Here is a 565,245-nt window from a genome sequence, read left to right on the forward strand (position 1 = left end):
CAAAATGCCAGTCCATAAGGTGTCACTAGTCAAAGAAAAGTTCAATGGGTGTGTCTGAACCCCAAAGAACAATGTAGTGAGTTTCACATAAAGCTGGATTTGTTGAGTCTCAAAGGACTTTTACTCTAAGAATTTGTCCTTTTACTTTTCTACCAAGTAATAGTAGCAATGGTATCTTGTAGGTTTTCTATTTGTAATATATTTACCTGGTAAATTAAAAATATAGCTTCACTATGTGTAACCTTAAGAAAGGTATGTTGTTTTAATTTTATTGAACTGTGAAATTCAGAAGTCTGGGAACTATTAATGAAATGATCAAGAGGATAGAGAGCATTTAGACAGACTCCGAACCATCATTTATCCATTTGTGAACTTTAGATAGGATTTCCAAACTTGAAAAACAAAAACAAAAGCAATTTATCTAGTTAAATTTGAATTTTAGGTAAGCAATTTTATGTGTCTCAAATATTGGACAAAACAGAGCAAAACCAAACAAAACACCAATACTAGTTTTTATCTGAAATTCAAATTTAACTAGATGTCCTGTATTTTATATAACAGTCCTAACTTAAGAAGACTGCTTAACTTTTCCATTCCAAACATGCTAAGCCTTAACTAAATTTTACTTATTACTATTGTTTTTTGAAGCTCTCACGACATGACTACTTGATTTTATCTCGTCACTAATTCCTAGGAGTCCAATACGGGAATTAAAACAGTTCTTTCCCAGACTTGATGTAAAAATTAAATGAAATAAGTTGAACGAAATAGCTCCCTTAGGTGCATTCCCCACCCAAGCTCCAGAGAGCCAGGACTACATATCCCACAATTCTAGGCGACGATCTTCGCCATTACCTCATTGCTTGGCCTCGCTCTCGCCAATCCCACCGTCTCTAGGGGTGTGGTAGCGGGGTGTTCTCGCGACTTTTGCTTTACCCTTCTGGTGTGCTACTCCTGTCGCGAGACTTCCCGCTCCTCTGCCGCTCCCTTTGCCGCCGCCTTAGCTGGGGACCCGGACCCAATCTCTCCCCTACCCGATCACCCGCCCCGGCTCCACCGAGGCTCCGGTCCCCCAGCCCCGCCTCGCCGCCGCCATGGCGGACCCTAAATACGCCGACCTTCCCGGCATTGTGAGTACAGGGCCGGCCCTGGCTCCCCAGGACCGCGCCCCCGACCTCCCAAGGACCCCCAACAGAAACCAACCCATGACCCCTCCCGCCTGCAGTCCCTCCTCCGCCCCAAGGGCTCCTGCCGCTCTCCCCGACCGGCTGCAGCACCTTCCGGACTCCTCTGACCTGACTGGGCCTGGCCGTCGGACGGCGCATCAGGCCCCCTTTCTCGGCCCAGAAATCGTCAGGGTGTTTACCACTTGTGCCCAAGTGTTTCTGCCATCCGTGTCGACACCACCCGTGCCTCCCCCAAATCTCCCAATAAGCCCCCCATCCCTACCCTGGACATACTCACCAGACAACTTGGTGACGGTCTTCATCCTGCCAAAGGAAGAGGTTTACTGTGGCAGAACCCTTCTTGTGCCCGATGGAAATTCTGTCTTTTGGGGGACCTATGTCTGCCCCTCACTCCTCATGAACAAGTTGGAGTGTACCCTCCTTTTGTGCTCCCTTGCCTATATTCTCGGGGTGGGGGTTGGGGCACAGAACCTTAGGAATTAAGGTCCTGAGTCACTCTTAACCCATATCACAGGGACCTAATTCGAGGAAGGTCCTCACCTATCTTGGACAGAATGATTACCAAGGACCCTTCCTGTCCAAGTTCAGGATAACAACTTTGTTATCACATTCACTGTTTTCCTTAGGTCCCATTTGTACTCGCTGTCACCCCCACTTCACTGAGACAAGGGAACTGACATGCCATTAGTAAGGCAGATGGAGAAGAAAGAACAGAATCCTGGTATCGCAGAACTCTGCCTTCTCCATTAGTTTGTTCAAATGGAGTCGGGTAAGAGGTTGGTGGATGCTAGGTAGTGAGGTTGGGTGGTCACTGCTTCTACCTGCAGGCCAGGAACGAACCAGATGTTTATGAAACCAGCGACCTACCTGAGGATGATCAAGCAGAGTTTGATGCGGTAAGACTATGTGCTGCCTCAGGATTCCTTGGATTCTGACCTCTCTTCCCCCATAGATCCTTTCCCTACTTTGGCAAGCGACCACAATAAGTGGGTATGCCAACTCCAGCCTGAGTGGTATGTAGGTTGCAGAGCTTGCAGCCACCAACAAGCAATGCCAAAGGAGAGTCAAGTCAGTGAAATTACAGCTAACAAGATCTATTTGCAAAGCCCTAATTCTTGGTCCTTTTAAATAAAATTGAAATATCTCAAAACTATTACATTTGGGACTAGTAACTTAATGAGGCTTTTGGGTTCTAACCCATTTCAATGGGTCCTAAAGCCCGAACATATATAATCTGTTTGATGGTAGAAAGTAGGCCTTTTATTTTATTATTTCACTCAATATGTGTTCATTAGTTACCTACCAAGAACTAGTCTTTAAACTAGAGACATACTCTTCCATGTGAATATCAGTGTTCATTGGTCAAGGAATAAGAAGATGATTTGAAGATTCCAAAAAGATAAGGGTAGAGCCAAATAAATTTGAGGGAAAACATAAGTCTTTCATATCAGCAGAGAAGAGGTCATGGCAACACTTTGGCATCCAAGAACTCTGAGGAGGAGGGAATTAGCTGTAGATACATTTTAACCATGAGAAAAGCACTTAGCATTGTTTATTGAATATGTTCAATTTGTGTTGATTTGTTTGGGTTTTGGTACTGGGGATTGAACCCAGGGGCACTTAATCACTGAACCACATCCCCAGCATTTTTTATTTTGAGACAGGGTCTCACTGAGTTACTTAGGACCCCAGTATGTTGCTTAAGCTGACCTCAAACTTTTGATCTTCCTGCCTCAACTTCCTAAGTCTCTAGGATTACAGGTGTGCACTACCACGCCTGGCACCTGTGTTGATTTTTGTGCAATGCAGAGGAGGAAATGTCCCTTCCCTCAAGGAGCCCCAGACTAATGAGGGGATTAGGATACATATGAGAAATAATGGAAGAATTAAGATGGATACATATAGAAAACATAAGGAAGAAAAAAATGAATGGAAATCAATATAGTAAAACTCTGTAAGTGCCAACAAAGACAAAGATCTGTGAGCATTTCTTATAGTATATATGTTTTAGGTTTTATTTCCACAGAGACCTGGGCTGGGGTCACATTGATGCTGTGAAATATCATTGAAGGCCTGACCATAAGTCATCGAACAGTCTCAGTATATGGCCCAGTTGGTGTGTCTTTAAGTCCTGTGGCCATGTCTGTGGGGCTGATTAGTTCTGGGAATTGCTGGTTGCTGATTTATAATGTATGGCTTGGCGTACTCACTTATTCCTTTTTTGGTTCCCCATGTGAAAGTGCTTCCTACATTGTAGGGAACACCTTCCCTGTTCCTTCTCACAGTAGTATGTTCCTTGTGGCTTCTGTTCTTGCTGGCATGTTAGTCTGTCCCCCAAGCGTAAATATCTGGAGATAATGCATATGATGTTGCCCAAGGACCTGACTGCACCTGTCACTCCAAGAGGGTAGCAGTGTTGGAGGAACCTGTCTCCATCCCCACAAGGTAGCAGTGTGTATGCTGAGGAATTCCCTGTACTACCACAGTTTAAAGATTGCTCTCTTTATATTTTGGGCTCTGCCTATAAAATATCAAGCCTTCATGGTGAAATAATGAACAGAATTCTGTCCTTTTGTCACTTAACTGTGATACAAATGGATAATTGTCACATCAGTCTCCTTTTCAAAGAAAAAATTACATTTTCATTTTCCTTTTGAAGATACTTGAATAACTCTTAATGAAAGGAAGATGATGCCCATTGTAGGTGTGGAAAACCTGAATGTGTAGCTCTGAATATGTGGTTCTTTTCTCCCCTCTAAGTCAGAGCAGCCTATTTTAGTAGCAACTAGTACAGTGACTTTTGGGGAGGGCACACCACAAGAGTTTATCTCCTGTGGCATGTTGCCCAGGATGCCAGTGTAGAGGTGCCTAGGAGCTGGATGGTTAAATACAGAAGGAGTTGAGTTGCCTTCATCACCTGAAGCTCAACTAAGTGACTCTCTGTCATTAGAGATTAGTAGGTGGAATGGGGAGACCTTCAGCTGCTTTTGGAGCCTGATGTTTCCTGATGACAGCTAATATCTGGCCCCTGCATATCCCAGTGGTCTTAGAACAACTTTCAGGAAATCAACTGAATAAATGGCTCTTAATACTGAAGTAAATGTGCAACTCAAAAGAGCAGTGAATTGTATTCTTAGCCAGCCAGAAACATTGTATCCACCAGGCCTGCATTCTGACTAGCAACCTATCCCCTTATCACCTACCTGCCTGAGACCTAGCACAAGTAGCAGTGCATATGATATATGAGTTTTTCAATTACCTTTTAATGCCTGGCAACAGCATTCTCTGCTTTGGTCTCCAGATTATTTTTAACTTTGATTATTTATTTATTTACATATGTTCATTTATTTATTTAGTTCCAGGGATTGAATCCAGAGGCACTTTACCACTGAGCAGCAACCCCCTTCTGTTTTTGTTTTTTTTATTTTGAGACGGGGTCTGGCTAACTTTCTAAGGCTGGCTTTGAACTTGCAGTCCTCCTGCCTCAGCCTCCTGAGATGCTGGGATTACAGGCATACACCACCATTCAACTTCAATTTTATTAGCATTTTTTTTCTTCTGTCTTTTTGATGCTGGGAATCAAATCCAGGGTTGCTCTACCACTGAGCTACATCCCCAGTCCTTTTGATGTTTTGAGAGCTTCTTGCTAAATTGCTGAGAATCTCACTAAGTTGCCAAGGTTGATCTCAAACTTGTGATTCTCCTGCCTCAACCTCCCAAATTGCTGGGATTACAACTATGTACCACTATACCTAGCTAATTTTATTATTTTTAAAAATAGATAATAAATGCACAGAAAACAAAACAAAAAAAATTCAAAGTAGGGTAGTGAAAAGTCTGTCCCCTATCCCTGGCTAACACCACTCAGTTCCCTTCCCTGGAGACACCAATATGGCCACCTTCTTGTGGAACATTTTGAAGAGTCTCCAGATTTTTTTTAAATTTACTTTATTTTTTAAAAGATATTTTTTAGTTGTAAATGGATCATTTATTTTATTTATTTACATGTGGTGCTGAGGATTGAACCCAAGGCCTCACACATGCCAGGCAAATGCTCTACCACTGAGCCACAACTCCAGCCCTCAGATTTTTATTGTAAAGGATTATCAAGTAGTGTTGATGCTCACTGCCCTTTAACCTCCTTTCTCTGATTTCTTCACTGCAGAAGAAATTGGACTACTGAAGGAAACAATGTCTTTTAATGTCCCTTAAAGATCTTAATTGCTAGATAAACATAAAAGTTTTATGATTCCCATAGTGGGGGAAATGGGGGGGGGGAAGTAGCAGAAGATTTTAGTTTTTCTACAGTAGATCCTGATTTTTCTCCTAAAATTCCTTTAAAACAATTTTAGCCAGAAGTAGAATATTCTAAAATAAGAGTAGGTAAGAAAACTGTACAGACTCACCGTTTCCTTCATGATCTGGGAAGGTCTCTGCATTTCAGATACTCCTGGGTTGAAGAGCAGCAGGCTTATTTGGAAACTTTTCTTAAAATGTTTTATTAGGAAAACTGGTTCCCAAATGAAATGCCTTCCCTCGGACCCACAGCCTGCCTTGGGTCAGTGAGGCATTCTGCTCATGGCTTTTGAACTGCTGGAACAAGAGGAATAAGTTTAAGAAAGTCTCACTAAAATTATGATTTTATTTCTCCCTTTATTGTGTAATTACCCCCAATGCTATGTAAAAAGAATGGAGAGTTAATTAGCCGTAGTTTGGTAGGGTACCAGCAGAGGCTGCTGGATACTCCCCAATCTGAGATGAAAAACAGTAGGTTTTCTTCCTTACAATTTAAAATATCTAGAGAATGCTTGATTGTGTTCGCTGACTATTGGTGCACTTGAACTTAACCTGAGTTTTTCCTAATGCTTCCCCCATCCTCCCTCCTCACCACCCTGCCTGGACACTAGTTTGCACAAGTAAGACCATTCAGTGCTTCTTCTCTGCATGTTTTTTTTTCATCTGCCACCTCGCATGCAATGCTCTGCCACTGTGCAATTGTTGTAGCTAATCATTTTTAATTTCAATGAGTCCCTAGCTGGGTCACTGAGGAGCCTGCTGGCCTTATTATTAAAGTCATTAATCAAGGTTTAGAAAAGCAACTATGATCCACAAATCATTGTCTCTCCCCCTTATGAGGTCTGAAGAATAAAACTGTCCAGTGGAGGATGGGATAGAAACATGGAGGCTATGATGCTTTTAAGCGAGGCATTTAGGGATCAGAGTTAGCAAGGGTAGCCTTTTTCTTCTTGAGACTATATGGAATTAGATTTTTATGGAATAACTTTGAGACATTCTAGACAAGGGCAGAGAACAAGGGACAGCCAAAGTCTTGCCTTCTTAGGTATATGGGATTATTCCTGGGGAAAGAATTCTCATGTTAATATTCTCCCATGCTAAGCCTTTAGAGTAACGTACATAGGATGGGAAGGAAGTATTATATTGCAGTTCTAAGATAATTTGTGTTGTATTTTTGCAAGTCTTTCTGTTTCTGCACCCCTCCTTTAGAAATGGATGAATGGTCAGCATTGCATTTGTCCATCCTGGACAGTTTTATTCAGTGGCTCTCTCCACCTTCCCTGTCATCATGGTTCTGAAGTCTCCCTGCCTGCAATGTTGGTGTAGAGCCTGAAGAGGTTCAGGGGTAGCAGTGGTCACTTCCCTGCCTGATTTAGAACCTCAGATCTTGTCCTCTGTGACCCAGACACTTAGTCAAAGAGCCCTGAGGAGTCTGGGAGTCCATTAGTGAGAGGGACTGAGAGTCTTGTACCAGGTAAACTGGTATTTAGAGTCAGGACACTTGGAATTTTTCTATCGAGGTGATTGTGGTATACTAGGTTTCCATGGTAACTATTACTACACCAAGTAATAGAAATTCTTCACAAAATCTCATTATCCTTCAACCCACCATAAGATTGACTTGGAAGTGGTGTATATATTTAAAAACAATGTACCACTTTTCCTTTTCCTTTAAGTTTTCTGTCCTCCCCATTCTGCCCATTCCTTACTGTTTGAACTTGAGTTTATGGCCCATTGTCCCCCTAACCCCTTGAGTTTCTCCCCTGCTGGTTTTAGCTTGGTGAGACAAATCAGAGAAATAGTGCATAGCGTGTGTTCCTCCCTTGTGTGTCTGCATGTGTGCACTTGTGAGTGCTTAAGCCCACTGTGGAGACAACCAAGCCTAGACCACAGGACCTGGAGCCACTTCTTCCCTGGGCTAAAAGAGGAGCCTTGCCTGGGCTGGATCCTGGCATTGGCCAGGTACTGGAAAGGTTGAGGGTCAATGTATCTGGCTTAGATTCTTTCTCCCACCATGGGTTTTTTATGTATATGTAACCATACTCAGCCTTCCCTCCTTCCATCTGCCTATCAGCAGAGCTCCACAAAAGCAGAACATGCAATTGGATTTCCCCTCCCAGCAGTTTTAAGCCAGTGTTTTCTAGAATGGAGACCTTATCTCTGTGGCCTGGACTAAAATAAGGCCTTTTTAAAATACTCTCACCCTTCCCCCTTGTCCATCCTCTATCCCCTGTGAGACTTGTGAACAAGGGGTTGGAAAAACATGTTATACTCATAGGCTGGTAGCTGTGAAGCTTGGTGTCCTCTGGGCTGTTTGTGCTAGTATATCATGGCAGAATTGCTCAGCATCACTCAGAGCTGCAGGATGAGTTACCAACCATTCAGGATGAATACATACTAGGCTGTGAAAGGGACCAGGTTTTGCCCTGCCTCTCTCTGGCAGCAGAAAATAAGAACCAGACTGCAGTTGGGTACTTCATGTTTCCTTATAATCACCATCAGTACCTGACATATCTTGTTCTGCCTGGCCTAAAGTTCTATTAGACCACCCATAGGAATACCTTTTGACTTAATTCTGCCATCCAAATGTCCAGTTTTTCACAAGTAAAGAAACCAAGAGACAGGAAGACTTAGACCATGAACTAAGAAGGGAAACTTCCCCCTTGAGAATTACGGACCTTCAATCAGCTACAGGTCCTCAGAGTCTCCATATCCTCTGCTCCATATTCTGCCATTTCTACAACTTCCCCTTTACCTCAGCCTTCTTGCACTTTTCTTTTCCATGCTACTAGCTTCTAACATCTAACTCCCAGTTCTCAGATGATACTAGATTGCTGCTGTTAATAGCAAAGCTTCATGACATCCTCACCACTAGAGAAGAAAGGGTGTCATGGTCTTCTTTTCCTTGGGGTATATGATGACCCCAGCTAAAATTTTTTGGCCCCCAAATTTTGCTAGGCTCCCCTGGGGCCCTGTGGTATGGTATATTTAAAGACTGTCATATAGTGCATGTGACAATTTGCTAATAATAATTTTGTCTTTTTTTCCCCTCTCTCCTCCCCATTCCCCAACTCCCTCTCCTTTTAACTCTTTTGATTTTCTCACCTCTGGGGAATCCACAAGGAGCTGGTAAGAAGCCTGACCTTTCATCTGCTTTTTAACGGGGTGTGCTGTATGGGCAGTTATTTTTCTGTCCTTTTGTTTCTACTAAATCTTTCATCCCTCTATTCAGTCCTATACTCAGCTGACAGACTTTTCCTGTCTCACAGGTCACTGTAATGACACTACCCCTAACCCATGCCCCAGATCTTTTAGACATTGGTGGAGCAGATGCCACTGGAGAACTGTTGTGTGCTGCCCACCTGAGTCCCCTAGGCCATAGCCTCTAAGAGGCTCACAGAGGATGCCAATGTCCTGTCCAGGTCATATTTATATAGCAGGGAAAAGTACTATTTGTTTCTCTGACTGTCCAGAATCTCTGAGCTTCACCTTTCTAGTGAAGCTTCACCTTTCAAGTGTTGGAACATTTTTTACCCCCCTTTCCCCCACTTTCCTTACTTAGGAACATAAATAAGAATGTAGGTTCTCATCTACATAGCACCTGTCTATAATAATGACTTAACAGATGGTGGTTATGATTTCTTTCCTTGGTCTGTAGGTTATACCTCTCATTCCTTATTTATTTATTTGTTTATTTTGTGTGGTGCTGGGAATAGACCCCAGGCCATTGAACATGCTAGGCAGGAGCTCTACCAAGGAGATACAACCTCAGCCCCTATTTTTCATTCCTTTCCTTCTCCCCCCCCCCTCTTTCTTTCATACCAGGGATTGAACATAGGGCACTTAACTACTGAACCACATCCCCAGCCCTTTTTATTTTTTGTTTTGAGACAGAGTCCCGCTAAGTTGTTTAGGGCCTAAGTTGCTGAGACTGGCTTTGAACTTGCAATCTTCCTGCCTCAGCCTCCTGAGCTGCTGGGATTACAAGCACATGAACCACCACGCCCAGCCCATTCCTCTTTTTAAAAGGACTTAAAAATTTAAAGTGGCCTTGATTGGGGCTTTCATGGGGAGAAGCCTCATATTCTTTGTGTGTGTGTGTGTGTGTGTGTGTGTGTGTGTGTGTGTGTGTGTGTGTGTAATTGGGAATTGAACCCAGGGCCTTGTACATAATAAGCAGGCACTTTATCATTGAGCCACATCCTCAACCCTTTAAAATAATTTTTTTTAATTTATTTTTTAGTAGTAGTTAGACACAATACCTTTATTTCATTTATTTATTTTTATATGGTGCTGAGGATCGAACCCAGATGCAAGGCAAGCGCTCTACTGCTGAGCCACAACCCCAGCCCCAAAAAATAAATTTTAATTTTTTAATTTTTTATTTGTTTGTTTGTTTGAGATAGGATCTCATTATGCTGCCAAGGCTGGCCTCAAACTTGAGTTCCTCCTATTTCAGTCTCCTGAGTAGCTGGGATTACAGGCCTGTGCTACCAGGCCCAGGAAGAAGTTGCATATTCTTTTTATTTTCATTTTGAGGTAGGGTCATGCTAAATTGCTCAGGTTAACCTTAAATTTGTGAACATCCTGCCTCAGCCTCCCAAATTGTTGGGATTACAGGTATGCACCACCATGCCTGGCTAGAGAGGGAATCTTCTTTTTTTAAAAAAAAAAAATATTGTTTTTAGTTGTTGATAGACCTTTATTTATTTATATGCAGTTCTGAGAGTTGAACCCAGTGCCTCATACATGCCAGCAGTCAAGTGCTTTACCCCTGAGCCACAGCCTCAGCCCCTAGAGGCGGCATATTCTTGTCAATTTAAGATAAGTGGTTGTCTACTCTAAATCCGATTTCTTCTCAGCTTATAGAAACCAGAGACCACACAGCTATTTGGCAAATGGGTGCTTTAGCTATAATTTCAGAGAATGTTATTTTTTGCTGGGGAGGGTGGTTCTTTTCAGTTTTTGGACCCAGAACCTCAAACATGCTGGGCAAGCTTTCCACTACTGAGTTACATCCTCAGTCCTCAATTTGTGATCCTATCTCAGCCTCCCTGAAAACTAGAATTACAGGCCTATGCAATCATACCCAGCCCCTTTCAGAGAAGGTTCAAGAGAGAATCATTTGCACTTTCATGTGCGGCATTCAGCCCTTTTGTTTTCCCTACCTCTATAACTCCTCTATAACTCCTGCCCTTCCATCTAGCAGCCTCTGAAGAAAAAAGAGAGATCAAAGTTGATAATTCTTATTTATTATCTTTTTTTTTGTTGTTGTTCCAGGGATTGAACCAAGGGGTACTTAACTATTGAGCCACATCCCTAGCTCTTTTTTATTTATTTATTTTTTTATTTTGAGACAGAGTTTCAATAAGTTGCTTAGGGCTTCACTAAGTTGCTGAGGTTGGCATTGAACTTGCATCCTTCTGTCTCGGCCACCCAATCAGCTGGGATTATAGGCATGTACCACCATGCCTGATTCCCCCTTTATTTTTAAAGCTGATATCCATGCTGATTCCTTCTCTAATAGCAGAGCAAAGGTGAAGGACAGACCCTTCCTCTATCTGCTGCTAGCTCTGTGATATACCTCCATTCCCCCTTTCCCCTTCCCACAGAGCCACACAGGCAGAGGTTCTGTCCTGACTGCAGTTTAAAATTGTCTGGATAAAGTTGGCCTTACTCCATAACAAGTAAATCAGAATTTAAAAAGTGGGCCCAGACCACTTAAAAAAATAATTTTTTTTAAGTGATTCTAATGTGCAACCAGTGTCAAGAACCATTTTCCTAGGTGAAGGAAAGAAGAGTCAGTTTGCCTTCCTCCTGTGGAAAGTGGTGATACCTCCCCCAACAGAAAGGGACTCATGAGTCTCCTTTCCCCTTCCTTCAGTGCTCTAGTGAAAGCCGTCAGTCTTCTGACTGAAGGAGGGATGTGAATCAGGAGTGCCTAGTCTTGGTTTAGTTATTGGAACTGAACAGAAAATTGATCTATTAAGGGGGAACCTTCTGCTTCAGTTTCTAGGGTATAGTCTCTTTTACTCTCTCAGCCGTGTCCTCTGCTATGGCAGAGCTTCAGCTCTTTGGTTGTAGAAAAGGGATTGGGGAGAAAGCAGGTGCTGTAGCTTCCCTGTGAAGAAACAGTGCAGCATCTTCATTGCAGGGCTTACATATGGCCCTTGCCCATGATGCTCATGACAAGCAGCTATTGCTTGTTGTTTTTACTAAGATGTCCCATAGAAAATTATCCAGTAAGCCTTTGCCTCTTTTTTCCATCCTCTGAATTGGCTGACCTCACAGCAGTCTGGAAACCAACCTTCTTAAGCCTTCTGCTGGCCTTCCTTTTCTATCTAAGAGCTGGTGTCGTACCTTTAGCAGGTTGAAAGTCCTAATATTTGCACTTAGTTATTGGCCTGTCTGCCTGCCTTCCTTCTGCTTTCCTCCAGCAAGAATGGGAGATTATTCAGTTGGCAAGCAGATTTACTTTTGGGAGGGGGAGGTTAAGAGAGGTCAGGTTGGTTTCTTACCTTTAGTGCATGGTATGTGTCAGATAACTGGGAGGGGTGGGGGCAGGGAGGCTTATGTACAATGTGGGTGGGGAGGTTATGCTGCCTCTGTTCCCAGCTGAATCAGGGTGTTAATATTTATACAACGGAGGTTCCAAATTTACCAGGAAGCTTCTGTTTCCTAGGTTGAGCCTGGGTTGGCAGTTTAGAACAAAATCGCCCTTCTTCCTACTTTCCCTTTGGAACATTAGAGCCTAGACTTCTAGTATGTATGGATTTTTGTGGGATAGAGGAAGTTCTAGACTGGGAATGAGTCAACCCCTGGCCTGAACTACCTATTTCTTCAGGAGGAACTGACGAGCACAAGTGTGGAGCATATCATTGTCAATCCCAACGCTGCCTATGACAAGTTCAAGGACAAGAGAGTGGGGACAAAGGGACTTGGTAAGACTGGGCTGAAAGTTGGGTGAGGGGGATGCCTAGAGGACAAGCATGAGAAGTGGTCTCCTGTCCTCATATCTTAGTGACTTTTGCTCTGGGGAAAGGGTTCCTCAGGGAGATCTCTGTTGGAATCCTTCACAGTCACCTGAGATCATGACTGCCCTGGACCTAGGTTAGGCCCTCAGTCCTATCTTCTTTTCTTGGCAGATTTCTCAGATCGCATTGGAAAAACCAAGAGGACAGGATATGAATCCGGAGATTATGAGATGGTTTGTTGTGTGTGTGTTGATGGGAATGGTGTGGTGATCCTGTCTAGTAGGCATTTTAATAGGGGATTGAGGAGTATAGTTCAGATTCTGAGTTTCTCTGGTTGTATTCCTCAGAAACATAGCAGGATGCAGTTGACCATGTTCTTCCCCCCTGCTGTTTGTTCTGGAGCATCTCCAGACCTCTGGGCTATCTCCACATCTTCTTTACTAGGGTGTTGAGGATTCAGTGTGGGATATGATACCTTATGACTTAGGTCCAGGGCTTGGATAAATTCTGGAGGCTTTCTGAATGGAAGGTGTAACATCAACGTCCATCCTTGCTTTTAGCTTGGAGAGGGTCTGGGAGTGAAGGAGACACCTCAGCAAAAGTACCAGCGACTACTGCATGAGGTCCAAGAGCTGACAACTGAAGTTGAGAAAATCAAGGTAACTGTATACTCTCTCCTCTTCAGCTCTGCAGTGATTTACGTAACAGAAGAGAACCTCCCAGCAGGAAGAGAAATATTCCCTAAGCTCCTGGATAAGGGCACTAGGGTTTTCAGAGTTTGGGAATACACACCTACATTCATTGTTGTTATGTAGGAAGTTTACTATGCTAAAAACCATCCTAGTGGCTTTTAGCCACAACTGTCCTTAAGGCTTCTTTTCCCTTGGGGTACTGGTAGTACCCAGGGATATTCTGGACTATATTCGCAGCCCTTTTTGTTTTTAAGATAGGGTCTCGATAAATTGTCCAGGCTGGCCTTGAACTTATGATCCTCCTACTTTAGCCTCATGATTGGGATTATAGGTGTGCACCACCCTGCCTGGCATCCTTATCTTAAGGCTATTGATCTTTCTTTCTACTTTTTTTTTTCCCCTTGATTCATTCCTGCCACCCCTCATTGTGTACCTTTTTTTTTCATACCAGACAACAGTAAAGGAGTCAGCCACTGAGGAGAAGCTAACCCCTGTGGTACTGGCTAAACAGCTGGCATCTCTGAAGCAGCAGCTGGTTGCTTCTCACTTGGAGAAGCTGCTGGGACCAGATGCCGCGATCAACCTTACTGACCCTGACGGAGCTCTGGCTAAGTGGGTGCTCCACTTTGTTGGAAATTATTGCTGATTGGAATTATGGAGGGACTCAGCCAGCTTCTGACAGGGAAACTAAGGGGAGAAGTGACCTAGCTGTTCATTATGCTAAGGCAAGAAAAGAATCATCCTTCAAGTCATGATATTATTACTTGGTCTCCTGACCCAGGCGCCTACTGCTGCAGCTGGAAGCAACAAAGAACAGCAAAGGGAGTTCAGGGGGAAAGACCACCAGTGGGACCCCCGCAGACAGCAGCCTCGTCACTTACGAACTACATTCTCGGCCTGAGCAGGACAAATTCTCTCAAGCTGCCAAAGTAAATATATATATATAGTATTGATTGGGGGGCCAGGAGAGACATGGCCCTTTAGTTTTTCTTGCATCCCTCTGAAGGAACAGACCTGGGGAGAGGGTACTGGGAAGGCTTCTGAACCATCTTGATGTCTCATTCTCAGTATTTCCCTTGCCTATCTACTTTCAGTTAGGATTTTAAGATTGTGGCTAGGGATGTGGTCCAGGAAAAGGTGTCCCTTGGGGCAGGAATGGGGAATGGCATACAGACAGAGCTGGTTCTTGTTCCTCCCACCTTAGCAACAGAAAGGTGGATAGCAAATCTTACCTCCTTCCTTCCCCTAGGTTGCAGAACTTGAGAAGCGTCTGACAGAGCTGGAGGCAACTGTACGCTGTGATCAGGATGCTCAGGTCAGGTGCTCTCCTATTCTTAGTCTGAAACTTAGATCTTTCACCCTGAGCCCTAAGGTCTACAACATTCCACACAAACCTGGGAAGATAGAAAAGGGATTCGGTTACTGGGATCAAGTGTTAGAACCAGGAGAATGGGAGAAGGCAGTAATCATGTGGAGATAGAAGGACAATTGATTTCTTCCCTCCCTTTCCCACCAGAATCCCCTTTCTGCAGGTCTGCAGGGAGCCTGTCTTATGGTAAGTATGACAGGAATGGGAATATTGGATTACAGAGGGGATTTGAAGATTGGGTCTAAGAATTACTTTGGGGTCTGTAGGTATATTTGAACTAACTCTGGTGGAATAGGAGAGGCCTCTTCTTAGTCTTTTTCTTTGGTGACACTTGTCCCATCCTTCCTAGGAAACTGTAGAGCTCTTGCAGGCAAAGGTGAGCGCCTTGGACCTTGCAGTTTTAGACCAAGTAGAGGCTCGGCTACAGGTATTAAGTGGGGGGCAAATTTGATCCTGGGTGGCTTGGGACTTGGAAAGCCCAGATGCCCTCACTATCAACCTCAAAATATGCTTTCAGAGTGTCCTGGGGAAAGTGAATGAGATTGCCAAGCATAAAGCCTCTGTGGAGGATGCAGATACACAAAGCAAGGTCAGGAAGGTATCTTCTCTAGCTTCAAACCATTCAACCCTCTTAGCTCTCCAAGTGCTGACACTGAAGCATGAGAACACAGTTCTCAGCTCCCATAAGCTGTGTGTGTGCGGTACTGGGATAGAACCCAGAACCTCTTACATGCTGGATAAGCACTCTATCAATGAACCACATCCCCAGCCCTCCCATGTACTCTAATTACCTGAGGGGAACAGGGCAGTGTTTCCCTCTGCCTGTTGGTCCTTCCTCAGTCTAGTGAAGTAGCAGTCAGAGGGTTCTTCACTGGCTACTTCAGCCATAGTCTGTCATGTCCCTCCAGGTGCACCAGCTATATGAAACCATACAGCGCTGGAGCCCCATCGCTTCCACCCTTCCTGAGCTGGTACAAAGACTTGTTAGCATCAAACAGCTGCATGAGCAAGGTGAGAAGCTAGATTCCAGTCATTCCAGGAGTTGAAAAGTGAATCACTTTGGTTGCCCTCTCTCAACTTGGATTCTAGTTTCAACCATACCTTTCTTCTTTTGTAGCCATGCAGTTTGGTCAACTCTTGACACATTTGGATACTACCCAACAGATGATTGCCAGTTCTCTCAAGGACAATTCCACCCTCTTGACCCAGGTGTGTGCCCCTTTATTGATTTGATATCACTTTCTTCCAGCATGTAGAGACAAGGTTCTCCAGCTTTATCTCATAGGGTTTTGCCTTAACCTATTTTGTAGCACAGTGTTGTGGTAGAGGCTTGGTTTGATCTTCCATACTATTTTTCATTGTGGGACCTTTGACAACTTACTTAACCTATGAAGCCCTGTTGTTCAGGAAATTGTACCTTCCTCAGCAATAAGGATGAATTGTGAGGAGGTAGTTGATCTTTCTCCTTATAAAACCTACTGTTTACTCTGTGTCTCAGTGTGGCTTTACCTTTCCTGGGGTCCTTTTCCAGATGCTCCTGAGCACAGTGCATTGGAAAGAATGTAGGCTTGGGTCCAACCTGGCTCTGCCACTTCCTTTCTGACCCTGGACTGTGAGCATCACCTTCATTTGTTAATTCTTTTAGTAAGCCTAGCACATACTAAGTCCTCAATTTCCATTGGAGACACTATTTTCAGTGTTGGAGGGAGCATTAAAGTTGGGAGATCATCATAGGACCATTAAGATAAATGAAAAGTCATATAAAGTACTTGGCATAGTAGTGTTTCTTTAATTTTCTAAAATTTTGAACTAGAGAAACCCTCGTTTCAACAAAATCTCATTTGGTTCTCATTACCTATAAAAGATAACTGTTTTGAAGTCAGGGTGGGAATTTTTAGGAGTCCTACAGATCTTTGAGCTAGGCCCATGGTACTCTAAGAGTAGTGTTGGAAACTGTTGCAGTAAACATTCTCCTTCCAGTATGGTGGTGCAGACCTGTAATCCCAGCAGCTTGGGAGACTGAGGCACGAGGATCACAAGTTCAAAGCCAGCCTCAGCAACTTAGCGACACCTTGTCTAAATATTTAAAGTGCAAAAAAAGGGCTGAGGATGTCCTTCATGGTTGAGTGGGTTCAATACCTGGTTGAGTGAGATCAATACCCTGGGTTCAATACCTGGTTCCCCATCACACACCAAAAAAATCCACCTTGGGGGGCCATAAGCTATTTTTCCATTTCTTTCTTTTCTTTTTGAGAGAATTTCTTCTGGAGATTCCTCATCCAGGTGAGCACCTGGACCCAACAAGTGTAAAACCTCTCTACCCCACTTTGTAGGTGCAGACAACCATGCGTGAAAACCTGGCCACAGTTGAGGGGAATTTTGCCAGCATTGACGAGCGGATGAAGAAGCTGGGAAAGTGAGCACCTTTGGGAGGTGGAGATCAGGAGTAACCCCTGAACTCTGTTAACAGCTTACATAGGGTTTCCCTTCATAACTCAAAATCCCATCCCATTTTACACTGGGGGCAAGGGTTCTTCTTGCATGTGGGGTTTATACCCCTCCCCTGATGAATACAGAGTGGTAGCTGGAGGATATTAGAAGTGGGCTCCCCTTAGGTCCAGGGGAAGAAGAGATGAGCCCAGCTACATGCCAGCTCCTGGCCAAAACTGCTTTGCCTGGTGTGGGGGAGGTTTGGGCCCTGGCTTCCAACACAGCTTTTGTGGCTGACTATAATATTGTACAACTGTTTCTGACCATTAAATGCTGTTGTACTCTGTGTAGCTTCTACTATGTTTCCTGGGGAAGAGGCAGCACTGAGACACAGACATTCAGGGCACAATAGACAATCTAAGCCACTCTCTACTGAAGACGGATTTCAGTTGTAACCTGTTCTTACCAAAGAACTAAATAAAAAAAAAAAAAATGAGTACAGAGCCAGAGCCAGAGTTTCAAAATATTCTCATCTGTTAAATTAAGAGTGTCTCCCATAGAAAAGCAGTGGAGGCCCCATAGGGCAAGTACAAAACAGAATTAAAACTCCCAAGGGTCTTGTCTTTACAAAAGAAAAGGCAGGAGGCAGCCCCTGGACAGCTGGTCATGCTGGCCGCTCCGGTTGGACCACGTTGCATAATCCTCAGTCGCATCATCACAACGTCTCTGAGCATTTTGATTGGGGGGGGGGGGAGAAGGGGCAGTGTAGTGTGTATGGGAGGAGAGACCCAGAGGGCTCTCTTTGCCCCTTTACCCCCTTTTTATATCCCAGAGGAAAGTAGAGGGAACCTGGCTACACCTTAAAATGAGGCTATGTGTTTCAAACCTGGGGACAAGGGTAAGAGGGGATCTGTGCTTTGAGCAACCTGAGCCAGAGGCAGAGGGGTGTTGGAGAGATGAGGGGAAGATGCATGATGCTTATTGCTTTGTACCTTTCACTGGGAAGGAGGGCAGCAGCCAACAGTAGCTCACAGGTTTGTAAACTGAGCCTGCTGGCTTTAAGAAGGGAGGCAATGAAGTCGAATTAAATATAAAAGAGTCATTTGTGCAAAAATAACTTAAATAAAAGACCTGGGGAAGGGGGTGTTCCCCTTAGCGCCTGGTGAGGAGAGGGCCATATGCTACCCCCCCAGGCCTTTTCAGTGACATGGCTTTGGGGGGGAGGGGATGAGCTTCCCTACCCCCTGCAATGGCTCAGGATGGGATTATAGGGGAAGGGGTTGCATTTGTGCTCTGAGTGGGGAGTAGTGCCCCCACCCACTGTCCACAGGTGCAAGTGGCTGGCAGGGACTCCCAAGGCTCAGCACTCAGCTCTCCCCAATCAGGGTCAGATCCAGCTCCAGGTATGGCTGCTATGGGGCCAGTTTCCTCCTCTTGTTTTTGGCAGGACGGCCAGGGCGGGCCCGGGGAGGCAGAGGGACAGCCGCCTATACCAGAGGGGAAGTTGAAAGAAGAAGTGATCAATCACCTAGGTATAAGGAAGTCTTTTATTTTCTCCCCATTCCCTCAAGCCTCCTTTCCTCCTGTCTCATCCCTTACATATTCCTACCCATATCCACACCTACCCAAATGCACACTTACTCGGGTTGTAGGGCTGGGTTCCAAGGTAATATCCTGGCGGGAGCTATTGCTGTTCCGGGTAGGGCTGCAATAAGGGGCACAGATGATCAGGAACAGCTCCCCAAGCACCAGGTGAATTTCAGAAGGTTGGGTGGGAAACTTTCTACATTTGGATAGTAAAGGCATAATATCCTTATTCATATTCAAATAAATGTCTGCCCTTTTTGAAAACCAAGACACTATTTGGACATTTTTGTATTCCCAACAAGGCCAGGCCAATATAGGGGTGGGCCTAACACTCACTTGTATTTTCTCCTCCGGCCACGACGAGACTTTCTGACTATCCCCAGGGGCACCTGAGAAAAGATGGACTGTATGTATGGGAAAAGTGAGAAAAGGGCATGGGGGTCCCAGGCTTTCCTCAGAGACCCTGAGCTGGGACCTCCCTCACTGCACTCACCTTAAGGTCCTCAGAATGGGGCCCAGGAAGGGGTGGATCCTTAGGCTCAGCACCCCCTTCAGCCAGCTCCCCATTATGCTGCCAGTGGTGAGTCCTTCTTGGGGACCGTTCCATTTGTCCATTGAAGCTACCACGTGTCCCCCATTTGAGGGCCAGTCGGCTAGGCTCCCGCCGGCTGCCAGGCTTTCGGCCCCGGCTCGGCCTGGCCTCACCATTAATGCCCCTAAGTCCCCCTCCTCCCCTCCGGCCCCGTTTCCCTGACCCCCTCCCAGTGAGCAGCTCAGGGACTGGGGGGTCAGAAGAACCATGGGGTGGGGCTAAGGCACTGAGGGGAGGCCGGGCAGGCTCTGGTTCAAGGGCTGAGGTGGGACTCTCGGGGGGCAGACAGGGGGCTTCTGGCTGCTCTGGAGGAATCTGCTGGCAAAAATAAGATCTCAGTCTCAAATACAGTCCTTCTTATTTGTAACTCAGCCCTTAATTTCCAGTTTTAGAAAATTTTTCTGACAAATACCATCCCTGCCCTCACCTGGAGACTCTGTAGCAGGCAGGCTAGGGGACTAGAAGCCTCTGAGAGGGGTGGAGGAGCTCCCCCCCCAGGGAGGAGCTGCAGCCCCAACTGGCCAGAGAGAAGAGAACCAGGAGGCTGCAACAGGCTGGGGAGGGTTCCAGGGCTGCTGGTTAGTGAAGACAGGTCACCTGTTGAGAGATCATAGTCAGGGGTCCCTCCCTAGGCAAACCAATTAGGCTAAGCAGATCCTACTATTTTCTTCAGGCTTTACCCAGTGGTCAGAGAAGTTCTTCCCCAATCCATCCAACCTCTGCTCCTAATTTTTATTGCTCTCTTTCACACCAAGAGTCCTCCCCTTCAGACTCACCCAGCAGGCTGGCACTCAGCAGAGGGCTAAGGAGCTGGGGGGGTCTCCCTGAGTTGGAGGGGGCCTTGCCCAGAGAGGAGGCCCCCGGGTCAGTAGTTGCCATGGTGACACTGGAGGTAGGTGGTCCAGGTTGGGGGGCACTCAGGACACAGGGCTAAGAAAGAATGGTTATTGCACTTAACATTTGTAAAGTGTTCACAGACATACTACTTTCTCATACATACAACCTGACTGAAGCTCAAGTGAGGCAAGCTATGCTTAATACATTTAGATTACATTCTTCCAGCCATCCTCTCCCCAACCAGACTAAGCTCCCCCAAAAACATCTGAGGAAGAACTCAGGTATGAAACTGAAAGCCTTTGGTTCCCAGAGCCCATTTGATTCTATTTCTTGTTCTACCCACCCACTCACCCCCTATTCTCACCTGGGGGGGTGTCCCCGAGGGGGGATCCAGGCTGGCAGCCAGCAGCGCGGAATTTAAAGCTATGAGGGTAGGGGGGGCTGAAAGGGGAGGGAAAAGCAGGGGGGGGAGGTCTCCCAAACCTGAAAATGGTTCCCCACTTGGACCCCCAGCTCCCTCTGAAGATCCCTCCCCATCCCCAGCTGTGGGGCCCAGGGCCAGCAGGGGCAGGAAAGAGGCAAGGAGGTTGCTAGGGGGTGCAGAAGGGGGTGGCAAAAGGTCTGAGGGGGGTGGTGGAAGCAAGGAAGCTACCAGAAGGGAAGGCCCTTCAGGCTCGCCTGGGGCTAAAGGGGGGCCAGGTCCACCTGGGGGGGGTAGCAGGGGTTCAGGGGGAGGTTGTCCTCCTCCCCCAGCCAGCATGCCAAATAAACTGTGGCTGAGCAATGGAGAAGGTGGAGGTTGCCCCAGATTCAGAGGGAGAGGCAGGGCCCCCAGCATCCCAGGGAAGCCAGCTCCACTCAGCGCCAGGCCCTGCTCAGGACTGGGGAAAGGGAAAGCCTCCCCACCAGACAAGGGAGGCAGAGGGCAAGCTGGGCCTGCCCCCATCCCCAGCCCTTCAGATGGGCTTTGAAGCACAGAGCTAGGGACTATGGGGGCTTTGGAGGCAGCTGGTGGGGCAGGGGCACCTGTAAAAGAATAGAAATTCAGCTTAAGGGAGGCCCTTTTCTCCCAGCAAAGAACCCAACCTCCCTGCCCCAGCCCAGAAAACCATGAAGAGCTTTCTAAAACTTTACTCTAAATGCCCTGGCTGCCTCTATCCTCCAAGGCTGAGGAAAGGTTCCATAACACTCACCTGGCACACTGCTGAGGCTGCCACTGGTGGTCCCAGGCAGGGAGGGTTGGATGGGGTGCCTGGGCTGGGGAGGGCTCCCTGAGGAGAGGGTTGGGGGAGGAGGAAGGTGTGCATCTGACCCCAAAAGGTTAAAGCTTCCATCAGAGTGGGAAGGGCCAGGGGTGGGGAGTCCCAGCAGGGACAGCACAGAAGGGAGAATTGGTTGGGATGGCTCTGGAATAGGAAAGGGCGGGGGAACAGGAGCAGGGGCCCGAGGACGGCTCCTTCTAGGGTTTTGAGGACTACCCCCTTCAAGCAATCGCAATACAGTTGGGGGTCGGCGGGGACGACGCTGAGAGGGACGGGGTGATGAGTGGGAAGCTGAGGGTGCCTGGGCACGGGGCCTTCGGCCCTGTAAAGTGCTGGGAGTGGGTAGTGGGGGATGCTGTGCCTTGGCCGCTGCAGAGAGTAGGCTGCTAGCAAGGAAGGGGGGTGCCCCAGGCCCCTCCACAGTGGGGGCCCCTCCCAGGGGTCCCAGGACCAGGGGCAGGTGCATAGTGGCTGAAGACACTGGTGGCTGAGTAGCAGGGCCAGGGGGGCCAGAGGGGCCAAGGAGATTATTGCTTGGGGGCAGGGGAGGGGGTGTTAAGGCATCACTACAGTGGAAGAGAGGAGGGTCTGAGGGTGGTGAGGAAGAGGCATGAGGGGCTGGAGGAGAGCCCAGGTCAGAGGGCACCAGGCTGGATCGGACAGTGGTTCCCCAGTTGTAAGAGGGGGCATTCAGGCTGATAGCAGGTGGAGGAGGTGGGGCTGGAGAGGGGGCATTGCCCCTTGGGAGAAAACAGGGGCTGCTGCTGCCCCCAGAAGGAACTGGATCAGGAAGCCTTGGTGGTGGGAAGAGTCCCCCAGGGCCTGCTAGAGATGGGAAGGCCTGGGGAACTGAGGGTTGCTCTTGGGGAAGGGAGCCAGGACCCCCATTAAGTGGAGTTATAGAAGGAACTCGACAGGAAGGACGGGTAGAGGGAGGCCCTGGGGACACAGTGTGGAACATCTGGGGGCTTGCTCCCTCTCCTGCAACAAAAGAGAAATGAAAGGTCAGCCTGCAGCTTCCCTTCTAAAAACTTTATTTTCTATTTTTCAGTCCCATCTCCCCCAGGTTCCCAACCTCCCCTGCTCTTTTTCCACTAAGCAGCTCCTTACCTAACTCCATCCTTCTCCGTGTAACCTCTCATTGAGCCCCTCCCACCATGCACCTTCCCCACCCTTAGGTTTTCCTCAGTCTTTGGTAAAGGATCAAAAGACTCACCAGGAGAAGAGTGTGAGCAGGTGGTCTCCATGCTGCGGTACAGAGTTGCCATAGCAACAGCTTTCCGACGGTGGTTGCACAGCTTGGTCATGTCCTCCTCTGATGCTGGCCCCACCCCAGCCCCACCCAGGGTCACCGGGGCCAAAGGGTCAAAGTTGAAAACCTGTAAAGTAGAAGTCAAAGACAGCAACCCTGAGGGGATGGAATATGTGAGGAGAGCTACCAAGGTCAGTTATTTGCATTAAGTCTTTTGGCTTATCCCTATACTCTATTCAACCCCTCACAACTCTCACCTTAGGGACATTGAGTGGACACTCCAGACCGCACTTACAGGTCCCATCACTGAGGAGGTAGCTCCGGGTTTGCTCCAAGGAAGACAGCTCTGTGCCACTTGGGCTGGGAGAGGACAGTATCAGAGAATATCAAGTTAGCTGACAATGTCTCAGAAGATAACTCCCTAAAGGACAGTTCTCAAGTTAAAAAAAAAGACTTTCCCAGGAAAGGCAGAAAATAAGTGATACGAGAAGAAAAAAAGGGAGAATGATTCAAAAGCTAAGAAATAACAGAATAAAACAGAAAATAACAAAATAACAGAAATAACAGAATAAAAATGCTGAAGAGCTTTGAGAAGAGGGGTGGGAGAAAGAAAACCCAGGCAACTAGGCAGATAGGTCTTGGAGAACTTTGAAGATCCACACCTGATATAGAGCACAGCACCCTCTCGTACACAGCGCTGCCAGCCGATGGGGACAGATGTGGCCACAGGGCCCCCAGCTCTGTCTGCTCCACTGCTCTCATTGCCCCCATTCATTGTGTGTAATCAGCTCCCGCGTGCCTGATAACACAGACATCCATGTGGGCATTAGGAGGATTAAACTGGGCTAGGCACCTGAGGGAGGACTCCCATAAGGCAAAGGTTGTGAGCAGACCCAAGGAAATTCAAGGGAAGTCTCAATGGCAAGGGGAGTCCCTCAGAAAGCTGGAAGGGAGAATGAGCAAGAGTTCTCTTCCATAACACTCTACCTGAACATCTCTGCAAACATTGTGGGGTCCAGTCTAAAGCCGGGGCTGCCAGCTTAGCCCACACCTGCAAACATAAGGAATGAGAAAGGACTGTCAGAAATCTGCCCAACTTGAGAGCACCACAGCCCAAGACACTCTCAAGGAAAGATCCTTAATAATGTGAGTAAATGCCTATAAAGATCTCAGGGATCTGCTGGCCAAATCCACAACCATCCTTTTCAAGCCTAGTCCCTACAAGGCAGAGGATCAGTGCCTCAACTCCAACGGACCAAAAAATCATAGCCTCATTTCTAGAAATATGAAGGGCCAGGCCCCTTTATCCCATTAGGGACACTTTTGTGTGTAGAGTGTGGGCAAATTCCTATAATGACAGGCCACTAGGAAGTTTCCCAGTTTCTGGCCCCTGCTGTTCCCTCCCCAGGAAGATCATATAAAATGCAGACTGTAACGCCACAGGTTAACTAGACAATTGCCCAATTGCCAGCTGGGGTGGTACCAGCAAAGATCCCCCATACTAGATCCATCAGACAATCACTGATCTAGTTCATTTGGGGTTTGAGAGAGGTTAGAATCACAACTCTGTCTTCTCCCAGATCTTAAGAGGCTCCTGAATCTCCCTGAAGCTTAAGGCATGAGGGTCCAGAACCTCCTGTCCCGCTGGCCTCCAATTAGCTCCAAGTGACGTTCTCCTCTGATCTGTGGGGATGCCCCTCAAACCTACAAGTATTCTCCCCAACCTCTCCATCGCTACCACCCCACACTGACGGCTTCCAAACTTTCCCTCTCGTAACAAGGCGCCCTGTCACCCAGACTGCTTCCTTCAGCTTAGGGAGGAGGGGAAGGCGCTCTCGAAGTAGGAAGGAACTTGGGGAGAGGGCGGGCGGAGGGTGGGCGAAGCGCTGAGGGAGGTAGGTGAGGAAGGCAGAAGTCAGGCTGTGAGAAAGAGAAACAGTGAGGGCAGGTGAGGGCGGGGGAGTAGGGATGGGGCCGGGGAAAGGGGCCGAGAGGACGCGGAGGGGGCAGAGGGTAGAAGACAGGAGAGGAAAGGGGAGGGGAGGGGGAGGGGCGGGGTGGGGGGGGCCGGGCCCCGCACTCACCGCGGCCCATGGTTCGGCCGGCCCCGCCCTGCGCAGTCGCGGCCCAGAGGGTGAGTGGGAGGGGGTGGGAGGAGGGTCGGTGGAGCCCGAGCCTCCGGTACAGCCCCGGCCGGTCCTAGCAGGAAGCGCCGCCGCCGCCGCCGATCACCGAGCGGCCTCCCGCGCATGCGCCATAGGGGCCAGGGGCAGCCCTGGGGATTCCGTTCCCAGAAGGCACCGCGCAGGCTGCTGCCGCCGCCGCCGTCGCTGCCGCCGCCACCGCCGCAGCCGCCGCCGCCGCCGCTGCCCGGACGGGAGAGGGGCGGGGCCGGGCCCCCGCCCAGCGGACAGCAGCGAGCCAACAGGAGGGGCTGCAGTGCGCATGCGGGAGCGCGCCTACCCCTCCCCCACAACCTCCCATTAATCCCCAAGAGAACAAACACCCCACGCGGCCCCCGCCCCCCCCCCCCCGCCGTCCGCGGAAGGATCTGTGCCTCTTCCCAGGCCACCGGTGGCCAATCCCAGCCTTCCTCGGGGAGGGGCCCCTTCCAACGCCACAGTTTGTTGGGGGAGCCAGGAATGCCAGATTCGGGCGGGGCCGGCCCCAAAAGATGAAAGTCGCGACTTGCCCCGCCCCGCCCCAGAGGCTTCCAGAGTAGTGTGCTGGGACTTGACCCGCCTTCCCCAGGTCAACATGTCACAACACGACCTCGGCCTGTCAAGTCACATGACCTCTGCCTGTCACTGACAACCTGGTCTGTCTTTAGGCCAGAAGAGACCATCTGGTCCAACCAACCCCCACCTCCATTTACAGAAGGGGAAATGGAAGTCTAGAGCAACGGAACAGCCTGGCCAAAGACCTGTCACTACTATACCAAATAGTCGCAACCGGCCTTGGGACAGTGTCCTTAAACAAACTCTGGTTGCCCCCATGAGGGTATGACAGGATGTGTAAAAGGCCACCACATGGCCTGTTTTCAAAGCATAAGAAAAATATTTTGCATGGTGCTTTTTACTTTTAAGTTGTCTCTAAGTGCATAGTTCTCTCGTTTTACTTTCGCCACTCGTTATATTTAATTTACAAATGAGAACGTCAGGATCCCTGGGCAAGCGAGAGGAAACTGAGACTAGACTCTGGCAACCCAGTCGTGAGCTAAAGTGCGTGCACGTCCCAGGTAGAGAGGTTCTACAGTAGAGGTCACGACCCTAGACACCTGGGAGGCAGGGCCCAGCTCAGCTCCTCAGCAGGGAGTCACAGGACTTGTTATCTGGGACAATGGAAAGGAGGGGTCGTGATCCTTGATGAAGGGCACCAGAGCACCAGTGGCGGGGTGGGTGAAAGCGGGGAAAACAGAATTGAATTGTTCAGATTAGGAACATGAATTCTAGAAATATCCAGGGCTAGTTAGAAACTCCAAGAATCAAGGCAAGGGTGCTTTTCTGAGAGAAGTTAAAAAGGACGACCTAGGGGGTTTCAGTACCTCGGCATATTTTGGAAATATTGGGAAACTAAAAGAGGAGATCCCTTTAAGAAGACTCCAGATGTCAATCTAGGTGGACGGATGCAAACTTTCAAAGGAGGAAGGTTCAAGGGCCGAAGTGCTCATTATCTAGGGAGGGGTCAAGGCAAATAGAAGTCCCTTATGGGAAGGTAAAAAGGGGGTAACGCTAGGTGACAGAATGGCAGTTCTTGGGGGAGACAAGATGCGATAAGCCTCCACAAGGCAGCCTAGGGGCGGCCACAGTTGAGAGCCGTTGCAGCCGTTGGGTGCCGTGAGCTGGCGCCCCGCCCTCTCTCCTCTCCCCCACCCCCCGTACCTCCCACCACCCTCGTTGTCCCCTGCGCGTGCGCGCGCAGACACCGGTTGCCAAACATTGCATCATCCCCGCCCCCCCATCCTCCCCTCCCCCCTTCACACTCCCCTCCGCGCGCGCGCATGACTCACCCACCGCCTCCGCGAAGCCTCGTGACCCAAAGCCACTTCCGGGTCCAACAAGACGTCGACCCCCAAGTGGGAGGTAGCGATGAGGGTGGTGCTGCAGAGCTGCTGAGTGGCGGATATGAGGGATGAGGCGGAGCCAATGCCGGCGTGCCGCTTTTTGATTGGTAAAATTCTGGATCCCGCCCATAGGAGGAGGGCAAGGCCACCATAAAAGATCCCGGTTCCAGGGTACGAGGTCAGAAGCTTGGGTGTAAGACGCAGAGCATATCATGTTGAAGATGAGCGGGTGGCAGCGACAAAGCCAAAGTCAGTTCCGGAACCTAAGGAGAAAGGCGAGTATTGACTCCCTATCCACCCTTTACCTTTCCTTCCTCGCGAACATCGGTTGTTCCCTCAAAAGTTGGGCGTCTGCTCTTTACGATATGGGTCCATGCCCTGCCACAGCGATCTTAGGAACCATTCGAGGGTTGGGGAGAATTCTTTATTCAGGAGTTGTGTTTACAGGCAGGCCCCTCTTAACTTTGAGCGATAACGTCACCCCAATCCTTTTCCGGAGTGTGGTTCCGTTTCTGTGCTGAAGGATCCCTGCTGCCCTCGGAAAATTCATTCTCTCTTGTAGCCGATTCCAGGCAACCTCTGTAGGCCTGTCCGGTGAGAGGCGGGGCAGCAGGACACACCCCTGCTCTGAGATTGGGTGACCTGTAGCTCAGTTCTGTATCCGCCCTTTCGCCATTGCGGGCATTCTCCCTGTCGCCACCCCCCCACCCTGAGCTCTGTCCCAACTACAGCACCTCCAGGGGTCAGCATGTCCACTGAGGTAGCTGAGGATCCTGGACTCTGCACACAACTTTTGGAGAGGAAGGGTGCTGATGGACAGGGAGAGATGGGTTTTCCATTTTCCCCAGAGGTCTCTTGGCCTCCTGCACAAGAGAGCAGCTTGGATCTTTGTAAAAGTGGGAAGCCCTTTGGGTTTTCCCTAGGGTATTCCCCTTCTCCTGGGATTGATCCCTTCCTCTTTTCCCCCCTACTCTCAACTAATCTCTGCGTAACCATTGCATCAGGCCAGCCCTACTGTTTGGCTTTGTAGTCCTCTGGCCTGGAGCTCCACTGCTGATGAAAGCCAAGTCCCCACACTAGAAGGCAAGGAATTGTTCCCCTGAGAGGACAGCAATGTAGAGAAATAATCGGAGCAATATTGCATCTCCAGTCTCGAGGGACAGGCAGCTCTGGGTTTAGTCTTCCCTATAAGTGAGATTGGGGCGGGAGATTTACATTCATTCATATACTTAATGAGCACCTGCTATGTGTCAAGCAGTTTGTGGCTCAAAGTGTATTTCTAAATAAGAAAAAAATATTCTGCAGTGGAAGCCATAATTGACATGGAGAAAACTAAGCAGGAAAAAACAATGTTTAGGGTGGAGGTTAGTTTTTTATCAGTTGGCCAGGGATTGCCTCACTGAGATAACATTTAAATGAAAGGCCCTAAACCAGGCAAGTGGTGCCTGTAATCCCAATGACTCTGGAGGCTGGCCAGGAAAATAGCAAGTTGGAGGCTAGCCTCAGCCATTAAATAGACCCCATCTCAAAGTAATAAAATGGCTGAGGATATAGCCCAGTAGTAATGCACCCCTGGGTTTTAATCCTCAATACCAAAAAATAAAAACCTGAAAGAGGCAAGCCAGTGAGCCATGCAGATACTATGGAAGGAAGAGCATTCCAGGTGGAACAGCTAGAGCTTAGACCCTAAAATGGCAGTATGCCTGGTATCTTTAGGAACAGGCCAGGTGGGCTGGAGTGAGCAAGGACGAGAGTGGCCTATGAAAACTCAACAATTTGTAGATGAGAAGCAAATTCTGTAGGGCCTTGCAAGCCATTATGAGGATGTTTTTAATATGCATGAAATTGGAAGTCATTGGAAGATTCAAAGCAAAGACTTTACTTAAGTTTTTAAAGGGCTGGGGATATAGCTTAGTAGTAAAATGCACCATCATCATCATCACAAAAGGCTCTCTTGAGGACTGGGGTTGTGGCTCAGCGGTAGAGCGCTCTCCTAGCACAGGCAAGGCCCTGGGTTTAATCCTTAGCACCATATTAAAAAAATAAATAAAGGTTAAAAAAAAAGTTCACTTGAGGTGCTATGTTGTGAATAGACTTAGGGAGTGGTGGCAAGAGCAGAATGGGGAGACATTCTGCAAGGAAGTTTCCAAGGTAATGAGGAGAGATGATAGTAAATTGATCTTCATTTGAAAACAAGGGTCTGTGTATTTTTAAAGAATGAGGATTGCTGATTGGGAGGCCAACCTTGCCAACTTAGTGAGACCCTGTCTCAAAATTTAAAAAGGCTGGGGATATAGTTAGGTGGTAGACCCTCTCTGGGCTCAATCCCCAATACAAAAGAAAAAAACAGAGAATTTGCTAGTGCTGTGGATTGGATTGTCAAGTGTGAGGGGAGAGGGGATGACCCCAAGATTTTTGCCTTAACCATCTTGAAATGGAGATGACCCTGGAAGGAAAAGGTCAGCAGGAGATTGTCTTTGGACTTAATATAAATGCCTGTTACACATCCAAAAGGAGATGGTAAGTAGGCAGTACATAGCAGAGTTGAAGGTCCTAGACCAGAAATAGAAATGTACATTTGGACCATATGAGTGCAGAAATAGAATTAGGAAAATGCCACTAGACTTGTTTCTCTTAGCCCTTACTGGGCATGTTTGAGGGCTGCCTTATATTTAGAGAAACCGAGTTGGCCAGGACTTTGCTATTATGTAATCAGGACTACAAATGTCACATGTCACAACTAAAAATAAAGGAAGCAGAGCTCTCTTCTGTCCTTGGAAATAGCTATAGGACCTTTTAACTATCCATATTCCACAAGACCAGTAAGAGGTTAGAAGAATCTGCCTCTCCTTTCAAAAATGGCTGACATTTCTCTTTGTTCCACAGTGTTCCAGAAGGAAGTGTATCTTCATACATCACCACACCTGAAAGTAGGTAAACTTCATAACTCTTTTTCCAAAACCAACTCCTAAGGAAAAGCTGCTTAGGCTCCCTTTGCTGGGATCCTAAGTTACTAGAAGACCCAGCCTAAAGAAGGAGAGCAGGGTTTGAATCTCAACAAGCTTTTGTTGTCAGGCCATGTCTATCCCTCTAGCCTGCCCCTTAACAACATGGTGACCAAATCACTATTTTTAGAGCATTTCCTAATTGAAAGCTGCTCTCTCAAAGTCAGCCCTAGCAAAGACAGTTGGTTTGCCTTGCTCATCTTCAGTCTTCCTTGAAGTTAGATGGACTCAAAGGACCTTTTATCCAAAATCCCCACACAGAAAGGAGCACAAATGGCCTGGTAATTGTTCCTTAAAGTACCTATAGAGTTCCCATGTGGGCTGAGAACTTTCATTAGGATCTCATAAGAATGTGTTTGGGTAGCATCTGTTATCACTATTAATCTCTGCTATTGTAACATTAAAGCAGTCATAAACAGTATGTAAATAAATAGATATGTTCCAATAAAACTTTCACTTCCAGATCATTTTGCCAACCTGTGGTATAGACTTTGTTTGCCAAGTGGAACTTTTATACCGAGTATGTACTTTTCCAGAACCTGATCCAACTGCAGAGATGGCAGCTGAGTCATTGCCTTTCTCCTTCGGGACGGTGTCCAGCTGGGAGCTGGAAGCCTGGTATGAGGATCTGCAGGAGGTTCTGTCTTCAGATGAAAATGGGGGTACTTATATCTCACCCCCTAGAAACGAAGAGGTGAGAATGCTAATTCTAAAGTGAGGGGATATTATCTTGTCTTTCTCTACTACTATCTGCCTTTCCTTTCTTCATTTCTTTGAAGGAAGAATCAAAAACCTTCACCACTCTTAACCCTGCGTCTCTGGCTTGGCTGGCTGGGGAGCCAGGTCCAGCAGAAGTCACAAGCATCTCCCAGAGTCCTCGCTCTCCAGACTCCAGTCAGAGCTCCCTGGCTCAGGAAGAAGAGGAGGAAGACCAAGGAAAAACTAGGAAACGGAAACACAGTGGCCAGTGGCCAGCCCGGGCTGGAAAGCAACGCATGAAGGAAAAAGAACAAGAGAATGAAAGGAAAGTGGCACAGCTAACTGAAGAAAATGAACGGCTCAAGCAGGAAATAGAGCGCCTGACTCAGGAAGTAGAAGCCACACGCCGTGCTCTAATTGACCGAATGGTTAATCTACACCAAGCCTGAACAATTGGAACCATCACTCCCCAACTGGGGCCACTACCTACCTTACCCTGAAGTGGCTACTGACCACTTTCACAACAGTGTCAATGATGTGATCTTCAACACATGTCCAGTAGGGGGAAGGATTGGGGGAGACAAAAGCAAAGGGTCTCAGCTTATATATAGAGATAATACATTTATTTATTAACTGTCCATATCCATTAAAGACTTTCTATGAGCCACGTTCTCTCACTTTTTCTTTTTGCCTTTAGGAGTTTCAAGAGGTTTCCCCTCAGCTAGAGCCAACTGTTTCTTTAGATCCAAGAGTTTAGCCACCTCCGCAGCAACCTGGTTCTTGTCTGCCTTTTGTGCTTTCAGTTCTCGGACAATGTTGCCCTAAGAGAAGGGTTGAGTGGAGAGAGTAACAGTGAGTGAGACCAGGTAAAAGTCTCTTTAGGATTCAGCTTTTCCAGTCTCCCAATGGGCTTCAGCTTCATACCTGTTTTGTCACTTCATCCATAAGCATTTGTATCTGCTGTGGCCCCACTGTTGTAACAGTCTCTACAACTGCTGGCTTGGGGAATACTTTTGCCTAGAGAAGAAAAACTGGGTTATCACTGGCTGCCATAAACATCTCCTGATCTCTAAAAAAGTGATCACTTTTAACTCGAGGACTCTTCTAGCTAAGATAGGAAAGAAAAAAGGAAGTAGCAGGGCCAAAAGATGGAAAGTGTGATGAGGAATTAAGGTGCTGCTGTGGCTGTTGGGTGAGGGGACAGTCTAGCTTTCTCACCTGGCCCCCTCCAAATCGCTGCCTCAAACTTTCAATCTGGTCATTTTCCAGTTTTTGGAACAAAGGAGTGACCTGTGAAAGAGAATTCCAGAATCATTCACTGCTTACATATAAACTCTACCAAAAAATGGGCTTCTCCAAACCTACTCTTGACATTTAAAAATCCTTAATGCTCCCAGGTACCATGGCACACACCTGTAATCCCAGGAAATATATGTAAAGGAAAGAAGCAAATGAAGGAAATGGAGAGTTAATAGTAATAGACTGATTCTGGACAAACCTGTGGAGAGGGCCCAGTGGACACTGAAACCCTCTTCCACTTATAGCCCAAGTAGATAATGGGAGGAGAGGGATTTTTGCAGTTAGGGTTTTAATCCCAGAATAGCAATTTGTTTTCTTAAGATGGAGTATTTGGGGCTGGGGCTGTAGCTTAGCAGCAGAGTGCTTGCCTACTATGTATGAGGCACTGGGTTTGATCCTCAACACCCACATAAAAATAAAGGCATTGTATACATCTATAACTACCCAAAAAAATTAGATTTTGGTTTTGGGGCTTGAACCCAGGGGTGCTTAACCACTGAGCCACATACCCAGCCCTTTGTTTATGTGTGTATTTTATTTAGAGACAAGATCTCACTTAGTTGCTGAGGCTGGCTTTGAACTCAAGATCCTTCTGCCTCAGCCTCCCAAGCCACTGGGATCACAGGCATGTGCCACGGAGCCAGCCTGTTTGTGGTTTCTTTGCATGATGGAAGACTACTGTCTGAGGTTTAGATCAGACTGCAAAGTGACTCTTTTAAGATGAAAGATATATTTTATAATGGCATTTGAGTATTCTACCTGATAATGCAGAGGCAGGAGAACTGAAAGTTCAAGGCCAACTCAAACAATAAAGAGCTAAGGATGCAGTTCAGCAGGAGATCATCTGCCCAGCATGGAAGAGTGAATGAGGTCTGGTCATCCCTAGTACTGGCCCTTCCCAAAAAAGTCTTAGAAGGAACATAACACTAAGCAAATACCTACTGGTTAAGAAAAGAATTCAGAAAAAGCATTCCTCAGAAAGCCCAAAGTATTGATAGGATCAGAAAGTATTTCAACTATTTAATGATACTAGGTCAATCCATAAGTTTTAGATGTACTCTGTAGTAATCCTGTGTCAAAGAGTAATAGATACTATTGTATTCTCTCTGCCTCACTGCTTACTAGTATTATGGAAACAATAATATTGTGGTATTTCTTCAAAAAAAGAATGGCTGTATACCAGTTAGTTTTTATGTGCCAGGTATGGTTTTAGCATGAAAACCCCAAAAAAAAAAAAAAAAAAAAAAAAAACACTGAACTTGTGAACCAGTACCAAGGACCTTGCATCACAAGCACACCCAACTGCAGAATGAGGAGGGGTTCAGAAGACCTATAAGAGCTCTTGTCCCAAAAGCAAAGAACAAGATAATGTTAGGTCTGTTCTAACATCATCCCAATAGTCACATGGCAGGGAGACCTACCGTGCCAATCTGGTGCCCTGCTGGTAAAGTACACAGGAAGTTCATGGGAAGGACACTGCAGGCTGGAAGCGGGAGTTGCAGCTGTGCCTGGATGGTGGTGCTAACCGTGGGCATGAAAGGCTGGAGCATGGTGGACAGCAAGGCAGCTATATTCACTGCCAAGCCTGTCACTGTGCCTGCCCGCTGCCTTAAGGAGAAGAGAGATTTATCAAGACCTCCAGGAGGACATAGCCTATCAGCCATCTAATTTCTAGAGACACCCCTACCCCTTTAACATACCTGTCAGCCTCACTGCCTTTAATCCACTTCCAGGGCTCATTCACTTGAATGTACTGGTTACCATGTCGAGATATGGTAAGGATACTGCGTAAGGCATCCCGGATCCTGGGAAGAAAGGAAGCAGGCCAAGATATATGAGTCTCTTGACATGCCAGCAAACCCTAAGAGGCAGAGCTGTGTAAGTTACTTACCGAACCTTCTCCAGCAGTTGGTGATAATGTCGGAGCTCCAGGGTAATATGGGCCAGCAGGCGCTGATCATCAGGGGTAAGCACCATCTCAGGCACACAGCCCCCAAAAAACTTAGACACAAACATCCCAGCTCTTAATAGAGATAGAGAAGGAGAAGAGGAGAAAAAAATTTTTGGCCAGTCTCCTTATAAATATTTGACACTTTCCACAACTTTTCATTCTCTCAGGATTCCTGTCCACATTAACATGCTTCCTGGCCCTTCAAAGTAAAAGGCAAAGCTTAACAAATTAAGCCTTTATTCTCTCGCCCCTAAAAATGTGACTCTTCAAATGAAGAAACCTAATCAAGTTAAGCAACTATACATTTTGCTTTTAAGTAAATTTTTAAGAATGATCAAGTTAAGGGGGCTGGGGATGTGGCTCAAGCGGTAGTGGGCTCGCCTGACATGCGTGTGGCCCAGGTTCGATCCTCAGCACCACATACAAACAAAGATGTTGTGTCCGCCGAGAACTAAACAATAAAACATTAAAAATTCTCTCTCTCTCTCTCCTCTCTCACTCTCTCTTTAAAAAAAAAAAAAAAAGAATGATCAAGTTAAGCCAAGCACAGTAGTGCACGCCTATAATCCCAGTGGTTCAGGAGGCTAAGGCAGGAGGATCACTTGTTCAAAGCCAGCCTCATCAACTTAGTGAGGCCCTAAGCAACTCAGTGAGACCCTGTCTCTAAATAAAATCCAAAAAAAGGGCAGGGAATGTGGCTTAGTGGTTGAGTGTCCCTGAATTCAACTCCCGGTACAAAAAACAAACAACAAAAAAAGATCAAATTAAAAAATTTTTTAAAATATTTTTAATTGTAGATGAACAAAATACCTTTGTTTTATTTATTTTTATGTAGTGCTGAAGATCAAACCCAGGGCCTCATACATGTGAGGCAAGCATACTACCACTCAGCCACAACCCCAGCCCTCAAGTTTAAATTTATTATGTGTTAATTGCTATCAAACACTCTAAAGAAGACTATCTGTTCAAGATGGTTAATGAAAAAAACCTGAAAGGGTAAATAGTAATTGAGCTAACGGCCTAGGGCTCAAAGAGAGGAACAGAGAAACTCTTAAGTCATGGAGATTTCTTCAGACTGCAGAATCACTGTGATAGTGACAAAGAATAGAAATGTGACCCTAAAGTAAAAACTCTGTAGAACAGAAGCCTCCTATCACTACACTGAAATAACCCCTTTCTTCAGCCAAACTTTTCAGTGGCCTGCAAGTGAACCTTTTTTTTGTGAGGATAAAATATATCATTTCTTCAATGAACATCAGAAAACAATTATGTTAAAATCCCTCTGTGACAACTTTGCTAAATCTTATCTCTCTTTCCAAAGTATACTTTACCTACTATGTGCTGGGAGCAGAGTCCAACTTAAAGAAATCAATTTTCCACAATGTCTCTACATATTCTCTCTATATTCTTATCTCTGGAGGGAGAATTGGGACATTTCAGCTCTACTGCTGACTCTAACCCCTTACCAACTCCCACCTGTTGATGAAGTTGCCCAGATTGTTAAGCAGCTCAGAATTATTCTTGAGCAGCATGTCTGTCCAGGAGAAGGCACTGTCCTGGCCCTCAGGACGAATGTATAGCAGATAGAAGCGCCAGATGTCAGCAGGGATCCCTGTGTCCTGGGCCATATCTCCAAACACTCCCACACCACGGCTCTTAGAGAATTTCCCATCCTCATAGTTCAGGTACTCTAGACAGAGAAGAATGAGAACCATCTGTTCAAATATCACTCCCCTCTCTGACCCAGTAATTCTTCCCTTTCCTTCAACATTAATGGTGGATGTCCAAAAATACCTCACCCTGAGTAGCTTGGGATCCTTTCCTATCCATTCTAACCTTTTTTCTCTTTACTCATATGTAATACAAAATTTTTGCTTTGGTCTTTTGTTTTCTTCAGAATCTTGATTCCTTTTTCTGGATGATGTTCTCAAGTTTTAATTATTTCCTAATCCATATCAACTACAAACTCAAGACCCAGCACTTCACAGGATCTTCTTCCAAATACTGCCTTAGTTCTCATTCCAACAGTCCGCTTTCTTCTAGGGTACCTACCTGTAGCAATGAGGTGCTTGACCAAGGTGTAGTTATCCTCAGCTCCTAGGGCTGAACAAGGAAAGACTAAGCCATGAAAGGGAACGTTGTCTTTGGCCATGAACTGGTAAAGGTCCACCTAGGGAATATAGTTGTGAGAGATCTGAGACTTTCTTCAAAAGTCCAAAAAAGACCCGATACCCTGTCATACATGCCCTCCTTCATATGCCCTCTCCATAAACAGGCTAACCAAGAACTGCTCACTTGCTCTGGGTTCTTCCACCATTGTTCCCACTGGTCTGTGTAGTTGGCTGTGATGGACAAGTAGCCAATAGTAGCATCAAACCAGACATAGAATACCTAGAGGTTCAAGAGAAAGGAAATGATAGGAAACAACCCAAAATTTCAGATATATTCAATACTCTATTCTGCTAACCCATGGTCTTAATCCTGAGACTATAATTTGAGACGTTAAAAAGAGTTTTTACCTTGTCCTCAAAACCTTTTAAGGGTACAGGAGTTCCCCATTTGAGGTCTCGGGTTATGCAGCGTGGCTTGAGGCCATCCCGAAGCCAAGAACGAATGATAAACCGTGCATTGGGTGTCCAATCACTGCCAGGCAATGTCTTCCCCAACCATTCCTCTAATCTCTTTTCCAACTGAGATGGAAGACAGAGGGCAGAATTAGGAGTCTCATATGTGGTTAGCTATGATTATCCTCATATCTCATAAGGATAAATATGAACAACATTTTGAATACATTTGGCCTTATGATAAAAATTTAAAAGATTCATGATTCTGAAATAGTAATTACATCTCTATGAATTTATTAGCAGAGATATTCCCTTAAAAGTGAAGACATGTATGTCAGGCACAGTAGGTAGCACACACCTATAATCCCAGAAACTCAGGAGGCTGAGGCAGGTGGATAAGGCAGGAGGATCACAAGTTCAAAGCCTGCTTCAGCAACTTAGCAAGGCCCTAAACAATTTAGAGACTCTGTCTCAAAATAAAAAATAAAAATGGCTGGAGATGTGGCTCAGTGGTTAAGTGCCCTTAGATTCAATCTCTGGTAGCATACACACACACACACACACACACACACACACACACACATACTCTAGAGATGTAGCTCAGGGATAGAGAACTTGCTTAGCATGTGTGAGGAGTGCAGAAATGTGTAAAGAAATGCACCATTGGGCTGGGGTTGTAGCTTAGTGGCAGAGTGCTTGTCTTGCACATGAGAGGCACTGGATTCAATCATCAGCACCACATTAAAAAAAACACAAATAAAATAAAGGCATGCTGTCCATCTACAACTACCAAATAAATAAATAAATAGAATTTTTAAAAAGAAAAACGGGGCTGGGGATGTGGCTCAAGCGGTAGCACGCTTGCCTGGCATGCGTGCGGCCCAGGGTTCAAGCCTCAGCACCACATACAAACAAAGATGTTGTGTCTGCCGAAAACTGAAAAATAAATATTGAAATTCTCTCTCTCTCTCAAAAAAAAAAAAAGAAAAAAGAAAAGAAACACACCATTGCTGGTACAGTGACACATATATACCTGTAATCCCAGCAACTAAGGAGGCTGAGGCAGGAGAATCTCAACTTTGAGGCCAGCCTCAGCAATCTGGTGAGACCTTCAGCATCTTAGTGAGACCCTGTCTCAATTTATATTTTTATAAAAAGACTTCTTCTTTTTTAATAAAAAGGACTTGAGATGTAGCTCAGTTGTAAAGTGCCCCTGGGTTTGATCCCCAATACCAAAACTACAAAAGAGACAAGTGCACTAATAGCCAGGAACAGTGGTGCACACCTGTAATCCCAGTCACTCTGGAGGCTAAGGCAGGAGTATCTCAAGTTCAGGGCTAGCCTGAGCACCTTAACAAGACACTGTTTCAAAATAAAAAGGGCCGAGGACGTAGCTCAGTGGTAGAGTACTTAGAGTACTTGCACAGCATACACACAAAGTCCAAAGCTCAACTGCCAGTATCAAAAAAAAGAAGAGGGGCTGAGGATGTGGCTCAAGCAGTAGCGCGCTTGCCTGGCATGCGTGCGGCCCGGGTTCGATCCTCACCACCACATACAAACAAAGATGTTGTGTCCACCGAGAACTAAAAAATAAACATTAAAAATTCTCTTTCTCTCTTCTCTCTCTCCTCTATCACTCTCTCTTTAAAAAAAGAAGAAAAGAAATACACGGTTTATGATAGCAAAAATCTGAAACTAGGGGCTGGGGTTATAGCTCAGTGTTAAAGCACTTGCCTAGTACATGTGAGGGACTGGGTTCGATCCTCAGCACCACATAATTAATCAATAATAAATAAATAAATAATATTATGTCTACCTAAAACTAAAGAAGATATTAAAAAAAAAAAATCCAAAACTAAGCCAGATACCTATAATCCTAATTATGGAGGAGCCTGAGGTGGCATTATGAGTTTGAAGACAGCCTGTGCAACAGAGCAAGATCTCATCTTTAAAAAAAAAATTTAAAAACTGAAACTCCTGATTCAAGTTTTAAATTTAAATATACTGTATAAATACACGAACTATTACAAAATCATTTTAAAATAAATAAATAAAATAAAAATCATTAAAAAAAAAACCGAGGTTAAAAAAAAATGGGGTATACCCATAGGAAATGACATGAAAAGATCTCCAAGATATTATTAACCACAGAAGGCAAACTGCAAAATAACATATAGTCCTATTAATTATAATAATAAAAATAAATAGGTTAACTTTTTTTTTTTTTTTTTGGTATCAGGGATTGAACCTAGGGACATTTAACCACTTAGCCGCATCCACAGCCCTTTTTTAAAAAATAATATTTTATTTAGAGACAGGTTCTCCCTAAGTTGTTCAGGAGCCTTGCTAAGTTGTTGAGGCTGGCTTTGAACTTGTGATCCTCCTGCCTCAGCCTCCAAGCTGCTGGGATTACAGGCATGTGCCACTGCAACCAGAAATAAATTAATATTAACTAGAAAAAAAAAAAAAAAGGAAAATATACATTTGTGCTTACTCTTAAGTATGCAACTTCCACATTTTATGTCATAAATTTCTTTCTTTTTTTTTTTTTTAAAGAGACAGTGAGAGAAGAGAGGGATAAAAAGAGAGAATTTTAATATTTATTTTTTAGTTTTCGGCGGACACAATATCTTTGTTTGTATGTGGTGCTGAGGATCGAACCCGGGCCGCACATATGCCAGGCGAGTGTGCTACCACTTGAGCCACATCCCCAGCCCTATGTCATAAATTTCTATCTAAAATATTTAAAAGCTAATACCACTTTTAAAAGCAAAAAAAAAAAAAAAAAAAAAAAAACCTTTTGAAGAGATGCTACATGGAATTCATCCACATAAATACCATACTACTGTTAAGAGAATGAGGCAAACTTCTGATGCCTGACAATACATTCTATTGGTGGGGCTATGGAGAAATAGGCATGTTCACACATTGCCAACAGAAGTGCAAAATGGTACAATAGTCACTGCGGCAAATTTGACAACTACATATGCATTTACCCTTAACACAAAAGCGATTACTTTTTTTTTTTAATATTTTTTTTTTTTAGTTTTCACTAGACACAACATCTTTATTTTATTTTTATGTGGTGCTGAGGATCAAACCCAGTGCCCTGCGCATGCCAGGCGAGCGGGTTACCACTTGAGCCACATCCCCAGTCCAAAAGCGATTACTTTTAAAGAATTTATCCTGGGGCTGGGGATGTGGCTCAAGCGGTAGCACGCTCGCCTGGCATGCATGTGGCACGGGTTCGATCCTCAGCACCACATACCAACAAAGATGTTGTGTCCGCCGAGAACTAAAAAATAAATATTAAAAATTCTCTCTCTCTCTCCCCCCCTCCTCTCTCACTCTCTTTAAAAAAAAAAAAACAAAAAAAAAAACCAATTTATCCTAAACTTCCAACAATGCAAAAATGCATATGCAAAAGGTTATTCCCTGCAACATTATATGTAATTACAAAATACTAGAAATCTACTAAATAATATATACAGAAAATGGCTGGGAAAGACCCCTATGATACCACAGAATGAAATACTGTATAGTTATTAAAAATAAACTCGGCTGGGGATATGGCTCAGTTGGTAGAGTACATGCCCTTGTTTCAATTCCCAGCACCACAAAAAATAAATAAATAAATAAAGGAAAAATAAACTGGCTGGGCACAGAGGCACACACCTGTAACCCATCTAATTGGGAGGCTGAGGCAGCAGGATCACAAACTTAATTTTTTTTATTTTTTTGGTACTGGGGATTCAACCTAGGGAGCACTTCACCACTGAGCTACATCCTTTTTATTTCTGTCCTGGGCACAATGACACACATCTGTTATCCCACCTGTCTTGCAAGGCTGAGGCAGGAGGATCTCAAGTTTAAGGCAACTGTGGGCAACTTAAAATTTCTTTAATTAAAAAAAATTGTTGAAATATTTCTCAAAATAAAAAATAAAAAGGACTGGGGGTATAGCTCAGTGTTAAGAGTGCTTGCCCACTATATGTGAGCCTCTGAGCTCAATCTCCAGTACTAAAAAAAAAAAAAGATTATCATTAGGATAATGGAAAAAAAATAGAATTTGAATGGTGCATCAACAAATACATTAAAGTTAAATTTCCTGATGTAACTTCAGTGTGGTTATTCAAAAAAGTCTGGTTTCTTAGAAACACACTGAAGTACTTAAAAATAAGAGAATATATACATGTACAAATAGAAGGGAAAGGAGGAAAAGGGAGGAACAGAGCAAATATGCTAAAAACAAATGGATCAGGCTGGGAGCAGTGGCACACTCCTGTGATCCCAGCAGCTTGGGAGGCTAAGGTAGGAAGATTAAAAGTTCAAAGCCAGCCTCAGCAAAGCCAGGGTGCTAAGCAACTTGGTGAGACCCTATCTCCAAATAAAATAAAAAATAGGGCTGGGATGAGGCTCGGTTGTCAAGTGCCCCTGAGATAATGGTTAGAAAACTTCTTTTTTTTTTTTTTTTTTTAAAGATACTGAGGATTGAACTTAGGGGCATTCAACCACTGAGCCACATACCAAACCCCATTTCTTATTTTGTACTTTATTTAGAGACAGGGTCTCACTGAGTTGCTTAGTGCCTCACCATTGCTGAGGGTGGCTTTGAACTCATAATCCTCCTACCCCAGCCTCCCAAGTTTCTGGGATTACAGGCGTGCACCACCGCACCCAGCTGCAAGGTCACACAGGTGGCAAAGTTCTTCTGGTTAAACAACATGAGCTTTCTTTTTTTTTTTCCCTAATTCTTTTCAGTTGTAGTTGGACATAAACCTTTATTTATTTATTTTTATGTGGTGCTGAGGATTGAAACCAGTGCCTCATACATGCTAGATGAGTGCTCTACTACTGAGTCACAACCCCAACCCTCACATGAACTTCTTTGTTCTATCAAGTTTATTTTTGCAAGCTTGAAATTATTTCCAAATAAAAAGTTAAATAAGGAACTGGGCTTAGCAGCACAACATAAAAAATAAAAAGGGCTGGGTCTGTGGCTCAGTGGTTAGGCGCCCCTGGATTCAATCTCTGGTACCAAAAAAAAAAAAAAAAAAGAGAGAGGAATAAACATACTTTTATATGCACAGGATATTTCTGATTAGACACAAAAGATGCACAGCAGTAAATATTTCTGGCAAGTGGGCTTAGGACTGATGGACCTAGGACTTCTGCTTTGTGGCCCTTTAATCTGTTTAATCTCCTCACAACAGCACATGTAATTTTTAATGGAAATAAATAACCTTGGAGTGGTTAAATATCCATATTTGTGGTTAAGGTAGAGGGACAGAAGAGGCCTCCTGAACACTAGGTTGAGTAAAGGCTCACTTACCTTAGGCAGGTCCAAGAACAGGTGCTGGGAGGACTTTACCACAGGGCATGACCGGCAAACCTTACATTTAGGTTTCTGTGAAGGGAAATTCCAGAGAAGGGGTGACCCAGAGTGACACAGATAGGATCAGGACTATAAATAAGAGAAGGAACACAGAAGGAAGAGTGCCTCAGGTGCCCTCTAGATGAACTTCATCCTCACACCAGCCCACTCAATTACTTGGGCTTCTTGAACTTGGGAAACTCAAATTTGCACAGCATAACATCTGTTCTTCAGAGTATCACATTTCTACTAAATCAATGCAGAGTAGGAAAAAAGCATTCTCTAAGCACAGTCTAAGTACAGAGCACTGCACTGTGTGAGAGAATGAGGAAGCAACAAAAGAAGACGTAGCTCCTCTCCTCGAGGTTATAGTCAAGTCAGGGAAAGATGGCTTGCATAACAAACAAGCACAGATCTTTACAAAGCAAATGTCAAAAAATACTTAATTGTGTGGTAGAAATAGAATATATAACAACACTGAAGAGTGACAGCTAAAGTATTAAACTGTTAGATGGAATTAATCAATAAAACTTTCCAGGAGAGTTTTCACCTATTTTGTATTTTATTTAGAGACATGTTCTCACCGAGTTGCTTAGCACCTCACTTTTGTTGAGGCTGGCTTTAATCTTGTGATCCTCCTGCCTCAGCCTCCCAAGCTACTGGGATTATAGTCATGTGCTACTATGCTGGCTATCACTTTTTTTTTTTTTTTTTTTTTGAGACAGGGTCTCACTAGGTTGCTTAGGGCCTCACAATGTTGCTGAGACTGGCTTTGAACTTGCAATCCTCCTGCCTCCACCTCCTGAGTCACTGGGATTACAGGTGTGCATCACTGGAACCAGCTCACCTGTTTTTTTTTTTTTAGTTGTCAATAGACCTTTATTTCATTTGCTTATTTATATGTGGTGCTAGGAATCAAAGTCAGTGCCTCACACATATGAGGCAAGCACTCTACCACTGAGCTACAACTCCAGCCCTTCACCTGGGTTTTTGAAGGTGAGAAATTGTAACCCTCTCAGACCTCTCTCCTGAATTCCACAGGCTCAGATCCAACTGTCTACATGGATGACTACAGATATCTCAAGCTTAGCAAACCCCAACAGTATCACTGCATTTGGCATGAAGGCCTTTTCTCCTACTCTTGCCCATTGTCAGAAATGGTACTACCATCTATCCAAACTGCTCAAGCCAATTTTTCTTTCTTTTTTTTTTTTTTAAATGGTGGTGCTGGGGATTAAACTCAGGACCTCACCCATGGTAGGCCAGCATTCTAACACCAACTTATTTTCCTAGCTCCTGCCAAAAATTTATAAATCATCTTTTTCTTTACTCCAAATTCCAGTCTAACCAACACTACAGTCTACCTCCAAAATATATCCCAAATCTATTTTAAATTTTCCCCAATTCTGGACTCTAGACTCCAAACCCTTCTCCAATTCTCTTTTCTTTTCCATTCATTTTCCACAAAGCAGCTTGCCATTCCACTAGAATAAAATCTAAAACTCCTGTAATGGCTTAGGAGGCCCTGGTAAACTGGTCCCTTTTTTGCTGACCTTATCTTAATCCTCCCACAGTACACTGGCCTTTTAAGCTCTTTGTTACCTCTGGGCCTTTTATGGTTTGGATCTGAAAGGTCCCTCAAAAGCTCATGTGTTAAAGGCTCTGGTCCCAAATGCGACAATGTTCAGAGGTAGGACCTTTAGGAAGTGATTAAATCATGAAAGATTTAGTCTCGTCAATAGACTAATCTTCACTGATGAATGCTAGACTACTGGGAAGGCATATAGACTTGAAAAAGTAAGGCCTACATAGGTCATGGGGAGTTATATTTTGTCCCGGGGCCTATTCACTCTCTACTTTCTGGCTGCCTTGCAGCTTTGCTCCACACTGTGATGTTCTGCTCACCACAGGCCCAGAAACAATGGAGCCAAGTGACCATACAATGAATCTGAAATTGTGAGCCAAAATAAACCTTTCTTCTTTTCACATTATTTATCTCAGGTATTTAATCGCAGCAACAAAAAGCCTTTACATTTCCTGGTAATTGCAACACTTCACGTTTTCTTCAACTTGCAACTCTCTTAATACCACTTATCACCTGACTTGCTCCTTTTCATCCTTCAGTTAAACTCTCATTTCAAATGTTACTCACTCTCAGAGGCATTCCCTCATCATCTAAAGCCCACCTCCTAGCACATCTTCCTGGCACTTTATCCTATCCTATATTATTTCCTTGTTTAGTGTTGGTATCCTTCCCACACTGGATAAAAGTCTGTCTTATTCACTTCCTTGTCCCTAGTCCCTGAACTATAACTAGCCTGTACAGATTAAAAAATGTCCAATAGCCAGATGCATGCCTATAATCTCTTCTCATGAGGCTGAAGCAGGAGGATTACAATTCAAGGCCAGCCTGCGAAACTTCATGAGACCCTGTCTTAAAAAACAAGGGCTGGGGTTGTGGCTCAGCGGTAGAGTACTCATCTAGCACATGCAAGGACCTGGGTTCAATTCTCAGCACCACATAAATTAATAAATAAAATAAAGACATATTAAAAAAAAAAGATAGCTCAATGCTTAAGTGCTTACCTAGCATGTGCAAGGTCCCAAATTCAATCCCCAGTATTATAATTTTTAAAAAAGAAAAGCTTGCCAAATAAATGAATAAACAACTAAATAAATTAACTAACAAACAACTAAACATGGACTAGAAATCAGAGGCATTTATAGAAGACAGAATAATCTAAATCAATGTAGATCAGGTGGCCCAATCGGAGCAAAGACTGGAAGTATAAATGCCACATGTATTTCCTAGAACAATGTTAAAAACTAAATAAATATTTTCAAGTGAACTAAATGATGAGTTGAGGAAATGGGTAAACCATCAAAAGGTTTTGTATGCTAAAATAAAAATCCTGGGGCTGGGGACATAGCTCAGTGGTACAGCACTTGACTAGCATGCATGAGCCCCTGCGTTCAATTCCCAGTAACACACCCACAAAAAGATCCTGAATGGGACAAGACTGGGAATCCCTTTAAGAATACTATTGGTGCACACCTGTAATCCCAGTAACTCAGGAGAATAAGGCAGGATGATCACAAGTCTAAGGCCAGCCTCAGTAACTTAGCAGGGCAATTTAGGGAGACCCTTTCTCAATAATTTAAAAGTTCTAGAAATATAGCTCAGTGGTAGAGCACTCCTGGGTTTAATCCCCAGTACCAAAGGGGGGAAAATTTATTCCCTGTTTCCCATGAGACCTTCCTCTTACCTTGAGTTCAATAGCATTGATGAGCTTGCCACACTTGTCACACTGATCACCTCTAGCCTCTTCATAGCCACAAAAGGGACATACTCCCTCCACAAAGCGGTCAGCCAGGAAACGGGCACAACGCTCACATCGGAGTTGTTCCACACTATCTTGCAGCACAAAACCTCGTGCCATCAACCGATGGAAGATGTCCTGGGTGATTCTAGCAAAGTAAACAAGACATAGGAAGTTAGAGAAAATATGCATACCACCCTCCTGCCACTCAAACCAGGGATCCAAATTCATTCAATCCAAGCACCAAAGAAATTAGAAAGCCACTCAAGGCAAAGGCCATCCATTCCTCATTAAATTCTTAATGAAATAATGAAATGATCCACACCCCTCATACCTATTCCTCATCTGCCCACAATCTCTTCCCTCAGCATTTAAGAATTCATTTTTGTTGAATCCAAACATTTGCTTTCTCTTCAAGACTGTGTCTGCTCTTCAGTCAGTCCCAGTGCTGAATTGCAAAGTACCATCAGCTGGCAAATATCATTGCAAGTGTATTGTCTATTAATGCACACAGGTATGGGAGTTAATATCTTAAAGACTCTAAGGCAGTAAGAGAGGAAGGAGGCAAAGAAGAGAAGGCAGGTTAAGTTCCAACTCTTCCCTCCCTCAGGTACTCCTTCAGCTCCTGGTCAAATAATATATGCCCTCAGGAAGGTCTGATAACTGCCCAGGACACATTTTGGGGAACATTCAGATTTTTCAAGAGGAAATCCTAGACAATCACTCTGGTTCATTCGGTCTCCACGATATTCTCATTGCCTCAGACCCCAGCCTTCAATCTCCATTTCAATCTCATGAGAGAAAACCTACTTGGTCTGCTGTGGAGTGGTGGTACGACCAAAAATATCAAATGAGATATTAAACCAGCGGTAGATGTCAGCATGGATGGTATGGTACTTGTCACAGATTTCCTGGGGAGTTAGGCCCTCTTCCATAGCTTTTGTCTCCGTTGCGGTCCCATATTCATCTGTCCCACACAGATAGAGAGTGTTCCACTGACGGAGGCGAGAGTACCTGGAAGGGAATATGTAGTCATGGGGGCCCAGGTTAGCCTTTGCTCCCAGGATCCTTCCAGTTCCCAACCTTGAGGTGTCCTATTCCCTTGGGGTCCAGCCCTCCATCAGGAGGAGCTTCTCCAGAAGCTGACTTCACCTGGCAAAGACATCAGCACTGAGCACACAACCAATGATGTTTCCAAGATGAGGGACATTGTTGACATAAGGGAGTGCACTGGTGATAAGCACATTCCTCTCCTCAGCCACAGGCAACCTGGTAAAGAAAGAGGAAGAGAAGACAACCAGGGAGATGCCAAGGTCAAAAAAGACTGAAAAATGCACAGTACAACCAGACACAACTTTGTTCAACTGTCATGAGTTTCTGTACATCTAAAGTCTTTCCTCTGGGCTGGGGAGTGGCTCAAGCAGTAGCGCGCTCGCCTGGCATGCGTGTGGCCCGGGTTCGATCCTCAGCACCACATACAAACAATGATGCTGTGTCCACCGATAACTACTAAAATAAATATTAAAATTCTCTCTCTCTCTATTTAAAAAAATAAATAAATAAAGTCTTTCCTCACATGAACCCACAGGACCATAAGATCCTCTACAGTTGCAGGTGAAAGCCCTGTCCACAGTGAGCAAACCTCATATACTGCTCTGTGCATTTCACATGCCTCATTCCAGCACTAATTTCTGTCCCTTTAACTGCTGACATTAGCTCATCTCAGACTTGAAGTTCCCAAGTATCCACAAAACTCTCCCTAGGCTCTATCCAACCATCTTCACTCTTGCTATTCCCAAGAAGTTTCCTAGTACGAACTCCTTCTCCCACATGCTAACAGTATCATTAATTATCTAAAATCCTACAGTTCATCACTCCATGCACATTCTTACCAAGTCCTTTTGTACCTCTTGACTCTTCCTTAATCCATGTCTATCATTTCCTCAAGACCTAACTCAAACTAGCAGGCACCATCTATTGCTCATAGCCACTGTGATCTTCTCCATACTTTCCCAGGATCGTTCCTAGTTAATGCCATTCAATCTGCTGACTAAAGTCACTCAACTCAGTATTCCTTATTCATGGTTCTTCACCGTTAAAAGCTCAACTGCATACATACTGTACCTCTCCCTTCTCCTTAGCATTGACACTGCATCAGGGCTTATGTCATCTTTCCAACCATTCTCAATCTACAATCACTGGCTCCCCAATACCCCACATTAACCCCATCCCTTCTTTCCAGCTGCTGCTGTATGTCCTAGTCAGATGGTTTCATTTGCTCCACAGAACATTTTTCAGCTAATTTCCTCAACACAGGCATCACTAATTTCTCCTGCATTGGCGTTTCTCCCCATACCTTAATATCATAATTGTTTCTGAAATCCAACTTAGAAATCAGCTTTTAGAAAATCTTCTTTCATTGACAACTGGCCTCCCATAGTCCTTGTATCCTGAGACCCTAATCACTTCGTACCATATCATGTAGCACTCCTTTGACGTTATCTCTTCACTTCTTTCTCACTATGAGAGTACTGAGTATGGTGATAGATACATAGGTGAGTATACCCTGGGTTCTGCCCTCAAGGAGGTTACATTCTATAACACAGTAGTCCTCTTATCTGCTGGGGACACTTTCCAAGACCCCAAGTGGATGCCTGAAAATGCATACCAAAACCTTTATAACCTGTTTTTTCCAACACATACATATCTATATAAGTTTAAATTATAAACTAGGTACAACAGATTAATAGGAATAACTAGTAAAATAGAACAATTATAAAAATATGCTCTAATAAACGTTATTTGAAACATCTGAGGATCTGGGGTTGTAGCTCAGTGGTAGAGGGCTTGCCTAACACATGTGAGGCACCGGGTTCAATCCTCAGCACCACATAAAAATAAATAAAACAAAGATATTATATCCATCTACAAAAAATAAAAATAAAAACTTTTGAATTGTTTCTTTTTTTTTTTTTAAAGAGAGAGTGAGAGAGGGGAGAGAGAGAGAGAGAGAGAGAGAGAGAGAGAGAGAGAGAGAGAGAATTTTTTAATATTTATTTTTTAGTTCTCGGCGGACACAACATCTTTGTTGGTATGTGGTGCTGAGGATCGAACCCGGGCCGCACACATGCTAAGCGAGCGCGCTATCGCTTGAGCCACATCCCCAGCCCTTGAATTGTTTATTTCTGATATTTTCCATTTAGTATTTTTAGATTGCAGGCAAGTAAAACTATGGAAAGCAGATTCTCAAACAAGGAGGCTACTGTATAACTGCTACCTAGGTCCTTGCAATAGTGAAATACAATGTGTCAAAAGGTCTCTAAATTAGTCTCTTTTGATATTTTTCCTCATAGGATCCTGTTCTTCTACTTCACAGAACTTAGTAGTTTGATGACCAGACAAGGCCTGTCTACTTTGTTCTCTTTTATCAACAACATGTACTTATAAAACCAAGCCCCACTCCTTGGTGCCTACTCACACTGGATTCTGCTGGGGCCGAAAGGGGGGCAAGCTTTCCAGGCCCTTTTCCCAAGCAGTCACAGCCATAGCAATCTCTTCCTCAGTTAAGGTGGCCAGCTCCTCCTCCTACAAAGAGAGTATAGAATTCCTTACCAAGTGAAGGGGCACCACAGGTAAAGAAATTCTCTCCAACAATTAAAGAAATTAGACAAATACTCAACATTTCTCTCCCAGCCACCTCCCACCTCAGGGCCCAGGGCTCCATGAAGATGCCCTGTCCTGTTCCAAACCTCAGGCTCATTGCTGACAGCCCTCTCCTCAGGTAGACTGGGCTGAGGCTGCTTTTGGAGGTAAGACCGGAGAGCCAGGACACCCTGCTGTTTCAGCACAGTCTCTACAGCTCGCTGACATGGCTCCTGAGTAGTCAGAGTCTGGAACCAGCTACGCAGGGCACCCAGTTCCTCTATGGTCATGGGAGAAAAAAAGAGAATCAGCAAGCACAGGACCTGGAATGAGCAGGCAAGGCAGGACCTCCTCACTTTCTTAAAAAGTTTCAAAGGTTTCTCCACTTGCTTTCCCTAGTTCCTGCAGCCATATTCCCTATAGTTGTCCTGTCAAGTATCAAATTGCATCCTCAACTGGATCCTCAACTGTCTGTTCTGTAACCCTTATACTAAACTCCTGGGGTTTGGGGTGGGGTAAAGTGATATACATAATTCTCACCAGGGAGGTAAGCTGGGTCTTGGAGTAATGGGTATAGTGCTCCCCACAAAACAATGTCTGCTAGAGATTCTGTTTCCTTGGTTGGGAAAAGAAAAGAAAAGAAAAAGGTACACTGATAAGGCACTGTTTTTTTTTTTTTGTTTTTTTTTCCTAACAGTAATAATATCTAATACTCACTGAAAAACTGCTATGGTCAAGCACTGTGTTAAGCATATTATATTATCTCAATACTCAACATAACTCATTGAGATACAGAGGTGTTCACAGATATTAATGTTATTTCCATTTTCACAAGGAAAAAATGGAGGATTAGACAGTTTAAGAGATTTGTCTTTTTTTTATAATTCTTAGTTGTAGATGGACACAATATCTTTATTTATTTTTATGTGGTGCTGAGGATCACACATGCATAGCAAGCGCTCTACCACTGAGCTACAGCCCCAGCCCAAGACATTTGTCTTAATAGTAAATTACACTGCTAGTGACAGTGTTGGGGTCTGAACACTCTGAATACAATCTTCCCTATTAATTCTTACACTATAAATCTTCCCCACACCCCATCTCAAGACCAACTCACCCCAGCCAGGAAAGGACAATTCTGTCGACTCAAGCTGTGGTCAATGTGAGTCAGGGCTCTCCGAAGTAGTCCAAGAACATCTTCCCCCTTCTTTCCTTGGACAATTAAGTAGTACAAGGCAGCAGATAAGGCTGGCTAAAATGAAAGGGACACAGGTCAAGGTGGCCATGCACAGCAAGGACCTACCTGCCATTCCCTGTGCCTTAGCCCACCTGCAGCTCTGTTGCTTCCCATTCTAGCCACTGGTTGGTGAGGTCATCTTGCTCCCAGCCAGATAACAGAAAGAAGTATCTGCCCAGGGAGAGAACAAGAGAAGGTGAAATTAGAAGGACCCATTTATCTAGTCTTATTTCTCATCCCTCAGTGAAACAATGGTTGTAAATAATTAGTCACACAACACAGAGGTGTGCTTTGATCAAACCACCTCCTGTAATCAAGGACCAATACTGACCGGCAGATTGCAGTAGTGGAAAAGAGGTAGTTGCCACTATCCAGTTGCAAGACAGGGACTTTAGGCCGGGTCAGGAACGGGACCACACACTCTGATGCATAAGAAGAAAATGGGTGAAAAACAAGGGAAAGAAAAAAATGAGAGAGAGAAAGAGGAAAAAAAATACTTTATTAATTTAAGACAACTATAAATTGTTCCCAGAAAAACAGAAGTAAGAAGGACAATATCATCACAGAAGTTCTAGGATAGGACCACTGAAACAGGGTTCCAGAATATGCTGGAGAGGTCAGCAGGTGTTCAGTTGAGACTGTCAGCTGGAAACAACAGATGGGATTTCAGAGGACGTGGTGGGTATTGGGATAGTGCTGCAGCCCAAAACTATAACAACTCAAAGCAACTAGCATATCCTGAGAATAATGTGAGGTCCCAATGGGAAGTCAGAATTAAGAGAAATGGGAGGACTAACACCACTACGGCTTAAGAGTTAAACTGGGGACTGGGCCGGGCAGCAGGCACCTTTAGCACCTTTAATCCCAGGGACTCACGAGGCTAAGGCAGGAGGATCACCGAGTTCAAACCCAGCCTCAGCAACTTAGCGAGATCCTGTCTCTAATAAAATATTTTAAAAAGGGCTGTGGGCACTGGGGCTGGGGCTCAGCAGTAGAGTGCTCGACTGACATGTGAGAGGTGCTGAGTTGGATCCTCAGCACCACATAAAAATAACTAAAATAAAGATGTTTTGTCCAACTACAACTAAAAAAAAAGGGGGGTGGGGAGTGAGGGCCGCTGGGGATGTGGCTCGGTGGTTAAGCGCCCCTGAGGTCAATCAAAAGGATTCTTAAGCTGGGCATGAGAAAAGAAAGAACTGAAAGATGTGTGTGCATACAAATACCTTGTGTCTTAAGGGGCAGGGTCCTAAAAATAACAAAAAAGTTCCTGGAGACGATGATAGAGTGGAGGGGGGCTGCCTAATAGGTGTGAAAGGTTAGGAAGAGGAGGCCAAGCTCAGGATGCTGAAACATGAAAGAGGGGAAGATGAAAATGAGAAAAGAATATATTGAGGGTAAATAACTGATGAAGGATATGACAGGAAGGGAAAAGTTAATGGAGTGACCAAGGAAAGGAAAGGTAAGATAATGTGTGGTACATTCCAAGGGATTCGCGAAAACAAGCGCCGGGTGAGCGTCGGTTGTGTTTCTGTCCCCCGACCCACCGCCATCCACAGCCCACCAGCACCATCCCAAGTACCTTCGGGGCCTACAGTGCTGATGAGCAGCTCTGTAGCTCTGCCCCGGGCCCTCCCGGCCGCAGCCAGCACCGGCAGGCTCCCCGGGGCGCCCTCGCTCACGAACAGTCTCATTTGGAGATGAATCCGACGCTGATGCAACCGGAACCGGCCTCCCGCCGCCGGGCTGAGCGGCGGCCGCGAGGCACCCCGGGAAATGGAGTTCGGCCTTAAGTGTGGCCTGCGGTCGACTCCCGGAAAGAGAACTATTTCTCCCCGTCATGCAACACTGGGAAACAGGAAAAGGGTACCATCGAGACCAAGGAAGCCATAAATGCAGTGCTAGAGCAGCACTTTTTAGGTGGGAGAGTTAGAGATGTTTGCTTCTTGGGCCCGGCGGCTTTGAGGCTGTGACTGAAACCGTGGCTTTTTGTTGTCCTGTAGTTGTCAAAGATAAAATAACGATTATGACTACAGGTACTCGCAATCATCGACTCTTGATTCAAGTTATTAAAGATTAGAGTTTTAGAATGAGCAATTAACGATGAGCTTACTTTAGTGGTAAACTGAAAATTAGTGTAGATATCCTATCAACCAAAAAGGATATGGCTCACTAAAATATTGATTCACATCAGTCTGCAGCTCATATAAGCTAGACAATCCCATCAAAAGAAGAGAAGGAGCCCATGTCATGGCGCATGCCTGTAATTCCAGCACCTCGGGAAGCTGAGGCTGGAGGATTGCAAGTTCAAAACCAGCCTCAGCAATTTAGCAAGGTCCTGAGCAACTTAGCGAGACCCTATCTCTAGATAAAATATTACAAAAAAAGGCTGGGGATGTGGCTCAGTGAAGAGCATCTTTAAGAGAAAGGTCAAATTGAAGGAAAGTAAAATTATTTCACAATAAGCATATGCTAGGAAACACGTAAAAGTAATTGAGAAAACGACTCTAATTGTCATATATTATATATAATAATTAGTATAATGTATATTATATATAATAATTAGTATAATATAGTCATGATTTATTATAAACTATATAATAATGTTTTATTTATTTATTTTTTAAGGATATGTGGTAGGGCTGGGGATGTAGCTCAGTGATAAGAGTGTTTGCATACCATGCACAAGGCCCTGGGTTGGGACCACAGCATCGAAAAAAAATGGAATAATTAATACCTAATAGTACTTATAAGCCAGGCATTGTTCTAACCATTTTACATACATTAATTCATATAATTCTTAAACAAAAAAAAACAAACTATGATATCCTAGACCTTTTGAAGTTAAGCCATAAGCAGCTTTGCAAAGGAGGCTAGGGGTATATCTCTTTTTTTTTTAATATTTATTTTTCAGTTTTCGGTGGACACAACATCTTTGTTTGTACGTGGTGCTGAGGATCGAACCCTGGCCGCATGTATGCCAGGCGAGCACACTACCACTTGAGCCACATTCCCAGCCCTAGGGGTATATCTCAATGATAGAGTGCACACTTAGTAAACCTGAAGCCCTGGGTTCAATGTCCAACAGCACCAAGAAGATGCTTTGCATTTTTGCTAAGGCTATTTGGAACACCCTGGTAACCTTGAGCTTCCATGTAAAACAATTCTATTACCCTGAGACCTCAGATAGACATTTCGATTGGCAACTCCACATCATCTCAGCATTCCAGCAACCCCATGGAGGATGCTGGACATGAGAGTGAAGCCTTCCAGACAAACCCATCTACCCCATGAAACCACCAAATGAGCTTTAGTGAGTCCATGCTACATGGGATAGAAGAAATACCCAGCTGGGGTCTCTTCACATTTCTGCCCCATAAAATTGTAGCTTTGTGAGCTATAATAAAATAGCAGTTGTTGAAACACACCAAAAAAATAGATATGAGATAGTTTCTTTTATTTTACCAATGAGAGAACTGAATCACAGAGAGGTTGCGTTGTGTCAGGAACCATATAAGGTATTAAAGATACAATTATCAACAAAGTAGATATGGGCTACCTTGGCAGGTAAACTTCTATAAACTTCCTGGAAAACAGAAAATCAAATAATCATACTAGGGGAATGTTGAAGATTTATCCATTTTATTTTGAGGCAGGATCTCAATAAATTACCTAGGCTGACCTCTAATTTGTGATCCTCCTGCCACAGTCTCCTGAGTTCCAGGGATTAAAAGCATACACCACCATGCCTGGATTCTAATAATCTTTAAAATATGTTGATAGTTATAACAAGGTAGATAATGTTTGTGAAACCTGAGACACCTTATTGTGCAAATGAAATTTCAGCTGAGATCTGAATGATGAATCAGAGTTAAGAAGGCAAAGACTGAAAGACTGGAGAAGGGAAATGTTCCAGGCAGAGGAAATAACATATGCAAAGGATCAAGATCTCAGAGCTCTTTAGGAATCTGAGGAATTAGCATAAGGCTACAGTGTGGAGTTTCTAGTGGGGAGTATGAAAAGGCTAGATGAGTGGGAAAATCTCAGCCAAGTGTGGTGGCACATGCCAGGAGCTTGTGAGGCTGAGGCAGGAGGATCGCAAATTCAAAGCCAGCCTCTCCAACTTAGTGAGGCCCTAAGCAACTTAGTGAGACTCTGTATCTAAATAAAATATAAAAAAGGATTGGGGGGGCTGGGGATGTGGCTCAAGCGGTAGCGCGCTCACCTGGCATGCGTGCGGCCCGGGTTCGATCCTCAGCACCACATACCAACAAAGATGTTGTGTCCGCCGAGAACTAAAAAATAAATATTAAAAATTCTCTCTCTCTCTCTCTCTCTCTCTCTCTCTCTCTCTCTCTCTCTCTCTCTCCTCTCTCACTCTCTCTTTAAAAAAAAAAAAAAAAAAAGGATTGGGGATATGGCTCAGTGGTTGAGTGCCCAGGGTTCAATACCTGGTACTTAAAAAAAATGGGAAAATCTCTGTAAATTACACCGTAAAATTTCAACTTTACTCAAGACAATGAGAAGCCATTGAAAAGTTTAAGTCAGAGGAGTAGCAGGGCACATTCGTGGGTATGTATGTATATATGTATGTATGTATTATGTATTTTTGGTGGAACTGGGGATTGAACTCAGGGCCTTGTGCATGCTAGGAAAGCTGTACTATATCCCCAGCCCACCATATTTGTTTTTAGAAGATCACTGTGGCCGTTGTGCCAGGGGAAGATGGGAGGGGAGCACAACTATATACAAGGAGACTAATTAGGAGCTTATTAAAGAGGTAAAGAGGTAGTAGTTGCAACAAAGCAATTTCATCCTAGAGCAAAATTCTTTTATTTGGGAGTCAAGAAGGTCTTGGAACATATCCTTCAGTAATATCAAGGACCTACAATATATTGAAGAAGCAATACAATTAATCTGTTATTTAGTCTTAATTTTCAAGCAATTCATAATCAACATGCTTGAGCTTCTGATACTGCTACACTCTACATAATCAGAACTCAGTAAGGTCTAAAGTCAATGAATGTTTCTAAAAATATATATGTACTGTAAACTTAAACTACCCTAAAAAAAAGTCCATGAAAAGAAGAAGGAAGAGAAGGAGGAGGAGTGGTGGCACATGCCTATAATCCCAGCAACTCAAAAGGCTGAGACAGGAGGATTGCAAGTTTGAGGCCAGTCTCAGCAATTTAGTGAGACCATATCTCAAAATTTAAAAAAAGGCTGGGAATGTAGCTTAGTGATAAAGCACCTCTAGGTTAGATCCCCATTATCAAATATATATATATATACATACACACACGTATTTGTATATATGTGTATGTTTGTGTATATATATAATATATTATATATATTAATATATGTATATGCATACATATATACATATATATATATATTTGATATAGGCACATACCTGTAATCCCAGCAGTTTAGGAGGTTGAGGCAGGAATATCCCAAGTTCAAAGCCAGCCTAGGTAATTTAGCAGGGCTCTAAGCAACTTAGCAAGATACTGTCTCAAAATAAAAAATAAAAAGGGCTGGGGGCTGGGGCTGTAGCTCAGTGGCAGAGCATTTGCCTAGCATGTGTGAAGCACTGGGTTTGATCCTCAGCACCACATTAAAAAAATAAAGTCAGACTGTCCATCTACAACTATAAAAGGGGGGCCTGAGGATGTGATTGAGTGGGTAAATGCTCCTGAGTTCAATATCGGGTACAGAAAGAGAGAGAGGAATTGTAGATAAGTCTGGGCTATAATCAGTTGTAGAGTATTTTCATAGTATGCACATGGCCCTAGGTTCAAACCCCAGCGACATCAAAAAAGAAAAAAAATTAGATATGGAGAGATAAAAATGGCAGTATTTAGTAATCAGTTGAATCAATGTAGGTGGTGAGGAAACTAGAGAATTGAGGCCAACTGCTGGTTTCTGACATGCGCAATGGTGCACACTGTGTACTCTAGCAGATACTAGAACTTCCTCTATTATAGTGATTATTATCACACTGTATTCTAATTGTTTTAAGAGATCAGAGACCCTTTCGAATCATAACTGACAATGCCTAATGCACATATGGTAGTAGCATTCAATAAATATTTTTTGAATTTAAGTATGATTGAATAGTGGTACTGAAAGAAAAACAGATTTGTGAAGAAAATTGACATGTTCAGTTTAGTGTGTACTGAGTTTGTGGTACCTGTGAAATATCCAAGTAGAGTTTTTAGTTTGTTTGTTTGTTTGTTTTTGGTGGAGAGTGGATTAAACTGGAGCTCCAAAGAAAGATCTAGAGATGTGGTACTTACCAGGATATGGAAATTATTTGAGAAAATAAGACCATCCAGGGAGGATGTATACAGCACAAAGGACATAGGATCTAAGAAAGGCTTCTGTGGTTTAAGGAACAGACAGAGGAAGTTCCTTCCTTGTACCACAGAGAATCAGAAAGGTAAGGGACACCATCAGACTGTTGGTAGGAAAGGTCAGATGAGTTGCCTGCTGCTGAGATATCAAGCAACATAAGGACTGCAAAATATCCATGCAAGTGTGGGGTGATCTTAGAGAGGAGTGACCTTGGAAAGATACAGAAGTTAGAGGAGAGGAAATGGGAGACCCTTATAGTTGCCCCTATAGGCAACTCCTTCAAGAAGTTAAGACCATAAGATGCAAGAGTGAGAAAAAGAGACAGGCCGGGTACGATGGCATATGCCTGTAATTCCAGCAGCTCGGGAGGCTGAGGCAAGAGGATTGTGAGTTCAAAGCCAGCCTCAGCAATTTAGCAAGGTGCTTAGCAACTCAGTGAGACCTTATCTCTAAATAAAATACAAAACAGGGCTGGGGATGTGGCTCAGTGGTTAAGTGCCTCTGAGTTCAATCCTCGGTGCCAAAAAAAAAAAAAAAAAAAGAAAGAAAGAAAAAAGAAAAAAAGAGACAGATAGACATAGGGTAGTAACTTGAGAGCCTAGTAAGGGGAGGTTTAAAGAAGGGAGAGACTTAGATATGTTTAAAAGTGAAAGGGAACCCAGTGTGGTGGCACACACCCGGAGTCCCAGTGATTTCGGAGGCTAAGGCAGGATTGCAAGTCAAGGCCAACCTCAGCAACTTAACAAGATTCTGCCTAAAATTAAAAAAAAAAAATTAAAAAGGGCTGGGGATGTAACTCAATGGAAAAGTGACCCTGGTTTCTAATTCCAGTACCAAAAATAATAATGGGAGCTGGGCTTGGTGGCATCTGCCTGTAATCTCAGCTACTTGGAGGCTGAGACAGGAAGATCAGGAAGTTGAGAAAGGAGGATCACAAATTCCAGGCCAGCATGGGCAATTTAATCCTGTCTCAAAATAAAAAGTAAAAAGGGCTGGGATGTCTCTCAGCAGTAGAGTGCCCTGGGTTCAATCTCTAGTACTTAAAAAAAGAAAGAAGAATGGGAATTAATCCATAAGGAGAAGAACTAAAGTCCAGGAGAGCTAGCTTCAGAGAAGGAAGGAAAGATTAGAATTTCAGACTTACCAAGCATCAGATGGGACTGATGTGATAGAGCACTTAATTAGTAAGGGTTCAATCCCCAATACTGAAAAATAGAAAAGGAAAAAAGAAAATCAAATGAATGAATAAATGGATGAAGTTAGTCATATTTTGGAAGAGGGAAGAGTTCTCCATGTGTTGAAAGTGGAACTAATCAAGATCACTGAGACAGAAGCCCAGTACTGACCATCCAGTCCTCAGACAGGTCAGGAGAGGACAGCTGGCTGTCTGATGTCACCAGAGGGAATGGACATTCATTTTCTACTCCACCTTTCCAAACCCAAACAGAAAGCTTCACACTGTGCAGTAGAAAAACAGAAGGGGAAAAGAGGAGTGGTCAGGAATTATGGGTTTAAAACTGCTGGCCATCCAAGGAGACCAGTTCCCACCTTCCACCAGGGAGAAGCTGACATTAGTAGTTCATAGTTCCTGCTTCAAGTATAATAAGTTTTTTTGTGCCATCAGTTAAGGTCTCCTCAAGTTCCATGAGGGCTCACTTCTCTCTCTCATCTCCATCTAATGCTTCACTGCTCTTTTCAGCCAATCAGTCCTTGGTAAGAGTGTTGAATGAGTGAAACTACACACTAAAATTGGATGCCTCCTCCAAGAAGCCGATGCACAGAGGATCACGTCAAGATTATCCCTCTCAACATCATGCCCTAGGGAGTAGGGTGATATTTCAACTCTGAATCCCTCTGCATTTCTCCTAGCCACTTTCTCTTGCTCTCTTATTTGGTCTTACTGTTTCTCTGGCTCTCTGTTTCTCTGTCTCTCTGTCCCTCTGTCTGCACAGGAAGCATGCAGCTTTAGGTCTGAGGTGATTGGTAACGGAAATATTGATGCTTATGCAAATTTAATAAAGGGTCACAAACGTTTGTCGTTACCTCTTGTGTATTTCCCTGCGTTTCTGTCTTGGATTTGATTTTTCCTCCTCATTTTCTTTCTGTGTCTAGCTCAAGACTTCCACCAGCACCCAGGACCAACTCCTCCTGTCCCTGGATTTTCAGATGGACCCCACAAGGTATAATTGCAGTAAAATTCACAAGCAAGTTCAACTCCTCTGATTTCCTGCCTTGCTGGCCACACAGCCCAGCTGACCACATCCTCTCTCACCTTACTTATATACTTCCTCACCAGACACATCACCCAGGAGTTCTCAGCCCCCCAGGCCCATACTGATCCCCAACCCAAGCCCTCTGCTTTACCCTTTTACTTTCCCGGGTGCTCCTGTCTTCACCTTCTTCCTCCCCCTCCCCTTCTCCCCCACCACTTCTCTTAGAAGGATGTCCTTTTGCCTGGAAGCAGCCAGTCCTGCTTCCTTCTGCATCTCCAGCTTACCCTTTTCCCATAGGTGACAGTGCTGACCACAATGCTTTCTGGCCGGTGGTGGCCAAGTACCTGGGGGAATCTAGGGTTGGGGACCAGAAACCCCTCTCAGGGATCCCAGCTGTGTGCCCTCTATGCCTTTACTTATACTGGGGCAGATGGCCGGCAGGTGTCTCTGGCTGAAGGAGACAGGTTCCTACTGCTTCGAAAGACCAACTCAGACTGGTGGTTGGCAAGGCGCCTGGGAGCACCCTCTACCTCTCGACCCATCTTTGTCCCAGCTGCCTACGTGACAGAGGAATCTGTCCCTTCACAGAGCACAACCATCATTACACCCAGCCAATCTCTCTGGACTCCTGGTAAGTAAGTCCTAAGCCCTCTCCCATCACCTTCCTGTCTCCCTAGTTTTGGCAGATGATGATGATGATGATGATGATGATGATGATGACGACGACGATTATTATTATTATTATTATTATTATTGTACTGGGAATTGAATAGGAGTACTCTACCACTAATATACATCTCCAGTCTATTTGTTTGTAAGTTCATTTATTTATTAGTACCAGTGATTGAACCCAGGAAGAGTAACCACTGAGCCACATTCCCAGCTCTTTTTATTTTTTATTTTGAAACAGAGTCTTACTAAGTTGCTAAGGCTGGCCTTGAATTTGTGATCCTCCTGCCTCCATCTTCCTTATTGATGGGATTAAAGGCGTGTGCCCTTACACCTTGATACTTCCCACTTGCTTCTGCTGGTCCCCTTCTCTTACCTCCCTCCCAACAGCTTACACCTCATCCCCATTGTGGTAGCATAATGATCCCATCTTCTCCACCATTAGTCCCAAGACTTCTTGGTCTCATTCTTTTCTTTCTTTTTTTTTTTTTTTTTGGAGGGGTGCCAAGAATTGAACTCAGGGCGTTCAATCACTGAGATACATCCCCAGCCCTATTTTGCATTTTTTATTTGGAAACACGGTCTCATCAAGTTGCTTAGCACCTTGCTTTTGCTAAGGCTGTCTTTAAACTTGTGATCCTCCTGCCTCAGCCTCCTGAGCCACATGGATTACAGGCATGCATCACCACACCCAGCTCATTATTTTCCACATCCTCCCTCTGACCACCTTAAAGACCCAATCATGATCATAACTCTCCCCCATTTCTGTTTTCAGGGCCAAAGTTGTTTCGTGGCTCCCTGGAGAAGGTGCACCTATCTCAGGCACACCAGCCTACATCAGAGCAGCCTCCTCCACTTCCCCCGAAAATGTGTAGAAGTGTCAGTGTGGCCAATTTGAGGCCCAGCCTCCTAAAGCCCCTCCAGGAAAGGCCAAATGGAAGATCCTTCTCCCAGGAAGACTTGCTGTCAAAGACCAGTGCCAATATGGTGAGTTACAGCTTTACTCCTGAGCATGGCCAGTTCACAAATATTACAGCTGGGTCCCATTATGGGAATAAGAGCAAACAGGACAGAAGCATTCATGTCTTTAAGGGACAAACATAAATAAATAACCCATACTTATTCTGTTGTTAATAAAGCTACAAAGAAGAGCAAATGTGGTAGAGAGTAGCTGAGGTAGTCTGAGAAGGCAGCAAATAGGAGGAGGAGGAAGAGGCAGACAGCCATAAGACAAAGGAAGACTTGAGAAGGGAGAACAAGTAGCCAAGGCCCTGAGGGGACAAGGAACCTGGCACAATAGAAGGACTGAAAGAAGAGCAAGGAGCCATCCTCTTTCTCCCTTCCTCTTGACTCCTACTGGGGTAGGGTTTTTCCTATTTTATGTCTTGTCAGTAGGGCCACCAGCAAATCCCCTCTGGAGCTAACTCCCAGACTTGATTTCTCCCCTCCCTCTTTCTTGTTACTGGTTGGAAAAAGCCCCTCCTCCTTCAGATCTCCTTAGCAAGGGTCGTCTCTCACTCCTTTTGGTCTTCTTTTACCCTGCAGGATGTAAGGGTGGAGTGTTCCCCTCACCTCCCCCCCCCCACCAACAAAAAGCCTGTTCCCCTTTCCTGCGGCCCAGGGCGGGGGTTGGGTGGGGGAGGAGGGAAGTTGGCAACAGGAAGTGAGGAGAAAAGCAAAGAAGATTGTGAGAGAGAATTTTTTAAAAGCAGCTGGGTGACTGGGGATTCTCCCCCTGTACCTGGGTCACCCAGGCAGGGAGCTGGTGGTGAGAAAATGGTGGGGGATGAAGAAGGAGGTGATAAGAGGGAGAGAAAATTGGGGGGGAGCACAGGCAGAGAAAGCACCGACTTCTCCCTGACCCTTTCTGGCAGGCAGAACCCCAACCCCTCATGTCAGAGGCCCCTGTGTACTGTAACCTGGTGGACCTTCGCAGCTGTCCTCGGTCCCCACCCCCAGTCCCTGCATGCCCGCCACTGCAGAGGCTGGACGCCTGGGAGCAGCACCTGGACCCCAACTCTGGACGCTGCTTCTACATAAATTCTCTGACTGGCTGCAAGTCCTGGAAGCCCCCACGCCGCAGTCGCACTCAAGACACGGTGAGACTTTTCCTTATGCTTATTCCTTTGTCCCCTCAATTTCCTCCTTTCTCCCACTGAACCCCAAGGTATCGTGTTTTCTTTCTGTGGCTCTCAGGAGACAGAAGAATCAGCAAATTGTGAGAAGGATGTTGAGTGTGGGTTGAGGTGACAACTGGCTGAAACTTTATCTTCCTCTCCCTTAAACCCAGAACTCTGGCTCAATGGAGGGGATCCAGACCCTGAATAGGGACAATGGTGTCCTGCAACCTCAGGCAAAGGGCTCAGGATCTGACACAGGGAACCTGGAACTGCTTGACTCACAGGTAAGGCCCTTTCCAACCTCGCCAAAATCATGCAGAAAAAGTACTTTTTTTTTTTTTTGCAGCTTTCTCTTATGCAAGACATTCTTCTTCATTATCCACTTTGCCTCTCACCCACATTATCGCTCCTCTTCCTCCTACAGCCAGGGACCCCAAAACTTAAGTTTCCTCCACCTGTTTCTTCAATTCCTTCCCCCAGGGTTCACCCTCCCTCAGCCAAGGCACCTCCCAGTTTGTCCCCTCAGACCAGCCTCCAGCTTTGCATTCTCCTAGAGCTCTGCCACAGCTCCTGGACGACCCCCATGTGAGTCTCCCATGTCCTTCAAATGCCATGATCCTCCATGCTTTACCCCTCAATTCCTGCTCCTCAAAAAATATTTCTATTTTGCGGGTATCCTCTCATATCCAGCCCCCTACTCGTACAAAACTTCAAGGGACCGCACTCCTGGGAAACCCCTTAGGGAAAGCCTGTGGCGGTACAGGGTAGTTTACCGATACCACTCCCTCCCCTTCCCAGGAGGTGGAAAAGTCAGGCCTTCTCAACATGACCAAGATTGCCCAAGGGGGGCGCAAGCTCAGGTAAGGAGAAACTGGAATACACCATGGATCAGGGTTATTCCGTAGGGTAGACCAGGGTGTTGGGGGAGCTCACACCCAGTGAAATTCTAGAATGACCTATTCACAAACACTACTGCCTCTCCCCTGCCCCCGCCCCCGCAGGAAGAACTGGGGCCCGTCTTGGGTGGTGTTAGCTGGTAACAGCCTGGTGTTCTACCGAGATCCTCCACCGCCAACTGCACCCTCTTCAGGCTGGATGAGTGTAAGGAAAGGGGTGCCGGAAAGTTTGGGGTGCTATTTCTTCCCGCCTCCGGCCGACTGAGGGGAGAGGTGGAGAGGGCGTTGCAGAGGAAGGTGAAGGAATGAGGAACCCGTCGTGGAAGAGGGGAGCAGTGAGAGAAACAACCCCATGGCTTCAGTTTCTCTCCTAATTGCCAGGGGCCAGCGGGTAGCCGGCCCGAAAGCAGTGTGGACCTGCGTGGGGCGGCCCTGGCACACGGCCGCCACCTGTCCAGCCGGCGCAACGTCCTGCACGTGAGTACGGTCCCCTGGAGTCCTCAAATCCCCACCCAAACCCAGGACGCGCCCTTAAAACCTCCCTATAACTCTTGATCTTGGCGTCCCAGCTTTTGAGGCTTCCCACTGACCCAAACCTTTCCCCACCCGCTCCCTAGATCCGCACAGTCCCTGGCCACGAGTTCCTGTTGCAGTCAGATCAAGAGACAGAGCTTCGAGCCTGGCACCACGCGCTGCGGGCTGTCATCGAGCGGCTGGTTAGAAGGGTGGGAGACCCGGGTGACGCTCTGGCCAGGCGGGGACCGGAGACCAAGGGAGTAGGGTAGGAACAGCAGGAGTTGGGGATGTGGGGGCACCGTGATCTCGGTGTAAAAGACCTGGCCTAGGGTGAGGCTGGAACTTGGGACCCAAGCAGAGGATTAGAGTCTCTTTAGGGAGCCAGGGATGCAAATTTCTCTCTTCTTTCTTGCAACCCTCTGCATGGGTTCAGGAGCGAGAGAACCCGCTGGAGCTGCGACTGTCGGGCTCCGGACCTGCAGAGCTGGCGGAGCTGAGCGCCGGAGAGGATGAAGAAGAGGACTCTGAGCCAGTGCCCAAGCCGTTTTTGCGGCTCAGCGGCCGCCGGAGCTCCAGTATGGGGCGGGTCAGGGGAGAGGATCCTTGGATCCTAGATCCTGCGTTTGCTATCAGGCTCTTACTCTATCTGCCTCCAACAGGTCGGTGTCCGGAAGGCACTGAGCAGAACCGCGTGCGGAACAAGCTGAAGCGGCTAATCGCCAAGAGACCGCCCTTGCAAAGCCTTCAGGAGCGGGGTCTGCTCAGGGGTGAGGTGGGCTAGGAAGACTGAGGGACCTGCCTGCTTTAGTGTTTTTGAAAGCACTTTTGTATTCCCGATCTGGGGATCTGGGTATCAGCCCGTTTTGTGGATGAAAGAACTCCTGCAAGGCTCAGAGTTGAGCTTTCTAGAGCTATATTGTAGTCTTCTAAGAGCCCTGCTCTTTTTTTCCTTTTCTTTTCTTTGAACCCGGGACCTTGTGCATAGGAGGCAAGCACTCTACCAACTGAGCTATATCCCCAGCCCTCGAGACCCCTGTTTTTTTTTTTTTTTTTTTTTTTTTTTTTAGAAAGAGTGAGAGAGGAGAGAGGAGAGAGAGAGAGAGAGAGAGAGAGAGAGAGAGAGAGAGAGAATTTTTAATATTTTTATTTTTTAGTTCTCGGCGGACACAACATCTTTGTTGGTATGTGGTGCTGAGGCTCGAACCCGGGCTGCACGCATGCCAGGCGAGCGCGCTATCGCTTGAGCCACATCCCCAGCCCCGAGACCCCTGTTTTTAAATAATCAACTATTCCTGATTATTGGGCAGTTGGGAGGGGGGATACCTCCATACCCAGGTGGGGCACAGACAGCAGAAGGGCCAGTCCCATTTCAGGGAGAAGACCTGACCTGGCTGAGAAGAGCTTCCTTGAGTGAGTTGGCCCTGGCTTCCCACCTCACTTTACCTCCCCAGACCAGGTATTTGGCTGCCAGTTGGAATCACTGTGCCAGCGGGAAGGAGACACGGTGCCCAGCTTTGTACGTCTCTGCATTGCTGCTGTGGATAAACGAGGTCATTTTCCTAGAGACTCCAGATTCTCCCCCTTTAAAACAGACCAAGTCCTGGAATTCCCACTTCTTCCATCCTTGTCTTTCTACTGCCCTCTTTCTTCCTCATATTTCTCAGTGTGGCCTTCACCACACACACTTTAGAGCATGAGTCCCATGTGCTCCCTAATTCATCTCCTAGGTCTAGATGTGGATGGCATTTACCGAGTGAGCGGGAACTTGGCAGTGGTTCAGAAACTTCGCTTTCTGGTGGACCGAGGTGAGAAGGTTTGTAGGCAAGTGGTGGTACTGAGAACTTCAAGCCTCAGAACTGGGGGTGTGGGGCTGGCATTGTGGCTCAGTGGTAGAGCGCTCCTTTAGCACATGCCAGGCCCTGGGTTTGATCCTCAGCACCACATAAAAGTAAATAAATAAATAAATAAAGGTATTGTGTCCAACTATTTCTAAAAAATAAATGTTAAAAAAAAAAAGAACTGAGGGTGGTACTAAATAAGAGAGCTGGAACTGCAAGTCTTAACTCCTGATCTCTTCTCATCTATGTTGTAGAACGGGCAGTCACCTCTGATGGGAGGTATATGTTCCCAGAAAATCCAGGACAAGGTACTTACATGGAGTACCCCTGAGATCCCTTTAAACTTCCCCATGTCCTCCTTGTTCCCAATGGATTCCCCCATGTCCTGCTCCTAGAAAGGTTATCTCCATTCTTACCTTTGCTGTCTTGCCCTGTGATGGACCTCCATAGCATTCTTGTGATCAGCTTTGGCTGAATTTCTCCAGAACTTCTGATCGCTCAGTCTCTAGGTCTCTCTGGCCCTTGATGAACCCTGAACCCATTGAACCTCCTTTTCCCTATAGAAGGCCGGTTAGATTTGGACAGTGCTGAGTGGGATGATATTCATGTGGTCACCGGAGCCCTGAAACTTTTTCTCCGGGAGCTACCCCAGCCTCTGGTCCCCCCAATGCTGCTGCCCCATTTTCGTGCTGCCCTTGGTAAGTGTTGAGAGTTTGGGGCAACACTCTTGGGGGGCATGTGTGGTAAATAATAGAATAGAGAATTATTTTTCATTCTAACCATAGAGATGGAAAGTAACTCATGTGCCAACTCCAATAGTTTGGGGGTTTTTTGGAGGGAGGGGGGTGGATTATGTGTGGAATTTAGAGTTTTTGTTTGTTTTTATTTTTGGTCAGGCTGGGATTGAATCCAGAGTATGCTAAGCAAGTGCTCTATCACTGAGTTACATCCCCAGCCCATGAAACTTCCCTAACCTGACTCCCATGCCCTTTCCATTTCTCTCTCTCTCTCTCTCTCTCTCTCTCTGTCTCTCTAGCACTTTCTGAATCAGAGCAGCGCCTCTCTCAAATACAAGAATTAGTAGACTCAATGCCAAAGCCAAACCATGATACTCTGCGGTACCTCCTGGAGCATTTATGCAGGTTGGGAATATCGAATATCTTTGCTCATGCTGGGGAGGGTGGAGTACTGCATGCATCAGGAACTCTGTGTTTGTGGGGTGGAGGTAGGTAAGCATCCAAGTTTACCTGGCTAGAGACACACATCAAATCTTTGAATAGCTCAGCATCAAATGGGGGAATGGGATGAAGACAAGCCCAAGAATTCTGTGAGAAAAAGAAGGGAAATCTTATTTTTTCCTTCCCTATTATTTTTTCATCCACCTGGGCAGTGGTGATGGCTTGTTAGGCTGAGGTAGGCCTGGGCAGTGACCTCTGAAAGGGGATGACTATTTGAATTAAACCTCCCAAATCATGAGCAGAAAGGATTCTAAGGGCCATGCCTGGAAACAGGCAGTTACATCCTAGGTTCTATTTTCAGCTTATATCCTGAAAGTTTCTCCACTAGTCCCTCTCCCCACTTGCCCTGAGATTCTGCTCTTGGTTTCTTTAGCTACCACATAGAAGGATCCCAGGATGAGCCCTTTAGTGCTCAAACCTTCAGGGTTAGATGGATTTGAAGTAGTGAGCTGCAGCCTTATTTCTTCTTCCATTGGCCTTTGCCCACAGGGTAATAACACACTCAGATAAGAACCGCATGACCCCTCACAACCTGGGAATTGTGTTTGGACCAACCCTCTTTCGACCAGAGCAGGAGACATCTGATCCTGCAGCCCATGCACTCTACCCTGGGCAGCTGGTCCAGCTGATGCTCACCAACTTCGCCAGCCTCTTCCCCTGACTCAGGCAAGAAAGAGGACATGATTTCTTCCAATGATCTGTAGGCTAGCCTTTTGTGTGTGGGGGTGTTCTGTTTTGAGGACATGCATATAAACCCTGTCTCCCAGATAACCCTCTTTATCTTCTTGAGTCTCACCTGAGGGGTTGGGATTGGGTGAGGGAACCCTCTAAAAAGGAAAGTGGGAAGATGAACCCCCACTTCTCTTCTTGCTCCCCTCCCCAAGATAACACATAAAACACCATTTTTTTTCTGATGCAGTTCCTTTATTTTCAGGAATCAGTGTCATTATAAAATTCCTCTCCAAAACATACGCAGATTAAATACAGCCCCCAACCTAAATCTTCCATCCCTGGGGCATCTTCTGCAGGGATCTGTGGCTCCTCTCCCCAACTCCCCTGGAGGAATGGAAGCCTTAGGAAATGAGGGTTTTATGGATGGTATTCTTCACCATTTAGGCACTAGAGTTGAGGAATTGTGTCTCTCCAGGTAGGGATCCCAGTAATACACTCATGTTGCCCACAGCCATGTTGGGGGGCCCAGAGGAAGGTGGGGTATGTTCAGAGCTGTCTCCCTGATCATGGGAAGGAGGAGGACTCAGCCCTTGGGCCTCATCCAGAATAGCCACAAAGTCCAGCTGAGTGTTGTCAAGATCAAGAGAGTCCAGAGGGTTACATACCTGCCCTTCAGGAGGAGGGTACAAGGCAGGACCTGTTCCCAGCCTGCCAACTTCAGGATGACCACAGCTGGGGTTGGTTCCCCCTGCCTTGAGGGGCCCATAGCAAGGGGGCAATGGAGGCAGAAGCCGGGGTGGTGCTGTTCCCCTATGGGAGGTTCTGTTCGCTCCCACAGCAAAATTTTCATGGCATGATGAATGTGTGGGGTAGGAGCTTGACTTGTGATTGGGCAAGCTGGGTGCAAAGCCAGGTTCATATGTGGCCATTGGGGCTTTGGCAGGGCTTGGACTAATTTGAGAATCCTCCAGAAACTTGGAATTTTGATAGGAAGGTTCCTGGACTGGGGCCTCTCCCCTGCCCCCACCCTCCCAGAGGAGCTCTTGCTGAGACTGAACATAATCACAAACAAGTTGAGCCTTGAGCTGTCCAGTAGAATGAGTGGGAGAATCAAAATCAAGATCAGACCTGGGTTCTGAAGGAAGATAATCAGGGGGTGGCTGAGGATAGGGACCTGTCTGAGGATACTGGGGAGGAGGAGGCTGGGGGTAATGGGAGAATGGGGGCTGTGGGCATGCGAGTCCCTCCCTGGGATGGGCATTGAGGCAGGGTGCCAGTCCTGTGGAGTCAGACCCCACTGGGCATCCTTGTTCTGGTTTCACTTGTATTTGTCCATAATGTTCAAGTCGAGGACACTGACTATAGGCTCCACCTGGAGTCTTGGGACTTGGATATAGCCCAGAGTGTACTGAAGGGAACTCACCCCATGTTTCTGGAGTGCTGTCAGGATAGGAGACCTGCTGGGGACAGGGGCTGGGGCCATAGGTGGTAGGTGGACCAGGCCCAAGAGGCAAGGCACCTGGACCCCTAGCTCCATAAGGCTCTGCCGCTGCCCCTTCAGGCCCCCCATATCCTAGAGTATCATCAGATGAGAAGTCTATATAGGGGTTCAGACCACTGCCCATCATGGAAGTCCCAACCTCTGGCTCCTCCCGTAGCCCTCTAGTATCCATGGCAATGTTCTCTGTAATGCTGGGAGGCTGTGGTGAATAGATAGAGGTTGGGAGGTGAGGATCAAAGTTCCGTCCTCCCCCTGCCACAGTAGGGGGTATGTGGACACAACCCAGGCTCTTGAACCGCTGGACTCTGGCTGGAACAGGGCGGTCGGCAGCTCGGGCTGGGTCACTGGCCCTACGGGTGACCCCTGCATTGGGGTTATATCCTGGATACTCAGCTTTACTTCTCCAAGAAGGTGCAGGGAGACTCCCCACCCGATCCAGGCTGGGTGCTGCTATGGGTGGGGTAGCACCGCCCCTGGCTGAAGCATATCTTGTCCGGAGCAGGTAGTGCTGGGCAGGTGTGAGGCCAGGCAGGGAGGACGCCCCATTCTCTGGTGGGGATCCAGGGGGAAAAGGGGAGGCAAGGGAGGAACGGCGGCTGACAGTGTAGGCAGAGCTGATGCTGCTGGAGCTGCTGCTGCGGCGATCAAGAGAGGCTGGAGGGCCCAGACGGCGGGACACAGGGGTGCCTGCAAAGTGACAGGGAGAAAAGACAGGATAGTCAGGGGCCCCCTGAATTTCACCCATGAGATAGCCTTGTCCCGGAGTTCCAGGATAAGGTGTCCTAGGCTCCTTAATTCAATTCTGTTTCCTCTCATGCCCATTCTCCTGGTTCACCAGGGATTCAGGCCTGCTGTGAATGGTCATACAGGTTGTGTGTCACACAATCCTAGGGGATAGCATTCACTGGCAGTGTTCTGAAGAAAGGGGATCTTTTTCTAATTGTACAAAGGTGTCATATGGAAGCCCTGAAGGGTGACTTCCTCCCAACCTCAGGGCACGTCCAGATCTCAGCCCAGCAATACCTCCTACACCCAGATCTCACCAGTGTGGGTCAAGCTGGGCAGTTTGAGACTCCGTGGCCCTACTGGCCGGAGTTGATGCAGCTGGTCCAGCCTGAGATTCTCAAGGCGGCGAAGAGTGGACAGTCCAGTGCCAGCAACACAAGTCCCCTCATCCAAGCTAGACAGGTCCTCAGTGCTGCCCCCTGCATTGCCAGCCATTTCCACGCCACTGTCTGTGTTGGCTGCGCTGCCTGCTGGAGAGTGGTCACTGCTGCAGGAAGACTGTGCCCCAGGGCTGGGCTGTGGCTTCTGTGGAGAACATGAGGGCTGAGGGAGGCACCCTTCCCCCTTCCCCACAGCTTCTTCAACTTTATAAGCAGCTGAAGCTTGTGTCCCAGTGACCACCTGAGCCGAGGGAAGGTGTTAAAGTGTACAGAGGGCTGAGCAAGTGAGAAACTGTGGCAAACTGGAAGACATGTTTTAGAAGAGCCCAGGCTGGAATATAGACTGCTGGGGTGCAAGTTCCTTTCTCTTTATTTTTGTGGTGGTAAAGTTTTAGCCCAGGGGTGCTCTACCACTGACCTGCATCCCTAACCCTGTTTATTTTGTATTTTGAGACAAGATCTTGCCCAGGCCAGCCTCAGACTTGTGATCTTCTGCCTCAGACTCTTGAGTAGCTGGGATTATAGGTATGTGGCACAAGTTCCTTTCTCATTAAGTTGTTGTGAGGAACACATGAAATTATGCACATAAAAGGCTTGAAAAAATACAAAGTGCTGCTTAAAAGTGAGTTGTTGAATCAATTAAATAATTCACAACTCTAAATTTCACAGATTTTGGGTAGGCCAAAGAGAAACAAGAGGATGAGAGAAAGGCTCAAAGGTCTCAGAAGAGTGATTTAGATGGGAGGAGGTGATTCAGAAGGGGTTAGAAAGAGATCAGCAGGGCAGGCTGGAGTATGGAGGTGAATTTGCCTGAGCTGGCTCACCATGGCACCCTCTGGCACAGTCAGTCTGCTCTCTTCCCTGATGGAGCCTCCTTCTCGCTGCTCCCTCTTGGGCTCCACTGTGGAAAGGGATGGTGCCCGGGGCAAGGGGCCATCCCCTCGATGTCGCTTGGTCACATGGGCATCAGGACCATGCACTGTCTTGACATGTTTTCGGAGTGAGCTGGGGTCTGTGTAGCGTTTGGTGCAGCCAGGGAGCTTGCACACATACGGCTTCTGTCAAGTGGAGAGTGAAGACAGAAGGCCAAGGAATTAGAGTGGAAGACTGCAGGAGGAATAAGGAAAGGTGACAAAAGGGGTAAAAGAGGAGCACACAGCATCCAAGGAGCTAAGGAAGGTGGGCACCCTTGGGTGGGAGTAAAATATGAGAGGTTTAAGAGACGACTTAAGAAAACTTTAGGTGGGCCCAGGCCTTGGAAAGATGAGGAGGTGAACCCAGGGTTATGAGTTTCAGGGGTTGAAGATATTTGGTATCGTTTCTAGACCAGGTCTGTTTTAGGTTGGTCTCTTTGCTGGTTAAAAAGGTAGGAGGAATGGCGAGTGAAAATTCTTGGTTTTGTGTGTCTCTCTCCTTTCTTTTTTTCTTTTTTTTTTTTTTTTTGTACTGAGGATTAGACCCAAAGGTACTTTACCACTGAGCTATATATACCCCAGCTCATTTTACTTTTTGAGACAGGCCTCACTAAGTTGCTGAGGCAGGCTTCAAACTTGCAATCCTCCTGCCTCAGCCTCTTGAGTCCTTGGGATTACAGATGTACATCACCATGCGTGGCTTGAAATTCTTTGTTTCAGAAAGGGTCTCTCTGCGTGAATTACAGGGGCAAGGGGAACTCACCTCTTTGAAGTGGGTGCTGAGCTAAGGGATTTCTTATGGGGGAATCTCCCCTGCAGATGGCTTCTCAAGTGGGGAGGGTCTCTTAGTTGGGACATTCACCTCATTAGAGTGGGTCCGATTCTGGTGCTTGGCGCGGTCACTGGCATTGCTAAACGCTTTACTGCAGCCCTCGTGCTCACACATGTATGGCTTCTCACCCGTGTGTGACCGCAGATGTGTCTTCAAGTTTTCAAGGCGTGAGTATGACTTCCGACACCCTTCAAACTAGGAGACATAACAGAGGGTAAAATGAGAATTCTTAAACAGAAGAACATGGAGATTAAAGGACCCTAAATCTCATAAGAGGCATACATAGAGAATATAGTTCAAAATGGGAGAACACTAAGGCTCAAGAGAATTCCCAAAATTAGGGGATAAGGGCAAATGAGTGCTTCTCTTGAACAGAAGCAGCTGGAGGCACTTTCCCTTAGGGGTGTGGTGTGAGGAATTACTCTTCCTGGTCAGGCCTGAGCAGGGCTCCCTGTGTGGAATCTCAGACTTTTCTAAATTGGGGTTATCTGAGGAATAGGTTCAAGTGAGTGTCTTATGTCCTTGATGCAAGGCTTAGCTATTACGCACAATCTAGGTACAGTCCTGAGGGCCCACAATATTTTAAGGGACTCACAAATATATTTTAATATTTTTAAATCAAAGGGAAAATGAGTTTTAGTTCCAAGAAAATGTTTTAATATATATCAATACAGTCATAATTAGGACTTAATATTTATGGTAAAAAGGACCTATGAACAAGTCTTTCTCCCTATCTTGACTGGAAGCCAGTTTAGGAAGGGACTTGGCTTGGGAATGAATGCCTCACCGTGCACTTATGTGGCTTCTCGCCTGTGTGTCTGCGCATGTGTACCACCAGCATGTACTGGGCTTTGAAGGGCCTCAGCTCCCTGGAGCAGCCCCCCCAATGGCACACGAACTCCTTCCGTTCTCCATGAATGTGTTCACTGTTGATATGCTGGGGGAAAAGATACAGAGGTTTTCCAAGTTTCCCCCATGTTCCCGGAACCCAGAACAGCTGCCCTGGCTCCCTATTCCTCCTCCTCAACTTTACCTTGTGGGGGAAGAAGGGGCAGGAAGACAACATATCCCAAATCTCATGCCTTCCAGCTCTCTAAAGTAAAGCTAGTTTTTGAGCTTTGCCTACTCAAGTAAGCACTCAACCTATGACTTTAGTATCTTGATCCCTACCCTCAACCAAACTCCACAATGTCTCACTCGGAGTCTTTTACAGACTCCAGTCAGTCATTCCTGTTACCCCCTAGGGCTCACGTGCACCAGCTGCTCCTGGGAGTCAAATTCCTGGCTGCAACCATCCCAGCGGCAGTCAGTCTCATATACAGACTCAGGCTCAGGCTTTTCCTCTCTCTCGAGGTCTTCTCGCCCATCTAGCATCCCCAACAGGGGATCCTAGGATAGGAGAAGCAGTGTTATGGTTACTTGGGTGACAGCTTTTGTTTGCTCAGGTCCCAAAGGTAAAGCCCATGCCCCTCCTTTTACCTGTGTGCCTGTGGAGTTGGGGCTGGACATATCACCTTCCAAAGGCTCCTCTGGGCACTTGCCAACCAGCATGTCCAGCTCTGACTTCAGCTTCCCCAGGGGAAGAGATGAGGGTGATAAGGGTAGAAATAGGAAGAAGGAAGGAGCCCAGCCAGGTCTTTCTGTTCTAAGTGTTCCCACCCAAGGAGCAGGAACCCCTGGGTGTGGAAGGGACTTCCTTCTAAGATTGCATTGGTGAATGGGATGGGCAAAAGGTAGAATCTCATCTGGAAGAGCCTGAGTCAGCCCCAAAGAGTAAAACCTCTCTACTTCTCTGGAACTGAAAACTTTTTAAACATTATTTTAGATGTTGATGGACCTTTATTTTTTTATATGCAGTGCTGAGAATCAAACCCAGTGCCTCACACATTCTAGGCAAGTGCTCTACCACTGAGCCACAACTTCAGCCCCAGTGAAAACTTTTATATACTCTGTCCTTCCTTTACTGTAAAGTTGCCACCCACCCACCCTGACCTAGGAAAAATCGGGTAACAGTATGGGGAATCTCACCTGACAAGTTGGGAGGGGTCCCCGGGACTGAGGATGTGGCATCATCCCACCCCGGTTGGAGTCATGGCCACAGGGCTGCACTCCAAAGGAAGGTGAGCTCCCTTTTTGGTGATTCATCTGAGGTGGGAATCCCAGAGAAGGGCTGAAGAGAAGAGGTGGCAGTTACTGAAGACTATCAGCAAGTCTTTGAAGTTATTGGATAATTTAGAGGATTTTTTTAAATAAGATTTGATGTAAGGCTTGGTCAAAGCAGCCCTAAGGGAAGTTCTGAGGAGGGTTTCAATGACTTTGAAGTGATTCAAATTGGGCTGGAAATTTAGATGACTTGAGGCTTTTGGTGGTTTTCAGTTGGAGTCTTAGCCAGAGAATGTCTGTACCTCATGGTGCCAATGGAGAGATGGCCATAGGAGCCTCCAGGAGATGTGCAGCGGGAATTGATGAAGGCCACAAGGGAGCTGGGTGAGGTGCGGATAACTGTCTGCAGGTCCAGGCTGGTATCTGACAGAGGTGAGATGGACAGTGCTCGCTTCTTGGTCAACTTGACAGCATTCCGGGGAGGAGGAAAGAGTGATCCTGGAGTAAGAGACAGAGGAGATAAAGGGAATCTCCATGTAACCAACCTGTGGGTCCTCTCAGCAAAAAATAATACTCAACTCTGCTTTGTGCTACTGATTCCAGCTGTGACCACTTGGTTGTTCTCTGACCCCTCACATTTCTGAGCATTTCCTCCTCCCAATTAGATCCCTGCCCTCCCACTTTGTTCTACAAAACAAGTCCCAAAGTAGAAAAGGAAGAGGTTTTCCCTGAGGACTCACCCTCAGTGCAGCTGCTGTTCTCTCTGGCTGGCATATAACTGTGGGGACCCGACGTGAGGTTGGCTTGATGGCAAAAGGGCAGACCAGACAGTCCTAGAAAAGAGAGACAGCTGGAGTGCAGAATGGGAATGGAAGACATAGGCCTCACCTTAAAGTCCCAGGCAAGACCTGACCCTAGATTCCAAGCCTATATAGCATAGAGCCTCAAATCCTCCTGTAAGAAAGGAAACTGATAGGGGATAGGGAAAGGACTGAGGGGGATCCTGGGGTTACACGAGATATCTGCCAAGTCCTTAAGGCCCAGGGATTGGTAAATACACTGACCTTCTGTCCCCATGCTGGGGGTCCCTTGACTGAGGAGGGGTCGAAGACAGCATGACTCAACATAGCTACTGACTGGTGGTGGGGTCATCGAGTTGAACATGATGTCTCAGAGGAGGGTGTGGGGACACTGTAGAAAGGGAAGGTAGAACTGAAGGTTATAAAGATGGAGGGAAGTAGAGAAGATCAGATGATAATCTCAGGCACAGAACTCTGGCAGCATGTCTCCTGTGCCCCCAGCCCATCTAAGACATAGGCCATGGAAATCAAATTGAAAAGAACATCATTCAACCAAAGAAGGGATAAAGAGAAACATCCCAAAGAGGCAGAGGCTGTCAGACAGTCTTGGGGATCTTTTTGGGAAATGGGTAGGAGCTTTCCCTGGGTGATCTATCTATCTAGAAAAAGTGTGTGTGTGTGTGCACGCGCGCGCGCCACGGGGCGGGGGGGGGGGGGAGAGGGGTGTGTGTGTGTTAAGAACCTATTGAGCCAGGATGAGTTTCAAGTGATTTTAATGTCATGGACCAGTTTTGAGGATTGTGATGGGAGAACTCATGTGGAGAGTCTGACTTCATGCATTGGGCTGCTCTGCCTGTTCCTTTCCTTGGCTTGCCCCTGCCCCAGGACAGTTCATCCGCAATCTCTGCAGTGTCCGGTAGAGGGAGACCTCGCCACAGTCCACACAGACTGGTAGGGCCAAGAGAGAGCTCAAAAGATCAGTCTGCCCTTAGGGGAAAATTGTAGAGGGGGAATAATGTTTCAGAGGGGGTGCTCTCAGGTCTGTTAGGTACAAGGGATGGAAGTTAATGTCATTCTGGGGTGGTTTGGATCTGGTCTCCTTTTGGGGGGAACAGGAAAGAGTGTGGGGGAAGGCTTCTTGGAGAGTGAAAAAAACAAAGTCACCATCGATTAGAAGGGAGTAGTGAGGAAGGAGAGGATGCTATGATCGCATTTCTCCTCAAACTCCAGTTTTTATTCCATTCCTGGTTTTCCGGTCTCCCGGGAGTGAGGGTGGGGTGGGGCGGGGTGGGGTGGAGAACGGCCGGGAGCGGGCCGGCCAGCGCGGTGGGTGATCCTTGGATGCTGGGATTTAGGGTGAGGGCGGGGTAAAATGGGGAGTGGAACCCGGACCCTACGACCTGCCCGAGCCCTGCAGCCTGGGCTGTACCCTTCTAAACTCCTCCTTTTACAGCCGAGATCCCGATTCCGCACCCAAGACCTCCCAACTCGGCCTTGGCACTAATGTTAGGAGCGGGGGGCACAGCTGGCTGGCAGCTGGAAGAGGGGGGCACTTCTCCCGCCTCCTTCCACTATGACTCACCCAGGGAAAGGAAGATGGCTTGCAAACGACCCCCCAACACTAGAAAGATCCCCCCAAACGTGCCTTGTGTTATCTTCCTGTACTAATACCAAGCTGCCGAGAAGATGCGATGGAACTGGGGTGACATCCCTCTTCGCCCACGCGTGCAACAGCCAACCCACGCCTCCCCTTCACACTATAAAAGGAAAATGTCGCTAACTTTTCCAGTTTCAGTAGTTTTTTCTGGGGAATGGGTGATAGTGTGGGATGGGCAGGGAGTCCTAAGGTTCCTCTGCCGGAGCCCTAAATCATCTTCGGTGTCTCCCTATTTTCTAGTGTCCTCTTAGTACCCCAACTCCCAGGAGTCGGCCCCGCCCCCTTCTCCTGGTCCCGCCCTCCCCGCCCCCGTGCCTCCCCGGCCCACCCAAGTCGCCGCCGCAGGCTCCGGCTGCAGACGGCTCCGCTTCCCCCGCCCGCCCGGGGAGCCCAGTCGAGCAAGGAGTTAGTGGCGGGCGGCGGCGGGGGAGGGGGGGCGGGACACATTCTTCCCTTCTCCCCTCAGCGCATCCAGAAAGCTGACAGAGTGCTCTGGGATGGGGGGCATTATTGGAGAGCAGGGATCTCTGTGTGGTAGGTTGAGAAAGAAAGACGAATCCAGTTAACCAAAGCGCGAGAAAATGACTGGGTAAATAAAATACATCTATGCGGAGGAGGTTCCCGGGTACGTCTTAGGTTCCCGGGTATCTCTGCTGGCTTCTTAAGGGTTAACCCTTCCAGACCCCCGGGAACCCCCTAGTGACGTCAAGGGCGGGGTCTGAGTCCTCGGGCGGGGATGCCCAGGAGATAATGAGGGGGGGTCCTCTGGACCCCGCCCCCTAGGGAAAACCACCCTATTCTGGCTCTTATTTCTCCCCCAAGAAATCTCCCAGCCTTCTTCCTCTATTGGAAGGAAAGATCCATCCCATTAAGACCCCAGTTCTTCAGTCCCCTAAAACCCTCAGTCTCTACGGGGTCCCTTTTCCCTAATCTTGTCCCTAAAGCTAGCTGCCCAGGGCTAATTGTTTCGGGGTCATGGGGCCTGAAAGAGGCTTCAGAGCGGGGAGTAAGGGCAGGCAGGGTGGTCTGAGCCAGAGGAGGGGCCTTGGTCCCCAGCTCCTGTTTGGAGGGCGACCAGCAGCGATACACAGGCTGGCAGTGGCCAGTAGTTCCGCCCAGCCCCAGTAGGGTCTCCCAGCGGGTGGCTCTAGCTGTCCTGGTGGTCCCGAGGTCAGAGGGTCAAGACAAGGTCTCCCCATCTCCCCTCCCAGAGCAGTGCCCACAGCCCGTGGGGCTCAGGAGTCCAAAATTGCTTGGGATTTGTCTAAGGCCTAGACTACACCTTGGACATTCCCTCCCTAGTCCCGAATGCATTCCTTTCCCCCAAAACTCAAGCATCCGCGGGCACAGCTGTCACTAGACAGGTCAAGGGTCCAAGGCCAGTGGTTTTGTTGCCTCTCACACACACACCCTATCCCCACTCCACCTAGAGCTCCCTCCTTTGCTGTCAGTCCCCTCCTCTTAGAAACACTGACGTCTTCCAGCCCGGCGCTCAGAGACACACCTGGAGTTCCCTCTCTACCACGCAGACCTCCAACTTGCCGTCCCAACAGTCTCTTCATCCCAACCTCAAGAAAGGAAGATGTTTCTAATATTGTGTGAGAGACAGAGATAGACAAAGAGACCCACGGTTGCCTGAGACAGACACACAGACAGTCAGGGGAAAAAGAGCAGATAGAAAAGGAGACACAAATGAAAAATTTCTCCAAACTTTCTAATATCCTTTCCCAGTCTCTCCCACCCCATTTTGTCTCTCTGCCCCAGGTCTCCCTCACGGCTGGGAAGAGTCCTTCGGCAGCAGAGCATCCCCTTTGGATCCCCTCCCCCACCGCTCCCAGGTGGTCCCCCGCCTGCCCCCCTTCTCACCTCCGTCTGGGCGCTGGGCTCGGGATGCACGGTCCAGGGCTAGTCTGGGCTGGGGGGTGTGCGGTGGGGAGGGGGGGTGGACAGGGCCACGGCAGCGCAGCCTCAGTGCCACCCCACCCCCCCAACCTGGCCCCCAGCCCTCCCGCCGGCCCAGCCCGCCGGGCCGCAAGCCGGGACCACCCGCGAGAAGCGCAAACTTTTTTTTTTCCTTTTGCAAAAACTTTTTCTTGCTTTAGCCGCTGGCGCGCCGCCGCTCTTCCCGCTCACCCCTCACCTCCCTCCTATTTCTCTCCCTTTTGCTGTTCTGGTAGATGAGGTGGGGTGGCTGGAAGCGAGCGAGGGGGTGCCGGGCTTATTGCACCCCCAGGACCCCCAGGATCCTCCCCCTCCCTAGAGGGACCCTATACTGCCTAACACCCCCCCCCGCCCGGTTTAACACGCTGCTGGTGGTTGGCAGGAAATTCCGGAATGGATTCTAGGATCAGTCGTCAATGAAGAGTCCCTGAACCAGAGCCAGGAATACACTGAGAAAAATACTGCGGAGCGAGGAAAGAAGGGAGAGAAGTTCATACGAGAAAGATAATATTGGAAGGTAGGGTCGTGGACTTTTGTTGGTGTTAACTGAATATTCTATCACCCTCTAGTTTATCTGCCAATCTCATTCTTTGAATGGAACTTTGAGGGGTTGGGATAGAGCTAGGATTTGAGCAAACTGAATTGAGAGGTTGGCGGCTGTGGCGGAAGGTTAGGGATCTAGGAAGCCTAAAAGAGAGAAACACTGACTGGAGCTCGGGATTCGGGGTGTGTATTCACAAGGTCACTAAGGAATCCTGGGTCTAAAGCCCTTTCCCTAGGTTCCCTTCACTCCAACTTCTAAAGTCTGCCGCCACCTCCGCACCTCTCCCCACTGCGGACTTTCTGCTCTTTCAGGCTTTCTGCTCCCTCTGCTGGCGGTTCTGGCACTTGACACCATCTTGGAGTCCGGGAAAATGCAGGCACGCTGGAGCTAAAGAAGCTTTGACAGATCTCCCACCACCACCACCACAACCACGAAAACCCAGTTAGGATCCCGGAGAGGGGGACGTATGAGCCCAATGAAATGGAGGGTACACATGCGAGGCTGTTAATGCCTAGCGGTTGTGCCTGACGAGGGGTGCCCTGTCCCTTTGGATTTGTGTTGCCATAGTGACTGTATTCAGGGATAGGGGCAGCTATTTCAGTCTCTGGTCTTTCTGATAAAGAAGAGAAAGCATGATGGCGGAAAGGAGACCCTTCCCCTTAATGTCATCTCTCAGACAGACCTCCCACATCCTAGCTATGTCTCCAAGGACCACTTTCTTAAGTCTGGAAGGTCAGTGGGTTAACAGTTCTATCAGAATCAAGGGGGAAAAGAAAAGGTGAAGCTAGGGGCAGGCCAGAGGTCCTACAATAGGGTAGTGATTCTGCGGGTGGGGACGTATAGGGAACACTGTTTGAGTCTGCCTCCCCACATGACTGACTCAAACCACTTACACATAGAAGGTCATGGACCTTCACCCTGCACCCAATTTAGTCAGGCTGACCAATGGTCATTGAAAAAGAAGGGACACAACATATGCTCCCTTCCCAGATGCCTGCCCCTTCTTCCAGAGGAGCTCTTTTAGAACACACTATAGATCAGCAATTCTTAAACTTTTTTATGTTTTAAGAAATTCTTCAAAATTATTGAGCTTTTTTTTTGCATGAGATCTAGATCTATCAATTTATCATATTAGAAATTAAAACAAAAAATTATAACACAAGAATACACAACTTCACATTCCATTAAGAATAATGTTAGAAAGATGATGTAATTGCTTGTCACACTCTGGAAAACTCCATTGTACAATTTTGAGATAATGAGACTAAAAAAGACAAATAACATCTTAATATTATGCAAACAGTTTTGGCTTTTGGAAACCCTGAAAGGGTCTCAGGGTCCTCCTTGAGGTCCCCACATCACACTTTGAAAACTATTACTCTGGACTATCACCTCGGCCCTTCTTCATGACTCACATTTGTTGATTTGCTTTCTCTCTTTTATTAAGAAAGTATAAGCTGGACATGGTGGCACACACCTGTAATCCAGTGGCTTGGGAGGCTGAGGCAAGAGGATCATAAGTTCAAAGCCAGCCTAAGCAATTTAGAAAGACCCTGTCTCAAAATTAAAAAATAAGAAGGGCTGGGGATGTGGCTCATAGTTAAGAGCCCTGGGTTTAATCCCTGGTAACGAAAAAAAAAAAAAAAAGAATAAATGTTTGTGTTTCCCCAGGGAAAATCAGAGAATTTCTTAGGCTTAGCACCCTTTTTTCCTGATTCCTGCTTCTGGAGTTTTCCTAAACACCTTCCCTTGGCACCTTGTTCATCTCCCTCTTGACCCTCCCTTAAAGCACTCAACAATCCCTACCCTTGGCCAGCCCATTTGCCCTGTCCCAAGCTTGCTGAAACTTCTGCTTCCTCCCTTTCTTGAGGACTTACTCTTCTTGGGAGAGACTAAGTAATTTTCTCCGCCTTCTCCTTCCCTCTCTTCCCTGCTAGCCCCTGCCATCTTCTCACTTGGGGTAGAAAATCATACTGCCTGGGTAGTCCCCTTAGAGGAAATACTTTACCCATTTGCCCACATATCAACCAGCCTGAAAAAGGCCAAAAGTCTGGGACAAGAAAGTGTGCATTTGGGTCACATAGGGGTCAACCCTGACATAGTGCCAGGTAGTCTTGTTGGGTGGAGGTGCGGATCAGGAAATCTGATGCCTCCAGACACAGATGCCCTTTACCTGGGAACCCCCAACTTGATATCTTCTATCTGAACCCCCAGGTCCTCTTGCTAGCTACAACCACAAGCCTCCACCACCATATCTGGCACATCCGTCTTGACCACATTGCCATTATGGTCAAGGTAGAGGAGAGAGAGAGGCCTTCGGGCAGTAGGGACACAACAGGAAGTACCCTCAGGCCAAGGATTGTTGGCTTTAAGGAGGCTGAAGACAGCAGAATGGAAGGAAGCAGCAATGCCAGGGCTGCCAGCCAGGTGGGGTGGGCACTGCCCACTGCAGTAATTCAGCTGGTAACCTTCAGGCTGCAGGATCCAGTCTCGCCATCCCAGTTCCTGAAAGTCTACATAATGATCTCGCCTACAACATAAGGGGGTCTCAGGCTCACAGGTGGGAGTCCTCCTCTTGGCCCGGCCTGCTTCAGGCTCGTTGACACGAATCTTAAGCTCCAGGAAGGGCTGCTGGTGTCCTGTAGTGTCCAGTAGCCACCTCAGTGGTCCAGTAATTGTCTTGTTGCCTTCCAGGGATCTGCAGTTCACTTGGAGTTTCAAGACAGCAGATTCCTCACCTCTCAAGCCACTAGAGGGCAGAGTAAGGGCATGCCAGCCTGGGGTAGTGATTTGGCGCTCTGCCAGGAGGGTCCGGGATCCTCTGTGCTTCCTCCTTGGGCCCCATCGGAAGATCCTCAGGTGAAGAGTGCCAGGAAAGGTTCGGAGCACATGCAGCCAGAGACGGGCATGGTATAGGTGGTGGGACTGAACAGTGGACAGGTGGAAGGTGAGCATGGAGCTGCAGATTGAAGTGGAGGAGTCTGCCCAGAAGACAGTTAACATGTGAGCAGAGATAAAACTCTCTCTGAAGCTCCCTAGAGACTACCCACTGTTCTCCCTCATGCTCAATTTTTTTTTGGGGGGGAAGAAGAGACTGCCTTGTGTCTTAACAACCATTCCCTGCCCTAGCTCCTCCATCTGCTGCCACACCCCACTCCCTCTGCCTTGCTTTCAGTCTTCCCTTCTCTCTCCCTTTCTTTGTCTGCTCTCCGCCTATGTCTTTTCTCACCCACCTGTGATGGTAGCAAAGCTGATGACCTCCTCCCCATTCCCTGGAGCCACAATCCCAGGCTGTAGTCTCCGAAGGGCTCTGGTCAGCGCTGCCTGGGGTGGAGGATGAATTATTCTAGGACGACTGGTCAGGTGCAGCCCCTCCAGGATTTGTTGCTTGGCTAGCTCCAGGACCAGAGCTCGTTCTGCTTGGGGTGCCAATGTTGGGCTCTCACAGGAGGTGCATGCAGATCTTGTGCCCTGTGCCCATATTAGTACCCACAGCAGCACCAGCCAGAGCTGGACATCTGGGAGCCCCACGCTCCTGGTGGATGACCCTGGGTCGGGAGCCTTGGATGGCAGTTGCTCGTCTATTGAGTCTGATTGCATGGAGGCCAGTAAGGGCTCAGCAGCTACTCTTGACCAAAGGTAGGGCTACTTGTCTTCTGTGGCCTGGGACTCAGGAAGGCTGTAAATGGATCGTCCGATGGGTAGCTGTTTGACCCAAACAGTTCATGGTCTGGCTACTGACCTGGGGCCTCTTTAGAGCCAGCTGCCTGGGGCTTCCTCGCTTAGTGGTCAGCCAGCAGACCTACCCTCTGAACCTTAGGATTGGCCAGCTGTGCTGCCCATCAGGTTCCTGCAAGGGGTGAAGGTCCCCCCCTGGGGCTCGGGTTTCACCATCTGGCTGTGGTGGCTTGAGGCAGGGGCATGGTAGGGCGGGGGGACAACGTGGACACACATGATGCAAGAAAGAGGATGATTTCACACACTCAGTTCCCAAGGTCTGGGACTCAGAGGAGGGACTCCATATAAGCCAGGTGGCCAGGTGGGGAAGGGCAATTTTCCCCCAGTTCAGTCTTTACTTTTCCCAGTCACCACTCCTGCAGCAATTTCTGTGAGACAGCTGTTAGTTCCATTGTTTATTTCTCTGGGGTCTCTGGACAGAAGGATTACGGTCTATTTCTAGAACTTGGGACTGGGACAGGGGTGAGGGGTTAGGGGATAGTAGGAGAACAGAGTCCTTCTGTTCAAGCTAAGGTGGCAGAGCCACGGGACATAGAAATCACCCCCTGACCCTGCCTGTGCTGTCCGCCCAGAGTCCAATTGGACTGGTGTACAATGTGGAGGAGGGCCAGAACAAGGTGTGGGGGACGTGCTACTGTGATGTCTGGGGAAACCCAGAGAGGTGGGGGTGGTAGTGATGCAACCTTACAGCAGGGCAGAGTCCATCAAGGCTGGCAGAAGGGCATGCGACTTGGAAAGGCCTGTACCCAACTGCTGCTTCTCTTTCAGGGTGCTATAAGAGTTTCCTAGGTTTGAGGCATCCTAGAAGTGGTGTGAGGCCTCTGTAAATGGAGTTAGGAAATGGGAGGTTTAAGAGGTTTTGAGAATAAAGCAAGAGAGTATACCAACCTTAGTTCCCAGTCTCAGCCCTCCTTACTATACACTTCACTGATTTTTTAAAAATTTCTTTCAAGATAAAGTTTTGCTATGTCACCTAGGCTGGCTTTGTACTCCTGGGCTCAAGTGATCTTCCTGCTTCAGCCTACTGAGTAGCTTGGATTATAGGTATATGTCACCTGCCTAGTCTTCAAGGACTTTAAATAGGAGTAGAAAGAACCTTTAATAGGATGGGCCTCGGGCTAGCTTTTCTCAGTCTGCCCCACTTTCTTCAAGAAGCTGGGGGAGGTAGCAAGGAGAAAACTGTTGGGAAGGTAGTGTGATTTGGAAATGTGTCCCTATACCACTTATTCTTCTTCCTGCTGTTCAGTTGGTGGAGCTGTCAAGAGCCATCAAAAGAGGGTCCCATCTTGGGGGCTGGGCCTCAATACCACCAGTGTCCACTATGTGGCAGTGCTGTGCCACTGGACAGTAGCTGGCTTCTAGATGACCAGAGCTTCCCAGGGACTGGAAAGGGACTGCTGTTGGGAATCAAGAGATTGGGAGTGTGCCTTACCCTCTCCCTCTCGGACCCTGCCTCCCCCACAGGGGTCAGGGAAGAGCTGGTTCCTCTACTATTCCCCCTCACCACTGCCAGAGAGCAGAGGCTATCCTCAGGAATGCATCACTGCCACCTTTGATTTTAGACCTCATCATACTGACAACATGGCAACGGAGCACGATGTCTGGTGCAAGGCTCTTCTTTGGAACTTAGGGCACCATATGGAAAGGAGACAAAAGAAGGGACAATGAGATTCCTACATGCTCCTGTGCACACTGCATTTCTCTCCAGGCCCTGAAACATTCAAGTCCTTTGGCTAGTATTTTCCCAAGCTCCTAATTCCCTTTCTGTTGGTTGCTGTAGGTGAGTTACAGCCCTCTAGTCCCTGAGACTTGAAATACGAGATTGCAAAGTGGAGTTGTCTGTCCATGGTGGTGCCTGGGGGGACTTACCTGTTTGTGCCAGGGAACAGAGTCATGGGAAGTAGCAAGAAATGGCTGCAGGAGTTACTGATCCTGACTCTCCACACCCTGTCAGGTGCCCCCAATTTCCAGCTCTTCCCACCCTCTTGCTGTTACGCCTGGCCTGGCCCTACCTCCCCACTGACACTTACGTCAGAACTCAGCTATAAATACGCTCTTAGCATCTTAGTCACTTTTCCCAAGAAGTGCTCCGGGGTTATAAATACCCCAGCCATCTGCCTCACTGCCCGCCCTACCACCAACCTGGTTGGGGGCTGGGGCTGGGGGTAGCGACAGGCTTGGGGCTGGGTAAGGAAGTAGCAGAAGCAGGAGTACTTGTCTTGCCCAAATGAGAACAGCCTAAAAGAGTTAGGAGGTAAGGGCTACGAGGCTCAGGAAGAAAATGTTGGAAGAAGACAGACCTATTCTTTCCCCTTTTTACATAAAGCAGAACCAAAAAAAAAAAAAAAGGAATTATATGGATCCTGTGTTTATTTAAAAATATGCTATTTTGTTCATCATGGATTTTTTTTGCATTAATTTTGACATTTAAAAAACATTGCAGCCAAGCGCAAGTGGAACATGCCTATAATCCCAGTGGCTCGGGAGGTTGAGACAAAAGGATCGTGGGTTCAAAGTAATTCTCAGCAAAAGTGAAGTGCTAAGCAACTCAGCGAGACCTTGTCTCCAAAAAAAATATAAAATAGGGCTGGGAATGTGGCTTGGTGGTAGAGTACCCCTGAGTTTAATCCCTGGTATCCCTCCCAAAATATTGCATTAAAATATTGCTTATACTGATTGATGAATTTTTTGCCCACTCCTTAAAATTTTGGCTCCAGGGTGAGTGCACCCTTACTTTACCTTACTCCAGTCTCAGTTTTGGGGATTGAAGGAAAGGAGATTAGATCTGGGACAGGGATGAACTAGAGAGACACTGGTAGAAAGAAGGAGATATACCAGAAGACCTCCTCAGATGAAGGTCTCAACTCAAAGGTGGGATGACTTTCATGGGTTACTCAGGAAGCCCTACAGCTCAGATGTGCAGTTCCCCCAGGAGGTCTCTCTCAGACTTTCTCCTCTAGTATTTCTATTCCGGGGACCTCTTACCCTGATAGGAGGGGGTTATAAGCTGAGCAAACACAGACATCACGTTCCCCAAAGGACACATGTGATTTGCGCAAACCTGGCCTTGGGCTGCAGACGATATCGACCCCATGGTTCAGGGCTGTCCAGCCAAAGAGAGGAGATGGTGGGGGAAGAAGGGCAAAGGTCTAAAGAGGACCTAGTCTCTGAGCAAATGCCACCCTCTCCTTATCCTAGGTCTTCCTCTTCTCCCACTCAAAAGACCCTTGCCAGTTGCAGCTTCTAGGCAGGACTCCTGGATGGAGCCCTGGGAGTGGATGAAAGGAAGACAAGCCAAAGGTCCGCCTCCCACCATGTGTGTACCCACAGAGTGTCAGCTTGCTTGACTGATCATTGATCTGTCTCATCTCCTGGAGTGAGTATATAGAGAGGAGAGGAGCGGGCAAAATCTAGTTTTTTTTTTTTTTAACATTTATTTAGAAGTGGTTGGACACAATACCTTTATTTTATTTCTTTATTTTTATGTGGTGCTGAGGATCGAACCCAGGGCTTCACATGTGCTAGACGAGCGCTCTACTGCTGAGCCACAATCCCAGCCCCCAAATCTAGTTCTTTATTAGCCATGAGACCATCAAAGTATGATTCTGGGAGGATGGAGGAGGCATCCTAGGAGAAGAAGAGGCAGGAAGTGTGAGATGGATACAATAGCTTAGCCCTGAGTAGTCCATGTAAAGAGAGAAAAGCAGGCAGGCAGGCTCTGTGTCATTTGGGGGGTGTTAGGGTCCTAACAGGACATAGAGGACCCGCCCCCCCTCAACTGACTATGTCTGCTTCATCAAGAGGACTTAGTAGAGGAATTATATACAAAGCTAAAGGCAGGGTTAAAGGAACCAGTGAGGGATGTTGACACACCAGGGACTAATAAGGGGGAAAGTCATCAGTGTCAACACAATGATATCAAAATCTAGGCAGAGCTGAAATCATGGAAGGTGTAGTCAGTTGGGAGCCTCAGGGACACAACCCAGCCACAGTTACACAGAATCATAACATATAGATAAATAGGTAGCAGGAATGAGAAATAGTCTGACCTCCGTCTCCTCCTATCCCTTGGTCATCTGCCTGGGTCTCCCCTTGGTCAAACTCAGCAGGAAGCCAGAAGGTGTGGGAGCTCAGGTGAGTCAGTCTTCAAGGGCACAGTGCAGGGCAGAAAAAAAACAAAGAATGGATGTGAGTGTGCAGAGAGCATTAGCAACACACTTAGGCAAGGGCCTCAATACACAGAGGGCGTACGTGTCACTCTGGAGAACAATAATCTTTGGTGAATCCAAGGAAGGGGCTTTTTGGAGAACCAGAAAAATCAGAGGGAGTGACTGGGTCAACTGCCCTGGAATGGGGACCATCCAGTGGAAAGGGCAGTTGATCCAGTCAACTGTGAAGGCATAGTAGATAACGGGGTTGATTAAGGGTGAATTTTGCCTGGAAACCTGAAGGTACTGCTCATGGTTGGAGGTGGATCAGAGTCCCTGGTATGGGGTTTGAGCATGAGAGACATGTTGAAAAGATGATGCCTTAGGAGAGAGGTTATGAGGATAGTGATTCTTCTTAGATGCAGATCTCAAGTCCAAGGTGGGACAATTTCCAAAAGTTGCTCAGGAAGATGCAGTCCACATTCTAGACAGAGGCAGGAATGGAATCATTCCCTCTTTGAGGAGGCGCACCTCTGTGAGGGATATTTGTTCATTTCACAAAGACTAACTGCACCCACAGGCTTCTACCACCATGTCAGGTATGTCGGTCTTGACAATGTTGCTGTCCCTGTCATAGTAGAGCAAAGACAGGGGACGCCGGGCTGTGGGCACACAGCATGAACCCCCTCCAGCAGTTCCAGTAGCCGTGTTGGCTTTGAGCAGACTGAGCACTGCAGTGTGAAAGGAGGCAGCAATGCCAGGCATCCCAGCCACATGTAGTGGGCACTGCCCTGTGCAGAAGTTCATTGCATAGCCCTCAGGCTGGATGATCCAGTCTTGCCAGCCAATCTCACGGAAGTCTACAAAGAACTCTTGTCGACAGCACATCCTGGACCCTCCCTGGCAGTCGATGCCTCGTCTGCGAACCCGGTGCTTGCCCCCAACTCTTACCCGGGCTGACACAAAAGGCCTATGGGCAGCTCCATCCAGGATGATTGAGTTGGGGGCTACCTGGCCTTCAGGTACTAGTTCTAGGGTAAGGTGCCCTTGGCTACAGGCAGCTTGAGCTTCAGGCCCCAGGAGGAGCTGGTGCCAGCCAGTGGTATCCATCTCTAGCAGCTGCTGAGTAGCCAAGGTGAGGTTGGGGTCACGTGGATTCAACACAAGGACCCTCATGTTCATAGTCCAAGTGGTATTGGGAGGGAGCTGTATAAAGAACATGAGGCTGGCCTGCTGGATCTCCATGCCACCAGAAGTTCTATCAGAGAAGTGGAAACTAAGACGAGTCTGGTTGATGTTGGAGAGGCCTGTGGACACAAGAAGTCTCAGTCATTACAGCTTTCTAATTGTCAATCCTACCTCTCAATTACCTCTCTATTTCCAGCATACTTGAACTCTCTGTAGCACTTGGCATTTGCTATGATTTGAATGTGTCCCCTAAAGTTAGTATGTTAGAACTTTGATCCCTAATGTGGTAATGTTGGGAGGTGGGGCCTATTGAGAGGGATTTGAGTCATGGAGATCAAATCCCTCATGAATTGATTAATGCCCTTATCAGAGGAATGAGTTTCTTATAAAAGATCAAGGTCATGAATCCCTCCCCCAAATTGCCTTCTCTTTGCCAGTTGCTGGCCCTTTGATTTTTGAACTTCCCAGCCTCCAGAACAATGAGCTAATAAATGTGTGTTCATTATAAATTCCCCCATTTGTGGTATTCTTTATAGCAGCACAAAAGGGGCTAAGAGAATTGGCAATGAGAGTGGGACGGTACTATAACAAATACCTGAAAATGTGGGAGTGGCATTGGAGCCTGGTACAAAGAATTTGGAGAGGCACACTAAAAAAGACCTAGATTTCCCAGAACAGAGTTTTAAGGTCAATTCTGGAGAGGGCTCTAAATAAAAGGAGGGGGGAGTGTGATATTTCTTAAGAGATTACCTAAGTGCTCATGATCAAAATGTTGGTAGAAATATGGAAAGGAAAGGCAATTCTGATGAGGTGTCAGATGGAAATAAGGACTATTTTACTGGAAACTGGAGTAAAGATCATCCTTATTGCAAAGTGGCAAAAAATTGGACTGTATTGTGTCCACATTCTATGGCAGAAATTAAGAGTGATGAACTCTTAAGAGTGATTTGGCAGAATAAATTTCTAAGCAAAATACTGAAGATCAAGATGTGCAGCTTGGGGCTGGGGATGTGGCTCAAGCGGTAGCACGCTCGCCTGGCATGCGTGTGGCCCGGCTTCAATCCTCAGCACCACATCAAAAGATGTTGTGTGGGCTGGGGATGTGGCTCAAGCGGTAGCGCGCCATGCCTGGCATGCGTGCGGCCCGGGTTCGATCCTCAGCACCACATACCAACAAAGATGTTGTGTCCGCCGAGAACTAAAAAATAAATATTAAAAATTCTCTCTCTCTCTCTCTCTCTCTCTCTCTCTCCCCTCTCTCACTCTCTCTTAAAAAAAAAAAAAAAGATGTTGTGTCCGCTGAAAACTAAAAAATAAATTAAAAAAAAAAGATGTGCAGCTTTTAAAAGTTGTATACAGTAAAATGAGAAAGAAATTATTTAAAGATAGAATCTATAATCAAAAGGAAACAGGACATAGAGATTTGGAAAATCCCTAGCCTGACCACGTAAAGAATAAAAAGGCAGCCCGACATAGTGGCTTATGCTTGTAACCACAGATTCTTGGAAGGCGGAGGCGGGAAGATCGCAAGTTCAAGGCAGCCTGTACAATTTAGCAAGATCCTGTTGCAAAATAAAATTTAAAAACTAAGCCTGGCTTGGTGGCACACATCTATAATCCCAGCAGCTCGGGAGCTGAGGCAGGAGGACTGCAAGTTTGGAGCCAACTTTAGCAACTTAGCAAGGCCCTAAGCAACTCTGTGAGACCCTGTCTCTAATAAAATACAAAAAGGGGCTGGAATGTGGCTCAGTGGTTAAGTGCCCCAGGTACCAAAAAAAAAAAAAAAATTAAAAAATAGAACTGGGAGTGTTGCTCAGTGGTAGTTGGGGTTTGCCTAGCAAGTACAAGGTCCTGGGTTCAATCCCTGGTACTGGGAGGAAGAAATAAAGACTCCATAAGGCTGGTGGTACAGCTCAATGGTAGAGGATTTACTTACCTAGTGAGGGCAAAGCCCTGGATATGATTGCCACCACCATAAAAAAGGTTCAGTTTGGGGCTAGCATATTAAATTAATAACTAACTGAAGAAGAAATTCCTATTAGAAGTGGGATGCTACTATAACAAAAATCTAAAAATGTAGTACTGGCCTTGGGACTGAGTGTTAGGCAGAGGTTAAAGGACAAGAAAGAGATTATTAGTGAAGGTAGCAAGAACCATGAAGAAATTGCTGTTGAAAGCTCGAGAGAGAGGAACCTGAGTTCTGTATTGGCTATCACCTATGGTAACTTGGAAGCCAGAAACAATATCTAACAAACTTGTGAATTTAGCTAGAGATATTTCCAGGCAGAATCCTGAAAATGCCAATTAGCTTATTTTAGCTGCCTATGATAAGGCATTTCAGGAGAGAGATGAACTAAAAAAGGAACTGTTCAATTTTCTAGCAGAATTTAGAAAAATATTTCTCAAAGTACTTGCTAGGTTGAAAATTAAAACTCTTTTTTTCTCCAACCCTTCTCTGACAAAAGGTTCTCAAAGAAAGAAGTGACCTCAGTATAAAATCCAAATCTGGGGCACTAACAGTTAAACATGGTCTCAGAGTAAAGATATGAATCAATAAAATGTCAGCTGTAAAACCTTGGGTTAAGATCTAACATCTTATTGAGATCTAGACTTTAAGGTGATGTTCTGTAGACTCTCCCAACTAGACAAAAGGTCTTCTAAGAATCTTCAGGGTGTTGTTCCACAACACTAACTTTGGTCTGTTTGTCTTAATAGAGCAGGGTGCCTTTTGTCTAGATGGGTAGACTACAGTTTATTATTTTATTTATTTATTTTTTTGAGAAAAAAGAAATAAATGATTTATTGCTTTGTTAGTAAAGAAGAAACACAGGGGACTTCTGTCCCAATAATTTATTATTTTAGAGAACCCACAGAGTTTTTTTTTTTTAAGTTGTCAATGGACCTTTATTTATTTATTTATTTACATTCAGGAGATTCAACCCAGTGCCTCACACATGCTAGGTAAGTGCTCTACCACAAAGCTACAACCCTAGCCCAACCCACAGAGTTTTAAAGAGAATTTTTTTTTAAAGAGAGAGAGAGATGAGATGAGATGAGAGAGAGAGAGAGAGAGAGAGAATTTTTTAATATTTATTTTTTAGTTATCAGCGGACACAACATCTTTGTTTGTTTATGTGGTGCTGAGGATCGAACCTGGGCCGCACGCATGCCAGGCCAGCACAATACCGCTTGAGCCACATCCCCAGCCTGAGAATTTTTTTTTTTATAGTACTAGGGATTGAACCCTAGTATGCCAGGCCTGCTCTACCATTGAGCCACATCCCCAGCCCATTTTATTTTTTTATTTTGAGACAGGCTCTCACTAAGTTGCTTAGTGCCTTGCTAATTTGCTGAGGATGGTCTTGAACTTGCTATTCTCCAGCTTCAGCCTCCTTCCTGAGTTGCTGGGATTATGGGCATGCATCACCACACCTGGCCTATTATGGTTATCCTGTCCCTGCTTCAGCACTGTATGCTAGGTGTGTGGTAGGCAATACTCAGTATTTTTACTACACAAGCAGTGATGAGTTAGTTTAAATGTTTAAAAACTGGTCTCCAGGGGGGAAAAAATAATTTAAAGACCTAATTTGCAGTGTTTCCCAACTTCTGTAGTATAAATTCTTCCACAATGTCCAATTTCAAGTTACTAATATGATGTCATTGAACATGGAGTTGTGAGATGTTCACAATCAGCTCTAATGAGGCAGTATGATACCATAGAGGTTCTGCCACCTGAAGAAACTTCCAGAAGAACTTCATATATTTTCACCTGATTCAGCCTATGAAATCCTGAACTTCAAGCCTGGTCCTAATGCCATAGTGGGATGAAAATTCTGGGGAGAGGAATTGAGAGGCTGTGATTATATTTTCTGTGTGGCAGGGACAGGAATTATTAGGGGCCAGAAGGCTGACTATACATTGGCAGCCTCCTGTGAACAATATCTTATGATTTTCATGCCTTTGATTAGTTCTATCCTACGCTGACTCTGGGCTTGGTCACAATGACTTTTTTTTTAAAGGTACATGCAGGAGTTTGACAATCATTTACACACTGAGATTGTCCTCTTGGAATCCAGCCACTATGGATCTTTTTATTTTTTATTTTTGGTACCAGAGATTGAACTCAGGGGTGCTTTACCACTAAGCCACATCCCCAGTATGTATGTATGTGTGTGTGTGTGTATATATATATATATATTTTTAAAAAAAATATTTTATTTAGAGGCAGTGTTTCACTAAGTTACTTAGGGCCTCACTAAGTTGCTGAGGCTGGCTTTGAACTCACAATCCTCCTGCCTCATCCTCCAGAGCCACTGGGATTATAGGTGTGTGCCACGGTGCTTGGTCAGTCACCATGTTTTAAAGAAATGGGCTGGGGCTGGGGCTCAGTGGTAGTGCACGTGCCTGGTATGTGTGAGGCACTGGTTCGATTCTCAGCACCATGTATTAAAAAAATAAAGATCTATCAGCAACTTAAAAAAAAAAAAGAAAGAAAGAAAGAAAAAAGAAATGGGCTAGACTCCTTAATGTTTAGAGGTTTTTTTGGGAAAGGCTATTATGGACTTAACGTGTCCCCTCAAAATTCATATGTTGAAATCCTAACCACAATATTAGGAGGTGGGGCTTTTAGGAGGTAATTAGGTCATGAGGGTGGAGCTTCATGAAGGGGATTAGTGTCCTTATAAAAGAGACTTCAGAGAGCTATCTTTTCCTTTTCTGCCATGTGAAGGTAAAGAAAGAAAAGGTTCCTACCATAGTCCCTCATGGGCAGGAGATGAGTCTTTTATTTCTTGCTCCCTTCTATTTCAACATTCTAAAGACTTAGCTGTATTAGTCCATTCAGTTATCCTCATTGTCCACATTTACAAACAAGAAAACTATTGACAACCCAGGTCAAGCAGCTAATAAGTCGTTGAATAAAAATGTGAATCCAAATTGTCTGGTGCCAGAGTTTGTGACAGGTCTTGAAGTAGTACCTGGGAGAAAGGGACAAGGAAGGGAAGAGTGTTCCAGACCTATGAAAAAGCTTGCAAAAGCTCAGTTTACATTCTGTTTCTCAGATCCTGTCTCAGAATTCCTGATTTTCTTTCCAGATGCCCACTAATTATTTTAATTACTCCCTCCTCTATGTAAGCAACTCTTTCTTCCTTTTATCCCCTATCCCTTTTTCTGAGCCCTATTTTGACCTTGTTCTGATATGGGGTACATGTGGACATGAGATACGGAGAAGTCTTGTAGTCCTGGTGATCTACTTTTTCTCTTTCTACCAAATAAGACATCTGGAGGAAATGGGAAAGAATGAAGTGACTGGATCCTGGGGCCAGAGAAAGTACAGACTCCATAGCAAAAAGCCCCTGGATCCAGGCCTAGGAAATGTATGGGCTCATACCATAGCCTGTTGAGGTTTATGTGGTATATATAGAGAGGAGCCTGAGGAGATGAGGGCAAGAAATCTCTAAGAAGTGAAATTTACTAATACCAAGCTATCCATTGGTCAGGTGTGAGCTATCAGAGAAAGCCTGGGGGTGGAAGCATGGGATTAGGATTGCAGGCTGTAGGAAGCAGGAGTTGGATGGCTTGATAGAGGAAGTCAGGGTGAAGTTGGTGAGGTGACTTTTCCTTTCCTTGAGAGGTCAGCTTTTGGGGAAGAACTGCCAGGAACCCACCTGTCTCAGCAAAGCTGATGATCTCATATTCTTGTCCCCTGTCGTCCTCCAGAAGTGTTCCCTGGGGGGGACCATGGAGGTGCTGCAGTGCGGTCCTCAGAGCAGCTCTGGCCACAGGACGGTTTAGGGTTGGGCGCTGGGTGAGGTGCAGATTGTCCAGGATGTTTCTCTTGGCCAGGTCAAGAAGCAGCTCCCGCTGGCTCCCCAGGTCCATGGTAGGCCCCTCACAAGCTGGGCACTGACTGCCACCTCTGAGACTGGCCACTGTAGCTGAAGCCAGAAGTAGAAAGGTCAGGAGACATGAGGAGGTCATTGCTGCAGGAGACCCTCTTTGAACAACACAAATCCAGTGCTCAATTGTCTCAACAGTTGTGGTGTCAACTCTGTCCTATCTGCCAGGGGCCCTGGAAGGACTGTGTCTGGCTGGCATGACTCCTTTTTGCAGGAGATAAAACAGCCAAACATCTAACTTGAAAAATGAATCCAGTTACAGGTAGATCTTGGCAAGATGTGCCAACACATAATCAGTGAAAGTGCAGAGTGGGGGATGTGAGGAGAGGTTGGTTTGTTTAGGGAAAGAGATGTCACTGGGCCAATGTTGAGAGATACTTATTACCCATGTTAGCTGCCAGGCCTGGGGACAAAGGTTAGATGAAATTCCTCTTTAGATCACTGGCCTTACTGGGAAGCCTGGGTGGAAAGGGAGTGATTAGAGGTTTGAGGGTAAAGTTTTACTTTAGAGGCTGATGCAGGGGGATTTCTTGAGCCCAGGAGTTCCAGGCCAACCTGGGCAACATAGCAGGACCCTGACTTAAAAAAAAAAAAAAGAAAAAAGAAAAAAGAAAAACCACAAACAAACAACAAAACCCAAACAGTTAAAAGATGACTCTCAAACAAGAAGGGTATAACTTTAGGTGCCTGTTCAACAAGGGTATAACTTTAGGTTACTGTTATGTGGATAACTGAGAGCTGCCTTCTTCACCATTTCTTTCTCAAAGTTCACTCCACCCATCTGTCCATTCTCCTTCCTTAGGGCTCAAAGCTCTCAGTCTGAGAGTTAAGATAAGGAGAGGGAAGGGAAGTATCCAAGCCTGATTTTCTGTGTCCTCAGAGGAAAGTCTTAAATGTGGGGAAGGGGCTTAAGATCTATATTTACTCATCCTTTGGAAGTTGTTCTGCCTAGGAAGAGAAGTTTTGAGATTTCTCAGAATTCTTAGCTCTCTTCCAAAAGTCCAAAGTAGTGGGTCCCTAGGAAAAGGGTTCTGTTTCCATAGCAGGGTGTTACATGGCAAGGGTGGAAGAGGGTGGAGGTAGGAAGCACAAGCCTTTCAGCCAGATGACCATGGCTAAAATTCTTCTCTCTCTCTCTCTCTCTCTCTCTCTCTCTCTCTGCTGGGGATCAAACCCAGGACTTTGCACATGCTAGGCAAGTGCTCTACCACTGAGCTACTTCCAAACCCTGTCTCTTCCTTTTTTTTAAATATTTATTTTCAGTTATAAGTGGACACATAGCTTTATTTTATTTTTATGTGGTGTTGAGGATCGAACCCAGTATTTCACACATGGTAGGTGAGCGCTCTACCTCTGAGCCACAATCCCAGCCCCCTGTCTCTTCCTTTGATTAGCTGTATAACTCTGAGCAAATTACCTGACCTGTCTTGCTTTAGTTTCTTTATTGGAGAAATGGAAAAAATTATTGGGAACTAAAAAACAAAACAAAACAAAACAAAAACACAAAATAACAACAATAAAACAAAACAAACACAACAACCCTGTGGTCCATAATTTTTTTTTTTTTTGGATAACTCATCTGGTGGCTAAACATGATGTGAATGGAAGTGAGGTTATTCATGTTCTTTTAAAAACATTCCACTGAGGGCTGGGGTTGTAGCTCAGTGGTAGAGCACTTGCCTAGGATGTGTAAGGCACTGAGTTTGATACTCAGCACCACATTAGAAAAATAGATAAGATAAAGTTATAAAAACTATTTAAAAAACCCCAACACATTCCACCAGGACTTTTTGTGCCACTTAGACTTCAGAAATATTTGGTTATGGGATGCTACCCTGGGGATATATAACATACTATTAATGTACCATTTTGTCTTTCTAAAACTTGAAAACTTCAGGTCAGGGGAGTAGTTCAGTGTTCTTAGCATGCAGGAGGCCCTGGGTTCAATCCTTAGTATCAAGATAAATAAATAAGGGGCTGGGGTTGTGGCTCAATAGTAGAGCGCTCACCTAGCACATGTGAGGCATCAGGTTCAATCCTCAGAACCATATAAAAATGAAATAAAGATCATGACCACCTACAACTAAAAAAAATAATAATAAAAAAATTAAATAAAACTCGAAAATTTCTGGATTCTGAATTATGTCTAGCCCTAAAGATTTGGAATATGTTATAATAGATTTGTAATGATGATCTTAGTAGTTTTGAGAATTCACTAATTTTATAAAGCTGTTGTAAACAGTAGTTGACATAATAAATGCTTAGTAAAAATTATTATTTCTGTCACATAGGCTTGTTTGGGGGCCAGAGTACCCTCATCTACATATATGCTGAAGAAACTTTACAAGTATTTGCTATTTAGGATGCTCCTTTCCTTTATGACATACCCCAAACTTCCATGTGTATAATGCAATCACTTAGCAACTCATCTCTGCCGCTCACCATTACACTCCTGGATCAGTTTTTGATTTGCAATACACCTGCTTAAAATAGATATATTACACGAATAAATGTTACAATCTAGGCTGCTTCTCAGTTACACTCAAGTCCCCTAGACTGAACGGGTGTGTGTCAGAGATTCTTGGCTCCCCGCCACCTCTTTTTTGGTTTTGAAACTTTAAAAATTTTATTTTTATTTGTTCTACTTAGTTGTACATGGCAGCAAAATGCGTTTCTATTCATTGTACACAAATGGAGCACAACATTTCAATTCTCTGATTGTACGCGGTGTAGAGACCCATCATTTGTGCAACCATACATGTACCTAGGGTAATGATGTCTATCTCATTCCACCATCTTTCCTACCCCCATAACCACTATGGCTCTCTTATACAGGGCTGATTTTCTTTTCTTTTTTTTTTATATTTATTTTTTTAGTTGTAGCTGGACACAATAACTTTACTTCACTTATTTATTTTTATATGGTTCTGAGGATTGAACTCAGGGTCTTGCGTGTGTGAGGCAAGCGCTCTACCACTGAGCCACAACTCCAGCCCCTGATTTTTCTCTTTTTTATTGGGATACAATAGATTTAGCGGTTTGTAGTATAAATGTATTTATTTATTTATTTTGTGGTGCTGGGGATTGATAAATGTATTTATTTTTAAAAATAGTAGCTTTATGAAAATATCCTTAACATACAATAAAATTAACCCTTTTAGGGTGTACAGTTTGGTCACACAATTGTGCAACTGTCTCTATTATCTAAGATCTTTTTCTTTTACAATGCTGGAAATAGAAGCTAGGGATTTTATGCATGTTAGGCAAGTACTCTAACACAGACCAACATCTCCAGCTCAAGAATATTTTTTTTTAAGAGAGCGAGAGAGAGAGAGGGAGAATTTTTTTAATATTTATTTTTTAGTTTTCAGTGGACACAACATCTTTATTTTATTTTTATGTGGTGCTGTGGATTGAACCCAGCGCCTCGCACATGCCAGGCGAGCTTGTTACCGCTTAAGCCACATCCCCAGCCCAAGCTCAAGAATATTTTTATTACCCTAAAAACATACCCTGTACCCATTAGCAATCTCTCCTCATTCCAACCACCCAATCTAAAGGGACTGATTTTATCTTTTAACATTTTAATTTTTTATTCTATTTTTTTTTTAAGAGATGAGTTCTTATTTTACTGTCCAGGTTGGCCTGGAGCTCCTGGGTTCAAGTGATCCTCTTACTTCAGTTTCTGGAGTGTGTGGGACTACGGTTGTATGCCACCTTGCTGGCTCTAACATTTTAATATTCACAATGCCTTCTGGGATGATAGCCTTATCTTGAGTTTGCGGGAGAAGATCACAAGTTCCTGGCCTTATTGCATGTTTTTCTACAAGAGAGAGAGAGAAAGAATTTTTCAATATTTATTTTTTAGTTTTCGGCAGACACAACATCTCTGTTTGTATGTGGTGCTGAGGATCGAACCCAGGCCCCACGCATGCCAGGCCAGCACGCTACCGCTTGAGCCACATCCCCAGCCCCCCCTCAACTCTTAAGATGACTTTAGCTGCTTCTCTTTTCCCAGTGAAGCTGGGAAATAAGGCTTCCTGAATAATTAGGGAAAAGAGGTAGACAAAAAAGGAGAAGTAGAGGAAGGCTCCTCTCAGGGATGAATGCCTCAATGATTCTGCCTTAGTTGTTCTTCAGTTGCTGCACTTACTCTAGAAAGACTTCAAACCATTTCACTGTATATCAAGGTCCTTGGTAATCTGCTCTTTTCAGTTACATTTCTTTTCTTTCTTTTTTGTACTGCAGATTGAACCCAGGGATACTTTACCACTGAGCCACATCCCCAGTCTTTTTCATTTCCACACAGGGTCTTGCTAAATTGCTTAGGGCTTCTAAATTGCTGAGGCTGGCCAGGAACTTGTGATCTTCCTGCCATAGTCTTCCATAATGCTGAGATTATGGTTATGCGCCACTGCCTGGCTACATTTCCTTCCTTCCTCCCTCCCTCCCTCTCTTCCTTCCTTCCCTTTTCTTTTCTTTCTTTCTTTTTTTTTTTTTTTTTGAAACAGGTCTCCCCGTGTTGTCCAAGCTGATTTTGAACCCATGGACTCAAGTAATCCTCCAGCCTCAGCTTCTGTGTAGCTGGGACTACAGGAACATGCCACCATATCTGGCCTTTGCACTTCTTCCCCCGAGTTACACTTATGGGGTAGTTAAGATCAGGCTCTGAGGATCAATTGCTTTAGTTCAAAGTCTGGGACTTTGGCTAAATTAATATGCATCAGGTTTCCTCATGTATAAATCAGGAACAATAACAGCACCTATGGTCTTGAGGATTAAATAGATGTAGAATGCTACACATTCTATAGAATGCTACACACTGCACGTTACACAAAGATTATACAAACCTTAGCTATTATTTCCTGGCCATCACTATGCCTTCAACTCGAAATCGTGGAACTTTCCTCTCACATAATCAATACGTAATGGTGGATTACATCAATGTAAAGTGCACGGCTTCTTTTAGGAAGTTGGTCATTAAATTATCCAAATACTCATAATCAATAACGGGACTGATTCCATCTGGATAGAATGGCGAAATTTAAGATGACTATTAAGAAAAAGAACGGTATCTTGAGGAATGGGTGATGGTAAGAAGAGATTTTAATAACGATGGCCAGAGTTTCTCCCAAGTCAGTTTTTTTCTTTATTTATACAAATATTTATTGAGTATGTGTTCTCTTTTAGGCGCAGAAGTTACTCTCCTAAGTGAAAGACTGTTTTGAAAGAGCTCTGTAACTGAAACTCCTCAGTTATTATTGGCATTATGTTTAAACCTAGGGTGCACCGAGGACCCTACGGAATCTGGGTTGGAAGCATGACCACACACGCGGGAGCGAGAGACAGCATGACTCTGGCGGCGCGCACGTTGACTGTGAGTGGGTGCCCGCGGGCGTGAAGAGGCGCACACAGGAAGCAGAGACACGCGTAGCGCAAGACGCGGTGACGACTACGCCGTGGTGACGCATCGCGCAGGCCGCAGCGGGGGGCGGACTCTGGGCCTTTCTTCCCCTTCTGATTTTCCCCCTCCCCCCTTTTCTCCCTTTCCGGGTTTGGTTTCCCCCCTTTTCTTCCCCTCTCCCCCCCTCCTTCCCAAGTCCCTTTCCCCTCCCCCGCCCCGGTCCCCCCTGCTCCCCCGCCCTGGGCCCTGGGGAAACCCCCTCCAAGAAGAGCCCGCCCCCAGAAGCGCGCCGCCGCCGGCCGTCGGGGCCGAGCCGCAGCCGAGCGGCCGTGGGCCCGGGCGGCGGGCGGAGACGCTGGCGCCCTCCCCGCTACGGCCCGCGTGAGGTGAGGTCACCTCGCGGCCGAGGGGGCGGGCGGCCCGTGGGGCGGGGGCGTGGCGGCCGCGCGGACGGGTTGGTGGGAGGGCGAAGGCCTCTTGGCCTGGGTGCCCCACGCTGGAGCTGCCAGGCCGGGGGCGGTGGGTCAGGGCCGGAGTCCCCGGGAAGGACCGCCCCGAGGTCGGAGACACCCCGAGTGTGCGCCGGGAGCGCAGGCGAGAAGCGGGGACCGTGGGGCAGAGGGCGGGGGTGCTGGCGCCACCTGTGGCCTGTGCGGTCGGACCTAAAAACTGTTGCGCCCTTGGCAGTGCTTGAGGGTGACTAGTTTCCATGTGTTTCTCGGGTGTCCGTGTATCTTTCGAGCCTTGAAAAAATGAGACGGAGAGATGTTGAAGTGCTTCAAATCCTGTTGGTGTCCCTTATAATAGGGACAGGGATTTGAGGCGGCACGTGCTGGGGGACGTTTCTGGAGCTTAAAAAAAGTTGGGCCTACACTAAGCTGATAACTCACTCTTCAGCCCCTGAAAACCCTTTTCGATTCGATTTCTCAAAAGGCTAACATTTTTTTCAGCATTTGTGAGCATTGACTTACAACTCCAAAGAATATTTAGTCAGAAGTGAATTTTTCTTGGATAATGATTAGAAATGACCCAGTAACGGCCCTGGAGCTGCATTAAAACCCAAGGAAGAAAAGCGAAAAAATTTAAACTCAGATTTCAGTTGGATGAATGTCCTAATATATATTTTTTTCGAAGAGGCTTCAGAATCCTTAGTCCTAATGGCTGTAGGCAGCATGGAAACATAGGATGGAGGAAGGTGACAGGTTCCACTTCAGAAATTTCACAGATTCCTAGGATTTTATTATATTTTCAGATAGTCAGATTGGTACTTGAATTAGTTGTTTGTGGTTCCTCTTCCTAATGCATTTCCCCCCCTTTTGTTCAATATGATCCCTTTCCCCCCTTTTAGAGCCTGCGACATCAAGACAAAAAATACAGGTGCAAAGCTGTAGGTTAGATTAATTCAGTTCATTTTTTGTATTTGACTCCCTGCTGTTTTCCATAGGGATTGAGATTCGAGAGAATTTTTCTTGAAGGTCTGATGAACTCTGGCAACAAAAGTTAAATTTCAGAGTTTCAGTGCCAGTTGTCTTTGTGTCCACCAAATGATCTGTAGAGCTTCACAATTTAAAACAAAAAATTTAAAATTTACTTAATAAAAATGTCATGCCTGATATTTTTTAATGAAGAGGAGTCATAAGAGATGATTTCCTTTCTTATTCAGAATAAAAGCAGTTGTTAGATTTGCCCTTAAGGTTCTATATTTGTAGCATGTCTTTCCTCCAACATACATGCTGGCCTCCTGGCTGTTTCTTGAGCATCCTAGGTGCACTTCTGCCTCAAGAAATTCTTTGCTTGTACCTTTTGGATCACCTTTCTCTTATAAAGCAGCACAGTCTGTCTGTCCCCTTACCTTCTTCAAATTTTTACTCAGCTGTCAGTAACAGTGACATTTCCTTGGCTACCTGAATTGCAAAGAATGGCCTCACATACATTTATATAATTCCCTTTTCCATTTCTACTTTTCTGCTCTATTTTTTCCTTACTCCTTGTTGACCTATAATGTTTTGTATATTTTCATTTCCCCCCATAAGAAAGTAAGTTTCAGGAATGCAGATTTTTTGTAGTTGCTGTATCATCTTGTAGTTACTATAACTTTAGCACAGCACTTGACATGCAGTAGTACTCAATAGATATGTTGACCAACTAGGTGAGCGTTTTCTCTTTTATATTGTTGAGATAGGGTCTTATTTTAGTGTCTGTTCTTGAGCTTCTGGGCTTAGGCTGTCCTTCTGCCTCATCATCTGAAATAACTGGGACTATAGTTGTTGGCCTTGCTCTGTTCTCTTTTTAAAAATGTTTTCAGTTGTAGATAGACACAATACCTTTATTTTATTTATTTTTATGTAGTGCTAAGGATCGAACCCAGTGCTATACATGTGTGAGAGAAGGCTCTGCTACTGAGCTACAACCCCAGCCCCCTGCTCTGTTCTTGAACTCTCTCCTTGAATAAGTTTCTGATTTCGATTGGTTGTCCTTGAGGTGTGGGATGGGTTTTCACTAGGATTTTGTAAGGTACTTATTGAAAAAGTTGAGATTTTTTTCTGTTAGTTCTTGGGATGTCTCTTTTTTTGACAAAGTCTGTGTGTTTTCAGGTCACTGACTGAAAAGTACTCCAAAGGCAGAGAGGAGGATGGAGTGTAGAGATCTTTATTGTTGGTGGTCTTAGGTTTTGTGGGGCTAAAATTTTTACATAGGCTGGGCTCTTCTTCTGAGATTGATTCACAACCTGCGGAGACACATTTCACTATCCTTACTTCTTTTGCACCAAGAAAGTTGAGCAAACTGGTTTCACTGTAGTTTTCAATAGACTGAAGATATTAATATAGGTAGTCCTGACCTTATGGGTTACCTTCCTCATTCATGTAAATAACAGTCGAGCTAAAAAATTATAAGAATAGATTTCTCTAACAATAGTGGAGTATTTGGGCTGGGATTGTGGCTCAGTGGTAGAGCATGTGCCTAGCAGATGCAAGGCCCTGAGTTCGATCCTCAGCACCACATAAAAATAAATTTAAAAAAAAATAGTGGAGTATTTGGTTTTAGAGCACATTTAATTCTTTTTTTTTTTTTTTAACAAATTCATTATTTTGGGGAGCATTTTCAGTAACTAATCTACGTTACATTTGAGAATAAAAGGAACAGGCTCTCTGAGTTACGTGGATTATCCCTCATTTATCTTTTTGCTTCTTGACTGGTGCATTTGTTACCTTCATTGACTTTCTGGCTAAGAGTGCACTGGATGAGATTTTTCTTTGGAGCAGTCTTGGATACTCTTCTCCAGTTTAGAAGGCCAAGAATGAGGTGTGATTTTTTTTTTAATTTTTTTTTTTTTTAAAACTCTTTGCAGGAAGATTGTGGCAAAGTTATGTCTTTTAATTAAACATCTTCCAGGACACTGAAAGCTGCTAGGCCTGTGAGAGAATAGCTCGTGTGGAATTAAAGATTGGGGATCCAATGGGCTGGGGATATAGCTCAGTTGGTAGAGTGCTTGCCTTGCATGCACAAGGCCCTGGTTCAATCCTCAGCATCAAACACACACACACACACACACACACACACACACACACACAAAAGTGTGTGTGGGAGAGATCTGATATGCATTTGACTGGATGTGGTTCTAATACTAGTGTAAAGAAGTAACAGCATCAGAAGTATATTAGTAGTTTTTGTTTTGTGAATAATTTCTGACACAATTTAGGCATATCTGGAAAAAGCTTCTACCAAACTTTTTGTTGCCCATTTTTAAGTTCTTTCATAAAATTTCTAAGAAATTTTTCTCAGGTCCTCAGGACACTTAAACCTCTGTGTCATATTCTCATTTTTAGATAAGTACTATTTACTGACAATGCTTCAGTGTACATAGCAATTTCTTAATGACTGTGATTAAACTTTCAGGAAAAAGTAGATTTTGAGGAAGAGGGGAAAAGTGTTGAATTTTCATTATATGGTTTCAGTAATTGCAAAGGAGAGAATTTTGTGGGACAATTTTTTAAAAATGATATATTTTTAGTTGTTGATGGACCTTTATTTTCTTAATTTATTTATATGTGGTGCTGAGATTCGAGCCCTGTGCCTCACACATGCTAGGCAAGCGCTCTACAACTGAGCCACAACCCCAGTCCCAATTTTATTTTTAAGGGTTTTTCTGAGCATCTTTGTAAGATTGGGTAAAGAACTGTCTCTGTGTGGAATATATTGCCAACTTACAAGTAAGAAAAATAACTAGACTCATTGCTTGAAGATGTGTGCATGAACATAGTTGGTGTATCTAATTTTAGACAACTTCATACCCAGCGGCCTGAGTATTTTCCCTCTGCTGTATCCTTTTTACCCTTTGTGTAAAAAATATTCCACTTGCTGGACAAGGTGGCACACACCTGTAATCCCAGTGGCTCTGGAGGCTGAGACAGGAGGATTGAGAGTTCAAAGCCAGCCTTAGCAATTTAGTAAGGTCCTAAGTAATTCAGACCCTCTTTTGACATAACATATAAAAAAGGGCTGAGGATGTAGCTCAGTGGTTGAGTCCCCCTGGGTTCAATCCCTGTACCACAAAACCCAAACCCAAACCAAAAACCATTTCATTTAACAGTCTTTTAGTGACTTTTTTTTTTTTTTTTTTTGCATTGGGGATTGAACTCAGAGGCACTTAACTACTGAGCCACGTTCCCAGTCCTATTGTAAATTTTGAGACAGGGTCTCACTAAGCAGCTTAGGTCCTAAATTTCTGAGGTTGGCTTTGAACTTGTAATTCTCCTGCCTCAGCCTCTGAGCTGCTGGGATTACAGGTGTGCACCACTGTGCATGGCTCACTGTGCATGGCTCATGGGGTACAGTTTTTAGGCATGTCTGGGTGTTTTTTTTTTAAAGAGAGGGGGGGGAGAGAGAGAGAGAGAGAGAGAGAGAGAGAGAGAGAGAGAGAGAATTTTTAATATTTATTTTTCAGTTCTCGGCGGACACAACATCTTTGTTGGTATGTGGTGCTGAGGATCGAACCTGGGTTGCACGCATACCAGGCTTGAGCCACATCCCCAGCCCTTCTGGGTGTTTTTCTTAGAGAAAAAAAAAAAAAAAAAGGAGCTAGTTGGTAAATGCTCCTGGAAGTTCTTTTTCCTAACCTGGACAGATGTTATAATTCTTCATTTCTCTCTTTGCGTGAAAAGTATGTCTTATAGCTTTTTTGGAGACCTCAGTCTTTTGCCAGCAAGCAAACACTATAGTTTTGTACCTTGCTCTGAGGTCTCAAAAGTTATCAGCTTAAGGTCCTTATCATTCACACACACACACATATATATATATGTGTGTGTGTGTATGTGTGTGTGTATGTGTATATACATATATACAGATATCCATACGTACATTTATGTATATATTTGTGTATGTGTGTGTGGTGCTGGGGAATCAAACTGAGGATTTGTATATGCTAGGCAAGTGTTCTACCACTGAGCTACAACCCAGCTTTGTGTTTATTCTGTAGAACTTGAGGTGTAATGGTTAGTGAGGTAATCAACAGGATTTAAAGGAACTCACTTTGGGGCTGGGGATGTGGCTTAAGCGGTAGCGTGCTCGCCTGGTATGTGTGCGGCCCAGGTTCGATCCTCAGTACCACATATAAACAAAGATGTTGTGTCTGCCGAAAACTGAAAAATAAATATTTAAAAAAAAATAAAGGAACTCACTTTGAGTCTTTATTTTCGGTGCTGGGGATCAAATCCAGGATTTTGCACATGTTAGGCAAGTGCTCTAACACTGAGCTAAATCCCCAGCCCCACTCAGTTTATTTCTAATTGATACTGATTATGAGTTTGTAGTGGGAAGAGAAAAAGAAAAACAGCCTGCAAACCAAATTCTGTCTTGAACTTTTGGAGGTAATTTTGCTCCTTGTCTCCTTTAAAAAAATTTTTTTTTTTTTTTTTTTTTTTTTTGTGGTACTGGGGTTTGAACCCAGGACCTTGTACATGTGGGGCAAGCACTCTACCAACTGAGCTATATCCCCAGGGCCGCTTCTTCTCTTAGTCTTCTGAACTGTTCTTATCTAATGTAGAGAATAGAGATAAGCTGGGTGGGGTGGCGCATGCTATGGACTCTGGAGACTGACACAGGAGGATCAAGAGTTCAAAGCCAGCTTCAGCAATTTAGCAAGGCCCTAAGCAACTCAGTGAGACCTTGTCTATAAATACAATATAAAATGGGGCTGAGGATGTGGCTGCCTGGTACCTGCCCCAGCCAAAAAAAAAAAGATAATAGAGGTAAACCGTTTGAACTTCATTAACAAATTTCCTCTGCTTATTGGTCCATTATTTTCCTTGGGTGGATGTTTTTGGTATGTTTCATGTTGATAGCAACATTTATGCTGCAATTTATTATCACTAATGATCAGAACCATATTTCATACCTGCACAGCACTTTCTCCTTGCTAAAAGCTCAGTGAGCTTTAAAACAATGCCAATGTGTATATTAATATACTTAGTGTTTCAAATATACAGTTTATATATTTGTTGGGGCATTATTTTTGTTTAAGTCATTTATAAGAATTTATGCAAAATTTTGGCATATGAACAGCATTATAGGTGTCAAGTAATCCTTGATGCCTTGGAGAAGGGTGGTTCAGATTTGTGGAAATTTTTTTTTTTTGTATCTGGGATTAAATCCAGGGTCACTTAACCACTGAGCCATATCTCCTACCCCCCCTTTTTCTTTTTTATTGTACCAGGGATTGAACTTGGTACCTCCCCACCCCACTGCCCCCACCCCCCCCCAAAAAAAAAAAAAAGAGGAAAGAGAGAATAGAGCTAGTTTCCTCTGCTGCTTGGTCCATTATCTTTCTTGGGTGGATGTTTTTGGTATGTTTCATGTTGATGGCAACATTTAACCACTGAGCCACATCCCCAGCCCTTTTTTGTATTTTATTTAGAGACCGGTTCTGAGTTGCTTAGCATCTTGGCCTCACCATTGCTGAGGCTGCCTTTGAACTTGGGATTGTCCTGCCTCAGCCCCTGAGCTGCTGGGATTACAGGTGTGGGCCACTGAGCCTGGCTCCCCAGCCCTTTTTAAAAATTATTATTATTTTTATTTTTTAGTTATAGGTGGACAAAATATCTTTATTTTTATGTGTTGCTGAGGATTGAACCCAGTGCCTCACAAATGCTAGGTGAGTGCTCTACCTGTGAGCTACAACCCCAACCCCTCCCCAGCCCTTTTTTAATATTTTATTTAGACAGGGCCTCACTAAGTTGCTGAGGTGGGTTTTAAATTCTTGATCCTTCTGCCTCAGTCTCCCCGGCAGCTGGGATTACAGATAGGCTTGTGCCACTGTGCCCAGCTGATATCTGTGAAAGCTTTTGTAGGCTTAATAAGAACTGTGAGGAAAATAATCAAGGCATTGACAATCCAAACTTAATATTGAATATACTTAAAATCTCCCTATCCTGGGACACTGTACTTCTTATCCTATCTTTGTGATTCTGTGTTTAAAAAAAAAAGAAGAAGAAGAAAATTTAGGACAGTGATCAATTTTCAGAAAGCAGTGTGTTGTGAGTGGGTAGCAGGTGAATGTACACCATAAAAGCAGTGGTTATTTACTTTTTCTAATGCAGTTGAAGAAGCAGGCCCAGCATCCATCAAAATCAAGAGGAAGAATGTGGTGGACCTTATAAATTCTTTTTTTTTTTTTTTTTTAAAGAAAGAGTGAGAGAGGAGGGAGAGAGAGAGAGAGAGAGAGAGAGAGAGAATCTTTAATATTTATTTATTTATTTTCTAGTTCTCGGCGGACACAACATCTTTGTTGGTATGTGGTGCTGAGGATCGAACCCGGGCCGCACGCATGCCAGGCGAGCGCGCTACCGCTTGAGCCACATCCCCAGCCCGACCTTATAAATTCTAATGGATCTCTTTTCATCCTTGACTTATTCGGTTTTTCTGCAGCTTTACCATTGAGCTACACTCCAGCCCTTTTTATTTTTTTATTTTGAGACAGGGTTTTGCTGAGTTGCTGAAGACTTCCCTATGTTGCTGAGGCTGGCTTCAAATCTACAGTCCTCCTGCTTTAGCCTCTGGAGTTGTTGGAATTACAGGTGTACGTCACCACACCAGGCTTCTCTGGTTCTTTTTTTTTTTTTTTTTAAATATTTATTTTTTAGTTTTAGGTGGACACATTATCTTTATTTTTTATTTTTATGTGTGCTGAGAATTGAACCTAGTGCCTCATGCATGCTAGGTGAGCGCGCTACCACTTGAGCCACATCACCAGCCCCTTCTCTGGTTCTTAAATCTGGTGACATAGCATCTTGGAGAATTTGTTAAGAATATGGTTTACAGCTGTGCTTAGTGGTGCTTGCCTGTAATTGTAGCTACTTGAGAGACTAAGGTAGGAGGATCACAAGTTTGAGGTCAGCCTGGGCAATTTAGCAAGCCTTGGCTCAAAACAAAAATTAAAAAAAAAAAAAAAAGAAGAAGAAATGTTTGAAGATAAAGTTTAGTAGTAGATCACTTGCCTAGCATGTGTCACTAGTATTACTTGGGTTCAATCCCCTGTACTTGGGTAAAAAAATAATATATGTTTATATGGCCTATAAAACCCTTTGCTAGCCTTCTGAAACTTACTTTGTGTCACGTTTTCCTTCTTATGCTTCAGCCACCATGGCTTTTCTCTTCCCTAGGACCTTTGTATTTATTATAAATCCTTATGCTTTATGTAATAGTCTTCCAGGTCTTCACCTTCCTTTACCTTTTCAGTCTAAACTCATTCCTTCATAGACCTTCCCTGAGCACCTTATTCAAAATTGTTAAACTTTAAAGTTATTTTGTTTGATTTTTTTTTTTTTTTGTCCATAGTCTGGTCCATACATACAACTTAAAACTTATGAGAATAAGGACCTTGTTTATTAACTATTGTATTCCTAATGTCTATGATAGTCTCTCTTTGAACATGTATTAAATGAATGAAATTTGGGTGTCTGACTCTATTCCAGAGATTATGATTTTGTACATTTTGGAAGGAGCCTAGGAATTCATGTATTAGCAAACATTCCAGGTGTTTCTGATGTCTTTGGTCAGTTCTCTTGGATGACATTTCATGATCTGATACTCTAATCCACTCTGATAACTTCACTTAGCATTTAAATTACTATAAACTGAGACATTTTGTGTGTCTTTCTTCAGTTCTAATCTCTTCTCTGAGCTCCAGACTTATTTATTCGCTGGTCTCTTGAACATTTCCATTTGGCTGTTACGCAATACCTCAACCTCTCCTTTCAACATAATCAAAGCAAAAATAATTTTTCAGGACTGAGGGTTTAGCTCAGTGGTAGTGTGTTTGCCTAGCATGAATGAGACCCTGGGTTTAATCCCCAGAACTATGAAACAAAAACACAACAAAAAATATTTTCCCCAATTTTCTTTGTCCTTATACCACTTAGTTGTATAAGCCAGAAACTTGTATGTTAAACTTGAATTTCTCTTACTCTTTATTATCTGGTTGTTATAAAGTTATGTAGACTTATATCTCTCTTTCTTTTTTTTTTTTTTTTTTGTACTGGGGACTGATCCCAGGAGTACTTTACCACTGAACTATATCCTTAGTCCTTTTTATTTTTTTATGTTGAGATGGGTGTCACTGATTTGCTGAGAGTCTTGCTAAGTTGCTGAGGCTGGCCTCAAATTTATAATCTTCCTACCTCAACCTCCCAGCTTGCTGGGATTATAGGTGTTTGCCACCATGTTGCTTAGGACCTCGCTAATTTGCTGAGGTTGGCTTTGAACTTGGGATTCACCTGCCTCAGCCTCCCTAGTGGCTGAGATCACAGGCATATGCCACTGTGCCTGGCTGAAACTCATATTCTCTTTAATTGCTCTTGAATCTTTCCATATCTCCATCATCATTGCCACTTCTTTAGTTCAGGAGACCATCATCTCTCATCTCTACAACTGTTATGGCCTTCAACTGACCTCCCTGCTCTAATCTTGCTCCTTCCAGTATTTCACTTAGTTGTTTACCCTTACCCAAAGAAAATAGTCTGTTATTTTCTCCTGCTTAAAATCGCTTAATGTCTTTTGTACAAAAGCTAAGGTTTTGCTGGCCACTGTATCTTACCTGCCTTATATTTTGCTGTTACTCTTTTTGTTCTCAGTGGTAGGTTTCAGTTACCGATCCCGTTATGTGTTCTTTCACCATCCTCGTTATCTAACTTTGCTGCCTTCAAATACACCAGGGTTTCTCCTTGAACACCGCAAAACCACCACCACACAAAGACCATCACTGGGTTAGGATCATGTTCTAAAATCCTTCAAAGGCATCTAAAACCTTTCACTTTGCCTTTTTGGAACCGATTTCCACAAAGCTTTTCGTTCTATACTTTCCATTCTGAGTTTCTTCTCACACCGAAGTTAAAATTGCTAGGATTGTGATCTCTGTAGTGCCAAAAGAGCTCTCCAGAGTATGTGATTTTGTTCTATTCCTCTACAGGCTATAAGGAAAAGAGAAAGAAATGGTTTGAGACAAGTGTTCCAGCGGTGTATGGTCTAAGTTGTGATTTTGCCAGTTTTGCCTCTCCTAGCTAATACCGTAACTTAGAGAGATTGTTCTTGAATCTGAATATGGGATAGAAAGCTGTACCAAAGCTTGAGGTAACTGAGACCCTGAACTTAGTTTTTGCCTTTGCTTCCTTTACCATTAAAGTTCTGTCTGGTGCTTGCCTGGTGCAAGACCCTGAGTTTGCAAGAAAAAACTCCAAAGGTTATTCTTTGTGTTTTGTATTCTATACCAGCTGTATTTTTGACCATGAAGAAATAGGAATAAGAGGTTTGTACTTGTAGTATTTTCCCTGAATAATAATGAGGAAATGTTTTTATTTTTAAACTTTAAAAAATATTATTATATCTTTATTATTTTTTAAAATCTTTAAAAAATGCTTTTATTTATTTATTTCTATGTGGTGCTGAGGATTGAACCCAGTGCCTCACATGTGCCAGGCAAGTGCTGTACTTCTGAGCCATAACCCCAGCCCTATACCTTTATTTAATTATTTATTTTTATGTGGTTCTGAGAATCGAACCCAGGGCCTCACACTTGCTAGGCAAGCGCTCTGTCACTGAGCCACAACCCTAGTCCAAGTATTTTTATTTTTAATTAAGTATGATGACTGAAAAATTAAGTAGATTTGACAAGTATGATAGGATAACTTTTTTTTTTTAAACTTTATTTTATTTATATTTGTGTGGTGCTGAGGATCAAACCCAATGCCTCATACATGTGAGTCAAGTACTCTATCACTGAGCCACAAACAACACCCTCCCCCCATAGGAGAAATCTTGAAAGATACAGGTATGTTTGGTTTTTGCATGAGGGAGTAAAATTAGCTACATGATTAAAGCTTTGCTTGTTTTTTTTTAATTACTTTTTAGTTGTAGATGGACACAATACCTTTTTTTTTTATTGGTTGTTCAAAACATTACAAAGCTCTTGACATATCATATTTCATACATTAGATTCAAGTGGGTTCTGAACTCCCATTTTTACCCCAAATACAGATTGCAGAATCACTTCGGTTACACATTCACATTTTTACATAATGCCATATTAGTAACTGTTGTATTCTGCTACCTTTCCTATCCTCTACTATCCCCCCACCCCTCCCCTCCCATCTTCTCTCTCTACCCCATCTACTATAATTCATTTCCCTCCTTGTTTATTATCCCATTCCCCTCACAACCTCTTATATGTAATTTTGTATAACAATGAGGGTCTCCCTCCATTTCCATGCAATTTCCCTTTTCTCTCCCTTTCCCTCCCACCTCGTGTCTCTGTTTAATGTTAATCTTTTCTTCCTGCTCTTCCTCCCTGCTCTGTTCTTAGTTACTCTCATTATATCAAAGAAGACATTTGGTATTTGTTTTTTAGGGATTGGCTAGCTTCACTAAGCATGATCTGCTCTAGTGCCATTCATTTCCCTGCAAATTCCATGATTTTGTCATTTTTTAGTGCTGCGTAATACTCCTTTATTTTTTATGCGTTGCTGAGAATTGAACCCATTGTCTCACACGTGCTAGGCAAGCGCTCTGCCACTGAGCCACAACGCCAGCCCCAAGCTTTGCATTTTTAATCCTGTTGATTATCAGAGGCAGCTGGGCACTGTGGCCCACATCTATAAATTCAGTGACTCAGGAGTCTGGGGCAGGAGGATTGCATGTTTGAGGCCAACCTTGGCAACTTAGTGAGACCTTGTCTCTCTAAAGAATAAAGAAGTTAGGGATGGATGTAGCTCAGTGGTAGAGAGCCTCTGGGTTCAACCCAGTATGATCACCACCACCAAAAAATAAAATGAAATAAAAAATAAAAGTTCTGAGGCTTTGTTGATTCACCCCCATTTTAAGTCTGTTTCTTTCCCCATTTTCTTTACTTTTCTCTCCCCAACCCCCTTTGATGGGATTAAACACAGGGTAGACAAGTACTCTACCTCTGAGCTACATCCTCAGCCCTAACTCTGCTGAATCAGCGTCTTCATGTGCAAAATGGGGTTGATGGTCTGCTTCCATTTAGTGTAAAAGAAAACTAACTTTTAGAGTTATCCTTTAGGTTAGATAAGGTAATACTTCTTGATACATATATTGTTTTGAAATGTACTAATGATTGAAGATGTGCTTAATGGATTCTGAGACTAGGTTCAATATTTTTTTCTATTTACATGTAGGTAGATTATACAAAAGAGGGATAAAAAGTATCTATTAGTATACATACTTTCCAAGTAGCTGGGATATATTTACCTCTGTTTTGTGGCCATAGTCAGCAAGCATAGCCTACCTCACAGAAAGTTTGTTAAACGTTATAGAATTATTAGTCTCTAAATAATATTCTCTAGTGCTATTAAAACTGGGAACAATTTTATTGTCAGACTCTTGTCCTTTATTTCTATGTGTTCTCTATTCCTCTCTCTGCCATTTCTCTTAGGAATTAATACTGCTTTCTTGTTTTTCTGTTTCTTAGTTTCTCATTGGTTGGGGGAAAATGGCAATTTTTTTCCCCAATTTATTGGACTGACTGGACCTAGCTATAGTATCCATTCAGATCTGTAATTTGTTCCAGGCCATAGAGTCTCTTTTCTTTATTCTCTTTTTGTTGACTTGTATTTTATTCATTGTCTACAGTAGGGGACTGAAATTCAACTTTATCCCATATACTTATGGTTAGCCCTGTGAGGCCCTCTGGAAAGATGATATCTTTTCAATTAAGAATTGTTGGTGGGGCTGTGGTGGTAGCTCAGGGGTAGAACACTTGCCTAGCATGTGTGAAGCACTGTGTTCTATCCTGAGCACCCCATTAAAAATAAATAAATAGATAAAGGTACTAAAAAAAAAAAAAAGAATGGTTGAGGCGGGGCAGGGGAGAATTGGGAGAATTGTGGGTGTTTACTTGCCACTGTTTCACTTTACCAACCCTTCCTTTTTCACATAACACAAATGTAACCCTATTACTTAACTGCTTTGGAGCACTGTGTACCTGTCATATAGTATTAGCTTAGAAATCAAAGAAACTGTCAGTTTTTTAGTCTATTTTAGAGTAATATATGTTTTCTTTCAGGACAGTACACTCTTTTTTTTAATATTTATTTTTTAGTTGTAGTTGGACACAATACCTTTATTTATTTTTATGTGGTACTGAGGATCGAACCCAGGGCCTTGCACGTGCCAGGCGGGCACTCCACCGCTGAGCCACAACCCCAGCCAAGGATAGTATACTCTTCTCCACCGCTGAGCCACAACCCCAGCGCTGAGCCACAACCCCAGCCAAGGATAGTACACTCTTAAATAAGAGTTTCTAGATCTTCTCGTTTCTCTCTTTTTTTGGAGTGGGGTGGGGTTCGAGGGGTTGAACCCAGGAGAAGTTTATCATTGAGCTACCCACTTCTCAGCCCTTTTAAAACATTTTTTAGAATTTTTAGATAGGGTCTTGCTAAGTGACTGAAGGTCTTGTTAAGTTGCTGATGCTGACTTCAAATTTGCAGTCTTACCTCAGCCTCCTTAGTCACTGGGATTACAGGTATATGCCACCATGCCCAGTAGAAAGAGGGATCTTTAATTAATATTACAGAATTGCTTCCCAAGTAAGGATCTAAGGTCAAGAAAATTCATGAAAAAGCAGTCAATTTCATTCACTCAAACATTTAATAGGTGCTTTATTTGTTATTAAGTTACATGCTGAGAATACCAGGATAAATGGGACATTGCCCTTACTCTAAAAAAAAAAGCTTGTGATTTATTGAAGATTACAAAAATGTAAATGAACTACAAGGTAATAAGTGTGACAAAGAGGTGATAAAAATATGAGAATGAAGAGGGATAGTTAGCTCAAAATGGCAAATTATATTCAGCTCTTCAGAAGAGGGTAAAGTTTGAATTTATCTCAATGGATTCATTAATTCAACCAGCATTTAAATGGCTACAATTCTAGGTGCTAGGGTTAAAAAAAAAACAGAAACAAACAACTGACCACTACTTACTTTCAAAAGAGTTCAAACAAGTCAGTCAGCAACTCTAGTCTAATGAACACTGAGAGGAATGTACAAGGGTGCTTTGGAGCACAAAGGAAGTCTGGAAAAACTTTCTGTCAGCTGGATAATGCTCCAGCTGAATCTTGAAGGACCACTAGAGATTAGCTAGGTGGAGAAGTATGAGGAAGAAAGTTGTAGAGTGGAACTGCGTATGTAAGGGTGGAGGTGTAGAGCAGAGCAGCATGGGGCCTTTACCAGACTGCAAGGTATACCAGACTGCAATGGATGTTTCTGGAGATTAGAGAAAAGGCTGTATAAGTAGGGGCCCAGTCTTTTTTTTTTTTAAAGAGAATTTTTTAATGTTTATTTTTTAGACTTCGGTGGACACAACATCTTTGTTTGTATGTGGTGCTGAGGATCAAACCCGGGCCGAATGCGTGCCAGGCGAGCGCGCTACCGCCTGAGCCACATCCCCAGCCCCTAGGGGCCCAGTCTTGAAGCCCCTGATAGGCAAAAAAATTTTGAATATGTCTTAAACTATGAGAGGATTTACTTTTTAAAAAATATCACTTATAGCAATTTAAGGACTACATTACAAAATAGATTGGGATCAGGGAATTCATTTAGAGACAGTCACAGTAATCCACATAAAAAGTCCAAAGTGGTCATGTAAATGTACAGTGATGGATGGATTCAAGTGATATTTAAGAGATACAGTCTGGGGCTGGGGATGTGGCTCCAGCAGTAACGCGCTTGCCTGGCATGCTAGGTTCGATCCTCAGCACCACATAAAAATGAAATAAAGATTTTGTGTCCACCGAAAACTAAAAAATAAATATTAAAAAATTCTCTCTCTCTCTCTCTCTCTTTCTTTCTCTTTAAAAACAAAAGATACAATCTGTTAGACATGGAGATTGTGTGTGTGTGTGTGTGTGTGAGAGAGAGAGAGAGAGAGAGTGAGAGAGACAAACACAGGCAGAGAGAGAATGAATAGTGGTAAGGGTGATCCCGTGGATGACTTCTATTTTTCTGGGTGCCAAGACAACTTAGTGATATCAGTGAATTAGGGAATATAGGAAAATGCTTGTTTGGGAATAAAAAGTTTTAGACTGGTTGAATTTGAGGTACCTGTGGAATCATGGAAATAAATTCATAGTAGGCATTTGGATATACTAGTATGGAGGTCGAGAGAAAAATTGGGGGCTGAAGAGAGATTTGGGAATCAGCAGTATACATTGAAGTTGAGGTGATGGGTTTGGGTTAGCTAAAGGGCATGAAGAGTGGGTGGAGGAGACAGCTTTGGAGAACACTAGCAGTTAAAAGTGTAACTGGTCAAAGTGGAGCTCTGGAAGGAATCAGAGGAGGCCAGAAAGATGGAAAGCCAGTAATGTATGTGTGATGAGAACTAGGAGACTTTCAAGAAGGAGGAAGGTAGTAATAGTTATCAGATGTGGTGGAAAGTTTAAGTCTGATAAAGAAAGAAAAAGCTCACTGAATTTGTTACTTAAGTAATTAATAATTTCAGGGAGAGCAGAATCACTGGATTGATGAGTACAGAGGCCAAACTGCATTGGATTAAGGAATAAGTGGGAGGGAAGAAAAAATGGTAAGCAAGCTCTGCCTTTCCAGGTGATGCAGTGAAATGGAGAAAGGACAGTAGTGAGAGGGAACATGGGGTTCAAGGAAGTGTTTTTTTCCTTTTTTTTTTTTTTTGGTGGTGATGGGGATCAAACCCAGGGCTTTTGCATGCTGGGCAAGAGCAGTACTACTGAGTTATATCACCAGCCCTCAAGGAAATGTTTTAAGGTGAGAGACTGAAGCATATTTGTATGTTGAGGGCAGCGAACAAGAAGAGAGGTGATTATCTTGTGAAATTCTTGAGCATGTAGAGAAAAAGTAGAAGAATTATAATCATTATTTTCTCCTTTATTAAGATAAGAATGACAAGGTCAAGAAAGGGTGAGGAAAGTTTTTTTTTTCAAGAAAGGGTGTTTTAGGGCTAGGGATGTGGCTCAAGCAGTAGCACGCTGGCCTGGCATGCGTGCGGCCCGGGGTTCGATCCTCAGCACCACATACAAACAAAGATGTTGGTTCGCCGAAAACTAAAAAATAAATATTAAAAATAAATAAATAAAAAGAAAGGGTGTTTGGTATCTGAGCAAAGGAATTTGAGGGAATTCCTGCCATAATTGTTAACATTTATATTCCCTGTGATATAGGAGACTTACTCTCTTAGGGTAGAGGGCTTGTGTGTTAAGGGTTGGTAGAATATCTTTGAGAAGAGAGGCAAATTTGAATAGCTGTTGAGAGAATGGGTGGAACAGCTGCTGATGAGACTCCTGTGGCTAGGCAAACAAAGACATGGTGCCTGGGAGGGCATTCTAAGAATATAGAATAGCCTGGGCAAAAACCTCAAGGACATTAAAGAATGTTATTATGTATGGATGTTGTTATGTCTGAATGCTGTTAGTTTGAATGACTGGAGAAAAGGCTGTATATACAGCCAGGTTTTATTTTATTAAAATATTTTTAAAAACTAGAATATTTATTGCATGACTGTTGAAATTCTCAAGATGAACTAGATGCTGCAACAGCTATAGGGCCTGATTTTTAAAATTTTATTAGAGCTTTATAGTTATACTATATAGTTATAATTGGGTTAAGGCCTGCTTTTTATGGTGGGCTTTATAAATTATGTTAAGGAATTTGGAATATTTTGAGGCAAAGATAGCTTTTGAAGTTTTTTTTTTTTTCTCCTTCCTTTTGTGGTACTGGTGGTTGAACCTAGGGGCATTCTACCACTGAGCCACATCCCTAGAGCTTTTATTTATTTACTTTTTAAAAATTTATCGGGGCTGGGGATGTGGCTCAAGCCATAGCGCGCTCACCTGGCATTCGTGTGTCCCCGGGTTCGATCCTCAGTACCACATACAAACAAAGATGTTGTGTCAGCCGAGAACTAAAAAATAAATATTAAAATTCTCACTCTTTTTTTTTTTTTAAAGAGAGAGTGAGAGAGGAGAGAGAGAGAGAGAGACAGAGACAGAGAGAGAATTTTTAATATTTATTTTTTAATTCTCGGCGGACACAACATCTTTGTTTGTATGTGGTGCTGAGGATCTGAGGATCGAACCCGGGCCGCACGCATGCCAGGCGAGCGCGCTACCGCTTGAGCCACATCCCCAGCCCTCTCCCTCTCTCTTAAAAAATTTTTTTATTTATGGACTTTTATTTATTTACTTTTATTTCTCACGTAGTTACCCAGGCTGGTTTTTTTTTTTTTTTTGAGAGCCACCCATGTAGTTTTATTTATTTTTACCCACTTAATTTTCAAGTTTTTAGAGCCACATTATGAAAAGCAAAAAGGAACAGGTACAAACATTCTCATATTGCATTTTGAACATAATATATTTAAAATATTATTATTTCAGTACATAATTAGATCAGAATTATAAGAAAATTTACTACTTTTTAACAAATTGTGACATATTTCGCACCAATAGCACATCTCCATTTAATGCTCAATTTTAAAGTGAAATACAGGTTGTATTGAAGGGCAAAATATTCTGTATGCTTCATCTTTAAAAAATATAAATTAGTTAGAATTAAATAAGTTGTTCAATCCCTTGGTACCTCCCTCTAGCCACTACCGTTTCATTGGCAGGCAGCCACTGTATCATACAGGAAAGAGCATTTCCACCTGCCCAGAAAATTCCCTCTCCCTTATTTCCAAGTTCCTTCTTTCAGACCCAGACACCACTTTCTGATTTCTATTATTGCAGGCTCCATATGATGGGAATGTATGGAATATACTCTTTTTATGCATTGATATTTTTTTTTTTTTTCCTTTACGTCTAATTGTTTTGAAGAATCATTCAAGCTGGGCCTGGTGGCACATGCCTGTAATTTGAGTGACTCAGGAAGCTGAGGCAGGAGGATCACAAGCATAATCAGACCTGGGGGTCAGGGCTCTCTTCCATCCTCAGGCATTGGGGTGTTGTCTGGAAGTGGGTGTTAAACCAGAGCCCACACTGCCTTGCTGCTCAAATACAAATCAGTGTTTCATAGCTTGTAGCAGGGATTCCAGGGGTCTCCCATCTATTGATTCACTGCCAGCCTCCAGCCTCAGGTTCTTGATTTGCTGCAAGATCTGACCTAGTCTGAAAGTGAGAACTGATGATTTCCAGGGATCATTTTCTTTCTTTCTTTTTTTTTTTTAAAGAGAGAGTGAGTGAGAGAGAGAGAGAGAATTTTTTTTTTAATATTTATTTTTTAGTTCTCGGCGGACACAACATCTTTGTTGGTATGTGGTGCTGAGGATCGAACTCGGGCCGCACGCATGCCAGACGAGCGCGCGCTACCGCCTGAGCCACATTCCCAGCCCCAGGGATCATTTTCTTGGCACTGGCCCTCCATCCTTCTCTAACTACTTTGAATTCTATCCCATGAACACAACCTTCTCTCATTGCTCCAAAGGCCACTTCTAACCTCCTTGTCTAGGTGATCCAGTGCTCCCTTTGGTTTTTAAAATTGTTGATTCTTCTGATTTTCTTTGTATGCTTCTTTGTTTTCTTTTTTCTGTTTGTTTCTGAATAATGTTATCAATTCATTCTTAGTGCATCCATTTCCTGGTGCTCAGGAGATAGTCCCACTTTCTAGGGATCTTTAATACCTGTATATAGCAGAGCAACCCAGGACTCCAAAAGCAGAATGAAGCCTAGAGCCGAATTGCCCAATTTGATCTTGAACTTGGGATCCCACTGCTTTAGCTTCCTAAAGAGCCGGGATTATAGGCATGTGCCATGTTGCCTGGCAGAGTCTCTGAAGTTTTGGTACTGAGGATTGAACTCAGGGGCACTCAACCACTCATCCACATCCCCAGCCCTATTTGAATTTCATTTAGAGACAGGGTCTCACTGAATTGCTTAGTGCCTCGCTAAGTTGCCAAGGCTGGCTTAGTACTTGTTAGTTTGAATGACTGGAGAAAAGGCTGTATATACGGCAAGGTTTTATTTTATTAAAATATTCTTAAAAATTAGAATATTTATTGCATGACTGTTGAATTCTCATGACTATTGAGACCCTCCTGAGCTGCTGGGATTCCAGGCATGTGCCACTGCGCTCAGTGCCTCAGAAGATTTTTATCAGGGAAATAGGTTGATTAGTTTGTATTTTAGAAAGGAAGCTATGCTGGAAATTTAATGAAAAGAGAGGATTTAGAGTAGAGGGAGAGACACTGTTGGGAGGCTCTTATAGCTCTGTAGTATATTAAAGTCAGGATAGACTGAGGTATATCAGTTGAGAAGCAACCAGCAAATCTCAGGAACTTGAAATAATGTTATTTCTCACCCATGCTACATGTGTCCATCAGGGATAGGCTAGAGACATTTAATTCTGAGACAAAGGATGACATAACAGCCACCATTGGTACATTGCCTTTTACTCTGCTCCATGTGGAAGAGAGCTCTGGAGGCTTTGCCCCGTTTATTAAATGCTCTGCACTGAAGTGGTGGGAGTGGGGAAGGGGGGACAGAAAATGAGAAGATTAGATGGATCCAGGAGATGGTACTAGAATTTGGCAATTGTTTAAATGTGGGAGGAAAGGGAAAGAAATGTGAATGAATGGCTGTCGGATTTGTTTTGGGTTACTGGGTTGGGTTGCTAATTGAGATAAGTAAAGGGCAAGTTTGGGGGTGGAGGAATGTTGGTAAAGCATTCATGTTTAGAAATGTCTAGCAGCTCATTGTCTAAATAGGTCTGGAGCTCTGGAGAGAGGCAAGATTTAGGAGTACTCTGCTCATGAGGGGGTACAGTCCATAATAGGGGGTGAGATCACCCAGGGCAAACTTGTAGGATGACGAGATCTGACATGGAGTCCCAGGAAATATCCTTTGAAGGACCACTCCTGAGCTGATGATACTGTACTTTGTATCCTTCCCCCATCTTTCTCTCTTTACTGGAGATTGAACCCAGGGGCATTCTGCTACTAAGCTGCACACCCATCCTTTTTTATTTTTTATTTTGAAGCAGGGTCTTGCTAAATTGTTAGCTGACTTTGAGCTTTGCATCCTCCAGCCTCAGGTTCTTGATTTGCTGGGATTATAGGCATGAACCACTGTACTGGGCTCTGACTTTGGATCTCAATGCCTTTGTGTATGTGTGTGTGTGTGTGTGTGTGTATGTGTGTTGGGGATTGAATTTGGATGCTTTATCACTGAATTACATCCTCAGTTCCTTTTATTTTTTATTTGAGACATAGTTTCGTTAAATTAAGATATTAATTTGCTGAGGCTGGCTTCAAACTTGTGATTTCCCCTGTCTCCCCTTACTAGTTGCTGAGATTACAGGCATGTGCCTTTGTGCTAGGTACCTTTTGTTTTCTTTTGTTTTAGGGCTGGGGATGTACCTCATTTGGTAGAACTTATGCTTTACTTTCATGAGGCCCAGCATTTGATCTCCAGAACTGTAAAAATAAAAAAAAAAAGATTTGACATTTTGTGATCAAGGCAGTTTATATGTATTCCTAATAAGTAACCCACTAGTGATTTTTTGAGGAAGAAATAAAAAGTAAGCTGGGAAACTTTTTCCATGATTTGACATGTTCTATAGAGTATGTTAGTCCTTAGATCTATTAGTCTGACTGGAGGATTTATTGTTATTGGGCCTTAGATAGAATACGTTTTAATCTCCAAAATAGTAATTCCCATAAAGATACTGTTGATCTTTTTTATTTCTAGCCCCAATAATTTTGTGGAAGAATTTTGAACTATAGGAAAGCTGAAGAAATGATACAGTGTACTCCAGTATGACCTTTACCTGTATTTATCGATTGATAATATTTTGCCACATTTAGGAGCTTGCTTTCTTCCCTCTATTTTGCTTTTAAACCCTTTCTACAGGAGTATATGCAATATTAAAAATTTTTTGTAATATTTACTTTTCAATTGTAGTTGGGCACAATACCTTTATTTTACTTACTTATTTTTATGTGGTGCTGAGGAGGATCGAACCCAGAAGAGCCTCACACGTGCTAGGCGAGCACTCTACCGCTAAGCCACAACCCCAGCCCACAAAAATTTTTTTTGTAGTTTAGTATGTATTAGGAATTTTTATTTCTAATTTTTATTAGAAATAAATTACTAACACTAGGACACTTCACCCTAAAATTTCTTAAGCATCTAATCACTGAAGAACAAGTGTTTTTTTATATTTAAATGCCATTTTTATATTAAAATGTTTATATTTTTTATATTAAAATGTTTTTGTATTAAAAATGTCATTTTCAAACTCATTATCACAAAATATTTTACAGTGATACATGTATATAGTTTATAAATTTTCTCAGTTATTGCAATATGCTTTATAGCTCCACATTTATTCAAGTGTCATTTGTTACATTTAATTATCATGTTTGTAGTGTTCTTTGTGTCCTAATTCAGAGCAGTGTTTTTTTTTTTTTTTCATGTCATTGTTTTGTTTTTCAATATTGTGGACTACTGACTCCAAGGCCTCATACTAGGCAAATGCTCTAGTGCTGATCTATATACCCAGCTTTTTACAATTTTTGAGATAGGGTCTTGATAACTTGTCCAGGCTGTCCTCTAACTTGTGATCCTCTTGCCTCAGCTTTCTAGTAATTAGGATTACAAGTGTATGCCACTGTTCCTGGCTTATCATTGATACTTTTTAATTAATTAATTTTACAGAATAATGCATTTTGACATATAGTTGTCATTGATATTTTTGAAGAGTCTAGGCCAGACTATTTTGAATAATATTCTAGTTTAGGGGCTGGGATTGTGGCTAGCATGCGCAGGGCCCTGGGTTCGATCCTCAGCACCACATAAAAATAAATAAATGGAATAAAGGTATTGTGTCCAACTACAACTAAAAAAAAAAATAAAAAAAAATATTCTACAGTTTGGATTTGTAATTAGATTCGGGGTAAACATGTGACAAGAATACAACCTAGGTGATGTTGTGTGTATATAATGTTACTTTGTCCAGTTATTGGTGTTGTTAAGTTTGATCACTTGGTTAAGTTTATGTCTCCTACATTTCTTCATTGTAAATGTGCCTTTTTCCTTATTGTAATTAAGAAATTATATTTGAAAGCCAGACATGTGGTACATACCTGTAATCCTATCCATTCAGGAGGCTAAGATGGAAGGATCACTTGAGCCCAGGAGTTCATGATTAGCCTAGTCAATCTAGTGAGGACACTGTCTCCAGAAAAAAAAAAAAAAAAGGAGGAGGAGGATGAAAGAAGGAAAGAAACAGTCTGTGGGATGATTTTTTTTTTTTTCCAGTCCTGGTGATTGAAGCCAGGGCCTGCCGCATGCTAGGGCTCTTCCACTGAACTGCATCCCCAGCTCTGTGGGATGATACTTTCAAGATTTTGTGATTCTTGTATTACCTTTTCCTCAGTGGCATTGGCATGTATTGATGAGCATTGTCCGAATCTGTTATTAAATTGATAATTTCAAAATGTTCATTCTCAGATTATCTCATTCCGTTTACATTTGCTAGTTAGTATTGGTTTTTTTGGGGGGGAATCTTAATTTTCTCCTTTTTGAGGTCAATGGAATTGTTATTTTTAAAAAAGTTATGACCCTTGCTGTCAGTATTAAAAGTCCCAACAAGATTGACTGGTTAAAAAAACCTACAATTGTCCTAAATTGAACCCAGGGCCTTGTAAATGCTAGGCAAGTGCTCTACCCCTGAGATATGTTCCATCCCCTTTAAAAATATTTTTTTGGGGTACTGGGGATTGAACTCTGGGGTGCTCGACCACTGAGCCATGTCCCCAGCCTTATTTTATTTAGAGACAGGGTCACACTGAGTTGCTTAGCCCCTCATTTTTGCTGAGGCTGGTTTTGAACTCACAGTCTTCCTGCCTCAGCCTCCCAAGCCACTGGTATTACAGGCACGCCCTACCAAGGCTAGCCCCTTTAAAAGTTTTTTATTTTGAGACACGATCTTGCTAAATTGCCCAGGCTGGCCTTGAATTTACCTTCTGCCTCAGTTTCCTGAATGGCTGGGATTATAGGTGTATGCTACCACACTTGACTTCCTGAAGTCAATAGTTTCTGACAGAACCTTGATTTCTTTTGTGGGATCCTTTATGGGAAAGTTACCTCTCATTTCTTTTTTTTTTTTTTTTTTAAATACTAGAGATTGAACTCAGGAACACTTAACCACTGAGCCATATCCCCAGTCCTGTTTTTTTGTTTTATTTAGAGACTGAGTTGCTGAGATTTGCTTTGAACTCACTATCCTCCTGCCTCAGCATCCTGAGCTGCTGGGATGGGATTATAGGTGTACACCACTGCTCTTGGCTACCTCTCATTCTTAAATATTTTCCTTTTATTATTTATGGTATCAGTTATTTCTAGTAAAAAATAGATTCCAGACTTTAGACCCTTTGAATCTTCCCAGATATAATAAAATTATTTAAGCTGAATTATTTCACAGAGTGAAGTGAACTATAGGTACCTGTAGAGAAAAGAGATATTGCACAACAGATTGGCATTTTATTATCCCCCCCCCAATTGGTGGTGACATGAAAGTGAAAATAAGTATGAATATCCTGTTACTCTTATGTAGTCCAGGTTGTAGTTACTTATAAATTGTTTCAGTCTTCTTCATATTTTTTGTGGTTCCTGAGATTGATCTAGGATTGCCTAGCCTTGTGAATGCTAGGTAAAAGCATCCTGAGCTACATCCCCAACCCTTTAAATTTTTTTTTTTGTTTTGAAACAGGGTCTTGCTAAGTTGCCCAGGGCTGGCTTTAAACTTGCCTTAGTCTCCAAAGTAGTTGGGATTACAGGTGTGCATCACCTTGACTGGCTGATTTGTTTCACTCTTTGTGTCTTGGGCTGTCTGAATTAAAATAAAAATTGTCTTAGCTAGGGAAACTTCTAACCCCCCTTTGTACTTTGGGCTTTGAACCTGCATCTTGAATTCCTTCTTATGTATATTTTACATATTGGACTGTGAATACAATGTAGGAAACTGACCTGAAGTTAGGGTGTTTATTGTATTGAACATTTCTGATAGAGTTTAGTTTCATAGTTCCTTAAGAGGTCTGATATTTTAGAAAATCCAAAATGGAGTTAGTCTTAGAAACAGGTGTGTGGTACATGCTTGTCATACCAGCAGCTTGTGAGGCTGAGGCAAAGGATCTCAAGTTTGAGGCCAATCTCAGCAACTTATTGAAACCCTGTCTCAAGACAAAAATTAAAAAACTAGGGGGCTGGGGTTGTGGCTCAGTGGGAGAGTGCTTGCCTTGCTTGTGTGAGGCATTGGGTTCAATTCTCAACACTGCATATAAATAAATAAAATAAAGCCCATTAACTACTAAGTTTTTTTTTTTAATTGAAAACTAAGGATGTGGCTCAGTGGTGAAGGGCTCCATCTGAGGTTAAATCCCCAATACCCAAACAAACAACAGCAACAAAAACCTTAGAATTGGTATGTGATACAGCAAAATCACTTAATGGATCTAGTAGTTTGAGAATAAATGTACTTCTTTCTTTTTTTTTTTTTTAATATTTATTTATTTTTTTTAGGTGTAGATGGATACAACACAATACCTTTATTTTTATGTGGTGCTGAGGATCCAACCCAGGTCCAGCCCGTGCTAGGCGAGCGCTCCATCACTGAGCCACAATCCCAGCCTCCCCCCCTTTTAATATATACATAAAAATAAGACATGTCTTTCTTTTTTTAAAAAAAAGTTTTTGGGCTGGGGATATGGCTCAAGTGGTAGCGTGCTCGCCTGGCATGTGTGAGGCACTGGGTTTGATCCTCAGCGCCACATAAAAATAAAATAAAAAGATATTGTGCCCACCTAAGTCTATTTTTTTTAAAAAAAATTTTTAGATGTTGATGGGCTTTATTTTATTGGTTTATTTTTATGAGGTGCTGAGAATCGAACCCAATGCTTCACACATGCTAGGCAAGTGCTCTACCACTGAGCCACAACCCCAGCTGCAAAAAATGTCTTTCCCATCCTTAAAAAACATTTTATTCTGAAGGTGAACCCCATTAATCTATTTGTGCTTTCATTTGATGTGGAAACATAAACATGGTTTGTAAAGAAGGTGAAGAGGTGTTAATATGTTCTGTTCATATATTTAAAGTCCTGCATGTTATCCCTGTGGGAGAATACAGAATATTTTTTGGGTGTGTGTGATCATTTCCAGAAGTCATAGATAGTCTTTTAATTAACTATTGCTAACCTTTTAGTTGACTTATAGATGTATCATTTTATGTAGATGACTGCTTTAAGATTGCTTAAGAGAATAGCTGCCTGGCAACATAAAAGTATGGATATTAAAATGAATTGCATGCTTTCCAACTATTTCTATTACTTGGCTAAATTTAGAACTATGTAGAGCTCTTGTAGAATTGAAGTCTCTGGGGATTTAAGTTAAGGCAGATGGTATTCAGCTTTTCAGAGTAAGAAAGAAGAAAGGTAGCTTCAAATTAATTTTTGCACTAGAACCAAGTCATTTAATTAAAACATAGCATTCAAGCTAGTCATGGTTGGTGCACACCTGTAATCCCAACAACTCGGGAGGTTGAGGTAGGAGGATCACAAATTGAGGCTGGCTTCAGCAATTTATCGAGGCCTAAGAAACTTAACAAAAACCTGTCTCAAAATTAAAAAAAATTAAAAAGCGGGGGGCGGGGCTGGGCTACCCCGAAAACTAAAGGCCAATTGTTTTCTCTAATATGTGGATGCTAACTCATAATAAGGGGACAGGTAGAGAAGAATAGAAGTACTTTGGATTAGACAAAGAGAAATGAAGGCAAGGGAGAGGAAATGGGAATAGGAAAGATAGTAGAATGAATCAGGCATTACTATATCCTGTGTGCATATATGATTACACAACCAATATAATTCTATATCATGTATAACCAAAAGAATGAGAAATTATATTCCATATACATATAATATGTCAAGATACATGCTATCATGTATAACTAAAAAGAATAGAGGGGGTCTGGGAATGTGGCTCAGTTGTTAAGTGCCCCAGGTTCGATTTCTGATACTTAAACAGACAAATAAACAAATAGAGTCCAGTGAAATAGCAGAACTATTGTGAGACTTTTGATTGATTACTGTATTGCGGAAAGATTGTTAGAGCTGGATTCAGAGTGGTTAAAGAGATAATTTTTTTTTTCCCTCCCAGGTGAATTGCTAGAGGCTATCCACTACCTTTTCCCAGTGTCTCTCCAAGTTACATTTGATAAATACTATTCTTAATACTTTACCTTGGATGGATGAGGCAATACATCTCAGCTAGTAATCAGGTGAGCATCTTGATTGCTATGGGAATTTTATGGTTTGTAAAGAAGGTGAAGAGGTGTTAATATGTTCTGTCCATATATTTAAAGTCCTGCATGTTATCCACTACCTTTTCCCAGTGTCTCTCCAAGTTACATTTGATAAATACTATTCTTAATACTTTACCCTGGATGGATGAGGCAATACATCTGGGCTAATAATCAGGTGAGCATCATACTTGATTGCTATGGGAATTTTATGATGATGTTGGAATTGTTGTTGTGAATTCAGACTAGAGTTTATATAGGATATTTTGGCAAGAAACTTAATTATTCCATGTATATTTTTTTGTACATGGAGTGTGAAGAACTGTTGATATAGTTGGGTAGGACCTCAGCACAAGAAATGGCAGATAAAAGAGTAGTTACTTTGAGTAGCTAATTCAAACTAAATGTAAGTTAAAAATAGAATAATATTTTATATACGATGAATATGATGTGTTTAGTACCTGATTTGGCAATTGGAAAAGTAGTATTTTTCATTACTATAGCATGAAGTTTGGACAAAAACACAAATTTATTAAAAACTGACAAGAATAATTCATAAAAATGAAACAGTTATTGTGAATCTTGATTTATACAAATGGAATTATAAATTTGCTGTACTTGGCAGCTCAGGGGATTTACTAATAAAATATTATGAAGGAGGTTATGGGATGTTTTCTTTTTCTTTCTTTTTTTTTTAATTTCCATATGAGAATATGAGAACATATGTTTCTTTTGTAATTGGAGAGGGGAAACATTGTTTTTGTGTTTGTGTGGCAGGGGTGGTTCTGGGAACTGAACTCAGGGTCACTTAACCACTGAGCCACATCCCCAGCACTCTTTTATATTTTATTTAGAGACAGGGTCTCACTAAATTGCTGAGGCTGGCTTAAGCCTCCTGGGCAGCTGGGATTACAAATGTGTACCACCATGCCTAGCATAGTACTTAGTGAAAAAAAGAAAAGAAAAGGGATAAAGGGGCTGTATGCCATTGCACACACCTGAAATTTCAGTGACTTGGGAGGCTGAGGCAGTAGAATTGCAAGTTCAAGGCTACCATAAGCAATTAAGTGAGACCTCTCAAAATAAAAATTGAAGAAGAAAGAACTGGGGATATAGCTCAGTGGTAGAGCACCCCTGGGTTCAATCCCCTGTACTACAACATCTGAATAAATAGGAATAAAGAGGTTATGAATCAACTCTAAATCGTGCAATACTCCAGCTTCTTTTTTGTTTTTTAAATTATTTTTTAGTTGTAGTTGTACACAATACCTTTATTTTGCTTATTTATTTATATGTGATGCTGAGGATCGAACCCAGAGCCTTAGACATGCTAGGCAAGCGCTCTACCGCTGAGCCACAACCCCAGCCCCTCCAGTTTCTTTTTCTCCTCCAGTTGACTTGTTTTTTACCACTGGAGTGGTGGTCTATCTCTAATTAGAAATAGATACTACCTATCTCTAAGTATCGGGTTCTTTGTTTCCTGGGTTTTCCAAATTTTCCTTTGAGTAAGTGCTTTCCCTTTGTATTGCAGCTGAAGTTTTTATAAAATAACTTCATTGTACTTAATCGTTACTTAATCAGTTAACTAACAAATTTCTTCCTCTCTCCTTTCTCTTTTCCCTGTCATGCCCTCCCCCTCTTGTAGTGGGGATTGAACCCAGGGCCTCTAGCTTCTACAAGCAAGTGCTCTGCCACTGAGCTACATCCTCATCCTACCTTAGCATTTTGGTGTCAAAAATTGACCCTGGCAAAATTTCAAGAGGACAGTATTATATGGTTTTCTAGAGTAACACTTAATTTTAGGGCTGGGGTATATCTCAGTGCATGTGCAAAGCCCTGTATTCAGTCCCCAGCACCCCTCACCACAAATAAACCAAACTTCTAATTTTAACATTAGAGTGACCCTTGGGGTGACAAGAAAGAATATTGGATTTTTCCACAGGTTCCAGGTTCATAAAAATTCTTAAAAATGAATCTTTGGAGGATAGGCATTATTCTGGGGTGGTTGGATTTTGTGTGTATTAAAGACTAGTCATGTGGAGATAAAACATGATCAATTAATAAGATATAATGGATTAGCTTGTGGGGAAAAAGGAAAAAAGGTGGGGGTAGATCTAAAAATCAAAGGGAGATCAGTAGAAGAAAGAGACCAAGGGGTGGGAGATGAGGAGGGAGAGGAGAAGTACTGGGGAGTGATACTGGTTAAATTATATTGTTGTATGGTGTGCATGTACGAATATGTAACAACAAATCCCATCAATATGTACAACTATAATGTACCAAAATGTGGATAAGAGGGGGCTGGAGCTGTAACTCAGTGGCACACTGCTTGCCTAACATGTGTGAGGCACTGGGTTTGATCAACACCATATATAAATAATTAAAATAAAAGTCCATTGACAACTAAAAAAATATTTTAAAAATGTGGATAAGAAAGATATAATGGATTAGATCCTGTGATGTGGACAATTGAAGACAATTGTGTAGTACAAATAAATGCATAAGAATAGAAGAGATAAATCAATATAGAAAGGTTTCATGGAAGAGGTAGGAAAAGAACTGGGCCTTTTTTTTGGGGGGGGGTGGTACTAGGGATTAATCCTAGGGGTGCTTAAATACTGAGCCACTTTCCCAGCCCTTTTTATTGTTTTTTATTTTGAGACAGGTTCTCACTATATTGCTTAGGGCCTCGCTGAATTGCTGAGGCTGGCTTTGAACTTTAGATCCTCTTGCCTCACCCGTCTAGGTTGCTAGGATTACAGGTGTACTCTACTGCACTGGCTTGATTTGGGCTTTGAAAATAGAGTAATAAACAACATTTCAGCTATCATATTTCATACATGCATTTTTCTTTCCTTTCCTTTTTTTTTCTTTCTCTCTTTTTTTTCTTTTTTGTGGTACTGGGGGTTCTCACATGCTAGGCAAGTTCTCTACCACTGAGCTACATCCCCAGTCTTTCTTTTAAATTTTATAAGGCAGGGTCTGACTAAATTGCTGAGGCTGGCCTTGAACTTGGGATCTTCCTGTTTCAGCCTCTGAGTAGTTGGGATTAAAAGGATGTGTCACCAGGTTGTACTTTTCTTTCTTTTTTTGGTTAGACAAAATACCTTTTATTTGTTTATTTATTTATTTATTTATTTATTAAAAAGAGAGAGAAAGAATTTTTTAATATTTATTTTTTAGTTTTCGGCAGACACAACATCTTTGTTTGTATGTGGTGCTGAGGATTGAACCCAGGCTGCACGCATGCCAGGCGAGTGCACTACTGCTTGAGCCACATCCCCAGCCCCATATTTATTTTATGTGGTGCTAAAGATTGAACCTAGTGCCTTACACATGCTAGGCAAGGGCTCTATCACTGAACTACAACCCCAGCCCATGTACTTTTCTTTTTTACAAATTTTTCTTTTTTTTCCCAATAGAAACAGGGTCTTGCTATTTTGCCCAGGCTGGTCCTGAACCCCTGGGCAAAAGTGATCCTCTCCTGCTTTAGGTTTTGAATACTACAGGTGTGGTGACATGTGCCTATAGGCTCAACTAAGTTGGCTACCCAACTTTTTATTATGGAAAATTTCAGACATTCAAAAGTAGTGAAAGCAGGGCATGGTGGCACAAGCCTGTAATTCCAGTGGCTGGGGAGGCTAGGTTTAAGCATCATGGACAAATACAGAATAACTAGTGTGAAATATCAACTTAATGTATATGTATTTACAGTGAAACACTCAGTATTGGATTGCATTTTAGCCTTGTTCATTCAACACACCATTAATTTAGTGGCAATGAAACAATGTAGTCTTTGTTCTTCTCTATAAGTAAATAATTACACTAATTGACTGTAAGCTATCAAGGAAGTCTTTCTGGAGTAGAGCCTTAAAAGACAAGTAGGGCAGGGGAAATTCTATATTAGCAGCTCTAAAACTTTTTGGTCTATGTCCGACCTCTTTACTATTTTAAGAACCATTATGGACCCCAAGGAACTATTTACTTATGTGGGTTATATTTATTAATTTTGAACTCTAGCCAGGCACATGCCTCAAATCCCAGCTACTTGGGAGGCTGAGGGAGGAGGATCGCAATTTCAAAGCCATATTCAGCAATTTAGTGAGGCCCTAAGCAACTTAGTGTGACCTTGTCTCAAAATGAAAAATTAAAAGAACTGAGGGTGTGGCTCAATAATCAAGCATCCCTGGGGTTTAATCCCTGGTACCAAAAATTTAACTCTATTAGAAGTTAAAACTAAAAAACAAATAATTTAAATACTTATTGATTAAAAATTAAATATAATAATAGGGCTGGGGATGTGGCTCAAGCGGTAGCGCGCTCGCCCGGCGTGCGTACGGCCCGGGTTCGATCCTCAGCACCACACACAAACAAAGATGTTGTGTCCACCGATAACTGAAAAATAAATATTAAAATTCTCTCTCTCTCTCCCTCTCTCACTCTCTCTTTAAATAAATAAATAAATATAATAATAATAAACATTTATGCCTATAACAATTTAAATTTTGTTTTGTTTTGTTTTTGTGGTTTTGGGGATTGAACTCAGGGTCTCACACATACTAGACAAGTACTTTATCACTGAGCTACACCCCTCCCATAAAAAGCTTTTGATTTTGTGGTCCTGGGGATTGAACCCAGGGCCTTGTGCATGCCAGGCAAGCATTCTGCCAACTGAGCTATATCCCCAGCCCCATTAAAAGCTTTTCTGAAACAAAAAATTTAATGAGGTGGGAGGAACATTGTTTTACTTCTGCAAATCTCTATAATCTCTGAATTAATAGAAGACAGCCGGATTCTTATATCAGCATCTGTGTTCAGTCTATTGCAGAGTGTCATTTTAGTTGAAGTATATGAAGAAAATCCAGCCTCAGGGATATGTAATTGGAAATGGGAGAAATATTTAAATATTCTCTTCAGGTGATGATGATTATTTTCTTTGATATTACAGCCAAAGTAAAAAAAATGGTAGTTTTTTAAAGGCTACTTGTAATGTTGAATGTGAAACTATATAATGAACTTCAGTACTTGACAATATTAAAATCATTTTTGAGTCTGGGGATACAGCTCAGTGGTAGCAAACTGCATGCCTAACATGCGTGAAGTTCTGAGTTTGATCCTCAGTACCACAAGGGGAAAAAAAGCCATTTGTCTATGTTATACATTGAATAGTTGTTTTTTTTTTTTTGGTACTAAGTATTGAACTCAAGAGGTACTCCACTGAGCCACATCTCCAACCCTATTTTGTATTATATTTGGAGACAGGATCTCACTGAGTTGCTTAGTGCCTCGTCATTGCTGAGGCTGGCTTTGAACTTGAGATCCTCCTGACTCAGCCTCCCAAGTTGCTGAGATTACAGGCATGTGCCACTGCACCCAGCTTGAATAGTTCTTTTACCCTCTTTTACTTATGTGTGATTTGGAAACATGAATTGATCAGTTGGAAAATATTGGTTCACTGAGTTATGTAGACCTTTCAAATGTTTGATTTATTTCATTATTTAAAAAATATATAATCACATTAATCAAGAGTACCACCTTTAGGAATGTCTATGTTTTTTCTTTTTTTTTAGTTGTTGATATAATTTTATTTATTTATATGTGGTGCTAGGTAACTAACCCAGTGAAGTCTGAGTATTGAGAAGCTAACAAGCTCACAAAACAAAATGCATGTTTTTCAAAATTCTGATTTTTCACTTAAGAGCATGAATTTTATCAAATTCCATTTGAATGGTATCAAATAAATAACATTGTTTGCTTTGAAGTAATAGGCTTACTTCTTTCATTTTTGTGAAAAATACTGCAGATATACAAGGCTGAATAACCATAGTTTGCCAAAATTCTTTATTCAAATAAAATGCTAAATGAGAAAAGCCAGGGCAGCTTGAAGTTCAGTTACAGAAGTGCTTTTCCTTGAGATAGTTGTACTTTTGTTTGTAGCAGAAGTGCTTTGTACTTACCATTTTGTTATGTAGATTATTAAAAAGACATGAACTCAGATGTGGAAATTTAATATAGTGAGCCCTTCATATGTGTAGGTTCTGCATTTCTTTCTTTCTTTTTTTTTTTTTTAAAAAAAAAAAACCTTTATTTTATTTATTTATTTTTATGTGGTGTTGAGGATCGAACCCAGTGCCTCACGCATGCTAAACAAGCACTCTCTCATTGAGCCCCAGCCCCAGCTCTAGCCCCTTGGTTCTGTACTTCTGAATACAAAAATTGTGGCTCTACTGAATATGTACATACTTTTTGTCTTATCATTATTCCCTAAAAAGTACTTTATAATAATTATTGATATAGCATTTACATTAGATATTATAAACTAGAAATGACTTAAAGTATGTGGAAAGATATTTGAAGATTATATGCAAATACTATGCCATTTTTTATAATGGACTTGAGCATCTGTAGAGTTTGGTTGGTGGGGGAATAAAGCAAGGGGTGGAGAGATGATTCTGGTATCAGTTCCTTGAAGATATTGAGAGTTGACTAAAATTAGTTTTACTGCTTCATCCAGGATATTCTGTTTTTTTAAAATTTTATTTATTTTTTAGTTTTGGGTGGACAAAATATCTTTTATTTTTATGTGGTACCGAGAATCGAACCCAGTGCCTCATGCATTCCAGGCGAGCGCACTATCACTTGAGCCATCCCCAGCCCTCATCCAGGATATTCTTAAGTGAAATTTATACTTTTTAAAAAACTTCAAATGTAGAGTTTGATGTTCCTGCCTTGATCATGTGAAGGCACTAGTAGCTTCACCTGTCATTCCTTTTGTCTGTGTGAAAAAGGCAAAATAACATCTTAGTATTAATTTGAAAAATAATATCTTCACTTGTTATGAAACTAATTTGACTTCTTAGACCTCCTGAGACCTCGCTTTGAGAACTGCTGCTCTTTATAAAGGATGTATAATGTATCCAGAGAGGTGAGACCACTTAGAGATTTCTAGGTCAACTACAAGTGATGTGTTGTATCTGGAATTCAGAGTCATATGATGAGAGAAAAAAGGTAGTCTGGGTTCAAATCACAAAAGGACTTTAGCATCCTGTGAATGGAGTACATTGTTTTTTTCTATAGGCAGTGGGGAATCATTGGAGGGTTTTATGTAGATAAGTATGAATTTCAAGGAAATTTATGTATGATAGTGATACCATTGTATGTATGTATTTATTTTAAGGAATATTTTTGTTACAGTATCTCTGATGATAAGGAGGCCAGTGGAACAGGATGAGGTCCTAAACTAAGACACTGACTTGGTCATGTAGCCATAGAAGGTCAGATTGTACAGACAAGTGCAGGGGTCAGAGCATGTCCTTTCTAAAGCAAAACTTTAGTGTAGCATCTTGCATGATGCATCTTTGCAGCATCTTGCATGCAGGCTGAATAGGCAAGAACATGACCAACTGCTTCCAACTGCTTATAATTTCCAAGTTAGTTATAAGCTGTCTCTTTAAATAATCTTGTTTGGGCAGTTTGCTCTGGAAGGAAATCTGATCAAACACACCAGTAATGCCCTAGAATCCCTTTCACATAAATGACTTCCAAAAGATAACCACTATTCTGACATCTGTTACCTTAATTAGTATTACCTGTATTAGTATTTCATATTAATAGAACTATATGTACTCCTTTTAAAAAAATTATATATACATATTTATTTATTTATTCTTAACAGTTATATATGACAACAGAATGCTCTTCGATTCACTGTACACAAATGGAGCACAGTTTTTCACTTCTGGTGGTATATGAAGTAGGATCACACCATTTGTGCAATCACACATGTACCTAGGGTAATGATGTCCATCTCATTTCACCATCTTTTCTTTCCCCATCGATGTACTCTTCTGTGTTGTGTTCAACACTGCCTTTGAGATTAATGTATGTATTTACATATACATTGTAGCAGTGGTATAACAATGGTTCATTCTTTTATCATTGCTGTTATACTCAATTGTCTGACTACCATCATATTTTTTCTGTTGAGTTGTTTCCAGGTTGTTTTTTTTTTTTTTTTTTTGGTACCAAGAATTGAACCCAGGGGCACTTAACCACTGAGCCTCATCCCAGCCCTTTTTGTATTTATTTAGAAATAGGGTTTCACTGAATTGCTTAGGGCCTTGCTGAATTGCTGAGGCTAGCTTTGAACTTGAGATCCTCTTGCCTTAGTCTCCTGAGCCGCTGGGATTACAGGTGTGTACCACTGTGCTTGGGGAATTGTTTCTGGTTTTGAACTGTTATGAGTAATACTACTATGAACATTGTATTTTTTTTTGTGTACCAAAGATTAATGAACCATGGGGCACTTAACCACTGAGCCAGTCCTTTAACTCAACAGGATGTCTTTGAGTTGCTTAGGGCCTCACTAAGTTGTTGAGGTTGGCTTTGAACTTGTGATCCTCCTGCCTCAGCCTCCTGAGCCACTGGCCTATGAACATTCTTTCTTCCTTTCTTTTAAAAAATATTCCCCCCCCTTTTTTTTAAGTTATAGATGGACACAATACCTTTATTTTTATTTGTTTATTTTATTTTTTATGTGGTGCTGGGGATCTAACCCAGTGCCTTCCATATTCTAGGCAAGTGCTGTACCTTTGAACCACAACCCTAGCCCCCTATGAACATTCTTGTGCAAAGTTTTTATACATGTAAGACATATATACTCACTTCTGTTGATTATATGCCTAGGAGTGGAGTTGCTAGGTCATAGGCTATTTGTATGTGTAGCTTAAGTATTCTCAGTTTTCTAAAGTAGTTATATTATTTTGCCAGCAAGATATGAGAGTTCTGGATATACTATGTCTTTTGACTACATTCAGTATTATCAGTTCTTTCAAGTTTAGCTAATCTGTTGGAGATTAGTGGTGGCTATTCGTATTTTTAATTTGCATTTCCCTGATGACTTGATGTTGAATCATTTTTTCATATACATATAGGTCTCTTTAAGTATCCTCTTGTGTGAAATGCCCATTTAAGTTATTTTGCCCGTTGTTTAAATTTGGGTGTCTTATTCTTTGGTAGACATTCTCCATCAGTTTTCATTATGAGTTCTTTGATGAGTGCGTATCTTTGCACATATCTTCTATGGGTATTTGCTCATGGGATACACATGGGAGCAGATTGATAAATCTGATCAATTTGGTGAAATTTCCTGGCATATATCTTAACATTGGAGCGTACTCCTATATATTGCTCTTTACAGATTCTAATTTCCTTACATTTTGGGACTACACAGGCTGATTTTCAGTTGCTCAGTGTGATGTTTTGAATTAATCTCAGCTGATTGTGGGTATTTCTGTTATTTACTGCCATGGAACAAACCACCTCAAAACTTAGTGGCTTAAAACTATTTATTTGCTTATGATATAAATGGTTTGGCAGTTTGGGCAGGGCTAATGTGGCACACTCTGCCTTGATTCTATATGGTATTGGCTGGGTTTATTTATAAGTGGTTTTGGTCATTTGACAGATTGACAACTGGTTGGACCCAAGGAGCCTTACTCACATGTCTAACACTGGCCTAGAGCTGACAGCTCGGTTGCTGTGATGTTTTTTGCAGTGTGACTTGGCCTCTTTGCATGATGGCTATGTTCCAAAAGGGTGAGAGTGGAAGTTGCAAGGCCTCTTGAGGTCTAGCTTCAGAAGTTGTGGTGTCATTTATGCCTCTCTCTGTTGATCAGAGCAAGTTACAAGGGCAGGGCAGACCTGATTCAAGGGATAGGGAAATGAACTCTGCTTCTTCCTCTTCTTTTTTTTTTTTTTAAACCAGGTATTGAACTCAAGGGTGCTTAACCACACTGAGCCACATCCCAGCCCTTTTTTATGTTTTGAGACAGGGTCTCACTGAGTTGCTTAGGGCCTCTCTCTACTGAGGCTGGCTTTGAACTTGAATCCTCCTGCCTCAGCCTTCTAAGTGGGATTACAGGCATGTGCCACCATGTCCGGCCCACTCTGGTCCTTTTATAGGCTATATAGCTTATTAGTTATTCAGAGTTACTAAGATGAACCTGAAATAACTCCCTCCCTGGCCAGATGCTCAATGAAGGCAGGGAGGGAAAGGCTTGATAGCAGGAGGTATCTAGATTGTAGTTGTCTAGAGTAGACAGTGATTTTTTTTTTTTTAATAATGTGAAATAAACAAGAATCTTGGGAAAGGCCAAGATGTCAGTGACCTGTCAACCTATCAGAGTGAATCAGCATAAGTTCTAGGTGAGGTGACAATGTCAACAAAATGAGCCCCTTGCCCTAAGTTTATTGGGCTTCTCATTAAGGTAGCTGCCATAGTTTCTTATTTTAGAGAAAACTAAAAATCATTTTTTGAGATTCAGCTGACTTTAAAAATAATTTATTATAGAGGGTGAGTATAGGTACACCATTGAAAGTGATATGTGGCTGTTTTTCAGATTACAGCTTTTTTGGTGTACCCAAATGTCACATTTGTTCAAATCTTTGAAACTTATCTTCAGGTGACTAGAGGCAGTTGTCCTTTTCTGAGTAAGTTTAATTAATTGCTTTGAGTCCCAGATAAGTGGATTTGTTACCTATAGTTTCTGATTTATCTGTTGCCCAAACCGGTGGTAATTTGATAGGAATAGGAACTCCGTGGCATTTTATTATAAAGGATAGATATTGTCCGCTAAATACATCTGATTAGAAGTCTATGAAAAAGTATCTGCTTTTCTGGTGACAGGATCATTATTAAAGCTTTATAGAATGTTCTACTAGTTAGATGACTGAACTGAATCTTTCCATCCTTTGATGTTTTCTTCAAGGCATTATTTGGAGTGCTTTACAGAGCTCTTAGCAGTAGTGATTCTCTCATAGGCATTTCCATCTTGGATAAGTTTAACCTAAGTTGTTCTGAACTATGAGGAACTCCTCATTGCAGTGGTCATAGTCAGATCTTTGGCAATTGCTTTTGTTTGAGATGTTTGTATTTGGGCCCCTCAGAACCGTAGAACTGTTGTGAGACTGGATTGCCATGTTATTTTCTGAGGGTAAATTTTACCTTCAGTAAAAGGAAGATTTCTGAGACTGTAAGTCATATCGTTACAATGAAGAAGAGAACACAGGGTTATTAACTTGGTTATCTTATTGGCTGTACAAATAAGATTTAAATACCTTAAAAAGCCCAGGTTTACCTCAGAGGAAGTAGTTAACTTTGTAAGTGAATCAGACAATTAGAAAATCATTTCAGGCTTATTTTGTGTTACACAGTATTTGGCATTGCAGATATGTATGTGAACAAAATGCATAAGATTTCTGCCCTCTAAGAGCTTACATTTTTGTCTGGGAAGATAGACAGTTTTCCAGTAAATAAATAAGATAGATAATGATTATGATAAATCCTATGAAGAAAATAGATGTGGTGTTGTGATATAGAGGAAAAAAGGAGGAACAGATTCTTCAAATTGAGGTAGTCAAGAAAGACCTCTTTGTGTGACATAACTATTCATTGAAAGGTAGGCAGAAATCCCATTTCTTTGAATAAGCAGAGTATTTTGAGCATAGGCCACAACAAATACAAAGACCTATGGGGAGAATTTGGTTTGGTGTGTTCAAGAATAGGCCAGATTTTGTAGGGCTCTATAGTCTATTGCATGGATGAGAGCCAGTTGAATGAGGATGCTTAATTATTTGATTTACATTTTTAAAAAATATTTATTTTTTTAGTTGTAGTTGTACACAATATCTTTTATTTTTATGTGGTGCTGAGGATCAAACCCAGGGCCTCGCACGTGCTAGGCGAGTACTCTACCTCTGAGCCACAATCCCAGCCCAATTATCTGATTTACATTTAAAAAAGATAACTCATGTATTTCTGGGAGAATGCTTTGCAGGATGCTAAAGACAGAAGGAACCACTTATGTTCCTTATGAGGCTGTTGAATTTTATTAAAAAAACTGAAAGCTATTAGGGAGTTATGGAGGATAGAGGTCAGAAAGCAATTAAACTTCTTCCCCAAAGTGTTCCACTTTTAATTATGATAAAATTACAATGGGGTAAAATAGCCATTATAGTACTAAATACTAGTGTGTGTTTTGAATTATGTTGCTTCTGGTTCTCTGAGTTGGAGAGTCACCTCTTGGTATGGCATGATTCTCAGTGTGAGCCCATTGTGTCTGCTTAAAAATCACATGTGTTTTGGCATGACTTGAGGGCTGGTGAGGAAAGGGAACTAGTAATTTCTTGGCTTGGGGGAGAACAAGGCATTTCATGGGTAAAAATTCACCATATGGGTAGTGTTTTATGACCAAGTTTAGTGGTGAAAAGTGGAAGGGCAGTGTCCTGGCTGTCCCTTTTTAACCTTAACCAACCACATGTCCTGATGACCTTAACCAATCTTAACCAACCACATGTCCTGAGGTGCAGGATGTATAAAGAATTGGAGAAGTGTTTTTCATGGGAATCTTTTTTTAAAAAAAATTAGTTTTAGGTGGACCAATATCTTTATTTTTTTAATGTGGTGCTGAGGATTGAACCCAGTGCCTCATGTTGGCAAGTGCTCTGCCACTGAGCCACAACCCCAACCTTCATGGAAATCTTCGTAAGACATCAAGAGGGTAGAATTTAGTTGATGTTATATTTGTGAAATAGAGTTGTAAAACCAAATAATGTGTTGAGGATTCTCCTCACTTTGGCATAAGAACACAGTAGGGCTCAGGTGTTTCAAGAGCTTGTGGGAATTCAGACTGGCTTGGGTACATTAAGGTTTCTAGTGGTGACACACAGCATTCAAGGCTTCTCAGCATTCTAGGCTCCTGAAGTAGATTCAGCACCAACCACCCTTTAGGGTCTTGTAATAGCAGTAATAATGAATCCTGCAAATGAGGTGAGGATATATTAAATTATGTGTTTGTTCTATCTCTAGCCTCACTTGTATTTCTCACCTACTAAGAGAGATTCTAGATCATCTTGCTGAGTTCTAGACTTGTATAAAAAATAATGGGTAAAAAGCAGCTGAGGAATTCCAAGAAGACTGGGTTACTAATTTATGTTAGAAAGCAGGCCAAGAACTGCTTACAAGAAGAGGGAGATCAATAGAGGAGAAAGAGCCTATTGAACAGTTGTTTTTCTTTTTCTTTTTTTTTTTTAATTTTAATTGTGAATTGAGGATTCAGGGCAGGTGTATATTTATGAGAAACACAAGTGAAAGGAATTGTGAAAGAAATATTAAGCAGTGCTGCTGTAGATTTCGATTTGAATGTATTTTCTTTGAGGGTACTCAGTATATTAAAATTTAAAATTGCTTTTAACTTTTTTTTTTTTTTTTTTGAGGTTAGACTTGTTTCTTATATGTGATGCCATTCCAGCACTGGACTCATGGAGGCTGAACATTTATTCAGGTAATAATAGGTAACATTTAAGAGGACTTTCTATGTGCCAGGCAACAAATTAAGTACAGTACCTGCATTCTCATTTAATCCATACTTAACCCTGTGGGGTTGTAAGTATTATTATATCCATTTAATAGATGAAGAAATTGAAATTTAGGGAAGACATCAAAATTGAATTTGGCTGAGTTAAAAAATAAAGTCTTTGCAGTTGAAATGAGAGATGCTGGTGATTTGGGTTAGATTATGTCATTTGTTCATTGGCCATAAGTATCATGAATAAAAAGTGGTTTTAATAGACTGTACCACAATTTCCCACTAGTGAGTATACCATAGTTTTTGTTAGTCTTTAAAATAGTAGACAGAGCAGGTGCTTTTGTGAATACCTATTAATGCCAGTGACTCAGGAGGCTGAAACAGGATCGTAGGGTCGAGACCAGCCATAGCAACTCAGCAAGGCCCTAAACAACTTAGTGAGAAGCTATCTCAAAATAAAAAATAAAGAGGGCCTGGGTTGGGGATGTGGTAAAGTACACCTGGGTTCAATCCCCAGTACCAAAAACGAACAAATAAATACATAAATAAAATAGTAGTCATATCTTTGTGGTCATATCTTTTAGGATTTGTTTGCTGCTGCTTGTTGTTTGTGGTTCTGGGAATTGAATCCAGATATGCACCACTGTGCCTGACCCAATTTTAAGATTTTTAACCTTGAAACTGTTCTAGAGCTGGGGGTGTAGCTCAGTGGTAGAGCACATACTTAGCATGCGAGAGACCCTGGATTCAATCCCTAGCAACAAAAAACAAAACAGAAAAACATAAATAAAGTAGATTATTTATTATTTATAAAGTAGATAAAAATTTTTGAAAAAATTAAAGTATAAGTGAATGTCTTTATGAGATAAATATAATTAGGGAATTCTTAAGAGATGATTAATGCAGATAGTAAAAGTCTCATGTTAATTTCTTGAGATGCTGTTAATAGGTTCTCTCATTTTTAAGGAACCTAATTGAACCCAGGGTGCTTTGCCACTGAACCACATCCCTAACCCTTTTAAAAATTTTTTAATTTGAGGCAGGTTCTCACTAAGTTGCTTAGAGTCTTGCTAAATTGCTGAGGCTTGGTTTGACCTTGTGATCCTGCTGCCCCAGTCTCCTGAGTCACTAGTATCACAGGCATGTGCTATCATGCCTGGTTAGAGTTTCTTATAGGAGCTTTTTTTGTATATCTAAATGCTTATTTGTGGGGCTGGGGCTGGGGCTCAGTGGTAGAGCGCTTGCGTAGCAAGTGCAAGGTGCAGTGTTCAATCCTCAGCACCACATAAAAATAAATAAATAAAGATATTGTGTCCAACTACAACTAAAAAATATTAAAAAATAAATGCTTATTTACAGATCATATTGTAGTACTTGTCAAGTGTAGAAGGGAGGGTTTCTAATAGTATCATCTGAAGATTAGTCAAAAATGAAGATTGAGTACCTCTGAAATGATAATGTAGGTTAAGTGGGAGTATTTTTAAGTTTATAAAAATTCAAATTTATGTGCTACCTTGTGCATCCCTCCTAAGGTTATTTGCTTGGTAGAAGAGGGCAACTTTGCATGATAGAGGAGGACCATTCTTAGGTCAAAGGTATACGAGTAGCTGGGCTTCCCTGCTAGAATCTTCAAACTCTGAAGGTATAAGTCTTCCTACCTTGCTTTTTTTAATGTGGTGATGAAAATCGAACCCAGAGCCTCAAACGTACGAGGCAAGTGTTTTGCCCCCTACCTTGCTTAAAACAAACAAACAATTTTTAGTTGTAGATGGACACAATACCTTTATTTTATTTACTTATTTTTATGTGGTCCTGAGGCTCAAACCCAGTGCCTCACATGTGCTAGGCAAGCACTCTACCAATGAGCTACAACCCTAGCCCCCTACCTTGCTTTCCTATTTCAATATTGTTGTGGCTCTTCAAGACCCTCTTGCAGTTTCCTATGAGTAGCTGTAACTATCTATATTATAAGAGAAAAAAGATTATGTCCAAATAGGGATGATAATTACACAATAGTTTATAACAGCATAATTTGATTAATATCAACTTAATTATAATAATACATAAAATCTTTTCTTTTTTTCTTTTTTGTAATTATCATCAAATAAATTACTTTTTTATATATTGTGTCCTCAGACGAAAAAAGTATAGCAATATTCTATGAACCTTTTACCTAGTATTTTTACTGGTAACACTGCATAACTATAGTATAATGTTAAAAGTAGGAGATTGACTTTGGTGAAATCTAGAGTTTATTTGATCAGTTTTACATGCACTTTGTGTGTGTTTATGTAGTTCTATACAATTTCATTTTGCCCATTGTTGTTGACTACTATCCAATAATTTCGAACACTATGGTGTTTTTTTTTTTTTTTTTTTTTTTTTTTTTTTTTTTGGCGGTGGGGTGGAGTACTGGGGTTTTAACCCAGAAGTGCTTTACCACTGAACAATAGCTCCAGCCCTTTTCATTTAATTTAGTTTAATTTATTTTTCGTACTGGCAGTTAAACACTGGGGCACTTAACCACTGAGCCATAACCCCAGCCCTCTTTACTTTACAACAGAGTCTCACTCAGTTGCTTAGGGCCTTGCTAAGTTGCTGAGGCTGGCTTTGAACTTGTAGTGTTCCTGCCTTAGCCCCCCAAAGCCACTGGGATTACAGGTGTGTGCCACTGCACCTTGCTCTCATATTCTTAAAAGGGGGAGTGGAGGATAAATAGAGCTTAGGTCAAAAGATACTTAATGTCAAAAGATACTTCAGTGTCCATTGAAGCCCAGCTCCTCCTACAAGTTTACAGATAATCAGATTGGGTTTAGAGATAGAAACAGGTCAGCTACTGTAGCACAAGATTATGGTGTGAAAGATTTTAGTGACAGCTTATGCATGATAATGTATACTTTCTTGTTCAGGGTTCTTTTTGGATGTATTGGTAAATTCTGAGTATCATAAGCTTTTTCTCCCTATATTCTTTTTCTCAAAAAAATTGACCATATATATAAAAACCATAATTTCTACATTTAAAGGGAAGAATTGACCAGTTAAAGAAGGCTTTCTATTCTAAGTGCATCTAGCAAAGTAATTCTCCTTTGATCTTTATTTGTTTACAAATAAAGGGCTTACATCAAAGTTTGATGATGAAGTATATACACTATGATTTCTTAAAGATTTATCTCTGTATTTCAAAGCTGTTATAATTTATGTAAAAATCTCAATTTGGATATGGTAGTGCTATATGACCATTAAAACATCTGAAGAAATATTTCTTTGGAATTGTTTTCTGCAATTAAGCCACGTTTCAGTAACAAGGAGACTTAGAGCTCTGGTAATCTTCTGCTAGAGCTGCTTCTAATTGTGCCTGTCCCATCAATAAAGTTTTATTGATGTTTCTATTCTGTGCTCAGTGGACCAGTGATGTAGCTTGGAATATCACTCAGCAATTTTTGAAAGTGTCTATCATGTTAACTTGTTAACTTGTGAGTGGGTTCTTTTCTTTTCTGTCAATGTCTTGTCTTTTCTTTCTTTTTTTTTTGAGTACCAGAATTGAACTCAGGGGCACTGAACCACTGAGCCAATCACTAGCCCTATTTCATATTTTATTTAGAGACAGGGTCTCACTGAGTTGCTCAATACCTCACTGTTGCTGAAGCTGGCTTTGAAACCCTCCTGATCCTTCTATCTCAGCCTCCTGAGCCACTGGGATTATAGGCGTTGCACTGGGCTTTTTCTGTCAATTTCTATCCTTTTGGTCATTTTCTTAATTGTTTGCATTTCTTCTGGAGGGCAAAGGAAATGAATCTGAAACCATTCTGTTATTTATGAGTGATTTAAAAAAATTATGAAAAAAATTCGCAAAACTTGGTTAAAGTGAGATTTTGAGTTAATGTTGATTTTATATTTCCATTCTTTTTCTCCCTGCCATCTCTAGTGGTAGATTGGATTTTTACTGTGTTTTACTTTTCTTTAAAGCCCTGACCTACATTTTCTGTCTTTAATTTGTAGCTAGTGTTGTTTTACGTTTCATTTTAATTTTTCATTTCTATGACTTTTTCCCCCCTCCATATGGAAGTTTTTCTTCCTCTCTATCCCTTAAATAGTATTATGTCCTAAGGCCTCTGCTTTTCTTCCAACCTTTTGTCGTTGTTGTTGTCCTGCCACTTTTCTCACTGTGAGTTCCCCTTTTATGGTTGAAATTTAAGATTTCAGCTACTCCCAGAGTTTAGTGGTTTAGATTTCTAGTCCCACCTATGTAACTGCCTTTTGGATACTTAGATTTTGTCAGCCCATGGTTATATCACATTTATTATGTATTAAAAAGAACTTTATTTTTTCTTTCCTTCCTTCCAGTCCTCTATTCTCTCTTACCTCCTCCTCCACTCCTCTTTATTTCTTCGTTTTTGTTACTGAGTATTGAACCCAGAAGGATTCAGCCTCTGAGCTACATCCTAGCCTTTTTATATTTTTAAATTTTGACCCAGGGGCTTACTAAGTTGTGTTGGTTGCTCTTAAACTTGGAATTTTCTTGCCTCAGCCTCCTAAATAGCTGGGATTACTGGCATGCACCACCATGCCTAGTTTATCCTCCTTTTTCAAACTGGTTTCTTCTTTAGTATATTCTGTCTCACTGAGTGGAAATATCATCCACCATCCATCTAAGACTTTTTAGATATCAAAACTTTTACATTCTTTTTTTTTTTTTTTTTGGTACTGGGTATTGAACTCAGGGGCACTTAACCACTGAGCAACATCGCCACTGAGCAACATCCCCAGCCTGTTTTGTATTTTATTTACAGACAGGGTCTCACTAAGTTGCTTAAGGCCTTGCTAAGTTGCTGAAGCTGGCTTTGAATTTGCAATCCTCTCGTCTTAGCCTCCTGAGCTGCTGGGATTACAGGCATGTGCCACTGCACCTGGCTAAAAGCTTTTATACTCAAAAATGATTGAGGTCTCCAAGGAGCTTTTTTTTTTTTTTTTTAATAAGTTCCACATTGCAGTGTGGTTCTTATTTGTTTTTTTTTTTTAAAGAGAGAGAGAGAATTTTAAAAAAATTTTTAAATATTTATTTATTTATTTTTTAGTTTTCGGTGGACACAACATCTTTGTTTGTATGTGGTGCTGAGGATCGAACCTGGGCCACACGCATGCCAGGCGAGTGCACTACCGCTTGAGCCACATCCCCAGCCCGAGAGAGAGAATTTTTAATATTTATTTTTTAGTTTTCGGTGGACACAACATCTTTGTTTGTATGTGGTGCTGAGGATCGAACCTGGGCCACACGCATGCCTGGCGAGTGCACTACTGCTTGAGCCACATCCCCAGCCCGAGAGAGAGAATTTTTAATACTTATTTTTTAGTTTTCGGCTGACACAACATCTTTGTTTGTATGTGGTGCTGAGGATCGAACCCGGGCCGCACGCATGCCAGGCGAGCGCGCTACCTCTTGAGCCACATCCCCAGCCCCTCCAAGGAGCTTTTTATGTAGGTTATACTTATAAGCATTAATTAATGTATTAGAAATTGAAACTGAGAAATTTAAAAACATTTATTAATTAATTAGAAAAAATGATAGTAAGCATGTGCAAGGTCCTGGGTTTGATCTCTAGCACTGCAACAACAACAGCAAATAAAGAAAATAAAACCATTACATGTTAACATAAAAGCAAATTTTTATGAAAAGTAATTTTTCCCAAAAATAGCAACAATTTTTTTGTAGCTTTTACTTGGTTTATGATTAGTTCCCTGCCCCCCACCCACCAAATGTTGGGGATGGAACTCAGAGTCTCTGGTAAGCTAGGCAAGTGTTCTGCCAACAATATTTTTAATGATGGGGTTAATAGAATACTGTTGGATTCCTCAGATCTTCCTTTCATTAGAGTTAGTTGAAATGTTATATATCTTCTGGAAAACTCTACCATATACCTAGTATGACAGAGAAAAGGACAAAGAAGGTCTTAATGTGAAAATGTTGCCCCCCATTCCATGTTGCCAGTTTGGTCTCTTAGCTTCTGGCCTCAAATGATCCTCTACTTCAGCCTTTGGAGTAGTAGTAGACTTGTTCCACTGCTCTTGGCTATAAAAATGTTTTTGATGGCACCAAAACAGGCTAGTAGACCAATGGTACAGAATAGAAGACACAGAGACTAACCCACAAAATTACAACTACCTTATATTAGACAAAGGTGCCAAAACCATGCACTGGATAAAGGATAGCATCTTCAACAAATGGTGCTGGGAAAACTGGAAATCCATATACAACAAATGAAATTGAATCCCTATCTCTCACCATGCACAAAAGTTAACTCAAAATGGATCAAGGATCTAGGGATTAAACCAGAGACTCTGCATCTAATAGAAGAAAAAGTAGGCTCTAATCTCCATCACGTGGGGCTAGGCCACAACTTCCTTAATAAGATGCTTATAGCACAAGAATTAAAACCAAGAATCAACACATGGGACAGATTCAAACTAAAAAGTTTTTTCTCAGCAAAAGAAATAATATGTGAGGTGAATAGGAAGCCTACGTCCTAGGAACAAATTTTTACCCCTCACACATCAGATAGAGCTCTAATCTCTAGGGTATATAAAGAGCTGAACAAGATAAGCACCAAAAAAACCCAAATAATCCAATCAATAAATGGGCCGAGGACCTGAACAGACACTTCTCAGAAGAGGGTATACAATCAATCAACAAATATACGAAAAAATGCTTATCGTCTCTAGCAATCAGAGAAATGCAAATTAAAACTACTCTAAGATACCACCTCACACCAGTAACAGTGGCAGTCATTATGAAGACAAACAACAAGTGTTGTACTGATCACTCCTATATTGAACAAAATATTCTCTCAACAACAACCATTGAGCCAGGCTGTGGTTGTGGCTCAGTGGTAGATAACTTGCCTAGCAAGTGTGAGGCCCTGGGTTCGATCCTCAGCATCACATAAAAATAAATAAATAAGATAAAGATATTGTGTCCATCTACAACTAAAAAAATAAATTGAGCCTGGAATACTCAGAATTTAACTTACTAACAATAGCAGGTTTTTAGATTTGTAGAAATTCATTTACAGGGGCTGAGGCTATAGCTCAGTGGTGGAGTGCTTGCCTAGCATGCACTGATAAACTACCAGGATCATCTTATAAACTACCAGGATCTAAAATGCCCATCATTTTAAAATGGATGGGATGCAATTGGATGTACACAGTGGATGTAATCAGAAGTTTAATGCTTCTTTCTTAGAGAAATGCTTTTAAAGCACAGAGGTCATTTGAATTTTTGATATTTGGTATCATTTTCCTTCCACCTGGAAGATTGTTTTAGGACCTCTCAAAGTATAGGTCTGTGGTTATTAGTTGTGTTATCTTTATATCCATCAACTTCATTTTTGAGTTTTTAATGTTTTCCTTTTTTTTTTTTTTCTTTATTTGCACCTCTTTTACAACATGTCCTTAGGGCTCAGTGGAAGGACGCTTGCCTCCCATGCACAAGGCCTTGGGTTTAAACCCAGAGTCAAAAAACAAGCAAGCAAACAAAATGTTGATCTGTTGTCTTGGACCTACCTTATTTCTGACAAGAAGATGCTAGTTGTACCGTGTCTGTTACGTGTCATTTTTTTTCCTTAGGTTCTTTCTAAGATATTTTCTTTTTCACTGTTTTTCAGCAATTTGATTAATTTTTTTCTTGATTCTGCTGTTAAACTCTTGTACATTGATCTTGCATGTACAACATGGTGACCATGTTTAACTCTGATGAATTCTAATGATTTGTTCATTCTATTGGGTTTTCTTGGATGATATTTATATTGTCTGCAAATAATGATAGTTTTATCTCTTCCCTTTCAAAAAAAAAAATGTTTTTGACCTTGCAGGTGCCATAGAAAAGTTGTTGGGGATTCCCAGGTGTTCCATGCCACACTTTATGACTATTTTTCTGTCTAGTTCCCCAGGTCCCTCCTTCTTAGATATCTTCCCCCAGATAGATATCAAAGACATCTCATATGTCACTAAATCTTAAAGATTCTACTTCCTTAGTGTCTCCCTGCCCCAGTACTAGGGATTGAACCTGGGGTGCTTTGTCACTGAGCTACACTCTCAGCCCCCCACACCCCTTTTTAAATTTTTAGTTGTACTTGGACAAAAAAAATCTATCTATTTATTTATATGAGGTTTACTGAGACTCGAACCCAGTGCCTCACATATGCTAGGCACTGAGCCTCAATCCCAGCTAATCAGCCCTTTTTAAAAAAATTTGTGACAGGTTCTCACTGAGTTGCGGAGGCTGGCCTTGAATTTGCAGTCTCCTGCCTTCTGCCTCTCTCGTTGCCGTGATTATTGATGTGACTACCACCTCCTTATTATCTCTTGAGGCACAGTTTCCTCATTCCAAAAGATGTCCTATTGTTTTCGCATTGCTGGAGAGTGAACCCAGCACCCATCGCATATGCTAGGCAAGCTCTCTCTACCACTGAATTACATTCTCATATTCCAGTTGTCAGTTATGCTAGGCATGTGCTCTACCTTTGAGCTATATCCCCAGCCTCCAAAGAAGTACTCTTGTTATTTCATTTTATAGATGAGGAAATTGAGGTTGAGAGAGATTAACTTTCCTCAGGTCATCTAACTGGTAAATATGAAAGCTAGGTCTCCACTTCTCCATTTGCCTAAAAATTATTTATCCTTGAGGATCAGGTTTGTTATCCATTCTGGAAGCCTTTCCTGGGGTCTGACTTAGATGCCCTCTTTCTTCATTGCCATTTACCCTTGAGCAGCTCTAGTTAGCACTTACATTATAATTTATTTGCTTATCAGAAAACTTCATTTCTTTGGCACAGGAATATTACATCCCAGAATATGGGTCTCTAAAAAAAAGTGCATATTGAAGTCCTCAAAATGTAATGTCCCCCTGGGCCTCCTGATTTTGTTCATTCTAAGCAAACAAAATCCTTAGTTTAGGAGGTTCTATAAAACATCATTATATTATTAAATCTTCTAAGTTATTAAAATAGTGATCCTGATCCTCTTAATTAGTTTAGTGAAGAGTAAACCAAAAATAATAGTTAATTATTTATTTAAATACTTCTCAGGTGTCTAAGGACTATGCCTTTATATTAACTCATTTAATCTGTACATCTCCATGAGATAGTTACTGTTACCTTTGTTTTATAAGTAAGGGAAACTGAGGCACTAACAGGTTAATAATTGGTCTCAAAATTACACAGCATATAGGTGGCATACCTACAAATCAAATCTCCTGATAATTACATAGAATCTTCTTTACCCAAGATCCCATAGTTAAATTCTTGTTGGGATTAAATAAGAATGGCACAGCTCTGGTGTGTTGATTTTTTTAGACAAAAGATGATTTAAGATAGGTGTTTTTTTTTTTTTTAAAATGTGGTCTTTTTTTTTTTTTTTTTTTTTTTTGATACTGGAGGTTAAACCCAGGGGTTCTCAACACTGAGCTGCATCTCCAACTGAGTTGCTAGGATTTACAGATGTGCTCTACCATACCTGGCCATGTGTTTTCTATTTAAAACATTTTTTGGTTATGAATGAAAGCATATTTCACATTATTTTCTATTATAAAATCATTATCACAGTTCTGAGCTTTCTTCCCAATTAATTCCTACTTTTACAGTGAATAACACCAAGAAAAAGCTTCACAATTTAGTTGTGACTTATGAGGTTGATATAGTTTTTATTTTCCCAGTAAGTTACATTGTTTAATTCTAGAACTTTGTTTCTTTTAGTAGAGAAATACATCTGAATTCTGTCTTTTGGTGGAATTTATCTGTTTGTTCCTTCTTTGTGTCAAATTCCCCTGTTCCTTAAGCATTGTAGTGGATGTTTGATTTTGAGAATGCTAATTAGCTTCTGTAATTGCACACCTTGAGGCATTTATAGACATTTGCAGCTTTGTATTTTTGGTCTAGAATAGGATGTGTTAGAGCTTGTTGGCTTTTGTGCCCCCCCCCTCCACCTTTTTTTCCCTTAAAGAAAGCTTTGGATTCTGTTCAGGAATGAATCCATGTAAGTCTGATGATGGAATTTAGGGCTCTTGGGATTTTATTTTGCTGGTGTCCAGGAATATCATACTTGTCTTGCTAATAGCATTTTGAGATCACCAAGAGTTTTTCTTTAAGATGAAGCCTTTTGTTGTAGACAAGTTTCAGGATCACACCAGTATGGAGGATGCATTCTTACAGTAAATAATTAGTCTTTGAGTAAATACCCTGGTTAGTTTTGAGATTTGCATAACAGAGAAGCACATCTGCAACATATTCCCCTTGTTGACATACTTTAATCTCAGTTATGTCTTGCAGAATATATTGCTGGGGTATCTTTAACCAGCTGCCTTTCTATATGTGTCTTATATATAGATATATAATGTATCATTTAAATCTGTTTCAGAATATATTTGATTCTGAGTCATGTATTTCTGCTTTAATATTATAACCTTTGGTTTGGAAATGAGTTTTTATCAGAGATATGAATGAATTAAGGACATCTGAAAACCATAATATGTTTTTATGAGTGTGATGGATGTAGGAATAGTTTGTAGACTTGTTTTGTGTTCTTAGGAATTAATAGAATGAACCAGTGAGGGGTTGGGGATAAAAGCATGAGAAAAAGAAGGAAAGGTGCCTTTTTTCTCCTCTGTTATTTTGAACTCTTTATATTATGTCCCATCATATTTGGAGCTTACTAAAACCAGAGCTTCAATATAATTTGATTAATTATATTATCCTAGTAACCTTCTCTGTTGGGATTATATATGGGAAATTACCAAGTAGTATTAGTATTCCTTTGTAGTCAGTTGAAGAAAAGAAGTTGAAAAGAACAGAAATGTTGGGGCTGGGGATGTGGCTCAAGTGGTAGCAAGCTCACCTGGCATGTGTGCGGCCTGGGTTCGATCCTCAGCACCACATACAAAGATGTTATGTCCACTGAAAACTAAAAAATAAATAAATATTAAAAAAATTCTCTCTCTCTCTCTCTCTCTCTCTCTCTCTCTCTCTCTCTTAAAAAAAACCAGAAATGTCTTTATATTGAAGGCATACTCTAATGCTTTAATTTCATTTTTAAGGAAACTGTCCTGAAACTTGAAAAAGCAGCTAGGTAAAGTAGACATGTGTAAGTAATTTACTTTCTGGTTATGCCATGTATTTACTTATATATTGATGTTGGGATATCAGATAACCAATCCATATTTGTTTTTTCATGGCTAATTATTTTAAATATATGTGCAGAAGTAGAATTACTGGGTTAGAGTGTGCATTTTAGTGGAAGGAATGATTTTAAGCACAATAATACCACCAAACTTCCATGGAATCAAGGAAGGAAAACCTTAAAACAAGCCCCTTAAATATTTGTATCTTCATTTGTATCTTTCTCTGAAATTGGTTCTATTTTTTTGCATTTTTGTGTCCCCTTTATGCCCATATTAGAGATCAGAGTGTTGGTAGGATATATAATAATAGATTTAGTGTGTTATAGATTTGCTGTGGATTAGGCAACCCTGAAAAATAATTTTGAAAATTATTTAATCACATTAAAATCCTGTGAAAGAGGGGCTGGGATTGTGGCTCAGTGGTAGAATGTTCACCTTGTATGTGTGAGGCACTAGGTTTGATCCTTAGCACCACACAAAAATAAAATAATTGTGTTCACCTACACAACTAAGAAAAATATTTTAAAAATCTTGTGAAAGAGATTTTAGCTTGCTTATTTTATATCTCAATAATATGGGGAAGAGTACTGAGCTAGCATGTGTAAGGTCTTGGGTTTGGTTCTCTAGCACTAAAAAGGAAAAAGAAAAAAAATAGTGTGACTTGGAGTTCTGAATTCAGTGGTAGAGCGCTTGCCTAGCATGTTTGAAGCACTGGGTTTGATCCTCAGCACCACATAAAAATAAATAAATAAAGGTATTGTGTCCATCTACAAATAAAAATGTTAAAAAAAAAGAAATGGTTACTTATCTGTGATTATAGAGCTGGTATGTGATAGGACTTGGTAGACATGGTTCTAATAATTTATGTTTAAGTCCCATGACAGAGTATGAATGGAAGAACCACATTTCAGTCAATATTGTGGGGGAGGTTTAACTGAGAATTTAAGCCAGGGATAATTTACCACTGAGTCACACTCTCATTCTTTTTATTTATTTTGAGACAGGTCTCACTAAGTTGTTTAGGACCATGCTAAGTTGCTGAGGCTAACTTTGATCTTATAATTTTCCTGTCTCAGCCTCCTGAGATTTTAAAAATCTCAGGATTTTAAAAATCCTCAAGATTTTAAAAATCGTTAGAAAAAAAAAGTTTTCCCTCCTACCTTGATAAATATAAAGGTCAGGTTGGAATTAGAGTTCTTAGAATCCTCAGAGTTCTGAGAAAGAATGCAATAGTTCAGAGATATCCTACAAGTCTCATTTTTATCTACAACCTTCTCATCATTTGTTCCTTACCTGCTATTCAGACCATGAAATGAGTACAAGAGTGGTATGGTTAATAGGAGGACAGAATTTTCAAAGATACCTACTGAAAACCTTGAAGAGGGTTTCTGAGGCTGCTTGGTGGGTGATTATTGAGTCTAGTTAGGAGTGATAGACTCAGGGGTTTCAGATAGGTATAACCCCTTGGTCCAATGGATAGCTTGCCCAGAGGGAATGGGCAGATCAGAAGAGGATCATAGTATTTCTGTCTACATGGTCAGGAAAGGGCCTCTTTACTAAGATCAAGAGTACTGGTGCCAGGACTCAAATGAGTTATATTAACTAAATACTGTGTCTTGTCAATAGTAAGAAAGCCTAGATTTACAGAATTTACCTGTGTGGTGAGTATAGCAGAGATAAAAAACGGTTGATCTGACCATGTTTAGTTATACTCACAGTACTCTAAATGAACCATGTTTTAAATGAACTAGACTGTTTCTCCTTTGAAAATACCATTTAAGGGTGGGGTTATAGCTCAGTGATAGAGCACTTGCCTAGCATGTGTGAGGCATTGGGTTTGATTCTCAGCACCACATTTAAATAAATAAAATATATCCATCGACAACTTAAAAAAAAAAAACAACTTCATTCCAAGTGCATCTAGTCTTTGCATAGTTTAAGTTTAATGGCACAGTTAGGAGACAAAGCCAATTTGTTAAGATAGGTGAGGCAGGAGCATATGGTCTGTTTATATATTATATTGGCCTGTATTTTGTACTGAACGAGAATTTCTTTGGTAATGTTTGTTTTGCTTAGTTTGGATAAACTAATATATAAAAACCAAATTATATTTTCTTTTGTATTCTAAGTCATACTTTTATAGGTAGATTAGTCATCATTAACAGTTTCCTGAAATGATCTTTAAAGTTTTAGTTGTCTGAAATTGATCTCAAGCTTTTGGAAAGTACTTTTGTTTGTTTTAAATTTTTGTGAAACCAGGGGTGCTTTACCACAGAGCTACCCAAGCCCCATAACCCCTTTTTTAAAACAGGGTTTGCTAAGTTGCCCACGCTGTCTTTGAATTTGTAATCTTCTTGCCTTAGCCTCCCAAGTTGGTGGGTTTATAGGCATGTGCTCCCCTTTCCAGAGTGGGAGAGTGGTGTGTATTTTGATGGCTGTGAGGATATCAAAGTGTAGAATGTTATTTGTTTATCATTTATATATTTCTAGATTGTGGTCATTCTGGTGGTTCTCAAGACATCAGTCTTAAGATTGATTATCCAGTCACCCTGTTCATAAAGCATTGGGTTGGTTGAAACCTGTATAATTCATTGAGCCCAGAATTTGGACTATCCTCATCTAATTACAAATTCATCAGTCTCTTAGAGTTGGAGTTTAATTTAAATCTGGAAGACAGTAATCATAGCTTCTGTTCAGTTTTCAAACTACCTTTTTATTGATGAAAAAGAATCTTGTGTTTATATGTGTTATATGTTAGGGTCTATTAAAGATAGAAGGATGAATAGAAAAATGGCAAGTGTTGTGTACCTTCAGTACAATAAGCATAATTAGTGAGTAAAAGCTTAGATTTGTGTTAAACCTAAAACTTGGTGGTATGGAAAGTAGAATTATAACCCCCTTCTGATTTTTTTAAACATTTTTTCCTACCAAGTGTGATAGTACATTTCTGTAATCTCAGTTACTTGGGAGGTTGAGGTAGAAGAATCTTAGGTTTGAAGTTAGCCTGGGCAACTTAGTAAGACCCTGTTTCAAACCAAAAAATTAAAAAGGGGTAGGGATGTAGCTCAGTTGTAGAGTGCCCCTATATTGTATCCCCAGTACCACAAAAACAAAAAAAGTATGGTTTTCCCTATGTTTGAGTTTTATTTGTTTTAACAACTACTGTTGCCAAGTAGTACTATTATTTATTAGCTCTCATCAGATTTGTCATGTTCCTGAAAACTATTTGATGTTTGATAAAGTATATTAGATTTTGGCATTTGAGTTCACTTTCAGCAGCTTTCATTATTGCAAAGGGCTTAGGAATTTGTTCACAGAAAATCATTTTCTCTGTGACTCTTGATTTCCCCCACCTAGACTCTCTAGCTTGTGGTCTATTTTTAAATCCTGCTGCTGTGTTCTGTACTGCGGCAGTTCTTTTCTTGAATTATTTATCATTGTTTGGAGCTGAATGGAGCAGTATGTTTTTTTCAGTGCTGCTCATTAGAACCCACATGTCTGTCTTCAGCTTGGTTGACAGATTTGGTTCATGTTAAATCCCACTGGCCCATCCTGGGAAGGCTGTGGGGCAGTGTGGGAACAGGCCACTATCTGTGATATACTGTAAAATAATTCAAACTTTTTATTGTTGTTTTGTTTCAGGAGCAGTGGGATAGAGAAAACTATGCTACCTTTTTCCTTTACAGTCTGCTCAAAGTTAGAGACTGGATTATGCTGACTTTCCTGATGACTTGTATTTTTTGTCACATTGATGTTATTTATTTGGAAGAGAAGGGAGCAGTTTCTATGAAAGGCATGGCATTAAGTGAAGATTCCTTTTAGTTATAGGCCAGGCACAGTGGTACATATCTGTAATCCCAGTGACACTGGAGGCTGTGGCAGGAGAATTGCAAGTTTTAAGCCATTCTGGGCAATTTAATGAAACTGCAGCTCAAAAAATGAAGCAGCAGCAGCAGCAGCTAGGGATGTAGCTTAGTAGTAGAATGCCTCTGGGTTTAATCCACAGTACCACACACACATATACAAAGATTTCTTTTAGTTATAAATTTAACCTATATGTTTGTGGACATTTGGAATTTCCTGGTTTTGGGGTATGGGTTGTTTTGTTTAGAAGTTTTTTTTTTCCATTGATTATTCTCTCATGGGCTTAGAAGGAAGGTAGTAAAATCTAAGAGCAAGACAATTATTTTAAATGTTATTCCTTCCCACTTCTGTTTTGCAGTGCTTCAGAACTGATGTTTCTCTTTTGTCTTCATTCTCTATTTTTTTCTGCATCCTGTGATTCATGTAAACATTTTTTTCTTTATCAGTTTTTTTTTCTCTTTGATGTATGAGAACTATCACTTATGTATTCTTTCTTTTAAAATTTAACCCTTAGCTGTTAGTATAGGCAGAAAGAGGATAAATTGTCAATTACTAGTGCACTGAAGAGGATAAAACCTTGTTTATCTGCCCTGCTTTGTTGGCCATTTCTGAGTTTGCCTGTACCTTTTTAAAAAAAGTAATGGTATTCTTGGAATGGTGGAGAGTTATTTTTGTATTTTGAACTAGAACAAGCCTTTTGTTCTTCTGTTGCTACTTCTAGTTAAGTTCTGCTGGACCAGAAACTGGTATCTCACTGCCCGGTGATTTTTGTTATTATCATTATTATTTCATCTTCTTGAGATAATGGCTGTCAGATGCACAAGTTCCATATTCTCGGCAGGACCTTAGGACAGCTCTATTCACTGAATGTTCTCATTAACTTTTCTTTGAACTATGTCAGACAAGTTGAATTAGATTAAACTTACTATATTTTTAAAAAGAAATATATATATATATATGTATGTATATATATACTTAGTTTTAAATTGACAAAGTACATTTATGTATGTATTTATTTTTAATTTTTTTAGTTGTTAATGGACCATTTATTATATTTATTTATATGCTTTGCTGAGAATCAAACCCAGTGCCTCACACATAATAGGCTAGCACTCTACCTCTGAGCCACAACCTTTATTTATTTATTTATTATTTTAATATTATTTTTAGTTGTTGATAGACCTTTATTTTATTTATTTATATGTGGTGCCGAGAAACAAACCCAGTGCCTCACACATGCCAGGTACGTGTGCTACCACCGAGCCCCAGCCCCTATTTATTTATTTATTTATTTATTTAAATATATATATTTTTAGTTGTAGTTGGACACAATACATTTATTTTATGTGGTGCTGAGGATCGAACCCAGGTCTCGCACATGCTATGTGAGTGCTGTGATGCTGAGGATCAAACTTAGTGCCTCACATAAGCGAGGCAAGTGCTCTACCACTGAGCTACAACCCCAACTATCTTTGCCTGTTTTTGCTCTCTTGCAAGTTAACTTGACTCTCCTTTTGCCAACACATTTCCATTATTTCTTGAAAAATCCATTTCAAATTATATTTTCAGAAAACTTGCCATGATTCAAGCTGTCTAACTCTTATTAATTAGCCTATACTCTTACTTTTTGTATTAATGAACCTTTATTTTTAAATGGAGCACTTGGGATTTAATAGCCCCTACACTTAAAAGTTAAATCTTTTGTTTTTAAACAGCCTGCTATTTTATTTTTGAAAAATTTTTTTAGATGGACACAATACCTTTTTTTTATCTGTTTATGTAGTGCCAGGCATCAAACCCAGTGCCTCACGAATGCTAGGCAAGCACCCTACTACTGAACTACAACCATGGCCCCAAGCATTATAATCTTTTTTTTTTTTTTTAGTATATTTATTTTTTAGTTGTAGTTGGACACAATATCTTTATTTATTTATTTTTATGTGGTGTTGGGGATTGAACCTCGGGCCTCCTCCATGCTAGGCGAGCACTCTACCACTGAGCCACAATCCCAGCTCCTCCTTTTTTCTTTATTATCAAAGTTTATTGGGCTGGGGATGTGGCTCAAGCGGTAGTGCGCTTGCCTGGCATGCGTGTGGCCCAGGTTCGATCCTCAGCACCACATACAAACAAAGATGTGTCCGCTGAAAACTAAAAAATAAATATTAAAAAAATTCTCTCTATCGCTCTATCTCTCGCTCTCTCTTAAAAAAAAAAGTTTATTGTTGGGGTCACTTCCTATCTATCAGGGAGTACACTATATCTGAATGTGCTACAGTCATTCTAGGGTAGCAGCCATTCTGCAGAACAGCTGTACTAGGGCTCTGTTAGGCATAGTTCATGTTAAGTCATGGAAGGAAGCCCAGGAGACCAAAGCAGCAGTGCCGTCACTCCAGGAATGCTCCAGTGCTGTACAGCCTGTTATGCATCATCTCCGTTGGTGAGGAGACTTGAGGTGCAGGGCAAAACAGGGGTTGAACCATTTCTATTCTCTTGGCAAGATAACTGGCTCCCACATAGGAACTTAAAACTAGGTCCTGTAGCATCTTTTAAGCTTCCAAAGCAAGAGAAATAGGACATGGAGAAAAGCTAGGAATTGGGCCACTGGAGGAAAAATTAAGGAAGGAATGGAAGCTTCTGGAATGAAAAGTAACGGGTTCTGGGTGCCGTTTTTGGATGTGCAAGAATATAATAGTTAAGCAGATGGGTGAACAATTCAGATACTGAAAGTTATTTGGATACTAGAAGTTAAGTGGCATTTTCCTCCTAGGGGGAGACTGGTTTAAAAAGATCAGAAAGGAGCCCTGTCAACGTGTCCTCAAGAATGACAGTATCATTGGAACTGGTCTGCTCCCTGGGTTATTGTCAAAAGGGTAACAATCATTTGCATGAATAAAGTCTGATGAAAGTTTAAAAAGATCAGAAAGGTGAATCACTAACAAGAAGATGAGCACCTGAGTAGAAATAGGCATTTCAAGATACCAAGAACAACTTGTAATACACCTGTGACCTTCGTCTACAGAAAGAGTGACTGCAGCAGCTAGTTAGCAGGCCCAACCCAGGAATGATGGATCTAGCAATGACTTCTTCTGAGGTTCTGGCACAAAGAGTTATAATCTTAAGGAGAAATAAGAAGTGAATGGATTTGTTTTTCTGTCATTGTTTCAAATTTCTGTTGCATTTGAATTTTACATATTTTTTAAACTCCAGATTTTGATGATATGAGCAAGAGCAAGGATCTTTCTTTTGGGGGACCTTGTGAACTGTTGTCACTGCTTTCAGCACCTGCCTCAATATGGGGCAGATTCATCAGATAATAGGATATCAATGTAGGAAAAAAGAGATCATAGGTATTAGGGAGTCTCTGTTTAGTGTTTTTTAGAATAGTAAATATAATGACTTTATCATCTTACGTGAGATTATTTTTTGGAGACTAAAGATTGAATGTACAAAAAAAGACATAGTAGGTTTCTAAAATAACCATCCAGGTTTTCTCTGCATACTAAATTTTGTCCATATTTGTTATTGGAATGTTAGAAGGATGGCTTACTTGAGCTAAAGTCTATTCCTGATAACCTGATGATTTAATTTTACATTCTTTTCTTTTTTAGTGGGGTACAGGAAGGGTACTGAAGGTCCAACTCAGGGGCACTTCATCACTGAGTTACATCCTTTGCGTCCGTAGTCCTTTTTATTTTTTGAGACAGGATCTCACTAAATTGCTGAGAATGGCCTTGAACTTGGGATCCTCCTGCCTTAGCCTCCTGAATCCATGGGATTACAAGCCTATACAGCTGCACCTGGCTATTCATTCTTTTTTTTAAAAAAATCTTAATTTTTATTTTATTTCTCTTTTTTATATACCTTTATTTTATTATGTTTTTATGTGGTGCTAAGGATCAAACCCAGTGCCTCACATGTGCTAGGCAAGCACTATACCACTGAGCTACACTCTCAGCCCACATTCTTTTCTTAATAAAATTGAGTTCACATCAGTTTAAAAGTATTTTTTTAGGGGGAACCAGGGATTGAACTCAGGGGCACTCAACTACAGAACTACATCCCCAGCCCCCCCCTTTTTTTTTTAATTTAGAGACAGATCTCACTGAGTTGCTTACTGCCTCATGATTATTAAGGCTGTCTTTGAACTCGTGATCTTCCTTCCTTTCACGCATGCATTACTGCACGCCCAGTTTACAAAATCCTTTTAGGTAACTTTGAGAACCAGAATCACATATTATCTGAGGGCTTTTAACCTGATTTGCTAAACCCCCGTGACACTTTGCAAGGGAGTTGAATTTGCTATGGAGATTTTAATTAAGAATAGGACCCTGACCATTTAGGAAGTGGAATGATAGCCGGTGTGGCATACCCCTGTAATCCCAGCTGTGTAATCAGGAGGCTGCCTGGGCAACTTAGGGGGATCCTGTCTCAAAATAAAAAAGTAAAATGGGATTGTGGATGTAGTTCACTGGTTGAGCACTTGCCAAGCATGTGTGAGTCCCTGGGTTCAATCCTTGTACTGTTACAAAAACCAAAAACAACCCCCCACCAAAAAAAAAAACAAAAAACCTGTTGAGCTATGTTTCATCTTCCTGACACAGTTTGAATTCATTTGATGGACAAGAAGAAAAATTTCCAAGGTTAATTATTTGTCTGAACCTTTGTGTTAGAATTGAATAATTATAAATCAATATCCTCACCACTTGTGCTGCCACCCAAGTCATGTCAGGCAAATCCTCAGATTTGATACCATTATTCTATGTTCAAAGAGCAAACAGTCCCCAAGTCCACCCATTATATCTGGCTACAAGTGCAGAGTTTCAGAATCCCCAGGACCACCCTCAAGTTCAGTAATTCTCTAGAAGGACTCACAGAACTCACTAAAGCTAGTTTACTGACAGTTATAATTTATTACAGCAAAAAATACAGATTAAAATCAGCAAAAGAAAGAGACATATGGGCAGAGTTCAGGAGGGTTCTAAATGCTAAGCTTCCATTTTTCTCTGGAAGTCTGTGACTTCCTAGTGGAATCATAGACAGTGTTAATTTCTCCCATCAGTGATGTGTGATAAAACATACAGAATATTGCCAACCAAAGAAACTTACCTGAATCTTGTCCAGAGTTTATATTTGGGCTCTAACACATAGATTTGATTGACTACCTGGGGAGCTGACCTTAGTCTCCGGCCTTTCTTGATGTCAGAATGTCATTCCAACATCAGGAAAAGCCCCAACCATAAATCATGTTGATAGATTAGCTAACATGGCTGGGTCCCCAATAAACAGACCCTTGTGAAGAAGATATTCTAAGGTTACTTCCAGGTATTGAGGGCAAGCTGAGGGTCTAACTCAGGGTTAAACCTCTCTTTGGTTAAATACTTGATTGCTACAAGGTGTTTAATTTTCAGACCCAATTAAGAGAAAGGGAACGAAAACTAATTTAATATTTTTGAACCACACAAATTTATTTCAAAAATTTAAATATATGTTTTTTAAAAATTTTTTTAAAAGTAGATCCAAGTTGATAGGCCTCCCAGGCAATTGAGAGAAGCAAACTCAGATCATCCTTTGTGGAACATACTTCAACCCTAGCTTCAGAAGATTCTTTTTCTTCATTTTAAGCATTCATTTTTTTAAAAAAGATTTATTTTTAATATATGTGGTTGGACACAATACCTTTATTTAATTTATTTAGTTTTATGTGGTGCTGAGGATCAAACCCAGGGCTTTGCATGTGGTAGGCAAGCGCTGCGCCACAACCCCACCCCCTATTTTAAGCATTCTTAAAAATAGATTGCTAATATGTGTAATCTGGTAATAATTAACAATAAAAATAAAATCACAAAATAAACTAGTCGTTGTAAATAAGCATTCATAGAAACAATTGATTCAGATTCATAGAAATTTTAGTTATTTTTGGGGCTGGGGATTTGGCTCAAGTCGTAGCACACTCGCCTAGCATGCATGAGGCACTGGATTCGATTCTCAGCACCTCATAAATGTAAAATAAAGATATTTAAAAAAAAGTTATGTTATTTTCTTTAAAGAAAAAGAAGTTTTAGGTATTGTAATAAATAATAATAATATTTATTATATAATCTTATTCTTATTTTTCTTAGTATAATTTTGGTTTTTTGAGACAGGATCTTGCAAAATTGCCCAGCCTGTCCTCAAACTTGATATCCTCTGCTTCAGTCTTCCAAGCTAAGATTACAGGCATGTGTAAGTATTTTTTGAAGCTAGGGAATAAACCCAGATCCTCACACATGCTAATAAGCTCTACTGCTAAGCTACACACCCCAGTAGATACTGGAATTATTGGATACACAAATAGGTGGTAATCTCCCTAAATTGAAGATACAGAAATTCTTAGAAAGCTAAAGCAACTAGAATTTATAGAGCAGAGTATAGGTGATTTTCAGTTTATAAACCCATCATAAGTTGGAAATGTCATAAGTACTAAATTCATTTAATACTACTAATTTATGGAACTCTATGGCTTGACAGCACAATTCATTGTAAAGTATTGGTTGTTTACCTTTGTGATCATGTAGTTTATTGGGAGCTATGGCTTATTGCTGGTATTGAGGAATGAATCCAGCATTTTTTGCATGTTTGGTCTATCACTGAGATACATCCACAGAATTTTTTTTTTTTTAATTTTAGATGGACACAATGCCTTTATTTTGTTTATTTTTATGAGGTGCTGAGAATCAAACTCAGTGCCTCACATATGCCAGTCAAGTACTCTACAACTGAGCCACAACCCCAGCCCCATCCACAGCACTTTTTTTTTTTAAAGAGAGAGTGAGAGAGGAGAGAGAGAGAATTTTTTTTTTTGAATTTTTTACTATTTATTTTTTAGTTCTCGGCAGACACAACATCTTTGTTGGTATGTGGTGCTGAGGATCGAACCCGGGCCGCACGCATGCCAGGCGAGCACGCTACCGCTTGAGCCACATCCCCAGCCCCACAGTACTTTTTAAAGTTTTGTTTTGAGACGGTTTCACTAAGTTGCCTAGTGTTGGCCTCAAACTTGTGATCCTCCTCCCTCAGCCTCTTGAGTAGCTAGAATTAGAGTAGTAGCACCACTGTACCCACCCTAAATGTGTATTTCTTTTTCATCATTGTAAAGTTGGAAAATTATAAGTGAAATAATTGTAAGTTGAGGATTCTTTATTTGAGAAGACAGAGTTTCTCATGAGAGCTACAGATTTCTGCAGAGGTTTCCCCTATACCTGTATTTTTAATTTTATTTTAATTATTTTTTTAATGTATATATGACAACAGAATGCATTACAATTCTTATTACACATATAGAGCACAATTTTTCATATCTTTGGTTGAATACAAAGTATATTCATACCAATTCATGTCTTCACACATGTACTTGGGATAATAATATCCATCACATCCCACCATCATTTCTAACCCCATGCCCCCTCTCTTCCCCTCCCACCCTTCTGCCCCATCTAAAGTTCGTCTATTCCTCCCATGTTCCCCCTCCTTACCCCACTATGAATCAGCCTCCTTATATCAGAGAAAACATTCGGCATTTGTTTTTTTGGGATTTTTTAATATAGTAGTCATTAGTTGCATATGTATCATTAGTAGGACTAACAACAGTTCAAGTGTTTAATAGCCACAATTTCATTATCACAGAAAGTTCTTTTGGACTTTACTTCTTTGACTCTTTAGTAGAGTACTCATCAGTTCATGGGAGTGAGGAAGCTACCCAAGCAGAGACAGACTATTGGAACGGATGGAATACAGGGACATTAGTGTTTTGTATTTCCATTAGACAAAATAGAAACACCTTGTAATACCTTCGAGATTGAGTAGAGTCCTTAGAATGGTGTTACCTCTAGTGATATCAAATTAGCTTTAGTTTAAATGCTGGATCAGTCTAACAAAACATGAAAACATGTTTCAGAAGAATCAAATTGTTTCTAAGTCACTGAGTCACAAAACAAAGTCCAAAATTAGTTAAAGGAATATTTAAAATCCCAGCAGTTAGCCAAGCTGAGATGGGAGAATTGAATTGCTTGAGCCCAGGAGTTTGGGACCAGCCTAGGACCTCATCTCAAAAATGAAAAAAGAATATGATAAATTGTGGTATAAAGGTGTATTAAGAATTGTAATGCAAAATAATAATAAGAGAGCTCATGTATAATGGCCAAAAAAAAAAAAAATGAAAAAAGAAAGAAACAAACAAACTTCTAGCAGCCAACAATGTAAAATTTAATTTGGCATCCACTCACAAGTTATCAAATATATAAATAAGCATAAAATAATGAGAAAAAAGTTAGTAAAAATAAATTCAGAAATGACAGATGGTAGAATTAAACAAGGGCATTGCTAATTATTATGTATGTTTAGGAAGACATTTTGAGACATGAGAGATAAAAATGATCAAAACTTAAACTTCTAGAGATGAAAACTACAATGTCTGAGATGAAAAATACAGTGGCCAGATTGACAACAGATCGTACTAGAGAATAAAAGATTAGTAAACTTGAAGAGACTGCAAAAGAAACCAAAATGAAAAATAGGAAGAAGACTGAAAAAAAAATGAACAGAATATCAGTGAGCAGTAAAACATCAAATACTATAAGAATATGTGTAATTGGTATCTCAGGAGTGTTCAGAAGCAATACTATCTGAAATTTTTCTAAATTTAATGAAGACTGTGCAAACAGATCCAGAAAAGCTTATTTATGATTTTTTCTTCATCACAGATCTTAAGCAGTTTAATTACAGTATGCCTTGATATCTCTCTTCGTGATTTTGTTTGGGTTCTTTAGCTGTTTGGATATATGGGAACCCAAAACAGCAAAACAACAAGAAAAGATATAACAGGGCACATTTTAAAACTAGTGATGATGTCTTTTTTTTTTTTTTTTTTTTTGGCTTCATACATGCTAGGCATACTTTACCCCACTGATCTACATTCCCAGCCCCTGGTGATAAAGTCTTAAAAGTAGACGGCGGGGGTGGGGGGGGAATAAATAAATAAAAATAAATAAATATGTGTGTGTATATATAAGAGAGAGAGAGAGAGAGAAACACCAAGGTGTTATAGGCTGAATTGTGTCTCCTCCAACCCCTGCAAATTCATATTAAAGCACTAATCTCCAGTACCTCAGAAAATGGCTATATTTGGAGATAGGATTTTTAAAGAGAAGATAAGTTAAAAGAGGTAAGTAAGCCCTAATCTTTTTGGGGGTGGGGTGGGGTGGGGAGGTACTGGGGATTGAACCCAGGGGTGCTTAACTACTGAGTCAACATCCCCAGTCCTTTTTTATATTTATTTATCTTGCTGAATTGTTTAGGGCCTTGCTAAATTGCTGAGGCTGAACTTAAATTCATGATTCTCTGCCTCAGCCTCCTGAGCCACTGTGATTATAGGCGTGCACCACCATGCTTGGCAAGGTATGCCCTAGTCTAATTTAACTTGCAAGGAAAGGAGATTTAGACACACAAAGGTACACCAGCAGCATGGGCCTGCATGAGGAAAGACCATGGGAATCCATGAGGAAAGGCAGCCATATGAAAGTCAAGTGGAGTGACTTTAAGAGTCACTCCATTTGACTTCCATATGGCCCTTTTTTGTATTTTATTTAGAGAAGGGATCTCACTGCGTTATTTAGTATCTCACGATTGCTGAAACTGGCTTTGAACTCATGATCCTCCTGCTTCAACCTGTCCCAGGCTGCTGGGATTACAGGCATGTACTACTGCACCCAGCTATAAAATTTCTATATGCAGCGAAAATACCTTTCAAAATTGAAGAAGAAACTGTTCAGGATAGACAAATCTCTTAGAAAGTGACTTAGTTTCTAAGTGCTGAGAATTAAGAGAAAACGAGTTATTGCTAATGAGTATAGGTTTCTTTTTATATGCTGAAAATGTTCCAAAATTAATTTTGGTATTGGAAGTACAACTTAAATATACTAAAAGTCACTGAATTGTATACTTTTAATGGGTGACTTATATGGCATATGAATTTTATTGGTTAAAAATGTAGATGAAGGGCTGGAGCTGTAGCTTATATGTGGTAGCTTAGTGGCAGAGCAGTAGAGCATCCCTGGATCCAATCCCCAGTAATATAAAAGAAAGAAAAGACAAAAAAGAAAAAAAATTAAATTGACTGCCTAAAACAAAACCAAGAAAACTGGGTGTGGTGGTATATTCTAGTAATCCCAGCCACCTGGGATGCAGAAGCAGGATGATCCCAAGTTTGAGACAAATAAAAACAATCTATCTATAACTACAAAAAAATTTTTTTAAAAATGTAGGTGAAGGGGCTGGGGTCGTGGCTCAGTGGTATAGTACTTGCCTAGCATGTGTGAGGCACAGGGTTCAATTCTCAGTACCACATATAAATAAATAAAGATCCAGGGGCTGGGATTGAGGCTCAGCGGTAGAGCACTCACCTAGCACAGGTAGGACCCGGGTTCGATACTCAGCACCACATAAAAATAAAGGCATTGTTTTATGTCCATCTACACCTAAAAAATAAATGTAAAAATAAATAAATATCCATTGACAACTTAAAAAAATGTAGATGAAGGCAGGTATGATGGTACATTCCTGTTACCTCAGCTACTCAGAGGATTAAGGTAGAAGGATACAAGTTTGAGGCCAGCCTGGGCACCTTGGCAAGACTCTGTTTCAAAAATTAAAAAAAAATTTTTTTCTTTTGTAGTTGTAGAGGACAGCATGTCTTTATTTTATTTGCTTATTTTTTGTATGTGGTGCTCAGGATCAAACCCAGTGCCTCACACATGCTAGGCATGTGCTCTGCCACTGAGCCACAACCCTGGCCCCTCAAATAAAATTTTTAAAAAAGCTAGGGATAGGGCTGGGGATGTGGCTCAAGCGGTAGCGCGCTCGCCTGGCATGTGTGTGGCCCGGGTTGGATCCTCAGCACCATATACAAAGATGTTGTGTCCGCCGAAAACTAAAGAATAAATTTAAAAAATAAATAAATAAATAAATAAACAAATAAGGTAGGGATATAGCTTAGTGGTAATGACTTTAAGACAACTTTTTTGACTTTAACACAACAGTGTTTGCCTGCCACATATAAGGCCCTGGATTCAATCTGGGGGAAAAAAAGGGTGTAGATGAAATAAAGCTTTTCCAAACATACAAGAGGTGGTAGAATTCATCAACATCAAACTACTACTCCTACAAGAAATGTTGAAGATAGGAGAAACTAAACCAGATGGAATTTTTAATCTGCAGAAAACAAGAGACGCAGAAATGTGGAGAAAATATTTCAGATTTTTTTTTTAAAGTCACTTTAAAATATAATTGGGATCAGGCTCAGTGGAGCATGCCTGTAATCCCAATGGCTCAGGAGGCTGAGCTAGGAGTATCACAAGTTCAAAGCCAGCCTCAGCAATGGTGAGGCACTAAGCAATTCAGTGAGACCCTGTAATCACAGCAACTCATAGGCTCAGGGAAGAGGATCACAAGTTCAAAGCCAGCCTCAGCAACTAAGCAAGGTTTTAAGCAACTTAACAGGACCCTATCTCAAAATAGAAAAAAAAAAAAAAAAAAAAAAGACCAGAGCAAAGATTAGTGAACTAAATGGCAGAAAAGTAATAGGAAAAAGCAGTGAAACCAATTTTTTTTTAAATTAATGAAATTGATAAATTTAGCAGACTTCCTAGGAAAGGAAAAGACTCATATTACTAGTATCAGTAATGAGGGAACATTACTGATGATTCTATAGGCATTAAACAATAATGGAAGCCGGGTGCTTTGGCACATGCCTGTAATCCCAGTGGCTCAGGAGACTGATACAGGAGGATTAAGAGTTCAAAGCCAGCCTCAAACAACTCAATGAGACCCTGTCTCTTATAAATAAAATATAAAATAGGGCTGGGGGTGTGGTCCAGTAGTTGAATGCCCCTTAGTTCAATCCCTGGTACTCCCTCCCCCCCCACACACACAAAAAGGAATACAATGCACAATCCTGTGCTATTAAATTGACAGTTTATGTAAAAGGGATAATACAAAAAAGGGCTGGGGAAGTGGCTCAGTGTTTGAGTGCCCCTGAGTTCAATCCCCAGTACCCCGCCCCCCCCAAAAAAAATATATATATATATAAAATGAGGTTAGGAGTGGTGATGCAACCTGCAGTCCTAGTGATTTGGGAGGCTGAGGCAGGAGGATCTCAAGTTCAAAGCCAACCTCAGCAACTTAGCAAGACCCTAAGCAACTTAGTGAGACCCAGTCTCAAAGTAAAACATGAAAAGGGCTGGGGATGTGACTCAGTAGTTAAGCGCCCCTGGATTTAATTCCTGCTGGATTCAATTCCCCCCATATGTATACACACACACACACACACACACACACACACACACACACACACACACGCATGCGCGTGCATGCACACAAAAGAATAAAATTAGGGCTGAGGGATAGCTCAGTGGTGGAGTGCCTGCCCAGCATGTGGGAGACCTTGAGTTTATTTCCCAGCACCACAAAAAATAAGTAAATAAAAAATATTTTAGCTGGGTGTAGTTTGCATGCTTGTAATCTCAGGCATTGGGAGGCAGAACCAGGAGGATCTCAAGTTTTAGGACACCTTCAGCAATTTACCAAGGCCCTAGGCTATTTATTGAGACCTTGTCTCAAAATAAAAAAATAAATAGGACTGGGGATATAGGTCACCCATAGAGCATCCCTGGGTTCAATCTCCAGAAATGTGAAAGAAAGAAAAGACAATAAGAAAAAATTTTAAATTGCCTAAAACAAAACCAAGGAAACTGGACTGGGTGTGGTGGTATGTTCTAGTAATCCCAGCCACCTGGGATGCAGAAGCAGGATGATCCCAATTTTGAGGCCTTCCTGGGCAATTTATTGAGACCTTGCCTCAAAATTTAAGTAGAGGACTCGGGATGTAGCTCAAGAAGTAGAGTCCTTTTGGGTTCAATCTCCAGGTTAAAACAAAACAAAAAACCTGTGTTGTGGGATTTATAACGTAGAAATAAAAGGAATGGTAGAAGTTGCCCCCAAGGTTGGGAGACAGGAAATAGCAGTATACTGTTCTAAGATTCTTACATATGTGAAGTTGTGTGTTACATGAAAAGTAGATTGTGATGTTATGTGTATACCATAAACCCTAAAGAAGCCACTTAAAAGAAAATGATATAGCTAATAAGGCAATAAAAGAGATAAAATTGAATCATAAAAATGCTTAATAAGTCTAAAAGATGTCTGAAGAATACAAAATGAATATACTGGATAAATCAAAAACAAATAGTAAAATAGTTTATTTAAATCTGACCAGACCAATAATCACATTAAATAAATGATTGAAACACCTCAATAGGAAAATTAACAGATTGCATTTAAAAGTAAGATGCAGCTAAGTGTTGTCTACAAGAAACCCACTTTAAATATATATAAACTCATTGAAAGAAGGGTAAAATAAAATATACCTTGTAAACACTGTTCAGAAGAAAGGAGTTGCTATATTAATAACAGACAAAGTAGATACCAGAGCAAGGAATATTACCATGGCTATAGAGACTTACTTTATGATGACAAAAAGAGTCAGTTCTTCAGGGTACCTAACAATCATAAACGTTTATGCATTTAGCAAGATCTTCAAAGTACATAAAGGGTAATAGAACTGAAAGGAGAAATAGAGAATCCACCAATATAGTTGAAGATTTCAACACCACTCTCTAAATGATAGAACAAATATATAACATGCAACCTTTTCAGATGGCTTTTTTATTTAGTAATATGCATTTGGGCCTTTTCTTGTTAGTTCATTTTCTTTTAGGGCTAGATAATACTCCAGTGTTCCTACATACCACTGTTTGTTTATCCATCTATTTACTGAAGGACATCTTGGTTACTTCTAAATTTTAGCAGGTATTAATGGTGCCTGGCCTTTTTTTCTCCTTTAAACCTGCTTTAGTTAGACTTTATCACCACTACTCTAAACTCCTAAAAAAAAAAAAAAAAATCCAGGACAGTTGTTTCTTAGTTTCCATGTGGAATTAGTTCTAGGACCCCTTATGGATGCCCAAATCCTCAGACACTCAAGTCCTTTGTATAAAAAGCTAGTTTTTGCATGTAACCTACATACCTTCTCCTGTATACTTTAAATCATCCCTAAATAACATGGGCTGAGGTGTGGCCCAGTGATAGAGTATTTACCTAACGTTTCTGAGACCCTGTAACAGAGAAAAAAAAAAAAATCTATGATACCTTAGGCTACTCAAGTGCTACATAAATGGTTGCTGTACTGTATTGTTTAGGGAATCCTGTCAAGAAAAAAAAATCTGTACACGTTTCAGGGTAGCCACGATTTTTTATTTTCAAATATCTTTTTTATACTTGGTCATATTTATATATGTAGTATCCCTCCCACCATGGATGAATATAATCAGTTGTAAGTTCCCATCTCATAGACCTATTTGTACTTAAAATATTTGTATTCTCCTTGAAATGCTTTTCTACTTGGCTTCCAAATACCATACTTCCTTTTCTCATTGGCCATTTCCTTTTAGTCTCCTAAAAAGGGTCCTGTACCCTCTTTTTTTCTTTTTTGCTCCAGTATCAGAAATTGAACCCAGGAGTACTTAACCACTGAGCCACATCCCCAGCTTCTTTTTATTTTTATTTTGAGACAGGTTCTCGCTAAGTTGGTTAGGGTATTGCTGAGTTGCTGAGGCTGGTCTCAAACTTGAGATCCTCCTGCTTCAGCTTCCTGAATCATGAGGAATAAGGTGTACATCATCATGCCTGGCTCTAAACCCTTTAAAAAAACGGGGTGGGAAGTCTGGGGTTGTAGCTCAATGGTAGAGTACTTGCCTAGCTACCTGTGAGGCACTGGATTTGATCCTTAGTACCACATAAAAATAAATAAATAAAACAAAGGCATTATTTTTTTAAAAAATGAAAAATGTCAAAATACAAAATAAAGAGGATATTCTAATTAACCCCCAAGTACCTTTCAAGAACCATCAATACTCTTATTTTTTAATTTATAACTCCATCCATTCTTATCCCCTGCTTAATGATTTCTTCTTCTTTTTAGTCTTATTTCATAGAATAATGCTCATCTATTTTATGTAAAACCATTCTCTAAATTTGTTTTCCACTGCTGTGTATCTAACCTTGGTCCTCTTACATGCTAATCAGGCACTCTATCACTGAGCAGCTTCTCTGGCTCCAAATTCTCTAATACCTGAAAAACATTAAAATCTGGTTACCACTACCATAGTCCAAATATAAAATATTTCTATCACCTTAAATGATTCCCTTTTGCCCCTTGTAGTCATTCTCTACCCTACTGCCAGACCCTAGCAGTCTCTAATGTATTTGTTTCTATAGTTTTGGCTTTTCCAGAATGTCATGTAAATAGAATATATATATAAAAGTTTTTCAGATTTGTTTCTTTCACTCAGCATAATGTCTTTGAGATTCATCTGAGTCATTACAAATATTACTAAGTCCCTTCTCTGTATTACTAAGTAGAATTCCATTGTATGAATGTACCAATTTATTTGTTGTTTCACTGAAGAATAGAGTTTTATTTTTTCCAAGTATGAGTAAAATGGCTGTGAACTTTCTTGTATAATTTTTGTATGAAAGTAATTTTCATTTAATTAGGGTACATAAATAGGTGGGAGTGGGATTGTTGGGTTTTATGGTAAATACATATATTTAACTTTATAAGAAGCAAATTGTTGTCTAGAATGGCTGTACCAATACATTGGAGCACCAGTTACTCCATATCTTCACAAGAATGTCAGTATTTTACATTTAAGTCTTCTGCCCATTTTTAAAATTGGGTTGTTTTCTTACTGTTGAATTTTGAGAGTTCTTTATATATTCTAGATAGAAGTCATTTGTTGGATAGATGATTTGCATATATTTTCTTCCATCTGGTAGCTTGTCTTTTTTTCTTAAATATATATTTTAGTTGTAGTTGGACACAATACCTTCATTTTATTTATTTATTTTTTACGTGGTGCTGAGGATAGAACCCAGCGCCTCACGTGTGCTAAGAATCTTTTTATTTTTATTTTTAAAACATTTTTTAGTTGCCAATGAACCTTTATTTATTTATCTATCTATCTATCTATTTATATGAGGTGCTGAGAATCTAATTCAGTGCCTTACACGTGCTAGGCAAGTAAAGTACTCTACCACTGAGCTACAACCACAGCCCAGTTTTTTTTTTTTTAATGAGTCATGCTTTTGGTATCTTATTTAAAAATCTTTTACTTTATATCAGGTCACGAATATTTACACCTATGTTTCCTTCTAAACATTTTACAAGGCCTGGGGATGTAACTCAGTGGCAGACCTCTTGCCAACCATATGTTGGGTTCTATCCCCTGTAGTGCAAAATAAAACAATAAAACCCTCTATCGTTTTGTAGTTTTATATTTTACATTTATATCAATGACCTGTTTGAGTTAAATTTTACCTAGGACATAGATAAAGAGTAGGTAAAATTTATATATCCAATTGTTTTTATACTATTTGTTGAAAGCTTTCTTTTTCCATTAAGTTGCCTTTGCACCTTTGTAAAAATTCGGTTGGTGTATTTGTGTTGAGTCTCTTCTTAGATTCTTTTTCTATTCCAGTTTTCTATGTGTCTTTTTCTTCACCAATTCCATGTTCTCTTGATTTTTGTAGCTTTTTAAAGTCTTTTTTAAATTTTTTACCGAAAATTGAACCTAGGGTACTTTACCACTGAGCCACATCCCCAGCCCTTTTTACTTTTTATTTTGAGACAGGGTCTTTCTGAGTTGCTTCTGGCCTCAGTAAGTTTCTGAGGCTGGCCTTGAATTAGTAATCCTCCTATCTCAACCTCCCAAATTGCTAGAACTATAGGGGTATGCCACCGTGTCTAACTTAAAAGTTGTCTTAAAAGTTGAATACTGATTCTTACACCTTATTCTTCTTTGGAATTATTTTGGCTCTTTTTATAACTTTGCCTATCCATAAACGTATTAGAATAAGTTTCCATATATCTATAAAAACTCTTGCTAGGACTTAGAATGAAATTGTACTAAATCTATAAATCAACTTAGGGAGAATTGATATCTTCACTATGTCAAGTTTCCAGTCTATAAAATGGGCTGATGGTGTGCTCAGTGGTAGAGTGTATATTTAGAATATGGAAGGCCCTGAGTTCAGTCCCCAGCAACAACAACAAAAAAGATACATTTTCTCATTTATTTGGGTCTTTAATATATTTTATTAGAGTTTGTAGATTTCACTATACAAATACTTTACGTGTTTAATTAAGTATGCAACTAAGCACTTAATTTGTGGGAAATAATCATAAGCGGTATTTTAAATTTTAGTTTTCAGTTATTTATTGCTACTTTATATAAATTTGATTTGGCAATGTTGACTACTTCCTGTGATCTAGCTAAATATTTTTTCACCCCCATCTCCCTTGGCCCCCAATACTAGGAATTGAACTGAGGGGTGTTTTACCACTGAATTTCATCCCCAGATTTTTTTTTTTTTTTTGCTTCTGGGGACTGAACCCAGGGCCTTTTGCATGCATGGCAAGCACTCTACCAGCTGAGCTATATCCTCAGCCCCCCAGCCCCAGATATTTTTTAAAACATTTTTAGTTGTAGATGGACACAATACATTTATTTATTTGTTTGTTTGTTTGTTTACATTTATTTATTTATTTATTTATGGTGCTGAGGATCCACTCGAGTACCTCTCACATGCTAGGCAAGTGCTCTACCATTGAACTACAGCCCCAGCCCCCCACCTTTTTAATTTATTTTTATTTTGAGACAAGGTCTTCATAAGTCACCCAGGCTGACCTTAAATTTGTGATCCTCCTGCCTCAGCCCCTCAGTGGCTGGAATTACAAGTGTGAGTCACCGCACATATCTCATATTTTCTATTTTGAGGAGTTTGTATGTTTTGTTTTGATTTCTTGATATTTTATTTCTTTTTTAATATTTATTTTTTAGTTGTAGTTGGACACAATACCTTTATTTTATTTATTTATTTTTTTATGTGGAGCTGAGGATTGAACCCAGGGCTTTGCACATGCTAAGCAAGTGCTCTACTGGTGAGCCACAACCCCACCCCCTCCTTGGTATTTTCTATGTACACAATTATGTTGTCTATGAATAGGAATATGTTTTTCCTTTCTTGCCAATATGTATGCCTTCTATTTCTTTTTCTCATCTTATTGCATTGGCTTCATCTTCAGTTGAATAGGACTAGTGACAGTGAACAACCTTGCCCCCCCCCTTTTTTAAATCTTAGTGTAATGTAAAAGCATTCAGTTTTCAGGTTTGTTATATTTCATCTATATTAAACTAAGAAATTTTTCTTCTATTCCAACTTTGCATCTTTATGGATGTTGGATTTTGTGAAATTTTTTTTTTCTCTGTCAGTTGAAGTGATCATGTATTTTTTCTTTTTTTCCCTTTTTTGTGGTGTTGGGGATTGAACTCAAGGGTGCTTAACACTGAGCTACATACATCCCCAGTCTTTTTTATATTTTGAGACAAAGTCTTGATAGGTGTCCTAGACTATACTTGAACTTCGGATCTTCCTGATTCAGCTTCCTGATTCAGCCTCCCAAGTAGCTGGGATTCAGGGGGCACACCACCATGCCTAGCCAATTTTTTCTTCTTCAGACTGATAATGGTGGGCTGCATTGATTACTTATCAAAAAACAAACCAATCTTACATTCTCAGAATAACCTCTTATGGTTGTAATGCATTATCTTTTTTTATCACTGGATTTAATTTTCCAATTTTTTATTTAGATATTTAGCTTGGTTTGTAGTTTTCTTATGTTTGCTTAGTTTTAGTAAAAAGATAATTTGGCCTTATAAAGTGACTTGGAAAGTGTTTCCTTCTCTTTTGTTTTCTGAAGAGATTACATAGAATTGATGCTAAAATTCACCAGAGTAAGCATCTGGGCCTATAGATTCCTTTAGTTGTGATAGGGTTATTCAGGTTATCTATTGTACCTTGGGTAACATTTTTTTAAAAAAGATTTTGCTGATAAGATTTTAATAGTGAACCAATTTTGATTTATTTTTTATTTTTCTTTTTAGATATATATGATAGTAGAGTGTATTTTGACATACATGCATGGAATATGATTTATTCTTATTAGAATCCCATTCTTATAGTTATACATGATATGGAGTTTTACTGGTGGTGTATTTATGTATGAACATAGGAAAGTTATGTCCAGTTAATTCCATTGTCTTTCCTATTCCTGTTCCTGTTCCTCTCCTTTCCCTTTATTCCTGTGTCTAATCCATTGAACTTTTGTTCTTCCCCTCCCTTCAAATGGGTAACTTTTGATAGTTTATGATTTTCAAGGAATTGGTCTGTTTTAGTTAAGGGGTTAAAATGTCTACAAGGTCCGTAGTGATATTTTTTTTCAGATCTGCTATTAATAATATGTCTTCTCAGTCTCCTTTTTAGTCTTACTAGAGATTTATTAACTTTCTGGATTTTTTTCAAAGAAACAACTTCTGGTTTCATTGCCTTTCTTTATCTTTAGTTTCATTGATTTCTGCTTTTTATTAGTATTCATTCTGATTGCTTTGAACTTGTTTTATTTTGTTTATTTATTTTAAGTTTTTAAAATTTTTTTTTAAATAAGATTTTTTGTTTTGGTACTAGGAATTGGAACCAAGGGTGCTTTATCACTAAACTAACTATATACTTCAGTCCCCATCCCTCTTTTTTTTTTTTTTGCAACAAGGTCACAGCAAGTTGCTGAGGGCCTTGCTAAGTTGAGGCTAGCCTTCAACTTGTGATCCTCCTGCCTCAGTGACTCAAGACATTGGTATTACATGTGTATGCTACCACACTTGTCTTCTTTTTTTAATAAGGTAAAAAATTAATCAGATTAATATGGATACTTCTGTGGAGATTGTCTTAGCTTTGGCTACCATGATAAAATACCACAGACTAGGTAGCTTAAACAGCAGTAACATTTCTCAACATTTAGGAGGCTGGAAAGTTCATGATCAAGGTCCTGGCAAGATAGGTTTCATTCTAAAGCATCTCTATAGAACTTATAGGCAGCTGTGTGCTCACATGACCTCTTCTTTGTGCAGGAGGTAACAGAGAAAAAGAAAACTTACTTTCTGGTGTCTTTTGTAAGGTCACTAATTGAATCAGAGCCCTACCCCTATGACCTAATTTAGCCTAAATTACTTCCTTAGAGGCCCAGTCTCCAAATATAGCAACCCTGGTGGTTAGGCCACTAGCCCATAAGCTAAGCATCCTCTCTCAGCCTTGAGTTAGGGAGTGTTGGTCTGACATTGCACGCCTTCTGCTGTGCAGTGCAAGGGTCTCCACCTTTGCTTGGCAAAGAAGTTTGCTTTAGCTCTGGACTTGGGCGTTACCCAATGGGATTGGACAACCCCCCCCCTTGAAACCTTATCCCCTGCCTTATTTAGTGAAGAATATTCTATCAAAACTCCTTTGTATGTCCCCCTATAAAAGCTATAAAAATAAAGAGATTCCCAGTGCATGCTCTTTCCAGCGTGGAAGCTGACCTTTAGGTCACAGAACAGTCCCACTCTCAATATGAAAATTACTTCTGTGTCCTGTGCTTTTTTGCCATTTTCTTAGCTTAATGTTACAGCCAGCTCTTTTAAACCCAGTTCATCTCATCTGCGTGAGTAGCTGGTGAGAGTTAAGGCTTCAACATGAATTTTGGGAGGGGTAATACAAACAGTACCAACATAGCAAACATAGAAACCAAGTATTTACCATATGTTTTTGTTCCTTTATTCCTGGTGCTTCAAGTTTTGTTGTATTACCACTTATGCACGCACACATTGCTGCCACAGTATTGGAATTAAACCCAGATCCTCATGTTAGACAAGTGCTCTATACCAAACTACACTCCCAGTCCTATTTCCTTTCTTTTGGCCATTCTTCTAGAGGAAGTTTCTTATAAAGAATCCTCTTAGCTGGGCATGGTGGTGCACGCCTATAATCCCAGTAGCTCGGGAGGCTGAGACAGGAGGATCGCAAGTTCAAAGCCGGCCTCAGCAATGGCAAGTTGAGATGCTCAGCAACTCAGTGAGACACTGTCTCTAAATAAAATACAAAATAGAGCTGGGGTTGTGGCTCAGTGGTTGAGTGTGCCCCCGAGTTCAATCCTGGTACCAAAAAAAAAAAAAAAAGAATTCTCTTAGTTTTCTTCTAATAATATCCTTATTTCATCTTTACAGAAGGATTTTCTCTGATATAGAATTCTGTATTTGAACAACTTTTAAAATGTGCTAATTTCTTCTGGTCCTTATGGTTTCTAATAAAAAAATATGAAGCTATTTAAGTCATTGTTCCCTTAATAACTAGTATTGTTTTTGTAGTTGCTGCCAATAATTTTGTTTGTTTGTTTCATAGTTTTTATTTGAATTTGGGAATAGATTTTGTTGTATTTAGCCTGTTTGGGGTTTGCCTCTTGAATCTATTAGTTTACACACATTTGTGAAGTTCATTTCAGCCATTATTTCTTCAAATATTTTACCACACTTTGGCTTTTTAAAAATATTTATTTATTTTTTTAGTTTTAGGTGGACACAGTATCTTTATTTTACATTTATGTGGTGCTGAGGATTGAACCCAGTGCCTCATGCATGCTGGGTGAGCACTCTACCACTGAGCCCCAGCCCCATTCCCCACACTTTGGCTGTCTATCTTTTATTTTTCCCCCCTATTTCTGTCTCTCACTCCCCTGCCCCTCCCTTCCTCCCTCCCTCCCTCCCTCCCTCCCTCCCTCCCTCCCTCCCTCCCTCTCTCTCTCTCTCTCTCTCTCTCTCTCTCTCTCTCTCTCTCTCTCTCTCTTCAGCTAGGATCAAACCCAGGGCCTATATCAATCACTATACCACTGAGCCATACCTTCAGCCCTATATTTATGTTTTTGAGACAGGATCTCTCTGTTGATCAGGCTGGCCTTGAACTCCTGAGCTCTAGCAATCCTTCTGCCTCAGCCTCCAGACTAGCTGGGACTACAGGTATGTTCCAGTGTGCTGAACTCTTCACCAATGTCTTATTTCTCTTTCTGGGACTCTGATGTATCAAAGTAAATATTACACTTTTGGATGTTATCCCACATATCCTAATGACCTGTACCTAGTCACCCCACCCTGTTGTTTTTCTTTGTTGTCCAGAATCAGTATTATATTTAGTATTTCCCTTGACTTGTCTTCAGATTCACTGAGTCTTTCCACTGTGATTTCTGTTCTGCTGTTGAATGCATATGTTTATCCTTCAGTTGTATTTTTCAGTTAAGGTTGTCAAGGCAATTAAATCCAATATCTGTGTCTCTTGATATTTTGACTGTTCATCTTTTATACAAATTGAGATCATCTTGGCTCTAAATACAACAATTAATTTTATATTATATCCTGGAAATTTTGATAATTATGACGGTATGGGTTTTGTTTAAATTCTATAGTGAATGTTGACTCTTACTGTTTTAGCAGACAGTTTACCCATTTGAGTTCAACTTGAAAGTTCTGTTCAACTTTCTTTGGTTCGTGATTCCAAAATCATCTCAGTTTTTAAGCCTTTTACCATGCTGATTAGATTTGCCTTGCATGTGCATCACCAAGTAACTCATCTAGATGTGCAAGTAGTTATTCTTATAGTTTAGAATTCCCTTATTATATATTTTAGGAAATACATATTGAAGTATTCTAGACATGAAGAGTCATTATGAAAACTTTTTAAATTGTTTTGGAAAATATTATACATGCACCTATGTGTAAATTTGTATATGAATCTTCTAAATGAACGTTATACTCTTTTTTGCAAATTCTCTGTATGGTTATAAACTTCTCAAACAAAAATTTGGATGCAACAAAGAAATATAAGTCAAAAACCTGTCATTCCCTGCTTAAAAACCACCAGTGACTTCTCATCTCACTAAATGTAAAAGCCAGTTTGTTTCAGTGGTCTATTTGACCTCTCATATTAGTCTTCCAACTCCCAGTGGCTTCTCATCTCACTCAGAATGAAAACGAGTCCTTTTTTGTCTTTAGTATGTCCTTTAATGAACTTATCTAATATTCTTAGAGCTTTTCATAGTACCTGGCCCATAATCAACATACAAGCTCAAAACAAAAGTACTTGTTTGGATCAAAATGAATAGTTGTGGGGCTGGGGATGTGGCTCAAGCGGTAGCGTGCTCTCCTGGCATGTGAGGGGCGCTGGGTTTGATCCTTAGTATCATATAAAAGTAAAATAAAGATATTGTGTCCACTTAAAACTAAAAAATATATATTTAAAAAATGACTAATTGTGTCTTTGTGACAGACTTTATTCCTCTCCTCAGGTTGCCTGTGTACTAGCCATATGTTATTTTGTGCCATTGCAGACTTTTTGCCACTGGAAAATCCATTATTTGCTGTAGTAATAGAGATTGTTACTTATTTTCTTTGGGTCTTGAAATTAGGATCTGAGGCAGGTTCTCAGTGGTAGAGCACTTGCTTAGCATACACAAGGCCCTGGGTTTTACCCCAGTACCACAAAAAGAATTAGGACCTGAAGTTGGAGTTATAGATCAGTAGTAGAGTACATGCTTAGCATGCACTAAGCCCTGGGTTCAATCCTCAGCTCAAAAACAAACAAACTTGAATGTTTTAAGTTTGTTACACAGCTCTAGCTAGCATACTTTCTAGAATTATTCTTATTCTAGAATTATTATTCTTCCATCCTTTGAATCACTTCCTTTATTTTAATCTGTCCTCATTCCCAAACTTATATTTTCTGTTTTCATTTTTTTAAATCAATTTTGTCAGTAGGTGTTTTCACTATTTTTTTTATTCCTTCATTTTTATAACCAAAGTTTTCTCTCCATCCTTTAGGGGCAAATATGGCAGAGGGAACAGATAGCTTCTAGTATTCTATGCTGCCTGCCTTCTGCTCCAAAATGAAAAATGATTTTACCAAATATAGTTCACTGGAAAGAGAATTCTCTGTAACTAGGATTAGTCTTTGTTTTACATTTCTAAAATTGAGCCCAGTAGTTTTTAAGCTATTGTTCTTAAAAAGCTACAAGGCCCCTGACCTTGATTATTTTGCAGGTGAATAAATGTAAAAGTAAATTTAAAGGTGAACTTTTAATCTGGTACACATTGCAAATCATTATTCTTCACCAAAAAGACTCTATTTTGGCATGAACATGTGCAGCAGCAAAGAGTTGCTGCTGTGTCTTTAAAAGCTATCATCAGAGCAGTGTGGAGGCAGGCATGCCACTGAAGTACTTGAATGAGAGCAAGAAGAGGAGGTGGGAGAGGGTGCTCTTGCGGTGTGTGTGTGTGTGTGTGTGTGTGTGTGTGTGTGGTGTGAGAGGGAGAGACAGAGAGAGAGAGACTGTTGGCAGAGCTCTGGGTGACATCTCTTAGAACAGCTGGGCCATGGTCTGCTTCAGAGCTGCTTGTCAGAGCAATTAGCTTGTTGGAGACACCGGAGACACCGCAGCAAGGATCACTAGCATTTTCATTCAAGGGTGAAGGGGGTGGGTGTGGGGACTGTGGGCGGGGGGAAGAGGCACAGGTTTCCCAGAAGGAATTTCTTCCGGCAAAATTCCGGCAGAACAGATTCTTAACAATGAGGTCTCCATTAATAATGTGAGCTTGCTGTTGGTGTAAATGCTGATCCTCCATTTGGGGTGAGTTTTGGATGATTTTCTTGCTTTATATAAAGTCCTTGAACTTCACAGGCTGGGAGGGAAGAAGCTACAAAGAATGGTGTCTTTTCTATCTTGGTCTATTTAACTCTATTATAAACAGTGGAGAAATTAGAGAATTTTCAAATGTTAAATTTTGTGAGGGTTTTATGGGCATTTTCGTTTGTTCTTTTTTAATCTTTAAAATATTTTAAAAACTAGGTTTGTTAGAACTTTTACTGTATTCAGATTCTACCTCTTCCCTGGCTATTTCAAGCAATACTTCATTCAGATTTAGCTTATGAGAACAGTGGTGATTTCTGTTCTCTTTGGTGATGCTGTTGACGCACATTGCAGGAAGCAGGGAATCCCCTATAAATATCCTTCACTGTGTCATTACCCAGCTATCCACACCCGGCTGGTGAATATGCTTCTCTGTCCTATGTCTTTATGTAACTGTCCCCTAGTCTTTAAATGTAATAAGAAGAAATATGTCACCTTTGCTATGTCTAGGAAGCTTTTGTGATTATAAACATCCTTGGAGGAATTTGTTAAACCTTTTTACTAAAAGTGCCTTTTTATGTATTAAGGCCATTGTATGCATTTCTTCTGGTTTTATCACTTTGTATTTTTTGTACTTGTTTGTTCCCTTGTTTCTTAAAATTGACTTGTTTTTGTTTGCCGGCTTTGGTTTATAAAGAGTGCAGAGATGGGATTCCCTCTACCTCCAGTGACGTAGTGATTTTGTTTGCAGTCTTTTTCTTCTGAGAGGGAGGGAACGGAGAGAAGGAAGAAGAAAAATCCATCTGAAGCGGTGCGTTCTTCTTCTATGACTTGATGATGACAAAACTGGGTACAATTAAATAGAGCTAAAGCCAGAATGGGGTGTTTTAATGATAGGGGTATTGTTTTGTTTCCTTTTAGAATAGGCTCAGACTGAAAGTCAGGATCACCGAAGCAGGGTGCCTTAATTAACCCTGTAAGTCCTGATGCTAATGAATTTTGCCTAACTGCTTTTTCTAAATATGGAAGGAAAGGGAGCTCATAAGCTTTCTGGAACCTAGGATCCATTAATAATTCTAGGTTGAGTTTTCAAATTTGGAATTTTTCTGCTTTATTTGCACTGATTCTGATCAGACAGCTAGTATGTTGTTTTTCAGACCTCAAAAATGGGTAGTTATATAAAATTCTTTGCCACTCTGGTTTAGGAGAAAAATATTAGATATACTCCTATGTGTGAGCATAACAATCCAGCCCATCTTTTTTGGATTGAATGTTTGGGCTTCTACTTCCTTTTATGCAACTCCATCTTAATACTGCTGATCTTTGGAGGTATGCCTGCAGAGGTCAATTTGAAAAACTCAATAGGCTAGAGCCTAGGTAAATTTAGAGTTGCCTGTCTGTGTATGTGTGTTTGGATAGTATATGTGGAAATGTGCCTTTAAAAACTTGCTGGCATATTTTCTATCTTGATTTTTTTTTCTGTTGTACTTTCATTTATTCTAAATTCTTTGTGTGAAGTAAAAAAGAGTAATAATGTCTGGTTTTCAGATTAGATTATGCAGCCCTGTTTGCTATTGTAGCTCCATTATATTAATATTTATTTCAACTATAAATGTTTCAAACTAACAAAATCTAATTTTATTTGGAGAGAAGCAGTGTGGGGGAAGGCTAGAGGAAAGGAAAATAACCTCTGGGTAAATGGAGAGCATTCTGGAAGAATAACCTATTTAGAAGCTTGCCAGAGACTGGAGTTACAAGGTTAAGAGAAATTCCTTCACATCTTTGCATCTTGATATTGCAGCAAATATGTGGATAATTTCTTGCTAGCTTTTCAGGAAACCCCTGTGGTGGACAATCCTTATTAATCGTTGCTGGGAGACTGCCTTGACGTCACTGGGAGCGTTCCCGTCTGCAACTAGAACAGGAATAGCCTTTGAGGGGGAAACAAAACCAATGTGAAATTAAAAGAAGACAGTTCTGTTAAGTTGGTTTTCCTTCTGTTTGGGGGTGGCTGGGATAGACCAAAAGTCTTTCTTAAATGTTTCTGTCATTACCAAGGGAAGGTTTACCAGAAGATCATTTTATTTTGACCAAAAAATATATCTTTTAAAATCTTTGTTTTCTCACCATCAAGGTTTTAGAAAAGGTTGAGGAAAGAAAGCTGTTGAAAGTTGCTAGAGAAGTAAAATTTCAGTTTCCTTTTAATCTTTATTTATTTTTCTTTCTTTTAGGAGGAGGAGGGAAAGATCAAGGGTAGTTTTTGCAAAAGGTGTGTTAGCATCATTCTAGGATAATTTAATTCTTACTGTTGTTTGCCTATCCGCAGCCCACCACCACCACCTGCCTGTTATTGTATAGCCTGTTAAGCTTCTCTTTAGAAAAAGCATACTTACTGATTGAATGCTTGGACTCTGGAGTTCATTTCTCAGCTTTATCAATTGCTGATTCAGTTACCCTGGACAAATTACTTAACCTCTCCATTTCTTTATATATAAAATGAGGATAATGATAACACCCACCTAGGAGGGTTGTTTTGAAATTAAGAGTTATTATATATAAAGCCTTTAAGACAGTTCCTGGTCATTTTGAAGGCTTAGTTAGTATTAGCCATGATTGTTTGTATTAAGAAATTAAATAGGAATATACCATTTGTGACTTCAGATCACATGTAATTTTTGAGGAAACCAGAAGAGACTTTTGAGCTATTTAAGAGACTTCTTAAAATGAATTTAAGTATGATGTAAGCATTTCAGCTTTACTTTGACACAGTTGATCCTTTTAGGAGTTATCTTTTCTAATTTAATATTCAGAAGCCAAATTGAGAATATGTTCATTTAAAAAGATTAGCAGCTTTATAATCTTTTTTTTTCTTTCTTGACCATCATTCATCTTTTGACTTCTACAGAGTGTTGGCTTGTTTTGTTTTATTTCTGTTTTACTTTTTACTATTGTTTCTGATCTACTTTCAAATCTTAAGATACTATCTTTAATGTCTACCTTTGAATCTTTGTTATCTTTGCTTTTCTCTATGTGAGGTGATGTTGTTGATTTTCTTCTTTTTTCATATATTTGTGAGACTATGATTTATATGAAGTACTATGTCTAAAGATTCCTTAATACCATTAGTGTGAATGTGATGGTTGGCATTAAACTCTAGGCCTCATGCATGCTAAGCATATATTCTATCAGCTAGCTACACCCCCAGCCAAAAAATCTACAATTTTAAATGGGCCAGATATCAGATCACAAATACTAGAAGATCCAATATCCTATTTCCTCTTGTCTTTTAATTTCACATTAAAAACTTAGAGTGGCATTCTTTTTGTTTGTTTGTTATGAAGCTTTGTGTTCATGCTATTGGGGGGACAGGATGGTGAACTGAAGAAAAATTAAAAGTGAGAAGCACTATGCTGGGACATGGTGAAACAATACCCCTGTCATTAAATAACACCCCACTTTGGCTTCATGGTAATTCACTAAGAATTAATATGAGAAACACTAATTCTGTTAAGGGAAAATTTTTTTATTTCTAGAACTCTTTCATATATTTTTCTTGGAGAGTTAATGAGAATTGTAAGCAAGATTTAGGTATAAAGATGTTTATCATAGCATTATTTTATTATAAAAATTAACTGCCAGGCCTTGTGGTACATACTTGTAATCCCAGTGACTTGGGAGGCTAAGGCAGGAGGATTGCAAGTTCAAAGCCAGCCTCAGCAATTTAGTGAGACCCTATCTTAAAATAAAATATTTAAAAAAAGGGCTAGTTACTTGGCTGCTGATTAATTGAGGTGGGGGGCACTAGGGAAAAATAGAGTTATCTTAGAATTAGGTAGAAGGGAGTGAAGGGAGGAGATGGGAGGTGATATGGGGATAGGAAAGATAGTAGAATGAAATAGATTTTATTACACACACACACACACACACACACACACACACACACGTGACTACATGACTGATGTGATTCTACAACATGTACAATCAGAAAAATGAGAAATTATACCCCATCTATGTATGATATATCAAAGTACATAAATGCATTCTACTGCTAATTAAAACAAATTTAAAAATTAAAAAAAAAAAAGATCTGGGAATGTGGCTCAGTGGTTAAGCAGCCCTCCTGAGTTCAGTTCCCAGTACCAAATAAGTAAATAAAATTTTAAAAATAAAAATAAATAAAAATTAAGACTGCCTAAATTTTCAGTGATAGAGAAATGGTTAACTAATTTATAATACATGTGTATCATAGAATATGACTTTATGTTAAAAGTAATTAAAAATGGAAAATGGTTGTTTATGGATATCAATTCCTTACAAATATGGAAACAAAAAATAAAGAAAAACTGTTTTTATTAATGGCAGTAATTGCTGGGTTACAAATTTATGAGTGATTTTTTTTACTTTTCTATACTTGTATGTGTTTTCTTTAAGTATAAAGAAACCTTTACTTTTCTTTCTTTTTTTTTTTTACACAATATCTTTATTTTATTTTTATGTGGTGCTGAGAATTGAACCCAGTGCCTCACGCATGCTAGGCAAGCGCACTACCACTTGAGCCACATCCCCAGCCCACCTTTACTTTTCTAATCATAAAAGCATTTAAAAACTTTAAATCCCCACTCTTAATACCTGAAAGTAAATTTTTAGAATGTGTTAAATGTAATCATATAAATTCCTGAACATAGTGTTTGGAACATAGTAAATGCTCATATAAATGATAGCTACTGCTATTAATATAGGAGGAAGATAGCCTCCTTGTGGTCAGAGCCTAGGGTTTTCATATTGGGGGATAACATCACTGATAAATGTCTGAATAGTCATGTAGTTTCTTGTCCTTTGAAAGTCAATAAATATGCTCTTCTATACCTACTGGCCCAGAATCTTAAAACTACATGGCTAGAATTAAATTTTTTTTGTTTTTGTTTTTTGTTTTTGATAGTATGATGGTATAGAGAGGAACTTCAATATAGAGGAATAGTAGTGACTTTCTTGGCAGTACCTCTCCACCTACATTGAATTAGGAGCATTTTCCCCCTTTTTATTTTTAATTTTGAAACATGGTGTTGCTAAATTGCCCAGAGTGACCTCAAACTTGTGAAGCTTCTGACTCAGCCTCCCAAATCTCTGGAATTAAGGATGTGTGCCACTGTGCCAGCACTTACTGTTATTTAAAATTTAAAAAAAAAAAGATTTAATACATTTTATGACTCCCACTAAAAGTTGTATCTATCTCCTTTTCTGGATTGCCTCCTTAAGCATTTCTGGGATATTTGAAACAGAAAAGATTTTCTCAGTTTCAGGAATTTCTGGAATTTTCTGCCTGTTGTTGCTTATGTTACTCTGTCCTTGTGAGTTCCTTGGAACTCAGTGCTAACAAAAAGATCTATCTACTTTGCACTTGTTTGGGAGCTGGGGTGGGCATGTACAAAACTAAATTCTGCATGAAAAAGACATCATAGTAGTAGTAATGTCAAAGATTTTTAACATTTGACTACTTTTATATCCTCTATAGTTCGGAGGTTTTCTTGTTTGTTTGTTTTTAGCTTTGCTGGGCGCCAGGCAAACCACTGTGCCACTGAGCTACATCTCAATCCAGCCCTCAAATCCATTATAATAGTTCTTTTTATTTAGATAGACACAATGTTTTTATTTTATTTATTTATATGTGGTGCTGAGGATCCAAACCCAGGGCTTCACACTTGCTAGGCAAGCACTCTACCACTGAGCCTACAACCTCAGCCCCTATAGTAGTTCTTAATGCAAACTATGGTCCCCAATTTAGGATGATTTGACAATGCTATTTTGATTTTATGATGGTGTAAAAATGATATGCACTCAGTAGAAATGGTATTTAAATTTTTATTTTTATTATTATTTTTTTTAGGTGTAACTGGACACAATACCTTTTATTTATTTATTTATTTATTTATTTTATGTGGTGCTGAGGATTGAACCCAGGGCCTCGCATGTGCTAGGTGAGCAAGCACTCTACCGCTGAGCCACAACCCCAGCCCTGATATTTAAAATTTTGAACTTTTCTCAGGCTAGCAATATGCAGTATGATATTCTTTCAAGATGTGGGTAGGACAATTACAAGTTCAAAGCCAGCCTTGGCAACTTAGCAAGGCCCTAGATAACTTAGCAAGACCTTGTCTCAAAATAAGAAAAAGATTAACCTGGCCATGTTGGCTCATTCCTGTAATCCTAGTGGCTTCGGAGGCTGAGGCAGGAGGATTGTGGGTTCAAAGCCAGCCTTAGCAAAAAGCAAGACGCTAAGCAACTAAGTGAGACCCTGTCTCTAAATAAAATACATAAAAGGACTGGAGATGTGGCTCGGAGGTTAAGCGCCCCTGGTTTCAATCCCTGGTACCAAAAAACAAAAGATGTTGGACAGTAGCAGTGAACCCCAGCTCCCAGTCAGCCGCACATTCATGAAGGGTAAACAACCAATACTCTACAGTGTACTGTGATGCTAAGTTATGATGAGTGTAAGTCAGATGTATTATATATATATATTTTCTACTTAGGATATTTTCAACTTACAGTGGGTTTATTGGGATGTAACCCCATTGTAACTTGAGAAGTATCTGTATAAGAGACTTGTACAATAAATGAATGTTCCTTAAATTCAAAAGAATGACTGTAGTCTGTTAATGGGTCTTTTGTAATACGTGACTGTGAAAGTGTACTTAATACCTGAGCACTTACAAATTGTTAAAATTGCAAATTTTATATTGTATATATTTGTCACAAACACATGCAACACATGAACCAGATGAAAATGCGCAATTTCCAACTAATTTGACCCTGACTTTTCAGATACTGTCTAGTTCTCAGCATTTGCTTACCACCATACACCAGAAGGTTGGGAACAAAGTTGATTGTTACAGTATGAGATATTACATCAATTATTGGGGAACAGCATGCCAGGAAAGGGGAATACCTTGTAATATGCCAGATAGATTTTAGAATGTCAAAGAACACTGCTGAGGTAAATGATGCCTTTTTTATTTTTTGGTAGGGGTAGTTTGTTTTTTGTTTCGTTTCCTCATCCAGTTTATAATTATCTCAGTCAAGGAAGTTTATAGTCCAGGGAGAAGGAATAGGGTCATATGAAATGTGAAGAGCAAGTACCTTGTATTCCAGCATTAGGACATAGCAGTTCCCCCCACCCCCTTTAAATGTTGGGGAGTGTAGAAAAAAGGACAAACATAATAGAATCCAAGGAATGTAGGAGCTGACTGTGAATGAGAATATGGGGAATATGGCATAAGCTATGTGAGTTTCCATGCTCAATTTTTAAAAATATTTTTTTAGTTCTCAATGGACCTTTGTTTATTTATGTATACGTGGTACTGAGAATCAAATCTGAACCCAGTGCCTCACACATGTAGGCAAGTGCTCTACCACTGAGCCACAACCCTAGCCCCTCCATGCTCATTTTAACATTTCAAAAAAAGTTATGTGAAACTTATCAGCAATCCAAAGTTAAAACCTTTGCCTCTACCTCTTTCTCTGTATCTTATGTCATGGGAGGCTTTAGTATTGTGATCTGAGCTGGGTAAATCCTGGTTAAATCCTTCAATTTATGCTGGTGTTGGTTTTCTGGCCAAAGATTCCTGAATTTTTCTACTGAAGTTAAATAAGGAAAAATCTCCAGGGTTGGGGCTGGGATTGTGGCTCAGTGGTGGAGCGTGCACCTTGCATATGTGGGGCCTTGGGTTCTATCCTCCCCACCACATAAAAATGGATGGAGGTATTGTGTTCATCTATAGCTAAGAAATATTTTTTTAAAAATCCCCAGGGTTTTGGGGCTGGGGATGTGGCTCAAGTGGTAGCGTGCTCACCTGGCATGCATGAGGCACTGGGTTCGGTTCTCAGCACCACATAAAAACAAAATAAAGATATTGTGTCCATCTAAAACTAAAAAATAAATATATATTTTTTAAAATCTCCAGGGTTTTTAGAATCCCTTGTTATTTGTCTAGATTCATTGTCATTGCTATTCACTGTCCTCTAAAAGGAAGTTATTCATTTTTAGTGTGCTAGAATGGCAACATTGCTTATTTGTCTGCGGAGACTGTTCTCTGATGGCATTTGCAGCACTGTTTATGGGAAATGCTTTTTTAAGAAAGAAAAGAAGAAAAAAGCAAGGAGACTCTCATCTTGTAGTTCTTAGTAATAGAGCCTGTTGCTATGGAGCCCTGGATCAGATTGGCTGACCTAAGAGCCAATGAGCAGATAGAACATAAAACACATCATCATTTAACCTTGCAAAATTCATTTTTTTCAGTGACATGGCATTAATACTATAATTGTATGTAGAGCAATGAAGTAAAATGTTTCCAAAAGAGCACTTTTTTCCCCTTTCTCAAAATTTGCTGTTAAATATGAACACTGTAATTATATGCTTTTTTTTTTTTTTGGTAACTGCATTCTTTATTTATATTTTATTTTTTTAGTTGTGGATGAACACAATACCTTTATTTTGCTTATTTAGTTTCTTTTATGTAGTGCTAGGAATTGAACCCAGTGCCTCACAGATAAACTAGGCAAGTGCTCTATCACTGAGCCACAACCCCAGTCCTTTAATAAATAATTTTTAGTTGCAGATGGACACGATATTTTTATTTACTTATTTTTATGTGGTGCTGAGGATCGAACCCAGAGCCTCACCAAGCGTTCTTCTACTGAGCTACAACCCCAGCCCATATTCTTTTTTTTTTTTTTAAGAGACAGAGAGAGAGAATTTTTTAATATATTTTTTTTTTTAGTTTTCGGCGGACACAACATCTTTGTTTGTATGTGGTGCTGAGGATCCAACCCAGGCTGCACACATGCCAGGTGAGCACGCTACCGCTTTAGCTGCATCCCCAGCCCATATTTTTTTTAATATTTTTTTTTAGCCATAGATGGATACAATATCTTCATTTATTTATTTTTATGTGGTGCTGAGGGTTGAACCCAGGGCCTCACGCATGCTAGGCAAGTGCTCTGCCACTGAGCTACAGCCCCAGTCCTCCCAAGCCCTTTCTTGTATTTTATTTAGAGACAGGTTCTTTTCTTTTCTTTCTTTCTTTCTTTCTTTTTTTTTACAGTAGCATGCATTTTGACATATAGTACACAAATGGAGCTCAACTTCTCATTCCTTTGTCTGCTCATGGTTCATAATCATTTCAGTAGTGTAATCATATATGTATATAGGGTAATAATGTAGAGACAGGTTGCTTAGGGCCTTGCTAAGTTGTTGAGGCTGGCTTTGAACTCATGATCCTCATGCCTCAGCCTTCCAAGCCACAGGTAAGCACAACCATGTCCTACTTGTCGTAGTCAGTTTTGAGTTCCAGCTTTGCCACATAAAATTCTATAACTGTTTTAGCAAATGATTTTCATTTCTTTATTTAAAAAAACTGTATTATGTGCCAGCCACATTTGTATGTCCTAATTATATGTAGTGAACAAAACAAAATCAAAAGCCCCTATCCTCTTTGGTGTGTATAATGGTTAGATAACTAACAAGATAAATTTGTAAAATAAAGCATTAAATCGTGACAAATGCTGAGGAGGAAAATAAGGGTAAGGAAGTGGGATAGAACTTATTTGGGTTTGTTTTGTTTTGTGACTGGGTCTTACTCTGTCGCCCACGCTAAGACTTGAACTCCTGGGCTCAAGCAATCTTGTCAGCCTCCTGAGTAGCTAATGGCATAGCTACAGGCATATGCCATTGCACCTGGCTATATATTTAGAGTTTTGTAACTCTAGTTATTATGACCAAAGAAGAGCTTGTTGAATGACATTGGAGTAAAGATCTGAAGGACTTGCATATGCAAGACATGATGTTATCTGGGTAAAGACCAATCAGGTAGAAAGAACAATAAAGGCAATCATCCTAAGGTGATTTTAGGATATAAGGGGAGCCAGTGTGAATGGAACTGCATAGGTAGGGAGAACAGTCTGAAGAGATGGGGTCAGAGAGCAAACTGTGGTCAGTGCATTTAAGGTCCTGTAGATTATTTTAAGAATTTCTGCTTTTGCTCTGAATGAAATGGTTAGCCTTTGGAGGATTTTGAATAAAAGTGTAAAATGATTAGGCACTGTTTTTAAACAGTCACTCTGAGGGGTGCTGTTTAGGAAAAAACACAGGGAAATGAAGGTTGCTTCCTAGCCACCATGAGGTAAACAGCTTTTCCTCTGCTAGACCCTTTCACAATGGTGTTCTGCCTCACATGGGCTGAGAGCAATGGAATCAGCCAGCCAGTCATGGACCAAAACTTCTAAAACTGAGCCCAAAATAAATTTTTCCTTCTCTAAATAGTTCTTTGTAGGTATTTTGGTCACAGCAATGAAAATAATGACTAGCACACCTTTCATGCACAAGGTCCTAATCCAACCTCAGCATCACCACCACCACCCCCCCCAAAAAAAGCCAAAGGATTTAAATAGACAGTTCTCCAAAGAAAATATATAAGTGACTGATAAGCACATGAAAAGATACTCATATCACCAATCATTAGGGAAATGCAGATCAAAACTATAATGATATCATCTCATACCCATAAGGATGGCTATTATTAAAAAATAGTGAGGATGTGGAGAAGCTGGAATCCTTGCACACTGTTGGCAAGTTCCTCAAAAAATTAAAAATAATTGCAACATGATCTAGAAATCTCACTTCTGGATATTTATCAAAAAAAACTGAGAATAGGGTATTGATGAGATTTTTTAAACCTGTGTTCATGGCAGCATTATTCACAATAGCTAAAATGTTAAAAGTAACCCATGTAACCAACATCAGATGAATGGAGAGCAAAGTGTGGTGTATATATGTATATATAGTAGAATCTATTTGACTTTAAAAGGAAGGAGTTCTTGCATACTACAACATGGATGAATTTCAAGGACATTATGTTAAGTGAAGCAAGCTGGTCACAAAAAGATAAATACTATGGTTCTTCTTTTATATGAGGCAAAGTGGTCAAAATCATAAAAGTAGATGGTGGTTGCCAGGGGCTGGGGAATGGAAAAATGAGGAGTTATTGTTTAATAAGTACAGTTTCAGTGTTAAAAGATGAAAAGATGATTGTACATTATGAATATATTTAATACTACTGAATTGTACACTTAAAAATGATTAAGATGAGAACTTTTATATGTATTTTACTGTAAGAAAAAATTTGAAAGCTGAGCATAGTGGCACATACCTGTAATCCCAGCAGTTTGGGAGGCTGAGGCAGGAGGATCACAAATTCAAGGCCAACCTCACTATTTGCAAAGCTCAAAGCAATTTAGTGAGACCCTGTCTCAAAAAACAAAAAGGGGTAGGAGTGTAGTTCAGCAGTAAAGCACCCCTGGATTGAATCACTGGTACATTGAAAAATTAAAAATAATTTGTGTGTGTGCTAGCGCACGCATGCTAGGGTTAGAAATCAGGGCCTTGTGCAGGCCAGGCAAGTGTTTTATCACTGAGCTACATCCCCAGCTCTTTAAAAACAATTACTTTTGCCTGAGCAACTAGTGAGACTGAGTCTCTAAAAAATAAAAAAGGGCTGTGAGTGTAGCTCAATGGTAAAGGGTCCTTGGGTTGAATCCCTGGTACCAAAAATGAAACAAATAAAAGGATACCAGTCAGATTTGATTAGGACTCAGGGATTGAATCAGGTGTGCTTTTCCACTGAGCTATGTCCTTAGTCCTTTTTATTTTGAGATAGGGTCTTACTACATTGCTGAGGGTGTTGCTATATCAGTTGTCAAGGCTGGCTTCAAATTTATAATCCTCCTCACTCGGTCTCCTGAGTTGCTGAGATTATAGGCATGTACCACCACACCAGGCACAACAGTTTTTTTTTTTGTTTGTTTTTTTTTAAAGAGAGAGTGAGAGAGACAGAGAATTTTAACATTTATTTATTTTTTCTTAGTTCTTGGTGGACACAACATCTTTGTTGGTATGTGGTGCTGAGGATCGAACCCGGGCCGCACGCACACCAGACGAGCGCGCTACCGCTTGAGCCACATCCCCAGCCCACAACAGTTCTTAAAGTACTAACATACTAAGAAAAGTGGGAAGTGAAGTCTAGGAAAGGGTATACTTGATAGATGCCATTCATTTTTTTTTCTTTCAGTCTTTTATAGTCTCATTCCCATTAATATTGGCAAAGGTCTCACCTATGCAGGGTAATATGGATTCAGTATTGGCTAGGAGAAGGCTATATATAAGACGCTAATTCTGAGTAAAAATGTTAACTCATAAGAGAAAAGCAATACCATTGAAAACAAGGGGAAAAAATCTCAATTCTCTTTCTCTGCCTTTTCACTGTAGATTATAATTAGGAGAAATTCACATTTACTGACCTATCTACTGTGTCTTAGGCACATAACACTTGTCTAATGTCATTTTACAAGGCCCCTATAAGATATGTATATCACACCTATCTTATGGATAAGGAACTAAGGCTCAGTTACATGATTAGTAAGTTTTGGAAAAGTAGTCACATGATCAAATTCATGTCAAACTATAAAGTTCATAATCTTATTCACTATAACATGTTAGCTGCCTCCTACACTGTGGAGGTGGGATGTCCTTTATTTTGATGAGTGCTGCCCCTAATTCACACTATAATAGTGTTCATCTTTTTCCTTACAGCTGAGGTATTTTTAGGTACAAAGGTGGTACCCTTATATTCTCCAAAAAATGGCAATTCTCCTTATTTTATATGTCCTCCCCAGTATATTTCAGCTTCAGGGTATATGTATAGGATTTCTTGCCTATAGAAAATGTTTATTTTTATTTTCATCATCATTATTACCTAGTGTGTGTATATATTTTGCTTACATGGGATACCAAGTAGGGAGAATACTGCTGTAATTAACAACAAAATACAAAAAATGTCATAAACAAGAGAGAAGTTTATTTTTCTCTTATATTCAAGAAATCTGGGGGTAATTAGACCACAGCTAGTCTACTCAGGGACCTAGGTATCTGTGTCTGTGGTTTTATATCCTGATATCCTGTATGACTGCCAGAGTGCCAGCCTTTACTTTAACAAGTTAACAGAAATTAGTGGGTTGTCCACTTGCTTGATTATTTGTGTTTACTAGATATGCCATAACAAAAGAACAGAGGCTGATTTATTTAAACAACAGAAATGTTTTATTATCTCACAGTTCCAGAGGTTAGAAATCCAAGACACCTTAGTATTGGCAGATTTGGTTTCTCCTGAGCTTTCTGTGATGTCCAGATGGCTACCTTCTCTCTATGTCCTCTTTTCTCTGCATGCCATGCCTCTGCTATCCCTCTGTGTATCTAAATTTCGTCTTAAAAAGCTGCCAGGTTGCCTCACACCTGTAATCCCATCTACTTGGGAGGCTGAGGCAGGAGGATCACCAGTTTGAGGCTCAGGCAATTTAGTGAGGCCATGTATCTAAAAAATAAAAAAGGGCTGGGAACGTAACTCAATAGTAGCAGGTCCCTGGATTGAATCCCTGATACCAAAACCAAACAAAAGGATACCAGTCAGATTTGATTAGGGTCCATCCTGCCAGCCACCTTTAACTCAATTGCATCAATAAAGGCCAAGTATAGTCACATTTTGAGGTACTAGAGGGTTAGGGCTTCAACACATGAATTTGGGGAGGGAGCACACATTTTAGTGCATAACACTACATCTGCTTGCATCTCATGGACTAGAACTTAGTACATTTTGGCTACCATAGTGGTTGGTATATATGTAACTTTTTCAGGAAGCCATTTTGCCTCAACAAAAATTGGATGATTGTCTTATGAAAGAGGTGATTAGATAATGGGGAATAAATATCAGTTTCTTCTTTGCAATAGAGGCTTAATGGCTAATAATTTTCAAAGATTTCTGATTCTTTCTTATAAAAATGGATTGTTACCTAATTTCTCTGGCCAGTCTCATATTTGATAAATGATTTTGAAGGATTCTTTTAATACTAAATTATTGCCTGAGGTGTCCTTCCCACCTAAAAGGTAGTGGTAGTAGCATTGATCTGAAGTCATCATGGGCAGAGCAGGATAGACTTAGCTGTGTGGCATTTAAGGTAGCAATAGAAGGCATCCTGAAAATGCCTTGAACAGAAGATAAATTGTGATTTTTTTTTCCTTTTTTTCTCAGATATCTCATATATTTGAGTTGAGCAGTTTTTTCAAAGGGATGGGAGAAAACAGTATGAACTTTCAAGGTCTTTTTCTTTCTATGATTCTGTGATATTGTCTGTACAATGGTATTGCTTTTGATAAAGCTAAAGAAAATGGAGATAGTAAAGGCAAAATTCCTCCAATACTCTTTTTGTTTGTTTGAAAGAGGAGTATATATGATTTTGTTGGTGAACATAAAATGGACATTTTGGGCCAAGAATATAGAAAAACTGACAAAATCTGTAACAAGATCCTGTTAACACTTTAGTGCATTGATCAAAGCACCTGCAGTTCTCATTGTAGGGTAAGTATTCCCATAATACATAACTCAGCAAAGAGAGGAGGGTATATCTCCAGAATGTTTTAATCTTGGGGTTTTTTTTTTTGTTGTTGTTGTTTTTTCCTACTTTGCCTAAGGAATTGCTCTGGACACCAGATAACTCCTTTGAGCTTTCTTTACCACTAGTGAAGCTTTTCTGCAATTATAGAACAGAATTGTTTTCATCCTTCCCTGTTGGGAAAATTGGCACAATTACTATTGTTGTTGTAGACATAGTAGTAGTGAAGGCTATTGACAGTTGACTTCTGCAGTCCTTAAAGACCTTGATGGTTGTCACATAACTATAGCTTTATGTTTCATAAGTTCTTTACATTCTTCCCCAAAATTCTGTTTTCTTTCTTAAGGGAGAAGCTGGGTGCAGTGAGTGGCACATTCCTGTAATCCCAGCAGCTTAGGAGACTGAGGCAGGAGTATTCTATGTTCAGAGTCAGCATGGGCCCTAAGCAACTTAGTGAGACCCTATCTCAAAATAAAAAATAAAAAAGGACCAGGGATGTGGCTCAGTAGTTATGTGTCCCTGGGTTCAATTGCTGGTGTCAAAAAAAAAAAAAAGAAGAAGGGACAGACTTATATCTCATTTATATCTCACTAGGTCCTTCCTTTCCATCCTTCCAAGTACTGTTAGATGTTTACCTCTTCCGGCTTGCAGTTATTATGCTCCTTTTTTTTTTTTTTGTCCTTTATTTTGACACTGTAGTGGGAAAAAAATAGAATTTTAAACCAGGAAGACCTGAATCTTGGCCCCTTAAACATATTATATGGTCTTACCCATAGTAATATGTAACTTAATATTTATTTGTAACAAATAAATATTGCTTAACTACACTTTTTTTTTTTTTTTTTTTGGTACAAGGGATTGAACTTAGGGGTACTTAACCACTGAGCTACATCCCCAGCCCTTTTTAAAATATTGTACTTAGAGACAGGGTCTTGCTAAGTACTTAGGGCCTTGCTAAATTGCTGAGGCTGACTTTAAACTTGTAATCCTCTTGCCTCCACCTCCCAAACTCCTGAGATTACAGGCATACACCAATGTGCCTGGCTTGTTAGATTTTTTTTTTTAATAAAATGGAGATAAAACTTTATACCTTGAGAAGATCAAGTAATTCCTTCTCTATAAATGAAAAAAATTCAAAGTTAAAAGGGGTGGAATCAGGTTGAAGGGAAAAATGGGAGAGTTTATAAACCTAATCTTTGAATCCCCAAATCTGGTCTTTATTTATAGTCTCAGAAAAAAGGCCTTAGATCTAGGTACCTTTCCCATGCCATACTCCATACCCTAGAACTCTCCTGAGTGGTCAGCCATCTTGGAACACCTACAACTTGGCTTTGAGATCAGAATAACAAATTGGTATCTTGCCTTTGCCCTTCTTCTGTTTATTTGGGAAAGTTATTTAATTCCTCTGAGCTTTGATTTCTTCAAATGAAAAATATCCTAATAAAGAGTTATTTTTTTAAAGTTATTTTAGCACCTTTTCCTTTTTTCCTAGCTCCAGTGTCAGAAAATATAAGAAAAGTCTTGTGATTCAATGAGCACCTAAACATTTTGGTTTGGTTGTTTATAATCTACCCTCTGCCTTTTTTGTTGTTGTTGTTGGTGGTGGTAGTGGGATTGGTATTGGTTCTGGAGATCAGACCCAGGACCTTGCTCTTGCTAGGCGAGCATTCTACCCTGACCTGTATCCTCAACCCCAGAATTTTGTTTTCATATATATATATATATATATATATATATATATATATATATATATATTTTAGAGAGAGAGAGAGGAGAGAGAGAGAGAGAATTTTTTTAATATTTGGTTTTTTTTTAGTTTTTGGCAGACACAACATCTTTGTTTGTATGTGGTGCTGAGGATTGAACCCGAGCCGCACGCATGCCAGGCAAGCGCTACCGCTTGAGCCTCATCCCCAGCCCCTTCATATACATTTTTTGAGACAGGGTTTCACTGTGTTCCCCAGGTTGACCTCAAACTTGTGATCCTCATTTCTCAGCCATAGCAGATAGCAGTATAGCAGTAGCTGGGATTATAGGTGTACAACAACATACCTGGCTTTTTTTTTTTTTTTTTTTTTGGTACCAGGGATTGAACCCAGGGGCACTTTAGCACTGAGCCACATCCCCAGCCTTTTTTATTTTGAGACAGGGTCTTACCAAGTTTCTTAGGGCCTTACTAAGTTGCCAAGGCTTTGAACTTCGGATCCTCCTGTCTCAAGCCTCCTGAGCCACTGGGATTATAGCTGGCTATCCATTTTAACTCTATGGATGTTTAGTCCCTGCTGCTTAATTCTCAGGAGTTTTTTTGTTTGTTTGTTTGTTTGTTTTTTTAGTGGAGTTAAATAACATAATAAAATGTATAGATCTTAAATCTTCAGTGAATGAGTCTTGACAGTTGTATTCTATATATCCATGAAATCACTGCCACAAATAAGAATATTTCCGTCACTCTTGACAGGTCCTTTTTTTTTTTTTTTTCTTTTCAAACCCTAAGCAACCACTTTCTGATTTCAGTCACTGTAGTTAGTTTTTCTTGTTCTTGAACTAATTGTATATGGGAGTGGGGCTACTTACTTTAATTTATCATAATAGTTTTGAGGTCTGTTCATGTTTTTGTGTGTATCAGTATACAAGTAGTTCATTCTTTTTTAAATTATTGAATAGTATTCCATTATATAAATATATCACAATTTTTTATCCATTCTTTTTGGCCCCTAAATTTTAAATAGTTTTTTAAAATGTGAGTATCAATTTGGAGTAATATTTTCTTGATATATGAATTAGTAAAGGACTAGAGAACTTTATAGGGAATTTGTCACAGGGTAAGTCAGAATTTTTAGTACCTACATATTGTCTTTTTGCTTACATTTCCTCTTCTTGGCCATAGATTAAAAGGGAGAAACATTCCTTCTCTAAGCATCCCCTATATAATGTATTCCTTTGGCCTGTTGCCTAGAAAGTTGTTTGTAGAGTTGATGGAAGGATATACAATATCACTGTGTCATGAAAGGTACTTACCTTGGCAGTCAGAAAAGTTATGGAGAATATGCAGTATTTTCCCTGAAAGAAATTGCTGAATCTTGGTTCCCAATCATCTTCCCCTGTATCATCCTATTACCTCACTCCCCGTGCTGGCCCCCCATATATAATAGTCCCCTGTGTGCTCCTTTGAGCTACTGAATGTCCTCAGGAGATATTCTGTCTTAGATATTGTGTTTTTGCCTGGATGCTGTGTACAGTGTACACAAATAGGTTGTAGGAAAGGGCTCATCTAAGGCCTTTTTGGGAGCGTACTGTCTTTGCTTTGTTCTAGGCAAAGTTAGACATAAAATAGTTTCTATCTACTTCTTTCTCACCAAAAACAAAACAACTTCCCAAGCCCTGAATTTCCTCTCTATACTAAATAAACCATCAAAAGTGGAAATTATTTCTCTTTTAACTTTCTGGCTTTGTTCTTGCTTTTTTTAAAAAAACATTTTTAAAAATTTATTTTTTAGAAGTAGTTAAACACAATACTTTTATTTATTTTTATGTGGTGCTTGAGGATCGAACCCAGGGCCTCACAATGCTAGACGAGCGCTCTACCGCTGAGCCGTAGCCCCAGCCCTGTTCTTGCTTTTTAAGGCTTTTTTAGTTAATAAATTGTCTTGTCCCTCAGCTGCAACTTTCACTTTTTTGGCCTAGAAAACATTTTTGTTTCTAGGAATGTTTACGCCTCAAGAACAAGGAAATTCTTCTGCATAGGATTGCAGGACTGGGACTCAGATTGGGACTGTTGCTCATTGGTAGAGAGTACTTGCCTTGTATGTGTACGATCCTGGGTTCAATTCCCAGCACCGTTAAAAGTGTGTGTGTGCGTGTGTGTGTGTGTGTGTGTGTGTGTGTGTGTGTGTATTAAATGTTATTTTTGAGAGCAAAAGAGAGCCTGAGTCTAGAAATAATGGTTTTATAGTTAGTGTATCTTTGAATACATCACAGCTTTGGAATAGTAGTATGGTTACCTGCTGTGTACGTTATGACAATTTCTTTTATCCTAGAGGCAAAATGGTGAAGAAACTTAAAATGATTTGAAGACCTGACTGACTTAAGTGGGGAATATTTAAAGAAAGAATAAGATAAGTTTGTCTTTTGTGAGAACTGACCTGGGGGCAATATTAAGCATGTTCTATAAAGCTGGCACAGAAAGCTAAACTGGGGCCAGTGGGAACAAATAATATGGAGATGAATTTTTGCCTTTTTACAGAGTATTCCTAAAAGGAATTATTGGTTTCTGGAGGTGAAGACTCCATTTACTGGAGGTATACAAACAGGTCCAAGACAACCATTTTTCAGAGTTAGTAATGATTCAAGAACCTAGTTATCAAAGACTGTGGCTGAGGAATGCTGGAGTTAAATGAGAAAACTTCTAAATATCTTTCTAATTATGAGATCCCATGGTTCCTTTTGTATCTTCAGTGGACTTTTCATCTTCCTCTCTGGTCTTTGACCATCTAGTCCATTAGTGAGAGAAAGCAAATACCAAAGCAAGTCATATTTCCTGGGTTTGAGTTCTGTCTCTGGGATATACCAGTTGTATGACCTTAAGCAAATTATTTACCTTCTGTGCCTTGGTTTATTTATAAAATTGTGATGCTGATAATAATGAGATGCTTAAAGTAGTTTAGGATAGTGGTTGGTACAATGTGAGCAATCAAGTTTTAGCTGATGATGATGATGATGATGATGATGATGATTAATATTCTCTCTCCCAGTCAGATACTTCTATTTATAAAACTATTCTTCCCTGTCTTTTCAGATAGTCCACTCTGTTAATACATCTTTTGTGACTATCACTCAGGATGCTGAGATAATAAACTCAGCTTTAAAAAAAAATAGCTTAAATGATAAGATTTATCACCTCATATATCAAGAGGTCCAGAGATAGGAAGGATCTAGGTCGACTAATTTAGTGTCTGCATCATAGAATTAAGAATGTAGGCTTGGGGCTGGAGCTGGAGCTCAGTGGCAGAGTGCTTGCCTAGCACATTTGAGGCACTGGGTTCAATCCTTGATACCACGTAAAAATAAATAAAATATAGGCATGCTCCATCTACCAAAACAAAACAAAAATATGTAGGCTTATTTCTTCTGCTTTCTCATCCCCCATTTGTTGGCAGCTGTCATAGTCCTAGCATCATTTGCACCCAAGATCACCATCAGCAGAGGATGCCTTTTTTTTTTTTAAGGTTTTTTTAAAAAAACTTTAAATATAGTGGGAAGCCTTTCTAGGAAGCTTTTCCTTGAAGCCGCCCACCCAGCAAAGTCCCCTCATGTCTCGCTAGTGATGATTGAGTCACTTGTTCCTTCTAAAACTAGCCACAAAAAAGAAACAGAATTATCATAATTGGTTCATATAATTTAGCTTTGTCCCCCAAGGCTCTAGGGTAAGGTCACCTTCCCTGATCATGTGTCCACAGAAGAAGGCAAACACCAAAAGAAATATGGAGCTAGGTTGGGTGCAGTGGTACACACTTGTAATCCCAGAAACTTGGGAGGCTGAGAAAGGAGGATTATAAATTCAAGGCCAGGGGCTGGCACTATAGCTCAGTGACAGAGTGCTTGCCTAGCATGTGTGAGGCTCCGGGTTCGATCCTCAGCACCACATAAAAATAAATAAAATAAAGATCCATCAACAACTTAAAATTTGTTTTAAATAAATAAATAAAGGTTTCAGTCCATCTATAAATACCCCAAAAAAATTAAATAAATAAATAAATTCAAGTGCAGCCTCAGCAACATAGTGAGAACTTGTCTCAGTAAAAAATAAAAAAGGATGAGGATGTAGCTATGTAGGCAGGTGTGGTGATACACAACTGTAATCTTAACAACTTGCTAGGCTGAGGCAAGAGGATCACAAGTTCCAGGCCAGCCTCAGCAATTTAGACCTATCACAAAGTAAAATAAAATGGGCTGGGAATAGAGCTCAGGGGTAGAGGGCCTTTGGGTTCAATCCTCAGTACAAAAAAAAAAAAAAAAAAGAAAGAAAAAAGAATCTAAAACTCAAATTTTCCTATATCTTCGACGAATGAAGGAAACTATATGGATCCTTAAAGCTTGAGTTTGAATATGTAACCATATTCCACAGGCGGCTGTTGTGAAAGATCATTTATCATTTATCTATTTGCTTTCCTAGTTTTTTTGGCCAAGAAACAGTGCTTGGACACCAAAATTATTTCTGGTGTTCATGTAATGAACGTTTCCTGGCCAACAGGTAAAGAAGAGCTACAAAGTTGTTATTCTGATTTTGTATTTAGTTCCATCCTAGAAAAAGAAGTAGTCAGCTGCTTTACGTTTTTTCATATCACCTTCTTTTTCTGACAGATAAATTTGTTTGAGGCTAATTTAAACCTGGAAAGGAAAAATGTTGAGGGTCTATCATGTGGTATTAAAAAAGTAAACTTAATTTGTGAGATTTAAAAAAACTGATTTAGGATCAAGATTGAAGCAGCTGATAACTTACTGAAGGAAGCAACTATATAACAGATGGGACTATTTCAGAAATAGGAACATGATTCTGACCCAAGAGTTTTCTAGGAGAGGTTATTAGGCCTCTCAGGAAGTTGCAGAAAAGAGCTCTTCTTTGTAGAATAGGAGGAGATTGCATAAGGTCATATCTAAGAGTTCTTCTAATTGTTATCTTTACCAATGTTTCCTAGCTCTAGAGATGGCAAGGCGTATGCTGAGTTTTACTAGTATTCCAAACTAAAGAGAATTGAGGCATGATTTATCTTTTAGGATAGGAGGATGGTAGTAAATAAACCCATTCATCATCCATACTTATTGGTTGTCCACTGTTCAACCAATAATCAAAAAAAGCTGTAGGTTATAACTTTTTAGATGCCTATAGCTGTTGAATTAATTAATATTGACCTCTTTCTCTCTTTTCTTGCTTTTTTTTTTTTTTTTTTTTTTTGAGACAGGCTCTTGCTATGTTGTATGTTGCCTAGACTAGTCTTAAACTCCTAGGCTCAGGTGATTCTCCCCCTCAGCCTCTTAGTGCTGGGACTATAAGAGCATACTCTTCTACGAAACGTTTTCTTTTTCTTTTCTTTTTTCATTTTGGTACTGGGGATTGAATCCAGAGGTGTTCTACCACTAAGCTATATTCCAGCTCTTTTTAAATTTTGAGATAGGGTCTTGCTAAGCTGCCTAGGTTGGCCTTGAACTTTTCAATCTCCTGCCTCCTTCTCCCAAGTTGCTGCAATTACAGGTGTGCACCACTGTACCTGGCATGAGCCATTTTTTTTAATCAGTTTCTTCCAATATTTCTTATCTTTAAATTCAGCTTTATTACTTTATGTTGCATGAATGACTCTCTGCTCCATTTAAAGAGAAGTTTTCTAAACCTATACAAACTTAAGACTCCAAATAGCTTCTCAGGAGCTACCACAAGGTGGACAAAATAGTAATCTTGCAGACTGTCTTACTTGTGTTGGATGAGGCTATCTGTACTTCTTAAGGGAAGTCTTAACCTTTAAACTTATTTGAAGGTCAGAAATATGTCTGACAATTTTTTTGAAGTATTGCTAACTGTTTCTAGAACCATACTAGGAATATATATGACATCTCGGAGGGTTTACAGTTTTATCTTAAAGGAGGGAAAGAACTATTTAAGATTAAAGTATAGTCAGTAACCTATGTAAGGAGAAACTTCTACCAAACCTCTTGTTGTAACTAAGCATATTTGATTTTACCAGTTGAAGACGTGAATCTATGAAAGCATGTATAGAACATCAACTTCTGTTTCTTAATGTATGTTTAGAGAACCACTGGCTTCTTTACAGCATTTCCCAAGTAGTGAAAATGATAAAGAGTGGCTACTCCTGCACGGTAGATACAGGAGTATCTGTAATATTGGGAGATGGTAGAGTGACTGAACCCAAATAACAGATAGAAATGAAGATACTTCTCTCCTTCAGGAAGAGACCCAATCTTTCTGAAGGACAAATAGCTACAAAGTTCTCTTCTTTGCTTTTTTAGCTTGCTTAAGATAAAGAATTTAAGATCTTGTAACCATTGTCTGTTTTTGTTGCTTTTTTTTAATGGGGAGTAGCTTGAAGTTGGTGACAATGTTGTGGTTTATGGTAGCTATGAAAGATCTCCCTTGGGAAAGTGTTTCTCTCTAGTGGTGAATGGAGCTTTATGATATATTTTTATTCTTTCTGGAGAATCTAGTGACTTCAGTGATTGAGCTGAAAATGTAAGCAAACTTCTATAGGGAACAAGGGAGGACAAATGAAATGCTAAGAGGATTTCTACTAATTTGCTTTTGAACTTAATGCTGGTAAACTTCAAAATAATTATACTGAGTCAAAAAGTTTAGACTTTGTATGATTCCATTTATATAAAATTCTAGAAAATGCATGGGGCTGGACTGTTCATCAGTGATAAGAGAGTGTGGCGAGACCCTATGTTCAAGTTCTCTCCCTGCCTTCTCCCCCCAAAAAATCTTGAAAATTCAGATTAGTCTATAGTGACAGAAAACAGATCAGTGGTTCGCCAGAGGTGGTGAGAAGAAGGGAGAGAATTTATGAATGAGCATGAGGAAAGTTGGCTGTGATGGATATACTATTTCAAATATAGCGGTAGTTTCACAGGTGTTTATATATAACTCATCAAATTGTACATTTTAAATCATTTTAAGTCAATCAGCTTATTATTAAGTCAGTTTTACCTTAATAAATTTAGAAAAAAAATTAATCCAGAGCAGCATTTATCAAAGGACTCCTTTCTGGGTTATAGGGAGACTACTGGGGGGATATGTGTGTGTGTGTGTGTGTGTGTGTGTTATATATACGTATGTATATATATATGTGTATATGTATGTATTAATAATATATTCTAATTATAAATATGTATATATTTATAAAAATATATATGTGTATACACACATAAGAAATACAAGTCTTAGGTGTATGTTAAATATAGAGACACACCTCCTGTTTAATACCTTTGATGTTTCTTTAGGAGTCCATAGAGGCTACTGTGTTCTGTTGAAGAACATGTCTGACAGTAACACTAGTCAAGAGACCCTGGAAATAATGAAAGAATCAGAAAAAAAACTGGTGGAGGAATCTGTAAGCAAAAACAAGTTTATATCTAAGACTCCAAGTAAGGAAGAAGTTGAGAAAGAAGGTGAAGATACCAGTTTTCGACAGGAGACACAGGTAAGGATTAGAAGCATTGTATACACTCTTTTTAATATTTGAATAGAAGTGAGAATCTGTAAGAATCTAGCCACCAATATCAACACTTGATGCTTCTTAAGAATCCCAACCTGAAGCCAGGCACAGTGGTATATGCCAGTAATTTCAGCTACTGGGGAGGCCAAGGCAGGAAAATCTCAAAATTGAGGCTAACGTCAGCAATTTATCAAGACTCTGCTGTCTCAGAAATAGAAGGGCTGGAGATGTAGCTCAGTGGTGAATTACCCTTCAATTAATCCCTATATGGAGAGGGGGGTACTTTATGTTGGGGCAGGGGCTTGTTCTCTCAAGAAATCTCTCCCTGCTAGGCATGGTGGTGCACAGCTGTAATCCCAATGACTGGGGCCACTGAGACAGGAGGATTGCAAGTTCAAAGCCAGCCTTAGCAACTTGGCAAGGCCCTAAGCAACTTAGTGAGACCCTGTGTCTCAAAATAAAAAAATAAAAAGGGCTGGGGATGAAGTTCAGTGGTAAAGTGCCCACAGGTTCAATCCCCAATACTTAAAAAGAAAACAGAAAAGAAACATCTCCCTGATGGCATGTTCCTGTAATCAGGAGACTTGCAAGTTTGAGGCCCGCCACATCATCTTACCAAGGTGCTAAGCAACTTAATGAGACCCTGTCTCAAAATAAAAAATGGACTGGGGATGTAGTTCAGTGGTAAAGTGCCCAAGGGTTCAATCCCCAAAAGAAAGGGAGAGAGGGAGAAAAAGAGAAAGAGAGAAAAAAAGAAAGGACAAAATGAAATCCCTAATACATTCAGTAGTTCTTGCTATATTTGCTGCATTTTTATATTTTTTAACTATCAAAAAATAAACTGTGGCCTGGGGTTGTAGCTCAGTGGTAGAGCGCTTGCCTAGTATGTATGAGACACTGGGTTCGATTCTCAGCACGCATATAAATAAATGAATAAAAAAAATCTATCAACAACTAAAAATATATATAAAAATTTTTTAAAAATAAACTGTATACAAACATATTTAACAAGTTATAACATGGCTAATAGAATAAATTCTTAAAACTAGAGCTGCTTGTCTTCACACACAGTATTAAATTCATATCCTGGCTGTGTTAAAACAGTCAGCATTTTCTGGGTCAGAAATAGTCTCTGAACTTGCCACTTGGTGAATGAGTGAGAGGAATTTCATCCTTTGGTTCTTAACGTTTTTCATCCAAATCCATATTCAATGCAGAATTACACGTAGTAGATAGTTGGCCAAGCTTCTTCCAGTGTTCTTTTTTGGTATCCAGCTAACTGGATTCTGAGCCTCCTCTACCCTATCTATTACAGCTCTCCTTTCCATCTATGGTCACTGCTGGTTTCTTCCATAATTCAAGACTAATCTCTAAATCCTTTCATTGATGCCCAAGCCTGAGATTGGCCTTTGTTATAAGCCTAGGAGATAGAACATTAACTCTAGCAGGAGCAATAGCATTTTGGAGTGTCTGGAAATTTGAAACATAATTTTTCAAGACAACTTAATTGACCTAGCCTTGTCCTCTTTAAAGATGAAAACAACTACAACATAAAGGGATGAATTAAAATCAGACAGCTCTCTGAGATATTTTATTCTCTAGTCTACCTATTTTCTTACTGTCTTTCTGCTTAAAACTTACCAGATCTCCATCCTGGCAGCTTTTCTCTCCATTACCTTTTACATGTGACTTGTTATTCCCCACCCATCCTCCCAAAGTTTGTGTAGACAATTTGCCACTGTTCAACTTTACTTCCAGCCTCCACCAATTTCAATAATGAATTTTAAATACTCAGGACATATAAATGAATATTTAATTATGTACTGTCATATTACATGGAAGATAACAATTAAATGAACTTTTAGTACAACTTATTCTATTCTGAGGAGACTATTACGAATGATGTTCTGAACTCCAGTTGTATACATTTTTTGAAAATAGGCAGTAAAGAAAGGACATCTGTTAGTTTTATATTCTTTATGAGCACCTGTTTACTATAAAAATGTCTTCACCTGCATATAAAAACAGTCATAAATGGGGATCAAAAGGACCTGCCACCTTTCTAATTTGATTTCTTTTGCTGCCTCTAACTAAAGCAGGTGGAGAGGTTGCTGCCATCTACTGGAGTTTGTTTCTTTTGCAAAATTTTGAATCTTGTGTGCCACAGTGTATCATATGGAGGAGTCCCTTAGGAAGCCCCCTCCTCTCTACCATTTCCCAACAGAACCCAAACCCCTTCAGCAGCACTAAAAATTCTGCTCCTCCTGTATTCCTTCTGCTTGTACCCTGACAGTCTCCCCAAGAATCTAACTGGTGCTGTCAAGGTAGTCTATGTTTTGAGGTGGAGCTGAAAATTTTTGAGGAAAGGGGACTACATTACTAATATTGTGAGATATATTTTGGGAATCAGCAGTTGGAACTCACAGTATCTTTTGCATGGATACAGTGCTGCAAAATTCAGGTTCTGAAATTCTGTTTATAATGGGCAAGACTTCAGGTAACACATATTGAATTTAGGTATATCCTATAAATAACCAGCTTGGTGTGGCCTCCTTGTTGGGCTTTCTGACTTTAAACTTGTAATCCCTCTGATTCATCTACCATGCTGCTTTAGAAAGATGGTCATGAAATGAGAAACTGAATTTTTAAATTCTCTTCAAGTTTTCTGTGTGTCTTATTGCCATAGGCTAGGTCCCAGATTTCCCAGCATGGTAAATTGTGACCTAGTCCCTTATCTGCCAACCATCACCTCTGGCATGCTATGTTTTAGTATGATTTGATTCCTTGGTCCCTTATAAAAGGAAGCTGAAGTTTGGGGAAAGCTTGCTTTTGTATATGCCTTCTCTTCCCGGTATCCCCTCCTTAATGTTCTTTCCCTGAGCTCCTTCAACTCCTGAACTCTCTTCCAACATCTAATACCTATTTACCTCTCAAAACTTAATCCAGATACGTCTTTTTTTCAAGAGGGCCTCCTTGACAACCTTACTCACCCACTGAAGGTCTATATTATATAATTCTTATTATTAATGTCTTGTCTTCCTCACTGAATTATAGGCTCCGTTAAGCCCAGGTTTTGGTCATTTAGGCTTATGATTATATTCCTAAGTTCTAACACAGTGCCTTACAGGCACTCAATACTTGTTAATATATGAACTTATATGTTGCTAGGTCTGAGTTAGATGACTTCATTATGTGCTTCTGTCATACTTTGTGAGTATCTCTGTAACACACTTAATGTACTATACTGTAATTGTCTATTTATCTGTCTTCTCCAACAGGATTATGAGTTCCTTTGAAAAGGTTTGTCTTTTATCTCCATATCCTCTGGTAGCAATCATAGTACCTGCTACATGTTAGGCTTTTAGTATGTCTTTGGCTGTTTAATGAAAATTACCCATTCTGGGAAATAAGCAGATCCATATATCGTTAGTAGCGGTATAAATTTATACAACACTTTGAAGGTTAATTTAGCAATACTTTATAAAAATGTTAGTGGATTACAGATATACTGTTTATAGATAAACTTAATGATGTGGTTGTTTATATTAGCAAAAGATCATAAATGTCCTAAATGGTACAATTTAAGGACTGGTAAAATTAGTTATGTTATAGCCATACAGTGAAATACTGTATAGCAATTAAGAAAGACAGAGTAGATCTTCTGCACTATGCTATCCATTTAAAAAAAATGAAAAAAAGAAAAAAGTTTAACAGCAAAGTTTAGAGAATAATGTGTACAATAATAGTGTGTACATGGTTTTAAAAAAATACCTGTGTACACGAGTACAATAAACTTACATATGCATAAAAAATGTCTCTGGGTGGATCTAAAAGAATTTCAATACTGGTTAATCCTTTAGGAGGGAACCAGCTGTCAGGGGGACAGATGTAAAAGATTTACTGTTCATTATATAACTCCATTATGCCTTTTAAATGTTTGTGATGTGTATATGTATTATTTATTTGAAAAAGTAGTGATAAATGCTGCTTCATATTTCTGGACTGTGAATCTTCCCTTGCTGTAACAGGTCTTGGCATTGACCAGCTCCATCATTTCTTACTCTTTCCATCTACCTTCCCAGTTCTCCATTTTGCATTGTGGCAGTGTTGTTTGCTAACTAGTGAAGAGGACCAAGGAAAGAAAAATCCTCACCTACCCAAGACCATGCTGGTATTCTGCCTCTGACTTATTTCCCCTTCCCCACCCTGCAGCCTCAGTTGGACATTCCAACCCCTTCCCTAAAAGGGTGGGGTAATATTTAGAACAAATATCTATGCAAATTATATATAGGCAGAGTTTTCTTGCTTGCACTTTATACCCTAATCATACACATTTTGATATCTCAGATGTTTAGAAATCCTATGAGTTTATTTGCTGTTCCCTCCTCCTACCTTAAGCCTCATCCTTCATCTTACGTGGCTTCTACCCTGTTCCTTACCCACTCTTTCTTCCCTTTGCTTGGGAGATCTTATCCCTTTCTTCCATGCCTCTTCCTTTTTATCCTCTCCCCTCTCATATCTCTGACCCAGACAAGCTAGCTATGAGATTCACCACCAGGAGCTTAAAACTGGGAGAATTTTCATATTCAAGTATGGAGGCATATGGGAAGAAGACTTTTCATTCCATTTTTGCAGTGATTTATAGAGACAGGTATTTTGGGTATCTCAAGTTGGAACTCTGATGTTCCAACATCTGTCTCATAAGGATGTTATTATAAATCATAGTTAAGGGACCACATTTTATATCCATTATAAATTAAATAGGCTTCTGTATGCAAACTTGGAGTAAAAAAATATTTCATGCTGTGATAGTAACATTTTCAGAAGCATTTTAATCAGGAGAGAATTCCATGGTTTGTCCCAAAGTATTTTCAGTCTGTGAAAAAGGCCAGCAAATCAATTGTTCCTTTTCTTTATCTTCATGGTAAATGGTGATTTGACTGGTATGAAGTCAGTTATGGTAAATGACGATTTGACTGGTTTGAATGATCTGAAGGCCCTTCATGTCACAGTTGCTGCAGTTGGAGTAGAGTGACACCAAGGATATTGATTTTCATCAAAATTTGGCAATTGTTATAATAGTTTTTATAGTTAGTGCTTTTATGCTGTAAGCATATATTGCTTCTAACTTCAGTATTGATTTTCCCCATCTTTAATATTTTCCAATTCCCTTTTAACAGAGGCGGACATCCAACCATGGTCATGCCAGGAAAAGAGCCAAGGTAAGACTTCTTCCTTCATTGCTTATTTTCTAATGTTATTAGTAATACATTTCACAGATAGATATATCATCAACCTCTAGTTTATTCAGATTATATGTTGGCCAAGTTTTCTTGTTTGCACTTTCTACCCTAATTATGAATTTGCATCATACACACAGTTGCATGCACACACATATATTTCCTAGTGGAAGGTCTTCTTCATTTTTCTCCATTACCTCTAATTCAATCATAATCTATTTCTGATGCCTGAAAGGACACCCAGCTGGAGCCTTCTGCAGAGCCTGGGAGAATTTGGTACTGGTTGTGCTAAAAATGCCAGTTTGTCTGCTCACTCCGGCTTCTTTAGGAGATTGGCTGTTTGTGTGAGTTTTGAAATTCACTTTCACATTTTTCCCCTCCATTTGAATTTTTCTTAACATAAATCCTGCCCCAATTAGTAGAAATGACTCAACATTTTCAGATATCCTAGAAATACAGACTTATTTTTTTTTAATGTTTTACTTTTTACATTGGGACAGAGAAGAGGATTTTGTTTTTAATCATTGTATGATAAAATCAACACACCATAAATTATTATAAGCTGAGTTATCAGGAAAGACTATATTATTATCTGATAGCTTTTTTAATTTAGCTGGGGAATAATAGAATATTAGACCTTCCTTATAGTGGGAAGATTGTCATCAGAGGTGCCCACCCCCTTCCTCTAGAAAACTAAAGGTAGAAAATTTGGGAGTAGCCCAGCCAATTTGTGGTTTGGGTTTGAAGAAGGTCAAGAAATTTGATAAGTAGCACTGCCTCATGCATCACATGGCCTAATTACAGGGAAGGCCATGATGTTAATGTTTAGAACAGAGGATATTCACTTCTGTTTTAAGTCTGCCAAGATTTTTTGACATAAATAAGAAAGTTATTATTTCCATTTTGCAATGAGGAAACTTGAGCTACAGAATTTAAGTAAACTTAACAAGGACATTAAGTAGTTAACAGCAGAATTAGCTTGAGGTTATTCCTCAGACTCACAAATTCTTTTCTGGTACTCCCCTACCTGGAGTACACACACTGTTTTTGCTTTGGTATTCACTGCAAACCTTAGTTTTATCGTAAGAACTCTCAGTAAATGTTTATAGCTAGATGTCTAATGAGTCACTCTATAATTTTTGGCTTCAGTGATTCCTAGGAAAGCAATGATTTGCATAATGGATTTTAGATCTTTTTGAGATTCAAGAGCCAGCAGAAGAAAACCAGGTGGATTAGCTTTTTATTACACTAAATCCTAAGTATTATAAAATTTCTTTGTCTTTCTCTTCATTCTTTCCTAGAAACTTCTTTTCATACCCTTCCCATCTCAAGTTTAGAGTTGTTTAGCATTTATTGTCTACTGTATGCTAAGCACTATTTGATGATATGTATATTTATATACTTTATATTATCTGATTTTCACAACCTTTTAGGTATTTTTTTAGTCTGACTTTATTGAAGAAAAACAGAGAACAATTAAATTAAGTAATTTGCTCAGACTCTTATATCTTATAAATGCAAAAACCAAGAGTCATAACTAGGACTTTTGGCTCAAGTCCATTGTCTTTCTATAGTGCTATACTGCTACGTATTTGCAATAAACTTTCAAGTCAAGAAATTACAGCACTGGACTAGAGACAGAAGAGGGCTAAGGAAAGTAGGTTTCCAACCATCTGTGATTTGTTTTTACATATCTATTGTTGTAAGCAGAATTACCTTTCATTTGAACCTGGAATTGGCAAATAGGACCTATTTGGAAACTCAGAAATCAAAAACAAACAACAACAATGAAGAACCAGTAAAGAATCAACAGCTAATAGAACCAAAGAAGGAAATATACATAGCTGTTTGTTTGTTTGTTTTTTAGTCTAATTCCAAGCTGAAATTGGTACGTAGTCTGGCAGTATGTGAAGAGTCCTCCACCCCATTTGCTGATGGGCCATTAGAAACCCAGGTAGGTTGTTGAAAGAATAAGTGTAGCTTTTGAGTGCATGGCATTTGTTTGGTTTGGTGTAGCAATCACAGCATCAACATCAAGCTTGGAAATCAGGGAAAATGGCACTCTAAAACAAAAGCTATTGGGCTGGGGTTGTAGCTCCATGGTAAAATGCTTGCCTAGCATGTGTGAGGCACAGGGTTTGACTCTCAGCACTGCATATGAATAAATAAAATAAGGTCTGTCAACAAAAACAAAATTCTGAGTACCAGGGATTAAACTCAAAGACACTTGGCTACTGAGCTACATCCCCAGTCCAATTTTATATTTTAGGATCTCACCTCGTTGTTTTAGTGCCTCACTTTTGCTGAACCTGACTTTGAACTTGGAGTCCTTCTGCCTCAGCTTCCCGAGCCACTGGGATTACAAGCGTGCGCACTATGCTCAGCCTAAAAAAGTACTTTTTAAAAAATAAAACAGAGGGATTGGGATTGTGGCTCAGTAGTAGAATGCTTGCCTAGCATACGTGAGGCACTGGGTTCAATCCCCAGCAGCACTACATAAAAATTAATAAAGGTATTGTGTCCATCTACAACTAAAAAAAAAAAACCTTAAAAATAAATATAAAAAAAACAGAAATTATTGAATAAGATAGGGCAGGGTGAGTGTATGATTTATAGATCATCATGTCTTGACCATACATTTTAATACAAACAAGGAGATCCCAGAGCTGATTCTGTTTTCCCACCCATATTCTTCCTCCAGTGGTTAGAAGCATTACCATCCAGTTTTTATGTCAAGAACAGCTGGTGTAGCTTGAGCTCTTGCTCTATAAGTAGGGTGTGACTGCTGACAGGAAAAGCTTGGGGCCTCCACTTTCTTGGTGGAACAAAAACTAAAGCAATTTAACAAAACATACTCTTCTATAAGATAAAGCTACCTCCCCAAAATTTGCCTCTATTGAGATTCTAAGCAAGTTGCAAGACAGTTAAAATCCTTATTCCTCTTTGAATATATTATTTTTTCCTTTTGTTTAAGGATATAATTCAATTGCATATCAGTTGCCCCTCTGACAAGGAGGAGGAAAAGTCCACAAAGGATGTCTCTGAAAAGGAAGACAAGGACAAAAACAAAGAAAAGGTCCCAAGGAAGATGCTCTCTAGAGGTGAGGACTTTCCCTGTCTCTCATCTGTCTTAATGCCTGGCTCTGTAGTATACGTTTCTCTCATCCTGAGACCTGGTACCCACTGGCCTTACAAGCCAAACACTTGTAGTCTGTAGTGTCCTGCTGACTTGATTGCTTGGGAAGGTACCTAACTAGTTTACTTTCTTTGGTTTAAGGCTCACATGCCCCCAGAGAGCTACTTTGTCTGCATTGGTACTACCCAGGGGAGGACAGTGTAGTCAATTCTGATTTATTTGTGCTATGAAATAAATGGTGACATGGATAATCAGACCCTCCAGATAACATATATATTTTGGTTTGGGATGGCTGGAATAATAATTTTTTAAAATTTTAATGCAGACCTGCTCCCTTTTGGGGAGGGGGGGCACTTTACCACTGAGTTACATCCCCAGCCTGTTTAATTTGGGAGTTTTTTTGTTTGTTTGTTTTTTAGTACCAGGGATTAAACTCAGGAATACTCAACCACTAAGCCACATCCCCAGCCCTATTTTGTATTGTATTTTATTGCTTAGTACCTCCCAGTTGCTGAGACTGGCTTTGAACTCACAATTCTCCCCTCAGTCTCCCAAGCCACTGCGATTATAGGCATGTGTCACTGTGCCCAGATAATTTTTTTATTTTGAGACAGGGTCTCAATAAGTTGCTTAGGGGACTGGGGTTGTGGTTCAGTGGTACAGTACTTGCCTAGCACACGTGAGGCACTGGATTCAATCTTTAGCACCACATAAAAAAAAAAAAAACTAAATAAAGTAAAAGTATTTTGTTCATCTATAACTAAATAATAATAATAATAAGTTGGTTAGAGCCCCTCTAAGTTGATGAGGCTGGCCTTGAACTTGTGATCCTCTAGCCTCAGCCTCTAAATTGCAGGGATTACATGTGTGCACCACTACACCCAGGTGGCTTTAAACTTTTGAACTGGTAGCAAAAAGGCATATTCCGGAAAAGTGATAGTTGACAAGAAAAGGCAACCTTAGGATTAAAAATAGTCAATATTTGGGCATATTTGTATTTAGGTTCTGTAAAATTCAGTCTTGACTGCTCCCTTATCTGGAATTTATTTGCTATAGCTAAAATAAAACATACTGTATTTTAATCAGGATATTCAGTAAATACACTTACTTTTCAGTAATGATAAGTGGCATTTTAGTATAATTTTGATGCAACACTATGGCCCAGATTTTTCCTTTTGTGAAGGGGACTTTTGGAGGGCTACCACTCAAGGTCATTCTGGATTTAATGCTGAAACCCTAAAGTTTGATTCTGCTTTCCTATTCTTATCTTCTCAGTCAGGTTGTGGGTTTTACTTGAGATTAGGTACCATACAAGGCAATTTCATGTACTTTAATTTCTTTTGTTGTTGTGCTTCTAGACTCCAGCCAAGAATATACAGACTCCACTGGAATAGACCTACATGAATTTCTTGTAAATACACTGAAAAAGAACCCAAGGTAATAACATGATTGGTTTAAGAGAGAAAGGGAATAGGAGGCAAGAGGCCGAGCAACTTCCCAGAATTTTTCCATTATGAATCTTGGATGTCCATCCCCTCCCTGAGTGTTTCTCAAGTATAGTTTGATATTCTGTGAGGGATTCAGAATACCCTCACATTGAAGTTTCTGCTTTTGGAAGAGTTAAAAAATTCTGTGGAAAAGAATGTAGAGTCAAAGAAATATGAAGATTTGGGAGCACAGTGATTAAAAAGCACGAAGAAAAAGATAATTGATTTGTACATAAGCTAAATCATCGATCATTGCTTTAAAAGACTGAAAAACCAGAAGGGATGTAGAATAAATAGATTTATAAGTATAAAGCATCTGTTTATATGAATATATTGCTAACAGTTAGCTTTCTGATATGGATAGCAAAGCATATGATTAGGAGGAGGTCTAAAAAAATGTATACTTGGGTTTTCTCTTTCAAAATATTGAAGTACGGGGGCTGGGGCTATAGCTCACATGTAAGGCAATGGGTTTGATCCTCAGTACCACATAAAAATAAATAAATAAAGATATTGTGTCCATCTATAACTAAAAACAATATCAAAGTGCAGACTAGTGAGACACAGCAGCCTCTGCATTACAGTCCATTGGAGTTTGGATATATCCTTCCCTTTAGCTTCTGTAGTGAACAAGTTATTTTCAATTCCTGCTTTCAATGTCTATGGGAGGGCTGTGTTTTGTTTTGTTTTGTTTTAATCTTTTTTAAACAGGGACAGAATGATGCTGCTAAAATTAGAACAGGAGATTCTGGAATTTATTAATGACAACAAGTAAGTTACTTGTATGAAATATACACTTAGAGGTGGGAGGGGGCACTGGAAAGAAATTTAGACACAATTTTCTCTTTTGTCTTCTCAAAGTGAGAATTTTGAAGTAATTAGTCACTGGGAAACAAAAGAAATTAAGAGAGCAATCAGAATGGATTAAAAGTATATGTATAGGGGAAAAAGGAATCCACTGTATGGGTAGATCACATTTTTTAAATCCATTCATCACTTAATCAAAATACATAATTTTTTTTTACTTTTTGGTTATTATGAGTAATGTTACAATTAACATTTGTGTGGATTCATGTTTACAATTTCTTTAAATATATATCCGGAGTGGAATTGCTGGGTTATATGGTAATTTTAGTTTAACTTTTGTGGAATTCCCAAAGAGTTTTATGAAGCACTGTGCCATTTTAAATCCCTACCAGTAAAGTATGAAGGTTTCAACTTCTCTACATCCTTGCCAACACTAATTATTGTTGTGATTATTATAGTCAACCAATTATTTATTCTTAAATAAAAATATCTAATTAACCTTATAAAAAAGTATATGTATGAAAACAGAGGTTTTTAAGTTGTTGCATAGACATACATTGAGAAAGAATTAATATCTTTTTCAGCAACTGGCCCTGTCCTGGAATTTGTATTCTTAAGTTTCCCTTTTTCCTTTGTCAAACTTCGTCCAAGTGGGTGGGACCAAGGCCTTAAGAAGTAGTCTTAGGATAGTAGGTAGATCAGAATAATTACAAAACTCTTGAGAGAAATCTTTTTGGTATCATCTTTATAATATGTCTGTTTTTCTAAGAAATGCTCTTCTTTAGAAAGTGGTAAGAAAAATTACAGTTAGCTACTGTTACTATTATATATCTTATGTCACTTTTCCCCCTGGATTTCCCCTCAGTAACCAATTCAAGAAGTTCCCTCAGATGACCTCATATCACCGGATGCTATTACACCGGGTAGCTGCCTATTTTGGAATGGACCACAATGTTGATCAAACTGGGAAAGCTGTCATCATCAACAAAACCAGCAACACAAGAATGTAAGGGAGAAAACTATGGAGTGGGTAGACTTTCCTGGGATAACCTGCTAGGGTAGAAGAAGAAGGTATAGGATCAAGATGACTCTTCTGTGAGGGGTTGTGGGGATGGGCAATTATATTACCGGTTTCTTTTTACAAAGCATTAGAGACATACTTTAGAGGCACTGATATTTCTTGAAGATTGGCCCTAGCTCTTCTTCACCTTCATTGATAGGACCATACAACTTTGAAGGAAGAGAAGTTATAGGTATATAAAGAACAGAGGAGTTCAATAAAACATCTATTTGACTTTTTGGATGTCTGACTTCAGAAATTACCTATAGGGATTGTGGAATGTAGTAGAGCTATACCTAGGAGGTCTTCTTTCTAACAAAGGGGTCTTTTTTCCTCCCATCTTTCACAATTCTTTCCAAATCCCAGCCCTGAACAGAGGTTCTCAGAACATATAAAAGATGAGAAGAATGCCGAATTTCAGCAGAGATTCATTCTCAAGAGAGATGATGCCAGTATGGACCGAGATGATAACCAGGTGAAGAATGGAAAAGGGTGGGCCTTTAGAGAGAGCCTGCAGTAAGAGAAACTGGGAAGGAAGAAGAAGTTTGTGGGATGGAAAAAACTCAAAATACCTTAGAATGGAAAAATGCATTGAACTATGCTAAGTTGACTTTGGCTTAATGTTGAAGATTGACTACACTTATTGAGCTGGATGCCACTCTCTTAGTCCTGGAGAGACATGGTGCTGAGGTTTGCTGGATGATCTCATTTGGTCTAGAACTGCTTGGGTCTGCCACTGACTTCTAATTCCATGTCACTTTGGACAAAGCAAGGTCTCTCCCTGCCTTGGCTGTGATCCAGCTGTTGGTTTCATTCTTTTTTTTTTTTTTTCCCCCTTTTATAGTTAGGGATTTCTTCAGGAATCACTAAAAGCTACTTTATCCCACTTCCACTCTTATCCTAGCTGAGGACTAGCCTTGAACTGACAAAGTTGTGGTCTGATTTAACCAATTATAAAGGTGTGTCTGATCCCTTTCTGCAAACTCCTTAATCTTTTCCCAACTCCTTCCACCAAGGTGAGTGAGTTAATTTGACTTTTGCTGATGGGAACCTCAGACAAGATCCCCTTTGTGATCTACTTCTAGGAGAATAACAAATGAACAGCCTGTCCCAACCCTTCATTTACAGGTCTAGCTGCTGCCCTGACCTGTGATAAACCCTTCAGATAGTGATTGTTTGCTGGTTTCCTCCCTAAGTAGAGGTTAGATCCAGCCTGCTTCTGCTTAACCTCCAAAGGGGGTTAGATTTGGAAAGTGTGGTTGGTTAGAGACATTATTGTCTGCTAATTAATGATAACTATAATAATATCTAGAGTCAAAATTAGTTTTCTTGGGATATTGTGTGGTCTTGATACCAGGACCCATCCTGCTGCTTGAATATTAGAGGAGTCTTTTTGAAGTGTCATTATCTAATGTGGACAAACACGCTGGGTCTGATTGAAAACAAAACAAAACAATAACAACAAAAAAACATACAAAAAGACGGAACTAAATTTTAAAAAAACAAGAAAGAGTCTTTCCATCCTGATGCCCTTCTATCCATTTTTCCAAAACCCCTTTTCTGTGGATCAGGAGTTATTCAGTCCTAGAGGCAATTTGGGGCAAAGTAGAATCTGCCTCTACTGTAAACTTTTTATCTCTCAGCTTCAGACTTGATCCATAATAGGGTAGACTCTGTGTACTTCTCTCTGGGATATTAATAATAAACATAGCATTGCTATTTTATTGAGTGTTTTCCCTGAACTAGGCTCTATTCTAAATGTTACATGCATTATTTCTTTTAATTCTCTTCACAACCCAATGTATTTGGGGTATCAGCCCCTCTTTACAAATAAGAAAACTGAGGCTAAGAGATAAATTAATTGCTTGAAGTCACGTTACTAGAAGGTGACAGCTGAGATTCTGCCTGACCCCTCCCAGCCCATTATGCTCTTCCTACTGTACCATTGATTTACCAGTGCTAGGGACTGGGGATAATATAGCTCCTTGAGGTCCTGTGTCTTCTTGGAATAGAATTTGTAGAATGACAATTAGTAGTATATAGGGTATTAAGATTAGTGAGAAGTGAGGTCTGAATCTAATCAAAGTAGAAATACCTGAAGTTGTGGCTACCTATAGAGACCAGTGAAAATCAGGAGCATCAGCCTAGAATAGCAGGCTCCTTGGTTGCTTCGTCTGAAGCTTTCAAAGCCTCTAATTGAAAGTCAGAATGATCTATAGCCTGGTGATGTTCATTTGATGAATTCTCCCTTAGAGCTCCTTGCCTTTCTGAGCAATATGGAAAAGGTCCTCTGCTATATCCTCCCCAGGACAGTATTCACAAGAGGCAGGTCAGGAGAGGAAAAGACAGTGACACCGGGAGTTAGGTGATGGCTAGTACCAGAGGTGATCTGCCTAGACATTCCTGCTAGTCACTTCACTGCATTTGTCAGAGAACATAAAGTTCTCTGTCCTCCATTTCCTTCTTTTCCCTTTCTGCCTGTCCTCTCCCTTCACAGTACTTCATTTACCTTTTCCTTTCTCTGCCCATCCTTCTTTGTATTCTGTTCTTCTTTTCTCTATGTGTCACTTTGTTCTTATTCTCTATTTATCTCTCTCCTTACTGCCCTTCGGTTGCTATAATTAAGATGAGAAAAATGACTTAGGCTTTGAGTTTCGCTTCAGTTCTGGGATTTCATTTCCAAGGCCTTCTTTGCAAAACTGTGTGTGACTTGGGTCTTCAGGTCACAGCACTAGTGACTAAAGGGATAATGTCATGTGCTAGTTCTATAAACCTCTTCTTCTACATTCAGCTCTGCTAAACAACTGTTCTTTTCCCTCTCTAGCTTCTTTCTATCCCTTACTTTCCCTCTAAAGCAATGTTGTTTATTTTCTCAGGGATGTTTTCTGATCCTTACTGACTAGATAGTACCTGATTACTACAGGGAAGCAACCCTAATTCTTATAAATAGTTTTCTTGATATCCTGGGGGGAGTGGGGAGAAGAAAAATCATTAACCATCCAGAAAACCTGATCTCCCAAACTGCATGGTCAGATGTACCCAGTGAAACCTGTCCAGGACTGGAAATTTTATTTCTTTTTTTTTTCCATTTTTTTGATGGCAACTATAAACTTTCCCGGTTTCTCTTCCTTGCTGGTGTGCAGTGAGCTTGCAGTACGAGGAGAACTTAACTAGCTTAATTCTGCTCATCGATCTAGATCAGAGTTCCATTGCAGGATGGAAGGAGGAGCAAGTCAATAGAAGAGAGAGAGGAGGAATATCAAAGGGTCCGAGAGAGAATATTTGCCCGAGAGGTAAGTGTAGCTTCTGAGAGTTGTCAGACCATAGCTTTTAGCTCTTAATCTTTGGAACTGTGAATGGAATAACCCTCCATAAATGTTGTTGGGTTTTTTGGTTTGTTTCTTTTTTTTTTTTTTTTTTTTAAACCAACATCAGCCAGTCCCAGGTTTGACCTCTGAAATTAAATATGGCTTATTGGGAAGCTGTAGGTTTTATTTGTATTATTTTTAATATGTTCTACTCTGTGGTATACAAAGAGAACTGAAACTTGGAGTGGCTGAATTTGGTAAATATGAATAGACTGAAAATAGAAATGGTTTTGGCAGGGCTGATGGAAGAGCCCTGAATCTTGCCTGTCAAACCCTCCTCCCACTTACCCTCTTAGATTCCCACTATTCATTTTAGGCATCTTTGCTTCTAAGTAGAAGACTTGATGTCCATACAGGCTCTACATTCATCTTGTTTGACTAGCCTTGTTTCTAGGATATGTTGGTGATTGTTAGAGCTCTGTTCTGGCATCCATCATCTCTAAGCTCCACATTCTACATACACAGAGGGTACCCCTGTTCCCTCCAGTTGCTACCTGAATGGGAAGTTTCCTTCTTCCTATATTTTCTTACCTTGCTTCATAGAACAGGACTGGCTTTATGATTCAAAAGGCAGCATTAATCAGTTTAGGCAACTTTTTATTCTTAAGAATTATGGGCCATATCTAATAGACTTGGTATCCCTGTATCTTTTGCCATTGCCTACCAGTTGAAAAAAATATATTGCAGAACCTTAGGAAAGGGCATGGGTAGTCAAGAGATGACCAAATCTCCAGAAATGTAAAGTTTCAATAGCAGCAGCATCTCACAGTCAGATTAGCAACAAAAGCTAATCTATATACTTATATGAACACTCTTCTCCCATTCCCCCACTCTCTCCTCTCTCAGCCAGGCCAAAATTTTTTTCTATGTATATGTATCTTTTCATCATCACCTCATTCATAAAAATATTGTCTATAACTAAAATCTGAATTCCTCTATATACTGGTTCCATTATCTCAGGAGAGCCAAGTGCTTCTAAGGATCCTCAGTGGGGACTGATACATCATAAGTATTCTGGCCTAAAGTCCAAGGAGAAGGAATCTTCTTACCTACTGTTTTATAACCTATTCTGAGTCAGTAAAGTCCATCCTCCAAATTATCCCACCGTGTCCCAAAGAAGGTTCTCTGCTTTTACCTGCAAATAAATTGGGTGGAATGAGAGGAGAGATGTCATTTGTACACAGTTGTGACCAGTGATGACTCTAAATTGTGGATAGAGCAGGTTGGTGGATAATAATAGCAAACACTCATAGCACTTATTATCTTTCTGTCATTGTTCTTAGTATTCTCTGTAGATTAACTCATGTATTCCTCACACTAGGCCTATGAGATAGGTTACATTATTTTTCCCATTTTATAAATGAGAAAGTAAGGCATTTAGATGTTAAATAATCACCTAAAGTCATTAGCTTAAGAGCAGGTGTTTGAATTCAGCAGTCTGACTTCAGAGTCCATGTTCTTAACTCCTAATGTAAACCACCTCTCCATAGCTTATTTTGCCCTAGGCTTTTCAGATTAAGAAGCCCCAGTGACAACATACCTTAGCTGGCTGACTATAACATACTCCTGTGCTTTACTGACACGTGGAGAATGACAGTCTTTAACAAAGCCACAGAGGTTCTGAAAGCACAGGCAGCTTATGGTAGGTTATCAGCAACAATGGAATGTATCTACCTAGAGCCATAACAAAAGTAAAGTTAGCTCTTCTATCCTTTTTTTCTCTCCTGATTTCTAGCCTTTCAAGCCTCTACTAATATATGTATTCTTTGTTAAATCCTTGGTATATATCACTTTGGTTTCAGCCCTTCCTCGCTCTTATGGTAGAGGCCTTGGGAATCTCAGAGGTCTAGATGATGAAAAGTGGCCAAAGCCCACCATCCTCAAAATATTCCATATGGAGAGAAGCTTGGCCAGAGAGAGTGATTAAGGGTAGAGTTGTAAGTTTGGTGGGGGGCAGATGGGTGGTGTAGAGATAGGAGGCAAGCCAAAAAGAAAGGAAAGTGGCAGGAAGGGTGTTTGGATGGAAATGCTATTGCTGCAGCTTTCTCTGGAGCCTTAGCTGTGTATTGGGACAGCTGCTCAATGTAGGCTCTGTTCTGCATAGAGCCCACTCTGCTAAGCAACTGGATACTCTTAGCACCTTTTTCTAAGGCTTGGGAATCCAGTGTGATGCTCACTTCACTCAGCTCAGTGACTTTGTCAGAAAATAATCCCCCATGGGAATATTTCAGACTTTTAATTTTCACATTTTTTTTCCTAGGCTCTAAAAGTACCTGCTTCCCTAATATCCTACCCTTTCTTGGATTCAGGTCACATTGTCTTTCATTTTGGCAAGTCTAGTAAAGGACACAAAGGGACTAGCCATTGAGGTTAATTCCAAAAAATGAAGTTTATTTCTCATACCTCCCTTTCCCTTTTTGAACACACCCTTTAGGAATAAGCCCATCAATTATTATACTCAGCTTATTCCTATAGCAATAAATTTAGAGCTAAAAAGAAATAATAATAGGTTAATAACTTTACATTTCCTCCTTTTCATATCCTCCCTTTATCAGTCTTCTTTTTAAACATTCTGTGGGAAGGCTAAAAGCACCAAATGTTCTTTCCCATTAAAGGTGAGAAAGCAGATTGGGTATGTGGGAATGGGTCATTCTGTCCTTGCTCCCTCTCTCCCTGTTGGTGGGGTGAGCTTTGGTTTGAGGACCTTGGGTATTTATAGCATCATGGACATCCTTTTTGGTTATGCCATGCTGTTTTCTTATAAGTTATTTTCCGTTTTCTCCCCCTCACCTAGACTGGCCAGAACGGATATCTAAATGACATCAGGTTAGTACCACTTAGCATGTTCCCTGCTTTTCATTGAGCTTTGTCAGTGAGGTTAATATAATCCTGTAATGATGCTTTTATTTTGTTGTTTTTTGTTTGTTTGTTTGTTTATGTTAACCAACAGACTCTCCAAAGAAGCCTTTTCTTCTAGCTCTCACAAGAGAAGGCAGATTTTTAGGTACCTTTGTGTGATCTATATCTCTTCTTACTTTTAGTTTTGTTTTGCTACAATCTTTTCAGCAGAATGGGTTTGCTCCATGCATGGCCGCTTGTGGAATAAACTTGTGGTTTTTGCAACACTGGATATTTTTCCCCATTTAAAAAAAAAAAAATGGTCTTGCTCAATGACTTAATTTTTATTGTTGCTGATTCACTTTGAGTCCTGAATAGGGAACAAAACCAAATAAGTGTGTCTGGTATGGGTACTGCTCCCTCCCAGACATTTGCTGGATTGGGCATTTTCAAACATATATTTATAGTAAGGTTAAAGAACAGGTGTCTTCTGGCTACCTTTTCTGAGTCTGGGGAAAGATGTGGAGAGTTTATCCCTGATACAGCATAAGGAATGTTTTGTATCTGTAGGAAAAAAATATATATACACATACATAAATATACAAGGAATGCCTCTGTCTACATAGTTTTCTCTTTGAGACAAAGCAGTGTGTAAGATGACCTTAGAAAGGACCTGTGTGCCTTAGAATGAACTAAATAATATCCTTTTATATGATTGTTCATTACTTACCTATAATTCTGGCAAAGCTGCTGCTTGCTATGTTAACCTCCCAGTGCCTAATATTCTCCATTTTCCTGCAAAGCAATCATAAGAATCTTCATTTCAATTTCTCAGTCCCATCCCAAAGGATAATTCAGGGTGGAGGTGAGAGAAGCCCTACTTTGGGGCCCTATGCTGGTACCAACTCATTTTAAGTATATTCTTCCCCAGTATAATAACAGGACGAAAAAATAAACAACAACAACAAAAAAAAAAACATGGAGCAGAAAAACCCTGAGTCCTTAACACTGATTTGGGACTGACCCTTTCCAAGGGGATTCTCAGTTTTCAAATCCTAAGCTTAATAAGAAATGTCTAACTAACTCAGATGACTGAGATTTCATTCCTGGTACTTTAGTTGTTCTTTCCCTATAGTCTTTTCTAAAAGTAGTCAAACTGTGTAGAAATACTGAGATTTCCAATTCTTTGGAGGCGGGGATTTCTGTCTTTCTGAGCTCTCTTTTCCCTATATTATCCTAACCTGAGATCCCCAGGTGGAGATGGCTTTGCATTGCTGGTGATACCAAAGATAGAATCTTCACATTATTTAAAAAAAAAAAAAAAACAGAAATAAAAACAAAATGACGTGATGGCACATGCCTATAATCCAAACAACTCTGGAGGCTGAGACAGGAGGATCACAAGTTCAAGGCCAACTTCAGCAACTTAGCAAGGCCTTAAGCAACTTAGTGAGACCCTATGTCAAAACAAAAATATAAAAAGAGCTGGGGATGTAGCCCAGTTGTAAAGCATTCCTGGGTTTAATCTCCAATCCAATCAAAAAAATAAATAAATGAATAATAAATGAATAAAAAATCCTAATCCAGTCTACTCTTGAGGGTGATATATTGATCATCACAGAATACTTACAATAAATAGAAGTTTTAAGCTAATTTCTGTGTGTGAATTAATACACAGCACTTATGGTTGCCAGAGTATACTTTATACATTTCTCTCAATAGTCAGCTGGTTTATAGGTAAGAAAAAAACAAAGATTAAGGAGCTAACCCAAGTTTACATGGCTATTAGTGTTAAAACTGAAGCTGATTCTTTGTCTATTATTCTTTTTACTACACCGTACCAGCTCTTCACAAATATCACTCCTCCAAGTAGTATCCTGTTTGGAGCCCTAATTCAGATTTACTGCCAATAATGATGCCCTTCTTCTTTGGAGCATCAGGCTACATCAAATTGTGCAGATATTTTAAAGAATCTGGTGAACAAGTGCAGTCCTTGCTTCTCCAGATCTCCTTTTAAGCATTTGCTTTTCAAACTGAGCTTTGATCAATGAACTAGGTCATCTAAAATGCAGCATTATGGACTTTTAAGGAGGCAACTTATATTTGAAGATTAATCCAGAACTTAATGAGCAGAATTTGATCTTCTTTGTTTGATACTTTTCTGTCCCAATGTATGTTCATGAAACAAATACTGGTACACCAAATTCCATTATCTACATTTGCAATAGCTAGTAGCAACTTCTCAATTCTCTGGAAGATCCTACTCCCATTAATAATAAGCCACAGTGAGGCTTATTGGTATTTATTGCCACCTCTTCCACAGGCCTCCTTGCCCATTCCCCAGACCTAACAAACTGGATTTTTATCAGCATTAAATCTACTTGTAAAAATTAAATCATTGCCAGGTACAGTGGCCCACGCCTATAATCCCAGCGACTCAGTTGGCTGAGACAGGAGGATGGCGATTTCAAAGCCAGCCTCTAAATGGCGAGGTGCTAAGCAACTCAGTGAGACCCTGTCTCTAAATAAAATACAAACATAGGGCCTGGAATGTGGCTCAGTGGCTGAGTGCCCTTGAGTTCAATCCCTGGTACCCAAATAAATAAATAAATAAATAATCTCTGAATTTATAGGTTATGAAGTGTGAATGATCCTTCTCTTTACCCTCATCTCGCTAACATAAATACAACCGAATTCAGTGCTCAGAATTGAATCTGGGTGGCTCTCCCTAATTATTATATGTAACTAGAAATCAGGTTTATTTATATAGAGAGAAAGTGATCTGTTTCCTGCCAACACTTTCTTGAGTACTAACTCAGATTAGCCAGAAAATCATCAAATGCTGGACACAGTAGTACATACCTGTAATCCCAGCTACTTGGGAGGGTGAGACAAGAGGATTTACAAAAGTTCAAGATAGCCTCAGCAACTTAGTGAAACCCTGTCTCAAAATTTAAAATAATAATAATAATATAAGATGTAGTTCTGGGTTCATTCCCCAGTATCAAAAAGTAAAAGAAAATCATTATGCAATCTACATTGAGCATTTGGCCTTTATTGCCTAGAGAACTGGATGAGTATAGAAAAGTGCTGCCATTTTGGCCATAGTTTCCCAAGGTACTTCATTTAAAGTTGTTTCATCACCTGTGATAGCAAGAGAAAATAAATGTCAGGTTGCTGTAACAGTAAAGTGTTTGATTTAGGTAGAAAAAGCCATTAGTTTGTCTTGGAAAAATTCAGACTTTAATGTCTAATGAGCCTCAATAACCACTGCCACTGCTATATCTCCTTACTCCATGTTTTCTTGAGTCTTCTCAGTATACTGGCCTTTGTTTATTAAGACAGAGCTATTGGCTCTCACTATAGGTCTGGGGTCTGTTCCTGGAGAATCCCTGATTTATGCCTCTCTCTCTCTCTCTCTCTCTCTCTCTCTCTCTCTCTCTCTCTCTCTCTCTCTCTCTCTCGTTTCCCCTTCTGCTTTTTGCATCCCAAGAGAAAGAATTAAAGTTTTAGGGAAACAGTAACATTTCACAATCACCTTTTGAGCTAAATGGAGAGAAGAACTGAGGTAATATATACATACATACATATACTTGGGGTAACAGAGAAGGAGCACATTCCAAAACAGCTGTGTCAACTTGTTTTTAGCTCCCCATCGTTGGTTTAGCTAATAAAAACTAAAAAGTGACCATAGCATATATTATTTTCCCTACACTGCCTTTGGATTAGGTGTCCTAATTAACAACAGTTTCTCCTTTAATATTTACCCGAAATAACTTTATTATTAAAATAACTCTGAGCCCAGGACCTTTGTAGCTAAGGTGATTGGGATGGAGTTTTCTGTTTTTGATAGGATGGTGGTAAAATGAGGGAACCCAAACTACTATCATTTTTGCCTAATTGTTCCCCAGCATACATATCAAAATCTGTAATTGTTGCCTTGTAGTTTCCTTAGGTCAGTATTTGTTAGGATTGGGATGAGAGTGAAAAGAAAATTCCTGGTTCTTGGTTGCTTATTAATTAAGAAATAGTAAGAACAAAAATGTTTGTGCCTTGCCCACAGCAGTTGGATTGTGAATGTGGAAACAACTAGACAAAGTTGACTCCCTGACTTTTGCCACCCTGAATCCCAAGGGTATATTGTTTGATTTTGCTGGAGGACTTCAGTCTCTAGAAACTCTAGAACCAAGCCCAGTGTGGTGGCACATACCTATAATCCCAACTACTTGGGTGGCTGAGACAGGAGAATCATAAGTTTGAGGTCACCTTCAGCAATTTAGTAAGATCTTAAGCAACTTAGACTCTGTCTCAAAATAAAAAGGGCTGGAGACACACCTCAGTGGTAAAGCACCCTGGGTTCATTCCCCAGTATCCAAAAAAAAAAAACAAAACTTGAGCACCAAATGCCCCCAGATATGAACATGGAACTTCCACAAAACAAATTGGGTCAATTTCAGATTATTCATTATACTCTTCTTCCAACCCCTGGAAAGGTGGCCATAAGCAGCACCTCTGCTGGCTTAGACACATGTTATGTGGAAGATCTGTTATGGAACTTATCCATGTCATTGGCTACTCTGTCTTCTAGCAATACTTCTGGGAGTCCTATTGTTTTAAGAACTTCCAGAAGGAACTGCTGCCTGTTTTCCCCACTATTTCCTGCATGTATGGGATCCTTGTGGGGATGGGGAGGAGACCACAGCCAATCTCAGCATCATGTATATGGTTTCCCATCCACCTCTGGTCCAATGTTTTGAATTAGCTACCAGTGCAATGTCTTTCAGATTTGCCTCTGTGCTCTTTGTTACTGTACTGGATGGATCTCATTCTGTCTGTTCCCATCAAGTCTTAGTTGGCCAGCCAACTAACAAGAAACTAGTCCCCCTAATCCTTACCCCTTCTTTGTTATTGAGAGAATAGAAGTGAACTCTCTCCTAGCCCTTCTGCTGAAGTGGTGGGTGGGGGGTCCTCTGACCACTGTGGTCTCTGCAGGGGGAACCGAGAAGGGCTGAGTCGTACTTCAAGCAGCCGCCAGAGCAGCACAGACAGCGAACTCAAATCCCTGGAGCCAAGGCCTTGGAGCAGCACGGACTCAGATGGCTCTGTCCGGAGTATGCGACCTCCTGTCACCAAAGCCAGCAGTTTCAGTGGAATCTCTATCCTCACCCGAGGTGACAGCATCGGCAGTAGTAAAGGTGGCAGTGCAGGAAGGATCTCCAGGCCAGGTACTACAGCTTCTTTTCCTTCCACATCATGCTCTCCCTTCTTGTTTAACTTATGTAAAATATCACTAATATTTACTTTTAACAAAACATTTATCCCAGTATGGCTTCATGAAAATCTAAAACAACCGGTAGAGGGGAATTTGATTTCTTGGATCCATTATCCTTTGTTGTATCTGGTCCCATCTGATTTTCTTTCAAATATTCCCATCCTGATTTTAAAAAAAAAAAATTGATCTTATTTTTGGATTATTTCTGACTTAAGTGAGACATTACTTGCAGCCCAGGTGCAGGTTATTTACTATGATGAATATGATAGCTGCTTTCATCCTGTGTCCCTTGAGATTATAAGAGGATTTATAGAGCACAGGAAGCCCTAGAGTATAGCTGCTTGTAATTAATTGGTGATATCCAGTAGACTAAAACTACTTCTGTGGCTTCTTTAGCTCTCAGTTACTGGGAAGGAGCAGACACTCACATGTTTCACATGAAAGCCTATTATCACCCTTCAGCTCTTCTAATCTCCCTCCATTCCTGTTGCACACTTAGCAGAAGGGTATTTATTTAGCTCTCCATATGCAGTGGAACTCTTATTTCACTATTCTTCTCCCTCTGAAGAATTGCTTAAATCTCATTCTAGAAGTGCTGTAGATCTTGTCCTTATTAGACGTTGGCAGTGGTGAGGTTTTTGCTTCTGATAGGTCTCTACTGCCCTTCTCTTACCTATTTTCTAGTCCCACTGCCTCTTCCTTTAACCAGGCCTCTACTTTCTTTTATTTAATTATGATTCTAGCCCCCAAACTGATCTCCCTGCTGTATTCTTGGCCCTTTTTAGAACCAATATATCAATCTACAATAAATTTAATCATGTCAGTCCTCTCTTCAAAGTTTCCTATATCACCTACACAATAAAATCCAAACTACTTAATATAGCATAACTTCCTAATTCTGACTAGCTATAGCAATCTAATCTCCAGATATCTATCCTTTTCCAGCCCTTAAACCATTTTTCGAATATGGTATTAGCTGTGTCTCCTCTCATTTTGACAAGCTTGTATTCATCTTTCAAATCCATCTATCCTGCCACCTCCTCTTTAAATCCTTTTCTGACCCTCTAAGGACTTCTTGCTTCCTCATCTTTGCTGTCATAATACTTTGTTATTTTGTTTCTGTGTCCCTTATCCTTATCAGATTGTGATAGTTGTATGGATGTTCATTCCATCAGAAGGTCCTGTGCCTCTGGAGGACAAGAACTGTATTCCCTTTACTTTTTTGTGTCCTTAATTCATTACACAATACCTGGCACATAGCAGATATTCAATAAAAAGTGAGCCAAAATAAACCTTTCTCTTTATTTTTTCTTAAAGTATGTTATAGGAATATGTATATGTGTTGGAGAGCCTAAAAATGAGAAAAATAGTTGGATAAAAAATAGGTTGCACGGGGCTGGGGATGTGGCTCAAGCGGTAGTGCGCTCGCCTGGCATGCGTGCGGCCCGAGTTCGATCCTCAGCACCACATACCAACAATCAAAGATGTTGTGTCCGCCGAGAACTAAAAAATAAATATTAAAAATTCAAAAAAAAAAAATAGGTTGCACATATATGTGTTCAGCTGTGTGCTTGTAGAGGTGAGGTCACCATGTTAGCAACCTTAGAAAGACATAATGGAAGTTGGGAAGAAAGCAAAGAAAAACAGGTCTCTTATGGGACCATGAATCTGTACCTTCCCAGAAAGTAAGAATTTGTGTTTTCAGCTACCTAATCAGAATTTTAGGAACTTCAGGGGAGATGCCTCAGTAGTTTCACATTTTGTTCAATTCTAAAACTAAACATTTACAGGGTGGTTCCTGTCCCTTGGGAGTAGAAACCTGCTGAGTGGAAGGCTGTGCTCTTAGCTTAAATGCATCTTTGTTCATGCATGGATCTTCAAAAGACAGTGGAGAATGGGCAGATGAGAGTAAAGAGAAAGGGCAAGGAAAAAGTAAGAGCCCTGCAGCTGGGCCTTTCAAGGGTAGTATATTCATGGCTCAATTTTACAACTCTGGATTGGTCTCCTTTTTGCCTTAGGCATGGCATTAGGTGCCCCAGAAGTGTGCAACCAGGTCACCTCACCCCAGTCTGTCCGGGGCCTTCTTCCTTGTACTGCCCAGCCGCAGCAGCAGCAGCAGCAGCAGCAGCAACAACTTCCTGCTCTTCCACCCACACCTCAGCAACAGCCTCCTTTGAATAATCACATAATCTCACAGGTGAGTCACTAGTCATTGTCAAAGAGCCACCTCTGCTCTGATTCAAGTAAACACTGGAAGTATAGTCATATCTCTTGTGCTGTGGGTAGCAGAAAGGATCAATTTTTGGAAATATGCCACTCCCTTACCCATTTCCTATTTGTCAAGTTATGGGGAGAGAAGAACAAATGTCTGGCCAAAGTACTCTGTAGAGTCAGCCTAGGAGTTTTTTGCTTTATACTTCTTCTGCTTCTTCCTGATAATTGTCAGTGCATCTTTTATCACACACATTTTTATTGTACCCCCTCTACCTCTACATTCTGTGTAATTAGCAAGGTGATGATTTTGCTCACCATATTCATATATGGAACTCAAAAAGATTATAGCTCCCACATAATCTGACTAAATATATTGACCCAAAATATGTATTTATTTGTTGGAGTTAGGGAGAAAGATACCCTACAACACATGCCATAAGACTCAAATACTCCCAAAAGTTGTCTTTGTTTTTCAGTTATAAAAGGGCTACCTTGCCGGGCGCGGTGGTGCATGCCTGTAATCCCAGCAGCTCAGGAGGCTGAGGCAGGAGGATCGTGAGTTCAAAGCCAGCCTCAGTAATGGCAAGATGCTAACCAACTCAGTGAGACCCTGTCTCTAAGTAAAACACAAAATAGGGCTAGGGTTGTGGCTCAGTGATTGAATGCCCCTGAAATCAGGGTCCGGTACCTATCCCCTCCCTCACACAAAAAGGGCTTTCTTTCTTTTTCAATTGCTGGAACTGCTAACTGTTAGTACCAACTAGGATTAAGGGAAGTTTTGCTTCTATGCAGACCATGAAAGTCATTAGCCTAAGAATCAGGAACCCTAGCCTTCTAGGTTACAAAGCCTCCTGAATACTCTGAGTAGAGCTGTACTGAGACTTTCATTTATTCTCTTCTTCCTTGAACAGAGCTTTTAATGAGTAGAATCCCAGGGGTCTATACTCTTTTTCTATAGTTTAAGGTTTCTTTTAAAAGAAAAATTTAAACTGAAAGGTCCTGTGTTCAGTTAGTCCATCATGGTCCTAGATATATCTCTTTCCTAGGTACTAGAAACAAGTTCTAAATACTAATACCCTAGGAACTGGGAACTCAAGTGGAAAGACCTCAGAATGACCCAGTCAGTTCTACCCCATCCTAAATACTGTGAAATGATGCTAAAAGAAAGAACACTGAAGCTGGGCATAGTGGTTCCCATCTATTATCTCAACAACTCAGGAGATTGAGGCAGGAAAATTAAAATTCAAGGCCAGTCTCGGTAGCTTAGTGAGACCCTGTCTTACAATGAATAATGGGAAAGGCTGGAATGTAGCTTAGTGGTAAAGTGCCCCTGGAGTCTGAATATAGATCAGACACATGTAGATCATTCCAGTCCATAGTCCCTAAAGCAGTTTCTCTATAGTGCTGACTTTCTTATTTGTTATTCTACTACCATTTACCCTATTGGGTCTTGTTTTTATCAACTTCCCTTACTTCTTACTAAAGCATTGCATGTATGTATATGCTTTTCTTTGCCTTTGTCTTAATTCAAACCAGCTCATGGTGAACTCTGTCTTTCTTCTGGCTTTCTCCTACTGTGCTTATGTATGTGTAGCTTTTCCAAGACTCCAATGTTTTTTAGTTCTTTTTTCTTTTTCTAAAAGATGATTATTTTAATAGAGTCTTGCTCCCTTTTCTAATGCTTAGTCTTCCATCTGCTTCCACCTTCTGTCTGTCATCCATATCTAGAAGTAGATAGCAAGAGTGGGAGAAGAATAAAGAGATAGGAGAATAACCATTTCAGACTAAAAATTTAAACTGAATGTCTAAGTGGTGAGCCCTACACCCAAAACTTCTACTTGGGTTCTTCGCTGCTACTGGACCCCAAGCATCAATGGTTGAGTCATTGGTATTGACTCCCATTCTATAGGAAATGTACCAGGTTAGATGCTGTGGATTGGGGGTGGGAAATCATTGTTTGGATACAGAGATCTCTTTTCTCTCAGAAATTCTATCTTGAGGTTAATCATGATCACAAACTCTAAACTAAATAATCTTACCCTGAGTAAGTATTGATATTGCAGAAACATTATGGTAGCTGCTGAAGTTATACCACTAACACCACCATACCACTGTATATATCTTCTTCCATTTTTTTCTACTTCTCTGTTTATGCCCTTCTTTCTCTTTCTTGTATTCTTTCTTTTCTTTTTCCCCCTCAGCACTGGAGGCTCTGCAAACTAAAGTTGCTAAGCCCAAGAAAAATTATTGTTCAGTTTCTCTAATGCTATATAACAGTATAAGGATGAAGGAAGTGACTACATATAGACATACCGCTGTGCTTATGTTAAAGCTTATCCTGTACAAGAAAAACTCGAAGAAAGAGTATTTACCTCTAGCTCTGTAGCAGGAGGCATTTGCCCCAGGCATGGAGACAGTGCTAGCAAGTGTGCTCTTTCCCTTCTTGGCAGGCCTTCTCGCTCCATGAAGGCATTCATCTTGTGTAAGCATGTGAAACTAGGGAGTCAGGCTGAGGATAAAGAGCCAATGGCTAGGGGTTGGGGATGTTGCTCAAGTGGTAGCACGCTAGCCTAGCATGCGTGCGGCCCGGGTTCGATCCTCAGCATCACATACAAACAAAGATGTTGTGTCCGCGGAAAACTAAAAAATAATCATGAAAAAATTCTCTCTCTCTCTCTCTCTCTCTCTCTCTCTCTCTCTTTCTCTCTCTTTAAAAAAAAAAAAAAAAGAGCCAATGGCTATCTTTTACCCAATTGACTTAAACTAGATTGGACCACTGTAATAGAGCCCTCTTAACCTCTCTCCTGGTGTCCTCGGGCATCCAAGAGCCATTGATCTGTCCTAGAATGTGCCAGTAGGTGGCAGCCACATCCTCACAGTTCCTCAGAGGTTCCCTGACTCTGCAATTTGAGGCAGACCAAGAAGAGCACTATAGGTGAAGGTAGCATAGAATACACATCCCATGCCCCCTGCCCCCCGCCCAAAAAAAAAAAAAAAAAAAAAAAAAAAGACAGCAAGACCCTTACCTTTACTATTGCCCTTACCCTTTTAGGGGAGGCCTAAGAGAGGAGCATCATTTCTCTGTTCACTCTTTATTAAAAACCCACAAGCCAGACTTGTTTTATCATTTTATTGTTCCTTCTCCAAGTTATACCCTCCTCCAAGAGCAAGAACAGGATTTTAGTATAATATAAAACATGTATAAAAGCCACCCTAGCTTATGCTGCTAATGCTGAGCAACTTGGCCAACAGTTACATTTGGAATATGATTGGTGTATGAAAAATAAGTGTGACAGTAGGACTAACAGTTGATTTTCCAGGGCTAAGAGTTGATTTTCCAGGCCTCAACCACTTCCCTCCAGGTCCTAAAAAGGTCTTCTCAGTAACTTTTTCCTAGTCAACATGACTTAATTTTTTTTTAATTTTTTTTTTTTTAGTTATCAATGGACCTTTATTTTATTTATTTATGTGAGGTGCCGAGAATCAAACTCAGTGCCTCACATATGTCAGGCAAGTGCCCTGCCACTGAGGCATAACCCAGCCACTAAATTTTTAAAATCTAGATATCTCCTCTTCTGAAGCTCCAGTTTCTCCCTTTGGGTGGTGATGGAGGAGAGTGGGGGCATGTTCTTCTACTTGAACTATTAGTTCCTTTGTGAAAATTTCCTGGAGATATGTGGCAGGCAATACTATCAATATTACAGCCCATATCTATTAATACTCTAAATATGGAGGGAGGAGCCCATGGAAGATTCTAGAAGAGTTCTCTTTGGCCTCTTCCTTCTCTTCCTCCCTATTGCTAGAGCAGACTGAAAAAGCACTTGTCCTGCAAAAGTAGGTTTCAATCTCAGCTCTGCTGTATTAGCTGTGTGATCCTAAGTGAGGAATTTAATTTCTCTGAGGCTTACTTTCTTAATTGCAAGTACAAGTTATCCTATCTCCCTACGGGAATCTTGTGAAGCAATCAGGAGACAGAGTATATAAATAAATATATCCCTCCTCTTCATCACCTTTCTCCTTCTCCCATCCCTCCTGCCACCAGGGGGTTGTAACTAGAGAACTGATGAGGCAGTTGAAAGGACTGGAGGGGAAAAGAAGAGAAAAAAATAACTACCCATTAGTTGGTTTAGAAAACTGCATGTTCCAATAAACAAATCCTACTGCTTGAGGCTAGTGAAGAGACTGAAGGTACAGAAACTGAAGCTAAGCTGTTTATATTTTATCCCTAAAATCCCCCTGTTTGCTTATGGGGGCATTTTTTCATATTGCCCTCACAGCCTGGAGGAGCACAGAAAGATCATGGAGCAAGAGGAAGTAGTTGGAAGCAGGCATCAGCTGGGTGTTTTTTTTTTTTTCTTTTCCTTTTTCTGCCCTCGGGAGGGAGTCGATCCCTGTGAAAGAGCACTTCCTCCAGGAGAGCTGACCTTGGATGACTCTTCCTACTAAAGCAGTGCAAACAGGAATCCCAGTAGGCACTCAGGAGGGTTATGATCAAGCTCACCAGGAATCCTGTGCTCAGAAAAAAGGTTTTAGGAAAATCATCATTTGAAATCAGGCAACAGGCCCTGGCCCTGACAGTTCTCAAATTGCTCACAGCAGCTGCAGAGTTCTAAGTGCCAAGAGGGTGGGACATTTAGTAGATGGCTCCTCATAGGAGAAATTTGTTTGTTTGTCAGAGAGAGGTGAAAGCTATAAGCTGTCCCAGGCTTGGTGGTCAACCTACTCAGCAACCTTGTGATTCATGTGAAATTTTTCTCATGATTAACCTTGTTGTTCCTTCCCTTTCCCTCCCCATCTCTGCCCTGCTGCCTCCCTCCATGCCTCCCTTTTCTCTTCCCTTTTCTACATGCCTCTCTGCTGGTCCACAGCCAGTCCCAGCTCTGCAGCCCTCTCCGCAGCCTGTTCAGTTCTCTCCAAGCTCCTGTCCCCAAGTCCTTCTGCCAGTCTCTCCGCCCCAGCAGTACAACATGGTATAAATTCCATTCTCCCTTTTTGTCTTGTCCATGTATGGCCTGTTTCTGTCGTATGTCTGGGTCAATCTGTGATGGCCTTGCAAGCATGTTGTGCTTTTGGAGGGCATGTTGAAAGCTATTCTTGAGGGGCCCGCACAGGCTGAACTGTACTCCATTCTGATGGCCTCATCACAGCACACCGAAAGACACCTAAATATGAGATAGGAATGCTGAGTTCCCCAGAGTTTTAGTAAGGGGAATGAAATTGGATGTTGATCTAACCTAGGCCCCTTATTATATCATGTATGTCTTCTTAATTTGCTCCCTGGACATGTCTTGAAGAACCCAGATTATTTTGTACAGAATGGTTCTCTACAATTTCTTTTAAAAATAAAAACACAACTGCAGACTTCTTTGGTACCAGTGGTTAAAAACTTAAAATTTTAACACCCCCCCTCCCTGCTTTTTGATACTGGGGATTGAACTCAGGGGCACTCAACTACTTAGCCATATCCCTAGCCCTAATTTGTATTTCATTTAGAGACAAGGTCTCGCTGAGTTGCTTAGCGTCTTGCCATTGCCAAGGCTGGCTTTGAACTTATGATCCTCCTGCTCCAGCCCCCCAGCCACTGGGATTACAGGCATGCGCCACTGCACCCAGCAGATCCATTTTTTACCTAATTTACGTGTTGTTTTATATGAAAAGTATTCTGCACAGTATACGTTATTTAAATTATTCCCTGACTTAAATACTTTAAAGGTCTGATCTGCCTCACAGTTGATAACTTCCATCATGGTTATAGGAGTCCTCTTTTTTTTTTTTTTTTTTTACTTTATGTTTATTACACCTTTCTGCTTTTTCACTAGAATTCCTCTCTTTTCTCCTATCTCTTATCTTTATTCTGAAAAGTCCTAGAACATGGACCTTAAAATAATCTGCAATCTAAGACTAATCTCTTATCTTTTATCATCTATTCCTAACCAATAAGATAGCAAAACAGATCCCTGAAAGTAAAGTGAAACTGCAGTACAACATTGTCTTTTGGTTTCTGCTAGTTTCTTTTCAAAAAAACTCTTGCTCTGGTAGACATACATGTGTGTGTGTGTGTGTGTGTGTGTGTGTCAGAGAGAGAGAGAGAGAGAGAGAGAATATATTACTATCCAGAGGGTAGAAGAAAAAAGGAAACTTAAAAAATAACCTATCACTGTACAAGTGAAAGATGGGATACCATCACTCTTGCTGCTCAGGGAAGAAGGCTGAGGGAGAAGGTAATTACAGTCTGGCCAGTCAGTCTCCTCCTTTAGCTCAGCCACTCACCCTGGCCTCCTTTCGGAGGTGAGAATTAGAAGTGGCTTCTGAAGGAGTGGAGAACTCTAGGCTAGTGTCAAAGAACAAAGGTGGAAATGACCTCCATCAGGAATAAAAAGATAAGCAGCAGGAGTGGAGCCCAGCAGTCCTTTACTGCTAGACAGAGCTGCAAGGCACATGATCCTAGCCACCCAGGATCCATTCGAGGTGTTATCTAGGTTCTTTATTATAAAAACAGAATCTACAGCAACATAGGAGCCATTTTTATGGTTAGGGACATGAGGAAGGTGGGAAACAGGAAAAACCTTAAAATCTTTTTCTTTAACCCACCAGTTTATCCAGTTTTTTCTATAAGTAGAAGTTATCTATCATTGTTATGTATCATTGTATTGTATTATCATTGTACTCATCCCCCCAAGACTAATTCTAATAACAATCATCAATGTAGCCATTGTTACCTCACATGTGATAAGGAGAATGGCTCTGGAGTTAGGTTTCTGCTATTTAGTTCATAGCAATTTAAAATATCACATGTCGGGCTGGGGATGTGGCTCAAGCGGTAGCATGCTTGCCTGGCATGCGTGCGGCCTGGGTTCGATCCTCAGCACCACATACCAACAAAGATGTTGTGTCCGCCGAGAACAAAAAATAAATATTAAAAAAAATTCTCTCTCTCTCTTTCTCTCCTCTCTCACTCTCTCTTTAAAAAAAAAATAAAAATAAAATAAAATATCACATGTCAAAGGCTTAAGGCTAAAAAAGCCTTCTCAGGGCAAAAAGGCAGGCCTGACCCTAAAAAGAAGACTGTAGAGAACCTTGTTGTTTCTGTCTTTCTGTATTGAAGTAAGGACATGAGACTTAGAGTCTCCAACTCTCTCAACAGGCAGATGACCTCAGCAACCCCTTTGGACAAATGAGCCTTAGCCGCCAAGGTTCTACTGAAGCAGCTGACCCCTCTTCAGCTCTATTCCAGCCCCCACTTATCTCCCAGCACCCTCAGCAGACTAGCTTCATCATGGCTTCCACCGGACAGCCCCTCTCCACTTCCAACTATTCCACTTCTAGCCACGCACCACCTACTCAGCAAGTCCTGCCACCCCAGGGCTACATACAGCCTCCTCAACAGGTAAGCAGCCCCTGTCCTCAACTTCAGTCTCTAATTCAGTTTATCCAGTATTGAATCTTTCCTTCTTCTAGTTTAGGCAGACCAGAAGGGGTACTCTCCCCACTGTGTGCTTAAGCGTTATCACTCTAGACAGAAAGTCTTCTTTCTAACACAAGTGCTATTATATTTCAGACTTGTATAGTAATCTTGTAATTGCTGGCCTAATAGAATATCTCTATTTACAAATTTCCATCTATCAGCCCTGAGGTATTTAGTAATTTGTTTCCTCTCTATTATAGATCCAGGTTTCTTATTATCCCCCTGGACAATATCCTAATTCCAACCAGCAATATAGACCTCTTTCTCACCCGGTGGCCTACAGCCCCCAACGTGGTCAACAGCTGCCTCAGCCATCCCAGCAGCCTGGTAAGAGGAGCCACTGGTGTAAGAAGATGGCTCATAGGAGAAGGACAGAGAAATTACCTTCCCCACTTTAAAAAAAAAAAAAAAGGAATTATTAGGGTCCAAAGGAGGGTCCCAGGTTCTTGGGCTAGGGATGGGGGTCGGGGGGTGGAGGCTTAAAATAGAATGGAGAAGGGAATTACTGCTAGAAAGTTGCCTTTTAAACATTTATACTAATGTTTTTTCTGCTTTGCCTATCCTAGGTTTACAGCCCATGATGCCTAACCAGCAACAGGCGGCTTACCAAGGCATGATTGGGGTCCAGCAGCCCCAGAACCAGGGCCTGCTCAGCAACCAGAGGAGCAACATGGGGAGCCAAATGCAAGGCCTGGTGGTTCAGTACACTCCACTGCCTTCTTACCAAGTGAGTGCATTCTGCACTGGGAAAGATCACCCAGGCCTTGAGATGAGGAAAAGGACAGCCTCCCAGGATCATCCATACAACTTCAATTCTAAAATATTGTCTATTTCCCCCTAGAAGTTTTAGGGACTTTTCTCTAAAAGAAAGTCTGAGAGGAGTTTTTAAGTTGTTTGGTGTTTATAAAGCCATGCAAATGCCTAGGAAAGTAGGGTCTAAAGGAATTAACTCTTTCTTATGTCAGATGCCCAAGAGTGATATTTAGAGAAGGGAAAAATGGAGATGGCTCTGTGACCATTTCCTCTGGACAAATGAAGAGAATAGGAGGAGGCTGTAAGAAGTAAAGAAGGAAGTTGCAATGCCCTGATGTAGTGATGACTAAGCTGTTCTGTAGATGAACTCAGAGTACAATTAGATATTCTGTTTTCTACCCAGGTCCCAGTGGGCAGTGACTCGCAAAACGTGGTTCAGCCACCTTTTCAACAACCCATGCTGGTCCCTGCGAGCCAGTCTGTACAAGGAGGTCTCCCTGCAGGGGGTGTACCAGTGTACTACAGCATGATCCCACCAGCTCAGCAGAACGGTACAAGGTGAGGACTGCTGGAGAGCAACAGTATACTTTTCATAGACTTTCAGCAACTGTTGTATCGTCTTCTGTTTCTATTGGCCTAGGAAACACAGGAGTAAGAATCCCAGTAGTGCTCTAAAGCAGGTAGAATATGAGGGAGTTCATTTTCCTTTGTTCCTTGATGATTTAACTTTGCATAGAGCCCATCAGCAGAGAAAAAATTTCTGCTACAAAGATGGATGCTTATAATATTCCCCATTTTTTTGTTTTTCAAATCAGTGGGACTGAGAACCAGGTTTCAGAGACTGTACTTGTCATTAAAAGAAGCAATTTTGGAGCCAGGCAAAGTGCCTCACACCTGAAATCCCAGCTACTTGGGAGGCTTAGGCAGGGGGATCACAAGTTCAAGGCCTGCCTGGGCAACTTAATGAGATATATCTTAAAGTCTAAATTTTTAAAAGGGCTGAGGATGTAGCCATTCTGAGGTAGAATACTCTTGGGTTCAATCCCCAGTATCACACAAAAAAAGGAACAAAGCAATTTTGGGTTCTATGTACATAAGTTTCTGTGTATACTTGTATGTCTATAGATGAAACTTTTTTGACACATATATTTCTGTATATCTATTTTCTGTATAAATATATATCATAGCTAATGGAATCATAACCATAGAACGTACCTTAAAAATAATCTAGTCCACAGCCCTTATTTTATTTTTCTGTCTTGAGTTTTAAATGAAGAAATTTCAGGTAGGGTTGCATCCCCAAAGTCACACAGTTGGCTAGAAGTAGAGCTGGAACTAGAACTCAAGTATGTGTCTAACTGTCTGCATTTCTCTGTGTCTGTCTCCCAGTGTATATTTGTTTATCTCTTTCTATACATATGTCTCCATGTTGTTTTGAATCTTGTGGGTCCCCCATACCCATTTGTCTTTAGGGACTCTCAGTGTACGCCATTATACATAGATCCTAAATCATACATCTTCTTACTTTTGTTTAACACATTTCTTTCTAATATTCTGTGTCTTTCTCTGACACACTCTGCCTGATTCTTATTGTGTTTCTAGAATCTATGCACGCATACGCGCATGCACGTGTTTGTGCGCATGTGTATATGCCTGCTGTTTCCACACTGTTGAAAAGAGCATGTGTCGCTAACATTCCATCTGTAGCACTGATTAGCAGCTTCCTAATTGAAAGATGATCAAGTACAAATATATATAATTAACTTTGAACTGATGAGTGATTCTAGAAATTGCACGGCAAATTGGTCTGGGAATGGCTTGGAGCTGCCTCTGCTTCCCACAGGGAGGTCCAAAGAAGCAACAGCTGTTTGCCAGGAGCTGTTACCCTCTCTACTGCTTCACCACTCCTCTCTTCTCATCTCTCTAGCCCTTCTGTGGGGTTTCTACAGCCCCCTGGCTCTGAACAGTACCAGATGCCTCAGTCTCCTTCTCCCTGCAGTCCACCACAGATGCCACAGCAGTACTCAGGTAAGAGGATAAAGAATTTGGGGAGGGGCTGGGGATGTGGCTCAAGCAGTAGCGCGTTCGCCTGGCATGCGTGCGGCCCGGGTTCGATCCTCAGCACCACATACAAACAAAGATGTTGTGTCCTCCGAAAACTAAAAAAAATAAATATAAAAAATTCTCTCTCAAAAAAAAATAATAATTAATTAAAAGTGCTGGGAAAGGATGTAAATTCATTTGTTTAAAAAAAAAAAAAAAAAGAATTTGGGGAGGGCTTGGATACTGGTAAGGGCAAACATTGCTGCCAGGCTTGTGCTTTAGAGTTGAAAGTAGAAAGATTCAAGAATTCACTGACCGCATCATGAAGAAAGACCAAAGTCTTGACAGGGGTTATCCAAGGGTGCTGGAGCTGATCTCTGATGAGGTAAGGAAGCCATATCTCTGGGTTTCTTTTACTCTGCTGTGCTCTGAGCACATGTGCACATGTGTGTGCGTCCATATTGCACTCTATCTCTCTCTCTCTTTTTTTTTTTTTTTTTTGACAGTACTGGGCATTGGGGACTGAACCCAGGGCTTTATGCATGCTAGGCAAGCAGTCTACCACTAAGCTACATCCCCAGCCTCTCCCCTTAATACCCCCTCTTCTACCCTACCTCCCCAGTGTTCCCCCTCCCCCTCCCTCTCTTCTTTCCTGAATCCAATATTACACTCAGATACTTTTGGGTCATAAAATACTCACCTCTGTCACCTGCACTCATTCTTCCTTTAGATGGCTTTTCTCTGGTGGGGGATGAAAAAATGCCTTTTTTTTTTTTTTTAAGTCATATCAGTTTAGCAGCTTTTAGTGTGTGCCTCACATACATTGATATTTGAACTCTTACCATACTTTGTAAGGAGGAAATTAAGACTTCAGAGAGGTTACATTACTTACTTAGATCACTATCATAGAACTTGAACTTGGGACTTTTGACTTTCCATATCCTATGTTGCATCCCACAGCAGTTAAAGAAAGAAACTTGAGAGTTTCTGGAGGGAAGTCTCAATTTAGCCTTTAATCATCTTGGTTCCACTCTATTGTGGGAATGTCAGAGTGCCCTCTTCTGGTGAGAGGGAGATATTTTGCCAGTTTCTCCCATTTAGAAATGGAATTTTTCACTTAAAGTTTTTTACACCCTCTCTATGGGGTAGTTCTAGAATTATCTTGCTCATAAGACATGGTCAGTTCTTTAAGGAGCAGTGACTTCTGACTTCATCTAGGCTAAACATGGATTCTTACAGTCTGAGATTTTAAATTCAATAGACTTTTGTTTTTTATTATGTAAGTGGTGTCTTCGACTATTTTTCCTATCCGCCAGGGGAACTTGGCCTTGAAATTCCCAGCAGAGTATGGAAATTGTAGAAACTAGCTGCAAGAACCACTGTAGCCTGTGGTGGTGCTTAGTACCGCAGGGCATTTTCTCTCCTACTTATTAAGATAAGTGTGTACATGTGCATGCAGGTATACTTGTATACACATTTTTGTGTGTATCCTTTGTGGTCTGTCATTATCTATTGGGTCTCTGGTTATATTTGTTCATATTCAAATACAAGATTTTTGAATCCAGAAAAAAAACTACAGATTAAGTTCTGGATTAAGTCAACTAAAACAGTTGCTATTCTGGAAGCTAACAACACTAGACATCTGGGCTGGGGGTATGGAAGAAGGAGATAATCTTGGCTTTTCAAATCTAAAGAAATGAGGAAGCTGGGCACAGTGGCACACGCCTGTAATCCCAGCAGCTCTGGAGGCTAAGGACAGGAGGATCATGAGTTCAGAGCCAGCCTCAGCAAAAGTAAGGTGCTGGGGCTGGAGATGTGGCTCAAGGGGTAGCGCGCTCCCCTGGCATGCCTGCGATCCGGGTTCGATCCCCAGCACCACATACAAACAAAGATGTTGTGTCCGCCGAGAACTAAAAAATAAAAAATATTAAAAAAAAAAAAGTAAGGTGCTAAGCAATTCAATGAGATCCTGTCATTAAATAAAATATGAAACAGGGCTGGGATGTGACTCAGTGGTCGAGTGCCCCTGAGTTCAATCCCCGGTACCCACACCTTGCCCCCCTCAAAAAGAAAAAAGAAATGAGGAAACCTTCTTCATCATTTATTTCCTTTGCTTCTTTGGAATTTTCCCAGGAATATCTCTTTTCTTCCCAGCCATCTTGATTGATCTTGGGCTTTCAACCAAGAAGCCCTCTGTTCTACCCAGGTCATCTAAGAGACCATATTTACCACACTAGTAATTTTAACTTTTTAAATCACTATTCATGGAGGGAGTGGAAAAAGCTTCTGAGGCTGGGGTTGTAGCTCAGTGGAAGAGTGCTTGCCTACCATGTATGAGGCACTGGGTTCTATTCTTAGCACTGCACATAAATAAATAAAATAAAGGTCCATATATAAAAAATAAAAGGGGAGAAGCTTTTTCTGCCTTCATTTCCAGTTTACCTTTTATTGGGAATATAGACAACAGGCATAGCCCACAAGGACCGCTGTGTCACCTTCAAAGAACAGTCACCCGCCTTACTGTTATGTAGCAACATGGTCACTTTTCCAAAAATAAAGACAGGGATTAGATTGGTCATTCCTGGAACAACTGTTCTGATTTATTAATACGTTTTTGTAGCTGCCCAGTTTACCCCCAAGCCTGTACCTTATTTCCTCCCCTATAATATTAGATATAACTATAACTCCAGGAAACACTTTTCCTCCTACCAAAATAATGGCTGTGGGTCCCTTAAGGTTGTTACAGGGATGCTTGTCAGGGGAAGATGCACTCAGACATGAAATGGCAGCAATACCTGTACTCCCAACTCACAGTGGCACAGCAGCATGGACAGAGTAAGATGCCTGTCATATACTTACTGGCTTATTTTTTTACCTGGGGGCTTTCAAAAGCTCAGACTATTCTCTTCCACTTCCTGAAGATACCCCTTTCCCCCACCAAAGGGAAAAAGGAGAAAAGGCCAAGATACTGATTTTTGTCCTATAATCTGGGAAATACACCTTTGGATTTTATTTCTCTAGACATTGTTTTCCATAGGTTCGATTCCTGGGGGTAAGGAAGAAAACTTATCAGTCTTCTACCTCAGTGATTAAAAAAAAAAAAAAAAAACTAAACAAAAAACGAAAAACAATTCTGCCAGACATAAATGTCATCTGTTTATATTTATACGATTTGCTCTGCCCAATCGACCTTTCTGCCCAGGTTTAATGATGCCACTTAAAAAGCCATTCACATGTCCCCTCTCCTTTTAGAGCTTTCAAGCTGAAATTGATTTCCTTATTCAGCCCCTTTCTCCCCCTTCCTACCAGCTCTCAACCCAAGCTCCTTCCCCCAACCTGATTATATGGGAGTGCTATCACTGGGCAGTGGGTTTTTGTCTTTCTTTTTTATTGCCATGTCCATTAAGAAGTAGAGACAGTTCAGCTGCTTAACGGATGCCACCTGCTTTTGGCTTGAGGAAGAGAAGCATAAAAATCAGCTCATCAGCAGAGTAGTGCTCTGTGTCCTCGGCTGAGTGAAGGAACAATGCTCCAGGCCATCGGGGGAGGACTGAGTATGGGGAGGAGATCAGGACAGAGGCTGTAGACTAAGAATCCTTGCTTTGTTTTTGTTGGAATCAGAGAAAATAATATGTGGGCTTTTTTTTTTTTTTCTTCTTCTTCTCTCCCTTTGAGCCCCCAGTAGCTCCTTATGGCTATACTTTGATATTAGAGATTCTTTTGCCTTGCTTATGCTCACCCCTATACCCTCACACATCCCCCATTTTTCCTGGCCCAGGGCATTGGGCTCAGATTATGAGCTGCCTTCTAGAAAAGCTGTGGATTTGATTATTTTTACATTGGCTCCCTCAGGTATCAACGAGGAGTTTGAATAAGGTCAATTGCAATTTTGTTGAAAGAGGATGTTGGAGTGGATGGGGCTCTTAGGATGGGGAAATAAAAATGCCCAAAGCAACTATAGTAAGGAGAGAGTTGTTAAATGCATGATACTCCACAACTGCAATTTTCCAGTGGCCTTTCTACAAACCATACTGATGAATACCCTCTCCCCCCACTCAGTAGGGGATGGGGAGATACAGGCCTATTGCTCTATTTGTGCTCCCTGATTGGATGTACCCTAAAGGGTAGGAGGCACACATTGGCTGGGGAATAGGATCTGATAGATGCCATGTCTTCTGAGGGGCTCTGTCAGGCCTCCTGCTACTGCTTTTCCTTTCCTTTGACCAATACTATCTTGAGAAAAGCAATCATACTCACTTCCCAGCATGACTAGTGCCCAGGGCAAGAGGCAACATTTCCCATCATAGGAAGCAATATGGTGGCAGCAGTAGTAGCAATCCTGGAGCACAGAACCAGGAAAACAGCAGCATTGCAGCAGATTTTTCAAGCTAGTATACCTCAGCTCCTGTTTCTCTACTACCACACACAGGAACTCAGTCTCAACAGAATTTAGCCTGGGAGGTCAAGAGCAAACCCCCTGACTGGACAATCCCCTGTGGGGAAGCAGAAACTGTACCTATTCCTCCCTGGGGAAACTGTCCATCAAACTACTTCTCCCTGACTTCTTACCTTTTTACCACAAAGAGGATTTAAGACAATATTCATCCTCATTGTGCCCTTTTCTTCCTCCATCCTGTGAGTTGGTGAAGCTATCCATGGTTACCAGTGCCTATATTTAAGGGTTGCATCCCATCACCTGAAACTGTCATTGTAGCAGCCAGAATGTCAGACCTCCCATGGTCCTCCTCTGGTATTGGCCTCATTCAGAACCTTCTCATCCATTTCAGGAACTTCCTAATGGGTCTTCTTGCCACAGTTTTCCTCCCTTCACTATCCTACATTTTACTATTTGGGTTGGCAGTCAAAGCATCAGTTCTGTCCCAGTACCTCTAGGATAAAGTCCAAGCATCTTACCAAAATGCACTTCAAACTTTGACATTAACTCTTTTTTTAATGTCTGACTTGCTCAGCCAAACGACTAGCACATTGTAAATGTTCAATAAATGTTTGTTTCATAAATATACCTCAGCTTTTGCTGCTTCCCCTACATAGTGCCTGTGTCTTCACACCTCATGTCTTTTGTCATTTCCTAAACATGATGTATATTTCCATGCCATTCCCTCCTGCTTGAAAGGTTCCCACCCCACCCCACCCAACCTTTGGCCAAGAAATATTTCTGAAGCCTGGCTCCATGAAGCTGTGTGCATCTTCTCCAGGACAATCAGAGCTTTCTGACTTACTGTAGCCCTTACCAGAAAAACTTATACATGTCTACAGCCCTTTATCATGCCCAGACCTTTGAGCAATCTGACCTGGGTATTTGGTAATACCCAACTCTGACGGAATGGAGTAGTTTTTCTGCCAAGCATACCAAAGTGCCCCTCACCAGGTGAAGGCCAAGAGAGCACTGGCATCATCTCTCTTCCACTCAAACTTCCACTGGTTTGGGGAGAGGGAGTCAGAAGCCAAATCAGCAGTGATTTCAGATTCCTGGCAGGACACTGTTTGAGTGACCCTGAAGTGAGTTGGGTGTATTGCTTACTGGCTTTCCCACTCAGGGCTAACTGGAAGAATAAAATATACTTTGAATTCTCAACCAACTGCTTTTTTCCTGCCACTCAGGAGTGTCACCTTCAGGACCAGGAGTGGTAGTCATGCAACTGAATGTCCCTAATGGACCCCAGCCCCCCCCAAACCCATCCATGGTTCCATGGAATCACTGTAAATACTACAGCATGGACCAGCGGGGTCAGAAGCCTGGAGACCTGTACAATCCTGACACTAGCCCCCAGGTGAGTCCTCCAACCCTGCTTTGTGTTGGCAAGGAGGGGACCAGAATATTCCCAGGGAGCAATCTTTATTATTGACAGAGCAGCCTCTTTTACACATCTTTCCCTGGGTATTTTCAGGGGGAAACACAAGAAATTGAAGAGAGCATTCTCCATTAAGGAACCTAAAATCTAAGGTGGGAGAAGGAATACACTCTAGTAAATGCTCATCAGAGAATATTTTAAATGAAGAGTTGCAGCTCAGTGTTAAAGTGCTCACCTAGCTTAAATGAGGCCCTGGGTTCTATTCCCAGCACCACCAAAAAAAAAAAAAAAAATGCACATGGTATGTCAAAAGTGGATGTTAATTAATTAATTAAGGGTTAAGAAATCAGTTTCAAGGAGCAGTCTGACTTTGGCAGAGTTCACAAGAGCAAATTATTTCCTGAGAGGTAAATTTAAAGCCACGCCATAGGAATATGCAGAGAATAATGTTTGGTGTTTATGTGATATGTGCTCCTCTCTTCCACAGGCCAACACACAAATGAGCAGCAGCCCTGTCACATCTCCTACTCAGTCTCCAGCACCCTCTCCTGTCACCAGCCTCAGCAATGTCTGCACAGGACTCAGTCCCCTGCCTGTCCTCACACAGTTCCCCCGGCCTGGGGGTCCAGCACAGGGTAGGGGGTTAGATTAGGGCTGGCTGCTGTGGAATTCACCATTCACAAACCACTTCTAGCTGGGGAAATTAGAGGGCAACAACAGTCAGGGAACCCATGTAACTGATTCAATTCTGGGAGCTAGCTTTTCTTTTAACATCCCTGTTGAGACCAACAAAAACCTACCCATCTCTCTTGCTGCCCTTAATTAACTTATTCCAGCCCTCTTTATGTATTTGTATTTACTACCAAGTAGGGTAAAAGAGCTGGAGAAAAAGTTTATTAACTTTCTGATGAACTAAAGAGTTTAGCCTATCATCAGTACTGAGTCTGAGGGCTGGGACTGTGGGACTATGAGAATAGTATGGTTTTAAAAGAGGGAACACTGGGTTTGGGCTAAAACATGGGTTTCATTTCTACCACAAACTAGTTTTATGATGTTGAGCAAGTTATTTAAGCTCAGAACTAGACCTTAGTTTTCTGATCTATAAAAATGAGGTAAACATTAGATGAAGTTGAAGTTAGTCTTGTTTGCTTTCTGACTTGACTGTCTCAAGCAATATAAAAATAAGATTAGGACTTAGGTTGTAGCTCAGTGGTAAAGTGCTTGCCTTATTTGCGTGAGGCCCTGGGTTTGATTCTCAGCACCACATAAAAATGTAAATAAAAATAAAGATATTTTATCCATCTACATCTAATATATATATATATATATATATATATTAGGTATGTGTATATATATATATATATATATATATATATATATATATATATATATATATGAATGAGATAAGATTAGAAGCCAGGTACAGTGGTGCCTGCCTATAATCCCAGCAACTTAGCAAGACCCTAAGCAACTTAGTGACACACTGTCTCAAAATAAAAAGCACTGAGGGATGTGGCTCAGTGGTTAAGTATATCAGGGTTCAGTCCCTGTACCAAAAAAAAAAAGATTATAAAATATGGTTTTAAAACTTTAAAGTGCTCTGAAATGTAACATTTTATTGGTGATAGGTAGCACTTGTGGTGCTTAATATGTACCAGACACTGCTATAAGTGCTTTATGTTCATTTATTCATTTATCCTTCCAGCAATACTAAAGAGGGGAAAACATCCCAACATCATATTTCCAGTTGCAGAGCCAGTATTTTAATCTAAGCAATCTAGCACCAAGACTGTGTTCTCATCCACCACACTGTATTACCTCTCACATGCATAAGCAACTTGGACCCTTGGGTTTGAGGGTGGAGGAAATCTGTATAAGAGATAAAAGACATTCACAAGGGTCTGTAGGTTTCTTCCTTTATCATTTCTATAGGTTTCTGTCTATGAAAGCAACCCTTTTTGAGCCTCTATCTCTGAGTCATCTACTTCACCCACCTGGGTGGACAAAGGACACAGTGTACAAAATGGAGAAATGTTCTCTCTCCCCATCCAGTCCTGGGGCAGGTGCTGGAGATGATGGATCTCCTTGAGGGCATCACTTGTACTGAGGCAGACAGACTTCACTCAGGCACACAGATTCAGTGGCTCAAAGATACTCAGGGCTGCCTGGCAGGGGTAATGGGGAGACAACAATGGGAGATGCAGCTGAAAGCCAAGGAAGAAAGACAGCCCTTAAGTCAGACATATGGGTCATTATAGAAAAGGTAGGAATAGTATACACTATGGCTCTTCAATTCCAGAGCCCCCTGAAGTTTCATAATAACCAAACTATAAAGTTCAAACTTCAGAAAACCATCTGCTCTTACTCTCTAGGTGATGGGCGCTACTCCCTGTTGGGCCAGCCATTACAGTACAATCTGTCCATCTGCCCTCCCTTGCTTCACAGCCAGTCAACTTACACGGTACACCAGGTAAGGGTGTCCACCGCCTTAGGGCCATCAGAACTGCCCCCTTTTCTCATCTGGGTGCCTATCTGTAAGCTATCTGCTCCAACCAGCTGTGTGGACAAACAAAAAATGGACTCTGTTTCTCATTGGCCAATCCACCTTGTAGAGTGGACTCTCATGGTTAGGTGCTACTCAGTCTCTCAAGCAGACACTGAAAAACAAGGTGGTCATTGTTATTTACTTGGAGTGAGAGTTATCTTTCAAATGTTGAAGGGACAGAGTGGATTGAAGCATGGAAACCGCAGCAAGAGACAAGCACTCAAATCTGCCTCCACTGACCTGGGCACAGCAGATGTTGGTGAGTGGCAAAAGGCCAAATCCCTAAGAAAGTGCCCAGCTCTCTAGCCCTTTGTTCCCAGTCCAGGATGAATAGGAAATCCATCTGAGGGTGGGAATAGAAATCGAGCCTTTTGTGCTCAAGAGCAAACAGAAGCTACACTAGTGAGTATCTCAGTCCCCTTACCAAGCCATTCAGGGTCCTGAGGCAGATCACAGTAAAAATTGGGAATAGCACAGTCATGGGAATTGCTGAGCCTCTTATTAGCCAACTGTCTCCTGGGAGCAGTCCTGATCTTAATGCTGGACATCTACCTTTGGGAAGTGCTAGACTTGATTTTGGAGGAAACTGATAGAGAATTATGGAAGAAGTAACTTTCCCCCTGCAGGCCCTTCCATGCTATGAATACAAGGTCTCTCAGAATCCTGTTTGCAGCAGTTAGCCGGACTGAAAGAAAAGGAAGGGAAACTTACTTTCCAAAATGTTAAGGAGGAAGAATCTATTTGGGGCAGCCTCTGGGTGGAAAAGGAACATGTTTCAGATTGATCTACTAAAGACCACTAGCAAAAATATTTCCTTCATAAGAATAACACCTTGCTGGGGGTGGAGCATCATTTCTCTGTTTACTTTTTATTTAAAACCCACTCTTTATTTAAACCCACTCTTATTAAAACCCACTCTTTATTTAAAACTGTAATCCCAGCAGCTCAGGATGCTGAGGCAGGAGAATTGCAAGTTCAAAGCCAGCCTCCGCACCTAGTGAGGCCCTAAGCATCTTAGTGAGACCCTGTCCCTAAATAAAATATAAAAAAGGGCTGGGAATGTGTCTCATTGGATAAGCACCCCTGGGTTCAGTCCCTAATACCCCCCCCCAAAAAAAAGTGACACCTGATGATAGAACACAGGTATTTGTCCTGAGATCATAAGCCTGGGGTTCTGATTCCCAGACCCTTTTACAAGCTATGTCTTTGGGTTAGGTAAAGAGAGTTTCGCTTTTTTTCCCCTGTTAAGTTTCCCTGATCAAAGTCTTAGGGAAGGGGTATTGGATTGATTTGGGAAGGGGAGGAAAGGGCTAAGTGGCAAAGCTTTTAAGGACATTGTATACAGATGTAGCTGGATATTTCTTTGCCCAGCTGCTGTCCAATCCTTCTTACTCTATCTCTCACAAAATATCTTCTCTCCTCCCCTTCCAGTCCTTGGGCGCGTGCTGGAGGTGACAGATCTCCCTGAAGGCATCACTCGTACTGAGGCAGACAAACTCTTCACTCAACTCGCCATGTCCGGCGCCAAGATCCAATGGCTCAAGGATGCTCAGGGGCTGCCTGGTGGGGGTGGAGGGGACAATAGTGGGACTGCCGAGAATGGCCGCCACTCAGACCTCGCTGCCTTTTACACCATTGTGGCTGTGTTTCCCAGCCCCCTGGCTGCCCAGAATGCCTCCCTTCGCCTGAACAACTCTGTGAGTCGCTTCAAACTTCGAGTGGCCAAAAAGAACTATGACCTGAGGATCCTGGAGCGAGCCAGCTCCCAATAAATGGAGAAGGGGAAGGAACTGTCACTATAGGGCCTGGGGACAGAGTGGAGAGGACCCAGATGGAACAGAGGCAGAAAGTAAGGAGACAGATGCCAAACTGGGGCCTAAGACATTAGGGATCAAGAGGGAAACAGACTCACACTGGCACTGGACTCCTTGCCAATTCCCTGCCATGGGTCCCCTCTTTTTCCTTGATTGGACCCCCTTTGCTTCCCTCTCCTTCCCATCCTCTTCTATCATTTTTTTAAATCTCTTCTTCCACCACAGAATTAATTTCTTATTTTTTTTGTCAGGTAGAATTGGGAGCATCCCACACTCCCCTCTTTATTCCCTTTCCATCCTATTTTCCCTTTCCTTTTTTGGTCTTTATGAGTATATTTATATGGACAGAATTAAGAAAAACAAAATTGATTTCCCCATTCTCTTACTTCCCCCATCTTGTCTCCCCAAACCCCCCAGAGTTAAAACTTGGGGACTCCCCTTACCCCCAGAACACTTGTATATTGTTTGTTTGAGGTTTGTGCCACAGTAACAGACACAGTATTTAATTGCACATACAGATGTTTGCTGGGTATATTCACTGTAAATTTTATTTAATCTGGTTTTTGTTTGTTTGGGGGGTTACTTGGGGGGGAGGTTGATTTTGTTTTTAAATATATAAAAAAAAAAAAAACTGTCACTGGACATCAGTCACTGTTTCTCTGTTGCCACCCTGGTGTGTATGGGAGGGTGAGGTGTGGGTTGAAGACCCTGGGTAGGTACAACCCCTATAGCTTGTGGGCAGCTGGGGAGGGTAGGTTGTTGGGTTGGGATGGCTTTACCCAGCAAGTGCACATACCTCTCCCTAACACTATTCCTCCCTCTCCCCTGGACTCAATTCTGATAGAAGGCTAAGTTTTGTCAGTACTTTGGTTTTGGGCTCTTGCACCTCTGCTACAAACTGGTTCATCAAACATGTCACTTCTCTACTCTGAACCTCTGTGTCCCAAGAGTTTGCTTCCATCCTGTTAATTCTCAGTTAGAGCCTTTGCAACTGATCTGGGGAGGGATGAGTGAAGTCCAGAACTGTGTTGAGATGCTATCCTCATTCCTATCTATCTAATCTTCTGAAAACCTTCAGGGATGGAGAACCTGGGCCTTTAGACCGAAAGCCCAGAAGATTGGGTTCTACTTGGCAGAAACAGAACTAGAGGTTTCTTATAATAAAAACTGTATCAACTGAACTTGTAGTGCCCATATGTGTTTAGCAGTCTCTGTCCTGTGTAGCTGAAGAAAAATGAAGAGCAGAAGTAACCTGCCTGCAAGATAGAACTTTCTACCTACGGACCCTCTGGGCTATACTGTTCTGCAACCCGTCAGAGGAGAACCATTAAAGAGGCTGTAGACTGCTGGGTATGGTGGTGCATGCTGTAATCCTAGCAGTTTGGGAGGCTGAGGCAGTAGGATTGCAAGTTAAAGGCCAGCCTCTATAATTTAGTGAGGACCTAAGCAACTTAGAGAGACCCTGTCTCAAAGAATAAAAAAGGGCTGGGGATGTGGTTCAGTGCTTAAGTGCCCCTGAGTTCACTCCCCTGAATCCCATTCCCCACCCAAAAAAAAATGTAGACTCATCCATTCAGAATTCCCTTTTCAATTTCATCTACCTCTTAAAGAGAGCAAAGATCAGTGAGTAAAAATGACATTGCCTTGGAAATCTAGGCCTGGGTAGCTCTATCTCTAGTCAAGCTCCTCCTAGAGATTGTCTAACCCAACCTCCAGTGTTGTCTTTTGTCTCACAAATACAGGGGATAGTGCATGCGAGGCAAGCACTCTACCAACTGAGCTATATCCCCAACCCTCCATTACCTTGAAGATAGTGTCTTTCAGCCATGTCACAGTCCAATTAGCTGTGTCTTTGTGAGATAAAAATGCCATATATTAGGACATCAGAGGTAAGAGGTAGAATCAGGGAATAAAAAAAGAGCTATAATTCTGCCGGTGCAGTGGTGCTTCCCAGCAACTCAGAAGTCTGAGACGGGAGGATCAAAAGTTTGAGCCCAGGGCTGGGGCTGTAGCTGAGTGGCAGAGTACTTGCCTAGCATGTGTGAGGCACTGGGTTTGAACCTCAGACCACATAAAAAAAGTAAACAACAGTCTGGGGTTGTGGCTCAGTGGTAGACCACTCACCTAGCATGTGCCAGGCCCTGGGTTTAATCCTCAGCACATAAATAAGTAGAATAAAGCTATCATATCCAATTACAACTAAAAAATAAATATTTAAAAATAAATAAAATATGGGGCTGAGGCTGTAGCTCAGTGATAAAGCACCCACCTTGCACATGTGAGGCACTGAGTTCAATCTTCAGCACCACATAAAAATAAATAAAGATACTGTGTCCATCTACAACTAAAAAACTATTTAAAAAATAATACGGGGAGGAGCTGGGGTTGTGGCTCAGCGTAGAGCACTTGCCTCGTACGTGTGAGGCACTGGGTTTGATCCTCAGCACCACATAAAAATAAACAAACAAAGGTACTGTGTCCATCTACAACTAAAAAAAAATAAAAGCTTAAGCCATCGTAGGCAATCTACTGAGACCCTATCTCAAAAAATAATAAGGGCTAAGGGGTATAATTCAGGTACAGTGAGTGTCCCTGGATTCAGTCCCTGGCACTACACACAAAAAAAAGGGGGGGGGAATATTACTTACAAATGATTAAACACTCCCTATAGAAGGTAGTCATAAATTTGTCAAGGGTTGCCTCTACCTGGGGTTTATACTCTTACTCCCCAGATACCCTCAGATAAAAGTCCCAGGCCCCCCCCCCTTTTTTTAGGTGTTTTATTGTTTGGTTTTTGGGGTTTTTTTGTTTGTTTGTTTTTGTTTTTGTTTTGCTTTGGTACTGTGGATGATTTAACCCCGTATTTAACCACCGGGCTATAACCACAGCCCTTTTTCAAATTTTGAGGCAGTCTCATTAAGTAAGTTGCTTAGGGCCTTGTTAAGTTGCTGAGAGGCTGGCGTTGAACTTGGAATCCTACTGCCTCAGCCTTCTGAGTTGTGTGTATGTTCCTGTGAGCCACTATACTGGCTCCAGCTCTTTTTCAGTAACTCTTATAGTTCCTTCACCCTGAGGACAAGATTTTAGAGGAATAGGGAGAAAGAAGTCTCTGGGAGCAGTGGAAAAGAACAAAGAGTACTACATATTCCTCATTCCCTTACAGGACAGTACATGCCCCTGACCACCACAGATGAGAAATCAGTCTAATGTGGCTGATAAGAGAGCTCTGAGAATCCAAATTATCCTTTCCTCACCAGTTCCCAGGCCTTTCCTAGACTAAGGGCTTGAAGTGAGATCAATGTTTGAGGGTATATAAACACGTGGCCATGGGAAGACAATGGCTGAGAGTATATGTCTACTTAGGTAGCCTAGGGAAGGTAGAATTGGGAACCTGTTGGGACCTTTGGAAAATTGTTTTTTAATTCATCTTGACTTCACCTTCAGACATCTAAAATCCCCTCAAACAAGGCTGGACATGGTGATTCATGCCTATAATTTGGGAGGCTGAGACAGAAGGACTGCAAATTTGAGGTTAGATTGGACAACTTAGTGAGACCCTATCTCAAAAGAAAAAAAAAAGATTGGGGATGTAGCTTGGATGATAAAGTGCCACTGGTTTCAATCTTCAGTACCCACCCACGCCACCAAATACAATCTCTTCAAGTATGTGGCATGAAGAGAAACTGCCCCTTCCTGACTAGCGGGTACTGACCTACTCACCATAAGAATCAGGGAAGGACAACCCTGGGGGATGGGAGGAGTTAGGGTCCAGCCCTGCCCCAGACCTCCTCTCGTGTCCAATTTCTCTGTGTCAGCTGTGCTGTTCAGCTGTCCATTTTCCTTCAGCCCTGTCATCTCACACTGACACCAAGACAAGAGGCTAGCGGCCTACAAAATACCGTCTGGGTGGCTGGTGTGAGTACGGAGGGTATTGGGGGGGCTTAGCCCCCAAGGAAGAGGACCAGTCCTTCCCCAGCACCACCTCAGGCCTCAGGGTCTCCCTCTTCCCTCCAGAGACCTTGGACTGGTTTAGGGAATCCCAAACGTAAGTTTCCCCTTCATCCTCTTTCTATTTCCAGGACTGCTCTCCCCAATCCATAGTCTATTCAGCTTCTTCATTTCTCTCCTTATCTGTGAGTAGTTGGGTTTTAGAAGTGAAATTATTACTCCAGGATTAGCTAGGATTGAAGGTGGGGGTGGAGTGGGGTCCAGGGAATAAAGTAAGGGAAGGAAAGGCTCATATTACTCTGAAAACCTAAAATAGCTGAGGCCTAAGGCAAGCTGGGACAGAACTAGGCATGGGCCCCAGGGTTCAGGAAAGAGGGGAAGGAAATGTCTCAGTCCATCCTTCCATGTGTGCACTCTAGAATGCAATGTTAAACTTCTTGAAGAGGGGATGTGGAACAGTGTGTCACATTTCTATTCCCCATGAATAAAAAATGTGTGAAACCAGACAGCCTTAAGTATTATGTTGGGGCTGTAAACTCTGGGGCTACCCCTTGGGGCAGAAGGATGGGTATTAGTGTGAGAAACTTTAGCCTGTTGGTCTTTTTTCTAGATCTTCATGAAATATATCTGTTCATAAGCTCTACTGAAAGATCTCTGTCTACCCAAATTTCTCCCAAAGCTTCCCCTTCAAGGACCACCCTACTTTAAGGGATAGAAATAAGGGAGGGAAGAATGGCAGTCAAGATTTAGATTTAATAGTGGGGTCCAACCTCTTGCAGGATGACAGAAAAGGAGGTGCTGGAGTCCCCTAAGCCCTCCTTCCCAACAGAGACTCCGCAAAGTGGGGTGAGTCTGGGCCTCTTACCACTGGGTGTGGACAGCTGGGAAGCCATTACAGCTTCTACAAGAAAGTGCTTAAAATGACCCCACTTGTGTATGACTCATTTATTGTTAGAATGCTATTCAGCACCTGTACCCCAAACCCCTAACCCTGGGGCAGATTGTTTGACCCAAGTTAGGAAAATGTCCAGTTGGCTTTGACTCCAGCTACCCTAGGAAGAGTAAAAGTCCTTTTAACACTGGATTTCCTTCACTTCTTCCCTCAGCTACAGCGGCTGAAGCAGTTATTCAGGAAGGGGTCTCCAGGGACAAAGGAGATGGAGCTTCCCCCAGAGCCCCAGGTCAATGGGGAGGCAGTAGGAGCCGGGGGTGGGCCCATCTACTACATCTATGAGGAAGAGGAGGAGGAAGAAGAAGAGGAGGAGCCACCCCCAGAACCTCCTAAGCTTATCAATGACAAGCCCCACAAATTCAAAGATCACTTCTTCAAGAAGCCAAAGTTCTGTGATGTCTGTGCCCGGATGATTGTGCGTGAGTTATAAAGGGCAGTAGAGAGAATGTGATATTGAAGGCAGGGGGTGGTGCAGGTTGTAGGAGAGAAATATTTGCAATGGATAGATGGGCTGTGTCAAGATTCAGCTTATGAAAATATGATTAGAGATTGAGGGTCCCAGAAGAGGGAAACACAGAGTAACTGTGGGGTACAAAGGGAAAGGACAAGCTGGATCCTTACCCAATGTTCTCCCCCTCCCAAGTCAATAACAAATTTGGGCTCCGCTGTAAGAACTGCAAAACCAACATCCATGAACATTGTCAATCCTATGTGGAGATGCAGAGATGCTTCGGCAAGATCGTGAGTAGGGTCTGGGGAATGAGAGAGTAAGAGGGAGGGCACGTGTTTCCAGTTACCCCCTTGTTGGTCCCTCAAGTCATCCCATACATCTTCCTGCTTTCTTGGCTCATCTCTCTTACTCTGATAAGGGGTAAGCATTCATGGGAGAAGTGGGGTGCTGGGCCCTACCTTGCTATCTCTAATGCTCCCCCCCATCCCATCCTACAGCCACCTGGTTTCCGTCGGGCCTATAGCTCCCCACTCTACAGCAACCAGCAGTATGCTTGTGTCAAAGATCTCTGTAAGTGCCTCATAATCAACCTGAGGGAGTGGGCAAGACCCAGAGATGGTTTCACACCACTTTTAGCTTTAGAAGCCAGATTCTGAAACAGAAATATTCTATTTCCCATAGTTTTCACTTAATATTTTTGGAGTCATTTTGGATGCAGTCAACATTCCCTTTTTAGCTGGGCATGGTGGTGGTACATACCTATAATTCCAGCTATTTGGGAAGTTGAAGCAAAGGCCAGCATGAGCAATTCAATGAGACCCTATTTAAAAAAAAAAAAAAAAAGTAGGATGATGCTCAGTTGTTGCTGGATTCAATCCTCTGCTTTCCAAAAGAAAAAAAAACAAAACTGTAAACTAAGAGGAGTGAGATTTAGCTAGAACTACATGGAGCTAGCAGAGGAGGAGTCAAGACTGAGAACTTAATCTTCGCTTCAAAATCTGTGTTCTTCACATGCAAAACCATTTCTTTTTTATAATATTTATTTTATGGTTGTAGTTAGACATAATACCTTTATTTTTATTTATTTTTATATGGTGCTGAGGATGGAACCCAGGGCCTCACACATGCTAAAGTTTCATCTCACTCCAATCACACTGTATCGCTGAGCCACAACCCCAGGCCTGCAAAACCATTTCTAAGCAAGAACAAGGTTTCTAGATTGTCCTTATCCTTGTTATAGTATCATGCCAGACTTAGGACCAGACTCAAAAGTTGTGGACAACCTGGAAAGTTCCTAACTTGATAATCCTTAAAAAATTATTCATTGTGGGGCTGGGGATACAGCTCAGTTGGTAAAGTGCTTGCCTCCTGTGCACAAGGCCCTGGGTTCAATCCCCAGCACCACCACCAAAAAAAAGAAAATTCATTGATAATTTGTTCAATGTCACCAAACAGTGTGAGAAGCATGGATGAAAAAGAAGAGCCCATTGGTTGTAACACCCAGTTTGTACATGCTTCTCAGCAAAGCAGAAGGCAGCAGTTAAGAGAGCATTCACTTTAGGAGAATAATGATTCCAAGTATGCCCTAACTCCCAAAAAGTGTACAAGGTTGGCCGGGCACAGTGGTGCATGCCTGTAATCCCAGTGGCTTGGGAGACAAAGGCAGGAGGATCTTGAGTTCAAAGCCAGGCTCAGCAAAAAGCAAGGTACTAAGCAACTCAGTGAGACCCTGTCCCTAAATAAAATACAAAATAGGGCTGGTGATGTAGCTTAGTGGCTGAGTGCCCCTGAGTTCAATCCCTGATACCCCACCTCCCAAAAAATGTAGAAGGTTGTCTTTCCAATATCATATAAAGTTTTATCTGGAAGTAATTCTGATCAATATTTTTTCCCTATTATATTACTTTTCCAGTTTTTTTTTTTTTTTGGTATAGAGATTGAGCCCCCAGGGTACTTTACTACTGAGCCACATTCCTAGCCTTTTCCATTTTTTATTTTGAGTCTGGGTCTGGATAAATTGCTTAGGGTCTTGCTAGGTTGCTGAGGCTTGCCTCAAACCTGCAATCTTCCTGCTTCAGCCTCCTGAGTCATTGGGTGTGTGCCACCATGCCTGGCTCCAGTGATGTGTTTTAGGACCATTTACCCTTTATAGATTAGTGTTATGCAGCTAATCCTTCTCTAACTCTTCCCTCCCCTTTCTCCTTCTCTTTTTTTCTCTCTCACATACACACATACACATTCACCATGGATACCAAGTTACCCAATCTCCCACTTCTCTCTTCTTTAGGAGGTCTCTTTTCTCCAAGCCTTTCTCTGCCTCCCCTATAATGTCTTCCTTCTCTTCCATTTCACTAGCTGCTGCCAATCGCAATGATCCTGTGTTTGAAACTCTGCGCACTGGGGTAATCATGGCAAACAAGGAACGGAAGAAGGGCCAGGCAGATAAAAAAAATGTGAGCCTCATACATCCCTACTGGGTCCCTACCAGGAATTCCATGGGGCAGGTTATTTTCCCCTTTGGAAAGCTGACAGGAACTATAAATCCTTTTCCCCAAAAATGGCACAATTCCTAACAGACACATCTTTGCATGCAAATATAGAGGACTTTATGGACATGTTATGGCTCACCATGGGCCTTGGTTAAGAACTACTGTCGGGCTGGGGATGTGGCTCAGGCAGTAGCGCACTTGCCTGGCATGCATGGGGCCCCAGGTTCGATTCTCAGCACCACATACAAACAAAGATGTTGTGTCCGCCGATAACTAAAAAAAAAAAAAAAAAAAAAAAATGTTAAAATTCTCTCTCTCTCCCTCTCTCTTAAAAAAAATTTAAAAAAAAGAACTACTGTCATATAGTGTGTTTCTCAACTCCTTTTTGAAATTGTCAGATTAATTACCACAGAAGGCTAGGCCCCATGTCCTTGGCATTGCTGGATAACAGAGGCATGAGTTGTGCTTTTGGATTTGGGGAAAAGAATTTGTCATTTCCAAGTAATCAGAAAATTCTAGAGCCATGCAAAGAAGGTCTGTGAAGATCATTCAGTTTGACCCATTCATCTTACAGATGATGAAACTGAAGCACAAAGCTATTGGCCAAGAACAGCCTCATTTCCATTTATAATAGAGTTGCTAGATTGGTAATATAGACTTGTTTTCAGTTCTGCAAGGAATTTATATCTTTCTAAACAACCACTATGGACTAATATAGATGATAGTTACAGTTGGATCAATTCCTCAAATTGATTGAATGGCAGTATACCAAAGAGTCTAGGTCCTTTAGGAGTTTCCAACTAAAGGGAGATTTCTGAGGCCTTACAACATGATTTGGTCCATGGTCCTCATTGATGACCTTTTTTTCTCATTGATAAAAATGAAGTTGTGGGCTGGGGATGTGGCTCAAGCGGTAGCGCGCTCGCCTGGCATGCGTGCGGCCCGGGTTCGATCCTCAGCACCACGTACAGAGATGTTGTGTCCGCCGAAAAAAACTAAAATAAATAAATAAATAAATAAATAAATAAAAATAAAAATGAAGTTGTGTGAAAGCTAAGAGGGAAAACATATAATGAATAATATATTTTAAATTCTTACAAACTAAAAGAAAGAGCCAAAACTTATAATTTTAAATTTCTTAAAGAAAAATATACTTATCTGTTTGAGAAGGTTGGGCACAGATTAGGGATTTCTGTGGTGTGAACTATAATTTACAAAACCTTAGCTTTGCTTCCAGAAAGGATAGCATACTCTTGGATTCTGTTCTTTTATATTAATTCAGAAAAAAAAACCAAAAAACTGTGCTGCCCACTTCCCTCTCCCCTGTCCTTACTCTTTGGTACTGGGAATTGAACCCAGGACGTTTGCCACTAAGCTCCATCCCCAGCCCTTTTTATTTTTATTTTTTTTAATTTGGAGACAGGGTCTCACTGAGTTGCTTAGGGACTCACTAAGTTGCTGAGGCTGGCTTTGAACTTGTGATCCTCCTGCCTCAGTCTCTCAAGTTGCTGGGATTATAAGCCTGTGCCACTGCACCAGCCTATTTTTCTGTTACACAGTGGAATACTTTTAAAGGGCAGACAGTACAATGAAAGACCTGGAATCATGGGGGTGATTTGAAGGGACTAAAAATTATTAGAGAAGAAAAGCCAGAAAGGACATACCAGCTTTCCTCAGCTATTTAAGGAGGCCATATTTGTTTCACATTTATAGCTCCAGAGGGCAAATCAAGACTAATAACTGAAGATTACAGGTAGAATAACATAGGCTCAAGGCAGGGAACTGCCCTAAAATTGCACAGGGTTACTTTGTAAGGTAGTAAACTCCATGCCATTAGCTACATTCAAACACAGGTAGGTGACCTACCTGCCAGCTGTTTCAGAATAAGTCTCTGCATTAAGCAGATGGTTAGACTAGATGTTTCCTCCTTCTCCTTCCAACCCTGAGATCCTATTATTCTATAGTTCTCTGGCCTGACTGGAGAGCCAGGGTAAGCATGGGTTCCAAAGGTAATATTTCTCTAACTCTGGTACCCCCTTCAGCCTCTAGCAGCCATGATGGAGGAAGAGCCAGAGTCTGCCAGGCCAGAAGAAGGCAAACCCCAGGATGGTAAGTGTTAACCACCTCTATCTACAGAAATGGGGTAAGTTTATGTGTGGGGTTCATTTATGTGTATCACAGAGAGTGGAGAGGCAAGGGGTGGACCAGGCTTAAAAAAAAAAAAATAGAGGTTGCCTTTCAACACAAGGGAAAGAAAATGAGGCCTATACTCCAGGAGGCAAAAACATTTGTGTTTCCCATCCCAGGTAACCCTGAAGGGAACAAGAAGGCTGAGAAAACACCTGATGACAAAGTGAGAATCCTTTCTCCCTGTAAAGATCCCAGTCCTCTCCCCAGCCCAGGTCTGATACCATGCATGGCCTCAGCAGAAGTTCCCATCACCCTTTTCCTTGCTTTGCCACATCCAGTACACACACACACACACACACACACACACACACACACAAACACACTAAGCTCAAGACTTAGGAGTTGAAATGTAATATGTCTGGAGAATGCTCCTCAATGTGGGGTAGAGGAGCCCTCAAACGCATTACCCCCACCCCCTTTCATCCCCAGCACAAGCAGCCTGGCTTCCAGCAGTCTCATTACTTTGTGGCTCTCTATCGGTTCAAAGCCCTGGAAAAGGACGATCTGGATTTTCCGTGAGAGGCTTTCAGAGGAGAGGGTGGGGAGTACTGGGGAATGAAGAAGGGAGAGCTTGACTCCCTATGGGAAATGAAAAGGGGGAACCTCAAGCTTGGATCCTATTTGGGCTGGACTTTTCGGGGCACACCCAGGGAGTGGTATATGAGGCAGGCGACTAAATCTCAAAGGCCTCTTCCTTCCTCTCCCAGGCCCGGAGAGAAGATCACAGTCATTGATGACTCCAATGAGGAGTGGTGGCGAGTAAGAGAAATGGCAAGGGCTAGGGGTGGGGTATGGTTAAATATAAAACCTAAAGTGAGAGATTGAATCTCCCCATTGTCTTCCTTAGGGGAAAATCGGGGAGAAGGTTGGATTTTTCCCTCCAAACTTCATCATTCGAGTTCGGGCTGGAGAACGCGTGCACCGTGTAACAAGATCTTTCGTGGGGAACCGCGAGATAGGGCAGATCACTCTCAAGAAGGACCAGGTATCTCTGGTGCCCCAACCGAATCCCAAGCCTGAATGCTCCTCAGCAGGTCACACTCCTTGGAGATCATAACCCATTAATGAGACTAAGACGAGTTTCTGTACCCCAAGATCCGCTGCTCTCATCTTCTGCCTTTTCCTTCAATTCCTCTCTTAGTCTCTAATACTTTAATTTTCTAGATCGTGGTGCAGAAAGGAGACGAAGCCGGCGGCTATGTCAAGGTCTACACCGGTCGCAAGGTGGGGCTGTTTCCCACCGACTTCCTAGAGGAGATTTAGGCGTGAGGGCGCCTGCAGTCGGGAGACACCCATCCCCATTCTGGGCGGGCCCAGTGGAGGTTGGGGAGAAAAGAGACAAAAGCAACTGGACTACTGGGGGCGTGGGGTTTAGGAAGGCTCTGGGAAGGGACTGGTTCCTGCCTCCCTCCCCACCCCTGGCCTAGGGCCTCGGATACCTGGTACTCGAGCAGCCCGCAACTTCTCCGCCCATCTTGAGAGAGAAGACATCTCCACTAAGGAGGCGTCCGGGGGTATTGCGGGTACGAACTTATTTGAATGCTGCAAATTTATTAAAGTTTTGACAAGCCGAGCACTGTAATGTGCGCTTGTAATCCCAACAAATCGCGAGGCTGAGGCAGAAGGATCCTAAATTCGAGCGCAGCCTCAGCAATTTTGTGAGACCCTGTCTCAAAAAACAAACAATAATAATAATATTTTAAAAACTGGGGATGTAGCTCATTGGTAAAATGCTCGAGGGCTTAATCCGCGGTACCAAATAAAGTTTTGACAAAAGTTAGAAAAGTTCGTTCTTTGGGGACGAGAAGGCCTGCAATGAAGTGGGAATCCTCTCCAGCTGTCCCCAGTCTCTCCCATAAGGTATCAAACTTATCTGGGCTGAGACTGATGGTAGGCAGGGGGATAGGTGAATCGTCAGGCGAGGCCTCTTTTGGCAATGAAGAGGGGGCAGCTGGACTGGAGTCGTCATCCCAGAGCACCTACTGCTGGAAGCAGGATTGCGTGTCAGGATAGGTATCCCAGCTCTTGATGGTTTAGCCGCGGGCGGCCCTTTGCATTTTAGAAACTGGCTCAGCGCCGAGTTAGGCCACCAGGGGGCGATGCAAGATCTCGGTTGGAGAGAGAAGGATGGGGACAGGCTGTAGCGGGTGGACAAGGGTAGAAAACGAGAGACACCAAGCCTGAGACCCTAGGCCTGGAGGGGGTGGGGTGCGTGCCGTCTCCATGGCAACACTTCCTCAAGTCCTCCGGGAACCCAGTTAGCGAGGCCGGGGGGCCTAACCCCTCCCTCGCGGCCCCTGCCCTAGTCCTTTCCGACAGGTACTGAGTGTGAGGACTCGGGGCAGACAGCTAACTGGCTTTCGCCGAGACCCCCCCTGCGGCGCGCTGTATGCAAATGTTATTATTTGCATATGCAAATATGCAAATACGCCGGCCCTGGTCAGGGAGGCAGGTGGCGAGGAGCGGGAAGGTGCGGGGAAGAGAGCAGAAGGAGACGAGGAGATTGGGGACCTGGGAACCGACCAGTGAGAGGCAGCCTTGGGTGGTCGCTGGAGTGAGGCAGGCTGAGGGTCTCGGGCTTGATGGCCGGTGGGGGAGGGTCAGCCTGGCCAGCCAGAAGCTCCTCTTCTCGTCAGCCCGTTGTCTGCCAGGACTGAGGTTGGCACCGCCTAGCAAGGTTGGCAGCGGGAGCCCGGGCACCATCTGCTGCTGGCGGAGGGAGGGCAGAGGCTCAGCTGGGCTGGGGAAGTGGAGGGCCCGGGACGGGCGTTCTCCCCCTCCCCGCCTCTTCCTTACAGAAGGCTGAAGTGATGGGGGTAGGGAAACAGGCAAGACTGGATTCAGTTTCTTGTTTCCTTTGCCCTTGACTGTCCCGGATGCGGGGGTAGGGGGCAGGGTCATTCAGGAAGACTCAGACAGCACCCGTTTTAATCACGCATGGGTTAGGTTAGGGACAGGTCACAGGCACACGCACACACCACAATCACAAGTCAACCTTTTACTCCCATCCCTCCTTGGGATCCGCCTATCATAAGTGTGTGAAGGAGAGACAGCAGCGGGGCTCTGATCACCTCTATTCATCAAGAGGTCTGAGGGGCTCAAAACCGGAGGCCCTCTCTCCTGGGACCACACACACACACACACACACACACACACACACACACCACACACACACAGCTGAAGCAAAACCAATTTACTGGCTCATTGGGCGGCGATGCTGGTGTGGGGGTGTCGAGGAGCAGGGAGAGCGGCTGTTCTCCCCTTACACTCGGGGGGCGCCCCCCTCCTTCGCCTTACCGAGCCGGCAGCTGTCCCTAATTAGAGCGGTGGTTTAATTGGATTTATCAGCAGTTAATAGGAAATTAAGCAAAGGGCCCGAGAGAAGGGGGGCGGGAGGAGCCAGGAAACAGACTGTGCTGAGCTGGAAGGAGGGGTATTGGGGTGCCAGGGGTGGGGAGAGAAGTCATAGTATCACAACTGAGCCCCAAGATCACTCCCTTCTTCTGCTCAGTAAGCTCTAGGCCTATTGAGCCCCGGCCCGAGGGCCGAGGGCCGCGAGCAAGTCCCAGGAGGGGGTGTCAGGCAAGACAGCAACCCTGTTTGAGCCCCCAGCGGCCTCCCATTCCCACAGCAGCCGCCTGGGTGATGGATGATGCTGCCTCAGGCTGCAAAGGTCATAAGTCTGGGCCAAGGAGCAGACTGAATTGAAAATAGATCAGAGAAAGGGCCAGGGTACTAGGGTCCAAGACTCAACTGCGTCCTACCCCTCTCTACTGCCCAGTCTTGAAGTCAGAAGATTGGGCAGCAAGGATGTCAAGGTTGGGTAGAGAGGTGGGACTCTCACTTTGAAGCCCTCTTAGGGGATCCTGGGAATCTCCCAGTGCAGCTGCCACTGTCCTCCAGTGGTCCTACCCCACCTTCCTCACCTGCACCCTGCCAACTGCATGAGTCAGGGCAGCAACCCACTGGGACTGCTTGCAGTGGATGTCCAAGGACCACACCACCCTCTCTGAGGACCAGGGAAGGAAGCTTGCAGGCTGCCAAGAGGGAGCTACAGGCCTCTGAGTCCACAGCCCCAGGTGCCTCCTGTCAGCACTATCTCATTACACTGCTGGGCTAACAAGGTCTGCTCTGGGGGCCCTGGCGACCTCTGAGCCACACTTCACCCAGAGGAGGACAGATGGCAGCTCCTGAATATGTGTAGGTTTGAGTCTCTTTTCTGTGCCCATGACAATTATGAGCACCGGTACTCCTAGTGTGTGTTGTCTGTGCCCTGGGTGTGTGAGCCCCAGATTTATGTTCATTTATGGGCTCTGATTTTGTGTCTGTCCCTGAAAGTAGGTATTGTTGGGTTTGCCTATTTCCCACTCCCAAGCTCATCTCTGATTTCCAAGCCCCAGGGTGTCTAGGTGTCTGGATGTTGTTATGTGCTTTGGTGTGTCTGTGTTTTTGCGCTCTTCATGCCTGGGTGTGCCCCAGCTGCGTGCAAGCATCTCCTTGTGTCTCTGCCTTCAGGCCTGTATGTGTGAAAATCAGAAAGAGCCACTGGTGAGTGTGTGTTGCTCCAGCATCTCCTCCTGCAGGTGTGTGACAGTGAGTGGGCGTGTGCTGGGTGTGAGCCGCGCGGCGGCGGTATATATCCGAATTACAGTGTGATGCGCGCGTGTATGTGAATATGCGCACGCGCGCGTGACTGAGTGAGTCTCCCGCCCCCGCTCCTTCCTCTCCCTATTTCTATTCCTCTCTCCTCTCCCGACCGGCTCGGCTCCGCCGTCCGCATCATCTCCATCCATTATTGAAGAAACAGCCGCGTCCGCTCCAATCACATCAACACCCCAGCCCCCTCCCCGTTCCGCTCGCCTGGTGGCCCCTCTGGGTGCTGTGGAGGGGGAAAGCCCAGACGCAACGGGGGCGCCGGGCGGGAGCGGATCATGACCCTGTGCTCCAAGCTGAGCCAAACACCGGGACGCCGGGGTCCCTGGCGGAGAGCGCTTTGCATAAACAGATGGCACCGGCGTCTTTGTCTCATTCTCTTGCTCACTCGCCGCGCAGCTCCGGGCTCCGCTTCTGTCTGACTGATGCAATCATGATCATCTTGGAGCCTCGGGACCCCGCGCCTTTAATAGTGGCACAGAGGGTCAGTGGGCCCGGGGCTCCCGAGCAGATGTTGGGCACTGTTTCCCTTCCGGGCGCCCTCTCCACATCCCACAGCTGCAGCAGGAAGATCGAGGCCACTCCGAGGTGATGGGCATGTGGAGGTGACCAGGGAGGGAGACCCTGAGCAGTGTACTGAGGTGTCTCCAGGCTGTCCCATTGGACTGCTGCCGCCTCACAGGAGCAGCAAGCCAGAGAATAGGAATAGAGGTGGAGAATAGAGAGAAGGGGGAAAACAGAGAGAGACAGAGCAAGGCGTTTGTAAAGATAGACACAGGGAGATAGAGAAATGTAGAGGAAAGGAAAGACACACAAGAAAGAGAAACACGCAGAAGGACAAAGCCAGGTAAAGGGAGAGCAGCAGGGAGACATACACAACCAGAATATAAGAAACAGAGAGACACAGACACATAGAGACACACTCAGAGACAGAGGTAGTCAGACAAATGACTCAAAGAAGAAAGAAGGGCAGAGGCAGGCCAAGTCAGAGTGTGAGTTTCGGGACCTATAGCCCCAGAGTGGGCGTCCGAGTCCGGCATGGTGAGAGGAACCAGCCTGAAGCTGAGATACTGCTTGCAGCAATCTTCCTCAGCAATCCTCCAAGACCCTTCTGCGGTCTGTGGCCCCACCTCACACCAGAAGAGTGAAGGCTGAGGGACCTACTGTCTTCGTGGCGGGCGTAGCGGGAGTGACCCGTGGGGAGTGAACCTATACGTTCGCAGGCTTAGACTTACCTGCCCGAAAACTGGGCATGTTAAGGGCCAGCACTTCCTAACCTGAGAGCCGAAGGCCTCTCCCCGGAGTTTGGGAGCCGCTCCTCCTCCAGGGGGCGCTCGCGACCACCATCCCGGGAACAGGGTAGCCCCCGCGAGCCTAACTGTGTTTGACGCGTTGCGCTGCCAGCTAGAAGATTTGGGTCCTAGTGGAATTTAGTGTTCACTCTGGTCCGGACCTGACCCCAGGACGCGCCTAACTCATGGCTAATGTCTCTGGCGGTCCATCACCTTGGTGGGCCAGCGCAGCCTTCCAGAGTCATTGTGGTGAGAAAGTGCAGGAAAGGGGGCGGGTAGGGAGAGAAAGAGGGAGGAAGGTGGGGGAAGAAAACCCAGAAGTTCTGTGTTCCAGCTCAGCCCCAGAGATCATGGTCCAGGGATGTGAACCAAAAAAGAATAGGCTCACAGAAACTAGGACCACAAGCAGGTAAAAAGCCAAGGAGTCAAGGAAAGCCAATATTGGAGGGTCAGAAAGCCGGCTGAAGCCCAAGGTAGGATAAACAGTAGCAGGTGCAGCAAAGAAGCGGGACCGAAGGTCTGTGTCACCAGAACTCAGAAGAAACGGCGCAGGGAGGAAAATGAGGGCCTCAGAGCAAAGGAGCCCGGGCAAGAGCCAAGGATCCCTCCTGGTGTTCTGACTCCTCAGCTGTGCCTCAGAATGCCAGATGTGCAGCCCAGCTGGGCAGCCACTCTAGCTAGAGCTCCGAGATTTTTAGCCCCAGAGACCAGCGGGCTGAGGGGCTCGGTGTGACAGGACACCTCCTCCCTGGCCCAGCCCTGGAGGTGCGGGCGCTCAGGGAGGGTTCTGCGCTGCTGGAGGCTCTGACATTCCCGTCAGCACCCTCAACACACACATCGCAGCGAGTCTCTGTCTCTTTGTTCTCGCCATGTCTCTGACACTTTATCTCATTATCCGCCGGAGGGAGGCGGAGAGCCCCGGACCCCGCAGCCTAATTACAGCTGCGCTTGTCAGCCCAGGGCGGGGGAGGTATCAGTGTGAGATAAAGGGAGGGGGTCTTCAGGAACAGCCTTCTCCTTTTCAGTACCCCTGAGGGGCCCAGCGACGGGTACACAGCTCGCCCCTGCCCGTGCAGCCATAGGGCGGGTACCAGAGAAAAGAAGTGGGAGACCTCGGCAAGATCCCAGCCGCAGAGGCGGGAGCTGATGGTTGAGGTTAGCGTGGGAGTGGGAAAAAGCGGATGAAGCGGACTCCTGCTTCCCCAACACTTCCAAATCCCCAAAAAACGGGGGTTGGAGCCTTTCCATCCTGGCAGCATAGCATACACCTGAATTGGCTGAATAAGAGGCAATCTCTGCAGTTCTGTCTCTGTGCCTTTTTCTTTTTCCTACTTCATCTTTTCTATCTTTGCTGGCTTCCTCACTCCATTCTCTTCTTGTCCTACAGCCAGAGACAGAGGTGGAGGATAGCCTCTTTGGTGGTGGTAGTGGGGCTCCACCTTCACTTCTACCCCAGGTTGCCAAGGCAGTCAAGTCTCTCAGACTCCCAAACTGCCACAACTGACCTTCTATCCTGACTCAGATACACCTGACTTATCCAGCCTCCAAGTATTATTCCAGGGCAACCACAACCTGGAGAAACTGCTCACAAGAGGGGCTGGGCAACTCTAGTGAGGCCATCCATCCCCCTCCTTCTCCCACTACTCTGATATAGGGCAGAACCAGGATCATCAGTAACTGGTAGCTCCTGGGTGGCTCTAGGGGTGAGGGGTGTCAGGAAAGCTCTGCAGATGCCCTCACTGGTCCCTTGTCCCTCTGGTCCCACCTGTGAATACTTCACACGTGCTTGTTGCAGGTCTGTCAGTTTGTCCCACTTTTGTATCACCCTTCAGTCAGTCTCTTGGTGCCTGTGGGGCCCCTCTCTGAGAGACCTAAAGCCCCAAGTATGATAGTGTCCCATGGGCCAGGGTGCAGGCACATAGAGGAGAGAGTTGGGGAGCAGATACTTTCTGACTTCCCAACAATTCCCATGTCTGCTTTGGGATTGCCGGGCTTAAGCGAGCTGGGTGGGGTTTGGTGTCGGAAAACGCCAGCGGGCTGGGCTAGGCTGACCCCTCCCTGGTGGGGGGCGGACCCCAGGAGAAGAAATAAAGAGCCACAGAAGAGCACCAGGCACTGGAAAGGCGCTATGGCAGGAACCAGTCTAGGGGCCCGCTTCTACCGGCAGATCAAAAGACATCCGGGGGTGAGTTCAGTCCTCAGAATTTGGGATTCTAACTCCTAACTCTCATGCTGTCCTACCCCGAAAGTCCTCCAGAACCCTGCCTCCTGCCCAGTTCCCCCAGTGCTCCAAATCTTCCCTTGGAGACACCCCTCCTCAATCTATCCCTGCAATATACCTCCATGCCTGGAAATTACCTCAGTCAGTTTGGCTGAGGGGTAAGGAAGACCACAGAACCAGACCTTGGGTGGTTTGGCAGACAGAAAAATTTAACTTGTAAAGTTAATGGGAACTATGAGGAGGGGGTTGACCCTGAAAGTGCCCTATGTTTTCTTTGCAGCTCATCCCAATGATCGGTTTCATTGGCCTGGGCATGGGCAGCGCTGCACTCTACTTACTGAGACTGGCCCTACGCAGCCCGGACGTATGGTAAAGGCTGAGCTTGGGACTGCAAGCAAGGGTCCTGGGTGTGGCAAGGTAGAGTGGGAAGGCTTGGACCTTTCTGGAACAATGAGAATCGGTAGCCCTAGCAAGAATCCTAAGGCATCTGGTATCTTGGGGCTGGAACCCTGACTTGGGAGACCCCTGTCTTCCTTCTATCCCACCTGACTGCTAGACTTGCTAGTTTGGAGCCAGCTGAACCTGTGTGGCTCCAAGGCCCTGTTGCCATGGCAACGCTGCTCTGCCGTCACTGCGGGCTTTTGGGTACCTCTGTGTCCTTGCAGGTAGACTGGGGGTATGGCTGGGTGAGCTACTGGGGGTGTCAGTGGAGCTGGGGAGGTGCTAAGATTTAACACCCTGCTGGGAAGCAGCAAAGATTGATTGCTTTCATAAGAAAAAGATGCACCTACCCACTGCACTGTCCAAATTCAAGGACTGAGACCCCTGCCCCTTGATATCTGCCCAATTCCCAAGACTCTGCTCTGAGAGGTTAACCTAGAGTAGCAGGAAGCAAGGGGTAGGGAGTCCCTGGACTGGGTTATCTTGTCACCAAGCCTCACTCTGACAATGGTGACAAGCTTTTTGTCTCACTTGTCAGCACCCACTAACATGCTCCTTCCCATCAGTCTCTAGGAAATGGGACCCCAAGGTAGGAGACACAGAGGGGGTTCTAGGATGGGGTCAGAGCCCTAGCTGGAACCCAGTCCCAGATTAGAGACTCTAACACTCCCCTCTCTTCCCTAGCTGGGACCGGAAGAACAACCCAGAACCCTGGAACCGTTTGAGCCCCAATGACCAATACAAGGTACTTCCAGGTGACTCTAGGGCTGCTTGCCCATCACTCATCTCCTAGTGCTTCCCTTATGGGGCAAAATGGGTCTATCAGGACAACTCTCCTTTCCCTCTCCTCTTAGTTCCTTGCGGTTTCCACTGACTATAAGAAGCTGAAGAAGGACCGGCCAGACTTCTAAACAGACTGGGCTCATGAGTTCCATGTAAACCACACACTCATTTCTTCCATTCCCTGGGGCATCAGTCTGGCCATTCTGTCAAGTTCCTGCTTATACAGGCTGGGTTCCCACGCAGAGAACAACTCCAACCCCCACCATCCTCCCTCACTCCCATCAGCGGAAGTGCCTCTGACCCTTGGATTGAGTCCCACATGGGGGAGGGGAGTCAGGGCGGCAAGCAGCAGCTGGGTCCAACCCAAAGGACCCAAGCCAGCCCCTCTGCTCTCCTACCCTGTACTTGCAGGGTGTGGTGCAAGCTACGTGTTAAGCGTGGCCTACGTGAGCCAACAGCAAGCAGGGACCTGAGTGCCAAGAGACGTGGCAGGCCCCATGTTAACCAGGCTCTGAGTGCCTGCCTAGGGGCGGTGCTGCTCAGGCTCGACTGGGCTCGTCGCCTATGCCCAGCCTACTTAGGCTGGGGCACCCATGCCATGTTACATGCTCCTCCCTTGCCCAAGCCTGCTGCCTCCCACACCAATAGCACCCCCTCCCTGTACGCACCTGGCCTTCCCCCAGCAGCTTCCCACTGCTCCTCTCCCCTCCCTTCCCTTGCTCCCTTCTGTCCCAGGGGATCAAACAGAAGCAGCCATGGGCAAAATACAATTTCATTTAACAAATTGAATTTGCTGCGCCTGCTAATCACGTCTGGTGTCGGCTCTGATCAGAGACACAGAGGAGGTTGCAGCCTCCTGGGGCCTTGTGGTGGTGGTGGTGGTAGGGAAGGGAGGAACACACTTTGAAGGAGTCAAATCATCTGCTGGCCCAGGGGACCCCTCCCACAGTAATAGAAACTCCTGGGCAGGTGAGCATTTTATTAGATTAAAAAAAAGGAAGTGTGCCACCCACCCCTTCCTCTGGCTCAGCTGGGTAACTCTCCCACCTCAAGAAAGAGCAAGAGTCTATATAATACTGATAATGGCAGAGGATTAGGGCAGAAAGCTGGAGGTAGAGTGGGGCTCCTTCTAAATCTAGTTACAAAAAAGAAACCTCAGCTACAAATTCTGGCAAGGAGACTATACCTCCTCCACCAAAAAACAGAATGGTAAGTAATAGTATGCCTTCCACTGGCCCAGGTGAGGCAGGCGGGGGACAGGGGTAGTAATTTCCAGTCTGTGGGCCTTGATTCCCAGGTGTTTTCAGCGTTCATCAAAACCAGGCATAGGGAAGGCCCTGGCAAATTGCTCCACCCTTTGCCTGAGGTTGGCCAGGTGCTGGCTTGTTTCTGGGTCCTTGAGCAGGAAGGATTTGAAATCCTGGAGCTTGGCTAGAGTGGTGAGGGGAAAAAAAAAAAAAGGTTAGCATTGTATAGAAGGCAGTGAGATCAGCTGGGGGAGGGAGTACAGTGAGGTAAAGAGGCTGGCTAGGGGGTTCTTTCTTTTGTCTGCTTACCAGTCTTGCTCTTCACCTTCAAACCGATGTTGACTCCTTCATCAATGAAGTCCACAACTCTCCGGAAGTCATCCTCACGGAACTGCCGAGAAGTCAAGGCTGGGGCCCCTGGAGAGGCAGGAAAGAGGATTAGTATAGCTAAGGTCACCTGTTGTGGGTGTCCTTCCCTCCCTGAGACCCAGATCTCACCAAGCCGCAGGCCCCCGGGGGTGATGGCACTTCGGTCTCCAGGACATGTGTTCTTGTTGGCAGTGATGGACACAAGCTCTAGCACCCGCTCAGCCCGAGCCCCATCCAGGCCTTTTGGCCGCAGATCTACCAGCACCAGGTGGTTGTCAGTGCCACCTGAGGGAGTTAATAATCAGGGAGTGGTGAGTCTGGTGCACCTGCTTGAGGCTATAAAAGCCCTCACCCAGGCCCCTGGCTCACCAGACACCAGTGAGTAGCCTCGCTCTAGCAGGGCATCAGCCATGGCCCGAGCATTCTTCAAAACCTGTAGGGAGTACTCCCGGAACATGGGGGTACAAGCCTGGGAATGAGACGGTAGCACCTGTGACTCCAGGCCCCTGGACCCAAGTCCTACTTCTTCTGCCTCTTCACATAGCATGGCTCCAGGACCCCAGCTTTGATACCTCCCGTCCTGGCAGTTCCCTTCCATCAGCTTCAACTTTAGTTATCAGAAGCATTTACGTCTTGGGACCAATGTCCCCCCCACCCCCATAGGGCAGGCTCCCCAACCTGTTTTAGGGCCACTGCTACTGCAGCAATGGCATGATTGTGTGGGCCGCCCTGCAAGGATGGGAACACAGCAAAGTTGATTCGGTCCTCAAATGTGTAAGGTATCTCCCTGCCAGTCTTGGGGTCCACAGACTGTACCCCTTTCCGATAGAAGATGAGTCCTGACCTGTGTAGAAGGTGAGTGGTTAGAATCTAAGCTAAAAATAAAAGATAAGGATTGAGGAGATCAGAGGAAGTTGGCTGGCTTGGGCTGTCGAGGCCTCTCTTTATACAGTGGATTCCAGTGGTGGAGGGAATCAGCCCCTCACTCCCACTCACAAATCCCCTGCCAAGGAATGGCCATCAAAAACAAGAAAAGGAGAACCATCACAGACTAAACGGAAGTCTTCCGGGGTATAGGTAGGAATGAATTCTCAGATCCAGCCTAGAGCAGGGTGTGATGGCAGGAAAAGGCAAGGCATGATCTCAGGGAACCTGACCTGGCCCCTCGAAGAGTCTTGTGAGTGGTGGTGGTGACAATGTCCGCATGCTTGAAAGGTGAGGGGATCACCTTGGCAGCCACCAGGCCACTGATGTGGGCCATGTCTGCCAACAGGTGTGCCTTGACTTCATCACACACCTGGACAGATACAGAGATAAGCCTCAGCCTGGGGAAGGCCCAAACAGGCATACCCAATGCTATCCCCCAATCTCTCCACCAAACCCTGAGACAGTGCCAGTACTCCAGCCCCCCACCAACCTCTCTCATGCGGGCATAGTCAATGAGGCGAGCATAGGCACTGGTACCAGCTATGATGAGCCGTGGTCGGAAAAGTCGAGCAGTCATTGCCAACTGGTCATAGTCAATGAGTCCGGTTTGGGGCTGGACAGACAGATAAACAGCTAAAGGCCTGAGATGGCAATAGTGCTTGTCCCTCCTTAACCCTGAGGGCTGCCCAGAGCTCTAGCCCCTCCCACTGCCCAGCAGAACCAGGGCCTGGGCAACTACCTCCTACACCCTAGAGCACTCACATTGAGTTTATAGGGCATAGACTCAAAGAAGATAGATGTGGCAGAGATCCGCTTGACGTCGGACATGTAGCCATGGGTGAGACTAGGAAGTGAGATGAAATAAGGAGGTCTCAGAGTGTAAAAACTCAACTTCCTCACTCCCTTCCTACCCATCTTCAATGTCTGTCCCGAGCTTGCTGCATCTCATTTCTCTGTCCACTCTGTGGTGGACACTGATGTGACTGCGATCTTATCTTCCTCATCCACTGTAACATGCAGGACAGGGAGAGGTATGTCTCATACATATGGAACACAGTGGGTATGCAATAACTCCTTTGCCACATTAGTACTGTCTACAGCCCAGCATCTGCCCCATCCATACTCACTGGCCCCCATCAGGCAGGTCCAACCCCATGAGTCGGTCATGCGGCTGCAGAAGGGCGGTGTAGGCAGCCAGATTGGCTGGGGACCCTGAGTAGGGCTGGACATTGACTCCCCACTGAGCAGGATCCAGGTCAAAGGCTTCCAAGGCCCGGCGCTGGCACAGCCGCTCAATTTGATCCACTACCTCTGCTCCCCCATAATATCTGCCATGAAGAGAGGTACATAAGGGCACAGAGAAAGGACTCTAGACCAGCAGCAAAGGACTGGGAAGGCCACTGCTCCATAAATACTGGAGGGTACAGGAAGGTTCCACCACTGGGAGCACCATCCCTGATGTTGCCCTCCAGCCCTCTGGTGCCTAGCCCTCACCTCTTGCCAGGATAACCCTCCGAGTACTTGTTGTTCAGACAGGACCCCAGGGCCTCCAGCGCAGCTCGGCTGCAGAAGTTCTGGGGTGATGGGGGGGCAATGTCAGAAGGTATTGAGTCCCTTCCCCTGGACCCCCATAGCCCCGCCCTGCCAGAGCCTGCAGGCTGCAGGGGGGAGAGTCAGGCTGTACAAAAAGCTGTTAATTCTGGGTTCTTTGCCAAGCATGGGGCAGGGCCAGAAGGAGCATTCTCAGAAACTCTGCTGCCATGATGTTGTTCCCAGTAAGGTCACCTGTCCACTCAAATTTGTGTTTCCAGGCTCCTCTTTCCTCTTGGGAGGCAGAGAGGGAATAGTTGAAGCTGTAGGGACTCTGGAAGGTGCTGGAAACTTCCTAATGCCCAAAAATCCATAAACTGGCCTTGCTTTTGCTTCAGAGGAGAATAAAGAGAGGGAAATAAAGCCCAGCAGAAAGGCCCTGAGTCTGACAAGGAAATTTGAATATTGGCAAGATAGCTTGTTATTACCTATACCCACCCCCTTACCCTGTCTCCCCAGCTCCCACCTCTGAGGCAATGAGCTCCAGGCCACGACACTGCCTGTCCTTCTCCTTCTGTAGTAGTTCCCACATCTCAGGGTCACTGTCTGACAGACTCTCCTGGCCTGTCCAACCTGTGGTTGCTTCTCCAGTCTGAGTCTGGGCCACCTTGCTGTGCTGAGCTCGAGTAGCCATCCTGACCAGTTGGTCACATCTCTGCCGAGGCTAGGGGCAGGAAAAGCTATGGTCAAATAAAAATTGTGGAGACAAATAGTCTCCCAAACACCCCCAGCCATGCTTATACAGCCCTCTGGCTCTGTACCAGGCAGCCAGTTGTCCAGCCAGACTGTTCCAGTTCTTTCCACCCCCATCTCCACTTTTAAAAGCCAGTTCTAGATCCAAGGTTGAGATCAATGTCCAGAGGGGTAATTCTGATTCGTTCCACTCACCTCACCTCAGACTCTCTCTCCACCTCAACCCATGAGCCACTCTGCAAAGCCACAGGGCAAAGCTTATTCTCCAGAAGCCCCTGTCTCCCAAATTCAGGAGCGAGCCAGAGATTCCAGAACCTCCCCACCCATAGGAACAAAGGGGCCTTTCTTCAGGGCCTCCACAAACTGATACCCCAGTCAGGAGAAGAGACCAAACTGACAGGGGTTAAGGCCACAGGCTCTAAAGGTGGTTTCCAGAGCAAAGGAGGTGGGAGGGCAGACCTGAAGCAGTCCCTGGGAAAGAGGTATTGGGGGGTGGAAGGATGTATGGGGAAGGGGTGGATCCGCAGGGAGGCCCAACCCATATCCTGTCCCCATGTCACCGTCGTACCCCTCCCCCTCCCCCCCCCCCCCCCCCCCCCGCTTTACACTTCCTTCCAGCCCACACTGCCACAGGACCCCAGCCTGATGAAAGCTGTGGGGCTTGGTTGCGTCATCTGCATGGTTCAAGAGCTGGCGGGAAAGGCTCGGGTTGCGGGTCGAAGACGAGAACCCACTCGTTAGCCAGCACAGTGTCTGTTTAGCAGCCGGCGCAGTCCTCTCCCCTAATTGCCACGTTAAATGGGCGGTCACGAGGCCCTGGGGCATCTGACCGCCAGAACGAAGAGAGAACCCAGTTCACCCCACGAGCGCCCAGGAGTTTCAGGGATTCCCTAGTTACACATCCGCTGAGGCCCAAGAACACGTGCAGTGTAAAAGCAAGGAGAATTCGAGAGTTTGTGAGTGGACAAAGGTAGGAAGTAGGGCTAATCACTGGTTATCCAGTCTCCGGAACCCCGTTCTTACCCGAGCCACCCGGAGGAAAGAAAAGGGCAGCATCGCAACTCCACGTCGCAGGAGGTACAGCCACCAACTCTGGTCGGAGAGTAGCAAAAGGTTGGAAAACACCGTTCCGAGAGCGCATGCGCGAGAACGACCCGAGAAGCCCGGCAAGGGAGGGAACACGCGTGCGCAATGGTGCCACCTTTGTGGCCTTTTGGGAATTGTAGTTTTCTTCCGCTTCATTCCACATCTGTAGCCCTAAAGAACCTTGATTAAAAGAATACTGGACTGCTACATATTCTAACTATCCTGAAGATATCCGGGATTTCTTTTTCCTGTCAATTGTTAAGACAAACGTTTATTGGATATCTACTGAATATTGAGTATTCTTAGGCTCTCTGGGAAATCCAGAGACTCCCATACAAGATAGGGTAGTGCTGTGGAAATCGCTGTGGTTTGAAAGGATGGGACACTTGAGTTCAAGTTTCAACTCCAGGTAGTAGCAAATTAGCTTGCTGTACCTCAGTTTCTTCATTTCTAAAGTCATAATAAAATATCATGCGGTGGGGATGAAATGAGACTTCGTATGTGAACATGAGCTTCCATGGATTGTCTTCCTCCTATTCCTCTGAGTCACAAAACTGCTTCCTCCTCCAAGGCTGTTTTCTCCTCCTCAGACAGCTTAAAGAAGAATGAGGTGTCCCCTCCTGTTGCAGTTATTCCATTTTGTAACCTGTCCACTTGATATCCTGAACTCAGTGAGTCTTATTTATTTATTTATTTATTTATTTAATGGTACTGAAGCTTGAACTCAGGAGGCTCTGCCACTGAACCACATCCCCAGCCCTTTTAAAATTTTATTCTGAGATGGGGGTCTCCCTAAATTGACTAGGCTGGTTTCAAACTTGCGATCCTCCTGCTTCAGTCACCTGAGTAGCTGGTATTACAGGTACAGGGTTGGCCACTGTGCTTGGCTAGAGAACTTCCTTTTAGTCTTACTGTATCTGGATAAAACCCCTGAGTAAGGTACTCATTGATATCTTTTTTTTTCTTTTTTTTTTTTTAGCTTTTGGCGGACACAACATCTTTGTATGTGGTGCTGAGGATCGAACCCAGGCAGCTCGAATGCCAGGCGAGAGCGCTACCGCTTGAGCCACATCCCCAGCCCCTGATACCTTTTTTTTTTCAATAATATTTTTTAGTTGTAGATAGACCAATAGCTTTATTTCTTTTATTTTTATGTGGTGCTGAGGATGGAACCCAGTGCTCACATGCTCACACGTGCTAGGCAAGTGCTCTACCACTGAGCTACAACCCCAGCCCTAATTGATATCTTCAACAAAAGTTTCCAAATGACTGGGGGGAAAGGGTGCTCTAAATGAATTTCAAAGACACATCCAAACCTCTTCTCAATGATTCTGATAAGCATTAGTTTTAAAAAACCATTGCATTACACAGCACCATTACACATAAATTAATTCAATACACATATTGACCTTCTACTTCATGCCAGCATGCCATTGCCCTGAGATACCAGAAGAGCTCACTGACTACTGGGACATCAAGAAATGAACAGATGACAAAATTCAACAGGTGCAATGTGACTTTTTTATTTATTATGTCTTTACAGTTGGGGAGATTGAGGCCTAGATGGGCTAACTTGCTGATTCCATTCATACATGTCTTTCATATCAGGCCTCAGAGTCCCTCCCTAGATCTAACTTCCTTCCCACTCTGGCTCTCAGCTTTTCCAGGTGTTCTCAGCAATAAGCCTTGTGTAAAGAGACTTCTTTGCTCTTCTTCCTCCAATCTCTAACCCAGAACCTCTCTCCATCTTCCTTCTTTCACTTGATCCCATTATTTATCCATTCATCCATCTGATATATACTTTCTGCTCACCAACTTTTCACTCTCAGGCATGTTGGGGAGTCATTGTCAGGCCAGAGCCAGTGGGCAATCCCTTGGTGAACACTGATCTCTGCCTGTGGGCATCTTGACCCCGCACTTCTCAGAAAGAAAGCAGGATGAAGAGGAGTTGTTCCTCTGTGCCTCAGCTTGTCTGCACCCCTTCTTACCCCAGTCACGGGGGTCCCAAGGGGAGGGGGGCTGCTGAGCTGAGAACTGCTAATGAAGCCGCAGCCAATTAGCGCCCGGGCCAGGGTTGGGGGCGGATAAAATTAGCAGCAGAGGCTGCAGGAGGGAGCTGAAGGCGCGGGTGGAGAGGGTGGGCAGCTGGCTGAAAGGGGCTGTGTTTGCTGGCGGCTAGCAGCAGCGACGAGGCCCCGCCCTCCAAACCCGCGCTCATCCCTTCCCCCATCTCGTCATCCCAACGCTCCCTCCCTTCTTCGTCCGTCTGCAAACTCAGCGCCCACGAAATTAGGAAGGAAAAGGAAGATCGATGACTCCAGATGCCGCAAACACTGTTCCCCCTCCCTTCCAAGCTACCTCCTCCTCCAAGCCCCGCGGAGCTTAGCAGGTTGTTAGCGCTCTGCCTATTCTGTCCCTGAATCTCCCTCTTTTTCAAGTCATCCCAAATAGTGCGTTGGTAGTTCCCACTCAGGTCTAACACTCATTCTATCTGCAACAGCTTCGTTTTGCCCTCTGCAGAGAGGGGAATCCCCACCCCAGGGAGAGTTCTTACTCCAAGGGTCTGATACATTTCTCTGTGATCCAGTCTTGGATGACCTCCAAGGTGCTAGCTCTGTCACCTTTGCCTCAGTTTCTCCATCAGCCACGATGGAGGAGGCCCTGGCCAAGTCTCTATCAGACAGAAATCCACATCTGTCTCCCTCTTCCCTACAAAGGTCTCACACAGACACGTATTGGATTTCACTTTATTTTGTTCCCTTTCCCGTCTGTTATGGCATAGAAAAAAAAATATCGCCGAGAGGAAGCAGCCAGAGAGGGCAGGTGGAACTGGACTGCACTGACAAGAGGGAAGCAAGCAGAGGGCAGGGGCCGGGCTGAGCGCCCCTGCTTAGGAGTTCTGCTTCTGCGAGGTTGGGAGGAAAAAGGGACAGGCAAACGGCAGGCAGAGAGGGATAAGGATAGGCCAGGGGGTAAATAGACCTTTAGTCTTTACCAGGGGCACAGGAGAACAAGCGCTTGGGGGCCAGAATGTCTGGGTGGGATAAGGGTGCCAGGCCAGGTGTTATTAAAGCTGTTATTAAAGCTACGCGCAAAGGGAGTGCCCAGCCCAGCGCCAGAAGCAAAAAGGGGATCCAGTGTGGACTAAGAGGACCCTGGTATACCACCTCCAAACCCCGCCCATTCTAGGGCTGCGCCCTTCTCTCTCCACATTAGGGTGTATCTGAGGGAGTTACAGCCTCATGGGCACTCCCCACAAGGACAAGGGAAACACTGGCTGATGAGGGCTGTCCCCTTCCGCCCCACTCCGCAGCAGGAGTGGAGCAGACCACGGGAGCGGAGGGATATCGGGAGGAGTCCCACTTACAGAGGATGGGATTTGGCGGGATGCTCAGGGCCGGGCCAGGGGCACTATCCAAAGTAAGGGTGTTCGCTTTGGAAGTTATAGTCTGGGCATACCTTCTGCACCAGTTTGTAGTCAAAGCTGAGGAAGGAGACGAAGATACAGATGACTTTGAAGGGCTTGGCACAGAGCCAGGCGGCCTGGCTCTGCGTGTGCTCAGTGAAGCACACCTGCGACGGGTCGTACAGGCACGGGCGGTGCTTCCGAGCGCGGTTTGTCTTCTCATATTCCACATGGCAATTGAAAGCGCGTGATTCTTTGGCCCCGGGCACTCCCAGAGCGCTGCCTAGTGAACCTGCCAGTGCGCCCCCAAGGGTGCCCCCAAGCCCCGGTCCCGCAGCTGCCGCCATCCCTAAAGGGGGCCCCAGCCCAGGAAGCACCCCCTCCAGGGCCAGCGTAGACTGTAGTGGGTGGGAGGCAGGCCCAGGCAGCCAGACGCCCCCGAACTCCACACGCTTAGAAGGTGGCACAATACTGACACTGAGGTTGCCCAGACTGGAGGAGTTGTGGCGGAAATACACACTGAAAGTACCATTCACATGGTCCACGATCTTGCCGGTCACCAGCAGCGAGAACTTGAGGGTATGCACTCTAAAGTAGAAGTCCCCCCAGCCGAAGATCTTTTTGGCTCGTGCGGCTTTGATGGACGGCTTCCTCTTAGTGCGCTGAGCCGGCAGCGCCCCGGCCACCCCTGCCTGGGTCAGCGCCCCCGTGTGGTTAGCTGGCCAGGCCCAGCTCCAGGCGCCGGCCAGCCCCAGGCCATCAGAAGACCTGGACGCCGGGAGCTGTTGGCCAGGGGCACCCCCTCCTGGAGTAGCTGGGCGCAGCTCCAGGTACTGCGGCCTTCCCGACTCTGGTATCTGGGCACTGACGACCTGTGTAGGAACAAAGAGGAGGGAAGAGAGAGATGCTAGAGTGGGCCCTGGCCACCTTGCCTGAGCCCTACCCTGGCAGCCCTTTTCTGCAGCCGCAAGGAGACCACATGCAGTTGTCCGCGGGTAGTTCAGGAGTGGATGTTGGAATAGATCTGCAGCCCTCAGTTTCCAGTATCTGTGAGATGACCTGAGAATCCCTGTGTTTCTCCACTGAGCTCTAAAATGAACCCAAATGCCAAAACCAGTGTGGGTGTTGGTGTGAGTAGGGAATGGGTCCAGGAGGGCTCCTAAAGTTCCTCACCTGGCCCATGGATGGTTCCAAGTAATGGGCCAGGGAAGAGTTGGAGTGGAGCATGTGAGGCCTTGACCACCTCAACATAACAGCATCAAGAAAGAGGTGGGAAGACCTCCCAGTTTCTGCGGAGACTAGAGCTCGATTCCTGGCCTCAGCCCTGACTGCTCAGCGGGGAAGGGCCGCTGAGAACCGGTTGAGCTATGGAGAAGAGTCCCCGTGCGGTGGGTTGAGGCTTGGGGCATAAATGGGCTCCCCTCTCAATTCGGGCTCCCCTCTCAATCCGCAGCGCTCCTGCTGTGGTGGAGGCCGCCTGACCGCCCTTCCCTGGGCTGGGAGAGGACTGGAGGAACTGCCCCCGCCCGCTCACCGTTTCTGTGTCTCAGGTGGCGGCCGATCTGGGAGACAGCGCGGGCGCGAGTACAAGATGGATCGAGAGGCGGGAGCGTCCGGGCCAGGCCCGGGCCATCAATTATCTGGGTGGTGGTGGTGGGGGGGTGGCCGAGAGTGAAGGAGAAGGGGAGAGAGCGAGAGGAAGAAATATGGAGATGCCGCTCCAGCAGGGAGAGCGGGAGGGAGAGGAACCGAGAGCGTGTCAGAGTGTGTCAGTCAGCCTGTGCTAGCCACCACTGTGCTGTTCGGTGTGGCCCTGACTTCGTTCAGGTCCTGGGGGTGGGGGAACAGTACTGTCTGTGTCGGTCTGGGGTGGCTGTGTTCCTGATAGCCTGAAATGGTGTGTGTCTTTCTACCCAGAGTTGCTCTGGTGTGTCAAACTGATACAGACTGTATATGTATCAGTCTGTGGGGGTTGGAGTGGCTGTGGTGATTCTGTGTGTCTGTATGTCTATGTATATCAGTCTGAGGAGGTTGTGTGTGTCTATGCCTGCTTGTAGTGGATGTACATCAGTTGTGGTGATTTGTGTATATGTGCTTGGATTGGCTGTGTGTCTGTGTGTTGATACCAGTGAGGCTATGTGTGTCAATTTGTAGTAGTAGTCTCTGTGGTGGTTGTGTTGTGTGTCTGGGTTTGTTATATGCCTATCTTTGGTGGTATGGAGGTTGTCACTTTTCCTGTGTGAATTCCTATCATCCTCTGTCCATGTCTAAAGCTCTTTCTAGAGGGGGTGTACCCATAGTGACAGGACAAGTATGGTCTTTCTTTCTTGTGTGTGTATGTGAATTGTATATAAGGGAGACATACTGGCCTGCAGGCTGAGAGTTTTGGGTACATAAGGAGGCCTGGTCAGTGTAGGTGCCCCCTCTGTTTGCACACACCCATGTGTACACAATAGTGTCCGCAGGGGACAGGAATGCAGAGCCAAGCTACAGGGCTAGAATCTCTACCGCCTGGTCCCCTTCCCTGCAGCACTGCGATCCCAGGTTATTAATGCTGCCACCACCCGATCGTCATACATATTTATCGCCCCCCTCCTCCTTCCTCCCATGCAACCCTCCTCCCAGCCCAGGTGAGGGGGGTGGAGGCAGCAAGAATGATTGACTCAGACAGACAAGCTTGAGCTGGCATCTAACACTGGAAGGGTGGGGTTGAGAAAGGCTGGGGGAAGAAGTCTTAGCATACAGGGGCAGGGAGAAGAGACTTCCCAGGGGAAAAGGACCAAAATCCAAGAGGTAGGCTTGAGCCCTGGAAAGGGCATTGGAGGAGGGAGTGGGCAAGCTTCTAGGGAGAAAGTCAAGATGTGCATTATTGAACTCTGACCCCTAATCTTAACCCTCTGAACCCAACTGCTGCTCTTTCCAGGAAAGTCTAGACACCAAGTCCCCTCCCCAATGCCCCATGCTGTGATTCCAAATGCACCCCAGTACACCCCAGCATGCTTTATGTCCTGCAGACCTGGCCAGGAGTGGTTCAGTCCAGTGACTCCTCAGAGACAGGGACTAGGGGAGGAAATGGGGTTGGACAGGATAAGGAAAGGTGCCAAGAGGTACCCCCACCTCTGATACCAGACAAATTGCTGTCTTTGCTTCTATGATCCTGGCAAATCCCTGGGCTTTGGACACTTGCACCCCCCACACATCAGGGGCTGGAGACAGCCCAGATACAAGGGAAGAGTTGAGGGGAGGCAGCCAAAGCGACCTTGGGTGGGGGTTAGACAGGGAGCGCTGGAGAGTCTGTGAGGAAACGAGCCGAGAAATGGGAACATGGAATAAAATAAAATAAAATCCTCCCTCTGGCTTCTTTGATCGCCAGCACTCTCTCCCTCTCTTGCTCTCCCTTTTCTACTATTTTTTCATCTCTCTCTCTCCCCACCCTTCTCTCACTCTTTCTGTTTCTTCCTCCACTTTGTCTCTGCCTCTAATTTCTATCTTCCAGGATTCTGTCCCCCCCCCCCCCGTTTCTGTCTTTAACTGAGGCAGTCTTCTGTCCTTCAGGCTATAGCAGTGGTGTGTGTGTGTGTGTGTGTGTGTGTGTGTGTGTGTGTGTGTAACTAGGTGGTAAAGGAGCTCCTCTTTGCTTAGACCCCTTCTCCCCTTCCTCAACTAGGGGCAGAAGCAGGGTGTTGTCTGAGGTGGGGTCCCCTCGCTGCAGAGCTGGTTTAATTAAGCTAATTGGGCGCGGTGACATTTGCAGAGGGGAGAGGCTAGCACCACTGCCAGCACATGGTGGGGGGGAGGTGGGGAGGTGTGTGGTAGCTGGGGGGGGGTGCTTCAGCAAGCTTCTCCAGGCCCGAGAGGGTAGGAGCCAAGCCAGAGGCGCATTGCCCCCAAGGCAATGAGCCCATGCACCTGAGGGGAGTTAAAGGCATCTCTGGCTACTGAACAAGCTCCACTGGGGGAAAGGGCTCTTTTGGGATGAGATTGCTGGGGCAGGGGATCAGTCTGTCAGCCCCCAGCCGCATTGCAGGGTGCACCTCCCCTGGGCCAGTCGTTTCTCTGCACGGGTCAAGGTTTTCAGGATTTGGCTGGAGGAGGGAACAGTGCCCTGTGAATGAGAAAAGAATGATCCAGGCCTGAAGTGGGGAGGGAGAAAGAGCATACTAAGCCCCTGCTCCTAGAAAGAGGCAAGGGCATCACAATCAGGATGGGGTGAAGTCTGGCTGGGAATCACAGATACAGAAGGGAGTTAGGACAAGAGGTGGGTAGACATGACAGGATGGGGTGAGCACTGAGACAGAGATGGAACAGGAATGACATTGGGGACTAGGAAGGCACAGCAACAGAATTCAGAGACAAGGATGCAACAAGGATAGACATGGGGACAGGGATGCGGAGGAGAACAGAAATAGTGGACAGGCACTGGACAGAGACACATCAGATGTGGATGCAGATGGGGTGTGGATCAGAGGAATGGAGAAAGGGTACAGAAAAGGATGGTAGCCAAAATGGGGTAGGAATAATAGATGAGGAATGGGCATTGGGGACAGACAGGAATGAGATGGGACTGGGAATGGGGAGATGGTAATGGGGACAGAGTAGGGGTAGAACAGAAATGGAGAAGGATGGTTGTTGAGCAGAAACAGGGGTAAGGGTAGATGCAGAGACCTAAGATGGGAATGGAGGAAGCCAGTGAGGACTGGAATGGGAAATAGAGGGCAAGGAAAGTGACTGGAGACATGGACAGAGATAGAAGCTGAGGGCAGGTATGAGAGAAGCCAAAGGAAGAGGCAGAAGGCCAGGCAGAATCAGGCTTTGGGAGAGGTCGGGGGTGGTGGGGGTGATGGGGTGGAGGCAAAGATACCTTATTCCAGACCCTACTACAGCTAGCTGGGGCGGAGGACTGCGGGTGGGGCGGGCTCTGCCCTTGGGCCGGCCGCCCCTTCCCCCTCAGCCCCGCCTGCCCGCCTGCTCACGGCCTGCCGTGCAAGGCTCACCGTTATCTGAATTTTGATTTTATTTTATTTTATTTTATTTCCCTGCTTCCTAGAGCCGGCGCGGTCCCCCCGGGAACGGCCGCCCCCCACCCCCCGCCCTGCGCCTCACTTTATTATTGCAATAAATGTGCCTATAAAGGCGCCGGCTCGGGGGCGCAGTGGGGGTGGGGGGGAGCCGCGGAGCGGGGATGTAATTTCCCGAAGCCGGAGCCGGAGGGGGAGTGGGCGGGGTGGAGGTGGAGGAGGGGCAGGCGGGGGAGAGGGGGAGACTTGCCAATTTCCTACGCTCAAGGCCGCACTCCCTGCTCCCCATCCCTGCTCCATAGCTCGCTCCTCAAGGAAGCCCTCCGACTTCCCTGCACCCAAGGGAGGATCCCTCCCCCCATGACAGGACCCCTCTCTGTTACCTTGTTCCCCTCCCGCATGCCTGCCTTGAGTTACAGGGGCTCTATGTGAAGTTCCCCATCTCCTGGCCAATTACTCCATCTCTAACCTCTGTGAGTGACCCCCCCTCACCTGCTGTTGGCTTTCAGGAATTATTTTACCCTTCCACAATTTTTGACCCCAGTGGCCCCTCTTTGCCTTGTTTCTGTCCTTCTTACCTTACCTCTTTGTCAGTCATCTCTTCCTGGATCTCTAGTTCCTCACTCATCCCAACCCATGATCCTCTAAATTCTCCTTCCAGCCGCACCCCTCCCATTCAGGATGTGGGGCTTCCACAGGAGGTTCTGCCCCAGGGAACTGTCACAGCAGCCCCCTCCCCTGTGTCCCTAGCACAGCTGCCACCCCTGATTACCCCCAAATCCCTGCCGGCAGCTCTGGGCTCAAGCCCAGGCTGTGCGTGCCTAAGTGGCCCAGCCAGAGATTAGCTGGGGGGGCTAGAGGAGGGTAAGGAGATGGGAGGTGGTGGCTGGACCAGGGGCTGTGGCCAGTCAGCTCTGAAAGACTGGCTTTGGGGCCTAATCCTTCCCTGAGGCAGGATAGAGCTGAAAGGTCCCACAGGTCCCCTCCCTTGCCCTCCCCCAGCTAATTAGTAATTAGTGATTAGTGATTAGTGACTATTGATCGCCTGCTGCTTCTCCCAGTAGGCAGCTGCTTTGGCAAAAGTGGGGGAATCAGAGATAGAGAGGGAAAGGAGTCGGACACTATATTAGAAAGATCCTGAAGCAGCCCTGGCAGTAAGGCAATGGAAGCCAGAAGTAGTAGAAGCCAGAAGTCCCAGACCCTGAGAGACCAGGATCCTAGAGCAGGAAGGAAGGAGACAGAGAACTCCCGAAGAAAGGACTAGTGAAGAAGAGGGCTGGTAGTGCTTGATGGTTAGGGGTTTCCAAAGAGCTACTGTGAAAACTGTCCCCAGGAGCCTCTCATCCAGTGTCAGCCTCACCTTTCCCCACTCCCAGTGCTGACACTGAGACATCCCTGAAGGCATACCCACACATAAATCACATTCACATATATGAACACATCTGCAGCTTACAACCCCATACCTATATTCAACTGCACTCAAAACAAACACACAGATGCACTCAAAAACCCCAGATACATATACAGATGACATATGTGCCCCAGCATGAAATGCACCAAAGTCCCTGGGGCCTCCACATGTGCACACACTCTATTCACCAATACACATAAGCACATAGGCAGGTATTTAGACATGTAGACACTTCTCTGCACACATTTGTCCATCACAATTATTCATATTCACACACTCACAGTGTGTACACACACACACACACACACACACACACACACCAAGCATAAAACAGATCCTCACATTCACACAAACTGGACTAAATGGCAGATATCTCTCTCCCTCTGACTTCAACACAGAGGCCCCACAGCTGCAGCTCTCACATAGATAGATCCCATCGCTCATATCCTCACTCTCACTCTCCCTCAAGTCTCCACCAGATGTTTCATTCCCCTTCAGGGGGTGAAGAAAATTAAACCAGATCTGTCCACTGGGGAGTTTATTTGTTGGGGAGAAGGAAGAGGAGAAGGGAGGAGGTAGAAATGAGAGGCAGGGCAGTGTCATCCCTACCACCTCTTGACCCTGTGCCTTCACACAAGGGTGGTGGTGGGCCAGACACCCTTCTGTAGACCTCTGATTTAGTGTTGGGCAGCAAATCCAAAAGAATCTTCCACCAGTGGAAGCGGTTTTCATGGAGGGGGTTCCTCAAGGTCACTAGGTGGGTCTGGGAGAATTAGAGAGCTCTATTGGTAGCTTCACTGGAGGAGCCCCTATTTTGCTGGAGTTGCTGAGGGCAACTGGGCTGGGCAGGTGGGAGTCCAAATGTTGGGGGAGAACCCTTTCCAGACTCCATATGGACTGGGCTTAGGTAGTGAGGGTTTAGAGAGCAACCTGCTTGCCCCTAAACCAGGTAGGTCACCCGTTGAGGTGCAGGAAATAGGGAAGCCATGACTAGGGAGGCTAATGAAGGAGAGGGCAAGGGCCTAGGCCCCCTTTGTGGGACACACACCTGGGCACAGATGGCTGCACTGTGAAGCAGGCACTTGCACTCATCCATGCAACGCCAACATCACTACCCTGACACTTCAGCATACACATACACCCTGGGCCTCAGGGCTAAACATCCAAGCCTGGCTTCTCTGGACACATGCAGGCATACAGCCCACACGTTGACCCACACATGCACACTGTGTACATGAGATGAAGCTTCAAAGTAGAGAGGGAGGCAGGATTCTGAGTCCCCTTAGCTTCTGGGTCCTTTTCCGGGAACCTTGGGGAAAGAGGCAGCAGAGAGGCGTGGGGGCAGGGAGGAGAGAGTCCCTGAGACAGAGCCCCCATCGCGGGTCAGAGAAGGGGGTGTGTCTGTGAGGCTATACAGGGGAGATGGTGTCTCCGCGGGAAATGCTATGGGAGATTGTAGCCAAGTTCAGCCGTGTCCGTGTGGGTCCGTGTATGAGCGTGTGCCCGGGCCGTGTATGCTCCCAACACAGCGCCTACCTGGCATTGTGACAAGTGTAGAGAAGAGAAATGGGAAGGCGGGGGTGGAGGGGTGGAAGGACCTACAGACAGTGAGAAAGGCGAGCGAGGTTGGCGCGGAAAGACGGCAAGGCTGACACCCGGCTGGCTTGTCTGTCTGTCTCGCACTCCCGCTCTGTCTGGCGCACTCGCGGGTCGCGCTTCGTCCCCTCCCCCGCCGCGCCTGAAGCCGGATCCGGGTAGGGCCTCCACCCGTACCCCCCGCCCCAACCCTCACCCAACTTGCGCTGGGAGAGTGCCAGTCCTGAAGCGAGCAGTCTGTCTGTCCGCTTCGCCCACGCCGCGCAAAGTTGGGACATTCGGAGCTGGGGGCGGGGCGGGCGCACAGATCCTCTAGTACTCTGGGACCTTCGCGTAGAGGACCCCCAGCGCTCGCGCCTCAGCCCCGCAGCCCTTACCTTCCTAAGAACCCAAGGGCCAAAGAGCAAGAGGAGCCATTCCGCGAGCAGTCGCATCTTCCCGGGCGGCGGAGCTGGGCGGTCAGGGCGGGTCCCAGGGAGAGCCGGACAGGGCGCGGGGCTCCGGGCTGCTGGGCGGCGGGGTGGCTGCCGAAGCGGCGGGAGCGGGCGGCGCGGCCCGCGGACTGAACGAGAGGAGCGGAGCGCGGCGCTGGGGGCGGGGCGCGGGCGGGGGAGAAAGTTGGGTCTGACTCGGGCGGGCGGGGGGGCGGGGCTCCGCGGCGCTCCAATCCCGGCCGCGCCCCGCGCGCCCCCTCCCGCCCAGCTGGGGGCACCGAAGGTGACTTTCACCCCGACACGCCCCAGACACGCCCCTGGTCCAGGTGCGAAGCGGAGAGGGTTGAGGGGCTCAGGGGCCGCGCCCTCGAGATGCCAAGGGTCTGTGCACCGACGAGGAATAGGAAAGGGCGTGGGGCTCGAGGTTTGGGACTGTTCGTGTAAAGGGGGCACCGCGGAGCAGGAATCTGGCGAGGTTCAGCGATGCTGCAGGACCAGGACCCCTTGATGTCCCGGGGCCCTTCCATGCCCTGGGCCAAGGTGGGTCCCAGGGCAGGAACCGGGCAGGGGCCAGGAGCAGGGCAGGGGCCAGGAGCAGGGCAGGGGCCAGGGTGAGGGCGGGTGGGGCCTCAGGCGGCTGCCGTGGCTCTGCGCTGACGGGGATGGATGGGCGCCCCGCGGCTCATTCGGCCCGGAGATGAGAATCATTGATCACGGACGGAAACCCCATCACGTCTGTCAATAGGGCTGACAAACGGCGCCCGCCGCCCCCCACCTCCGCCCTAAGGCACCTCTGCAGTCTTAGGACTCCTAGGCTCTACTGGCCCATTCACCTTTGTCCCTAGACCCCCACCCACTCTGACCTCTGCACCTTACAGCGCCCCACTGCATAGGCGCTGCATGGGAAGTCCAGCTCAATGCCTGCCCAGAGTCTTGATGTAGCCTATCCCTTCCCTTCCAGTGTTCCATCTTCCACCACCACCTCTTCTTGATCCTTGTCCCCTTCCCTGTCTGTTTCTGTCCTTGTCTCTGTCCCCAGCATCTGTCTCTGTTCTCATTCTCTCGGCTGTTTCTTCGTCAGTGCCCTCCTCCCTCTAGTCTCTGTCTTCCCTGCCCAGGGAATCTTCAGCTGTCAGCTGTTGCTATGCACTGAGGCTGAGGTTGTGATATGACCAACCCTAGACAGTGAGAGATGGGGACAAGCAAAGAAATAGAGAGACAGGTCCATGCCCTGAGACCTGAGCGCACACAACCTCCAGGCATGCCGCAGATGCGTTGGTATGGCCTACCACAAGGTAGAGGTGAACACAGACATGTGGAGCAAAATATATTCACACAGAAACTAGCACTCAGAGAGGGATGCACACCAACACACAGTGGATACATTTGATTCACACACACAGGAGCTCACAGTAACAGAGACAGACAAATGCAAGCTTGGACCAAGAGATGAGCACACCCAACCAGGTCCTCAGCACTTCTCCACCTTGCCTTGGCAGAGAGGCAAATATCCACAAAGATGGACGTACACACAGGTGTACACTGGCACTGGCAGTCCAAAGGACAAGCACAGGCATATGCAAAGAAACAGACAGACAGATATGGGATGTGACAGACATAAAAAAAAAAAAGAGGGAAAAGACAAGGATGGCGAGAGGATGAAGCAGAAGTAGTAACACTCAGGGAAACAGAAGCCAGGAAGCAGGGACTTGGGTACAGACAGAGCAGAGAAGTGAGGAAGGAAGGGACAGAGGTGTTGAGAGGCATAAGGTCAGATGGCCCCAACCAGAATTTTGGGTCCCAGTGCCAAGTTCTGGGGCTGCTTCAGCAGTGGGCACACCCACGCCTAGGTTATGACAGAAGCCCATCACCAAGGTCCTGAACTTTGGGAGGCACAATCCATCCCATTATCCTCCTTTTGCTAGCCTCAAGTCACCTGATTTCTCTGTGGTTACACACATATGTATATGCATACAGGTACATGACTGGGCTTGCACCCGTGCGTGCGCGCACACACACATACACACACACACACACTCACTACTCCTTGTCTCTGGGTCTTTGCCTGTGTCCCTATATCTTCCCATCTCTGAATCTATATCAGTCTGTATTAGCCTCTGTCCCTGGCTCTGTGCGTCTCTGTTCTGTCTTGTAGGCTCCTCCCACCTTGCTGGATGGGGAGTTTGGGAGGTTCACTCTTGATGGATCTTCTCTTAGCCAGTCCTGGCCAGCAAAGGGAGGATGATTACCAGAGGGGTGTACTTTCTAAGCTGCAGCTGGGAGCCCTTCTCCCTATGCCCAGGATTTTTAGGCGACAAGCAGAGAATCAGTGGCTCCCGCGGGGGCGCCAGATGCACGACTGGCAGAGGGAGGGGTGAGCGGGTGGGGCTGGTGAGCCGGCAGGCGCTGGGAGAGAGAGAGGGGAGCTGGCTAGCAGAGGATGATGGGGTGTATGGCAAAATAGCCCGGGGCGGGGAAGTGAGAGGCTGGCCTGGGTTCCCCACAGGTGCATAATTAAGTGTGTTGAGGAGAGGGCTGTGCTAGGTTCCAGGATAAACAGCGCCGCGGGAGTTCTAATGCCACCTGGTGGCCATATAGGGACACAAGTCTCTGAGTAATTAATAAGGACACCTCTTTTTCCCAAGAGGTTTGCTCCCTCCAGGAACCTAGGTGTCCAGGAAGGTGGGGGTGGGGAAGTGGATCTCAGAGTTGGCTTGGAGGATGAGATTGGAAATGGGAATTTCAGGACTGAGAAGGAAGGGATGGATTCTTGTTTCTGAAGGTGCTAAAACCCAGAAGCTTTTCCAAGGAAGGAGAAAGCCAGGGAGGCATATCCTGGAGAAGTTGAACCAGTAAGGGAATGAAAGGCAATATTCTCCCTTTGGAAGCTGGATAAGAGATCATCAGGCATTTGCAGCCACTCTTCTGAGGTCATACTTGCTGTTGTTGGGGAGTGGGTCTCTAATCCTCTCTCAGTCCTGGGGTGTGTGAAGCTGTGTGACCTTCTCCAAGAGGCTCCCCTCTTTGAGCAAGGACAACTTAAATTGTCTCTGTCAATTTCTAGAGTGTCTGAAATGGTTGGTGAGCTGGATCTGTTGAAGGATGATGGGTCTGGAAAACTGGTGTGTCCAGCTCTCCTTCAGTCCTTCCCACTTAAATCCAGGGTTCTACTCTTGGCATCTGATCAGTCTCTATTAAGTCAGAATCAAACTTCGAGAGCAAATGTGGGCAGAGAAAGCCACAGAGGACCATCTTGAAGGCCTAGAAAGCCTTCACAACCCAATGTATTCGTTCCTTCCAGTGGGATTTTTTACTGTGGTTGACAATATGGGGCAGGAGGGGTGGTGGTATCCAAAGGAAGTGGTAATGCAGAGTTAGTGTCCTAGAGCCAGAGGGCACACAAGATTCAGAGCAGTGAAGTCACTGGCTCAAAGTCACATATCCAGGAGAAAAAGGTCCTTCCTGCCAAGTCCAGTACCACCCCCTTTCCCTGCTATAGCAAGATGGAGAAGGAAGGGGCTCCAGGAGAAGGGAACTGAGAGCAGGACACTCAAGCCTGCCTTCAGTAAGATCTCGGCTCCCTCTGGTGGCTGAAGCCCAAAAGCGCAGCCCAGCCCATAATCACATTCGCAGGCAGACACAAGCAGCTTCTCTTTCTCTCTCTCTCTCTTTTTTTCTTTTTTTTCTTTTTTTTACAATTTTATTTATAACAATATCTGTGTTATTTAGTTGTAAAGGAATTCAGCAAAAATTATTAAAACGTTCATGTCCCCAAAACGGGGCTGCCCACTTGCCCTTCCTTGGTGTGCCCCATTTCCTCATCCCCAGGGGAAGGGAGGTTGGGGGTCTGTTACCAATGAAGGTTTCCAGCCCTGGGAGCCATTGTGAGGGCACTAGAGTGGAGGCCTTTCTGGGAGGTTATTGAGCATGGTCATCTCTGAGGTGCCCGTAAGAGTAGGGGCCAGGTCTTGGGGCATCCTTCCCCAAGAACTAAAAAACTCCATTCTTCCCTTCCTACCTCAGCCAGAGACAAATCTTCCAGACAGGGGCAGCAGAGAACTCTACCTCCCCAGAATTAGCCCCCAGGGACTTGGGGAAGGGAGAACTGGAGGGGGAAAGAGTAGGACCTTGACAAAGTGTCTTGTGGGGGGCTGCACCACAAGCTCTCCCAGGGGGGTACATTTTGGTGGGAAAGTAGGAGGTGGGCTCCCTCATACTTGAAGGAGCCCCCAGAGCCCTCCCTGCCCCCACAAGGTAGCATGGGGGGTACTGAGGAGCAGGCAGGAAGGAGGAGAATGGAAAGAGATAATACTGTGCTCGCTTGCTCACTCACATATAAAAAGTAATTCCTTCATTTTTACATTTATACATCCGGCAGGGCCGGGGAAGGGCTAGCTGGGGAGGGGGCTCAATGAAGGACTTCTCTGGCAGGGGCTCTCTGGGGGAAGTCCAATGGAGCAGGGTTCTATGCCAAGGGGTCCCCTATCTCGTCCTCAGGGCCACGGCCCAGGAGTTCTCTCTTCTCGTCCGTGCTGGCCAGGGAGTGACGGCTGCCGTGGCCCCCCATGTAGAGTGTAGCATACACAGGGTTGGTGAAGTTGGTGGGCTGTAAAGCAACAGAGGGTTCAGGTGGGGCTCAGGGGCTGGGCTCTGTGGCCCAGGTACCCCACACCCCACCTCTGACCCATCATCCAACCTGACACTCTAAATCACCCTACCCATAGCCTCTTAGCCCTACCCTGGAAGCCCTCCCAATCTCTCCTCCAGCCCACCTTGTCAGGGTCCAGGGCAAAGTCAGCATCCAGCAGGCCACCAACATCATCAGGTTCTCCTCCTTCGTACATCTTGTATGTAGGGTTCCCAATCTCCACGTTCATGGCTCCGTTCGTCATCCGCTGGTGCTGGAAGCCCTTAGCCCTGGGGAGAGGCATGAGTCTAAGGAGGCAGAGATTCTGGTGGGGGGGTGTATGGGGGGTCACACTGGGTATCAAAATAATGTCCAGAACTTTCTAGACTCCTGGTGGCTCACCCTCGGACTCGCCGCTTATACCAGAATACCACTCCAGCCACCAGAAGCAGCAGTAGCAGCAACAGCAGAGGGATCAGGATAGAGGCCATATCTGAAGGGAAGTCATGAGAGAATGAGTCAGGAGGCCCAGACTGCTGCAGGTCCCAGCAGCCTTGCCTGTCACACCCCCTGCCACTTACGTCCAGGCTGCTGTTGGCTGACGACCTGCTCCTCACACCGGGGTCCTGTCATGTGGGGCAGGCACCTGCAGGTAGGAGGGCAGAGCTGAACAGGCAAGACCTCCACAGCTGCTGCCGCCAGGGAAATTGCATGGTCCTCCCGCTCAGATTTGAGGAACAGAGGGATAATATATGTCTGGGTAAGACTCAAGCTCAACTCACTGGCACTCAGGCATCATCTTTCTATTCATGGTACAGGAACCGCCATTGCTGCAGTGGCCAACGCAGGTCAGACAGCTGGGGGCCACCCGGCCATCGGTGCAGCTGTGGGAAGGAGTCAGAGCTGGGGCTGGGGCTGGTCAAGGAGTGTGTGATGCTAAGGAAGCCCCAGGACAGGGTTGGGGGTGCAGGAACGTGGCAACAGTAGGATGGAGGGCATATGGCTGGAACAGGGCAGAACTGTGGAGGCAGGAGCCCACTCACTTGCAGGTGACATCCCCAGTCTGCTTGTTGACCACACAGGCTCCTTGGAGACAGCGGCTGCACTTGTTCACCTCACACCTTGGGCCCTCAAAGTAGACAGTGCAGCGACATTGCCGGGAGCCATCTGCCGCCATCTGACATGTACCAAAGTTCTCGCAGTAGCCAGAGCACTCCCCTATAGTTGGGAGTGGAGAGGAAGTACCTTATGCCCCACCCTCATGGGGCCCTCCAAAGGGGTGGCTAGGCACCTGAAAAGACTCCCTGGTCCCATGGATGACTCCAACTTCCTCCTGGGTCTCCTACTATTCCCGTATCACAAGCTCCAGGGCGTGCTAGAAGGGCTCTGCTCTTGCTTGCATAGTCCTGATGTCCAGGGGGCTTTCTGCCTCAGGGAGGTGTGCCAACACTTTTGTGAGTAGCACAAGCAGCCTGGGCCTGGCTCAGCTGTATCTGGCCTCCCTCCCCCAAACTTGCCTCCATGGGTCCTGGTTCCCCCCTTCCTCCCCTGGGGCCCAGAGATGGCTCACTCACGGTACTGGCAGCGGTCACCCAGGAAGCCAGGTAGGCATCGGCACTGGGGCTGGTTGCCCTGGTTGACAGTGCAGGTGCTGTTGTTGGCACAGTAGCCCGCACACACCTGCTGGGTGCACTTGGGGCCTGTGAAGCCCGTGGGGCACCGGCACGTGGGCATGCCTGGTGGGAGAGGATATATGAGTGGAATTATGGCTTTAGGAACCACTTGGTCCTATAACAGAGGTATAGGGCTTGGAGGACCTGGGTGGGAGGCAGAGACCAGAGGGACTGGATGCCGGAGCTGTAGAGAGGTGGCAGGAGATGAGACTGAGGCCAGGAGAGGGAGGCAGGGGTTGGGCATTTGCCTGAGGGGTGGGAGCCAGGGATAAACAAGGAGCAGATCTGGGGGTGGGCATACCAGATGGGGAGGCAGCACAGGTGCCCCCGTTGCGACAGTGCTCCCAGCATTGGTCCAGCTCACACTTGTCACCTGTGTAGCGGGGCTGGCAGCGGCACTTGGGCTGCCTCCGTGCATTGAGGAAACAGCTACCCCCATTGAAGCACTGTAGGTTGCAGGTTCCAGGTCGGGGAGCTGCAGGAGGGACTCATCAGAGGGAGAAGCCAGGGCAAGGGGAGAGGAGTGGGCAACAAAGGTGAGGGGAGGTCAAGGACCTAAGGGAGGAGGGTCCTGAGGCGCAGGTGGGGCACTGGGGAGAAGTGTGAACGTACCATCTGGAGGGGGTGTTGGAGAGGGTACAGGCACACAGGTGCCGTTATCCAGCCGCTTCCCATTGGGACAGGTGCAGACAGGCCCACTGGGACTCAGTAGGCAGAGCCACTCACATTTCTTGCGGTCACAGGGGTTGGTCACTACAGGTGTGGGAGGCAGATGCTGAGCAGGACCCTTTCCCAAGCCCTGTGGACCCAGAATGCTCCCTTCTTCTCAGACCTGAGTCCATGGCTTGGAGACCTGGTGCTCCTGGACCTTCCCTTCCAGACCCCTTCCCTTACCTTCAGGCTGCTTGTGCTGATGGTACAGGACCACATCAGAGGCATGGCTCAGGCCACCTGTCAGGTTGATCAACGGGCTGTGTCCAAACTTATGGATCTTGAAGACACGATTATTGATGTAGGTGACGCCATAGATGTAATCCTCAAAGACATCAATACTGAAGGGGTGACTTAGGCCTGGGGAGAAGTTGAAATCAAGTGAAATCAGAGGAATCTTGGGTTGCAGTCACATCCTTCAGGACACCAGTCCCCATGGCTCCCAGGCACCTCAAACTCCAAACATCCAGATCAAAATATCAACATTCCCCCCACCTGTCCCTTCTTCTTTTGGCGGGGCAGCATTCAACCACAGAGCCATATCCCCAGCCATTTTTTGTATTTTATTTAGAGATGGGTCTCACTGAGTTTCTTAGTGCCTCACTAAATTGCTGAGGCTGGCTTTGAATTCCCGATCCTCCTGCCTCAGCCTCCCAAGCTGCTAGGATTACAGGGGTGTGCCACTGTGCCCAGCATTTCCCATGTGTCCCCTCTGTGGCCACTACTGATAGAAGGCTTTTGTGGTTACGGTTGACTTCTACTACTTCTCCCCACATCTTAACTTCCAACTGCCACTTCTACTGCCTCTACACAACTTGATAGTTAGTGGTAGAGTAAATGAATTGTAAATGAATTGACAGGTGGGCCAGAGTCAGGTGGGCACAGCCTACAGGATTGCTGGGGGCCAGGCTGATGAAGGATGGTAGCACTGGAGTGAGGTTTTTGGGTTCAGTTGGGAGGTTGGGGGCCTGAGGATAGGGTTGGGGACCAAGGCTGCTGCTGGGCTCTGACCTCGCTTGCTGTCAGCGGCCACGATGGGGTCTGTGCCACTGAGCCGGATGCTGCCGATGACTGAAAGCTTGGCATCTGCCCAGTATAGTCGTTCATTGTGATAATCTACAGCCAGGCCTGGGGGAAGGCAGGGAGTGCTGTGAGGGCTCAGCCTCTGCCTCATCAGAGGTGAAGACATACTTGACTCAGTGTCCAGGACAGTGCACCCTTCTCACATGACCACTCCCAACCACTTATCAAGGAAAAGCGTCCACAAGCCCTATGCCTGGTTCCAGCCCCAGCCCTGCCCCTCACTAGCTTTTTTGTGACTTTGCAGCACTAGCTTTGGACAGCCTGCCTTTCCCACAGCCCCACCCCTGCCCAATGGACCTGTGGGCCACTGAATGTTGTCCTGCACCAGTGTCTCCCGAAGGGTCCCATCCATCGCTGCCGTCTCAATCTTGGGGTGGTTCCCCCAGTCTGACCAGTACATGGTGCTGGGGAGGGAGAAGGGGTGAGAATGGGTCTGACCTGAGAGTCAGGGGAGGCAAAATGAGGAGAGACAAAGGGTGCCTGGTCTGACACAGGGACTGCTAGGTTTCAGGAGGAGGGTGCACTGTCTTCCTCCCACAGAGAACGGGAGACAGCTTCTGACTAGGTGAACACCTTCTACCCTAAAACCACAGTGTGCCGAGTCAGAGATGTGTAAGTGGGAAGAGATGTCCCTGAAGCAGAGGGGATATCCATAACCTGGCTGCCTTTGAAGCCAGCCAAGTGGAGGTTGGGCACTGAGCAGGCCCTGCTGGGGGTCTCTAGCAAAGGCAGCACTGGGTAGGGCCAGGGCCTGGAGTAGCTTGGAAGACTGGAGTACCTGAGGAGGACCCTGGAAGGGTGTGCTTGTGGATGCTGGGCCCATGCCCCCAGCCCAGGGGCTTCCTACCACCAGCCCAGATGCCTCCCCCCTAGGACCCTTGCCCACCCCCTTAGTGGGTCCACCACAATGGCGTGGGGCTCGTCAATCATGCCCGAGATGAGTGTCTTGCGATTCTCGCCCTTCATTTGTGCCACCTCAATCACGTCTCGGCCAGAGTCGGTCCAGTACACATTCCCGGCCACCCAGTCGATGGCGATGCCCCTTGGCATCTTCAGCCCTGAAATCTGAATAGGGGTCTCGGGCTCAGGAGCCACCACTTTTTTTTTCCTTCCCATGATCCCCACCTCTGGGTCTGCCATCCTGCTCCTGTGAAACATTGCCCCACATCAACCAGTCCTAGATTTTAAGGGGATGCCAGGCTTGGAGCTTTCACATGTTTTGCCAGTTAATCCTTACTAAAAAAAGACTACAAGATAGGTATTGTTATTATTATCACTGGTGCTGGGGATCAAATCCAGGGTCTCTTGTCTGCTCAACACACTCTACCACTGAGCCCCGCCCCGCCCCAGATAGGGATCATTAGCTCATTTTATTGTTGAAAATAGTGAGGCCAGAGAGTAAATGGGCCAAGACTGACACAGGTGGCAGTAATGATCAGGAATTAGCGTGGGCTCTGATGCTGAGGGTCAATCTGCCTTGCTGCCGTGGGCTGCGCATGACACAGACAACCCCTGATAATTCTGACTGCTCTGTCCATGCCTTAGAATGTAATCCTCACCACCCATTCCTTCTAATCTCATTCTTTGCCTCCTTCTATCCTTTTCAAATTCTTCTCTGAACTGTCTGCTCTACTAAATTCTTCCACCCAATCTGTATCAAGCTGGGCACTCACATTGAGGTGGGTGACACCCCGGTCAATCTGTCTTCGGTGTCGGTTGGAAGTGGTAGGAGGTGCAGCAGGTGGCAGGCTTCGATAGGAGATGGTGCCTGTGTGCCAGTTGGTCCAATAGACACGGCCGGCCTTGACATGGACATCCATGGCATCGATGCGGACACTCTCGTCACCTTGGAAGGCCTGCTCGTAAGCGGAATGGGGGTGCCCAGGGAACAGGCTGCGGATCTCATTGTCATCAGCAATGTACAGGACCTGGTACTCAGAGCCTGGAAGGGCAACAGGTTGGATGTCAGGTGGGGGTAAAATGCTGCAGAAGGAGGCCAGGGCTTGGGGTTGGGCTGTGAGGTGCTGGGTCTGGTGCTAGGAGAAGGGGGTCCCCAGTTCAGCCCCTATCACCCCAGCAATATCCTCACTCCTAATCGACCATCTGCTCCAGCCAGAAGAGGATGCTCATCCTCCCAGTGCTGGGACCTAGGGCTTCAGCCTAACCTGTGAACATCCCCTCTTCTCTGAGATGATCTATTGTGATCTGCTCTTCCAGAAGTCTGTTCCTGCCCCTCCAGCCTCAAAAACTTCTGCACCCTCATGGCCTCTAGATGGCATCATAGCACTCTGACTCATGCTGTCTGACAAGGGCTTGTGGGTGCTCATGCATGTGAGAGTTTATGTGCATGGCATAGAAGGGTGTGGGTGTACACAGGTGTAAGAGTGCATGGTTTTGTGTATCTACAAGCTCATGCGCATGTAGGGTATGTGTATGCATAGGAATGTGTGTAGGTGTTTGCATATAAGCACATGGAAGTGCAGGTGTGCATCAAAGCATATGGGGAATATATAGGGTGGGGCACATGTGACAGTGTAAGTGTGCCAGAGTGTGCTCTCATCCTGAGAGTGGTGAGAGAGGAAGCTTTCATGTGTGCTATATGGGAGTGTTCTCCTCAATGAACTTTAGAGTCAGAGGCTATGCTGTCTGCTTGTGCCACACTGTCCAGCATACTGCATCTTGCTTGGATCTGGGGGTCCATGCCTGGGCAAAGGTGTGTGGAGGGAAATGTTCCATTCCAGGCTAGCACTATTTTGTATCATGGTGGCACCTGGCCCCATCCATCCTTCTTGTCCTCTCCTGGCTCTGTACCTTCTGCTTTGCAAGTGTTGTGTGTCTTCATGAAGTTTCGGGCACAGCTGCAGAGGTGGCCGCCCTTGGTATTGTTGCAGAGTTGCGAGCAGGTGCCAAAGCGCAGGCACTCATTGATGTCTGAAGGTTACATACACAGAAGGGTCATGGGGAGTCCAACAGTTGGGGCTTCTCTCCCACAACCCTGATTTCCTACCCTGGCATCCGGGCTGGCCTGGCACAGTGTGGAAGCCTGAGCGGCAGGCACAGTAGGCGGCTTTCTCAGTACGCACGCAGCGTGCCTCATCCCCACAGATGCTGGCATTGGTGGCGCAGCTGGTCAGCTTGGGGTCTGTGGGAGACGGAGAGTGGATTCCTTCCCAGAGCCCCTCCTCCCAAGCCCAGCCCCACCATCCCATGGTCAGGTCTTACCTATGCTGCAGTCCTCCTCGTCAGAGCCATCTCCACAGTCATCGAACATATTGCAGCGCAGTGAGGAGGAGAGGCAGCGCTGGTTCTGGCACAAAAACTCCTTCTTGTCTTTGCAGTGGGGGGTCTGTGCCGTGGGAGGCTCTGGGAAGGACAGGGGCTTCAGGCCCTGGGTATTTTCCATACTGTCCCCTCCTCCCACAGGGACCCCGCAGATACCAGAGGGTCCAAACCCAGATGTCTGTTAAACTTGCAGGGGGAACCAGTTAATCATTAGATTCCCAGCCACCTCCTGCAGATGTAGGACATCAGAAGCCTCTTCTCCCCAGGAGCTTCTCTCAGGCTCCCAGCAGTGATCCTCCCCCACTGCAGCTCCCCCAGGACCCCCTCACTGGCCCCCTGCTCACCACAGTCCTCCTCATCAGTCCCATCCCCACAGTTGTCAGTGCCATCACACTGGCGCCCAATCCATAGGCAGACACGGTCGTTCTTGCAGCGGAAGGGCCGGTTGGGAGGGCACACGAACCGGGCTGCAGCAGCCAGGAGACAGCCAGAATCAGTCTTGGGGTCAGGGGTAGATGGCCGCCACAGGCCACCAGGGAACTTGTGAGCCTGGGAACCCCACTCTCCCCCTGAAGCCCATCCCTGCCCTGCCATGCCCCGAATCTCACCACACTCCTCAGGGTTCTCATCTGAGTTGTCCCCGCAGTCATCCTCGCCATCGCACTTCCAGGCCAGCGGCTTGCACAAGGTGTTGTTACACTGGAACTCGTCCAGAGGGCAGGTCCGCACTGGGAGCCAGAGGGAGCAAAAAGGGAGGAATGAGCCAGGGGCTGCAGGCTACCCGGGCAGGATCTTGCCCAGATCCCTCCTTCAACAGGTGGGGCTAGGCCCAGAGGGGTCACCAGAAAAGCAGTGGCACAACTGGACTAGATCCATATCTCCTAATTTTCTACCTGATGGGCAGAGGGGCAAAGGTGCCTCCTATGATATTTAAGGGAGAAGAGGCCATTTTGAAGAAGTGTCCAGAGGGGTTGGAGGGCACTCTTTCTGGTGGATGTGGCAGGGCAGGCAAGCCTAGGGTTTTTCTGTGACAGGCACAGAGGCACAACAGTGGGTAGAAGACAAAAGTTCAAGTCCCTGTCTTCAGCCTACCAGGGCAGAGCCAGGATGTCTGCCCTCAAAGATGAGGTCCCTGCCCCCCAACTTTCTCTCCTGGCAGATTTTACACCATTCCCTTCTTCTGTAGAGCCCAGGAAGATCTGCTAGGGGCAGGTTCTGGTTCATTGTCCCAGGGAAGGAAAGTGACCAGGACTTGGCTTCTCAAGGCAGCAGACTGTTAGGAACTTATGTTGGTGGCTGGGGTTATGGGGATACAACCCACAGACTTCTGGCTTTCAGCCTAACTGGCCCCAATTAGGTGCCATTGGGGAGAGAACCACCTGCACAAAAATGCACACAGGAGCCCTGAGTCTTGTTTAGTGTTTATCTTCAACACCTATGACGGTCAATAAATAATCACTGCATGAATAATGAATAGGGGGAAGAATGAGAGAACTTGGCCACACGCTGGGATGGGGATGGTGGGAGGGCCAGGGGAAGACAGGCTGGAGGGCTCACCACCAGTGCCACAGGCTTCCTCATCGCTGCCGTCCATGCAGTCAGCATCCGCGTCACAGCGCCAGCGCAGGGGGATACAATGACCACTCTTGCACTGGAACTGGTCCATGTCACAGCGGGGGGTACAATCTTTCTGTGGGCATGGGAGCCAGCAGCCTGGTCAGTTTGGCACCAATGGGGCCCTGCTCTGACTCTACTGAGGCCTCCTTCTTTCTGGTTCCCCACCCACCTCATCTGAGCCGTCCGCGCAGTCATGGTCCCCATCGCACTTCCAGCGCCCAGCGATGCAGCGGCCATTGGCACAGGAGAATTCACTCTCAGAGCAGGGCCGAGGGGCTGGGGAGGGACAGGGGAGAGATAGACCCCAGCAGGGTGGGCACAGGGACTCAGCCTTCGGCCATCTCCAAGCCCTTGGAAGTGAGATTCTGGAGCACAAACCCCATCCCTGTGTCCTTAAAGGCCACAGGTGACTGATGTAATGACCAAGATGCTCAACCAATCCTGGAAAGAGCCACTGACTGCCCTCAGGGGATAGTGCTTATCCAGTGGGGACAGACACATGGGAGAGAGCACTAGGTCCTTGGTCCTGCCCTCAGGGCAGGCTCTGTGTGGGGAGGGTAGAGAAGGGATAAGACCACTAAGACAAGCACTGAATCTGGGGAGGGGCCAATGAAGGATGATGGGCAGAGGCACATAGGGGATGGGTGGGCTCTGGGGCAGAGGCAGGACATGGTGGGAGCAGGGGCACATCAGAGACACCTACCTCTGCAACCCCAAGAGGACAGTGTGAAAATGGAGAGAAACATGAGATGAGGTGAAATGGCACAAACTCAAGTACACGACATGGAGTGGGGTGGGGTGAGGCGCGAGGGAACTCTGACCCCTGCCCTGGGAAGGGGCCCCTTGTTCTAGCCCAGACGGGTGGCAGTAGGGGCAGGGGAGCTGAGGAGGTGCAGAGGCCTGGGGAGGGGCGAGCAGTGGCCTGGGGGCAGCAGGGAGTGGCACATACTGCAGCTCTCCTCATCTGAATTGTCCCCACAGTCATTGTCATAGTCGCACTGCCAGCGGCCTGGCACGCAGCGGTTGTTCTTGCAGCGGAATTGGTATGGTTCACAGGTGCGCTCATCTAGGTAAAGTGAGATGGGGTGGACATTGGGACAGTCAGGGATGGAGTGGCAAGTAGATATTATGATCACAGGTGGGTGTGGTTTGAGGAAAGCTCAGCTCTGGGGAGCCCAGGCTGTGGTGTGACGTGGAGTTTATAAAGCGGTTAGGAGACAAGACACGAGTTTGTGTGTGTTGGGTGGAGGGGAGACAGCTGCTTTGGGGAGGACATGAACAGATTCCTTAGTGTGTGCAGAGGCGATTCTGCACACGTATGTGTTGATGAGGTGTGGTGGGAGCATGGAAGAAGGGATTAGGAGGTGGTGGGCATTGGCTGAGAATATTCTACAGCAGGCACAGGAAGCCTGGTGCGGGGCCATGCTGAGACATGGTCAGCACGCAGCCCAGATCTCTGACTGCCAGTGGGCACCATGCCACCCCTACCCTGCAGATTGCTTTCCTCTGGAGTGGGGGCTGGGCTCACCACACTCTTCCTTGGGCTCGTCTGAGCCATCCCCACAGTCATCTTCTCCGTCACACTTCCAGCGTGCTGGGATACAGCGGCCCGAGTCCTTGCAGCGGAACTCATCCACTCCACAGGTCATTTGGGCTGCAAGGGAGGGCAGAAAGAGGGTGAGGCCCTTCCAGAAGCATGTGGCAGGGTGGGAGTGGGCACAAGGGTGCACGTGTGGAGGTGGTGGCAGCAGCAGACGCTGTGGGGGATGGTGGGCTCCCCAGGAGTGCCAGGTCACTCACTGCAATTGGCAGGCTCGTCACTGCCATCCACACAGTCATTGTCCCTGTCGCAGACCCAGACACGGGGGATACAGCGCTTGGTGATGGAGCACTGGAACTGGTTGGGGGCACAGGTCACCTCAGCTGTGGAGTGAATGAGAGAATGAGGATCTTCCCCTTGTCGTGTGCTCCCCCCTCAAGGTCACTGTCCTCTCCCTCTTCCAAGCCTTGGCCTTGGTTTGGCCAGAAATATCTTGGGAGGAAGGAACAGTTTATTTCCAATTTTAATGCATTTTCTTTTCTGGATCTGTAATACCTCCAAGAAAGATGATTTTATGAGCAAACCAGGTTACATGGATGATTGATGTTGCTCCTCTAATAAAGTAACTGGAGCACCTCTAGAAGAAGCAGTGGGGGGCCTGGTGCGGTGACACACACCTGTAATCCCAGCAGCTCAGGAGGCTAAGGCAGGAGGATCTACAGTTCAAACCCAGCCTCATCAACTTAGCGAGGCTCTAAGCAAGTCAGTGAGACCATAAAATATAAAAGGGCTGGGGATGTGGCTCAGTGGTTAAGAGCCCTGGGTTCAATCCCTGGTACCAAAAAAAGTAGTAGAGAATCAACGTGCACCCTGTGTGTGGCTTGCTCCCCACCCTGGCCCCTATGGCCTCAGGCACTCACGGCAGTCCCTCTCGTCCTCGCCATCCCCACAGTTGTCCTGCCCATTGCAGCGGAAGATGCCAGGAATACAGCGGTTGGTGTTGGTGCACTTGAACTGACTGGGCAGGCAGACATGGATGTCTGTGGAGGCAGTAAGAGGAAAGGGTAACTAATGGCGGATCAAGGACTCAGGGGCAGGGAGGGGGCCCGGTTCCCTTAGTGGGCAGGAATGGGTCTGGGGCTTTGAGCAGCAGGAATCCAGCCTGGATAGAAAGCTGCCATTGGCCGGATATGCCTTGCTCTTAAAACCTTCAAATCCTGGGGAAGGAGGGTAGCTGGTGGCTGGGCAGCTACTTACCGCAATTGGCCTCATCACTATTGTCCTGGCAGTCGTTGTCACCATCACAGATGAAGGCAGGGTTTGTGCAGATTCCTGTCGAGCACTGGAACTGTCCTGGGCGGCACTTGAACTCAGCTGCCGGGGAGGTGAGGCTTGGCGTCAGAAGAGCAGGGGGTGGGCATGGTCAGGACCCTCCCTGAGCACTGCAGCCTCCACCTCTCTGATAGCCAGTGAGGCCCCTCTTGCCATCTGCACCCTGGGCACTCACGACAGTCTGGAGGCTCATCTGAGTGGTCCCCACAGTCGTCCTCAGTGTCACACTTCCACCAGAAGGGGATGCACTTGTCGTTCTTGCACACAAACTGGAGGGCAGGTGAGGGCAAGAGGGGTTGGTGGGGTCTGGGGAACTCAGAAGTTTTTCTTTTGAGAGGCTAAGATGCTTCGAAGAAGGGGCAGGGTCAGGGTGTTTGGGACGAGGTAGAGCTGGATGAGAGGGTGAGATGGGATGAGTGAGGAAGGCTGGGCAAGGGGGTGTCTGTTAGGGGGAAGGTATGTGGAGGTCAGGGCTTGGGGGATTTGTGAGGGAGGGTCATGGTTAGGGTGTGGAGGTGTCTGTGTGTGGTGACAAGTATAAAAGTATTGCTGTTGGGAGACAAGAGGTGGGTAAGAAATGTGGGGGTGTTAGCATGGGAAAACCAGGTGTATGAGGATATTAGAGCAGGTGTTTGGGTCCAAGGAGGATTGGGGGCACTGGCATGAGGGGTCAAGGCAATGAGGGTCCAGAGGAAAGCCTCACCTGGCTTGCAGTGCAGTTGGACACACAGGTGCGTCCATCACCACCCAGGTAGAAGTTGGTGGGGCAGGCACATTTGTGCCCACCCCCAGGGGACAGCAGGCACAGGTTGCTACAGCCACCATTGTTGACCTTGCAGGGGTGATTGGGTACTGCCAGAGAAAAGGTGGTTAATGGGAAGCTGACAGCCTGACTTATGACTCCCCAAGTCATTGGCCTCTGGCACATTGAGGGAAGAATTCTCTGTGAAGTTTCTGATCTTCCAAAGGCTACCTGGGTGGAGATAAGGTGGACCTCCATCCTGCCTCTTTCAGGAAGGAGCTGGAGCCTGAGGCAGTAGAGAATCCTCTCAAGGTCCCAAGATGAGGCCGGGTCTCAAGCTCACATCCTGAAACATCTTTGCCATCCCTTACTGTCCCTCCCTGTTTCCTGGGCCCCATTTTGGTGCCCTGCACCCAGACCCACCCCTCTCTGGATTCCCTGACTGGCCCAGGGCCTAATTGCCACAGGACTCCATGGTTGGACTTGGGCTGGGCTGAAGCTCTCATGAACCCAACCACATTCTATTTAAGCCCTCTGGAACTTCCCAGTACCTAGCAAGGAGTCCTCAGTCAATGCTGGAGTGGGGATGAGCAGAAACTTCCATTAGCCTCAGCACCCTGCCTCTTCTGGGTTCCCATACCACCCTCGGGCCCTCTGCCCAGCTCATCCTTTGCTGCTCCTGCCCCTTGCTCACTTACCATCTGGCTGGCGCAGGGCATGGAAGACATGCAAGTCCATGGGACGGTGCAAAGTGCTGATTAGGAGTGTCTTGTTGGTGCCTGTGGTCTTGTGAGCTCGGTTGATGGACTTTGTCTCCCAGTCAGTCCAGTAGACATAGTCCTCAAACAAGGTCAGTGCGAAGATGTGTGGGATGTCTTGGCTTAGCACTGTGGGGTGCAGCAAACAAGCACGGCAGCAGTCAGCTCCAAGTGTAGACACTCTGCTTTGCCTACTTGATCTCCTCAGCCCCAACCTAACCATGTGAGGTGGGCATGAGCCCCACCCAGTTCCAGATGGGTCTATGGCTTCTCAAGGTTTCATAACTAATGAGTGGCAGACTGTCTTTAGAAATTCCTGTTCTACATAGTATATGGCTCCTCTTAGGAAGTCAGGAGTGTTTCCCAGCTCCAGGCTTCCAATCCCCACCTCTCTTAGGGCTGCTATCCTGAGCTACAGCTGGGAAAGGCCTCTCTTTCTCCTTACCAAGAAGCTGAATTGTGGCCTCATACCTGGGCCAGTCCTGGGGAGTGCCCTGGGTACTCTGAACCCCTACTTGGTAGGTGGTGTCCTTATACCATACCCTCTGTTTATTTATTTATTTATTTATTTTGGTACTGGGGATTGAACCCAGGGATGCTAAACTTCTGAGTCACATCCCCAGCCCTTTTTATTTTTTATTTTGAGACAGGGTCTCACTAAATTATTTAGGGCCTTGCTAAGTTACCGAGGCTGGCTTTGAACTTGTGATCTTCCTGTCTCAGCCTCCTGAGCCGCTGAGACAATAGGTGTGCATCACTGTGCTAGGCTACCTCTGGCTTTTATGCCCACTTTTGGTGTAAGGGCTGTCAGGCATAGGGGGACTTTCTAACTACTAGGGAGCCCTGCAAAGGGCAGCAAGGGGAAGGGCAAACCTGATCCCCTGTCACTTCAGACTTATATCCCCTTAGGCCTGCTATGTTGGGCAGTCTCAGTGGCACACTGACCGACATGGCGATTGGAGCCATCCAGGCTGGCAAATTCAATATAGTCCTCGCGGGCATCAGCCCAGTAGATACGCTCGGTGACATAGTCCAGTGTCAGGCCATTGGGCCACGTGATCTTGGTGTCCACAATGACGCTGCGGCCAGACCCATCCATGCCAATCCGGCCAATCAGTGAGTGGTCACCCCAGTCTGTCCAGTATAGGTACCTGGCAGGTTGATAGGCAGTGAGCACCAAGAGGTCCAGTGCATGGTCCCACCAGGAGCCTGAAGGGAGACTGGGCCTGGATACCTGAGGTATCACTTTTTAGGGGCTTCCCCAACCCTCCTGCTCACATACCCATTTTGCACATCCACCACCAGAGCCCTGGGCTCACGGAGACCAGAGCTGACCAGCACTGTCCGATACGCCCCGTTGAGCTTGGACACTTCGATGGTATCCCGGCCTTTGTCACACCAGTACAGGTTGCCACCTACCCAGTCCACAGCCAGCCCATCTGGGTTGCTGAGGCCTGTCCTGTGCAGCACCTGCAGGCAGGGACAAGGCAGGAAGAGCCCTGGGTGACCTGAGTAGGACCCTCAGCTTCTCATTCCTATAAAATGGGGTAGGGCTCCCTCTCCTGGCCTTGTTGGGAGGATCATGGATGTAAAATGCCCATCCTGGGCCTGACACTAAGTGGATATCAGCAAGGGCTCCAGGAGAGTGTCTAGATGAGCAAGACCACACCCAAGCCCCACAGTGCCTGGAGCACAGCTATAAGGGAGGTCAGGCACAGGGAGAACTGCAAAGGACAGCAAGGGCAAGAGGAATCTTCTAGCCCTCATGCTCTGGGCTTGAAGAAGGGAGAAGTTATGATAACAGAATCATGAAGTCTCTCATTGCAGAGATGAGAGGGAAATAATTCTGGGAGGTAGGAGGGGAAAAGAGGAAATGACTTTAAAACAGGGAGTCTTCTGAGGAGGAGGACTAAGATCACATCTTTGGGGTTCCCAGCATATCAGCTGAGGGAAAACTGCCCCTGGCCTCACCTGCACGTTGCTCCCATTAAGGTGCATCCTTCGGATCATGCTGCCCTGGGTTGTCACATCTGTCCAGTAAATCATCTGCTCTCGGTAGTCAAAATCCAAGGCAACAGCGTTGTTCAGACCCTGGATTTGGGGAGTAGGGAAAGTGGAAGAAGTCAATTATGGCATCAGGGGCACATTGGCATTGGGGGAGGGAAGGCCTGCAGTTAGGAGAAGTCTAGATAGAGAGGCAATAGTGGAGATGACCATGTGGCCAAGTGGGAAGTGTTGGTGGGGAGGCTGTACTGGACAGGGGTGAGGAGAGCCTGTGTTTTGGTACCTGCTTAAGCAGTGTGTAATTGGAGCCATCCAGGTTGAGCTTGCGCAGGTAGTACCGGTTGGCGAAGATGAGAAATGGCTCCTCTTCTGGAGGCAGAGGATCTTGGCTCAGCTACTGGCTAGAGCATGTTCTAGCAGCCCTGGTCCCCCAGCCTGTCTTAAGCTCTGCTGTCCCAGCTCTCCCTCCTCATTTCCCAACTGCCTGGGCCACCTCACATCCTCCAAGCACCCATCTCACCAGTCACAGCTTTGCAGCTATGGGGGTCACCTCCACGTGGGGCATAGCCCTCTACACACAGACACTTGTAGCTGCCATGGGTGTTGATACAGCGCTGGCTACAGGGAAAGGTGGTACTGCACTCATCCACATCAGCACACGTCCGGCCATCATCCTTCAGCCGGAAGCCTGGGCGACAGCGGCACTGTGGGCACAGGGAGACTCAGGCTCAGGATGTGGCAGAGGTCTGGGCCTCCCTCTAAGGAGACCCACAGTCAGAAGTCCTCTTGACTTGCCCTTGCCACAGGGAGGCAGACAGCACACAAGTACTGACCCACCCTGCCAGAGGTTGTGCCCTGGATGTCTCTCTATCAAGACTGATGCCTGGGCCTCCCCCAGGGTGTCTGGTGAGCAGCACTGGACAGAGTTGTGCATGATTCCCTGAAGTGCTTTCTTCACTTGGCTGTCCTCCTGTCTTGGCAGCCGCTCCTCCTCAGTCCCCTCTGCTGGTTCCTCTCACCTCCCTCCCCTCAGTGTCATTTGGCACAGGCTCAGGCCTTGGACCTCCACTTTGCCATCGACACTTCCTTGGGGATCTGATGAGGCTCATGGATTTAAATAGCATCTGTAGGCTGACAGCACTCCCTCCAGGCTGGCTTCTCCCTTGAACTCCCTGGACTGTGTTATCTGTTGCCTATTTGACATCCTCTCTCTTCTCTCATAGCTCTTATCTTATCTGTCAGCAAATCCTGCTCACTGCACCTTCCAGGTAGATGGAGAACCACCCAAGCAGAGGCTTCTGTCTGTTCATTGCTGCATCCCCAGAGCCTGGGACACTGGCTGGCAGAGTGGGTATTCAATAAACACTCAATGGACGATGAATGAGTAGATGAGGAGGTGGAGCAAGCAGCTGTGGTGAGGTCTGGGGGTGTGGAAGCCCCAGCTGGGGGCTGGGCATACCTTGAAGCCAATCTTGAGGTCCTCACAGTCCTGGCTGCAGCCACTGAGCTTGCGGCTGAGACACTCGTTGACGTGGCAACCACGTTCGTCTGAGCCATCGCCACAGTCGTCCTGGCCATTGCAGAGCAGTGATTCAGCCACACAGCGCCCACTGCTGCACAGGAACTGTGATGAGGCATTGCACTTGTGCTCTGTGGTGGGTAGAGGTTGCGGTGAGTCACAGGCATCCAGGGAAAGGGGGAGAGAGAGGGGTGCCCACACTGGGCCCACCTGGGCTGGTGCAGTGTGGATTCTTGGGGGCTTCATCGCTCTGGTCGTGACAGTCATTCTCGCCATCACACTCCCACTGGCGGGAGCTCAGACAGCGACCATTGGCGCAGCGGAACTCATTGGGGCCACAGGTTGGGTACTCTGGGGAGGAAGGTGGGGGACAATGAAGCTGGTTCACTGGGTACAGTCCAAGCACAGCCCAGAGTAGTGCCCAGCCTCTACCTCAACCCCAGGGCTTACCACACTCAGGGGACTCATCAGAGCCATCTGCACAGTCACGGTCGTGGTCACACACAAAGTGCTTGGGGATGCACTGGCGGTTCTGACACATGAACTCACGGTCGTCACAGGTGCTGTTGTATACTGCAGACAGAGGCAGAGGGCCCCTCAGTCCTGCCCCACCAACTGATGGCTGTCCCCCACCCCTGACTCTCCTGTGGTTTGAGTAGTAGAATGGGCAGAGTGCTGGGCAGGAAGTCTGGACCCCTGAGCTATAGCTATGGCTCTGCCACTGACCGACTGCAGGACTCTTGCTCAACCACTTTCTCTCTTGTACCTCAGTTTTCCCCATTTGCAAAGTAAAACCATGGCCATTGGTTGCCCACCCACACCTCATGACTCCTGTCACTCACAGCAGCCAGCTGCAATGCTCTCATCTGCACCGTCGGCACAGTCCTTGTCACCATCACAGAGCCAGCGCTCAGGGACGCACACATGGGTGCCAGGGCAGGAGAAAGAGGAGGGACCGCACGTCTTGCCTTCTGTGGGGGCAGGGAGCCACTGAGGGACTGAGGGGCAGGCAGCTGCAGGGCCATGCCCCACAGCTGTGTGGGGCCCCTCTGCAGGGTGTGTGTGGGGGTGGGGCACATCCCTCCCAACCTGACCCCAGCTACTGCTCACCACAGTGAGCTGCCTCGTCTGAGCCATCCCCGCAGTCATCGCTGCCATCACAGAGCCACTGTTTGGAGATGCAGCGATGGTTCTGGCACTCAAACTGGGCCTCTGAGCAGAACTTGTCTGGGATTGGAAGAGAATGTAGTTAGATGGCTGGAGGGGAGGGGAGGATGGTGCTCAGTTGGGCAGATGCCATGGGAAGGACAGAAGAGATGCCCACAGCAGCCCTGTGTGTGGGGCTCAACATGAGACGGAGAGATGGTCCATTTCTGAGCCTGAGGGTCAGGTGCTGGGGGGTATGGCAGAAGGCCCTGGGTGCTCTTCTCCAAGGAGGACTAAGAGGTGGGGCATGGGCACAGCCTTGGTGTAGGTTGAAACCCCAGCCCGCAGATGCTTTGGCTCCTACTTTGTGAGCAGGGTACTATGGTCACTCACTGCAGTGGGTCTCGTCCTCGCCATGTTCACAGTCATCTTCCTTGTCACATGTCCAGCTCATAGGGATGCAGCGTCCACTGGGGCAGGCAAAATAATTGAGGGGGCATCTGGGGCGCTTTACACCTGCAGAGCGAGGGAGGTGTGAAGACACTGCTAGCCACAGGGGCTGCCATCTACCACCCAGCTGCCACTGGCTGACCTGGGCAGTCACGCTCGTCGCTGTAGTCCCCACAGTCATTGGCGCCATCGCACACCCAGCTGGGCGCGTAGCACAGGGAGGTCCGCTCACAGGGTTGGAAGAGCACACCCTTCACACCCAGGCGGAAGTAGCTGCTGCAGTCGGTGGCACCTGATGGAGAGTGATGAAGGGTCCTCCTAAAACACCTTCCTGGCTGCTGGCCCCCCAGCGCCTTCATGTATTTCAGAAAGCTGGAATGCTGTCCACGTTGACAACTCACCGCCCCGCTCCCTGAATCCCAGGGAGTCCAGGAGCAGGAAGGGCAGAGGAACGCCAAGAGGACATGGGGCAGGGGAGACCAATGGGCTGAGGCTCCAGGAGGGACTGGTGGGACGTTACTCACTGCAGTTCATCTCATCTGAGGCGTCTTCACAGTCCACGAACTGGTTGCAGCGGCTGGAGTTCCCAATACAGGTCCCATCCCGGCAGCGGAATTCGCCCACACCACAGGCAGTCTCTAGAACAGCGCCACCCAGAACTGTCAGGTCAGAGTCCCCTCCAGGGGGGCTAGGAGGACCTGGGACAGAGCTCCTGGCCCAAAGCATCTGCTCAGCCTGTCTTCAGAGTGCCTTGAACTAGATGCCCAGGGCCTGGGAACAAAAGCTCTGCCAGGGCAAGGGTGAGGTCTGGGGCTGGGGCTGGGGTTTCTAGGGGGGGGGGGTTCACACTTACTATTGCAGGGAATCTCATCAGAACCATCCCCACAGTCGTCTGCCCCATTACACCACAGCATGTTGGACACACAGCGCCCGTTGTTGCACTGACGGAATGTCTTCTTGCAGCGGCGGGAGTCTGCAGAAGGGGGAGTGTCACAGTGGGCTGGGGAAAGGCTACCTCTATGACTGTGAGCATAAGTTCACTGCCAGCTATAGGCTCCATCCAGGCCAATGGTGCTTTTGCCCTTATGAGCTCCCAGAATTCCTTCTCAAACCATGGTGTTGGGTCACAACACTGACCAGGGGCCTGGGGGAGGAGGACCAGGGCCCTGGGCCTGGGAGTGGAGGGACTAGTGTGGGCTCCTTACTGCAGTAGGACGGCTTCTCATCAGACTTGTCCTTGCAGTGGGAGACACCGTCGCACGTGAGGCTGAAGTTGATGCACTCGCCATTGGCACACTCGAACTCATCTTGGGCTCGGCAAGAGGAATTCATCGCTGGGGAGGAAGGTCGGGGAGCTTCATAAGTCAGGGCCCCTGCCTAAATGCCCATATCCCTCTCCCCTGCAGACTGGGGTCATTGTCAGAGCCTCCTTGTCAAAAGAGCCTCTGGGCCTGGACTGGAGAGTCTGGGAGATGATCCCTCATGGGCTCATGACCCCAGCAGCTCCTTTCTCAGCCCCTCTTCACTCACTCACCTCGGCAGGTGAGGTCCTCCTGGAGGATTCGGCCTCCTCGGCAGGAGCAGTTAACATGGCCTTGGTGGGTGAGCAGGCACAGGTCCTGGCAGCCCCCGTTGTTGATGCGGCAAGGAGAGAGTTCACCTGAGCAGGGTCGGGTGACCACAAGCTTCAGAATGTGCTCTGCTGCACACACACCCAAGGTGCCCCACTCAGCCCCGGAGCCTCCTAGCACTGCAGTTCACAGCAGGGGGCGCAGCTGCCTTGGGAAGCCAGGAAGGGATGTTGGGATGGTGAGGTGCCGATGTATGTGATCCTAGATGGGGCACTCTGGGCTTTGAGGTGCATCTCAGGGTGATTCTCATCCAAGGAACCTTGAGATCACATGTACAGTGGTGGTCCCAGGGCATGTGTGAGGAGCAGGTGAGAAGCCTGGGAAAGCTGTGAATCTGTGTGGGACACCTGGTCAGCATGGGCATGCGCATATGCATGTACAGGCTGAGGGTGGGTATAGCATGCCTCGTACTGATGGAATATCTACAGTACACCACGTACTGTAGTGTATGGTGGCTCTGGGTGGAGGCAATGACCAGGGCATGTGGTGGGCTGTCCAAGGATGTAGATGATACCTGGGGAGGTGTGGGTGATTTGTGTGTGTGCACACATGCTTTAAATAAGATGGGCCTAGGAGTGTGCAGGTTTGTGTATGTGTGTGCACAGATGTCTTGAGGGGTCTGGACTAGAGGATTGGTAAATGCTTTAGAATTTCTTGAGGGCAAAGGTATATACAAATATAATGGAAGGCCTCAGGAAATCAAGACCAGGTTGCAGTGTGTGTATTGGCACAGTGAGAGTAAGGCTGGTGAGGGAGGCCCTACTCACAGCTGTTGGTGTCGTTGGCCACGGCGATGATGCCCATGGGCTGTTGGGGGATGTCCACACGCAGCAGCTTCATGTCACTGCCCACATATTTGTTGGCCCGCTGCACTGCCCGCCGTACCCAGTCGGTCCAGAAGATGTGCTCCCCATAAACAGCCAACCCGAAAGGGTGGACTGGCTCTGACTTCAGGATCACCTATGGAGACCACAGCTTCACTGTCACAGTGTGGCTCAGGCCTCTTATCTGACTCTGCCTCTGGGCTGGCAGGAGGGCCAGGAGAGCCTGGGAAACCACAGAACAGGAAGGACCTGTGGGGGTATCTTGCCATCTCCCTTATCTAACTGATGAGGAAACCAGGCTCTGACAGAGTTCATGAGGGCTGTCCAGGGCCAGGACCCAGTGGGACTTCTCATCTCTTCCTGTTCTTCCCACTGTGAAGCACACCTGCTTTTCTGATGCTCTGTGACCGGCAGACTGGCTATCCCCTGACCCTGGCCTCCCCCTGTGCTGTCCGCCTGCCCACCCTGTAGACTCACATAGCGGTGGGAGCCGTCATACTCGCACCGCTCAATCTTGTCCAGGGTGGCATCGGAGAAATAGAGCTTCTCTGCACGGTGGTCGATTGCCAGGCCATTTGGTGTGCGGATGTCTTTCTCAATGAGAGTCAAGACGTTGGCTCCAGATAGGGCTGCCCGCATGATGCTTGGGTGTTGCTCATTCCAGTTGGTCCAGAACATCAGACTGGGGGGAAGAGGAACATAGGGTTCAAAGAGTCTACCTTGGAGAGCATGGGCCAGCTGTGACGACAACTAGAACCCAGGGGCTAGTCAGGAATACCCCAAACCGCAGGGCATGGGAACCTCAGCCATGGAAGCCAACATAACCCTGATGTCTGGGAAGGGCCTGGCTACTACTCACGCAATTCACCCACTACACGGTCTGGTCTAATTTATGGTGTGTAGGTGTGTACACACATAGGCACACTACAGTGTCTCTGACATGACTGTCTGAATTTACTGAGATGAGAGATCATGTAGCCAAGTGAGTCAGGAACTCAGGTTCCAATCCTGGCTCCACCACTCACTAGGTAGGTGCCCTTAGGCAATTTACTTCACCACCATGTGCCTCAGTTTCCTGAGGTCTCAGGGGGCATTTAACATAACAGTGTGACAGTGTAGTCCATATATTGGGTGGTGAGTCCTGGGCTTTTGTTCTCCTAGATTCACACTTACTTGGGCTGGGCTGGGCAGGGGAACCAGTACTTTCCAGTGGTACTCAGACAACCCTTATACACACTGGATTTGGAGAACCACCCAAGGACACAAAAGCCAGTTATGTCATTGAATTCTCCAGTAGGACCTGTCTTTGCCCCCTCCCACCTTGGCCTAGCTACTGCTCTTATCACACAGCTGGGGGACTCATCTCTTTGAATCTCTCTAGTCTCACTCTTTTTACTACCCCCAACCAAGTCCCCCACCACAACTGAACTATTGCCTTCTCTGCTAGGGCCATGGAGGAAAACTACGCTTCTTGTCCATCAGGGAGCTGAGCTGCTCTGGAGCCTCTGTGAGCTCATGAGGACAAGGCTGCAATTGTAAAGGCCTCATCCTGGAGACGGGCCAGGGGTTCTTGATGACCATGGAATCAGGATAGGAGTTTGGAGAGAGGTACCATTTCCCTCCAGCTTGTCCAGAGAAAATGGGTGTCCCAGGACAGCAGTTAGAGTCCTCTCCTTGCCTTGTGAGAGCTGACCTGACTTGTCCCCACCAGGGACTTTCACACCCTCAGATCCAGCCCAGGTCACATTCACAGTGGGAGGTGGCTTTCCTCCTGTAATCAACAAACTTGCATGTGTGGGGTTTTGTGTGACGCCATGGTGGCTTCTAAGTTTGGTAAAGTTGCTCCATGGGAAGGTACAGTGGGAACAGAGGAAGGCTTTCCTGGGACAAGCACTCAGCAGCCAGGAATATGGCAGACCTTCTACCCATCTGACTGTGAGTTTCCCAGGCCCTCTAGTGCCCCAATGCCAGCTTCCAGGCAGACTTGGTAAGGAGGCAGGGTCATCTGAGCCTCTGCTCACCTCTGCCCCTCCGTCTGGTCCATACAGCTCCTTCCAACTCCCCCAAAGTGCTTGCTCCTTCTAGCCAAGAAAGGCGCTCAAGATAGCCCTGCCCTGTCTCCTTGTGTACCTTGTGCCCTTCCCCAGCTTCAGACTAGGGCTGAGAACGGCCTCTGTGATAACACACTCCCTGACATCCAGTCAAGGGCACGCCCTGGGCACACAGTCAAAAAGCACCCTGCCACCTCGACTCAGTAGAACTAGACACACCTGAGGCAGGGCTCCAACTCTCTTGTTCCCTACTAAGTCCTCAGCACATCCCTAGTTCTCTGGAGCCACTTGCTCAGTGAACAACAGAACTGACTGGGGAGAGAGGAAAAGAACTTGGTGGGTAACATGAGGGACCTTCCCCTGGGATGGGGGTGGGATGCAGGCCAGGGAGCCCAGCATGATGGAGGCTCCAGGCCTATGAAGGACAGGCCCTGTGGCCAGCCCCAGACAGGTGGGGTCACCAAGGGTCATGGCAGGGAAGCCTGGATCTTCGTCATCAGTCATGTCCCTACAAGCCAGACATGCTGAGGCAGGAGGGAACAGAGGGCCCTTGTGCTGGGTCAGCTGTGCCAGGCAGGCTGGGCTGGGGCTGGATTAGAATTACATCAGGGTGAGGAATCTCGGTTCAGTACACTCACCGTTTCTATGTAGTTGCTTTTGGGTTTTGTTTGTCCCTTAGTTTCCTAGTAAAGCTTTTTGAAAACATTCCAAATGCTTCTGAATCAGGGGAAAAAGTGTCCACATGTGGGCCAGGATTGCCATGGTGCAGGGTGGGTCATGAGAGGCCCACACAGTGGGGTGAGGGCTGTCCCTGCAGGAGCACAGAGCAAGACCCCAGGTAGACCCTGGGGAACTGGGGAGCATCCACCCATAGGAGGTTTTATTCCAAGTTCTTTCTGGCTTACCCTCCTGCCTTCTTTGCAACCCGACCCAGCTTCCTGGTCTGCCAATACCCTGAAGAACTGCAGAGGTCCCCTTGCTGTCCTGCCCTGCCTTTAGCTTTCCCTCACCTAGGCTTTGACTCAAAAGGCCTTTCCCTATGCAGGCTTTGACTTTCCCACTTTCAGGTCCTGAGCTGAGCACAGCCTCCATGATGCCTCTCAGTCCCCGTGACAGCCCTGTGCTGCTGTCATTGCTGCCCATGAATAGGACTGCTCTGCCCAGCTAGGGGGCATGAACAACAGGCTCAGCCTGTGGATTTCACATTCCTGGGATTCAGTGAACATTCTTTTATTTTTTATTTTTTTGGTAATGGGGGTTGAACCCAGGGGTGCTTAACCATTGGCTACATTATATCCCCAGCCCTTTTTAATATTTTATTTAGAGACAGGGTCTCTAAGTTGCTTAGGACCTCACTAAGTTGCTAAGGCTGGCTTTGAACTTGTGATTCTCCTGCCTCGACCTCCCAAGTTGCTAGGATTACAAGGCGTTCGCCACTGTGCCTGGCTCAGTGAACATTCTTTACCTGAAGTTTTGAGTCCTAGAGCACTAGAGGACTTACTCTGTGCCTTGAACTTAGCTGTCTGACGAGTGAATCGATCACAAAAGCCAAAGTGTCCTCCACGACCCTGACCTTCCCTTTGGTTCCAGCACCTGAGTATTACCCTTTACTATATCACAGATGAGGAAACAAGCTCAGTGAGGTTATGCAGCTCACCTGAAGCTACACAGCAGAGAAGGGTGAAACCTGGGTTGCTGCCCACCTCTAAACTCCTCCATCCCCAACCTGGGGCTACCTGAGGCAGTTTCTGCTGCCCCCTCAGCCCACCTCACCCAATCCCCAGGCCTGGCAGCTCACTTCTGGCATTCATCCAGCACAAAGGCCCGTGGGTGGTCATCTCCAGACATGGTGATGACTGTCTCTCGCTCAAAAGCCCCTGGACGAGTCTGGTCCACTGTGTGGCGGGTGATGGTAGATGTCGTGTAGCTTGTCCAGTAGAGAGTATCCCAGCCACGGTGATAGGCTAGGCCTTCCACAGAGCCCACGTCTGTAAAGAGACAGGAGCAGCCACGGTAGGGAGTGGGGCAGAACCAGAGGGGAGCCTGGGCCGGAGCTAAGGCCAATGGCCTGAGGCACCTGTTCTCTGGCTGGAAGGGGGAGTATGGGGAGTATAGGGTGTACGGTGCAGCACAGAAACTTTGGTGCCCCAAGTACCAAAGTACCTTGACTCTTCCTAGACCACCTTATCATCACCCATTCAAGTGATCCACGGCCTACCTGCCTAACCCTTCTCGATATCAGCCCACTCTCGGGCAACTTGGCTTATGTGTGCACACACTTTTCAAGAGCTACCAATTCTGCCCACTGGGGTGCAGACCTCAATAACTTGACTCCTGCTTGGGCTGGAGTGGGGAGCTTCCTATTTCAAAGACCTGAACTGAATCCTTTGGTAAAGGAGATATCTTAAACCACATGCACTATGAGAGATAGAGCCGAATGGTGGTACTGGAGGAAGACTCAGGGTTAGTGGCTTCCAGCTGTACGACAGCAGCTGCCAAAAGGCTGTGCTGTATTGTAGTCCCAACAGCCTGAAGGGAGGGGCGGTTCTACCCATCTCTGATCAAGCCATGATTTCAGAGTGTTGAGTTTAGCTTTGGACACTTTTTTTTCCCCCTCTGATGCTGGAGATAAAACCCAGGGCTTTGTGCATGCTTGGCACAAAGCTATACTCCAGTTACATCCACATGCCTGTTTATAGACATGTGGACAGGACTTTATGATACAGAAGATGTCCCAGAAAGAACAGGTTTGCTCTGCTGTATACGAAGCACCTCATTCAGCTCCTGGCAGATCTTTATGGACCAACTAAATGAAGGAATGAATAAACGAATCAAAAGGACTGGGCTAACCAGCCTGCAGCAGAGAAAATGTAGTGTGGCAACATAGCAGTTTCCAAAGAGCTAAAAGTCTGTCACTGTAGGACAGTCCTATGGGTGTAACCACCCTTGAGCATGACTTCTCTGTGCTGAGCTAAGCTTTCACATGTAGCATCTCTGGGATCCTGTCTCCCATCAGGTGAGAAAGCTAGGGCTTGGTGAGAGTGAGAAGCTTTTCCAAGCTACTGAAATGCTAAGGGACTGGAGCTGCACCTTGGCCCGAGTCTGCAGCCTAGGTTTGCATACTGGGCTCTGCCAGGAGAACACTGTAGGCAGCCTATGGGCAGAACTAGGCCCCAAGGGAGCCACCTGACTCCAGATAAGGAGAAACTTTGAAGTAACTACAACAACACAGTGATCCAACTGGTCCTTAGCTAGGGACCTACAGCAGGTAGAATTCAGAGCCAGGGTAGGGTGGGCTGGCTGATATCTGTAAGTCTACACTGACCCTCCCACCCCCACTTCCTGGGAACACTTGGGGTCTGGCTCACTCTCCACAATGGTGGTCCTCCCGGAGCCATCATCGTTGATCTGCTGGATGTTCCCAAAGTGAATATCGCTGAAGAAGATGCGATTAGGGGTGCCTGGGGAGGTGCCTGCTCGGTAGTCGAAGGCCAAGGCAATAACATTCTTCATGTGCTCAGGATCCTCAAAGGGCTGCACAGGTGCATTGAGGTTGCGCTCATCCGATAGGTGGATGCTCTTGAGGATGGTGCGCTCTGAGTAGAGCAGGTAGCCGGCATATTCACGACAAGATGCTCCGTCTTCTGCCAGCATTCCATGGGCACAGGCACAGGCCCGCTGTCCACCACCCCGGTACAGACACAGCTGCTGGCACCCGCCATTGGCTACTGCACACACATTGGTGCCTGTGGGGAGAGGGGGTTACAGAGGGCACAGTCCACCTTTTGAAAAGGCTCACTGGTGCCTCTGTCAGCCGAGTCCAGTGGAAATTCCATCCTGCTCATCCTCAGCTCAGATGACCCTCCAGGACCCAGAGCCCAACATCCAGATCTGTCCTGGAGACAAGCCTCTCCTTCAATCCTGGGGTCTTGGAAGTCACTAGTAAGTGCCCCTGTGGGTCAAACCTCTCTCCCAGACCCTCTCACTCCTAGACCCGGCTGTCCTCAATGGACTCTCCTCCCTAGCCTAAGGTCTCAGCCTCACCTTTCTGCCGGTCCCTGTTGAAAACCTTGATGTCTTTAAGCTGCACTCCAATGCCAGTTCGCAGGGGCACAGAATCTGTGGCATTATCTTTGCTCCCGCGCTTGATGGAGCCATTGGCATGAGTCCTGGGGGGAAGGGAAGGGTATGAGCAGGGTGTTGATGGAACCAGGAGGGAGGGAACAGTTGAGAGATGGCAGGGCCCTCACCTGTCACTCCAGTAGATGAAATCCTCAAACACAGACACTGAAAACATGTCCATGTTGTTGCTGGACAGGACCACCTCACGGTTCTCACCCGTCTCCAGGTCGATGCGCTCAATTTTGTCCATCCGAGCGTCACACCAGTATAGCTTCCCATCCTGTGCGACAGAAGTACCCACCTTGCTTCAGAACCATGCTTCCCTCCAGCTCCCATATCCCAGCACAGTGTGTGGCCTGCACGGAACCCTTAATTTAGCTTTCCCCACTTCGTCCAGGTCCTCCTGACTTCTGACTTGCCTAAGATGCCACTCTCTAGGTGTCCCTCCACTTCCCACTTCTGAGTGACCCTTCCATCATCCCTAGGGCAGAGAAGACCTATTCTAGGTAGGGGATGGGCTAGAAGACTCCATGACTTTCCCTGTTCCATGTCCTCCCTGTGAATGGGGCTCATCACAAGGAGATTCAGAATGGTAGAGCACAGAGCCAGGGGGATCTAGCCCATTAGCTGCAGGGCTGAGTATGGGTCCAAACCTGATAGTCCACTGAGATGCCATTGGGCCAGCTGATGCTGACATTGACCAGCACCACTCGCTCTGTGCCATCTAGTCGAGACCGCTCAATACGGGGGTACTGACCCCACTCAGTCCAGAACAAGTACCTGCGGGTTGGAGGTAAAAGTGGAGGGTCAGTCCCCAGACCATGCAGGAGAGGGACCTCTTCAGTGATAGTGCCAGACCCAAGCCAGCCTTTCTAGCTCCTCACCCCTTTTCCGGGTGGACAGTGATGGCCCGGGGCTTGTCTAGACCCTGGGAGATGACTACGTAGCGGAAAGAGCCATTGAGCCGGGCGACCTCGATGACATCAAAGCCCTGGTCTGTCCAGTAGATGTTGCCTGAGGAGGAAGTTGGTGGGGCTCAGGGAGGTCAGTGGGGACATATTACCTGGTACCACTCTGCCCTTAGATCCCTATGTAGCTCCCCATTGGCTCCTGCCTACTCCTTTCCCTCTTCTTCTGAGGCCCCATGTTCCCCCCAGTCCTCTGCCCCACCCCGAGTCCCTAGTCTCTCCCACTGCTCACCTGCCATCCAGTCCACTGCAATACCCTCCACACGGCCAATGCCATTGGTTACCACATCCTCGCGCCATGTCTGGTCCCGCTTGGCCCGACTGATGGTGCTCAGGCCCATGTCCACCCAGTAAATGGTGTCATTTTCTGAAAAGTAGAGGAGCCAACAGGAGATGCTCAACAAGGCAGGGGCAAGGAAGGGGATCAAAGTCACATAGTGGGTCAGGGTAGAGGTGGGTAAGTGCTGTAGGCACCTGGTGCTTGGAAGGTGAGGCAGTGGGCAGTGGGGAAGCTCTGGTAAATTCTCTTCAAGCCAGCGCAGGCAGCCTGTCACTGGGCCTCAGAGTGCACACCCCCCCCCCAAAGATCCCGGCCATGTCCCACTCCCCCGCTACCAAATGGCTCACCAGCATGGAAGTCGATGCCAACAGCCAATGAGGTCCCCGACACTGGGACCAGAGCATCTGACTTGTCATTAGGATCCAGGGGAATTCCCCGGATTCCCTCGTGCACAGAGTACAGGAGAAAGGAACCCACACCTGAAACACAAGGACACTTCATGCATGGGCCTTGCTGACATCCTTGAGGCTTGGCTCCTGTCACTCTTAACTTGTTATCTGCATCCCCTTCTGATATTGCCCACAAGCCATGTTCTCTACCCACCATATATACACTCTGGCATGAGGCCAGGAGCCTGGAGCTTGGTGGGAAAGAGTCACCAGGCCAGTAAGTTCGGAGAACAGGGCTCTGCAGGACCTCTAGCTACCACTAGAGGGCAGAAGAGACCCAGCTTTCTCTCCCTGAGCTCTGCCCTCCTCCACCAACCAAACCTACTACCCCTCAAAGGGCCTTAGGGAGAGTCTGGGAGGACTGAAACAGAGAATCAGGACTTCAAATTTGTGCTCTACTGACCTTAGTTTCCTCTTCGACCCAACTTTGCTCTATGCCTAAACCTTTCCCAACTGAAACTCAAACCTTCCTAGCACCTAGCTAGTCTCATTCCCTATACCCACTTCTCAGGAGGCACCACTATCCAGGCATCACCAAATCATCCCTTGTCTTTATCCTGTTGACACAGTGTAGCCCCAAATGAATCCTTAAGTGGGCCCTGGTTGCTCAGGCTCCATGAAAAAAAAAAAAGAATGAATGGTTGGTCAAGTGAGTTTGGAAAATCTCAGACACTGGAGAGCTTTCTTGAAAAATTCTCAACACATAAGCATATTCAAGGCTCTGAGAAGTTGTGCAGTAAAAATACACTGTCCAACTTGGTTCAACCCAGCATTTGTTTCTGTAACATCTCACCACATCAAAGAAGGAGGTTCCTGGGAGTACACTTTGGGAAATGCTGTCCTGGGGCAAGCTTGTAAATCAGTTAGCAAGTTCTTGTGAAATGTCTCTCAGTCTCTCTCACCCCTTCCCTTCAATCCAGCTGCTCCGCCCAGACCAGGCCCCAACTCCACATGGGGATTACTCCTAATAGCCTCCTAACTGGTCTAACTGCCTCGGTTTCTCCCTCCCCCATTCTGCGGGCTCTCTGCCACCCGGTTAATCTTTCCCAAACATCACTTTCCAGGCATTACTGGCAGAGAACACATAGGAGACTCGCCCTCCCTCACAGCCTTATCACCAGGACTTCCCACACCCTACCTGCCACTCAGCTCAGGGCCCCTGCACACACCCACTTATTCCTCCCGAACTTTGGTTACTTGGCTTTAGCTATACCTCTTGCCTTGTGCATAGCCCTATCTGCTTTTCTTTCTCTCTCTCTCTCTCTCTCTCTCTCTCTCTGTGTGTGTGTGTGTGTGTGTGTGTGTGTGTTGGGGATTGAACCCAGGGTCTTGTGCAATGCTAAGCACATGCTTTACCACTGAGCTGCATCCTCTTCTTTGAGCCACATACTCCAATCCTAACTGTCCTATAAATCCAGCTCAGAGCACACCTTTCTTGCTGGCATCTTCTCAAAAACCTAATGCAGGCACTGGATAGTCATAGCCACTTTATGGTCCAGCTTCCCTGTCATGTTGATCCCATCTTCTGGCTCAGGCTACAGAGCATAGGGACAGGAAGTCCTGTCCCTGTGATTTCCCCACAGCACCTAGCACATGCTTAGTTTTACTAAGTATCTAGCCCAGAAAGCCCTTGATAATACATAATGATTACAGTCTTGGCACCAAGGTAAGAAGAGGAAGTCGTAACCACTGTAGGATTGGAGGAGTCAGGGCTGGGGGCCTGGGCCCAGGCAGAGAAGACAGGTTGAGTACTGACCCTCGCAAGCCTGCTGGCCACTCCGGAGGCTGTAGCCGGCTGTGCACATGCAGGAGCGGGTTGTCTCTGATGTGGGCAGGCAGAGCTGGGAGCAGTCACCATTGTTGACACTGCAGGGGTTGCTGCCCTCATGGTCTGGGGAAAGGAGGCAGGAGGAAGAGAGAAGGGTTAGATGGCCCTCCCAGAATCAGCTGCTCAGGGACAGGATGGTCACCACCTTTACCCTGGACCTGGTGGGGTCACCACCCAACTCAACTCTCAGGTCTTCTGACCTCCCAGGCCTGGACCTTGTGACCAGGCTATAAACCTATAGGGCACCTTTGTGGGAATGAAGAAAAGGAAACCCTGTGGGTGGTGAGTGGAGCTTAACCCACTTTCATCCCCATTCATCCCCTTTGCCCCACTGTTTTGGCAGGCTGCTCTTGGTGGCAGCTTGAAGCCTCTCTCTGGCTCCCAACCCCCTTGCCTGTGAAGCCTGGATACCAGGGATCTTGTTCCCTCTGCTCACCCAGTTGGATGCTCTCGTCATAGACCTTCATGTGCATCACCAGCGTGGTGCTGTTCCGCAAGACCACAGACCCTGAGCCATCAGCCTTGTTGCATGTGCCCATCTTCTCTGACACTTGATCTGCCCACCACAGCTTGTCCCCTGAGGTGGCAGGAGGGAATGAGATCCTTAGGGAGGCCCCACACGTAGCTCTCCTGAAGGGCTTGATGTCCTGAAGTCATCAGACCTATCCCATAGGGTGACCCCCAGACCGGCACCCTGTTCCCAACAGATCTGGCCTGGCCAGTCCTGCTCCCATCCATCCCTACTCCCTCCCGGGCCCTCACCCATGATGGCCAGGGCAGTGGCCTTGCCCAGCTGGCTCCGCATGGTCTCAATGATCTCTAAACCACTCCCATCCAAGTTGCAGCGGTTGATGGTGTGGTTCCCCGAGCTGATCCAATACAGCTTGCTTTCAGGGAAGTCGATAGCCAGGCCTGAAAGAGGAAGGTGTCAGGCCAGGGAGCCTGGCACCAGGGTGGACCCAGGGCTGGGAACGGAGTATGTGTAAAGGGCATGTGGTTCTGGTGGGGAGGTTAGTGAGGACAGGCACTAAGCTGGGGACTGTTGGGGTAAGGGGCAACTGAGAGACCCTGTGAGCATCTTTGGATGGAGGATTAGAGAAGGGCTATAGAGAAAGGGAGAGCCAGCTCGTACCCACAGGGCCCCTCTGGCCACTGAAGAGCAGGGTTCGATTGCTGCCATCCATGTTGGCCATGCTGATGTTGTCGCCATCGGTCCAATAGAGCTTCCTGGAGGAGGATGTTGAGAGGGGAGGGTCACAGTCTTTTCTTTCCTGGCCCCACTCCCAAGCTCCCCAGGCCTGGGCCCTGGACTGACCCACGCAGCGGGTGGACGACCAGGCCATGGGGCTGCTCCAGGCCCTGCACCACTGCATTCTTGAAGGAGCCATCCAGTCGGGCCACGTTGATCTGCTTCTTGTTGGTATCGTAGCTGGTCCAGAACAGGTTTCTAGATACCCAGTCCACAGCTAGCCCATGGGCATTTGGCAAGTCTGGAGGAACAAGCAGAGGGTTGGTGATTGGGTATTTGCAGGGCATAGGTCAAGAGGGGAGCTGGAGTGGTTTCTGGAGAACAGGAGCCAGGAAATGTCAGATTAGAGCACTGAGAGGAAACAATCTGAAAAAGGAATATCAGGATCAAGAAGACCAGTGAGCAGGGGTAGGGGACCAGGGTCAGCAGCCAGGCTAGGGGGGCCACACCCACTAGTGGAGGGGTCAGGGCCAGGACAGAACCTGCAGAAACGACTGTCTCCACGCCTGTGCCATTGATGAAGGCCCGCTTGATGGCTTGTGTTCTCACATCAGACCAGTAAACACGCTGCTCGCGGGCGTCGTAATCTAGCACTGTGACGTTGTCAATGTCAGGCACCGTGAAGGAGATGATGTAGTTGTAGTAGGGGGCGTCCAGGTCTACACCCCGGATTTCCATCTGACGTGCGTACAGCAGAAACTTCTTAAACTCTGTGGGAGTGAGGCCAGTCACTGAGGGTGGTCCCCTGCCTCCAGGCTGCCCATCCACCCGATTAGGGTCTGTTCCTCTTGAGGTTCCCTCCGCCCTTGCCTTTGGGGAAGCAGCCCTGCCAGAGGTAGACTCCCGACAGGATTACAGCTTCTTCTCTCAGTGCTTATCACCTGGGCCCCTCCTTCTGAGACCCCTCTTGGCAGGGACTTAACCTTTGCTTAAACGAGGAGTCCTAGGTGCCTTAGACCACCCCCTCAGCCTCAGTTTACTCCTGGTCCTGAGGGAGGGGCTTCCCTACCATAGCAGGTGGTGTTGTCCTTGTGGAGCTTCATGAGGTGGGGACAGGCACAGGAGACAGTCCGGTTGTAGTTGATGAGGCACAGATGGGAGCAGGGGCCCCGGCCCCCATTGGCCTCACATGGATTGGGAGCTGGGGGAAGGGAAGGAAGAAAAGCAGCAAGAATATTTTGTGATTTTTTTTGTCCTTACATGGCCTTTCTCAGCCGGACAAGGCCCTCCTTGCCCACTCTCACTCCCTGTTTCAGCATCTGCTGCTGCTAGACCTTCATCTGTTGCTAAAAAACTGGCTCACCCCTGCTGTTCTGACAGACCCCTCCCATCTCATGCCTGAGAGGCCCCAGGCCCCTTACCCATGGGCTGCCGGGAGGGGTGATACACTTGCAGGTCGAAGGGCTGGGTGTTGGTCCTTTGTACCACAGTGACATTGTGGCCGGTCCACTTGTTAGCCTTGGCCAGCGTGTTGGTTCGCCAGTCGGTCCAGTACACCTCCCCCCCATACAGCGTCACTGCAAATGGGTGTGATAGGAACTCGTGTCCCCGAAGCACCTCCATGTGACCGGAGCCGTCGTAACGGGCTGAGTATATGGCATCTGACCTGAGAGTGTGGTCGGGCAGAGTGAGGATGCTGGCTGAGATCACAGCCTTCAGAGCACCCTGCTCAGGGGCACCCCCCCTCCTGTGCCAGGCCCACTGCCCTCCCAAATAAGCACATGAGGGCATTGGGACCATGATGTGGGAATCTGGCAGGTCTAGGTTCCTACTCTCCCATTCCCTAAGGGAATTTTCTGGCTCCCTTCTCCCCAGGCCAGCGGTTAGCACACAGGGCTTTGTACAAGTGAAGAAAAGGTGCCCTTTCTGGGCAGACTAACTGAGAAGGCTCCCTTGCTCTGGGTAGACATAACCCCAGCAGAAAGCACAGATTGTGAGAGGAGAGTCAGGCTTAGATGACTTTGGCGACAGCCCTGCTTCTGACCTCTCCAACCTGCCTCCTCTGCTCAGCTGTCTCTCACCATAGTCTTCTTCCTACAGTGCTGGGTCCTCTGCCACCTGTTTCTGGTTCTAGACCCCTGGATCTTTTCATTAACCTCGTCCCTGTAGGTCCTGATGCTCCTGACTTGGCCTCCCAAGGGCACTGACCTGGCATCGATCCACAGGATGCGCTTCTCCAAGTAGTCCACAGTGAGCCCATTGGGCCAGCCCCCAGAACCAGTTTCCCGGTGAACAGTGCGGCGCCCTGCTCCACTCATGGAGGCTGCCTCGATGCGGGGCAGGCTGGCATCCCAGTCTGTCCAAAACAGGATCCTGGGAATGGGGAGGGGGTTAGGAGGTCCAAAATTGGGTGCCAGTGGTAGGACCACAGGTAAAAGGTAGAAGGGGGGTCAATTGCACTAAGAAGACAGGTGTCTTTGGTTAGGCTGAATGGGACTTCAGGGGGCCCATGGGCCAGAATGGGGCTGGGCAGTGTCCTCACCCATCCCGAGGATCCAGTGCAATTGCCCTTGGGTGTTCAATGTCACCAGCCAGCAGAGTAGTCCGGAGGGTTCCATCTAGCTTGGCCACTTCAATTTGGTCCAGATTACTTTCCACCCAGTAAATGTTGCCTGCAATCCAGTCTACGGCCAGGCCCTCAGGTGTGGCCAGGCCATACTGTATCACCACCTCGAAGCTGGTCAGGGCTGGAGAAGAGGGTTGTGGGGAGTTAGAGTCTCCTGGGTTGGGTGGGGTGTACACGTGAATCCTAGAACTCCTCAATGATTCACTCTCAACCATGATACCTCTGCTAATCCCTCTGATTAGCCCGGATCCAACAGTGGACTTCCTGACACCCCCATTCTCCTCACCCAGGCAGGAAGTCAAGCAGAGAGGAGAAGCCTGGTGGTGGGGGAGCCACCTTCTGCATGCAACTGTCTAAAGGGCCAATGTAGAGGAGGCTGTCAGAGCAGAGGGTGGAGGTTTTGGGGGACAGACCTGGACTCAATATGAAGACAGTGTTTTCTAGAAGTCAACCCACAGAATGTCCTAAAGATTTTTTAATGCTAATACATATGTATATACCTCATTACTTAGAAGCTATTGCACTGTATGAAAATTATCATAACTTCCTTAGCCATTCCCCTGTTGATGGATATCTTAGATGGTTCCAAGTTTCCTTTATTATGGACAACAGATTCCTTTAGTAAAATGTGCCTTTTCTGAATCTTTGCTCAGATGTCACTTTCTAGGGGATCCTCCTTAACCACACAATTTAAAACAGCCTGTCCTGATCACTGCTGTCTTGCCATAGCCCGGAAGTACAGCAGGTGCTCAATACAGAGCCTGCAATGGTTCAGGCTGCCATGGTACAGAGGCTCAGGTACTCCACCCCTAACTGGCTTTTTCCTCTCAAGTTTACAATTCCAGGACTTGGGAAGCCAAGCTCCCGGCCACTCCAAAGAAAGGATGATCATTTTGTTAATTATCAGGCTGGCAGCTCTGCTGACGATAATTATGGGGCATCAGGCACTGAGACCCAAGCAAAATCTAACCCAATTAACAGGAATTTGGGGGATGAGGAGCTAAGGCCTCTGCCTGGGGCCATCTGGATCTGGGTCTGTGGCCCCAAGTGTCCAATCTGTATGCAACCCTGGAGTCAGCTGGAGGCATGGCCAGGGAGTCACCTCCATTGTCCAGCAGTTTCCCACGGTAGATCTTGTCCTCCACCACGTCAGTCCAGTAGAGTGCGCTCTGACTGAGGTGGAAGTCCAGGGCGATGGTGTTGCGCAGGCCAGGCACCAGGACACTGTAGTCCCCTTTGTGAAGGTCAATGCGTCGGATCTCATGGCGGTTGGAGAAAATGATGAATGGCTTGAAGGGGTCTAGGGTGGGAGGGATGTGATGGGGTCAATGAGGGGCTTGCTGCTTCCTGTTTCACCCTGTCCAGGTGCAAGCAGGGTCTCTGTTGGCTCTGGCACTAGGGCCCAGATGAAACACTCAGCCTTTGGCATTTGGTGGCCACCCAAACCCAGTTCACTGCAGATCAGTGGCCTGCCTCAGCCTGCCTGGCCTGCTTGGCCACCCTCCGCCGCCGTGTCTTACCCAGGCTGCGGCAACTCTCGCCGTCAGGCTCCAGGACCCAGCCCTCATAGCAGGAGCACTTCACACTGAACTTGTTCTGGTCACACTTTTGGCTGCATTTGAGGTGCTTGGCACAGTAGCTCTGAATCTGGCAGGTATGATTGTCAGGCCCCAGCTCCATGCCCAGAGGGCACGAACACACAATGCCTTCGCCAGGTGCCACCGAGCAGTTGTGGCTGCAGCCACCGTTATTCAGAGAGCACTGGTCTGGGTTGGGAGGGAAGGCAGGGGACAGACCCAGGGTCAGAACTGGAAGCAGGTAGGACTACAGTCCTGCTGGGCCCCAAGCCCTGTGTAGGGGCCCAGGGCCAATCCCTGGCACCCCTCCCACAGCCCCCTTCTTCTCCATTCCTGCTAAGCCTCTGCCCCAACACTTGCCAGGCTCCCTCAGAGCCAGGGTTGGGACCCAGCACCCAACAGCTGGGACCACCTTTTCGCTTCTCCCCACTTCTCCCTCTGTAGTCTCTATTTCCTTGTCCCTTCTCAGGCTTGCAGTTGGGAGCCCAACTTCATGCCTCCTTCCTGGTGGGGGGTCTTTGGGTCCAGTCCCCTTCCCCCCCCCCTGCTTTCCTGGTGAGGTGATTTGGGTGGGTGTGGCCGGGAATATTCTGCCCTGGGTCCTCTGACACACCCTGTAACCGCCAGCCCTGACTGATGTGTCAGCAGTTTCTCTGTCAGTCCCAGCCAGCCTTATCTCCTACTCTTCTTTCAAGGAGTGGGGTCCCTGCCTTCCCTGCCTGGTTCGGAGGACAGATAAGGCTGTTCTGCTCCTTACCCCAAGTCACGCGGTGCAGACTTCCTAACCCACCACCACTCCTCCAACCTCATGTCTTTGGAACTTGAATGTCCACCCTCCTCCCCCACCTTCTTAATCACTCTGAAGCTCCGCTGAATGTCCTTGGGAATCCAGTTAAATCTCCACCTCCCACAGGCCTGAGCCTCCCTGCCTTTTGGTATGACTATGGGTGAGGGATTTGCACCTGTGGGCAGGTTACTGAACCTCTCTGTGCCTGCCTCCATTTTCCCATCAGTGAAATGGATATGTAATGGTCCCTGCCTCCCAGGGCTGCTCCATGGAGTAAATGCTGTTAATGTTGTGGGATACTTGGCACCATGGCACCGTGAGCCCTACATCTACACAGGCCATTGGTGGCTGCTCTGGGTGCTGCTGGCTCTTAGCCCCAAACTCCTCCCCACTCCCCTGACCCTGGGTCTCACCGCAGAGCTCGCCCTCATCCGAGCCATCTCCACAGTCGTCGTTCCCATCGCACAGCTTGTCAGGAGGCAGGCAGACTGAGGTATTGTTGGCACAGGGGTGCGAGGGTGGCCTGCAGGCCAAGGACTCACAGTTCTCCTCATCTGAGTTATCTTCACAGTCACTGTCACCATCACACACCCACGCTTTGCTGATGCACCGAGCTGAGGAATGGGTGCAGTATGAGCAGCCAGGACAGTGGAGTGGGACCCCTTAGTGCCTTTCTTCCCAGTCCTAGTGGATTTCTCTAAAAGGGTCATCACTGCAGTATCTGGGGGCCCACTAGGAACCTTTTTCTGTCAAATTCACATGGCCAACCAAGAAGGCAGGAAGAGCTGAAGCTCAACTCTGGTCAGGGTTTTGTTCCCGGGGGGTCCTTGTGCAGGCCCTGGCCCCTTCATGCTTCCTCCAGTGTGTGATGCCTTTTGTGTCACAATGTCCCCACTCCCACCCCACATAGTAGTGCTGTCCCCCTGCCACTGCTCTATTCTCCAGATGCTCTCCTCCTGCCCATGTCACCCCCGGGCAGGTTCCCTCCAACTCTCTTCACCTGAGTCTTTGCAGCCAAACTTGACATTTGGGTCACAGACATGGGTCACTCCCTCACAGCTCTTCTCATCACTGGAATCCATGCAGTCCGTGTCCCCATCACAGCGCCACCTCAGGGGGATGCATAGTCCATCCAGCCGGCACTGGAACTCATCCGTGTGGCAGCCACCAGGGGGTCTTGTGGCTGCAGGGGGACAGGGGAGGTTGTCAGGAGGGGGAGGAGCTCCCGGTCAGCTTCCCCTTGCCCCTCCCACTATGCCCAGCCTGGAGCTCTGAGCTGAGGCAGCCTGGAGAGTCCTGTGAGCCATGCTGATGCCCCTGGAAGCACTAACTTGGTACCAGAGGCAGATGTTACACCTTCAAGGACACAGCGACCACCCTGTCTGATGTCCCCATTTTACACAAGTGATGGCAACTGGATAGGCGATTTGCCAGGTCAGAGTTCCAAAGCTTCCCACCTTAGCCTGTTTCTCTCATTCATCCTACAAACATCTCCTGAGTGTTGGCTGCGTACCAGGCCCAGTCCAAGGTACAGGCTGTGACCGAGACAAAAAGTCCTTGCCCCAGTGGAGCTCAGGTCCCAGTGGGGAGGGAGACAATGAGGACGGCACACAGATCTAGGTAATGACACATGCTGTGGAGACAAAGCCAGGTAGGGCTCCAGCAGGGTGGGATGATAGTTTAGATAAGGTGAGGGGAGGCCTCTGGGCAGGAGGCACTTGAAGTGAGAACGAGTTGCATGGACACCTGGACACACTCCAGGCAAAGGGGACCGCTGGTGCCTCCCTGAGACAGGACTACCCCACCTACTCAGAAAATGCCCAGGAGACGGACTGGAGACCAATGGCAGGAGCACAGGTCAGAGGTAGGGGAAGGGGCCCTGCAGGCCATGGACAGGGCTTTGTCATTTATTCCAGCTGTGTAGGGAACCAATGCACAGGCCAGCACTGAGGCAGGACTAGCTGCTCCATCAGGATGGCTCTGGCTGCTGGGCCGGGACCTGACTGGGGGCCAAGAGTGCAGCAGACATACCACCCTCATAAGAAGCACATATGGCTGGGTGCTGGGCTGAGCCTCGTACTCGGACCACTGTGGCCCCGCACCTCCACCTTCCCCGCCACGGACAGGCTGATGCTCTCATCTCAGTAGCAGCCTCTGAGCTCACTTCCCTTCCTCAGGCCCCTGAATCTCTTTTTAATCTAATCACCTTCCAGGTTTGCCTTCCTAAAATGCCTCCCACATCACGTCACCTTCCACAGGTCCCCAGTGCCACCCGACAAGACTCTGCCTGACTCTCCCCTGCTGTTGTAATCTGCCCACTTTGGGGACAGCCTCAGGAGACTTCTCTGCAGCCTGACTGGTCTGCCTGACCCCACCATCACCCTATGGAAGTGTTCAGGTTCCCCTCAGTCTTTAACTACTGGCTTCTCCAGTGCACTCCCCTCCCCCATTAGAAGTCCTGCCCTCTTGTCCATTTACCCTGAGCCGAATCCCTCACCAAATCCTTTCAAATGGTCCCAGGCCATCCCAGGTCAGAACCAGAGTTAACCATCACTACCAGTCGGGACGCCCCAGATGCCATGAGCCAGGCCTCACCAGTTGCGTCTCATTTCACAGCAGAGGAAGCCTAGGTTTATAGTCCAGGTTTGTCTGGCCATTGGGAAGGGCCAGAGAGTTCTTTCCCTATACCACCCAGCCTCCAGGGGCCCCTTTTTAGAAACTCAAGGCACTAACACCTGTCCCCATCATTGAGGCCTTTTCCGAGGTGGCCCTGGAGACTCGATTACTGTTTCCCAAGCCTCCTGTGACCTTCCTGGCCCTCCCTCTCAGGCTGGGCTCACAGCAGGTGCTTAGTGCTGCTCAGTACTCCTACTTGTGTGGGAACATGGCTTAACTCCCTAAGGCAGAATTTGTAGGCTGGCAGGCTATGGGCCAGATGAGGCCTGTAGAAAGGTTTTAGCCTGTGGTGCTTTTAAAAACTTTTCAAATCAACCAACAATGGTTATGGCCTGAATTTAGCCCATCATACCTATGAATGGTGCCTTATTTGGAAACAGTATTTTTGCCAATGATCAATTTAAAATGAGGTCATTAGGGTGGGGCTTAATTAATGACCGGTATCCTTTTTAATATAAAGAGAAAACTGGACCCAGAGGCAGACACACAGGGAAGACACCATGTAAAGAGAAGCGGGTAAGGCATCTACATGTCAAGGAATGCCAAAAGGCACCAGAAAACCAGTGGAAGCGAGGAGACAGGCCTGGACCAGGTGCTCCCTTCTAGCCCCAGAAGGAGCAGCCCTGTTGACGGTCTGATCTCGGACCCCTAACCATCTGAACTGTGAGACAATGTATTTCTGTTGTCACTCAGTTTGTGGTCTTTGTGACAGACGCCCTAGGAAACTAATATGCCAGTGTTAAAAATCTGGGTGGATTTCACACAAAAATCATCATTTCTGATTTTCTTGAAGCTAGGGCAACTCTGGTCTGCATTCTTCCATGGCAACAATCAGCCAGAACTAAGAGACCAATTTACCTAAAGAGGGCCTGTGCAGCTCCAGGAAACAGCCCCCGCACTCCCAGGAGCACTGGAGGCCTGGGCATCTGAGCCTCACTGAGCCAACCCCTCTCCCCTCTGGTTCCCTTGTGCTCACTCATCCCTACCTACTAGCACCCTGTTTTTCAGTTTATTATTTACCAAACACAGCTTTGTGCTGAGTGCTCTTTACGCAATCTCACTAAAGCCCCATATCAGCGCTGTGATGTCAGTGCTATTATTACCCCCCTTTGCAGAGGAAATTCAGAGGCCCACGGAGATTAAGTAGCTTGCCCAAGGCCACTCAGATAATAAGTTGCAGAACTGGAGCTCAAACCCAAGGCCACCCAACTTCGAAGCCCATGATCTTAGCAGTGTGTGGCAATAATTTGTTGGCAATCTCCCTCTCCCACAGGACTGGAACTTCCTGAAGGACAGAGAGAGCCAGGTCTCAGCTATCTTGGGTTTCCAGACACTGACCAACCCACAGTGAGGTGGGCAGATGGATGGATGGGCCAAGGGGCTGATGCAGTAGGCATGATCTCACCCCACCCTGCAGGTCCCCAGGTGCCCACCCTGGTTGGTGCAGTTGGCGTGCGTCTCATCGCTGTAGTCCCCGCAGTCATTGTCCCCGTCACAGGTCCAGTGCTCAGGGATGCAGCGGCCACTGTTACACTTGAACTGGGTACTAGAGCAGGAGTGGCTGCAGCCAGCCTCATCACTGTTGTCCCCACAGTCATTGTCTGGGGGGAGAAGGGGAGAGGCAAGAAGGAGGTCAGCAGAGCAGCCTTCTCTGTGACCCCAGCTTGGCCCCCTCCACCTCCTCATTCCCACCCACAGATACCCCCCAACCTCCCACTGAGAAAATAACAAACAGAAAAGACACAGAAACTGCATAGACTGCAGCATGCACCATGGCCCGTGGGGCAGGGGCAGGGTGGGCTCCAGGAGGGCCCCTTCCTCAGTCTCAGAAAGGCTGGGGTGGGAAAGGAGATATTGCTTTCCCTTTTCAGTGGGGTGTGGGAACAGAGTCTGCTTGCTTTGGAGGGATGGGCAGGGGTTTCTGTGATTTGGGAGGCAGAGGTAGGCAGAATGTAGGTAGGGCCTCTCTGCTGGGCTGAAGAGGGTTTCATGAGGCCCCAGTCTGAGCGTGGGCACCCCAGGCACCATGACTGGGTGCTAGCTCTCAGGGGCCCGCCTGCAGCTGGGAAGGTCGGGGTGTTCTGGAGAAGGTGTCTGAGCCTGCATGAATGAACACCCTGTCTTCTGGGCCCTGGGCTAGAGGCTGCTGAAATTCCCCCACATCCATAGGACACATGGGAAGGCTGGGGTTTGGCTGTCCCTCTTGGGTCGTGTTCCTGTTCCTTTTCCAGTTAATTTGCTTCCCCAACTCTCTCCTCCCCCACATCCTGGCCTTCTCTCACCATCTCTCTGTCATCTCTCCTTTGAGTGGTCCCCTCTGTCCTTTCCACTTCCTCCTCATTCACTGTTTTCTTTCTGTTTTTTTTTTCCCCCTTTTCTCCTCTCTGCTGCTTTTCCTTCATATCTGACTACAGCTCTGGGGCAGGGGGCCTGGGGATCCTGGGGAGCAGTTGGGGCTCTGGGGTGATGGTGCATGTGCTTCTATGCACTGACCGGCAGGCTCAGGACAGGTCTTTTCGTCAGAGCCGTCCCCACAATCCTTCTCTGAAACACAGAAACCGCCAGGGCAACCATTGGCAAGCGAGACCCAGCAAGGAGGAGGGCAACATGGCGCCGACCCACCCATCTGCACATGCGAGCCAGGGCTGGAGCCGCTGGGGCAGCACGTCACAACATGACACCACACCAGACACGACAGATCCCAAGATGACACACACACAACAGTCACCTGTGCACACATTTACACATGTGGAGGCCCCTGCAACTTGGGGCTGACATCACCTGGTCCATGGCTGACCGCCAAGTGGGCTCCTGGCCTGGAGCCCAGAGCCTAGGGTCTGTACCAAGGGCCCCAGAATATGGGGGGTTATAGGAATAAGGGAGTCAGGCTCTCATTGCTCTGTCCTTCTTGCTCATCTCAACCTGGCCCCTGAGCCCTGTCAGAGGGTGGGCAGCTCAGGCCCTGCTAGGGGCAGAAACGGTGCTAATAGACGATGGGTAGGGCCTCCCTTCCGTCAGCCTTGGTTTCCTATGGCATTTCTGGCTCCTTTTTGCTTTCAGCCAACCCAGCAGGACTTCTGTGTACTGGAGGGAGCCCCAGCTCTTGATTCTAAAGCTTCTTTCCTCCCTAACCAGGATCTGGATGTGGCTTCTAACTTTCCTAGGAATGGGGGTGGGTGACTGGAGGCAAGCTCTTACCATTGTCACATCGCCAGTTGATGTTGATACATCTGCCATTGTTACAGGTAAACTGCGTCAGAGGAAAACAGGTAGGATATGCTGTCAGGGAGAAAGGATAGCCGAGTAAGGCCCTCAAGATCACACAACATTCATGCACCAAACAGGGGGCCCTCCCATAACCAGCAGCCTGTAGGCCACTCGGATGGGGAAGGAAGGCCAGGTGCTCAGCAGGAAACTGCTCCTTCATTCTTACCAGGCACCGTTACAGGCCCTGGGCTAAGTGCTTTGTGTGCTTGAGCACCCTGAGCCCCCACATCAGTGCTGTGATGTCAGTGCTGTTATTGGCCCCATTTGACAAATGAAACCCACGGAGGCCATGGAGATGAAGTAACTTGCTCAAGGCCACCAAGGTACTAAGGTGCAGGATCTCTCTAGGCCCCCACCCCAGGGCATGGGTTCATGGGCTTCTTCTGCTCACCACCAGGCCCAGCCTGGCCTTTCTACTGTCCCTCTCACCACAAGAGGCTGATTCATCAGAGCGGTCCCCACAGTCATCATCCAGATCGCAGGTCCAGGAGATGGGGATGCAGCGTCCACTGGCACAGGAGAACTGGTTGGGTGGGCAGGTACGAGCTGGGGGACGGGGAGAGGTAGGAGTGCTTATAGCCCTGACCTTCTCTTAGTCCTTTTCTTCCCTGATTATTTGCCTTTACTCTCTGCCTTTGGAGACCCTTATTCCCCAGGGCTCAAAACCCTTCCTCTTGGAGAAGTTCGAAACCATCTATATGGTTTCACGAGACCATCTATATGGTCTCTTGTCTCCTCTCTCAAGAGGCCTCTTGTGTCCTTCACAAAGAGGATCGCCCTGCCTTGCTGTTCTTCTCCAATCTGGGGCTCCACCGCCCCCCAGTTTCCTGACAGCAGAGCCCTGCCAGCCTTTCAGGGAAGGGGCAGACTTGCCTTCTCCCAAGCTCCATCCCCTCTGCCCTCGAGGTCCTGAGCTTTTTCATTTCTCCCCGAGGCTTCTCTGTCTTCCCAGGCTTGGCTGCCCACCTGCCCTACCCCCATTCCATACCTGAACAAGTGGCATTGGACTCGTCCTCACTGTTTCCACAGTCGTTGTCCCCGTCACAGAGCCAGCGGTTGGGGATGCATCGGTTGTTCTCACACTTGAATCGGTCTGAAGGGCAGGTGTGCTGATCTGGGGAGGGGACAGGTGTGGGGTGAGAGAGTGTGACCCCAGTTCTCTATCTGACCAGTCAGGGACAGGTGCTACCAGAGCCTTCTGCCTGCTATCCAACAGGTGGGGGGTTCAGGGGGTGGGGACACTCACGGCAGAGAGCCGGGGCCTCGTCACTGTTGTCCAGGCAGTCATTGTCTCCATCACATTTCCAGCGCTCCTGGACACAGCGGCTGTTGGCACAGGCGAACTCGCCTGGCTGGCACTGGGGTGGGGGCACGTAGGATGGGTTCGCTGTGGGCACCACAGGAATGTGAGGGGGAAGGTCAGACCCAGGTTAAGCCCCCTGTATGTTTTTTTGTTTTACTATGTTTTATTAAATAATATAATAATAATAACTATTATTATTATTATCATCATCATCATCATCAGTGGTGCTGGAGATCAAACCCAGGGCATGCCAGGCAACCACTCCACCCCTGAGTAATTATCCCTAGTACATGAATCTTCATGAACAAATTATCTGGATGGAAGCTACAATTGTTTCTCAAGAAACACTGTTGATGTTTACTTAGTAATTTTTGTACTTTGACACAGCCCAAGCATAAAACAGCTTCCAAGAGAGTCCCATACTTTTCTCACTACCAAGCAGCCCTCTCTGCCCCTGCTCTTTGCCCTTTCCCCTTGGAAGTCATCTCGGGGATTCCCAGGGCAGGGTCCTGGTCTCTGGACCTTTTTTTTTTTTTTGCAGATGTATCTACCCCACCAGCAGAAGTGAAGACAGGCCTCAGAACTCTGCAGGCTCCACCCTTCCTGTCTCCAACACAGTTGTTACACATCACCATCTGTTTTAGCCTTCTTAACAGTGAAATCACTGTGTCCTTTGTCTACATTCACATTGGTAAGTGCAAAAATCCAGGAGCACAGTGTCAGCCCCTGTCTCCCAGGCCCTACATCTGTGTACTTTCCATTTCTGACCCAATCTACCCATCTCCAACCTATGAAATTTTCCCTGGGTCCTATGGGTGGCTATTTTCTCTCCTTATGCCATGAACCAGTAGCCTGGAGGTAGGTGTGTGTCCTCCTTGCATCTCACTAGTGCTTCCTGTGTATTCTTTCTCTCTCTTTTCTAAAAAATCAGTGTTGACTTTCATATTATTAGACTATGCCAACCTCTATTTGTACAGGGTTCCCAGGTTGCTGGTGAACTCAATGTCCACCAAGATGACCTTCATTACCCTGTCCCCTCCGTGCCTCACCCTCCTCTGCTGATACTCTCTCTTCATCTTAGCTGAACACTAAATTCCACTAACCCTTTTCACTCCTGGGAGTCTGCTGTACGGAAATCATCCAGAATATGGGAAGACAAGATGAGAGTAATGGCAGAGTGGGAATTAAGAAATGGGTTCTTGGGGCTGGAGTTGTGGCTCAGCGGTAGAGTGCTCGCCTAGCATGTGCGAGGCTCTGGTTTCGATCCTCAGCACCACATAAAAATAAATAAACAAAATAAAGGTATTGTGTACAACTAAGAAATAAATATTTTAAAAAAATAAAAGAAAAGAAATGGGCTCTGCCGGGCATGGTGATGCACGCACACCTATAATCCCAGGAGGCTAAGGCAGGAGGATTGTGAGTTCAAAACCAGCTCCAGCAACTAAATGAGGCCCTAAGCAACTCAGCAAGACCCTGTCTCTAAATAAAAATATTTTTAAAAAGGCTGGGGATGTAGGCTTGGTGGTTGAGCACTCCTGGGTTTGATCTCCAGTACAAAAAAAAAAAAAAAAGAAAGAAAGAAAGAAATGGGCTCTGAGTCAGACTTATGTTTGAATGCTGCTCTAACTTTGTGCCTTCGTTTCTTTATCTGTAAAGTGGAAATAATAAAAACACATTCCCCACAAGGATGTTTTAAGGACTAAGTTACTGCATGAGAAAGACTCATAATAGTGCTCTGCACAGAGTATGTGCTCAATAAATGCCGGCTGTTATTATTATAACAACAAAAAAAAAAAAACTGGAAACAATCTAAACATCCAACAGTAGAGAAATGGCTGAACAAAATATGGAATACTACTAAATGAAATATATTTTAGCCATTAAAAATGCTGCTTATGTGTTCATGACATACTGCCAAGTGACAAAAGCAGGACACAGAACAGCATGTGCAGCACAATTCCATTTATGTAAAAGTAATGCAGAGAGAAATGTTTGGGAGGATGCTCCCCAAAATGGCAACAGTGCTTATCTAGGGGTGGTAGAATTTGGGGTGATTTGTACTTTCTGCTTTACATTTTTATATACTTCATATTTATTTCTTGCTACAATGAACATGGCCCACTTTTATTTTTAAAACCTTTTTTGTAGTGCTAGGTATCAAATCCTTACCTACTGAGCTACATCCCCAAACTCCCCTTTTATTCATTTATTTATTTAAAAAATTATTTTAAAAATTTTTAGTTGTATATGGATACAATAGTTTTACTTTATTTATTTATGTGGTGCTGAGGATCGAACCCAATGCCCCACACAGGCGAGGCAAGTGGTCTACCACTGAGCAGGACCCCAGCCCCTCCCCTTTTATTTTTAACAACAGGGATATATAAACAATGCAATAAGGGCCAGGGATGTTGTTCAGTGGTAAAACACTTGCCTAGCAGGTGGGTTTGATCCCCAACACTGCAATAAAAAAATAAATTAAATAACACAATAATAACACAGAAAATACTATTACACATGAGTCAAAAATGCTGAAGAGGCCAGGCACAGTAGTGCATGCTTATAATCCCAGAGTCTCAGGAGCCTGAGGCAGGGGGATCTCAAGTTCCTGGCCAGCCTCAGCAACTCAGTGAGACCCTGTCTCAGAAAAAAAAGGGGGAAGGCAGGGGTTGGGAGTAGAAGATATTTCATATATAGCTATGATGATAGCTGTGTAAAAAACAAGAGTGTAGGGCTAGGGTTGTAGCTCAGAGGTAGAACACTTGCTTAGCATGTGTGAGGTACTGGGTTTGATTCTCAGCACTGCATATAAATAAATAAATAAAAGTATAAACATATAATGACATTTAAAAACAAAACAAAGCAAAAAACAGTATAACCCATCTAAAAAGGATGGTGTGTAATTTACCACCATGCTAACAATATGGTGGGTATTTGATGGTGAGCTTTGGGCTTTTTTGCTCTCTAATTTCCCATATTTTGAACTACTATTATTTTACTTTGATAATGGGGAATTAAAGTTAAAAGGAGTTAAGAATATCTTCTTCCTTCCATAGTTGTCCTGTTTCTCCCTCAGTTTCTCTTGATCTTCATAACCTTTCACATCCCGCCATCCCTCAGGCCCCTTGATCCCCTCCCAGCCCCCAGAACCTTCTCTCACCCCCATGCCTGGCTTCCTATAGGCCCCACAGGGTCCTTCTGCCTCTCCTGCCCTCTCTGTGACATCCGTCTGGTGGGGTCTGCTTCCCAATCCATCCCACCAGGCCCCTTGTACCCAAGCAAGTGACGCCGTCTGCGTCCAACACTTGGTCCTCAGCGCAAGCACACTGGCGGCTCCCAGGGGTGGCCAGGCACAGGCTGCTGCAGCCGCCGTTGTTCACCCGGCATTTGTTGGTACCCACTGTTGGGGAGGAATCACAGGGAAGGACAGAACAGGGATGGGTGCAGCAGGATCAGGAAAGGTTAGGAGGGGAGGGGAGGGAATGGGCAAGGAGGCACATAAAATGAGGAGACAGAAGAGGAAAGAAATATCAAAAGAACAAAGGGCATGTTGACATGGGGCAAGGAGAGAAACAGGAACAGAGAGTCAAACTGGGTTGGGAGACGTCTCAATATCCACTCCACCATCTAGGTACCACCCTGCCCCCAGCCCCAGCCAAAGTGGGTACCTTGTTGCTGCTGGGCATCATACATGCGGATCTCAAAGATAGGGGGACGCTCGCTGCGCAGAAGAGTGACAGTCGGGGGTGTGCCTCCTGTGCCCCGTTCTAAGCGGTAGACACTGCCACTCCGGTATTCAGTCCAAAAGAGGTAGTTGCCATGGTGACACAGGCCAAATGCATGGTTCAGCTCAGGACCCTCATACACAATCTAGAAATGGAGGGGATGTTTCTGAGGAGTTGGGGAGACAAGGGGGTATGCTTGAGGGAGGCCCGGGGAGATAAATGTTACATACATTCATTTGTTTATGTTCGGGGCCTTGCCCTTGTTTTGCCCATTAGCCTGGGTGCTCTGGCTAATATGGGTGATAGCTTTGCACACAGTGAGATGCCAGAACCTGACCCCACAGGTAACGTAGAAAGGATGAAGATGACGAGGTTGTCCATACTGTCTTCTCTTGGGGTCATTTATATTCATTTAAATCCCCCTACCCCACATACACTACTGAGCAGAGAGCCAGAATTCATTTCTCCATTCAATAAACATTTATCATGATATATTAAGGGCCAAACTGTGGTAGGCATTCAGAGAAGAAAAATACAAGTTCTTGTGCTTGAGCAACCACGGTCTCATGGAGGGCACACATGAGAAATCCAGTGGGAAGAGGAGCTGGGGTGGATTCTCAGACAGAAAAAGCTGCATAAGCCACAGCTCTGGGGCAGAGGCACTGCCATGTGTGCTAAGAATTACAAGCTGTCTAGCATCACTTGTTAAAAGAAAGTTGCAATATGGGGAACAGTGGGGGGAAAGGAGGCCACAGAAGTAGTCACTGGCCATATCATGAAGGGCCTTATGTACTAAGAGTTTGGTCCACACACCTAGGCACACACATGACTCACGGAGCACAACCACCCAAATGAACAAGTATACATACATGCCATCTCTCAGGGTCTCATACTTTAGTGCCGACACACTGAAACATGCTGTGTATGTGTCTGATGGACGAACGCAAACATACACTACCACAAGTAATCCTTGGACAACACAATACAGGAAACATACACACACAGATATACACAACTACAGACACAGGTAAACATACATGAAGCACACAGGCCTGCTCACATAAATACCCATATATTCACACACAGCCTCATGCATGTATAAATGTGGTCTAGTAATGCACACATGCCTGCCCACCTTCCGGTCTGTGCCATTGAGCAGTATGGTCTCAATGCGGTCATAGAAGGCATCCACCCAGTAGAGGCGCCCAGCTGGGATGTCCAGGCTTAGCCCATTGGGCCAAAGCACTGTCTTGGAAGTGACAAAGATATCTCGGTGTGAGCCGTCCATCCACGCCCTCTCCAGTCGCCCTCGCCGACTGTCCTTGGGGTCCTCCTCCCAGTCCGTCCAGTACATCCACCTGTGGGCAGCAACTGGTCAGCACCACATGGGCCACTTATGCCATCAGCAGCCTCTCTTCTACAATCCTGATTCGTGAGTGGTGTCCAGAGCCGCTTCTAGGGGTCTTCTGCCCTGTTCATTCTTGGACCACACATTGCATTCATTCACATCTCTTTTATTCAACCAACATTTGCTGAGTGGCTACTGAAAGTGGGCATAGTTCAGGCACTCGGAGATGCAGCAGAGACCAAGTCAGCCAAGGTCCCCACTCCCATGAGAAACAAGTCAATCAAGAAAGTCATGTCATGGTAGAGTGCTTGCTTAGCATGCGTGAGGCCCTGGGTTTAACCCCTAGCACAACACACAAAAGAACCAAAAGAAGAAGTTCTCGTCAGAGAATGATAAAAGCAGGAAGGAAATGGAACAGTGATGGGATGGAGAGTGGCTGAACAGCAGCTGGGGGGATCCTAGCAGGGGAAGGCTTCTCCGAGGAGGTAGCGTTTGAGCTGAGACCTGACATGGAGAAGGAATCAGATCTGCAAGAATCTGGGCGTTCCAGGCAGAGGAAGTCCAAGAGCAAAAGCCCTGAGGCAGGAGCTGCTGGGGTGTCTGTTTGAGGAAAAGACAGCAGGCAGCAGGGACAGAACTCCTGAGTGTAGGAAACGAGGTGCAGATGAGGTCAGACAAGTGTCAGCAAACCTATAGGGCCCTGTAGGGCAGGGCCATGCGGGCCGGATAAGGAGCCTGGGTCTGATTCAAAGGGAAAGGGGAACCGGCAGAGGGCTCTGAGCCCATTCAAAGGGTAAGGGGAACTGGTAGAGGACAGGATCAAATTTCTACTTATGTATTGAAAGCATCACTTCCAATGCCCTGAAGACAGGGACATCTGCTCCTCTTTCAACCTCTCTTCTTGCTTAAGTGGCCTACCTCAGCTGCCCTCCCTGGCTTCCCTCCCCATCTCCTTCCCCATTTCTCTGAGACCCACATACTCCCGGCTCCTCCCACCCCAAGACTGGGAGGACTCACCCATTAAGTGGATCCACCACAATGGCCCTGGGGTGTGTCATCTTGCCCTCGATTAAGGTCTTGCGGGTCTGAGCAGCTTTCTCCAACCTTGCCACACTGATGGTCTTCTTGGGCCCATCATCTGTCCAGTACAGATTGTCCCCCATCCAGTCTACAGCCACACCTTCCACATTGTGGATGCCTGTGGGGGTTGAGGAAGCCATGAGGGGAAGCCACAAAAGAAGCTCCAAAGTGTCTGCCTCTGACTCTGCAGGACACAGGAGCTGGGAGCAACTAGAGCCAGTCAGGGAGGTGGGAAGCACCTGGTGCTCTGGGAGGCCGGAGGGAGGAACAAAGAAGATCACTTTGTGGCCCCATCTGCGTTATGCAGAATCACTCAAAACTGCACCTGGTGGCTGGGAAACTATGTGGCTGACGTGGGCTCTCACATGTGGGCAGTTTGGGGCCTGTGCTTATGTGGACAGCTGAGACAATGTGACATGGTTTGGGGCACAAGTGTGATGCCAGATTCTAAGCCTAAAACTCCTGAATTAACAAAATGAATAAATCAGGAAGTAATTTTTCACTTAGCCAAAGGTTTCATCTCAAATGTCCTTTAAATAGCACCTCCCCCGATATAGGGAACCCCAATCTTTTCTTGATGAGGAGTTACTTTTGATTTCCCCAAAGTCTTATGATTGCTGACAATGGAGGTTCTCTGAGCTGTACTGGAGAGTGAGTGGGGAGAAGGGCAAAGGGTGGTAACTGGCCTCAGCCAGATTGACTGGTTACGGAGCCCAAGTGGGGCTCAAGTGCAGGTTTGGCATGGTACCCATAGAACACAGCAGCCTCCGTGTGCATGGTGTTCAGGAGACAGTGAATGGTGGACCTGCCCAAGCAGCTCAGAGGGAAAAAAACTAGATGCAACTCACAAAGCACAATTTTCTAGTGACATGTAAGGGTACAGTTTTTGGTGTCCGTGAGATCTAGCTGCATAGACCTTGTGTGTGCACACATGTGGGTGTGCCCTGCTCTGATTTAGCAAGCCTGGCTCTGATTCAGGGCCTCAGGCCTCTCCCGGCTGTGTGCTGTGTGCAGCACCAGGGCTCTGAGCCAATGGCAGAGAGACCCTGAGTTTTCCCAAGGGCTGGCGAAGACGGCCCACGCTGCCTAACCCATCCATCCTCCTGCCTCTTTTTGACTCAGCCAAGAAGTGGGTCACACAGGGGTCAACCTGTCTATCCCCTTATCTCCATGCCAACCAGCCCAGCCAACCGCTCAGCAGGGGACTCACTATGCTGACAGGGCACGAAGAAAGAGATGCCTAGGCCCCAGATTTCTCCCGCCGGGTGCCATGTCCTTCACGAGTCCTACCCACGCCTCCAACTGTGGAGGCTCTTACCATCCTTCAGGATGGTCTCCCGCTCAGTGCCATCAATCTTCTGGCGGCCAATGAGGTAGCTGGTGGTGTCAGCAAAGTAGATAAAGCCCGTCTCTGCATGGAAATCCAGGGCCCGGGGGTTCATGAGGTTCTCAATGGGGATCATGTGCTCGTCCGGGACCTTGGCCCCCATGTCCATGCCCCGGATGATGCCTGGCCGGCCCTTGCCGTACACCAGGAACAGCTCATGCTCCGGCTCTAGAGAAGGCACAAATAGGCATGAAGTCACACACACACACACACACACACACACACACACACACACACACACACTCTTCTCAGTTGGAAGGATGCACTGCCTCAGCTGTGCAGGGTCGTGAGACGTGGGAAAAGTGGGGTTCTATGTCAGAAGAACAGAACACACACTAACAAGTTTGACTCTGGGTCCAGGGTCACTGCACCCTGAGATTTTGACTCGTGTGCTCAGGTGGGAAGTGGAGGAAGGACAGCATGATTTCAGTTAAGTACCCACTAATTGTTAGTGAAATTAGTGGCCTAAAAGGAGTACCTTCAAAATTGATGGCTTTTCACAACTTCCTCTGCTACCATCCTAGTCTAAACCACATTACTTCTGGCCTACACCACGGAAATAGCCTCCTGGCTACTTCCCTACTGCCCATCCTCCATCTACCAGAAGTGTGATTTTTTTTTTTAACACAATGTGAATCCAATCACGTCATTTCTTTTCTCCACAGTCACCACAAGCTTTTCATCTCAGTTAGAATAAAATCCAGCCTCTCCTTCCCTATCTCCTTTAACTCATACCACTCAGCCCTGCTGGTCTCTGTGCTGTTCCTCTAGCACACCAAGCTCACACTGGCCTCAGGGCCTTTGCATGTCGATTTTCTCTGCTGGAAATGCTCTTCTCAACATGGTTGGCTTTCTTACTTTACAGAGAACTTGGCTCAAATACCACATCTTCAAGAAATCTCTCCCTGTCATCACTAATGGTATTATCTGTTTTATTTTCTTCATATATCTATTATTATTTAAAGCCATATTTATTTGTCTCTCTGACTACACTATAAGTTCCATAAGGCAGGGATGGCATCTACCTTGTTGAATCCTCATTTCCAGAACAGCACCAAACACATGGCCAGTGCTCACCAGATACTTGTGAGTGAATGAATGATTGCAGTTTATAGACTTCTATGGAGCCCAAGTGGGCCAGTAGGAAAAGCCCTGTTCAAGTACCATCTCTGCCTTCACTTCTTTGCATCTCAAAGAGAAGCAGCAGGCTGTGAGGGGTACATCTGAGGACACCCTTCCACCCCCAGCAGATGCATCGCCTTTCCCTGTCACTCACTTTTGCAGGACTTCCCATCACTGCCCAGGCTGAAGCCGGAGCGGCAGCGGCAGGTCCGTGCCTTGTGGCTGTTGGCCAGCAGGCAGATGTCAGAGCAGCCACCAGGCTTCCCATACTGGTCGTTCTCGCAGGCGTGGCTCCGCACTGGGGGCAGGGGGAAGAGCGGTCAGGATCCCTTAGAGACCCTGAGTCCAGACCCTTAGAAATCTTTCTGAAGTCTGAAACACTTCCTGCTGCTGTGGTTCTTGGCGGCTGTTGTTCCATTTTAGGATTTGGAAGCCACAGAATGGGGATACCTTTGCCCTGCCACAACTTAACCTTCAGGCTTCTCTCAGGTGGGGGTTCCAGTAGTCAGGGGATAGTCCCAATTTTGCCCAGGGCCAGGTGTTCCTGCTCTAGCCCAGTAAGGGAACTGGGAGGAGCAGAATAAGAGAAAAGGTCTCCGGAGGGTAGGAAGGGGCCAGGGTAGGAAGCCTGGGGTGAATGACTAGGAGAGGCACTCATGATATGAAAGAATACAGGGTCCCCCTGGGAGGGTCCAGAGAGAGGCTGTGAGCCTGAGCCCAGAACCCTTTCAGGGTGAAGCCAACTTTGGAGGGGCCATTGGAGCCTGCTCACCTCGGGGCTGACGCCGCTGGTGGTAGATGTGGAGAGCACCACCCTTGTCCACACGGGTGACAACCTGGTACTCAGTGCTGTTAAAGCGGTTTACACGGATCACACTTGTCTTCTGCTGGGTGTTGGCATTGTCTGAGTTGGTGGCGTACAAATAATTCTCAAATACAGTCAGGCCATACAGGTGCTCAATCTGAGATGGCAGATGAGAGTGGTCAACAGGAGTTTAGAAGGTACTCCTCCTCTGCTGGAGAGCTCCATAGCTCTCACCCAAACTCCATTGTCCGCTTTCCCAAATTTACCCTACAGTTTTGTTTTGTTCTATATCTGCAGTGCTGGGGATTGAACCAGGGCTTTGCACATGCTAGACAAGTACTCTCCACTGAGCTATATTCCAGGCCCTTTTTAAAAATTGTATCTTGAGACAGGGTCTAAGTTATCCAGGCTGGCCTTGGCCTTGTGATTCTCTGCCTCAGTTGCTTAAGTAGCTGAGAGAATGGGTGTGTGCCATTGCACTGAACCACCTACAGGTTTCTAATTCCACACTTTATTATTGTCTTTTCCAGTTGCTCTATCCTGTTCTGGAGATTTAATGTTTACCAAGATCCCACTCATTCTTCACATCCTTCTGAAACCTTCTAACAAGAGATGTTCTCTCCTTCTACACTCTCTGTTGACTCTATGCTATCAAGGGCGTGGTGTGTGATTACTGACTTGTCCCACCTACTTCACCCAAATCCCTGGACGGCAAGAACCATGTCCCTCACAGAATTAGGTGAGCAGTAGATGATTTAATGATTTTAGGCAGAGTTAGAGATGGACCCTAAACTCTTGTCTCCAGAGAACACTCTTAGCCTGACTCTAGTCCCCAAATTTGGGAGGACTAAGAAGATATACCTGCCCCAAGCAAGCCCTATAACAACTCCCACTGCCCACATTGCTTACCCAGGGTGGCCAACTGTCCCAATTTGCTCAAGACTAGTGTTTTCTGGTTTCTGGGAATTTCATGACTAAAACCAGGACAGTTCCAGGCAAACTGGTATGGCTGTTCACCCTAACTATCCCACAAAGGAAATGTCAACTCTGAATAGCAAGCCTTCCTGACTGAGTTCAATACTATTGCTCAGTTGTATGACCTCAGGCAAGTCAATAAGCATCTTTGAACCCTGCCTTTTTTTTTTCCCCCTGTATTGACCAAAAGGGGAATAACCTACCTGCTTGCTCATCTCCCATGGGCAATTTTGTAGCGCATATGTGAAAAAGGAAATAAAAGGTGTCTCTAAAATGACTATTCCCATCAGTGGAAGCCATATCCTTTCCTGTGTCTGAAGTGCTCCTGCCCACCTAACTCCTCCGAAGGACTTGGGGACAACCATGTTCCCATACTGTCTCCCATTTACCTGGAGGTCTAGAGATCAGTTCCCCAGCAAAGGCTTCCCCCTTACCAGAAGGCCCTGGTTAATGGTTCCCTCACAGTATGCTCAGACAAAAGCTCCCTCACCAGGATACCCTGGATGATGGTCTGCCGGCCCTTGCCCTCGTAGTCCACCACTTCAATGTAGTCCAGATAGGCATCAGCCCAGTAGACAAGGCGGTTGACCAAGTCCAGTGTGATACCATGAGGAAACACAATCTTGCTATCGACCAGCTTGGTGCGGTTCTGCCCATCCATGTCACAGCGCTCCACCTTGGGGATCTGCCCGTAGTCAGTGAAGAACACCTTCCTGTAGGGAGATGCACATTAAATGGGGCCTGGACACTGGACGCCCTCTTTCTTACTGTAGTGTCTGCCTCCCCACTTCCAGGGCCAGAATCCCCGCCTGCCACTCTCACCCCATAGCAGGATCCAGAGCGATGCCTTTGGGGTTGTAGAGTTCCAGGTCTAGCAAAGTAACACACGTGTCCCCGTTTCGGTTGCAGACAAAGATCCTATCATCGATGTCATCCACAAAGTAGAAGTTGCCCGTCAGCCAGTCGATGGCCATCTGTTCCACGTCTGGAGAGTGTGAATGAAATAGCTATGAAAGCAGATCCTCCCACAGGCAGCCCCTCTTGACTGGTGCAGAGCCCAGGGTACCCAATAGCATCTCCTCTCTCTCAGCTCCTATGGGGACCATCAGCAGCATCACACTTGGTCTTGTTCCTAAGCCATCTTTGTACACATCTGGACTCTGAGTAGCCTGGACATGCCCCCACTCTCCAGGTTGGGCTCAGTTTTGCTGTAAGCAGGGGTATTGGGTAAAAACTGGCTGAGGTCAACTAACACTCTTCTACAGCTCTAGCACATCCTTGAACAGGAACTATTTTCCTGGGGTATCTAACGGTAGGACGGGTTCACTAGCTCATTCCAATGTTTTCTTTTTTTCAAATCTGCTTTTACTTGAGATAAGAGCATCCAGGCTAGTGAAAACATCACATCTTTGCTTTTGGCTAGACATTTGGCTTCACTTCATAAGGTAAGTCTACCTATCTTATGCTAACCAGAAGAACTGACCAGAAGCTACCCGTGTTGCATAAATTTTTAAAATGGAAAAGCAGGATACACATGAATAAACCCAGCTTGGGAGAAAAATATTTCAAAATATGGGATCCACTCTCATCGAAAAGGGAAAGTTCATGGTGGTACAAGGTTGGGAACGAGTAACATGGCCAAATTTCCTCTACTTACCCCACAACCCTGTTTCTTCCATGTTCCTATTGCTCAACTTCCTAAAGAAGATCAGAAGGAATGGGCGAAAAAATACAAGCCTGAAGGAGAGAGTCTATGGGGGGGGGGTCAAGAAAGGACACCAAAGGTAAACTGGGGAATGGTTCAGAAAGAGAGGGGGCTTCAGGAGGGTGAGAGTTGGGGGAGAAGACGGACACCAGGTGCTGCCACTCATTCGGAGCTACAGTTCTGGAGGGTTTGGAAGAGGCCCAGAAGGGACAAAGAAAGGAGGAGTGAGCAAGGATAGAGAAACTTTAGGAGGTAGGAAGCCTGGGACTGCTGGCCTCCTTTGGACCCCTCCTCCTAGGACCCACTAGTGGCCTTCTATCTTCCCACTGTTCCTTCCAACTACCACCAACAGAAGTAATGCCTGTTGCAAACTGGGAAATTCCTACCGTAAACACTACTTTCACCAATTGCCCTAACAGGTAAAGAAATCTTTGGCCTATCTGCCTTTAATTGAAATTTTCCCCACACTCAACCCTAAGTAGGTCTTATTCTGTGTCCCCACAGCTACAGGTATAATAACTTCAGCTCTGCTCAACTCTTCCCTAATCCCCCCTCCTCTCCACAGGGATTCAGGGGCTGTTTCCTAACAGTTGGCAGGGGTGTGGGGAGGTGGGGGGTGAGGAGCGTAAGGGGGGTGGCAGGAGGTGGAACAAAGGGAACAGGAACATGGCTCCCAAGGAACTTGGCTGGCGGGGTCACTGACTCACAGTCATAGGACTGAAGCTGGGGTGGGGAGGAAGGGAAAGAGCCAATTGGAGGCCTTCATCAAACCAGTTTCCTCTTCAGGTCCCCTCTGGTAAACTCCACCCCACGATGACTGGAGAAAGAGGTCACAGGGATGAGGTATTACCCCCCCTAAGTGCTGACACATCCCCAAACCGAGCCACTCTTTCTTGCAGGCCCCTCAGTACCATCTCACCCTGGGGAGACAGGGCAGCCTAGCCTGGGAAGGCCCAGACCAAGGAGAAAGAAGGTCCAGGCTACCAAACTGCCCTGTACACTGTTACCACAGAGAAACCAGATTAAAAGGAATGCCCTGGGCCACCTCCAAAGGAAACTGAAGGCCCAAAGTGGGGGACCTGCCTACAGCCCCAGGCAGCCAGCAAGGCAGCACAAAGTCAAACAGGGCTGTGTGCCCTTTCTTTGGTGGGCACGGCAGGGGTCTGGGACTGCTGGCCTGTGTGCACACTTCATCAGTCAAGCTGTTTTCCCAGCACCAGCTGGCACATATGTCCTCTCCAACTTCCTGAGGCTTCCCTGAGTCACTGCCCAGCCCTAGGGCTGGCAACACCCTGCCCCTGCAACCCCCCTCCTCCCACCCCCCGCCCATTCACCATTCCTTGGCAAGAGAAGGAAGAAACCTGCAGAGATCTGGTGCCCCCATCCCTGGGTGCCCCCATGTCCACAGTCATCCTCCCAAGCCTCAGGATGTGGCTGACCTGAAAGCCTCCCTCCTGGCCTGGATTCCTTCCCACTTCCAGGAAGGAAGGAGGAGAGAAGGTCCCTACTCTCAGATATTTACCCTTGGCTGTTCTCCCCTTCTACCTCCCCAAAGGCCAGGCAAGGGCCCCACTCAGCAGGCCGGTGAGGAGTTGGCAAGAACCAGAGTCCCTGGCCTGCCTGGCCTCCCCTTTGGTATTTTTGCAGCTGGAGACTATTAGTTGTAAGCAAAAATCCTTTGTTATCCAACCCCCTCCACCACATTATTTTCCTCTTTCCTAAAGTTCAGATTCCTTTGCCTGCCCCAATACATACACACACACACACACACACACACACACACACACACACAGCCACCATGCCAAAGCCAACACAGAAAGATAGGGTCAAGTTAGGAGGGGATACTTTCCCTCCAGAGCTCCCCCATAGATTACTTGGGGCAACTCCCTAACTGTTGGATGGCTTGGGAGCCAGATGGAGCCCTGGGCTCTGGCCTAGAGGCCCTAAGCATTCTGGCTCCACAAACTTAGAAGAGAACTACCCTCAGGGGAAGCCCTGACCAAAGGCCCCAGTCCTTCAGACAGGAGAATCTCAAATAAATCCAAGGGGAGGGAAGGACCCTTGAGGGAGGAGTTTGGTGGTGGTCTGGTGGCAGAGAAGTTGGGGATTCCAACATTAAAAAAAAAAAAAAAAGGAGACTAGGGAATAGGAGAGAAAAATGTGAATCAGAGAGGAGAACATAGGAGTCTATGATGTTGCCAAGGACTTTAGTTCCAGGCCCCAGAGTAGACCTGGGATGTGTGTTGCAAGTGCTAAGCCCTCCCTGCAACCCCTAGCTCAATGCCGGGCAGGCTGCACCCCCACAATTCCAGTTGTTATCAACTTCTCCGGCACCCACATTGTTCAAGAAGTATTTCCCAAATAGTGGCTATTTTCCCAGAAACACAGGCCCTGACCAGATTCCCAAGAAGGACCTACCAGTTAATAAGCCTCCAGTTATTTTCTCTAAAATAAGGAAATCTGGGGGAAGCACGTGGTCTTTATGCCTTGAGAAAAACGTCCCCCAATACAGCCAAAGTTTGTAGGGTATGGCACAAGGTCCAGGATGGGGAGGGAGAATCCACTTTCCATGTTAGTCACACCCCAAGGGACCACACTGAATTCTAGCCCTGATTCCAGGACCCCCGCCCCTTCCAATGCTGGGTCCAACCAGGTTGTGGACACTGGCTATCTTGGTCTGAATTCTGGTTCTGTCACCTTCAACTGTGGAACTGTGGGACTGTGGGCCAGTTAATCAATGTCTCTGTCTCAGTTTCCATATCTGTAAAATGGGATGGTACATTAATGGCACTTAATCAGGGCCTGGCACGTAATAAGCACTCCACACACAGGAGTTGCAGTTCAGGCCACCACGCTCCCTCACACCAACCCCATCTTGTCCCACCTTTTCTTCTAAGTCTGTGCTTCTAGCCAGTGCCCTAAGGCCTCCTGGTAAAGGCAGGCCTTCTGGGAAGGCAGCTGGGGACCAAGAGTCATTGTTCTTCTACACTAGCTCAGGCTCCCAGAGGAGGCCTACCCCACTGGAAGCAGCTTTCCCTGTTACAGACTCCACTGGCCGCAGGGGCATCTTTCATCACAGCCTATTCACCTGACTAAGCTAATGGGAGGGCAGGACACTGCCTTTCATCTCTGTCCCCAGCACTGGACACACATATATTGATTCACTTAACAAATGTTTACTGAATACAGAGTCCTCACTTTGCTGTTCTAAAGCTGAGATATGACTTTTCCCCTCCCCTTCTGCTTCCTTCTGTGACCTTGGGCTGCCCCAGGACACTGGGAGAGAATGGTCTCTAATCTACTCAGGGATCTCACCTAGAGGGTTGGGAGGATTGAGAATCTGGGGACTTCAAAGGTTGAGGAGGAGACTGTGGGACAGGCCTGGTGGAAACTTTGCTAGATGACATGGACTTTCATTGCTGTTGCTGCTGGGCCCTGGCTTCAGCTCTTCCTTGTTCCAACGAACACCTTAGCCACATTGCCACCCTTTGCCCTGGGTAGCCTTCCTGAACCTTCTCATACTTCCAGCCTGGAGTTTATACCCTGCTCCCTTCCCCTGGACTGGCTAGGGTCCTCAAGAGGCATTTCATCCTGGATCCCAAGGATGAGATGCCAGGATTCTACTCCACCGTCTTAGGGTCTTTGCACTATTGAGAAATCCTTGCCGGACTCTAAAACATGTCTGTCTTGGTTAAGTTACTTCCTTTGGCTTGAAAACAGGGAGGAGGGTTCTGGGGGCAGGCTGGGTGGAGAGGCAACTTCAAGGAGACAGCGGGGGAGGAGAGGACAGGGCTGGATCTGGGCCTGGAGACACAGGGCCCGACCTTGGCTGGAAGAGGAGGAGCAAGAAAAGGCTGTTAGATGATTAGGAAACTAGGAAGGGGAACGGAGGAAGGGAAAGCCAAGCCTCAGGATGCAGGGGGCCCAGGGCCAAAAAGTAGGGTGGCTAGACATCTCCTCCCCTGTATTCTGACACCCCATGGGTCAGAAAGGCCATAGAAGTAGGGGTATCTTTCACATAAAATCTGCAAGTGCTTTGTGGGCATGAGAGAGGCCTCGGGTGCCTTTAGCAGTGAAGAGGCAGCGCCCCTTCCAGTTCATACCACTCAGAGAAGCTGCTGTTTGCCCCTTCTTTGCCTCCCTCTAGACAAATCACTACCCCATTTCCTGTTGTGATTTTAAAAAACACGCACCAAAAAAAAAAAAAAAGAGGGAGGGAGAGAAAAGAGAAAAGTGAAGTTGGCCAGCTGGACTTAGGGACCCATTTCGCAACCTTGCTGCCTGCAGCTTAGGGGCCTTTTCTGGGCCTCCACGCTCACCTCCTTCTTCTCCATGCAATATGGTGCAGGGAGGGAAAGCCCAGGAACCTCCAAGACCCTCCAGACCATCCTCTCTTACATAGTCCAACCCTGCTGAGTGATTTCAGCAGACCCCATTCTCTTCCAGCCCCCTATAACCTCAGATCCTCCCTTGCCATACCACTGTCTGCCCAGGGCCCCCCTACCTTACTTTTCCTATAGTGGAAACTTCCCCAGGGCTGAAGGTAGGACAGACCAGAGGAGCTCAGCTAAGGAAAGGCAGAGCTAGGGAGGAGAGGAGCCAGCAGACTCGATTGATAGCCCTGGCTAGGGCCAGCCTTGCAGAACTCCCCGTGAGTGGGTGTATGGTTAGTGTCGGCAAGCCGGGTCCTGGCTTGGAACTACCAAGTCTGTTGACCCCTCTGGGCCTTAGTTTCCAGAACTTCAGCCTTTTGTATATCACTTCCAAAATACTTGCCATGTGTATATATGGTTTGCATGAATATTTACTATATCTTCAAATCAACTTTCTTTTCTGATTTTGCTGAATCCTAAACAATCGATGCTATAGGTATGCTAGTTATAGAAATTTCCTAATAATATTATAAAATATTATGTATCTTATATAATATATATTTTAGGTGGTCCATGTACCACCTAAAATTAAGGCGCAGCCTCTTTGGGAGAAGCAAAAATTGAAAACTAAGGGGATAGCCAGGCATGGTGGTGCACACCTAAAATCCCAGCAGCTTAACCTCTGAGCCACATTACCAGCTATTTTTATATTTTGTTTTTGAGACAGGGTCTCGCTAAATTGCTTAGAGCCTTACTAAATTGCTGAGCCTCCCAGGAGGCTGAGACAGGAGGATCTCAAGTTCAAGGCCAGCCTCAACAACTTAGTGAGGCCCTAAGCAACTTAGCAACTCTGTTTCAAAAATAAAATATAAAAATATCTGGTTATGTGGCTCAGTGATTAAGTGCCCCTGGATTCAATCCCCGGCACCAAAAGGAAAAAAAGAAAGAAAGAAAAAAGAAAAAACTAAGGGGCTAGCCTCTGGTGCTTGCTAAGGGTCTTCTCTTCTAGCTCTGACCACTCAAGGTCTCTAGTCATAGATTTAGAACCACATAGGTCCCCTCATGCCTCAGCGTTCCAGGCCTCAGTGGAGGGAAGCAAGGGCACGTACTCTGCAGGGTCCCCGAGAGGCCTCCTGAGGGCTCTCAGGACTCAGAGCAGATCTGGCTCCTGCACCCCAGGACTCCTGTGAACCAGGCTCACTTCCTGGCCTCCTTCCTTTTTTCTAATCTATTTCTGTTTCCAGAGTTTTCTCTGGGGCAGACTCCCGCTTCTCCCCACAATAGCAGGCTGGCTTCACTGGCTCCAACACCTCTCAATTGTCAGACTCTTGCCTCCAGGGGCCCACCTCCTGCGTGGGGCTGAAGAAGGTCCACAGAGGTCACAGTCACAGCAAAGAATGGGGTGATTGCAGGGAGGGCAGGGAAAGTAGGAGAAAGCAGTAGCCTTTTCCTTCATCCTCCAGGGGAGCTAATTACAGGCCAACAGCCCACTACAGCAGGTGAGTACTTGGCCCAGCCACCCCATACCCCAGGGCAGGCCTCCTCCTGGGGAGGGGGATGAGCTGCGCATGGGGGAGGGTGCTAGGGAAAGACACTTCCGACATCTTCAGCTCAGGGCCCATAATTAGTTTGTGGGATGAGAGCAAAACAACCATCCTCAGGGTGACAGCCAGACATTCTGGCGTCAGGGGTGTGGGATGGGGGCAGGGCAAGGAGGGACAGAAGTGAAGGCAAGGGGAACCCACTCATTCACCCCTCGTTTACCCCCCAAATTTGGTCTCTTCCAGACTCGGGGACTCTGCCCCAGAGGGGTGCCCATGAATCTAGCAGACTGGAAGGCAAGGGAATCTGTTTTCAGAGGGAAAGTCTTCCAAAGGTTATTTTCTATATCTCTTGGGGAGGAAGTCAGGATGAAGGACCAGGCCAAAGCAGAATTGAGAAGGTTCCCAACAGGGCACCTCATAGCCACCTACTCATAGGCCCAATGTGTGTCACTGAGGCAGGGCTGGAGAGGAGACTGCTGGACCTATTTGCTCAACCATGCTTATTGAGTAGGGTGGTAGGTGAGGGCAGGAGGTAGGTAGCTGTCTCCAGGGGTTTTGCCTCAATCCCACCCTAATGGAACTCTAATGACCATAGGGTTTCTTGAGTTTCTCACCCCTCAAGAGCTTGGTAGCCTTCAGCCCATCACCCCACGGACCCATGTCTGATTAAAGATGAGCCTTTGATGCCAACAGCCTAAAGACACCATCTGGAATGCTCTGGAAGAGTCACAGGCAGTGGTGTGAATCCTATGATGAGGCCACAGAGAGTGAAGGGCTCCTCTGCTCTCCATAACCCCCAAGTGGGTCACTCTGCCAGAGTGAATCCCTTGTAACCTCCTAGGATCTTTGTTTTCTTTGGGGGTCATTATAGGAACTGAATCAAGGAACTTAAAGATCTTCTAGAGAGGCTAAAGATGTAGCTCAGTAATAGAGCATGTGCTTAGCATGCAGGAGGCCCTGGGTTCCATCCCTAACACTGAAAAAACAGAACATCTTCTAGAAGAAAGGCCCAAGGCTCACAATTCTAAACCTCATGGAAGACTTTTTACTTTCGTTTATCTGATCTGGACAGAAAAGTTCAAACCCATGATGCAGATTAAGTAACCAAGTCAGAGAGGGAATTCTGATTGACTCAAGGTCACAGATCAGTTTACCCTGGGAGGTGGGAGCAGATCAGCCATAGCCAGATTCTTCTCCTCACCCCTGTGGGGCATTTTGTAGAAACGTGATGATACCACATGTTGACTCCAAAGCTGTTTTTGTTTGTTTGTGTAACCGCATCTGAGAGGAGAGGGACTCCTCCAGGAACTGGATCTACCCAACCCTGCTTGAGCCCTTCTTCATCTCTGAGACTACAGAGTATTGCCCAGGGAACCTAAAGGGAATAGCTCCTCCCAGCATAATCACTGACTGCAATAGAAATAGCCTTAGGATCTCAGCGCCCACCCCAGAGCAGAAAGTCTTTCTGGTCATGACACCAAGGGAAAGAATGGCCCATGGAAGATGACCCAGCCAGACCCTGGCTCCGCCCCTCATTCACAGCTTAACAGGGCTCCCTCAGGCTCCTACTGCATGGGAAAGCCCCTTTGCGGTCTAATCAACACTCTTCTCTCAGAGAAGGGACAGTCCCTGGTCTCTGGAGATTGACTATTCACTATCCCCTCTGCCCTCCCTTCTCCTAAGAGACCTCCCTCAGTCCTGGGCCAGAAATGTGAGAGTCATCTAGAGACAGCTTAGAGAGAGGAGATGAGGCCTTGCCATGGCTCTGCCCCTGTCCCAAACAGGCACCACTGTGCCTAGCCCCCTGCCTCAGCCTCAGTCAGGGGCTTTTTGATTAGGCTTCTGCCCCGGACAGGGGTCATACTGTCTACACCCTCTACCCTGCCCATGTTCCTGGTCCTCCCAGGCCCTCTCCTGCCCTCCAAGCTGGGAGTGGCTGACTCACGGTGCAGACTGAGGGAGATGTTGATAGTGTGCTCATCAACGAAGCCCTTCAGGCCCGGCATGCGGGCACACTTTAACTGTGTTTGGGCAGCACTGTCCCCAACGTGCACCCAGCATACGGTCTCATTGGCATAGCTGAAGTCCATGGCTGTGGTCTGCCGCGTGCTGGTTGGTGTGATGGTAGACACTTGAGCCCCACTCAGGTATGTAGCCAGGATATTCTGGGAGTTGGCGATCAGCAACACAGGGGGCCTGTCTACTGGCTCTGGAGGTGGGGTAGAGAAGGGTCAGTGAAGTTAGAACCCTTGGACTTCTTAGGCCACTACTCATCAGGGAACTGCATTGAGGGTGCTTGGCACAGTGGCCACAGTAACTTCACCCACCATTCTTGGCCTTGCAGGAGCGGTTGTCTGGCTGTAGCAGGTATCCTTCAACACAGCCGCACGTGAATGAGCCATCTGTGTTGGTACAGAGCTGGCTGCAGGTGCCATATACTGAACACTCATCAAAGTCTACCAAGGAAAAAGAGAAGAACATGGTCATTTCCACTGTAATGAGGGAAGGAACGCGGGGGCTCTCGGACACCACCAGTGTATCCGTTCTTACAGCTACTCTGAAAGAAAGTTTGGCAGAATCGATTACAGTATGAAATGTCGAAACCTTTTCATCCAGAAAGTACACTCTTGGAATCTACTCTAGAGAAACTATCTATCTATCTATCTATCTATCTATCTATCTATCTATCTATCTATCTATCTATATCAGCCAGCCATTCATTCAGAAAAGGTTTCTTGAGTATATACTATGTGCCAGGGAGAGGAAATACATCAGTGAATTCGACATTTTTATTTTGTTTGCAATATTGGGAATTGAACCAAGGGCCTTACAAATGCTAGACAAATGCTGTGCCTCTAAGCTACATCCTCACCTGCTTTTTTATTTTATTTTGAGACAGGGTCTCACTAAGTTGCCCAGGTTGGCCTTGAACTTCCAATCCTCCTGTCTCCAGAACAGCTGGATTACAGGCATGTACTAATACCAGTGAATTTTAAAATAGATCCACATCATTGACTTCATGAAACTTTTATTCTGCTAATAAATGGAATACTGTTATAATAATAAGGGAAACAAAGAAAAAGTACATGATGCAATGCTAGTGCAGTGGAAAATGACCAATGTTGTTGAAAAAAATCAAGCAGAGAGGGGCTGGGGGTGTAGTTCATTGGCAGAGCCCTTGCCTAGCATGTGCAAGACCCTGGGTTCAATCCCCAATATCACACACACACACACACACACACACACACACACACACACAAATTAAACAAGAGAGAAGACAGAGAACACAGAGGGCACACTTTAACTGTGTTTGGGCAGCACTGTTCCCAACGTGACGATCAGGGATGGCTTCGCTGAGAAGGTGGCATCAACAAAGACTGAGGGAGGCAAATTTAAAACAGAAAAGTTTGCATTGTTTGTAACAGGGGAAAAATGGGAACATCTTACTCATCAATAGGGAGAAGGCCAAGTAAACTGTGGTAATAGTTATACGTCACAGTGGTTTTTAAAAAACGAGGTAGATTTCTACTTATTAACATTGAAAAAAATTGCTGGAACACACTTGGTGAAAAACATTGTAAAGATCCTAGAATATGGGGCTGGGGATGTGGCTCAAGCAGTAGCGCGCTGGCCTGGCATGCGTGCGGCCCGGGTTCGATCCTCAGCACCACATACCAACAAAGATGTTGTGTCTGCCGAGAACTAAAAAATAAATATTAAAAATTAAAAAAAAAGATCCTAGAATATGGTATGGGGTCTATGTATGCAAAAAAGAGTAATACACACATAAGTAATACTTCCGATTCAATTTTCCATAAGCGTGTGTAGATACATGCATAAAAGAGGGTCTGCAAAGTTAGGTAGCACCAATAGCAGAGATGACCTCCAAAGAGATGGGAAGGGGTCCAGAATGGAAGAGAATTTGTTAAAGGAAACTTTGGCTTTTATGCATAATGTTTTAACTTTTTTACAACAAGAAAAGTTCAATAAATCTATAATTTTAATATGAATTTGTAAACGTCTGGTGGAAACAAACAGTTAGCCATGACCTGAACTCCCCTCTTGCCCCTTCCTTCTGGCTTCCCCCACTCAGGTCAGCCCCAGCATGCACACATATGCAGGCAAGCACAGCTCACATACCTTTGCAGGTCTTGCCATCCGCCTGCAGCTGGAAGCTGCTATTGCAGTAGCAGGTGGGCCCGTTGAGTGTGGGGACACAGTGGTGCTGGCAGCCCAGCCGAGAGCAGTTGCCTCGGAGCTCTGCATAGGAGCCAGAGAGATACACACTCAGGCCTCCAGACCAAGCAGCCACCCCCACCCCATGGCAACCTTCCCCATCTCCAATTAGCCTTCAGAAACCACTTCAAAGGGCTGCAGTGTCTGAGAGGGAAGGGGCCTTAGGAAGGAAGCATGTACCATATTTTATAAGTGAGGAAACTGAAACCCAAGGAGGACCTAAGGCAGGCCCAAGGTCACATAGCCAGTTAAGGTTTAGAACCCACCTCTTCCTGCTATGGCTGCTTGGGACCATTGGTGTCCCCATATGGGAGGTGTTCTAGTACTTTGCTGGGGTCAACAGGAAGAGGGGACAGTAAGTCTTATCCCTTTCATGTGTCTCTGGTCTGCACTGCCCAGGGATTAGAATGCTGGCTTCAGCTGAGGGTGAAAAGCTGGCATGGAATCACGTGTGTCCTGGTGCTGGCCTGGAAGCACCCCTCCAATCTGTTCCTTGAGCCCCAGGGACCTCAGAGACAAAACCCAAGGTCCAGGTAGAGGATGCAGAGGAGGTGCAAAACTGGTTCCCTCAGGATCCCTTTCTAATCTTTCTTCTGCTACTGACCCACTTCCACAGGGAGACAGCAGGGAGAGAGACAGGAGGGAGGAGAGGTGGGAGAGCAGTTGCCCCCCCCAGACCAGCGACCCAATTAATGGCCTTGCGTGGGGCCAGGCGGCTGGGCCACAAAGACCCCTTTGTCCAGCTGCCTCACACCCCCCGCCACCCTCCCCACCTAGGAGAGAGAGCCGCTGAGATGCTAAGGCGTTTAAGGCACTAAGCCTGCCAGGAAGAGCTGGGATGGGGGGCCAGGCCCCAGTTATTCTTTCTTTTCCCCACTTCCACCAGAGAGCCCAAATGCACTGCTTGTCCAGCCTCCCCCCCAGGCGGGGGAATGTCATTTTCCTGAAAAACTTAGAACTCTGAGTTTCTCTTCTGGATATGAGGTGGGGGTGAAGAGGCTCAACTTTTGTAATATCAGAGAAAGAAGTCCCAACCCTTGGCCTTACAGGTTCTGTGCTGTTTTCAAAACTAAAAAGGTATTCAGAAGGAAGCGAACTTGGAAACATACCATCTGTAAGAAGCGGGTATGAGTTGTAATTGCCTATGGCCCCTAAGCCCATTTTCTACATGCCTTCCCAGGAGCTTCAGATAAAATCAACCAAAGGAAAGGAAAAAGATCTTCCACAAACTCTGTTGCTCCACACTCCCTGCCCAAGTGAAAGGATCCAGATGTGTCTCCTCCCACAGGCAGATGTTTTCTGACATGTGTATGGCACAAAACACAGGCGGACCCTCCACCCCTATAAATGCCCCTCCCCCAGGGCTTACTCAGGGCTTCTCCAAGGCCAACTGCTCCAGGCCCAGCCTCCAGGACAGCAGACAGAGGTCACCTTTCCCAGACAGACAGGGCCAAGGGCTCTGTCACTCCTTCATCTCAGATTCCTCCCCAATTGCTCATGTAATGACCCAGACTCTTCATGCCCCCCAGGGACTTTCAAGGGAAGACTGAGCCACAGGTGGGAAGAAATCTGACTTATCATCCTATTGTTCCCTCCTCAGATTGGATGGTTTCCCATCCATCAACCACCTCCAAGATGTGGACTGCCAGGAAAGGAGGAACCAAAGCAGCTTTCGGACCCTTCCTAGATCTGCAGTTCCTGGAGGCTGCCTTCCAGGGCACTGGCAGGGCAGCAAGTGAACAAAACCAGACCCTGACCCCAGCTCCCATCACAGCACCTCTGCTTCTGTTTGCTCACATTCAGGATCACATAGGAAACCTTTTGAAGAAAAGATTCCACTTCTGAAAACAAAGTGTATAAAAACACTGATCTTTCATTTTAAAGATGAGAAATTAGGGTCTGGAGAGGTGGGGTGACTTGTCCAAGCACACACAGCCACAGGGAAATGCCTAGCCAAGGCCCATTGCTGAGGTCCACAGGGCTGTTTGATCAAGCTCCATGCCCAAGAGGCCCAGATGGCAAGTCTGGGCAGGGGACCAGGACAGGCTTCATCGTCACTGAAGGCATAAGGATGGTCCTCTGATGGCAGGTGGCTCATCCCACCCGATGCCAGGTTGAGGGTTCATGCATTCACCTGAGATAGAAGAGCATGTGAAAGTGCTTACCTCGGCAGTGGGGCCCCTCATCTGAGCCATCCATACAGTCCTGGACCCCGTTGCAGAGGCGGGACATGGGAACACACAGCTCAGTGCCCAAGCAATTGTGCTCATTTGGCTGGCATCGCTGGGCCTTACTCTGTGGACCTGGGGGCAGACGGAAGGGCTGGCATGACCAAGCTAGCTATGGCAGCTGTCTGGCCAGCTGTTCACTGGGGGTAGGTGGAGTGTGGGGTGAGTTGACACAGGGTTTCAGACACCTATATTTTTTAGATCTCAAGAGACCTGGGGGGCTGGTTAGACCCTTCAACCTAGAGCTTTCCTCCACCATTCCCAACAATAGTAATGCATTTGAGAATAGTCAGGTAGAGAGGGAAAACTAGGCCTTCTGCAAAGGATCTACTCCTCAGACACTCTATGCCTGTGGACCCCAATGCCTCAGAATCTACACTCAGCAGGCAGGCTGACGTCAAGGTGGGAAAGGCTTTGCTGAGCTCAGGGGAAGATGGAGAAGCTCAAATGATAAAGAACACCTCCTTTCCACAGCTCTCCAGGGCATGGAGCTTAGGGAGCAGCACCAAATCATCTAAAACTGGACTATGCGTATGTAGCACCAGCCGCATGTGGCTACTGAGCACTTGAAATGAGATGAGCAAAAATTACAAGTAGAAAATATATACTGGAGGGCTGGAGTTGTAGCTCAGTGATAGAGTGCTTGCCTAGTATGTGTGAGGCACTGGGTTCAAGCCTCAGCACCACATAAAAATAAATAAAATAAAGGTATCGTGTCCATCTAAACAATAAACTATATAATTAGTTAAAAAAATAAAAAATACATACTGGAGTTTGAAGACAATATTAAAAAAGGCAAAAGATCTCTAATAATTTTCTATGGACATTATATTAAAATGATAATACTTTGCATACAATGGGTAAAATAGTAAAATAAATTGCACCTATTTCTTTTTCTTTAATGTAGCTACCAGAAGATTTCAAAATTGCATATCTGACTTACAATACATTTCTACTGGACAGCACTAACCTGGACTTCCAACCCAGAGCGGCAACTTGATGGAAGGATTTGAGAAGGGTCAGAGGTTGTGTTCAACTGGTGTGTCATACCTTTGGTATTTTCACAGATACCAGGAAGATGTGTAAAATGGCGAGACCATTGCCCGTTGTTCCCCCCAGCCAGGCAGGGTGTCAGAGTGTGCACATGCTAAGTGCAGATCCACATGGGCCTGATAGGAGTGTATCCACACAAGTGAGGGGCGGTGTGCAATGGATAGTGGCTTGTACTATGTAGTGTGGGCACTGGGTATGTGAGTTTCCACACCCTTCTGTGAGTGAGTCTGGGTTTGTGTGCCTCTGTTAGTATATGTGTCTGGGGCATCTGTTCCAGCTCAGGTTGTTTCTGCCTCCATGTTTGAGAGTGTGGACATGAACTGTGGGAATGTGTCTATGCCTTTGTCTCAGTAGGGTTGGACGTGTCAGGTGGGTATGTTGTGACCATTAGGGATCTGGGAACGTCCATGAGTATGAACAGTAGGGATGTGAATAAGGTGGGGTTTGCACCAAACTGAAGAAAAAAAATGCACAAAAAAATCCAAATCCAGCCCCTCTGAATGGCTTTCTTTACTCCTAACACTCGAGCACAGAGTGTTAGGAGTCAGAAATGTGGGGGCAAAGTTGTCATCAGACAAGAAGAGACTCCAGGCCAATACCCCTGGCCCCGAGCCCTCCAGGGCAGGGTGTAGGGGTGAGGCAGGGAGAACTGGTGGCTCCCTTTCTGGCCCTAAAATTACTCCTGATAATTATGGATAGGGGCATGGGGAGAAGATATGGGACTGGAGCAGAATAAAGCCCAGGAGAGAGAGAGGACAGAGACAGAACGTCTAGGATCGCCTAGCCAAGAAGGGGAGATGCTGCAGGTGGAGACCCTAGAACTCTGCCAGGACTCTGGGGTCCTGCCAGCAAGTTCTCCACCCCCACTGGCAGGGTGAAGGCTGGGCGGGGACCTTTCTCCCAGTTTAAACAGCTGCCTCTGATTACACCATTTATTGGGGGCAGGGGAAGATGGGGTGTCGGGAAACACAGGAAACACATGGGGGTGGGGCTTCTGGTACAGAGGCCAAGCAAAAATGTGTGGCCTTTGGCCTGGGAGCCTGAGGACTTTAAAGAGTACCTGGCAGGGCCTGAAGGCCACTCACCAAGGGCCAGGGAGGCTCAAAGCTGGGGAGGAGAGGAATGAGCTAGAAGGGAAGGATGGATGGCCATGCCATTTCCTTCTGTCAAAGCTGAAGCCAAGTGACTGTCCCTGACAAGGTTTCAGGGTGTAGCAGCCAAGGGAGAAATCTAAGGTGCCATTTCCACGCACACCCGGCTCCCTGCTGGGAGCCTGGAAGAGGAGGGAGAGGGCAGTTTTAGCTGTGTCATGGACAAACATTGTCACAGAACAAGGTCCACACCAGGCTAAAGAGCAATTGTCCTCATCCCAAACATCTGCCAAAGGAAAGGGATAAGTCAAGAGTTTAGGGAGAAGAATCCAGAAAAGGTACTTACAAATCTCCGGGGCCTCATCAGAGCCATCTGGGCAGTCCCTCTCACCATCACACCGCCAGCCCTTTGAAATACAGGTGATTTGATCTCTGCAGGCAAACTGCTTGGGGCTGCAAGTCTTAGGGGCTAGGGGCAAGGAAGAAAAGGAGAATGCAAATGAAGGGTGGAGGCCAACACTGGGACTCTAAAGCTCCCTAGGAGTCCTCCTTTTTACTAGACATCAGCAGTCTGTGTGCCTGGGGGCTGGGGGTGGCTGGGAGGCATTCCATGACACTATTGCATACCTGTGGCAGGGAAGGGGAAGGATCCAAGGGGATTTTTTACTGTCCCCCCCACCAAGTCTCTTAGGCTGCCGGTCCAGTGTGTCCCTGCTGCTCCTTCTGGGTCAAAGCCCTTGTTGCTCTTGTTATTTACTCTGACCAGACACCAGCTTTGCTGACTAACAGTGATGGCAGGGATACAGAAGCCTGTGCTAACCTCTCTACTTCTCTGCCCTCTAGGACACTCCTGGTCCCTTGACCCATCACCCTAAGCACCAGACCCCCAGGTGGGACTACGTGTGTAGGGGGGTGCCTTTGGCACACAGCATAGCTCAGAATGGAATCTGCAGAAGGCCAGAAGGTCAAGGCTGGGTTGAGAGATTGGCTTCTACCTCTACTCTTTAAAGACATGTCTTCTCTTGCTAATTAGACCTGGGGAGGGGGACTTTGAAGATATCCTGAGGTAAGAGGCACCTAAATATTGCTCAGGATGTTAGACTTGGAGAACAGAGGCAGGGGGTTGGCTGGCACGAGCTCCAAGAGCTAGTTTTGGCCCTGCCAACCTGTAGAGTTACTACATCCGAGAATTGCTGGCCCTACCCTCCCATCCAGGTCCCTGTCCCTGTCCCCGTCCCCATCCTGTATTCCAAAAAGGAATGAGAATGGTGAATGTTAACAGTTAATTCTCAATATTGTGTGCTAAGTATGTGCCGGGAACTGTGGTAACTGTGGTAAACCAGTTCTTTCCATGTATCATCTCATCTAATCCTCTCCACAGGATGACAAAATAGGGACAGCTAACATCACCATTTCACAGAAATTGGGCCAGACTTTCCTGGGGTCACACAGCTGGCAAGTGACAAAACCAGTCCTCAACCTAGTTCAGCTGATTTCAACAGCGCAGTCCACCCCAGCCTCCATTCCCCCAGGTCCTCGGGAGCCATTTCTGCGTTTCTTCCACCCCGACACAGTGCCATCCACCAGGGTCCTTCACTCCAACCCCAGACTGTGTTCCCAGCCTCCGGATTCCTTGTCAACTTTTCCTTGGTTGTGTTGAGTCCCTTTCTATGCCGCTGGCACACAGTGAAGGGCAGCTCTGCGCCAGGCACTGTATTAGGTGCAGGGGTGCCAAGGAAGGGTGATATGCCCACTTCGTACAGTCCCCAGGGAGGACAGCTGTACACAACTAATGCAAACTCAGGGCAGAGACAGAAGTGTATGGAAAGTGTGTCAGGGCTCCAAGGAAGGAGGGAGTCTGTTGGGGGCCACACTGAAATGTCCTCCCTCCCTAGCCCCCATCTCTGGCAAAGGGGACTGCACTCAGGCCCCTGGCCAGAACCAGAGCTAAGTTCAGGAAACACATCAAGGATGGCCAGGCCAGGCCCCCCCTCCGAAGTCCCCCTCCCTCCCCCCACCCTGAGCCGGGGAATAAAGGCCCCTTGAGGAGGTGGATAATGCCGAGTTCATTGCCCCACTGGGCCAGCTGTGAGGTCTTCCCAGGAAACACAGCCCCCAGCCTAGTTAGCATGCGGAGAACCATACTTCCCTGGCCAGCCAAGCCGCCAGCCACGGGGGGAGAGGGGGCTACAGTGGGACTTAGAGGCAGATGGGATGTTTGGAACCCAGAAAGGGACCTCCAGGCCACCCCAGACCCCATGACACATCTTCCTTTCCTAACCTGGAACTTAACTCATGCCCCTCCTCCTTCCAAAGGCAGAACTTGCAGCCAGGGCCTGAGGTCACTGGTTGGTCACTCTAACCTCCCCAACATTCCATGTCCCAGCCATGGTCCCCCCTCCTTTGGCCCTCATATAGTCCCCCCACTGTCCCCCACCCCCATTTTTGGCCTGAACTCGACAGAGGAAACAGCAGCTGGCAAACTCGGAAAGCTGGAATGAGAGAGATTCACAAACCAGATGTGCTCTTGCAGAGGGAGGGGAGTGGGGGATGGGAGCAAGTGAAAGGAAGAGGAAGACTCAGCCCCTGTCCCACAGCAGCATCTCCTTGGCCCCAGGGCAGAGGGGTTGGTGGGTGCACATCTCCCCAGCTCCAGGGCAGCACAAGGATCATAGAGAAAAGTGAAGGAACTTCCTTCCCATCAGCCTTGGTGGAGAAAGCCCTCGGAATCTCCTGTGAAAAGGCTGAGGCCTGTCTTTGATTTCCTTCAGGGGGAGAGGGGAGGAAAGAAACACATAACCTACTTTGGGGCAGTCTCCACAGCCAAGGGAAGCCTTCTCTGAGCTGGGAAGGAGCTGGGGTGGGGGTGGGGGAGAAAACTTATAATCTGCTTACAGGCAAAGCCGGCCCTTTGCTGAGCCTTCTGCCCCTGAACACAGCACCCAGGCAACCCACCTTGGTGGCCTGCAGCTTTGATAGCGGTCAACATTGCCCTAAGTTTGGAAGCAAATAATTGCCTCCCCTACCTCCCCCTACCTCATGAGAACAAGGGCTTCCCAATGACCTGAGCTAACACTTTTAAGGGCTGGCTCTGCTCTGGCCAGCCACAAGTCTCAAACACTTTTGTGAATTAACACATTTAGAGCCTCAAAACCCAGATGAGGAGACGGAGGAGTGATTAGTAACTGAGCGTGTGGAGCCTGATTAAGAAGGGAAACAAATGGCAGGGTGCACTCTGGCACAGAATGGGAGACAATTGAAGAGTGTGGCCTTCAGGGCCCCTTGGAGAGGAGGAGGGCTTGGAGGAGACAGACAAGGACAAGGGTGAGTCAAAGAGAGGTGAGATATGAGGGAGAAGAGGAGAAGACGGAGAGGGAGGAGAGTAAGTGAGGCTGCAGGAAGAACACCAGGACACAGGGCCCGTCTGTTCTCAGCTTTGACTGGAGATGAATGTGACCGCCATGCTAACTTGGCCAACACCCTCGCACAAGCAAGCGCGCACACCCCGCCAACTTAGGCACCCAGCCCAGCCATGGCCCCCAGGGCCACCAAGCTGGAGCCAGGACAGGAGGTGTGGGCTTGGGTGTGTGTCCAGACACAACACAGACCCCACTGCCCTGCCTGGGCCTTGGCTGTCATCCTCTATCCCACTCTGGGAATTTGGGGGTGGGGAGGAGAAGGGAGGCAAAAGAGGCTGAGGGAAGAGCCCAGGCCTCAACAGAGTCTTCTCCAGAGGGGAGACCTGGGTCTTTGAAATACCTTGGGAGCCTCAGATGAGACTTCCTCAAGGACTAGGAGACCTGAACATGGCTGAAGGGACAGGGGCTCTCCCTCTGAGGCTGGTGGGAGGTGTTTTCTAAAGGGAACCAAATGTATATCTAAGGGAGCAGAGAAGCCAGGGGTGCCGAGGGGCTGGGGGGCAGAGCCTACAGGAATCTGACCTTTCAAACACATGGGGGTGGGGCAGCAAGGGCCTCCCAGAACCAAACGGAGAGCTTTCCACTGAATTTTATGTATTTTGGGTGTTACCCGGTGGCTCCTTCCCGCAGCTCAGTGAGGCTCAGACACATTTTTGTCATTCCTGAGTCTGGGCCTCTGCTTTGCGGCCTGGACAGATGGACAGATGGGGTGACTTGGACCGCCAGGAGAGGAGAAGGGTCTCCCCTTCCATCTTGAGTCAATATTGACTCAGCAGGACATTAGCCTGACCCGTGACCTCCCTATCATCTTTTCCTTTCCCCACAAATAAAATCCAGACCCCTCAAATGCCTGCAAAGGTCAGCTTATCTTTCACCAGGCCGTTATAAGCCCTCCCACCATACCCCTACATGGCCTTTGCTCACCAGAAGTAAAAGCTTTCAGCTTTTGACCTACTCTCCATATCTTTTTCCTTCAGTTCTCAGACTCTCTTGACAGGAGGAAGTTCTGACATAAGTCTAACCTCCTTTCTTCTGAAATACCTCCTTTCCCCCTGTTGGCCCTCAAAAGGTATCAAGTTTCCTTCTTCCAGAAACATTCTAAAACTCATCCCAAAATTAGTGAAAGGAGCTTGGAGGAAAGTGGAGAGAGAACTTCCACTGTTTCCTGGACAATCTGGATGTGGCCAGAGAGAGGACAAATAACTCCAAAATGGTGATGTGAGAGCTAGGGAAGAAGTAGGAAAGACGCCCTATCCTACCTACATAGCTTTTGGGATACCAAGCCTTAATGGAGGTGAATGGAGACACACAGAGAAGTAAGACAAGCAACAGAAGGTAGAAAGTCAGGGCAGAAAATGCCATGAAGCCTAGGCAAATAAGAGAGGAACCAAAAGGGCAACAGAGAAGTTCTGGAAGGCCAAGATGACACACATGTGTTAACAAAGGACAGAGCCTGGCACCGTGGTACAACCTGAAATCCCAGCGGCTCCGGAGGCTGAGGCAGGAGGATCACAAGTTCAAAGCCAGCCTCAGCAACTTAGTGAGGCCTTAAGCAACTTAGTGAGACCCTGTCTTAAATGGAAAGTTGGGGTGGGTACTGGGGATGTGGCTCAGTGGTTGAGTGCCCCTGGGTTCAATCCCTGGTATGAAAAAAGAAAGACAGGAAAGCAGACAAGCAAAGAGATAGGAAGGGGGCTCAGCCCAGCGGTTGCCAAGACAGTGACACAGTTGTCCTGGGATGAACCCAGAGAATGACTACCTCATAAGATTCAGAGCAGGGTGGGGGGCAGCATATATCCTGGCTTGTGGAGTCCTAGCACTAACAGTGTCTGACCCAGACACGGTTTTCTGAAGACCCAGAAAAAATAGGGGTCACTGCCTCCCACAGAGTGGGAGGCAGGGAAGAGGGAAGCTGAGATCTTTAGACAGGGAAGCCGTGTCCTGGGAAAGACTCTTTTCCCCAGGAGCAACAAGAGGGGTGACTGCCTCTCTTCCCTCACCCCTCATCTCATTCTCAGGGAGGCCTTACACCGGTGCCTGAGGCCACTGCACCGGAAACACTCCAGAGCCAACTGCTTCCTTCTCCAAACAATGCAGGATCCTGCTAACCAAGCTGAAATCTGGGACAGAACACAGGGGGGGCAGGCTCCCTGGTGCTCACACTGGCACCACCAAGTCAGGGACCCTTATGCAGTTTGGCTCAATGGCACCAGATTGTCCAAGGACAGCAAACCCTCCACCCAGAGTTGGAGCACCCGAAAAACTGGGAGTTCAAGGGGTGGGGAGGACCCCCTGAGACTAGAATACTGGGGAGGCTGAAACTACAGCAGGAAGGAAAAGAGTGGCCACAGACGTGTGTAGAAAGGTTTCCCAAAGGTAAGGAAAGAAAGTCGCTTTTTGTTGTTTGGGGGTTTTTTGGTGCTGAGAATCCAACCCAGGGCCTGAAGTATGCTAAGCATGTGTTCTACCACTGAGTTACACCCCCAGCCCAGAAAGGAGTTTTGAAGAGTAGGGGGATTTGGACAGGATTTGACTTGGCCAGGACCCTGGCCAAATCCTTGGGAGGCCCAGTGATGGGGGAGCAGTAGAGGGTAAAAGAATTTGGAGAAAATGGAGAAGGAACAAGATTAGATAGAAGTCTTGAGAAACCACCCCAAACATCAAAATAATCCCCAATGAATTTCTTATCCTTGCTTTGAAAGATAAGGGTAAGGAGAGATGTTTAGGATCTCGGTCTGGGCAGGGAGAATACAGTTTGGAACCTTCCTCAGGGAGCCAGGAGGCTAACCCCAGCCTCATAGATCACTTCAATTGCCCACCTTTTCTAGAAGTGGTAATATATCTGCTCAAGGTGGGTGTGTGGGATCAGTAGAGAGGAAGTCAGCCTTCTTCTCTGAGCTCTTTCAGCCTGGGGGTACCCTCTCCACTACAAAATATCCCCTGATGGCAGCAGGGTCCTCAATAATCCCTCTTCCTATTCTACAGCCCACCTCTCTCCATCCTCCCCAGTAGCAAGTAAACTAAAGTTTGTCTACTGGAGGAATGACAATTCTTCCCAAAAAGAAAGGGACCCAGGAGGCAGTTTCAGGCACAGAGGGAAAGCAGCAAGGTCTGGGACAGCAGAAAGAAGGAGGTTAAATGTTAAGTCAGGTGAGCTCGGCCGAGAGATTTTCTTCTCTGAAAAGCTTAGAAGGAAGTTCAGTTGCTGTGCATCCAGAGGCAAGAGGACAGGAACATGGGCAAGGCGCTGCCTCTGGATAGAGGAGGACCTACGTTTCTATACAGTTCTCCTTTCCTACCTGGCAGAGTATTCCTATTCCCATTTCAGGGATGGAAATACTGGTGTGTGTTTGAGGAAGGGTCCTCTTCTTGGGACTTTAGAGTTTGTCTGAACTGGAAAGTCAGAGATGGGCAGGGCAGAGATTTCAAGAAAGGGTAGGGAGACAGCTAAGGAGAACATATCCAGCCTCCCTCATCTAATTATCACGGACAACTCAGTGTGGCAATTAGGACCCCTTTAGGACCTTGCGAGAGCAGCTGTCTAGAGCTCATTCCTGACCTCTTCTGCTTTCCATAGAGACCCCTTTGCTTCTACCTAACTGCCTAACTTGCATCTGCCCTTTTTCATGGGGGTCCTGATTGTCTTCCTTGCTCAATTTTTTTTCTTTCCCTCCCAGAAGCAGTTGCACACAAATCTCTTAGCCTCAGTTTCCCTTCTCCCCTCACAGGGCTTCGCACAAGAGGAAAGAACTCGATCCTGGAAGGAATCAAGGGCAGAGGGTGGGTATGTGGGCTGGTCTGGAGGATTTTCAGGGCAGAGCCTCTTTTCTTCTCTTGGACAGATAATTGCTCAGGGTGGTGGGGGGAGGGAGGCAGACAGTCCCCAAGATGGCATGATTGAGGGTCACTGAATAAACTGTTTTTCTGGGCACAGCTGCTTCCTGACCCTCTAGCCCTCTTCTCCCAATTGAAGCAAGTTAGGGAGAAGACATGGGGGTGGGGGTAGATAATCTGGTTTCATAGAAAAATTTTCCTAGTCCAAGCCTGCCATGATTTAGAAGACAGAGGAGGGGTGTCTGATGGTAATGAGGCTGTTTTGTCCCTGGGTGAGAGGGAGAAGATGTCTGGAAGGGATGAACCCAGCCCTTTTCAAGTCAGGAACCCAACCCAGCCCAACCCCATGACCCCAGCTTAAAGCTTGGGCAAGACTTGAACTGGTGACTCACAGTAAGAGGAAAAACAGCTGACAGAAAAAGGGGAGAGGGGACCCCATTTCCCCCAAAGGACACAGTTCTAGCCCAAGACTAAGGGCAGTATACAGTGTGTGAGTGAGATGGGGTGGGGTTGGGGTTAAACATATTTGCTTAAGGAGCGGAGGAACTAGGGTGGGGGGAGCATAGCCATAACCCCCATCCAACCTCCAACTCTCCTTCCAATCCAAACTGTGATCAAGCCAGAAGTCTGGGAGAAAAAAGCCTCCTCACACCCTCCTACCCCAGCCTTCCAGGCCATTCTTCAGCCCCCTTCCCCAATGATGACATCTGACGTCTTTTCATCTCAAAGCTCCCAGGAATTAAGAAGGGAAATTCAAAGTCACATAGCATGCTGCCCTCCCCTGCACCCCCCCCCCAACACAGCCCTACCCAGGCTACTGACAGAGGCCTTGAGAAGGGGAAGTGCCCACTTCGGAACCCAGGCAGCCAGCCCCGAATTCTGGACCCAGGCCTCCAAGGCTGCGGGGGCGATTCCACACCCAAGCAGGGGGCCCTCCCTCTCCCCACCTACAGCCTTCTCCGGCCTGTCTGTCCTCTGCCCAGGGGGGCACCCTGGCCCGGCTTCCCCTTCCAGCCTCCAGAGGCTACCGCAAAGCCCCCCCCTCCGCCCCCTTTTGCTGCTGTACATTGCAAATCTGAATTCCTTCACAATTCAGATGGGGGGTGGGAGGGTGGAGGATGTAGGGGAGGCGGAGGCCCTCCCCAACCAGGGATAGGAAGAGAAGGCCTCTCAATCCCGGGATCAGAAAAAGGGGAGCCTCTTCTCCCTAACCAGGCCTCTGGTCTTTGTTTGGACTGGGGGCTCCCCCCAAGCATCATTGCCCAGGGCCCCCATCTCCCAAATCGGACCCCCATCCCCGCCTCCAGTCGGGCCGTTGCTGTGTCAGCTGGACTGGGATAACAAAAGGCACCCCCTCCCGCGTCTCTCTTCCCCATCCGTACACCGGAGTGGGGGCTGGGGAGGGGATGCCCCCAGGGGTCCGAGGGGGCCGCGGAATCTCACTCACCATCGATAGCAGCCGCGACCAGAGCTGAGAGCAGGGGCAGCAGCAGCAGCAACGTCGGGGTCAGCATGGTGTGGGCTGATGCAAGCAGCAGCCCCCTCCCCTCTGGTCCTGCTACTTCTCACCCTCGCCCCCCCAACTGGGGGGTCCGTCCCCCTTTATCCTGCTCTCCTCCTCTTCTCTATTTTTATTCTTTCCTTCAAGCAAAGAGCACCAGGGTGTGGGTGAAGAGGTAGAGTTCCAAGCCACTCCGGAGGGCCTGATGACGGGGGTGCGCCCCCTGCCCCCAAATCCAAATCCTTCACCCCCTGCTTTACTCCTCGCTCCTCTTTACCCCTCCCCGGGCGAAGCTCACAGCCCCATCTCGGAGCCGCCTCCGGCTGCAAAAATGCACAATTGGGAGGAGGCGGGGTGGGGGGGTGGGGGGCGTGGACCGGGTGGGGAGCCTTTGGAGGGGGCCTGATGGAGCTCTAGGGGCGCCCCTCGTTTCCGCCTCCTCAGTGCACGGGCCTGGAGCTCGCACCGCTGTTCCTCGGACTGAAGTGCCGTGGGGGGGGTACTGAGGGGGGAGAGGGAGGGGACGGAGACAGGAGGGAGGGAGGGAAGGGGCGGGGAAAGAAAAGGGAGGGGGGAGAAAGAGCTACGCGGCAATCCTGCCAATGCGCATGCGTCGATTTGGCGCGCTGCCCTGGGGAGGGGGGATCGGAGCCGCGACGAGCTTCGGAGTTCTGGGAAGCGGTCCGAGAGTGGGAGTCCCGGGAGCCCGCTAGCCGGTTGGGGTCCTGGGGCGCCCTCTCCGGTGACTTGGCCCTCTCCCCTGCGCTCCAGAGGGCTGAAGGGGCTAAGGCTGGTTGGGGTAGTGGGCGAGCAGATCTGAGCGTTCCTCTTTGAAACTCGGTGTCATACCCTAGGCTTTTAGGCCCTCGCTGGGGGGTCCAGGAGCGGGTGTCTGAGCCGAGACCCGATTTCCTCGGGGGAACGGTGACTGTGCTTCCCCTGCCCGGAGTGGGGGCAGGGACCGCCAGTTGGTGGTGGAGATACTCGGAAAGGCTGAGCTTTGATTTGGAGACTTTGTAAAACCGGGACCGGGATTGGGGCCTGCGGTGGAGGGGGGCGGGATGGAGGAGGGGCCGTGAGGGCCCGCCCCCACCTCGCTCCCGGACTCGGAGTAAACAGGGACACCCAAGGGGACACGCTGGAGCTTGTCTGCCCGCCTAGGGCTCGGGGATGGAACCCACCTTAGGACCCGCCCCGCCTTGCTCGCCTGGCACCGGGCACGGGAGGGGCAGGCCCTGGTTTGGAGGGAGGTGAGTCACCAGCGGGTGGGGTTGAGGAAGGGCCACCCCCTTTTAAGTCGGGCTCATTTATTTTTTTGATGTGTTTTATACCTTCTGACTGGCTTCCCACCAAGTCGAGGTTTTAGATTCCGAGCAACGGGGATGTGGAATAAGAGAAGGGACTCTAGACCTCCACTTTCAGGTCTCGGTTCGGAGGGGGTGTCTTCTGAGTGCTGGACCTTTGTCCCCGGGCTCAGCCCAGCCCGATCGCGAATAGTCTTAAGTCCTGAAGGCTGTGCTTTAGGGCGGGTGAACGTGCTTCTGGCCACTGCCCCCTTCTGGGCGCCGTTTGAAGCTATATCCTTCAGAGTTCAGGGAGACCGGCAAGCGACCTCAGCTGATAGAGGTGTGACAGTTGCACCAACTTTCTCTGGTCAGGGAAGGGCTTTCACTCCAGTCAGACAGTGGCACAAAGAGAAGCATAGATAGAGTTGAGGGACAGTTGCACCAACTTTCTCTTAAGTTCTGGTCAGGGAAGGGCTTTCACTCCAGTCAGACAATGGCACAAAGAGAAGCAGCAAAGGACTTGTCTGTTAATGACAGTGAGCTTGACCTTTCCCCCAAACCAGAGCTTTGTCCTGGCTCTCTTTGCTCAGGGCCATGGTCACTTGACATTAGTCTTCAGGTTGGAAACAGACTTTGGCTAACTTGACAGAGTCTTTCTTTCCTATATCCAGTCGAACCAACCTATGCTTAAAGCCTGTCAGTTTTTCCCCTTTGAAATACATGTCGGATTTTCTGTTTTAACTGTCAGAGGGTTTCCTCCAGCAGGAGTGGGGTCTTTTTCCTTCTTTCCAGCCTCTATGGCCTAACACAGTGCCAGGCCAAGCAGAGACTGTCCAAATATTTTTAATGGATGCCTACTATGTGGGTTTCTATCAGGACTCCCACTCATAGTGTGGTAAAGTGAGATCTTGTTGAAGGTGTCCTCAGGCAACTTTGTCAGGAAAAAGATATCTGGAGCAACCATGTATATGTAGCCTAAGTATTGTGAGGGGTCTCCCGCTAGCTTTCTTACTTACACAAGTGAATTTTCCTAAAACTCCATTTCATGTGTGTCTTTTCCTTGCTAACAGACCTCTACCGGGTGTCTGTAGAGAACTGAACTGTGAACTTTTCTCCCAGTCATGGCCTTCTAAAATCTGGTCTTAGCCACTGTGTTAACATTTACCTCACTTGCAACCTCCCAACTCCTGCTAGCTCCTGAATGTGAATGAGTATTTATTTTTATTAAACTTTGCATTGCAAAAAAATAATAAAACTTAGTGGCTAAAAAAACCTCAGCATATAGAAAGGTAGAAGAAGGTGAAAAGGCAACTGCTCACTCTCCATGGATCCCATTCTTCAGCTCCACCCTCAACTAGCATTTCATTGAGGCTCCTCCCAGGAGGGTTTTTTCTTAAATGATATACAAATATAAATAAATATCCTTTAAAACTACAAGTGAACTCATATATATTATTCTTGCAATTTGATTTTTTTCAATTAGTTGTCTTGATCCCTTTCCATACTATGTATGCATCCAGCTGACACTTTATATTAGCTCCTTGGAATCTCCTTGCTTGGGTGCTCCACAATCTATTGGGATTGTTAGGCACTTAGATTATTTCTAGTATGAGAAATGCTAAATGCGTCTCTGTAAAATGAGAAAATACCTGAGCCTTTAATTATTCTGTTCCCCCAGTTTCTCTGGTCTTCTCAGAAAAGTTCTATTATTCTTCCTCTGCCCATCTTCCCTGTTCAAAACTTGTACACAAGATGACCTAAGTATCCAGAGTTTAGCCAGTTGATTTTGTGGGTTCTATGTTCACCAGTAGACTATAAACTTCTTGAGGGCAGAGATCATGTTTTTTTACTCCTTTGTATCTATCCAGCTCTTGATTGGTGGAGAGGTTGCAGGAGTGTTAGAACTTGAGAGTTCCTGCCTGATAAGGGAACAGGATTGCTCTTAAAGGACACATTATTCAATCCCTCTCCACCTCTGTGTCTTTTCTTTATATCCACTTCTTCAGAAGCTTCTTTCATCATCAAATGTTTGAGTTGGAATTATAGCCAAAATCATAAGAAATCAAGGAGGAATTCTCTAAAATTCGTGATCGGGATACCTACAATGGTGATAGACTGTAAAAAAGTTGGTATGCAAATTGTAAACCATCCTCCTTTTCTGTGTTCAACAGGGTCTCTGGTGTGGAGCTTTAAGCTGGCAGCTCTTGTACTGACATCAGGCCAGAGGCTATCACCACCTAGTGGTGTGAATAGGAAGGGATATTTGAAGAATCTGATGGAAGGTGGGAAGAGGGAAAAGATATTTATTGAGCAATTATTATATACTGCGTCCATGCAATGGACTTCATATGGTTTAACTCACTTAAGACTCATAGCTATCTTGCAGCACGGATGTTATTGCCAATTTGTAGACCAGGGAATTGAGGTTCAATGAAATTAAGGAATTTGTCCCAAATCTCTGAGCAGATTGGAGCCCAGATTTCATTCATTTACTAAACATTTGTTAGGTACCTCATATATTCCAAGATTACAGTTTGGTGGGAATGCTCAATAAAGTAACTGAAAATTACAACACAATACCTTAAAGCCCATGATGAAGGCATGCACAGAGGGGCATGGGAACCAGGGAAGCATACATGTTCCAGGTAAGGAGGTCAATGCAAAGAGGGTAGATGATGCCAGGTTAAATGTTGAAAGAGGAAGGAGATGACAAGCAATGACAAGAAGAAAGGGTGTTTTAAGCCTCAGATCAGGCAAAGGCATGTAGGCATAAGGGAGTTTAAATATTTGAGGAATGGCAAATATGGCATGGCTCAAGTTTAGGTAATATTATGGGGTGGAGAGTAATGGGTGAACTGTCAAGAAGTCTAATCGCAAAGGGTGACTTTAGCCACATTAAGGACTTGGGTGCTTTTTTTTTTTAATAGTAGTATGGAGAACTAAAATTGTGGCTCAATGGTGGAGGACTTGCTTGGCATGTGTGAGGCACTGGTTTCGATCCTCAGCACCACATAAAATAAAAAAATAAAGGTAGTGTGTCCAACTACAACTAAAAATATTTTTTAAAAGGAAGTAGTGTGGAGCCAGATGAGACAATGATGAAGTCTTTAGTGCATCAGTGGTAAAGCTGTTGAGGAAGGGCATTTTGAGACACTAAGGAAGTAGGATCTAGTATACTAATTGTTTTATCATGTAGCCCTAAAGATAGCGACTGAGAAACTTCAGTTTACATTAGAATTTCTCAAGGTTACCAAACTTGGGATGTACGTTATAATCACCTAGAAGTTTGAAAAAAATCCAGTATGGGAAAAAAAAACCTTAATACTGAAGGACTTAGCCTACTTGATTATAAATCTTGTGAGCTAAAGTAATCAAGATAGTGTGGTACTGGTACAAGGATTAGCAGATTCATGGGACAGAATAGAGAGCCAGAAATAGACTGACACTTAACAGGTATCTGATTTTTTAAAATAAAAATTCTATATGCATTTATTTTATAATGGTAGTTTTGTACATTTTTGTCTTGGAATTGTTATTTTTTTCATTTGATTAGTTTTCTATGTATCTATCATTTTCCTCAAATCTTTAAATATAAGAAACAAAATCAGATAGTTAATCAATTTCTTGTTTCAATTCTTTAGTGTTTACCACTCTTCCGCATGTCTCCCCCTGCCCTGCCCTGTACCCCTGCAGTCCTGCTTTTTTTGGTATTGGCTGGGCAAATTTTTCCTTTCTTTAGCTCTTCTTCACTGATTAGGAGACTGAGACAGGAGAATCACAAGTTTGAGGCCAGCCTGGGCAGTTTATTGAGGCCCTAAGCAATGTAAAGAGACCCTGTCTCAAAATAAACAAACAGAAAAGACTAGGGTGCGGGCTGAGGATGTGGCTCAAGCGGTAGCACGCTCGCCTGGCATGCGTGCGGCCCAGGTTCAATCCTCAGCACCACATACAAACAAAGATGTTGTGTCCGCCAAAAACTAAAAAATAAATAAAATATTTAAAAAAAAAAAAAAAAAAAAAAAAAAAAAAAAAAAAAAAAAAAAAGAAAAGACTAGGGTGTAGCTCAGTGGTAAAGTGCCCCTAGGTTCAATTTCCAGGACCAAAAAAACAAATAAACAAAAATGTTAATGGGAATGTAGAGCAACTGGAGCTCTCATATATCCTTAGTGAAAATGTAAACTGCATATAGATTTGAAACAAGATGTGGTATTTTCTTATTTAACTAAGCATGCACCTACCCTATGACTCGTTAGCCCATTCCTAGTAATTTATACAAGAGAAATGAAAACATGTTTGAACATAAGCTTGAACATAGAATATTCATGGCAGTTTTCTAATAGCCAAAACCTGGCTATTGCTTAGGTGTCCATCATTAAAAAGTAAAAAAGATATAAACTGTGGTATATCTCTGCAATGGGATACTGCTCAGCAATAAAAATTAACAAAGTATGGATGCATATAGCAACACAGATGAATCTCTCTTTTTTTTAATTTAGTTTTCTAGCATTTCTAGCATCTATGGATACTCACTTTTCTTCTTCTTTTTTAAAGAAAGAGTGAGAGAGAGTGAAAGAAACAGAGAATTTTTTTAATATTTATTTTTTAGTTTTTGGAGTACACAACATCTTTGTTTGTATGTGGTGCTGAGGATCGAACCCGGGCCGCACACATGCCAGGCGAGCTCGCTACTGCTTGAGCCATATCCCCAGCCCACAGATGAATCTCAAAATGCATTAAATAGGCTGGGCACAGTGGCCTATACCTGTAATCCCAGTGACTAGGCAGAAGGATCACAGTTCAAACCCACTTCAGCAGTTTAGCAAGATACTCATCAGCTTAGTGAGACCCTGTCTCAAAATATTAAATAAATAAATAAACAAACAAATAAATAAAAGGTCTGTGGATGTAGTTCAGTGGTAAACCCCCTGGGTTTAATCCCTAGTATCCCCACCCAAGAAAAGTGATGAGTACAAGAAGGCAGACATAAAAGTACATCTGTATTACTCCGTTTATATGAATTGTAGAAAAAATCAGAATGGTGGCTCCCTGCCTCCATCAGTTGGGATGGGTGAGAGTAATGATTCATATCATTTTTCCTTTCTTTTATTTTTTCCTTTTTTGGGTCGTGCTGGGGATTGAACCCAGTACCTTGCATGCAGGGACCAGCTTTCTACCTCTGAGCAACACCTCCAGCCCACAATCACTCCTTGATAAGGGGCTGGGGATGTGGCTCAAGCAGTAGTGTGCTCGCCTGGCATGCGTGTGGCCCGGGTTCGATCCTCAGCACCACATACAAACAAAGATGTTGTGTCTGCCGAAAAACTAAAAAATAAATATTAAAATTCTGTCTCTCTCTCTCTTCTCTCTCTCTCTCTCTCTCTCTCTCTCTCTCTCTCTCTCTCTCTCTCTCTTTAAAAATAATAATAATAATAATAAGAGTTTGAATATCATACAACAACCACATTGTAGGGCAGATGGTCTGGCCCCAGAAGTCATAGTTTACCACCACACATTGCCTTGCTTAGGACATAGAGCCTCAAGTGTGAATGAGATCACACAGAATGAGTAGAGCATGCAGAGAGATAGGAGGAAGACTAAGAAAGAGGGGCTTTGAAAGCCAGCTGAAGGACTTACTCAAGAATGACTAACATGGCAGCTAGATATGGTGGTGCATGCCTGTAATCCCAGACTCAGGAGGCTAAAGCAGGAAGATCACAAGTTCAAAGCTAACCTCAGCAACATAGTGAGGCCTTAGGCAACTTAGTGAGACCCTGACTCAAAATATAAAAGGAGCTGAGAGTGTAACTCAGTGGTAGAATGCCTTGTACTGGGGAAAAAGAAAGAAAGCCTGAATGGCTGGGACTGGGACTGTAGCTCAGTTTCTAACATGCTTAAGACCCTGCGTTTGATCTCCAGGGTTCGATGCGAGAGTGCACACAAGAATAATGGTGTTGAAAATTGCTGAGATCTATGAGATAAGGAAAAAGGGACTATGCTTTGGAGGACATATGACATGGGCCAAAACCAGTTCATTGGACTGGTGGGGGAAGCAGCCAGCTGGCAATGTAATGAGGAGGTGAAGAAAAGAAGACAGTAGATGTGAAAAACATTCCCAAGAAGCTTGGCTGGACCAGGGGAAGAGAGAAAGGCAAGACAGTAATTAGAGGGCTGGAAATTCCTTGCAGAGGCTCAGTTCTGACCACAGCTGGCTCCATCCAGAGATGCTTGACTTTGCCCACCCACCAGGACTCGTGTTTGTCCTTCTGGGAGTTGAAGGTCTGTTGGCCATAGTAAGCCTCTAACAGCCTGAGAGCTTCTTGTGGTGTCTTGAGATCAGCTGATTCCACCATTGCTCACATCCTGTCACCCTTGGCAGGCTGTAATGGGCATCCACCCTTCTCCATTAAGCCCAGTGCTTCCTCTTCCTAACCACTATTGCACTATTTCCCGCCCCACTTCTTGCACAAAACCCTGAGCCAACCTCAGTTCATGTTGTCCCTGCTTCTCTTTGCTTGTCTGAAACCTGGTTCTTCCCTATGGACACTCTTCCTTTGAAGAGATCTCACTTATTTGCCCAAGTACACAAGAGGTTTGGTAGTGGAAGCATAGACAGTCTGCTCTGGGCCTATTGCTTATAGCCATTATAGCTTCACGGGGTCTCAGGGGTAATGCATTTATTGGCAAATAATAGAAGGTTCAATTAGAGTAGACTGAACAATAAAGATTTCTAGAGCAGGCCAAGGCTGGCTCATCAAGGGTTTTCCATGTCTTCACACTGACACTCTGTCTTCAGTGACTACTAGGATCTCCCCTTGTATCTTCAATGTGGTTGCAGCTGTTCCAGTCCTCACAAGTGGGCCTGGCACTGAAATTTCCAGGAGTCCCCTAAATCCTATGGGCTGGGTTTGAGTCACTGGCCAGGGGAATGGAAATACACTGATTGGCTAGACCAATCAGATTCCTCTCCTGAATAGGTGGGAGAGAAAATCTGTACAAAGTCAGGACTTTACCTCAAGGGAGAAGGGCTTGACTGCTGATTAAGCACCATCAGTGCTTGCCTCAGTGGTCATAAAATCCTCTTCCTTTAAGGTCCAGCTACACTGCTTAAGGGCTGACGCCAGACTAACTGGATTTATCCCAGCTGCCTTACTTTGGCCTTGGGCAAGTTGCCTGGCTTTCCATGCCACCATTTCCTTGTCTGCTAAATGAGGGCTACCAGCACTATCCAGTAGAATTTTCTGTGATGATTGAAATGTCCCATGTCAGTGTATTATAGTAGCCTCTAGCCTATGTGGCTATTGAGCATTTGAGATGTAGCTAGTGCATATGAGGACATACATTTTTAAGTTAAAATTAAATATTTACATGTGGTTAGTGCTACTGTAAAATGTACAGTGCTTCAACTTTTAGGCAGAAATTGAAGTAACACATAAAGCCCCATGTAACATTAATTCTTATTTTTATGGCCATCTACTGAAGTCCTGGTGACCGGAACATTCTCCTCTCCTTGAAGACTTTGATAGGTCTTGTGCAAACCCAGATGGCTTTAATACTTACACAATGACCTGTAGTCCAGCCAGTACCTTGGTTTCTTGCCCTCCTCTCTTCCGCTGACTCACCTCCACGATGCCATAGCTACTCACTCCCACATTCTGTCCCCCGTCCTCCTCCAGAAGAGCAGGACTGAGACCTCACGCCTGGTCTCCAACCACAACATCCTAGCCTCACACTCTTTCTATCTCTTGCCCCCAGGAAGCCTGCTCTTTATGTCTGTTGAAACTTCCAGCTCCTTGATTCCATTCTTCCCTTTCTCACTGGCCCTTCATTTCTTTACTTCTCTTTCTAACCAGTCTCTTCCGTAGGCTTCCCCTCAGCTCTTCAACCCAATGACCTCCTTTTGAACCAGTTTCAGACTTTCCTTTTCAGTGTGTCCTCCACACTGCAGGTAGGGCGATAGCTGTACTAAATGTCATCCTATTACTCAACTGCTAAATCCTCAACACTCCCCATTGCCAGCTACTACTTGTTCTCAGAAGGCACTAAGCTCCCACAGGTATCCATGCCTTTGCATGTCCTTGGCTTTCTTCCTGGTTCAACTTTTTCTTTGTTCTTTCTTCAAGATTCACTTCAGACTTTTACACTGTCGGTGGGATTGTAAATTAGTACAACCAATATGGAAATCAGCATGGAGGTTCCTCAAAAGACTGGGAATGGAATGGAATGATGCAGCCACATCAGTGTTTATAGCAGCTCAATTCACAATAGCTAAATTGTGGAATCAACCTAGATGCCCTTCAATAGATGAATGGCTAAAGAAACTGTGGTATATATACATGATGGAATATTACCCAGCATTAAAATTCACTGGATGTAAGTACTAGAAGGATTGGTTTTGTTTGTATGAAGCTATGCCACTTCTCAATGTTCATTCTAAAGAATCAAAGTCAGCAATACATGCATATCCATGTTTATAGCAACACAATTCACAATAGCCAAGCTATGGAACCAGCCTAGGTATGTGCCAAGGGATTAATGGATAAAGAAAATGTAGTGTGTGTGTGTATGTATGATGGAGTGTTATTCAGCCATAAAAAAGAATGAAAGGCACACTCAGACATTGCTGATGGGACTGCAAATTGGTGCAACCAATCTGAAAAGCAGTATGGAGATTCCTTAGAAAACTTGGAATGGAACCATCATTTGACCCAGCTATCCCACTCCATGGTCTATGCCCAAAGGACTTAAAATCAGCATTCTATAGGATGCAGCCACATCAGTGTTTATAGCAGCTCAATTCACAATAGCTAAATTGTGGAATCAACCTAGATGCCCTTCAATAGATGAATGGCTAAAGAAACTGTGGTATATATACATGATGGAATATTACCCAGCATTAAAAGAGAATAAAATTATGGCATTTGCAGGTATATGGATGGAGTTGGAGAATATCATGCTAATCAAAGTAAGCCAATCCCAAAAAGCCAAAGCCCAAATGTTTTCTCTGATAAATGGATGCTGATCTATAATGGGGAAGGGGCATGGGAAGAATGGAGTAAATTTGATTGGGCAAAGCGAAGGAGAGGAGAGGAGATGGGATATGGGGCAGGAAATAATGTAGAATGCAATGGACATGTTACCCTAGGTACATGTATGGCTGAACTATGGTGCGATACTGTGTTCAACCAGAGAAATGAAAAGTTGACAGGCATTTGTGTACAATGAATCAAAATGCATTCTGATGTCATACATACCTAATTAGAATTAAAAAAAAAAAAAAAGAATGAGGCTGGGCGCAGTGGTGTATGCTTATAATCCCAGGGGCTCCAGAGACTGAGGCAGGAGGATCACAAGTTCAAAAACAACCTCGGCAACTTATCAAGACTCTAAGCAACTTAGTTAAGATCCTGTCTCTAAATAAAATATATGAAAGGGCTGGGAATGTGGCTCAGTGATTATGTGCCTCTAGGTTCAATCCCTGGTATAAAAAAAAAAAGAAAGAAATTATGTCATTTTCAAGAAAATGAATAGAACTTGAGAACATTAAGCAAAATAAACCAAACTCAGAAAGTCAAAAGTTGTATGTTTTCTCTCATATGTGGGAGCTACAGAGGAAAAAGAAAAAGATGGAGGTGGATCTCACAAAAATAGAAGAGCAATCAGTAGAGTAGAAGAAAGGGAGGAGGAAAGGCAAAGGGAAATACTGGGGAATGATATTGACCAAATTATTTTGTTATTGTTCATATAATGTTTATGTACAAATATATAAAAACAAATCCCACCCCATTATGTGTAATCATAATGCACCAGTAAAAAATACAGATAAAATGATCCAGTTCAGGCATTACTTCTTCCAGGAAGTCTTCCCTGGTCTCCCCCATACTCTGCCTAATTTAATGCCTCTACATGTACTTCCACGGCACCTTGTTCTTGTTGGAATTGCAGTCCTGATTATCCAGTAGTATCATTATCTGCTAACTACTTAACTTTGCCTCTCAGTTATAAGTTCCTAAAGACAGACACTCAACAAATGTTTGTTGAATTCACTGGATGTAGTACTAGAAGGATTGGTTTTATTTGTATGATATCAGTTTTATTTTATTTTTTAAAGGTGGAATGGCTTTGAATGTATATATGCTGAGAGGATAGAGCTACAATAATTAAAGAGCAAGAGATCAGAGGTTTGGCAGATCAAGAGGTAATGAATAGAAGCCTGATGCAGTGGCCCATTCCTGTAATCCCAGAGATTCAGGAGGCTGAGGCAGTAGGATCACAAATTCAAAACTAGCCTCAGCAACTTAGTGAGACCCCCATCTCAAAGTAAAAAATGAAAAGGGCTGGGGATGTGGCTCAGTGGTTAAGTGTCTCTAGGTTCTATCCTCAGTACAAAAAGAAAAAGGAAAAAAAAAGAAAAAAGATAATAGAATAATTGCTTGGAGAGGCAGAGCCCTTGAGCCCTGGTGGTGGAATATAACTCAGATAGAGAAAGGGATCCACTCCTTTGAGCCTGCGGGTGCTGATATGTATGTCTATTTTAGGTGGCAGGCAGGAAAGTGGGGGAGTTTCCCACTAAAAGGCCCCTGTTTTCTCTAGTCTCAGTGGTGAATTGATATCAAGGTGGATGTAAATTTGGGCACAGTGGTGTAGACCTTGGAGATAGAGCTGACAAGGGGCCCTCAGCAACTTCCCATCTTCTGTGACCTCTTCCTGTAATCCCTTGATCCTCCACAGATGCCAGGCCACTATGCAGCGCTCCTGTATTGTCTGGTCTGTGAAATGTACTGAGCTCTAGCAATCAATGCATCAATAAGTTTAGTCCTTATAAAAGAAAGTTTGTGTAAAAAATTTAGCCCAGCTCCAGGAACATAGGACACACTCAGTAAATGGCAGCCCTGCTGTATTTACTAGCAAGGATACATGTTGTCTTTTCTAGCTGCCACATAGCTGTGTGTACAGTGTAGTGAGTCCCCATCCTCCTCCAGCTTATGCTCCCATTGAGGAAGAAAGATGTGCTCATAAAAACTATTAAAATGCAATGCAGAGCTGGGGTATAGCTCCAAGGTAAAGCACCTGTCTAATATGGGTGAAGCCCTGGGTTCCATCCCCAGCGCCACAAAAATAAAAACAGTTGATTCCCCCCCAAAGAAACCCCCACAAAAATAAAAACAAAAAGTAATACATTAAAAGATGCTTTTTTAGAAAATTTAACCTTCACTAGAAAGTAGGTTTTACATTATGACCTAGAATTCAGGTACATATAAAATCTGAAATAAGCTGGGTATGGTGGCCCAGACCTGTAATCCCTGTGACTCAGGGAAGCTGAGGCAGTAGGATGGAAGTCAGCATGGGCAACTTAGAGAGACTCTGTCTGAAAATAAAAAGGATTTGAGATGTAGCTTACTGGTAGAGTGCCCCTGGGCTCAATGCCTAGTACTGCAAAAAATAACATAAAATCTGAAACAAAAGCCTTACTAAACAACACTGACTCTTTTTTATATGGTGTCTTTTGATATTTTATATTCTATTTATATTCTATTTTACTTCACTTTTAAAAATGATGCTTAACAATCCCAGAAAACCAAAGCCCGAAAGTTCTCTCTCTGATATGTGGATGGTACATGGTGATATTGAGATAGGGTCTTTACAGAGGTAATCAAGTTAAAATGAGGTCATTATGTGGGTCCTAATCCAATATGGCTAGTATCCTAATAAAAAGGGAAGTTGGAGGCAGACTTGCATGTAAGAGAATACCAGGTGAACACTAGAAGGTGGCCATCTACAAGCCAAGGAGGAAAGCCTAGAATAGATTCTTTCTTCACAGCTCTCAGAGAGAACCAACCCTGACAATATCTTGATGTTGGACTTTTGTGCCTCCAACACAGTGAGACAGATTTCCGTTTAAGCCACCCAGCACCCCTAGAAAACTAATACACTCACCAAATTGGTTTTGTGACTCACGATTGGGTTGCAAACTGTAGTTCACAGACCATAAAGTTCTCTTTTTCCTATGCTTTCTTTCATGCAATCTTTATAGTCACCTGATGGACGGCAGGGCCTGGTTGAGGATGAGGAAGGAGGTGCTCACACTCAGAGTCAGAAGCTGAGCAAGTTGTGTGTGTGTGTCTCAGTGCTGACTTGTCATTAATGAAGGTCTCACTGACCCTGCAATTACACAAACTGAAGATGACTGCTTCCTGAAATTCTGTACCCTGGATGCATCACTGCAGTTGAGGCCCTGTTGAAGTAGCTGTAATTATTGTCCCCATTTGAGAGGTTGACACACAGTTACAAAGCTCTGAGGTGGTATCAGACCCAAGTCAAATTTGCCTTTAAATTTTGGGTTCCTTCCATGACACACTGTCCCCCACTCATGCAATCATGAAAAAGAAAAATAGGAAATATTGTTTTCCTATCAGTACTTGCTCATCACCTTCCTACTCTCTAAAAGGAGCCAAAATTAGAGACTGCATTTATTCTTTCCCCTCTTCCTGCCCATCTTTAGGGACCTGGACCTCTTGAGACCCTCAGATGGCAAATCTCAACTTCAGCTACTGTCTGTGGATGTCTGCGGGCAAAGTAGGCATGTAAAGGCTATGTGTTGTGAGCACACATGTACACACACCTCAATCCAAGCATTGCTTGCTAGACAATTCTCTGGATGGATTTCCTGCTTGCCTTTTTGACCTGTTGTCTCTCCTTTTTATTGCCTTGCAAACACAAGAAACACAAACATTCACACTTCCACTAAGGCTTTTTGTGGCACTAATGTTTCCTCCAAATCAAGAGACCTTTATGTAGAATGTAGGCCCTTCTTTTTTCCTGGTTTATTCCAAGCCATAAAAATAATGCCTGGTGTTCACTATTTGTCGGGCATTGTTCTAAGCCTTCACATGTATCATTGCATTTCCTTCACACAATCTTATGGATTAAGACCCTTATTTGCTCCATTTAAAGGTAGTGAAAGTGAATTATAAACAGAAAATTGCCCAGGGTTGTGCAGTCAACAGTATTCATTGAACCCAAGCAGTTACTCTGCAGCTGGCTCCTACTCTCTGCTAACTGGTTGGATTCACGTGGCATGCAAGCAAAGATGTGCCTGTCCACATAGAGGTGAAGGGGAGGAATCAGCTCAGGCACCAGGGGGCAGCATAGGCCTAGCTTTGGCCCCTCAGCCCAGCCCTGTAGACGGAGGAGAGAAGCAGAAAATTCCTCCCATCCTCTGCTGTGCCCTAGACACTAGGTGTTCCACATACCAGGGCTCTAAGTTTTAGGGTCTTAAAGGCTTCCTTGGGTCTCCTGTTCTTCTCCAGCTCCTTCCCCAGCAAAAAAAAAAAAAAAAAAAATGCTGAACAAGCCACTAGTTATGATGACTCAGAAGCTGAGCAAGTTGTGTGTGTGTGTCTCAGTGCTAACTTGTGTGTGCCCGCCTGCACGTGTGAGGGTGTGTGGAGTTCTTGTGGCTGAGGAAGTTGTGCATGTGTGTGTTTGTTTCCGGGTGTGTCTCAGTGTTTGCACCAGAAATAGATAGGAACTTTGCCAAGGCTGCAGATTCCTATTCAAACTTGTCTCCTGGGAGCCTGCAGGCAGTCAGTACTGCTACCACTAGAATCTGAGAAGGGGTATCTAGTGAGGAGTAGCAAAGAAGGTCTTCAATATGAGGGACTCTTGGAGTCTTTCAGAATTCTGAGCTGAAGGCTCCCGTAAGCCACCTCCTCCCACTAGTGGTCACGGGACCTCTAAGGCGTTGCCAGCTAGAAGGGAGGTGAACCTTGGCGCTCCAGATGGCCTCAAGCTCCCCAGCTAGTTTTCAGGGTCCTCCACTGGAGGGAGCCCAGAGGGATTTGCTTTTTTGGAGAACGCCAGGGAGCCCAATCCCTCCGGGCCCCAAACTCTAGCCCTGAGAAAGTTTAGGTGTGGAAGCCAGGCAGTTTGGGGTGGCATATTTCTGCTTGATATGATGTGATTTTTCTGGAGAAGCTGATTGTTTTTGAGGGGGATAGAGTAAGAGGGGATCAACCTCCCTTCCAGCCTGGTTCCAATACTGAGAGCCTCAGCCCTGCCCCACCTCCCTACTATGTGCTTCCCCACCCAGCAGAGAGGAGGCACACATGTTCACCCCACTTTCTTCCTCTTCCTCCTCCAGCCCACTTTCTCTTTGCTGTGTCGTCAGAGCTCCAGGGAGGGACCTGGGTAGACAGAGAAGCCGGAAACAGCAGGCTGGGGCAGCCACTGCTTGCACTGAAAAGGAAGGCCGAGTGAGGGGGGAGAGAGAGAGAAAGAGAGGGAGAGAGAGAGAGAGAGAGAGAGAGAGAGAGAGAGAGAGAGAGAGAGTGTTAGAGTTGTTGTTTTCTTTTTGGTGGTAGTGGTGGAGGGGGTGCTAGGAGGGCCAGCCCTGAACTCACTGGACAGAGCTACAGACCCATGGGGCCTGGCAGTGCCCTCTGAGAGGGAGAAGACGGCAGAGGGGTGCCTGCCGAGGTGAGGGGATGCCTGCGAGCAAAGGAGGGGTGGGGGCTCTGACTTTGAGTATGGGGATGGATTAGTGGGGCCTCTTGGGATCCTCCCCTGGGCGGGGCGGATGGTCCCCTAGAAACTGTTTCATCTAGTGTTAGTACCCCGTGGTACTAGGTTTTGGCAGTTTCCGACTCTCGGAATCTGGGTGGGTAGGGACCTCCGCATTCCCCTCTCGCATGGGTCACTTTCTAAACATTCCAACCTCTGCACTCCCAGGGGCATGGAAAGTCGGGGGCAGGGGGCGACTGGAGGAGGGCCTCTCTGTCCTCTGGGTGGGGGAAGTGGCTGCCCCTCCATAGGAGGTTGCTGCCAGAGGGCGGTGGGCCCTTGTCAAATCTCTATTCTGCCCCCTGCCGAAGGTTCCTGTTCAAGGGTGTGGCTGGACTCGGGTGGGAGGGGGGCTGGTGAGTGAGCCCCAGATGTAGACCTCATGGTGCCCCAGAGGAGGAGGAATTTCCCCCTCAAAACCGCTCCACGCTTGGCTGCTGTAGACGCCGAGATTTCCCGGGGCGGCGTGGAGTTAACCCTCCTCGTGCTGACCAGGCTCCACCTCCCCGCGCCCCTCCTCCCACCCCGCCGCCACAGTCACAGTCTAGGTAACTTAGACTCATTTGACTTTAGATCCCGTAGTCCTACGGTCCGAGGAATCGCGTTTGGAGGGGGTTGAGGGGCCGGGGTTTAGGCCACCAAGCCCGCGGTTGAAGATGTTGGACGCTGGGCTTCCCCTCCGGGTTTGGGAGGAAACTCCGGCCCCGCCCCCTCGCCTCTTGCTCCTCCCCATCCGTGGCCCTGGAAGGGACTAAAGGTATCGCGGTCCTCTCCAGACCAAGCGACCTAGCCTTGTCATGGGGTAGTGGTGGGGAGATATGTGGCTTCCTCTTGTCTGGGGAGTGAGGAGGGCTGGAAATTTGAGACCTGGCCAAGCCAGGAGACTGGTCACTCAACAAGGGGATATAGAGGAAATGGGGACTGCCTATGACCTGGGTATCTCCCCAGTCTCTAACAGGGTAGTGATAGGGGGCAAAGGTCTGAAATCGAGGAATCAGCACCTTAGAGAGAGTGGAGGAAGAGAGAAGAAAGGAATGGAGTTCTCTCTTGAATTTGAAACAGACTGAACACAGTTCAGAATGTGACTCCCCCAGAGGAGAGTTGATTAGAAAAAAAGCCTGTTGGAAGACCCTGAGCAGGAGGGAGACTTCTGCTTTTCATAGAAAAGAGCTCAGGAGAGTAGGAACTGGGGGCAGGAGAAGCAAAGGGTCTTGGGGTGGGAATGTCCAGAGAAAGGTCCTCTGGTTTCCATCTATTTGGGAGGGCTGGGAGAGGTGAGAGGCTCAAAGTAACAGAAGGACTTGGTGTTGCTGGATTGGAGAGACCCAGGGAATTTCCATTCTATCCTCCCCCTCCTCTCTGGGAAAGTGACATTGTGAGAAACATGAACTGAGAGACCCCTGGGAAACCACTAGTCTACCCAGCCCTCCCTGCAACACCCGCACCCCTGAAATGGAGAGCAAGCCTCTTCTCTTCCCTGTCTCTTCCTTTCTATCACTCTTTGTTGTTCTCCCTTCAGCTTTCTAGCCCTCTGATTTTCTCATTCCCTCTTTTAGTGTCCTCACTCCAGGCTGACTAATCCCAGTGTTTCCCCAGTCTTTCTCACCCTCTTTCTTCCATCTTTCTACTTTCCCTTTTTCTCCATCTCCTCAAACCTTCCCCCCTCTTAGGATGATGGTATTTGGAGCTGGAAGGGATCATCACAGCACAATGTGGTAGTTAATCCCCACTCAGATTCATAGCTTGATTTCCAACTCACTTGCCAGGGGCTTTGGGCAAGTTAGAGAACCTCCTTGAGCCTTGGTTTCTTCATATATGAAAGAGGTATATAATTATATACCTTTAAATTTTTTTGTGAGGGGGCTGGGGGTACAAACTCAGTGGTAGTGGTCTCATGCCTAGGATGCATGAGACCCTAGGCCCAATCTCCAGCATCACAAAAACTACCCACAATATTGTACTGAATGTAATGCCTCCTGAAGAGAAATGCATGATAAATAGTAGTTATTGACACTCTATTACTCTTCTCTTTGTCATCTAGCCCACTGGTTTTCAGAATACCTCATGGAGTCCTAAAATTTTGACAGGTTTTTCAAGGGATACCTTTGGGATTAAGAGGTTAAAAAGAGGGGAAGCAGACACAGTTACAGGCCCTCCACCCTTGGCTTCAACAAAATAACTCCAGTTTTATACCTTTAAGGGACAGTAGTTCCCCCTTATCCATGGTTTCACTTTCCACAGTTCAGTTATCCTCAGAAAACCACACTCTGAAAATATTAAATGGACAATACCAGAAGAAAACAATTCATGTTTCAAATAACTTCTTTTAGTTTGTTGGGATCTATTTTATTATTAGTTATTGTTGTTAATCTCTTCTTGTGCCTGATTTATAAACTAAATTTTATCATAGGTACATGTGTATAGAAAAAAATAGTAGATATAGGGTTCAATACTATCTTCTGTTTCAGGTACTATCTGAGGTTTCAGGTATCCCTACAATATCTTGGACTGTATTCCTCACAGTTAGAGGGGACTACCATATTGGGACTCCACAGATTAAAAACTAAAATCATCCACTACTTAAAAATTTGGAAGCAGTGATGTAGTGGCACATACCTGCAATCCTAGCAGCTCAGGAGGCTGAGTCAGGCGGATCACGAGTTCAAAGTCAGCTTCAGCAATTTAGCAAGGCCCTAAGCAACTTAGCAAGACCCTGTCTCTAAATAAAATATTTTTTAAAAGGGCTGGGGGGATGTGGTTTAGTGGTTACGTGCACTTGGGTTCAATCCCCAGTACCAAAAAAGAAAAAAACTGAAAATGCTCCACTCATTCAGCTCTCAGATTTTGTGGATGAGAAGATCAAGGCCCCTAGACCAGATGATCCTTACTCACAGAACCAGAGCCAGGTCTAGAGCTGCAACCTAAATCCTCTGGCTTCTGTAGGGAGCTCTTACCCTACTTCCCTGAGTTCCCTTGTTATCCCCTCTTGCTGCAGCTCAGCTCTTCTCACCTCTGTTACCTGTGGCTACCGTTGAAGGTGCTGCCCCATCTCAGGCATTGACAATGGGTGCCCAGGGTTTGAAGATTAAACTCAAAGTGCCCATCAGTGGCTGTGGGCACAATGTCTCAGAAGGTAGTCTGTAAGAGGTCAGTAGCTACCCCACATTTCTTGGCCATCTCCCAGAGTGGTTTTATTTTTCTCTTCCAAGCACCCTCTAAACCCAGATCATGTCTCTGTGGGGTCTGGTCTCCAAGATGCCCCCAGAAAAACTGCAGCGGCTCTATGTTGATTTTCCCCAACATCTGCGGCATCTCTTGGCTGACTGGCTAGAGAACCAACCCTGGTGAGTGGTACTGCCCATGTCCTTCTTTACCCATCTACCCTCTCTTTAGATTCTGTCCCCTATCCATAGAATTAAAAACGTGGGACCCATTATTCCTTGTGTGGTGGCCTAGACTTAGTGGGGACTCTGTACCTTTTTAAAATCAGATTATGCATGTTGACATGTGGACAACTCAACTCCTAGGAGGCAGAGTCAAAGAGGAGGGAGGTCAAGTCAAGCACAGTGGCACAGTTGTGTAATCCCAGCTTCTCAAGAGGCTGAGGCAGGAAGGCAGGAAGATTGCAAGTTTGAGGCCAGTTTCAGCAACTTACCAAGACTCCGTCTCAAAAATGAATTAAAAATTAATTAAATAAAAGGACTGGAGATGTAGCTCAGTAGTACAGCACTTGTCTAGCATGTTGTGTGACCCTGGGTTCAATCCCTAGTGCTGAAAGAAAAAAAAAAAAAAAAGAAGAAGGATGGAGGTCAGGGCTGAGACAAAGGCACTTCTCATGATAGCTAGAATATTAGGGGAGCAAGAGTGACCACTGCTGATGACCTAGATGGAGTATAAGGAGAGGGAAAGGAACCACTGAACAGTTAATTGTATGATGGAGGGTCAGGGACTGAGGAAGCCCTGGCTTAAGGTAGACTCATCCTGATCTTCCTGCAGGGAGTTCCTGGTCGGCTCTGATGCATTCTGCTGCAACATGGCCAGCGCCCTGCTTTCAGCAACTGTCCAGCATCTGCAAGCCTCTGCAGGAGAGCAGGGAGAGGGGAACGCCATCTTACAACATATCAGCACCCTGGAGGTGGGACAGGAGGGCAAGGAACCAGTTGGGGTGGGGCCAAGACAGAGCTGAGCATTGAGCATTAGAAGAGATGCTTGGCTGGTGGAGGTTGTTGGAAGTAAAATGGTGTTCCTGTGGTTAGCTGTTAGCTAGCATGCAAATTCGATTTTAAAAGCATGCAAATGCACAAAACTTCTGGAGTCTATGCTTGTGCTACCTTGCAGTGTATGTATGAATGGGGGCCTGGGGATGGAAGGGGGAAGGGGATATGGGTCAGAGCCAAGCTAACTGCCTACCATCATGACTTCCATAGAGCATATATCAGAGGGATCCCCTGAAGCTGGTGTCCACTTTCCGACAAATACTTCAAGGGGAGAAAAAAGCTGTTATGGACCAGGTATTGTGATACTCCGTTACTACCCTAATTCATTTCCCTGGTGCTTTAGCATGAGCCAATAGAAACTAGAAAGAATTTGAAACTCAGGAAAGGCTTAGGTATTCTAGGATTCTTAGTAGTCTTAGTATTCAGGATGACCAAGGGAATTCCTAGGTCATAGTAAACCCCAAGCCAAGTTTAGGGAAGCTTCAAATGAGCGGTGGTTAGTAGTGAGGCCTAGAGAGGACAGAGCAAGGGGTAAGGAGCTGATTCTGCCAGGTGAAAGGTTGTATTCCAGGAGATCCAGGAGGTCAGAGGAACATCCAACTGGGAGAAGGGAATCAGAAAAGGAAGTGGTCTATCTCTTTTTCTGCAAAGCAGAGTGGAGGCTGGACAGGGGAGGAATGGGCAGAGTGTCTTACCTCTTGTCATCTGTTCCTCTTGCACAGTTCCGCCACCTGCCAATGCCCTTCCACTGGAAACAGGAAGAACTTAAGTTTAATACAGCTCTGCGGAGGCTGCAGCACAGAGTAGGGGAGGCTCGCCTTCTCCGAGAAGCCCTGCAGCAGGGGACTGAGGCTGGCCAAGGTAGGGGCCAGCACTGGAGTCCTCAGGGGTTCTGGGAAGTTTGGGAGTGATTCTCTCTTGGACACCAGCCTTGATGAACCTCTGTTCTTTCTTCATCCCTGATTTTTGCCCCCTCCCTCAGTGCCTCTGCGCAGCTTGATTGAAACTGCTGCCAATGGGACTGGGCCAAGTGAGGTGAGTAACTGATAGAGAGGTGGAGATTAAACTCAAAGTGCCCTGGAAGGGTGGAAGTTAGACCTCAGAGAAACACAGACTAAAGTGGGGGGAGGGAATGGCAGGGAGGTGAGAAAGAGAGCTCTGTTCCTAGGATCTGGGTGAGGAGGCCTTGTGTGGCCCTGGCTCAGGCCCCTCCCTGCCCTTAGGCTGTAGCCACGCTACTGCAGGAGACTGTTGGGGAGCTGGAGGCTACCCAGACCCTGGTGTTGAAGAGGATCCAGATTTGGAAACGGCAGCAGCAGCTGGCAGGGAATGGTGCACCCTTTGAGGAGAGCCTGGCAGCACTACAGGAGAGGTTAGAGCAAGGCTGTAAGAGGAGCATGGTAGGGTGGTGCTTCTGTCCCTGGAGAGAATGCTCAAATAGGGGAGGGCCGGAGGAGAGGGCCTTGATGTGGACAAGACTCAGAGAATCCAGTTCCAGAGGGCTGCACACAGTTGGTCAAGTTGCATCCTGCACAAGTGTGCTCAGTTGAGGGGTCACAAATAGCAGGTACTTTGCCTTACAGTATACTACATGCTAGGTACTGGAACCCTGGGAAAGAGGCAGCCAGTTTCCACAGGGCATCTAGGCACTAAGAATGAACATCCCTCCTAAAGCCAAGGCAGGCCTAAAAACCCCCTTCAGCCCAGGTGCCTTGTGGCCACTCCCACTGCCCACCCTACCCCTGCACATACAACATCCTGCTTTCTCCCTGGGTTTAGGGGAAGGGAGTCTGGGCCAGAGCAGACATCCTGAATCCTGTGCCCCCCTGACCACTATCCTGGCCCCAGGTGTGAGAGCCTGGTGGACATTTACTCCCAGTTACAGCAGGAGATAGGGGCTGCTGGTGGGGAGCTTGAGCCAAAGACCCGGGCATCACTGATTAACCGGCTGGATGAAGTCCTGCGAACACTTGTCACCAGGTATGCCCTATAAGATACCATTCTGGTCTAATGCAGATGCCATGGAGAAGGAAGTGGTGGTTAGAGTTGTGAGGAAGGTACCAGGAAGGACCCTCTTCCTAACTCCCCTTTTGTCCTCCTCACTCTTCCCAGCTCTTTCCTGGTGGAGAAGCAGCCCCCCCAGGTTCTGAAGACCCAGACCAAGTTCCAGGCTGGGGTTCGATTTCTGCTGGGTTTGCGGTTCCTTGGGGCCCCAGCCAAGCCTCCACTGGTCAGGGCTGACATGGTGACTGAGAAGCAGGCGAGAGAGCTGAGCATGCCCCAGGGGCCTGGAACTGGAGCGTAAGTGAGGATTGGATCTGGGGCTGGAGAGGGGCTGTTGGGGTGATGGAAGCAAAAGGAGCCAGGAGGCTGATACCACATAGAACAGGGAGATGAAGATGGAGGCCCTTGGGGTGTGGAGGCTCTGAATGGTTAAGGCAGAAGAAGGGGAGAGACCCATTCAATCTATGGGGTGGAGGCATCAGGATTTGGACAAAATGGGGACTCCTTTCTTAGGAACCAAACTTAGCATATGTGAGCCCCTGGGTTGGATCACCAGTCTCCTCCCCCACTAAAAAAGACCCAAGCAGGGACATGGAGATCTGTGGCCAATGACAGTGATAGTCCCCATCACTACCCATGGACTCGTCACCACCCCTAGCCCAGCTGGAATAAGCTTACTCATGTTCTGACCCCCCTGGCAGAGAGAGCACTGGGGAGATCATCAACAACACAGTCCCCCTGGAGAACAGCATTCCTGGGAACTGCTGCTCTGCGCTCTTCAAAAACCTGGTGAGGAGCTCCAGAGCATGGGGTCGGGGTCCTCATATCTCATATGGGACTCTCTTTGGGGAGCATGTTGGGAGCCCCAGAGTACTGATCTCTGTTCTCACATTCTCACTCTCCTCTCTCTCATCCACTCTTCCCATGACTCCACAGCTACTGAAGAAAATCAAGCGGTGTGAGCGAAAGGGCACTGAATCTGTCACGGAGGAGAAATGTGCTGTGCTCTTCTCCACCAGCTTTGTGCTTGGCCCCAACAAACTCCCCATCCAGCTCCAGGTGAGATGTGGCCCCAGCCCCAATCCAGACTGGGATCTCAGTTCCCTCTCTGTGCCACACACCAAGACCTGGATCCTCACCCCGCCTGACTGCCTCATACCTCATGGGTCTCAGATTCATGCATACTGGGGCGAAGGTGAGTAAGGGAAAGCAAGACTGCAGCATACTCATCCAGGAAACATACAGTGTAGCAGTTAACTCTGTGTGTGTGTGTGTGTGTGTGTGTGTGTGTGTGTGTGTGTGTTGCCGAGGAAGTGAACCCAGGGTCTCAGGATCTTGTGCATGTGAGGCAAGCACTCTACCAACTGAGTTCTATCCCCAGCCCTGTAGCAGTTAATTCTTACCAAGTACTTTATACACCAGGGCACTGTTTTAGTGGCCCTCTCACACATACACATTTGGTTTTCACGTTATAAGGTTATTACCATTATTAGCCTCATTTTACAGGTAAGGACATTGGGACACAGAGAGATTTTGTAGTTTGCCCGAGTCATGCAGCTATAAGTGTCAGGTGGGTATCTGAGCCTGAGAAGTTTGGCTCCCATAGTACTGACATACAACCACTTCTCTACAGTGAGAACTAACTGCCACAAGCTCTCTAACTGTGTCCTGAGGACACCACTAACTAGACATGTCTCTTCTAATCCCTTCAGGTCCTATCTCTGCCCCTGGTGGTCATTGTCCATGGCAATCAAGACAACAATGCCAAAGCCACCATCCTGTGGGACAATGCCTTCTCTGAGATGGTGAGGAGTGGAGGGCAGGGCAGGGGTAGGAAGGGTTCTAACACAGGCTGTGTGGGCTGGTGGGTAGCAAGCATGTTCAAATGCATTTTACTTTTTGTTTTGTTTTGTTTTTATTTTGCTTTTATTTGTGCATTTTACTTTAATTTTTCTTCTTATGAGCCTACTTTTTGGCTTCTAACAGTAACAACTGTTACTCTATAGCACCAGAAACTACTATTGGGAAAGTACCATGTTTGTGAGCCAGTTCAGGGAACAATACCAAGAGGTGCAGGTTGGGGAGGTGGGAAGAACGAAGGTCTCCTGAGGAACACTAGTGATGATATCATCCTTGCTTCTCTCCTTCAGGACCGTGTGCCCTTTGTGGTGGCTGAGAGGGTACCCTGGGAGAAGATGTGTGAAACTCTGAACCTCAAGTTCATGGCTGAAGTGGGGACCAACCGGGGGCTACTCCCAGAGCACTTCCTCTTCCTTGCCCAGAAGATCTTCAATGACAATAGCCTTAGCATGGAGGCTTTCCAGCACCGTTCTGTGTCCTGGTCACAGTTTAACAAGGTTATTCTCCTACTCTTTGACTCTCCCATCCTCAAGCTCTACATCCTCAGGGCATTCAAGGCCTTTCCACCCTCTGCTGAGGGACAGACTGCTAGATCATGGCCATCAGGAAGTCCTTTGTAGTGGTCCAGGCAGGAAAATCACTCACCCTGGTGCTCACCCCTGGGGTTGCGTTCTCAGGCATCCCTCAGGTTTTGGTCTGGGGCACTCTGTCCTTTCTTTTTTTTTTTTTTTTAATGGTTTCACTCTTATTAATTCGACGATCCTCTTTTTTTATTTTTTTTTAAGAGAGAGAGAGAGAGAGAGAATTTTATTTAGTTTTTTCGGCGGACACAACATCTTTGTTTGTATGTGGTGCTGAGGATCGAACCCGGGCCGCACGCATGCCAGGCAAGCGCGCTACCGCTTGAGCCACATCCCCAGCCCCTGTCCTTTCTCTTTACCAGTGACGTGCACCACTCACCCACATTGTATATAAACAGGGCTCTGATTAAAAAATTACTTTGACCCACTGGGAAAATAGTTCCTATTGCAAAAGCTGGATGAAATTCCATAGGAACATGTATGCTAATAACCCTGCTATGTGTCCACTGTGCCAAGCACAATGTTTTACACTTTATGTATGTTATCTCACTTAATCCTCTCAACATTCCTTTAAGGTGGGTTCTATTTTTATTTCTATTTTACAGATAAGGAAGCTATGGTTAGAGAAGTTAACTAGTTTGTCTAGAGTCTCATAGCAGTGAGCTGCATGGCTAGGATGGAGCTCTAGTTACTATATTTTACTGCCTCCAAAATGAGGTAGTTCAGGACTAGGTCAGTTAAAAGAACATGAGAAGAAGCAGATCTGGTGTCTTGGTTGACACCTAGCTGGGTAAACACAGCCATGTACTACTCCCTTTAAAACAAAACAAAAAGAGGAGGCAGGTGCAGTGGTGCGCTCCTGTAATCCCAGCTACTTGGGAGGTTGAGGCAGGAGGATTGAAAGTTTGAAGCCAGTCTGGGCAACTTAGCAAGACCTTGTCTTGAAATAAAATAAAAGAGCTGGAACATAGCTCAGTGACTGAGCACTTGCCTAGCACGCACAAGGCCCTGGGCTCAATTGCAATACTGTAATAAGTAAATAAATATTTTTTAAAAGGAGGAAAAAGAAGCCCACATGACATGCTAGTAAAAGGAGCATGGAAATTATAGCCAGCAAGTCACTCACTTTCCTCTGAAGTCCATCTCTGCCAGCCCTCAGTAGGGATGGAGATTAGTATGGGAGTTATAAGGGGCACCAGTACCACACTGCTTGGGCTTGAATCCCAGCTCTCCCTCTCAACCGCTATGTGGGTGTGGACAAATCACTTGATCCTTCTGGACTTCCATTTCATTGTCTGTAAGATAGGATTGTTATTGTACCTTCCTCTATATTCTTGTAAAGAGCAAATAATATATGGAAAGGCTTGGAATGGTGCCTAACACAATGTAATCATGTTGAGAATGTCATTGATGGGCCTCCCTAACCAGGCTCCAGCTCTGCCCCCACCCCTGCTCACCCCAGCTCCCTCTCCCCCTCCCAGGAGATCCTGCTGGGCCGTGGCTTTACCTTTTGGCAGTGGTTCGATGGTGTTCTGGACCTCACCAAACGCTGTCTCCGAAGCTACTGGTCAGACCGGTGTGTATCTGCCCCAGGTGGTCTGAGCAACTATACCTCTGGCTCCCTCTCCATATCCAGTACCCACACCCTATCTTTTCCTTCATTCTGTCCAGGCTGATCATTGGCTTCATCAGCAAACAATATGTCACTAGCCTTCTTCTCAATGAGCCTGATGGAACCTTCCTCCTACGCTTCAGTGACTCAGAGATTGGGGGCATCACCATTGCCCATGTCATCCGGGGCCAGGATGGTGAGGTCACCCCAACCCTAGCTAGTCCTCTGCCTATGTACCTATGCCCTCTGGGGTTTCTACTGGGAAGGAAATGTTTTGGCTTTCCTTGATGCCAACCTGATCTTCAGGAACTTCTTCCTTGGGTCCAACTTCTCTTCCTCCTCTGTGGTCTTAATTTCTACCTCTTGCTGTGAGCTCATGGCAATAGAGACTAGTGGATTTCCCTCCCTCAGATCTTGCCTTGGTGGAATGAGAATGGGTCCTGTGCCAGGGGTAGGGAAGGGGGAGACTGTACAGAGGAAACCCAAGGTCTCATTCCTGTCATAGGTTCCCCACAGATAGAGAACATCCAACCGTTCTCTGCCAAAGACTTGTCCATTCGTTCACTGGGAGACCGAATCCGGGACCTTGCTCAGCTCAGAAACCTCTACCCCAAGAAACCCAAGGACGAGGCTTTCCGGAGCCACTATAAGCGTAAGCTGCAGCTGGCAGCATTGATGCCCTCTAGTTGCCCACCACTTCCCTTATCCCAGCCGCACCTTTCTCCCTGTCTGCTATATATCATCCCTAACTTCCCTTCCCCTTTTTAGCCCCACTTCTACCTGCCCATCAGTCTTCCCTGCTTTTCTACCGCCCTTTCTCCCTACCCCTGGAGCATTTATGACTCTCCTTTCCTTCCCACAACAGCTGAACAGATGGGGAAGGATGGCAGGGGTTATGTCCCAGCTATCATCAAGATGACTGTAGAAAGGTTAGTGTGGGGCCATGGATGGTGGGTGGCAGCTAGGGGTTGGTATTGACCTGCAGGAAGGAGTGGCAGCCTCATGCCTTCATCAGTCACCTGTGCCTTCCTCTCTCCTCCAGGGACCAGCCTATTCTCACTCCAGAGCCCCAGGTGACTACCATGGTGCCACCTTATGATCTTGGAATGCCTCCTGATTCTTCCATGAGCATGCAGCTTGGCCCAGATATGGCGTAAGGAACTGGATAAATGGGGAGGGATGTGGTCTGTGCAGATGAACCTTCAGCTTGGGTGGCTGGGAGAGTTGGTATGGGGGCTGAAGCAGAGAATTTTCTCTCCCATGAAGGGAATTCCCCCTCCTAAGGTAGGGAGGGCTGACTTCAGGGATCTGTTTTCTTTCCCCAGGCCCCAGGTGTATCCCCCACATTCTCACTCCATCCCCTCGTATCAGAACCTCCCTACAGAAGAGTCAGTCAATGTGCTGCCGGCTTTCCAAGAGTAAGTTAGGATTTGGGGGAATGGAGTGGGGACAACATCCTACTGCAAGGTGTGGGCATTTGCCTCTACTGGAAAAGGCTGTTTGTGGAAATGGGCAGCAAATGCTAACACCCTTTCTTCTCCTCTGTTTACTGATGGTGCTGGTGGGTAAGATCCCAATTGCCTGCTCTGCCATTTACTGACTGGAAATGAGACCTGACTTTCTGGCTATAAAGTGGGACATAATAATAATAATAATGCCTCATGGGATTGTCGTGAAGGTTGAATGAGTTCATAATACATGTAGAACTGAGCTTTATGCCTATCTTATGGCAAGGACCATTTTAATATTTCCTCCTATGCATCTGAAATCTACTGTCATTTATTGGCTATTATTGATTGATGGAATGATTGAGGTGCTAGGGATAACCCGGGGCCTCATGCATGCTAAGAACACACTTCATCACTAACTTATACCCCCAGCTGCGGTGTTGATTTTTACTTATTCATTTTTACTTTACTTCAATCTTGAAATGCCCTAGACATTTTTCTTCCCCAAGTATCACTCAGGTGTACCTTAGCTCTTCATTAAGATACAACATCTGCCCTGCTCTGAGCTGAGGTGAAGGATGGGGAATGCGGGGATTTAAAACCACCCCAATTCAGAGTCCAAAGAAACATTAGAAATGGGCTAAGCCACCCCTATCTCTAACCCTATCACATTTTATAGGTGAGGAAACTGCTCAGAGTATAAAAATGGCCTGCTCATGGTCAAACACTCAATGAGCAGCTAATTCAGAAGGCGGTGCTAGAACTCACTTAGTGGTCTTGACTTTGCAATACCCTGCTTTTGTCTAGCCTTCCTTTCTTTGTTTCTTTTCTGCTTTTAGGCCACACCTGCACATGCCCCCCAGCCTGAGCCAGATGAGTCTGTCCTTTGACCAGCCTCACCCCCAGTGAGTGACAAAGCCCCTCCTGACCCCATGCTTCCCCTTTTTCCTTGACTTCACTCCATTCCTTTCTTCTTATTTCCTTTTCTGGTTCCCTGCAGAGGCCTACTGCAGTGCCAGCCTCAAGAGCATGCTGTGTCTAGTCCTGAACCCCTACTCTGCCCAGATGTGACCATGGCAGAAGACAACTGTCTAAACCAGACAGTGGCAGGGTTCCCCCAAAGCACCTGGTGAGTGGCAGCCTGGGGCAGAAGCTGGGTGGGAGCAGGGGAGCGGGTGCTATGCCTATTCCACTGCTTCCCCCTTTCTTTTTTCTCGCAGGGTTGGTGAGGACATGTTCCCTCCCCTGCTGCCCCCCACTGAACAGGACCTCACCAAGCTTCTCCTGGAAGGTCAAGGAGAGGCAGGGGGAGGGTCCTTGGGAGCCCAGCCCCTCCTGCAGTCCACTCCTTACGGGCAGTCTGGGATCTCAATGTCCCACCTGGACTTGAGGGCTAACCCCAGTTGGTGATTCCAACCGGAGGAGGAGGAGCCCAGAGACAGCTCTTCTATTGTCTCCATGGACCTGCCTTGGATACCTGCTCATGCAGGTGCCTTCCATCTCCAGCCACTCCTCCATTAGGAGGAAAAGACTGCCTGGAGAATGCATGGTGGAGGGAGCCACCTGACTCCTTGCTTCCCACTGCACATCGCTGTCCCCCCTCTTCCAGCACTGAGAGACAAGCCCCAACACACCTGCACCTGTAGAATACACACAGCTCTCTGGGGAGAATGGGGCTGGGAGGGATCACAGATTAGGGCATAGAGGACTTCTCTTACTCTAAGCCAGGGGCATGTGCAGAAACAGATGTGCACACACTTGCACTAGAGGCCAGAGACTGAGGGCATGGGTCTGGGTCTCAACTTTGGGATCCTGTAGTAGTAATCCAGGAGACCCTTGGTGGGAAGAGAGGGGGGACCTGGACACGTGACTACTTACACGGATTTTGCTAGACTGAAAGACAAATTCCCCTGAATTCTTGCCTATTAGGTTTTTGGTACACAGATGAGATTATACAGTACAGGAGCCAAACCTCTGTATGGCTGTGTGAAATTATGTGTACCCGGGACATGTTAACGTACTATGACATGACATATATATTCATTACATGATCACATATAACTTGTGTCTATCTGCTTTTGCTTATGTGACAACACAAATTTGGAAGTATAAGACACCAGGGAGTATGCTGGCCTCTGGTATGCTAACCCAACATCATTTTAAGGTGACAGTGCCTAGGTGGGTCTGTGTGGCTGTGACATCTACATATAGGCTATAGCTTCAGTGTCTCCACACCCTCAATGTTGCCTGGAGCCAGAGGATGACAAGGACCCAGACCTTCCTGAGAGGAGCCCAGGCCTTGCTGAGTGGCTCTCCAGGGTGCTGGGGGCCATGCCCACTGCTTGTCTTCTATTTTCCCCATCCACTGCCCACTTCCCTCCACTGCCCCACCCCATGCCACCCTTTTTTCCCCTCTCAGGGGGTCATGGATCCTAAGCCATAAAATAAATTTTATTCCAAAATAACAAAATAAATAATCTACTGTACACAATCTGAAAAGAAAGACGCTCTAAGTGTTTGGACAGATGCTGCAGTCTGGCCTTGCCTGGGGAGACCCTGAATCCAACCCAGGCCTCCCAGGGGCAGGTGGAGGAAGTCTCCATCCACCTCCCCCAGAGGGCATGAGGGAAGAACTGCTGAGGACTCAGAGGAGAGAGGGATGGACCGGCTAACTGCAGCTCTCGTTAAATTAAAGAAACAAACTAGAAGCACAAAAATGAGGACAGGGAGGGGAGGAGGAAAGGTCCAGTGTTCTCAGGCCCCCCTTTCTGAGAGGAAATGTTGCCATTTTTAGCTGCTGGACCTTCCCAGGGAAGTCCCCCTTTCCCATGTCCAAACTCAGTCCGGACTGCTCACACCACTGGTGGCCACCTAGAGAGAATGGGAGTGTGTTTTGTGAGGGAGAGGAGAGCCCCAGCTGCCCTGGAGGCAGAGTCCTTGCCCCTTGCTTTGGGCTCTGGGCAGGGGTGAGGGGGCACCACACACCCTCCATGTGTCCTCTCGCCAGGCCCCCGCTCATTATTGCTTGAAGCCCCATAGTCCTGTGCCCATGGAGCAGGTGGGGAGGCAGGAGGAGGGCAGCGGAAGGATTGGGGTGGTGACTTGGTTCCAAGGATGGAAAGTGAGGGTCTGTTTGAGCCAGAAGTTGGGGTCCTGGGTCCTCCTTCACTGCCGGCTGGCCTCGGCCTCCACTTTCACACTGCTCCTGCGACCCTCCACCAGTGCGGGATGGGGTCCTGGGGCCGGGCATCGGTCCAGCAGTCCCTCTTCAAACTCTGCAAGGAAAAAGCATAGGTTAGAAAACAGTGGAGCAGAAGCTGAGGACAGAGAAGCTAGGGACAGAGGCAAGGGCAGAGAAAGCTGTGAGACATACTTAGTTTATTGAAATGCTATCTAATACCCTCTGCCTGTGCCTGGGGAGGGGAAGGTTCGGTACCCAAGTATGTGCAGCCCCCCTCCCCTTTCTGGCCGTGTGTAGCTGTCTCTGTGTGTGTCTCTGTCTCTGCCGCCTCTGCTCTGCTGGAATTTCTGGTTCTGTCAGGAGCCGCGGGGGCGGTTTGGCTCTGACCTCTCCCTCTCCCCCCTTTCCTGGCTGTGCCACCCCCACTCATCTCTGGCCCCCACCCAGGCCCCACCCACCCTACCATTGCTCCCCCAAGTTTTCTGGTAGCCAAATCAAGGGGATCACAGGAAGCCAGCCTCCCAGTTCTTCCCTCAAGAAGAGCCCCCCTTCTAGTCCCCGCCCCCACTTCCCACCCACGCAGAGTTTAAAAATACCAAGCCAGGGTTGGTGGCTTTGTCTGCTGCGTCACTCTCAGCCCAGCCGCTGCCCAGCCCTCTGCTGGCCCACTCCCTCTTCCCCTGTCCACAAAGCAACCCTCTTTGGGCTCCCCTGCTTCCAGGCTGGGCAACCCATCCCCACAAATCCTAGCCTGCTCCACCCCCTGAATCAGTGGAAGTTCTAGACACGCTACTCTTATTAATGACACTTCTTTCTGCTGCCTTCGTCCTCCATTCTCTACACCCCCGGCCCCTCAGATCTTTACCAGGGTCCAACCCCCCCAATGGGAATAGCAGCACCTTCAACTCCACAAAAGGCCTGATTAGCTGGAACCCCTCCTACTGTCCCCTCTTCCTCCCCCCAGGTCCCAGGATACCAGGATTGTTGTTTGGAGCCTGGTGACTGGGGTGATTGGGGACAGCACTGCTGCCTGCCTCACCTGCGAGAGGTGGCTTCGCAGGCACACAGGGGCTGAGGCGGCCCACGCGGTCATGGGAGACGAGGCGGGCGAGCCGCAGCCCCTCATCCATCAGTGTCTGCTGCAGGATGTGGCGGCTCCATAGCCCATGGGCTGGCAATGCCAGGGGCAGGTCAGCAGGGGGCGGCGTCAGCCTTGGGCACGACCCCACAGCTGTGGGCATGGGCACTTGTCAGGTAAGGGGCTGCAGCCAATGGAACCCCACCCTCATCCACACAGCCAGACCCATAGGCCCTCTGTCCCCATCCAGCCAGGCGTCCCAACCCTGTTCCAGGCAGTGGCTCCTGGCTCAATCCTCCCACCCACCCACACATCCCTGTCTTCCCACAATGAAGAGAGAAGTGCTCTAATGCATACTCACCCTGCAAGTGTCCATCTAGACTCTCCCCAGACAGGCTAGCACTGTCCTCTTCCAGATTGGGACGATATGTGGATGCATAGGACTCAGGGCCTGGAGGAGGCTGCTGGATTTCAGAGTGACTCTGTTCTCCAACCTGTGGATACCCCAAATGGGAAAATGAAAACATGGCAAAGTAGGAGGCTGGGGCAGGCTTTCCTACCCCTACAACATCCCATAAAACATTACCTCCTGTTTGAGCTTCTTTAGAGGGGGACCTCCTAATTCTTCAGAGTGGAGCCTATAAAGATGAAAAGATTAAAGGAGATGAAGGGGAGGGCCACATGATGGTCAAGGCATAGAATCTGGTCAGGGACATGCATTACTTGAAAACTCTGAAAAGCTGCTAAGTGAGTAGGAGTCTCCAGCTCAATAGCTGCTGTGGGGGGTTGGGAGGAGCCAAGGCAGATGGGAGGAGGAACCAGACCTCAGACAAGTTAACTTGGCCAAAGGCAAAGCATGCAGGTGGGTGGGAAGCAGGTCTAGAGCTGCCTGAACTGGAAGTCGGGATGTGATCCAACTCCTTGGCAGCATTCCAATCTAGGAAGAACCCAGGGAAGGGGTCTCACCTGGAGCCCTTCAAGGATGACAGGTAGGTGCTCTCCCGGGCCACTTGTCGAGACAGAGAGAAGAGCTCCACCCTCCGAAGTAAGAGTGTATTGTCCCTCATGCAGAACTGGGCAGCAGCCTCATTGATGGTCAGCTGTGGAGGAGGCACAGACAGAATCCTAACTCCCCCATTGCTTTACCCAGACCACCTCACCCCACTTTACCATCAAAGAGACCTATCCACAGGAGGCTTGCTTTGTTTGGACAATACACAGCAATTTTCTAAGGGAGGAAGACAAGAGAGCAGCACCCACTGCTTCCTAGTAATGCTCAGGGCCTCCTCCACTCCTGTGGGGTCTTAAGTGAATATTACAGAGCAGCTGAGCTCTTGCCTATTATCTCTGCTCTCCTTGCTAAGAATGAAGGCATTGCAGCAGCCAGGGTGGGTGTGGGAAGGAGGGGGTCCAGGACAAGGGTCCTGGTCAAGGGGCAATGAAGCAGAGCTGGAGAACATAGAAATTCTCAAGAGGCAAGCAGACTGAAACCTAGGAGTCAATGACAGTACTGAGAGGACCTGGGTCCTCACCTCATGCAGGCTGAGCTGTTTGCCCTCCCGCCGTTTGGAGTCAAAGCGGCCATAGATGATGCTGTACTTGCGGATCTCCTCTTCCTTCTGGCTATCATTATCATCCATCTCAAATATGTGCCCCACACTCCGTGCCAGCTTCTTATTCAGCTTCAGCAGTGATGTGACCTCCCCGGCATCACCCCTTGGGAAGCTCCGGAAGATCCTCTCCACACTCTCCACCACCATCCGTACCATCTCTGGCTCCAGCCGGTCTGGACCACCCCCAGCACCACCTGCTGCCATCCCTCCAGCCCCAGTCCCCTCAGGGACTCCTCCCCCTGCAGGTGGGGAGAAGGGGGGTGAACCAGACTCCTCTTCTCCTCCTGCTCCAACGTCCGACTCCGGAGTGCTCCGGCCTGGCCAAATCCTGGGGTCCCCAGCCCCAGGTCCCCCAGGCAGTGGTGACAGTTTCTCTCCAAGTTCAAGGGGGCTCTTGGGGCTAAAACTACGGGTACTACCCGCCTTTTCCCCTGGGCTGCCATGCCCATTGCTCATGCTCCCTTTCCGGGTACCCGCAGTCTCAGAGATCTTGAAAAGTGGAATGCTAGAGACAGGCACAGCAGGGACTGGTTGGCTGAAGAGCCCTGGATTGGTGGCCCACTCTCTCAGTGCCTTCTGCAGGCGTCGGACATGGAGAGGCTTGGTGGCCATGCCCACAAGTGCCATGATCTCCAGGAACTCCTCCTCACCAGCCTCACACAGCTGCTGCACATCATCCCCTCCTTGCTGGATGAAAGTCTCATAGTAGGAAAGGAGATTGGCCCGCTGCAGGACCCGGTACAGCTGCAGCTCCCCCAGTGTCCGAGGCAGTGCCATGGCTCGGGCACTGGCCCTGAGGAGGGTACAAAAAAGAGGCAGTCAGTGCAAATGCCCCTGCTGGGTACCAACCCACACTAACAATTGACCTCTCTTTCTTGCCTCCTCTTCTTCCCCTCCCTCCTTTGAATACTCTTTCTGCCCAATGTCCAGAGCTGAACACAGACTATGAGAATGTGGCACTCTTGGAGGCTTAACCATGACAGAGCCATCACAGGCTAACCTTAGCACCAAAAGCCAGTGCTGTCTATATAAGTCAGACTCTTACCCTTCATCTTCGACCTTTTTGGTCTGGGACAAAAAAGACCTAGAGTGCTGAGGCCCATTATCGCACCCCTGAGATGGCTGGACCTTTTTTCTCCCTCAAAACAATCCTCACCTTTTACTCTAAACGGGGAAGTCTTAATACCACTTAACATAACTTGCCAAAGTAAAGAGAATATAGGAGTCTCTCTTACTCACAGTGGGGCCCACTGCTGGCCAGATAGCATCCCTGCCCAGGTGGCTGAGGGAGGGGTGTGGCCCCTTCCCTGGCTTTCCTACTCAGTGAGGCAGGTGGACCCTTCTCCTCTACCCTCAGCTTTCCCACAAATTAGGCATTCCCCCTTGCTTTCTCCCTCCAAGACCTCTCCTCCCTTCCAGCCTGCCCAGTGCCCCTCAGTTGTGACCTCCCCTGGTGTGGCCTTCCCCACTCCCTTCAGCTCAGGCAAGGGGGGAGGGGAGGGGCGCCTCAATTGTTCTGCTCCGGGGCTGTTCCACCCACACACTCCCACAGTGGTAGCGTCTGTGGGCGAAAACCGCCTGGGGGCTCCCGCCTACTCTCCTCTCCCTTATTTTCCACCTACATTTTTAAGGAGAGTGGGGAGTCGCTGAAGGCCTCTTCAGCGAGAGGCTGCACACCGAAACTCCCCTCCCCACGCTGTGAAGGAACGGTCAAATACAGGAAGGGACGCCTCAGGCATCCCCTGCTTCAAGCCGGCTGATGCGCCTTTAACTCAAAGGCGCTAGCTTCTCCTGGACCCGGGGACCACGCTCTGTGCCAACAACACACAGATACAGCTGTGCGTCCCCCACCCTCCGTACTATCGCCAGCTCAAGCTTCTGGGCTTTCCCCAGGCACTTAGGGGGTCCCGCATTCTTTACTGGGGGTTCTAGTGCTAGGTCATGCCCATAGAGTAAATCTGGAATGGAGAACGAGATAGTACTCTTTTGCATTCAGCTTCATCAGCTCCTTGTCTTCTCCCAAGGTCCCCTAATTCGAAGACTCACCCCCTTTTCCATCAGTCTCCACCCCCCACCCCCGTCCCACTTCCCCACGTCCTCTCCTCGACCTCCACCCTCCGGACCCCATTCCTGAGTCCAGCTCCACCCATCTCCACTCCCCACCGCCTCCCTTTGCCCACTAACTTGAGTCTAGGCTGCTGAGTCCGGCGGGCGCTGTCCCCTCCGCCCGGCGGCTGCTCGGCTGTGGGGGAGGGCGCTCTGTGCATGGACGGTCGAAGACCACCCGGGCTGCCTTCTCGATGCCCGGCGCTCCGTGCCTGCTGCACGCTTTGCTTTGCCCGGCGCGATGCTGTGTCCACCGCTGTCCAGGCTCAGTCCCTCCCTCCACGTCTTCTCTCTCCGAGCCTCCGCGCCTCTGTCTATGCCTCTGCCCCCCCCTCCCCGGCTGCGCTTGCCGCCTCTCCGCGCCTCCACCCCCGCAGGACGCACGGGGAGCGAGGCCCGGCGCTGCGCTGGCTGCTGGGCTGGCGGGAGGAGGGCGTGGGCAGAGCCGGGGGCTGGGGCCAGGGGTTGGGGGTGGGCGCCCGGGCCTTTGGGCTGCCGGAGACGCCGCAGCAAAGACAGAAAGGAGGAGACTGGGGCAAGAGGTGCGGGGGCGGGGGCGGGTGCTCGGAGTCAGGGTGCCGAGTCAGGGACTGAGGTGACCGAGGCCGGGCTGTGGAGGGCGAGCTTGGGGACCCAGCGGGCGGGGCAAGGTCGCTCCTTGCCGCCCACGCCGGATGCACAGCCGGCCCTCTCTGCGCCCACGTACCCACGTGAGCGCCCCGCCGGCTACATTCCTACTCCCCCCCCACCCCTGGCCCTCCAAGCTGAGAGCGCTGTTTCACAACCACGCACAGGTACACAAAGACACAGAGAAGCGCACGTAGTGCACACTCGTCTAAACAACTACACGAAAGTCCGCTGCCCACACTCCGGCCTCGTGGTGCTTGCTGTTCGTGTGAATGTTAGAGGAGAGTATAGGGAAAAGTTGGTGAAGGCTTTGGGGTGCGCGGCTTTTTCTTGTGCGTGCATCTGACTCCCAGGGAGTGGTACTTAGGGCAAGTGTGAGCGCGGACTTCTGTAGGAATCCCTTAGATATCCCAGCGCCCTTCTCCAGCCCCAAAAGGAGTTCTTAAGATAACTCTCAGAAACGCAGGCTTTCTACACCCCTGTCTCCAGTCAGCGCCGGAGTTTGGGGACTAGGGATGGGCGGGTTATGCTAGAAGTCATCAGATAGGTGCGTGTTGATTAGGTGCAAGGCGTTTTGTTAGTGATCAGGCAGGGATGGGGGGGATGACACCCTATGTGCTGAGGTTGGGGACCTCTTGAGGAGTAGGTGGCAAAGCTGGGATAAGGAGAACACCTCTTCTAGGACTGTCTATTAGAGGACTCGCTGTAGAGAGTGTTGTGAAAGATGAGCAAGAGGTCCGGAGCGTCCGACGTGATTCCCTGTGGAAGAGCTAGAGGGAGGAGCTCCTTCAAGGAGCCTAGCCCCACTTCGCAACCCACCGCCCCTCCCCCCTTGCTTTCTCCTAGCCCCATCTGGTTCCCATTACACTCCCGCCCACGACTAGGAGGGCTGGTGGGGGGGCGGGCAAGTGGGGGTTTTAGGCTGCGGGGAAAGGAGGTGGGGGAAAGCTAGAGGACTAGCCCCTGGCCAGGGTCTCCTTAGATGCAAACGTCAGCCCCGCCCGCCCATTCCGCCCTTCTGAGTGGCTCGGTCAGGCAGGGCGTGGGTGGCGTGGGTCCCGGCTGGTTCTACATTCCAGCCTGGCCAGGGGACCTTTCTTTTTCTGGTGGGGGTAGGGGAGAAAGGGTGCGTTATTGGTTGGGAGGATCTCAGTAGCTCAGACTTTTGTCTTCATCCTCTTAAACACCACATATAATGTGGGTGGTAGGAACCAGTAAGGCCCCTCCAATCCCAAACCCCATCCTGCAAGGAAGAAGCTTACCTAGAGGGGCTCCCTCCGGGGGCACCTCCCAACACCCTTGGAGGAGTGTTAGTGCCCCTCCCCCACCCCCACTCGGGTTATTTTGGAGTCCCGGCTGCCAGCCGCTGGCCCCGGGCTTCCACGTGCCCCCGCCCTCCCCCGCCCACGCTCCCCGTGACGCACATCCTCCGCCCACGCAGCCTCTGCTCCAGGCGCCCCCTCCCTCCCACCGGCCCCCCTGGGGCGGTGCTGAGTCCTGGGATCTGCTGGGCTACGCCCGTCGGTGGAAAGAGGCGGAGTAGGGCGTGAATGAAGGGGGCGGCAACTTGCTGGGTGATGGGCTCCTGGGTCCGGGTCCAGGAAAGAGGAGGAGGGAGGAGCAATTCTGAGGGCTCCGGTCTCGCGTCCTGGGGCGGATGCTTGGCGGGAGAGGAAGGAGGGGAGTAAAATCCCGCGGAAGGGGCTTGTCCACTCTTTGAAACGCAGTCAGAAAGGGTCCGGGTGCGAACCTCTGTGTGGGAGAGTGAAACTACCGGGTATTTGTATCTCAAGATTGTCATAAGGTTCAAATAGAAACTATGTGACAAACTCTGCAAATTGTAGAATGCACAGCAAATTTAAGACGCTATTGTCTTAAATAAATAAGCTCAGTACCCTGAGTTTATGTATTTATGTTTCTTTATATCTACTTGTATATCTGTTTCTCTGTCTATCTAGGTTTGTATTGGGGCCCATCTATGTGTGGATTTAAAAATATATACATTTTAAAAATCATTGACTTGTCAGGCCCCGCCAGAGGCCCAGAGCGCCCCCGCAGCCCGCGCCGGAGCTGCTGAGATGTCTGTTCTTCGCTTCCCTCCCACTCCTACCACCCCCACTCCCCTCCTACTCCCTTCCGTTGAGAACAAGGAATTTCCAGCCTTTAGCAAAGGGAGAGAGAGGTAGGAGAGACTAAGACCAGGAGAAACTATAGAAAAACACAAAGATAAGAGGGGTGTGTGTGTGTGTGTGTGTGTGTGTGTGTGTGTTGGGGGAGGGACAAAAAGGGAATGAGAAAAAAAACAAAAATTTTCATTGCTTTTTCTGCATGGGCCGCATTCTCCTTAGTGCCCCACTTGTTCATTTAGGACCATATCGGTACCTGACTCACCTGCTCCCCCCTCCCCCATCAGTGTTCTCAAAATGCACACAGCAGATCAACTGATCTCATTTAATCAAAGTTTAATATTCTCTTTATTGTCTACACTGGTCTCTTTCAGGAAAGGAGACAACATCCTTGGACCTAGTTCTCCAGGAAAAGGGGAAAAAGATTGTGAAGAAAAGGGAGAAAGTGGGTGGAAGAGGAGTGAGGATACTGCAAACCAGTCACTGCGAACCAGAAGGATTGTTGTTCCCAGGCACGTGTAGATTTTCATCTAGCAGATTGCACCGCTCACTCCTCCTCCCCCCTTTTTCACAGTGCCAAATGCTTGAAGACTCACTCACTGTGGCTCAAACTCACCTTCCTGGACCCTCTCCTTCCTGGACCACCTCCACGCCTCCAGGCAAAATTAATTCCTCCCACCTCTCCAAGGAGGTCTTTATGCACTATATCAATATAGTTGTATTACCCTCAGCTCAGGACCTCTTTAGAGACCTGATACCTGGTTTGCCCTCTAAAATGAATGAATTGATGATGCTATTTACAGGCCTGAGCAACTAAGAAGAGGGCAATTAAAACAAAATTTAGAGCAAAAGGGGCTGAGCCTGGACAAAATTGTTTTTAAGTGGAGACATTTGTTTTTATGTCTCTCTTCCTCTTAGTTCCAGTGAGTCCTGCAAGTCTGGCTCATTGGCATTCTTAAATGTCCACTACTCTGGTAAGTTAATTCACACCCTGGTACTATACATAGAAAGCTGAAATCCTTGCTGGTAATAGAAAAAATGAATATAGGGCTGGGGTTGTAGCTCAATGGTAAAAGCTCTTGCCTTGTACTTGTGAGGCCCTGGATTCGATCCTTAGCACCACATAAAAATAAATATAAAAAAATAAAGAGCTATATAAAAAAAGAAAAAAATGAATATAAAGTAATGATTCTCCTTTTTCTTTTCCTCTCCTCTAATAACATCAGAATTTATGGTCTATGAAGTGTTATCCTTCAATTTAGTCCATGAAGTGTCATCCTTCAATTTCACGTGTGTGTGTGTGTGTGTGTGTGTGTGTGTGTGTGTGTGTGTGTACACACGTGCTAAAGATCAAACCTAGGATCTTAGGTTTGCTAAATTGCTGAGGCTGGTCTTGAACTGCCTCAACCTCCTTAGTAGCTGGAATAATAAGGGTGTATCTGCACTCATGACTCAGTTCTTTTACAAGAAGTGCTTCACTTCTTAAAGACAAATGTTCCTAACTTCTTTCTATATAGAACTTAAGACTAGTAGGGGAATAGCCATACAAACAAATTATTACAACATACTGTAATAATAAGGGTACAAACTATGACAGAAGTGTTAAGGGCAAGTTACCTATTCTGCCTGTTGTGAGGGACTGATTTAGACAGGGATCCAAGAGAGGTGATGAGGCAGTCCAGAATTTTGAGGTATGAAGAGATTTCTGGGAAGAAAGGAAGTCAAATCAGACTAGAGTGTGAGCTTGTGTGGAGTCACGAAACAGAACTCCGTGTTTGGAAAACTAGGCATTATTGTTTATTATTGCTGGGTAGAGAGTTAAGGTAGGTGGAGAGGTTAGAAATGAGCCCTGGAAGGTGTTCAAGCGTGGTATTAAGGATGTTATACACCAGTATATCTCAAACTGTTGTTAAGGACTGGACTAAGCTTTTTCTTTTTTTAAAAAAAGAAATTCCAACCTAATGTTGCCCACTAATTTTATAAAATACAACAAAAGTGGATTAGAAAAAAAATCACCCCATTTTAAAAATGAGTTCATAAATATTGTTTCTCCCTCAGATTGCTAGTAAACTTCTTAAGCATACTTCTGCAATAGTTTCATTGCAGATTAGTATCAAAGAATCAAACAGTATCAAGCTTTGAATAGCAATTTGTAGTTTCTTTATACGTATGTTTTGGGTTTCATCCTACAGAGATAGATAATGTGGAACCATAAAGACTGCATCTTAGGAATGGCAGGGTCAGATCTGCATTAAGGAGCAAAGTAGAGGAAGGATTTATAACTGCAAAAACAGGGAAACCAGATGAAGGAAACCAAAGGATGCTGTCGCTTCAAGATCCTCCCAGTGAGAAATTACAAAGGGCTGGGTGCATTTAGTGGCATGGAATGGAGAGGAAAGGACAGATCTAAAAGATAGAAAATAAAATCTATAGGACTTGGTGATGGCTGAATTGTTTTCATAAAATATTCACAATCTGCAATCCTTTATTTATAATAATAAATTTTGAAATTAGGAAAACCAAAAGTTTTTTTTTTATAACTTACTTGACACATTAAAACCTATTCTGGGGGCTGGGATGTAGTTCAGTGATAGAGCACTTGTTAAGTGCCAGGCCCTCCATCACTGAAAACAATAACAAAGCCTTCAACCTAATCTGAATTGTGCTTATTTTGTGGCAAAGAATCTGACCTAAACTTACATGAGATTGTTTATGGTTTTCATTTATACCTCTTTAATTTATCTGAGTATCACTATTCATATGTCATTGCAGAAATATTAATTTGGTTAACAGGTGTTGTCCTAGATGCCATTACGATTGTTGCCTTGTATAGTGCATATGTGCCATTTTATTTTTCTAAAATTCAAAAGTTCTGAACACACATTTACATCCAGATTTCCCACCCTATTTACTCATCAGCCTTGGCCTAAGTTTTTTTTGGCTATTTGCATAAATCAGATCCACCTGCAGATAATGAATATTCATTGTAGCATGTGCTACATAGATTTTGAAGGTGAATCTCAAAGTGTTTTGAGTGGTGTCCTCGGTATTAAAATAAGGCAAAAAAACTTTTTAAATTACTCCTGTTTTTTTTTTCTGTCTTTTGGTACTGGGAATGAAGTGCTTTGCCACTGAGTGACACCCTCAACCCTTTTTATTTTATTTTTTAAATTTTGAGATGGAGGTGTATACGTGTGGGGGATATCCCTAAATTGCCTCCAGAGCTGCTGGGATTACTGGCCTTGAACCTGAGATCCTCTTGGCTCAGCCTGTGGAGTCACTGGTATTATAAGCATTGAAGTACTATATTGAACCAACTGCAGTCATTTGTGTGATAAGGTGTGATGTGTTTGTGGACCACTAATCTCATTACTGTATACCTCATTTACACATTTTAATCAGTAGTTAATGATCTTTTGGAATTAGTTCCCAAACCTGAAATTAATTTGCCTTTAGTCAAAACCAAAAAGCAAGCTCTGAATGGTGTGGAAGAAAAAATGGAGTGTGTGTGTGTGTGTTTATGTAAGTGTATGTGAATTATATATTTGTACATAATAGTATTCTGAAATATATATAAAATATACATATATACACATGCATATTACTAGACTTTAAGAACTATATTATACTTACAGAAACATTGAAAAGAGTGCAGAGAGTTCCCATGGGGCGGGGGTCAACGGGCAGGTAACTGTTGATTGAACTCAGGAGCACTCAACCACTAAGCCATATCCCCACAGTATTTCATTTAGACAGGGTCTCACTGACTTGCTTAGTCTTACTTGCTGAGGCTAGCTTTGAACTCAGTGATCCTCCTGCCTCAGCCTCTGGAGCTGCTGTGATTACAGGTTTGCGCCACCACGAGGGGAGGATTCCCATTATTTACCCTATTACTATTCAATATTAGCATGGTATATTTTCCACCATTAGTAAAATATTATTCATTTACTACTATTATTATTATAATACTGAGGATTGAACCCAGAGGCACTGTAACACTAAACTATATCCCCAGTCCTTTTTTAAAAATTTGAAACTTGGGATTGAATCCATAGGAACTCTAGCGCTCAGCCACATCCACAGCCCATTTTATTTTTTGAGACAGGGTCTTGCTAAATTGCCCAGACTGGTCTTGAACTTGCTATTCTACTGCCTCAGTCTTCTGAGTAACTGGGATTACAGGTGAACATCACCATAGTCAGTTATTCATATATTATTATTGACTGAAGTTTGTAGTTTGTTCATATTTCCTTAGTTTTATTTTTACATTTCTTTTTTCTGGTCCAAAATCTTACCCATAATACCACATTAAACTTTTTTTTTTAAGTTTTATAACTTTTTTATTCTTATTTTTATTATTTATTTATTTATTTATTTTAGAGAGAGAATTTTAATATTTATTTTTTAGTTTTTTCGGCGGACACAACATCTTTGTTCGTATTTGGTGCTGAGGATCGAACCTGGGCTGCACACAGGCCAGGTGAACGCGCTACAGCTTGAGCCACATCCTCAGCCCTTATTTTTATTTTTTTAACGTAGTGCTGAGGATCGAACCCAGGGTCTCACATGTAAGAGGCGAGTGCTTTACTGCTGAGCCACAACCCCAGCCCCTTGATATTTTTTTTTCATATTTTATTTTTTTAGTTATAGTTGGACATGATTCCTTTATTTTATTTATTTGTTTTTATGTGGTGCTGAGGATTAAACCCAGCACCTCGCATGTGCTACGCCAGCACTCTACCGCTGAGACACAACATCAGCCCCTGGTCTTGATAGTTTTGAGGAGCATTTTTGATTACTGTCCTTCTGGAATATTTTTATTTTGATTAAGACTGGTATTAACTAGTTTTTATTATTTGTTTTTGCAATGCTGGGGATTGAACCCAGGGCCTCATTCATGCTAGGCGAGCAATCTAACACTGAGTGACATCCCCAACCCTGTTATGAGTTTTGAAGAAGAATACCACAGAAGTAAATTACCATTTTCATCAGATGATAGCAAGGGTACATGTAATATAAGTGTGATTTATTGCTGTTGATATTGACCTCTCTTGGTCATCTGTTGAGTGTTTCTAGGAGACAGGATGAACATTGAAGTATGGTTGGCCTAAACGTTTTGAGAATGTAATTTCTTTTCTTGTCCATAGCTCAGGACATTTGGAATTTTTAAAACATCCTTGTTTTGATGGGCTGGGATGTAATTTAGTGGCAAAGAACTTTCTTTGTATATCTGAAGCCCTGGGTTCAATCCCAGTTCCAAAAAAGAAAAGAGAAAAAAAACCAAAAAAACAAAACAAAAAAACAAAAAAAAAAACCTTCCTGTTTTGAAAGCTTGAATCTTCAGAAGTTAACCCTGTCCTTGAATTTCTGAACTCACTTGGCTCCTTTGTGTCTAGTTTTATTATCTACAACTATTAGATCCTATGGGGATTCCTTTGCCTCTTATCCTGGACTGTTGCTGCTTTTGTTTTTCCTTTCCATGCTTTTTAAATTGGTGAATTGTAGTTGTGTATTATAGAGTAATTTGCTGTCGCATATTTGTACATGCTATCTTTGGCTTAAATGGCAATAGTAAAGAGACCTTTTCTTAATTCTCAAATTAATTTTGTTTTGAATTGAACATTATTTTAAAAAAATCCCTATGACATTTTTGTGTTGGTGGGGACCAAATCAACGCTTTGCATATACTAAGATGGCATTCCACCACTGAACTACATCCCCAGACATATGGCTACATTTTTTAAAATATTTATTTTTTATTTGTACACAATACCTCTGTTTTATTTATTTATTTTTATGTGGTGCTGAGGATCGAACCCACAGCCTTGCACATTCTAGGCGAGCGCTCTACCGCTGAAGCCACAACCCCAGCCCCACATTTTTTTTTTTTATTTTTTTTTTATTTTTTTTTTATTTTTTATTTATTTATTATTTTTTTATTGGTTGTTCACAACATTACAAAGCTCTTGACATATCATACTTCGAACAATAGTTTCAAGTGAGTTATGAACTCCCATTTTTACCCCAAATACAGATTGCAGAATCACATCGGTTACACATTCACATTTTTACATAATGCCATACTAGTGACTGATGTATTCTGCTACCTTTCCTATCCTCTACTATCCCCCTCCCCCCCATCTTTTCTTTCTATCCCATCTACTGTAATTCATTTCTCTCCTTATTTTTCTTCCAATTCCCCTCACAACCTCTTTTATGTAGTTTTTTATAACAATGAGGGTCTCTTTCCATTTCCATGCAATTCCACTTTTCTCTCTCTTTCCCTCCCATCTCGTGCCTCTGTTTAATGTCAATCTTTTCTTCCTGCTCTTCCTCCCTACTCTATTCTTAGTTGCTCTCATTATATCAAAGAAGACATTTGGTATTTGTTTTTTAGGGATTGGCTAGCTTCACTGAGCATAATCTGCTCTAATGCCATCCATTTCCCTGCAAATTCCATGATTTTGTCATTTTTTAGTGCTGTGTAATACTCCATAGTGTATAAATGCCACATTTTTTTAATCCATTCATCCATTGAAGGGCATCTGGGTTGGTTCCACAGTCTAGCTATTGTGAATTGTGCTGCTATGAACATCGATGTGGCCGTATCCCTGTAGTACGCTCTTTTAAGGTCTTCAGGGAATAGCCCAAGAAGGGCAATAACTGGGTCAAATGGTGGTTCCATTCCTAGCTTTCCCAGGAATCTCCATACTGCTTTCCAAATTGGCCGAACCAATTTGCAGTCCCACCAGCAATGTATTAGAGTACCCTTTTCCCCACATCCTCGCCAGCACTTGTTATTATTTGACTTCATAATGGCTGCCAATCTTACTGGAGTGAGATGGTATCTTAGGGTGGTTTTGATTTGCATTTCTCTGACTGCTAGAGATGGTGAGCATTTTTTCATGTATCTGTTGATTGATTGTATGTCCTCCTCTGAGAAGTGTCTGTTCAGGTCCTTGGCCCATTTGTTGATTGGGTTATTTGTTGTCTTATTGTCCAATTTTTTGAGTTCTTTGTAAACTCTGGATATTAAGGCTCTATCTGAAGTGTGGGCAGCCCCACATTTTTAAATTCTAACATTTATGCCTGACAACACAAAATTTTTGTGATTTCTGTTTTAAATCATTTAGGACTTTGGAAGACCACACTTCGCCAAATCGTTTTATTTTAAAACATTGTTTTATTTTAAAACATTGTTTTATTTTAAAACATGAATAGACTCTATTAATAAAGAGATCTTGATTATAGGCTTCCTATAACAAAAAGATCATGGTTAAAAAAAGAAGAAGAAGAAGAAAAAGAAAGCAGAAGGAACTTGAGACAGTTTCGATGGAAATACCAAGTTTTGTCCAGGAGGCTTCGCCAATTCTTCGCCATTGGCTAAACTTGCCATCAATTGCGCTTGTAAATAAACTGGGGAACGGAAGCATGTTGTTAAGGGGTGGGATCTTCCTGTTGCCATTGCTAAGGTGAGGCGAGAACCGGTTTTCTAATAGGCTAAAGCTGCTTCTCCCGCCCTCTTACATCAGTTGCTAAGGGGCGGGACTCCTAGGGTCCTGGGAGGAATTAGAGCTCGAAGCCCCGCCCTCCAAGTTAGTGGCTAGGAGAGGGCCTTGTAGCTGACTGGCTGTTGGGACTGCCTGTTAGGGGCTAATAGCAGGGGAGAGGCAAGAGAGGAGGAGGCGGCTTAAGGCAACCATGGCGGGAGGAATCAAAGTAGCGGTGTCGCCGGCTGTTGGTCCCGGGTCCTGGGGCTGGGGGGCCGGGGATGGTGGGGCAATGCGGCTCTTCTTGGTCCTTTCCGGCTGCTTGGTCTGCGGCTCAGGTACCACCCGGGCAGCAGCTGCTTTGGGGGTGGGGGCGGAAGGGTTTATTTTTGGAAAAGTGGGTCTTGCCCTGAAGGCGTGGGCCGTTACTCTGCAGAGGGGCGGTGGCTCTGTGGAGTAGCCCGGGGTGCGGGGGGAAGCCCCTTCGGGACTGGTGGGTTAGGGCCCTTGGGAGGTCTTGGGGAGCTCCCCAAGAGTGGAGGATCCTGGAATCTTTTGGCGAACACTGGAAAAAGAGGCCTGCGCTGAGTGAGAATTGGCCGTGGGGGCTTTGCCACGCTGCTGGGGTCCTCTCGAGATTCTAGGTTAAAAGGAATAAGATCCCGGGACCTTTCGGGGATGGGGGAGAGGCCTCATGAAAGGGAGGATCACATTTATTTAGCAAATTAGCAAACTCCTTCTCAGCCAGTGCGGTCAGGAGCAGGAGCATAGGCGGTAGAATAGGTCCCTAGAGTTTACAGAAATACATTGTTCTTTAACATCTGCTCTTTTAAGACCCTGTCCCTTAACTGCCCTATTTAACGGACCTGAGGTCATTATACTTCTTTTTCCCAAAAAAGATACTAGTGCTATTTAACTCAATGGGTTTCTTTTTGGAAATTTGTGGATTCCTTCAAACACATGTGTTTGATATGCTGGATTGGGAAGGAAGCTTTTCACTCGAATCCAGAAATCTTAAAGTGTGTTTTTTAGAAACTTCCTTTAACCTTTGTTAAATTCATGATAGAAAAATAAGTGGGGTTCCCAAGCTTCCACTGGAGGGAGTGGAAACGGCGGAGGAGAGTAAAAATAATCATCTTGTAAACACATGCAATGCACTCTCATTTTTCCTTTTAGGTTCATGTCTATCTTCTGCTATCATTTAGGATTAAGGCGTCATATCAGCGCTCAAATATCTAGTTCCAAACTGCAGCATCCTTCTGAAAACTTTTCCTCCTAGGGAGAGGGGAATAAGTATTCAGGAATGTACTTTTACAGAGTCAGGGCCTACAATGGCATTTGAAGGCTATTATCAGATTGAACTTCTAAAATGAAATTGTGGGTTGTAGAAAGGAGAAAATATTAAGCACTCAGTCAGAAGTTTCTTTCTCTTTGAAGTTTCTTTTTTTTCTTTCTGAGCCCTGCAGATTTGTTGAGAGGAACAGGAACTTATTGGTTTAGAGAAAAGAAAACTTGGGGATGAAATTTGTTCTGTACAGCCTGATATATTATGTGGGTGGCAGCTACAAAGAGCCATCATGTAATAGAGAATGAAATATTATTGCAAAAGATAGTTAGTAGTGGTGTACTGGTGGCACTTGCCTGTAATCTTAGCTACTGGGAGACTGAGGCAGAAGGATAGCAAGTCCAGCCTGGGCAATTTAGCAAGTTACTCTCTTAAAATAAAAAGGGCTAGTGATGTAGCTCAGTGGTAGAATACCCTGGGTTCGATCCACAATGCCCCCCCCAACCAAAAAAAAAAAAAAAGATCTAGTTTCTTCTCATTGGATTTTTAAAAATATTTTTTTTAGTTGTAGACAGACACAACACATTTATTTATTTATTTAATGTGGTCCTGAGGATCGACCCAGTGCCTCACGCGTGCAAGGCAAATGCTATACCAATTGAGCTACAACCCCAGCCCTCATTGGAAATTAAATATTTTTTTAGTTGTAGATGGACACAATATCTTTATTTTATTTATTTTTATGTGGTGTTGAGGATTGAACCCAGTGTCACACTGCTCTAGGCAAGTGCTCTACCACTGAGCCACAACCCCAGTCCTCACTGGATGTTTTTGAAATGTTTGATTATAAAGGTAATACATATTTGTTCTAAATATTTTGCAAGTACAATTAAGCATAAAGAAGTAATCAGAACTCTCATTGTTCATTCCATTTAGATGTAATCAATTTTATCACATTCTCTTCTGGTCTTTTTCACATGATTTTATTATTTTTTGTTTTTTTGCAGAACTGGGATTAAACCCAGGCCTTGTGCAGGCTAGCTAAGCACCCTGCTACCTGGTACTACTACCTGTCTTTTGAAATAGTACTCCGTTCTCTTTAGGTACTTGAGCCCAGCCCCTAATTATTAATCTTTGAATAGGTACTTTATAGGTAATACAGTTAGCAATTTATTATTCAGTAAATTCTGGGAGGTTCAGAAGTTGTTTTCCTGAATGTTTAATTTGTTCTGCTCTTTCATGTTTGCTAGTTTTTATTTTTATCATTTTTCAGTCCTTGAGATCTAACCCAGGGCCTCATACATGCTAGACAAGTGCTATATTGAATTATACGCCTGACTTTAATTTATTCTGCTTTTTAACATGCAGGCTAACTCACTTTGAGGAGGGAAGGAAAAGTGATATATGTTATTTTGCTATGGGAAATACAAGGTACTAATATATTTAAGGTCATTTGGTTTAGTTGTATATTTCTGAAAATATTAATCTGTATCTGGAGTCCTGCTTTTTTCTGCAGATTATTCCCTAAGGCCGAATTGTCATATTGTCCCCCTCAGTTCATTTCCAAGGATATGGCTAGCCAAGGTGCTGATTTCTCTTGGAGGTTACTATCGAAGAGGTTTATTTATTTATTAATTTTTCCCCCTTGAATAGTATGGGACTCAGGAAAAGAAAAAAACTAGATTTTATTAATTCTGGCATTGGGTCTTATAGGACAGTTTTATTTCTTTAGGAATGTGGCTTTGGAAAACTTTAAGGTTACTGTTAAAATGATGGTGCTAGGCATGGTGCCATGTGCCTGTAATCCCAGCAGCTTAGGAGGCTGAAGCAGGAGGATCCCTTCAAAGCCAGCCTCAGCAACCTGGAGAAGCTGTAAGCAATTTAGCAAGACCCTGTCTCTGAGTAAAATATAAAAAAGGGCTGGGGATATGGCTCAGTAGTTAAGCGCCCCAGGTTTAATCCATGGCACCAAAATAATCAAACAAAAGAAAAACAGTGATGTTTTTTTCTGACATTAAGTTTTTCAAATGTCCTGTGGTACTGATGCATTATTTGTATCTAACTACCCTTTTGAAAGTAATAATAGACTTAGAAAAGTGTTATGTCATATTATTTGGTGCTGTGGGAGAGAAAGGATTAATAAGTGTGTTTTTTTTTTCTTTTTCTGCACAGGTGCATGTTTTTGCTTAGGGATTTGTAAATAGACTGTATATTATTTTAACAAAGTAATCAGTTCTTGTTTAACTTTAACTTCCCGATGTTCTTGTTTAACTTTGCAGTGTTTTTGCAGGCCTCAACACATTTGTAAATACAGTATGTTTAACGTTTTATGTAACCTTACTCTTCACTCTTCATAAGAAAATTAACTTGATCTATATTTGTGACTGGGTATTCTTTTTGTATATTTGTAGGCTTGTTAGGGAGATAAGTGTCAACAGGACTTTGAAAAGGCTTCATTTTAGGAAAGACTTGGAGGAAACCCAAATTACTATTGTATAACCCTAGTGAGAAATTGATAGTTTATAAAGACTTAATTTTTTAAAAAATTGAGATATAAATTTATACACCATAAGATTCTCTCTTCAGTGGTTTTTAATGTTTCACTAGGTTTTGCCAACATCACCACTGTCTAATTACATAAAATTTTAGTCACTCCAAAATGGAACTCTATATACTACCCATTCCCCTCTCCTTCTAGCCCAGGGCAACTACTAATCTATTTCCTGTCACTGTGGATTTGCTTCTTTTAGACATTTTGTATCAACAGAATTGTTCAATATGTGGCTTTCTGTTGCTGTGTGTGTGTGTGTGTGTGTGTGTGTGTGTGTGTGTGTGTGTGTATGTGTGTGCACCCATCTGTCTGATTCCTTTTATGCAGTGTAATGTTTTCCATAATCATCTATCTTTTCTTTTTGGTACTGGGAATTGAACCCAGAAGTGCTGAGCTCCATCCACAGTCCTTTTTAATTTTTTTTTTTTTTTGAGACAGAGTCTTGTTAAGTTGCTGAGGGTCTCACTAAGTTGCTGAGGCTGGCCTTGAATATATGAGCCTCCTGTTTCAGCCTCCCAAGTCACTGGGATTGTAGGCATATGCTACCAAGCCCAACAAATTCATCTGTCTGGTAGCATATATCAGTACTTCATTTCTTTTTATGGCTAAATAATATCCATTGTATGGATATACTACATTTTGCTTATCTGTTCTTTCCGTTGGTGGACATTTGGGTTGTTTCTCCTTTTTGGTTGTTTTGGATAATGGTGCTGTGAAAATTCATTCATATGTTTTCATGTGAACACATTTCTTCAGTTCTCTTGAGTATATACTTAGCAGTGGAATTATATGATAACTTTTTGAGGAACTACCAAACTTTTTCAATTACCAACTACCAAACTTCTCCATTACCATTAGCAATATATGGAGGTTCTAATTTTTCCATATCATCAACTAATACTTGTTATTGATCTCTTTTTTAATATAACTATTCTAATGGGTGTGAAATAGTATTTCATCATGGTTTTGATTTGCATTTCCCTAATGACTAATGATGTTGAATCTCTTTTCATGTGTTTATTGGACATTTGTGTATTTTCTTTGGAAAAATGTATACACATCCTTTGCTTATTTAAAAAGTTAGGTTGTTGTTGAGTTGTAATAGTTATTTTTGTATTCTGGATACTAAACCATACACGATTGCAAATATTTTCTTCCATTTTGTGGGTTAGTCTTTTTGCTTTCTTGATAGTGTCCTTTGGAGCAATATTTTGTTGTTGTTGGTTTTCTTTTTTTGGTGCTGGGTGAAGTCAGTTTACCTAGTTTTTTTTTAGTTGCTTATACTAAAGAGTTATAACTAAGAAACCATTACCTAATCTGAGGTCATAAAGATGTACACCTATGTTTTCTTCTGAGTTTTGTAGTTTTTTTTGCTAAAAGACTAAATGTGAAATCAAAATTGGTCTTAGCTTCACCCCAAAACCATTTGGACTCAGTGGTAGGCATCAGTGCTTTTTGTGTGTGTGTAATTTTGTCTTTCTAAGATTTGATCAAGATTTTTGTATTTTTTATTTATTTATTTTCTAGCTTATTTGAATTTCCCCACCTTTATACTATATCAAGAACCAAAGTGATAACTAAATTTCCAGTTGATAGAATTTGATAAATTGGTATGCAAAACATAGAACTTTAGAAAGAAATTACAGGGTGGAGATGCAGCTCAGTGGGAGAGGACTTTACTCTAGGTGTGAGGCTCTAGATTCAATCTCCAGCACTGGGGAAAAAAAAAAAATAAATAAATGCATGTGTTTAAAACAGGAATGTGAACAAAATTGGATGGGAAAGTATAGGAAACTGGTCACTTCCCTCTCTGACTCCTGTAGTGGGGATTAAGCCCAGGGCCTTGCACATGCTAGGCAAGCTCTCTACTACTGAACTACGTCCCCAACCCTTTTTTAAAAATTCTATTTTTGAGGCAAGGTTTCACTAAATTGCCCAGGTTGGCCTAGAACTTGCCATCCTCCTGCTTCAGCCTCCCAAGTAGCTGGAATTACAGATGTGCCACCACACCTAGCTGAATGGTCACTCTTAAACCTTGAATTAGCTAAGGATGAATACAAACTGAGGGGAGAATCTTCCATTTTGATAAATCAGACTGCATATTGGCTGCTCTTAAAACTTGAAACAGCTGGAATAAACAGCAACTTTGCAATCTTTTAGTTTCTTCTTAAAGACTTATTAAAAACAAAACCAAACAAACAAACAAAAACTTCTGTTAGTTTGTCCTATTCAGGGTATCTAGAAAAATCAATATATGGGTTACTTTAGCTTACTTTAGTTATCCCATTACAGGAAAAGCAGGATAACATGGTTAAAGCTGTAGTCAGACCTGGTTGTGACTCTCACCATTAGGCTGTTTACTAGCTGTCTAACTTTGGACAAATTACTTAACCTTTCTTCAATATTAGTTTCCTCATTTGTAAACTAGGCATTATGGAAATATCTCCCATAGCACTGTTAAGAGGGTTAAATGAAACAGCACTCTATGTTAATAAACACTTAATAGTAGTTAATACTTATTCTGAGTTAATGACTATTTGTAATATTTAAATAATAAAATTTTGGGGTTGAGTGGTAGATTGTGTTCTTAGCATGCTTGAGGCCCTGGGTTTAATCCTGAGTGCACGCAGTCCTGCACACAATTAAATGGAACAGAAATAAGATTCTGCCTTATTCTTTCATTTTAGTTTTGTTTCTTGGTCTGGCTGATATTTCAGCTCCAAGTTTAAGAAAGTGGTTAGTTTAGTTCTTCTTATGAAATGAGTTACAGTTATTAGGTTGTTCTGTTATACTTAATTTTTGTTTCCTTTCTTTGCATAAAGCTGGAATTGATGTAAATGTGATCATGCTTCAGGAATCCCGAGTTTATAGTATGAGTACCAGCCAACAGTTCTGTTATAAAAATGTGCTTGTCCCAAAGTGGCATGATATATGGACACGGATACAGGTAATAATTTGGAAGCCCCTCGAAGGGGCATCTCAGCTCCCTTAAGAAGCTTACAGTACTATGACTTTGAGGTAAACTTCCTTTCTTCTTTTCCCAAAGAAGCTTCCTCCCCTTTCTTCCTTTTGGCAGTATGCACATAAACACACCTCTCTCTTTTTAAAGCCCTTATACCTTCTTTGGGCTGGAAACTGGCATGCCTGTCAGGACGTAAACTCTTGCCTTGCTGCCCCTGTTCTATTTTGATTCTACAAAAGATGTTTTATAAACCACCTGAGCTGAAGTTTCCCCTTGGTAAAATGACTTTGGTCTTATTTATTTCATAACCCTGTTAAGTCACCTGGCAAGCAAGAGTGTCTGGCTGTAATAGTGATTGGACAAAATGAGTCCTTTTGAAAATGTTGCTGCTACTATAAGTATAGTTACTGATAAGGGTATTTGTTGTTCACCTCAAAAACCTATGAGCGGGCTTGTGGTTTTTGTTTTCTTTTTTTAATTCTCTTTTTTTGTTGTCTCGTATAAAAATCATACTCCATCTGGGGTACATTATAATCAGCATTTACACTGATTTGCAACAATAGGTTGAACTTCTCAGCCTGTCATTATGGGAAACATTTTTAGTTTTCTGGGGCTGTTTATGACTGGTAATTTTCTTAATAATCTAGATCCTTTCTTTGTATGATCTCTTATAAATAGCTGTATTGATAACTCAGCTTGAGAGTCTTTCACCCCACTATGTTCTGGCCTAATAGTAGATTCAGATCATGTTAACAAGAAGACATTCTAACAGCTTCCTTTCTGTGCCATGTGCAGTGTTATTTGCCCAACTATGTTTTAGCTGCTGTATCTCTATATTTCTGATAAGCCTTGTAGAAAACTGAGGGTTTTAAAAAATTTTATTTGTGAAAATTTTAAAAACCTACTTCCTTCTTTCTCATCCTGATTTACTTGTGTTACAGATCCGGGTAAATAGTTCCACATTGGTCCGAGTCACCCAGGTAGACAATGAGGAGAAATTGAAGGAGCTCGAGCAGTTCAGTATCTGGAACTTTTTTTCCTCTTTTTTAAAAGAGAAATTGAATGACACCTATATTAACGTGGGTCTATACAGCACAAAAACCTGCCTTAAAGTTGAAATTATAGAGGACGCCAAGTACAGTGTCATTGTGACCCGGAGTAAGTCTCACCCCTGTTTTTCTGATGGATTCTAGATTGAGAAGGGAGTGAGTTCTGGAGGGTATAATTAGTGAGACAGACAAGTCCACCCAAGATGGCTCCCTTTTGGTTCTGATTATAGCCCTGAGTGTACCATAGCTCCAAACAGTTCACAAAGACTCCACCCACATAAGACTCTTTAGACCTAGAATCGAGACACTACCTCAGGCCATTCTGAGTACCTCCTTCCTAAAATTGTGAAGTCTTGCATTTCTAATACTGCCAATGGCCCTGAGCTGATATGCATAGTATTCTTATAGTGAGTCAGTTATGTTTATGCCTTATAGATACTTCTAGACAAAGGTAGCTGTCCTGTATTTGAAGACTCTAGTGGTTAAATAATAAAAACCAAAGAAAGATAAAATTGATTATTAGTAATTCACAAATAAAAAGAGTGGAACTGTAAGTAAAGACCATTGCAGTTTAAGACTTATTCAGTGGAGCTGGGGAATGTTTTTCCTTCTCTGAAGATATCTGAGAAAATTTTAGAGGAGATGGATTTTGTTGAGTTCTCTCCAACTTGGGTTTTCCCTGGTTATTACCTGGGATCCTGGCATATTGTGAATAGTAGACATGTTTCTAGGTTTTTGCTACAAAAATAGATTATGCCCTTCCAAAGTCCTAGAGTTCCATGGTGGTATAGCTGTTTTTTGGTGTACCCTTCTATATTTACTAAGCCCTCTGGCTCTGTTTGTGGGCCTCCCGTAGATTCAGAGCTCTTGAATGTAAAAGCTGTAGGAGTCTCTGGTATGCTATTAAGGGGTCTTTGCTTGGGCTCTCTGGTCTTGGGCAAGATGTATTTGACAGGTAGCTTTTTCCAGCACAGTGCTATGTAGCAAAGAAAAGAAGGAGATTGGGCAAGACAAGCAGTCAGAAAGAAACAGGAGGCTCAGACCCAGAGTTCTAGGCAAATTTACTAAATTCTGTGCTGTAATTTAAGGGTATAAAGAGTGGTAGAGACCTCTTGTGGGCAATTGCTTGAAGTGCTATGTCACTGTGTCTAATTTGGTCCAAAGTGAAGCTTAGCTTCTTTGAGCCTTAGTCCAGGTAGCTTTAAGTAGGTATATACTTAAATATAAGTAAGATCTTCAGAAAAGTAGATTAAGCAGAAACCTAATTATATTCTCTCTTTGAAAGAGTGCCCAGGCTTTGTGTGGAATTTACAATGCTGTTTAGGTGGGCTATTTGTATTTATTTTATTGTAGCTGATCAATAATGTTAAAACTGCCTTTTATTTTATAATGCCTTAAACTGTTTGGCTCCCCTTTTAAGAAAAAAAATCTTTATTTATTTCAGGATTTGACCCCAAACTCTTCCTCATTTTCCTCCTTGGACTTATGTTGTTTTTTTGTGGAGACTTATTGAGCAGGTAGGTTTGAAGGCTAATGTACAGCTTGAAAAGGTCTGAATTTTATCATAAAAGCCATAAGTACTGCCATCCCCCCTTCAGGCCTATATGTCTTAGATTTTGCCTGCTTGTATATTTTTAAAACAACATGTGTTGTGATTTTTGTTGTTTTCTGATTTGAATAGCAATGTTAATAATGAAATTCTCCCATTGAGTAGACCCATGGAGGGCTAATGGGAGTTAGACAGTTACTATAAAGGTGACCGTCATTATCCTTTTTACTGTTAGAGTTAATACTTGAAGGTCTCATATTTACAGGGTCATATGTTGATGAGTTTCATACTGTTCACATGTAAGGAGACAAACATAAGCTGCTGTACATTGCTTTTCTTTTTTACCTACTGAGAGAGGTGAAACTGTTATGTACAGATGCAAAGAAAATATGGATAACTAAGAAAACATTGGATAAAGGTAGAATCATCATTATGTATATATGAAGTAAAAAATATTTGTGGAATAGTGAATGAAAGATTAAAAATTAAAATTTGAAGTTGGAATGAAGTGGAGTTGGTGGAAATTTTTCCTTACTTTGGGGGATCCTAAGAGAAACTCACAGAGAGCAGGAAATAATTGAAGAAAGAACCTGGAATGGAAGTAGGACCTTTCTGTTCTAGGACCCATGAAAGGTTAATTTATCTTTCTGGATAGTCAGTTTGGTTTTAGTTTTTACTGTCTACTTGGGCAGTATTCTTGTTCCTTCCTTCTCCCCAGAGAAGCTGAGTTGTTCCTCAGAAGAGAGATTCTTAATAAGAATTGGGTTGGGGGCTGGGGTTGTGGCTCAGCAGTAGAGCACTTGCTTAGCACCTGCGAGGCCTTGGGTTCAATCTTCAGCACCACATATAAATAAATAAAACAAAGGTATTGTGTTCAACTACAACTAAAAATAAATATTAAAAAAAAGAATTGGGTTAGGAGAGAGATTGGGGATGTGAGTGGAAGATCAAGCAGTGTTATTATTGTGGGGATATATTTGAGAGGACCTCATTGATAATAATCTTCATAATCTCCCAGCAACTATATTGTATCAGTCTTTATAATTCTCTGACCTCAAGTTTTTGGTAAATACCTACTCTAATCTCATATCTTTTTTAAAAAAAAAAAATCCTTTGGCTGGTTAGTTGCCCTGGCTTCAATAATGCTGTGTACAGAGTATATACCAACAGTCATGAAATAAATTTTTTCTCTACAGGAGTCAAGTTTTCTACTATTCCACGGGGATGAGTGTGGGAATTGTGGCTTCTCTACTAATTATCATTTTTATACTATCCAAATTCATGCCCAGGGTAAGTAGCAGAATCTTCATACGCAGTTAGTATGAACTCAGAATAGCTGAAGGCCTGTTTTCTTAGGTAATCTTAGAACATTGAAAATTTGCATTGATGACAGAGTGAATGCCCTACTCTTTCCTTGATTCTGAAAGGTACTTTCCTTGATGAAACTTGAAGCCTGATTATATACAAAACTCTCTTTATTTAAAATCCTGTGCTCAGTGGGAGTGTAAAGTCACTTTTCTGTTTTCTAATTGCATAGCCAGGCTTTTAAGTTATTTAGTATCTCATTTTCCTAGTGTTCCTTGCAGACTGTACCTTTTAGATATAAAGGACATCTTTTTAAGAGATGTGTTTTTTGTGCATTTTGAGTAGGTTGAATTTTAAGAAAAAAATCCTAATTCCATTTTGCTTCTTTTATGTATGGAAAGTCTGTTGTAACTTTTGCTTTCACTTTTACTCTCTTAGAAAAGTCCCATTTACGTCATCCTGGTGGGAGGCTGGTCCTTTTCTCTGTACCTCATTCAGCTAGTTTTTAAGAATTTACAAGAGATCTGGAGGTGTTACTGGCAGTATCTTTTAAGTAAGTGTTGTCGGTTTTGCTTCTCTTTTTGCATGTTTGTAGGCTATTTTAGTTAATTTGATCATTAAAAGATGTTGCCTGCTTACAAAGAGTTAATAGTTATGTCATTTGATTAATTTGAAAAATCATAGTTTTCCATTTATTTTAAACATCTCCACCATTACTACCTTATTTTAAATTAAAATACAGGTATTATGGAGAAGATTTTAATTTGTTGGTATTTAAATGCACTTCTCTTTGCACAAAAAGTATCTTTCTGACAAGTGATAAAATTGACTTTGTTAATATAATTATATTTTAAGTACATGAAGACCTAACTCATTAAGTTCCAAGTTTTCAACTCTGTATATTTCAATGAAATTGACAAAAATATGGTAAAATAATCTAGAGCTCATATATTTTTTGCATATATTTTATATATATGAAATATCTTTTGGAATACTCTAATTATTCACCTATTTTCTCAAAAGAATAGAACTGTAAAAACTTAATATTCATTTCAAAAGTTACCATAAATGGTATATTTCTTGCACATTTTAAGGATTTTTTTTTTTTAATGGGTACTGGGGATTGAACTCAGGAGCACTCAACCACTGAGCCACATCCCCAGCCCTATTTTGTATTTTATTTATTTACAGGGTCTCATTCAGTTGCTTAGCACCTTGTCGTTGCTGAGGCTGGCTTGTGATCCTCCTGTCTCAGCCTCCTGAGCCGCTGGGATTATAGGCATGTGCCACCATGCCACCCGGCCAATTTAAGTTTCTTAGGTGTCTCTCATTTGGAACAATGGGACTTAAAGGGTTTAAGAAGTAAAAGACTACAGGGGCTGCTGGTCATGGTGGCCTATGCCTAATAATCCCAGTGACTCAGGAAGCTAAGGCAAAAGGATTGCAAGTTCAAGTCCAGCCTGAGGAAGTTAGTGAGACCGTGTCTCAAAGTAAAAAATAAAAGGGCTAGAGATGTAGTTCAGTGATAAGAGTGCCCCTGGACTCAATCCTTGGTACCCCCATTTTCCTCAAAAGAAGACTGCAGTGAATCTTGTCCATAAAATGAGAATTTTTTGGTTATGCTGATAGAAACCCTCAGTCTATCATTTGAGAAATTATGTGGTTATTAATCTATATTTTTATATTTCAGGTTTTTAAAAGTAAACTCAGAATTTTTCAACATGTAGCTTTATTGTTCATTTGAACCAAATAGTACAACAGAAAAAGGATAGAAAATTAAAGATATAAGTGTGTGTTTATATGTGTGGGTGAGTGTATATTTATATTTTCTAATAGTGAAAAATGAAAAATTGAGTAAAGATCACATCCAGTTTCCTGCTTCTGTAGATGCTATATTGTGAATTTAGTACTGCTCCTGTATATATTATCTTTATCAGGTATAGATGAAAAAGAATTTCTTCTGATAACTTTTCTCATAGGCTACATCCTCACAGTTGGATTCATGAGTTTTGCAGTATGTTACAAGTATGGGCCCTTGGAGAATGAACGAAGTATCAACCTGCTGACCTGGACCTTGCAACTGATGGGCCTGGGTTTCATGTATTCCGGCATCCAGATACCTCACATTGCCCTTGCCATTATCATCATTGCACTGTGTACTAAGAACCTGGAGTACCCTATTCAGTGGCTGTACATCACCTACAGGTGACTGGAAGGCAGTATAACTTTGTATTGACACAGTGCAGTATGGGATACAGTTTGTAGCAAAAGGATCCAGAGGCGTTGCCCTGTGAGAGCCTCTTTGTTAATGAGAAGTCACTGTGTTATTCTCTGACATTGTTTCTTCCTGAGACTATGTTTTTAGACTCTGTTAGGCTTTAAAAATTTTTATTCTAATCATTTATATAAAAGCATCCAGTAAATTGTTATGTGTCCCTGTTACCACTAGGTGGTGCAAATTATATCACTTTTATACCACAGACCTCAGGTTACCTTATTTCAGGTTATTTCACACTGGGGATCAAATTGCTCTAGAAGTCCTAATCTTATTTTAAGATGTAATTCATAGCATGTTATCACTTTGCATAGTGAATATGAAATGGTCATGGATTCTGAGTGGTTGTTCTATTTCAGATAGAGTGATACCTTCAGTTTGAGGAATGAAGTTAACAGACCACAATATTATAACATTGTTTTCTTGCTGTTTTTCTATTTATCAGGAAATAAATACTTTGTTTATTATTTATTGGAAGATAAATGAATTTATTCACATTAGTGAATAATAATGACTATTCTGACTTTTCATTTGTAATTTAATATGTCAGGATCCATCATAACTAAGGATGTCTATGAAAAAAAGTGGGAGTGATAACTCTTATTAAAATGTTCAGATTGTCTGCTGTATGCTTGGTCTGCTGAAGGGCTCTAGAAGTAAGGATGAATATAGGTTACTGATTAATGATTCATGATATTATTTTGGTGAGCACAGAAAGATGTGTAAGGCAACAGAAAAGCCTGTCCCCCCTCGTCTCCTGACAGAAGAAGAATATCGGATACAAGGAGAGGTAGAGACCCGAAGGGCTTTAGAGGAGCTCCGAGAATTTTGTAACAGTCCAGACTGTTCTGCTTGGAAGACTATTTCTCGAATCCAGTCTCCAAAAAGGTAAACTCTTAGCCAGATAAGCTAAGTATCTATCAGGGTAATTGTGACCTTGAATTCTAACAGAGATCATACTCCTAGATAGTCATGTTGTATTTGTGGCCTTTGTTTATTGTTCATCTAAGGGTAGTCAAGAGAAAGATACCTATATCAGTAACCTGTTTCCTCTTTCCCCACTTTCCCCAAGGAACTACCTGCCTTACCTTTTATTTATAACACTGAGGTGGGATGATTCCATATTATGTCTGTACTATGAAAGCTTTACATTGTTCCCTGAGTTGGTTTTTCTTTTTTCTTGTTCTTTTTCCTTTTCCTTTTTGTTTGGGAGTAGTTATACCAATGAGTATGCGAAGCTTCAATTTGGAATCCTGACAGCATGAAGTTTATAGGGCCATAAACAAAAATAACTGTGTAATGCCCCTAATCATCTCTTATCAGGAATATAGTGACTCAAGGAACCTTAGCACTTCCGTGACTAAAAAGGACAGGCTAGTGCTTATTAAGCAGAATAGGGTTGCAGGGAAGGTTGGCCTATGATCCCAGCCTTCCTTTCTCTCTATTTCTTACTTTACTCCATTTATCTGTCAGAGTAAAGACAGGGATATTGACTAGACTCGTTATTATTTGAGTTGTGAACATAACAGGTGTTGTGATTTGTTCTTATTGAAGGACAACTAGAAAGGACAGAAGGCTGGGCTGCAGTTGTGGCTCAGTGGTAGAGCACTTGCCTAGCATGTTGTGAGGCACTTGGTCCGATCCTCAGCACCACATAAAAATAAATAAGTAAAATAAAGTATTGTGTCCATTTACAACTAAAACACATAAATAAAAAAATATATATATTTTTAAAAGGACAGAAGGCAGATTCCTAATGAATATTACCTTCTCTTTTCCAGATTTGCTGACTTTGTAGAAGGTTCGTTCCACCTCACACCAAATGAAGTTTCTGTCCATGAACAGGAATATGGATTAGGGAGCATTATTGCCCAGGATGAGGAAGCAACTTCTGAGGAGGAGGAGGAGGACTCAGGTTCTCAGCACCTCATTGCCACACAGAACAATTTCCTGACTTAAGTGTGGTAGTTATTTATTTTCATGTAGACTGATTTGGTGCCTCAGTGGTTGTGTTGCAAGCACTGTGCATTTCTTACAGGCCTTTATAGCAGGTTGAAGGATAGTGCAGAAATTAAATGAGAGGCCTGAGTAGATCTCTCTGGGAATGATTGTGGTAGTCTCTGTGGGATCCCTGAGGAGGGAGAGTGGACAAAGTGAATGCTATGGTAGTGTGCTTTCCACCTGTTAAGTTATTAGCCCACTTTTCTGTTTCTAAAAAAACTGGAAGGTCACAGCCAGCATGGCATTCTAGCTCCCCTTTCTCCCCTTTGAAAGTTGATTTGATCATGACATTTCTGTCACTGGCTGGTCCTCTAAAATGAGAATTGTAAGTAAGGCTTTCAGACTAGAGGCTGCATCTTCCAGAGAGAAATCCATAAGTCTGAACATCCTTCGCTTTCTGCTTTTATTACAGTGACTTTAGAATAATCCTTGATTTAACTGTTTTGAGAGGAAAATGGATTTTTTTTTTAAAGAGAGAGTGAGGGGGGGAGAGAGAGAGAGAGAGAGAGAGAGAATTTTTAATATTTATTTTTTAGTTCTTGGCGGACACAACATCTTTGTTGGTATGTGGTGCTGAGGATCGAACCCAGGCTGCACGCATGCCAGGCGAGCGCGCTACCGCTTGAGCCACATCCCCAGCCCATGGAAAATGGATTTTTGTCTGTCTTGTTTTTTTTTTTTTTTTTTTTTTGTAGTTGTAGATGGGCAGCATGCCTTTATTTTATTTTATTTTTATGTGGTGCTAAGGATTGAACCCAGTGCCTCACACATGCTAGGCAAGTACTCTGCTACTGAGCTATAGTCACAGCACCTGTCTTGTCTTTTAAACAAATGTGTTTTTTAAAATATATCGAACTCATGTTCCTGAACCAGCAAATGCTCCAGAGTGATAAGCCCAGTTGGCCCCTAGATATTTTTATGGATTATTCATTAAAGCCCTAGGAGCTGTTGTGTTGAGCTTTGAATTAGTTCTTACACATGATATTCTGAGTCCTGCTTGCTTTTAGTAACATGCCTATAGGTTCTTCTATAGTGAAGAGCTCTTGAACTTTTTATTTTATTCAACATTTAATTCCATTTAAAAAATATATTTGCCTTTTTCTCTTCCTATTCCTCCTTGCACTCTTTTTCCCTTTGAGGAAGGGTCTATTTCATACAGTTGAGAGTTTGTCTCATTTCTTCCTTATCTTCCCCTTGGTTTATAGCATTATTCCTGCTGGCCAGGAGAAATGATGATGTTTACCCCATTTTTTTTCTCTCATGTGTTACATACATTGAGTTGCTATGGAACCAAGAAGTTATCTCCTTTCCCTTTTTCTTCCTTTGTATGCCCATTTTATCTATTCCTTTCAGTCTTTCTTTACTCCTTGCACTCTCCCATTCTGGCTAATTTGTTGATTCAGGCTAATTTGTAAGCCCTAAAACCATTTGTGAAGTTTCTTGATGCCTTGCCAGGAAATAGGTCTCCAGGTTATCTTTATGCCTCTGATGCCTATTTAGCCATCAGGAGAAGACACATTTTCCTAAGAATACCGTACGTATTTGTAATTTCATTTCTCATCAGAGGTTCATGCTGCCTTTTGTTATAGTGGCATTACTTTCAGATTCTTTTGCCATTGGAAAGTACCCTTAGGCCAGCAATGTCATTTATGAAGGAGCAAATTCCCAAGTATCTGTCATTTGCTTGGTTCTTTGTTATCCTCATTCTTGAACCCTGGAAAAAGCTGTAATTCCTTTACCCAGGAAGATAGAAACTCATGGAAGGTACACAATATTGGATTTCCTGACTTATCTTGATCTTGGAAAAGAAAGATGTTTTTTTAAAAAGCTTTTACAACTTTTTCAGACCAGCTATTAGCATGTAGTTTTGAAAGGCCCCAGGCTCCATTGCTAACTTCTAAAATATCAGCTCTGAGTCTCCCCTCCAGGTGGCCAGTCGATTATTTCCATCAGGGTTCCCTGGAGCCTTAAACTATCCTAAAGTGACAACTACCTCAGTTGGCAGAAAGAGACAAATAATAGAAAGTGAAAAATGAGCAATATTTGGGCAGATGTCTTAAAGTCACAGAGTACAAGGAACTTTATATTGGGAAACTTTTATGCCTTTGTAAATTGTGTACATGGTTAAATTTTATTCCTCTAAAGTATTACTAAAACCTCCAAGGGGCTGGACATGTACCTCAATGGTAGAGTAATTGCCTAGCATGTATGAAGCCCTGGGTTCAATCCCCAGCATTAAACACACACACACACATACACACACACACACACACACACACCCTCTGAATTGTTCTTTTACCTTATTTATAGAATTTGAGATCTAGCCTATGTGAACATAAGTTGATTTGAAGAAGTAATTCCAACTGTATGGATGGTCTCAGGACTCTATGGGGATTTTGGTGCCTTCCCCAAAACAACTCCTAAGGAGGTGGTAGCTTTCCTCTAAGGTGACTTTTTCTGACTCATGTCTTTATTTTCATGAGAAAGGCATTGTGAAGTTAGGAAATGCTCTCCCTTTTCTGTATAGTAAACTCCTCGTAAACTATAGTTTCTATACCAAGACCAATTTTTCACTGTGCTTGAATTTGGGATGAATAAAATCAAACTATTTTATTTCTCCCTGTCTGGTAGTTGAGAACTGAGTTGCAGGAAATGATAGTTGCCCTGCAGCATGAGAATTGCTCTCAGACAGTGAAGGATGGTGCTTTTTTGGTGTGGAGCATGTCCTTGCCCTGCCTGCTTGTGTGGCTATACTTCAGAGCCCTGCCTGGAGATTGCTTGACTCTGTAAACCTTCTTTAGGAACTGTTCTTGTTTCCCTCATGGCCACTTAGTCTGCTGGCTCAGTCACTACTTGAAGCCCCTATTTAATTTTCTCTGGCAGTTATATAGCTCTTGCAATTTCAGCACAGTCTCATCTCTCAGACCAATCTCATCAAGAAGGATTGAAGGGATAACTGTGGGGTAAGATGGACATTGGAGCCATGTCTGCTGCCACGTCAGCGTCTTGCTTGCCAAATATCAAGCTGTAAATTGGCTCTGGGGCTCAGGGTCTCATCAGCATTGGAAATCTATTGCCTCTAATCGGTCTGACAAAATTGTGTAGAGCATGACTCCCATTACTGGGAACACAGAGAGGCAACTAGCCTAAAATGTTTTCCTTTCACTTCCTCACTCATTGTTTTTGTGAGAGCAACAGAACACATTACCAAAATCAAAAAAAACTTACCCATTCCGGGACCTTCTAATAAGAAATTCCTATCGGTCTTCATCACACCAAAGTACTTTGTTTCTCCCCTCAAATTTGTGATTTTTAAGTTTTTTGCAAAGGGAATTCTGCTAATGATAGCTTTTTGGATCCCACATGTACCATTCTGTGAGAGTACATCCCATTCTAGGGGCCAGCCCTCTCTTTGTCCACTAAGTTTCCTTTAACTCGGTCTCCACTGGGTATATCTGATAGAGGTTTGATGAATTAAAGGATCCAGATAGACCAGATAGTCCCCCCAGGTCCTGATATCCAAAAATAAGAGGCTTAGGAATGGATTATATAATTGGCCCTCAAATCTTTTTATTGTTACACACACACACACACACACACACACACACACACACACAAGGATGGGCTCAGATGGATGCCTGCATAAAAATGATTCCTAACTATGTACTCATAACTCTTTTTTTTTTTTTTTTGAATTGGTGGTTAAAGTTGAAGTAGGAGGGAAGGAAATTAAATGTCCTAGTATTCCTTTGGACTCAGGTCTGACATGTTAGATAATAACTTATATTGAAATGCTAAGAATTTTATATGAACCAAGGAAAGGACAGTGGAACAGACTTATTGTGCCCTAACATTATATAGGAACTGAAACCAAGTAAATAACCATTGCATTAGACAGATGCACCCAAAATTGTTATTTCTCTTTCTATGTAGCAGAAACTATTATTATTTTCTCCTCTTTAGAGGAACCTATGCAATTATGGCAACCCAATGGTATGTTAGTGATATATGGATTCAGGTTGCTATTGAGTTGGATTCTAGACAGTTACTACCTGTAAAAGGGTGTTTGGTGCCTTACCTTGCAAAAGCCAGAGCTTGCTGGGAATAAAAAAGAAGGAAAGAAAAAAAAAAAAAACAGATTCATGCCAATATTGACCTGCATCTTTAGCAGGAATGGGAGTGGTCACACAGACTTCCTAAATGTGTAGCTTTGGTGTCCCTTTTCCCATGCCCATGTATATCATCTTCCTCTTTCACATTCTTGATGATGACTTGAAAATGTTGAAATCACCTTTTTTGTACTTTCCTATAGCATGAGCAGCATTCTCATGTTAACGAATAGCTCATAATGTGAATTTTAGAAACTGCTAACAGTGTGCAGTTGCCAGTTTCCCATATTTATGGAATTAGTGTTGAGATAACAGGGCTAAGAAATCACTATGTGAGTTTTAGCCTACAGGTAATGCCTTAGTATTACTTAGAGAAAAGATTTGTCATTTATATTTAAAATAAATGTTAATGAATGTTTGGAAGAAAAAAAATCAGGGATGGCTCTTTGCCATGGGTCTCATTTTGCCCACTTTTCTGTAAGAAAAAATAATGATGTCTTATGTATTTTTTCATTTGTATTATATGGTTTGTAAGTAATCCCAATTTTAATAAAGTTTTATAGACTATATAGTGGTCTCTCTTAATGAACTTACAGTCTTCTTGTTTGGATTTGATGTGTCTGCGTAATCAGCAATTTACTCCTCAGTGTTCATACCATTAGTTTCCCTTTGCTTTTTAACCATCCTCCCCCATCCTGAGTCTTTCTGCTTCCATCATTGTCACCCTTCCCAGGTGACAGATCTCTAAGGGACATTTTTTTTTTCATTTTAGTTGTCAATGGACCTCTATTTATTTATATGCGGTGCTGAGAATTGAACCCAGTGCCTTGCACATGGTAGGCAAGCAAGCGCTCTACCACTGAGTTACAAAGAACATTCTTGTGTAAGTAGCAGGTTGTACTACTGTGCAGTCTCTTAAAAAAACAAAGTAAAGGTTACTCCTTGTCCAGAGAACTACTCTGTGCTTTAGTTCTTTATTTATAGTATAAAGTATCTCATGTTTTTCCACTAGGATTGTTGGGGAGACCTGTGGGTTCAGTGGATCCAGCTATGGGATGCCTGCCAAGAGATGTGTGAAGGGTGAAAGAAGACGCAGCGCTGTTGTAATAGGGGCCATGGAATAAAAACTTCAATTATGTCTAGGCCCCCTTCTGTAGTAGGAGTCTGGGGTCTTCCGTTTTCTTTTTGGTATTATCTATTTTCTTCATTCTGAGAATTCTTTATGGCATTTGTATTAATTCTGTACTTATCTTCTCTCTTTTTCCTTAGACTACATGGAAATCCATTGTCCATATTTTTTAAAAGAGAAAATTGGCAAAATAAGAAAATAGGATACAGACTAAATTTATGTAGATGAATGCACACTGATGACACCCTTTCTCCTTTCCCTTCCATACTAACTAGGTAACTAAGAGACATAAGCGATCATTAATGGTTTAGTTAATAAAAATTTGAAGCATAATTTCTAGATGGCTACATCACAGAGCTTTAGTGAAGATAGAAAAAGACCAGGATGCATAAAGCAGCCCTTAAACTTTTGACATGCATAGGAATCATTTGGGGAAACTTATTAAAATGCAAATTCTGATTCACTATGTTTGTCTGAATTCACTATGTTTATCTGTGCCCCAAATTCTGCATTTCTAATCAGGTTCTGGGTGGTCTAGATGCTGCTGGTCTGTGGACCTCACTTTGTCTAGCAAGGATGTTAAGTACTTGGATTGATGCCTGACACAAAACAAGTATTACTAATTGACATCAGATAACTTATGAGAACCAAAATATTTTGCCAATCATATCTTAAAACTTTAGGTATTTTTATTGCATAACTACTACCAAATATTTTGCCCATCATATCTTAAAACTTAAGGTATTTTTATTGTATAACATCTTTGAAAAAGTTTATATCTCAGAATTATTGAGTGAATTGGTTTAAATCAGATTGCTGCCCTTCCAGCTTTATTAGAAATCCACAAGATAGGGTTTGGAATTGTTTCTTCTTTGTTTGCTTTTTATTTTTTATTTTTTGCCAGCTTTATTGAAGTATAATTTATTATATAATAAAATTTATCTGTTTCAGATATGGTTTTGCTGAATTTTGACAGGGTCAGTTGTATAACAACTACCACAATCATGATATAGAATGTTCCACCACTCCAAAAAGTTTCCTCATGCCTATTACATGGATCAGACCTTTTTTCCCCTGGTGCTAGGAGAACCTAGGGCCTACCAAATGCTAAGGGAGTACTCTACCAAAGAGCTATTCCAGATTGGACATTTTAATGGGGCAAAGTAGGGTGGTTTAGGACTCAGTAGAAGAATAAGCTAATAAGTTCCATTTGCTTCAGTTTTGTCTAGAAAGAGATTACAATGCTATATCCCTCTGTACCTCCTACCTTAGGACGTGTTTTGATAGATGAATAGATCTTGAAATCCCTGCAGACTTGGGTGTGTTTCTTTGTACCTTGCTAATTTAGGGTGACCTACATGTTCCATTTTACCCAGGACTTTGATACCCAAATTCATACCTCCAGGTGGGTGGGACCTATCAGGTTTCCTAGGCAGACTAGCATACTTGGTTGCTATGGCTGTGGTGTTCATACCATTGTTTTAAAACCCAAGGTTGCCATTTCATTTTATAGTCACTTCTCTCCTAAGATCACATAGTAAACACTCAAATAAATGAATGGGTAGTACACAGTTACATCCCAAGTGACTGTAGATTCCTGGCCAAGAGAACATGAGATCTGGGTTTAGTACTTGGTCAGATTTGCAGTGGTGTGGCTCTGGAAAAATAATTTTCTCACTCTAGGTTTGTTTCCTCCACTAAAAAATGGGATCTTTAGTCACTTCTGCCTCCGATCCTGTGGTAATGCTCCACTTTAACAGCGATAATGTTTTTAACTCACTTCCACTCAGCTTTCTCTTTCTTTTTTCCTTGCTTTTCCCCCACTTCAAGTAGATACAGTGGATCAATAAATTATGTAAGGGCAGGTTGATAATGGAACTGCTGATGGCCCAGGCTTCTGCAGAGTGTGTCTGTGAGAGCAATAGAATTTGGACCTTGAACCAAGCAGCCATGGCTGGGAGTTGGAGAATCAAGTCTCTATCTTTAGTTAAGTGTGTGTAATTACCCAATTTGCTCTTTGTGCATGCCTGGGAGAGAGGATGGCAAGCAGAAGAGGCCTGCTGTTTAGGAATTTTCTGGTAGATGAGAGGGTGCTTGGGAAACTGGGTTTGATAGGCTTTTTATCTATCAGAGGGAGCTACTTTCTGCTAGGCTAATGCGCAGGAAACACCATCTCAGAGTCTTATTCAGTTCCTAGATCTGAAGAAGGATTAAAATTACAAACATCATGGGCTGGGGCTGCAGCTCAGTGGCAGAGCACTTGCCTAGCATATATGAGGAACTGGGTTTGATCCTTAGCACCACATGAAAATAAACAAAGGCATTCTGTCCATCTACAAATAAAAAAAAAATCACAAACATCAGATGTGAACTACACTTTGGGATAGATTTAGGACGGTGCATTCTGTTCCTGGATCTGACATGTGTAACTGTGGACTAATATTTCTGAGCTCCGTGTTTGCCTTTTGAATGGAGAGTCTGCATTGCCTTATCATAGGGTGGGGCTACGCAGAAGAGATAGTCGGGAGTTCAGTGAAACTGTGATGTCCACACAAATGTGAGATATTACTACTGTGAATTATAATATTTGAATCTTTTCTTTGTGACGAGTTCTGATTCACAGGCAGAGGAAACTAGAGAAAGATTTGGGAATTTTGTCTGCTTAACTCCCCAAATAATATCATGAATAACCTATGACTCCCTCCCTATAAAATAGGAAAGGGAGGCTGGAGGGAAGTACTTTCTTTGCTAGGAAGATATTCCAGCCTGCCTTCCTCCTTGGCACAATTCCTGACTTCTCCTTGGAAAACCTTTCCCTTGACTATGAATTTCATTTTTCCTACTTTCACTTCCAAATTTTGGAGACAGAGGATGGAGCAAGAACTCTCAATGAAATCCAGCCAGGTGAGACTGAGCATGGCAGACCTGCAAGGGTTAAGTGAGCCACACCCTAAGCAGGAAAAGCCTCGGACTTTGTGCTGAGCAGCCATCTCTCCCAGCCCCTCCTGGCTTGACTGGCATAGGGAACCTGGACTAAAGGAAGCAGCACAAAGGAAGGTCAGAAGAGTGGACATTAGAAAAAGATCAACCACTTTCCTGGCTTTCTGACACCATGGACAGCTCCTGTTAATTGAGATACCTCTCCACCCTTGGCACCTGGGACTCCTGCCTGCTTCTTGTCAAATTGGGGTTTCATTCACCATTCTCCAAGGGACGCTGAATTACACCAGTGTGGTAAGTCCTGCCTTGACTCGTCACTGCTCCTCTTTCACACCTTGGGGTGCCCCACTTGAGGCCTTCTTCCTTTTCCCTTTTCTATCTCCAACTAATTAAATTCCCACTCCTCTCAAATTCAAACCCAAAGAAAATGCCTCTTTCTAACCCACCTTCTGCTTCTCACCCTTCCATGTTACTTCAAAGATTCAGCGTTTTTTGTTTTTGTTTTGTTGTTGTTGCAGTACTGGGGATTGAACCCAGGGCTTTGTGTGTGGTAGGCAAGTTCTCTACCACTGATCTACACCGTAGCCCAGCCCCTTTTTCTTTTTAATCTGGAAAATCTGAGATAACCATAGTATCATCAGGATACTCTAAGCACCAAATCAATTAGTATTTGCATAGTGTTTAGAGCCCAGCCTGGCCCATGGTAAATGCTGCATGATTTCTGGAGACTGCTTTTATCAGTATTCTTATTGCCTCCTTAGGTGTGTCTAGGAAGTTACTGGAGCTTAGGGGAAGCAGGTTGAGGAAAGAAGAAAGCCCCATCCCTTCTTGCCCCACCTTTCATTTCTCTCCCTCTCCTCCCCTCCCCCATTCAGGTTCTAAGATACAGGAGAGTGGGAGAATGTGTCTCTCTTATTCCTATTTGGGAGTGGCATTGACCATTGTACAAACACTGCTGTCCTGTACAAGGCCACCCCGCCTACTCAGTTCCACAGGAAAGACTGAAGAGGGCTGGGCTTCCTCCTGAGAGAATACCTGTCATGCCATGTGTCTACTGCATGGGGGCCCAGCCCCCACTCTCCCTGTAGCTTACCTCCTTGCCCACCTACCAGCTACTGAAAAGCTGGGTGTGTCCTTCTGGACAAAGTCCATGCCAGAAGTTTACAGGAATGGGTGTAAAAACTGGAGATGGAAAAATAGAGGACATCTAGAGGCCTGACAGCTATTTATTAATTGGGGAAGCAAACTCTACTCTCATTTTTTATAGGGAATTCCAGTTTGTTTGATTTTGGTACTGGGGATTGACCCAGGAGCTTTTATTTTTTGAGATAGTGTCTTGCTAAGTTGCTGAGGCTGGCCTTGAATTTGAGATCCTCCTACTGTAGCCTCCTGAGTTGCTGGTATTAGAGGCCTGTGCTACTGTACCTGTAAGAATTCCAATATTTTTCAGAGTACTCCTGCCTCTGTTCTCTAATTCATTGCCTGCTTGACTTGCCATTTAAAGTTGAAGCTCAGTGAGGCATAGTGGCACATGCCTGTAATCCCAGCAACTCGGGGTAGCTGAGGCAGGAGCATTGCAAGTTTGAAGCCAGCCTGGGAAATTCATTGAGACCCTATGTCAAAGTAAAATTTAAAAAGGGGGTTGGGAATGTAGTTCAGAGATAAACTGTTTGCCTAACATGTGTGAGGCCCTAGATTCAATCCCTAGTACCACAAAAAAATATAATAATAAATAAAAATGAAGCTGGTTGTAACAATGGCAGGGGAGGAGAGACCTCTGGAAGAGCTCCTGAATTACTTATATGGGGTTGGCTGACTGGAATAGGGGCTTGGAGAAGTAGGGGATTGAGCAGAGTCGGGGTGCTGGCTAGGGCCTCAGAGCAGGAGGGAGGGAGCTTTCCCTACCTGGCTGTGGCTTAACCCTCTCCTCCTCAGCCCTCTCTCCTTCCAGCACAACTCTGCTCCCTCATCGCTGGCAGCTCTTCTTCCCCAGGTGATCAGAGGCGGGTTGTTCTGTCCTTTCCACCTCAGGAGCAGAGGGTTCCCCCTACATCCCACAGAGAATGTTGGCCTTCCTGGTTGGCCCAAAAGCCCTTTTAGATAGGGATTCTTCTGGACAGGGGGAAAGGAAAGCTCCCAGGTCCTTCTGCCCTCTTCCCTTCATGTGGCCTCTTAAGCTAAGTAGACATCAACAAATTGCCCTTTTATTCCTAGGATCCACAGCTCCTCCGGACATGCCTATCCTAGAAGGTACCATTGGCGTGGAGGACCTTGTCCTCCTGGAACCCCTGGAGGAGGAGTCTCTGCTCAAGAACCTTCAGCTTCGTTATGAGAACAAGGAGATTTATGTTAGTTTTCTGTGGGTGCCCTGGCTGAGGGTGTGTTGGAGAGTTCATGTTTCCCATCCCTTACCCACCCACCTCATTCCCTTCACCTTCTTCCTGGTTCCAGACCTACATTGGGAACGTGGTGATCTCAGTGAACCCCTACCAACAGCTGCCCATCTATGGCCCGGAGTTCATTGCCAAGTACCAGGACTATACCTTCTATGAGTTAAAGCCCCATATGTGAGTAGAGGGACCCAGGGAAGACTGACAAGTTCCCAGCTTTGTGGCAATCCCCTAAAGAGGATTCACCAGCTACCGCCTTCTCCCCTGGCCCTCTGGAGGCTCCTTCCTAGGCCTATTGTTTCTTATCTGATCTGACCCATTTGGGGAGGGTGAATAAGCATAGTGCTAGGGACTGAGTGAAGTTGGTGTCTTGGGTTGGCCTCCCATTAGTCATAGCCCACTTCCTCCCTACCAGCTATGCTTTGGCAAATGTGGCATACCAATCACTGAGGGACCGGGACCTAGACCAGTGTATCCTCATCACAGGCGAGAGTGGAGCTGGGAAGACTGGTGAGGCACCTGGCCAGGAAGCCTTGGAGTCACCTCTGGAACCTCCTCCTTACCTCTTTCCAAGCCAAACCCAGCCCTGTTCCTTCCAACTCAGATTTTGTTCCCACTCTTTCTGACTCCAAGGGGGTGTGAGGTGCTAGGGTGAGGGAAGTTAAGGAGGAAGGTGGGAGGATGGGTTAGTCTTGGGTGGACCCCTGAGTAAGAGTTTCTTCTGGACAGAGGCTAGCAAGCTAGTGATGTCTTATGTGGCTGCCGTCTGTGGGAAAGGGGAGCAAGTGAACTCTGTGAAGGAACAGCTACTTCAGTCAAACCCAGTGCTGGAGGGTGAGCATTCTGGTCTCTGCCCTCTTCATTCCCCCCATTCCCCCAGTCCCCAGCCCCAGAATCCCTCAGACCTAGACCCACTTCCCCAGTGCTCCAAGACCATTTTCTCCTGTTTAGCCTGAAAACTGAGAATGGCATGAGGATTTCTCCTTCCCTTCTCTGGAGTTTTCTCTCCCCTCAGCCACCTCACTTGCCCTCTCTTATCCCTGCAGCATTTGGCAATGCCAAGACCATTCGCAACAACAACTCCTCTCGATTTGTGAGTGAATATGGCCAGCCTGGGAGGAGCAGGTGGGGAATTAAGACAGGGTGGTGAGAGGGAGAGAAGCAAAGTCATTCTCTGGTCTCTCTCTGAAGGGAAAATACATGGATATTGAGTTTGACTTCAAAGGATCTCCTCTTGGCGGCGTCATCACAAACTGTATGTGTCTTCCCCATGTTGTTCACCAACTCTCCTGTCCCTGCCCTGCAGCATCCCTTTCTGCTCATTTACTTCTGTAGGAAGGAAGAGCATTAGACTTCTGGAAACTTCCCAACCATTAGGAGCACCAGGGCTGAGGGCAGAATGAGATGGATGCCGAGGTATTTCCTAGGCCCTCAGGAGTTTTTTTCCTAATTTTCTGCCAGATCTGCTTGAGAAATCCCGAGTGGTGAAGCAGCTCAAAGGGGAAAGGAACTTCCACATTTTCTATCAGCTGCTGGCTGGAGCAGATGCACAACTGTTGAGTAGGTGCCTTCCCCGGACACATGGCAAAGCCAGATCCCCAGGACCCTGTGAACCCTGTGGTGCCCATCCCTTGAGCCCCCAGACCTCTCCTTGTCGGAATTCCCCAGCTGGAACCTTTCCACTCATTGTTGGGAACAAATCCCATGACCCCACTGTTCTCTTCCTTTGCTGCGGATTGATTGCCAGGGATATGCTTTTTGCCTTTTCACTACTCTCATCCCTATGTCCTGCCTGATTCCTCTTTCCCCAAGCTGGCCTGAAATATGGAACAATCACCCCCACCTACCTTCCTTCCTACCTCCAACTTCATGGGCTTATTTATAGTTGGAAAGAAGCTAAGATGTTGTAAGTGTTCAAGAACTTTCAAGGAACTCTAGTTGAAGCTGTCCTGGGCCTACATCAGCCTCACCTAGGACTCTGTCACTGATTTTCTCTTCTTAGATAGTTTAAAGTGGTTTTATACATTCATTCATTCGTTCATTCTTCAGATAACTCTTGAACACCTACTATGATCAGGAATATGTTAGCCTCTAGGGATACAGAGTTTAGTAAGACATGGGCCCTGTCCTTAAAGAACTTAGTCTTCTAGTTATAGCACGCATGTAAACAGATACATTGCAGTACACTGTGACTGGTGTCAATAGACCTGTATGAATGGCTTTAGGGGATTAAGGTGTAGAGTCCCTTGCCTTGTCCTGGGGAAGAGCCTGGATGCCGGACTGGATGGAGGTGGCTCTGGATGGGTATCACTGTGGGCTCTTTTGGGACTTTGACCCTGCTAGAATTTACCTCCTAATTTCCTCTCTTGCTAGGAGAACCATGAGTTTCTGGTCCCCAGACATCTGTCCCTTTGGTTTCTTATTATTCTCTGCTGGTCCTATGCCTGACTACATTTCCCCTCCTGGAGATCTCTATGGTTCAAGAGTCTCCACAGGTCTTATCCTTCTGATTGGCTTAATAGTCTCAGCCATGTTCGGATTGTCTGAATCATAGGCACTGGAGTCTTCTAGCTTGTTTCCTCACCTGTTAGTTTAAGCTGAGTCTAGATGGAGTCTCCCTGGTGTCATTATCCCTAGGTTTTCTGACTCATTCTTCCTCCAGATGCCCTTCCTTAGCAGGCTCTTGTTTCAAAATTTGTGTGCTAGAGGGAGCCGCCATTAAACTCTAGTTTAAGGCATACTCCCTGATTCTCAGCTTATTTGCAAAAGAGATAATTGACACCTCTCAAGCTTCCTGATTAGAATATCTTAGGTATACAGCTTTGAACATTTAGGTATACAGATTTTAACATTTCCTTGATTCATTTGTTAAAAGAAAAAAAGTTCCTACCTGTCAGCTAGGCATATAGAATATGGAAATGAAAAACACAATCCAAATACACAGGTTGCTCATTTGTGGGAGAGAGAGAAAGAAACCAAAATGCAGCCCATGTGATGTGGGCTAGGATAGAGATTCACTGCAGGGGAACATAAGAGAGCCATATAACTCAACTCCTCAGCCTCAGAATGAATCTTCTAGAAGAGGTGTCATAGTCAGGGAACACACTATCTGCCACTTTGTTGGTGCTTGGTGAACATATAATGAATGAGCAACCTAGGCCAAGGGTGAGTGAGGTTTTGAGCTCCAGGGGTAGAGTAGAAGATAGGTAATTGTCTTCTTCCCTTACCTTCGTCTTCCCAAAGGCACTGAGATCTGAACAGGATGGAGGGTTTGCTTGATTGTTTTCATTGTTTAAAACCCCAAGTGTGGGGAGAAGTGGCAAATGAAGCTTTTCTTTCATAAAAGTTGGGAAAACAACAAGTATGAATACCCAAGCCTTAAATACTACCTAGATCTATCAATATAGGAATTAATAATCCTCAAACAAAGGAGAAAAGGGAAGAGCCTAACACCAAAATGGTCCTTAGGAATAAAGGAATGAATCCAATGAGGGCAAGGACAGTGAGATGACAAGATGTCAAGGCTAGAGGGCTACAGAGAGCCTAGTACTAACCCTCTTCCTCTATGCTGGCCCTCCCAGAGGCCCTGAAGCTCGAGCGGGATACAAGTGCCTATACCTATCTGAATAAGGAAGTGTCCACAGTGGGTGGCATGGATGATGCCTCCAACTTCCAAGATGTACAGGTGGGTGACCAATGTGGGGCAGGTTCAGACTCTTAGTCTGTCCCTTGAGCCCAGGTTCTGGCTTTGAAAAACATGGGATTGGATTGATACCACTAGTTCAGCTTGAATTCTGCTTTCTCCCCAAGAGTGCAATGACAGTGATTGGGTTCTCAGAGGAGGAAATTCGACAAGTGCTAGAGGTGACAGCCCTGGTCCTGAAGCTGGGAAATGTGGAACTGACTGATGAATTCCAGGCCAGTGGAATCCCAGCAAGTGGCATTCGTGATGGGAAAGGTTTGTGCCACCCTGCTAGAGCCCCTATCCTGAATCTCCTACTTTGAGTCCTGTTTAACCATCTCCAGTATAATTGACTTCACCTGATGAATCTCACGCAGCCCACCCCTGAGTTCTCCCCCCAGAGACTCAGTGAGAACTCCCAATGAGGTGGTAAAGTTTAATAGAACTGGTTCCAAGATTTCTCAGTCTCAGTTGCTTCTTATGCAAAATAGGGGTAATCACAACTATTTCAGGAGATATTCATATTAAAGTAGAGGTTGCACACAGAGTGCCTAGATCCCAACACCCACAGTGCCTGCCCCACCCCCATTCCTCCAGGGCCATGTTCTGAATTAGCTATAGTGACTTCCCCAGCAAGACCCAGGGTGTCAGTCTCACAGACAGCTTCACTTATTATCCTCTCCCCAGAGGGAAGCCCCTTCTTTGGCCAGGTTCTATTTCCTCATCACTCCAGGTGTTCAGGAGATTGGGGAGATGGTGGGTTTGAATTCTGAGGAACTTGAGAGAGCTTTATGCTCAAGGACCATGGAAACAGCCAAGGAAAAGGTGGTCACCGTACTGAATGTCATCCAGGTAAGGACTTTCCTGAAAGGGGCTGCTTTTGAGTCTTTTTTTGTGGCTGCCACACTAACCAAGTTGCCCGTGCTCCCTGCAGGCTCAGTATGCTCGTGATGCTCTGGCTAAGAACATCTATAGCCGCCTCTTCAACTGGATAGTGAATCGAATCAATGAGAGCATCAAAGTGAGTGATGGGCCTCTTCCCTCAATGCCCTCTGCCTGCTGCGGCTTCTTACATTGGCCCCCATCTCCATTCCTTGGTTTCTGAGATGGATGGAAAGAAGATGGGGGAAGGGTACAGCTCCTTTCCATGTGTTGTGGCAACATCACTGGTGTTTGAGTTTGACAGTCTGATTCATCTACTTCCCAGCTATGTGGTCTTTCAATTTCACAAAGATCCTAAGCTATACCCCCAAGCCCAAATAAAGCTGTTTTTAAGCAATTATCTACATGAAAGTACTGTCTACTTAGAAGCTACTACTGAAAGGCAGCAGGTAAGATGAGACTTGAATTTAGGCTGGGGTAATTGCTTTTCCCTTTTGAAATTTGATTTTTTTTTGGGTCTGAAAAATGGGAATAATCATACTTTATAAGGTTATGATAAGCTCATTAAATAAGCTCATTGTAAATGCTCTATAAACATAAGAGATAGTTATTATCCTGAAAGGATTTTAATGTCTTTCTACCTCATATCATGGGAACATCATCCTGGAATCTATTTCTATCTTCCTTTTCTTCCTTCCTCCTCCTCTGCTTATCCTGCAGCTTATGGAGGGAGAAGGAGAATAAGATACTACAGTTCCTTTTCAGCTTGGTCAAACTCATTCTAGTCCTCTTTGCCCCCACTCTGACCCTGTCTGCTCCAGAAGGGCCTGGTCTGGTGTGCTCATAGGGCCTGACCTTAGATTTATCTTTTCTCCTCTTCAGGTAGGCATTGGAGAGAAGAAGAAGGTAATGGGGGTCCTGGATATCTACGGTTTTGAGATATTAGAGGTGAGAGAGTCTCACCCAACCTCAGCAGCCTGCTTCCTGATTACGGAGGGCAGGCTGATGGGGGGATGTGAGAGGATGGAGGTAGGGCTGCAAGGGAGGAAAGGTCTTGGGTGAGCTGATCTCTCTCTTTAACCCTCAGGATAATAGCTTTGAGCAATTTGTGATCAACTACTGCAATGAGAAGCTGCAGCAGGTATTCATAGAATTGACCCTGAAGGAGGAGCAAGAGGAATATAAGAGAGAGGTAAGCTAAGTCTTCTCCCTTCCCTTACTCTTTTTTTTTCCCCTCCCAATACTGGGGATCAAACCCAGGACCGCATGACTACTAGACAAGCACTCCACCACTGAGCTACATCCCCAGTGTCCCCTTACTGTTTTAATTATTTCCAGACATATGCCAGATCTTCCTTTCTTCTTTACCACAACTTCCTCTAAATTATCTCCAGATGGGAACACAAAGGATGAAAAGTTTCTCTTGCACAGCTGAGCATTCAGCATTACTAAGTAGTCCTAATGCTCTGCTCCCATCCTCTGTGATCCCAGCCTCCACTCCAGGCCAGGCCAGGCCAAGCAGCGGACAGATTGATGTAAGGATGTGTCTGTGGAGAGTCCTGACATGAATGAAGTGACAGTTGTGCATGGCCTATGGCAGTCTGTGATCCAGATTTAGAAGGGACATTTCTTTTGGGCTTGGCATCCTCCCACATCCCTTTCTGTGCCTTTCTCCAACATCTCAGAATCCTTTGTTTCCTCTGGGCGCTTGCTGATGTTGCCATCCCCTCATAGCATCCTGATTCCAGACTTCCTCACTGGAAGTGCCCCATGGCTCCAAATTTCCATAACCCTTCCCTGATTCAGTGCAAACTCCTGTTTTCAATGGCAAGGCGTTAGAAAAGTTCTCTGATTGAGCTAATCCATCCCAAAGTGTGAATGGCTGTCTCACTCTTCAAAACCCTCCTAGGGATATTCCTTGTTAATTCTCAAGAATCTGTTGTGGCAGAATTTCAGGCAATATGGTCACAATGTGTGAAAGAGTTTTTGAAGTTGTTTCGTGTATTTTTATTTTAACAATTTAAATTACCAAATAGATAATAATTCCCGTGCTTCAGATTTCAAAAAGCTTAAAAAGGTGTATACACAAAGTCTCCCTGCCATCCTTGTCCCTGGCCTCCTAGTTTCCATCCCGTGCCAGAGGCAAACAAGATGGGCCTCCTTTCAGAGGTTTCTTGCATAGACACAAGCAACATATAAATGTATTTTTCTACAAAAATTGTACAAATGGCAGTAAATATAGTGTTGTGTATCTTGCTATCATCACTTAGCAAGAGATTTTTCCACTTTTTTATACCTACTCAGGATTATAAGGTTATTGTAATTCATTTAACCAGTTAGGGAAGATTTTTTTAGGATGAAGTTGGAGAGAAACTTGATTTAATTTCCTTCTACTTTCTCCAAAGACTTGGAAAAAAAGAAAGGGTTGTGCTCCCTAGCCACATTTGGGAGTGACCTCAGCCTGGGAGAGATTAGGAGCTATCCTGACTGTGGGCCTGAAGCTCAACAATTCCCTAAAGCAGAGAACGATTGTCTTTGAGTCTTTTGCTGTTGTGCCATTTTTGCTTTTTAAAGTTTTATATTTTCCCAAAGTATGGTCTAGATCAGTGGTTCTTAAAGTGTGGTCCTAGACCAGCAACATTAGCATCACCTAGGAACATGTTGGGAATGTAAATTCCTGGGCACCATCTCAGACCTGCTGAATCTGAAACTTGGTTGGGGACCCAGAAATCTGTGTTTAGCAAGCCCTCCAGGTGATTAGGATGAACTCTCAAGTCTGAAAATTACTGATGTAGATCTTAGAAAGTGTTATCAGTTGAGTTTTATTTTTGATGCTAAACTCTTGCTCAAGTGTTCCAGTCTTAGAGTTTATTGTCAGAGCAGAGTAGCCATTACTCTTCCACAGACACATGGATCCCTCCCCACTCCCATACTGGAGTAATCTCTGTCCTGTTCTCCACTCAAAATATTATACTTTTCTCCCATCCTGCACTACCTGCATTGTCTCACCTATTCTTTCAGGTGGCTCTGGTTCCTGCCAATTGTGTGTCCACTCACCCCTCAAATTCTCCACCAACTTGAAGGGACAGGACATAAATAGAACCATACTAAGGACCCTTGGAATTATAGGCTTTTCTGATGGTCCTTTGTAGGATAGGTAAAAGGAAGGTTTTTGGAGACTTGATTTGAATCTGCTCCTACAATTTCTCTCTCCCCTTACCAGGGTATACCATGGACAAAGGTGGAATATTTTGATAATGGCATCATCTGTAACCTCATTGAACATGTGAGTTATCTTTTTCTTACCTCTAGGACCTCCCTTTCCAGAACATCCTTCCCCTGTCTTTCTCTCCACTGTCCCCTTGGTAAGAATAGTAAAGGAGAGCAAAGGCTATGAAGGGCTAGAGCAGGCAATGATGAGAATGTGGACATCTTGAATGATCAGGTCTAGGTTGCACTGATCTTGTTCCCTTGACCCAGAATCAACGAGGCATCCTGGCCATGCTGGATGAGGAGTGCCTGCGGCCTGGGGTGGTCAGTGACTCTACTTTCCTAGCGAAGCTGAACCAGCTCTTCTGCAACCACAGTCACTACGAGAGCAAAGTCACCCAGAATGCCCAGCGCCTGTATGACCACAACATGGGTCTCAGCTGCTTTCGCATCTGCCACTATGCGGGCAAGGTGATATAGCAGAAATGTTGGGTAAAGACTAGGGCCTGGGCACAGGCTGAAGGCAGCTGGAGGTGGGGTTTGGGGTGAGATAAGAGCTGACAATACTTTACAACAAGACTGTGAGGGCCCAGTGCTGGAACAGTGTGTGGAATTTTTAAACCGATAACTGCTTCTCTATAGGTAATGTACAATGTGACCAGCTTCATTGACAAGAATAATGACCTACTCTTCCGAGACTTGTCCCAGGCCATGTGGAAGGCCCAGCACCCTCTCCTTCGGTCCTTGTTCCCTGAGGGCAATCCCAAACAGGCATCCCTCAAACGCCCCCCAACTGCTGGGTCCCAGTTCAAGAATTCTGTGGCAATTCTCATGAAGAACCTGTATTCCAAGAACCCCAATTACATCAGGTGACAAGTTGGGCACACAGGGGAACATGCTTCATAGGTGATGACATGTGCAGGCTCCATGCAGTGCAGAACATGTCCGTGGGGGATGTCTCTGGAACAGGGTGTCAGAGATCCTTTCTTCATGGAAGACAGAGCCAGATGAGAAGCTGAATGGCTTGTAGGTGGAGAGGATAGTATCAGAGTAGTGAGTGAAACTGGGAAGATGAGTGGTTCACTTTCACTGAAATTTTCAGCTAAGGAGACTGTGTGCAGAATAGTTGTGTGGAGACCAGGATAGTCCCCACCAGCAGTTGTATCTGCTCCTGAATCCTGTACTTTACTCCATTTCCTACCAGGTGCATAAAGCCCAATGAGCATCAGCAGCAAGGTCGGTTCTCCTCAGAGCTGGTGGCAGTGCAAGCACGGTACCTGGGACTGCTGGAGAATGTGCGGGTGCGAAGGGCAGGCTATGCCTACCGGCAGGGCTACAAGTCTTTCCTGGAAAGGTACCGACTGCTGAGCCGGAGCACCTGGCCTCACTGGAATGGAGGAGACAGGTAAGACACTGTGGGGAGACTAGGAAGCAGTGAAGGGCAGCACAGAGAACATCTCTGGGGAAGGCTTCTGGAGGCGCCAGCCATATCTCCTGAAGCTGGTGGATGGATACTGGCGGAAACGAAAGATCTCTTCCCAGAGGCTGAAAGGGTTAGGGGGCAACGTGGAAGAGGACTCTTCTGAGATGTCCCTCTACAGCTTTCCCCCATTTGCTTCTGTAGGGAGGGAGTTGAGAAGTTGCTGGGGGAGTTGAGCATGTCGTCAGAGGAGCTGGCCTTTGGGAACACAAAGATTTTCATCAGAAGCCCCAAGACTGTGAGTTAGAAAGTGCTGTTGCATTTTGTGAGGGTGGAAGGTGGAGGATTCAAAATCCCACTTAAGAAAGGCTGGAGGGAAGGTGATACCCATAACCTGGAATGGACAGTGGCTCAGGAGGTCTGCAGGAGACCTATCCTTGGGAACTGAATCCTCATGAGTGTTACCCTGCCCTGAGTTTTGGGAGCTGGATGTGCAGCCTGGCCTTCTCTGAGGGCCTCTGCCTGAAGCAGAGCTCCTTGAGGGCTGGGAAGCCTGTGGTCCTGTGGGGTCCAGGAGGACAGCACTTTTCCCTAGGCCAGCCCCTCTGCCCCACCCTTTTCTTCCCCCACAGCTTTTCTATCTGGAAGAGCAGAGGCGCCTGAGGCTCCAGCAGCTGGCCACCCTCATACAGAAGACTTACCGGGGTTGGCGCTGCCGAACCCACTACCAGCTGATGCGGAAGAGTCAGATCCTCATATCAGCTTGGTTTCGGGGCAACAAGGTACAGTTGCTTCCCAAATTCCAACCCTTTCATTAGCGTGGGAGAGGTGATTGAGGATGTGGATTTTTCTCACAGTACTAATGTTTTCTACAGCAAAAGAAACACTATGGGAGGATGAAGGCATCAGCTTTGTTGATCCAGGCTTTCGTGAGAGGGTGGAAGGTAAGGGGGAGGTAGAAGGGATCCTCTCTGCACGTGACTCCCCCTCCCCTGGATTGAGCCAGCTTCTGGGGAGAAGGAACCCCAAGGGCGGGTCTGTGGCACCCAGGCATTCCTCCCACGCTGGCCTGTGTGAGAGGGTGTCCAGGAGATCTGTACGTGTGTCAGAGCAGCAGGGCTCTGCCTTCTGCGGTAGTCTCCTGTCTGACTTCACACCCATCCACCCCTACGGTTTCAGCTCTTTATCTTGCTCTCTTCCTTTATGGTTGAAAAAATAACCTCTTCCAGAATCTGTCTTCACTTTGGCTTTTTTCTTGTATATCTCCACCAGGCTCGCAAGAATTATCGAAAATACTTCCGGTCAGGAGCTGCCCTCACCTTGTCAAATTTCATCTATAAGAGCATAGTAAGTGCTGAGTGTTAGGGTGGAAGTGGAGGGTGGAAGAGGTTGGGGCAGATTTGGAAGAGGAAGAGGTGACTCAAGCTTTCCCCAAGAGCTTCCTCAGCTTGTGTGTACCTGAGTCCTAGAAGAAGACTGGATGGAGCAGCAGCCTGGGGAGTGGCCCCAGCTGCCTCAGGCCCAGGGCAGAATCAGACAGCATTTTGGCTTGAGTGGATACTGCTGGAAGCCTGTAGCAGAAAGGGTCCCAGCACGTCTGCCATCTGGTCCATGGGATAATGGGTTGGAGGAATGACTGGGATATCAGGACAGGGTGAGGACACACAGAGGGTTAACTGGCCCAACCTTCCAAGATCTACTTTGGGGTTAGGGTAAAGGAATTCTCATCTTCCTTCTATGCCCTCTGAATCCATATCAGGCAAGTCAGAAAATGAATCTCAGGAAGGATCTCTCTCAATTCTGGAGGACTTGGGTCAGGATGGGCAGGAAGAAGCCAGGCCCTGGGTCACATTCAAACTGTGAGCAGGGGGGGCTGGGGTTGTGGCTCAGTGGTAGAGCCCTTGCCTAGGATGTGTGAGGCAGCACTGGGTTCAATCCTCAGCACCACATATAAATAAATAAAGGTCCATCAACAGCTAATAAAATATTAAAAAACAAAACAAAACTGTGAGCAGTTTCCAGGGAGGAAAATGGTACAGAGAAGTGTGATTTCTGGAGTCACCTGTCAGATAGCAGTGGTGCTTCTGAAGGTGTCTGAAAGGAAGCCAGGGAGAAAGCAGCACTTTAGTGAAGCCCTGGGAAAGGCCAGAGAGGGGAAGGAGGAGAGGAGATTGGCCAGAGGACTGCAGTAATTATAACTGACTTCCATCAGTGAGATTTTGGACAGTTGTTAGGACCCTTACTACTCATTGGAGTCTCTCTTTGTTGTCAGAGAGGCTGGGACCCTCTGCTGAGGAGGGGAGCTGGTGTTCCGAGGCTCAGGGCCTCCGGGTTGTCTCCCCAGTCTTGATTCCTCCCACCTCCTGGGGAAATTCTTTCCTCCCTGGCCTTTTCCTCACCTGGCCTCCTCTCCTGCTGGCTCCAGTGTGTCTGCACCTCTAGAGTATGTGCTTTCTTGCTCCATACCTGAGACCTGTAATCTGATTTTGCTCCTATCTCCTGACTGGCCCTTGCACTTTCTTTCACCTGTATTTTATCAGGCAGCTGTTGAGTGTCAACCCAGGAGCTGCTGGGTTCAGATTTCAATAAATCACACCCCACCATAGAAGCATGTAGGGACTCTAGGCATTATTCCTCCAGTGTTTCCCCACTATTCCATAGTTTGCCAAGGCCTTGATGATAACTAAGGCTAGTCTATGTGCCCATTATATTTTAAACACTTACTATGTGGTAAGCTCTTTACATGCTTAACTTCTTTTTTTTTTTTTTCCCTATTTGGGGTTGGGGATTGAATCCATGGCCTCATGATAGGCAAGCTAGTTCTCTACCACTGAGCTATAGCTATATCCCCAGCCCATATGCTTAACTTTTAAGGTTTTTCAGTAGTCCTATGAAGTAGTCTCTTTTCTTTCCTCCATTTTATAGGTTAAAAACAAAAACAAAACAAAAAACCCCTAAGACTCAGGGGTCTCATAGCTGGTAAATGATAGAGCTGGGATATAAATATTTGCCTCCAAGGCTTTTAACCACTGCCTAAGACTGTGTGACAATAACATAGGCCTGGGAAACTCATGGCCCTTGGCGGAAGAGGTAGGAGACTGCATAGGGAAGGGCAGAACTCTCTAAATATAGACAAAACAAGCAATAAGAATAAAGTTTTCAGATGTTCCACACTGATTGGAACAAAGGAGATTATGAGAGATGCTTAGAAATGTTTCTTGAATTAAATCAAACCAGAGCAAGAACTGGGTACTCCAGAGTAACTAGAGGCCTTGCCAGGTTCAGGTCCTGTGGCCCAAGCCAGCTTATGAGAAGAGACTTGGGCAGTTCTTGCAGAATGACAGCAATACACCACGTGCTCTGCCTTTGTCTATTGTAATTTTTATAATTTTTAAACCTCACGTCTTAGTAAAACATTTTCATAAAAATTCCAATCATTTTGCAATACCCAAGATCAAGTTATTTTCCCTATCTTCAATAAGTCTATGCCATAAACAAACAGGGTGCTAGGTGTTCTCTGGGCAGTAAAAACTGAACAGTCCTTGTTCTAAATTATAGAGGCTAAACAGTAAGATATCATGCATCAAATCTGATTGCATCTTAGAACAGGAAAAATAAAAATGGAGCTAAAAAGGACATGTTTAGAAGCTTATAAAGGACATATGGAGACATTTGAGCCTAGATGGCTGTTAGATGAGTGTTTCTAATGAATGTGGATTTTCTTAGGTGTGATAGAATTATGGTTGTGCAAGAGTATCCCTGCTCTTTGGAGATGCATGATGAAGTTCTAGGGGAGAAATGTCATGATATCTGTAACCTACGAAGGATAGTGGGGTAGCAAGGATTTGTGTCTATGTGAGTATGTATGTGTGTGCTAGTATACATAAGAAAGAGCATACAGTGAGGGCAGAATGTTAACATTATTAGTTGGGGAATTAGGTAAGGGGTACACAGTATACATGTGTTCATTTTTATTTATTTATTTATTTATTTATTTTAAAGAGAGAGTGAGAGAGGAGAGAGAGTGAGAGTGAGAGAGAATTTTTAATATTTATTTTATTTAGTTCTCGGCGGACACAACATCTTTGTTGGTATGTGGTGCTGAGGATCGAACCCGGGCCGCACGCATGCCAGGCGAGCGCGCTACCACTTGAGCCACATCCCCAGCCCCACATGTGTTCATAATAGATTTTTTTCCTAGCTTTTCTGCAAACATAAAAACTCAAAATAAAAAATAAGCCATATTAGGTATTTAAAGAAAAAAACACCTTAAGTCAGATCATGTTACTCTTCTGCTTTAAGCCCTCTAATGGTAAAAGGCTACCACACCCTCACCAAAACCTACGTGGTCCTTCAGGATCTGCCCCTAACCAAGGTTCTTCTTACCTCTTGCTCAATCTACTCCAGCCACACTGTTTTTCTTTGTGTTTCTGGAATGTGTCATATCTGCCGCAGGGCCTGCTTCTTTGCATCCTATCAGATAGCATTATCTGATATTGCATTTTGTATTCTTTCGCTTGTGGTCTCTTTCCCTACCCCCTTGTAGAATGTAAACACAATGACAATCAAGACTTTATGAACTCTGTTCACTGCTGTGTCCTCATACCTAGAAGAGTGACAGGCAGAGAGACAATAAATGTTGAATGGTGAAAAAAAAATTGGTACTATGAGATCTTTACTCCCAAAGACTCCCTATCTAGAAGGGGAAGATGTTTTCTATACAAATAACTGTAATGTAAACACAGAGGTCTAGACAAAGTATGAGGAGGCTTCAGAGTAAGGAGAGGCACTCTATTGTCTGGGGAATCAGGGAAGGCTTGAGCTGTATCTCAAAGGATGCAGCAGAATCTGGGTGGGCAGACCTAAGCTAAGGGAGGCTAGGCATGGAAGGAGAGTGTGTGGGCTGAGTAGAGGTGTGGTAAGGAGTCCTATTGGTTGGTGTGGAAGGGAAGTGCAGAGGATCCTAAATGGGGTTCTAAATGGGGGAGTTTGAATGGCAGACTGAGGTGTTAGACCTGACTGATCAGAGAGGAGAGCAGATTTGCTACCCATCGAGTAGCCAGCACAGACAGTGGCCACCAACTGTAGGCCACTGAGCTAAGAGTATAGGAAACATGGGAGCAATACGTTAAGACCAGCCTTTGTATTGGTTCCTCCCACTTCACTGCCTGGGGTAACTGGTCCCTGGTTGAAGCTAGTCTTTGTCTCCCTCCACTCTCCATTCATGCTTTCACCTCTTAGTCCCTATCTATACTTCATGTTAATAGATCTCCTTGTCTCTTTGACTCTGTTCTTGCTTCTCATAGGGGCAGCCTTCTTCCTGGTGAGTGGCAGGATCTGGGTGTGAGTCTGCCTGCCATGAAATGTTACTTATCATCATTCCACTCCCAATCCTCTGCTCCCAACCCAGGCACAGAAATTCCTGCTGGGCCTGAAGAACAATTTGCCATCTACCAAGGTCTTGGACAACACATGGCCAGCGGCCCCCTACAAGTGCTTCAACAGGGCTAATGAGGAGCTGCATCAGCTCTTCCACCAATGGAAGGTAAGGACAGGCACCTCTCCTCTCCTTTGTGGTTTTCTCATCTCCATCTTCTGCCTCCCTCTTCTACTCACCCCACCCCCATTTTTGTTTATTGTAGTAAAATATGGATTACATAACATTTACCATTTTAGCTATTTTCATGTGTACAGTTCAGTGGTGTCCAGTACCTTCATGTTGTTGTGCAATCATCACCATTATGTATTTTTCTTCACCCCAAACTAAAATTCTGTACCCATTAAGCATTAACTCTTCATTACCTCCCCCCACATACCTTATAATCTATTTCCTGTTTCTATGAATTTGACTATCACAGATACCTCCTATTACTTGGAATCGTATAGTATTTGTCTTTTTGTGACTAGCTGATTTTACTCAGTGTGATAACTTTTGTTCTTTTATTCAGGAAATACTTGTTGAGCCCCCGTCTGAGCTAAGCCTTGCCCTGTGTGCTGAGCCTATGCCTCATGATGCTCATACATGATAGTTTCCATTTCCCTCTCCAGCTTCTTCCCTCCTCTTCAGCAATCCTCAGCCCTGGACCTCTCCTGAAGTGCACATACTTCTGAAGCGTCCAGTGCCTGTCCTTTTCCCTTTGTTCCTCTTCTCCTCTAATATGTGCTAGTCCATGTCTTACCTTCCTCCCCAGCTCTGCCTGCCCTCACCTCCATGATCTTAGCTGCTGTCCCCCCTTCCTTACAGTGCAAGAAGTTCCGCGATCAGCTGTCCCCCAAGCAGGTGCAGATGCTGAGGGAGAAGCTCTGTGCCAGCCAACTGTTCAAGGGCAAGAAGGCCTCCTACCCCCAGAGGTGAGGGCTCAGAACCTGCACAGCTAGTTCCATCCAGAGGTGGTTCTCAAACTTGAGCCTGCATCAGCGTCACCTGGCAGGATTGTAGACACCCAGATGTTGTGCCCTGACTTACCAGGTCTGCCAGTGGTGCTGATATTGTTGGTCCTGGATAACATCTATGAACCACTGAGACAAAGGATATGATGAAGGGTGGGGGAACGGCCCAGAGAACTAGGATAGATACTCTGAGGGTGGGGAGGTGCAAGGTCGTATCCCCACTGTGTACCTTCCATGTGTCCTTAGTGTCCCCATTCCATTCCGTGGTGACTACATTGGGCTGCAAAGTAACCCCAAGCTGCAGAAGCTGAAGGGCAGGGAGGAAGACCCGATTCTGATGGCAGAGACTGTGAAGAAGGTCAACCGTGGCAATGGCAAGGTGAAGGCCTGCATGCTGAATTCTTCCCCACAGCCCCATCCAGATCTGGGGCCAGTGGGTGGCAGAGAACAGGGCTGTGTGTGCTCTGCCAAGTAGAACGGACTGGAGGCTGATCCTGCCCATCCTCACTCTCTCCTGTTCCATCCCTAGACTTCTGCCCGGATTCTCCTCCTAACCAGGGGGCATGTGATTCTCACAGACACCAAGAAGTCCCAGGCCAAAACTGTCATTGGGCTGGACAGTGTGGCTGGGGTGTCAGTCACGAGCCTCCAGGATGGACTCTTTGGTTTGCATCTGAATGAGGTATCTGAGCTGATGGGGCCAAAGAGGGTGGGCATCTGGGGCTGATGGGGGCCAGACCTCTCACTCTGGATCTTTCATAACCCTTAACCTACTTCTGAGGAGGAAAAAAATGAATCCCTTTCCTGCTGTTTTTTCCTCTTGTAAGATGTCACCAGTGGGATCCAAGGGTGACTTTCTGTTGGTCAGTGACCATGTGATAGAACTGCTGACAAAAATGTACCAGGCTGTGCTGGATGCCACGCAGAGGCAGCTTTCTGTCACTGTGACTGAGAGGTAAGGCCATGGAGCTGGTGGTGAGGGACAGCTTAAGACAGATGACCGGGCTGATGGTCATTGTGACCGGGGAAATTTGTGCAATAAAAGTGAAGGATGCTATGTCAGGGCAGGTCTTGGCAGTGTTTCTTAGTCCCTTACCCAAGTTCTCTGAGACCTTTAGTCATCTCACAGAGGGTGGGGGATGTACCGTGTGCTGGCTTCAGGGCCAGGAGAGGAAACCATCATGGATATGTAGGAGTAGGGCTAAGGAGATGGGGGCACTAGCTTTAGTTTTTCTGTCTGTTCCCCCTCCAGGTTCTCATTGAGGTTCAAGGAGAGCAGTGTGGCTGTCAAGGTCATCCAGGGCCCTGGGCGTGGTGAAAAGAGCAAGCTTATTTGCAAGAAGAAGGGGAGTGACGGCCTGGAGGTGACTGTGTAGTGAGGACAGGCTCCCGCAGAGACACAGCTTCTTTCTCTGGGAGCAGCACTAACTCCCTCGGCCTACCTCTGTGGGGCATCTTGTGTCTAGCCCCTCTGATCATGAGGTGGGCCTTGGAGACAGAAGGACTCTTGAAGAGGACTTTCCCAACCCTTTCAGAGCTCTCCTCTAAACATTGCTCCCTCCTGCCCTGAGCCTCTATGCCCACTAATAAAATGTGGTTCAAAAAGGTTTAGTCATTGTGGGTGAGTCCCTGTTCTCAATCTCCCCACACAGTTGCATTTAGATCCCTGTCCCTCATGCCCTTTCCCCTCCCTCTGGCTCCTCAGAGCCAGCTAGTACGGATAATAAGGGAAAAGAAGGGAAATTGTCTCTGAGCTCCTTGACCGGCTGAGCTCTGGGGGGAGGGGTTTGGAGAGAGGGGTGGGGGTGGGGCCTTCGGGGACAGTGCTTAGGTCTCAGGTGGCCGATGGGCTGATTCATTAAATGTGTCCCTGGAAGGGAAGAAGTGAGGATCCCTTCTTGGCAGAGACGGGATTGCTTTGAAGACAGCCTGACAAGAGGCCCAGGGCTGGAAGGCTCATGTAAGTTGAGGTGAGCTGGGTAATTCAGGGTCCCCTGCACCCAGGAGCTCCCATCACCCCTCCACCCCCAGGCTCAGCACTGGACTCATCACACCTGCCTGCCTTATACCCACTGCCTTTCCACACATCTAGAATGCCAAGCTGCCGCCAACAGTTATCTTGCTAATCACTGTTCCACAGCTGGGGCCTGCAGCTGGTGGCACTTGACAAGAGGAGTTTCCCCTACCCCTATGATTTAACTCCTTTCTTCTTTATTTCTACTGTGTCATTGTCATTATCTTTTTCTTAGTCCCCAACTGTCTTATACTATCTCATTGTCCCTGTTCATGTGGGCTCTAATATCAATATATAATCATATTTAATAGAATGCTTTATATATTTTCCCACTCCCCTTAACATCTGTTTCCTCATAGATTCTGTCTTTTCCGACCTCTTACTTTCTGTTCTTTACCTTTGGGAAACAGGCTGACCATATACTCACAGTGAAATTTAGGTTTGCCTTCTATAAGAGCTTAAAAAGCGCTGCCTTTATTACTGTCTCTGGAAGTCTCTTCCTCCTTCCATAACCTCCACCTTCTCTATCTCTTCCTTGCCTCCTCCGCTAAGCTCTGAGCTTGCTGTGCCTTGAGGCTGGGGTCTGCCTCACCTGGCTCCCATCAGCAGGCAGCTCACGGCTCCAGGTAATCATGCTGTCGGGGAGACCTGATTAACTTCTCTTCCTGCCTGCAGATTAATCTTGCTTTCTGAGCTGGAGCCCCATGCTTCTGCACATCCTGCTCTGAGCTGAGATGGGACCCAGGGTGTCAGTTCTTTCCAGGTGGGTGAGGGGCTGGGCCCAGATTGTGGGGGCTATATCTAGATGAGGGGCAGCTCCAGCTCTGGCCAGCCTTCCTCTACCTGATGACTCCCCCATCCTTGACTTCTCAGAATCAGGCTGAAGAGATCCTGTCTGGCTGAGCAGGGGGTGGGAGGTGTGGGGGGTGATGACCTGATCTTGATCGCCCCCGCTCTCTGCCTCATCTCCTGCTCCCAGGGCCCAAATTGTCGTCACTTTCCCAGTGAAGTGTCTGGTCATTTTCAGAAGCAATTTCAGGAGAAAATGCAGCTGCTGCTCCCTATCCTGCTTTTCTTTTCCCAGGGCTGAGGGAACTGTCAGCTCTCTGACCAGGGAAGGAGGGGGTGGGTGTAGGGGGAGGAATAGATCTCTGGCCTACCTGTATCAGTCATGTGGGTAGATGATGGTTTAAGGATGGATGGGGCTCCTCTTCTCCTTTATTCTTCCTTCTCTCCATTTTTCTCTTTCCTGGTGTTGCTTTTCTTTGCTTCTGAAGCCCGGGAATCTGAAAACTACAGGTCTCAGTTTTCCCCACCTGTGTTACAGGGTTTGGAATTGGCTTTCTCATCATGAAGAAGCAAGGGTTCTGCATCAGCCTTCTCTCCAAACCCTCCCCACTGTCTGCTCAGCATTCTCAAAATCTACACTGTTCCATCTTCTGAGAGGCACAGCCTTTCTGGGTTCCCCTGACCACCATGAGGAGCCATTCTAACATATCACAGCTTAAACCAGCTCTGGCACAGTCCTGATTTTCTTTCTCTGGCTCTGCTAATTTTCTTCACAGGCTCTAAGAGGCCCTAAGGGGATCTTCCTGATCAACCTGCTCTGTGGGTTGTCTCCAGCTGTCTCTTGACTGCAGGCATGGAAGGTCACAGATGCTGCTGATTTTCCATTCTTCCCTGGTATCTCCAATCAGTGTCTCATATGGCCCTAGCCCTACCCTCACACCCAGCACCTCTCCAGGATGTAGAGGAAGTCCACAAGTGGAGCATGTGGTGGTGGACAGGTGCAGGTCTTCATGTGTGCACAAGGTCTACCTCCACCTCTAATCCCTAGAGAAAGACTGACAAAACCTGTCTCAGCACATCTGTACACACCTTTTCCTTGCCTTGCCCTCAATAATGAGGGGGATCTGTTGGGGGGTGAGGTGGGATCTGCTGCTAGGGAGCCTGGACTCCAAGTACCATCTACTCTAGGCTGGTGACAGCATCTGAGATGTGGCTCACATAATGAGTAGATATTCAAAGAAAAAATACCTAGATGCTCTATAGCTGCAATAGGCAATTTACATGTCATTTGCATATGATTCATGGGCAAAACGAAGCTGCCTGCTACAGTTCTCCAATGCCTCCCTCCTTCATCACTTTTCTAACTTAGGTTAACATCAGCTCTTTCAAGTCTTAGCTAATCCCAGAGATCAAGGGTGATCAGCTTTCCCTGCCATCCCTTTGCTCCCCACAGCCTTGGCTCTCACTATCCTCTGTGAGATGCCGCATCATCAAAGGACATTATTCATGGTGGACCTTTGCTGAAGCCCTGCTTCTCTGGTGCCAGGGCTTGGGGGCAGGGACACATGGGATAGTTGGGGAGGGGTCGATACAGAGATGGGGCCCAGGAGGCTATTGATCCAACTCCTCCTTCTGCACACCCAGCTCCCTCCACCTGCCTAGGTTGGGCTTTTAACTTCAGACTGATGGGAGAGGAGGCAGAGAGATGACAGGTCAATTAGGAAGAACACCTGGGCTTCTCAAAAGAATAAACCAGTCATGCCATTTGTATGTAAACTGCCATCCACTTCTGTTCTTCATCCCACTAAATGCTTCCAGCCCTGGGTTCTGGCCCATGTTCTTTGCCCACACACCCCTGCAATTAGCTGGGTAATGAGAAGCTTTCAATCAGGCCCCATTAGCCTCTCACATAATAAAGAGGACTTGGTACCCAGCTGCTGCCCTCAGTCAGGGTGAACATGAGGCCATATGCAGCCAGGGTAACTTTTGTCAATATAGCCCAAATCCTAGAGTGGGTAGAGTGGTGAGTAAGGATTTCAGGATCCCATCAACACTTGAGAGACTCCATGAAGGATCCATGATTTGGGCTGAGTTGACTCTGGCTTCCCTTTTCATTTTATTGAGCACCTATTGTATGCCAAATACTATAGGATATAATAGCAAACAAAACAGACAAAAGTGGGCTGGGGTTGTGGCTCAGCGGAAGAACACTTGCCTAGCACGTGCAATGTGCTGGGATTAATCCTCAGTACTACACAAAAATAAATAATAAATAAATAAATGTATTGTGTCCAACTACACCTAAAAAAAGAATATTAAAAAAAAAACAGACAAAACTTCTTGACCTTGTGATGCTTATATTCTAGTGAAAGTAGTGTGTGGTAAAGAGACAATAATAAGTAATTAGCATAATGGATGTAATGAATGTGCATGAAGAAATAAAAACAGGAGGGAGATGTAGGGAGTATTGGGGTGGTAATTATTTAAATAGGATGATTAGGGAAGACCTTGTTAAAAGGAGTCTTTGAGGTAAATGTGAGATAGAGATACTGTTCTCATCCCAAGATGTAGAAAAGTAAATGGTCCCATATTTCAAAGTCTCAGAGAGGTGGGCCATCTGCCCCTTTGGGAGTGCCAAGTGTTCTCTCACAGGTCAATGTTCATAACAATGCAGTAAAAAGAGTGGAAGAGATGAAGTGAGAAGAACCTGAATTCGTGGTTGTTCTGTATCAACTGGTAGCTGTGTGTATGGGAGTGAATGACCGAACCTCTTGAGCCTCAGTTTCTTCATCTGAAAAAATAGACATCTTTCTTACCTACTTCCATGATGGAGTTGCTGAAAACCAAATGATTGCTCCATGCCAGAGTACTTTGTGAATGCTGAAACCCTGTGCCAGGGGGAATACTAAGGTTAATGCCTTGCTTGGAAGCTGGCTTTCACTACAGATCTCCCCCATCTCTTGGAAAACAACTCCTTGCTCTGAGTCTGGACTCTGTTCCTGACCTGACTCTGCCTCTCCTCTGGGACTTTCTCCCTTGGGTGGCAATAGGCAGATAAATCCCTTCTTGGGTGTGGGGTGTGAACAGAGGGTTGAAAGGTCAGAGGAGAAGATGCTCAAGCGGCAGGGAGGCAGATTAGGGCAGGGAAAAATGTAACTTTGAAGGAAAAGGGAAGCAATGAGATCAATGCTGGAGCACAGTGGAGCAGGAGAGGGATGGGGGACCATTCAGTGGAGTGTTCATACCTCCTCCCTGGGGGATAGAGGGTAGAATTGTAAAAGATGTAGCTAAGTCTGACTATTTCAGGGTCAGGAAGGAGAGGGGAGGGAGGCAGACAGGGCTCTCTGCACTCAGCAACAGGAGAGAAGCATTGGTACTCACTGGGGTGAGGACTATTGTGATGGGGCAGTCCCCCCTCGGAGGAGGACAGAGAGAATGCAGATGGGAGGGGATGCCAGACTCACCCCCAATCCTCAGGTAGGGGGCCTGCACCTGGTGATCCTGATGTGACAGGGACAGAGAGGCACTTCCTGTGCTGTTCCAGCCTGGCTGTCAAGCTTGAAGGCTTAAAGGGCAAGGAGCTAGGGGGTGAACATGGAGGAAAGGGGTCCAGGGTCCACACCTATTGAGCTAGACCTGGTATGGTGATTTTATGACAAATCATACACAACAACATTCCTTAGAATGCCCACCTTCTGTGCCATTGGAAAGTGGGCTGCTGGACAGCTCCAGCTTACTGCCAGATCGTGTGTGTGTGTGTGTGTGTGTGTGTGTGTGTGTGTGTGTGTGTGTGTGTCTGGGTATGTGGCTGCAGTCTGCGTCCTCCCACCCCCACTATCTTCCCCCCTCCCCTCCAGCCACCCTGGGATTGGTGACTCTCAGCCCCTCCCCTTGGCTCCCCCAGACCCTCCCAGAGCCTTAATCGGGGAGCTGGGACTGAGTTCCTGCAACCTTCCAGATCCTGCCACCATTTCTCTTTGCCTCAGCATCAGCAGCACCGGCAGCACCAGCTTGTGGGGAGTGGGGAGTCTCCACTAATCAACTCCCTGATCTGCCAGTCCCCCCCAGCACCAGGCTCAGAGCTGCCCCACAGGTAGGCACAAAGGGAAGAGTGTTGGATAGTCTGAAGCTGGCACCAAGGGTCAGGGGCCAGAGTCAGGAGGGAATAAAGGAAATAGCATTCTGATAGGTGAGCAGAGTAGTGAGCAGAAAGTGTCTGTAGGGTAGCGGGCTGCTAATATTTGGAGCTTTAACAGACTGATTATTCCACAGCAGAAAGTTTTTGCATAAGTCTTGGGGTTATCTAGTCCTGAAAAATAGCCTTCAGGACCTCTTTTTAAACTGATTAAGGAAACAGACTAGTTTATGTCGTATAAATCATCATCTTTGTTGGGAGCTAGAGGCCGGCAGCATTTACCATTGCTCATTGCCAAGGGTACATCCTGGGGTGATGTCTAATGAGGGAGCAGGAAAACTGAGCCCAAAGGATGAACCCCTGGCTCAGAGATGTGTTTTATTCTTTTCTGACTACGACTAGCATGGGAGAACTGGCGGCTGGGAAAGCAGGTTGAGCCCAGCTGCTGGTCACAAATGCCTCTTGTGTTTTCATGGAGCTGTATCTTCTTCCCCTTCCTGCCTTGCCCAGGGCCTCTCTTTGCCCTCTAAATCACCATGAGGAGTGCCCTGCTGTTCGCAGTCATCCTGGCCCTTGGTCTGGCTCAGACCTTTGGGGCTGTCTGTGAAGAGTCACAGGAACAGGTGGTGCCTGGCGGGAGCCACAGCAAGGTAAGGCAGCTATGGCAGAGTCCTGGGAACATCATGGACACCTGGGTTTCTGCCTGTCTAGAGTAGGGAAGAAGGGAGGAGGGCAGGGTTGGGAGTTACGTGGGTTCTGTGTCCTAGGGTGTTTTGTCTTCTTTTGGGTTTCTGCCTCTCTGATCCTCTCACGTTCCCATTGTCTCAGGTCTTTAAGTATCTTTGTCTCTGCATGTCTTTGTGCATAAAATGTGTCCAACAAATATGTTGGTTGATCATAAGGAGGCTTGGTGATTTGATAGTCCTGTGAGAGGTGAGCTAAGGTGGTCTAAGGTTCTGTAGGGTCTGGCTCAGATTCTATACTTGGCAAGGGCAGATCTCATTTACTCCCTGGATAGTAGGAAATGCAGAATGTCTCTCCCAAATGATCATTTGCATACTATTTCACCTATCAGTTATGTGTATTATCTTATTTTTAAAATGAAAATAAATTGTCTTTTCCTCCACTTATCCACCTCTTGTAATCTTGGGTACTTGTAAAATCTCAATCCGTCTCCTGCCCTCCTCTACCTTTGCTGCCTCTAGCCTCTGCTTAAATGGAATAACAAAACAAAAACAAACAGAACAAAATAAAACCCCAAAAGTCAGAATGAGCCCTGATTTCCAAAGTTCCTCTAAGAAAAAAAAATAGGAACTGCCAGGGTTAGGGTGCAGGGAGAGTGCAGGGAAGAAGTCTTTAGAAGGTTTTGAAATGACAGCAATTACACTGGTACAAATGCTTTTAAGATGATTATGGGTAGAGTTTATTACAAATTCAGTGTGCAAAGTCTAACCGCCTCTCCAGCTCCAATCTGTTTAACATCTCATTACAAGAGCTGGGCAGCAGAGTATTTGAACAATTTGGGGAAAGTGTCTGCTGGGCCAAGAAGAGAGACAAAAAGAGATTGCAGGGCAGCCTTGCAGGTGGCAGCAGCTGCGCCAGATCCAAAAGCCCTGAACCCATTCAGAATCACCCAGGAGTGCCAGATATGGGCTGGACACTGTGTTTCGTGCCCCAAAGTTCCCGTCTGGGGCAGTCAGAGTGTCTGGGTTACTAAGAGACAAACCTGCTGCTGGATTTTGGGTAATAAGATGTCCCTTCTGCTCTTCCTGGCAAATGAAAGACGAATGCCTTCTAGCCCCTTCTCCCCACAGGTTGTGAAGATGGGGAAATTGAGGCAGGAAGAGGGTAGAATATATGTGTTCCGTTAGAGTGCCCAGGCAACTAGGTTGGTATATACTTGGGTAAATGCACTGCTGTGTGTGCATAGCAGCCTAAGGATGCCTGGGCTCTGGAGAGAGGTTCTGCTGAGTTTGAAGGTGAAAATCTCCAAACACAATCATCGTCTTTGCAACTGCAATTAACTGGGTGTATGGCATGTACCCACTACCCTGCTGTGCCCAAGTTGCTAGAAAAAAAAATCATAAGAGCCCCTGCTGGCAGCAGCTCCAGAATCTGGGTTCTATTTGTGAGGAAGAGGAAGGGATATCATTCCGAGCATGTGGCCTTCCTGAAATTACAGATCCAGGACAGAAAGGAGAGAGGGAGCAAAAACCAGGGGCAAAAAGCCATGGAGAAGGGGAGTATGAGAGAATTCCCTCCCATAAAGAAGCAGAGAGGGGAACGTCCATGGACATAGCCCAGAACGGGGGGATCTCAGGTTAGCTGGTGTGCCCTGGCTATCTATTGCCACCTCACCTCAGGAATGAGTCTTGTCTGTGACTCATTCATGGAGTATAGACCAGAGGACACCTGCTTTGTCTGATGGTGCTTTCTTGGGAATGGGGGTATTCATGGCCCTCTCTTAGTAGAACAAACACATCCCTGGGCATACTGGTTCCCGATATGACAGGGAGAAAAGAATCTATGGCCTTTGTCACTGAGAGATTGCAGGATTGGAATGGGGCCCCAGAGGACAGTCCTCAAGCTTGGGAGTTAGTGTGATCAACTGACCCATTTTGAGCAGAGAATGTCCTTCATATCTGGAAGTCCTTAGTCCTAGGCAAACAGGACAGTTGACCAGCCTACAGAGATGCTTCATTAGGGTTTCTCAAACCTCACAGTAGATATGAATCACCTAGGGATCAGTCACGTTCAAATGCAGATTCTGCTTCAGCAGGTCTGGCAAAAGATGGAAATTCTGCCTTTCTAACAAACTCCCCTCTATGCTGGTGCTGCTGTTGGTCCATACATTATACTCTGAGCACCTGCTTCTCTTCCAGTGTAAACCAGAGGAAATCCTGAATGAAAGATGTATTGGAATTCAGCTGTAATGGGTTCAGGCTGCTTTGTATGGGAAGAGTGTGTGGACAGGGTATGAGCCTTCTCCTTCAGCCCTCCTTTTCTCTTCCCTAAAGGACTCGGATCTTTACCAGCTGCCCCCATCGTTGCTGCGGAGACTCTTTGACAGCCGCCCTGTCTCCCTGGAAGGATTGCTCAAAGTGCTGAGCAAGGCTAGCGTGGGTAGGAAGCAGCCCTCGGGGGGGAGAGGGTGTGAGAGGAATGACTCTGAAGATGAGATAGGCCTGGGAGACCCATTTAGGTGGGTTGAGAGGGTGGGAGACAGAGCATAGCTTAGTGAATCTGTAAGGGTTGTGATGCCAATCCCCCTTCATCATTACTTTCTTGGTCTGCTCCCCATTTATGCACATTTTCTTGGTTTCTCAGATCCTAAGGAATCATCACTTCCCCAAAAACGTGAGTAGCCTCTTCGTCCTCCAAATACCTATGACATGGACTCTAAGATAATCTTGCTGCTGCTGGGAGGGAGACACAAGGAGGCTCTGCTTCCCTGGTCACTTACTCAGAGCTCCATGGGCAGGGGCCGAGGGGCCATTTTGGCCAGCCCCATCTCAGCTGGTGCAGACACTATGTCAGCTACAACTGATGAGCCAGCTTTGTATGACTGGGAAAGACAACCAGGGAGCTAGGAGGACAGTTTTAGGAGTTGTCTCTCCCACTCATACATACTTCCTCAGCAGGTGTGAAGGCCAGGGCCCAGGGGGTGGGGTGGGGTGGTGTCCTGCTTCACTGGCTAGACATTAGGAACCAAAGGATCTCTTGGGGCTTATGAAGATGCTAAACAGGCACCTGCTGGGACAGAGAGTCCTTGAAATGTGGAGGAGGGAAAGGTGGTCATAAAGGATATGTCGGTTAGCTGTGAAGGGTCAGTATAAAGAAACAGACTAGAAACCCAACCTTAGAAGTCCTGACACATGTATGGGGAAAGCATCACTCCTTCTGTTGATAATTTTGACTTTTTTCTGCAGGTGACATGCATGATTTTTTTGTTGGACTTATGGGCAAGAGAAACAGCCAGCCAGGTAGGAGTGTGTGGAGGTATAGTAGAAGAATTTGGAGGACATGACAGAAATTAAGTGCCTATTTGTCACCAGAGGAAAAGTAAGATTTTATTTTTTTTGGTTGCAGTGAGTGGGGGCCTTTTCTAAGATAGTCCTGCTACTGCTAGGAATGAGGCTCTGTTGCCTCCCCACTCTCCCAACTCTCTTCCAACACTCTCCTTTCTAGCTAGGGTGTTGGGTCAGGGTAAAGGACACATTCAGAAAAATCCCTCCTGTCCTGCATGAAACCCTGGGTTCAGTCCCTAGTACTGGAGGGAAAAAAGAAAGAAAAAAGAAAAATATTTTCTAATTTTTCTAATTACACTGTTTACTTCATCCAGATAATCCTACTGATGTGAATCCAGAGAACATCCCCAGCTTTGGCACCCTCAAGTATCCCCCCAGTGCAGAATAAAGTAAGGACCGTTGGTGGAGAGTGGAGAGGGGACTGGTGTGATTGTGTGTGTTGGGGGAGGGGTTGCCAGTTGTACATTTCCTTGGATGCTAAAGACATTAATGCTCATTAATTTGCCCTAAAAGAAGCCTAACAGGCAGTTTCTGTTGTTTGGACCCTGTTTTCTTATGATGGAGAGATCATCATCTGATTACTATAGATATGGTGTCCAATTCACATTTGAAGCATTTGCCTCCTGGGCAGGCTGAATCTTTTGGTTCAAAGACTCAGGAAATAGGCATAGAGCTAGTCAGACACAGGATGATTTAGGAAGAGATGCAAGGGACTCTAAAGTCTAACAGGAGTAGCTGGAAACCACATCTTAGCCTCTATGTGCCATGTAGGGATTAGAACATGACCTAACTTTGAATCCTGGATCTGCCATTTTCTAACTGTGACTCCATGGCCAAGTTACCTAATCCTCTGTGCCTCAGTTTATTCATCTGAAAAATGAGGGCAATGGTGGTACCTCCCAGCGTTGTGGTCTTGGGGATGAAGTAAAGAGAGGATGTTTAGAACAGTGCCTGGTGCCTGGTGCCCAATGCTGTGTTAGCTGTATCATGGCTGTTTGGACCTGGGAGGTGGGAGGATGTCGTAGTGTTTCTCGTGACTGGCTCTGAACTGCCTTCGAGAGCTGTCTGGGGTGGACCTCAGGCCTGAGTTGGCTGGCAGATTCCTCATTTGTCTGTGAGTGTAAGCCCCCAGGGCAACTGTCTAGTCAAATCTCAGAACCTAATGCCTTGACACCATCTCCCCACACCCCAGCAATAGCATGCAACTAATGGCTTTCTTTTCACTAACTTCCATAAAAAGACGGTGAGAAGAGGAGAGGAGAAGGATGCATGAGCCCCAGTAATCACAGGGAGCCCCCTGCCTCTCTCTCTGTGCCCCTAGAACCCACACTTGCTGGTCTCAAGGTGGCCAGCCAGAGACCCAAGGGGCTGGCTGGTGATGATACTGCCTGTGCATGATTCCCTGGACCAGAGACTGGATCTGGCCCCCCATTTACTATTGGGTGAGAGGGCACAAAGAGCTGTAATAACTGTAACTCGCTGATTACATGGTGCTTACCGTATCATTTTGCTCTCATTAGATGGTTATTTCAGTCCTGCCGTCGGCCAGATAATTATATGGGCAGCTATATCTGGATGACATACTCTCCTCCAGCGTTACGCACCGGCCATAAAGATAATTACAGTGCAATTTTGCCATAGTATTTTATACAAATGGCAAAAACAAGTGCATTGTGGAAATCTACTTTTAATGTTTGCTGGTGAATCCAGGCTCTTTCAGAGGGACCAGGCCCATAATTGCAGCCTTCATAATCTCAGCACTGATGAAGCATTCTCAACCTGTTAGGTGCCAGGCAGAATAGGACGGAAGGTCCCTGAAGGCTAATGTTTAGAGGAGATTAGATGAGATGGATCAACACAGATCATTGTATCATCTTCTTCATTCACATGAAACTGCTGGAAAAGGAAGTGATCTGTGTGCCCATCCTTTCTCTGGGATGTTTCTGGGAAAAGGAAGGACTAAATAAGGCAGGGAGAGCACTAGCACCTGGTACCTTGGATAGGCAACAGGGAAGGGGCAGGCACCTGATATTAAGAGGTCCAGTCTTTCTGTCCAAAGGTTGCAGTGAAACTGAGGTGTAAGTCCTTTACAAATGCCCCTTCCCTGTCCCCTGCTTCCCCAGCAGGTGGTCAGTGGGAGTTTCATAGGACATAGATGTGATTTTTGTTTTTGTTTTTTTTTTGTCCTTAGCACTCCACTTTTGGACCCCTGGGCTGCATCATGAAGACATTGTCCCCTATCATGATGCCAGGTGCACGTTCTCCTGTTTCCCTTTCTCTTCCCCATCCTTGTAACTTTCTTGTGCTTTGACATCCTCCCCAACTCTTCTACCCCAGCCTGATGTGGAAACTGTAAAGAAACTACACCAATCCCTATGGTCATTGATTGTAGATTCTGTAGATTGAATATTGTTTCTGTAGCATCCTACATTAAAAATATAATGTATCTCTCTACTCCTCAATAATAAAGAATTTTTACGTATGAGTGATGTAATGTATTCTTTTCCTTTTCTCCAGCTACATTATAAATACATATATACCTATGCATGACACATATATTTAAATGGAAGTATTTTTATTTTGTACACATATCAATTGCCCTAATAGTGCCTTTAATAGTGCTTTACACAATTACTATTAGATTTATTTAATGGTTTAAAAAATGAATATATGAATTTAGAATATAATTTTTAACACTCAGAGGCTTTCACAGACCAGCTTCAGATAAGGAAAAAACCAAATATTCTGATTCTGTGTATATTTCTTTTTTTTTTTAAATTTATTTTTTAGTTGTAGTTGGACACATCACCTTTATTTCACTTGTTTATTTTTATATGTGGTGCTGAGGATCAAACCCAGGGTCTTGCATGTGCGAGGTGAGCTCTACCGCTGAGCCACAACCCCAGCCCTTTGTGTATATTTCTAAGATGAACCTGGGAGATCTTGGTCCCTGAATTGACACTGTTTAATTAGAGAGGGAAGTAGGATTGAGGCTGTGCAAAGCACACTACTGCAGAAGAAGATGTGTCCATAGAACTGCACCATCTTACTATCTGTAAACATGGAGCATAGGTTCTGTGACAGATCATGGAGATGAGATGGTGATCCGTAGCCAGATTTTATAGACTAGCAGGGTTGTGGAAGAGCAAACAGAGCCAGGCATAGTGATACATGCCTGTAATCCAGTGGTTCAGGAGGCTGAGGCAGGAGGATCTCAAGTTCCAAGCTAGCCTCAGCAAGTTAGCAAGGCCCTAAGCAACTCAGTGAGTCTCTGTCTCTTAATAAAATACAAAGTAGGGATGGGGATGTGGCTCAGTGGTTAAGTGCCCCTGAGTTCAATACCCAGTACAAAAAGAAAAAAGAAAAACAAACAGAAATTGATCTGGCTGGAATGGAGGGTGGACAGAGAAGTGATTACCGAAGCCCAGAAAGAGAGGAGCAGAAATCTTTAGCATTAATGGGGAAAACATTTGTTTCATATTCCTCTATAATGTGCCTGTTATCAGCCCCTGCAGCACTGGCCTAGTAGTTCAGAATGTGTAAAGGCACTTAATGTGGAGGGTGTGGGTATCTTTCATTAATCTGATATGCCAGTGCTCACAGCCTACTGATCCCAGGGGGTCTCTGTACTCATAAAACATCCTGGGAAATTCTCAGGCTCCCCATCTTAATGTGGTTTAGGTGCCTTGGTTGTGCCCTTCAACTGCATTAATATAAAGCCGACCTTCAGCTCTCCCAAGGTGGCATCAGGACAAGATCTTGGAGTCAGAGGCCATTTCTGGTAGTTCTTTCACACTAGTGAATATTTTGTCTTCCAAGAACCTCACTGGAGTCACCTTAGATTGACAGTTGTTGCATGATGTGGACGGGGAAAGGAGAGAGAGAACCCCCTTCATAGCAGAGGTCAAAGGATGCCCCCCACTCTAGATCCTAGAGCATTTCTCCTGTGAAACACCTCTCACTTTTCAAAGGGGATACTTTCATGGACTATGGAGAATTCCTTTGGGTTATGGAAACTTTGACAGTTGATTCTGCTTAGACTTGGAGTCAGGCATATATGCTGAGGTGAGATAATTGCTTGCCAAGTACGAGAATAAATGCAGAAAGGTTGCTCTCTGGTGGGGCTGACAAAAATTGCAATACTGGGGATTGCAGGAAAAATGAAGACAAATTTTAAATCAAGTTTATCTTTTTAAATTTAGAGAATGTGTGAAGGGATTTTGACCCTCCTTTTGCTGTTAGTTGTGAAGAGGTTGATACTAGAGTAGACCTGTTCAAGAAGACCTTGGCTAAGTTCCTGGTTCTTTCTTCTCCATTTAGCTTTCTGTATGCGTGGTGTTGTGACTGTGTGTTGCTTTACTTTAAAAAGACTTCAACAGGGCATGGTGGTGCAAGCCTGTAATCTCAGTGGCTTAAGAGGCTGGGGCAGGAGGATCATGAGTTCAAAGTCAGCCCAGCAACTTAACGAGTCCCTAAGCAATGAGAACTTGTCTCAAAAAAAAAAAAAAAAAAGCCTAGGGAATGTGGGTAAGTACCTCTGGGTTCAATCCCTGGTACCAATAAATAAATAAATAAAATAAAAATACTTGAGTATAAACAGCATAAACTTTCACCTGCACCCTTCAGGTGGTTGCTAGTTCATGAAGTATACTGGAGTCAACACTCCAGAGATGGCCTAAACAGATGGTTAGGAAGATTGAACCATGGCCCTTGCAAATCATTCACCTAACATCTCTAGAATTGTACTGGAGGTCTGGAATCTTCTGACCAGTGTGAGTTCTTTCACCTTGCCTAGTCATGGGGGCTGGGCTTTCCATTAGAATATCCACTGCATCAGTCTCTAAGTGACCCTTTTACTAGAGGGCAAAATAGAATTCCTCAGCCCCAAACTATAAGAACGGGTTGCATGGATGTTTTTGTGCCCTCTAGCTAATAAATGCAATATTTTGGGGGGGCAGCATTTGGTACAGTGCCTCCTTTCAATACTATCAACCATCAGTTAGTGAGGTTGTGGAAATGAAGACACATGATCTTCCAAATTCATCAAGAGAACATGCCATCACCAAATGGCCAAATTTGGCTTAGATCAGTTGGCAAGATCCTGTGTTCCCTCCTTCTAATTTATTCATCAGGGAATTACGAAACCCTACCATATGACTGTCCTGACTGAGGGCTATCTTTAGGCAGTGGACAGGAGGAAACCAGAAAGAGGAGGAAACTGAAGGGTACTGGAGTCCAGGACCTTTCTTCCTTGTTGGGAGACAGAGTGGGTAACCAAGACCTCCAAAGTCTCCAAGGCAGTTGTGGGGAGGGCAGGCAGGGTAGGTCATTTTGTTTTGATGGCTACTTTTGGACAGGCACATCTGAGGAGAATATTTAGAATGTTGGGAAGGCAGAGTGACGGAGTTCTAGAAAGACTCTGGAAGTACAGGCTTCAAGAACTGGCCTAGGTTTCCAGGATGCGATGGATTCTGTGACTTCCTTCATCTGGCTAAGTGGAAGTGATATAGTTAAAGCTTTGTCCCAGGGTTTCATAAACTGATTTCCAGACCACTCACATATAATCGAATCAAGACTTTATTGAAACACACCCGTGGCGGCTGACCAGAAAATAAAGCTGTTCCCCTGATCGGCCCTGAACAATTCCAAGGGCGCTCCTTATAAGCCTGAAAACCACAAAAGGGATTTTTTGGGGCGGTCTAGCCAATGCAAGCAAGCCAGGTTACAGAAGCGGGACAGTGCAGTCAAGCAAAGGGAAGCCTAACCAATCACAGTTAGCCCAGTCACCCCAGTTACAGAAACAGAGCTCCATTACCCTAGTTATAGAAACAATGCCCCATTAGGTAGTTTTATGTTCTTAAAGGTTTCTATAGCAAAATTAAAAGAGGATCTTGCCCCAGTCATGACTCTTCTACTTGGCATGGTTGTTTTACAGGATGAAGTCATAAAACAAGATGGAGTCACATTTGCTCCTACTATCACAGAAGGAGGGACAGCAGTGGGTCATCAGTGGAATGAGGGACACCAGTGGTCCAGCCCTCAAGTGCTCCTTCATTCATTCCGTCCTTGAATCATTCACACAAGCTTTGTTAAGCATCTACTAGGGAGTGTGGTTAAGAGCAGAGATGAAGTCAGGAGCTGCCTTCAGAAAGCATTCAATGTTTTGTAAAACTGCAACAGGGGACATTCTGAGAAGCTTTTGGACTACCAGATCCAAAATGAGTTTTGATCCGGCTTTTCACTCCCCAGCCGCTAAGGCGAGGAGTGGGTGATCTTCCAGTCTTGGATCTGCTCCTGGAAAGGCCAGGCCTGGGGGCTTGGCGCGGAGTCAGGCTCCCGGCCCCGCCGTGAGGGGGCGCTGCTTCCTCCCCGGCGGCTGGGGGCGCTGCGGCCTTGCGGCGGGGGGCGCTGCCTCCTCCGGGACGGCGGGGGGCGCTGCGGGCCGGGCGGCGGGGGCGGCCCGGGCCGGCGCGGCGAGTGGCGCGGCGGATGGAGAGTCTGGCCGCGGCCGGCGGCGCCGCCTCCTCGTCGGGCCGGGTACGGCGGGCCGGGGCCTTTGTGTGAGCCGGTGGCGGCGATGGTGCTCGGGCCCCGCGGAGCCGGGTAAGCGCGGCCGGGCTAGGGCTGCCCCTGGCCGAGCCCGACCCCGGCCCGGCCTTTCTGTCGCTCTCCTTGGGCTCCTCTTGCCCGCTCTCCTGGCCGGCCCCATCCTTCCGCCGCGCGCCTCCGCGCCGGCCCGGCAGCCGTTCTGTGGCCCCTTTCGGCTCCGCGCCCACCCCGCCTCCCACTCAGAGTCGCCGGGGTGGAACCCGCGCTGTTTGTGGGGGAACGCTGGCGCTCGGGGTCCTTCAGGTGGAGTGCCCCTGTCCAGTCCAATGCCCTGACCGCGCGGATTCTATCGTCCGTGGGGGAGACCGCGGTGCCACCGTTTGTTGGGGCGTCCTCCCCTGAAGTTCCGATCTCCCACTCCGGTCTCGGCTCAGGCTGCCCAGTGCCCTGACCCGTCCACTGTGGATGAGTGGCCGCCAAGGCCTGGGAGATGCGTGACTGGTACCTAAAAATATTCAGAAGCTTGCTGGGCCCGGAAAAAGTTGGGAGTTATTGGTGGAATTTGTGAAATGGAGAAAGGGGTTTTACTGCGCAGGGCGAGTCCTGAGACTGAACAAGCATGCAACTTAGGCATGCAGGAGCTGAAAAGGGAAAAAGTGATATTGAACTAGCCTGCAGGAGTCTTACCTACGTAATTAGATGCCTGTCTTAAAGGCATTGAGTAAATCTGTTAGTATAGTGTCAACATAAGCATAAACCTGGTAAAGGTTGGTAAAAAGAAATGAAACGTATGGAAGTAATATTTACCACAGTTGTGTTCTAATTCGCTTTCCTCTTTGGTTTAATATTTAAACTTCATTCACAGAATAAATTCAGAGAATGTGGTAGACCAGCATCTGTAATGGCTCTGGGTTATAGGGCTAGAGAGTAGGCATATAGTGTAGGTAGTGAGAGATGGGGATTCATGAGTGTGAGACGTATTTAGAGTCTGAAAGAACACGGAAATGACAGAAGAGAACACCCTTATCTCTTCCTCAGCAGCTAATGGAGCTTTGATAATTATATTTAAGTATATGCATGGCATTTAGCATCAAGAGGGAATAGAATTACTGAGATAGCACAGTGTATTTAAGAGGAAATTAATGTGAGAAAACTTTGAGCTAGTTGCTGTGGTAATGAAATATAAGATTATGTTCAAGGGAATGCCTGCTGTCTAGCTGTAAGGCACTAACTTGAGGCCTACAACCTCTCTGACTTTTAAGATGGAGTGAATCAGCTTTTTTTCTAATTTAGGTTTTATTATCATGATTCTGTGTTTGGGTGTTTATGCAGGGGGACAGGTCATTGTCTTACCATTTTGCTGTCCTTGCCCCCAGAAGAATAGAACAGCTGTCCATGTCCATTTATCCTGTTCCTTGGGACTTAGGTGCATTCAATATGGTGGTATTTTGGGGCTGGGGTGGTGGCTCAATGGTACAGCGCTTGCCTAGCCTGTGTGAGGTACTGGGTTCAGTTCTCAGCATCACATATAAATAAATAAAATAAAGGTCCATTGACAACTAAAAAATATTTTTAAAAAATATGATGGGATTTTCTCCTGCAGAGCCCCCTCTCATGCAGGGATGTGTTTGGCCATCCATCTTTTTTTCTTCCTGTCTACAGATTAACTGTGCTGATAAGGAAGCAACTTCCTAGGAGCTGCTAAGATGGGCATGAGGATCAAACTGCAAAGCACCAACCACCCTAATAACCTGCTGAAGGAACTCAACAAGTGTCGGCTCTCAGAGACCATGTGTGATGTCACCATTGTGGTGGGGAGCCGCTCCTTCCCAGCCCACAAGGCCGTACTGGCCTGTGCAGCTGGCTACTTCCAGAACCTCTTCCTGAATACTGGACTTGATGCTGCCAGGACCTATGTGGTGGACTTCATTACTCCTGCCAACTTTGAGAAGATTCTGAGCTTTGTCTATACATCAGAGCTCTTCACAGACCTGATTAACGTTGGTGTTATCTATGAGGTGGCTGAGCGTCTGGGCATGGAGGACCTCCTCCAGGCCTGTCATTCCACCTTTCCTGACCTGGAGAGCACTGCTGTGACAAAGCCTCTGACTAGTACTAGTGACAACCAGTCCGGCACCCTGAGTTGTCCCTCAGCAGATCCTGCCCATCCCCTTGGAGAACTCCGGGGTGGTGGGGAGCACTTTGGTCCTGATAGAAACTATGTGTTGTCCAGTGATGTGGGAGGAAGCTATAAAGAGGAAGAAAGAAATGTTGCTAGTGATGCTAATCATGGCTTGCCTCTGCCGCAACCATCATTGCCACCAAAGACAGAAGACCATGATGTCTCTGCTCCTTTCACATCTGTTTCTAGTATCGTGACCCAGCCGGTCCTAGGCACTGTTAGCACAGGTATCCAGACTAACACGAGCTCTTGCCAGCCATACAAAGTTCAAAGCAATGGAGATTTCAGTAAAAACAGCTTCTTCACCCCTGACAATGCAATAGACATTACCACTGGGACCAACTCCTGTATGAGCAATAGTGAACACTCCAAAGATCCAGGCTTTGGGCAGATGGATGAGCTCCAGCTAGAGGACCTGGGGGATGATGACTTGCAGTTTGAAGACACTGCTGAGGAGATTGGGACAGCTGAGGAGGTGATCGAACTGAGTGATGACAGTGAGGATGAACTTTTTGGAGAGAATGACAACCGAGAGAATAAAGCTATGCCCTGCCAGGTGTGCAAGAAAGTTCTAGAGCCCAACATTCAGCTGATCCGGCAACATGCTCGGGACCATGTGGACCTACTGACAGGTAACTGCAAGGTCTGTGAGACTCACTTCCAGGACCGAAACTCTCGGGTGACCCACGTCCTGTCCCACATTGGTATTTTCCTCTTCTCTTGTGACATGTGTGAAACAAAGTTTTTCACCCAGTGGCAGCTAACCCTTCACCGACGGGATGGAATATTTGAGAACAACATCATTGTTCATCCCAATGAGCCCCTGCCCGGGAAGCTGGGTCTCTTTTCAGGGACAGCCTCACCAGATTTGAAATGTGCTGCCTGTGGGAAAGCATTGGCCAAAGATTTCCATGTGGTCCGAGGACATATCCTCGACCATCTGAACTTGAAGGGCCAGGTCTGCAGTGTCTGTGACCAGCGCCACCTCAATCTTTGCAGCCTCATGTGGCACACACTCTCCCATTTGGGCATTTCGGTCTTCTCCTGCTCTGTCTGTGCCAGCAGCTTTGTGGACTGGCACCTCCTAGAGAAGCACATGGCCGTGCACCAAAGCCTAGAAGATGCCCTTTTCCGCTGCCATTTATGCAGCCAGAGCTTCAGGTCTGAGGCTGCCTATCGCTACCATGTCAGCCAGCACAAGTGCAACAGCAGCCTTGACATAAGGCCTGGCTTGGGGCTACAGCACTCAGCCCTCCAGAAACGGAAGCTGCCAGCAGAGGAGTTCCTGAGTGAGGATCTGGCTCTCCAGGGCCAACCTGGGAATAGCAAGTACAGCTGCAAGGTCTGTGGCAAAAGGTTTGCCCATACAAGTGAGTTCAACTACCACCGTCGGATCCACACAGGCGAGAAGCCATACCAGTGTAAGGTGTGCCACAAGTTCTTCCGAGGCCGTTCAACCATCAAATGCCACCTCAAGACACACTCGGGGGCACTCATGTACCGCTGCACTGTGTGTGGCCACTACAGTTCTACTCTTAACCTCATGAGCAAACATGTTGGTGTGCACAAAGGCAGCCTGCCACCTGACTTCACCATCGAGCAAACCTTCATGTACATTATCCATTCCAAAGAGGCCGAAAAGACCCCAGATAGCTGACTGGTCCCAGTAGAGCCAGTGGGGAGCTTCCAGGTGGCAGCCAGGGTAGTGATTTTCTAATGGCTGTTGGTCCCTCCTCAGTGGGTGCTACAGTTTTGCCTTGCTAGGAATTCTGTGTTGTGTTTAAAGGAGAAAAAAAAAAAAAAGAAATAGCACATAAGCTGTGACTGTTTTTGAGAAGCAATGGCCCTATTGCATTTACCTCCATACCTGTTCTTGCCCACACAGGGTTGTTTTTGATTCTTTTGAGGCTGATTTGGGGATCTAGTCAAGCTTTTATGACAGCTAGATCCCTTTCCCCAGCCTGTCTAGTTTTAGTTTACTGATAGGTTTCATGCTGCTAAGAATCCAACCAACAGCCTCACTGGAGAGGATGTGGAGAAAGGTTTTCACTGTGGTTATTATAGCCAGACCTCCAACTGGGATGACCAGCTATGAGAAAGATTTGGGGAATGTGGTCATTTGGAAGGGACTGGTTAGCAGGGCGGCTGCTCACCTCAGGTTCCAGGGCTAGCTCTTAGAAGGGGAAAATTGTCAGAGATGGAGGTACCTACCTGCTCCATAGCTCTAATCTGCTGACTGGACAGTGAAAATCTTTTGACAACTAGATCCAAAATGGGGACAAAGCTTTCTATTTATGTTGGAAAGCTTTGGGATGACTCCTTGCCAGCAGAAGGGGTGTCCTGTAGTGCTGTTAGCAGTGGCAACCTGGATGGACAGGCAAGAAGGCTTCTCTTTTCTCCTCATTTCCAAAGAAACACAATGATGGCCGAGATGTCAGGCCTTCCCTGTGGAGCAGAGAGTAAGGGGATATATCATCTGTTATTCTGGTAGCCTCTAGTGACCTTGAGTTTCCTGGTGAAGAGGAGAGGGAGGTCTGACAGCAGCAGCCTTGCCTTAATTTACATCCGTTTCCCACCCAGAAGGGTTTGGCCTATAAGATAGATGGGAAGACCCAAGAGGTGTGCAGTGGTGATATATTATGATCCCTTCAGGAATAAAGGGACCTGAGTAACTGGTGGTATGTAGCAGGGTGTGCATTCTGACTGTCCCAGTCGGGTAACCTGTTGTTTACTTCTGTTCTAACAGTGCTGGAGCTTTGACAGCTCACCTTTGACCTGCTGGAATTGATCTTGATCTGTTTTTGCATCACCTTCAGGGGGTGCTGTTGGGTGGAGCTGGTTCAGGCCCTCCTGGGTGACCCAGTCCATGTAGCTGTTTGGCTTCATTTTTAGTTGGTCTTTGAAGGGGTCTTGCCCAAAGAAGGCTGGAGGGAGAGGGCCCTCAGTCTTGCATACTCAACGAGGTGGCACCTCAGTAGCTCATACTACCTCACCCTGTTTAGGCGAGCTCTGGGAGTTCCTGGCCTCGCCTGACACTGCCCCTGGTGGGACTTAGCAACACCTGGGTTGTTTTCACAAGCAAGCTAATTAACTCACAAAGCCTTTTTGGATATTAATATTTATTTATTTTTTGTTTTTGTATGCATATTACCCAGCATCTCTTTTGGATAAGAGAGTTCAGGAAAATGAGTTTCTCCCCAGCAAGTAGCCATATTCCAGGGAATAGTCCTGGTCAGAGATTTGGGGAATAGGAGTATAATCAGGGAGAATGTGTCCAAGCCTTTTAAACAAGTCAGTTTTCTTGTCTCCAGATGTCTGTAGCAGAATAAATCCACAGAGCCCTTTAGGTAAGTTCTAGAAAGTTTGGGCCAGTTAAATTTCCAGACTTTTCATTCCCCTTCCATCCTGAGATGGTGTAGATTGGGGATTGAGTTGAGAGGATCAAGTCACAGCACCTTTTTACAGTTTCTTATCCTTTCTAAACATAGAGACCCTCCTGTCTTTGTTTATATTAAGAAACATGGCCAAACCAAAGCTCTGTCTCTAATAGGCCTGCTGCCTCTCTCCCTGGCTTGGAATTGAGGAAGCCTCAGAATGGAGCACAGGAATCTCCGTCCTTCACTAGATGACAGGAGACTTTTATGTGCCACTCAAGGCACACTGTCCAGTTAAAGGCCCACCTACCATCTAAACCCAACTTGGGACATTCTCAGGAGAGAAGTTCTGAGACTTCATTCCTGACTGTCTTCTTACTTTCTTATGCTGACCATTAGGAATTTGAGAAGGGGACATGTAATAGGCCACAGTCAAGTATCTGCCAAGCTTTTCAAGCATGATGGTTACTCCCAGACTGTTGGTGAGGACTGAGTTTTGAGGGGTCAGTTTGAGAGAAATAATACTTATAGGTCAGATAGCTCAAAGTAAGTAAACATGCTGGAGAAATCCTTTTTTAAAAAACAAAACAAACAACAACAACAACAAAAAACATCATTGTGGATGCTGGGTGGTCTGTATACTTAATCTGAAACTGTGAAGTTTTCCTTTTTTGCCAATGAACCAAAAAACAGATCCTTGAAACTTTGCCCTTGAAACACTATAAACAAAAAAACTGCACCCTTGGATGCCCCTAAGGCTAAATGGTTGATCAGGGAGGCCCAGTTGGTCCCAGTCAGATATGTAGCAACAGGATCAGTAGATCATGAGTCTTATTGACCAAACCCTACCCTGCTGGGTGTCCCCTGTATTCACATTGAACTCCCCTTCTATGTGAAGTCACACTGAAGTCCCCTTCTGTGTTTCCTCTGCCTCTAGCTCACCCTTTTCTGAATTTTACTTGAAACACTATATTGTGACAAAGGGCACTGTAAAATACTACCCAGTGGAAGGGATTCATTTTATTTGCCTTTTTTATTTTTCAACCTAATGCTCATTTGATTGCGTTGCCCCCTCTCTCCAGGAACCCAGTTTAGCACTGTCCCTTCTGTAATGCCCTGAAATTCTATTTGATCCTTGAATGTTCTCTCTTTACCTGTTTTCCCTTTTTCTTGATCTGTACTCAGGACCAGCTACATAATTTGCAAAGCCCTCTGGTTCACAAATTGTTAGGAATTTCAAGATGGCTGTTGTACAGCATTAAACCAAATCTGAGGCCATTGCTGATTTGTTTCCTCCAGGGAAACAGCAATCCTTGTATGGCATGCTGGGATGAACTGCGGAGTCTGCTTGTGGCCAAACAGGGGATCAATACCCTGGCATCCAGTGACTTGATGGCTCATTGATGCCACAGCATCCACTGGAAGCTCTGCTGAACAGTATTTGGTCCTCAATTTTAAGACTCCAGGGAGTCCCTTTAGTTCATGGCTAGTTGGAAAAAAAGGAGGTAAGGTGGGTTTGGGGCCCAAACAACCCCTAAAAACTAAGAAATGGGTAAAAATTCTTTTTCACTTCTTTTCTCCTCTATTAGCACCCTTTATCTCCAGGACAAATCTTTGGCTTCAATGCCTTTTTTCCCAGTCAGGCTTTTGCTACTGATTATTCCTGCCCCCCTCTTTCTGGCCTCCTGCTGTGCTCTTTTTCCCCAGACCACTCAATTTTGAAAGTGAAATTAAATCCCTTTGTAGACAGACACTGAATTTTTTGGCATGGGAGTGGACTGTGTGGAGCAGTCTGTGCCCATCTGGGAGTCCCCACATGTCCTTTTCCCTAAATCCTGCACCAAATGAGACAGGAAGCAGGGTGCATAGCATTAGTTTCAGTGTCATTATGCATCATAAACTTCCGAATTAAAATGAAACATTTGATTTTGATGTTTCTGTAACACCCTCCCCTGTCCAACCCTCCCAATTCCCTCCATCTCTAATAGCTAAAGTCTCTTAAGAAATGGAAAAAAGTTGTTGACGTCTAACTCCTTCCATTAAATTAATAAGTACTGACCTCCTAATATTTAAGTGTTTACTATCTATTGCTGTAAAGTTTTGTATATTTTGTAAACTTTTTTTCCCAAATAGTAGATGTTTAAAATCGTTGTACATCTGATTCTTTTATATTCCATTGTTCAGCACAAAGTGTGGTTTTTATTTAGAATAATAAAAAGAAGAAATTTAAAATGAGAGTTTGCTTCCTGTGTACTACAAACATGCTCATACCTTGAGTTCAGAATATCTGAGCTCATCATCTTTCAGTAACACATGTTGGCTCAGTACACACCAGAATTCTTTCAGGTAGCACATTTTCCTTTCCTGTAGTTGGAATTCCCCAGGATTAGCTTGTTGACCAGTTTTGAGTGGGAACTTAAGTCAAAACCCAACCTCTTCAAGGGGACGTCCCTGAGGGCCTCTTCTGTCAAACTGAGAGAGAGCAGTGAGACTATGGATGTCTAGTTGGACTAACATTACTAAGTAAGTGATTCAGTTGTAAATTGTCTTACCATGGCCACTTATTTCTTGGTGAAGCAGTATGTCTTTGAGTGGAGAGAGGCAGATGGAAAGTGGGAGGGGGAAGGAAGATTTGAATAGGGAGAAGGGAAAGGTTTGGCATAATTTATTGTGGTTGATGCAAATGAGTTAACAGAAGAAACAGACCCCTAGCAGGTAGGGAGTGATGGTCCTGTTGGTCCCAGAGCACATGGCCCAGGCTCAGCTGTCATTGTTGCTCAGTAAATGTTTGCTGAGTACAACAGTCTTGTCACAGTCAGCATAATCAGTTCCTAGCCTTCCCTTCCATGGGTGAAAAGATTCTAAGGAAGTATTCCTACTGCCAGGGTGATAACAAGTTTGGGGGAAGTGGCCTCTGTGGTGACTTGGGATGTGACACATGTAAAATTGGATTTCCTTCAGAAAGGTCCTGGAGCCCAAGACAAAGCAGTTAGTGATAAGGTCATCAGATCTTGGCTTGCTTTCTAAGTGGGAATAAGGGAAGAAAGTCTTTATATTATCATTTCTGCATTGTTAAGTTAAGCCCTTATCACATCCCCAAGAACAACCCAGAAACCTTGTTCAGAAAGTCTTCTCTCTATGTGTAGCTTAAGACCCTCTCCAGTTTGGGCCAAGTGATCAGGGAATGGCAGATACAAGTTTCTCTCTGTGCTCCTGACAGACCTGGACTGCATCCGCCATTGCAGCACATGTTTAATGCATCTGCTGAATATGAGTTGAGATTTCCAAAAGTAGAGTATTTGGCCTCCAGGTAATGGGTAGTTAATCCAAGTTAAACATTCCTGGCACAGTGAGCTCTGGAGCAGAACAGAGGGAACAGAGGATCAGCAATTGTATCCATAGCTCCCTAGCTCTCCACGCAGGATTGAGAGGCCAAAGATGTGAATCGTGATTGAAAAGTGGAAACCAGAGCCTGTTCTTAGACTTTTACGTCAGTGTTCTTCAAGTTCCTGGGCCTAGTTTCCCAAACTGATAATGAGCCTTTTCCAGAAGACCTACTTGTTAACAAGAGTACTTCTTTCCCCATCTATACAACAAGTGTTAATAAATGTAAATTGTCAGGCAGGAAAATTATGAAAAGACTTGGCCAGGGAGAACTGACTTCATGCTAGATCTCTACTCTGTCACAGAACTGGGAAATTTCCACTTTGGCCTTTCTCATCCCTGTAGGGGGGCAAAGGCTGAGGGATGGAGTAACTGTCAGCACCTGCTGCTAACTGTTACCATGTTTGCTCCAGAATGAATGTCTCTGGATATTTTCCTATGATCTGGAGAGAAAGCAAGAAATGGAGATGGTGGTGGGATTTTTGGTAGCTCTGTGTCTCCATGAAAGATAGATTGTCCTAAATCAAAAGCTACAAGGAGCATTGACTCTGGAACAGTGCCTCTGCTTTGCGGGAGGAGGAGCAGGATGGACAAGGGGGAGGGGAGGGTATCAGTAAGGAAATGGAACTCTGTTTCCTGGATGGTGGAGGGTGGAGAGACTATCCTGCTGACCCAGCTGCAGGGTGCCTGTCTCAGACCCAGGCCCCACCCCTGTAGACCCCATCCCCCTCCACTTATCATTGCACTGACATGCACAGATAGGGAATGTCCTGCTGAGGCCTCCTGATTCCTTGACCTCTGGCCTCATGTCCCCACAACCTGCATAGTGAGCTGGAAGATCAACAAGCACACAAACAAAAGGAAAGTTTTGTGAAGTTCCTGTGGAGCTCATTCTTTCTAGCTAGGATGATTTATGAAATGCATGTGTCTAGTTTCCTATGCAGGGCATCCCTTTAGCCTCAGCTTCCTTCCCAAGCCCAGCTGGAAGTGCAGAGTTTTCAGAGATCCAGAGCCATGGCTATCTCTAATTATTTATTTCACTTTTTTTTTTCTTTTCTGCATTGCTCCCTTAGACACAAGGGCCAAAACAAATAATACAACACCAAGGAAGGACCTGTTCTCTATTCCTCCCCATCCCTTCTCCCTCTCCCATATTTCAGATATACCATGAGTATTCTGATGCTCTCCCTCCCCCCTCCCCCAAAATGTCTCACCTCCCCCTTCAGCCTTTTACTCGACTCATGGAAGAGCCTGGAATCTACCTCAGCTGCCTATGGGATTGCCAAACAGAGATGAGGCATTTGGAAGCAGAGGGCGGCTGGAAGTTCAGGCTTAGGTGGGACTGGGGGAGGCAGCTGTAGTGGGCAGGCTGCCCTCCTTGGTGATGATGATGGAGTGCTGGGTGGAAGTGGATGAAGAGGAAGCCCGTGCACCTGCCCTGGCCTGGTCCTTTGGAAGGTAGTGGACAACAGCACTCAGCAGCCGGTCCCGGAAGCTTGGACTGAAAAAGTTGTAGAGGATGGGGTTGGCAACACAGTGCAACATGGAGAAGCAGTCAATGATGTCATAGAAGAAATAGAGCAGGTGGGCCAGGTAGCAATGGACAGATATGTGGCTCCCATGCAGAGTGAGCAGCAGCAGAGTCGCATGGTAGGGCAGCCAGCAGATGACAAAAACAGCTATGTAGGCACACACCAGGAGGCAGTGCCGCCGGCCCTGGGGCTGTCCCTGGCTCCGAAGTCGGCAGGCTGTCAGCACGTTGAAGACTGCAATGAGAGGGAAGGGCAGCAGGAAGCCCAGGACAGTGGTGGACAGGGCCACCACCAGGGCCCATGTGCTATATGTTTCAAAAGGTGCCACAAAGAGGCACATGGGCTCTGACCCCTCCACCAATTGAATGTGGACCACCTCGGGCAGTGGGATGATGGCTGAGAGGACCCAGACTCCTGCACATATAGCCCGCCGCACTCGGTGCTGGCGATGCTGCCAGGAGGAAGAGGCATTGGTGAAGGTGATGTAGCGGTCAACACTGAGGCACACCAGGAAGAAGATGCTGCTGTACATGTTAGCAAGGTAAAAGTAATGAGTGAAGCGGCAGGAGAAGTCTCCCCAGAGCCAGGTGTAGTCCAGCATGACCTCCAGCATCCAAACAGGCAGGGACAGGATGATGCCCAAGTCCGCGATGGCCATGTTGAGGATATAGAGGTTCAGCAGCCCAGCCCGGCCTGAGCGACGCCAGTTGACACATACCACCAGGAGGTTCTCCACCAGCCCAACCACAAAGATGGCCAGGTAGAGGACAAAGAGGACCACTCGCTTGGTGTCCTCACTGAGCTCCAGGTGGCACTCGGACAAAGTGTGGTTGAAGAAGTAGAGCAATTCCTCCCAATTGTGGAACTCTTCACTGTCAGGCGCTGCGGTGGGCCCTTCAGAGGGGCCTGGCCCCGAGCTGGGTCTGACTGACATGAGGACCTGCAAGCACCTGTTGGGAAGAAGAGAGGGTGGGAAGAGAAAGGAACTCTTGAAAGCAGCCTTGTGCCTCCCAGGTAGAAGGCATAGGGGCTGGGGGCCCTTGGGGAAAGATTCAGCTTTGACCCAAGAGCACAGACATTTTGCTAAGGGATTTCAGTGCTAGTAGAGACCAGGATGGTTTGCCCAACAAGGTTTCTTCCCAGCCCCAGCCAGTCCCATCCCACCTCCAGCCCTAGAGCGTCTCCAACCTCCACTTCTCTCCACTTTGTCGTGCGTCTTCACTAAGGGTTCCACACTGTCTAGCCATTCAGGCATTAGGTGTGAGAGGACACGCATGTATGCACACACAACACCCCTCCCCTCTGATTCACCTCTGGGAAATCTGTCTTCAAGCCCTGGCTTTCCATCTTCCCTGGGAGGGGACAACACTCACCTGGATTTCCCGTGGATGCACCTCTAGTCCTGGAGGTCCTACAGGTCTGGGCTGTTAGGAAGTTGCAAGGAGACTGAAGGGACCCTGGCTGTGGGGCTGCTGGCTTCAGGGCCGCCCTTTGCTACTGGCTTCAGGGCTGCCCTTCATCCGGGAAATAGCTGTCACTGGCTAAAGCTCTGTGGAAGAGGGCTGAGGTTTTTCCTGAATTCCCCCAATCCAGTAAGAGGGGACGTCCCAGCAAAAAGCAAATAGGGAGGTCAGGATGCAAGCATTAAAATCCAGCTGCTTCACTCATTAGCTCTATGAATTGACTTCTATAAGCTTCAGTTCTTCTCTGCAAAATGGGGACAACAGTACCTACTAAGAGGGATGATGTGAGAATTAAATGAGCCACCAAAATAAAGGGCTCAGGGAAGGGCACACAAAAAAAGATTATTTTCCTCTCTGAGCTGGCTTAGAGTCCCACTTTTCCCCGTCTGTCTTGATTTCTACTAGAGCAGAACTGTGGGGTGGGGGTGGGGGCTAAAACAAATCTGATAATCAGTCAGGCTTTAAATGGCTCTGGTGTCCCTACAAGTTCACCCCCCAGTCTCCCTGTACCCACCCCAACTCCACCCACAAGGGTTTCCAGTTCCCTGTCTTCATTCTGTGATCTGAAGTGAGAATCTGGGGAGAGAGAAAAGTCTGAATGTGGAGTGGAGACTCCTGGATGGGGAGGGAGGAGAAGGGCTCCAAGACTCCACACTTCACCACGGGAAGGAAAGGGAAGGGCACACTGTGTGACTGGGGAAAGGTGGGCAAAGGGGTATGAGGGAGGGACCAGACTTCCCTTCTCCTTCCCTGAAAGCTATAGAGTAAGGAGCTTGTGTTGGTGAGATCCTGTGTCAGCAGAGCTGCCTTCCTCTCAGAGCACTCTCACCTTAGCCATTTCCAGAGACCCAGGATGTACTTCTATGGGGCGGGAAATGGGCTTCTCCATCCTCTTTTAGGACCAAGAGAGTTGCCTATCTCATTGTGCATGTGGTAGAGCCACCTGAACCTGGGCCCTTGTTTTGTAGGATGTAGGGTCAAGGGTATGTTGGCTGGAAGGGATTAAAGAGATAAAGGGGAAATTCTCATAAAATTAGTCATTTTAAAGTGTACAATTCAGTGGCATTTGGTACATTCACATTGTGCAATTTCCATTTCAGTCTAGGTCCTCAACATTTCCATCACCCCAAATTAAAAACCCTGTACCCACTAAGCAGTCACCCGCTATTCCTTGTTCTCCTTCTTCATAGTCTTGGTTCCATGGAGACACTGGTCTGGCAACTTTGTGGCCAGCAGGGACTTCTCTGTGGACAGAAGAGGGTTTTCCCATGTACTGGTGAAGGGATGGTCCATAGGGTCATGAACACATCCTGCATGGGTAGCCAGCAGTTCTTCTTTGCCTAATTACTTGTGGTAAGCTCATTAGCCTGCAGGATGGGTTTGTCATTTTGGCCACCTATGGCTTGGGAGATGACCCTCATAGAGCCAAAGGGAAACTTCATGCCTGGTATCTTGGTCTCCAGGTTGTGGGAAATAACTGGTACTGTTTCCAGAGGATCAGGCCACCTAGCTGTGATCCTCAGGCTTTTCCAGGTAGCACATGATGGTCCCCTCAGGTTTGGGGCCCCTGGCACGGACATTGGCAGTGTTGAGCTGGGCCTTTTTGATGCAGGACATGAATTAACCCTTGGTTGCGACGAATAGCATCTTCTGTTTCTTAAATTGGTAGTCCTTCACAATGTCCTTGATGTATCTATGCAGCTTGGAGAAATCCAGGGCACAAGAGCAATGCCCTTGTGGTGCTTCCTGTACACACAGAACTTGGTGACATCCTTCCTTTCCATAGATCCCAAGGCTGGTACAGAGGGGCCATTCTCAAGCATGGCCAAGAAAACATGCAGACCCCAGCCTGCTCTCCACCTCTATGGATTTATCTAGTGTGGATATATATTACACATGGACTCATACAGCAGGTGACATTTTGTATCTGGTGTTTTTCATTTAGCATAATATTTTCAAGGTTCATTCTCAATATAACCTGTGTCTACCTCATTTCCTTCTGTGCTGAGCTATATTCTACTATATATACATACAATATTTTATCTACTCAAGGAGGGGATTTTGTTAAGTTTGCTACTTGATTTTTTATTGTTTGTATATATGTGTATATCTTTAATATTAACATTTACACTGTAAGCAACTTGTAGGTGCACAGTTCAGTAGCATCAAGTACTTTCACATTGCTATGCCATTATCACCCCATCCTTCTTCATGGAGGGGATATATTTTGCTTTGAGATTTCTTGAGTCCTCTCTATTTATCAGACCACTTCTGGATCAAGAAATCTGTCACAGCTATGGTTTACTTTGATTTTTCAGACATTTCCACATATTCTCTTTCTCTCTCCTTTTTTTAATATTTATTTTCTAGTTTTTAGTTGGACACAATACCTTTGTTTTATTTATTTATTTTTATGTGGTGCTGAGGATTGAACCCAGGGCCTCACACTTGCTAGGCGAGTGCTCTACCGCTGAGCCACAACCTTAGCCCTCTTCTTAATTTCTATCCCATTGGTAGCCTTTTTTCAATAAGGAGGCTTCTGAAAATTTTCACTTCCATCTTCATGCCTTTGAGCCATACAGACGGAGCTTCTGCTAGACTAAAATCCCTCCAGGGAAGCCCTTGTTCTCCATGTCATGTGGAGACGCACCTCTGCAGCCTCACCTCCACCTGCTCCCAGCCTTTACCTATGCCCACCAAGAGGAATTCATGGTGGTTCCTTTGAGCAGAGGCTAAGAGGGAAAGCTGTTCCCTCAGGAAGAAATAAGTGAGAGCTCTACAGTTTTCATGTGAAGGTAATTTTTTTGGGGGGAGTGGGGCAGCTGAAAAGAGAGAGGCTGGGAGGAAGGGAAAAAGGGAGGGGCAGGAGACTAGGCTCCTTGCCAACCTGGGCAGGAGGGGGCACACGGCTTTGCTCTAAGCAGTAGGAGCAGCAGTCCTGAAACAATTCCTGGAAATTACACTTTCCCCCTCCCACAAGCTCACTTTTTTTTTTTCCCAAAAAATGTAGACAAGACATTGGGATCAACAATGAAAAAGGAAGGAAGGTAGGGGAAGAGGTATTGACAGGCACAGATAAAGGCAGGCAGCTTCCTGGGGCTGGGCAGGGCAAAGGGCTTGTGCTTGGGCCCTGGAGAAAGGGAGAGGCAGGCTGTCCCAGGAGATCCATGTTTCCTGGCCTGTGTGGCAGGGGCAAGTAGACAGTGGGAAGATGAAGTCTGAGCAGTTTGGTAACAATTGCACTCCTGTCCCCTTCCAGAAGGTCACTGAGTGAAAAAGCCAAATTAGGCTGAAAGTTACTCTGTTTGGCCAGCAGCCCTGGAAAAGGGACTCCCCAGGTTTCCCAAAGAAGGATGTTCCCTGCCCTAGGCTTTCTCTGTTTAGTCAAGAGACACGGGGGCTGGGGATGTGGCTCAAGCAGTAGCGCGCTCGCCTGGCATGAGTGCGGCCCGGGTTCGATCCTCAGCACCACATACCAACAAAGATGTTGTGTCGGCCGAGAACTAAAAAATAAATATTAAAATATTCTCTCTCTCTCTCTTTAAAAAAAAAAAAGAGAGAGAGAGACATGGTAGAGACTGTAAGGAAAGAGCCTGAGGCAGTCATAGGGGAATGAGGGAGGGGGAGTTTTTGCAATTAGGCCTTTCCTAGGGGTTTTCAGGGAAGGGTCCTTGGGGTGTCACCCTCATATTTCGAACCAGGTGTTTTTCAGGATTTCAGCCCCAGATAACAATTTCCTTTCTTTTGCATGATGAGGTTTAGGTCAGGCTGAGTCACTGTGAGGTGACTGTGAGGGACTCTTGTTCTAAGATGGAGGATATGTTTCAAACTGTGTCAAGTTCTTCCTAAAAAGGTGTGGGGATCACCACTGAGTAGCTGTGTGACTTTGGGTTATAGTCAATTAGCTTTTCTGAATCTCAATTTCTTTATATGTAAAATGAGGATAATGATGCTCCTGTCACTGAGATCATGGGATAAATACATGGAAAGTGCTTGGCATGAGCATGCCCGTTTCCCACTTTTGAGCATAAGGAAGAAGAAGTCACCTTCTGTGTAATTAATATTGAAATATCTCTCTCTATATTCTCACTACCACCAATCACTTTTTATCTGAATTAGGTCAATACCAATTTCCTTTTTTATTTTATTTCTCTGGGGTTGTATTTCTTACATTGAATGGTGAGACCGCTCCCAAATGCCACCATGAATTACCACAGAAGAGATGTAGTAATAGTAATATCTCATGTTAATTAAATATTTGCCAGTTGTCAGACATAGTTCTAAGGTGTTTTACACGTATTATCTCATTTAATCCTCATGACCACTTATGAGGTGGATTCTATCATAGGATGAGGAAACTAAAGTGCAGAGAGGTTAAATAAGTTCCCCAGGCCACACTGTAACAGTGGTCCACTTTATGCTTTGAATATAGCCCTTGCTGCTCTGCCACTACAATTTTTTTAATGGATATGTTTCTTTTTCTTTCTCCCTGTTTCTCCCTTATTTCTCCCCCTCCCTAATCTCAGGGGGAAACAGGATGATCTTTCTTCCCCATTTTAGGCAGATTTTTCTCTCCCTGAGTACACACCCAGAACAAAGTAATCCAGACTTTGGGGATGGTACCAGAAGATCTCAGAAATAACTATCTCCCAAATTAACAAGTAAATTATAACTCCAATAAAGAACACTCCAAAGGTAGCCTTTGAATGACCTCTTTAAAAGCCCCCTGTTCCTGCTGATGGGGAGAATCACAGGCTCTAGGACATGAATCCCCTGTTTTTCTTCTTTGCTAGCAAAGCAATAAAATCTCTTTTTCCTTCTTCTCAAAACTGTGTCCTTGTTATTGGATTGGCATGGGGGGTAAGGACTGAGCTTTCGGTAACAACACTGTTAGTGGTTCAGTAAACTTCTTCAACTGACAAGAATTCCTAGCTCCACTGGCTTTGGATGGGATCTCCCTGCAAAGTACTGTATATGTAAAATTTTGTTTTGTATGTGCATTTTCAGGGGACTTAGAACTTTCCTTAGATTCTCAAAGGGGTCTGTGATGTCCTCAAAGGTTAAAAATCACCACCCTTGAAGAGTTTCTCCTGCAAGGAGCTAGGAAGAAAAAGAGTTGGGCATCCACTTCTGGGAATCCTGGGAAATTTCTTGAGTGAGGGAGGAGGCGAATCCCTCATGAATTCCAACCTATAAAGGGATGGTCTGGGGAGGGATTTGAAAGGGGACTTGTCTTTAGCTCCCCACACCCATTCCATGAGAAGGACAACTGTTCTGTGAGTTCTCAAGAGGGGAGGAAGGGAGTGAGCAACATCACTCTAAGGAAGAGGAAGCTTGGAAAGAGTGATAAGAGATGGACAGGTCCCCCAGATCCCTTCCCCACAGGACACTACCCAGAAATCTCTCAGTATGCCTCTGCCTTGCCCCCTCCTTCCGCTTTCCACCTTTCCTCTAGCTTCACACAGAAGCTGGGTGGCTCTTCCTCAGATCTATACTCTCCAAACCCCACACCTCCCTCAGACTCTTCATGGATGTGGTGACAGTCCTTTGCTGATTCCAGATTTATTTCAGTTTCTGCTAACCCTGGTTGAGCACCTAATGTATGCTGGACAGAAGTTCCCCTTGAATTCTCCAGTGCTTCCTGAGGCTCTAACTTTCTAAGTTTTCACAATTTTGGTAAAGACATATGGATTCTTAGACTTCCCCAAACTTGGAGTTGGGAGAACTTGCCAGAGTCATCTTGATTCTCTTTCTTTATTATAAAGATGAAGAGAATAGAGGCCTTAGGAAATCTCATACTGTCAAGACAACATAAGAAATACAGATGGAGGGGCTGGGGCTGTAGCTCAGTGGTAAAACGCTTGCCTCACATGTGTGAGGCCCTGGGTTCAATCCTCAGCACCACATAAAAACAGATAAAGATACTGTGTGTTCATCTACAACTAAAAAATATTTAAAAAGAAAAGAAATACAGATGGAAATGGAAAGTGCGGCCAGACTTTGCAGTGTCATCTCCCTCAGCAGTCATTCTGCTCTGGGAAGAGCTAGACACTACCAGGTGCCAGAAACAAAAAATGGTGGGAGTCAGTCCCTGCCCTCAGGGGTCTCTGAGTCCACCAGAGGTCTAGTGTTAAGTACACTCAAGCCACCAGCCATGTTTCTTTATTTAAATGAAACTATTGCTTCAGGCTTAAACTGGAGATTCTAGATTCCTATTATTATTCTTCTCTGAAAAATACAGTGATTGTTGATCCGTTATGTAACTCCTAGGGGAAGGTGTTTAAGAATATTAGAGAATGGACTGTTAGGTCTCTGGTTTCTGCTAGCACCTCCGAATTCAGGGCTTCACCTGGGGCTGTAGCTCAAGGGCTTGACACAGTGGAAGGAAAGGCGTGTGGATCTCAAAGTCTCCTTAGACCATCAGCATGCCCCACCTCCTCTCAGGCCTCTTTTCCTTAGAAGGGAGCCAGATCTGGCATGGGGGATCTGATCATAGCCCAATCCAGTCATGGTGTACCACTGCCATGAGGAAAACCCCTCACCCCTTTCTGCCGGGGTCCTGCCCCAGCGGGGTCCAGGGAGTCCTGAAGGATGAGTGGCGTCGGCGAAAAGATGAGACAGGAGTCGTACCGTTTGAGCAATCTTCAGAGAGAGAGCTAAAGCAGCTTTCTCTGGGTCCCCTTTTTATTACAATTTTTCTCATCATTATAGATTCACAATACGTCATTAATTATATAGTTTAAAACTTTGCCAAGACATGACATTTCCTTAACCATGATTGAGAGCACACCAATCTACATCCTTCCAGGATATGACCCCCAGCCATACAATCATCAAAAGTACAGAATCATCAATAAAACATGTCACCAATTTACACCCTTCAGACTTTCCCAGGATTTACTATTTTTCCCAAGATATGTTATTTTCTTATTAACTAATGCCAAACTACGTAACCAAACTCTAAGTCTCCTAACCAATCATTAACCTAAAGTACACTTGTACTTTATTTTTAATCTAAAATTCCCATCTAAAAAAGTCCCTTTAAATCTTATATTTAAAATATCCTAAAGTTTATGAATCATCCTTAAAACATATCAGAAACCTATACAACTAAAGTTTGTTTCTAAAGAATTTTAGAATTTCTAAACTTAAGAATCTAAATAAAATAATATTTCTAACATTGTTTTAAAACTGTGTCTTATAAAGCTATTTTAATTAATTCCTAAATTTATTCTCATAAAACTGGTTGAGCTGCTTTCTCAAAGAGTTTCTTTGTTTCTCAGTCAAGGTACACTAGTTCTCAAAGAGTTTGTTTTTCAGTCAAGGTGCACTAGTTCTCATGTTCTTTCAGAGGATGATTGTTGTCCGTTATTAGGTTTGTCCACAATGTACTAAGATAGAAGAATAGCCTTTTACTTTGTCCTTGATATGCTGAGGGATGGTAGAACGGCCTCCAAGGCATGAACTACCTGTTCTGTTCTAGCCATCTGAAATTTAATTTGTTTGGCATTTAACATACTCATGCCTCCTGTGAGAAACATAAGCATGAAAATGCAAAGTCCCAATTACATAAAAAAGGGTCTCATGGTTTCGGTTACCCACCAACCAGCGTGGCTTTGCCAGCATTCATCCTCACTGTGACCCTGTCAAGACAGAGAGTGGGGGATCGCCTTCACCAATACCCCACTTGTGCCTCCCAGATATTTGACCCCGAGTTACACTCCAGGAAGGGGTGTCTCTTTTTAGGTTTGGGTTTCTGTCCCTGGCTTAGAAGAATGCTACATGCCCTCTAGGGCTTGGAACAGGTTTGAGTAATTAACACAAGATTCAGGCCTTTACCTGTCAACGATCTTGTTGTTTCCCTCCTTCCTGGAAAACTCATATAGGATGCCAGCTGGAGCAGCACCTGGAGAGAGTGGCCATTACAGGGATGGGCTGAAGAATCCATGGTGGCAGATCCCAAGCCAACACCTGCATTTAGCCTGCAGTACCACAGTGGAACCACCAGGGGGGAGCAGCTCTTCTCCAGCCCAGGTTTCTGCAGGAAACTTCTTTCCCTACTGGTCTATCTCCTCCTCCTCCCTTCCTTCAGGTACAGAAATTCATGTAAATGTGGACCATCTAGCTCAGAATTATGAAACCCTCATTTCTTCTGCCCACTGTTCTGCCACCCTACCCCTTTTCCCCCAAGCCCCGATGAGAAATGGCATCCTTTTCCTCCCCCTGGGAGCCCCTCCATGGACAGTGATTATGGGGTCCAGGCTCTAGCTGTCTTTGGTCTCCTGGGGGGAAGTTCTGTTCTATCAGCCATGCTGGATACACACTGAACAAACACTTTTCCAGTGGTTAGAGCTCAGGGCCTTCCATGCCTGGCTGAGGCTCAGGAAACCCTGTCATCTCTGAGGGGCATGTTCTTTTTTTTTTTTTAAATTGTTATTAGTTACACATGACAGTACAATGATCTTGACATATCATACATTTGAATCAAATGGGGTATAATTTCTCATTTTTCTGAGTGTACAGGTTGCAGAATCACATTGGTCATACAGTCACATATACACATTCAGCAATACTAGTGTCTATTTTATTCTGCTGTTCAACTAAGTCTTTTCTGCTTTTAGACACTCAGCGTGTGACCAGGCAGGAGAAGCCCCAGAGGAGGAGGGGCAGGAAAATGTAACAGGCACTCAGGGCTGGTAGTCTAGAACAACTCATCCGAGTGTATGAGGACTGGCTCCAAGGTGCCATGAGGCTGAAGAAAGAGGCAGATAGATCTAGGATTGCAGTAGGGGACTTACTGAAGGAAGCATGGCCCTGCCTGGCAACAAGACTAGTTAGATCCCTGCCATTTGGATCAGAAAGAAGGGTGTGTGAATGGGTTAGGACAAAATGTGATTTCATCCTAGCTGGCATGTATCTAGCTTATTTTAAGCTTGTATCAAGAAGTCAGGTATATCCCCAATTCCAGGGTCTGATTGTAAAACTCAACATCCTACTTGAATTGTTCCCATCTAATGGGAAACTATGCAAAAGAAAAGAAAGCTGGCTGGGGTTTATTCTGGGGCAGTCATGTAGTTATGATTCAAGATGGCTGTAGTCATATCAAGCTGAATCCATACAGCTGAAGAAAGGACATCTTCAGGGGGTGTTGATTTCTATAGTTATACTTGCTTTGTGCAAGTCCTTCTATTCCTTCCTCTCAGCAACTTTGGGAATATTGGTGCTGGGGTTCCTGCCCCCATTCCCTTTCTTCCCCCTGACCTCTGAGGTCAGACTCCTTGTTTGGGGTCCCTCACTCCCTTTTTCCAGACAACTACTATACCAGGAGGACACTTCTTCCTGTTCACTCTTTCTGCCTATTCCTGTAGTCCTAGAGAGAATGAACACAACTTTGTTTTCTGAGGAATGATTCTGGGTGCTGAGCCTGATAAGGAAACTCACATTCAAAAGGAATTTCATTGTAAATGTGTCTCAGCTTAAAGAGTAGGTTCTCAATAACCAGGCAGCTGGACATGCAAGGTTTGAGGGTGCTGTCTGCATGTGCAGAAAGTCCACAGTGCAGGGGTGTTGTTGTGTGAGATAAATAGAGATAGTTCTAACCCTGGAACTTAGATTAGAATGGCATGTGTGTTAGGGGTATGTGTGTGTGTGTGTGTGTGTGTGTGTGTGTGTGTGTGTGTGTATTCCTGTGTGAACACTGGGAAGGAGAGAAGAATCCAGGTGAGGGAAGTGTTGCTGAGTAGAAATGTTTTCTTTGGAACAGGACTCTGGATATCCAAAGGCATCTACGTATCAGCATCATCAAAAGCAGTTCAAAGAGCACAGAGGTGGAGCAGGATCAGGGAGAAAAGGAAAGCCTCTCTGCCAAAGTACCTGGAGGCTGTCCTGCCTGCCACAGCTCTGTGTTCTACTTCTTCCCATCCTCTGTCTGAACAGAAGCCAGACTTATTTTACTCAGCATCTGTGCCTGTCCTCTACAAAACCATGTGGCTCTCCCTGGTGGTCCTTGTAGGCCTGTACTACCTTGTGCGCTGGTACAGGGAGAGGCAGGTGGTGAGCCACCTCCAAGACAAGTATGTCTTCATCACAGGCTGTGACTCGGGCTTTGGGAATCTGCTGGCCAGGCAGCTGGACATGCAAGGCATGAGGGTGCTGGCTGCATGTCTGACAGAGGAGGGGGCCAAACAGCTGAGGGACCGGACATCAGCGAGGCTGGAGACGGTGACCCTGGATGTTACCAACACAGAGAGCATTGCTGCAGCCACCCAGTGGGTGAAGGAGCATGTGGGAGAGAGAGGTACCACCCAGATTCCTGATGTGTCTGCTGGTTTCTTTTCTCTGTGTAGGGACATTTCCTGGGTGCTCCCTGGTGAGGCTCCACAAGTGTTTTGGGGACTTGAAGTTATATCTACTTCCTTTCCCTCCCCAGCATGCCTGCTTGAGCCATTCTATCTCCAGTCTCCACCTCTTATCCCAGCCTTGGAATTCTCTAGACTTGGTGAGAGGGTGCCCTGAAGAGAATTTGCCCTTGAGAATCTCTCTGTCCTCTGTCTTCCTGTCTAAGCCAAGGGGCTGCATGGCTAGATATGGAGTACTGGATTGGCGATGGTACCTTTCTATAGGAATGCTGGAGGCTGGAGCCCTATGCAGGAAGAGCCAGGCTCATGTATCAGCACTGTAATTTGTTCTTATCAGCCATCCATCCTCCTCCACCTAGAGAGCTGAGGACATTCCTGTGTTCAGAGCAGGATGTGAGGAAAAGGACAGGCTTAGAAAAGTCATGAACTAGGAAGGGGTAACTTTTTCTTTCTTTTACTACATTCTTTTGTCTGTGTTTTTAGGGAGAAGAAAGCAATGTTGATTTCCTTTTTCTTTTCTTTTTTTTTTTCCTAAGGGTCAGTGCAAAATAAAATATTGCCAGAAGTACTAGAATGCATAAAACCACAACAAAATTAATCTATAATCTCACCACCTAGAGATATATACTTTTGACATTTTTAAACATATGGGATTGTATTTTTCACTTAAAAAAAGATGAGTAGTTTACCACTTTCTGAAAAATTTCTTCAAATGGTTATATTTAATGATTTGAAACATGGTATCCTTTGACACTGCCCCACTTATTGGAACATAGGTCAGGGTGGTATGTTGAAATTGCTTTGTCATAAATGCTGTCTTAGTAAATTTTTTAAAATTTATATCCTTGGGTTCTTAGGAATGAAATATCTTGATAAAAGATTATGCATTCCCACAAGGGCAAGGAAGGATTGAGGAGGGACATGGCTCCCCTACCCACCAAGTTTTCCAGATCAACAGGCACCACCACTTGCCCTAAATTGACAGATTCCTGCCCATGTTGCAGGCGATCTGTAGTATAGGAATGTATAGAAATGCCGTTTGATCCTAGAGGTGAGGTTGGGGTCTTCGGGAGTAGTTAACTTGAAGACTAGTGAACTGGGGACTGGGGAGGAGTGAGGGTGGCCTTCTGGGTGAGCGGGAAGAGAGAGTGTGATTTTTCTGGGGCAGAGGGTGGGACTTGGATGCTGTAGGTAGGGTGGGGCAGCCTCGTCTCCTCCCAAAGCTGCCCTGTGGGTTTCACAAGCATTTCCCCAGGAAAGTTGCTCAATATCAGCGCAGGAGGGTTCAAAGTCAGCTTCCTGAGAACAAACACACCAACTGTTTTCCAAATTATCCCCCAACTAGGATTTCAATTCTTTGTTTCTCAACCAAATTCTACCCAGTTATTAGTTTTGCATTTTCTTCCTTTTCCCTTTCACCTTTTCCTCTGCATCCTCTCTTCCCATTTCTCCCCCTCCACTTTTCCTGTCTTTCTTAACCCATAGACCCTGGGGGAGCACTTAGTTTAAGCTGCCCAGAAGATAGAAAATGTAGGTAAGAGAATAAAATGTCTGTAAGGATGCCAATAATTTTAAGAGGTCAGATGTATTTTCTGTGTTTCCAGAGTGATGGAGGCACGGGACTTCTTCCACATCCCTTTTTGCAATCATCAAATAGGAAGCAACTGCAGGGAGCTGGGCCATGAAGAATCACAGAAGAAAGAGGAAGGGCATCAGTCCTATCGCCTAGTGGCTCCCGACTTCTGCAGCCCCACCCCAGCAGTTGTGGCTTGCCCCACCCCTCCTTGTCCACGCCTGTCAGAGCTCTCTGTCTGCTACAGTGTGAACTTGAGCCACAACTGTGTCTGCACCACTCAGGGAAAATACAGTGTGGTTCTCTCGTCTTCCCACTATCCCCAGGGCTCTGGGGCCTGGTGAATAATGCCGGCATCGCCTTACCTGTTGCTCCCAATGAGTGGCTGACCAAACAGGACTTTGTGAGAGTACTGGAGGTGAACCTGCTGGGAGTGATCGAGGTGACTTTGAGCTTGCTACCCTTAGTGAGGAAGGCGAGGGGCCGCGTGGTCAATGTTGCCAGTATCCTGGGCCGGTTGTCACTCTCTGGTGGCGGCTACTGCATCTCCAAATACGGCGTAGAGGCCTTCTCTGACAGCCTCAGGTATTGGAGGCCCCATCTTGGAGAACCCTCCCTCTCTGGTTTTTGTGACTCTCTCACTTTCTGCCTTCTGAATTTAGACCATCTGAACAGGGAGACACCATTCCATGTCTTGGGTACAGGCAAGGCTTTAGGCCTCAATGAAGTTAAACACATCTTACCATGGAGGAGGGTCCATAGGCAGAAAGTCTCTGAGGCAGAATTGGAACTGGGATAATTTGGTCTAGAGCACAGACATGACCACTGTTATATTCAGTATCAGAGAGTTCTTATAGTGGGGTGGGTCAGCATCTTAGTCTATTGAAGGGGTATTTGTGGGGGCTCTTGTCCAAGTGCATAATAACTGAATCCTAGCACAACAGTAAGGTTTTTGTTCCTGACCTAGAATCTCTGATAGCTGGGACAGAGGGGGAGAGAAGATACTCCATCATTACCATCCCTCAGAGCAGTTGTGACTAAATCAGCCACACTAACCATGGCAGCCACCAGAAGAGGTCTTAGCTGAGGGTTGAAGATCCATAATGAAGAGTAGGAGGGCTTCCCAGGTGGGAAAACCTCATCAGACAGGCCCAGTGTGAGCATTAGCTGACTCCTTCTAAGTGAAGGGGTTCTCCTGGGGAAGAAAGACAAGATTGGGTCTGGCATTAGCATGGCTAGGCAGGGAAGCACAGTGGGTTTATAGAGGACCTGGGGTCTGGACAGGTGTGTACTGTGGGCAATGCAACACCTTGGAGGGATTACAGTAGGGGAGCCACTTGGACCAGTTGGCATCCATGGACCCTGCTGACTGCAGTGTGAAGGGTGGCCCCCAGTGGGAGGAGCTGAGACTGAAGGCAGAGATGCTCCCTAGAAGACAGTTGCAAGGTTCCAGGTGGGAGATGGCTGGAAGCTTCCAGGGGTAGGAGAGGGGAGAAGAGGGGTCTGAGGAGTACAGAGGAGATGACAAAGGGGACAAAGACTTATAATTCATTGGATGTGAGGGAACTGACAGGAGATTACTCTTAATTGTTGCCAGAATAGGCAGTATTTAGAGCATTAAAGCTGGTATATGCAAAAGTCTTGAAAAATATTCAAACATAGGAAGGCAATACCAACATCACAATTTTTAGCCTCAGGTGTTATATATACTATATACCAAGTTTTTGAATTTCTTTCACCCAATCTTACATTGGAGTATAATTATTTATTGTTTGAGTTTTGTCTTGTGAGGCCTCTGACATCCTTGCCCTCTGATTTTCTTCCTTGCAGGAGAGACCTCTTTTATTTTGGGGTGAAGGTGGCTATAATTGAGCCTGGTTTCTTCAGAACCAACATTTTACCTCTTGAGAGATACTCACAGACCCTAAAGAATCAATGGAACCAGGCCAGCTCAGAGGTCAAAGAGACCTATGGAGAGAAGTTTCTGGCACACTGTGAGTAAGCTCTGTACTCATTAGTAGGTGGGGAGAGACACAAACCCTCTTCTTGAATCCTTAGTCTACTACCATCAGTGCCTCCCATGTATCAGGTCTGTCTCCAAGCAAAGTGAGATGGTTAATCCCATACCATTGGTGCTGCATGGGCAACTGGTCACTTTAGGAGGGGCCCTGGCTTATTAAAATGCGGGACACTGTTTCATCTAAAAGCCTCATTTTCACAAGGATAAAAGTAAAACCAGAGAGAAAAGACACTATTGTACTCCTGGTCAGCTGGCATGAGAGACAGCTGCCTTCCACATGCTTGGATTTATTTCTAGTTTTGGGAGAGACCTTCAGTTAATGTGCCCAGATATTCCCAGAAACAGAGGCAGGGGTGGTTTAGTGGGGAGCAGCTGTTCCTTGAGGCTAGGTTGTATGGCACCTCCTAGGACCTGGGACAGATTAGATTTGGGGCATGGCTGCTGTAGATGGAGAGAAGGAATTCCTTTCCCCACCCCCCCACTGCTATTATTTGCATTTATTTTATGTTGAATTTATTCCCATGCCATACTTTTTGTTTCTTCAATTTCTTCTGGGTTATCTTTTTTTCTTTCATTCAACCTCTTCTCCTGGTTTAGGAACAATGTGTTCCTTTTCAGTAAGTGTTATCTCAATGTGGCAGGAGAACTCATTTGAGCTAATTTGACTATGAACTCTGAAACAGTGATGTATCTTGGGTGTTTCATTCACCTGAATGTGTTCAATAACCAGAGAATCTACATCTAAGCCTTTAAATTCAGCATCCTCTCTGCATTTTGAAGCATGTGCAACAAAAATTCAGCACTCTTTTTGGGCCACCAACCCTGTATCCAGCCCGACTCTTTGGCGGAGGCACACTTCCAGTGTCACCGTTGTAATGCTGGTATGGCACACCTTGCTGCTGCTGCTGCTTCCTCCTCTTTTACTTCTCCTCCTCCTCTTTCTCCCTCCTCTTCTCCTTCTCCTTCTTTTCCTTCATTTGTTCTTTTTAGATGTTCATGACATAGAGTATATTATACATACATGGAGTATAATAACTTCCTGTTCTTGGGGTTGTACATGATGCAGAGTTACACTGGTTGTGTAGTCACACCTTGCTTCTTTGAAGTGACATTTTTCAGATGCTTAGTGGCTTTTCAGATATGCATACCCTTGATGGCTTGGATAGTTTTATGGATGTTCTTCAAGTGAACACAAAGATTGAACCTCTTAATTTGCATGATTTTGTGGGGTTTCCTGAGTCAAGAGAGTAGAGCACCATTTTCATAGGTCACCTCAGGCTGCTTACAGGAAAAGGGAGGGCATGAATTCTTAGAGATGCTTTCCTCCCTAACTTGATCCCAGAGCAGGAGTATTGGGAGGTAGAAATAATTTGGATCATTTCTCATTCTGAACAGACATGAAAACAATTACATCATTGGAGAACATGTGCTCAGAGGACTTATCCTTGGTGACAAACTGCATGGAGCATGCACTGACTGCCTGTTACCCCCGCACACGGTATTCAGCTGGCTGGGATGCCAAGCTCTTCTACATCCCCATGAGCTACCTGCCGACCTTCCTAGTGGACGCCATAATCTCCTGGAATGCTCCAAAGCCTGAAAAGACCCTGTGAAGTCAACGTTGGAGTGCATGGGTTGTGGGAAGTTGGGTACTGTGTGAGGGAGGGGATGCTTCAAGGGAAGGAAACTAGGGTGGAGGGAGGGAGCAGTCATGTCACTATGTTATCTATCCTACTTTCTTCGTTCAAAGGATTCTGCTAAGATATCGCTCACAACTGGTAAATTAGGAGAAAAGACTCAAGGAATTCTGCTAAGGAATAGGAACTTCATAGCACTCATTGATGTCCAATTGATTTTGTTATCTGTTCAAGTTTCTAAGCCTTTTGACCAACCATGAGGAATCTACACAGGTGGGAAAGTTGTAAGCAGGTGAGAGGATGCTCAGCTCACACCTGCTGTGCCTTCTGTCCTCCTGTCCTTCTCCTCAGGCTATGCATTAACCCTGGCTAGTTTATATCCTCACATAGTATGCAGATGGCCTGGAGAAAGCAGGGGCACTCATCTTCTGATATCATCTGTGCACCTCATGAGGGGGTTTAGGAGGGCAACAAGCAGCCAACCTATACCCTCAAGTCTTAGGAGCCAAGTCTGTAGCATTGGTGGGGAGGAGGTGTCCTCAATACAGATCCTGGCAGAGGACTCAGAAATCAATTTTTTATTTGTCTTGAAACCATGGCTTTCTTTTGATTAGTTTTGTTTTAGAATAAAATTCAAAAACTTGACCAATGCCCAGTGATTTGAACTAAGGGCATGAGGAAAAATGTGGTGTGGACCACTGGGAGGAAGAGTCAGGTGCCTTCATGGAGAATAGGGGATGAAAGGAATGACCTGAGGTGGGATCAGAAGAAGGAAGTGGTATAATCCCTGCCCTCTCTATCTTCTCTGCCACAGAGGTGAGAGGGACTTGTTTCCCTTCTGAGACTTCCAAATACCTTGATTCACAAGATCAGATAGCAGATGGGCCAGTGTGGAGATGTTCAGAGGATCTGGCATGTCTCAGATCCCTTTCCTGGGTAGCTGAAACTTCCCTCCCCTCACCAGTCACCTCTCTGTGACCCTCAGTGACCTACATTGATTTTAAACTCATTGCAATTCTGTCCTGTCATTTCTCAAGTCTGTCACTGCTGTTCTACTCCCTCTTCCTTCTGGTGGCATGGAGTGAGAGTCACTTCTGGACCCTGATCTTTCCTTTTCTGTTCAACATTTGCTGAGCACCTCCTGTATGCTGGACAAGAAAGCCTTGAATTATCCCCAACTTCCTAAGACCCAACTCTACGTGTTGTCCGTATAGTGATGGTCCTCTGGAGTCGGGGCTGAATAGAGAGAGCATTTGCAGAAAGTGATGGAGAGTCCTGGGAGGAGTCGTTGGAGTTGGGTAGTATCACCCCAGGAGTCTTGGTTTTCTTGCTTTAGAGGATTTGGAACCTTTAGAGAATCTTGTGTAATTGGTTCACACAAGGACACAGTGTAAATGGATACAGTGACCAGTGTCCATTGTGAAAACAGTGATATCTAACATTGCAGGGCTATTCATTTTTACTTTCAACAGATACACAAAAAATATTAAAATTCTGCATACTAATGGATGCCATGTGATGTTTTGAGTGCCGTTCATTTAAAAAATTTGTCGTGTGGGTCCAGCATCTGAATGTTGAAGAAACACAGATGAATAAACAAGAAGACTCCTCAGGAGCTTTGAGTTTCTGAACCCCCTTATGTCAGCTCACTCATGGTCAATCCATGTTGTCCCCTCAGTGGCAGAGGAAGAGCTCACTCTTTCATCTGAAGCCTCCTAAATTTTGTAACCCTCTCCACATGTGTACACACACAGATAGCACCTGTTTTAGTCAGTTTTTGCATTACCAAAATACCCCAAAAGAACAACTTAAAAGATGAAAAGTTATTTTGGCTCAGGGCATCAGAGGTCTCAGACCATAGACAGCTGATTCCATTGCTCTGGGCTTACGGTGAGGGAAGAGCAGGGAAGAGGGAAGCTGCTCCCTCATGGCAGTAAGGAAGTAGAGAGAGGGAGGCAGAAGGGGCCACGGGGAAGATGAAGCCTTCCAGGGCAGGACCCAGTGGCCCATATCCTCCAACTGTGGCCTGTCTCCTCCAGCCATGTCCCATCTGCCTACAGTTAGTACCCAGTTAGTCCATCCAAACTAGGATGGACTGATTAGGTCATAATTAGTTCTCACAATCTAATCACTTGACTTCCAAACATCCTGCATTGCCACAGGAACTCTATAACAAACCATATCCTTATATCCAAACCATAACAGCACCCCTTCCACACATGAAGCACATTCAATGCACAGGACACACTAAACTAAAACTTTTTCTCCTGGTGGGGCTGATGTTCAGGATGTTTAGATTCACTCTTAGGAGCCCTCTTCAGGGGGTGAAGGAAGTGTGAAGAAGTCCCTGATCCCCATGCTGAGCTCCACTGGGATTCTGGCTACACAATGGTCAGACCTATGGCCCCAAGCATGGACTGTGACTCAAAGGTATCAAGAAAAGCAGTCCAAGCCTTCGTTCCAGACTCTCAGCAGAGCTTTCCTCTTTCCTCCTTCCTGACTTATTTCCTGGATGAGGGTCTGGGTCCACTTGCATGGATCTGTGAAGGGCACATGAGCCCACCTCACCAGAATGCACAGGATGGCACCAGAGGCTACCTCACTCCTTCCCTTTGCTGTGCTGGCCTTCTGTGAGGACAGGTCTTTGAGACCCCACCTCAAGTCTTCAACCCTAAGATCTTTGGTCCTATCAGGAAATGTGTGTCCCTTCATTTCTGGGGGTCCCCAACCCAGACCAAGTAGGGCTGGGAACGGGTCTGCACAATGAGCCCCACTTCTGGTCCTATCCAGTTCTGCTTTTCCTCTGGCACACCTCCCCTTCAGCAGAAGCTCCATTCTGCATGGAGGAAGGGGTGTGGGTGGGGTTGGCCTGATGTAAGAGAAAGTGGTTTCCTTGTAGCTCAGCTGAGTTCCCGTAATCTTAGCAGGTAGCTCTGCCTAGATGCTGTCAGTGTCCTGTTGACAAGGAGTGCTTAGCCCTTGGGGAGAGCCCCCAGGATCCATACAGGACTGTTCTTCATATAGCTGAGCCTCTGGTTTCTGCAGGAAGCTTCTTGCTTTAAGCTCATCTCCTCCTATTCTTTATCCATCAGAGACGTGATAAATGTGGACTGTTGGGAGGTGCTAAGAGCTACGAAACTCTGGTTTCTTTTGCCCCTACCCACCTCTCTGCCTCCCTGCCCTGCTTCCCCCAAGCCTTGTTGAGAAATGGCATCTTCCCCCTCACGCTGAGGGCTCCTCCATGGACAGTGGTTATGGGGTCCAGGCTCTAGCTGTCTTTGGTCTCCTGACGGGAAGTTCTCTCGTATCAGCCATGCTGGATACACACTGAACAAACACTTTTCCAGTGGTTAGGGCTCAGGGCTGTCCATGGCTGGCTGAGGCTCAAAAAACCCTGCTGTCTCAGTGGTGTGTGTTCAACTGAGTCTTTCTGCTTTCAGTCACTCAGTGTCTGAAGGGCTTGGATTCTGGATGTGTGACCAGGCAGGGGCGGCCCCACAGGAGGAGGAAGAAAATGTGATGGGTAACCAGGGCTGCTGTTAGGATGTGAAGTGTAAAAACTGTTATGCCTGCCTTGTGCAAGTCATTTCTTCTTCCCTTTCAGTAGCTCTGGGAGTGTCATTCCTGTACTTTCCCGTCATTCCTGGTGGTTTCCCAGCCCCCATTACCTTACCTTCCCCCTTTCAGATGGAAGAATTGGATGATGCAAATGATCCAATCCCTCCCTAGAGGGTCCAATTTCTCAATTATTTTAAACCTTGCAATTCAAATTTCATGTTTTCTTTTAAAATTTTAAAAATATTTTTATTTGAAGATGGACACAATACCTTTATTTACTTATTTTTTATGCTGAGGACCAGCTCCTCACACATGCTAGGCAAACACTCTATCGTTGAGCTACAGCCCCAGCCCTCTGTGGTTTATTTTTGAGAAAAAAATTCATTTCATTTGTCAATGGATAGACATTTATCACAAGACAGTGCAGCCTAGCATTGTCCCCCACCCAAACCCATCTTCCACTGACTTCTTGGACAAATATATTTTGTTGTCCTTGGCTTCTCAGTGTTCCTTATGTCACTCATGCTTAGGGTGGACTGGAAGACATGCTGCAAGAACAGCTGTTTGTGGAAATGTGCTCACCTTGTTGGTCTCTCTTTGAAAGAAAGATTTTTCATAAAACCCATAACCCAACATTTCTCTGAAAATGTGACTGCCGCTGACTATTCCTCTTCCTCCTCCTCCTCCTCCTCCTCCTTCTTTTCTTTTTCTTTTATTCCTGGGGACTTTTCCACCGAGCCACATCCTCAGCCCTTGCTAAGCCACTTAGGGCCTTGCTAAGTCGCTGAGGCTGGCCTTGCTTGTCTCCGCCTCCCAAGCTTCTTGGACTACAGGCGAGCACCACTGCACCTGGCTCCTCTTCTATTTTTATGCTCTAAGGAAGTCACAGAGAATGCAGTTGCTGCTATAGCTGGCACTTGGGCCTACACTAAGGTGGGTAACTTCAATTTCTGTAGAGAATTATTTTGTCCTGGTTGAACAAATATAAAGTGAAGAGCAAGAAAGGAAGACAAATTGTTGTGAAATGTTAGACTCATTTGACTAAATTTATGTGGTTTTATCAACTTGGAAACAATGCTCTCAATTTCCCTTTACAGTGTGTATCACAAAAATCTCCTGTCAACTAAAATGATGTTTCCTCTTACTGCACAAATCACAACTACTTCCTGTTGAGTAACATGATGTTTTGACTTTTATTTCAATATATCTTAGAATGAATATTCAGGGATAAATTCTTCATTGACTACATCTGAGAGACAGTTATTCAGTTGATCCCCCTTTACTTTACTTCTGATGTCAGATTTCTCCTTGGGAATCTCCCATTTCCTTTTCCCAGGGAAAAGAGGGACCTATTCTTTTTTTTTTTTTTTTTTAATATTTTATTTATTTGTTTAGTTAGTTTTAGGTGGACACAATATGTTTATTTTATTTTTATGTGGTATTGAGGATCGAACCCAGTGCCTCACGCATGCCAGGCGAGCTGGCTACCGCTTGAGCCACATCCCCAGCCCAAGAGGGACCTATTCTTATCTACTCTTTCGGTCTTTTTCTTGTAGTCCTAGAGAGAATAATGATCACTTGATTTTCTAAGGAGTGATTCTGGATGCTGAGCTAGGCTCAAGGAGCTTAGAAAACTATCCAAGTTGGTAGCTAGTTGGTGGTAGAGGTGGGTTTGGAACCCATGTGTGTCCTAATTTAAAATGTATCCTTCTGGGTTGGAGATATGGCTCAAGCAGTAGCACGCTCGCCTGGCATGCGTGCGGCCCGGGTTCGATCCTCAGCACCACATACAAACAAAGATGTTGTGTCCGCCGAAAAAACTAAAAAATAAATAAAATTCTCTCTCTCTCTCTCTTTAAAAAATAAAAATAAAAAAATAAAATGTATCCTTCTATTAAAAATTTTCTGCTGCCCAGGAAGACCCAGAACTAGGACTTGAGCAGGCAAACAAACAAACAAACAAAACAAAACAAAACAACAGAGAGACTCTGTATGAAGGGTTCCAATGTGTGTGAGTGTGGTGGAGATGGGGGATTTGGGGATCACTAAGGTGTGGGAAAATCAGAAGTGGTTAGGAAGAAAGTCCTTATATCAAGACATTCTTTGGAAATCCAATGGTCTCTATTGGAACTGATCCATGTAGATCAACAGTAAAAAAAACTTGAGGAGTTCATGCCAGAGTACCTGGTATTGGCCTGCCTACTACAACCCTCTGGTCTATGTCCTCCTCTATGACAGAAGTAGAATCTGTTTCATCCCAGCATATCTGCATCTGTCCCCTGTAAAGCCACGTGATTCATCTGACAATTTCCTTGGGTCTCTGCTGCCCTCTTTGCTAGTACCAGGAGATGCAGGTGGTGAGCCACCTCTAAGACAAGTATGACTTCATCATGAACTGTGACTCAGGCTTTGGGAGCCTGCTGGTCAGGCAGTTGGGCATGTGAGGCTTGAGTGTATTGCCTTCATTTCTGATGGAAGAGGCAGTTGAGCAGTTGAGGGACTAGACATCAGACAGGATGGAAATGGTGACCTCTCTGGATGTCACCAAGACAGACTGCATCACTGAAGCCATCCAGTAGGTGAAGAAATGTATGGGAGACAGAAGTATCACCCAAATTCCTGATGTGTCTGCTGGTTTCTTTTCTCTATGAAGAGAATGCCTCCTGAGTGTTTGCTGGAAAAACTCCACAGCTGTTTAGGGGACTTAAAGTAATAAATGCTTCCTTTCCCTCCCTGCCAACTTGAGACAGGCTGGAGAAAGGCTGGGGAGGTAGGCATGAAGGGTTTATGGAGGGAGGGCCTGAGGGGCAGTATGTGCTTTATGCTGTGGGCAGTGCAACCCCTGAGAGGGAATTGGAGCAGGGGAGCCACTTGAGCCAGTCAGAATCCAGGGACCCTGCTGACTGCAGGCTGGAGGGTGGCCCTGCGTGTGAGGAAGCTAAGACTGAAGCCAGAGATGTTCCCAAGAAGACAGTTGTAGGATCCCAGCAGAGAGAAGGTTGGGGAACTTTCTGGGGCAGGAGAGGAGAAGAAGAAGACTAAGGAGTGCAGAGGGCAAAGTCTTATAATTCATTGGATGTGAGGAACTGGCAGGAGATAGCTCTTAATTGGTGCCTTGAAGCAGAACAGGTAGTATTTAGAGAGGTAAACTAGCAGATACAAAATACTTGGAACATCATTCAAACATACAGAAGTGCTGGGTTGTGGTGACACATGCTATAATCCCAGAGATTTGGGAGATGAAAGCAGGAGTGTTGCAAGTTTGAGGCCAGCTATAGCAACTAAGTGAAAACCTGCCTCAAAATAAAAAGGGCTGGAGATGTAATTCAGTGGTAAAGCAACCCTGGATTCAATCACCAGTATTAGAAAAAAAAAAAAAAAAGCACAGAGAAGCAAGGCCATCATGATTTTTCCCCATTGCTGTATTTTCTAATGCCCAGGCCTCCTAGCTTATCTCATTCTAATTCTGTTTGGAATTTTCATTGAATTTATTTAGCTTTTTGTCTTTTGTTCTCTTATGGTTTGGATAGGAGATATCCCCCCAAATCTCCTGTGTTAATAATGCAAGAATATTCCAAAGTAAAATGATTGGCTTATGGGAGCTGTAACCTAATTAGTCCAATCCTAGTTTGAATAGACTAACTGGGTGGTAACTGTAGGCAGGTGGAGTATGGCTGGAGGAGGTAGGTCATTGAGTTGTTCCCTAGAAGGGTTCATTTTCCATGCAGTCCCCTCCCCACCTCCTTCTTCCTGGCCACTATTAGTGGAGCAGTGTGCTTCCACCATGCCCTTTCACCATGATGTTCTACTTCATATTGGGCCCAGAGCAATGGAGTCAGTCAGCCATGAACTGAAACTCTGAAATCATGAGCCAAAATAAACCTTTTCTCCTCTAAATTGTTCTTGTCATATATTTTGGTTGCAGCAATGAAGACCTGACTAACACAGAAATTGGTATCAAGGAGTGACATCATTTCTGTGACTAGACTGACCATGTGGTTCAGAAGCCTTTGGAAAGGGTTTGTGGGAGGAGTTTGGAAAAGTTTGTCGACACATGATGGAGAAGACTTGGAATCTTTTATACAGAGCTTAATGGGCAATCCTAGTGGGAACTCAGAAGACCAGAATGCTAATAGGAATACAGGCAGTATAGATTGTGCTCCCCTGGTTTCAGAGAAGAATAGGGACTCTATAGAAAATTGGGTTAGAGACCATTGTGTTATATTCTGGCAAAGAACTTATCTTCATTTTGCCCAAGTTCTGAGATTGAGTGAAGCTGAATTTAAAGGTGGTGTACCATTCACAGCCAAGAGTTTGACTTGAATCTAAAATGACACTTTGGACTTGGACTTTGGGGCTATACTGGGACTGTTAAGACTATGGAAACTCTTGAAGATAAACATAAATGCATTTTGCATTGTGAGATGGTCTAGGGATGAAATGTTATGGCTGGGATATGAGATATTCCCTAAAATCTTTTGTGTTATTGAAGGAATATTCAGAGATGAAATGATTCAATTATGAGAGCTGCACATAATCACCCATCCTAGTCTGAATGGACTAACTGGGTGGTAACTGTAGGCAGGTGGGGCATGGCTGGAGGAGGCGGGTCACTGGGGGTTTGCCCTGGAAGGATTCATCTTCCCCACTTTCTCTTCTTCCTGGCTGCCACGAGTGGAGTGGAACTTGTCTGCCATGCCCTTCCACTATGACGTTCTGCTTCATCTCAGGCCCAGAGCAATGGAGTCAGCCCACAATGGACTGAACCTTTGAAACTATGAGCCCAAATAAACTTTTCCTCCTCTAAGTAAGTTGTTCTTGTCATGAATTTTAGTCACAGCAATGAAAACCTAACTGACACACCTTCCAAGGTCTCTGAAGTCCTTGCCATTTGCTTTTCTGTCTTGCAACAGGGAACTTTCCTTTTTGGGGTAAAATTGGCTATTACTGAACCAGGCTTCTGCAAGACTAACAAAACCAACACTGTGAGGCTTGTGGGGGTTTTACAGGAGGCATGGGACAGGACTAGCCCAAAGGTCAGGGAGAATCTATGGTGAGAAGTTTCTTGTATCTTGTGATTGAACTGTACACAGTGGGGACAGAAGCAGACTCTTATCTGGAAACTTGGGTTCATCATTTGCACCTCCACCTTTAAGGTCAATCATTCATGTTCTGACTCACCCATAAAGTAAGGCTGTTTAACCCCATCCTATAGTGCTGTGGCCAGCTGGTCACCTAATACAAGCTTATTATAATTGGGGGCACTATCTCATCTAAACCCTCAACATTTTGAAGAATAAACTAAAGCTAGAGAGGGAAGACATGGTAGACTCATGGCCAGATAGTTAGGTTTGAAGATAGCTGATTTTCATGTTCATAGTTTTGTTGGCAGAGACCTTCAATTTGTGCAACAAAGATATTCCCAGAATGACAGCCAGATGTGTCTGAGTGTGAAATAGTTGTTCCTAGGGTAAGTTTTGGGTCATTCATAGGAAACGTGGATAGATTAGGTCTGGGGCATATCATTGTGGGCCAGTAATTCTTAGAAACTTTCCTACTAATTTAGAGATCTAAGTGGAACTAAAGGGATATGCAAGTACATTCAGTACCTTTTCTCATCCTAAGCAGACCTCAACATATTTGAAAACATTTGACAAAAGCAGGTTGAATCTGTCCTTGATGACAGACTGAATGGAGTATGTACTGACCACTTGTTTCCCCTACCACTACCATATACACCAAGTACTCACCTGACTAGGGCACCAAGCTCCCTTACCTTACCTTAAACTGCATGCCCACCTGCCTGGTGGAAGCCATGGTCTTCTGGAACTCTCCAAGGTTGGTCAAGATCTGTGAAACCAAGACTTGGGTGCTTGGAAGGGTCTAGTTGGGGTGCTGGGTGAAGGTGATGTGTCATGAAGTGGAAAATAGAGTGATGGGAAGGATAAGTTCAAGTCTCCAGGATCATAAGTCAACCCCCACCCCTCCTAACCTCTGCTCCAAGTTTTTCCTGGAACATTAGTCAGGACTCTGGGAATTTTATGAAGAATGAATCATCTCTTGCAGTCAAGAAATGGAGATCTGACTGCATATGTTGGCATCCTATTTCTCTGAGCAGTCATTCAAGGCTCTGAGGCTCGTGGCCCACCGTCCACACTGAGGAATACACATTTTTAAGGATTTTTTTTTTTAGTTATACATGGACACAATTATCTTTATTTTGTTTATTTATTTTTATGTGGTGCTGAGGATCGAACTCAGTAACTCACATGTGCAAGACAAGTGCTCTGCCACTGAGCCACAACCCCAATCCTGGAATATACATTTTGAGGAGGCATGAGCATCATGGGCAGGGTTCAGTCCTTGCCTGCTCTTCCTTGAGCCCACTTCCTAGTGTGTACACACATTGTACACCCAGGTGAAAATGAGCTGGAGGAGGTACAGGCTTTTCTCCTTATGGGAATGGAGTGGGTGGAAGGGTAACCACAAGACTCTCTCTGGGCCTCAGGTGGCAGCTCATCAGGGTCCCCTGTCATCTGGGAGTGGGAAGCATTCACATCCTAGCATGTGGTCCCCCAGCCCTCACACCATCTGCTTCCAGTGCCTGCCTTTTCAGTTTAAACCCAGCAGAATACTGCCTTAGCCAGCAGTTAGCAGGAAGAAAGTTCCAGGAAATGACTGGATTAGACCCAGGCCTGCTTTGGGCCAGTTCTGTGTTATCCTTCTCCAAGGCCAGAGCCAACTCCCAGATCTCACCTGCATCTTCAAAAACAGGGAAGCTCACTGTCCTTGGGCCTGATCAGCACTTGGGGGATATTATCTAAGTCTTCCCAGCCATAACTGGGCAAAAAGTGACTGGGGGATGCTTTCCAGATCCGCTGTACTGTGGGGAAGGTATGAAGTAAGTCAGGTTTGCCTGCCACCACTCCCTCCTCCATCATCTATGTGCTTTGGGTCTGCTTTTCAGAGATGGGTTTGTGATCTAACTCCACACGTACTCCCATCATCCTCAGTTCAGAATAACCAAGATGAGACACCTGCTTTATCTGCTTTGGGGGCTGGCCAGATTTGGTAAATAGTGCAACATAGAGCTAAAACCCGAGTTCCTTTCCTTCTCGGGAACTTGTGGTTTATTTCTGTGTCAGACTCTTGGAACAGGAAAGGTGTGAACTGTGACCAGGCTCATCCCAATGAAAGGTGACCCTGGAGGTTGAGCCAAGAAACCACCCTGGGCTCCAGCATCATTCTGTCCTTGCTTCTTATGCAATCCTGGGTGTGGCCCCCTCAATACACACACCTACCTGGTTTCCTTATTCCTTTGCTTTACCAGCTTCCCTCCTGCCTTTCTGTGAGCTCTCTGCCCCATTGCCTAGAATTTCTCCTTCCTCTCCAATTCCTAACCTTGTTATTTTCCAAGTCTTGAGCCCCCTATAGAATAGTCCTCCCCTCCTCCTGTGCCTCTTCCTTCTCAGAGCCAAGGACTCTTCCCAGGCCTTTTCCACAGCTGCCCTGTGAACTAACCATGCATTTCCATCATCTGCCTGAACCTCAGGCTCAGTGATGCTTGGATCAAAATGATCCCTTCCTTGCCTTCCTGTCCATGCCCAACTCTCGCCTACTGGCTTCTCTTGCCACCTGTGGTTCTACTGGTCAAGGTCCCCTACCTTCAAATCACTCTGACTCCTAACTTCCATTCAATTAGCCACTGTGTCTCCTGGCTTCAGAGTTCCCTTCCACTGTCACCCCACCTTCAGTCTTCGTGTTTCATCAGATCACCTAGAGTACTGAAATAAAGTCCTGAGGGTGAACGAAAGATACCTTCCTGGTTAGGGAGCTGCTATGCCCTCTGTCTTTGGCTCCCTTCATTGGTAGGGGTGGGTGGAATTCTGAAATGGTTTGGAAGGCAGTGGGGACTCCTTGCTGATGACCTGAGTATCACTCCACAAGCCAGGCCCTGAGTATCTCAGGTCTTTCTGCTTTCTGGTAGGTGGGGCCTCATATCCATATCCCCGCAATGGGAGGGCCCAGCTTCCTCTGGCCTCAGGACAATGGAGGCACACCACCTGGGAAAACCCTTTGTTTTTCATCATCTCTGATGATGGAGACTCACTTAAGATCTCCAAAGAGTTGATGATCTGGGCTTCAATTTCTCTTGGGGTTTGGAGGGCATAGCCCAATTTTATTTTGAATTCATGAATTCATCTTAATGCTTTCCCTGAAAATAAAAGTTAGATTTATACACATGCCTGTACTCATGACAAATGATTTTGATCCCTAGGCTGGAGGGGGAATTGGGGTGGGGCTTTTCCAGGGCAGGGGTCCCTATACAGGGCAGGGGTCCCTAGGCTGAGTTTTCCTTTCTTATTTGCCCTCTCATGCCATCCAGGTGAACTTCTTTGTGGCACCCACATTGCCACTGGGGACCTTCCCATTTTGGCACCTTCACCCATCAGGGCAGGGGGAGAGAGGGAGGTAATCACCAGAGCTGTCAGAGGTGACATGCTTCAGGTTGGACTTGAATTTCTTGCATCTTGGCTAATTGGTGGTGATGTATCCACCTATAAAGATGACAGAGTATCTTAGGCAGGGCCCTGCATCTGTTGCAAGTAGTAGAAGCTCTCCTTACCTGTGAGTTCCAGCAGACTGTCACCAGGGACCTAAGAACCAACCTCTCCTGCTGTTTCCTGAGCCCTGTTCTTCTTTGCCATCAGCTCCCCACTGCTCAATGGCAGCACTCACGGACCTCTCTTTTATGTATCGCTGGTTCAAGAATTGCAATCTTGTTCGCAACCTCTCAGAGAAGTATGTCTTCATCACCGGCTGTGACTCGGGCTTTGGGAACCTGTTGGCCAGACAGCTGGTTGATCGGGGTATGCGAGTGCTGGCTGCTTGCCTCACTGAGGAGGGAGCCCAGAAACTTCAACAGGATACCTCCTACCAACTGCAGACCATCCTACTAGATGTCACCAAGACTGAGAGCATCAAGGCAGCAGCCCAGTGGGTGAGGGACCAAGTGGGCGAGCAAGGTGGGGCAAACAGCATTCTTTGGCTTTCTCAGTTTACGCTATTTCTGCATCTCTCTGTCTCCCCCTCCTCCCTCCCTGCTTCCTCATCATCTGACAGTATTAGGGACACTGATGTCCAAAGGCGGTGGGAGAGTTGATGTAGGGAATGAGCAGGGAACTGGGGCTGGGGGCTCTGGTTCTGTCAGGTTGGAAAGCACTACATGGTTTGTCCTGTTCACATGAAGAGGTGATTTCCCAAGAAAGGGTTCTCTCCCGGAAACTCAGGGACAGGGCAGAGGTTATGACAGGAAGCAAGGGAGGAAAGACGTATTCTGTATATTCAAACCTCTCAAGACGGAGGCCTCTTGGAAACGTCAGCAGTCCTACCATCTCCTATAGAAATTCAAGCATATTTCTTGTAGTGCTCAGGCTAGGGGCAGAGGCAAGGGGACAGGAGGTTGGATGCCGTGAGCGGGGGCATTCTCTGTGGTTAACTGTGTCAGGCAGCGGGGAGGCAGATCTCTTCCTTACCTCTCCATGGAGGTTGGTGCCTACATCTGAGTGGCTACTTGCATTGAGAAAGGAGGCTGTGAGCTGGGGCTGGACCAAGAGTATGGGGGGCTCTGCCCAGTGAACTTCCAGCACACAGGGTGTGGGTGCAGGATAGGGAGGAACAGGATAGTTCTGTAGTAGAAACAGAAACCCAGAGGAAGTCCTCACTCCCAAGGAAATGAGTTTAGAGCCTCAGTCCAGGTGGGAGCAACAGAACCCTGGAACCCAGGAGGAGCCAAACAGTAGCTCCTTGTTTTACTTTTTTCTTTAGCATTTATTGCCATCCAATACAATGCAATACTTATTTTTCTTGTTTATTGATTGTTTCCTGTGCTAGTTTCCTGGGAACAGAACTTTTTTGTCTCTTACTTACTACACATCCTTAGCAAGAGTGAGCCTCTTTCTCTCTGCCAGGCTTCCTCAGCCAGCTCCTTACATTCCACCTCAAGCCACTTGCATTCATGACTCAGTGGCTGTATTTGTCTCCTATTGCTGCTATAACGAATTCACACAACACAGTGGCTTAAAAACACATGTTTATTATCTTGTAACTCTGGAGGAAACAAGTCTAAAATGGGTCTCATTAGGTTACATTCAAGGGCTCAGCAGAACTATGCTCTGTCTGGGGGCAGGGAAGATCCATTTCCTTGCTTTACCCAGCTTCTAGAGGGTGCCTGCATTCCTTAGCACATGGCTGCTTCCTCCATCTTCAAGGCCAGCAAAGTTGGCCTGCATCCTTCACCCTTTTTCCATCTCTCTGGTTCTCTGGCTTCTGCTTTCTTTTACTTAGAAGGACTCCTGTGATTCTCTTGGGCTTCTCAGGCAAACCTGGGATAATCTCCCAATTAAGGTCAGTTGATTAGCTACCTCAATTCCATCTACAACCTCAATTCTCCTTTCCCATGTAAGCCCATGTGCCACAGGTTCCTGGGATTAGGAACCTAATACTAATACTTGGGGGATGATTATTCTGCCTATGCAATATTCTTACTCTAAGAAGCACGAAGTACTGGGGGTGGGGAAGGGGAGACAATTCTTACATGCTTTCTTATTGCCCCTGAGTGTCCCTGAATATAAAATTGGCACAGTTCTAAAGCTGTTAGCCCTGCTCTGACTATTCTCTGGTTACTCGTTTTTAAAAATATATATATATATTTATTTTTTTAGTTGTAATTGGACACAATATCTTTATTTTATTTGTTTATTTTTATGTGGTGCTGAGAATCAAACCCAGGGCCTTGCACGTGCTAGGTGAGTGCTCTACCACTGAGCCACAACCCCAGCCCAAGATAGATAGATAGGTAAAAATAAGGTTATCCTAGTTCCCCAACAGGTAATGCATCCTCTGCTGGAGACATTTACCAGGACAATCAGAGGTAGTAGTGCTGTGTGTCCCTTTTCCACAGGCAGAGACCACTGGGGTTTTATGGTCTGTGGGTCTCAGCAACCTCATTTTCTCCTCTGTAAGGCCAGAGTCTCCCCCAGCTGGAAAGATTCCAAACTCTGCCAATCAGTTAATCTCCTTTAGTTTCTCAAATGGCAAGAAAACAGGAGAATGGGGGTGTGGCTTAGGTGGGGACCTGGGGGGAAGGTGGCCAGGATTGATGTTCACATTCAGATCTACCCTCAGGAGCGAGTGACTGTGCTGGCAGAGTACCTTGAGATATTGGTCAAGGTTGGGGTATAATGGGGTTGGGAAAAGGAAGTAGCCAGGGTTCCCTGGATCCTTGGGTGAAAAAGCCAGAAGGAGCCCTTGAAGGTCATTGAGGGGCTTTTTCAGTGTGATTTTAGTATTATGCTCCCCTAGTGGAATTCTACTAAAAAACTCAAAGGAGTGCTTCTCCTGCAGCTCCCTCCCCCACCAGGCTTTTGGGACTGACTGGGAACAATCTCCCTACTGAAGTCTGACGAAGAATCTGAGGCCCAGACAGGAAGCCGTCTGTCCAAGGCCTGGAGTTAGAAGCAGGCCTAGATCTTGAGGTTCTCCAGTCCTGAGGCCCTACAGAGTTGGGCCTAAATAACTTACCATAATTTTTCTCCATTCATGTGCAACCCAATTTAAAGAGAGCCCTTTTCACATTTCTCATGAGTATTTTATTCAAGTGTTTTATACACTTATAAATATGACATTTTTCTCTCTGGTCTGCCTTGTTTGACTTTTTTCTTTAGCATTTATTGCCATCTTGAGGGGCAAGACCTTGTCTTGTTCAGTTTCTGTCTCCTTCACCTTTTAAGTGGCACAGAGTAGATGTGTAGGAATGAATAGATGTGTGAAGGATGAATGAATGAATAAGTGAATCGATTTTGGTAATAGGTGAAATGGAGTTGGTTTCTTACACTTAGGTGAATAGAGAAAGGAAGCCTGATTGACAATGGAATTCAGACTTGAATTCATTGGTAGGAAAATGGTATCTCCTATCTTTGAGCTAATAGCTTCAGTGCTATTAGCCACATGCAGCCTGGGTTGTGACTGGTACAGAGCCGGTTGATAGACTATGTTAATCAGAAAAAAGTGCCCCTTCAAGGGAACATGAGTCTGTAAAAGGCATATGATTTTTCCGGCTGTTGTAACTTCCCACCCCTGCTCCAAACCATGCCATCTAGTGTCTTATACACCTACTCGGCCAAAAGGTAGCCCTGAGCAGGTGGGTAATGGTCCCTGGTGCTTTCCCAGAGACACTGATTTCTGTGTGGTTCTTTCTCTCTCCTCTCATCCTTAGGCCTCTGGGCACTGGTGAATAATGCTGGTGTGGGCCTGCCCAGTGGTCCCAACGAATGGCTGACCAAGGAAGACTTTGTGAAGGTGATCAACGTGAACCTGGTGGGACTGATCGACGTGACCCTCCACATGCTACCTATGGTCAAGAAAGCCCGAGGCAGGGTGGTCAACATGTCCAGCTCTGGTGGTCGTGTAGCGGTCATTGGTGGTGGTTACTGTGTCTCCAAGTTTGGTGTTGAAGCCTTCTCTGACAGCATCAGGTGACTGGGCCTTGGTAACACCACCTGGGTGGGGATCTTGGGTGTTTTAATTCAGGAAGAGAGGGCTGGGGTGACAGCATGGGGGCGGGGCAGTTCTGGAACAAGGGAGCTAAAGCAGTAGCAAGAGGGAGGCTAGATGTTCTCCAAAGATCAAGAGAAGAAGGGATGAGGAGAAGAGGTGAATGGAGATAAACCCTTGAAGGAGGATGCAAGCCTTGTATAGACCACCTCCCTTTCATCAGGTATGGTGCTGAGCATGGGGCTGAGAGTGGGAAGGACCTGGTGAAGGCAAGATCTTGGCCTAGATCCTCCACTGACTTCCTCCCTATGGGGTTTGCCTTATGCAAAGTGCCCAGAGACTGCTGAACCAGCTTAGGAAAGGGTTATTTGCATGAAGGCAGTGAGTATCTGGGACAGCTGCACAGGAGTGGGGGGACCTCCAGGTTCCTGGTAAGACAAGTCCTTCCAGAAGTGAATCTCCCTAATGACTGTCATCATGAGGCCCAGAGCAAATGCAACTCTAATTTCCCAGGCGTGAACTCCACTACTTTGGGGTGAAGGTCAGCATCATTGAGCCAGGGAACTACCGGACATCCATTCTGGGAAAGGAGGGTTTAGAGATACGCATGCAAAAGCTGTGGGAACGGCTTCCTCCAGAGACCCGGGATAGCTACGGAGAAGAATACTTCCGCATCTGTGAGTTCCCCCGAGGGAGTGGGGTCTCAGAGAGGGGAAGGGAAATTTGGGGGTTGCTGACTGGCCTTCAGTTTACAGATGATGGAAAAGAGGCTCAGAAGGACTCAGGGCCTGAGGCCATACAACTAGCATCAGGGCTGGGGTTTGAGAATAGAGACCAAATGGCAGATTCATGGGGGAGTCAAGAGAGATGCTGCCTACTCCTGGCACTTACCCTTGAATATCACTGAGCAGGTTGAGTCAGGTGAAAATGCACTGAGATAAATATAGAGCAGTGATCAAGAGCATGGCTGCCCGGGTCAGAGTCCTGGCTCTACTCCCTTACTAGCTTGGAGGCTTTGGACAAATTCATTAGTCTCTCTGTACTTCAGTTTTCTCATCTGGAAAATGGAGCTAATGATAGAGCCTACTTCACAGGGTTGCTGTGAGGATTAATATGTGTGAAGTGTCTTGCACCAGGTACTTGTTATAGAAAGAGGAAAATGATGGGCTAGGTTGTGGCTCAGTGGTAGAGCGCTCGCCTAGCATGCACTAGGCACTGGGTTCGATTCTCAGCACCACATAAATGTAAAATAAATATATTGTGTTCACCTAAAACTTAAGAATAAATATTAAAAAAAGAAAGAGGAAAATGAGCACATGGGTATTTAGAAAGGAAGGTCTCTAGGAAACTTTCTTATGTTCCTGAGCTAGGGATCTCCTGTGAACCTTAGGTGCTTGGGAGGGTGAAGGAGGAGGTCTCAGCTCTTTACCATCCTGCCTAACATTGTGCAGCTTGTCCAGTTTGGGGATGAATGGAGCCTCAGGCTTTAGGGAACATGAGAGGATATGGGCTAAAGGTGCAGTGGAGGGAGAATGGGCCAAAAGGTCTGTTGATGTGTCTGCTGGTAGAAAAGAGAAGGTCATTTTGAGGACCAGAGTGCCCCACATTCACTCAGAGAATCTGATCTCAAAGAGCCAGTTGGTTTCAGGAGAGTGGGATTCACTGATTTCCTAGGTCTCTCCATTTCACAAGTCCCAGGGCCTGGAGAGAGAGCAGGCCCCAGGCTCCCCTCTGTAGCTGCCCTTGGGTGGGGCAACCTTTGTCAGTAGCACCTGGCCTGGTGTAATTAGCTGACACCTCCTTGGCAGCCATCTCCCTTCTCCAGTTTTCTCTCTGATGATGCCACCAGCCAAGAGTGTAGGGCTGGCTCTGTGCTGCCTTAGGAATCGTCCCTGGGTCCAGAGTGAAGCAGCCATGCACCCAGTCCAGTTCCTGCTCCCTCTAGGCCTCAATGTTCTTGTCTCATGTTTCCCTAACCCAGATTTTTCTTTTTCTCTTTTACCTTACTTCCATGTATCATCCCAAGAGGCAATTTTCTGTTGTAGTTAGGAACTAGCCGGCATGGATGTAGATTTTGCAGATGCGGGCCTTGGACAAGTTACTTACTTTCTTAATTTTTACATCTGTAATAACTTATGAGAATGTACATATTCTCATTTAATATATATGTATATATACATATATATATGTACACACACATACACACACACACACACACACACACACACACACACTTGTAGAGTAGTTCCTAGTGCTTGGTAAAAAAATTTGATTTAAAAGTTTGTGGTGGTTTTTATTATCTTTCCTTAGACTAAGTGTGATTTCCTTTATTTGATTACAGTGGTATCTACAAGATATAAGTTCTTATACTGTAAAGAGATTCTTAAATTATAATAATCCAAAATTATAATCCAAATTTCGTTGATGTGTTAGTTAGCTTTCTGTTACTATAATAAACACCTGAGACAATCAACTTATAAAAAGAAAAGGTTTATTTTGGCTTACAGTGTTAGTGGTTTGAGTTCACAGTCAAGTTGGCTCCATTGTTGCTTTGGGCCTATGGCAGTACATTATGGAGGAAGCATATGGCAAAGCAAAACAACTCACCTTGTGGAAGCAAAAAAGAGGAAGAAGAAGAGACTTGGGTCCCACAGTCTCCTTTGAGGTCATGCCCCCAATGACCTAAAGACCTCCCAAAAGGACCCACGTCTTAGTGTCACAACCTCCTAAGCTAAGGACTAAGCCTTTGACTCATGGGCTTTTGGGGGACATTCCAGATTGAAACTATAGCAATGGGCTAAATGTTATCATGCAATGAAACCCATGGCAGGTCTGCAGAAAGTTTTATTTTAGTGACATGCTGTCCTGGACATTGCACATCAACAGAATTAAAAGCTAAGAAACAAAAACCAAGAAAGCGCTTCACTCAATATACCTTTCAGAGAAAGGCTGCCATGTGCCAGGTATTGTGTGGAACTAGAAGTTGGAGCAGACAAAGCAGTGTGCTTTCCCCTTACTGCCTGTAGCTTTAGACCCAGTAGGGGAGACAAATGTTATTAAAAAGCACACACATTTCATGAAAAATTGTGGTTAAGTGCAATTGAAGAGAAAACAACGCTATGAAAGAAGAACAGGGATGGGAGTTGGAACCCCAATTCGGATTATGGCATGGGGAGATTTTCTCTGAGTTGACCTTGAGAAAAAATTAGAGTTAGGCATTGCTGGAAAGTGGAAAAGGGGCTGAGAAGGGGGATTTTTGCAGGAGAGCTCAGGGGCAGGACATTCCTTTGGAGGGACTTTAAGGAAGCCAGCAGGTAGGGAGCGGTGAGGGCTAGCTGAAGGGCACAAAATAAATTAAAGCATTAAAGCACACTGAGAAATAAGGATGTGATCTGATCTATAGCTGGGAAAGACCACTCTGATTGCTGCAGTGTTCCTCCAGGTAGACAAGATGGTGGTTTGGACTAGAGAGGAGGTAGAGGATGTAGAAAGAAGTTGCTGGATGCCAGGTGTATATTAGACTAGCGGTTACTGGGGAAGAGCGAGAGGGAACCCTCAAGGAGGAGTGCTAGGATTATGCTGAAGAACCTGGTAGATGGGGATATCATTTACCTGTTGATTAGGAAAGACTCTGTGAAGAGATCTTTGGAGAAGTGTTCCTTAAAGAAAAAAAATCTTTTGGTTCTGGACATATTAGAATTCTGCCAGGAGAAAAAAAAAATGTCCCAAGGATTTACATCAGTTAGGACTTTCTCAGTTTCAAGTGACAGAAAATCCAACCAAACTTATTGAAGGAGAAAAGAATTCCTTGACCCACATGACTAAAAAGTTAAACAAAATTGACTCCAGGCACAACCCAATCCAGCTCCAAAGTGACACCGTTAGGCCTTGGTTTCACCCTACTACTTGGTTCTTCTTGTTTGTATTGTGACTCTAGACTCACAAACTCTCTTTGCTTTGGAAACCTCATGGTTACAGCATCTCCTCACCTCCTTCCAAAGTGAGGTCTCCTGAGAACAGGGGACAGTTCTTTCTAGAAGATTCCCTGAAAATCCTAAAGTTCATTCTAATCTGGACGGCTGGATCAGAGGAAACTGCAGAACGTTCTCAACCTCGAATTAATCTCCGTGCCCAGGGAAATGTGAAAGTCCTACTGGCTCAGGCTGGGTCATATGCTCTACCTAGACCTAAGACTCAAGAGCCAGGGAATCATGGATCCCCAAAGGGAAGTCTGCAGCTGTTGGGAACAAAAGGACTGGATGTTAGTGGGGGAGGGAATGTACTGTAAATTCTCTGTGTGATTCCCCCTAAAACTCCCTGGGCAGAGAGTGGTCCAAGTCATTTATGGGCTGCTGTGAAGCTAGGTGAAGCATAGATTCAGCCAGAGTCTGGAAAGAACATAAAGTCACTTCCTAAGTAAGTCCTCAGTGCGGGCAAGGACTGTAGAGTCTCTAGTGCTGTCCATGACGGAATCTGCAGGAAAGCAAATGTCCTCTGAAAACTACTTGTCACAAAGCTGGTATTGTTATGCTGAAGAATAATAAGGAGAGGGCTTATGAAATCCATAGGCTGATTCATTTGTAGTCCACCCCATGATTTCAGAGGAAAATTTTCAGGCAGGTGTCAACCACTTTTAGATAAACATTTTCCCAGGGGGTTATACTCTCAATTTTCACCTCAGTTACCTAGTGATTACAGGGATGAGACAGGCCTCTGAGAACCCGGCAGGGGAGATCCAAAAGCAAATACAACACCATGCAGAGAATCAATAGTGGGCATGCAAGCGAAGCAACGTTAACAGAACAGAGACTTAATTCCTCTGTCACAAAAGCCTCAAAGAGGAAACAATGGATGCCTTAGAGAGTTTTGAAGGATGAACAGGAGTTCATAAAAGGGAAAGAGACAGCAAATGTTTCCCACAGAGAAGCACGAGCAACATCTGGAGGCATGACATCTGGAAATATGATATGACAAAGATCGCATTTTATGCCTTTGCAGGCAGTGTGATTCCAAATTTGGACTCCAGCAGTCCTTCTGATCATGTTACACAACTCTCTAAACTTCAGCTTAATCATTTAAAAAAATATAATAATTCCTCCTTCAAAAACTATAGAACGAAACAAAAATGTAAAGTACTCCTCTAAGCCATAGAACAAGCTCAACAGACCTTAGGCATTGTTATGATTACTAGTCTGGCACAAGTGAAGTGTGTAGGAGACTGGGACAGGGATAGATTAAGGATCAGAGCCTAAAAGACCATTTTGGTGGTTACACTGAGGAGTGTGAATCTTAGCCTTTCAAATAGCTTTGAGCAAGGTGTGGCATGAAGACATGAAGTCACACATCATGGTGGTTATGAGAAGTGGGGGGCCAATAGTAAGACACAAGAGATATTCAAGAGTGGTCACACAGTGCTGTGTTAGACAAATGATAACCACTTGCTGTGGCTAACCAAACAGGCCCCTAGCTTATGAACTCCAAGACATGCCTCAGATTTCTTGTGTGTGTGTGTGTGTGTGTGTGTGTGTGTGTGTGCGCGCACATGAGTGCATGTGTGCATGGTACTGGTGATTGAATCCAGGGCCTGCTGTATGCTAGGCGAGTGCTCTACTACTGAGCTAATCCCCAGTCCTTTAAATTTTATTTTGAGACAGGGTTTCACTAAATTGCTCAGGCTGACTCAAACTTGTAATCCTTCTGCCTCAGCCTCTCAAGTATCTGGAATTACATGTGAGTGATAATGTACACAGCTCTTGGAGTTGTTCTTAATGATATCCAGAGTAGAACTGTATGGATGACTTGTTGATAGCAACTGACAGGAGCACATTCCCAAAGAAGTGATGCTTAGAATCACAGGGGCAAGCACAGAAATAGAGATCACAGTTCTTGTGCTAACAGGCCTGAAGCTGAGCCTCAACCAGGCGTGGTTACCACTGCTGCTGCTGGGGATAGCCAAGGACCTAATGTCTTTTCTCTTCCGAACTCTGCTGGGGAGGACATCAAAAATTTCCATTTTAGTAGGGCCCAGTGATGGACACCTGTAATTCCATAGGCTCAGGTGGCTGAAGCAGGAGAATAGCAAGTTCACAAGCCAGCCTTAGCAAAAGCAAGACACTAAGCAACTCAGGGGGACCCCCTCTCTAAATAAAATGCAAAATAGGGCTGGGGATGTGGCTTGATGGTTGAGTGCCCCTGAGTTCAATCCCTAATACCCTCCCCCAAAATTCCCATTTTAGCCCCATCCCCTACTTCTTGGGGAGTCTATATGAAGACTAGGACCTGTCCCTAGCAAAGAATAGGGGTCAGAAGTTCAACTGTTGTGGCCGAAATGCCAAAGTTTGGACCTTGCTCTTTTATAAACTCTCTTGCTTAATTCTCTCAGGAAGAAAAACTTTTCCCCAGGTGTCCAGATCCAAAGCCCATGTTCTTCCCCACCATCTAGGAGAGTGATGGGCTAGATGGGAACTTGTGTCTCCCTTTCCACTCCATGCCCAGCAGGTGTCCATACAAAATAAGAGCTAATAAATATTTGAGAGGACAATGGAAGGATGTGCTTCGTATCACCTCCCACTGTCCACCTTGCCCAGCTGGTTTACTATTTTTAACAACATTTTTCCCCCCTGCATGCTTTTGTAGAAAATATGGAAACTCTAGAAAGTGAAGAAAAAAAAATGAAAAAAGCCTAGGAATCCCACTACCCGATCACGTAGCCTGCTACTAATCAATCATCTTTGCTATTCTCCAAGGCAGGTAGCATTATCCCTGTTTTACAGATAATGAAAGTTTAAGCTCTAAGTGGCACCGTCATATAAAGAACTGGCACAGCTCTTCTCATTGCAGTCACTAGAATTCAATGCACAACTGTGAAATTGAGGAACACAAATAAGAGGAATTGTAATGATCTTATAAATGTGTGTGTGAAAACCTGCCTGAAATGTTAGGCCAGGGATCTGATGGAAAGGGAGCTTGAACAGAATTCAGAAAAATAACAGAAACTTTCATCTTTCATGAAGAATAACAGAACCTTTCATTGCCACCCCCCACCCCTCAAACAGATACCAACAAGTTGAAAAACATGATGCAGCTGGCAGAGCCAAGAATCAAGGATGTCACCAACAGCATGGAGCACGCCATCGTTTCCCGGAGCCCCCGCGTCCGCTACAACCCCGGCCTGGATGCCAAACTCCTCTACCTCCCCCTGGCTAAGTTTCCCACCTCTGTGACAGATTTCATCCTGAGCCGGCACTTTCCAAGGCCAGCAGACAGTGTTTGAGCTGGGGAGGCTCAGAAGGTGGCCTAAAGGAGGGGGTGGGATAAAGGACTGTGAAGTCACAGGCGGTGATATCAGACATCCTGGGGGAATCATCCACTATGGACACCTTGCTAGGTTGACACTCACTGCTAGCAAATCTACCAGTGACTTCCAACAGAAGATGACTGCCTCTTCCCAATCACTGGGGGCCCCAGACACTTGAGGTGGCCTTTAGAGATCTACAGCATGACCTCAAGGGTATGCATCACCCAGGCAGGAGACAAGTTTTTCTAGATCTGAAAAAATCAAGCAGGGAAAAACTGGCTCCTGCTGAATCACAAACCGTCACCGCCTCCGGGAAATACCATGGGATAATCTAACCCGTGGGGGAATCTCGGCCACCTTCCTGTGGTCTCTGACTCTGTGCTAGCCTTATCCACATAACCCATTACTGATGGGTGCAGTAGGGCAGCCAGGAAGTGTGGAAGTATATCCTATAAAAGTTTAAAATAGTTTTTCTTTCTCTAAATTTCTCTATTGGTAGGTGATTGGGATACACATGAAATAACATTCATGTATTTAATAGCCGTTGATTAATTCTTCAAATATTTATTGAGTTCCTACTACATACCAGGCACTGGTATGTGAAGATGCTGGGGAGGGGGCTATGAAAATGATGAAATCATGGTCTTGGTTTTTTATTGTCTATTTTGTGTTTTGTTTCAGCATGATGTCTTGTAGCAGAGACCAGAAAGTGAGAGAAAGTATAGAAATCAGAAAACAAATATTTATAGGGACCCTGGGGATCATTGTGCTGTACAAACTTAGTTGTACATGATAATTACCCAATTATTCCTGGGCTCCAATGTCAGAAAATATGATCCAGAAGACTCAGGAAAGGGCTCAGAAATATATCTGTAGGGCTGGGGATGTGGCTCAAGCGGTGGCGCGCTCGCCTGGCATGCGTGCGGCCCGGGTTCGATCCTCAGCACCACATACAAACAAAGACCTTGTGTCTGCAGAGAACTAAAAAAAATAAAAATAAAAAAAGAAATATATCTATAGCAAGGACCTAGATGATTCTGAGACACTTGGGAGGCAGTGGTGGTTCCTTAGGAAGGTAACTAGTGCTCAGACGGGGAAATGATTTCCCAAGTCCCTAACTTAGTGCTAAGACAGAGATAAAACTCAGATTCAGATTCCCAGTTCAGGGATTTATTTATTTTTATTTTTTGTTACAATAGAATCAATCTCTGAAATTAGCATCATCATCAAATAAGTAATGGAACTAAATTTTTTTAAAAAGCCTTTAACTGCTGAGTCATATGAAGGTGTGTTGAAAAGCCTTTTCTGAATTTGATGAATGGTCAGATAATAAAGGTCAAATGTGATATTTTATTTTTAAAAAGTCTTCAACTTGTGTCTCTTCAACATCTGACTGAACTTGAAAATAATAAAGTGTGACTTAATTATATCTGCAAAGACTCTGTTTCCAAATAAGGGGTAATAATCATGGGTTCCAGAGATTAGTATGTAGACACATCTTTGGGAGATCACCATGCAACCCGCTCCTCTCTATTATTCACAATCCTTCTGTTCCTGGCACCAAATTTGGAATCAGGTGGAATGCACTGAGCAACACGTAGCAGAAAAGCCAACTCAACTGGCTTAAACAATAGAGCGTGAGGACAGGACCCAGTGGCTGAATGATGGCATTGAGGTGGTGGGCTCTTTCTGTTTCTTTGCCTCTCACAGTTCCGGTTTCATCCTTCATTGCTGTGACTGACTACCAGTGGCAATGGGAACTCTGTGCTTTCTCATCCTCAACTTACAGGGAAGAACGCATTTGCTTTTCCATGGCATTCAAGATGGAGCAACTGGCCTTCCCAGAGCCCTCATCAAGGCTCTCCTTGAATCCCACTGGCCCAAAGTGGCTCAGGCTTGTCCATCTGTGAACCAATAACTGATGTGGAGTAAGTTGCCATGAATTGCTTAGATTAATCATGGAACAGAATAAAAATGTTGGTACAGTGTCGCAGCCACATCAATGTTAACAGCAACTCAATTCACAATAGCTAAACTATGGAACCAACCTAGGTACCCCTCAACAGATGAATGGATACATATACACAATGGAATATTATTCAACTTTAAAGAAGACTGAAATTATGGCATTTGCAGGTAAATGGATGGAACTAGAGAATATCATGCGAAGTGCAATAAGTCAATCCCCAAAAAACAAAGGCCAGATGTTTTCTCTGATAAGTAGATGTTGATCCATAGTGGGGTGGAGGGACAGGGAAGAATGAAGGAATTTAGGGTTGTGTAGAGGGGAGTGAGGGGAAGGATGGGGCAGTGGGGATGGGAAGGAGAATAGAATGAGACAGACATTATTATCCTGTTTACTTGGATGACTACACTACTGGTCTAACTCTGCACCATGCACAGACAGAGGAATAAGAAGTTGTGCTCTATTTGTGTACACTGTGTCAAAATGCATTCTACTGTAAAATAAATTAATTTTAAAAAAAAGAATGGAAAGGTTGGGGAGTCAGTCACAATGCTAACTACCCAGGAAAATGTAAAACTCAGACTTCTATGCTATTGAGAGGGTTGAAAAAAAAGTCAACATCTGCAACAAAGGTTTTACTAGGGAGAAACTTTGGCTAGGTAGTTTTCTGAAAAACTAATTTACATTTTTCCATTGCTCCTTTTTTTAAAAAAAAAATAATGTTATTTTATTTTTATACCTCTATTTTAATTTATTTATTTTTATGTGGTGGTGAGGATTGAACCCCATGCCTCACACATGCTAGGCAAGCGCTCTACCTCTGAGCTACAACCCCAGTCTACTCTTTGTTTTTTTATACACTCTCCCACTTTTTTTTTTTAATTTCCCATTTTCCCACCCAAATAGGTAGCCAATTTGATACTTCACTGAGGGTGACATGTTTGACAGGATAGTACACATAAATTTCCTGCCCTTTCTCCAGCTTTAGTTTCCCCTAACCCTAATATGTTTTTAAAGAAATTACAGAGTTTGGAGAATGAAATAAAAGGTGGTGTTTCTTGAGGGTACGTACAATGTCTCGGAGAAGTAGGGCCCTTCCTCTATGTCAAGGAAATTCACTTTGGCTAATGAGAGAAGAGGGTGTTTTGGAGTTTCCAAAGCTTAAGGGACTGGCGTTCACTTTCTGAAAGCACTTAGAAGGGTGGCAGGACTCAAGGAACAACAGGTGCATTGTGTGTTTAGGCAGACGAGACCCTGGATGACCTCAGAGCAGATTCGTGTGTACCATCAGGCTTGACAGGAGGGCAGCATAGATTCACCAGATAGAAGAGACACACAGACTGGGACAGCAGTTACTAAGTTGTAACCTGTGCAGGTAGAATTATTATTATTATTTTGGTCTGAGGGCCACCCATCCAATTCATTATTAATAGTTGAGATATTTTTGGAATTTGTGGACTGAGATTCATATCTGCTCCAATGTTACATTTTTATTTTATTTATTAGGATTATGACCTTTGTTGTATTGTAGCTCTTAAATTTTCATAGAGATTTAAATTGCCTTTCTTTTTCTTGTTCACTCATTCAGCTTCTTAATCATTACAAAAGCAGGGAAGTAAGGTAATCTGGTTTAATTTTACAAGGAGTATCATGGGGGCTCTGGAGAGACTGCGTTGAGAGGACACTGGCGGAATCAACAAGACCCACAATTACAAGGAGGTGATTGCATAACCAAGCAAGAGGCTATGGTGCTCTGGGTGAAAGTGGGAATGATGAGAATGGGTGAAATCAGCATTGAATTTGGAGAAATAACTATTGATGGACTTGAATCAGCCTGTCAATAAGAATTATTGGGTTCCTTTTATATGCCAGGCATGGATCTAGAGATTCTGGAGTTATACTGGTGGATAAGACAGAGACCTTGTCCCCCAAAAGTTCATATTTTAGTGGAGAGAAGAATTGGGCAATACATGTAAAGAAATGAATGAAATAATTGTATATACTGATAAGTTCTGGTAAGTGCCATGGAAAACAGGAAATGCAGAGTAGATGATCAGGAAGGCTGGTTACCTTTTCTTCTTACCTTCTCATTCTTATTTTTATTAGCATTGCTGAGGACAAAACCCAGGACCTTGCAAATGCCAGGCAAGCACTCTATCACTGAGCCCCTTACCTTCCCCCCCCAAATAACAATATTAAGGGAAATTTACATAAAAACAAATGCATCCGATTAAGTGTACAGTTTGATAGGTCTTGACATATGAAGATGCTTACCACCACCACAAGTCAAAATATACACAACTTCTCTCATCACAGAAAGTTCCTTTGTGCCCATTTGTGGTTAATCTCCCTCTTTCTTACCCTGGCTTTAGACCACCACTGACATGCTTGATGCCACTACACATATATTTTGAGTCTGTTTTCCTTTAAAAAAAAAAAAGTCACTTTTGCTGGGGGATGAATTGGAATAAACTACCCTGGAGGAGCACAGAGGGCAAGTTTAGAGTTAATGAGAAACACATAACAACAAAATAATAGAAATAATAATAATAATTAGCATATAATGGACATCAACTGAGTCTCAAGCACTATTTAGTATTCCATACATTATTGTATCATCCTCAGAGAAAAGGGGGATGGTAAAACACTATGTCCCTGAATATCCCCTTTCTTTCCCCAAAAACCTAGCCAAGTTAAGAGAGTAATGAGAGCAAGCCTGGGCTGGAAAGTCCAGACACATAATATCTTAAAGGACACCAGCTATCTTATACACACTGGGAATTGGGGCAAGTTAGTGTTATCTGTAGAAAGAAATTTCTTGCATGTGCACCAGAACAGATGGTCCTGGGATACTGGTCAGACAAGCAAACTAGGCAAGCTAATGCTGATGATGTCATTGCTTCTGTAGCCTAACACATAAAATCCCACTCTGAGTGGGCACAGGTACAGAGAGGGCTCTGTAGAAAGTCTAGCAGGCTGCCTCTAGACAAAAAACAGAGGTGCCCACTGTCAGCCTGTTGCCACTAAACTCTTCTTGGAGCTGTCACTGATCTCTTGTAAGCTTTCCCTAATAAATCACAAGTCTCACATGTCATTTTGAAGCATTTTCTTTGCCCTCTCCACAACTGCTCTTGCACATCTGGGTTGTGGATGTGACAATTATCCCATTTAATTTTATTTAATCTCTGCATCAAGTCTTAGGACTTGAGTTTATTTCATAGAGGAGGAAACCCAAGGCTCAGAGAGGTGAAGTAATATTCACAAGATTACACAGCCAATAGGTGGCAGTTAGGACTCCACCCTGCAGGGTGTGTGGTTCAGCACACTCTACAATAGCAAACACTTGCCTAGTGCTCACTGCATGCCAGACACTGTACTAAGCACTTTAATCGTCACAACAATCCAGAAAGGTGGGTTTTAATGAGGAAGAAATAGAGGCCCAGAGAAGAAGTATTATATACCTGATAAGTGACTAGCAGAACAAGTTCCTCAAGTTCTAGAATCCTATTCTTTGACCACATCATTGCTTTATTTCATCCCAGGATATCTCTGCACACCAGCCTTTGCAACATAGTTTTCTAGTCAGCAGTTGAGACCAGAAAAAGGCTTGCTTCTATTTCCATGAACTGTCTGAAACCTCCCCTAATCTTCCTGGCTTGGCTTCCTCTTCCAGCTCTTTCTTTGTGAAAATAGGGGAGTCTCTGTGCTCTGGGGTTCTCCTCTTTACCTGTGGGACATGCTTGCTTTCCTTCTGAACTCCAGGAAGTTCCTCAGTCTTTAGTGAATCTCCCCCCCCCAAAAAAAAAGTGAAAGGAGGAGGGAGGAGGGAGTGGAGCCTGTGTTGGGAGGAGACTCTCCTGGCAGCCTGCTTTGTAGGACAGTGTACATGGTGACTCTGCTCCCAAACAGGTACCAAGAATGTCAATGTCAAACTCAGAACAACAAACAAAATGTTTGTTTTGGAATTTCTGACGTTGAGCGGATGGGGTAAGGACTGAAAAAAACTTGTGCATGTGTAGTTTTAATACTCAAGGACATGGTTCAACTAGGTGTTGAAAATGAACTGCAAGTAAACAATTTTCGAAGGCACAATTGAGACTTAATCTTTGAGTCATCTCAGAGGGCTTTGAATATAATAAGGGAAATGCCAACTCCTCTCTATTTTGCTGGGAAAGGAAAGACAAAATCTAAATTTGTCCTTCTACTGAAGGAGAAGAAGCCCTTGGGTGGAGATCTACTTCCTTCTGTATTATAAGAGATAGACAATGGGTGAGTCACTCGAGGCGAGTGATTTAATCATGAGATGTGACTTGGCCTTTGGGAAGCTGCTGACCAGACAGCTGGACAGGTGAGGTATGAGGGTACTGGCTGCATATCTGGTGGGGCAGAGCAGCTGAGGGGCCAGAGAAGTGACCTTTGATATCATCAAGACAGTCTTGCTGCAGCCATCCAGCGGGTGGGGGAACACAAGTGGGACAGAAATATGATTTAGATCTTTTTCACTTAATCTGAGTCCCCTCTTATTCAAAGTACTGGTCCCCAAGATGAATGACACCAACTTTCCAAATAAGAGAAGGACACTATAAAATTAAAAAAAAAAATTCCCTAGTTCTTCTCTTTGATGCGAGGAACACAGATCTGCATCCAAGACAGCGGCTAATTCTACTTAGTTGTACTCTGTGGTATGTAGCTGTATGCCTTTTTTTAAAATTTTTTTTAGGGGCTGGGGATGTGGCTCAAGCGGTAGCGCGCTCACCTGGCGTGCGTGCGGCCCGGTTTCGATCCTCAGCACCACATACAAACAAAGATGTTGTGTCTGCCGAGACCTAAGAAAAAATAAATAAATATTAAAAAAAATTCTCTCTCTCTATCCCCCCCTCTCTCTCACTCTCTCTTTAAAAAAAAAAATTTTTTTTAGTTGTCAATGGATTTTTTTTTTAATATGTGGTGCTGAGGATTGAACCCAGGGTCTCACACATGCCAGTCAAGTGCTCTACCACTGAGCCACAATTCCAGCCCAGGTGTATGCCTTATATAAGTACAAATTATTCAGTAATAAGTAACCTCTGTGTAGCACAGCACAATTTTATAAAATTTATATATATATATCACCCCATGTCCTGTTGAAAGAAATTTTATTTCATCCCAGATCATCTGAGAATTTTTGAGTAGGTCTTGCCACCCGCATTCCAGGTCTCTGTTCATAGCTCTGGAATATGTTGGTGCAATGGGAAATGGGAGTTGGAGTTCAAATACCTGTGATAAAATGTAGTTCCCCTTTGTGTGACCTTGGGCAAGTCACCTCATTCCTCATGATTCAGTACCTTTCCTAGTAAAGTGGAATAACAACGTCTTTCCCAAAGGGCTACGGTGAAGCATACATGATATTACACATATAAAAAACTTCATGAAGGAGGGCTGGAGCCAGATAAGGGAGCTGGGGACACACAGTGCTAGCTAGAGAATTAGTGTTTTGTCTTCTATGCTACGTAGAGAAGGGATTGCTTTCTTGATCATTCCCAAATTTCCTTTGTCCATCCTGAATCCACCTTATTTCTTCTCAGTCCACTGAAAAGCATCTAGCAGATTCTGAACGAGAATTAGAAGAGGAAGGAAGTGTTGGCAAGGAGCTGCAGATGCCCAGTGGTGGTGGCTCTAGACTTCTGTCATAGAAGGGACCCATGAGAGGCAGTTAGGTGGGAGCTGGAGAATTTAACACTTGTGCTGGGGCTGCTTTTGCAGAGCAAGCTGTGTTTGCCTTTCAAAAGTTAAAAACTGCAGATGTGGAACCAGCCTTCCTGGGTTTAAATCTCCCTCTGCCTTTTCCTGTGTGACCTTGGGCAAATTATTTAACCTCTTTGTGCCTTATATGCAAAGTAGAGATAATAATATTATCTGTTTCATAGGATTGTTGAAAAGATTCAATAAATTAATATGAGCCAAGTACATAGACTAGGGCATGACCCATAGGAAATGCTACATAATGTTATGATATAATTATTTGGTTCTTCTTTTATGCTGGCTGAGGGTGGCTTAGAGGGCACTGATGTGGATTATGAGGGGACATATGCTCCACAAGTGGCCCATTGGCACCACCACTGATTAGGAGGTTCGTCCCAAAGTACCCTCTTTCCTGCCTTCCTTTCCTTGCCTGTTCTGCTTCCTTATACCCATCCCCACGCCCTTTGGGGTGTCATGCCTTTGGAGCCTTCTAAGGTACCCCCACCTTCCCAGGGTCCATTCTGCTCAGCCTAGACCCTATATCTTGGCTTTTCCTATAATTAGATCATCTTCATTCCCTGTCCCCTTCTCTCTTGGTTACCCTTCTCAGAAAGTCATGACCACAAAGGGTGGGAGGAGAATTGGAGACTGAGTGTAAATAGCTCCTTCAAGGCATCTTGCTCTGATGAAGAACAGAGAAATGGGGCAGTAGCTGGAAGAGAAGGATTTTGAGGGCGGGAGACATAATAGCATGTTGCATGCTGATGGCAGCGACCCAATCAGGGGTGAAAAGTATATTCCTATGGAGGCTGGAGAGGAGCATTGCTGGGATGGGGTGTTTAGTACAAAAGAGGAGCAGGACATTTTCAGTAGAAAAGAGTATACTAGAGAAGGCTTTAGCTCCTGCCCACAACTTAACCTCTCTGAGACTGGTTTCCTCTTCATGCTGACACATGTTCTTGGACACTTTCTTAGTCTATTTTCTGTTGCTAACAACATGGTACCGCAGATGGGATGTTATAAAGAAGAGATTGTTTTGGATAAGTTATATAGAAAATAGATTTATTTGTGCTCACAGTTCTGGTCCAAGGTCGAGGGGCTGCACCCCATGATGGACTTCTTGCTGGCAGAGTCCTCAGATGGCACAGGGCATCACATGGCAAGAGGCTAGCCAAAGTGGATTTAATAGCAGGTCCACTCTGAGGATAACCTATTCACCCATTAGTCACAAGAATGGATCAATCCATTCACCAGGGCAGATTCCCTAATTACCTCTTAAAGGTCCTGCCTCTTAATGTCTCATAATGGGGATTAAATTCAACATGAGTTTCAGAGAGGACAAACCATATTCAAGCCATAGCAGTTCCCAGCTTCACATCTCACAGCTTTATGAAGTCTGGAGTCTAGACTTGCTCTTTTGGGAGGAAAGTTTAAAAAATACATGAAAAGTGGGCTGGGGATGTAGCTCAGCAGTAGAGTTTTAGACTAGCATGCACAAGGCATTGGGTTCAATCCCAGCATTGGAAAAAAAAAAAAAACAAAACATGGAAAGTGACAGTTCAATCATTGACTCTAGCCCATGATCGAGGGTTCTAATATCAGCCTTGATTAGGACAGAGGCCTGTTCCTTAATCAGTTGTTTGACCACATGCTAACTGAATTCCCCAGAAAGAGAAGTAGATAATTATGTGAATGATATTTTAGGCCAGCAAAATAAATGTCATCTGCCAGGTTTCTGTTCTTGCGACTAAAAGGCTCAGGGGTCACTCTAGTTAAACTGGGCTAACTGGGCTGCACGAAATAACCACACAAGAGACACAAATACCTTTTTCTTTGGGGTCGCTGTGACGGCTCCTCTGACCTTAAGGGTCTGCAGAAAGAGAGAGAGAGAGAGAGAGAGCACGTGCTGACCTCTTTTATTGAGGAGAAGCTATTCAAATGAGGCAAGGGGTCAGGTTTCAGGGGGCTGAGTCTGTCTTCATGATGTCCACTGTCAGCAGGTTGACTGACACCTGGGTAGGCCACACCCAAGGGCACAGTAAGAGAAGGGGACACACACAAGGCACTTCCATGGAAGATTCTACCCTAAACAGGGCAAGGGGTTATATTACAAAGGAACAGGTGAGCATAGCTTCACCCATGGGGCTGTAGCAAGACACAACCATTTCTGTGACTGAGTACCTCAGCACCCAGCTGGGGAGTGTAACTCAGTCACCCGTAAGGTTGGCCTCCCATAGTCATCTACATCTGCAATATGAAAAAAGTAGGTTATATGATAAAATTTTAATTAAAAAATAATAAGTTCAAAAATAAAATATGCCTGGGGTTGTAGCTCAGTGGTAGAGTGCTTGCCTGTCTAGTATGTGTGAAGCACTGGGTTCAATTCTCAGCACTGCATATAAAAAAATAAAATAAAGGTTCATTGACCACTAAAAAAGTATTTTTAAAATAAATAAATAAAAATTAAAAAAAACATATACATAACAGCATATGTAAATATATATATAATATACATGTATACATATGGTGAAAGTATTTTATGGTATTATATATTGAATAAATGTTTCTATATTTGTAATATAATGTATTAAAATATTTATAAAGCTAAAAGATTATATAACACCAAATTAACCACTAATAGTATTTTTCTTTTTCTTTTTTTTTAAAGAGAGAGAGAGAGAGAATTTTTAATATTTAATTTTTCAGTTTTTGGTGGACACAACATGTTGGTATGTGGTGCTGAGGATCGAACCCCGGGCCGCACACATGCCAGGCGAGTGCGCTACCGCTTGAGCCATATCCTCAGCCCACTAATAGTATTTTTCCTGAGGAATAGAAATGCGGAAAATTCTTACTATAAATTTTATTTCTAATATTTGATGTATTCACATATTTTCTAATAAATCAAAGGCAGCAGCAGTCTGATCCTCTTCAAAGCCTTGGAGGCACAAGTGTCTTCCACAGTGTCTATCCCTTCAGCAGTCCACCCAAGTGCCAGTAGGAGGTCTCAGTTTGCTGTACCACCACTTAGAGGGGGCATATTTGGCCAGCTCCTTCTTCATATTTATGATCCTTTTCTATGGCTTTGTTTTAGATGAGAATCTCATCTGAGAATTTGAAGGTGTCCTTCTGGATCCTTGTTCCTAATATAAGGGGTTTTTCTGCCTATTTGGTCCCTGCAAATGTTTCCCCTCACAAACCTGTAGGAGTGGGTGGATCCTGATCTTCCAATTACTTTTTCAGTTTTTCACTGTGTTTTCACCGAAGAGGGGTTTGTCTGGTCCCAGGAGCCACTCACCATGATCTCTCTCTGTTTATTTGATTTTCCTTCTCCAACACAGGCATAATTTGGGGCAAACTAATTTCAGAATAATATCCTGCCTTTTTCATTTTCTTTCTCTAAAAGACTTTCTTGCTTTCCTTTCCAGCCAGATTCTTGGTCATCTTCTGAATCCTGCAGTGACCTGTGCTATAATTGTCCACAGCCTCTATTTATTTGTTTGTTTGTTTGTTTGTGGTACTAGGGATTGAACTCCCAAGTGCTCTATACTGAGCTACATCCCCAGCCCTTTCTTCTCTTCTTTTTTATTTCTTTCTTTTTCATTGTGTTGTTGTTGTTGTTGTTGTTGAAGATGGGGTCTTGCTCAGTTGTTGGCTTTGAACTCCTGATACTTCTGCCTCAGTCTCCTGAGTAGCTGGGACTAACAGGTGGGTGTCACTGTGCCCAGCTGTTCACAGTCCCTTCACAGGGACTTTTCCTAAGCTATGGACTCAGAACTAGAACCAGGAGTTCAAAGAGCACCCCCCTGCCTCCCACACACACCCCACTGGCAGAATAGTTTTAATAGTTCCTGGCACATAGAAGTTTAACTTCTGAACTTTACAAGAGGAAAGAAAGGTTTGCCAATAACAGTCACCTTTGGGTTCACGCTGGGCTCTCTCTTGTTCAGAAGAAAAATGTTCTAGATATGAGGACTGAATACAAATATCATTCTTCTTCCTTACCTCCTCCTTCTCTCCCACTCTCCTTTCTTCCTTCCATCCTTTCTTCCTTTCTGAATGGTTACTGGAAACAACTGCCCACACCCAATGTCCTCTGAACTGATAAACTCATCTCAGTAGATTGCACTCTTCTTATAAGATTTCATTTCAAATGCACATCACAGGCACCAAAACTAACAGTGGTTACACACAACAGACACTTCTTTTCTCCTCATGGAAAAACCTGGAATGAGATGATATCTCCTGTCCATTATTTGTCAGGGGTCCCAGACTCCTTGTGTCTTTTTGCTCCACCATCCTATCATCCAAAATGGCTCCAGAAAACAGGAATGGGGAGAGAGAGGACAGGCCTCTGCCCTTTAGGGGCACAATGTGGATGTTTTGCACATCATACATGTACTTACACACATGTGTACTTACACACACTAAAACTTAGTCATATTGTCATACCTTGCTGTGAGAAAGGCTAAAATAGGCTCTATATCTGAGCAGCCATGCATTCAGTTAGAAATTCCATTATCTGAAAGGGGAGAAATGTGTATGTGGGACAACTGGTGTCTCTGCCACACAGAGTAAGTCAGGCCTTTGGAGGGATCATCAACAGTAGCAGCTTTGTTGGTGTTAGGTTTAACGGTTGTGTTTCTGAACCTATAGGCCAAATACTTGGGATTTCTCTAAGAGTGGATTGAATTTTAATCCTAGGAATCCTCTTCTAAACATGCCTGCTCAGAGGAATGAGGAGAGTTTGGAGACATCTCCCACCATCAGTTCTGAATCTTTGGATTTCTTCCTTCATAGGTAATAGATCCTTGCTGGTTTGTTATTTTAAGTTTCATTGAGGTCTAACTTCCATACCATCAAATTCATTCACTGAATTTTATGTAAGTGACCAATTTGATAATTTTTTCTAAAGTCATGCAATTGTACCACTATCATATAATCCAGTTGTAATTTTTTTTTTCATCCAAAATGTTCTTTTGGGCTTGTTTGAAGTCAATTTCCACTTCCACTCCTGGTTCCCCTGGACAACCCCTGATCTGCTTTCTGTCTCTATAGAGTTGCCTTTTCTAGAAATTTTATATAAATAAAATCATACTATGTGCATTCCTTTATGTCTGGCTTTTACAGTAATGTTTTTGTGTTGATCGGTGGTACCATGTCACTGCATAGTTTGAAAGGTCATCCTAGAGGAGCTTTCAGTGCCATGGAGTAGATACAAGTCAATGAGCACTCAACGAAGTGTGATAAGCATATGGTGAGAGAGAAATGGGCTGTTTTCTTTGCTCTTGCCTCTAACCAAAAACAGAAGTAAAACCTCAAAACTGTCCTAATAGAAATAAAAGGGGAAAAAAAGGGCTGTTATAGGAACTCCTATACAGCAGGGACAGTTCATCTAGACTTGGGGGATCAGAGAAGGGTTCATGGAAGAGGTAATGTCTGAATCGAGACTAAGGAATGAGTCAGAAGCGGGTGGTAGCTAGCTGATCCACACTCCACATCAGTCACAAATACCCAAACCCAGGCAGGTAATACTCAACCTCTCACCTACTCACCCTGCTTCTAGGTCACCTCCTCCACCTTGCCTCCATGCCTCACCCAACCTTTGTAATTCTGGTCTATGATCTTCAGGAATGCCAGCTCATTCCATTTTTATTTGAGCCACATGGGTTTAGAAAGATATGCATGTGGCAATAAAAACAATCCTATACCCGTTGATTGAGAAACAAAACAACCCAGTTGACTGGGTTTCTCTAGAGGAGATTCATTAACCTCACAGGACTAGGACCAGAGAGCCCTGAAATTCTAGTCCCTGGCCAACCATTGAGTAAGTGGGTGATGCTGGACAGATTTCTTAACCTCTCCACGCTCTGTTGCTGTTTGCTTGTTATTATTTTTAGTGTAAGTAGCAGATTAAAGACAGACAGGTAAGTCAGATCCCAGTTGCCTTCCTCCTCTAGTAGAAAGTGAATTAGGTTTGTTTTTCAATTTTCCCCCTGAAGTAGAAATAATTCTTGAATGGGTGGTACAAATAGAAGGCAAGCTGAGGTCCTCACTAAAGTGAGAAAGATTCTACCTAAAGTGCCAGAGCAGAGTTTTGGAATAGAGCTGGGGGTCTTGAATCTGCCACAGCAGCTCTCTCTGGCTTACTCTGCCTCCTATGTGTGATTCAACAAGACTTCTGTTGTGCCCCGTATATTGCGCCTACTTACAAACATCATTGAGTGAAGCAGATCAGATCTATCTCCAGGAACAGATAACAAGGGACACTCGGCTTTTTCATCTTCCCCCACTTGCTCCTCTACGAAGTTATGGTCCATTCTTCTCTTCCTAACTAGCTCTCCTAGAAGAGCAGCTGGTCTCACTGCGACTAGGCAAAACCCTGCATAAGTGAGATGGACCCACATCGGGTGTGGCACGGTGGGGATGGTGGGGGAGGGCAGATTGGTTTTCATTTCACTTGAGGAAAATTCAATGTGATTGATTGAGCTGTTTATGACTGACACAGACACGAGTAAGGGAATGCTTACCACAGACCTATTTCAACCTGTGAATCCATCCTAACCTATGAATAGTGTCTTTTTGACACTATTCTACAGTAAAAGAGAAGAATACTATAAAGTAAGTGGCAGTTCACTAACTCTCTCAAAGTGGGAGTTTCTACCGTCCTGGTTTTGAAAGACTCCAATAAAATAAGAAACAAACAAACAATCATTTATTGTGTCCTTTCTATATGCAAAGCCCTGGGCTACATGTGTCACTTTTATGTTTATGAAATATTTTCCCCTATTTTATAGAAAAGGCGTCAAGCTAGTCTTTAGGCCTTTGTCTCTGGAAAACTTCTATACTTTCATCATGGGAAGGTTAGTCTAGGAAGCTGGTCCCTCTACACAGGGCATTCCATTGCTCATGCTGCAGCAAACACCACTTATGCTGTTTCATGAAGGTTCATGACATCTCCTTCTCAGACTGTCATTTCCTAGACATCAAGGCTATAGTGGTAAGATGGGAGTGACTGTATCTCGCCTCCCAGAATCATTTTGAGGATTAAGTGAGATAATGTCAGCAACACATTTACCTCAAATCAGGAGTCTTGTTAAGCCTGGGATAAACACAGCTAGTCCCATTACTGATTCCTCATCTCCTTGACTGTTTACATTTCTCTCTCTACTTCTGTTCTCTAAGCCAATTTCCCATTATAGATATGACCTTTTTCTTAATTGGCCCCTGGAGCAGGATTTAAAACTCCAAGTTAACTTGTATCTACTCAATGTTTTACATATGCACATTGTGAAACCACTGCAGTCCTCTTGTTCTAGTTAAAACCAAAGTGGCTCAGGAATCCACGAATGTGCTGTTCACCCATTTTAAAAAAGGGCATAGATGAGAACCTGGGGAAACTGGAGAAGACCACATCCCCGAGTACAACCCACAGCTTAGGTTAGCATCAACCTCACCATTCATCTCTGCCCTCAAGACTGAAACCTGCCCTAGAAAAATTTGCAGAAGGGGAGAGAAAGCGTGAGGGGGAATGTCCTTCCCACCCTGTCCATTAAATAATGTTTTTTCAAGGCTTCCTTCAAGCCTCTCCTCCTCCAGGAAACCTTCCCTGAGCCCCTCCCATGTTCAGCGACTGTCCTCTCACCTCCCACATCTGCATGCTTATTATCCATCATTGTCTTGGTACTCCTTGAGGGGAGGGACACTGTTCTGTTTCTGCATCCCTAGCCCATGGCACAATGCTCTGCTGTTAGGAGGTTCAATAATGTTGTGGTTTGAATGAATGTTACATAGCTATTTCCTTCCCGAAGAAAAGGTGCATCTTTTCTCCTTAGAGAAAGCATATTTTCAGGCATATTTTCTCCTTAGAGGAATATCATTTATGTTGTAACTGAGCAATTTTCAAAGGAAATATTTGTTAATAAATTTATTAAACCTCATCTATGTAATAAATCTCAGGGTCTCCTCTGTTTTTCTCATGTTAAACAAGCAACACACACACAGAGGTTTTTTTATGGATTCTTTCCTTTTTTTAAATTTTTTTTCCGTTGTAGATGCCTTTATTTTATTTGTTTATTTTTTATGTGGTGCTAAGGATCGAACTCAGTGCCTCACACATTCTAGGCAAGAACTGTGCCGCCTAGCGGCAGCCCCAGCCCCTTCTTTTCTTATTATATAAGTTAATATATGCTCTTTGGAAGATCATGTAAAAAAATAAAAGAAGAAGAAATAATAATGAACATAATCCTCTCACTCAGATAGCCACTATTAATATTTTTGTGACCATACATGTGTATTTCTCTTTTTATGTGTATATCTTTAAAAATGGGTCATCGTGTTCATACTTTTTTCCCTTAATATATATTTCAGTATTTTTCCTCTTTAATATATATTTATACCTTTCAAGTCATATTTAGATCACATTACTTTCATTGTGTGAATGTGCTACATTTTATTTACTCTTTGTTGGGTGGATTGTTTCCAAGTTTTAGCAATTATACAGAGCACTGCAAGGTAGTCATATGTTTACGTGGTTATTTTATTATTACCTTAGGATATGTTTCTGAAAATAAAGATACTTGTCTAATGAGTGTGTTTATTTTATGTGGTAAAACTTCTTAATGAATTACCAAATTACTCTCAGCCATTACAGGGCATAAAAGTAGGTGATCCTTTGTACATCACAAAGGTCATGGTTGACACACCTATAACAAATGACAGATCAACAAAAGGAAGACAGCAAATTTATTGGATCACAGTTTTAGGTGATCCAGGAGCCTTCAGAGCAAGCCCAAAGCTCCAGGGTGAATTGTCTATTTTTTGGCTTGGGTTTCATGAAGCAGGACAGTCATGTAAAAATGTGCTTTGAGAAAGAGTCAACTAAGGGGAAACCTGGCAAGGCCTGTTCATACTCTTTTTGGTTCCTTGGTTGCAGCATTTCTTACCCTGGTGTATGGGGCAGGACCTCTCTGGAATGAGAGCCTTCATTTCTTTATGTCCAATGCTTACCAGAAAGACAGGGAAAAGTCAGAATAAATATTTTTTAGGTTTTATGCCTGGCTTTGGAATAAAAGGGTTCTGGTTCCTATGACTTGCCTTGGGGAAGGACATGGGATGAAGGACAGGAGGATAGGAGGAAGGGGAGGAGAAATTTTGCATTTTAAGCCTTCACTTTGGAGTGTCGTTTTCCAAGCCTTAACATTTTCTGGTCTGAAATATATACCCTAAGAAGTTTCACAGTCCTGTATTTGAATTGTCTTCTAAGCCACCCAACCAGTCTTTGAATCCTGGACTTAGGCCAGTGCAATTTCACAGTTAAATGCCACATAGCATTGCAGCTGTGGTATTGTAGATGGGCTTTTTCCAGGTTTATGCCTCTGTGGGATCTGAGCAATCAGGTATTTAATAAGAGGCATTTTGGGCTGGGGTTGTGGCTCAGTGGTAGAGTGCTCACCCAGTATAAGTGAGGCACTGAGTTCAAGCCTCAGCCCCACATACAATAAATAAACAAAATAAAGGTATTGTGTCCATCTATAACTAAAAAAATAAGAGGCATTTCTATGGTGAAAAAATAAAGAAAAGAGCAATAATTGGAACAAACTATTAACTCAATTTTTGAGTCTGAAGGACAGCCAGTGGAGAAGATTTCTAGATTTGGGCTTTAAGTATCTTTAGCATCAATCTGACAGATTTTTCTGGTTTAGAATTTGCATGAGGTGTTCCAGTGAATTTTCTCAGTGGTGCATGAAGGACACAAAGGGTTGTGGTGATTTCTCTGAAGTCTGAATCAATTTGACGACCTTTGACTTATAAGGTATAAGGAAAGGTTGATTTTAACTTCAGCAATTCCAAGCCAGAGGGTGGAATAAAATTGCAAATATTAGAAACTACAGGAATTAGGGTCTAGCCCCGGTTACAGGTAGATAATAAAACCTCAAAACAATAAGATAGAGTTTGATTGCAGGTGCCTTATAATTTTCTTTTGAAACATAAGTTCTGGCTTGGGCTGGGGTCATGTCTCAATGGTAGAGCGCTTGCCTCACATGCATGGAGCACTGGTTCAATTCTCAACACCACATAAATAAACAAAGTAAAAGTGTTGTGTTCATCTGTAACTAAAAACTTAAAAAGAAAGAAGTTCTGGGGACTGGGGTTGTGGATCAGTGGTAGAGTGCTCACCTAGCATGCTTGAGGCACTGGGTTCGATCCTCAGCACCACATAAATGTAAAATAAAAGATGTTGTGTCCACTTAAAACTAAAAACTAAATATTAAAAAAAAGAAAAAGAAGAAGTTCTGGTTTGCTACTGCATAGTATGGTGACTGCAAATGACAATTATGTACTGTACATTTTAAGAAGCTGGAACAGTCTAATAGTATGGTGCACACCGTAATTCTAGTGACTTGAGAGGCTGAGGCAGGAAGATTGTGAGTTCAAAAACAGTCTCAGGAATAGCAAGGTGCTGAGCAACTCAGTGAGACCCTGTCATTAAATAAAATACAAGGGCTGAGGATGTGGCTCAAGCGACAGCGCGCTCGCCTGGCATGCGTGCGACCCAGGTTCAATCCTCAGCACCACATACAAACAAAGATGTTGTGTCCGCCGAAAACTAAAAAATAAATATTAAAAAATTCTCTCTCTCTCTCTCTCTCTCTCTCTCTCTCTCTCTCTCTCTCTCTCTCTCTCAAAAATAAATAAAATACAAAATAGGGCTGGGGAAGTGGCTCAGTGCTTAAGTGCTTCTGAGTTCAATCCCCAGTACAAAAGAAAAGAAAAGAAAAAGAAGAAGAAGCTAGAAGAATTATAAACAAAGATTTAAAACACTCGATCAAAATAAGATCACAGGATGCAGAGGAAGCTATATAATTTCAAAGTTATCAGAAACCTGTATTCATACTGTTTCTGAAACAGTACTAGTCACAGTTCTCTTTATCCTTTTCATGAACCTTCTGAAGACACAACATTTTGGGATTATGATTGCTTATAAAAATCTTCCAGAAAAAAGAATAAGAATAAAGCAATTTATTGTAATAAGACTTAAAATTGTCATTGCTAAAAATCAGCTTAGAGATACAACCATTCAACATAATAACTAAACTAAGAATCTCATATAATTTTGGAACACATGTTACAACACACTCATACAAATGTAACCCAAACAACCTTGATTTTTGAGAAGTTTACCAAATATCAAAAGCTTTGCCAGGCATAGTGGTGCACACCTGAAATCCTACAGACTTGGGAATTTGAGGCAGGAGGTTTGCAAGTTCAAAATCAGCATCAGCAACTTAGACCTTCAGCAACTTAGCAAGATTCTGTCTCAGAATAAAAAAATAAAAAGGACTAGAGACATAACCCATGGCTAAAGTACCCTGGGTTCCATCCTCAGTAAACACACACACACACACACACACACATATCAAAGATTTAAAACACATGATCAAAACAGGATCACAGGACGAAGAGGAAAATGGCAAATGAGAGGAAAGGCACACTCCTCAGCAATTCCTCAGCACAGGATTCAAGCAGTGGGAGTAGTGATCCTCAGCGAGACAGATGACTAAGGAAATTCAACTTTGGACAGAAAAACAATCATAAAAACATAGAAAGTCAGAAACTTTGAACATAAAAAAAGAAATAATATATTAGAGATGTGCCAGCTTGTCTGGCCATTGTGGTGGCAGCTTTAGTGCCACTAGCCCATTGTGGGGGAAGGGAGAGCACAGAGAGAAAAGAAAGTGAGATGAACAAAATTGGCTTGGGGGAGCCTGTGGAAAACACAAGGAGACTAATATTAATTGACCCAGAGATGATAGGGGAAGGTGTTGAGTGATAAGCAACCAGAATTGCTCAACTGACCGGCAGAGAGTCCAGTGGGAATCAGAGTTGCTACTGTAGGAGGAACCCTTTTGAGATGGCTGCTCAGAAGCAAGCAGAGATGGGCGATTAGAAACTCATAAAGGAAGCTACCAGTCTGAACCAACAGTGGCCTATCGTGGGGCCCAGGGGAGCCTAGACCAGCAGGATTGAAACAGGGGCAGAGAAAATTGTGTCTAGGGTGGGCCAGACTTAGAAAAGAGAGTGTCCTTTGTTGCTGGCATCCCCTATAAACAAGTGGAAAGATGAAAGCAACTGGTCAGACAGGCACATCTGGACTGTGGGTCTGATCCTGGGAAATTCAAATCCATTGTGGTGAATATGTGAAGCTGGTGGAAGGTTAGACTCCTCACCCTAAAAGTATTTTCAGGAGGCCTTTGAGACGCAGATGTCCAGGAAAATGATGGGGATACTTCAAATTCACAGAATAAGAGATCCTACTGCTGAGCAACTCTCACCACTCAGCCAAGCAACAGTGATCCTCACTCCATACATGAACTAGCTCCACCTGAGCCTCAATAATGCTCTACACATATAATAAAGGAGAGAAAACTCAAAACTAATCTCCATATTCCAAGGAGAAACAACTAGAGGGGGACCTCAAGTCCCACTCTTGAACTTCTGCTCATACATCAAAAATAGAGAGAAGTTCCTAGAACAAAAAATATGATTACATATGAAAGGACACATGCTTAAAAGAAGAGGAATCCATCTCAACTGATCCATAAGTCCAAGACCTTAGGAAACATGAAAACAGGCAAGCAAATCTTGCTCCAAAATTCACAACCCGCCCCCCAAGAAAAAAAGCCCACAGATATGGAAGTGGATGAAATTCCAGAGAAAAGACTAGGAAAAAAACTGATTATTAGAAGGTTCAGTTGGGCACAGTGGTGCACGCCTATAATCCCAGTAACTAGGGAAGCTGAGGCAGGAGGACTGAGAGTTCAAAGCCAGCCTCAGGGGCTGAGAAATTCAGTGAGACCCTATCTCTAAATAAAATACAAAATAGGGCTGGGCATGTGGCTCAGTAGTTGAGTGCCCCTAAGTTCAATCCCCAATACCAAAACAAACAGAAAAAATGTTCAGGAGGCTGGGGTTGTATCTAGCCTACCACATGTGAGACACTGGGTTTGATACTCAGCACCACATAAAAATAAATGGATAAAATAAAAGTATTGTGTCCAACTATAACTAATACAATTTTAATAAATAAAAAATGTTCAATAAACTAAAAGATCTAAGGATTGAATTAAGAGAGCAAATACAGGAGATAAATGGTCATTTCAATAAAGAAATAGAAATACTGAAAAGAAACCAATCAGAACTCCTGGGAATTAAAGACATAATGAATCAAATTTAAAAATCATTGAAATATCACCAACAGATTAGATTGTATAGAAATTAGAACTTGAGGTCTTGAAGACAGAACTTCAGGCCTTGAAGACAGTATATATAAACTTGAATCCTCAATATGCAATAAAGCAGGGAGACCATAACAGAACACATAAGAACTCTGGAACAAATATATTTCTGACCAAACCTGAAAGTCATTGGGACAAAGGAGAACATGGAAATACAGGCTAATGGCATTAAGGACCTCTGTTAAATAACAGTAGAAAAAATTCCCAACCTTAGAAATGAGGTGAACATCCACATACAGAAGTCATACAGAACCACAAATAGAGATCAAAAAATAACATCTCCAAGATGCATCATAATCAAAATTCCTAACATATAAAATAAGGTGGAAAGTTTTAAAAGCTGCAAGAGAAAAATGTCACATTTAGAGGCAAACCAATAAAGCTCACTTCTGACTTCTCAAAGCAGATCCTAAAGTCAAGGATTTTTTTCCTAAGTGAGGAGTGGGGGAGGGGAGTGGGATTGCCAGCTAAGATTGCTATATGCAATAAAGTTATCTATCAGAATCAGAGATAAATAAAAACTTTCCATGATAAGGACAAACTAAAATAATTCATGACCACTAAGCAAGCACTACAAAGAATATTTAAAGGTATATATACACAGAAGAACTCAAAAACAAACCCCAACTATCCCTAATAGATTATGCTCATTGGAAGAGCAATAACCAAATGAAAATCAAGACTTAATTAAATGTAACAAACAAATCAAAGTGACAGGAAAAACTAATATCTATCTATAATAACACTGAAAATAAATGGTCTCAACTCCCCAATAAAAGACATAGATTGGCAGAATGGATTTAAAAACAAGATCCAATTACATTCTGTTTGTAAGAGACTCTTCTCATAGGCAAACACTCACAGGCTAAAAGTAAAAGGATAGAAAAAAATATTACATGAAAACAGAGGCCAAAAACAAGCAGAAGTAGTTATTCTTATATCTGACAAGGCATGTTTCAAGCAATAATTAACCAGAAGAGACAAAGAAGGCCCTATATACTACTAAAAGAAATAATCCAACAAGAAGATATAATGATAGTAAATATTTATCCCCCAAATGTCAGTGCACCTAATTACATAAATGCGGAGGTCCAGCCCCGGTAGGGGGCGGGGAGTGGGGTTCCAGTGAAGGAGGAGTGGCTTCGGCAAAAGAATAAGAGTCAGGACAATAGGTTGCAAGCTAGGAACAGCATCCAGAAGAAATCTCTTCTGCTCCTGGAGGGACCTTTATTTTTATACCTTTTTTACAGGTGTTTTTTTTAGGTAGTTAATGGATAGCTTCAAAGCCCAAAACTTTTTTGATTTACATAATTTTCAAGAGTTACAATCTTTTCTGACATACATTGATTACCTGAGATATTGAGTTCATTGCTGAAAATATTTTTCTGTAACCTTAGTCAAATCATGATTAGGCTTTTAGGTTTTTACCTAATCACTAGTTACTAGGTGACGCAACTAGACGGCTGACTCCTGACTTATTATTCCCTTCTAACTTTAAAGCATACCTATAATTATTTCATTAACCTTTAACTTTAAAGCATACTTATGATTTTTAGTAAGCTTCTTACTTCTAAACTAAAATCCCAGTAAAACACTCTTTTTTTTAAAGAGAGAGAGAGAGAATTTTAATATTTATTTTTTAGTTTTCAGCGGACACAACATCTTTGTTTGTATGAGGTGCTGAGGATCGAACCCAGGCCGCACGCATGCCAGGCGAGCACGCTACAGCTTGAGCCACATCCCCAGCCCCAAAACACTCTTAAAGTAGTAAAAATCTATTATTTCAAAGTCTACTACTCTGAAGTGCCTCTAAAATATATCTATGTTAATTTTAAATTATTCCATTTTTAATTTACAAGGTAATTTCCTTTTTTATATGACCTATTTAGCTGCTTTCTTTTTTTAATATTTTTATTTTTTAGTTTTCAGTGAACACATCTTTTTTTTTCTTTTTCTTTTTTTTAATTTATTTTTTTATTGGTTGTTCACAACATTACAAAGCTCTTGATATATCATGTTTCATACATTAGATTGAAGTGGGTTATGAACTCCCAATTTTTACCCCAAATGCAGATTGCAGAATCACGTCGGTTACACATCCACAATTTTATATAATGCCCTATTAGTAACTGTTGTATTCTGCTACCTTTTGAATACAAGTTTCATAGAGATGTTCATAGCTCAGTGGTAGATTGCCTGCCTCGCACGTGTGAGGCACTGGGTTCAATCCTCAATACCACATAAAAATAAATAAATAAAGATATTGTGTTCATCTACAACAACAACAAAGAATCCACATGTGAAAATGCCTCACAAGTAATAAGTACTTAATAAATGGGGAATCCTTCAAGACCTAAAGTCCCATTTTCTACATGAGATTTCTTTAATCTTACCAACCTGAAGTGGTTATTCTTCCCCTTTAAACTCCCATAAATATTACAGTTAGCCAGGAGTCACTAACTGTAATAGCAGTTACTCAGGAGGTTGAGGTAGAGAATCACCAGTGAAAGCCAGTCTTAACAATTTAAGGAGGCCCTTACCAACTTAGTGAGACCCTGTCTCAAAATCAAAAGTGAGGTAGGGATGCAATTTTGAGTCAGGGTCTTATTAAGTTCTGGTCTTGAACTTGCAATCCTCCTGCCTCAACCTCCTAATAATAGGTATGTACCTCTGCGCTTAGCCAGACACCAATTTTTGATATTTCTTCTGTTGGAGTCTTGGACTGTTAAAAATTTTTGTAACTATTTAGCTTTCCAATTAGATCTTTATTTTATTTTTATATGGTGCTGAGGATCGAACCCAGTGCCCCACACATGCCAGGCGAGCACGCTACCGCTTGAGCCACATCCCCAGCCCCTTAGCTGCTTTCTTAAAGAATTTCCTTGATCCTTGGTCAAAGCATGCCAATTCTTATGTCTTTGAAATCTTTATCTAAAGGGCAGGCTTTACCTATTTGTCATTTATATTAACTCAACCCATTTGTCATTTATATTAACTATGTGTTTTCCATTTTCATCATAAGTTACTGTGTAAGGCAAAGGAGGGTCTATTGGTTAGGGGGATGTATTTTTATTAGCCTCTTGTCCTCAAAGGGGATACCATAAGCTACATAGGTGGTCCTTATACTGTTGGTACAGCAATTGTTTTTCTGTAGCTAGGCTGTTGTACAGATTGTGGTTTTAAGATGGGGTTGGGGACGCTAGTGTAAATTGTTAACCTGGGATAAATATTTCTTGTTGTTTAGGCTTGAGGAATAACGCTATTGTTTGTATCTTGAGAGAGATTGAAATGCACTTCATGGCATGTCGCAATTGTATCTTTAGTCTCATTCTGGGAATTTTCCTGCAATCTCAGGCAATACGTACTTTTATTATTAATTGACATATACCCTATTATCCATATCATGAGTATCATAAACAAAACACTTTAACATTCCTAATAGTTCCAGTTTCCAGATGGTGCGGCCCTGCTGCAGCATCCCCCACGCGGTGACCCTGTCAGACAGCGGATACGGGAACACCTTCAATACTTAAAAAAATTACTTCTTGATTTTAAATCCCAGATAGACCCCAATACAGTAATACTGGGTGATTGCCACACTCTTTTCATCAATAGATACTTCATCCAAACATAAAACCAATAAATATATTTCTGACCCGAATATACTATAAATAAAAAAGACCTAACAGGTATTTACAGAATATTTCATCCAAAAACAGCTGAATTCACTTTATTTTCAGCAGTTTATGGAAACTTTTCCAAAATAGATTAATTCTAGGTCACAATGTAAGTCTTAGCAAAAAAATAAAAAAAAAAAATTGATTAACCCCATGCATTCTAACAGATTATAATGGATGAAACTAGAAATCAACAGCAAGAAATATTATAGAAGCCACATAAACACATGGAGATTGAACAATATTATTTTTAATAAGGAATGTATCATAGAAGAAATGAGATAAGAAGAAATTCTTAAAAACAAATGAGAACAGAGATACAACATATCAAAAATCTCTGGAACAGTATGAAGGCAGTTCTAAGAGGAAAATTTATAGCACTGAGATGCCTACATTAAAAAAAATAGAAAGTTCCCAACTAAATAATCTAATGTTACACCTCAAGGTCTTAGGGAAGAACAAAGTAATGCTGAAATGAGAAGATAGCAAATAATTAAAATCAGAGTCAAAATTAATGAAATTAAGAATACAAAAAGAGTTTTTTCAAAGAGCTGTTTGTTTACAGAGATATGAAAAATTGTGCTCTATATGTGTAATAAGAATTGTAATGAATTCTGCTGTCATATATAAATTTTAAAAAATTTATACTCCAATAAACTGGAAAATCTAGAAGACAATGACAAATTTCTATACACATATGACCTACTCATTGAACAAAGAAGATATAAAAAACTTAAACAGAGCAATAGCAAGCAATTTCATTTCAAAAAAATGAAATTGAAACTGCAATTAAAAGCCTTCCAACAAAGAGTAGTCCAGGACAGGATGGATTCTCAGCTGAGTTCTACCAGATCTTTAATGAAGAACTAACAGCAGTCTTCCTCAAATTATTCCATGAAATTGAAAGGGAGGAAACAATACATTCTATACATTCTACAAAATACATTCTACGAAATAAATACATTCTATGAAACCAGTATAACCTTGATACCCAAACTAAACAGATACATCAGGGAAAGTAAACTGCAGACTAATTTACCTGGTAGATAGATGCAAAAATCCTTAATAAATTATTAGCAAACTGCATTAAAAACATATAAAGGAGATAATACACCATGATCAAGTGGGTTTCATTCCAGGATTGCAAGAGTGGTTCAACATATCAATAAATCTAATTCAACAAATAAACACAATTAAAGACAAAAATCATTTGATCATCTCAATAGATGCAGAAAAGGTCTTTGATTAAAAAAAATTCAGCACCCATTTATGTTAAAAATGCTGGAGAAACTAAGGGTAGAAGGAACTTACTCAACATTATGAAGTATACATATGACAAACCCAAAGCCAACATCATATTGAACAGAGAAAAGCTGAAAGCATTTCATTCAAAACAGTAACAAGACAAGAATGTCCACTCCTACCACTTCTATTCAATATAGTTCTTGAAACTCTAGCAAGAGTAATCAGGCAAGAGAAGAAAATTAAAGGGATACAAATAGAAAAAGAAAAAGTCAAATTATCTTTGTTTGCCGATGACATGATCCCATATCTAGAAGATCCAAAATACTCCACCAGAAGACTTCTAGAGCTGATGATAAATTCAACAAAGTAGCAGGTTACAAGATCAACATTCATAAATCAATAACTTTCCTGTACTTCAACAGTGATTCTGCAGAGAAAGAAATCAGGAAAAATATACCATTCACAATAACATTTAAAAAAAAACACACACAAAAAAAAATACTTGGCAATTAATATAACCAAGGAGGTGAAAGATCTCTACTATGAAAACTATAGAACACTAAAGAAAGAAACTGGGGCTGGGGTTGTGGCTCAGTGGTAAAGCACTTGCCTAGTGCATGTGAGGCACTGGGTTCGATCCTAATGACCACATTAAAAAATAAATAAATAAAATAAAGTTATTACATCCATCTACAACTAAAAATATTTTTAAAAGAAAGAAAAATTGAAGACATGTACATACCACAAGAAGAGGATCTTAATTAGAAAAAGTTACATTACATATATTTATGTCAAAATACATTCTACTGTCATATATATCTAAACTGAACAATAACAAAAAGAAAAAAAAAGAAATTGAAGACAACTTTACAAGACGAAAAAAACTTCCCATGTTCTTGAATAGACAGAATTGTCAAAAACATCATACTACTAAAAGCACTATATAGATTCAATGGAATCTCCATTAAAATATACATCATATTCTTCACAGAACTAGAAAAAACAGTCCTAAAATTCATATGGAAGAATAAAAGGCCTAGAATATCCAAAGTAAGCCTGAACAAGAAGAGTAATGCTGGAGGTATCTGTATCTGATCTCAAATTATACTACAGAACAAAAACAGCATGATATTGGCATCAAAATACACACAAAGATCATCAGAAAATAATGGAAGACACAGAGGCAAACCCACATGGTTATAATTATCTGGTACTTGAAAAGTTGCCAAAAATATATGTTGGAGAAAAGACAGCCTTTTTAACAAATTGTACTGGGAAAACTGGATACCCATATGTAGAAGAACGAAACTAGATCTCTATCTCCCACCCTGAACAAAAGTCAAATCAATTTCTTAGGAATTAGCCCAGGAAGAAAACATAGGGTCATCACTCCAACATATTGGTAGAGGCAATGACTTTCTTAACAAGGTCCCTAATGCTCAAGAAATAAAACCAAGAATCAATCAGTGATTGATTCAATCATTAAAAATCTTCCACACAGCAAAGGAAATGACATAAGAGCTTGAAGAGAGAGCCTACAGAGTAAATATTTTTTTAAATAGGAAAACTACATTGAATGCTGGCAAGGACGAGAGGAAAAAGGTACACTGGTTTATTATTTGTTGGACTGCAGATTAGTACAACCCCTGTGGAAAGCAGTATGGAGATTCCTCAAAAAACGAGGTATGCAACAACCATATGGCCCAGCTATCCCACTCCTCAACATTTATCCAAAATAATAAAATCAGCATACTATAGTGATACAACCATATCAATGTTTATAGCAGCTCAATTCACATAATCAAGTTATAGAACCAGCCCAGGTGCCCTTCAATAGATTAATGGAATAAGAAATGTGGTACATATACACAAATGGAGTCTTACTCAGCCATGAAATTATGGCATTTGCAGGTAAATGGATGAAAATGGAGAATATCATGTTTTGTGAAATGAGCCACACTCAAAAAGTTAAGTCAAATGTTTTCTCACATATGTGGAAGCTTGAGCAAAGGAAGGAGGAAAAATGCAGGGAAGTCGGATATCATGTGGATAGAGATCAGTGGAGTGAAAGGAGATTGAAAGGGAGGGAGAAGGAATGAGAAAGGGGGGAAGTGCAGAATGAATTTGACAAAATTACACTATGTGCATGTATACATATACCACAGTGAATTTCACTTTTAGATATATCTATAAAGCACCAATTAAAAATAAATTGATAGCACTGGGTTCATTCCCCAGCACCACCCAAAAAAACTGAACAAACAAAATAAAGGTATTCTGTCCATCTACAACTCAAGATATTTTTTAAAATAAAAATAAGAGTCCATGGTTGTGGCTCAGTGGTAGAGCGCATGAGGCACTGAGTTCAATCTCCAGCACCACATAAAAATAAAAATAAATAAAAGAAAGGTATTGTGTCCATCTACAACTAAAATATATATTTAAAATAAAATAAAACAATAAGTAAATAGATAGGGCTAAGATTCTGGCTCAGTGATGCTTACCTAGCATGTGTGAGGCACTGGGCTCGATCCTCAGCACCACATTATAAATAAATAAATTTATAAAAAATAAATAGATAAATAGATGGAAGGAAAACTAGTAGAGTTAGAGGAAGGGGAATAGAGGGAGGAAGGAGTGGTGGAAAGAGGGAATACTAGGGGACTAAAATGGAACAAATTAAATTTCATACATGTATGATTATGTCAAAATGAACCCAACTGTTATATGTAATTACAATGCACTAATAAAAGCATAAAAGAGATCACAGGTCATTGTGAAACAGTAGTCATTCACTCCACCAACTCACAACTCAGGTCATGAGAAAGACAAAGGACCCCAGAAAGGAGGTGAGTGGCTTCTTTTCTATCTTCCTCAAGGGGTCTTGGAATTGCAAAAGAATGAAGTAGTAGAAGCAAAGGAAAGACTGGGTTTGAGAGGAGCCAACTTGGGGAGATTTTTAAGTTTCCCAAAGAGATTAATGAGTCTCATATATTATCTTTGGGAAAATCATGTCAACAAGAAAGGAAGCTCACAGAGGGGCCAAGCAGGGGTTGGAGCACAAAGAGTTTCAGTCAACAGAGAAGTTTTCGTGGGGAAAGCTGGAATATCATCTTTAATTAAGCTGAATGCTGACCCCAGAATTCTTTAATAAAACAAAACAAAACAAGGAGGGCCGAGGTGCTCAATGTTAGAGCACTTACCTAGCATGTTCGAGGGCCTGGGTTCCATCCCCAGCACCACAAACAAACAATACAAGGAAACCTTTAAATCATTCCTTTGGAGCTCCTTTTCTTTCCATTTCATCTCTTTCCAAATCAATAGTACCCAGTGACTCAAAATCAAAATCACTAAGCCTTTTATGGCTTAACCAAGAACAAAGGAGGTGTTTCCAGGGGTGCACCAAGAGCCACTCCTAAGGCAGCTGAGGAAGCCCCAGCAGCACTGCGAGAGTGACCACCCAAGTTTTGCTTGCCCTGGACACTTGTATTAAAAACAAAACAAAATAAGTAAAACATTTGGTTATTGCAAAGTCATTCTTGTTTGACTTGGCATTTCTTTAATCGGTCAATTTCATATGTTTATTGATGTTTTTTTCCTTTGTAAACTGAATCTTCCAGCCTTGCTTATTTTTCCGTTGAGTAATTTTTAAAATTTTCCAAAGCTTTAATAAGAGATTAATTCTCCTCACAGAAGACCAAAATGTCATTACTAAATGGCCACTCTGTTAACCAAACCTACCATGTAACATAAAAATGGAAACTCCCCCACTTACTTTCTATAGGAAAGTGAAAAGTCACTTGCTAATATTAAATATTATTATTAAATAGCTACTAGTGCCAGGGACCTTTTGGAATTAATTTTCAAAAGGCAAAGTTGATTTTCAACAAAATCTTCACATTTTGCAATTCTACACTGTCCATTTATTAATCTACTTATTTTATGCCTTTTCTTATACTATTATTTTAAACATTTCTGGCTCTGGGAAAACACATTCCTGTTTATAAAACTAGGGTCTATACACCATTTTACATTGGAAATTATCAAACATTGGATGAACAACCACAAAAAGATGGTGTTTAATTTCACTTCTCGGATGGGAAGGGAGTTGGATATTGCTGTATAAATTTCATATTGTTTGATTTACCAGGTGCAAATTATAACCTTGAAAAAGGCGTGGAACTTATAAATAAGGTCTTAACAGGGGAAAGCTTTATCCAACCTTTGCTCAAGCGGGAACTTACTTGTTTTAGTTCTTGTATTTAGTCCTGAAATCCCCAGTCACTGTTTTCCTTAATATAGCATGTAACTAGTTAATACTTGTAACTAGATACTAGAATTAGTATCATGTCTTTTGGTTCATAAAATGAAATAAGGGGCAATTTGAGTTTACAAGAGTACAAACACCTGTTTTTCAAGGACAACAGTAGTTAGTATGCAAGGATTGGGGTCTCCCCTGAAATCTCTAAAGTCTAGAAAAGAAACTGGAAATACTAGAAATCTCTCTCTAGCTGCCTGCCTCAATGAGAATTGCCATCCACAAATAAGATAGTTATTTATAAGAACATCATATCCTTAAAGTATGTTAAAAAATGGCTTGAGGGCTGGAGTTATAGCTCAGTGGTAGAGTGCTTGCCTAACATGTGTGAGGCCCTGAGTTTGAATCTCAGCACCACATATAAATAAATAAATAAATGTCTATTGACAACTAAAAATATATACACACACACACACACACACACACACACACACACAATATCTATGTTTAAAAAATGGTTTGAGAGGTTGAGTTTGTGGCTCAGTGGTAGAGCACTTGCCTCCCATGTGTGAGGCCCTGGGTTCAATCCTCAGCACCACATAAAAATAAATAAATAAAATAAAGGTATAAAAAATACAATAACAAAAATTATTTAAAAAAGAAACTGGTTTGACTAGTGACTGAGGATGGAGCAAGAATGATGACTCAACAAGCAGGCATCATTCAGTATGCATGGGGGATTGTTTCCAGGACTTCTGCAAATGCCCAAATCTGTGGTTGCTCTAGCCCCTTATTCAAAATGGCATAGTATTTTTTTAATATATATTTTTTAGTTATAGATAGACACAATACATTTGTTTATTTATTTATTTTTATGTGGTGTTGAGGTTAGAACCCAGTGCCTCATATGTGAGAGGCAACCACTCTACCACTGAGCCAAACCCCAGCCCCAATATGGCATAGTATTTGCATATAACCTATACACATCTTCCTATATATTTTAAGTCACCTCTAATTAATATTTTATTTGATGTTGTAACTAGATACTAGAATTAATATCATGTCTTTTGGTTCATAAAATGAAATAAGGAGCAATTTGAGTTTACAAGAGTACAACTACCTGTTTTTCAAGGACAATACTAGTTAGTATGCAAGGATTGGATACATAAAAAGAATGTAGAAAAATACATATTTAACTAATTATTCTAATTCTAGGCAATTAAGCCTTTATTTATGGACTCCACAACCATGGATTCAACCCACCATGGAACAGAAATATCCAGGGAAAAAATCGTGGCTGGGACTGTACAGGTATAGACCTTTTTCAAGTCATTATTTCTGAAACAATACAGCATAACAGCTATTTACATAGCATTTACATTGCATTATCTATTGAGTAATTAATTCTTTTCTATTATTATTTTATTGGTGCATTATAATTATACATAATAGTGGGATTCATTATGCCATATTCATAAATGCACATAACATAATTTGATCTATGACCCACCTATCCCACTCCTTGGTTTTTATCCAAAAGAGCTATTGAATAATTTAAATGCCTTGTTTTCCATGGGATCCATCAGTACCCAGAAGCCCTCTAATTGAAAGACCATTTTGTAATGATTGTTGTTAAATGAAGTTTTAAGTGTGCATGTGTATGTCCTTGAGCAAGGTACTTATGAACAAAAAAGTCTTTTCTGGGGCTACTTTAATTATTAAAATTAATGTTTGATTTGTTAAGGTTGTAATTTAAAATGTAATTTTTATTTGGTAATTTTTTTCATTTTATAGATCTTATTTTGTTTATAAAACTTAGCAGATTTCACCAGTTTCTTAAGGGGAATATCAATTAATATTTCATTCTGTTAATTAAACTTCCTTGAAAAATTTAAAATGCTCATAAATCTAAGATATTTGATTTTCTTTTAAAGTACATTAATTGTATGGCTGATAAGCCTTAAGTATGTCTTATATTTTATTTATTTAATTATTCTGAGGTACTGGGGATTGAATTAAATAAGCCTTTAATCAAATGATACAGTATATAAATATGACAAAGCCAAGTTATCTTAAACTTTCTAGAATGGTTGATGAACATAACACAATTTTCTTTTATCTTAACATCACAAATGTAATCACATTTAAAATTGGAATAAATGGATCAAAGTCTATTACACAAAGCCAAGTTCTACATTTAGTAGATAGCTATAGATTATTCCAAATTTTAATTTAAAATAATAACAACTCAGGGTTTGGTTTACTTTACCATCTCTAAAGTCCATTCTGAATCTCCTCAGACTCACTAAGGAGAGATATTTCATTCCAAGTCATTTGAAATTACCCTCTGAGTGGCTAGGGTTGCACAAGACCTGAGATGACCAACAGGTCATTTCTAGTTATGTTCGAAGCTGAGTTGTCTTCCAATTCTTTCTATCTGTAATGCTATAATTCCTTTTTTTCTCTCTCTTTTCACATTTTTAATTGGTGCATTACGTAATGCCACAATTCTTTTCTTTTAATTATTTCATTTTTTATTTAAAATCTTTTTATTTTACCTGACAGTAGAATGTATTTTGACATATCATACATACATGGACATATAACTTCCTTTCTTTTTTTCTTTTTTTTTTTTTAATTTTCTTTTTTTTTTTTTTTTTTTGGAGAGAGTGGGGGACAGAGAGAGAGAGAGAATTTTAACATTTATTTATTTTTTTCTTAGTTCTCGGCGGACACAACATCTTTGTTGGTATGTGGTGCTGAGGATCGAACCCGGGCCGCACGCATGCTAGGCGAGCGCGCTACCGCTTGAGCCACATCCCCAGCCCCATAACTTCCTTTCTTGAGGTTGTACATGATATGGAGTTACACTGGTCATACATTCATATATGAACATAGGAAAGTTTTGTTTGATTCATTCTACTGTCTTTCCTATTCTCATACCCACTCCTTCCCCACTATTCCCACCTGTCCAATGAGGTGAACCTTCCTTTCTCCCTCCTCTCCTCCCATATGAGTCAGCATTCACATACCAGAGAGAACATTTGGTCTTTGGTTTTTTGGGATTGACTTATTTCCCTTAATATGATAGTCTTCAGTTCCATCCATTTACTGGCAAATACCATAATTTCATTCTTTTTTATGGCTGAGTAACATTCCATTCTGTACATGTGTACCACATTTTCTTTATTCATTCATCTGTTGAAGGGCACCTAGGTTGGTTTTATAGCTTAGCTATTGTGAAATGAGCCACTATGAACATTGTTGTGGCTGCGTCACTGTAGTATACTGATTTTAAGTTCTTTGGGTATATGTCGAGGAGTGGGATAACTGAGTCAAATGGAAGTTCTGTTCCAAGTTTTTTGAGCAATCTCCACACTGCTTTCCAGAGTGGTTGTACAAATCTGCAGTCCCACCAGCAATGTATGAGTGTACTTTTCCCCAACACCCTTGTCAACACTTATTGTAATTTATATTTTTTTGAGAATTTTAATATTTTATTTTGTAGTTTTCAGTAGACACAACATCTTTGTTTTTATGTGGTGCTGAGGATCGAACCCGGGCCGCACGCATGCCAGGCGAGCGCACTACTGCTTGAGCCACATCCCCAGCCCCTGTTACTTGTATTCTTAATAACTGCCATTCTGACTGGAGTGAGATGAAATCTTAGAATAGTTTTAATTTGCATTTCTCTAATTGCTAGTGATGTTGAACATTTTTTCATATATTTGTTGACCATTTGTATTTCTTCTTCTGTGAAGTGTCTGTTCAGTTCCTTTGCCCAATTATTGATATGGTGGGGGGTTTTTGTTTGTTTGTTTGTTTGTTTGTTTTGGTGTTAAGTTTTTTTAGTTCTTTATCTATCCTGGAGATTAATTCTCTAATCTCAGGTACAAACGGCAAAGATTTTCTCCTATTCTGTAGACCTTTCTCTCTTCATGTTCTAGATTATTTCCTTTGCTGTGAAGAAGTTTTGGCTTTGAAAAAATCCAATTTATTGATTTTTTTTTTTGGTAGGGGGAACTGGGGATTGAACTCAGGGGCACTCAGCCACTGAGCCACATCCCCAGCTCTTTTTTGTATTTTATTTAGAAACAGAGTCTCACTGAATTGCTTAGTACCTTGCTTTTGCTGGGGCTGGCTTTGAACTCAAAATTCTCCTGCCTCAGCCTCCTGAGCCACTAGGATTACAGGCATGCACCACGGGCCCGGCTCCATTTATTGATTCTTGATTTTACTTCTTGCACTTTAGGAGTCTTGTTGAGAAATTCGATTCCTAGGCTGACATGATAGAGATTTGGGCCTACTTTTTCTTTTAGTAGGCACGGGAACTCTGGTATAATGCCTAGGTCCTTGGTCCACTTTGAGTTGAGTTTTATGCAGTATGAGAGATTGGGGTCTAACTTCATTCTATTACATATGGATTTCCAGTTTTCCCAGCACCATTTGTTGAAGAGACTATATTTTCCCTAAAGTGTATTAGTAGCACCTTTGTCTAATATGAGATAACTATATTTATGTGGATTTGTCTCTGTGTCTTCTATTCTGTATCATTGGGCTTCATGTCTGTTTTGTTGCCAATATCATCACAATTCTTATATTCAAATGACATCCGTCTAGATTCTCTTCAGTCTATGTCTGATTCCAGGGCCAAAGCTCTAAAGTCATTCTAGTGACAATTGATTTTTAAAATCTTATTTTGGCCAATGCAAATAAAGTAAAATAAGCACAAATCTCTAAAGTTACTTGAATAAATAAATAATCACTGGCAATTAAGTAGGCTTACTTCAATCATAAAGGTTTTTCCTTTCTCTCTCCCTTTTCTGCAAACCTCCACAATCACACATTATCACTTCACTTACAAATGTTGCATCATATTTTGTTATGTATAGGAATATTTATAGCTATAGACATTAAGGTTGAATTTTCTCACAATTAGGGGACAAATATAGAAGCCTCTTTTAATGTCTTTGTGCCAGATAAAGGGGATCACGTACAACCCAGGTACCCCTGCATGGGAGTCCGTGCCCACTAATTCTCACATCAGAGTGAAGCCTGCAGTTTCCATCCAAGTAGTAGATGCGAAAGGGCAACTGTTGGCACTGAGTTAGGAAATGAGCTCAGAATTTGGGAATATGATTAAAAATAACATTTCTTGAATGTGAAGTGAGTCATCTTAGAAGTAACACTACCCAAGTGTCATGTTGCAAGTGTCATGTTGAAGTGCCATGAGACACTATAGATTTTCATGGGGGAAAGGCAGTTCCCCAAGAAAGCAGGCCTGGAATGTCCTGGTGTACATCCATGCATGTACTCGGCACACTGCAGCAAGGATGGGTAGGGTAGCCTATGAGAGGGTTGCCAGGAGAAGGGCTATATGCCAGGGGTCTACTGTCCTGCTAGGGGAGACTGCTGCTGGCCATCAGATCCCATACTCCTAGAGTGAAGAGAGGACAACTTACTCAGGAAGCTTGATGCAGTACTATTTTTAAACACCTAATCCTTTCAACTCTAAACCTGTCCTCACCAAGCCACTGTCTTCAGATGAGGAACTGAGTAAAAGGAGAATTGGGTTGCAGCCTGGCCAGTCAGCTCCAGAGACATGCACTGAACCACTGTGTGATTCTGCTCCCTTCACTCAGGTCTGTGGCTACAAGACAAAGTGGACTCAAGAGCCTGAAGTCCACCAAACAACTCTGGTGCAAATATTTTTTCATCTGTTTGCTGAGGGCCATTGCCAAGTAGGAATGACGCATGGAAATTTCCTTGCTCTTTTATTTTATCCAATATTTGACTGTAAACTTCTCTCTTGTACCTTTTTCTATCTTAAATGTCTGTATCTAATAGTTGTCTTAGCCTTTTGCATTTTTTAACTGAAATATCTTTACTTGACATTTTTTATCTTATTTCTATCTTCTACTTTTCTTCTAAGGTTTTTATATTTACCCTTAGTTGCTTTTTTCTCTCCTAGTTTTCTTTTGTTTCCTATTTTGTGGGTTTAAAATTCTTGTCTTTCTACATCTTTTTTATCTTCCTATATCTTTTTTATCTTTCTACATCTTCTTTTTTTTTTACCTTTCTGTACTTCTGTTTTTAAAGTTTTCCACTTCAAATTTTTAATCTTCTTTATCTAAATATTTTTATCTTATTATCTTCCCATATTCATGGTTTTTTTTTCCTCCATCATGAAGGCATCTTAACCACCTTCAATTTAACCTTTTAAAGCCTTTTGCAACTTATTTAGACATTTTACAACTTTTTACTTTACCACACAAAGATTATCTCATCTCCCTCTTTTTGGTTTAATAAGTACATATTAATAGTTTGATGAGTAAAGCAATCTTTTTCCCGCCATGAAGGTATCTCAACCACCTTCAATTTAACCTTTTAAAGCCTTTCAATTGTCATCTATACTGTACTTTTAAATGTACTTTTTCACCACCTACTGCTTTACTCTCTAAAACGAGGCTTAGATCTGTTTAAATCACTTAAATGTTAGTTTACATGGCTGCCCTTCAACCAAAGGCTTTTTTTCGCTCCATTAAGAAGCTTTGTCTCAATCTGCCATGTACGAATACCTTTTTCTTCTTTCTTCCTTTCTCAAGCTTATAAAGTAAGTCTAGTTTCCTCAAAATCTTTTTAAATGGCATTTTACAACTTTTTACTTTACCACAGAGATTATCTCATCTAGAAACATTTCTTTCTTTTTTTAACCTTTATATTAAAATACATTTCCACATCTTGAACCTTTTTATATCTCTTTTTTAACCGTTCACCCTTTTTATAAATTCACATTCTGAAACAACTCTTATAAAATTTTTGAATTTAGACAAATTACTCCACTTTAATAAGATGAAATATCTTCATGTTTTTTATGGTACTATAATACTGTATTTGAAACCCAACTGAAACTTCTTATACTCTTTGTATATAAATTACACATGATAGAATCTTAACTCTTAGTAAACTTGTTTCAGCAAAGACACAGACCAAAGCAATATTAAACTTTTTTCTATTTACCAATTTATGAAAACACACATAATGTTTAAATATATTACCTTATGGAACTTAATAAGTAAAGAGTACTTGATTTTATACGATGTGGGGAAAATGCAATAATAAAATAGATATTGAAAAAAGGACCCTGGTTAATCACTGTCGCAGATGTAAGAATAGCCAAGCTGGAGTTCTGGATATTAGCTGTTATGGATTTAAGTCAAATTATCTTCTTTTTGGTCTGTAGAAATTGCTTTAGCTAGTGTCTCTGGAATCCAAATCAGCTGCTGTTCTCCCTGTGGAAACACAAAAACGGAACCCCGACTCCAGACAATCACTGGGTCAGAAGCTTTCCATTGTCCTGTTAGAATATCTTTCCAAAGTACCTTAGGCTTATGTACATTTTTTGGATACATATGTCTTTCCGCAGCACTAAGTCCTGATGAATCCAAATTTTAAAAGTTTAGAGTAAAAAGGGTTATTTTAAGTTTATCTTTGGGGGATATATACCCCTTTAAGATCCTTTTAAATTTAAGTCTTTAAAAAGCATTCTGCCTTAGTTTTTAGAATTACTTTAGTCCTTTTAATTTTTTGATGTGATTTTAAACCATAATTGTCTTAGCCTTTTGCATTTTCTATCTGAAATACCTTTACTTGACATTTCCTCCTCCCTTCTACTAGTGATGGTCTAAAATTTGGGGGCCAACAGAGGTGAGGCAAAGAACCTCACCCCCCCCACTGGCACCAAGGCTAAATTTGGGGGCCAACAGAGGTGAGGCAAGAACCTCACCCCCCCACTGGTGCATAGGCCTATCCACAAGTATGGCTGAATGCTGGACCGGTAGTCAGTGACGGGTTGATCTGATTGCAGTGGTATCAACCTAAGACAGGAGGCTGACGCCTAAAGGTCAGTTTTCCCATGACAGGTAAGAACCATATGTTGTATTGGACAACCTACCAGGCACCGTCCTTAAGCCACATTGCTTGTTGTTTAATTAATCAGAAGGGGGGAGATGCTGAGGGCCATTGCCAAGTAGGAATGATGCATCGAAATTTCCTTGCCAGCGTACCCCATGTTAAGTGGACTTGCCTTGGAAATTTGCTGTGACATTGCATGTGTGTTTGAGAAAGGTGACCCTGCTCAAGGACGAGGGTGGATCCAGGTTTAGGGTGTATCCTGCAGGTTTTAGGAAGTGTCCCGGTTTAAGACAATTTGGGTTTAGGGTGTTCCCGGTTTAAGACAATCTGGGTTTAAGGCAATTCAAGGTTTAAGGTTATTCCTGCTGGGAATAGAGATAAAAAGCCTCATGGAGTACTCGAAGGCAGCGGCAGAACTCGGATTTCCCCAGAACATGTTTGTAGGGGGCCGGTGTGAGTTCAGGAATAAAGGATTGCTGTTTGACTCTACAAGGCTGTGAGTGGCTCGTGATTCTGTGCCCAGCCAAGACTGCGGCAATTTATGTTTTCCCTTCATCAGATTAATGTAAGAGAAAAAATTATGGCTTTCTTGACCCAAATTGAACTCAGAGTATATGGTATTTAATTTTTTCTTACTGATATTATAAAGCTGGGAGAAATCATTGAGGGGGTCACCAGGCAACTGCACTGCCCCAGACTGTATACTGAAGCCATCCCAAGGATAACTGGGTCACTCTCTGTCATATTAGCCAAAGTTGAGGCCTATAAACTCTTGTAGTATGTATATAATAAGAATTAAATTTGGAAATTCCCAATTAGCCCATAGTGTATCACTTTGAAAACATATTACTGGCCTTGGCAGTTTTCCTCTCTTTCCAACACTTTTGGGGTTTCAAGGATTAAAGTCAATGAGTTTGGTGTTAGTTTGTTAATAAGAAAGAAATGAAGGGGGAGACTTATTGAGGCAATCAAAACCCCATGTTGTTTTTTCTTATGTTAGAATAAGCATAATCTGTAACAGAATTAGAGAATGGGGTCTGTGTCTTGTCTCTATGTTTTTAGCACCTAACATGGCTCCTGGCACGTAGTAGGTGCCAGCATGTGCATGTTCCATTCAACTGAATCTTGAGATGAAACAGAGATGTGCTAGAGTAAGCATTTGGGAGGAAATATTCTTAGCTGAAATCTTAACAGCAATTGCCTTTGGGTGGTGAGGCAGTTATGGGATTTATTTTCTTCCTTATACTTTGGATATTTCTCCCAAGCTTTCAGTGTTGCAACAGAAGACTACTTACAGAAATATGGGAGCCTTTCTCTCCTTCTCATTGCTTTTAAATTATGGTTTTAATTTTTGCAAACATAATATGGGCCCACTGACAACCAAATAAAGTCATGTTGGTGTGGCCTTTCCATCACTGATGGACCACATATATGATGGTGGGCCCATAACATTATATCACCTAGAGATGCTGTAGCCTCCTAGTTTGTATAAGGACCCTCTTTGATCTTGCACAATGACGAAATCTCTCACCAGCACAATTCTCTGAATGTGTCCCTGTTGTAAAGTGACACACCTGTTGTTCTATAAGGATGCTTCCCCTCTCTATTTTCCACTGCACACAGGATTCTTTTAGCTGCTTCTTTTGGTATTTACCTCCATACATCTAAATAACATGCTTCTGTTGCTTGCTTTTGACTTGGGTATTATTTTCCAGTGGTTCTCACTATAGAAGATGAGATTTAATCTGTTTCACCATCACTCGCACCCCACTCTTTCCAATACAGCCATTCTAACATTCGGACAGATTGATACACAGTGTTACATTGTGATAGCTATGTAAGTAATTAGTTTTCATTATCTGCACCACATTTTATTTTCTCTAGAGTTAATAACTTTCTTTTATTTATTTGCTTAGTTTTGAACGTCCTTATCACCTACATTGACCTCCCTCTAAAGCTGCCATTATTTAATGCTGTCTTATCCTCCCTTTAGTGCAAGAATGCAAAGTGATGTGTATCTTATCCATCTTATTGGGAACCAAAATTTAAAAAGAAAGCATTGGTTCTTATAATAAGATCCTAGTAAACAAAGAAGAGTCTGGTAAATAAGTGATATTAACAGAGATTAGAAGAGTCTATTCATTCTTGTCTTTGCCAACACTTTGACCTCAAAAAAATAAAAGGAAGCACCTACTGCCTTGAAAATAAGGTAATATATTTTCTGAAATCCATGTCTCTTCCAGACCCAAGATATCAAGCCTCAGAAGAAAGGCTCACACATTGGGAGTTGGTTATTCAGTGCAAGAAATGGGAGGGAATGTGTTCCAGGAAATCTTGTAAAATTATAAGGATGCACCTATTAGTTTATGTCATTTGGGATTAAGTGATTATAGCTGCGAATTGACTGCATTAACCCTCAATGAACAAACCTAGCTCCAGCGAGTCAAAGATAGTAAGATCTTTTAGCCAGTTGTCAAGGGTAAAGGAGCCTGTGTGACTTGTGGAATGAGCTATTGCCACTGGGAAGGATTCATGAGAGTCAATGGTTACAGTCAATTACTGCAAACATGACTGCAATAGAGATTAGAGTTAAGCGTTAGTTAGTTAGTTAGTTAGTTCCATCAGCATGGAAAACACAGATAGGGAGAATGTGTGTGGGCAAGAATGTCAGGGTATAACTACACAGAGATTTTGTCAGAGACCAATCCTGCAGGATCAGATAAGCTCTGCGCTGGCCCCAGCAAGAGGAGTTTATGCTTGAGAGACCCAAAGGATACAGAAACAGAAAAAGAACCACATCACTTATAGGAGAGTACTAAGGCAAGTACTAGAGACAAGTGTTAAGTTAAAAAAAAAAGTGATGCAAAGGTGCAGCTGAGCAAATGAGGCAAAGGTTAGCTGAGGAAGGCAGGGTCAGAGGCTGCCAGAGGAGGATGGACTCACAAGTAAGGAGCAGCTGAGAGAGGTACAGAACTAAGGCCCTGAATGATCAGTTTCCTTTCATTCCTAGATACCCTGGAATAGCCACTTCAAATAGCTACATGGGGTCAGTTAGCTGATGAGGACCAATGAAGGAAAGTATGATTTCATAGGGGAGTCCTCACGGTTGAATGAACAGAAGTTTGATAAACAGCATCCACACAAGTGGAATAATCACTGAAGCTCAATAAAGCAATTTCAGAACCTGTTCAAAATGGAGTCCTTTCCTCTCTTTGGAAAATGGACAATGAGTTGGATCTTCACTCTACTGAGGTCAGGAAGAGGGTGCTTGTGTGTTTGCTTGCTTGTTTTGCCAGCTGTATATTTTCCTTCCAGAGAATGATACTGTGATTGTCACTCAGAGATGGATACGAGTGTTAGGACTCTGTGTCTTCTCACAGGAAGAGAATGAAAATGGTTTCAATTGTACAAAGGAAAGCTGCATCTTGTCATCAAAGGCATAAAGTTGTTTTGTTCCCATATGGAAGTTCAATATGTGTCAAAAGACTGGGTGGCAGAGTAGCTAAAGGGATGGACTAGACTGGTTATAAAGCTATTTTCTCTAGCTGCAAATACACCCTTCTTTGCTGTTTAATGCTGTTGTGCCTGTGACTGCAAACCACACTTCCCTTTTGCCAGCTCTCTCTCTTAGGATCTTCTGATAGGGCATCCA

General features: G+C 44.6%; 24 protein-coding genes and 3 long non-coding RNA genes across 71 annotated transcripts; 16 read left to right on the forward strand and 11 right to left on the reverse strand.

The window, feature by feature from the left end:
* Positions 1–915: 915 nt before the first annotated feature.
* Positions 916–18,803, forward strand: Dctn2 (dynactin subunit 2). Of its 4 annotated transcripts, none has more exons than XM_013363051.4 (15): positions 916–1,130; positions 2,015–2,083; positions 12,328–12,424; positions 12,629–12,690; positions 13,018–13,116; positions 13,601–13,761; positions 13,931–14,078; positions 14,399–14,464; positions 14,666–14,704; positions 14,868–14,945; positions 15,036–15,116; positions 15,427–15,529; positions 15,636–15,727; positions 16,852–16,934; positions 17,300–18,803. In XM_013363051.4, the coding sequence occupies exons 1-15, from the start codon at positions 1,095–1,097 to the stop codon at positions 17,358–17,360; spliced, it is 1,275 nt and encodes a 424-aa protein (XP_013218505.2). In that variant the 5' UTR covers positions 916–1,094; the 3' UTR covers positions 17,361–18,803. The 4 variants fall into 4 exon arrangements, with proteins under 4 accessions (XP_013218505.2, XP_077909396.1, XP_005335737.1 ...); XM_078053270.1 differs by having other exon boundaries at positions 917–1,130; positions 15,036–15,107; XM_005335680.4 differs by lacking the exon at positions 17,300–18,803 and having other exon boundaries at positions 918–1,130; positions 15,036–15,107; positions 16,852–17,294.
* On the reverse strand, positions 17,460–26,626 carry Mbd6 (methyl-CpG binding domain protein 6). Of its 9 annotated transcripts, none has more exons than XR_013440549.1 (14): positions 24,563–24,872; positions 23,466–23,529; positions 23,141–23,277; positions 22,736–22,838; positions 22,443–22,605; positions 21,158–22,207; positions 20,329–20,990; positions 19,904–20,057; positions 19,555–19,724; positions 19,029–19,445; positions 18,872–18,939; positions 18,590–18,731; positions 18,266–18,435; positions 17,460–17,674 (listed from the first exon to the last, which is right to left on the reverse strand). XR_013440549.1 is itself a non-coding variant. In XM_040280425.2 (13 exons), exons 3-13 carry the CDS (start codon positions 23,251–23,253, stop codon positions 18,361–18,363), a joined length of 3,117 nt encoding a protein of 1,038 aa, XP_040136359.2. In that variant the 5' UTR covers positions 23,254–23,277; positions 23,466–23,529; positions 26,488–26,626; the 3' UTR covers positions 17,460–18,360. The 9 variants fall into 9 exon arrangements, 7 of the variants coding, with proteins under 7 accessions (XP_040136359.2, XP_077909390.1, XP_077909392.1 ...); XR_013440548.1 differs by having other exon boundaries at positions 17,460–18,004; XM_040280425.2 differs by lacking the exon at positions 24,563–24,872 and adding an exon at positions 26,488–26,626 and having other exon boundaries at positions 17,460–18,435.
* Positions 26,627–26,684: 58 nt separating this feature from the next.
* LOC101971356 (DDIT3 upstream open reading frame protein) lies at positions 26,685–30,237 on the forward strand. The gene is made up of 3 exons (XM_005335675.5): positions 26,685–26,816; positions 29,428–29,471; positions 30,083–30,237. The coding sequence occupies exons 1-2, from the start codon at positions 26,754–26,756 to the stop codon at positions 29,467–29,469; spliced, it is 105 nt and encodes a 34-aa protein (XP_005335732.2). The 5' UTR covers positions 26,685–26,753; the 3' UTR covers positions 29,470–29,471; positions 30,083–30,237.
* Ddit3 (DNA damage inducible transcript 3) lies at positions 30,103–30,912 on the forward strand. The gene is made up of 2 exons (XM_078053272.1): positions 30,103–30,240; positions 30,326–30,912. Exons 1-2 carry the CDS (start codon positions 30,103–30,105, stop codon positions 30,692–30,694), a joined length of 507 nt encoding a protein of 168 aa, XP_077909398.1. The 3' UTR covers positions 30,695–30,912.
* Positions 30,847–51,430, reverse strand: Mars1 (methionyl-tRNA synthetase 1). Its single transcript, XM_005335676.4, has 21 exons — positions 51,212–51,430; positions 49,964–50,054; positions 49,725–49,803; positions 49,513–49,647; positions 48,936–49,011; positions 48,503–48,675; positions 48,232–48,338; positions 45,906–46,022; positions 45,564–45,767; positions 44,700–44,901; positions 41,392–41,466; positions 36,015–36,185; positions 35,791–35,886; positions 35,548–35,665; positions 34,972–35,185; positions 33,436–33,567; positions 33,245–33,349; positions 32,966–33,152; positions 31,464–31,535; positions 31,170–31,262; positions 30,847–31,066 (listed from the first exon to the last, which is right to left on the reverse strand). The coding sequence occupies exons 1-21, from the start codon at positions 51,321–51,323 to the stop codon at positions 30,920–30,922; spliced, it is 2,706 nt and encodes a 901-aa protein (XP_005335733.1). The 5' UTR covers positions 51,324–51,430; the 3' UTR covers positions 30,847–30,919.
* A 6,866-nt stretch (positions 51,431–58,296) lies between these two features.
* Positions 58,297–66,390, forward strand: Arhgap9 (Rho GTPase activating protein 9). 3 transcript variants are annotated; one of them, XM_005335673.5, is made up of 17 exons: positions 58,297–58,830; positions 59,644–59,855; positions 60,743–60,967; positions 61,159–61,272; positions 61,469–61,573; positions 61,787–61,848; positions 61,990–62,089; positions 62,266–62,361; positions 62,502–62,600; positions 62,834–62,975; positions 63,060–63,167; positions 63,852–63,950; positions 64,128–64,205; positions 64,493–64,546; positions 64,802–64,936; positions 65,275–65,380; positions 65,966–66,390. In XM_005335673.5, the coding sequence occupies exons 1-17, from the start codon at positions 58,515–58,517 to the stop codon at positions 66,135–66,137; spliced, it is 2,223 nt and encodes a 740-aa protein (XP_005335730.1). In that variant the 5' UTR covers positions 58,297–58,514; the 3' UTR covers positions 66,138–66,390. The 3 variants fall into 3 exon arrangements, with proteins under 3 accessions (XP_005335730.1, XP_040136362.1, XP_040136364.1); XM_040280428.2 differs by having other exon boundaries at positions 62,834–63,167; XM_040280430.2 differs by lacking the exons at positions 58,297–58,830; positions 59,644–59,855 and adding an exon at positions 60,429–60,636 and having other exon boundaries at positions 62,834–63,167.
* On the reverse strand, positions 66,379–77,108 carry Gli1 (GLI family zinc finger 1). The gene is made up of 12 exons (XM_078053273.1): positions 76,988–77,108; positions 73,729–73,855; positions 73,405–73,497; positions 72,967–73,162; positions 72,590–72,731; positions 72,041–72,130; positions 71,813–71,950; positions 71,349–71,498; positions 70,592–70,756; positions 69,640–69,873; positions 68,693–68,960; positions 66,379–68,336 (listed from the first exon to the last, which is right to left on the reverse strand). Exons 2-12 carry the CDS (start codon positions 73,826–73,828, stop codon positions 66,589–66,591), a joined length of 3,324 nt encoding a protein of 1,107 aa, XP_077909399.1. The 5' UTR covers positions 73,829–73,855; positions 76,988–77,108; the 3' UTR covers positions 66,379–66,588.
* A 264-nt stretch (positions 77,109–77,372) lies between these two features.
* LOC144378637 (uncharacterized) lies at positions 77,373–79,256 on the forward strand. Its single transcript, XR_013440552.1, has 2 exons — positions 77,373–77,579; positions 77,918–79,256. It is a non-coding gene; the product is annotated as an uncharacterized LOC144378637 (long non-coding RNA).
* Inhbe (inhibin subunit beta E) lies at positions 78,786–83,653 on the reverse strand. The gene is made up of 2 exons (XM_005335720.4): positions 80,840–83,653; positions 78,786–80,587 (listed from the first exon to the last, which is right to left on the reverse strand). Exons 1-2 carry the CDS (start codon positions 81,204–81,206, stop codon positions 79,830–79,832), a joined length of 1,125 nt encoding a protein of 374 aa, XP_005335777.1. The 5' UTR covers positions 81,207–83,653; the 3' UTR covers positions 78,786–79,829.
* Positions 83,654–84,805: 1,152 nt separating this feature from the next.
* On the reverse strand, positions 84,806–92,874 carry Inhbc (inhibin subunit beta C). Its single transcript, XM_005335669.3, has 2 exons — positions 92,347–92,874; positions 84,806–86,799 (listed from the first exon to the last, which is right to left on the reverse strand). The coding sequence occupies exons 1-2, from the start codon at positions 92,657–92,659 to the stop codon at positions 86,057–86,059; spliced, it is 1,056 nt and encodes a 351-aa protein (XP_005335726.2). The 5' UTR covers positions 92,660–92,874; the 3' UTR covers positions 84,806–86,056.
* Positions 92,875–124,664: 31,790 nt separating this feature from the next.
* On the forward strand, positions 124,665–248,642 carry R3hdm2 (R3H domain containing 2). 22 transcript variants are annotated; one of them, XM_078053275.1, is made up of 27 exons: positions 124,665–124,785; positions 138,082–138,149; positions 186,667–186,736; positions 201,392–201,591; positions 206,787–206,828; positions 208,714–208,800; positions 209,821–209,947; positions 211,341–211,419; positions 212,181–212,240; positions 213,142–213,282; positions 213,703–213,811; positions 216,534–216,629; positions 219,499–219,530; positions 219,655–219,708; positions 224,535–224,767; positions 226,833–227,011; positions 231,897–231,998; positions 234,173–234,415; positions 234,694–234,820; positions 235,060–235,220; positions 235,650–235,804; positions 237,174–237,274; positions 242,912–243,081; positions 243,590–243,737; positions 245,475–245,572; positions 245,822–245,906; positions 247,079–248,642. In XM_078053275.1, exons 3-27 carry the CDS (start codon positions 186,730–186,732, stop codon positions 247,417–247,419), a joined length of 3,177 nt encoding a protein of 1,058 aa, XP_077909401.1. In that variant the 5' UTR covers positions 124,665–124,785; positions 138,082–138,149; positions 186,667–186,729; the 3' UTR covers positions 247,420–248,642. The 22 variants fall into 22 exon arrangements, with proteins under 22 accessions (XP_077909401.1, XP_077909404.1, XP_077909400.1 ...); XM_078053278.1 differs by lacking the exon at positions 186,667–186,736 and adding an exon at positions 175,148–175,232 and having other exon boundaries at positions 138,087–138,149; XM_078053274.1 differs by having other exon boundaries at positions 138,087–138,149.
* A 145-nt stretch (positions 248,643–248,787) lies between these two features.
* Positions 248,788–262,507, forward strand: Stac3 (SH3 and cysteine rich domain 3). Its single transcript, XM_005335667.5, has 12 exons — positions 248,788–251,506; positions 252,189–252,255; positions 252,516–252,780; positions 253,005–253,102; positions 253,310–253,382; positions 255,168–255,265; positions 257,344–257,410; positions 257,608–257,654; positions 257,921–258,006; positions 258,199–258,250; positions 258,339–258,476; positions 258,656–262,507. Exons 2-12 carry the CDS (start codon positions 252,190–252,192, stop codon positions 258,752–258,754), a joined length of 1,089 nt encoding a protein of 362 aa, XP_005335724.1. The 5' UTR covers positions 248,788–251,506; position 252,189; the 3' UTR covers positions 258,755–262,507.
* Positions 262,508–263,728: 1,221 nt separating this feature from the next.
* Coxfa4l2 (cytochrome c oxidase hypoxia associated subunit FA4L2) lies at positions 263,729–267,670 on the forward strand. 2 transcript variants are annotated; one of them, XM_021733519.3, is made up of 4 exons: positions 263,729–265,621; positions 265,938–266,026; positions 266,783–266,853; positions 266,953–267,670. In XM_021733519.3, exons 1-4 carry the CDS (start codon positions 265,322–265,324, stop codon positions 266,970–266,972), a joined length of 480 nt encoding a protein of 159 aa, XP_021589194.2. In that variant the 5' UTR covers positions 263,729–265,321; the 3' UTR covers positions 266,973–267,670. The 2 variants fall into 2 exon arrangements, with proteins under 2 accessions (XP_021589194.2, XP_005335723.2); XM_005335666.5 differs by having other exon boundaries at positions 263,742–265,621; positions 266,783–266,843.
* A 175-nt stretch (positions 267,671–267,845) lies between these two features.
* Shmt2 (serine hydroxymethyltransferase 2) lies at positions 267,846–272,882 on the reverse strand. Of its 2 annotated transcripts, none has more exons than XM_078053281.1 (11): positions 272,731–272,882; positions 271,481–271,678; positions 270,552–270,752; positions 270,187–270,268; positions 269,915–270,037; positions 269,650–269,794; positions 269,176–269,336; positions 268,867–268,966; positions 268,627–268,782; positions 268,438–268,545; positions 267,846–268,312 (listed from the first exon to the last, which is right to left on the reverse strand). In XM_078053281.1, exons 3-11 carry the CDS (start codon positions 270,578–270,580, stop codon positions 268,185–268,187), a joined length of 1,032 nt encoding a protein of 343 aa, XP_077909407.1. In that variant the 5' UTR covers positions 270,581–270,752; positions 271,481–271,678; positions 272,731–272,882; the 3' UTR covers positions 267,846–268,184. The 2 variants fall into 2 exon arrangements, with proteins under 2 accessions (XP_077909407.1, XP_077909406.1); XM_078053280.1 differs by lacking the exon at positions 272,731–272,882 and adding an exon at positions 270,919–270,998.
* A 2,644-nt stretch (positions 272,883–275,526) lies between these two features.
* Nxph4 (neurexophilin 4) lies at positions 275,527–284,838 on the reverse strand. 2 transcript variants are annotated; one of them, XM_005335663.4, is made up of 2 exons: positions 284,602–284,838; positions 275,527–277,071 (listed from the first exon to the last, which is right to left on the reverse strand). In XM_005335663.4, the coding sequence occupies exons 1-2, from the start codon at positions 284,656–284,658 to the stop codon at positions 276,205–276,207; spliced, it is 924 nt and encodes a 307-aa protein (XP_005335720.1). In that variant the 5' UTR covers positions 284,659–284,838; the 3' UTR covers positions 275,527–276,204. The 2 variants fall into 2 exon arrangements, with proteins under 2 accessions (XP_005335720.1, XP_021589193.1); XM_021733518.3 differs by lacking the exon at positions 284,602–284,838 and adding an exon at positions 281,801–282,194.
* Positions 284,839–288,987: 4,149 nt separating this feature from the next.
* Positions 288,988–368,642, reverse strand: Lrp1 (LDL receptor related protein 1). Its single transcript, XM_005335662.4, has 89 exons — positions 368,096–368,642; positions 359,742–359,864; positions 357,189–357,326; positions 354,928–355,047; positions 353,115–353,243; positions 352,733–352,996; positions 343,988–344,150; positions 343,656–343,878; positions 342,158–342,347; positions 341,540–341,683; positions 340,195–340,431; positions 338,814–338,994; positions 337,584–337,806; positions 336,392–336,593; positions 335,998–336,123; positions 332,664–332,804; positions 332,406–332,531; positions 331,847–331,963; positions 331,349–331,429; positions 329,584–329,751; positions 326,475–326,657; positions 325,888–326,088; positions 324,631–324,876; positions 324,213–324,410; positions 323,027–323,231; positions 322,693–322,857; positions 321,906–322,150; positions 321,554–321,685; positions 321,027–321,254; positions 320,611–320,785; positions 320,428–320,522; positions 320,058–320,207; positions 319,732–319,872; positions 319,224–319,358; positions 317,366–317,497; positions 316,971–317,105; positions 316,655–316,784; positions 316,424–316,550; positions 315,899–316,050; positions 315,693–315,817; positions 315,017–315,394; positions 313,447–313,636; positions 310,075–310,279; positions 309,541–309,733; positions 308,677–308,802; positions 308,348–308,476; positions 307,996–308,115; positions 307,667–307,780; positions 307,285–307,434; positions 307,086–307,208; positions 306,657–306,773; positions 306,389–306,517; positions 305,997–306,119; positions 305,757–305,897; positions 305,487–305,677; positions 304,548–304,731; positions 304,311–304,396; positions 303,995–304,114; positions 303,306–303,493; positions 302,969–303,174; positions 301,964–302,152; positions 301,227–301,375; positions 300,699–300,792; positions 300,449–300,565; positions 300,112–300,231; positions 299,452–299,574; positions 299,180–299,305; positions 298,601–298,717; positions 297,821–297,927; positions 297,592–297,724; positions 296,643–296,762; positions 296,379–296,501; positions 295,975–296,115; positions 295,760–295,894; positions 295,564–295,683; positions 294,426–294,694; positions 293,639–293,817; positions 293,050–293,156; positions 292,681–292,797; positions 291,853–292,029; positions 291,571–291,711; positions 291,260–291,433; positions 290,860–291,021; positions 290,329–290,503; positions 290,068–290,169; positions 289,867–289,931; positions 289,688–289,778; positions 289,431–289,575; positions 288,988–289,264 (listed from the first exon to the last, which is right to left on the reverse strand). Exons 1-89 carry the CDS (start codon positions 368,160–368,162, stop codon positions 289,124–289,126), a joined length of 13,635 nt encoding a protein of 4,544 aa, XP_005335719.1. The 5' UTR covers positions 368,163–368,642; the 3' UTR covers positions 288,988–289,123.
* Positions 368,643–383,207: 14,565 nt separating this feature from the next.
* On the forward strand, positions 383,208–398,207 carry Stat6 (signal transducer and activator of transcription 6). The gene is made up of 22 exons (XM_005335661.5): positions 383,208–383,910; positions 387,204–387,338; positions 387,991–388,129; positions 388,422–388,505; positions 388,934–389,072; positions 389,194–389,246; positions 389,435–389,583; positions 390,060–390,191; positions 390,324–390,512; positions 390,917–391,004; positions 391,152–391,274; positions 391,928–392,020; positions 392,366–392,572; positions 394,138–394,232; positions 394,328–394,464; positions 394,774–394,920; positions 395,134–395,197; positions 395,311–395,421; positions 395,594–395,686; positions 396,556–396,621; positions 396,717–396,845; positions 396,937–398,207. The coding sequence occupies exons 2-22, from the start codon at positions 387,223–387,225 to the stop codon at positions 397,124–397,126; spliced, it is 2,544 nt and encodes an 847-aa protein (XP_005335718.1). The 5' UTR covers positions 383,208–383,910; positions 387,204–387,222; the 3' UTR covers positions 397,127–398,207.
* Positions 398,147–404,421, reverse strand: Nab2 (NGFI-A binding protein 2). 2 transcript variants are annotated; one of them, XM_005335658.5, is made up of 7 exons: positions 403,773–404,416; positions 401,508–402,381; positions 400,942–401,075; positions 400,562–400,613; positions 400,337–400,469; positions 399,937–400,128; positions 398,147–398,991 (listed from the first exon to the last, which is right to left on the reverse strand). In XM_005335658.5, the coding sequence occupies exons 1-7, from the start codon at positions 403,853–403,855 to the stop codon at positions 398,882–398,884; spliced, it is 1,578 nt and encodes a 525-aa protein (XP_005335715.1). In that variant the 5' UTR covers positions 403,856–404,416; the 3' UTR covers positions 398,147–398,881. The 2 variants fall into 2 exon arrangements, with proteins under 2 accessions (XP_005335715.1, XP_021589189.1); XM_021733514.3 differs by lacking the exon at positions 399,937–400,128 and having other exon boundaries at positions 403,773–404,421.
* Positions 404,422–405,731: 1,310 nt separating this feature from the next.
* On the forward strand, positions 405,732–407,298 carry LOC144378641 (uncharacterized). Its single transcript, XR_013440557.1, has 2 exons — positions 405,732–406,503; positions 406,822–407,298. It is a non-coding gene; the product is annotated as an uncharacterized LOC144378641 (long non-coding RNA).
* A 6,760-nt stretch (positions 407,299–414,058) lies between these two features.
* Positions 414,059–433,592, forward strand: Nemp1 (nuclear envelope integral membrane protein 1). Of its 3 annotated transcripts, none has more exons than XM_005335656.5 (9): positions 414,059–414,275; positions 420,596–420,720; positions 421,677–421,893; positions 423,229–423,301; positions 424,530–424,623; positions 425,077–425,191; positions 426,618–426,843; positions 427,628–427,801; positions 428,695–433,592. In XM_005335656.5, the coding sequence occupies exons 1-9, from the start codon at positions 414,149–414,151 to the stop codon at positions 428,870–428,872; spliced, it is 1,329 nt and encodes a 442-aa protein (XP_005335713.1). In that variant the 5' UTR covers positions 414,059–414,148; the 3' UTR covers positions 428,873–433,592. The 3 variants fall into 3 exon arrangements, with proteins under 3 accessions (XP_005335713.1, XP_040136388.1, XP_040136389.1); XM_040280454.2 differs by having other exon boundaries at positions 414,144–414,275; positions 420,596–420,791; XM_040280455.2 differs by lacking the exon at positions 414,059–414,275 and having other exon boundaries at positions 414,301–420,791.
* Positions 433,593–433,676: 84 nt separating this feature from the next.
* Positions 433,677–456,672, forward strand: Myo1a (myosin IA). The gene is made up of 29 exons (XM_078053282.1): positions 433,677–433,906; positions 434,036–437,386; positions 439,307–439,440; positions 439,544–439,659; positions 439,898–439,992; positions 440,212–440,316; positions 440,529–440,575; positions 440,674–440,737; positions 440,944–441,042; positions 443,064–443,167; positions 443,293–443,440; positions 443,898–444,016; positions 444,099–444,185; positions 444,929–444,994; positions 445,134–445,238; positions 447,270–447,332; positions 447,527–447,727; positions 447,899–448,125; positions 448,461–448,661; positions 448,881–448,974; positions 449,309–449,458; positions 449,552–449,620; positions 449,949–450,023; positions 454,087–454,221; positions 454,921–455,027; positions 455,313–455,445; positions 455,596–455,748; positions 455,894–456,021; positions 456,319–456,672. The coding sequence occupies exons 3-29, from the start codon at positions 439,327–439,329 to the stop codon at positions 456,440–456,442; spliced, it is 3,129 nt and encodes a 1,042-aa protein (XP_077909408.1). The 5' UTR covers positions 433,677–433,906; positions 434,036–437,386; positions 439,307–439,326; the 3' UTR covers positions 456,443–456,672.
* A 248-nt stretch (positions 456,673–456,920) lies between these two features.
* Positions 456,921–468,514, forward strand: Tac3 (tachykinin precursor 3). 5 transcript variants are annotated; one of them, XM_078053285.1, is made up of 8 exons: positions 456,921–457,026; positions 461,856–461,962; positions 462,515–462,654; positions 465,022–465,127; positions 465,332–465,361; positions 465,934–465,987; positions 466,347–466,421; positions 468,224–468,514. In XM_078053285.1, the coding sequence occupies exons 3-7, from the start codon at positions 462,541–462,543 to the stop codon at positions 466,418–466,420; spliced, it is 378 nt and encodes a 125-aa protein (XP_077909411.1). In that variant the 5' UTR covers positions 456,921–457,026; positions 461,856–461,962; positions 462,515–462,540; the 3' UTR covers position 466,421; positions 468,224–468,514. The 5 variants fall into 5 exon arrangements, with proteins under 5 accessions (XP_077909411.1, XP_005335711.1, XP_077909410.1 ...); XM_005335654.4 differs by having other exon boundaries at positions 456,941–457,036; XM_078053284.1 differs by having other exon boundaries at positions 457,008–457,026; positions 461,828–461,962.
* A 3,969-nt stretch (positions 468,515–472,483) lies between these two features.
* On the forward strand, positions 472,484–480,369 carry Zbtb39 (zinc finger and BTB domain containing 39). The gene is made up of 2 exons (XM_078053286.1): positions 472,484–472,635; positions 474,244–480,369. Exon 2 carries the CDS (start codon positions 474,288–474,290, stop codon positions 476,418–476,420), a length of 2,133 nt encoding a protein of 710 aa, XP_077909412.1. The 5' UTR covers positions 472,484–472,635; positions 474,244–474,287; the 3' UTR covers positions 476,421–480,369.
* Positions 480,370–482,540: 2,171 nt separating this feature from the next.
* Positions 482,541–484,774, reverse strand: Ackr5 (atypical chemokine receptor 5). Its single transcript, XM_005335652.5, has 2 exons — positions 484,427–484,774; positions 482,541–484,003 (listed from the first exon to the last, which is right to left on the reverse strand). The coding sequence occupies exon 2, from the start codon at positions 483,985–483,987 to the stop codon at positions 482,854–482,856; it is 1,134 nt and encodes a 377-aa protein (XP_005335709.1). The 5' UTR covers positions 483,988–484,003; positions 484,427–484,774; the 3' UTR covers positions 482,541–482,853.
* A 9,546-nt stretch (positions 484,775–494,320) lies between these two features.
* Positions 494,321–501,613, forward strand: Rdh16 (retinol dehydrogenase 16). The gene is made up of 4 exons (XM_005335651.5): positions 494,321–494,813; positions 496,774–497,032; positions 498,278–498,441; positions 499,863–501,613. Exons 1-4 carry the CDS (start codon positions 494,501–494,503, stop codon positions 500,078–500,080), a joined length of 954 nt encoding a protein of 317 aa, XP_005335708.1. The 5' UTR covers positions 494,321–494,500; the 3' UTR covers positions 500,081–501,613.
* Positions 501,614–501,675: 62 nt separating this feature from the next.
* Sdr9c7 (short chain dehydrogenase/reductase family 9C member 7) lies at positions 501,676–524,943 on the forward strand. Its single transcript, XM_005335650.4, has 5 exons — positions 501,676–504,595; positions 512,374–512,688; positions 515,940–516,198; positions 516,731–516,894; positions 523,273–524,943. The coding sequence occupies exons 2-5, from the start codon at positions 512,388–512,390 to the stop codon at positions 523,488–523,490; spliced, it is 942 nt and encodes a 313-aa protein (XP_005335707.1). The 5' UTR covers positions 501,676–504,595; positions 512,374–512,387; the 3' UTR covers positions 523,491–524,943.
* On the reverse strand, positions 524,663–552,892 carry LOC144378644 (uncharacterized). Its single transcript, XR_013440560.1, has 2 exons — positions 552,625–552,892; positions 524,663–530,306 (listed from the first exon to the last, which is right to left on the reverse strand). It is a non-coding gene; the product is annotated as an uncharacterized LOC144378644 (long non-coding RNA).
* Positions 552,893–565,245: the final 12,353 nt, after the last annotated feature.

Source organism: Ictidomys tridecemlineatus, chromosome 6 (assembly GCF_052094955.1).
Source record: "Ictidomys tridecemlineatus isolate mIctTri1 chromosome 6, mIctTri1.hap1, whole genome shotgun sequence".
NCBI classification, from domain to species: Eukaryota; Metazoa; Chordata; class Mammalia; order Rodentia; family Sciuridae; genus Ictidomys; species Ictidomys tridecemlineatus.

Excerpts from the sequence above, each read along its gene's own strand:
- Dctn2 (XM_013363051.4), top strand. The coding sequence starts at position 1,095 with ATGGCGGACCCTAAATACGCCGACCTTCCCGGCATT. Across the intron at positions 13,117-13,600 it reads CTGAAGTTGAGAAAATCAAG|ACAACAGTAAAGGAGTCAGC; the intron begins GTAACTGTATAC and ends TTTTCATACCAG. Across the intron at positions 15,530-15,635 it reads CAAACAGCTGCATGAGCAAG|CCATGCAGTTTGGTCAACTC; the intron begins GTGAGAAGCTAG and ends CTTCTTTTGTAG.
- Mbd6 (XM_040280425.2), bottom strand. The coding sequence starts at position 23,253 with ATGAATGGGGGCAATGAGAGCAGTGGAGCAGACAGAGCTGGGGGCCCT. Across the intron at positions 22,606-22,735 it reads GTCCACTCAATGTCCCTAAG|GTTTTCAACTTTGACCCTTT; the intron begins GTGAGAGTTGTG and ends TCTACTTTACAG. Across the intron at positions 22,208-22,442 it reads CTGCTCACACTCTTCTCCTG|GAGAGGGAGCAAGCCCCCAG; the intron begins GTGAGTCTTTTG and ends CTTTTGTTGCAG.
- LOC101971356 (XM_005335675.5), top strand. The coding sequence starts at position 26,754 with ATGTTGAAGATGAGCGGGTGGCAGCGACAAAGCCAAAGTCAGTTCCGG. Across the intron at positions 26,817-29,427 it reads TCCGGAACCTAAGGAGAAAG|TGTTCCAGAAGGAAGTGTAT; the intron begins GCGAGTATTGAC and ends TTTGTTCCACAG.
- Ddit3 (XM_078053272.1), top strand. The coding sequence starts at position 30,103 with ATGGCAGCTGAGTCATTGCCTTTCTCCTTCGGGACGGTGTCCAGCTGG. Across the intron at positions 30,241-30,325 it reads CACCCCCTAGAAACGAAGAG|GAAGAATCAAAAACCTTCAC; the intron begins GTGAGAATGCTA and ends ATTTCTTTGAAG.
- Mars1 (XM_005335676.4), bottom strand. The coding sequence starts at position 51,323 with ATGAGACTGTTCGTGAGCGAGGGCGCCCCGGGGAGCCTGCCGGTGCTG. Across the intron at positions 46,023-48,231 it reads CGGCCCCAGCAGAATCCAGT|GTTGCCTGTGGCTGAGGAGA; the intron begins GTGAGTAGGCAC and ends TTTCTTTACCAG. Across the intron at positions 35,887-36,014 it reads TAAAAGGTTTTGAGGACAAG|GTATTCTATGTCTGGTTTGA; the intron begins GTAAAAACTCTT and ends TTGAACCTCTAG.
- Arhgap9 (XM_040280428.2), top strand. The coding sequence starts at position 58,515 with ATGCTTTCTGGCCGGTGGTGGCCAAGTACCTGGGGGAATCTAGGGTTG. Across the intron at positions 59,856-60,742 it reads CAAAGACCAGTGCCAATATG|GCAGAACCCCAACCCCTCAT; the intron begins GTGAGTTACAGC and ends CCTTTCTGGCAG. Across the intron at positions 64,547-64,801 it reads CCCAGAAAATCCAGGACAAG|AAGGCCGGTTAGATTTGGAC; the intron begins GTACTTACATGG and ends TTTTCCCTATAG.
- Gli1 (XM_078053273.1), bottom strand. The coding sequence starts at position 73,828 with ATGTTCAACTCGATGACCCCACCACCAGTCAGTAGCTATGTTGAGTCA. Across the intron at positions 72,732-72,966 it reads CTCTCCATTGGCACCATGAG|CCCTTCTCTGGGATTCCCAC; the intron begins GTACAGACATTC and ends TCTTCTCTTCAG. Across the intron at positions 70,757-71,348 it reads AGAAGCCACATAAGTGCACG|TTTGAAGGGTGTCGGAAGTC; the intron begins GTGAGGCATTCA and ends TATGTCTCCTAG.
- Inhbe (XM_005335720.4), bottom strand. The coding sequence starts at position 81,206 with ATGCAATCAGACTCAATAGACGAGCAACTGCCATCCAAGGCTCCCGAC. Across the intron at positions 80,588-80,839 it reads CAGCTTTGCTACCATCACAG|ACTCCTCCACTTCAATCTGC; the intron begins GTGGGTGAGAAA and ends TCTTCTGGGCAG.
- Inhbc (XM_005335669.3), bottom strand. The coding sequence starts at position 92,659 with ATGACCTCCTCATGTCTCCTGACCTTTCTACTTCTGGCTTCAGCTACA. Across the intron at positions 86,800-92,346 it reads CATCAGCTTTGCTGAGACAG|GCCTCTCCAACATCAACCAG; the intron begins GTGGGTTCCTGG and ends TTGTGTCCACAG.
- R3hdm2 (XM_078053275.1), top strand. Across the intron at positions 206,829-208,713 it reads ATGCCAGGAAAAGAGCCAAG|TCTAATTCCAAGCTGAAATT; the intron begins GTAAGACTTCTT and ends TTTGTTTTTTAG. Across the intron at positions 209,948-211,340 it reads AAGGAAGATGCTCTCTAGAG|ACTCCAGCCAAGAATATACA; the intron begins GTGAGGACTTTC and ends TTGTGCTTCTAG.
- Stac3 (XM_005335667.5), top strand. The coding sequence starts at position 252,190 with ATGACAGAAAAGGAGGTGCTGGAGTCCCCTAAGCCCTCCTTCCCAACA. Across the intron at positions 252,256-252,515 it reads CAGAGACTCCGCAAAGTGGG|CTACAGCGGCTGAAGCAGTT; the intron begins GTGAGTCTGGGC and ends TTCTTCCCTCAG. Across the intron at positions 257,655-257,920 it reads AGAAAACACCTGATGACAAA|CACAAGCAGCCTGGCTTCCA; the intron begins GTGAGAATCCTT and ends TTTCATCCCCAG.
- Coxfa4l2 (XM_005335666.5), top strand. The coding sequence starts at position 265,322 with ATGATAGTGTCCCATGGGCCAGGGTGCAGGCACATAGAGGAGAGAGTT. Across the intron at positions 265,622-265,937 it reads AGATCAAAAGACATCCGGGG|CTCATCCCAATGATCGGTTT; the intron begins GTGAGTTCAGTC and ends TTTTCTTTGCAG. Across the intron at positions 266,027-266,782 it reads CTACGCAGCCCGGACGTATG|CTGGGACCGGAAGAACAACC; the intron begins GTAAAGGCTGAG and ends TCTCTTCCCTAG.
- Shmt2 (XM_078053280.1), bottom strand. The coding sequence starts at position 271,648 with ATGGCTACTCGAGCTCAGCACAGCAAGGTGGCCCAGACTCAGACTGGA. Across the intron at positions 269,337-269,649 it reads TCTTCGAGGGGCCAGGTCAG|GACTCATCTTCTATCGGAAA; the intron begins GTTCCCTGAGAT and ends TACACAGGTCAG. Across the intron at positions 268,546-268,626 it reads CCCCGGGGGCCTGCGGCTTG|GGGCCCCAGCCTTGACTTCT; the intron begins GTGAGATCTGGG and ends CTGCCTCTCCAG.
- Nxph4 (XM_021733518.3), bottom strand. The coding sequence starts at position 281,893 with ATGGGAGGGGTGCGGCTGGAAGGAGAATTTAGAGGATCATGGGTTGGG. Across the intron at positions 277,072-281,800 it reads AAGAGATGACTGACAAAGAG|GTCGTCAGTGCCCAGATACC; the intron begins GTAAGGTAAGAA and ends GTTCCTACACAG.
- Lrp1 (XM_005335662.4), bottom strand. The coding sequence starts at position 368,162 with ATGCTGACCCCGACGTTGCTGCTGCTGCTGCCCCTGCTCTCAGCTCTG. Across the intron at positions 303,175-303,305 it reads GTGGTGGATGTGCAAAATGG|GTACCTATACTGGACAGACT; the intron begins GTATGTGAGCAG and ends TCAACCTGCCAG. Across the intron at positions 297,928-298,600 it reads TTCAGATGAGGAGAGCTGCA|CCCCTCGGCCCTGCTCTGAG; the intron begins GTATGTGCCACT and ends GTCCCTCCCCAG.
- Stat6 (XM_005335661.5), top strand. The coding sequence starts at position 387,223 with ATGTCTCTGTGGGGTCTGGTCTCCAAGATGCCCCCAGAAAAACTGCAG. Across the intron at positions 388,130-388,421 it reads AACATATCAGCACCCTGGAG|AGCATATATCAGAGGGATCC; the intron begins GTGGGACAGGAG and ends TGACTTCCATAG. Across the intron at positions 388,506-388,933 it reads AAAAAGCTGTTATGGACCAG|TTCCGCCACCTGCCAATGCC; the intron begins GTATTGTGATAC and ends CCTCTTGCACAG.
- Nab2 (XM_005335658.5), bottom strand. The coding sequence starts at position 403,855 with ATGCACAGAGCGCCCTCCCCCACAGCCGAGCAGCCGCCGGGCGGAGGG. Across the intron at positions 402,382-403,772 it reads ACTCAGCAGCCTAGACTCAA|GGCCAGTGCCCGAGCCATGG; the intron begins GTTAGTGGGCAA and ends TACCCTCCTCAG. Across the intron at positions 400,614-400,941 it reads TCATCCTTGAAGGGCTCCAG|GCTCCACTCTGAAGAATTAG; the intron begins GTGAGACCCCTT and ends TCATCTTTATAG.
- Nemp1 (XM_005335656.5), top strand. The coding sequence starts at position 414,149 with ATGGCGGGAGGAATCAAAGTAGCGGTGTCGCCGGCTGTTGGTCCCGGG. Across the intron at positions 425,192-426,617 it reads TTACTGGCAGTATCTTTTAA|GCTACATCCTCACAGTTGGA; the intron begins GTAAGTGTTGTC and ends CTTTTCTCATAG. Across the intron at positions 426,844-427,627 it reads TGGCTGTACATCACCTACAG|AAAGATGTGTAAGGCAACAG; the intron begins GTGACTGGAAGG and ends TGGTGAGCACAG.
- Myo1a (XM_078053282.1), top strand. The coding sequence starts at position 439,327 with ATGCCTATCCTAGAAGGTACCATTGGCGTGGAGGACCTTGTCCTCCTG. Across the intron at positions 450,024-454,086 it reads ATTTCATCTATAAGAGCATA|GCACAGAAATTCCTGCTGGG; the intron begins GTAAGTGCTGAG and ends CTCCCAACCCAG. Across the intron at positions 455,028-455,312 it reads AAGGCCTCCTACCCCCAGAG|TGTCCCCATTCCATTCCGTG; the intron begins GTGAGGGCTCAG and ends ATGTGTCCTTAG.
- Tac3 (XM_078053285.1), top strand. The coding sequence starts at position 462,541 with ATGAGGAGTGCCCTGCTGTTCGCAGTCATCCTGGCCCTTGGTCTGGCT. Across the intron at positions 462,655-465,021 it reads CTGGCGGGAGCCACAGCAAG|GACTCGGATCTTTACCAGCT; the intron begins GTAAGGCAGCTA and ends TCTTCCCTAAAG. Across the intron at positions 465,988-466,346 it reads CAAGAGAAACAGCCAGCCAG|ATAATCCTACTGATGTGAAT; the intron begins GTAGGAGTGTGT and ends TACTTCATCCAG.
- Zbtb39 (XM_078053286.1), top strand. The coding sequence starts at position 474,288 with ATGGGCATGAGGATCAAACTGCAAAGCACCAACCACCCTAATAACCTG.
- Ackr5 (XM_005335652.5), bottom strand. The coding sequence starts at position 483,987 with ATGTCAGTCAGACCCAGCTCGGGGCCAGGCCCCTCTGAAGGGCCCACC.
- Rdh16 (XM_005335651.5), top strand. The coding sequence starts at position 494,501 with ATGTGGCTCTCCCTGGTGGTCCTTGTAGGCCTGTACTACCTTGTGCGC. Across the intron at positions 494,814-496,773 it reads GGAGCATGTGGGAGAGAGAG|GGCTCTGGGGCCTGGTGAAT; the intron begins GTACCACCCAGA and ends CACTATCCCCAG. Across the intron at positions 497,033-498,277 it reads GCCTTCTCTGACAGCCTCAG|GAGAGACCTCTTTTATTTTG; the intron begins GTATTGGAGGCC and ends TCTTCCTTGCAG.
- Sdr9c7 (XM_005335650.4), top strand. The coding sequence starts at position 512,388 with ATGGCAGCACTCACGGACCTCTCTTTTATGTATCGCTGGTTCAAGAAT. Across the intron at positions 516,199-516,730 it reads GCCTTCTCTGACAGCATCAG|GCGTGAACTCCACTACTTTG; the intron begins GTGACTGGGCCT and ends CTAATTTCCCAG. Across the intron at positions 516,895-523,272 it reads AGAAGAATACTTCCGCATCT|ATACCAACAAGTTGAAAAAC; the intron begins GTGAGTTCCCCC and ends CCCCTCAAACAG.